General features: G+C 39.2%; 6 protein-coding genes, 4 non-coding genes and 1 pseudogene across 17 annotated transcripts; 6 read left to right on the top strand and 5 right to left on the bottom strand.

The window, feature by feature from the left end:
• The first annotated feature begins 15,969 nt into the window (after positions 1-15,969).
• On the top strand, positions 15,970-16,370 carry LOC136312034 (dihydrofolate reductase pseudogene; annotated as a pseudogene).
• A 46,970-nt stretch (positions 16,371-63,340) lies between these two features.
• Positions 63,341-65,917, top strand: C8H3orf80 (chromosome 8 C3orf80 homolog). Its single transcript, XM_066241188.1, has 2 exons — positions 63,341-64,372; positions 64,621-65,917. The coding sequence occupies exon 1, from the start codon at positions 63,466-63,468 to the stop codon at positions 64,192-64,194; it is 729 nt and encodes a 242-aa protein (XP_066097285.1). The 5' UTR covers positions 63,341-63,465; the 3' UTR covers positions 64,195-64,372; positions 64,621-65,917.
• Positions 65,918-99,327: 33,410 nt separating this feature from the next.
• LOC136312336 (U6 spliceosomal RNA) lies at positions 99,328-99,434 on the top strand. The gene has a single exon (XR_010726935.1). It is a non-coding gene; the product is annotated as a U6 spliceosomal RNA (small nuclear RNA).
• Positions 99,435-135,085: 35,651 nt separating this feature from the next.
• IFT80 (intraflagellar transport 80) lies at positions 135,086-412,077 on the bottom strand. 6 transcript variants are annotated; one of them, XM_066241592.1, is made up of 21 exons: positions 412,025-412,077; positions 411,149-411,226; positions 331,536-331,618; positions 327,652-327,874; positions 297,278-297,388; positions 295,145-295,213; positions 264,430-264,539; positions 259,086-259,175; positions 240,876-241,013; positions 209,746-209,925; positions 203,683-203,801; positions 197,948-198,022; positions 190,525-190,688; positions 185,456-185,520; positions 177,533-177,668; positions 176,978-177,125; positions 174,842-175,013; positions 173,052-173,141; positions 172,780-172,952; positions 154,014-154,137; positions 135,086-136,471 (listed from the first exon to the last, which is right to left on the bottom strand). In XM_066241592.1, exons 3-21 carry the CDS (start codon positions 331,569-331,571, stop codon positions 136,361-136,363), a joined length of 2,334 nt encoding a protein of 777 aa, XP_066097689.1. In that variant the 5' UTR covers positions 331,572-331,618; positions 411,149-411,226; positions 412,025-412,077; the 3' UTR covers positions 135,086-136,360. The 6 variants fall into 6 exon arrangements, with proteins under 6 accessions (XP_066097689.1, XP_066097690.1, XP_066097688.1 ...); XM_066241593.1 differs by lacking the exons at positions 411,149-411,226; positions 412,025-412,077 and adding exons at positions 352,086-352,164; positions 358,669-358,918; XM_066241591.1 differs by lacking the exons at positions 411,149-411,226; positions 412,025-412,077 and adding an exon at positions 358,669-358,918.
• Positions 138,507-138,613, bottom strand: LOC136312341 (U6 spliceosomal RNA). Its single transcript, XR_010726940.1, has one exon. It is a non-coding gene; the product is annotated as a U6 spliceosomal RNA (small nuclear RNA).
• LOC136312379 (small nucleolar RNA SNORA31) lies at positions 340,709-340,839 on the top strand. The gene has a single exon (XR_010726971.1). It is a non-coding gene; the product is annotated as a small nucleolar RNA SNORA31 (small nucleolar RNA).
• SMC4 (structural maintenance of chromosomes 4) lies at positions 358,985-398,594 on the top strand. Its single transcript, XM_066241590.1, has 24 exons — positions 358,985-359,292; positions 360,087-360,387; positions 361,026-361,204; positions 361,645-361,836; positions 363,131-363,307; positions 371,496-371,660; positions 371,892-372,019; positions 372,508-372,648; positions 374,036-374,186; positions 375,932-376,096; positions 379,040-379,273; positions 381,498-381,683; positions 383,174-383,335; positions 386,821-387,046; positions 387,133-387,209; positions 387,806-387,958; positions 389,269-389,395; positions 393,695-393,884; positions 395,106-395,250; positions 395,517-395,690; positions 396,109-396,291; positions 396,433-396,665; positions 397,364-397,547; positions 398,283-398,594. The coding sequence occupies exons 2-24, from the start codon at positions 360,240-360,242 to the stop codon at positions 398,424-398,426; spliced, it is 3,864 nt and encodes a 1,287-aa protein (XP_066097687.1). The 5' UTR covers positions 358,985-359,292; positions 360,087-360,239; the 3' UTR covers positions 398,427-398,594.
• Positions 395,392-412,159, bottom strand: TRIM59 (tripartite motif containing 59). 3 transcript variants are annotated; one of them, XR_010726892.1, is made up of 4 exons: positions 412,025-412,159; positions 411,149-411,226; positions 396,597-396,735; positions 395,392-395,564 (listed from the first exon to the last, which is right to left on the bottom strand). XR_010726892.1 is itself a non-coding variant. In XM_066241598.1 (4 exons), the coding sequence occupies exon 4, from the start codon at positions 402,662-402,664 to the stop codon at positions 401,465-401,467; it is 1,200 nt and encodes a 399-aa protein (XP_066097695.1). In that variant the 5' UTR covers positions 402,665-402,667; positions 402,744-402,793; positions 411,149-411,226; positions 412,025-412,068; the 3' UTR covers positions 400,205-401,464. The 3 variants fall into 3 exon arrangements, 2 of the variants coding, with proteins under 2 accessions (XP_066097695.1, XP_066097694.1); XM_066241598.1 differs by lacking the exons at positions 395,392-395,564; positions 396,597-396,735 and adding exons at positions 400,205-402,667; positions 402,744-402,793 and having other exon boundaries at positions 412,025-412,068; XM_066241597.1 differs by lacking the exons at positions 395,392-395,564; positions 396,597-396,735 and adding an exon at positions 400,207-402,667 and having other exon boundaries at positions 412,025-412,078.
• A 50,343-nt stretch (positions 412,160-462,502) lies between these two features.
• On the bottom strand, positions 462,503-561,492 carry KPNA4 (karyopherin subunit alpha 4). The gene is made up of 17 exons (XM_066241872.1): positions 561,178-561,492; positions 520,872-520,916; positions 519,449-519,538; positions 519,309-519,338; positions 519,171-519,223; positions 514,561-514,656; positions 513,239-513,324; positions 511,485-511,571; positions 507,816-507,985; positions 507,671-507,715; positions 503,705-503,836; positions 495,411-495,539; positions 494,253-494,357; positions 471,875-471,946; positions 469,990-470,152; positions 467,125-467,219; positions 462,503-464,566 (listed from the first exon to the last, which is right to left on the bottom strand). Exons 1-17 carry the CDS (start codon positions 561,241-561,243, stop codon positions 464,468-464,470), a joined length of 1,563 nt encoding a protein of 520 aa, XP_066097969.1. The 5' UTR covers positions 561,244-561,492; the 3' UTR covers positions 462,503-464,467.
• On the bottom strand, positions 494,883-495,210 carry LOC136312420 (small Cajal body-specific RNA 7). The gene has a single exon (XR_010727002.1). It is a non-coding gene; the product is annotated as a small Cajal body-specific RNA 7 (non-coding RNA).
• Positions 532,759-533,635, top strand: LOC136311826 (calmodulin-like). The gene has a single exon (XM_066241081.1). It carries the CDS (start codon positions 532,810-532,812, stop codon positions 533,254-533,256), a length of 447 nt encoding a protein of 148 aa, XP_066097178.1. The 5' UTR covers positions 532,759-532,809; the 3' UTR covers positions 533,257-533,635.
• Positions 561,493-576,716: the final 15,224 nt, after the last annotated feature.

The following is a 576,716-nucleotide window of genomic DNA, read 5'->3' as shown; positions in this document are numbered from 1 at the left end:
TGGCGTTTGCAGGGTCCAACGATGAGAGAGTTTGCTTTCCTGGAGTCTCTCTCCTAGTCCCCCCTTCCTGAATTAGCAGCCTGGTGATCCAGTATAAGGCTGCTACTGCTTCTGCCTGGGGAGTAAGAGGCTCAAAGAGCTAGGAAATCTCCACTCTATCCCCACTCAGTGCAAGGCTTTGGGAAAGGCTCTGGCAGTCAGAGCCTCCAGCATATTTAGGCGGGAGTGGGAGTCAATTGTTGTCAAGGTGACTGTTCAGTGCCTAGCATTCAGTTGGACCACTCAACCCAGGCTTTCCACACTTTGTAGCCTGTTTTGGCTGGGAAGAAGGGGCACTAGTCTCTGCTTGCGACTAGTGTAGTATAGATGTTATTATCTGCCAAGTCCCTCTTGTTAGCGTTTATCCCTGAATATGGAGGCTCTATCAATCAGAAGTTGCCCCCGCCCCTTTAGCGAGAGGCACTAAAAAATATCATGCCTCTTGTCTTGGATCGCTGAACTGAGACAGATCTTATCAATTAGAGCCCCGTGGGTGCACAGATTTCATGGGTTAAGCTAATTTCAGTGATTGGGTCCGCAGCTGTGCTCCCGAAGGTATTTCAGGCTGCCTGCACGCCCCTCCCCCAACGCTTTATTGTTAGCTTGAATGGATGGGTGAGGTGCCCTGCCCACGGAGAGAATCTCCCAAGTAGGGAAGACCACCCTGGCACCTCTCCCGCTCGCCCCACCGCTGGCGGCTGGGGCGCACCGTGCGCAGGATAATGGGGCACCCTGGGTGTGCGGGCCAGTAGGGCACTCTGGGCACGTGGGATGCCCAGGGCACGTGCACGAATGGGGTGCTCCGGGCACCGGTGGCTGGGACTCTCACTCACAGTGCACGGGCCGCTGGGAACTTTAGCAGTGCTCACTCTGCAACCGGACCGGGCGCGCGCCGGGGCTGCTCGCCGCTCCCGAGTGTGGGCCAACTCACCACAGGCGCACTCCCTCTGCGGCTTGAATGAACGTCCCTGCAGTAGTTAGCTTCCTCCACACCCTCGTCTCTCAGATTCAAGTGATAACAGTCCTTTCGCTTTCAGTTTGTGTGGAACTCTGGAATGCTCCGAGGATAAATTTTTCTGTTTCTAGTTGATAAATTTGTTGTTATTTTGGGGAAATCTGTCGGACGTGCTGCTCACAGTGCCATTTCCGTGACATCACTCCTCTACTTGTATTGTTTTTAACAAGAATGAGATAGGTTTAAAGATAAGAAAAATTCTCATGTAATTAATGTGAAAAGCAAGATACAGAACTGTGTGTCTAAACTGATTCTACCTTTGAAAACTAATGCAAATATCAGTATACACATAGAAAAAAAACTAGAGAAATAATCAATAGGCCTGTAACGTAGTTTTGAGGAAGAAAATCAAATAACAGAGGACTCTTAATTTCCTAAATTATACATTTCTGGATTACTTGATTATTTACAGGCACCTATTCATTCTCAATATCAGATGCAAACAACATATTGTGTAAGTAGGCAGAAGAGGCAAAGCCCATCAAGAGGGACCCAGTCTATTGACTGCTGCTTTATTTCTGGGCAGTAGAGTTTTTTGACTGGCTGGCTATCAACACTTCCTCCTGCCAACAGGACATTAGCAAGCCAGGACATAGAAACCTTTCTTGAGAGAACTCTAACAATAGCATAAGAGGCATTACAATGTAGAAATATGACCAAAGGGAAAACTCCATTAAAAAACACCTCTCCCCTGAGTCTCCATCAATGATAGGAAATTTGGCCATTGAGCCAACAAAAGGAGTTAGGATCATTATGAAATCACAGTGGTTTGGTTGTGGGGGAAAAAAAAGAGATGTTAAAGACAATTTATCTTTAGAGAACTTCATTCCTGTCCATCAGACCTCAGAACCTACAGAGCCACATAGGCAACAGAGGTTAAGATAATCACTAGCAGAGCTGACATTTTTATGGTGATCCACAAATGTCAGAGTCTTTCACATCCATTTTATACTATATTGCCTATCTGCCCATTGCAAAAACTCAGGGAAGCAGATTTTGGAGAAAAGGAGGCCATTACTGATCAGCAGGACTAGAACTTAGACTGTCTTATGCCCAGTGTCACCCTGGAATTAACTAGAATAATAATAAATACTGGCCCTGACCAGTTTGCTCAGTAGATAGAGCATTGGCCCAGCATATGGATGTCTTGGGTTCAATTCCTAGTCAGGGCACAAAAGAAAAGTAACCATCTGCTTCTCTCACCTTCCCTCTCCCCCTTCTCTCCCTCTTTTCCTCCTAAATTTAGTGGCTCATTTGGTTTGTGTGTCAGCCCTAGGCACTGAGGATAGCTTGGTTGGTCTGAACACATCAGCCTCGGGCACTACAAATAGCTCAGTTAATTCAAGCATCAGCCCAAGACAGGGGTTGCCAGATGGATCCAAGTTGATGCACATGCTGGAGTCTGTCTCACTAACTCCCCTCCTCCCCCCCCCAAAAAATAATAATAAATACAATTCACATTTAGGCAAATATAGCTTTTCCTGAAAGCTAGATAGATGATGTATCTGTCAAAGAAAAAAAGTAGATAGCAGGTAAACATTGCAGAAAAGGCAAGGAAAACTGAGGCCACAAATAAAAGCCATAGATGAGGGGGAACATTAGTCAGGCTGACTTCCCCAAAGCTGAGAGAGTAGTAAACTTGGCTGTGGTGACAACATTCAAAAGGGTCTCAGTCCTATGTGCACATGGTATAATCCCCTTTCCATTCTGTCTCTGTGTCAGCCATGGCACCACCAAAGTGGACCTGACACGCAGGGAGAGAATGGGGAAAATGGGAAGCAGCCCTTACCCCACCAATCTTATATGGGGAGCTGTATCCTCCTCCCCTGGAAGTGAAGAAGCCAACACCATGGCCTCTGCCATGGCTAATGTTTGTTTTACAAAGGCAAAACTTAATATACAAAATCATTATGTAAATTCCTCAAACTGATTGAATGAAAAAACAATAAAACCCACCTCTTCTCAACTCCAGCATCAGTGCAAGATGAATAAGGACCCTAGACCAGTGAACAACTCATTTTACATGCAAGCACTAACTTGACCACTGTTTCTTTTCTATGTCACCACCCTTCTCCCTTTTTGCTCTCACACTGAGTCATGATCATTACCCTATTAAAGCCAAAGAAGGAAGAGGGAAGAAACTGATTGATGAAGTAAAATAGAGAAAAAGGTTATTTAAATGGTTTCTAAAATAGCTGGGTATTATATTTTAAGACAGTGTTCCAATAATTTTGATGCCTTATTATAGATAGTAAAACTTCAGTTTTTAAAAATAAGAAAGATATTTTTTTCTTTCTCAGCCTTTGGTGTGTCCTTTATAGAGGAAAGCCTCTCCCTTGCCAACCAAACCAATTAAGGGTCCAATGAATCTATAGGCAGTTTGGAAACAAGAATAAAAACTGTCTTGAATCTACTTCACTAAAGAGAATCCAAGTTTTTTTAATTTATTTAGACATTAAATTTAATGGGGGTGACATTGATCAGTAAGAGTACATAAATTTGATGTAAACACTTCTATAGCATTTGAACTGTTGATTGTGATGTGTGTCCATCACCCAGAGTCAAGACATTTTCCATCACTATATATTTGTCCCTCTTTACTTCCCTTCCCCAGAACCCCTCTCTAGTAACCCCTTCCCTTTTATCTTTGTCCACAATGCTCACTTTTATGTCTCACTTCTGTGGAACCCAGGTGTTCTTCATGCTTTCCTTCCATCAGCAAGTAGGACAGCCTAATAACAGAGATGCTGAGATATATTGTCTAATGAGTGAGGACCAGATTGCTCTATCAGCAAAATCTATTATTATTCTCTTAATAGTACAAGAACTGTGAGTCAACAAAATGCATGTGTATATTTATACAACAGAATACTATTCAGCAGAGAAAGTGTTAAAAATAAAATAAAGGAAATCTCATTTAAAATGGAGTGAGGAAACCCCAAAAAGGGAGCTCTCATGTATGTCCCCCAGACCCTGAAACAGGCAGACTTACCACAGTAGGAAGAAGATTTTCTCCTTGCCTTACAAAACATTACACCCAAACCTTTTAGCTGGTTGCCTTCAGATTTGAACTTCTGATTATAGCCCAGCCAGTGAGAAACTGCCACGCTCAGCCAATGAGAAGCTATTATCTCTCTTTAGATTAGCCTCTCCCAAATTCTTCTTTTTCTGCTGTTAAATCAAGCCTCTCTGTTCTTCGGATTTGCCTATGATCTGCCATAGTTTGCTTATCCCAAACTGCAATTTATCTGCTAGTCCCAAACAAACTCATTTTGCTGGCTTTTTTGTTTTTTAAGGTCAACATAAGAAACCAAAACAAAATACGGATACTACTACAACATGAATGAATTTCAAAAACACTAAGTGAAAGAAGCCAGTCACAAAAAGACCACACCTCATGTGATTCCACTTATATTAAATGTGAGGTAACCAATTGTCCTCCTTTAGGGAGAAAAGTCCTTTTGTAAGTTCTGTCCTCCCTCAAAAAGTACCCTTCTACATGTCCTCCTTTTTGATATTGGAAGACTAATCTGTAAATGTCCGTATTCAATCAATGCAGAGTCAATCCATTGCATGTGATGTGACATATTTGTATCTAAATAAGTACATTTTTCTTACAATTATTATTAAAAATTAATAGGCATATAAGCATAATTATAATGTAAAATATTACAAATGTTTTATTATGCATTTATCATATTATAGTGTATTATTGTTGCAATGAATAAAATATTTCTTTTATTTACAATATTGTTTTTTTCAATTTATTTTTGTCCTCTTTTTTTCTTTTTTTACTTTATTAGCTTTATTTTTTTATTATAATTTTATTTTTTTAATGGGGTGACATCAATAAATCAGGATATATATATTCAAAGATCAACAAGTCCCGGTTATCTTGTCTTTCAATTATGTTGCATACCCATCACCCAAAGTCAGATTGTCCTCTGTCATCTTCTATCTAGTTTTCTTTGTGCCCCTCCCCCTCCCCCTTTCCCTCTACCTTTCCCCCCTCCCCCCGTAACCACCACACTCTTATCAATGTCTCTTAGTTTCACTATTATGTCCCACCTACGTATGGAATAATGCAGTTCCTGGTTTTTTCTGATTTACTTATTTCACTTCGTATCATGTTATCAAGATCCCACCATTTTGCTGTAAATGATCTGATGTCATCATTTCTTATGGCTGAGTAGTATTCCATAGTGTATATGTGCCACATCTTCTTTATCCAGTCATCTATTGATGGGCTTTTTGGTTGTTTCCATGTCCTGGCCACTGTGAACAATGCTGCAATGAACATGGGGCTGCATGTGTCTTTACGTATCAATGTTTCTGAGTTTTGGGGGTATATACCCAGTAGAGGGATTGCTGGGTCATAAGGTAGTTCTATTTTCAGTTTTTTGAGCAACCACCATACTTTCTTCCATAATGGTTGTACTACTTTACATTCCCACCAACAGTGTATGAGGGTTCCTTTTTCTCCACAGCCTCTCCAACATTTGCTATTACCTGTCTTGTTAATAATAGCTAATCTAACAGGTGTGAGGTGGTATCTCATTGCAGTTTTGATTTGCATTTCTCTAATAACTAAAGAAGATGAGCATCTTTTCATATATCTGTTGGCCATTTGTACTTCCTCCTGGGAGAAGTGTCTTTTCATGTCCTCTTCCCATTTTTTTATTGGATTGTTTGTTTGTTTGTTGTTGAGTTTTATGAGTTCTTTGTATATTTTGAATATTAAGCCCTTATCTGGGCTGTTGTTTGAAAATATCATTTCCCATTTAGTTGGCTTTCTGTTTATTTTGTTATCAGTTTCTCTTGCTGAGCAAAAACTTCTTAGTCTGATGTAGTCCCATTCATTAATTTTTGCTTTCACTTCTCTTGCCATTGGAGTCAAATTCATAAAATGCTCTTTAAAACCCAGGTCCATGAGTTTAGTACCTATGTTTTCTTCTATGTACTTTATTGTTTCAGGTCTTATGTTTAAATCTTTGATCCATTTTGAGTTAATTTTAGTAACTCAAACTGTAGTCCAGTTTCATTCTTTTGCATGTGGCTTTCCAGTTTTCCCAGCACCATTTATTGAAGAGGCTTTCTTTTCTCCTTCGTGTGTTCTTGGCCCCTTTATCAAAAACTATTTGACTATATATATGTGGTTTTATTTCTGGACTTTCTATTCTGTTCCATTGGACTGAGAGATATAGTGAAAGGAATAAGAGGGAAACAAGAAAAAGAAAAAAATACTATTGTATTAAGTGGAACTAAAACATACAGAGAATGGAGAGCCAGGTTTGGGGGGAATGCTAATGAGTTAAAAAGCAAAGTAAAAAGCACACAAAATGCCACAAAGAAAAAATTTGAATCCAAAATAAAATAATTTGTGAGAATTGAATGAGAGGAAAAGTAAAGGGGAAAAGAAGAAACTAAGAGAGAGGAAGAAAAAATAAAAAGGGGAAAAAAAGGAGAGAGTTAAGAGTTTTGGAGTGTAGCCCTCATAGAGAGAAAGAAAAAAGAAAAGAAAAAAATGGGAAATGTAGCACTTATGGGTAGTGTAGTTCAAGATGAAAAGAACATAATAAGATGAGCAGAGAATAAAAGGACCAAAGTGGAAGAAGAAAAAAATAAAGATAAGATAAAAGAAACAAAAAAAGTGGAAAAATGTTATAAAGACTGTTAAAGATTTTTCTTGATTTTGAGAGGTTCTCTTCTTCCTTTTACTTTCCTCTCTCTCTTCCTTGTCAGCGGCTCTGTACCCCAGGCTCTGCTCCTGTGGCATGCTTAGGTAGAGATTTGCAGTTGATAAGTCTCTGTGGTGATGTCATATACTAGGCCTCAGTCTCATTGGTATTCAGGGCTTGTTAACATTTGCAGGCTCCAAAAATGGGAGAGTCCATTCTCCTGGAGCCTCTCTCCTAGTCTCTCCTTCCTGAATTAGCAGCCTGATGATCCAGCTATGAGGTTGCCGCTGCCACTGAATAGAGATTAAGAGGCTCAGAGAGCTGGCAGATCCCCACTCTATCTCTACTCAGCGCAGGGCTCTGGGTTAGGCTCTGGCAGTCAGAGCTGCCAGTGCAATCAGGCATGGCTGGGAGCCAATTGCTCTCAAGATTTCTTTCTATGAGCCTCCAGGTGTGTTCAATATGCCTTAGCACTCTGTGGGACACTCTCCCCAGGTTTTTTGCACTTTGTAACCTGTATTGTCTGGGAAGAAGATGCCTTAGTCGCTGCCTGCAGGAAAGGAGGTCTTAAAAGCTGCCAAGTCCCTCTTTTTAGTGCACAGCCCTGAGTATGAAAGCTCTGCCAATCAGAGCCTCCCGCTTAAGCAGATAGGGGGCCGTGTTGACTTCTGTTCAGTTCCCCAGGTATATCTAGTTAAATTTGCCTTAGCATTTCATGGGATTGCTCTCTATAGGCTTCTTCCTTGTTAAAAAGCCTACAGCTTAGCCTGTCTAAGTTCTGCAGTGTTCTCTGAGGTTTGTTCTGTGGAAATGTGTTTTTCACCCTGTATGGGCTGACAGGAAGTAAATCCACCCCTATGTGCAGAGCAAGAGGCACTAAAAAAAATCACGTCTCTTGTCTTAGATCACTGATCTGAGAGAGACCTTGTCAACTAGAGCTGCATAAGCCAGTTGGCCAGTGAGCAGACTGTGGGTTAAGCTAATTTCAGTGATTAAATCCACAGATCTGCTCTAGAGACAGTCTGCAAGCTGCCTGCATGCACTCTCCCTAGCGTGTCTGTATTTTTTCTTCCCCGGGATGTTAGCCTGAATGGCTGGGTGAGGCTCCCCGCCCCCCCCCAAGAAGTTTGGGTGTAGGGAAATTTGCTTTTGTGCACTCCCCATGCGCTGTTATTGGGGGAGCAGGGATCACACCAAGACTCTGGTCTCAGCCCACGCAGACCCTGCCCCTCTGTCCAGGAACATGGGCACCCATGCCCGGGGCTTTATCAGGAACCTCTTGCACATTGTCCGTGCTTGCCAACCAGGATATCGGGGGTAATGGCAGCCGCCGCTTGCCCGCCTTTGCTGGGGTCTGGCACCAGCATTAGCTCTCATGGGCTGAGTCGCCATGGACACACCCTTTCCTTGGTTTGAACATCTATGTCCGGCTCCCTCCACACCCCCAGGCCTCACTCTCTCTCAGTTCCAAGTGAAAGCAGCCCTTGCTCATGTTAGTGAGGAAGGCGTAATGTTCTGCTCTCCATCTTATTTCCTTCAGGGTTGACTATATATTTAGCCAACTTTTTGCCTAATCATACCTTCTTGTTCAGTGTGTGGGACTTCCAGACACTGCAGGGATAGATTTTTCTGTCTCTGGTTGTAGAACTTGTTGAAATTTTGGGAAGAGGTATCGGGAGCACTCCTCACAGAGCTATTTCTCTGATGTCACTCGACATCATTTTTATAAACTTATACTATGTCCTGAGAATAGCTACATAAAATCCCCCAAAGCAAGTCCAAATATCAAGATCCCCAATTTATTTTTTCAGTTAGCAAAGATGACAATCATCTTCTTACATACTTCCCCTTTGTTTGCTGAAAATGACTTTGGTTTCTTTACTTTTTATGGGGACTTTACTATTCCCTAAACACTGGAGTTTCACTTGAAGGGGTAGAGGGTTATCTAAAGATTTGCAGAATAAGTTGGTGGTCAGATGTCATATCCAAATGTTAATCAGCATAAAGTCAAATTTATTTAAACAATGATTTTCAATCCTGTTTTTCTCATTTGGACAAAAGGCAATTCAGAGGTTTTTTCCTCTGGTCTCATAAACTTACAGATAATTCTTTTTTTTCTATTTACTTGTTTGTATGTCATTAAATCTGAAAGTATCAATTCATTCTCTCCTTTTAAAATATCATGGAGATTCATGTACATACAAGTATGTCAGCCTTGTTGGAAACCACAAAATATTGTTCATAGATGGAGAACTAAATAAATTATTTTATGTCCAAACATAAAATAAATTGCTATGCATCTATTAAAACATGGAACAAAATTTATAGTAATTGATGTGGATCTACCACCAAGATACATTTTTAAGTGAAAAATTATGTGAAACAATATTCTTATTATGCTATCTTTGCATTTTCTCTTTAAGAGAATATATACATAAATGCTGAATATACTTAAGCATCTAAGCATAGATATAACATATTGGTAAGAGTATGTTCTTATGGGAAAGAGAATTATTGGGTACTTGGAGGTTTGCCATAGTAAAAACGCTAATTTTTCAATATATATTCTTTAAAATTGTTGAAATGTGTATTGTCATCTATTCCACTGAACATTTTTTAAGATATACCCCTCTACACCTCCATTTCATAAACCATACCTCAGTTAATAAGTTTTTTAAATTGCAATTCAAATATTTTAACAGGTTTTGCCCAAATATAATACTAACAATATGTAATAAGAACTCTGACCAAAGTTTAATACATAGTTTAATAAGGAAGTTATCTAAAGACTTCAATTTCTGCATCTCTAAAACAAAGATACTATTGTAAAGATTTGATGGAATAACATTTATAAGTTTCTGCAAGACATAAGTAAACTGAGTTCAGTCGCAAAAGCAATAGATCTGTCTGTGCTGCACATTTTTTGCTTACTTGCCATTGGGTCATTCAGGTTGGACTGGACTTGACCTACAGTGATCAATTGTCTCTTTGTATTGCAGGATCAAATTCATTATTATATCCTTGGGGACTAAGTTAGCATTAAATATGGTTGTAGCAACAGACAAATTAATAATCTTCCTGTCAGTTCATTCTACTGCCTATCATTGAAGAAACACTAATAAACAACTTTTTAAAATTATGATGACACGTTAGAGTTCTCAAAATATTTCTACATGTTTTATCATATTCAATCCTCTTAACAACCCTGGGAGGAAGGCAATACAGACATTATGTCTGCTTCACAGGTGGTCATAATAGTTAAATCACCTAATCAGGAAGCAGAGAGCTGAGCTTAGAAGTGGTTTCTCACTATGAGTTATGCATACTTTACAGAATGGAAGTGAGAGTTCAGAAAAGGGTGTGTTTGTATATATATAAAATCTGTTTTGTTGTATTAGAACATAGAGACAGTATTTCAACTTCATAATTTCTGTTATTTTTTCTGAATGGACTTCACATAGAGATTGTTGCATTTGCAGTTTGAATGAATCTTGACAATTATAATGTCTAAATTCACCTGGATAGCCAAAGAGTGCTCCTTTGCAGTGACGACCATTCATTTTCACAGTCTCTTTATAACTCATGGATTTGTGTGGATATTGAAGATGAAAATGCAAAGAAAGTGTAATGGGAGAAGATTTCTTTCTTTATTTAAATATAAATAATTGAGGCTGAGCTAAGCTATAAATAACCATGCTGTGAAATGTTCCATGACAATAGCATTACTGCTGGCTAAGAAATGTGACTGCTTAATGCTTTGGTTTGGAAAACCTGCTCATTGCAAAATGAGTGCTTTTTTTATTGTTATTATTACATCAAGTCGTTTACCTGGACTTTTCAAACTTACAAATAAAATAATTGATCTGTTCAGTGATTCAAAATGCATGGTTTTTAATACTGCATTTCCCCGAAAATAAGACAGTGTCTTATATTAATTTTTGCTCCTAAGATGCACTAGGTCTTATTTTTAGGGGATGTCTTATTTTTCCATGAAAAGGAATTCACATTCATTGTTGAACAAAAAAACCAACATTTATAAATATACTGAAGTCATATCATCACAAACATCAGCATAACCAGTCAAACTCTGAATTCTATCAAGAATTTTTTCTGACTTTGTTTCCATGTACAACAATCTACCCTGTTTCCCCCAAAATAAGACAATGTCTTATATTAATTTTTGCTCCTAAAGACACACTAAGTCTTATTTTCAGGGGAGGCCTTATATTTCTAAGCTTGAAAAAAATTGCACTAGGTCTTATTTTCAGGGAAACAGGGTATGTACCATGTATTAGGAAAAGCATCTCAGGCTAGCATTGGATGTGTTGCTCTGGATGGATGTGGACTTTCATGATTTTTTGCTGCAAGGGGCACAGACGTGTTTATTATTTTAAACACTAACCAGTTATTGTATGACAAAGAATATTATTTGGTTCAAATTAGCATCATTAGTAAAGACACAACATTAATAAAGACATTAAATAGTATACTCAAGACCAGATTCTGGAATTCTGAATCTATGTGATTTTGTAGCAGTATTTTTCAATATTTAATGAAGTTAACTAATTTGGTTTGCTTTTGGACACTAACTTGTCAGCAGAGTAAGTTGCCTTCTGTGGAAAGGGAAAGCATCACCTTCTGTGTGGAATGCTGAAACCACCTTTCTTCATAACTTGAAAAGAAATACTTGCTCACAGAAGAATGTTTCACATGCCTTTTATTTGATTCCAACTTGCAGAATCATCTTGCTTCTAAAATGGTTTCAGAACCATAGATGGGAGGTTTCCAAGTCAGAAAGAAACTCCCATTGTTTTCTAATATATGTGCTTGTTTAGAATCAAAACTCCAGGGCCAATAGTGTAACTGCATTCTAAAAATTGTTAAGTTTCCAATGGACATATTTAGCATGACTTAACATCCATTTTAAGACTCCAAGAGTTATTCTAATAATCGTGCACAGTGTTAATAGATAACCTCCACTTCTTCCATACACACATTCTGAGACTGCTACAGGAAAGAGGATCCATTGAAATGGAAGTGGACTCTGGTTCTGTTTTCTAGTACTCAAGATTGATTTAGCTAATCTAAGTAAAGTTAATTACCTTGTGGTTGAGTTCATGGGAGAGTTCACATTGTATTCTGCAATATTAACCTGAGGAGGGAGCAAGCCTCCCTCCTCCCTTGAGAGGGGAGAAACCAGAAGAATACAAGGAAAAGGAACCATCAGGGATAACTGAGTCAGCCAGTTATAAATTAACTATATCTCATAGTTCTCTAACTGGCTGCTTAGAGCCACTTACAACACAAAGCAAGAAAAGCAAGGTCTGTATATAGCTACTATCATGATGTGGAAACCTCCGCCCTCTTGCTGACCCCACTAAAACTCCTCCTCCCCTCTCCTTGAGTCCTGGGAAACTTTAAACAAAGGAATCATGCACCCATTGCTGTAAAGGTATATAACCTGTAAGAAAATCTAATTTGGGGAACTCATGCTTTAGTGTTACTAACCCCACATGCTCTTCCAGCTAGTAATAAATTCTCCTTCCTCTATTAATTAAGTTGTCTGAGTGTCTCCCCCCTCGGGTATTGCTTTCTGCAACAAACCAACCTCTGAGATGAATGTTTACTAGACTGTTATTAAATATTTACATATATGTAATGTTTATAATTATATATACATTAAAATTTTTTTGACTGATTTTAAAGAGAGAGAGAGAGAAACATCAACTTGTTGTTCCATTTATTATGCATTCATTGGTTGATTCTTGTATGTGTGCCCTGACCAAGGATCGAACCCGCAACCTTGGCATATCAAGACACTCTGACCAACTGAGCTACCTGGCCAGGGCTATAATTAGCAAGACTACTTCAGGGAAATGTTAGTACTGAAAGGGGGGGCAATAGTATAATAGTATGAAAATATAAATTACCAGAGCCACACCATGCAAGGGAACAGAAATCAAAGGACACAAGCATAAAAGAGCATGCTGTTATCAAAGGTCAGGTAACACAGATCAGAAATCTAGGTAGTTTATCTGCTGTTTAAAGGGAAGTCAGGCACTAAAGTTCTGAAAGCTGGGGAAGGTATGTACCAACCAAGGACTAGATCAGGGACTACAAATTCAGTGCTGAGGCTGGGTCTCCTCAGATACTCCCCAGAAAGACATGAAATCTCTCGCCCCAAGTCTGTGACTCTTTGACTATCATGTAGGATTGTGATAACCTAAATGAGTTTTTTTTAACAGGATAAACTGTTATATATTATGGCTGGTCTATGATTTCTTATACTCAGTTCTTCTTCTTGGCTAGTAGCAAAGGGGCAAATGAAAACATGGCAGGGACAGCTAATAGGTGGGTTTTTTATAGGCAGGTGTTTGTATTTTATAGAGAAAGGAAGAGGGAGAGACAGAGAGAAGGACAGGAACATAGATTTGTTCCTATATGTGCCCTGACCAGGGATCATATCAGCAATCTCTGCCCTTCAGGACAACACTCTAACCAACTAAGCTATCCAGCTAGGGCTGATAGGTTTTTAAAAGTCAGGAGATAAGCAGTATACGCCACACCTGAGATGTGGAACCAAGGTGCCAAAGAGCTTCACTTTCATGAGTCTGAGGAGGTTACTATACAAAGGTCATCATATTGCTGGGATCATTTATATATCTAATAAAACTTGAATTTCAAGGTCCACTTGAAGCACATTTAGAAAATACTTTTTCTTTGGCTGCTGCCTGTTGATAAGGCAGCTACTTAATATATCAGATTGTATGTGGCTGGCCACCCCTGAGAACTTGGGTAGGGAATAAGATGACATTATTAGCACCCTGGTCCTTGCTCATTAACAAGGAGGGAACTGGAGCTCTTAATATGGAATACAAGGGGAGGCAGCAGGATTGCTTACAGACACACATGTTGGCCTCTATAATGGGCAATACCACTGTTTCTAACTATCACTAGGGCCTGCCCTTAGAGCAGGGCTCACCCTGCAGATTTCACATTGAGAAATGCTAAGCACTAAGAAAAAGGAAAGGGTATCAGATAGGAAAAGAACTAGAGAAGGAGTTGGGATAGGAAAGGGAGGGAACAGGACAAACCCAGCATGCAGAGATTCAAAATCTGGGAAGGTCCCAAATCCAAGTTGTAGGATAGCTTACATGACAAGTGTCAATCAGGCAAAGAGTAGAGCAGAACAAACAGATATATCAGGACAGCAGTCCTGAGACAGAGCCCTGTGGCTGATCCAAGATTGTCTCATGCCAACAATCCAAGTTTGCCTTCAGTTATTCCTTGTTAACAAAATGATTGCCTCAGCATGAAGAAAGGGCTGGACTTCACAAGAGTGGATTACAACAGTCTGTATTTACTGGAGTATATACCAGACACCAGGAATCATTTTGAAACAAACAAAAACATGTTTGCTAACACTACTCAAAACAACTCTGAAAATCCTCTTGTAGAATTTCTTTTATTTAGTTAATGAGCTGCCTACACAAGAAAATTTAGCTCTTTTATTTTACAGGTGCCTTCTGTCTTCTTCCCCATCCTCTGTCCCCATCAAGCAGTCCTTCCCAGCTCACTTACTCATTAATTCAACAAAAATGTGTCAAACATGAATATACCACATCCTCTGATGATGTGATTCTGAATGACTCTGGGTTATTTTGGAAAATCAAATCCACTCTTGGCCCTTTACACTGAGCCCCTCCACTCTCCACCTCCCACCATGATACAGATGTTTCATGAAACAATGTCTGTTGTAGGCTGTTGTTCTAGACTCAGTGCTGTCCAACAGAACTTCTTGTGATGATTTGAATGTCCTGTAATCTGTGCCCCCCAATACAGTAGTCATCAGCCACATGTGGCTGTCTAGAACTTGCAATGTGGCTAGTGTAACTAAAGAACTGAATGTTTTATTTTATTTTAACTAATTTAAATTTGAATAGCTACACCTGGCTAGTGGCTACCAGATTGGGCTGCACAGTTCTAGACCCTTCCTCCATTTCCTCCCAAACTCACTCCCTCTTTTCTCCCAGAAACTGCAACCTTGATGCATAGTTTTCCCTTATTCTCTTGAGCTACCATGTTGCTTTGACCTCCTCTCTTCTCTGGCTCAACTTCACTTCTAGTTTTGGCAACACCATGATTCAGAAGGAAATGCTCTGTGCTCTGGCGCCAAGGTCATGAACTCTCCCAGATGCCCCTTCCTGATCACCACACAAGGGGACTAGGAGGTTAAGACATTTGCCATCCCACTGGAGACATTCAAAATAATGTCCTGAGGGCTCTTTCCCCTTTTGATTGGGGAGTCACAAAATTAGGAGTTTGCCCTGAGTCCTGGCTGGGGTGGCTTTTTTCTTGAGGTAAAGTTTAGAGGCATTGCAACAGATAGTCCAGGAATAGTCTTCCCCTCTGCCAGCACTGAAAAACAAGACTGAACAACAGGTCTTATTCTTGACACTCCAAAGCACCTCAAATAACTGGTCACTCAGAATGAAGCACTATTTCCATGGTGTAGTGATTGCATCCTCGATGCCTTTGTCTGGGGGTGCAGAGTTCTCTCACCTGCCATTGCTGCAGTGTCAGATGCCAGAGGCTGGGGAAGGGGCATGGGCTTCAATAGCAGGGTGTATTTTCCAAAGATGGCACCACATTAATGTTTCTGAGATTCATCCATGTTATTGTATTTATCAGTAGTTTCTTCCTTTTAAATGATGAATGTCCATTGTATAAGTATACTCCAATTTATTTATCTGTTCACTTTAATGGTTATTTGAGTTTGCTTCCAAGTTATTGCAATTATGAATAAAGCTGCTATACACATTCACATAATGTGCTTTTGTAAATATATACCTCAACTCTCTTGAGTAAATACCCATGAATGAAACTGATAGGTAATGGGGTAGGTGTATGCTTAGCTTTAGTAGATACAGTGGGCATTTAATGAATGTTATTTGTTTGAATAAATGAATGAATGAATGACACTTTAGTGTTACAGTTAGCTTTCAGACACCAACATAAAAATATATATATACAGTTGGGGTGGTGAGCAAGCTCCAAGGTGTTTAGTGCTGCCGTAATGATGTTTTCGTCTGCTAAACTCCATCATCACTGTGTCCCAGAACATGAGCATCAGCAAGAATGGAGACCTGCTTTGGCCCTGGGCTCAGGAATGAATTCAAGTATTTCTAAAGAATGACCACAACCTCTTCAGCAGAACGTAAACAGAATTTGGTGATTATGGGTTGGAAGAACTGGTTCTCCATTCTTGAGAAGACTCGACCTCTAAAGGACAGGATTAATTTAGTTCTCAGTAAAGAACTCAAGGAATTTCCAAAAGAAGCTCATTTTCTTGCCAGAAGTCTGGACAATGCTCTAAAACTTATTGAGGAACCAGAATTAACAAATAAAGTGGACATGGTTTGGATAGTGGAAGGCGGTTTACAAGAAAGCCATGAACAAGCCAGCTCACCACAGATTATTTGTGACAAGGATCATGCAGGAATTTGAAAGTGACACTTTTTTTCCAGAAATTGATTTAAGACATAAAACTTCTCCCAGAATACCCAGGGGTTCCTTCTCATGTCCAAGAGGAGAAAGGAATTAAGTACGAATTTGAAGTATATGAAAAGAAGGATTAATGGGAAGGTGATTCATTTCAAGTTGTTTCTCATCCTGCCAAATATGTATTTAAGATTAGGAAAGAAAAAGAGACTTCTGTTGATTCTAGATCTATGCATAATTATTCCAAACAATGTGTTTTTATTAGTTAGTCTTAATCTTAACTAGATTGGTTAAGATTACTCTTAACTCTGCTATGTATCAGATATCATTTATGCATTTCCATGGGCCAGGATTAGGTCCCCAGCATGTGCCTAGGGTAGGTTACATACTATCCAGATATCACGGGGAGAGTCCCCTGAGAGCATGAGTTGAAACCCAGACCTATAGAGGTAGGAACTAGACAAATTTGTGCAAATGTCAGAAAAGGATTATAAAAAGAGGAGTCAGAATGCAGATATGAAAAGAAAGTCAGATCAAAATAGGGAAGGGACCATGAATTATTCTATGCAAAGAACAATTCTGAAAACAGTTCTGTTAACTGAAGGAATCAGTAAGTTGAGAACTGTAGTATAACCCAATGGGATGGTAAAGAGGCAGATAGGAGACTATCTTTTATTTTATTTATTTATTTATCTATCTATTTATTTATTATTTATTTATTTATTTTTACAGTGACAGAGAGACACATAGGGACAGACAGACAGGAACGGAGAGAGATGAGAAGCATCAATCATCAGTTTTTCGTTGCGACACCTTAGTTGTTCATTGATTGCTCTCTCATATGTGCCTTGACTGTAGGCCTTCAGCAGACCGAGTAACCCCTTCCTTGAAGTGAGCCTTGCTCAAACCAGATGAGCCCGCTCTCAAGCCAGAGACCTCGGGTCTCGAACCTGGGTCCGCCGCATCCCAGTCCAATGTTGTATCCACTGTGCCACCACCTGGTCAGGCAGGAGACTACCTTTTTGATGATGAAAAAAGGTGTAAGACCTTTAAAAACTCTGTTCTCACATTGGGTGAGATTCCATGGGATGTTGCAAGAATAAGCTGCTCTCAAAAAATAAAAGCATATGACTAAAATTAAAAATTCAAAGAGATCAGACACTGCTAGAAAACAAGATTAGTAAGTTAGAAAATAAACTTCATATAATTAAAAACTGAAAAAAAAGGAATGTGTACATTTGGGATTTAAAAGAGTTTATTGCAAAGAAAGCCTTTTACACATACCTGGCAATGGTTTCAGGGAAGAGCATGAGGCTTTGAGGGGCAGGAAAGTAGAGAAAGTCCAATGAAAGAGCCACAGGGAGAGGCAGGTCAGTGCTGAGGGAGATGGGAGCTGGAAGGAGGTTCACGCCAGTGCTGAGAGCCAGGGCCAAGGACAGACTGTGACCCCCACAGCTCTGCCCACAAAGAGGAATAAAGTATGCTTCCACAGGGTCCTCGGTCATAGTTCCTAATTGGTTGCCTTCACCTTGGGAGTCTTTAGTCACAAAACACTTAGTTGCCAAAATATTATCAATTCAATCATATGGATAATTTATCAGCAATGTAATTCACAATTAGTGTGGCTGTCAGTCACGGGCCACTGGGGGAATGCAATAGAACCAGAGACCTGCCCCTCCCTTGCAGCTCCAGCTTTCACTCCAAGCTACATTTAGACAGCTAGTGACATGCTGCTTTCTGCAAGCACTGTACGTTCTGTCCTCAAATCCTCAGTTACAGCTACAATCACTTTGGTCTTGGCAGCCTTCCCCCACTCCCAGGAGTACTGGAGTCTTTTCTGCATAGATTGGGGAACTGTGAGAGGGATAAAGCAATTAAGATTAATGGTGGAATTTCATAAGTCAGACAGAAAGACAAATACCATATGATTTCACTTATGTGTAAAATCTAAAGAACAAAATAAATGAACAAACAAAACAGAAACAGACTCATAGATGCAGAGCAGGTTAATGATTGCCAGGGGGAGGGCAGTTAGGGGTCAGGAGGAGGGCAGTGGAAAAGGTGACAGGATTAAGAAGCACAGGTTGGTAGTTATAGAGTAGTCACAAGGATGTAAAGTGCAGCACAAGGAATGTAGTCAATAATAGTGTAATAACTATGTATGGTCCCAGGCGGGCATTGGAAATATTGGGGAATCACTTTGTAAAGTATTACTTTGTCTCACCACTACGTTGTATTCCTGAAACTAATATAAAATAATATTGAATGTAAACTGTCATTGAAACATAAAATTTATATTTAAAAAATAGAATTTTAGAGACTGGTTGAGGGGAGTGGAGGAAAGAGATGTGGAGAAGTCCAGGTCTCCTCAGACCTGCTTCCTCTCTGCAGGGGACTGGCCTCCACCAGTGCTTCCCTGCACTCGGACTTCCCCTCATTTGCCTCAGCTTTTAACCCTTAGCCTGCCCTACATGGTGTTTATTCATGCTCAGGACTTTGCCACCTGCTCTCCTCATCTTGCTCCCACATTGACTTTTTTTCTCTGCAACCCCAGTTCTTCCTCCACACCCCAGATTTCTGTCTCAGAGCTGGTGTGAACTGCATGCAGTCTCCCCTAACTGCCCACCTCTTGCTAATTCCATTTAGTCCTCATCTCTCTGTGCTCCCATGGTACACAGGACCTGAGACTGACTTCAAAGCCCATCTGGGAGTGGAGGCAAGGGGTGGCCTTGATCTGCCTGGAAAGCAACACCCCATTGAAGTCCGGAACAAGACCTTCCCTTTGACTTTTAAGCATTTCCCAGTAGCAGTCCTTAGAAAAGATCAAGGGAGCTTGTGGCTGTCATCACTTATTAGTGATGTCATTTCCCATGTCTGGAACCACAGCATCCTATCTGGTCCTCCTGCAGTGCCCGGAAGGAGACAGGACAGCTATGGAGCATCGTGATTTTACAGGTGATGCTATGGAGGTCACAGGATGTGCTTTTCTCAGGGACAGCCAGTTGGTAAGTAGAAACCCTGAGCTTCAAGTTATCAAGTCTCAGACTAGTTCTCTTTCCTCAGGGCCCTGCATGGCATGGCCCCTGCTGTCCTTAACAAACACAGCTCACATCCTGCTGCTGCCATCCCTAGCCATCATCCCAGTGCTCAGACACATCACCCCTTTCCTGCCACTAGGCCTTTGCACTGCCTCTGTTCCCTTGGCTTGGAAAGCACTCCTGTGTCTTTGGATCTCAGTAAATGTCACTGCCTCCAAGAGGCCTTTCCTAGTTACTGTAAAGAAGCATCCAGAAGTTATTCTGTAGCTCATCACCTGGCCCAATGTCTTTATCCCTTATCCCAGCCATCTTCATTTTTTATCTTTGTTTCCCTTGTTAAGGCAAAGGCCTCAGGAATCATGCTGTGAATGTGGCACACAGCAGCATCCTCACTCCCGGGCAGCTAAGACTCTGGCCCTGGGCATTAACGTCCTGAGAGTCTGCACTTGCCCTGAAACTCTGCCATCTCCTCCATATGAGGACCCACCCAGAGCCCACAGCCTCTCTACACAGCACTGTGGGTACTCAGGAGTTAGAAATTTCCTGGCCATACAGTCCTAAACTCACTTTCAGGGACTTGAGTGTCTCACCTTCCCAGGGCAAGTCACTACTGTGAGACCTTGGGCCTCAGGGTTGGCCCAGGGCAGAACATGCATCTGAGACCCCTCAGAACTTCAACAGATAGAGCAGGGTGGTGGAAAAAGGGGGTTTTTCATCTGAAGGTTAGAGGTCCAGGTATGGAGGGCTCTCATTGCCACCAAGTTTTAATGAAGAACTCTGAGGGACCCTAGAACTGTACATTTGAACCTGGTCTCCCAGGTCATTATGAAGGCATATTATTGAACAATCTGTTAATTTGATTTATAACTTAAGATTTAGATATATGATATGTGGTCCTTCAGTTACCCTCTAAATGAGAGCCTGACAAATGTTAGGAACAGGTCTGCTAAACAGACAACCACTAAACATTGGCTAAATAAATGTATAAATGAATGAAAAAATAAATGACAAAGTTTACATCACACATCAGAGCCTCTACTGTGTCAGCCGGGGGATGTTTCCACAGGGAATGAAACTGACCGTCTCAGTCAGTCTGGGCATGTACAACCCAGGCCAGGAGCCTGTGCTATGGTGGGTGGTATCAGCCTCACTAATGAGATCAAATCAGAACTATAGCCAAAACAACAAGCCATTTCCTAAGGTGGCCTAGAAGGTGGCTTTGAATTTTTCCACGGATTTAATTTCTCCTGCTCACTCTGTCTTCAACCATTGACTACATGTGTGTTTAAGGCATTAAGAAAAATTATGGCCTATAGCCATCTCTATGCTATGTTGCTAAAAACTATGAAGATTGTGGCTGAGCCCCAGTAAGATAATATATTAACAAAAGAAGAAGAAAAAAGTGAATTCCATAAAATTCAGTTACTGCCAAGTCAACTCCTTTTAAAACATTTTAGAGATTTTAAGGTAAAAAATTAATGGTCCACTCACTTCAAAGGAATCAATTTTCTTCTTCAGCATTCATTTTCAGAATCAATCATTTTGCATCACCTAGAGAACTTAAGAAATTGGACTTGAGAACACATTACCATAAACATTCATCAGTCTATGCATGACTTCTAGCTACACAAGTCTTTTCACATAAATCCCAAAGATAGTTGATTTCTCGTTGCTTTGCTCTAAATGTAATAGCTAGGAATGGTATGGTCCTGCAGAGTTGTCCTAAATAATGGGCAGCCTAGTGGAGGGCTTGCAGCTGTCAACTGAGATCAGCAGACACCTAGAGTGAACGGCCACAGGCCAGGCCTGTGCCTGGGTTTCACAGGGCTCCACCATTATTGAGCAGCACAAGCAGCCAGCTCAGGAAATGTGTACAGAAATAGGCATTTACTTTTTCCTCTGCTAGCTTAGTTAGTCCTGCAAGATGGGTTTGTTTTGGGTTCTAAATAATTTAAAGATTTGTGCTGAATAGTTGGAAGGTAATCATTAGGCACCAGTGTATCTTTGGTCACATTTGTTATGCTTCTGCTAAATTACAGCATCCAATCAATTTAAATTCAAGACTAATGTTATTGTCCTTATGTTGCAATGAATAGATGAGATGACTTTGGGCAAGTCACTCCAGCTTGCGTGAATGCTCAGTTAGGCTGTCGCTGGTGCTAATAGTCTGGAAAGCCCTGTGTTATTCAACACCACTAGGCATTCAGACAGACCAGTTTTTGTAGCTTCAGAAATCAAAACCTCCAGACCAGGGGTCGGGAACCTTTTTGGCTGAGAGAGCCATGAACGCCACATATTTTAAAATGTAATTCCATGAGAGCCATCCAATGACCCATGTGTGTTATGCATTATCCAATAAAATTTGGTGTTGTCCCGGAGGACAGCTGTGATTGGCTCCAGCCACCCGCAACCCTGAACATGAGCTGTAGGAAATGAATGGATTGTAATACATGAGAATGTTTTATATTTTTAACGTTATTTTTTTTTATTAAAGATTTGTCTGCGAGCCAGATGCAGCCATCAGAAGAGCCACATCTGGCTCATGAGCCATAAGTTCTCGACCCCTGCTCCAGATGAATGAGGGAAGGGCATTAACCATTGGGCTGTTTGGCAATTGCACACCCAGTGAATAGTGCTGGGAGCAGATTAGTAAGGAAGTGTTGCAAGGAGAGAGAGTCTTAGTAATTCAAGCCCTGAAGCATCCTCTTAGCTGAGGAGTGGCTCTGGGTGAAACATTGAAATTACACACTCCATCCCAAATTGGATTTCATGCTGAGCCTCATTACTGGAGTAGAAGAAAGACAGCTGCAGCCATAGTTACCTGATCTCTTCAACATTCAGTACCAATTGGATCAAGGTTAAACTCTCCCAAATAGCCACACAGTTCACAGTGCATTTGACTGGAAGTACTAATGGGAAACTTGAGTGGGGGATACTTCTAGTTGCAGAGCTGGTGGATGGGAGCCCAAACTCTTCACTGACTATATATTTGACCTTGAGCAAATACTCATTGCTCAAGTCCTGCCCACTCTAATATTTTATAATCTATTATTTGTTTCTAATGAAAATCCGGTCAAAATTAACACTTAGGAGAGAGCCCTCAAAATAGTAAAGGTAAATCTAGTAGTGGTTGCAGACCTTGGGTGTACACTGGAATCACCTGTGAAACTTTAACAATGTTGTGACCCACCAGGACATCCTAATTTAATTGGTCTGAGGGTATTCTGGGCTTTAATATTAAAAGCTCCCAAAGAATGCTAGCGCACATCTTAGGCTAAGAACGCCTGCTTCAGGGAGAAAATTATATGGGGAGTGAGGCACACTGTTAGCTACACAAAAGTCACTCACAGCCCAATTTTCTCTTGTCTTCTCACAAAAAGCCTAAAAGACTAAAACGCTTTTCTCCACAACCTCCCTTGCAGCTAAGAGGCCCATGAGACCCAGTTCTGACCAATGAGATGTAGGTAGAGATTCCAAGAAATTTTTTCAAAGGGGCCTAATGAGTAGCATGCCTTCCAGCCTCTTGCCCTTTGCTTTCTTTTTTTTTCCTTCCTGCTGCCTATCCTAGAACTTTTTGATACATGAAACAAATAATTCCCTTATTTTAGCTGCTGCCAGTCACATTTCCTCTTATATACTATCCTTATATGATACAGAATATGAAAGGTATTAATAAGAAGTTCTTTACCATTTCAAGGTCTCTTCAGTCTTATGGCAGAGACCAAGAGTGATAGATAATGTTTCTAGTTTAAATATGGCCATTACAGCCCTTGCTGGTTTGCTCAGTTGGTTAGAGCATTATCCCTATTCACCAAAGTTATGCGTTTGATCTTTGGTCAGGGCACATACAAGAATCAACCAGTGAATTCATAAACAAATGGAACAACAAACTGATTTCTCTCTTTTTCTCCCCCACCACCACTTTCTCTCTCTCTAAAATCAATCAATACAAAATGTTTAAAAATGGCCATTAAACCTAAAACACTTTTAGTGTTAAACCAGGAGAAGCCATGCTTTTATTGCTATAGGAGGCCCTCCAAAGGGCCTATGCTTTGACACAACCATCTGGAGCCTAGCTACTTGGTTAAGGTTATGGCTTTTGGAAAACTGTACTAATACTTAACTATCATCCTGACCTCTACCAGCCCCACCAAAGCTGGCTAAGTAAAACTCAGTCCATTCAACACAATGACATCAATAGAAATATCCTAAAATATGGGGGTAGAAATGTAGGAGATTAGGAAGAATCTATGAGGGAATGGGGTATGAACATTTTCCCTTGTTTAGATCCCATAAAATTCTTCAGAAATACCTCCTGGCACACTACTGGTAATCTCACATCCAGCTGGGAAGCAGAACCACCCCAAAGAGAGGCTAAGTAGGAATTATGCACCATCTTATTAGAACCAAAAATAGAGAGAAGCCTGAATACTATCTGGTCCTAGGGGACCATGATTCTTGGCTTCAACTATAACCCATAGAGAAGACTAAGAGGCTCACAACTCGAGTACAGAACTGAGGAAAAATATTGACCAATACTGTTCAGGAGAGCACCATACCCATCCCATGCTAATCTGGTGCCCACCACTGTTTTCATCAGCTTTCACCTTCATTTATCCTTACAGTCAGAGCTTCTATAGCTTACTCTTTTTCTTCAAAGTGATCCCAGGAGAAAAATCCAAATAGCTTCTAATTTACAAGACAAGTTTCCATTATTTGACCATGTCTCTTCTTCTGTCAAAGTGATCAGCACTCATAGCACTGGAAACTTGGAGTTCCCCAGAAGTAGAGTCTTTAGGTGAATGTCTTTGCAAAGTGCTGACTTTAACATTACAGAATTTTACCCACATGAGAAGAGTGCTATTCACTAAGAAATTAAGATTAATGAGCTTTCATGTTTTTATGATGGGAAAATGGATAGATAATTTTGCAATCCATATTCAGCTTTCTCCTATTAAGTATGAAATCATATGTCAGAGCATTTGGATGGTCTCAAAGCAGTGGCTTCCCAGAGTATGAGGCTCAATGGCTTTTTAAAATACACATTTATTTTTAAAGAAAAAATAAAAAGAAGGGTGTTATGTTGAGAAATTTTGCCTAGAGGGACCTGACATCATGGGAAATATGCTAGCTTGTTTGGTAGAGGAAATTCAGTTCTTTTGCTCAGGGTAGTAGGAGAAAATTCTAAGGAAATTAAATGTATAAAAAGAAAAAGAAAATAAGAGAAGGCCAAAGTAAAAAGAAAACAATAAAGGATGCTGAGACCTCAAATATATATGCCCTTGGGTCACAGCTTCTCTACCACTGGGCATCTAACTGCCCCACCCTAGTATACATTCATCTTCTTTCACCTTTTACCTCCCCCACCCATGATTTGAAACAGGTTGTGGTTAGAATCCTAACCAACCTTGTCCCATGGTCTTCAACCAGGATAACAGTGAAAGACACATCAAGAACCCCATTCTCTCTTCCTATGTTTGGAGTACCTCCAAGTTAGCCCAACTTTCCATTCATGCCACTGATGTTAGATGTCTGGATAATAAAATGTAAAAGAAAAAGAAAGTGATTCTGTAATCAAGCATCCTAAATAGCTTGTTATCTTCACCAAGATCTGAAATTATGGATTGTCCTGTTTGTGAGCTCATTAATCTCTTTTCTCCAATGGGAGCTGCAATTAGAAAAACTACTCAACAGAGGTACATAACAGCTGTCCTAACGCAGCACCACCGGGCCACAGGCACACTTGCCAAATGAAATGGGACTGCATACTTGGGGGTGGGTGGGGGGGCACAGGGAGTGTGAGCTAATCCAAGTACAAGGTTTAGTTAGGATTTATTGATGTGTTGTTAAATGTGTTGCAGATTTTCCTAGGATGGAGGTTGTTTATTTATTGATTTTTTTAAAGCTTTTAATATTGTGGTTTGTTTATCATGGGGGGTTGAGCTGTTGCAAGTTGACCTCAAAATATATGTAATTAACTGCTTTTAGTTCTCTCTGTTTAACTGATGTTGAATCCAAGACAAAAAAAAGTATGTGTTGAGGGTGTGATTTTCTAGTTGTTGAATGTTGTGTTTGGTGTTTAGAGCCTTCCAGTTATTAAAGAGTAAACAATAACTTTCCAAATGTTAGTTTTGCTCTGATTATTAACTTTATAATGATTACTTTGCCATTATGCCTAATCAAACAGCTATGTGGAAACTCATTTTAATCATATTTTTCCTGCTTAGAAATTAGCAGATGAAGGATAATTATTACCAAATAGTTCCAGAGTTCTAATTGTCTGCTTCCTGTCTAACATTATCAAAAATAAAAAATAAAAACTTAAAATTGAAAGAAAATCTAAAACTTTTATTTTTCTTCATAAATGAAGTATGAACTCTTGGCCTTTTTTCCCATCTGCAGGCTGACAACAAATTGATCATTTCTACACCCTGAGACCAACCATTTACTAAATCAGGGTTATTTAATTAGCTAAAATAATTTAATTTAATTTAATTAAGGTTCTCTTTAAAGCACACAACATAAGCAGCCACAGAGTCGTGAATGATGGCAAAATTATTAAATTCCCTCTCCAGAATTGAACTAGACTTTTCCTTTCCACATATTTCACAGAAGCATCAGGATGTTCAGAGATGCCAGTGCTAGAATAACTCCAAGAGCTTCTTGTGGACTTGGGGGTGCACATGTGCATGTGAGTTTTTCTGGGGAGAGGAGTCCTAGCATCCAGAGAGTCCCAAGGGGACCATGGCTTCAGAGAAGTGAAGATCCACATACCAAACCCAGCTTTCTCATTTCATAGAAACAGGAACCAAGAGGGTCTTAGTCAGTGGGGGCAGAGGGAAGGTTGAGAAGCAAGGTGCTCAGACTTCCCAGCACCTCGTACTCTCTCAGGAAAGCTGCCATTGTCCCTAATTGGGTGTCACTGTTAGCACACCCTCTGAGGGCTGGGTGCCTCCACATGGCACCGCGCAGGACATGACTCACCCTTTGTCCAGCATGTCTGTGTTGTACATGCCACCCTCCTGTTAGTCACTTAGTAGCCATCTCAGTTATCAGATCAACTGTCGCAGTACTAAAGTGCCATGTCCAAGTCACCCTTATTTTATCAATAATGACCCTAAAGTGCAAGTGTGATGATGTTGGCAATCCTGTTATGCCAAAGAAAAGCTGTGAAGTGCTTCCGTTAAGTGAAAAAATGAATGTTCTCAACAAGGAAAGAAAAAAATTGTGCACTGAGGTTGCGAGGATCAAATCTTTTATGCATGAAATGAGAAGTCTATGCTAGTTTGCTGAAACAGAGAGACCACATTCATATAACTTTTATTATAGTATCTTGTTATAGTTGTACTATTTTTATTAGTAGTTATTATTGTTAACCTTTTTTTTTTTTACAGAGACAGCAAGAGTCAGAGGGAGGGATAGATAGGGACAGTCAGGAATGGAGAGAGATGAGAAGCATCAATCATCAGTTTTTCGTTGCGACTTCTTAGTTATTCATTGACTGTTTTCTCATATGTGCCTCGACTGTGGGCCTTCAGCAGACCAAGTAACCCCTTGCTCAAGCCAGCGACCTTGGGTCCAAGCTGGTGAGCTTTGCTCAAACCAGATGAGCCCACACTCAAGCTGGCGACCTCAGTGTCCCGAACCTGGGTCCTCTGCATCCTAGTCCGATGCTCTATCCACTGCGCCACTGCCTGGTCAGGCATTGTTAACCTTTTATAGCAGTGGTCCCTAACCCCCGGGCCACAGACTGGTACCGGTCCGTGGGCCATTTGGTACCAGTCCGCAGAGAAAGAATAAATAACTTACATTATTTTCGTTTTATTTATATTTAAGTCTGAACGATGTTTTATTTTCTTTAAATGACCAGATTCCCTCTGTTACATTTGTCTAAGACTCACTCTTGATGCTTGTCTCATAAGTTCGACAATTATATTTTAAAATACCACAGTTTTAAAATTATGCCGGTTGCATAATTTTATTTTGTGCATTTATCCGTCCCACCCTAAAGGCCGGTCTATGAAAATATTTTCTGACATTAAACCGGTCCATGGCCCAAAAAAAGGTTGGGGACCACTATTTTATAGTACCTAATTTATATAAAATTTATCATGAGTATGTATGTACAAGCGAAATCATATATATAGGGTTCAGTACTATCTGTAGTTTCAGGCATCCACTGGGGGTCTTAAAACATATCCCCCATACATAAAGGTGAGCTACTGCATTCCATTCTCTGATGTTCTTTTGAGCATTTAATATCTAAATGCAAACTCCAATAATATCTAAAATTATATATAGACTTACTGTAACTAATACAAACACAAGATGCAGTAAACATGCTCAGAAGAGCTTGACAAAATATTACTTCTTTTTTTTTAATTAAATTTTATTTATTTATTTTTAATGGGGTGACATCAGTAAATCAGGATACATATATTCAAAGATAATATGTTCAAGTTATCTTGTCTTTCAATTATGTTGCATACCCATCACCCAAAGTCAGATTGTCCTCTGTCACCTTCTATCTAGTTCTCTTTGTGCCCCTCCCCCTCCCACCTTCCCTCTCCCTCTCCCCCCTCCCCCCATAACCACCACACTGTTATCAATGTCTCTTGGTCTCATTTTTATGTCCCATCTACGTATGGAATAATGCAGTTCCTGGTTTATTCTGATTTACTTATTTCACTCTGTATAATGTTATCAAGATCCCACCATTTTGCTGTAAATGATCCGATGTCATCATTTTTTATGGCTGAGTAGTATTCCATAGTGTATATGTGCCACATCTTCTTTATCCAGTCATCTATTGACGGGCTTTTTGGTTGTTTCCATGTCCTGGCCACTGTGAACACTGCTGCAATGAACATGGGGCTGCATGTGTCTTTACGTATCAATGTTTCTGAGTTTTTAGGGTATATACCCAGTAGAGTGATTGCTGGGTCATAAGGTAGTTCTATTTTTAGTTTTTTGAGGAACCACCATACTTTCTTCCATACTGGTTGTACTACTTTACATTCCCACTAACAGTGGATGAGGGTTCCTTTTTCTCCACAACCTCTCCAACATTTGCTATTACCTGTCTTGTTAACAATAGCTAATCTAACAGGTGTGAGGTGGTATCTCATTGAAGTTTTTTTTTTCTTATGTCCCTTCTATGTATGGATTCACATAGTTCTTAGTTTTTTTTCTGATTTACTTCTTTCACTCTGTATAATGTTATCAAGGTCCATCCATGTTGTTGTAAATAATCCAATGTCATCATTTTTTATGGCTGAGTAGTATTCCATAGTATATATGTACCAAAGCTTTTTAATCCACTCGTCCTCTGACGGACACTTGGGCTGTTTCCAGATCTTCACTATTGTGAACAATGTTGCCACAAACATGGGGGTGCATTTCTCCTTTTGGAGCCGTTCTATGGAGTCCTTGTGGTATATTCCTAAAAGTGGGATAGCTAGGTCAAAAGGCAGTTCGATTTTCAGTTTTTAAGGAATCTCCATACTGTTTTCCACAGTGGCTGCACCAGTCTGCATTCCCACCAGCAGTGCAGGAGGGTTCCCTTTTCTCCACATCCTCGCCAGCACTTATTCTGTGTTATTTTGTTGATGAGTGCCATTCTGACTGGTGTGAGGTGATATCTCATTGTGGTTTTAATTTGCATTTCTCTAATGATTAGTGATGTTGAGCATTTTTTCATATGCCTATTGGCCATCTGTATGTCTTCTTTGGAGAAGTGTCTATTCATCTCTTTTGCCCATTTTTGGATTGGGTTGTTTGTCACCCTGGTGTTGGGTTTTACGAGTTCTTTATAAATTTTGGTTATTAACCCCTTATCAGATGTATTGTCAAATATGTTCTCCCATTGTGTAGTTTGTCTTTTTATTCTGTTCCTGTTGTCTTTAGTTGTGCAAAAGCTTTTTAGTTTGATATAGTCCCATTTGTTTATCCTGTCTTTTATTTCACTTCCCCGTGGAGATAAATCAGTGAATATATTGCTCCGAGAGATGTCGGAGAGCTTACTGCCTATGTTTTCTTCTAAGATGCTTATGGTTTCACGGCCTACATTTAAGTCTTTTATCCATTTTGAGTTTATTTTTGTGAGTGGTGTAAGCTGGTGGTCTAGTTTCATTTTTTTGCAGGTAGCTGTCCAATTTTCCCAACACCATTTGTTAAAGAGGCTGTCTTTACTCCATTGTATTCCCTTGCCTCCTTTGTCAAATATCAGTTGTCCATAGAACTGTGGGTTTATTTCTGGGTTCTCTGTTCTGTTCCATTGATCTATATGCCTGTTCTTATGCCAGTACCAGGCTGTTTTGAGTACAATGGCCTTGTAGTATAACTTGATATCAGGAAGTGTGATACCTCCCACTTTATTCTTCTTTTTTAAGATTGCTGAGGCTATTCGTGTTCTCTTTTGGTTCCATATAAATTTTTAGAATATGTGGTCTATATCTTTGAAGTATGTCACTGGTATTTTAATTGGTATTGCATTGAATTTATAGATTGCTTTGGGTAATATAGACATTTTAATGATGTTTATTCTTCCTAACCATGAGCACGGTATATGCCTCCACTTATTCGTATCTTCCCTGATTTCTTTTATCAATGCTTTCTAATTTTCCGAGTACAAGTCTTTAGTCTCCTTGGTTAAGTTTATTCCTAGGTACTTTATTTTTTTGGTTGTAATTGTTAAGGGGATTGTTTCCTTAATTTCTCTTTCTGACTGTTCATTGTTGGTGTATAAAAATGCCTCTGATTTCTGAGTATTGATTTTATATCCTGCCACTTTGCTGAATTCATTTATCAGGTCCAGTAGCTTTTTGACTAAGACTTTAGGGTTTTCTATATACAATATCATGTCATCTGCAAATAATGATAGTTTTACTTCTTCTTTTCCAACTTGAATGCCTTTTATTTCTTCTTGTTGTCTGATTGCTGTTGCTAGGACTTCCAGGACCATGTTAAATAAGAGTGGTGAAAGGGGGCACCCCTGCCTTGTTCCTGATCTTAAGGGTATTGCTTTTAATTTTTTCCCATTGAGTATGATGTTGGCTGTGGGTTTCTCATAGATGGCTTTTATCATGTTGGGGTATGTTCCCTGTATTCCCACTTTGCTGAGAGTTTTGATCATGAATGGGTGCTGGATTTTATCAAATGCTTTTTCTGCATCTATTGAAATTATCATATGGTTTTTCTCCTTCTTTTTGTTTATGTGATGAATCACATTGATTGATTTACGAATATTGTACCAGCCTTGCGTCCCCAGAATAAATCCCATTTGATCATGGTGTATGATTTTTTCCATATATTGTTGGATCCGGTTTGCTAATATTTTGTTGAGGATTTTAGCATCTATATTCATCAGAGATATTGGCCTATAATTTTCTTTCTTTGTGTTGTCTTTGCCTGGTTTTGGAATCAGAATTATGCTCGCCTCATAAAAGGAGCTTGGAAGTCTTCCTTCCTCTTGAATTTTTTGAAATACCTTGAGAAGGACAGGAGTTAGTTCTTCTTTGAATATTTGGTAGAATTCCGCTGTGAAGCCATCGGGCCCCGGACTTTTTCTTGTTGGGAGTTTTTTGATAACTGTTTCGATCTCCTTTGTTGTAATCAGTCTGTTTAGGTTTTCTGATTCTTCCACACTGATTTTTGGAAGATTGTATGCTTCAAGGAAGTTGTCCATTTCATCTAGATTGTCTAGTTTTTTGGCATACAGTTCTTCATAGAATTTTCTTACAATATTTTGTATTTCTGTTGTGTCAGTTGTTATTTCTCCTCTCTCATTTCTAATTTTATTTATTTGAGTCCTCTCTCTCTTTTTCTTGGTGAGTCTACTTAAAGGTTCATCAATCTTGTTTACCTTTTCAAAGAACTAGCTTCAAGTTTCATTGATCCTCTGTATTGTTTCTTTAGCCTCTATGTCATTTATTTCTGCTCTGATCTTTATTATTTCCTTCCTTCTATTACATTTGGGCTTTACTTGCTGTTCTTTTCCTAATTCTTTTAGATGCAGGGTTAAGTTGTTTATTTGAGCTTTTTCTAGCTTCTAAAAGTGTGCCTGTAGTGCTATGAACTTCCCTCTCAGTACTGCTTTCGCTGTGTCCCATAAATTTTGAGTTGTTGTATGCTCATTGTCATTCGTTTCTAGGAATTTTTTTATTTCTTCTTTGATCTCATTCTTAATCCATTCATTATTTAACACCTGCTATTTAGTTTCCATGTGTATAAGAATTTCTGAGCTTTTCTGTTGTGGTTCATTTCTAGTTTCATGACGTTGTGATCAGAAAAAGTGCTTGATATGATTTAAGTCTTCTTAAATCTGTTGAGAGCACTTTTGTGCCCTAACATGTGGTCTATCCTAGAGAATGTACCATGAGCACTTGAAAAGAATGTATATTCTGCTGCTTTAGGGTGAAAGGTTCTGAAGATATCTATTAAATCGAGTTGATCTAGTGTTTCCAATAAGTCTGCTGTTTCTTTGTTAATTTTCTTTCTTGAGGATCTATCTAGTGATGTTAGTGGGGTATGGGGTATTGAAATCCCCTACTATTATAGTATTGCTGTTGATCTTACCCTTTAAATCCATCAAAGTCTGCTTTATATATTTGGGTGCTCCTATATTAGGTGCATAGATATTTATAATAGTTATATCTTCCTATTGGATTACTCCCTTTATCATTATGTAGTGGCCTTCTTTATCTCTTACTATATCCTTTGTTTTAAAGTCCAATTTGTCTGATATAAGTATTGCTACCCCAGCTTTTTTTTATTTCCGTTTGCATGAAATGTTTTCTTCCATCCTTTTACCTTCAATCTATGTGTGTCTTTTGTTCTAAGGTGTGTCTCTTGTAGACAACATATGTATGGGTCCTGTTTTCTTATCCACGCAGCTACCCTATGTCTTTTGATTGGATCATTTAATCCATTTACATTTAAGGTTATTATTGATATGTAGTTGTTTATTGCCATTTTCTTCTTTAATGGTGTATTCCTTTTTTGCTATATTCTTTTCCCACTTTGATCTGTTTACAACAGGCCCCTTAACATTTCCTACAGCATTGGTTTGGTTGTAATGAATTCCTTGAGTTGTTTTTTGTCTGTGAAGCTTTTTATTTCTCTTTCGATTTTAAACGATAGCCTTGCTGGATAAAGTAGTCTTGGTTGTAGGTTCTTGTTCTGCATTACTTTGAATATTTCTTGCCATTCCCTTCTGGCCTCAAGTGTTTCTGTTGAGAAGTCGGATGTCATTCTTATGGGGGCTCCTTTGTAGGTGATAACTTTTTTTCACTTGAAGCTTTTAATATTATCTCTTTATCGCTTAGCTTTGGTATTTTAATTACGATGTGTCTTGGTGTAGGTTTCTTTGGGTTTCTCAATGGAGTCCTCTGTGCTTCTTGGACTTGTGAGAGTTTCTCTTGCATTAATTTAGGGAAGTTTTCAGCTATGATATGATTGAACAACATCTCTATTCCTTGTTCTTTTTCTTCTTCTTCAGGAACCCCTATGATGCGGATGTTATTTCTCTTCATGTTGTCACAGAGCTCTCTAAGGGTTTCCTCTGAATTTTTGAGTCTCTTTTCTCTTTTCTTCTCTGTTTTCATGCCTTCATTCCAGTTTTCCTCTAATTTGCTGATTCGATCCTCTGCTCTATCTATCCTGTTTTTAATTCCTTCCATTGTGGTCTTTATTTCTGATACTCTATTTGTCATCTTTGACTGATTCTTTTTTATACTTGCTATTTCTTTATTTAGGTTTCATAGTGACCATCCATTGTTGTTCTAAGATCCCTAAGCATCATTACAATCATTATTTTGAACTCCACCTCTGTAAGTTTGATTATTTCCATATCACTCAGTTCATCTCCTGAAGGTGTCACTTGTGGTTTCATTTGGATTGCACTTTTTTGTCTTCTCATGGTGTGTTTTTTTTTTTGTAGAGTTGGTTCAGTCTAGGCTTGGTGTTGTCTGCCTTCAGTTTTCAGTTGTGTTATTTCTAGGTCTTCCTCTCATTGAAGTTTTGATTTGCATTTCTCTAATAACTAATGAAGAAGAGCATCTTTTTATATATCTGTTCGCCATTTGTATTTCTTCCTGGGAAAAGTGTCTGTTCATATCCTCTTCCCATTTTTTTATTGGATTGTTCGTTTGTTTGTTGTTGAGTTTTAGGAGTTCTTTGTATATTTTGGATATTAGGCCCTTATCTGACCAGGTGTTTAAAAATATTATTTCCCATTTAGTTGGCTGTCTGTTTATCTTGTTATCAGTTTCTCTTGCTGTGTAAAAACTTCTTAGTCTGATGTAGTCCCATTCATTAATTTTTGCCTTCATTTCTCTTGCCTTTGGACTCAAATTCACGCCCAGGTCCATGAGTTTAGTACCTAGGTCTTCTTCTATGTACTTTATTGTTTCATTACTTATATTTAGATCTTTGATCCATTTTGAGTTAATTTTAGTACAGGGGGACAAACTGTAGTCCAGTTTCATTCTTTTGCATGTGGCTTTCCAGTTTTCTCAGCACCATTTATTGAAGAGGCTTTCTTTTCTCCATTGTGTGTTCTTGGCCCCTTTATCAAAAATTATTTGATTATATATATATGTGGTTTTATTTCTGGGCTTTCTATTCTGTTCCATTGGTCTGAGTGTCTATTTTTCTGCCAATACCATGCTGTTTTGATTGTCGTGGCCCTATAATAGAGTTTGAAGTCAGGTATTGTAATGCCCCCAGCTTCATTCTTTTTCTTTAGGATTGCTTTGGCTATTCAGGGTTTTTTATAGTTCCATATAAATCTGATGATTTTTTGCTCCATTTCTTTAAAAAATGTCATTGGAATTTTGATGGGAATTGCATTAAATTTGTATATTGCTTTGGGAAATATGGCCATCTTGATTATATTTATTCTACCTAACCAAGAACAAGGAATATTCTTCCATCTCATAATATCTTTTTCGATTTCCCTTAATAATGGTTTATAGTTTTCATTGTATAAGTCCTTTACATTCTTTGTTATGTTTATCCCTAGGTATTTTACTTATTTTGTTGCAATCGTGAAGGGGATTATTCTTTTGAGTTCATTCTCAAATGTTTTATTGTTGGCATATAGAAAGTCTATTGACTTCTGTATGTTAATTTAGTATCCTGCGACCTTACTGTATTGACTTATTGTTCTAGTAGTCTTTTTTTGGCTTCTTTGGGGTTTTCGATGTATAGGATCATATCATCTGCAAAAAGTGATACTTTTATTTCTTCTTTTCCAATATGGATGCCTTTTATTTCTTTGTCTTGTCTGATTGCTCTGGCTAGAACCTCTAGTAACACATTAAATAAGAGTGGAGAGAGTGGACAACCCTGTCTTGTTCCTGATTTAAGGGGGAAAGCCTTCAGTTTAGTGCCATTTAATATGATGTTAGCTGATGGTTTATCATATATGGCCTTTATCATGTTAAGATATTTTCCTTCTATACCCATTTTGTTGAGAGTCTTAAACATAAAATTGTGTTGTATTTTATCGAAAGCCTTTTCTGTGTCTATTGATAAGATCATGTGGTTTTTGTTCTTTGTTTTGTTGATATGGTGTATTACGTTAACTGTTTTACGTATGTTGAACCATCCTTGAGATTCTGGGATGAATCCCACTTGATCATGATGTATTATTTTTTTAATATGTTGTTGTATTCGATTTGCTAGTATTTTGTTTAGTATTTTAGCATCTGTATTCATTAGAGATATTGGTCTGTAGTTTTCTTTTTTTGTGCAGTCCTTGCCTGGTTTTGGTATGAGGGTTATGTTGGCCTCATAAAATGTGTTTGAAAGTATTGCTTCTTCTTCAATTTTTTGGAAGACTTTGAGTAGAATAGGAACCAAGTCTTCTTTGAAGGTTTGATAAAATTCGCTGGTATAGCTGTCTGGGCCTGGACTTATATTTTTGGGGAAGTTTTTGATGGTTTTTTCTATTTCTTCTCTGCTAATAGGTCTGTTTAGGCTTTCTGCTTCTTCTTGACTCAGTCTAGGAAGGTTGTATTGTTCTAGGAATTTATCCATTTCTTCTAGGTTGTTGAATTTAGTGGCATAAAGTTTGTCATAGTATTCTACAATAATTCTTTGCATATCTACGATGTCCGTGGTGATTTCTCCTCTTTCATTTGGATTTTGTTTATATGAGTTCTTTCTCTTTTTTCCTTGGTAAGTCTTGCCAAGGGTTTGTCAATTTTGTTGATCTTTTTAAAGAACCAGCTCCTAGTTCTATTAATTTTTTCTATACTTTTTCTATTCTCTATTTCATTTATTTCTGCCCTGATTTTTATTTTCTCCTTTCTTCACCTGGTTTTGGGTTGTCTTTGTTCTTCTTTTTCTAGTTTCTTAAGGTGTGAAGTTAAGTGGTTCACTTGGGCTCTCTCTTGTTTGTTCATATATACCTGAGGTGATATGAACTTTCCTCTTATATTACTGCTTTTGCTGCATCCCATAGATTCCAATATGTCATATTGTCATTTTCATTTGTCTGTATATATCTTTTGATCTCTGCACTTATTTCTTCCTTGACCCATTCATTTTTTAAAAGTATGTTGTTTAGTTTCCACATTTTTGTGGGATTTTTTTCCTCTTTTTTGCAGTTGAATTCTAGTTTCAAGGCTTTATGATCAGAAATATGCTTGGTACAACTTCGATTTTTCTGAATTTGCTGATGTTGTTTTTGTGACCCAACAATTCTTGAGAATGTTCCATGTATATTGGAGAAAAATGTATACTCAGTCACTTTGGGATGAAATGTCCTATAGATGTCTGTCATATCTAGGTACTCTAGTGTTCTGTTTAAGGCCACTATATCTTTGTTGATTCTCTGTTTGGATGACTGATCTAGAGCCGTCAGCAGTGCATTGAGGTCTCCAAGTATGATTATATTTTTGTCAGTTTTTGTTTTAAGGTCAAGAAGTAGCTGTCTTATATATTTTGGTGCTCCTTGGTTTGGTGCATATATATTAAGAATTGTTATGCCTTCTTGATTCAGTGTCCCTTTAGCCATTATGAAATGGCCATATTTGTCTCAGAGTACTTTTGTTGCCTTGTAGTCAGCATTATCAGATATGAGTATTGCTATGCCTGCTTTTTTTTGGATGGTATTTGCTTGGAGTATTGTTTTCCAGCCTTTCACTTTGAATTTGTTTTTATCCTTGTTACTTAGATGAGTTTCTTGTAGGCAACATACAGTTGGATTTTTTTTTTTGATCCATTCTGCTACTCTGTACCTTTTTATTGGTGAGTTTAACCCATTTACATTTAATGTAATTATTGACACTTGTGAGTTCCCCATTGCCATTTTATAGATTGCTTTCTGTTAGTTTTGTGTCTTGTTTGATCCTTCTCTTTTGTTTTTCTATCTTTTGTTTTTATTTGGTTGTGTTCCATACATCTTTCCTCTGTTGCTATCTTTTTTAAATCATGTGCTTCTGTGGTGGTTTTTTTCAATGGTGGTTACCATTAAGTAATGAAAAGCGTTCCTACCCTGTTCATTGTAGTGCACTAATTTGTGAGAATTTTGCACTCCATCGTCCTTTGCTACTGTTAATCTCCATCCTCTCCCCCCCTTTCTTTTTGTTGTCACAGTTTAAATTTATTTATTGTGTTCTTCTTGGAGCTTTTACTTGTGGCTTTGTTTTTTGTTGTTGTTGTTGTTCTTTGTATCTGATTGAAGAACCCCCTTTAGTATTTCCTGGAGTGGGGGTTTTCTGATGATAAATTTCCTCATCTTTTCTGTATCTGTGAATGTTTTTATTTCTCCTTAATATTTGAGGGATAGCTTTTGTGGGTATAGTATTCATGGCTGAAAGTTCCTCTCTTTCAGGACTTTAAATATTGGGGTCCACACTCTTCTAGCTTGTAGAGTTTCTGTTGAGATATCTGATGATAATCTGATGGGCCTTCCTTTATAGGTTGTATTCTCCTTTTCCCTGTCTGCCTTAAGAATTTTTTATTTGCAGTTGATTTGTGCCCATTTCATTATGATGTGCCTTGAAGTAGGTTTGTTCGGGTTAAGAAAACTTGGAGTTCTGTTTGCTTCTTGAATTTGAGGCTTTAGTTCTTTCCACAGGCTTGGGAAGTTCTCATCTATTATTTGTTTATGTTCTCCGTTCCATTTTCTCTCTCTTTTCCCTCTGATATACCTATTATTCTTATGTTATTCTTTTTGATGGAGTCAGATAATTCCTGTAGGGCTATCTCATTTTTTTTAATTTTTGAATCTCTTTCTTCTTCTCTTTGTTGTGCCTCAAGTTGCTTGTCTTCTGTTTCACTAATCCTCTCTTATCTGGCCTGTTCTATTAGCTAAGCTTGTTACCTCATTTTTCAGCTCGTGAATTGAGCTTTTCATCTCTGTTTGATTTGTTTTTATAGTTGTAATTTCCTTGGAGATATACTCTTTGTGTTTATTGAGTTGTTTTCTGAGCTCCCTAAATTGCCTTTCTGTGTTTTCTTATATATCTCTGAGTATTTTTAGGATTTCTATTTTAAATTCTCTATCGTTTAACTCCAAGGTTTTCAATATCTTAAATTTTTTCTCCATAGATTTTTCCACATCTATCTTTGTTACCTCTCTTTCTTTTGTATCCATGATATTCGATTTTCTCTTCTTCAGTGGCATCTGAGGGTGGTTTTGTTGATAGTATTAATGAGATTTAATAAAGAATAAAAAGTTAAAAAATATAAAAAAAATTGAAGAGTTTTTTTTAAAAAATTAATCATTAAATAAAGAAAAATAAAATAAAATAAAAATTTGAAAAAAAGGGAATTACTTCCCCTCCTTTTTTCCTCTCCTCTCCTCTCCCCTCTTTCTTGAGAAAATCTTGTGATGAACTGTGAATTATATTGTCCTAAATAGAACAAACAATACCTGTAATGGAGGGCCTGAATTGGGGAGAAGTAATAAAGGGGTAAAGGAAAAAGAAAAAAAAAGAAAAAAAGGTGGGGGTGGTATGGACCCACAAAAAACAAATAAGGAAAAAAATTGGGTCAAGAATAAAATGATTTGCTTTTAGGTGTTGGCTGACTAAGAGTTATGATGAGAGGAATAAGAGGAAAACAGGAAAAAGTGGGGGGAATTAAAAAATTACTATTGTGTTTAGTGGAATAAGAACTAGATAAAATGGAGAGCCAGCGATGGGAGCACTGCTAGTGAGTTTAAAAGGTGAAGTAAAAAAACCCCAATATGCCACATACATAAGTTTGAGTCTCAGATAAGATAATTTGTTTGTTATTGAGGTTCAAATGAGAAGAGATGTAAAGGTGAAAGGAAGAGACTAATATAGAGGGAGAAAAGAGCGAGAGAGAAAGAGAAAAATGATGGAACCACTAAAAGAAGAAAAAAGAAAAAGGAGGATAGAGAGAGTTAAGGGTTTTGGAGTGCAACCCTCATAGAGAGAAAGGAAGAGGAAAGAAAAGATAATGGGAGATGTAACATTTATGGGTAGTGTTGTTCAAAGAGAGGAGAGAGTAAGACCGGCAGAGAATTAAATGACCAAATTGGAGGAGGAAAAAAAATTTAAAAAAATCAAGAATGAAGATAAAAGACACAGACGAATAAATATAAAATGGGATAGGTTATAAAGTCTGCAGATTATTCTTGATTTTGAGAGGCTATTGTCTTGCTTTTTCTTTTCTGTCCCTCTTCCTGGTCGGTGACTTTGTACCCCGGGTTCTGCCCCTGTGGCACTCTCTGGTAGAGGTTTGCAGTTGATAATTCTCTATGGCGATGTCATGTATTGGGCTTTAGTCTTGTTGGAAGTTGAGGCTCATTAGCGTTTATAGGCTCTGACAATGAGAGAGTCCATGTTCCTGGAGCCTCTCTCCTAGTCTTTCCTTCCACAATTAGAAGCCTGATAATCCAGCTATGGGGTTGCTGCTGCCTCTGCCTGGATAGTAAGAGGCTCAAAGAGTTGGCTACTCCCCACTCTATTCCCACTCAGCACAGGGCTCTGGGTAAGGTTCAGTCAGTCAGAGCTGCTAGCATAATCAGGTGGGGCTTCCGCCCACTCAAAGACCTCTAACTCTGCCCCTCTGTGAGATAACACAGGTGCCCAATCCTGAGGTGTTTGTAGGAATCTCTTGCCCACTCTCCGTGTGCGCCGACCAGGATATCAGACCAGCTGCATCACACTTTGAGTGAAACCCCTGCCCGCACAGAAAAGTTCCAGCGTTGGAATTGGCTCTATCTCCCTCCCCATGTGTGGCCCCCTCAGGGTGCTGGGGTGGTTCGGAGATTCCGCTCCTGGCCCACTTACAGGCCTCTGACTCTGCCTCTCCGTGGGTTAACATGGGCGGCGCCCACTCCTGAGGTGTTGGAGGAATCTCTCACCCACTATCTGTGCGCACCGACCAGGAGATCGGGGAAAATGGCTGCCCCACTTGTCTTTCTTTGTCTGGGTTTGGCGTGAGTGTTAGCTTGTATTGCCCGGGTTGCCACAGTCACAGTTTTTCCTCAGCTTGGATCTCCATGCCACAGCCTGGTTCGGCCATTTGTGCCACGGCCTGGATCTATTCACCCCCTTTGCCCGCCTTAGTTTCTATACTGTAAGTTCCTAGTGAAAGCAACCTTATTTAGGTTAGTGAGGAAGGCCGAGCAATTCTTACTCCCTATTTCCCCTGGGGTTTGATTATATATTTAGCCAATTTTTTGCTGGATCATACCTTCGGGTGTGTTGCAAAACATCTGAAGGCTCCAAGGATAGGTTTTTCTGTTTCTGGTTGAAGATCTTGTTGAGTTTTTGGGGAGATTTATCGGTATCGTTTCCTACCACACCATTGCTCTGATGTCATCTCCCTCTAGTCCCAAAATATTACTTCTAAGAGCCTATTAAGGAGTTTTAATATTTTATTTTGGATTATGCAGATCAAGTTTATAAACAAAGCTGTTAAAAAATAATGAAGATGAGAAAGCTTTTCTATCTCTTTTTTTGTATCTGGGTAGAGAAAATAAAATGCAGTGAGTCTAAGTCTCCACCCCATTGGGTGAGAGCTGGGACCATTCAAAACCCTGTTCTGTCCAGACTGATACAGAGCCCTCTAATCCCAAGTGGCATCTCCACAATGACCAACATTTACTGAGAGTTTATCACATGTGGGCTACTTCACATATAGTGTTTCACTGAATTCTCATAATGATTCTGAAGAGAAATATCATTATCCCAATTCTGCAGAGCTAATAAGTGGCAACACTTAAATTTGAACTCATATCTGCCTAATTCTAAAATTCATACAGTTTTGACCACCACACATACCCACTCTACTTATGTTACGGTAGGTCACGTTCTGGAGCTTTGTTCAGCTAGGTCAACAGGGCACTACCAGGCAGACAGTGACCCCCCCCCCCCACCGATATGGGGCTCTTATGGTTTCCCTATTGGAAATAAAAGATAAAAGTTCTGTGACTTCTAACTAAACTTTTGCTTGTTAAAAAAAAAAAAAAGATCAAAATTCTAGCTCTTACTTGTTCTGCAACCTTAAACAAGTAACTCTTCTAGAGTTTCATTTTCTTCTATAGTCTCTAAAATAATGTATTTATTGAACATATACTATGCATTAAGCACTTTGGATTATTTTATTTAATCTTCACATAACCTTACACATTATATTCTATCATTACTTCCATTTTATAGAGGAAGAAACAAGCCTGGAACTTTTCATCTTTTTTGTGAGAGAATGAGACAGAGAGAGACAGAGAGACACTGACAGAAAGGGAGAGTGATAAGCATTAACTCGTCGTTGAGTCACTTTACTTGTTCATTGATTGCTTCTCATATGTGCCTTGACTGGGGGGCTCAAGTCAATCCAGGGATTCCTTGCTCAAGCCAGTGACCTTGGGCTCAAGCCAACAACCTCGGGATCACATTGATTATCTCAATGTGCTCAAACTAGCGACTCTGTGCTCAAGCTGGTGAGTCTGCACTCAAGCAGGTGACCTTGGAGTTTCAGACCTGGGTCCTCACTGTTTCAGGTTATACTCTATCCCCTGTACCACCACCATTTATACAGGCCTGTAGTTTTTAGGTGACCTGCCCATGGTTACAAAACTAGTGATAGAATATGATTTAAACCTGGTCTGACTCCATGGCTTGAATTCCTAACCACTCAGCATAACTGCCCTTTGTAATATTTTCTTGCTCTGTCTTGTTATTATAACAAAGAAGAGTATATATTCAAGCATCTTAAAAATATTAAGAATTTTAAAAAGCCAGCGGTTATGGTTCTGGGTATCATAAGAAAAGTATACTGGAAGAGGGATGTCAACTCAGTGAATAAATGTCCTCATAAGCAAGTGAATTTTAGAATTCTGTGGCTGGCATGCTTCATTCTCTGGAACCAAACAAAATCAAGCAGTCAGAACACTATTATTAGATGATTCTCTGTAGCAGTAGCCATTTTGTTCAGCTTTAATAAAAAGTATATCACTGTTAACTGTCTTTCTAAACTGCTTTAATTATAGATTAAGCTTGTAAATCTTAACAAAATTGTGCCTCATGCTTGAGGTTTATATATGAAAAAGCACTCAAAAGTAATTACTTTTGTTTCCTTAGCATATCATTTTAAAAATTCTTATATTCACAATTTGATCCCTTTAACTCTATTCTTAGATTCACTTTTAATCTGAGGATGTCTAAAACTAACTTGTGCCTCCATGATACTGAACACCTTAAATGCCACGTTAGTGTCATGGACTTTAATTTTATGGTTCTGTTCAGACTGGTAGACTTTAAGTAAAAACAGTGAGGGCCCCAGCACTAAAAATGTGCATGCACTCTCAAAGAATCTGCTTTTATTACTACAAAAGATGCATTTTTTTTAATTAAGAAATCTTTGTCTGGCCAGTGGTGGCGAAGTGGATAAAGCATCAACCTGGAACACTGAGGTTGCTGGTTTGAAACCCTGGGCTTGCCTAGTTTAGGCACATATGACAAGCAACAAGCAAGCAATGAACAACTAAAGTGAAGCAATTATGAGTCAATACTATTTGCTCCCCTCCCCCACAAAAATCAATTAAAAAGAAATAAATCTTTAAGCTTCTTGATTCTAAAGAATGCTTTTAAATGATGGTAGATAGCCCTTTCAGATTTTCTTGTGGGAAAAGTGGCACTAGCCTACATTATATGGTCAAAACTCAGTTTATAGAAAATTCACTGGAGAACCTTAGTTCCCTAAAATATTAACTAGAGTTCCAGTTAAAAAAAAAATGGCAGTGGAAATTTTCTGTAACTGAGCATTTTCCAAATGCTTGACCACAAAACCTTTTTTCAAATAACATTACATCCCATAGAATTAATGTAATGCTTTAAAAGCCTTTGGTAAAGGTTATTATAATTGATCCTGAAATAAAAATGACTGAGGCATATAACCAAAGTTCTTCAACTTCCCAAGACAGCTAATGCTACCTAAGACTATATTTTACCATGAGATTAATTTCTAAAAATATTTGGTGACACAGAATAACATATTGATGAACAACTCACAACATACTCTAAAAACCTTACAACTTTAGTATTATTTATGTATGTCATATCTTATTCCACAAAGAATAAGCTATAACTTATGAATATAAATGACAAAAATAAATTGAGTTAGAAAATCAAGGCCATATTAAAGAAGAAAGATAAATGTGGGGTTGGGGGTGGGAGAGACCAACACAAATATTATAATTAACTTTAAATTTAGTTGAGCTCCCCAACAACCAAAGCAAAAAGAGATTCATGGTCATTTATATAGTTACCATGATGAAAAAGAAGAAAGCTCTAATGGGTTCATAAGGAAAACAAGCCCCCCTCCCACACACACACACTGAATTCTAAAAGAAATCATTCAAAAGGGAGAATTTCATAGGGGACATAATGCTTATGATTATTTTCCAAATGCAGTAGCAAATTTTTATAGCATTGCCAATGATAAAGCTCAGGGCCAAATATTAGGTTCACAAAGTTAATGGGTTCCATTTGTCTTTGGCTGATTCAGGAAGACAGGTTACAAATCTAATAATGTCATGATAACCCCAAGACAAATTAGCTTTGTCTGTCACCATTTTCAGAATCAAACTAACAGGGAAGAAAAGATAATGCATTCTCTTTGGTTGAATAATAATAGCTAATACTTATATAGAACTCACTATTTGCCTAACAGTGTTTCAGCACTTTATATGTATTCTTTTATTTAATGCTCACAACAATTCTAGGAGGTAGGTATCATTATATCCTTTACTTTTTATTTATTCATTATAGAGAGGGGAGAGAGAGAGAGAGAGAGAGAGAGAGAGAGAGAGAGAGAGAGAGAAAGGGGAGGAGCAGGAAGCATCAACTCCCATATGTGCCTTGACCAGGCAAGCTCAGGGTTTTGAACCGGCAACCTCAGCGTTTCCAGGTTGACGCTTTATCCACTGCACCACCACAGGTCAGGCCTATATCCTTTATTTTACAGGTGAAGAAATACAGACCCAGAGATGTATCTATGGTCACACGGCAGTAGTAACTATGTTTACTGTCACTAGCAATTGAAGCTAACTTTTCTATGTGATTAGGCGGGAGAAATGGAACTAGTCTTAGACAATGGGGGTTGAAGGAGACCACATCTTTCAATCTATAGAATTTAAGGAATCACATAATTTGTTATTTCCATATCCCTAGAGCTGGAGAAAGTGGTTCAGAGAAAATGTATCAGTCAAGGTCCAACCAGAAGAACAAACCATTCTGAGTACTTAAAACAAAAGGAATTAAATCAAATACAAGAAATTGAGTACACAGGAAGAGGTAAGAACCCCCAGGAGAGGGGGAAGCAGCCTGGAGATAAGCAACAGTGTGAAGGGGGAATTGTTTTTACTGGAGCCTAGGTTGGGATTGCCCACTGTGATCCTCCAGTCTCCCACCTCTGAACCCTGACAAGGATCCTGAGAACAGACAAATGCATCCCTTGGGGACCAGCTATCCTGGGAGATAGGGCAAAGATGTCAAGGTTAAATAATGGGTCTAAAAACAAAACGCCCAAGACTGGCCCAAATGCTAAAAGTATAAAGCGGAAAATTCTGTCTTTCAGTAGCTGGAACAGATAAGCCTCAGGAAGCAGATGATCGGCTAATTGAAGGCTCATTTTCTAAATACCTGGTTGCTATAACAAGGGGGAAGTCATTCTTGTAAAGCCAGTAGCCACGGCCACCATCACAGCCGCCTGGCCCATGCAGGTTCTCATTAGATTTGGACAGATGGTAGTGAAACAACAGAGCCAAGAACTGGTGGGCCATCATCTTTAATCTTAGCTTGCACCCAGCAGGCAAGTAAAAACACACACTAGGCTCCAAAACCCACTCATTCAGTGCTCACAAAGCTACTGACTTATCCGAGTTCTTTAGAATCAAAGGTTTCTAGCTTACCAAACTTATTCACCTCTATTTCCCATCTCCTTCTTTCTCCCTGCACAAACTCTGCACAAACTGGCTTCTCACTCAGCACTCCACCATCTTGGCTGCTTCTCCTCTCCTCCACATGGCCTTTCCCTGCTCTCCTCTCTAATGCTAATCTCAGGAACTGAGAGAGAGCAAGCTCTCGTTCTGCCCCCATTTTATAGTACAGAAATCAAAACCTTTAATCCAATATACAAATAAGGAAGTCTCTGATACAAAGTCACTTATCTGAGGCATGATGGGATTCCTCATGAGAGTGCACCAACCCACATCATGCAATCAGTCAAGAGTGTGGGGAAAAGCTTACTTTTAAAACAGAGCCTTAGGTTATAATGACCTGGCCTGCTTACAGCCTGTCTCCCACACCCAATATAAACTATAAGCGAGCAAACATACATATCATATTTAAAAACTTATTTGACCAACAATTCTTTTGCTTGAAAAAAAAGAATACATAGATAAAATGCCACATTCTGCAGGTAGCAAAACCATGGACGTTGTTTGCTTATTTGTTTTATTAATTTTAACTTATTGTGTTTACATGGATTCAAGTGTTCTGTTCCTCAGCTTACTTTGTTCATTAGATTCCAAATATAAGTGAGATCACATGATATTTGGCTTTTTCTACCTGGCTTATTTCACTTAGCATAATAATCTCCAGGACCATCCATACTGTCACAAAAAGTAAGATTTCCTTCTTTTTCATGGCGGCATAGTATTCCATTGTGTATTAGTGCCACAGCTTTATAATCCACTTGTTTACTGATGGACATTTGGGCTGTTTCCAGACCCTGGCTATTGTGAACAATGCTGCAATAAACATGGGGATGTATTTCTTCTTTTGAATCACTGATTTGTTATTCTTAGAATATATTCCTAAAAGTGGCATAGCTGGGTCAAAAGGCAGTTTCATTTTTAATTTTTTGAGGAAATTCCATACTGTTCAGTCTGCATTCCCACCAGCAGTGCAGGAGGGTTTCCTTATGCCCACACCCTTGCCAGCACTTATTGTGTCTCAACAAAATATTAGCAAACCAGATCCAGTAATACATGAAAAAAATCATACATCATGATCAATTTATTCTGGGGATTTATTCTGGGGAGGCAAGGCTGGTACAATATTTGCAAATCAATCAATGTGATTCATCACATAAACAAAAGAAAGAATAAAAATCACATGATTATATCAACAGATGCAGAAAAAGCATTTGATAAAATCCAGTACCCATTCATGATCAAAACTCTCAGCAAAGTGGGAATACAGTGAACATACCTCAATATGATAAAGGCCATCTTTGACAAAAACACATTTTGCCCATATCATACTCAATGGGCAAAAATTTAAAGCAATTCCCTTATGATCAGGAACAAGGCAGGGGTGCCCCCTTTTGCCACTGTTATTCAACATAGTTCTGGAAGTTCTGTCCACAGCAATCAGAGAGGAAGAAGAAATAAAAAGCATCCAAATTGGAAAATAAGAAGTAAAACTATCATTATTTGCTGATGACATGATACTGTACATAGAAAACCCTAATGTCTCAGTCAGAAAACTACTAGATCTGATAAATGAATTCAGCAATATGGCAGAATATAAAATTAATATTCAGAAATTAGTGGCATTTTTATACACCAATAATAAACTGTCTGAAAGAGAAATTAAGGAAACAATCTCCTTCACTATTGCAACAAAAAAAATAAAGTATCTAGGAGTAAATTTAACAAAGGTGGTAAAAGACTTGTACTCAGAAAATTATAAAACATTGATAAAAGAAATCAAGGAAGATACAAACAAATGGAAGCATATACCATGCTCATGGATAGAAAGAATAAACATCATTAAAATGTCTATATTACTCAAAGCAATCTATAAGTTCAATCAATTTTTATTAAAATACCAATGGTGTACTTCAAAGATATAGAACAAATACTCCAAAAATTTATATGGAACCAAAAAAGAAGACAAATAGCCTCAGCAATCTTGAAAATGAAGAATAAAGTGGGAGGTATCACACTTCCTGATAACAAGTTATACTACAAGTCATTGTATTCAAAAGAGCTTGGTAGTGGTATAAGAACAGGCATATAGATCAATGGAACAGAACAGAGAATCCAGAAATAAGCCCACGCCTTTATGATCAATTGATATTTGACAATGGAAGTAAGAGCATACAATGGAGTAAATACAGTCTCTTTAACAAATGGTGTTGGGAAATTTGGACAGGTACATGCAAAAAAATGGAACTAGACCACCAACTAAACAGCATTCACAAAAATAGACTCAAAATGGATAAAAGACTTAAAGGTAAGTCGTGAAACTATAAACATCTTGGAATAAATCATAGGCAGTAAACTCTCTGATATCTCTCATAGCAATATTTTTGCTGATTTATCTCCACAGGTTAGTGAAATAAAGCACAGGATGAACAAAGGGGATTATATGAAACTAAAAAGCTTTTGCATTGCAAAAGACACCATTAACAAAATAAAAAGACAACCCACACAATGGGTGAACATATTCACCAATACGTCTAATAAGGGGTTAATAACCAAAATTTATAAAGAACTTGTAAAACTCAACACCAGGAAGATAAACAATCCAATTAAAAAATGGGCAAAAGAACTGAATAGACACTTCTCCAAAGAGGACATACAGATGGCCAATAGGCATATGAAAAAAGTTCAACATCACTAATTATCATAGAAATGCAAATTAAAACCACAATGAGATACTACCTCACATCTGTCAGAATGGTGCTTATTAACAAAACCATGGATGTTTTACTCAAGAGAAGAGAACATGTTGAAAATATAAACAGATTCACAAATTTAGGTAAGTTAATCCCATAAAAATGCATATAGCACTCCCTTATACAAGCTGCTGAGGTTGAGGTTCATGTACAGTGTGACCATGGCATTCTGGAGTCCTGCAAGCTTATCACATGTGCTCCCAATTCTGGTCAGCTCATTTTGTACCAACTGAGCCCACACACATGTGATGAGGTCTGTCACCTGGCACGATAAACAGAGTGGGTCCCGTGACTCATCTGCAGCAGGATAAACTTTGCTGCAGGAGATAAGTAGAGTGACCAACAGCAAATCAAGACTATAGAAAGATGGCACACCGACAGGAACACTGGAGAACTTTGCCTTGTGAATTTCTAATGGAGCACCAGCAGGTAAGGAAGAGTTAGTTACACTGAAATAATGACACAGCAGTGGGTGGGGATGTGTCATGGGTCTAGGCCAGGCATGGCCAACATACAGACCATGGGCCAGATCTGGCCTGCGTAATAAGTTTATGCAGCCCACGATTACATTTTTAATATTCTCCGCTACTTTAAAATCTCAGCTACTCAAAGTGGAAGCATCTTTGATTATTAGAAATCGAGATATTTAAGAAGATAGTGATACACAGAAAAGCCACGTGACTAACCTAGGGTTAACTTCCAATAATTGGTCAAATGGATTCACGATACTTCTTTATTTTTAAAAAAAAAAAAAATTCATTATAAAGATTTACAACTTTTGTACTCATCTGTACTTGATATGAACTGTTTGACATTTAGCAGCGATGTGAAACCCACATTCTTTTAGGTGGAGTTTGCCAGTGTGCACCCAAGGTCAAACAATTCATTATTTTTGTGGTCAAGTGTGATGAATCAAGTGGCATTGTAGCATAGACAATAACTGCAGCTGATAACTGAAAACGTGTCCAAGTTGTTTGTAAAACAAAATAATTGTTTTATTTGCGATATAACCCCTTCAAGCTCATTCTATTAATTAAATATTGTTTCAATTGATTAAGATAGTTTGGACATTTATATGGTATGTAATTATATTTTTATGAAAATAATATTGTATATTAAATTTTTCACTCACATTTATTCATAAACAAATTACATAATAAAATTTTGTTTACTTAAATGAATAGTTTTTGTATTTAACATTTTTTAATTTTAATATTTCATCCGGCCCGTGAAAAAAGTTTTCTTTTTAATCTGGCTCCGGGGGCAAAAGCTTTTATCCATGCCTGGTCTAGGGGAACCCTTCAGGTGAGCCTCCCAAAGTAGTCAGAATGGGGCCAGTAGACAGAATAAAGAAGGACCACTGTTGTACAGAAACATAGACACAAAGCTAACTGGTATAAGCTGATTTCTAGAAACCCTAAGATTAAGACATACACATAGAAAAGGAGAATTGCTACAAACAGGAGACCATGTTAAGAACATTCTAAGAGAAAAAGAGGTGGCTTCTATCTGGAAAAGGCTTGGAGATGTATGGTGCAAGATTTTGGAAAGAAGGTGACATTTGAGTTGCATCTTATAATATATGGTGTTTAACTATAGAGAGAGGAAGGGAAGGGACAATGTCTCTAGAGCAGGGAGGTTGATAGCTGTAGCAGGAAGGAAAGAAGTGGAAAATAAAGATGAAAATGACAACTAAAATTATACCCTAAAGGCCCTTTTAAAATTAATAGTTAGATAAATCTACAATGGAAATTTTTAAGGGAGTCTGACCAAGTGGTGGCACAGTGAATTGAGCATTGACCTGGCATGCAGAGGACCCAGGTTTGAAACTTCAAGGTTGTCTGCTTGTGCACAGGCTCACCAGCTTGAGCATGGGATCATAGATATGACCCCATGGTCACTGCCTTGAGCTCAAAGGTCACTGACTTCAAGCCTAAGGTCTCTGGCTTGAGCCCAAGGTTGCTGGCTTGAGCAAGGGGTCACTGGCTTAGTTAGAGACCTCCAGTCGAGGCACATATGAGAAAGCTATAAATGAACAACTGAGGTGCGGCAACAAAGAGTTGATGCCTCTCATCTCTCTCCCTTCCTGTCTGTTTCTGTCTGTCTGTGTCCTACCCCCTTAAAAAAAGAAAGAAAGAAATTTGTTAAGGGAAATTTTGGCTATTTGGGCTATATTCACAATCTTTTAAGACAAGTGTCTTTGAAGACAGTTATTTTATGTCATTTAATGTTAAAAGTAGAATTCTGGATAGATGGAATACCACCCTGCCCAGGCACTGAGGGTCACTCAGAGTCACTGCTGTTCTGTCGCTATAAAGTCATTGGAAAGGTGCTGACCAAGAACAGGCATCTCACACTCCATCTAGGTTCACAGAGAATATCTGGAAGATGGTATTAACAATCAATTTTTCTTTGTAATGAAACAGAGGGAAAGAGAACATTACTAGTTTCAAGTTCATTTTATATTTTAAATATTTTATTTATTGATTCTACAGAGGGGGGGACAAAAAGCATCAACTCATCATTGCTTCACTTTAGTTGTTGCTTGCTGTATGTGCCTTGACCGGGCAAGCCCAGGCTTTTGAACAGGCAACCTCAGCATTGTGGGTTGACACTCTATCCACCACACCACCACAGGCCAGGTTTAGTTTCAAGTCTAAATAATGGAGTGTAAAAATGTTTCATTTTAATAATTATTTCATCTTATGTAATAACTTCATGCTATATGATTTTCCTGTCAATGTGAGCATGTCAGCCTACTGGCAAATACATTCTAACTTCAACAATCTATTTAAAAACCATGAGTGAGAAAAAAATTTAACTGATATAACTGGAATTCTAATTTCAGATTTTCTTGGCCTCACTAAATATGTCTCAATGTATATTGTTTGGTTTTTATATCTACAGAAATAGAAAGTTTTTCATGAGAAATTAACTGGTATATGTTACAAAGCAACACAAATATAGATGGTTAAGTCACTGATAAATAGTATAGTATATTCATTTTGTGTTTTAGAACCCAATATATCCTTCTTTTCCCAAGCATATACTATTAGTATATCAATGAGCATTGGATTAGGTAGCTTAGTTCATGTGTATAAAACATAATGTAAGGAAGGAGGGAAATTTTCTGTTTGCAGAAATGCATACAGAAATAGTTGGCCTGTCACAATATTGCCTACACCATTATTAATGGGTTACTGAAAGTGGCCACAAAATGACAGAAATACAAGCTTTATCTCCTTGGACAATCTCATATTCATGATCTACAATAGAGTCCAGCTTGACTCTCAGCCATTTTACTTATAATAGGCCTTTTTTTTTTCAGAGACACAGAGAGAGTCAGAGAGAGGGATAGACAGGGACAGACAGACAGGAATGGAGAGATGAGAAGCATCAATCATTAGTTTTTCGTTGCACATTGCAACACCCTAATTGTTCATTGATTGTTTTCTCATATGTGCCTTGACCACAGGCCTTCAGCAGACAGAGTAACCCCTTGCTTGAGCCAGCAACCTTGGGCTCAAGCTGGTGAGCTTTCGCTCAAACCAGATGAGCCCTCGCTCAAGCTGGTGACCTCGGGGTCTCAAACCTGGGTATTCCGCATCCCAGTCTGACGCTTTTATCCACTGCGCCACCACCTGGTCAGGTACAAATTTTAGTGCTGCCACCAATTTGCTCTATGATTTCGGGGCTCTAACCACCTTTCAGCAACAGTAACTTCAACTCGATTCGAGAATGCAGTGAGAAGAAAATGGAACAGTGCAAGTGGAAGTGTTTTAAGAAGCTGAAAGTCCACATACAAATGTAGATACTATTTTCATAAGAGGCTGAAAAAAGGCTTGAAAGTACTCAGCGTTTTGTTTCTAATTTCAAGCATGGGAGAGAGTTTTTTTCTCTTTTGTACCTAATTTGAACAAAAGACACAAACCATCTGACTTTGACTTTTCTCTAGTCCAAGCGTTTGGCTGGGAAAAGCCTTTGGTCAGCAGGTTGCCAACTCACAAAGTTGAAAGAAAAGATTTGATCTGTGGTGGTAGGTGGTTAGAGACTGTGGAAGGTCTGAGTTTGATCTAGGGTGAGACTTCAGGTGGTGGGGGTTAAGGCGATGCCTAGATAGACTAGGGATTGAGAATAAAGTTGAGCCTTAGCAGAGAAGACAGGATATCACTTCAAAGTGAAGAAGTGAAGAAGGGTGGAGATGTGTCTCCTTGAGGCAGGCAGGGAGGGGCTGCAGAGGAGTAGGTTATTTATATATTGTAACAGAATACTAGTTTTGAGATTGCATGCTGCCAAATCCTGAGCTAGTGCCTGCCCAAACTGGTGTGGGCTGTTTCTGATCCCCTGGGTAAAATAGTCCATGTAAGTTGCTGGGCTGCATTAGTGTCCGGGTCAGTTTAAATAAAGGTAAACAGAAAGTAAGTGTCAGGGTGTAGAGGAATGGTAAAGAAGGCATTCTTGAGGTCTAGAACCCTGAAGTGAGAGTGGTGTTTGAGAAAATGTGTGACAGTAATTTGTAGAAACAGACACAGTTACACATTAAACAAAGACTTCACATATTATAAATTAAGAAATTTAAATGAGCATGCTTTATTTGTTTCAATTCAAATTATACTAGAGATATTTTCTGACAAACAACAAGACAAGATGAATTATTCACTCACACAGTTCAATAGACGATTTTGGGGGTTTTTTTTAAGCTTTTTGAGATGGCAGGGAGTTGCCAGCATAGAGGGGAGGAAGAGAGAAAGCAGACGAATGGACAGTGTGAGCAGCTGAATGAAAAAGAAGGAGAGTCAGAATCTGCAGGAGGAGGAGGAGGATGATGATAAAGTATTGGTGTGGCACCACATGGTCAGAGGAGTCAAAAAAGATTTAGAGCTCTGAGGAGAGTGGAGGAGGAGAGGAGGAAAGAGGCACAGTCACAGTTTGTAAGGAGGGGTCAAAGAGGAGACAGACAGAACTGCAGTTTGTAAGGAGGAAAGAGAGGTCAGAGATGAGACAGGCACTGCAGCCAGAGCCACAGCTTCTAAGGAGGGGGGAGGGAACGAAGAACACAGTGGAGAAGGGAGAGGCCCCTGGCCAGCAGGGGAGGAGAAAGAGAGACTGGTGAATGAGAAAACAGGATTTAGTGAAGGGAGGGGGCTATCTGGAGGGAAGAGACTCCAGCAAAAAAGATTTGCTGAGGGACTAGAGAGGGGTCCTGAGAGAGGGGTCCCAAGAGAGGGGTGCCCCCAGAGGTCAGGCAGGAGGGAGAGAGTTGGGAGTTCACTGAGAAGGAAAGATTAGGAGCAGAGGTTTTAGGTGAGGTTTCTTTGGCCAAAACAGCCTGCGTGTAGAACAGATGGCACAGAAATTAAGGACAGGAGAGAAGGGAGAAGAAAAGCCTGCATGTAAGGAATCTCTGATGCCCTCCCTGTCCAGTGGCAGAAATCATCAAGATCTCTTAGGATATTGTAATCAAATGTCCTGTTTTCAGGCCAATGGGAGTCATTGTCTAGTCTGTACTGAGGCCATGCTGTGTTACAGAAGAAGATTAATTTCTTCAGTTTGAGGTCTGAGAGACCGAGTTTGGTGAGGTTTTTTTATGAGACATCCTAGAGGGGTCTGATCAGAAGGCTTAGACTCTGAAGAGCCCATAGTGGAGACAGGTGAGCAAGAGGGGGCATCCCCACCTTTTGTCACTGTCCCAAGAGTAGAGAATCTCCATGTGGGGGAGTCGTCCCTGATAGAGGTCATCACCACCTATCAGGGAGCTCCAAGAATGAGAAGTCCAAGAGATTGGAGAGGTTTGGCTAGGCTCCTAGTCGTGCAGTCCACTGAGACTGAAAGTCAAACCCCTCAAAATGTGAGGTGTGTCAGAGAAAACCATCGGACCAGGAAGGGGTGTTTTTAGAGAGAAATTTGGAGGCCAACTGGGGAAGGAGAAGGGAGAAACTCCTTACCTTTCTGGTCCAGTAGGGGTTCAGGACAGGGTTAGACTGCTGGCCAATCAACCCACAATTACACGTCCAAACAGAATCAGGGAGTAAGCCCAGGACAGCAAAGAGGGATCATCCAGGCAGTTATACCCTGTCCTGGGTTTCGGCACTAAATGTTGGAATCCATGGGAGTCCGAAAGACCAGACTAACAGGTTTTATTGAAAGGAAGAAAGGAACCCTGCTGGGCATTTCTCTTGGGGAGAAGAGCACTGGTTATAGACTAGGGGCGAGTTATATAGTGTTTGGGAGAGCCTGAGGGGATACTGAGGCAAAAGTCCTGGTGTGTCGGGAATGCTTCTCCTTGGGGCAGCTTGTCAGCTTTTTGGAATTCCTCTGTCTCAGGGGCAATAGTCCAGTAAGGGTGAGGTCTGACAGATAAGTGGACCATCAAGAAGGCAGTTTGGAATCCACATATCTATTAGGCTACAGAATTAATATTAATATTTTAGGAAGCTTAAAGAACATTTTATTAATTTGGGCTAGGCTTATAGAGAGATTTCTGTAGATAATCTCTGTACTTGTGTGATTAGCATAAAATCAAGATGGCCAATGGCATTGTGTTGTAAATGGAAAGGGGAAGGAGACTTGGATTCTCTGACCTTCCATCACACCTGTGGGGAAATGGGTGAATAGCTAGCCAGGTGCAGGCAGAGAAAGATTAAGTTAAACCTTTTCTTATATTGATGGGCCATTTACAGGCATTTGTCCCCATGGAAACTACCTCTCTTCTCCTGAAAGCATGTGGTTAATGTGTGTATCTCTGGACAAAGGAATAGCAAATGAACACTAGAAATTATAGGAATATCTTTTAGTATGTAAAGTGACATTTTTACCATTATGTTGCCTTGTAAGTTTTAATATAAAAGTATTTTTTATGAATCCTATAGACAAATATTACAAACTTGCTAATGAATTATGTCCTATCCCCCTCCCTTTATCCTTTCCCCAAACCTGTATAGGAGAAAACAAGAGGTATAGGCTTACACCATGATGTCAGGTTATTTCCCTGCCCATGTATAATTAACGGTACGTAACCAGCCCCTAGAATATTAATGGAACACACGATTTGGGACTGCCCCGTGTAAGATATATGCGGCTGGCATATTTAATAAATTTCCTCCTTTAATAAAACTTTTCAAAAACTTATTTGGACTACGTGTCTCTATGAAAACCCGCAGAATTGTGGTTTGAATACTTTATAACAAAAGGAAATCCAAACTCCACTCTAAGACAGGGGTGTGGAAGTGGAAAGAACAGGAAACTTTCTGAAATGTTCCCAGTCTCTGCTGCATCCACCAGGTGCGAGAACAAATGTCGGAGACTTTCAGGAGTGTAGATAGTACTTTATTGGCCAGTTTAACCTGTGCAGGGGCAAATTCCCAAGATGTCCGGAGACACCGTACTCACAAGGAGCTGCAAATGAGAGTCGCGCCTGGCGCTTACAGCTAGGTCCTTATATATCCTAAGTGAGCAAGCATTATACAGAAGCAGATGTGGCAATTAGCTATTCGCTAGGGAGGTCGCACGTAGCATAGCAACAGGGGCCAGCATAGCAACAGGGGCCGGGTTTAGCTTAGTGGCAAATTTCAAACATAAACTTCTTTGTTCTCAGCCTCACAGGGGCCCTATCAGAACTCCCTGTTCCTGCTCCTTCAATAGTTACACTCTGGCAGCCACAGCAGGGCCCTATCAGCACCTCCCTGTTCCTGCTCCAAAATGTTACACTCTGGCAGCCACAGCATGCCTCCCCGAATCTAACAGTCTCCAACGGGAAATTGGGCCAGACCTCTGGGGTAACTCTAATATACATTCTGTGACAGACCCATGCAGAGAACCATATGGGTTTGCTTTAAAACTGAGCAATAGTGGGGGTGGCTTGACTCTACCTAAAGCTAAACCAAGGAAAGAGTCTCAACTGTGGCAATAGAAATTGCACAGGTTTTGCCTCAGACATGAGAAATAACATGAGAAGGGCCTTCCCACCTCAGGGACTTGTCTCCCTAATTATTGATCATTGTTTGGAATTAGTGATTCATTAATATGACTGATTACTGTCTGTTGTTCCCTTTTTCCTCCTCCAATGAGCCCCTTGAGGTCTGGGGATACTTTAATTTCATAGCATCCCCAGAAGATAACAGAATGCTCAGAATGAGTGCTCGTTAAATATTTATTAATGAAGAAAGAAATATGATCTAAGAAGAACTTTAAAACAGGTGACTTCAGATCACAAATAATTTCTAGGTAAGCATATTTATGCAAATATATGCTATTTACCATAACATATTGCAAAGGAAAGAAAACCATAAAATGAGGTTAATAAATCAATTTTAACACAAAATTAGTTGTAAGAGAATATGCTGCACACCCCAAATATGGGGTTCTTATGGACTAGATGGTTTGTTTGCAAGGTCCCAACTGTCCGTGTTTAGACATTTGGAAAAAAAGAACATGAAAGGTGCAAAGCTATGGCTTCCCAGGCTTGAAGGCACAAGCTCACTGTTAGGGACTTCAGAGAGAAATTTTGTCTGGACCGTATCATGTGACAGTACAGAAGTTGCATGATGGGGTCACCCAGTCTTTTCCAAGCTATCAGACAGCTCCTAGAAGCACAGGTCAAATAGCAGCCAGTTTTGTTACATTTTGTTTATTTTCTTTTGTTCTAAAAAAGTTGAAAAGTATGGCTAATTGGGCATTTATTCACATGCATGTAAATAAGTGAGAAAGATAAATTTTTCAAAAAATATTACTCAAGAACTCAGCAAGATAGCCTGACCAGGCTGTGGCACAGTGGATAGAGCGTCGGACTGGATGCGGAGAACCCAGGTTTGAGACCCTGAGGTCACCAGCTTGAGCATGGACTCCTCTAGTTTGAGCAAAAAGCTCACCAGCTTGGACCCAAGGTAGCTGGCTTGAGCAAGGGGTTACTCACTCTGCTGTAGCCCACGGTCAAGGCACATATGAGAAAGCAATCAATGAACAACTAAGGTGCCACAACAAAAAACTGATGATTGATGCTTCTCATCTGTCTCAATTTCTGTCTGTCCCTACCTACCCATCCCTCTCTCTCTCTTTCTGTCTCTGTAAAAAATAATAGTAATAATAATAACTCAGCAAGCTAAAGCAGTGAGTGTTCCTAATTTTTATCGAGTTCTCCTCCAAGACACCAAGCTTTCTGGATAAAAGTTGTTGTAAGGTACCAAAAAGCTACAGAATTAATATTAACATTTTAGGAAGCTTAAAGAACATTTTATTAATTTGTGCTAGGCGCAGAGAGATTTTGAAAATGATCTTTGTACTTGTGTGATTAGAATCAAAACCAGGATGGCCGATAGCATTGTGTTGTAAATGCAGAGGGGAAGGAGAGTTGGATTCTCTGACCTCCCCCCACACCTGTGAGGAAGTGAGTGAATAGCTAGCCAGGTGCAGGAAGAGAAAAGATTAAATTAAACCTTTTCTTATATTGATGGGCCATTTAAAGGCATTTGTCTCCATGGAAACTACCCCTCCCCTCCTGAAAGTGTGTAGTTAATGTATATATCTCTGAACAAAGGAATGGCAGGTAAACACTAGAAAATATAGGAATATCTTTTAATATGTAGAGTGACATTTTTACTATTGTGTTACCTTGTAAGTTTTAATGTGTAGAAACGTTTCTTATGAATCCTATAGACAAATGTTATGAACTTGCTAATGAATTGTGTCCCATCCCAACCTTCATCCTTTTCCCAAACCTGTACAGGTAAAAACAAAGGTAGGATTCAGAATTTGGTATGAAGCCACCACCACCTTTGAGCTGTGAATTACAGGACTGGCTGCTTTTATCGTTCCCCATGGCTGTCCTTTGGGGGACCATAGGCTGGCTGACAGTTAGAGGCTTGCATGAGGAAACCGAGAGCTCTGTGGAAGAGGCTTCCTGGGACCTGCAAACCGAGCAGTGGAAAGAGCAGGAGCAAATGTGGAAGAGACGCTGACCTTGGAGCTGGAGGAAGCACTGGAGGAGGAGGCCAACCAGGTTCACGAGATTCATTTGGAAATGGAGCAGACACTGGAGAAGGAATCACAGGTTCGTGAGTTGCAGCTTGCCCTGAACGTTGTGGAGAGCCAGCAGCAGCAGGAGGCCGGGGCTGAGGCTGAGGCCAGGTCCGGAGCTGCAAGGTCTGTGGAGCAGAAGGCGGCTATTCTGGGGCTCGAGCCCGGCAGCGGGAGCTGGTGTTTTCAGTTCCTCTTTGGAGTATGAGGAGAATGGGTCTGGAGTTGTGATCCGCAGTCTCCAGAAGGTGAGAGCCCAGCAGCAAGGAGTTCTTACTATGCCCCTGGTAGGTCTGCAATTTGGGGACATTGGGGTGGGTGCCATCATGTTCTCCAGAGCAGAGATGGAAATGCTGACTGCCATTGCCACATGCTCCTCTTTGGGACAGTGTGAGATCTGCCAGGATGGCAGGGATGAGGGGGGTGGCTGAGGCCCCATGTGCTTGGACTAATTCCTGGACTACAACTGAAGTGAGCACTGGCTCCTTTGTGGATGGACTTAATGGATTTTGGACAATGTGAAATACCCTGATAGGGGTGAGGGGAGGCTTTGCTGGAAGCACTCCCCTGGCTTGCGAAGCTTTTCCCATGGCTAGAAAGAAGTTCGAGGACATTTTGCACTTTTGGCAAAGTGCTCAAAGACTGGTGAAATGTACCTTTGTAATTGTTGAAATTGTATAATTTGTTATGTTGTTGTAATTTGTGTAATGTGCCTAATTTCCTTGCACAGGGATGCCAGTGGTGTAGATTGTGGGTAGTAAAGTGAGCATAGGGGTGGATTATTGGGCAGATAAAATATATTATGCTCACTTTGTTAAAGATGGCACTGCCCACATGGAAGCCCGTTGCCCAGGTGATGATATTGGTTGCCCTTCTTGCTTGGGATGGGCGTGATTATATTAATGTGTGTTGGGGGCAGGCTGTGGGCAGGCAAATCCTTGTAGCCTGGGGCTTGGTTTTGGGACTAAGCCTTTCCCACTCTTTTTGATGCGGAGTGGTGCACTCTCATGAGGAATCCTATTACACCTCAGATAAGTGACATTGTATCAGAGACTTTCTTGTTTGTATATTGGATTAAAGGTTTTGGTTTCTACACTATAAAGTAGGGCAGACCGGGAGCTTGCTCTCTCTCTCAGTTCCCGAGATTAGAATTAGAGGAGAGAGCAGAGAAAGGCCACATGGAGGAGAGAAGAGGCAGCTAAGAAGGTGGAGTGCTGAAGGAGAAGCCAGTTTGTGCAGAGTTTGTGTAGAGAGAAGGAGATGGGAACAGAGGTGAACAAGAACTGGTGGGCCATTAGCTTTAATCCTAGCTTGCACCTGGAGGGCAAGTAAAACACACACTGGGCTCCAAAACCCACTCATTCAGTGCTCACAAAGCACTGATTTATCCAAGTTTCCTAGAGTCAAAGGTGTCTACCTCACCAGTCCTAGTCACCTCTGTTCCCCATCTCCTTCTCTCTACACAAATTCTGCACAAACAGGCTTCTCCTTCAGCACTCTGCCTTCTTGGCTGCCTCTTCTCTCCTCCACGTGGCCTTTCTCTGCTCTCTCCTCTAATTCTAATCTCAGGAATTGAAAGAGAGCAAGCTCCCGGTCTGCCCCAGTTTATAGTGTAGAAACCAAAACCTTTAATCCAATATACAAACAAGAAAGTCTCTGATACAAAGTCACTTATCTGAGGCATAATAGGATTCCTCATGAGAGTGCACCACCCCGCATCAAAAAGGGTGGGAGCCCTGGCCGGTTGGCTCAGTGGTAGAGCGTCGGCCTGGCGTGCAGAAGTCCCAGGTTTGATTCCTGGCCAGGGCACACAGGAGAAGTGTCCATCTGCTTCTCCACCCCTCCCCCTCTCCTTCCTCTCTGTCTCTCTCTTCCCCTCCCGCAGCCAAGGCTCCATTGGAGCAAAGATGGCCCGGGCGCTGGGGATGGCTCCTTGGCCTCTGCCCCAGGCGCTAGAGTGGCTCTGGTCACAACAGAGCGAGAGCCCCGGAGGGGCAGAGCATCGCCCCCTGGTGGGCAGAGCATCACCCCTGGTGGGCGTGCCAGGTGGATCCCGGTTGGGCGCATGTGGGAGTCTGTCTGACTGTCTCTCCCTGTTTCCGGCTTCAGAAAAGTGCAAAAAAAAAAAAAAAAAAAAAAAAAAAAGGGTGGGAAAGGCTTAGTCCCAAAACCAAGCCCCAGGCTACAAGGATTTTGCCTGCCCACAGCCTGCCCCCAACACACATTAATATAATCACGCCCATCCCAAGCAAGAAGGGCAACAAATAAACAAATATCATCACCTGGGCAACGGGCTTCCATGTGGGCAGCGCCATCTTTAACAAAGTGAGCATAATATATTTTATCTGCCCAACAAAAGGTTATAAGCTTATGCTGTGATGTCAGGCTTTTTCCCCGCCTGTGTATAATTAAGGGTATATAACCAGCCTCTAGAATATTAATCAGAGGCACGATTTGGGACTGCTGCCCCATGTAAGATATATGCGGCTGGCATATTTAATAAATTTCCTCCTTCAATAAAACTTTTCCAAATTCATCTGGACTGGGTATCTCTACGTGAACTCGATGAAATGAGGTACAGTGCCTTTCAGAATCTGGGGTGCAGTACTTTATAACAAAGTCAGTCCTCATCTTCCTTCCGTTTTTTTTCTCTTGCACACACATATTTAAGCACTATTTGGTGCCAATTTAAAATACATATATAAGGTTTCTTTATTACTTTTACATTGTGATCTTTCTAATTTTTCAATTATTCCATGGAACATATAATTAAATTCCACCTTCCTCACTAAGAACTCTGACTGTATGAATTTCTGGGAGCTAAATGTACCCCATTTGTGTTTTAAACAAACATGAAGAATAAGAATGCTAAGAAATGAAGGTCATGTCTTTTCTGGAGTTTTTAGAGCTATAATTTTTTCCCCCCTTCAAAAGATTGTACACAATAAATTATATCGCAAATAAAAATGAATTGAGACTGAGAGAACAGAGAAGAACAAAAGAGGTGCCAGTTTCTGCAGTAGGTCTTTAATGGATGTATTTTGGGGCTATCAATTTGGAAAGAAAAAAAATCCAATAAAAATCTATTTCACACTTGTTTTCAAGATCTCATCTTTTTCTCTGTTTTCATATAATTCATCAACATTTTATTTTATATAATATCTACAGTGTTCTGTATCCTAATAGTCTACAAACAAATTCTAATCCTTACAAGCAGACAGAAATTAAACAGTTTAAATGCTGTTCAATAATTTCAAAATAACAATAAGTGGGGCACTTTCTCTTATATCATCAAGCATACATACAACTTTCCCTTTACTTTGCCCTTGTTCCTACTACTAGTAGCAGAAATCCTAATGGCTCAGATAAAAAAAACCCAAAGAAGTCTTCATGTATTTTCAACTTTATATGTAAAGCCCATCTCTGGCTATGAACTGCCTTCACCCTTGAGATTGTTTGAAACTCATTAATTTTATTTTTCTTTTGGGAAAGTAAGAACAAGTTAAGATCCAAGAAGAAAGTGCCATTTGTTTCCCTCTGTGTAATCTCTTCTTGACTCAATTTAGTAGCAGCTGTTGAGTGCCAACCTGGGCACACTCCATGTTGGGGAGAGAAAAGTCATTTTTCTCTAGAATGGTGAGCACCTAGCCGAGTTCCTTAAGTGGAAAATGTTTGGTGTGAATTTGGCAAAAGAATGGGTGAATGAAAGAATAACACAATTTTTATTGTTTTCTAAAAAAATCGTTTCAGCCTGTTATCTTACTACAATTTGAAACCCATTATTTTATTTATTTATTTTTTTTGTATTTTTCTGAAGCTGGAAACGGGGAGAGACAGTCAGACAGACTCCCGCATGCGCCCAACCGGGATCCACCCGGCACGCCCACCAGGGGCGATGCTCTGCCCACCAGGGGGCGATGCTCTGCCCATCCGGGGCGTCGCTCTGTTGCGACCAGAGCCACACTAGCGCCTGGGGCAGAGGCCAAGGAGCCATCCCCAGCGCCCGGGCCATCTTTGCTCCAATGGAGCCTTGGCTGCGGGAGGGAAAGAGAGAGACTGAGAGGAAGGAGGGGGGGTGGAGAAGCAAATGGGCGCTTCTCCTATGTGCCCTGGCGGGGAATCGAACCGGGTCCCCCGCACGCCAGGCTGATGCTCTACCGCTGAGCCAACTGGCCAGGGCCTTGAAACCCATTATTAACCAGGCTTTACACAGTAACTTTAAAACCTCCCTACAGTGAAACAGATGATGGCACGGTGATAGCTGTGGCTTTGGGGAGCTCAGAAAGAAGGACCTGTGCTCATTGGCTGAGCTGCACAGGAAGGAACTTGTCTGAGACACTTAATAACCTCTCCACGAGGGGGACAGATTGTTTTGGAGTGTGAGGAAAAGTAAGGTTCCCAGCAGCAGAAATATTTTAAATGTTTTCATTTAGGCGAGGCAATGATCTGTCTAAATCAAACCACCACCCCTAATCTTGTTCAGTATTAGAGTGATACAGTGTGACTTACTCTAAGAGAAATCTTTGCTTTTATCTGATCTACAATTGAATCTTGTGTCTATATTTTTCCTTTGCTTTTTAAACTTTTTTCCTCTCAGTGACTGTGGTTTCTCTATAGGGGTCCTAGTATTTAAGGGGAATAAGGGAATGAATAAATTCTAGTTCTAAAAAGACGATTGGCTGTTTGTCGACCTTAATGACAGTGCAAGCTCCTGGCTTCTCCATGGTTTGTCCCTAAGGAGCTGCTTAAAGCCACCACCCAGTAGATGTGCTTGTGGGTCATGGACCCACAGGTAACTGTCATCCTTCCCTTCCGCATTAAGAAGCTTCCCCGGGGAGTGGAGACTTGAAGGGTACTCTGCCCTGCGTGCTCAGTGGGAGCAGACTCCCTTTAAAGCAGCGGTATTTTCCGATGGCTTTAGGTGACCCCTGTGTTTTGGTCGTTCGACCCCCACCGGGGTCGCGACCCACAGATTGAGAACCGCTGCTTTAAAGGCAAACTGGAAATAAGAATAACCTTGAAAAAGACCCTTTAGATGTAAATCAATGCTCAAGAATGTTGCCAACCACTTGCAACTCCCCTTTGACACTTTCCAGACGTATTATTTACATGGACAGAGAGGCCTCCTTCTACCCCCAACCCAAGTCTCTGCTGTGTGCCTTGGGCACAGTGAGGGGTGGGGGTGGGGTCGGGGTGGCTAGGGAAATATGCGCCCTCTCTCCTCTCTTTGGTCAACTAGGGTCACTTTGGCAGAGGGCTCCCCTGCGCCTCTGGGGATACTTCTGTGGAGCCGACTTCCCTGCCCCTGGGATCTGCCTGAAAGCAAAACCACCCAGAGGTCTCCCCTTCCCCCAGTCCCAAATTCTAGATGGCTGAAGGGCTGCGCTAGTCATTAGTGGCCATCCTCCATTTTTAATCAGAAAGATCACAAAAAGGATGGGTAAGCGAATCCCAGTCGCGAGTCAATTTAAATAACATTCCCGGGGAAATCCAATCACTTAAAACTGAGACAGCCATGCAAGCAAGGGCCCCCGCCTATCTGAAGGGGGAGAGAGTGCCGGCTGAATTAATCAAGATCAGGGTGCCCCTAGGCTCACCGCGCAGCATTAACCTTTACAGCCCCGGAGAGTGACAACGGGGCTTGGAAGAGCTCAGCAGGCTGGGGCCAAGATGCCCGCGGCAGCCCCACGCAGGATGCCTCTGCTATCTTGGGCGGCTCCGGACGCCCTATGTCCGGCCCCGGCCGCTAGGCGCGCGGGGTTAAGGTCAGAAGCTCGGGCAGCGGCTCCAGCTGCTAGGAGCGGCCGCCTCCCGCAGCCTCCGCGCGACTCTGGCTCCTCCTTCCGCCCAAGCGTGGCCAAGTGAGGACTGCTCCGGGCCTCAGGTAGCGGTGGCGCAGAAAGCTGCGCGCAGGACCCGAGCGGAGCGCCAGAGGAGGAGCCGACAGATACGCAGACAGACGGATCCCCCAAACCCCCGCCCGGGACATTAGCGACGGCCCGCGCCGGTCATGTGGGGAACTGGGGTCACGGCTGTAGGCCTGTCGGTGGCGCCGCCGCCGCCGCCACTGCTGCCACTGTTAATGATGCTGGCGCTGGCGCTGGTGGCGCCCTCGCGGGGTGGTGGGGGCTGCGCCGAGCTGGCGTGTGGCGAGCGGGAGCGCTGCTGCAACGCGGCCAACTCCACCGCGGTGCGCTGCTGCAAGCTGCCGCTGCATGCCTTTCTCGACAACGTGGGCTGGTTCGTGCGCAAGCTCTCGGGTCTGCTCATCCTGCTAGTGCTCTTCGCCATCGGCTACTTCCTGCAGCGAATTATCTGCCCCAGTCCCCGCAGATACCCGCGCGGGCAAGCGCGGCCAGGGCCGCCTGATGGCACGGGCCCTCCGGGAGCCGCAGGGCCGCCCGACGACTACGACTCGCCCTCGCTGCTGCGGGACGAGGCAGCTGCTGGCTCTCTGGACTCTCTACTGGACAGTGGCAGCGGTGGTTGGGGGCAGGGAGGCGGCGGGTTCTCGGTCCCTTCCTGCGCCTCCGCACACGAGCTGCGGGTAGTCTCACCGACCTTCCTGCAGCTGCCCAGCTACGAGGAGGTCAAGTACCTGCCAACCTACGAGGAGTCCATGCGGCTGCAGCAGCTTAGCCCAGGGGAGGTCGTGCTGCCGGTGTCGCTGCTCGGCCGCCCTCGAGGCGGCGGCGCCGGGGAGCCAGACGGCGGCCAGGGCCGCTTCCCGCTCATCTGAGCGCGCGGACCACTGGAAGACCAGGCCGACAGAATTGGTCTGGGGACTGCGGGTGAGATGCAAGGACTGAGATGGCCGTGGCCGTCAACAACCGCCTCACACCTCGCCTGCCACCCCTACCTCATCGCCCAGTCAATCACGCGGTGGCTAGGTTGGGGTCAAGCTCTGCCCCAAGATCGTAAGTTTTCCTATGTTTCATTCAGTTCAAGGAAATGTTAGGCACGCGCGGCGGGTCGACAGCAGCAGACCAGCCTAGGGCGCTACTTCAAAGGATGGTTCTGGCCTCAGATTGTGTTCACTTGTAAGTGCCTATTTACGGAATCAAAAAGAACACGTGAGCCCTTTAGTGCGACGGGAGAAGGGCAGTATGCATTAGGGATGAGGGGAAGAGATGCAGTCCCACTCCCTTCTTTCTCTCCGGGACAGGTCGTGGTCTTCCAGAATGGGTGGAGGGCAAAAAGCCCCAGGGGGCGAGCGGCGACCGTAGACTGCTGCGTTGAGGTCTGCACGTAGGTACGAACGAATGCCTCCCTGGAGAACCCCCCAACCCTTCCGTGTCTTTCTGGACATTCACAGCTTATGGCTCACAATTTGATAGGGATACCCGTGATAGCCCGTTAGTTGCTGTACCTATTCAAGATACAGGAATCACGTATATTCAATACCATATTCGTGATAAGGTAGAGTTGCACTTTGATTTTTTAGTAACTGAGAAGATACCTATATTTGTCTTTTACTTTTGTATTTTGACCATGTGTTGAACGTATCAGGAGGGTATTTCTGCCTGACAAGATAATTGTCTTTATTACCCTCTTTAGGCCTTAATGGCCCAGAAATTGACCACACTGTAATTATTGTTTCATAAAATGTTGAACATTATTTCATTTACAATGGAGAAAAAATAGACATGACAGAACAAGAAAACGTGACAAAAACATGAAGGATATCTTATTTTCACTATTTGAGAAGAATAAATTTTATTTTTAGTACTGTGGCATAATCTATAACTTTTTTATAACTATATATTATGTGGTCTGTCTTAATTGTATTGTTTACCACGTAGTTATATGTAAAAATGATCAGTACATGTATGCCATACCATAAAGCATGATGCTAGACACTTTCCCTTCCATTTTTCATTTGGAATACATTCTACTACATGATACAACATATAAGAACTTGTGACTTGTAACTTTTGTTTAAAGCCATAATTGTGCAGGAGTGCACTATAGAAGGTTTCAGTCTGTCTTAAGAAAAAAAAAAGTGTCATTCTGTCAGTTCTACCATTCTATGAAATGTTCTTTGAACAAATGGTAATATATAATATTAAAGGGCATTATGTTAATGTACATATGCATATTATCTGTGTACAATATATGCCTGGTATACGATAAAATTATTACAGTTTAGGATTATCATGAAAGTCAAAGAAGGAAAACAGAGGTTTCTCTGCTTGAGGAAGGATGAGAATTAGCATTAAGAAAGATTACATACATGGACCTCACATGTGTATCCAGAAATGAATGTTCTTAGAGTTGAAAAGTCTGACAATCCTGAGAAATCTTAAAATGCCTCAATTGTAACAGAGAGGATGGTTCGCTCTAGCTAATGACCCTGTCCTTAATATCATTTGATGTGTATTAAAAGAAAAAAACATTAAAATCTTTCTCTGTGCAAATTGTATCAGATGTGTGACAATATGGTACTGTATTAAAATTTGAAATGTATATCTTTGTCATTTTTAAAGCAGTTTTGAACTGTAAATTGGCAAAAGCATCAGGAGTTGAGATATCAGTTGAGAATGGTATATGATTTTATGAAATCATGTATTGAATAATTGCATATATTTGTTTCTCACACACTGAATTTTAGTTACATATGGCTATCATATTATCCACTTTTCCAACTGGAAAGTTGCCATATTCTTTTAAATGATTTATCTTTTGAGCATACCCTGTTTTAAACATTTCTTAAAATTCACCCATATCTGAAATGTTAACATAAATATCCTAGTACCAGTATATAAAAATATATCTATATATACCTATATATTGCTACTAGCAGCTTGAACTTTACAACAAAACCTTGTAAATATACACTTATAATATGGATCAAGTATGTTTCCCTGTATGAACTATGGAATATTTCTTTCCCTAAAAAATTTGGAATTTCTATAATGTGATAGCAATGACAAAATGAGGTTCTCTTGACTTTTAAAATTCCAACACATTTTACTTATATTTCCCTCTATATATCACACAAGCTTTTATTCACATCCCTGAGTTCAATAAAAATGAGTTTGACTCCACTTTGGTTTTTTGTCTTGCAGTTTAGTGATTTACCAGACACCATTTGTTCAGGCATAATGTTGTAGGAAAAAAATCTCAGGAACTATTTATTAGTGTATTACCAATACGTCTCAAGGTAATACACACATTTACAACATGCCATGTTAAAACACACAGAATGTGTGTGTTCACAGTGCTAGAACACCTGGGTAAAAACATTTTAAAGCCCTAAGGCCAGTACCTGGGTGTTCAGTTTTACAGATTTCACCTGGAAGTTATTACACAGAACTAGTAGAAAGTAGAAATGCAGAAAATAGTTATTAATGTAGGAAATAGTTATTTTTTCATGTGTGTGTGTGCATGTGTACACAGTAGAGGATAGATAGTGTGTGACTAATAATTTTTGCAAGGTTGCTACATATGTACACATCTTAACCATACCCACCTGAGTGCCAGGTTGTCCAGTACTAACTAAGCCTTTGTTCCTGGTTTTCAATAACCAAAGTAATTCATGGACGAAAACATTTCAAGCATATTTTATTTTGGGAAGGGAAATAATGGTCCTGGATATGGTAAGACTTCTCATGGGAAGGGAAATAATGGTCCTGGATATGGTAAGAATCCATCTGGAATGTGAGAAACATGATTGATTTTACATATGTATCAATTTTAATATATATATTAAATATATATTTAAATATATATTTAAATATATATACATATATTCACCAGTTGCTTAAAAGCAATTTGTTATTGACATTCAATATCAACCAAGGGGAAAATGTCTTCTTGAGATAGAATGACAGTTTTAAGAAGCCATTAATTGCCACATTCTGCAAATGTACCGTAAGTGTGGTTCAAACATGGAAAATGGCATTCATTGGCAATTATGCCAAAGGGTATAACGTGTACTGTATAAGGAAAACAAGATTCAATTTTAAAGGCCAAAGGGAATGTTAAGGAAATGGCCCAACAGTTTAAAAAGCAATATGCTAAGTACCTTAATTCCTATACAGTTTCTCTCAAGTGGAATTAATAAAGTGAACAAAATTCAGAGCTGAAACTGATGTTATAAACATGAGTGTGTTGTTCAGATTTCTACAGTATTTTGCACTGACTTTGTAAAAATCTCCTGAATCATAATTAATTTGGATTTCCAGATTGAGAGTAGTGATGAATTGTTTTATTTTGACAACCCAGCACTAACCATCTCAGTGTAAGTTGCAGACAACCAATCAGTAATAGAACATTTGGAAAGTTTATATCTGACCTTACTGATTTAAAACTTACTTTTTTATTCTTTCATCCATTGGCAAGAAAGGCTAATAACTGGTAGGTTAAGGGAAGGTATTATATCAATCAAAGAATGAATCAGCAAACATAATTGAAAAAAAATAATAAAAATGAGATACCCTTTTTCCATAGTGCTGGAAAAAAATGTTTTAATTCTTATTTTTTATTTTGCCTTTAAAATAATCAAATGTCAAATTAAAAAACACTTTATACTTTCAGTAGCTATAGAATATAATTTTAACTTATTTCCTTTTACTTATAAATTCACATTTAATTTTATGGTAACTTAGAGTATGCTTGCCATCAAACTAAAGATTATCACTTTTTCCTCTTCAACTTCTTTTTTTTCCTCTTCAGCTCTTCCAAAACATATCTCTTAGAACTCCAAGTTACTCTTTGCTGTGATTTAATATCACTCTGATTTTGGCTTGACCTTTTGCACAAAGTTTCTTCTTTTGATAAAACAAATGTTCCAAGGTGTTTCCTTGCATTCCTCTTCAGCTCCCTCAATATGCGGTATCTGTTTAACTGGGTAGACTGGAAGATTCCTCTAACTTTACAATTCTTTCATTCCTGCTTCTAGGTGATCTGGAAGAATCCCCACTGTGTTGTTTGAGATTCTATGTGAGGAACTGTCAACAGTTTTATCTTCTGCTTCTTTGTTGGCTATATTTGTTTTACCAGACAAAGAATTAGAAAGTTCTGGGTTTACCCCTGTTTTATATTGTTTATATGAATTTCCTCTTTTCTATTGACCAATGATTTTACCAGATCAAAATTAATTTTGATTATTTTCCTGGGTCTTAAAAGTATCTTCTCTTGCCTGACCTGTGGTGGCCCAGGGATAAAAGCATCAACCTGGAACCCTGAGGTCTTGGGTTCAAAACCCTGGGTTTGCCAGTTCAAGGCACATATGGGAGTTGATGCTTTCTGCTCCTCCTCCCCTTTTCTCTCTTTTTCTCTCTCTCCTCTCTAAAATGAATATATAAAATCTAAAAAAAAAAAAAAAAGTACCTTTTCTTCAGTTATAGATTTAACTTTTTCCTTACAAATACTTCATTGGTTTGTCACCATTCTTCATGTGCATGGCCTCTGTTGAACCAGTCAAGCGGTCAGATTCCTATAGATTTATACTAGTTTTACTTCTTCTACCTGTGATGTAACAGTTTCTGTCTTTTGTTTCGCAACTCTAGCTTTCAAGAATTTTTTTCTTGGAAGCTCTTCACAGTATTCCTTTTATCTTTCTTTATATGAATCTTTTCTGTTGATGTACACAAGCGGGACTCTAGTTCTTTATCAGTTCAGTATCTGTGTTTTGCATGTAGGGATGTTCCCTGACTCAGCTTTTTGTGAAAATTAAGCTCAAATTTCTTTATATTCATTTCTATATGCAATGTTATCTCTTTGACTTGGCAAATCTTTAGATTCTTGATTTTTTTTTTTTTTTACAGTATTACTTGTTTTTTTGACTAACTGTATCTTGCATGTTCTTTGGCTACATGTCTTCAGTTCCAGAGGCATTTGTTTTGGATTTATATTCACAAGGATTACATGGGAGTTTTCTTGACTGAGATCTCCTGGTCCATCCTTATTTTGTTCATTGTATCAAACATTTTTTCACATCCACTACAGTCAACTTTCCAACATCATGTCTTTTGTTTGCATTCTGCCATGAGTGTTTGAGTTTCAAGAAATCTTTGATTGCGTTTTTCTTTTTTCTTGATGGTTTCAATAAGTATTGATAACTGTTGGCTTCAGGTTTTCTTTTGGTGTTTTAAAAGGTTTCTACAGCCTTCTACATATTTTGATTGAAAAATGTAGACACTCTGTGTTCTACTTTGTTTTCTTAAATAGTATTTTCACATTTTGTTTTTTTTAGATTTTATTTCATTGATTTTACAGAGAGAAGAAAGGAAATGGCAGGAACAAGTAGTATCAACTCACAGTTGCTTCACTTAAGTTGTTCATTGCTTGCTTTTCATATGTGCCTTGACCAGGCAAGCCCAGTGACCTCAGCATTCCAGGTCAATGCTCTATCCACTGTGCCACCACAGGTAGGGCTGATTTCCCTTTTCTTTAGGTGTTTTGTCTGTTGGTGCCTGTCAGGCCCACTATAGTGTCAGTCTTTTACACTGACTGAGTTCTCTGAAGTATTGTCATGAACTGTCAGTTTAGCTGATTCATAGTTCACCCTGCAGGCTGTCCTAAGTTTCTTGTTGATTGTCTTATTTTCTGGGTCCACAATTTGCTGTTGGATCTTACCCTGGTTCTGCCTTTTCCTTTTCCTTGTGTCCTAAACAACTTTTTTATATATATAGATTTTATTTATTCATTTTAGAGAACGGAAAGAGAGAAAGAGAAGGGGGGGAGCAGGAAGCAGCATCTCCCATATGTGCCTTGACTGACCAGGCAAGCCCAGGTTTTTGAACAGGTGACCTCAGTGTTCCAGGTGGACAATTTATCCACTGTGCCACCACAGCTCAGGCCCTAAACAACCTCTTAATACCTGTAAGGTTTCCATCTTTTCTACACTTCCACTTGGGCGAGAAGGCTTCCGGTTGCTCTTGCTCTCCAGTTGTACTGCTCGCTTTGGCAGTTTTATCATCTCTTTGTTGCCTGTTGGATCTTTCCACAGAGGCTGCATTTTTCTCACTTATCCCTAGCAGTCCCTTCCTAAGTATTCTTAGATTTTCTGCTGGTTCTGGATTCTGCTTTCAAGGGTCCCCAGGCTTTCCGTGCACATGCTCATCATTTGTTTGTTCCTCTGGTACTTTCCATGTTTATAGGTGTTCTCTGATGGTGCCAGGACTTCCATGGCCTCTGATGTTTTAAGGTGTCCTCAGCACTCCTGTGCAGATTCTTAAGAATTTTTGTCACTCTGGTTTATGGTTTGCATGCTTCTAAGCTTTCTGGGGAAATTACAACCCTTTACTTTATCCTGCTTCTTTGGGAATCTGTGGGGAGTCTCCGATGCTAGCCAGGTCTTCTGCAGGCTCTGTGGGGCTGCAGCCAACTCCTGTCTCCTGAGCAGTCACGGAGCTCCCATTTTGGGCTGCTCCTAAGCTTTGTGGACACCTGATTTTATTTTAATAAACATCTGAAATCAATTTTTTTATTAACAGTGTCATAAGTTAATTCCTGAAATGTATAATACTGTTTGAGTTCTGGCAATTCACTATTATTTCATTATTTCGAGCATGCTCTATTTTAAATTGGATAGCAATGTACATTTTTGCTTTTCTTCCAAAGAAAAACATATAAGTATGTGCGTAACTTTAGATGCATTTTTGATAGTTGCTATGGAAGTGACACTTTCATTTGTTACCTATTGTGATAATTATAATAGTATCTATGCTTCATTGAATGCTTACATACATGGGTTAGGCATTTTATATATATTATCTCATTTAAAATTCACAACAGGAGGAGCTAGGGACTGTTAATCCCAATATGCAGATGAGAAAAGTCGAGAGATTGAGTAGTGTGCCCAAAGTTACACGGCCAATAAGTGGGAGGCCCAGCAGGCAATCTAGCCTATCTGACTCCCAAGCTGGAACTTTTAACCACTAAACTTCTCAATATGCAAATTCACCATGCACAATATCTTATCATTAGGGCGTTGCTGGAGCTACATAGCATCACATTAACATCACTTTCTAGTTTTTCACAGGTGAAATAAAGTCACTATTATTTGTTGTTTGCTGTTTAAGGAAATATTATTAAAAATACTATACAATTTAGGCCAGGAATCTTTAATAATTCAAAAAATTATATGTGAGAATGTAGAAATGTTTCAAGGATAAACCCTGAAATGGTTAACAGAAACAACTCGGATATTGTATTTTATTTCCATTTCTTTAAGCTAATTTCTTTTGTTTTTAATTTTTATTGATTTTAATTTATTGTGTTAACAGATTCAAGTGTTCCACTTAATGTAACATCTTCAACCCCACCCCTATGTCCCCCATGACATCCCCTTTGCCCCCTTCACCTAACTCCCTCCCCAATTCCCTCTGGGATTTGCTGTCTTGTTATCTGTATCTCTGTGTTATGTGTATGTATGTGTGTGTATATATATATAACTTCACTAATCCCTTCACCGTCTCTGATCCCATCTCCTCATCACCCTTCTGTCTGACAGCTGTCCCTCTGCTCCCTGTGACTCGTCTCAGCCTCTATTCCATTCCTCAGTTCACTTTGTTCATTAGATTCCACATACAAGTAAGATCATAAGATATTTTTCTTTCTCTGCCTGGCTTATTTTACTTAGCATGATAATCTCCAGGGTTATCCATGGCATCGCATAAGGTAGGATTTCCTTCTTTTCACAGCCGCATAGTATTCCATTGTGTATATGTACCACAGCTTTTTAATCTACTCGTCCACTGATGGACACTTGGGCTGTTTCCAGATCTTGGCTATTGTAAACAATGCTGCCGTAAACATGGGAATACATATCTTCTTTTGAATCAGTGTTTTGGTATTTTTAGGATATATTCTTAAATGTGGGATAGCTGGGTCAAAAGGCAGTTCCATTTTTAATTTTTTGAGGAATCTCCATACTGTTTTCCACAGTGGCTGCACCAGTCTGCATTCCCACCAGCAGTGCAGGAGGGTTCCCTTTTCTCCACATCCTCGGCAGCACTTATGTGTTGTTTTATTAATGAGTGCCATTCTGACAGGTCTGAAGTGGTATCTCATTGCGGTTTTAATTTGCATTTCTCTGATGATTAGTGACATTGAACATACTTTAATATTGGCCACCTGTATGTCCTCTTTGGAGAAGTGTCTATTCAGTTCTTTTACCTATTTCTTAATTGGACTTTTTACCTTCCTGGTGTTGTTTTAGAAGTTTTTTTTATAAATTTTGGTTATTAACCCCTTATCAGATGTATTGACAAATATCTTTTCCTATTGTGTAAGTTGTCTTTTTATTTTTGTTAATGGTGTCCTTTGCTGTGAAAAAGTTTTTTAGGCCTGTCAATGCAGTGGCACAGTGGATAGAGTGTCAGACTGGGACACAGAGGACTCACGTTCAAAACCCCTAGGTCACCAGCTTGAGTGCTGGCTCATCTGGCGTGAGTGTGGGCTCACCAGCTTGAGTGCAAGGTCGCTGGCTTGAGCATGAAATCATGGACATGACCCCATGGTCGCTGGCTTGAGCCCAAAGGTGGCTGAATTGAGAGCCAAGGTCTCTGGCTCGAGACTGTGGTCGCTGGCTTGAGGAGGGGGTCACTTGCTCTGCTGTAACCCCCCAGTCAAGGCACATATGAGGAAGCAATCAATGAACAAGAAATCAACAAACAACTAAGATGCTGCAACAAAGAATTGATGCTTCTCATCTCTCTTCCTTCCTGTCTCTCCCTCTCTGTGACTTTCTGTCTCTGTCAAAGAAGAAAAAAAGCTTTTTAGTTTGATATAGCTCCATTTGTTCATCCTGTCCTTTATTTCACTTGCCTGTGGAGATAAATCTTCAAAAATATTGCTATGAGAGATATCAGGGAGTTTACTGTCTTTTCTTCCAAAATGTTTATGGTTTCACAACTTATATTTAAGCTTTTTACCCACATTGAGCTTCTTTTTGTGAATGATGTAAGAATGGTGGTCTAGTTTCATTGTTTTGCATGTACCTGTCCAATTTTCCCAACACTATTTATTAAAGAAACTGTCTTTACTCCATTGTATGCTCTTACTTCCTTTGTCAAATATCAATTAACCATAAAGGCATAGGTTTATTTCTGAGTTCTCTGTTCCATTGATCTGTATGCCAGTAACAAGCTATTTTGATTATAATGGCTTTGTAATATAACTTGATATCACGAAGTGTGATACCTCCTACTTTATTCTTCATTTTCAAGATTGCTGAGGCTATTCGTGTTTTTTTTTTTGGTTGCATATAAGTTTTTGAAATATTTGTTCTATACCTTTGAAGTATGCCATTGGTATTTTGATAGAAATTGCATGAATTTATAGATTGCTTTGGGTAATATAGACATTTTAATGGTTTATTTTTCCTATCCATGAACACCATATATGCTTCCACTTGTTTGTATGCTCCTTGATTTCTTTTATCAATGTTTTATAATTTTCTGAATATAAGTATTTTATCTCCTTGGTTAAATTTACTCCTAGATACTTTTTATTGTTAGTTCAATAGTGAAGGGATTGTTTCCTTAATTTCTCTTTCAGACAGTTTATTCTTGATGTATAATAATGCTACTGATTTCCAAATATTAATTTTATATCCTGCCACTTTGCTGAATTCATTTATCAGGTCTAGTAGTTTTTTAACTGAGACTTTAGGACTTTCTATGTACAGTATCATATCATCGGCAAATAAAGATAGTTTTACTTCTTTTCCAATTTCGATGCCTTTTATTTCTTCTTGTCTGATTGCTGTGGCTAGGACTTCCAGAACTATGTTGAATAAGAGGGGTGAAAGGGGGCACTCTTGCCTTGTTCCTGATCTTAAGGCGATTGCTCTTAATTTTTGCCCATTGAGTATGATGTTGGCTGTGGGTTTGTCATAGATGGGTTTTATTATGTTGAGGTATGTTCTCTGTATTATTATTTTGCTGAGAGTTTTGATCGTAAATGGGCACTGTACTTTATCAAGTGCTTTTTCTGCATCTATTGCTATAATAATGTGATTTTTATCCTCCCTTTTGTTTATGTGATAAAGCACATTTATTTATTTGGGAATGTTGTACAAGCCTTACTTCCCCAGAATGAATCCCACTTGATCATGATGTATGATTTTTTTTAATGTGTTGCTGACTCAGTTTTTGCTAATATTTTGTTGAGAATTTTAGCATCGATGTTCATCAGTGATACTGGTCCATAGTTTTCTTTGAGTGTCTTTACCTGGTTTTGGTATGAGAATAATGCTTGCCTCATAAAAGAAGTTTGGAAGTCATTTCTCCTCTTGAATTTTTTGAAACAGCTTGAAAAAAATAGGTGTTAGTTTTCTTTGAGTGGTAAAATTCACCTGTGAAGCCATCCAGTCCAGGACTTTTGTTTGCTGGGAGTTTTTTTGATAACTGTTTTTATTTCATTTATTGTATTCGGTCTCTTTAGGTTTTCTGATTCTTCCAAATTGAGTTTTGGAAGATTTTATGTTTCTAGGAATTTATCCATTTCCTCAAGGTTGTACAATTTTATGGCATATAGATCTTGATAGTATTTTCTTTTTTCTTTTTTTTGTGACAGAAACAGAGAGAGAGACAGAGAGAGGCAGAAATAGGGACAGGCAGACAAGATGGAAGAGGATGAGAAGCATCATTTCTTCATGTAGCTTAGTTTCCTTGGTTGTTCATTGATTGCTTTCTCAAATGTGCCTTGACTGAGGGTGGGGAGCTACAGCAGAGCAAGTGACCCCTTACTCAAGCCAGTGACCTTGGGCTCAAGCCAGCGACCTTGGACTTCAAGCCAGCAACCATGGGTTCATGTCTATGAACCCATGCTCACAGCCAGATGAGCCTGTGCTGAACCGGCAACCTCGGCATACCTCCATGTTCTATTCCAACACTATCCACTGTACCACCAGGCTTGATAGTATTTTCTTACAGTCTTTTTTATTTCCGCAGTGTCAGTTGTTACTTCTCTACTTTCATTTCTAACTTCATTTATTTGAGTTCTCTCTTTTTCTGATGAGTCTTGTTAAAGGTTCATCAATTTTCTTTACCTTTTCAAAGAACCAGATCTTGGCTTCATTGATATTTTGTATTGACTTTTTAGTCTCTGTCATTTATTTTGGCTCTGACCTTTATTATTTCCTTCCTTCTTCTTCCTCTGGGCTTTATTTGTTGGGGTTTTTTTTCTATTTCTTTTAGGTGCAGGGTTAAGTTGTTTGAGCTTTTTCTTACTTCTTAAGGTATGCCTGTAATGCTGTGAACTTCCCTCTCAAGACTGCTTTTGCTGTGTTCCATAAATTGAGTTGTTTTATGTTCATTTTCATTTGCTTCAAGGAAATTTTTTATTTCTTCTGTGATCTCATTGTTAACTCATTTGTATTTAATAACATGCCATTTAGCCTCCAAATGTTTGAATGTTTTTCAGTTTTTCTATTGTAGCTGTTTTCTCATTTCATGCCATTGCGGTCAGAGAAGATGCTTGATATGATTTTGATTATCTTAAAATTAGTGAGAATTGTTTTATGTCCTAACATGGGGTCGATTTTAGAGAATGTACTATGAGCTATTGAAAAGAATGTATATTCTGCTGCTTTAGGGTGAAAGGTTCTGAAAATATCAATTGAACATAGTTGATTTAGTGTGTCATTTAAGACTGTCGTTTCTTTGTTAATTTTCTGTCTTGAGGATCTATCAGAAAATGCTCTACTATTAAAATGCTCTACTATTATGGTATTATTGTTGATCTCACCCTTTATGTCCCTCAAAATCTACTGTATGTATTTAGGTTCTCCTATATTAGGTGAGTAAATATTTACAATGGTTATATCCTCCTGTTGTATTGCTCCTTTTATCATTATGTAGTGACCTTCCTTATCCCTTACTATAGCCTTTGTTTTAAAGGCTATTTTGTCATATATAAGTATTGCTACCCCAACCTTTTTTGTTTGTTTCTATTTGCATGAAATACTTTTATACATCCCTTCACTTTCAGTCTATGTGAATCTTTTGTTCTGAGGTAGGTCTCTTGTGTACAGGTCCTGTTTTCTTATCCATGCAGCTATCCTATGTCTTTTAATTAGAGCATTTAATACATTTACAATTACAGTTATTGATATGTACTAATTTGTTCCATTTTATTCTTTAAATCTACAATCTTATTTTTCTCAATATATTTTTTTTTCCTTTTGCACTTTTTATAGCAGGCCCCTTAACATTTCTTGCAATACTGGTTTGGTTATAATGAACTTCTCGAGTTTTTTATCTTTTGTCTGGGAAGATTTTTATTTCTCCTTCAATTTTAAATGATAGCCATACTGAATAAAGTAGTCTTGGTTGTACGTTCTTGTTTTGCATCACTTTGAATATTACTTGCCAATCCCTTCTGGTCTCAAGTGTTTCTGTAGAGAAGTTGGATATCATCCTTATGGAGGCTCCTCTGTAGGTAATTAACTGCTTTTCTTGCAGCTTTTAGTATTCTTTCTTTGTGTCTTAACTTTGGCAGTTTAATTATGATGTATTTTGGTGTACACCTCCTTGGATTCCTCTTTAATGGGACTCTCAGTGCTTCTTGAAATTGTGTGACTTTTTCCTTCATCAGTTTAGGGAAATTTTCAGCTATGATTTCTTCAAACAGGTTCTCTATCCCTTGTTCATTCTCTTCTTCTTCAGAAACCTCTATGATACAGATACGGTTTCTCTTCACATTGTCACAGAGGTCTCTTAGAGTAATCTCAGTCTTTTTGTGCTTCTTTTCTTTTTGCTGTTCTGCTTCTGTGCTTATGTTTATCTTGTCTTCTAAATCACTGATTTGATCCTCTGTTTCATCTAGCCTGCTGTGGATTGCTTCTAGCGCAGTCTTCATTTCTGATATTTTATTTGTCATTTCAGACTAGTCCTTTTTTATGAATTTAATGTCTTTTTTGACATTGCTATCTCTTTATTTAGGTACTCATTATGTCCATTGTTGTTCTAATATCATTAAGCATCCTAAAAGTCATATTTTAAACTCTGAACCTGATATTTTGGTTACTTCCATTTCATTTAGTTCTTTTTCTGGGGATTTCTTTTGTTTCATATGGCTCACATTTCTTTGTCTGCTCATTTTGTCTGTGTATCTATTAGATAGCACTGTCTGACTTTAAATTTTTTGTGGGTCTTTATGAAGAAGATGGAATTGGTGGTACTGCCCTCCAGACCTCCTGTTTTCCTTGTTCTAGGAATGCTTCTTGAGGGTACTGTTTTCCCTCCTGTTGTGAGTATTGAGTGCAGTTGGTCCTTTTGTAGGTATGGTTATTCCTTCAGGCTGGCTGGCTCTAAAAGTCAACCTTGATCATATGTACTACAGACTGTGCAATGTCTGTCCTGTTGGACATATTTATTCTCCACTATGTCTGGTGCCTGTTAGACTCCTCCTTTGGGTGTGCTGCTTGTGTAGCTAGCTGAGTTTAGGGTTGGTGTTGTCTGCCACCCACTACCAATTGTGTTGGTTCTAAATCTTCTTGGCTTGGCGTCAGCTGTTGTTTGTAACCCGCTATGGCTACATGTCTGCAGCTACTCTTCTTTTCGCTGTTTGTGTCTGAATTTTCTGTGCCTGTGTAGTGTGGGAGGGGCCGTCCTGTATATAAGGATCAGCTTCCTCCTGCTTAGAGATAACATCACCTCTGTGAAAGCCCCAAGCTCCGTTGAGATTTGCCTCCACTTTTCAGCTATTCCACATCCTCTTGCAACTGTCTGGTCTTCCCAAAGAGTCTTTTGTAGGAAGACTCTAGTGTGGACTCAGACTGGCCTCACCCAGCCAACCCCTGTACAGGTTGCAAGATTGTTGTTTTAAGGCAGCTGAGGTTTGGAATATGTTAGTGGGACCCCTACTTCAGAGGTCTCTTGGTTAGGAGCTCACTATAGGGAATGTGGCCCCTACTCCAGAGCCTAATCACTCAGCCACTGCTGGATACTCAAATTTTATTTCTCCTCAACAAGGTGAGCAGCAGGTTCAGATCAAGTGGGGCTGACAGTCCCCTCTGCAGTCCTTATAGCTGGTGAGACCCTGCTCTCAGGGAGGATGACTGAGAGTTGTCTCCTGGGGTTTAGTGTGCCCCCCCAGAAAGTGGCTAAGCCCCTCAACCAGATCCAACAATAGATTAACAGGGACCCACACATTAAATATCCATGCTCCAAGCCTCTCTCTCTTCCCCCAGGCTTGCTGACTGTGAAGCTCCACCCTATCCAATGCACATGAGCCGCTGTGCCAGTGCTGACCACAGAGAGTGGAACTTGCCTCAGCTGGGCCAAGTGTGAAGAGCCCTTTTTTAGGATACCACTCTGGAAAGGGTTGTTAGGTCCTGAACCAATGCTCTCCACAGCTGGCCATTGGATATGCCAGCCCTAGCCCCTTGGCAGGAACTCAGTGCAGACCAGTGTGAGACACTTCCTGTGACTGTCCCTCAGCAACCTTCTTGGAGCTACAAGCAATCGAGAGTTTGTGTCTGCCTCTGCTGGGCCCAGGTGCTCATGGAAATCCCAAGCTGCACACCTAAGCTAGATTTTACCCACACTGAGCCTGGGGGAAGATCTGCTTAAAAGGCCAAGGTTCCGTGTGTCCTGCCTCCTGAAGCCTCTTTCTGCTGGCTGCTTGTTGGGCTTAGCCACTGAAAATACCTCTAGTAGAGTCTAGAGCCTGTGGCAATTCAGGAAGGGTTGTGGGTGTGGCTCTGCCCCTTGGCTCCATGTGTTAGTCTTTCCAGTCTTTTTTCACAGACCTCAGTAGGGTGTGGCCTCTCAGACCCAGAGGTGTGCTCTGCTTACACTCAGGACACTTTCTACTGAGTTTCTTGTGAAGCGGAATTACCAGACTTAGACTCAGGAGTGTGTGGGACAAAGCTCTGGCCTCAACAACAGAAAACTGAATCACTGGTGTGCCCCCTGCTGCCTGGCTTCTCAGAATTGCCCCATTTCCCAACAGTCTGAGGGAAGGGGGATGAGGGAATGGGATCAGAGAAGGTAAAGGGATTAGTGAAACTATATATACATAACAGAGATATAGATAACTGGACAGCAAATCCTAGAGAGAAGGGGGAAGGAGTTGGGAGGGGTAAAGGGGGTATAAAAAGGGATATAGGGGTGAGGGCATGAGGGTGTTATAATCAGTGGAACACTTGAATCCATGTAAACACAATAAATCAAAAATTAATTAAAAACTAAAAGAATTGCCTCATTTTCATGACTGGGGCAGGAGAGACTCCTGAGGCTGGAGCAGTTGCTTTTCCCCAGGTTGCTCCACCCAGGAAAATGGTGACTTCAGTGTTCAGAATGATTCAGCATAGGTGGCCATCCCCCACAGTGTCTCTCCCTTGGCCTCCAACTTTACACTCTCCTCACACAACTCTACTCCTCTCAGCTCTCCCTCCACCAGAGCCCTGGGTAAGTGAACAAAATTTTCTGCATGGGCTCTTTAAGATGGAGCTTGCATCTCCAAGAGCTCCTTCTCTTTCTCGCAGAGAGTAACCTGGCTCTTTTCACCTCCAAATGTTGTGCGGGCACCTCTTCTAGGCTCTGGGGCTCTAGGCCTGGGGCTCAGCACCCACACCCCCTAGGGCTGCCTCCTCACAGTGAGAGTCCCTCTGGACCCTCAGCCGCCCCTTGCTTCTGGGAGCAGGGCTGCCCTTTCTCCATCTCTGCCCTTTTTACCAGTCTCAGTTCGTCTTCTGTGATACTTGGTTACAGACTCCTCTTCATTTTGTCCAAAGTTGGTTCTTCAAGATGATTGTTATTAAATGAAGTTGTAATCCAATTTGGTCCTGAGAGGTGGCAGTTGGAACATCTGCCTACTCTGTCGCCATATTGAAATCTCCCTCAGCCAATTCCTTAAACAACAAATGTGCCTCCTTCCTGGTCTGATTTGATTCATTTTAAAATAGAAATAAACATTTCTTTAAAATAGCTGGTGAATTTTGTCTAATATTTTTTTCTAAATGAAAGAAACAATTGCTTTTGTATACTCAACATAAAAATAAGAATCATGGAGTCTAACTAACTAAATACCAGTGCCAGCCAATAATGAGGTAAGGACAAAAGTAGCTTCCTATATTAAGATTCTGTTTGTATTCTTGTGGTAGAATATGATTGTTTGTTAAGACTTCATATAGTATGACATATTAGTTTAGAGCTGGGCTGCCTAGGTGATTCTCTGGACTCTAGATTTACTAGTTATGTGACAATTAGCAAGTTGCTTAGCTTCTCTAAGCCTATTTTCATTTGTAAAATGAGAATACCTACCTCAAATGAAGTATTCATTTAAATGAATATTAAAGCAATATACAGAAACCATTTGACACTATGCCTGAGACATAATAATATATTTCTTTTTTTAAAAAAATTATTTATTGTTGGCCCTGGCGGGTTGGCTCAGCGGTAGAGCGTCGGCCTAGCGTGCGGAGGACCCGGGTTCGATTCCCGGCCAGGGCACACAGGAGAAGCGCCCATTTGCTTCTCCACCCCTCCGCCGCGCTTTCCTCTCTGTCTCTCTCTTCCCCTCCCGCAGCCAAGGCTCCATTGGAGCAAAGATGGCCCGGGCGCTGGGGATGGCTCTGTGGCCTCTGCCTCAGGCGCTAGAGTGGCTCTGGTCGCAACATGGCGACGCCCAGGATGGGCAGAGCATCGCCCCCTGGTGGGCAGAGCGTTGCCCCTGGTGGGCGTGCCGGGTGGATCCCGGTCGGGCGCATGTGGGAGTCTGTCTGACTGTCTCTCCCTGTTTCCAGCTTCAGAAAAATGAAAAAGAAAAAAAAATTATTTATTGTTTAGAGAGAAGAGAGAAAGGGTGGGTGAGGAGAGCAAGGAAAAGCATAAACTGATAGTACATAGCTCATAAAAATTAGGGGATCAGGGAACATGCAGATACTCTGTACTTTCAGCCTTTTATGTAGTGCATTTTCACCAGTGAAATAAAAGTTGGTTTTGCATCTCATTTGCATAATCAAACAACTTTCATTTGTTTTCTGATGATCTTGTTTAATAAAAAAATCAAATGCTTCTTTTATTTATGGTTTCATATTCATTTTGAAATATCTTTTAATTTTTGTGAGCAGTATAGTTGCTTTTCATATGTAACTTGACCAGGCAAGCCCAGGGTTTTGAACCAGTGACCTCAGCATTCCAGGTCAATACTTTATCCATTGTGCCACCACAGGTCAGGCTATAACAACATACGGTATTTTAAATGTCAGTATACACATAATGGTTGAATTTCCTGGTGTGGAATTCAAATAAACTTGTGGGAATTTCATCATGGGTGTTAATGATTTGAATTAAGAATAGGAACACTTTTAGGAAAAACAAAAATTAACTTTAAAAAACCTTGTCAGCTGGCCCTGGTATAATAAATAGAGCACCCAGGTCACTGGTTTGATCCCAGAGTCACTGGTTGGATCTTGAGAGTGCTAGCTCAACCCCCGAGGTCAGGGCACATATGAGAAGTGATCAATGGCACAACTAAGTGGAACAATTGATGCTTCTCTCTATCGGTGTCTCTAAAAATAAAAACAAAAAAACTGTTGGCTGATCTTAATGCCTGGTTTTAGCTGAGGTGACACACAGTGGGTAAGAGCCTTGGTAGAAAAAGGGAAGTTGGGATATGGTGGCAGATAAATAACATGGAAGTGTGGATGTTTTGAGGGGCAAGTGTAGTGGGAGAAAGGTAAGAAGATCTAGAACGGCCACTGGAGTAGGAGATCAGAACACTAGATCCTGAGAAATCACAGGTAGAGAGGCTGCAAATGAGGACAAAAGTGAAGCGGTGGCCTTACAAGTGGGTTCTGGAGAATCGACATCAGGACTGTAGGAGCAGAGGAAGGTATAGCTTGCGGGAGGACTAAAGGTTAAGGAGGTAGAGAGTGGGTTGAGGAATGAAAGCCCAATGGACACCAAAACCCACTTCAGGTATGGTGGAATTGAGGATTTTATATAAACATTTCTGATTTTTTAACCTAAAGAAGAAACAGCCAAGGGAAAGTAACTGTCATTAAATATCTGATAGGTGAACTTATAGAAATAGAATTAATTTTATTTTATAGAGCTCCAGAAGATAAAACTTAAAACTTAAAAAACTGAAAATACAATTAATTATCCCATTTTTCCATCCACTTATCCACCATTCCACCACTCCTTATCTTACACCAAAACAGTCCTAAGGCCGTTTACAGAAAGGACACACACAAAAGACTCCCAAAAAGTGAATAAAAAACCAAGGTAAAGAGGGAAAAGAAGAATTGGAAAAATAAAATCATAAGTTAGTTCTGAGCATTTTAGCAGGAAACACAAAGAAAGAAGTAGATTGGTTAAAAGATTCGGTGTTTGTAAATAAAAACCAGAACAGCTGTTTGAAAGAAGCACAGATCTCCCTGGTCCTGAGACCTGGAGAAGCTTCTCCTGTGAATTCTTATAAAGTCTCAGAAATGTAGTCTAGAAACTCTTAACTCCTGCTGCTTTGGACCAATCCCAAAGCAGGTTATATGCTAGAGGCATGAGTGACTCAATAACTTTGAAATTATACTCTAAAATGTTATTTTTCTCAGCCACTACCCTGAAATATTTCAGCAAATGTATCCTTCCCAACTTTTTGCTTAAATTTTCAATTACTCAGGTAATAACAAATACATCTTAAAAAAAAAAAAGGAACATTACAACAAAAGTCCCCTCTAACATCTAACGCTCAATCCATGCCCACATCTCCAACTTGAGAGTTGACCACTATGTGGTATCCTTCTAGAATATTCACTATATTTTTACTTCACACAGATGTAACCACAATAAATATATACAGTACAGTTTTGCACCTAAGGCTTTTGTTTCTTTGTGATTTTATCATATGTGTAGCCTTATGTAGTTACCACCACAATCAAAACACAGAGCTGCCCCATCACTACAGCTTCTTCGTGCCACCCTACAGCGCTATGGCCACATCTGTCTCCCTCTCACCACCGGCAACACTACTCTGCTCTCCATCACTGTACTGTCATTTCAAGAATTTAATACTCCAGTAAAGTATAAATATTAATCTCTATGAGATTACATTCTAGCATTTAATGCTAAATATGTGGAGTATCTTGACTTGCAAACTCTAGTTTATTATTTTCTTGAAGAAGTAAACATTATTTGTCATTAGCTAAATGAATGAGCTCTCTGGTACAATCCTAGTTGACTTGAGAACAAGAAAATATACTTTAGGTAGAGGTTTTATTGCTTCTGGGGTGAGTTATTTTAAATTCTCTATTTGGTGACATATTCTCCAAATAGAGGTAAGCTTACAGCCACTTTATACTTGCCTTCCTTCCATAGATTTATAAAGTGTTTTTGCCAATTGAAAAAATCTAACATGAACATTGCTTTAGAATAGAAGAGTATTAGAAGGTAGTTTTTCAGTAATCTAGGACATCTGGAAACATCTGAAAGTTGAACTGCTCTAAATTGTTTTGAAATGGTCTATTTTAAAAATCACTACAGTTAAAAACATATGCAGAGTACATGGTGAGCATATGCTCTATTTAGTTGCAAATGGTCAGGCAGTGATGTCCAGCAGCTCAAGTCATGTTGTAGGGAAAGACTGACTTTGTTAGAGGTTACATAAATATATGAAAATCTCATAAATTCTCTGCTCCAAAGGTCATTTACCACTGAGCAGGAGATACTAAAGTTATGTGGGCTGTGGGCAAGGAGAAAATAATGATGAGTCTCTCCAAAGAATTGTTTCATCACCTTCTCTTAGGTTTTTGTAGATGGTGTTTAAAGAAATCCTTAAAAAAGTGATTTTGCCACAGTCCTATCTGCAGATCACCAAATCTACAAATAAAATCTGCAGAACAAATAAAAATCCATGTCTTTTTATTACTGCATATTACCTTTTTATACTGTATACATCGTAAATTCTGACTTTCTCGGTGTAAGAATTTATAAGGAAAACGCATTTGAGATACTTATTTAAACTATTTTCATAGAATACTTCATTTTCATCAAGAATATCTTCAAATGTACAAAATGATAGCTATCTGAAGATATTCAGTTGATACTCATGCTAATAATTGTTTACCATTTTCTAAAATTATGTTTGCTTTACAACTTGTTTATTTCTTATAACTTATTTTTCATCTTACATAACATACCCACTGTGCTGAAACATTGTGGGGGGTGGGGTGGGGATGATCGTGCTGGAGAAATCTTATTAATCTGTAACAGGACCAGGTCCCCGGCATAAACAATCTTTTCTATTCGTTATGTTTATGAAATACACAAAAAATTATACACACATACCAAAGCACTAAATTATATCAAACTCCCTCAAAATGTATAAAATTATCAATGTTAAACCAACTGAGAAATTTCTATAATAAATATTTTTTAAAGTGTAAGACGAAAACAAACATACTCAGTATGATTTGGGAAGTGATACTGTGATATTATAAAGAATATGTCTCGGGCCCTGGCCGGTTGGCTCAGTGGTAGAGTGTCGGCCTGGCGTGCAGGAGTCCCGGGTTCGATTTCTGGCCAGGGCACACAGGAGAAGCACCCATCTGCTTCTCCACCCCTCCCCCTCTCCTTCCTCTCTGTCTCTCTCTTCCCCTCCCGCAGCCGAGGCTCCATTGGAGCAAAGATGGCCTGGGCGATGGGGATGGCTCTGTGGCCTTTGCCTCAGGTGCTAGAATGGCTCTGGATGCAACAGAGCGACGCCCCAGAGGGGCAGAACATCGCCCCCTGGTGGGCATGCTGGGTGGATCCCGGTCGGGCACATGCAGGAGTCTGTCTGACTGCCTCCCCGTTTCCAGCTTCGGAAAAATGAAAATAAATAAATAAATAAATAAATAAATAAATAAATAAATAAGAATATGTCTGGTCTTTGTCCCTGGTTCCTGGCACAGAACTTGCAAAACTGTTGGAATTTTCTAAGTGATGGGAATGTCTTCATTGTGCTAATGAAGTGACTCAGGGAGACTCTAAGAAGCTTCAGGATGGGGGTTGATCATCAGAAAAGCAACCATGTGATTAGAGGGCTAGAACTTTCAGCCACTGGCATCCAGGGAGAGGACCAGGAGCTGAAGACTGAATTTAATCACATGGCCAATTATTTTATTGGGCAATAATTAGGCCTATGAAATAAAACCCTGATTTAACAAACAAACAAACTACTCAGACATTGCGGCTGGGGAAAATGACACGCCCAGATTCCACAAGGAGAAGGGGCACAGAAGCTCTGAATCTCCTCTTATCCCCAGACTATGCCCTATACATTTCTTCCATTGGAATCTTCTTGAGTGGTATCCTTTACAATAAAACTGTTCATTTTAAGTGTAGCATTTTAGCAAGTTTTATAAGTTGTTTCAGCAAGTCCTCAATAATTGAAGGTGGATCATGGGAACTCCCAAATTTGTAGTCAAGTTAGACAAAAGTGCCGAAAGCCTGGGAACCTCTTTTGCACCTAGCATCTGAAGTAAGGGCAGTCATGTTGGAAACCTTGCCCTTTAAAATTGAAGGATCTGATGCTAACTCCATGTACTTAGTGTTCTAATTGGATTGAATTGTATAGGACACCCAGTTGGTCTAAAGAATTGTTGTTAGACTGTATTTGGTGTAAAGAAATGTGGAATTCACTAGAATGGCACTTACTTGTGGGAGCATGTTTTGGAAAGAGAATGAATGAAAAGGCAAGGGGTGAGAAACCTTTGCTTTCTATATTTTTACTTCACATAGATGAAGTGCCTAGTCACTCAGAGTGTGAAACTTCAACTACACGCAGTTATTAAAGGTAAAAGTTATCAATGAAATTTAGAAAAGGTAGTAGGCTCATTTCCCAAAGAGTTGGTTTATTGGATATATAAGGAAATTCAAAATAATAAGAAATACACTAAACACTTAATCTCTTGGCTGTTGTTATTTGTAAATGCTAAAATCCTCATTTTGACTTTGATCTTGACACTGAAAAAAGCTAAGGATTATGGCCACGAGTCTCAAAGCTGTTAATAGAGGGAAAAATTATACTGGGACAATAGAAAGTACTTTCAGAGACCTCTAGTCACCAAGAAGGTACTTCATGTGGTGGGAGGGCAAAACCAGGGAACTATGGAAATTGGAAAGTAGGGGGTAGAGTGGTCTCATTTCATGAATAGTTATCCAGCCTCAGAAGAAACTTTACTAATAAGACAGATTGTAAGAGTGACAAATTTAAGGGCAATATCTTTGGTTTTGAATGTTCCAGAGCATGTTTGGGTTGATACAAGGCCCACAACTCAGTATGGAACAATTCTAGATGGCTATACATGATTAAGACACACAGTAAGTTATTCCCTAGGTAATGACAAACTTGATAGACTGAATAAAACCACTGTCAAGTGAGCTCACCCCAAAAAGGGGGACTTCCCAACCCCCTATAAATGCCAAGTGGCTTTATGACTATTGGGATAGTTATCCATTGAATATGTCTGCTACCCAGGTCATGGCAAATGCTGTGATTAAGGGGGTCCCTTTTCCACAGACACCTCATGTAAGCTGACAGCTAAAAAGTGAAAGAGTCGAGATGACGTCAGAGTGATGGCGGGGTAGGAAGCGATACCGATAAATCTCCCCCAAAACTCAACAAGATCTTCAACCAGAAACAGAAAAACCTATACTTGGAGCTTCCAGATGCTTCGCAATACACCCAAAGGTATGAGTGAGTGAAAAATTGGCTAAATATATAACCAAACGCCGAAGGAAATAGGGAGTAAGAAATGCTCCACCTTCCTCACTAACCTAAACAGGGCGGCTTTCTCTGGTAACTGTGAATATAGAAACTGAGGCGGGCAAAGGGGGTGAATAGATCCAGGACGCCGCGGCACAAATGGCCGAACCAGACTGTGGCACGGTGATCCAAGCCGAGGAAAATCTGATCCTGTGGCAACCCGGGCAATACAAGCTAACACTCGCGCCAAACCCAAACAAAGAAAGACAAGCGGAACATCCATTTTACCCGGTCTCCTGGTCGGTGCGCAGTTAGTGGGCGAGAATTTCTTCCTAGGCCCCGAGAGTGGGTGCCCGTGTTGCCCCACGGAGAGGCAGGGTCAGAGGCCTTTCTGTGGGCCGAGGACAGAGTCTCTGGGCAGCCCCAGCGCTCTGGGAAAGCCACGCACGGGAGGGAGTGAGAACTAATTCCAACGGTGGAGATTTTCCGTGCTAGAGGGTGTTTCACTCAGAGGGAAATGCAGCCGGCCTCATATCCTGGTTTGCGCGCGCAGATAAGGAGTGAGCAATTCCTCCGAGTGCCTCGGCAGTGCGCGCCCGTGTTATTGCACAGAGGGGCAGAGTCAGGGGCCTTTGTATGGGCCAAAGCGGAATCTCGAGCCGCCCCAGCGCCTTGCAAAAGCCGCGCACGGGCACGGAGTGAGACTCAATTCCAACGCTGCAACTTTTCCCTGCGGTTGGGGGTTTCACTCAGAGCGTGAGACTGCTGGCCAGATATCCGGGTCGCAGACAGTGAGTGAGAGTTTCCTCCAAGCGCCCCGGAAGTGGGCGCCCGCTTGTGTTACCGGACAGAGTGGCAGAGCCAGAGGTCTTTGAGTGGGTGAAAAGCCCGCCTGATTATGCTAGCAGCTCTGACTGACTGAGCCTTACCCAGAGCCCTGTGCTGAGTGGAAATAGAGTGGGGAGTTGCCAGCTCTTTGAGCCTCTTACTATCCAGGCAGAGGCAGCAGCAACCCCATAGCTGAATTATCAGGCTACTAATTGAGGAAGGAAGGACTAGGAGAAAGGCTCCAGGAACACGGACTCTCTCACTGTCGGAGCCTATAAATGCTAAAGAGCTTCGACTGCCAACGAGACTAAAGCACAATACATGACATTGCCATAGAGACTTATCAACTGCAAACCTCTACCTGAGCGTGCCAAAGGGGCAGAACCCGGGGTACAGAGTCACCGACCAGGAAGAGGGAGAGAAAAGAAAAAGCAAGAAGATAACCTCTCAAAATCAAGAATAATCTGCAGACTTTATAACCTATCCCATTTTATTATATTTGTTCGTTAGTTTCTCTTATCTTCATTCTTGATACTTTTTTTTCCTCCTCCAATTTGGCCGATTAACTCTCTACCGGTCTTACTCTCTCCTCTCCTTGAACTACACTATCCATAAGTGTTACATCTCACATTATCTTTTCTCTTCTCTTCCTTTCCTCTATGAGGGTTGCACTCCAAAACCCTTAACTTTCTCTCTCTCTCTCCTTTCTTTTTTCTTCTTTTAGTGGTTCCCTCTTTTTTTCTCTCTCTCTCTTCTTTTTCTCCCTCTATATTAGTTTCTTCCTTTCTCCTTTACATCTCCTCTCATTCAAACCTCAATAACAAACAAATTATCTTATCTGGGACTCAAACCTATGTTTGTGGCATTTTGGGGGTTTTTTACTTCACCTTTTTAACTCACTAGCAGTGCTCCCATCCCTGGCTCTCCATATTATCTAGTTCTTGTTCCACTAAATACAATAGTAATTTTTTAATTTGTCCCTCAATTTTTCCGTTTTCCTCTTATTCCTCTCATCATAACTCTTAGACAACCAACACCTAAAAGCAAATCACTTTATTCTTGACCCAAATTTTTTCCTTATTTGCTTTTTGTGGGTCCATACGCTCTTTTTTTTCTCTTTTCTTTTCTTTTTTTTTTTTTTTTTTTTTTTTTTTGCCCCTTTATTACTTTTCCCCAATTCAGGCCCTCCATCACAGGCATTGTTTGTTATAATTCACAGTCCACCACAAAATTTTCTCAAGAAAGAGAGGAGAGGAGAGGAGAGGAAAAAAGAAGGGGGGAAATAATTTCATTTTTTTTTAAATTTTTATTTTATTTTATTTTTCTTTATTTCATTATTAATTTTTTTTAAAAACAACTCTTTTCGATTTTTTATTTTTTTTAACTTTTCATTCTTTATTAAATCTCATTAATACTATCAACAAAACCACCCTCAGATGCCATTAAGGAAGAGAAAATCGAATATCATGGATACAAAAGAAAGAGAGGTAACACAGCTAGATGAGGAAAAATCTATGGAGAAAAAATTTAATATATTGGAAACCTTGGAGCTAAATGACAGAGAATTCAAGATAGAAATCCTAAAAATCCTCCGAGATATACAAGAAAACACAGGAAAGCAATTTAGGGAGCTCAGAAAACAACTCAATGAACACAAAGAATATATGTCCAAGGAAATTGAAACTATAAAAACAAATCAAAAAGAGATGAAAAACTCAATTCACGAGCTGAAAAACGAAGTAACAAGCTTAGCTAATAGAACAGGTCAGATAAGAGAGGATTAGTGAAATAGAAGACAAGCAACTTGAGGCACAACAGAGAGAAGAAGAAAGAGACTCAAAAATTAAAAAAAATGAGATACCCCTACAAGAATTATCTGACTCCACCAAAAAGAATAACATAAGAATAATAGGTATATCAGAGGGAGAAGAGAGAGAAAATGGAATGGAGAACATACTCAAACAAATAATAGATGAGAACTTCCCAAGCCTGTGGAAAGAACTAAAGCCTCAAGTTCAAGAAGCAAACAGAACTCCAAGTTTTCTTAACCCGAACAAACCTACTCCAAGGCATATCATAATGAAATGGACACAAACCAACAGCAAAGAAAAAATTCTCAAGGCAGCCAGGGAAAAGAAGAATACAACATATAAAGGAAGGCCCATTAGATTATCATCAGATTTCTCAGCAGAAACTCTACAAGCTAGAAGAGAGTGGACCCCAATATTTAAAGTCCTGAAAGAGAGGAACTTTCAGCCACGAATACTATACCCATCAAAGCTATCCTTCAAATACGAAGGAGAAATAAAAACATTCACAGATACAGAAAAGATGAGGGAGTTTATCATCAGAAAACCCCCACTCCAGGAATTACTAAAGGGGGTTCTCCAATCAGATACAAAAAACAAAAAAAACCAGAGCCACAAGTAAAAGCTCCAAGAAGAACACAATAAAACCAAACTTAAACTGTGACAACAACAAAAAGAAAGAGGGGGAGAAGATGGAGATTAACAGTAGCAAAGGACGATGAAGTGCAAAAGTACTCACAAAATAGTTCGCTACAATGAACAGGGTAGGGACCCTTTTCATTACTCAAAGGGAACCACCATTGAAAAAACCACCACAGAAGCACATGAGATAAAAAAGATAGCAACAGAGGAAAGATGTATGGAATACAACCAAATAAAAACGAAAGATAGAAAAACAAAAGAGAAGGATCAAACAAGACACAAAACTAACAGAAAGCAAGATATAAAATGGCAATAGGGAACTCACAAGTATCAATAATTACACTAAATGTAAACGGATTAAACTCACCAATAAAAAGGCACAGAGTAGCAGAATGGATTAAAAAAGAAAATCCAACTGTATGCTGCCTACAGGAAACTCATCTAAGTAACAAGGATAAAAACAAATTCAAAGTGAAAGGCTGGAAAACAATACTCCAAGCAAATAACATCCAAAAAAAAGCAGGTGTAGCATATCGGATAATGCTGACTACAAGACAGGAAAAGTACTCAAAGACAAAAAAGGCCATTTCATAATGGCTAAGGGGACACTGAATCAAGAAGACATAACAATTCTTAATATATATGCACCAAACCAAGGAGCACCAAAATATATAAGACAGCTACTTATTGACCTTAAAACAAAAACTGACAAAAATACAATCATACTTGGAGACCTCAATACACCACTGACGGCTCTAGATCGGTCATCCAAACAGAGAATCAACAAAGACATAGTGGCCTTAAACAAAACACTAGAGCACCTGGATATGATAGACATCTACAGGACATTTCATCCCAAAGTGACTGAGTATACATTTTTCTCCAGTGTACATGGATCATTCTCAAGAATTGACCATATGTTGGGCCACAAAAACAACATCAGCAAATTCAGAAAAACTGAAGTTGTACCAAGCATATTTTCTGATCAGAAAGCCTTGAAACTAGAATTCAACTGCAAAAAAGAGGAAAAAAATCCCACAAAAATGTGGAAACTAAACAACATACTTTTAAAAAATGAATGGGTCAAAGAAGAAATAAGTGCAGAGATCAAAAGATATATACAGACTAATGAAAATGACAATACGACATATCAGAATCTCTGGGATGCAGCAAAAGCAGTGATAAGAGGGAAGTTCATATCGCTTCAGGCATATATGAACAAACAAGAGAGAGCCCAAGTGAACCACTTAACTTCCCACCTTAAGGAACTAGAAAAAGAAGAACAAAGACAACCCAAAACCAGACGAAGAAAGGAGATAATAAAAATCAGAGCAGAAATAAATGAATTAGAGAACAGAAAAACTATAGAAAAAATTAATAGAACAAGGAGCTGGTTCTTTGAAAAGATCAACAAAATTGACAAACCCTTGGCAAGACTTACCAAGGAAAAAAGAGAAAGAACTCATATAAACAAAATCCAAAATGAAAGAGGAGAAATCACCACGGACACCGTAGATATACAAAGAATTATTGTAGAATACTATGAAAAACTTTATGCCACCAAATACAACAACCTAGAAGAAATGGATAAATTCCTAGAAAAATACAACCTTCCTAGACTGAGTCATGAAGAAGCAGAAAGCCTAAACAGACCTATCAGTAGAGAAGAAATAGAAAAAACCATTAAAAACCTCCCCAAAAATAAAAGTCCAGGCCCTGACGGCTATACCAGCGAATTTTATCAAACATTCAAAGAAGACTTGGTTCCTATTCTACTCAAAGTCTTCCAAAAAATTGAAGAAGAAGCAATACTTCCAAACACATTTTATGAGGCCGACATAACCCTCATACCAAAACCTGGCAAAGATGGCACAAAGAAAGAAAACTACAGACCAATATCTCTAATGAATACAGATGCTAAAATACTAAACAAAATACTGGCAAACCGAATACAACAACATATTAAAAAAATAATACATCATGATCAAGTGGGATTCATCCCAGAATCTCAAGGATGGTTCAACATACGTAAAACGGTTAACGTAATACACCATATCAACAAAACAAAGAACAAAAACCACATGATCTTATCAATAGACGCAGAAAAGGCTTTCGATAAAATACAACACAATTTTATGTTTAAGACTCTCAACAAAATGGGTATAGAAGGAAAATATCTCAACATGATAAAGGCCATATATGATAAACCATCGGCTAACATCATATTAAATGGCACCAAACTGAAGGCTTTCCCCCTTAAATCAGGAACAAGACAGGGTTGTCCACTCTCTCCACTCTTATTTAATGTGGTACTAGAGGTTCTCGCCACAGCAATCAGAGAAGACAAAGAAATAAAAGGCATCCATATCGGAAAAGAAGAAGTAAAGGTATCGCTTTTTGCAGATGATATGATCCTATACATCGAAAACCCCAAAGAATCCACAAAAAGACTACTAGAAACAACAAGGCAATACAGTAAGGTCGCAGGATACAAAATTAACATACAGAAGTCAATAGCCTTTCTATATGCCAACAATGAAACAACTGAGAAGGAACTCAAAAGAATAATCCCCTTCACGATTGCAACAAAAAAAATAAAATACTTAGGAATAAACATAACAAAGAATGTAAAGGACTTATATAATGAAAACTATAAACCATTGTTAAGGGAAATCGAAAAAGATATGAGATGGAAGAATATACCTTGTTCTTGGCTAGGAAGAATAAATATAATCAAGATGGCTATATTACCCAAAGCAATATACAAATTTAATGCAATTCCCATCAAACTTCCAATGACATTTTTTAAAGAAATAGAGCAAAAAATCATCAGATTTATATGGAAGTATAAAAAACCCCGAATAGTCAAAGCTATCCTAAAGAAAAAGAATGAAGCTGGGGGCATAACAATACCTGACTTCAAACTCTATTATAGGGCCACGACAATCAAAACAGCATGGTATTGGCAGAAAAATAGACACTCAGACCAATGGAACAGAATAGAAAGTCCAGAAATAAAACCACATATATATAGTCAAATAATTTTTGATAAAGGGGCCAACAACACACAATGGAGAAAAGAAAGCCTCTTCAATAAATGGTGCTGGGAAAACTGGAAAGCCACATGCAAAAGAATGAAACTGGACTACAGTCTCTCCCCCTGTACAAAAATTAACTCAAAATGGATCAAAGATCTAAACATAAGACCTGAAACAATTAAGTACATAGAAGAAGACATAGGTACTCAACTCATGGACCTGGGTTTTAAAGAGCATTTTATGAATTTGACTCCAATGGCAAGAGAAGTGAAGGCAAAAATTAATGAATGGGACTACATCAGACTAAGAAGTTTTTGCTCAGCAATAGAAACTGATAACAAAATAAACAGAAAGCCAACTAAATGGGAAATGATATTTTCAAACAACAGCTCAGATAAGGGCCTAATATCCAAAATATACAAAGAACTCATAAAACTCAACAACAAACAAACAAGCAATCCAATAAAAAAATGGGAAGAGGATATGAATAGACACTTCTCCCAGGAAGAAATACAAATGGCCAACAGATATATGAAAAGATGCTCATCTTCTTTAGCTATTAGAGAAATGCAAATCAAAAAGGCAATGAGATACCACCTCACACCTGTTCGATTAGCTGTTATTAGCAAGTCAGGTAATAGCAAATGTTGGAGAGGCTGTGGAGAAAAAGGAACCCTCATACACTGTTGGTGGGAATGTAAAGTAGTACAACCATTATGGAAGAAAGTATGGTGGTTCCTCAAAAAACTGAAAATAGAACTACCTTATGACCCAGCAATCCCTCTACTGGGTATATATCCCCAAAACTCAGAAACATTGATACGTAAAGACACATGCAGCCCCATGTTTATTGCAGCATCGTTCACAGTGGCCAGGACATGGAAACAACCAAAAAGCCCATCAATAGATGACTGGATAAAGAAGATGTGGCACATATACACTATGGAATACTACTCAGCCATAAGAAATGATGACATCGGAACATTTACAGCAAAATGGTGGGATCTTGATAACATGATATGAAGCGAAATAAGTAAATCAGAAAAAAACAGGAACTGTATTATTCCATACGTAGGTGGGACATAATAGTGAAACTAAGAGACATTGATAAGAGTGTGGTGGTTACGGGGGGGAGGGGGGAATGGGAGAGGGATAGGGGGTGGGGAGGGGCACAAAGAAAACAAGATAGAAGGTGACAGAGGACAATCTGACTTTGGGTGGTGGGTATGCAACATAATTGAACGACAAGATAACCTGGACTTGTTATCTTTGAATATATGTATCCTGATTTATTGATGTCACCCCATTAAAAAAATAAAATTATTAAAAAAAAAAAAAGTGAAAGAGTCTGAGAAGACTTACCAGATTTGCTCTCTCAACTTCTTCATATGGGTCTTAAAAGTGCCAAGAACATGAAAGTCACAAGAAAATTGGTAGGAATGACATCAGAGTTTAGATTTTATTTATTCATTTTTAGAATGAATAAATAGCATGAGAGAGACTCTTGATCTCTCCCCTTGAAATTTCAACAAATTGAATAGCTATAACATAGAGAAAGAACTCCAGTTGGGCTTGCAGGCTTGCCAAAAAAGATCCAGCCTAGAATTAATTAAAGGTGGAAAGGGTTGAGAAAGAGGGTAAAAGATAAGACACATTCATGGTGGTTCCAGAAAGGAAAGAAACCCAGAATGATTGGGTCTTCTGGCAGGAGGAGTGGAGAGACTGAGGACGGGGGGAGATACAGAATCAAAGTGGAGGAAGAACAAGGGGTCACAGCCAGTATGCCTGAAGGTTGCACTAGGCACAGAGACAGGGAAAACCAAAGAGTGCCCCCCCAGCCTACAAGATCCCACCTCCCTCAACTCACAGGTACAGAGAATGGCAGAGCTAGTTTTCCCCCACAGCTAGTTTTCCAGAGCTACTCTCTCCTCTGAAGAACAGAAGTACTTTGTGTCTAGTCTCCTGGTCTGTTGAGATGTGGGGAGGAGCATCCGTAGGCCAACTGCCATTGCTAAAGCATAAAGCCTTCATAACATGCCCTACCTATCATTGTGACTGCAGCCCCACCTTTATCATTGAGACAGCAATATCTCAGCAGAGGTCAGCCCAGGAGTTTCACAAAGCTAAAACTTCTAATATAGTGCTCTTATTGGAAGAAAACAGAAAAACCTCTCAAAACTGATTTTTTTTTTCTTTTGAAATTCATTTCCTTTATATTTTTATTTTAATTGTGGGTGTTTTGCTTGTTGATTTTTTTGCTCTTTGTTTTTTGGTGGTTTTTCTCTTTTAGTTTGAATTATTTTTAATTTCTTTCTAGTTTTTATTGTATTTATTATTTTTTATTTTTAATATTTTAGTTGCTTTTTTGTTAGATTTCTTAGCAATACCACTCTCAAATGCCATCAAAGAAGAAAATGAATGCCATAGCACCACAAGGAAGAAATACAGTGTGTCCATAAAGACATGGTGCAATTTTGACCAGTCACAGGAAAGCAACAAAAGACGATAGAAATGTGAAATCTGCACCAAATAAAAGGAAAACCGTCCCAGTTTCTGTAGGATGATGTGGCATGTGCCCATGCGCAGATGATGACGTAACACCGTGAATACAGCGGAGCAGCCCATGGCCATGCCAGTCGAGATGTGGACAGTACAGAGGGAAGTTCAGTGTGTTCTGTGGCTTGCTAAATTCAAATCCATGACAAAAATGCAACGTGAATATCGGCACGTTTATAACGAAGCGCCACTACATAGGAATAACATTACTCAGTGGGATAAGCAGTTGAAGGAAACTGGCAGTTTGGTGGAGAAACCCCGTTCTGGTAGGCCATCAGTCAGTGACGAGTCTATAGAGGCTATACGGGATAGCTACCTGAGGAGCCCTAAAAAATCTGTGCGTGAGCCCACATCAAACTGCACTGAATAGGTATGAAACTGGGAGAGTTTTCCCTTTATTTGGTGCAGATTTCACATTTCTACTGTCTTTTGTTGCTTTCCTGTGACCAGTCAAAAGTGCACCATGACTTTATGGACACACTGTATAGTTCAGAAAGAAAATGAAAAATCTCTAGAAAGTAATCTCAATCACATGGAAACCTTGAAGTTAAACAATAGAAAATTCAAAATTAAAGTTCTGAAAATGATAAGATGTAAGAAAACATTGATAGGCAATTTAATGATAAAAAAAATCAAATTAATGAACAAAGTGAATACTTCACCAAGGAGACTGAAAAAGAACCAGAGATGAAGAACTCAATATATGAACTGAAAAATGAGGTAGAAAGTGTAGCTAAAGGAATAGGCCGTATAGAGGAGAGATTCAGTGACATCAAAGACAGGCAACTAAAGATGCTGCAGAGAGAATAGAGAGAGACTCATAAATTAAAGAGAATTGATAGAGCTCTACTTGAATTGTCTGACTCCATCAGAAAGAGCAATATAAGAATAATGGGTAGGCCTGACCTGTGGTGGTACAGTGAATCAAGTGTTGACCTGGAATGCTGAGGTCACCAGTTTGAAAGAACGGACTTGCCTGGTCAAGGTACATATGAGAGTTGATGCCTCCTATGCCTCCCCCTTTCTCTCTTCCTTTCTTTCTTGCTCTCTCTTTCTCTCTAAAAATGAATAAATAAAATCTAAAAAAAAAATAGTGGGGAAATCAGAAGAAGACAGAGAGAAGGGAATGAAGAACCTCTTCCAATAATTGGATTAAAACTTCCCAAGCCTATTGCCTGACCAGGCGATGGTGTAGTGGATAGAGCATTGGACTGGGATGCAGAGGACCCAGGTTCAAGACCCTGAGGTCGCCAGCTTGAGCGCAGGCTCATCTGGTTTGAGCAAGAGCCCACCAGCTTGAACCCAAGGTCACTGGCTCCAGCAAGGGGTTACTCAGTCTGCTGAAGGCCCACAGTCAAGGCATGTATGAGAAAGCAATCAATGAACAACTAAGGTGTTGCAAGATGCAATGAAAAACTAATGATTGATGCTTCTCATCTCTCTCAGTTCCTGAGTTCCTGTCTGTCTGTCCCTGTCTATCCCTCTCTCTGACTCACTCTCTGTCTCTGTAAAAAAAACAAACAAACAAACAAAAAAAACTTCCCAAGCCTATGGAAATTCAAGAAGCAAACAGAATGCTGAGTTATGTCAACCCAAACAGACCTTCTCCAAAGCACATGTAATAAAATTGTCAAAAATCAATGACAAAGAGCCTGACCTGTGGTGGTGCAGTGGATAAAGTGTTGACCTGGAATGCTGAGCTCGCCAGTTCAAAACCCTGGGATTACCTGGTCAAGGCACATATGGGAGTTGATGCTTCCTGCTCCTCCCCTCTTCTCTCTCTTTCTCTCTCTCTCTCTCTCTCCTCCTCTACTCTCTAAAATGAATAAATAAAGTCTTAAAAAAAAAGAAGCCTCAACTCTTAAAAAAAAATCAATGACAAAGAAAGAATCCTCAAGACAACTAGGGAAAAGAAGAACATAACATATAAAGGAAAGACCATTAGGTTATCATCAACTTTTCAGCAGAAACTCTATAAGCCAGAAGAGAGTGAACTCTAACATTCAAATAGTGAAAGAAAGGAATTACCAGCCAAGAATACTATATACATCAAAGTTATCCTCAAATATGAAGGAGAAATAAAAACTTTTCCAGACATGTAGAAACTGAAGGAATTTGTCACCAGAAAAACCCCACTTCAGGAAATACTCAAGGGGGTTATTCTATCAGGTACAAAACACAAAACAAAACTACAAGTAAAGCTTCAAGAACTTTACACTAAAAACAAGTATAATCTCCAGACTCTTTAACTTGTCTTTGAAGTATGTTTAGTCAGTTATCAGCAAATAAATATAACTTGTCCTCAAAAATGCCCCCTAAAAAAACAACTATCATCTATGACAATAACATAAAAGGGGAGAGAATAAAGATCTGCAGTAGCAAAGGAGGATGGAGTGCAGAAGCACTCATAAGACAAAGGATTCTTGTACATATGAACATTTTTCTCTTAATAACCTAATGATAATCACCCCCCCACACACACACACACATACACACACAAAAAAAATACTGAAACACATAGCTTAAAAAAGAATTGGGAAATAAGTATGGAATACCACCAAACTAAAACAACTGACAAACACAAAAGAGAAGAACCAAAGGAGACACAAAGCTACCAGAAAACAAATCATAAAATGGATATAAGATACCCTCAAGTATCAATAAGTACCCTAAAGGTAAATGGACTGAACTCACCAATAAAGAGGTAGAGAGTAGCAGATTGAATGAAAAAGCAAAGTCCAACCATATGCTACCTTCAAGAGACACATCTAAGCTGCAAGGACAAAAGTAGACTCAAAGTGAAAGGTTGGAAAATGATTCTCCAAGCAAATAATACCCAAAGAAAAGCAGATAATATTTGACAATGCTTACTTCAAAACAACAAAGGTAACAAGAGACAAAGATGGACATTTCATAATGAAAAAGGGAACATTATATCAAGAAGACATAACACTTCTTAAAATATATGCACCGAACCAGGTAGCACCAAAATATATAAGATATCTACTAACTGATCTAAAAATAATAGATAGAAACACAATCATACTTGGGGATCTCAACAAACCATTGATGGCTTTAGATAGAGCAGCCATGGCCAACATACGGCCTGTGGGCCCCGGCCCATGTAATGAGTTTATGCAGCCTACAATTAAATTTTTAATATTCTCTGCATGACGCACTATGGAAATGAAATAAGTGGTACTTTTAAATCATTATACAATATCTTCAGTAATCTTCAGCTTAACTTATATTTGTGAACAACCTTTTTCTTTAATGAATCTAAATAAAAGTACAAGATCAAGACTGAATGATTTACATTTAGATGGTGTGTTAAGAATAGCTACTACAGTGCTCGCTTTGGCAGCACATATACTAAAATTGGAATGATACAGAGAAGATTAGCATGGCCCCTGCGCAAGGATAACACGCAAATTTGTGAAGCGTTCCATATTTTTCTCAAGGCAGCCAGGGAAAAGAAGAGTACAACATATAAAGGAAGGCCTATTAGATTATCATCAGATTTCTCAGCAGAAACTCTACAAGCTAGAAGAGAGTGGACCCCAATATTTAAAGCCCTGAAAGAGAGGAACTTTCAGCCAAGAATACTATACCCATCAAAGCTATCCTTCAAGTACGAAGGAGATATAAAAACATTCACAAATACAGAAAAGATGAGAGAATTTATCAGCAGAAAGCCCTCACTCCAGGAAATACTAAAGGGGGTTTTCCAACCAGATTCAAAGAACAAAAGAAAACAACATCACAAGTAACACCTCCACCAAGAACACAATAAAACCTAACTTAAACTGTGACAACAAAGGAAAAAAAGGGGGAGAGGGTGGAGATTAACAGTAGCAAAGGACGATGAAGTGCAGAAATACTCATAAGATAGGGTACTACAATGAATATGGTAGGTACCCTTTTCATTACTTAATGGTAACCACCCATGAAAAAACCACCACAAAAACACTTGACTTAAAAAAGGTAGCAACAGAGGAAAGAAGTATGGAACACAAACAAACAAAAACAAATGATAGAAAAACAAAAGAGAAGAATCAAACAAGATACAAAACTAACAGAAAGCAATTTATAAAATGGCAGTAGGGAACCCACAAGTGTCAATAATTACACTAAATGTAAATGGATTAAACTTACCAATAAAAAGACACAGAGTAGCAGAATGGATTAAAAAAGAAAATCCAACTATATGCTGCCTACAAGAAACACATCTAAGCAACAAGGATAAAAACAAATTCAAAGTGAAAGGCTGGAAAACAATACTCCAAGCAAACAAAACCCAAAAAAAGCAGGTGTAGCAATACTCATATCTAATAATGCTGACTACAAGACAGAAAAAGTACTCAGAGACAAAAATGGTCATTTCATAATGATTAAGGGGAAGTTGAATCAAGAAGACATAACAACCCTTAATATACATGCACCAAACCAAGGAGCACCAAAATATATAAGACAGCTACTTATTGACCTTAAAACAAAAACTGACAAAAATACAATCATACTTGGAGACCTCAATACACTGCTGACGGCTCTAGATCGGTCATCCAAACAGAGAATCAATAAAGATATAGTGACCTGAAACGAAATACTAGAACACCTGGATATGATAGACATCTACAGGACACTTCATCCCAAAGCGACAGAGTATACATTTTTCTCTAGTGTACATGGAACATTCTCAAGAATTGACCATATGTTGGGCCACAAAGACAACATCAACAAATTCAGAAAAATCGAAGTTGTACCAAGCATATTTTCTGATCAGAAAGCCTTGAAACTAGAATTCAACTGCAAAAAAGAGGAAAAAAATCCCACAAAAATGTGGAAACTAAACAACATACTTTTAAAAAATGAATAGGTCAAAGAAGAAATAAGTGCAGAGATCAAAAGATATATACAGACTAATGAAAATGACAATACTACATATCAGAATCTCTGGGATGCAGCAAAAGCAGTGATAAGAGGAAAGTTCATATCACTTCAGGCATATATGAACAAACAAGAGAGAGCCCAAGTGAACCTCTTAACTTCACACCTTAAGGAACTAGAAAAAGAAGAACAAAGACAACCCAAAACCAGCCGAAGAAAAAAGAAAATAAAAATCAGAGCAGAAATAAATAAAATAGAGAACAGAAAAACTATAGAAAAAATTAATAGAACAAGGAGCTGGTTCTTTGAAAAGATCAACAAAATTGACAAACCCTTGGAAAGACTTACCAAGGAAAAAAGAGAAAGAACTCATATAAACAAAATTCAAAATGAAAGAGGAGAAATCACCACAGACACCACAGATATACAAAGAATTATTGTAGAACACTATGACAAACTTTATGCCACTAAATTCAACAACCTAGAAGAAATGGATAAATTCCTAGAATAATACAACCATCCTAGACTGAGTCAAGAAGAAACAGAAAGCCTAAACAGGCCTATTAGTAGAGAAGAAATAGAAAAAACCATTAAAAACCTCCCCAAAAATAAAAGTCAAGGTGCGGATGGCTATACCAGTGAATTTTATCAAACCTTCAAAGAAGACTTGGTTCCTATTCTACTCAAAGTCTTCCAAAAAATTGAAGAAGAAGCAATACTTCCAAACGCATTTTATGAGGCCAACATAACCCTTATACCAAAACCAGGCAACGACTGCACAAAAAAAGAAAACTACAGACCAATATCTCTAATGAATACAGATGCTAAAATACTAAACAAAATACTGGCAAACCGAATACAACAACATATTAAAAAAATAATACATCATGATCAAGTGGGATTCATCCCAGAATCTCAAGGATGGTTCAACATATGTAAAACGGTTAACGTAATACACCATATCAACAAAACAAAGAACAAAAACCACATGATCTTATCAATAGATGCAGAAAAGACTTTCGATAAAATACAATACAATTTTATGTTTAAGACTCTCAACAAAATGGGTATAGAAGGAAAATATCTCAACATGATAAAGGCCATATATGATAAACCATCAGCTAACATCATATTAAATGGCACCAAACTGAAGGCTTTCCCCCTTAAATCAGGAACAAGACAGGGTTGTCCACTCTCTCCACTCATATTTAATGTGGTACTAGAGGTTCTAGCCAGAGCAATCAGACAAGACAAAGAAATAAAAGGCATCCATATCGGAAAAGAGGAAGTAAAGTTATCACTTTTTGCTGATGATATGATCCTATACATCGAAAATCCCAAAGAATCCACAAAAAGACTACTAGAAACAATAAGCCAATACAGTAAGGTCGCAGGATACAAAATTAACATACAAAAGTCAATAGCCTTTCTATATGACAACAATGAAACATTTGAGAATGAACTCAAAAGAACAATCCCCTTCACGATTGCAACAAAAAAAAATAAAATACTTAGGAATAAACATAACAAAGAATGTAAAGGACATATATAATGAAAACTATAAACCATTATTAAGGGAAAGCGAAAAAGATATAATGAGATGGAAGAATATACCTTGTTCTTGGATAGGAAGAATAAATATAATCAAGATGGCCATATTACCCAAAGCAATATACAAATTTAATGCAATTCCCATCAAAATTCCAATGACATTTTTTAAAGAAATGGAGCAAAAAATCATCAGATTTATATGGAAGTATAAAAAACCCCGAATAGCCAAAGCAATTCTAAAGAAAAAGAATGAAGCTGGGGGCATTACAATACCTGACTTGAAACTATATTATAGGGCCATGACAATCAAAACAGCATGGTATTGGCAGAAAAATAGACACTCAGACCAATGGAACAGAATAGAAAACCCAGAAATAAAACCACATATATATAGTCAAATAATTTTTGATAAAGGGGCCAAGAAAACACAATGGAGAAAAGAAAGCCTCTTCAACAAATAGTGCTGGGCAAACTGGAAAGCCACATGCAAAAGAATGAAACTGGACTACAGTCTGTCCCTCTGTACTAAAATTATCTCAAAATGGATCAAAGATCTAAACATAAGACCTGAAACAATTAAGTGCATAGAAGAAGACATAGGTACTCAACTCATGGACCTGGGTTTTAAAGAGCATTTTATGAATTTGACTCCAATGGCAAGAGAAGTGAAGGCAAAAATTAATGAATGGGACTACATCAGACTAAGAAGTTTTTGCTCAGCAAGAGAAACTGATAACAAAATAAACAGACAGCCAACTAAATGGGAAATGACATTTTCAAACAACAGCTCAGATAAGGGCCTAATATCCAAAATATACAAAGAACTCATAAAACTCAAAAACAAACAAAGAATCCAATAAAAAAAATGGGAAGAGGACATGAGCAGACACTTCTCCCAGGAAGAAATACAAATGGCCAACAGATATATGAAAAGATGCTCATCTTCTTTAGTTATTAGAGAAATGCAAATCAAAACTGCAATGAGATACCACCTCACACCTGTTAGATTAGCTATTATCAACAAGACAGGTAATAGCAAATGTTGGAGAGGCTGTGGAGAAAAAGGAACCCTCATACACTGTTGGTGGGACTGTAAAGTAGTACAACCATTATGGAAGAAAATATGGTGGTTCCTCAAAAACTGAAAATAGAATTACCTTACGACCCCCAATCCCTCTACTGGGTATATACCCCCAAAACTCAGAAACATTGATATGTAAAGACACATGCAGCCCCATGTTCATTGCAGCAGTGTTCACAGTGGCCAGGACATGGAAACAACCAAAAAGCCCGTCAATAGATGACTGGATAAAGAAGATGTGGCACATATACACTATGGAATCCTACTCAGCCATAAGAAATGATGACATCGGATCATTTACAGCAAAATGGTGGGATCTTGATAACATGATATGAAGTGAAATAAGTAAATCAGAAAAAACCAGGAACTGCATTGTTCCATACGTAGGTGGGACATAAAAGTGAAACTAAGAGACATTGATAAGAATGTGGTGGTTACGGGGAGAGGGGGGAGAGGGAGAGGGGGAGGGGGAGGGGGAGAGGCACAAAGAAAACTAGATAAAAGGTGACAGAGAACAATCTGACTTTGGGTGATGGGTATGCAACATAAGAGAACGACAAGATAACCTGGAGTTGTTATCTTTGAATATATGTATCCTGATTTATTGATGTCACCCCATTAAAAATAAAATTATTAAAATAAAAAAAACCTGAATAACCAAAGCAATCCTGAGAAAAAAATGAAGCTGAAGGTATCACACTACCTGACTTCAAATTATACTGCAGAGCCAAGATAATCAAAATAGCATGATAGCGGCAGAAAAGCAGACGTACAAACCAATGAAACAGAATTGAGAGCCCAGAAATAAAACCACATATACATGGACAAATAATCTTTGACAAAGGAATCAAAAACACACAATGGAGAAAAGCCTCTTCAATAAATGGTGCTAGGAAAATTGAAAAGCCACACACAGAAGAATGAAACTTTGACTACATCTTGTTCCCTGCACAAAAAGTAATTCAGAATGGATCAAGACCTAAATGCAAGATCTGAAGCAATAAATTACAATACGAAAACAGAGGTACTAAACACATGGATCTTGGCCATAGAGAATATTTATGAATGTGATCCCAAAGGCAAGGGAAATAAAGCAAAAAATAAATGAATGAGACTACATCAAACTAAAAAGCTTCTGTACAGCAAAAGAAACTGACAACAAAACAAATAGCCAACTAAATGAGGAATGATATTTGCAAACAACAGCTCTGATAAGGGGTTAATATCCAAAAATATATAAAGAACTCACAAAACTCAGCAACAAACAAGTAAACAACCCAATTAAAAAACGGAGAGCAGATTTGAACAAACACTTCTCACAAGAAGACATATAAATGGCCAACAGATATATAAAAAGATGTTCATTCCACTAGCTATTGAGAAATGCTAATCAGGGCTACAATGAGATACTATCTCACATCTGTTAGATTGGCTGTTATCAACAATATAGGGAATAATAAGTATTGGAAAGGCTGTGGAGAAAAAGGAATCCTCATTCACTGTTGGTGGAAATGTAAACTGGTACAGCCATTATGGAAGAAAGTATGGTGGTTCTTCAAAAAATTAAGAACAGAACTACCATATTACCCAATAATCCCTCTACTGGGTTATCTACCAAAAAAAAATACCTCAAAAACATAGATATGCAAAGACACATGCACCCTCATGTTCATCATAGCATTATTCACAGTGGCCAAGACATGGAAACAACCAAAGTGTTCTTTGATAAAGGACTGGATAAAGATGTGGTACATAATACATACAATGGAATAATAGCCATAAGAACCAATGACATGCTCTTCATCCAAGGAACGCTGAAGAAGCCACACAGAGACTGGTAGAAAAAGGGAAACGCAGAAACGCGGAGAGGGCTGCCCAGCTCCTCGGAGCAAATGGCAGCAGGGAGAAAGACTCGCGTGGCGGGAAGTGAGTTTAGCAGAGGGGAAAGGTTCCAAAGCCCCAGGAACAAAGCCCCAGCCTGCAGCCCAAGAGCCCAGAAGAGGCGTAAGGACAGTATTTAGCTGGAAACAAGTCAGGATACTGTTTGTGAGAGAGTCTGATTTCTCAGACCCAGGATCCTTCTTAAAGGGACTGCACAGAACATCTCTCTCAAAAACAATCACCTGGGGCTCCTGGGGACGGGGGGAGAGAGAAGAAGACCACAGTAACAGGAAGAGAGTGCAATCTAGGAGGCATAGGGAGAAACATTTTGGGAGATAGCCACTCTAACCCCTGGGATGAGTCACTCCCCAAAGCTGAAGTGAATATTTCCCCCGGAAACAGCAATACCAGCAAAGGGAAGCAGGAGAGAAGCCAAACAAGCTCCCCCGCAGCATTCAGAGCAGAGTCGCATAGAAGGAGGGAGCTTTCGGGTCTACAGCGAGTCTTAGGGTCCGAGCTGCAACGCCCCCACCCACGCAGCTCAGGGCGCACCGGAGAGCGGGCGGCAGCGGAAGACAAAAGCGCATTTCTGCTGGCAGGAGCGGAAGCCGGCTGGCCACCACTGGGCTCAGGTGTGAGCTCAATCTTGCCTGGCTGGGGAGAAGGGGGCATGCAAAAGCGGTCAAGCTCAGCTGCCGGCAGCCTGTAATCCAGCCTCCGGGAGAAGGGCGAGAACCCCGGAAAGGGTAGAAACCAGCCCCGGAACAAGGGCAGAGGAGCACAGCCCTGCCCTGCCCGTGCAAGCCAGGCTTGCGATCTGACTTGGTAGCCAGCTCCTACCGCGGGGGTGGAGCCAAAAGCCTAGAAGAGGCGGAGTTCCGCTACAGAGCTGAGCTTGGGCACGCAGCCCTGCCCGGCGGTAGAGCCAAGGCTAGCAGCTGTTCCTTGAGTGGGATCATCCTGCAAAGGCAGGGCGAAAGCTCGGAAACAGGCGGGGATGCACAGCTGAGCAAAGGTGCTCGCCAGTGCCCTCAGGACCAAGCATAACGTCACACATGGGGGCAAGGCAAAGGCCAAGGCCACCAACCCTTGTGCACCCGAGCACGTGATCACAGCCACTCCCGTGAAGAGAAAATGTGGATGCAGAGAAATACAACACAAATAAACTAAGAGAAATCCCCAGAAAAGGACCTAAGTGAATCAGATATTACCAAATTACCAGATGCAGAGTTTAAGATAACAATTGTTAGGATGCTCAAAGATATTAGAACAACCATAGATGGCCATTATGAAAACCTAAATAAAGAGATAACAAATATAAAAAAGGACATTGAAATAATAAAAAAGAATCAGACAGAAATGACAAATACAATATCTGAAATAAAGAACACAATGGAAGGAATTAAAAGCAGGATGGATGAAGCAGAGAATCGAATCAGTGAGTTAGAGGACACAATAAATAAAGGCACGGAAGCAGAGCAGAAAAAAGAAAAGAGACTCAAAAGGTCTGAGGAACCCCTAAGAGAGCTCTGTGACAACATGAAGAGAAATAACATCCACATCATAGGGGTTCCTGAAGAAGAAGAGAAAGAACAAGGGATAGAGACTTTGTTAAAACATATTATAGCAGAAAACTTCCCCAATTAAGGCAGGAAAACATTACACATGTTCAGGAAGCACAGAGAACTCCATTAAGGAGAAACCCAAAGAAACCAACACAAAGACACATCATAATTAAAATACCAAAGCTAAATGATAAAGAGAAAATATTAAATGCTGCTAGAGAAAAAAAGACTATCACCTCAAAGGAGCCCCCATAAGGATGACTTCTGACTTCTCAACAGAAACACTTGAGGCCAGAAGGGAATGGCAAGAAATATTCAAAGTAATGCAGAACAAGAACCTAAAACAAAGACTACTTTATCCAGCAAGGTTATCATTTAAAACTGAAGGAGAAATAAAAAGCTTTACAGATAAAAAAAAACTCAAGAAATTCACTGCAACCAAACCAAGGCTGCAAGAAATACTAAGGGACATGTTGTAAACAGATCAAAGGAAAAAAAGAATAAAGCAAAAGAGGAATACAGTTTCAAAGAAAAAATGGCAATAAACAATTACACATCAGTAATAACCTTAAATGTTAATGGATTAAATGATCCGATCAAGAGACACAGGGTAGCTGCGTGGATAAGAAAACAGGACCCATACATATGCTGTCTACAAAAGACACACTGTAAATCAAAAGATGCACACAGACTGAAGATAAAAGGATGGAAAAAATATTTCACGCAAATGGAAATGAAAAAAAAGCTGGGGTAGCAATACTTATATCAGACAAAATGGACTTTAAAACAAAGACCATAGATAGAGATAAAGAAGGTCACTACATAATGATAAAAGGAGCAATCCAAAAGGAAGATATAACCATTATAAATATCTATGCACCTAATATAGAAGCACCTAAATATATAAAGCAGACTTTGATGGACTTAATGGGCGAGATCAACAGCAATATTATAATAGTAGGGGATTTCAATACCCCATTAACACCATTACACAGATCCACAAGAAAGAAAATTAACAAAGAATCAGCAGACTTAAAGGACATATTAGATCAACTCGATTTAATAGATATCTTCAGAACCTTTCACCCTAAAACAGCAGAATATACATTCTTTTCAAGCGCTCATGGTACATTCTCTAGAATAGACCACATGTTAGGGCACAACAAATTTAAGAAGATTGAAATCATATTGAGCACTTTCTCTGATCACAATGGCATTAAACTAGAAATCAATCACAATAGAAAAATTGAAAAACATTCAAACACTTGAAAATTAAATAGCACATTATTAAACAATGAATGGGTTAACATTGAGATCAAAGAAAAAATTAAAGAATTCCTAGAAACAAACGATAATGAGCATACATCAACTCAAAATTTATGGGACACAGCAAAAGCAGTCCTGAGAGGAAAGTTTATAGCATTACAGGCATACCTCAAGAAGCTAAAAAAAAGCTCAAATAAACAACTTAACCCTGCATCTAAAAGAACTAGAAAAAAGAACAGCAAGTAAAGCCCAGAGCTAGTAGAAGGGAGGAAATAATAAAGATCAGAGCAAAAATAAATGACATAGAGGCTAAAGAAACAATACAGAGGATCAATGAAACCAGGAGCTGGTTCTTTGAAAAGGTAAACAAGATCGATGAACCTTTAACAAGACTCACCAAGAAAAAAAGAGAGAGGACTCAAATAAATAAAATTCGGAACAAGAGTGGAGAAATAACCACTGACACAACAGAAATACAAAATATTGTAAGAAAATATAATGAAGAACTGTACGCCAAAAAACTAGACAACCTAGATGAAATGGACAAATTCCTTGAATCATATAATCTTCCAAAAATCAATCTGGAAGAATCAGAAAACCTCAACAGACCAATTACAACAAATGAGATTGAAACAGCTATCAAAAACTCCCAAAAAAGAAAAGTCTTGGGCCTGATGGCTTCACAAGTGAATTCTACCAAATATTCAAAGAAGAACTAACTCCTATCCTTCTCAAGGTATCTCAAAAAATTCAACAGGAAGGAAGACTTCCAAACTCCTTTTATGAGGCGAGCATCATTCTGATTCCAAAACCAGGCAAACACAATACAAAAATAGAAAATTATAGGCCAATATCCCTGATGAACTTAGATGCAAAAATCCTCAACAAAATATTAGCAAACCGGATCCAGCAATATATGGAAAAAATCATACACGATGATCAAGTAGGATTTATTCTTGGGAGGCAAGGCTGGTACAATATTCGCAAATCAATCAATGTGATTCATCACATAAACAAAAGGAAGTAGAAAAACCACACGATAATTTCAATAGATGCAGAAAAAGCATTTGATAAAGTCCAGCACCCATTCATGATCAAAACTCTCAGCAAAGGGGGAATACAGGGAACATACCTCAACATGATAAAGGCCATCTATGACAAACCCACAGCCAACATCATACTCAATGGGCAAAAATTAAAAGCAATCCCCTTAAGATCAGGAACAAGGCAGGGGTGCCCCTTTCACCACTCTTATTCTACATAGTTCTGAAAGTCCTAGCCACAGCAATCAGAAAAGAAAAAGAAATAAAAGGCATCCAAATTGGAAAAGAAGAAGTAAAACTATCATTATTTGCAGATGACATGATATTGTATATAGAAAACCCTAAAGTCTCAGTCAAAAAACTACTAGACCTGATAAATGAATTTGGAAAGGTGGCAGGATATAAAATCAATACTCAGAAATCGGAGGCATTTTTATACACTAATAATGAACTGTCAGAAAGAGAAATCAGGGAACAAATCCCCTTTACCATTGCAACCAAAAAAATAAAGTACCTAGGAATAAATCTAACCAGGGAGATTAAAGACTTGTACTCGGAAAATTATAAAACATTGATAAAAGAAATCAGGGAAGATACCAATAAGTGGAGGCATATACCGTGCTCATGGTTAGGAATAATAAACATCATTAAAATGTCTATATTACCCAAAGCAATTTATAAATTCAATGCAATACCGATTAAAATACCAATGACTTACTTCAAAAACATAGAACACATATTCCAAAAATTTATATGGAACCAAAAAGAACACGAATAGCCTCAGCAATCCTGAACAGGAAGAAAAAAGAAACACTTCCAGGTATCAAGTTATATTATAAGGCCATTGTACTCAAAACAGAATGGTTCTGGCATAAGAACAGGCACATAGATCAATGGAACAGAACAGAGAACTCAGAAATAAACCCACAGCTCTATGGACAACTGATATTTGACAAAGGAGGTAAGACAATACAATGGAATAAAGACAGCCTCTTCAACAAATGGTGTTGGGAAAACTGGACAGCTACCTGCAAAAAAATGAAACTAGACCACCAACTTACACCACTCACAAAAATAAACTCAAAATGGATAAAAGACTTGAATGTAAGCCGTAAAACCATAAGCATCTTAGAAGAAAACATAGGCAGTAAGCTCTCTGACATCTCTCGCAGCAATATATTTCCTGATTTGTCTCCACAGGCAAGTGAAATAAAAGACAGGATTAACAAATGGGACTTTATCAAACTAAAAAGCTTCTGCACACCTAAAGACAATAAGAACAGAATAAAAAAGACAAACTACACAATAGGAGAATATATTTGACATAGCGTCTGATAAGGGGTTAATAACCAAAATTTATAAAGAACTTGTAAAACTTAATACCAGGAAGACAAACAATCCAATCCAAAAATGGGCAAAAAAAATGAATAGACACTTCTCCAAAGAGGACACACAGATGGCCAAGAGGCATATGAAAAAATGTTCAACATCACTAATCATTAGAGAAATGCAAATTAAAACCACAATGAGATATCACCTCACACCAGTCAGAATGGTGCTCTTCAATAAAACAACACAGAATAAGTGCTGGCGAGGATGTGGAGAAAAGGGAACCCTCCTGCACTGCTGGTGGGAATGCAGACTGGTGCAGCCACTGTGGAAAACAGTATGGAGATTCCTCAAGAAATTAAAAATCGAACTGCCTTTTGACCCAGCTATCCCACTGTTAGGAATATACCCCAAGAACACCATAGCACTGTTTGAAAAGAAGAAATGCACCCCCATGTTTATGGCAGCATTGTTCACAATAGCAAAGATTTGGAAACAGCCCAAGAGTCCATCAGAGGACGAGTGGATTAAAAAGCTTTGGTATATATATACTATGGAATACTACTCAGCCATAAGAAATGATGACATAGGATCTTTTACAACAACATGAATGGGCCTTGATAACATTATATTGAGTGAAAGAAGTAAATCAGAAAAAACTAAGAACTATATGTTTCCATACATAGGTGGGACATAAAGATGAGACTCAGAGACATGAACAACAGTGTTGGGGTTACAGGATGGGGGGAGGAGAGGGAGGGGGTTGGGAGAGGGGAGGGGCACAAAGATCATGGCTTTTCAGCATTTGCCATATTCCCCCCTTAATCTATAGACAGACAGCAAATATTTACGTATGGTGTTCCCACTATAAAGACTGTTGTCTTAGGGACAAATGCTGATAAACTATTTCAGCAGTTCCTCCTTCAAAGACTTATATGTCAACATAGAGCTCCATGTTTCATAGGACATTCTCAAGCTCACTCTATGCTCCCTGGAGCTTTAGCACAAGGGAATGTCCCCCCTTTTATTTAGTATTTTTTCTTTTATTTATTTATTTTTTGTATTTTTCTGAGGATGGGGATGGGGAGGCAGTCAGACAGACTCCTGCATGCGCCTGACTGGGATCCACCTGGCATGCCTACCAGGGGGGAATGCTCTGCCCATCTGGGGTGTTGCTCTGTTACAACCAGAGCCATTCTAGCGACTGGGGCAGAGGCCATGGGACCATCCATACTGCCCAGGGTGGCTTTGCTCCGGTGAAAACTTGGCTACGGGCGGGAGGAGAGAGACAAAGAGGAAGGAGAGGGGTGCGGTGGAGAGGTAGATGGGCGCTTCTCCTGTGTGCTCTGGCCAGGAATTGAACCCGGGAATCCTGCACACCAGGCCAATGACTCCGACGGGTCTACCATATCATGCTTTTTACTTAAAAAAAAAAATTTACATTTCTTTTGAATGCTGATGAACAGGAGACACCAAATCTTTTTCGCCTGCAAACTACTACCTTCTTTATTAGATCTAGCTAATAACACTGTTCTGTCTTTTTTCCAAATAGCTCCAGATATATGGAAAAGATTTATATAGGCGGATGGGGATCCTCAAACCCCTCAGCGAGATCTTCTGAGAATGGCTTTTAAGATACCTAGAGGCAGAAAAAGCCCAATAGAGATCAGGGGAACTACCAGCTTTTAGGATACACCCTTAAAGGCTCCAACGCAAGGGGTCTCATAGGATGCCATCTGGGTCCTGCTTCAATAGTGGAAAGGAAGGTCATTGAGCTAAAGCCTGCCAGGCTTACACGCCTCTGCTGTGAGGAAACAGGGACACTGGAAGGTGGGCTTCCCCCTCGCTCCTCTAAGGGAGGGTTCAGTCTCTTCCAGCCCTGCTCCAGCCACCTAGGACCTGACCTTGCCCAGAATGCTGGGGTTTGCCACTGAAGGCTGAAGGTGCGCAGGGCCGTTGGCCCCATCTATGACACTGTGGACGAGCCTAGGGTATTTCTTCCAAGAAGCAGGTAAACTGATCTCATTCGCACAAGGGTCACTTAACTATGTTTTTCCTGAATAGTCAGGTTTTTTATTCTTCCCTCAAAGATCTCTGTTGTGGGTGTTGATAGTCCTAGTTTCTGCTGCTTTGCTTAATATATAGTGTTTCCTTTATCCCTCCTACCTCAATGCCCCACTCATATTTCAGGCTGGGACCTACTCCTAATTTAGAGCTCTCTTTCCTCCTTTTGCCAACTTGTATTATGAATTTACCTTTGCCACCCAGTTTAGTGTATCCCAAGGTTCTCTTTACCAGGCCACAGTCACAGAGCTCCAGGGAAAAGCAACCTGGTCTCAACTCTCCAGGCAGAGGAGAATAGAAGCTCCATATCCATGCATGCTGCAAATGGCTTTTTCCAGTCTACCTGAATCATTACCAGCTAGGAGCAGCAGTCATTGGGACTTGGACATGAGATGCAAAGTATAGAATGGTGACAACAATTCCAGTGCCATGCGCACTTTTCCTGTGGGGAACTTTCCTGGACTCCTGCTCCCTGTGACAGCTTCTAAGAGACTGAACTGTGGTTGGGTTGCATTTTTCAGGGATTTGGCATGGTGATGGGGCCAACTTGGACTTGGTGAACATGTTAAGGACACTACTCTTTTATGGATTCTTGCTGTATTGGCCATGGTATACTATTCAGCTAGGAGAAATGATGACATTGGATCACTTACAGTGGAATGGTGGAGTCTTGGTAGCATTGTGTGGGGTGAAATAAGCGAATCAGAAAAAAACAGGAACTGCAGGATTCCATACATTGGTGGGACATAAAAGCGGGACTAAGAGGCATGGATGGGAGTGTGGTGGTTACAGAGGGTGGGGGGAGGGAAGGAGGGAGAGGGGGAGGGGGAGGGGTTCAGAGAGAACTGGATGGAGGGTGGTGGAGGACGATCTCTCTTCGGGTGATGGGTATGCAACAGAACTAAATGACAAGATAACCTGGAAATGTATTCTTTCAATGTATGTACCCGGATTTATTGATGTCACCCCATTAAAATAAAAATTTATTAAAAAAAAAAGAACCAATGACATAGCATCATTTACGACAATATGGATGGACCTTATTTCACAGTATATTAAGTGAAATAAGTAAACCATAAAAACCTAAGAACTATATGATTTCACACATAAGTGGAATATAAAAATGAGACTTATGGACATGGATAAAAGTGAAGTGGTTACCAGGGGAAGGGTTCAAGGAGTAGGAGAGTAAAGAAGGTCAAATATATATCCTACATAGGTAGAATATACAACTGAAACTCATGGACATGAATAAAAGTGAAATGGTTACCTGGGGGAAGGGTGTAGGGGATGGGAGCAAAGAGGGACAAATATACAGTGACCTTGGGTGATGTGCACACAATGCAATCAACATGTCAAATGGTATAGAGATGTTCGCCTAAAACCTATGTACTCTTACTGATCAATGTAACTCCATTAAATTTAATAACAAAATTTTAAAAAAGAGGTACATATACAGTGACAGAAAATGATTTGACTTTGGGTGATGAGTATACAACATAATCAACAGCTCAAATGCTATAGAAATGTTAGCTGAAACCTATGTACTGTACTGGTCAATATCCCCCTATTAAATTTAATTTTCTAATAAAATTATTTTAAAAATAAAAGAAAATTGGGACAGATGAAAAGAATCAAGGGACTCATCCCAGTGAGGTGGAAATTTTTAGATGGTTATTATGAAATGGGGTGAATGAAATAGAAATTGATGGGGTTGAACTAAAGTCTTAAGATAGCACTATGGAAATTTGGGAGGATCTTCTGTTGGACTTCCAATATTAAAGGTCCCTTCTAAAAGTCTGCTTTATTTATTCTAATTTGGAGGAATTTTAAAGACTGGAAGGCAAAGATTACTACTTGAGAAACCCTGAAAATGCATGACACGAGAATTAGAGATTAATCAAGGTCAGGATTGACAAAAGGGCCCGCCTCAATGGGGACCAAAAGCCTTATACACAAGAGTGAGAAAAATGGTCAGAAGTGGAGAAGTTTCTGGGATACGTTGTGACCTGGGAGCCCTTTACACTGTATTAAAATCTGTTGGTAAAGTTCTAATTGGAGCCACAAATATATTAAGAAGATGTAGAAATGCAGAAGTTGATGGAATTAAGGTGACAGGCTGGACAAAAACTGGTGTATTTGAACAAGGTTTATGAGAAGTGGTTATAACTCTTACTTGAATATATTATGGGATGGATATTGGGTCTGTCAGGAAACGTTTTCCCTACCTAGTATTGTAATGCAGAAGGATGAAAATCCTTCCTTCAAGCCAGTCATTAGACATGCTAAGTGGGAATAAGACGATTTACACAAGCCCACTCCCTGTAGAACATCAGCTGGAGTGCTGGTATGGACTGATCCTCTGAACAACAGCCCTGTGTTAAGTATAAACTGTGGCTATGGCCAAAACTTGTGAGTGCCTCCAGCAATGACATGTGGGGTTTTGCTGTGGAACATGAATTGAAACTGTCCCTATGACCGAAGGACCTAAAATAATCTTGAAACCTGAAATACCCATGATGTCTGGGGTGATGTCAGAGAGATGCTCTAATATGAAGGCAGGGCCCACAAAAGCTGCACAATAAAACAAAAGTTGTTTGTACTGGAATTCAGTGTGGGGGGAATGTAGCAAATTCACAAGCAGGTACATTCTGTTCCCCAATGTTGGAACTGCAAGGAGCTGCCAGATTCAATTGCCACTTGGACATCTTTATTATATGGGGCTTAAGTGTCTGTTTGTCGCCGATAGCTCATTGGTTGCTTGCGTAACTGTACTAGCCAATGGGGTGAAGTTGCCACAGCATTCAAATAGTCTCGCCTTCTGGCATGCCACCTCACAAATTGAGGTTAAAGACTGGAGCAATTATTATGCTGTTAAGAAATCTTAACACCAGAAGGGGTCTTTGCAATGGTACAAGACTAGAGGTTCTCCAATTGAAAAATAATGTCATAATAGCTAAGTCTTTGACTGGCTCCTCTAAAGGTGAAATACATGTCATTCCAGGAATTGATTTGGCTCCATCTCAAACAGGGTTGCCATTTCAATTGAGATGTAGACAATTTCCTATAAAACTTGCCTTTGCTATGACCATCAATAAGTCTCAGGGCCAAACGCTTAAGTGTGTTGGCATTTTTTTTACCTGAGCCTGCATTTGGACACGGTCAACTTTATGTTGCCTGTTCAAGAGTTCGTGAAAGAATGGACGTAAAATTAAAAATAATTGATGGTCCTCTGCAAGGCAAGCTTAAAAATGATGGAAAGATCTACACAAGAAATGTTGAGTACAAAGAGATCTTTGACATGTGAATTAACATTTTATTATTTAAATCACCTTTATTTATTGAGCTAGCGGTGGCTCTTAAGAAATGTACCGCCAGTGGTTTCCTTCATTGCACTCTAAGCAATTCAGCAAGTAGAAGGGGGAAACCCCGTGGGGCAGTAAGCAAAGGGGCGTCCTCACCGCCTTCCCTGGGTAATTCAGTTTGAATTAGCAGACACCTTTGCACAAATCATTTTAATTACAATTTATAATATCTAGAACAGCGGTCATTTCGTATGACCGCCGGGCTTTCTAGTTGCCCTATAAACAGCTCTCTATTGACCATCACATAGTTGCTTGGTTTATGGATGACAGTTCCAATATGAACTGACAATACTCTGAAAGGCCACCACTTCCATGGAAAAGGGTAAAAACAAATCAGCTCAGTGAGCAGCCCTACATGCTATTTACCTCTATGTTTGGGTTTTCAACAGGCAGTGGCTAATGGCCTGGCCATATAGTCAGACAAAAAGTCAATGGAAAACTGACCTCTTAAAGGGATGCCTTCACAGGGCACAGCCCTATGGAAATCACTTTGGGAACTTGAAGGGCACAATAGTGTAGGCCATGTCAATGCCCATCAGAAGAAACACCATCTCAGCACCGGACAGTCACAAGAATTGACGAGCACCTTCACAATGCAGAGAGGGGCTAAATACAGATATGTTCTTTTTGCATCCTCTGAGGCATAAAATGCGAACAAAGGGCCTTGGCTGGTTGGCTCAGTTGTAGAGCTTCTGCCTGGCATGTGCATGTCCCAGGTTCGATTCCCAATTAGCGCACACAGAAGAAGTGCCCATCAGTTTCTCTACCACTCTCCCTCCCCCTTGTCTCTTTCTCTCTTTCCCCCTCCTACAGCTATGGCACGATTGGAGTGAGTTGGCACTGGGCGCTGAAGATGCCTCCATGGCCTCTGCCTCAGGTGCTAAGAACTCAGGTGCTGGGCAACAGAGCAATGCTCTAGGCCAGTGGTAAGCAAACCACAGCTCACGAGCCACATGTGGCTCTTCCACAAAATACCATGTGCAAGCCCTACCTCAGTAAGGAATGTACCTACCTATATAGTTTAAGTTTAAAAAATTTTGCTCTCAAAAGAAATTTCAATCGTTGTACTGTTGATATTTGGCTCTGTTGACTAATGAGTTTGCTGACCACTTCCCTAGACAGGCAGAGCATCGCCCCCTAGTGGGCTTCCCCAGTGGATCCTGGCCAGGGTGCATGCAGGAGTCTGTCTCTGCCTCCCTTCTTCTCACTGGATAAAAAAAAAAGAAGCCAGCCCTGGCTGGTTGGCTCAGTGGTAGAGCATCGACCTGGCATGTGGAAGTCCCAGGTTTGATTCCTGGCCAGAGCACACAGAAGCGCCCACCTGCTTTTCCACCCTTCCTCCTCTCCTTTTTCTCTTTCTCTTCCCCTCCTGCAGCCAAGGCTCCATTGAAGCAAAGCTGGCCTAGGCACTGAGGATGGCTCCATGGCCTCTGCCTCAGGCTCTAGAATGGCTCCGGTTGCAATGGAGCACCATTCCAGATGGGCAGAGCACCACCCCTGGGTGGGCATGCCGGGTGGATCCCAGTTGGGCGCATGCGGGATATGTCTCTCTGCCTCCCTGCTTCTTGCTTCAGAAAAAAAACAAAAACATTTTAAAAAAATGTTGGAGGCGGCAAGATGGCGATGGACTAGGCAGACATACCAACTTCTACCTCCCAGAACCAAAGTAGATTACAACTTAATTTTCAGAACAATCATCTAAAAAAACCCACTTTGGACTTAACTATGAAGACCTTTTAACCAAGGATCACTGAAGAAGCCACACTGAGACTGGTAGGAAAAATGAAACATGGAGAGAGCTGCCCAGATCCAGGGAGCGAATGGCAGCCTGGAGGGACTCACGTGGCGGGAAGTGAGTTTAGTGGCGAAGGGAGGGTCTGGGACTCTGGAAACACAGCTCCAGCCTGCAGCCCCAGAACCTAGAAGAGGCGTACCGACAGTATTGAGTTGCAAAACAAGCCAGGATACTGTTTGTGAGAGACAGATTTCTCAGACCCAGGATTCTTAAAGGGACTGCGCAGAAAACCTCTTTCACAACCACTCACCCGGGGCTCCGGAGGACAGGGAGAGAGGAGAGGACTGGAGTAGCAGGAAGAGAGTGTAATCTAGGAGGCACAGGGAGAAACACTTTGAAGAACAGCAACCCCTGGGCTGAGTCACTCCCCAAATCTAAAGTAAATATTTTTCCTAGAATCAGCAATACCAGCAAAGGGAAGCAGGTCATCAGCCAAACAGAAGCTTATCTGCTGCAGTCAGAGCAAAGAGTTGTTTAGAAGCAGGGAGCCATCAGGGATATAGTATTGAGTGTTAGGGTATGAGCTGCATCATCCTCCCCCACAGTACTGAGTGCTCGCCAGAGGGTGAGTGGCGGCAGGACAAGGAAGCGTGGTCCCATCAGTGGGGGCAGAAGCTGAGGGCTGTCCACGACTGAGGCCTGGCACAAGTGCAGTCCTGCCCAGTGGGGGCAGAGGCTGAGGGCGGTGATGGCAGTAGAAGGGGTGCATGATAGTGGTCCGACTTGCAGCTGTGGGCCGGGCAAGCAAGAGCGGTCCTACCTGTAGTCCCACCTGCAGGGGCAAAAGGCGAAAGCTGGGGAACCGGCTGAGACGTGCGGCTGAGCGCAGGCACGCAGCCCCACCCGCAGGGGCAGGGTGGAGGCAAGGGGGCAGGCCAGGGATTTTAGCCTGTGCACACAAACACAGTCCTGCACGTGGAAGTGAGGTGGAAACCACAGTGATCACTACAGCGGGCCGGAGGCTGCAATGCCCATGCCCAAACACCTGAGGCAGTGGCAGAGGGGGTGGCAGGACTGCAGTAAGACCACACCTAGGGAACACAGAGGCTACACCCATCAGACTCCTGTAGCCACACCCTTCTTATACAAAGACAAAATGGGAATGCAGAGAAATGCAACCTAAATAAATCAACAAGAGAAATCCCCAGAAAAAGATCTGAAGATCTGAATGAGATGGAAATAACCAAATTACCGGATGCAGAGTTTAAAAAAATGATTGTTAGGATGCTCAAAGATCTTACGGCAACAATGGATGGACATAATGAGCACCTAAATAAAGGGATAGCAAGTATAAAAAAAGGACACTGAAATAATAAAAAAGAATCAGTCAGATATGACAAATACAGTATCAGAAATGAAGACCACAATGGAAGGAATTAAAAACAAAATGGATGAAGCAGAGGATTGAATCAGTGACTTAGAGGACAAGATAAACTAAAGCATGGAAGCAGAGCAGCAAAAAGAAAAGAGACTCAAAAACTCTGAGGAAACTCTAAGAGAGCTCTGTGACATCATGAAGAGAAATAACTGCATTATAGGGGTTCCTGAAGAAGAGAAAGAACAAGGAAAGAACAAGAGAATTCGACTTAAGAAATCATAGCTGAAAATTTCCAAATTTTTTTATTATTGATTTTAATTTATTGTTTACAAAGATTCTAGTGTCACCTCGAATGCATCCCCTCTCACCCCTGTATTCCTCTTAACAGCTCTCTTGTCCCCCTCCCCATAATGCCCTCCCCCCTTCCCTTCAAGTTTATCACATCCTATCATCCCCTTTCCCTCTGTCCTCTTTTCCTCTGGTCTGATCTCTCCTCTGTCTCAATTGCATTCCTCAGTTCACATTGTTCATTGGATTCCTCAAATGAGTGAGGTCATATGATATTTTTCTATTTCTGCTTGGCTTATATCACTTAACAAAATAGTTTCCAGGTCCATCCATGTTGTTGCAAACGGTAAGAATTCCTTCTTTTTCATGGCCCATAGTATTCCATTGTATATATGTACCATAGCTTTTTAATTGACTCATCAACTGACAGACACTTGGGCTGTCTCCAGATCTTCGCTATTGTGAACAATGCTCTCATAAACATTGGGGTACATTTCTCCTTTTGAAACAGTGTTATGGTGTTCTTAGGATAACATATTTGACAATACATCTGTTAAGGGGTTAATAACCAAAATTTATAAAGAACTTGTAAAACTCAACACCAGGAAGATAAATAATCCAATCAACAAATGGACAAAAGAAATGAATAGACACTTCTCCAAAGAGGATATACAGATGGCCAATAGGCAGATGAAAAAATGCTTAACATCACTAATCATTAAAGAAATGCAAATTAAAACCACAATGAGATATCACCTCACACTAGTCAGAATGGCGTTCATCAACAAAACAACACAGAATAAGTGCTGGAGAGGATGTAGGGAAAAGAGAACCCTCCTGCACTTCTGGTGGGAATGCAGACTGGTGCAGCCTGTGTGGAAAACAGTATGGAGATTCCTCAAAAAATAAAAAATCGAACTGCCTTGGACCCAGCCACCCCACTTTAGGAATATATCCCCAAAACTTTTAAATTGATGAAAGAAAAAGTCACTCAAGTTCAAGAAGCAAAGAGTGTTCCATTAAGGATGAACCGAAAAAGGCCTACACCAAGACACATCATAATTAAAATACAAAAATTAAGAGATAAAGAAAGAATACTAAAAGCTGTAAGAGAAAAGCAGTCTATTAGCTACAAAGGAGCCCCCATAAGGATGACATCTGACTTCTCAACAGAAACATTAGAGGCCAGAAGGAAATGGCAAGAAATATTCAAAGTAATGCAAAACAAGAGCCTACAACCAAGAATTCTCTATCCAGCAAGGATATCATTTAAAACCGAAGGAAAAATAAAAAACTTCCAAGACAAAAAAACAAACAAGGAATTCATTACAACCAAACCAATGCTGTAAGAAATATTAAGGGGCTTGCTGTAAACAGAACAAAGGGGGAGAAAATCTAGTAAAAGAGGAATGTAGATTTAAAAAATAAAATGGCAATAAACAACTACATATCAATAATAACCTTAAGCCTACCTGTGGTGGCGCAGTGGATAAAGCATTGACCTGGAACACTGAGGTCACCAGTTCAAAACCCTGGGCTTGCCTAATCAAGGCATATATGGGAGTTGATGCTTCCTGCTCCTCCCCCCTTTCTCTCTCTCTCTCTCTCTCTCTCTCTCTCTCTCTCTTTCTCTCATTCTAACTCTCCTCTCTAAAAATGAATAAATAAATAAAAATTAAAAAAAATAATAACCTTAAATATAAATTGATAAAATGCTCCTATCAAAAGACAAAGGGTAGCTGAGTGGATAAGACAACAGGACCCATACATATACTGTCTACAAGAAATACACCTCAAGCCTGACCTGTGGTGGCGCAGTGGATAAAGCGTAGACCTGGAAATGCTGAGGTTGCCGGTTCGAAACCCTGGGCTTGCCTGGTCAAGGCACATATGGGAGTTAATGCTTCCAGCTCCTCCCCCCTTCTCTCTCTCTCTCTCTTTCTCTCTCTCTATCTATCTATCTATCTCTCCCTCTTCTCTCTAAAATGAACAAATAAAAAAAATTACAAAAAAAAAAAGAAATACACCTCAAAACAAAAGATACATATAAACTGAAAGTAAAAGAATGGAAAACAATATTTCATGCAAATGGAAATGAAAAACAGCTGGGGTAGCAATACTTATATTAGACAAAATAGACTTTTAAACAAAGACTACAGTAAGGGATAAAGAAGGTCACTACATAATGATAAAGGGAGTAATTCAACAGGAAGATATAACCATTATAAATATCTGTGCACCTAATATAGGAGCACCTAAATATACAAAGCATATTTTGATGGAGATAAAGGACGAGATCAACAGCAATACTATAATATTAGGGAATTTTAATACCCCAGTAACATCAATGGATAGATTCTCAAGAAAGAAAATCAACAAAGAAAAGCAGTCTTAAAGGACACACTAGATCAACTGGATTTAATAAATATCTTCTGAACCTTTTACCCTAAAGAGGCAGAATATACATTCTTTTCAAGTGCTCATGGCACATTCTCTAAGATAGACCATATGCTACAACACAAAATGAGATTCAACAAATTCAAGCATCTTCTTGGATCACAATGACATAAAACTACAAATCAACTACAATAGAAAAACTAAAAAACACTCAAACACTTGGAAACAAAATAGTATTTTATTAAATAGTGAATGGATTAACAATGAGATCAAGGAAGAAATAAAAAATTTCCTTGAAACAAATGAAAGCGAACATACAACAACTCAAGATTTATGGAACACAGCAAAAGAGGTCCTGAGAGGAAAGTTCACAGCATTACAGGCATACCTTAAGAAGCTGAAAAAGCTCAAATAAACATCTAAAAGAACTAGAAAAAGAACAGCAAGTAAAATCCAGAGGAAGTAGCAGAAAGAAATAATAAAGATCTGAGAAAAAAATAAATGACATAGAGGCTAAAAAAAAAAATACAGAGAATCAATGAAAACAAGAGCTGGTTCTTTGAAAAGGTAAACAAAATTGATGAACCTTTAACCAGACTCACAAAGAAAAAAAAAGAGAGGACTCAAATAAATAAAATTAGAAATGAGATAGGAGAAGTAACAACTGACACAGCAGAAATACAAAGGGTTGTAAGAAAATACTATAAAGAACTGTTGACATAAAATTAGACAACTAAGGTGAAATGCACAAATTCCTCAAAACATATACTCTTTCAAAAATCAATATAGAAAAATCAGAAAACCTAAACAGACCGATTTCATCAAATGAGATTGAAACAGTTATCAAAAAACTGCCAACAAACAAAAGTCCTGAGTCAGATGGCTTCACAGGCGAATTTTACCAAATATTCAAAGAAGAACTAACTCCTATCCTTCTCAAGCTATTTCAAAAAATTCAAGAGGACAGAAGACTTTAAACTCCTTTTATGAGGTAAGTGTAATACTGATTCCAAAACCAGGCAAAGACATTTTAAAGAAAGAAAAGTATAGACCAATATCCCTGATGAACTTAGATGCTAAAATTCTTAACAAAATATTAGCAAACCAGATCCAGCAATACATGAAAAACAATCATACATTATGATCAGGAGGGATTTATTCTAGGGAGACAAGGCTGGTACAATATCCGCAAATCAATCAATGTGATTCAACACATAAACAAAGAAAGGATAAAAATCACATGATAATATCAATAGATGCAGAAAAAGCATTTGATAAAATCTAGCATCCACTTATGATCAAAACTCTCAGCAAAGTGGGGATACAGGGATCATAACTCAACATGATAAAAGCCATCTATGACAAACTCAAATTAACATCATAATCAATGAGCAAATATTAAAAGAAATCCCTTTAAGGTCAGGAACCAGTCAGGGGTACCCCCCCCAACCACCACCACTCTTATTCAACATAGTTCTGGAAGTCCTGGCAACAGAAATCACAGAAGAAGAAGAAATAAAAGGCATCCAAATTGGAAAAGAAGAAGTAAAACTATCATTATTTGCTGATGATATGATACTGTACATAGAAAATCCTAAAGTCTCAGTCAAAAAACTACTGCCCCGCATAAATGAATTCAGCAAGGTGGCAGAATATGAAATCAATATTCAGAAATCAGTAGAATTTTTATATACCAACAATGAACTCTCTGAAAGAGAAATAAGAAAACAATCCCCTTCACTATTGCAACAACAAAAAAAATAAAGTACCTAGGAGTAAATTTAACCAAAGAGGTTAAAGACTTGTACTTGGAAAATTATAAAACATTGATAAAGGAAATCAAAGAAGATACAAACAAGTGGAAGCATATATTGTGTTCATGGATAGGAAGAATAAACATCATTAAAATGTCTATATTACCCAAAGCAATCTTAAATTTAATGCAGTTCCTATTAAAATACCAATGGCATACTTCAAAGATATAGAACAAATATTCCAAAAAGTTATGTGGAATTAAAAAGGAACACAAATAGCCTCAGCAATCTTGAAAAAGAATAATAAAGTGGGTGGTATCACAGTTCCTGATACCAAGTTATACTACAAGGCCACTCAAAACAGCTTGGTACTGGCATAAGAACAGAAATATAGATCAATGGAACAGAACAGAGAACCCAGAAATAAAACCACACCTATACGGACAATTGATATTTGAGAAAGGAGGTAAGAGCATACAATGGAGTCAAGACAGTCTCTTTAACAAACCATGTTTGGAAAACTGGACAGCTACCTGCAAAAACATGAAACTGTATCACCAACTTACATCATTCACAAAAGTAAACTCAAAATGGATAAAAGACTATGTTGTGAAACCATGAACATCTTGGGAGTAAACATAGGCAGTAAACTCTCCAATATCTCTTGTAGTACTATTTATGCTGATTTATCTCCACGGGCAAGTGAAATAAAGGACAGGATGAATAAATAGGACTATATGAAACTAAAAGGCTTTTGCACAGCAAAAGACACCATTAACAAAATAAAAAGACAACCCACACAATGGGAGAATATATTCATCAATATATCTGATAAGGGGTTAATAACCAAAATTTATAAAGAACTTGTAGCCTGACCAGGTGGTGGCGCAGTGGATAGAGCGTCGGACTGGGATGCAGAAGGACCCAGGTTCGAGACCCCGAGGTCGCCAGCTTGAGTGCGGGCTCATCTGGCTTGAGCAAAGAGCTCACCAGCTTGGACCCAAGGCCCCTGGCTCCAGCAGGGGGTTACTCGGTCTGCTGAAGGCCCACGGTCAAGGCACATGTGAGAAAGCAATCAATGAACAACTAAGAAGTCGCAATGCACAACGAGAAACTGATGATTGATGCTTCTCATCTCTCTCCGTTCCTGTCTGTCCCTGTCTATCTCTGCCTCTGTTAAAAAAAAAAAAAAAAAAAAAAAGAACTTGTAAAAGTCAACACCAGGAAGATAAACAATCCAATCAAAAATGGACAAAAGAAATGAATAGACACTTCTTCAAAGAGGACATACAGATGGCCAATAGGCAGATGAAAAAATGTTCAACATTCGTAATCATTAGAGAAATGCAAATTAAAACCACAATGAGATATCACCTAACACCAGTCAGAATGGCGCTTATTAACAAAACAACACAGAATAAGTGCTGGCAAAGATGTGGAGAAAAGGGAACCCTCCTGCACTGCTGGTGGGAATGCAGACAGGTGCAGCTACTGTGGAAAAGAGTATGGAGATTCCTGAAAAATTAAAATGGAACTGTCCTTTGACCCAGCTATCCCACTTTTAAGAATATATCCTATAAATACCAAATCATTGATTTAAAAGAAGAAATGTAGTCCCATGTTTATTGCAGCATTATTTACAATAGCCAAGATCTGGAAACAGCCCAAGTGTCCACAGTGGATGAGTGAATTAAAAAGCTGTGGTACATATACACAATGGAATACTATGCGGCTGTGAAAAGAAGGAAATCCTACATTATGCGATGCCATGGATAACCCTGGAGATTATCATGCTAAGTAAAATAAGCCAGGCAGAGAAAGAAAAATAGCATATAACCTCACTTATTTGAGGAATCCAATGAACAATGTGAACTAAGGAAGGGAACAGAAGCAGAGGTGGTATCAAAGGGAACAGAGAGAATGGGGTCAGAGGGAAAGTAGAAGAGAAGATGGAATCAGAGAAGAAGAGATTAATGAAATTATATATAGATAACACAGCATTATAGTGAACAGGACAGCAAATCCTGGAGGGAAGGGGGGTAGGCATAGGGGGAGGGGAAATAGGGGGCAGCTGAGGGGGATTAAGGGAGTAGGGGTAGATATACATAGTGGGACACTTGAATCTACTTAAACAAAAATTAAAATCAAATAAAAAATAAAAAAAGAGAAAATAAGTTTTTTGAGGAGATGGACACATTAAACTGTCATCATCTTAAAAAAATAAAAAAATAAATATTTTCAAAACCTTAATCACATTGGTGGACACCTTGCAGGAAGTGGACCTGAATATATCCTGAGGCTGCTGTCCAGGAAACATCTGGGAAACACTGGGGGCTAATCTTGCAGAAGGGATTACTTGGCTATCCATATATATATATTATGCAGATACCTTAAACTGGAAAGGAAGCTCCTCAAGATGTATAACAGTCTGTAATAATAAGTGGAGCGAGAAGAGAGGAATGAAAGCAGGGTAACATTTCTAGAGTGTCATATTTCTCTATTTGAATTTAAACTTCACTATGCTTGTGCTTTGCTCCTGTTTCTTCTGTGTGTGTGTGTGTGTGTCTTGTTTTTGTTGCTTCTGTTATTTGAGAAGTTGGTCATAAGTGATCATGAACTGAGACTTTGGATTGGTGAAAACTACATGAAGGCCAATCTTTTTTTTTTTTTTAATTTTTAATGGGGTGACATCAGTAAATCAAGATACATATATTCAAAGATAACATGTCCAGGTTATCTTGTCATTCAATTATGTTGCATACCCATCACCCAAAGTCAGATTGTCCTCTGTCACCCTCTATCTAGTTCTCTTTGTGCCCCTCCCCCTCCCCCTTCCCTCTCCCTCTCCCACCTCCCCCCGTAACCACCACACTCTTATCAATGTCTCTTGGTCTCACTTTTATGTCCCATCTACATATGGAATAATGCAGTTCCTGGTTTTTTCTGATTTACTTATTTCACTCCATATAATGTTGTCAAGATCCCACCATTTTGCTATAAATGATCCGATGTCATCATTTCTTATGGCTGAGTAGTATTCCATAGTGTATATGTGCCACATCTTTATCCAGTCATCTATTGACGGGATTTTTGATTGTTTCCATGTCCTGGCCACTGTGAACAATGCTGCAATGAACATGGGGCTGCATGTGTCTTTATGAGTCAATGTTTCTGAGTTTTGGGGGTATATACCCAGTAGAGGGATTGCTGGGTCATAAGGTAGTTCTATTTTCAGTTTTTTGAGGAACCACCATACTTTCTTCCATAATGGTTGTACTACTTTACATTCCCACCAACAGTGTATGAGGGTTCCTTTTTCTCCACAGCCTCTCCAACATTTGCTATTACCTGTCTTGTTAATAATAGCTAATCTAACAGGTGTGGGGTGGTATCTCATTGCAGTTTTGATTTGCATTTCTCTAATAACTAATGAAGCTGAGCATCTTTTCATATATCTGTTGGCCATTTGTATTTCTTCCTGGAAGAAGTGTCTGTTCATATCCTCTTCCCATTTTTTTATTGGATTGTTTGCTTGTTGTTGAGTTTTAGGAGTTCTTTGTATATTTTGGATATTAGGCCCTTATCTGAGCAGGTGTTTAAAAATATCATTTCCCAATTAGTTGGCTGTCTGTTTATCTTGTTATCAGTTTCTCTTGCTGAGCAAAAACTTCTTAGTCTGATGTAGTCCCATTCGTTAATTTTTGCTTTCACTTCTCTTGCCTGTGGAGTCAAATTCATAAAATGCTCTTTAAAGCCCAGGTCCATGAGTTTAGTACCTATGTCTTCTTCTATGTACTTTATTGTTTCAGGTCTTATATTTAGATCTTTGATCCATTTTGAGTTAATTTTAGTACAGGGGGAGAGACTGTAGTCCAGCTTCATTCTTTAGCATGTGGCTTTCCAGTTTTCCCAGCACCATTTGTTGAAGAGGCTTTCTTTTCTCCATTGTGTGTTGTTGGCCCCTTTATCAAAAATTATTTGACTATATATATGTGGTTTTATTTCTGGGCTTTCTATTCTGTTCCATTGGTCTGAGTGTCTATTTTTCTGCCAATACCATGCTGTTTTGATTGTCGTGGCCCTATAATATAGTTTGAAGTCAGATATTGTAATGCCCCCAGCTTCATTCCTTTTCTTTAGGATTGCTTTGGCTATTCGGGGCTTTTTATAATGAAGGCCAATCTTCATCTCACATGAAAAGGGAAGTAAACTGGGCAGATGGAAATCAGCCCGGACTGTGCTGTTTTGCTTGTGTGGCAATTAAAACAAAATAATCCATATTTGGTGAAATGTTCTGATGGCAGTAGTAATGTGTTTTGATGTAATTTCCTACTGAGGTTATAAAACAAATCCAAAGCCTTGTAGCCAAGGCTTTTGTTAATAAAGGGGATATTCTTACCATCAGATAATCCCAGGAAGAAATGGATTCTAAAGGAGAAAATTAGGACTGATAATTTAGTCCTTAAATTGGCTTAGAATCTAACCAATTCTAAAGGGATATTTAAGGAGGAAGTAGATGAGTCCTCATTCTGTTGTATAGATCTTCTGTTGGGAAGATGGGATGCTAATGTCAGAAGACAAGCTCAGAGTACTCTAAGAGCAGGTTAGATACTCTCTATCCTAAGGCAGGCTGGGCTAATGCACCTGGTGAGGATGACTCTTATGTGAAGAGCTCTGAGAGCATCAACATCCATTGATAGTTAAAGTAAGAATGCTTGTCTTTGATATTAAAAATACTTGAGCCCTGGCCAGAGAGCTCAGTTGGTTAAAGCATTGTTCCAAAGCCCAGAGGTTGCCAGTTTGATATCGGGTCAGGGCACATACAGGAACAGAACGATGTTCCTGTCTCTCTCTCTCTCTCTCTCTCTCTCCCTCCCTTCCTCTCTCTCTAAAAATCAATAAAATAAATTTTAAAGTTAAAAAAAATGCCAACATGAACTGTTTTCTCTGCCAACCAGAGAGATAGAGACTACAGATGGCTGTGAGGAAGATGAAGATGCCCTGGGGGGAGGCCCCACACAGAGTGGCAAGTCAGACTGATATCAGTAGCCCTAGGGACCTCCATGTGGGTACAGGAATCAACACTGGCTCTAGACCAGGCTTTGCTTACCCAGTGGTAGATACTAATGCTCGGAGTGCTGTAAAAGGAACAGAAGATACTGCACCAATTTGGATCACATTTCTTCAAACTAAGAAACACATTTTACTGGCCATCATGTCCAACAATGGACAGAGAGATATTCTTCACAAAGTAAATCTTTGGTATAGAATTAGAACAGGTAGTAGAAACATTGTTTAAAATGGAGTAAGAGCCCTGGCTAGGTAGTGCAGCTGGTTAGAGTGTTACCCCGATACACCAAGGTTGCAGGTTCAATCTACAGTTAGGGCCCATACAAGAGTCAACCAGTGAATGCATAAATAACTGAAACAACAAATAAGTGTTTCTCTCTTTCTCATCCTTCTTCTCTCTTTAAAATCAATAAAAAATAAACTAGCCTGATCTGTGGTAGCACAGTGGATAGAGCATTGACCTGGATGTTAAGGCTGCCAGTTTGAAATCCTGGGCTAGCCCAGTCAAGTCATATACGTCTCTCTCTTTGTCTATCTTTCTCTCTCCCTCAAATCAATAAATAACATCTTTCAAAAAATGAAATAAGATATAATGTCTAGGCCTTCATGAATGTGTGCTCACACTCAAAATGAGGGAGCTTATAGAGTTTACCCCCTAGATAAACCTCTGCTATTCTGAATCTGGGGCTGAGAGGTTGGTGAAGGTGCTGGTGTGACTATGCAAGTCTTCCCACAGAGAGAATGTTGGTATGACGACTATACTTTTTTCTTTCTTTCCCACATTACTGTAACTTCCTTCTCCCTACCTGATGCAATGGTCCCTGGACCAAGCCTGTAACTACATTGCTGGAACCAAGGATGACTACTAAAAAACAAACTATAATTGTTTTAAAATCATTATGTCAGAATTCCTAAGGGTCTGATGGGGTGGATTGTATTTTTATCCTGTCTGGCAACCTTGGAGCTAACAATAAATCTAGTTCTGATTCTTATGGGTAGAAATAGCACACTGGTTCTACACCTGTGTAAACCCATCCTATATAAATGGGAGTGGAGTGATAGGGAGGTATTGGCTAGACTTGTATTGCTGTCTGCAAACTAGACCAGCACAGTGGCCGAACCCAATATCCCTCCCAAAGGTGGAAAGGATTAAATATAAATGGAGAGGAGGAATAGCAGCTAAGAATAAAGGAATGAATAAATGGGTTATGCAATGAGACAATTCCAATGTTAATACTTGGAAGGAAGGGCAGAGCAAAAATTATATTGTGTCTTAGCTCAATTATACCAGATGTCTGAAATATATGGGAAGCTGAGACCACTTCTGCTTTTGAACCTGACATAATCAAAATGAAGCCCTTTCCCTGAAAAACATTCTGGGCATATGGAATGATGATGGATTGGACTATTTATCAGAGACTGGATGGGACTCTAGTAATGTGCCAGAATCTTTTAACTCATTTATTTTTCAGGTTATATCTACCATAATGTGATATGTAATAACACTGGCATTGTTGGAAAGATTATACTACTGATACTGATAATCAAATGAATTTGGAAATATAGTTTAATAGTTACCTGTCCTTACTCCTCCAAATGTGGCTGTATCTGCTATGCTCAGTCAGGAATGATCTTTTTGCTGTCAAAGATCCTGTGGTCAGAGACTGTAATATAATAAAAAATATTCCTGGTTGGGGGGTAGATGGGGCTGGTACAGAGCTTCCAAAACCCTTGGAATTTCCTGAGTGTTAAAATCTTGCTTATGCCAACAAGTGTGTGTGTGTGTGGGGGGGGAGTATGTGTGTGCGTATGTTGGGGTGGGGGACTAGAAGACAGCTTCAGTATTGAGGGCTGATCACCAGAAAAAGCCACCTGGTTAGAGCACTAAGTTTTTCAGCTACCTGAAATCTGGGGAAAGGAGAAGGTCTGGAGATTGAGTTCAGTCATATGTCCAATGATTTAATCAATTATGCCTGCATAACATAACCCTCGTAAAAATTCAGGACAGCAAGGTCAGAAAGATTTTCCTGGTTGGTGAGCATATTGATGTGCTGGGGAATGACATGCCTGGAGTGCCTAGTTTCCACGAGGAGGGGGCATGGAAGCTCTGTGTCCCCCTTCCTCCCCCACTGACTCTCCCTTCCTATAGACCTGGTTCTATGCGGTTCTTGCACTTGGCTGTTTCTGAGTTGTATCCTTTATAGTAAAACTTTAATGGAAAGTAAAGTGTTTCACTGAGTTAGGTGAGTCATTATTAAATTATTAATCCTAAAAGGGCTGTGGTAGAAACCCCCAAATCTGTAGCCATATTATAAAGGAGTGTGGGTATCTTGGATCTCCACTTGCAGCTGGGAACTAACATAAGGACAGTCCAGCTGGGGTCTCATCCTTTATGTCATGGGGCTGGACACTGCATCCAGGTAGTTAGTGTCAGAACTAAATTAAATTGTAGGACATCTAACTGGTATCAGAGAACTATTGTGAGAATAGAGACATTCATTAAATATTTTTGACTTCTTAAACTGTAATAAAAAAACAATATAAAATTTACACTTTAGGATATCATGTACAGTACAGAGAAAAAAGTCAATAACATTGTAATAAGTATATACAATGACAGATAGACTTATACGGAGATCACTTTGTAAGATATATAAATTTTGAATCACTATGTTGTACATCTGACATTAATATTTTATGTTAACCACAATAAAAAATAAATTTAAGAAATTTACCCTTTTAACCATTTTTCTTTTTAAACTTTTTATTGAAATATAACAATGTAGAAAACATATGTAAATTTATAGTAAACTGCTCAATCATATTTCACAAACTAAATATACCCTTGTACCTAGCATCTTAATGAAGAACAGGATAGTCCAACATTCCAGGAAAAAAAAAGAAATGTTGAAAAGACAGAAACATTTTCATAAAAGAAACCTACATATATTAACTAAAATGGGGGTGTGGGAGGTAATCACTTATTCATACATGTGTATATTCCTACTACATAATACACCATTTCTAAAAGTGACTTCATGGAAAGCCATCTAAGAAGTACTTGTGTTAATGTTAAAAATTTTTGCAGTCAGGACTCAAATAAATAAAATCCAAAATGAAAGAGGAGAGATCACCACAGACATCATAGATATACAAAGAATTTTTGTAGAATACAATGAAAAATTATATGCCACCAAATACAACAATCTAGAAGAAATGGATAAATTCCTAGAACAATACAACCTTCCTAGACTGAGTCATGAAGAAGCAGAAAGCCTAAACAGACCAATCAGCAGGGAGGAAATAGAAAAAACTATTAAAAACCTCCCCCAAAATAAAAGTCCAGGCCCAGACGGTTATACTAGTGAATTCTATCAAACATTCAAACAAGACTTGGTTCCTATTCTACTCAAAGTCTTCCAAAAAATTGAAGAAGAAGCAATACTTCCAAACACATTTTATGAGGCCAACATAACCCTCATACCAAAACCTGGCAAGGATGGCACAAAGAAAGAAAACTACAGACCAATATCTCTAATGAACACAGATGCTAAAATACTAAACAAAATACTGGCAAACCGAATACAACAACATATAAAAAAAATAATACACCATGATCAAGTGGGATTCATCCCAGAATCTCAAGGATGGTTCAACATACGCAAAACGGTTAACGTAATACACCATTTCAACAAAACAAAGAACAAAAGCCACATGATCTTATCAATAGATGCAGAAAAGGCTTTTGATAAAATACAACACAATTTTATGTTTAAGACTCTCAACAAAATGGGTATAGAAGGAAAATATCTCAACATGATAAAGGCCATATATGATAAACCATCAGCCAACATCATATTAAACGGCATAAAACTGAGGACTCTCTACCTTAAATCAGGAACAAGACAGGGTTGTCCACTCTCTCCACTCTTATTTAACGTGGTGCTAGAAGTTCTGGCCAGAGCAATCAGACAAGACAAAGAAATAAAAGGCATCCATATCGGAAAAGAAGAAGTAAAGGTATCACTTTTTGCTGATGATATGATCCTATACATCGAAAACTCGAAGGACTCCACAAAAAAGATTATTAGAAACAATAAACCAATACAGTAAGGTCTCAGGATACAAAATTAACATACAAAAGTCCATAGCCTTTCTATATGCCAACAATGAAATATTAGAAAACGAACTCAAAAAAATAATCCCCTTCACGATTGCAACAAAAAAAATAAAATACCTAGGAATAAACATAACAAAGAATGTAAAGGACCTATATAATGAAAATTACAAAGCATTGTTAAGGGAAATCGAAAAAGATACAATGAGATGGAAAAATATTCCTTGTTCTTGGATAGGAAGAATAAATATAATCAAAATGGCCATATTACCGAAAGCAATATACAAATTTAATGCAATTCCCATCAAAATCCCTATGAGATTTTTTAATGAAATGGAACAAAAAAATCATCAGATTTATATGGAACTATAAAAAACCCCGAATAGCCAAAACAATCCTAAGGAAAAAGAATGAAGCTGGGGGCATTACAATACCTGACTTTAAACTATATTATAGGGCCACGATAATCAAAACAGCATGTTATTGGCAGAAAAATATACACTCAGACCAATGGAACAGAATAGAAAGCCCAGAAATAAAACCACATATATATGGTCAAATAGTCTTTGATAAAGGGGCCAACAACATACAATGGAGAAAAGAAAGCCTCTTCAACAAATGGTGTTGGGAAAACTGGAAAGTCACATGCAAAAGAATGAAACTCGACTACAGCCTGTCCCCGTGTACTAAAATTAATTCAAAATGGATCAAAGACCTAAATATAAGACCTGAAACAATAAAGTACATAGAAGAAGACATAGGTACTAAAATCATGGACCTGGGTTTTAAAGAACATTTTATGAACTTGACTCCAATGGCAAGAGAAGTGAAGGCAAAGATAAATGAATGGGACTACATCAGAATAAAAAGTTTTTGCTCAGCAAGAGAAACTGATATAAAAATAAACAGAAAGCCAACTAAATGGGAAATGATATTTTAAAACAACAGCTCAGATAAGGGCCTAATATCCAAAATTTACAAAGAACTCATAAAACTCAACAACAAACAAACAAACAATCCCATAAAAAAAAATGGGAAGAGGACATGAACAGACACTTCTCCCAGGAAGAGATACAAATGGCCAACAGATATATGAAAAGATGCTCAGCTTCATTAGTTATTAGAGAAATGCAAATCAAAACTACAATGAGGCCCTGGCCGGTTGGCTCAGCGGTAGAGCGTCGGCCTAGCGTGCGGAGGACCCGGGTTCGATTACCGGCCAGGGCACACAGGAGAAGCACACATTTGCTTCTCCACCCCTCCGCCGCACTTTCCTCTCTGTCTCTCTCTTCCCCTCCCGCAGCCAAGGCTCCATTGGAGCAAAGATGGCCCGGGCGCTGGGGATGGCTCTGTGGCCTCTGCCTCAGGCGCTGGAGTGGCTCTGGTCGCGACATGGCGACGCCCAGGATGGGCAGAGCACCGCCCCCTGGTGGGCAGAGCGTCGCCCCTGGTGGGCGTGCCGGGTGGATCCCGGTCGGGCGCATGCGGGAGTCTGTCTGACTGTCTCTCCCCGTTTCCAGCTTCAGAAAAATGAAAAAAAAAAAAAAAACTACAATGAGATACCACCTCACCCCTGTTAGATTAGCTATTATCAACAAGACGGGTAATAGCAAATGTTGGAGAGGCTGTGGAGAAAAAGGAACCCTCATTCACTGTTGGTGGGACTGTAAAGTAGTACAACCATTATGGAGGAAAGTATGGTGGTTCCTCAAAAAACTGCAAATAGAACTACCTTATGACCCAGCAATCCCTCTACTGGGTATATACCCCAAAACCTCAGAAACATTGATACGTGAAGACACATGTAGCCCCATGTTCATTGCAGCACTGTTCACAGTGGCCAAGACATGGAAACAACCAAAAAGCCCTTCAATAGAAGACTGGATAAAGAAGATGTGGCACATATACAATATGGAATACTACTCAGCCATAAGAAATGATGACATCAGATCATTTACAGCAAAATGGTGGGATCTTGATAACATTATACGGAGTGAAATAAGTAAATCAGAAAAAAAAACAAGAAGTACATGATTCCATACATTGGTGGAACATAAAAATGAGACTAAGAGACATGGACAAGAGTGTGGTGGTTACCAGGGGTGGGGGGAGGGAGGACATGGGAGGGAGGGAGGAAGAGAGTTAGGGGGAGGGGGAGGGGCACAGAGAACTAGATAGAGGGTGGCGGAGGACAATCTGACTTTGGGCGAGGGGTATGCAACATAATTTAATGACAAAATAACCTAGACATGTTTTCTTTGAATATATGTACGCTGATTTATTAATGTCATCCCATTACCATTAATAAAAATTTATTTAAAAAAAATTTTTTTGCAGTAATAATTTTTGAACATACTGAATTATGGCTAGTCAAACAGGTTTGTCATTTAAGAAAATTTTCATAAGTTCAGGCTCCACGGTCTATTATCTAAACATTCTCAAATCAGGGCAGGAATGAGAAAATTATTTCTTCCCATTATAGGTATATTTCTAAAATCATAGTGAAATGATGGGGTGGTGAACACATAATGCAGTGTGCTGATGATGTGTTGTAGAATTGTGTACCTGAAACCTGTATAATTTTGTTAACCAGTATTACCCCAATAAATTCAATTGAAAAAATAAAAGTTAAAAAATAAAAAATAATAAAATCATGGTAAAATGTAATAATACAATCTGCCATTTCAAATTGTATTTATTTTCAAGTGTACAATTTCAAGTGTATCTATTTTCAAGTGTACAATTCAGTGGCATATTTAGTACATTCACAATGTTGTACAACTATTACCACTATCCATTTCCAGAGCTGGTTCATCCCAAACAGGAATTCTGTACTTGTTAAACAAATAATAATTGCCCCATTTTCCCCTTCCCCAATCCTGGCAACCACTATTCTCATTTGTGTCTCAGTGAACATGACTATTTTAGGCACCTCCAATAAAAGGTATCTATCATACACATCTGACTTTTTGTGTCTGGCTTATTTTACTTAGCATAAGATTTTCAAGGTTTATTCATATTGTAGCATATGCTAGAATTTCATTCTCTTTTAAGGCTGAATAATATTACACTATATGTATATACATTCATCTGTTATCCATTCATCTTTCTTGTCCACGTTTTTGTTATTGTGAATAATGCTGCTATGAATATTGTGGACAAGTATATGTTTTGTTGTACATTTTCAAAAATCCATCTTCATGCATTTTTGTTGTATAAATAAGCTTTCAGAGCACTTTATGATTTAGAGGCAAAATTGAAACTAATGATGATACATGTTTTAAAGAGTTCAATATTTTATTATCAGTATTAATATTTTCATGCTGAAGATTCAGATAAAGTAACAGGTAGAAACGGCATGTAAGCAGCACTACATATGTATACCTTAAATATATAGAAATGTTTTACAAATTACTGGACTAAAAAATATAAAAGATGAAATTACATTAATTCTTTTTTGCTCAATCTTTCTGGATATACTTTTAGTATTAAATACATAGCAAGTGCTTATACTTACAGATTCTGCCTTTCTCCTTAGCAAAGAACACATGCTTATCCTTAATCAGAATTAGTTTCAAAAGGAAAACCTCCTTAGAGATAAGCATGGGATTTAGTGCTTTAGACCTATATTCTTGCTGGACTTGTTGTTCGATGATTGCTCTCGCTCTTTTGTAATTTCCAACTCGATTTTAGCTTTGATTTTCTCCCAATCTATCTGGAGCTGCAGTAAAAGAAAGGAAGAGACACGCTTATATAGTAAGGACATTCTTGTTTAATTAAAAAAAAAAACACCAAGAATAAATAAAAATAGAATGTATGACTTCCGAAACGAGAAAAAGAGCATAAAAAAAGTTAAGAAAAAATAATGCTCAAAAAAGAGGTGGTGGTGCATCAAACTGGGACATGGAGGACCCAGGTTCAAAACCTCAAGGTCACTGGCTTGAGCACAGGCTCATTTGGATTGAACACATGCACAGTAGCTTGAGCACAGGGTCACTGGCTTGAGCGTGGGATCCTAGACATGACCTCATTGTTGCTGGCTTGTGCCCAAGGTCGCTGGCTTGAGCAAGGGGTCACTTGCTCTGCTGTAGCCCCTCATTCAAAGCACATATGAGAAAGCAATCAATGAACAACTAAGGTGCTGCAATGAAGAATGGATGCTTCTCATCTCTCACTCTTCCTGTCTGTCCCTATCTGTCTCTCTCTCTGAATTTTGCTCTGTCTCTGTCAAAAAAAATAAAAAAGAAAAGAAAAGAAAGAAAGAACTTTAAGAATCAGACCAAACAACAATAACCACTGTAATTCAAAAGACCAAAATCTTGTTTTAGCCGTGGAGCCTTAAGATTCGGCACAGGTGCCTCAGGGACATGGTGGTGAATGTGGACTGCACTCCACCAAGTTTACTGCAAATGGGTCAGCTCTTCACTGCTTATATACTGAGGTTTCCATTAGAGGCCTAGCTATGAGCAAAGATATGGCAACATTTGCTTCCCCCAAGCATATGGTACAAAAATGGCTCCCTTATAATAACTCTCTTTTTTTCTTTTTTAATTAATTTTAATGGGGTGACATTGATAAATCAGGGTACATATATTCAGAGAAAATATCTCTAGGTTATTTTGACATTTGATTATGCTGCGTTCCCATCACTCAAAGTCCAATTGTCTTCTGTCACCTTCTAACTGGTTTTCTTTGTGCCCTTCATCTCCCCCAACCCCCTCCCTCTCCTCCCCCCAATAAGCCCCACACTCTTGTCCATATCTCTGAGTATCACTTTTAAGTCCCACCTATGTATGGAATCATATAGCTCTTCGTTTTTTCTGATTTACTTCTTTCACTCAGTATAATATTATCAAGGTCCATCCATGTTGTTGTAAATGATCTGATGTCATCATTTCTTATGGCTGAGTAGTATTCCATAGTACCAAAGCTTTTTAATCCACTCGTCCTCTGATGGACACTTGGGCTGTTTCCAGATCTTTGCTATCGTGAACAATGCTGCCATAAACATGGGGGTGCATTTCTTCTTTTCAGACAGCGCTATGGTGTTCTTGGGGTATATTCCTAATAGTGGTATAGCTGGGTCAAAGGGCAGTTCGATTTTTATTTTCTTAAGGAATCTCCATACTGTTTTCCACAGTGGCTGCACCAGTCTGCATTCCCACCAGCAGTGCAGGAGGGTTCCCTTTTCTCCACATCCTCGCCAGCACTTATTCTGTGTTGTTTTATTGATGAGCACCATTCTGACTGGTGTGAGGTGATATCTCATTGTGGTTTTAATTTGCATTTCTCTAATCATTAGTGAAGTTGAACATTTTTTCATACGCCTATTGGCCATCAGTGTGTCCTCTTTGGAGAAGTGTCTATTCATTTCTTTCGCCCATTTTTTGATTGGATTTTTTGTCTTCCTGGTATTGAGTTTTACAAGTTCTTTATAAATTTTGGTTATTAACCCCTTATCAGATGTATTGTCAAATATATTCTCCCATTGTGTAGTTTGTCTTTTTATTCTGTTCTTATTGTCTTTAGCTGTGCAGAAGCTTTTTAGTTTGATATACTCCCATTTGTTTATCCTATCTTTTATTTCACTTCCCCGTGGAGATAAATCAGCAAGTATATTGCTGCGAGAGATGACAGAGAGCTTACTGCCTATGTTTTCTTCTAAGATGCTTATAGTTTTACAGCTAACATTTAAGTCTTTTATCCATTTTGAGTTTATTTTTGTGAATGGTATAAGTTGGTAGTCTAGTTTCATTAAAAATATGGAACGCTTCACAAATTTGCGTGTCATCCTTGCACAGGAGCCATGCTAATCTTCTTTGTATCATTCCAATTTTAGTATATGTGCTGCTGAAGCGAGCACGTAATAACTCTTAAAGTAATATAAAGTTACAGCAGTGTTTAAAACAATAATGTAAAGATATTAGAGGAAGTAGTAAGAAAGGAAAGCCTAAGCTTTCACAAAAAGAATCATTGAAAAGAAATAATATTTTCATCTGTTTCCACCTCTTTGACGCATGAGGCAGCACCTTGTGCACTGCCTCATTACATTTGGGATCAGAAATGGGCTATGCTCTGAGTTCTATCAACAATTTCTTTAAGAAAAAGCATTTTTCTGTTTTAAAAAGTTAGAGATCAATAATTTAGGAATATGTGTCCTCTTAGGCAAAACACGGGAAAAATTAGATTCTAGGCTAATCTAACTTTGATTTACTAAGAAATAAACCCAAGCTCCTAAGACTAAGCCAAAAGTGACTAGGTCCTCACCTCCTGGTTGGACAGCTGGGAGAAATAAGTAATATTACACCGCACTGAAAAACTATTTGCTGCTTGAACAGATTTATCTTAAATAAGAGATTTAATTAAGAGGAGACCTAAAGATGGAGTAGGCAACGGAGTAGGCAGACACACAGATGCCCAGCTCTCACCACCAAACTGGAATACAAATGAATTTAGGAAAAATCAGCATGAAAAATCAACTCTGGACTATAAGATCAGCTCTCAAAAACCCAGGAGCAAAGAAGAAGCCACAACAAACCTGGTAGGGAATGCCTGAATCTCCCCTGTTTACAGGAATGGAGGGGGGAGGCTGAGGCTGAGAGCCCAGAAGGGATCTCACTCCAGGAAAAAGAGCAGAAAATACTGCTCACAGCCACTTGTCTGGTGACCAGGGAGCAGGGAGCGAGGTGTGTTGAAAGGACTGGCTTATCTTCCAAGTCAGAAGGGAAAAGAGAGGAACAGACGGTGAGGGGCAAAGGAATGCAGGAGACGACCTAAAAGCTGACTCATCCATGCTAGAGGTGGCCATAGCTGGGGGAGGGATGGATCCTTCCACAAAACACGGCTAAAGTGCCTCCGGATCACAGATCTCCAGACATCTCTCCAGTTCCAGTCAGTGCAACAAGACACAGCTGAAAACAAGAAGTGGGGAGGAGGGGCAGTAATTCAGGTCTCCATGGAGATCTGAGATACACCTCCCCCTACTGAAGCTGAGAAAACACCCTGAGCCCAGAGAGATTAATTGGTAGAAGAGGCCTCAGAGTCTCAGGTTACACCTACCACATTCCAGGATACAGTTTCAAGGAAGCCCCCTGCTGTGATCAATAAACAAGACTATCACCTGTTAAGAAAACAAACAAATCAAGACTTCAAAAAGGGCCAAATCTGAAAGTGGATTACAAATAATAGCTGATGTCAACCCAAGAAGACCTAAAAATAACACAGTTGAAAACTGTAGGCAGACAACACCAAGCCTAGACTCAACCAACTCTACAAACAAAACACCCAAACACAGATAATAAGAAGACAAAGAAGTGCAATCCAAATGAAACTACAAGAGAAACCTTCAGGAGATGAACTGAGTGATGTGGAAATAATCAAACTTCCAGATGCGGAGTTCAAAATAATGATTGTAAGGATGCTTAGGCATATTAGAACAACAATGGATGGTCAATACGGACACCTAAACAAAGAAATAGCAAGTATAAAAAAGGATATTGAAATATAATATTAAAAAAGAATCAGTCGGAGATGACAAATACAATATCAGAAATGAAGACCACAATGGAAGGAATTAAAAACAGGATGGATACAGCTAAGGATCGAAATAGTGAGTTGGAGGACAACTTGAATGAAGGCAAGAAAGCAGAGAAGAAAAAGAAAAAAGACTCAAAAAGTCTGAGGAAACTCTTAGAAAGCTCTGTGAAAACAGGAATAGAAATAACATCCGCATCATAGGGGTTCCTGAAGAAGAAGAAAAAGAACAAGGGATAGAGACTTTGTTCAATCATATCATAGCTGAAAACTTCCCTAAATTAATGCAGGAGAAACTCTCACAAGTTCAAGAAGCACAAAGAACTCCATTAAAGAGAAACCCAAAGAAACCTACACCATGACACATGATAATTAAAATACCAAAGCTAAGTGATAAAGAGAAAATATTAAAAGCTGCAAGAGAAAAAAAGCTATCACCTACAAAGGAGCCCCCATAAGGATGACATCCGACTTCTCAACAGAAACATTTGAGGCCAGAAGGGAATGGCAAGAAATATTCAAAGTAATGCAGAACAAGAACATACAACCAAGACTTAATCCAGCAAGGCTATCGTTTAAAATTGAAGAAGAAATAAAAAGCTTCCCAGACAAAAAAACAAATCAAGAAATTCATTACAACCAAACCAATGCTGCAGGAAATGTTAAGGGGCCTGCTGTAAACAGATCAGAGTGGGAAAAGAATATAGCAAAAAGGAATACAGCTTTAAAGAAGAAAATGGCAATAAACAACTACATATCAATAATAACCTTAAATGTAAATGGATTAAATGATCCAATAAAAAGACATAAAGTAGCTGCATGGATAAGAAAACAGGACCCGTACATATGCTGTCTACAAGAGACATACCTTAAAACAAAAGTTGCACATAGACTGAAGGTAAAAGGAGGGGAAAAATATTTCATGCAAATGGAAATGAAAAAAAGCTGGGGTAGCAATACTTATATCAGACAAAATGGACTTTAAAACAAAGGATATAGTACGAGATAAAGAAGGCCATTACATAATGATAAAGGGAGCAATCCAAAAGGAAGATATAACTACTAAAAATATCTATGTACCTAATATACGAGCACCTAAATATATAAAGCAGATTTTGATGGATATAAAGGGTGAGATCAACAGCAATACTATAATAGTAGGGGATTTCAATACCCCATACCCCACTAACATCACTAGATAGATCCTCAAGAAAGAAAATTAACAAAGAAACAGCAGACTTAAAGGACACACTAGATAAACTGGGTTTAATAGCTATCTTCCAAACCTTTCACCTTTCACCCTAAAGCAGCAGAATATACATTCTTTTCAAGTGCTCATGGTACATTCTCTAGGATAGACCACATGTTAGGGCACAAAAGTGGTCTCAACAAATTTAAGAAGATGAAATCATATCAAACACTGTCTCTGATCACAATGGCACAAAACTAGAAATAAACCACAACAAAAAAGCTCAAAAATTCTCAAACACATGGAAACTAAATAGCAGGGTGTTAAATAACAAATGGATTAAGAATGAGATAAAAAGCATCGGCCTAGCGTGCGGAGGACCCGGGTTCGATTACCGGCCAGGGCACACAGGAGAAGCGCACATTTGCTTCTCCACCCCTCCGCCGCACTTTCCTCTCTGTCTCTCTCTTCCCCTCCCGCAGCCAAGGCTCCATTGGAGCAAAGATGGCCCAGGCGCTGGGGATGGCTCCTTGGCCTCTGCCTCAGGCGCTAGAGTGGCTCTGGTTGCAACATGGCGACGCACAGGATGGGCAGAGCATCGCCCCCTGGTGGGCAGAGCGTCGCCCCTGGTGGGCGTGCCGGGTGGATCCCGGTCGGGTGCATGCGGGAGTCTGTCTGACTGTCTCTCCCTGTTTCCAGCTTAAAAAAAAAAAAAAAGAATGAGATAAAAGAAGAAATTAAAAAATTCCAAGAAAAGAATGACAATGAGCATATATCAACTCAAAATTTATGGGACCCAGCAAAAGCAGTACTGAGGGAAGTTCATAGCACTACAGGCACACCTTAAGAAACTAGAAAAAGCTCAAATAAACAACTTAACCCTGCATCTAAAAGAACTAGAAAAAGAACAGCAAGTAAAGCCCAAATGTAGTAGAAGGAAGAAAATAATAAAGACCAGAGCAGAAATAAATGACATAGAGACTAAAGAAATAATACAGAGGATCAAAAAACTAGAAGCTGGTTCTTTGAAAAGGTAAACAAGATTGATGAACCTTTAACTACACTCAACAAGAAAAAGAGAGAGAAGACTCAAATAAATAAAATTAGAAATGAGATGGGAAAATAACAACTGACACAACAGAAATACAAAATATTATAAGAAAATATAATGAAGAACTGTATGCCAAAACACTAGACAACCTAGATGAAATGCACAAATTCCTTGAAACATACAATCTTCCAAAAATCAATCTGGAAGAATCAGAAAACCTAAACAGACCGATTACACCAAATGAGATCGAAACAGTTATCAGAAAACTCCCAAAAAAGAAAAGTCCAGGTCCTGATGACTTCACAACTGAATTCTACCAAATATTTAAAGAACTAACTCCTATCCTTCTCAAGCTATTTCAAAAAATTCAAGAGGAAGGAAGACTTCCAAACTCCTTTTATGAGGCGAGTATAATTCTGATTCCAAAACCAGGCAAAGACAACACAAAGTAAGAAAATTATAGGCCAATATCCCTGATGAATATAGATGCTTAAATCCTCAACAAAATATTAGCAAACTGGATCCAACAATATATGGAAAAAATCGTATTCCATGATCAAGTGGGATTTATTCTGGGGAGGCAAGGCTGGTACAGTATTTGCTAATCAATCAATGTGATTCATCACATAAACAAAAGGAAGGGGAAAAACCACATGATAATTTCAATAGATGCAGAAAAAGCATTTGTTAAAATCCAGCACCCATTCCTGATCAAAACTCAGCAAAGTGGGCATACACGGAACATACCTCAACATGATAAAAGCTATCTATGACAAACCCACAGCCAACATCATACTCAATGGGCAAAAATTAAAAGCAATACCCTTAAGATCAGGAACAAGGCAGGGGTGTCTCCTTTTACCACTCTTATTCAACATAGTCCTGGAAGTCCTAGCCACAGCAATCAGACAAGAAGAAATAAAAGGCATTCAAGTTGGAAAAGAAGAAGTAAAACTATCATTATTTGCTGATGATATGATATTGTATATAGAAAACTTTAAAGTCTCAGTCAAAAGACTACTGGACCTAATAAATGAATTCAGCAAAGTGGCAGGATATAAAATTAATACTCAGAAATCAGAGGTATTTTAATATGCCAACAATGAACAGTCAGAAAGAGAAATTAAGAAAACAATCCCCTTCACCATTACAATCAAAAAAATAAAGTACCTAGGAGTAAATTTAACCAAGGACACTAAAGAATTGTACTTGGAAAATTATAAAACATTGATAAAAGAAATCAAGAAAGATACAAACAAGTGGAAGTATATACTGTGCTCATGGTTAGGAAGAATAAACATCATTAAAATGTCTATATTACCCACAGCAATCTATAAATTCAATGTAATACCAATTAAAATACCAATGACAGGCCCTGGCCGGTTGGCTCAGTGGTAGAGCGTCAGCCTGGCATGCAGTAGTCCCGGGTTTGATTCCCGGCCAGGGCACACAGGAAAAGCGCCCGTCTGCTTCTCCACCCCTCCCCCTCTCCTTCCTCTCTGTCTCTCTCTTCCCCTCCTGAAGCCAAGGCTCCATTGGGGCAAAGTTGGCCCGGGCACTGAGGATGGCTCTATGGCCTCTGCCTCAGGCGTTAGAATGGCTCTGGATGCAACAGAGCAGCACCTCAGATGGGCAGAGCTTCATCCCCTGGTGGGCATGCCATGTGGATCCTGTTCGGGCGCATGCGGGAGTCTGTCTGACTGCCTCCCCGTTTCCAACTTCAGAAAAATACAAAAAAAAAAAAAATACCAATGACATACTTCAAAGATATAGATTACATATTCCAAAAATTTATATGGAACCAAAAAAGAACATGAATAGCCTCAGCAATCTTAAAAAAGAAGAATAAAGTGGGATGTATCACGCTTCCTGATATCAAGTTATACAACAAAGCCATTGTTCTCAAAACAGCCTGGTACTGGCATATAAGAACAGGCATATAGATCAATGGAACAGAACTGAAAACCCAGAAATAAACCCACAGCTCTATGGACAATTGATATTTGACAAAGGAGGTAAGGAAATACAATGGAGTAAAGACAGCCTCTTTAACAAATGGTGTTGGGAAAATTGGACAGCTACCTGCAAAAAAATGAAACTAGACCACCAGCTTACACCATTCACAAAAATAAACTCAAAATGGATAAAACTTAAATGTAATCCGTGAAACCATAAGCATCTTAGAAGAAAACATAGGCAGTAAGCTCTCTGACATCTCTCGCAGCAATATATTCACTGATTTATCTCCACGGGGAAGTGAAATAAAAGACAGGATAAACAAATGGGACTATATCAAACTATAAAGCTTCTGCACAGCTAAAGACAATAAGAACAGAATAAAAAGACAAACTACACAATGGGAGAACATATTTGACAATACGTCTGATAAGGGGTTAATAACCAAAATTTATAAAGAACTTATAAATCTCAACACCAGGAAGACAGACAATCCAATCCAAAAATGGGCAAAAGAAATAAATAGACACTTCTCCAAAGAGGACATACAGATAGCCAATAGGCATATGAAAAAATGCTCAACATCACTAATCATTATAAAAATGCAAATTAAAACCACAATGAGATATCATCTTACACCAGTCAGAATGGCACTCATCAACAAAACAACACAGAATAAGTGCTGGCGAGGATGTGGAGAAAAGGGAACCCTCCTGCACTGCTGGTGGAATGCAGACTGGTGCAGCCACTGTGGAAAACAGTATGGAGATTTCTCAAAAAATTGAAAATCGAACTGCTTTTTGACCCAGCTATCCCACTTTTAGTAATATACCCCAAGAACACCATAGAACTGCTCCAAAAGGAGAAATGTACCCCCATGTTTGTGGCAGCATTATTCACAACAGCAAAGATCTGGAAACAGCCCAAGTGTCCGTCAGTGGACGAGTGGATTAAAAAGCTTTGGTACATATATATGGAATACTACTCAGCCATAAGAAATGATGACATCAGATCATTTACAACAACATGGATGGACCTTGATAGCATTAGACAGAGTAAAATAAGCAAATCAGAATAAACTAAGAACTATATGAATCCATCATAGATGGGACAACAAAAATGAGACTCAGAGACATGGACAAGAATGTGATGGTAACGGGGTGGGGGGTGCGGGGTGGGAGGACAGAAGTCAATTTGACTTTGGGTGAAGGGTATACAGCATAATCAAATGTCAAAATAATCTGGAGATGTTTTCTCTCAACATATGTACCCTGATTTATCAATGTCACTACATTAAATTTAAAAAAAAAAGAGATTTAATTTAACATTAACAGGAATTCATGCCTCCTTTATTTTGTGCCAGAAGTTGATAGAATTAAATACTTGGTTCTTTTTATTCCAATATCCTTTCTCCAAATTTCTGTAAATTAATTTGTGTATACTTTTGGTCATCTTTTCTTAAAGATAATAATTCCATATGCTTTCTCTATACTACACGTGGGAGACTGCAAGCTGACAAAACCCTCAAAGTTCAAGAGTTAGCCAAAGGGTAAGCTCTTCCCCACAACTCCATATTGGCTATGAGGCTGAGTATTTGTGCCAGTCTCATCCCCCCCAACCTCACTTGCTTAAATTGCTAAAGGCAGTTTTCTTTTTATCCATTGTTTTGTGTAGTTAAGTGTGTTATGCTCAGTGGAGGGTTTTCTGCACTCAGGAGATTTCATAATGTAGCTCAGGAGAATTCCTGATGTAGCTCGGAGATGTGAATTTGTTATCAAAGCTTTCTTTTGTTTTGTAAAATAACTCTGCTTTGCACTATAAAAATAAAGCTTTTTGGGAATACAAGCAGCTCTTGTAGAAAAAGACTGCAGAGAGACCTCTCAATCCCATCCTTTTTTCTCTCTTTTTTTCTCAATCCTCTACCATTCCCAATCAAGAACTGCAAAATTACTAGTCATGCAGGTTCGTGACAATTATGTGTGGGGCAGCTGTGTCAGGCTTGCTCTCGGGGTTACCAGCTGTAAGCACTTTGCCTGACTGGTGCGTGGGTGCGTGGCTGCGCCACACATGCATGGTCTTTGTAAGGCTATGAGAGGCTGGGAAGTGCAGATTGCCTGCCTGTCCCCCACGGTGAGGGGCCATTCTTGCAGTTTCTCTGCCTGAGAAGAGGTTTCCCCTGCCTGTGTGATTGTCCGCTGTTGTAAGACTTTATTAAACCAAATGGCCTAACCCTTTCTGGCTCCGCAGTTTCTCTACCGTGTGCCTGAATCCAACATGAACCCACCTGGCCTTGGCCACCTGCATTATACTATATCACATAGATAAATTAAGAGAATCCTTCTAACTAATAGAAGACGAATGTCTGTACTAAGATTCAAGGGACAGCTCATTTAAAGGCAGAGCAAACATTAGGTTATTTGAAACTCATTTTTCAATCAGGCCACAATAGTATTTTTTAAATGGCAAAACACTTGTTCTATGTCTAATAAAACATTTGCAAAGAGAAAGACAAACTTGATGAATGCTTTGGCCTTCTTCCAGCCTTAAATTGACTTGCATATGTTTCTCAAATCAATCACAATAAAACCATATATTGATGGTACTTGGACTAACTGTTGATCTGTTACAACAGAAGTCCATCAAGTAAATTGATGACATCTATTTCAGTTACTTGTTATAATACAAATGAGGGTATTGGTTGATAGGTGCCCCACTGAAAATAAATGTTTTACTTTCATTTTGGCATTTATCCAGTTTTAGAGCAGTGTTCCCCAATAATTTAGTCCTTGGAATGAAATATTCTTAATAATGAGGTTTATATAAGGATGTACTCGTGACAGCTGTTAAATGACTTCTATACTAAAATACATCCTTTCCTATTAAAGGGAGTTTCAATACTATTTGACACTTCTTATTCTAGTTCCTAGTAAATTCTTGTTCACACAGAATTAATTTCAAAGTCATACCAAATGGCTCCATATCTTCTACCTCATCTCTCTTACTCTCAGCTGAAAATCAGCTTTCTACTTTACAGAGAACGTGGTGGCCATCGGGTAATGGATTCACTTAGTTTCCTTCCTTGCATTCACAAACTTACCTAGATGTGTATCCATCCTTATCTTTCTCCCTTCTGTCTCTGGCCAACCTCTTCACATAAGTCTCTGATCCCATCTTCTTAAGATTCTTCTAGGACATCCACCTTTAATTATTACTTCCAGATTCAGTTTCCTTCTCTTCACTGGCTGCTCCTCATCATCCTCCCCTCTCTATTCTGTTTTCTTACAAGCTACCACCTTGGTTCTTCCCATTCCTGACTCATTCTCTCTTCAGACCACTGTAATGACAATGTTCTTGCTACACTTCAGAAACTTTTTACTAATGTCACCCTCACGTGTTTTCATTCATTACACTAAACACCTTCCCTATCTGATTCCATGACTCATTCAACAAATATTACTGCTGACTATCTGACTATATGCCAAGAATTGTTCAAGGTTCAAGGAATCAGCAATAAACAACAACCAAAAAAATCACTGTCTTCACAGAGAGATAAACAAAGAAAGACAAATAATAATGGAAGAGACAAATTTATGTATATGGATATATACATTATATATCTATATCTACATAATATAGACAGATATATAAATAATGTCAGAAGTGCCTGACCAGGTGGTGATGCAGTAGATAGAGCACTGACCTGGGACAATGAGGACTCCAGGTTTGAAACCCCAAGGTTGCTGGCTTGGAGCATGGGGTCGCCAGCTTGAGTGTGGGATCATACACATGACCTCATGGTTGCTGGCTTGAGCCCAAAGGTTGCTGGCTTGAAGGGCAAGGTCGCTGGCCCTGGCCTAAAGTCACTGGCTTGAGCAAGGGGTCACTGGCTTGGCTGAAGCCCCCCAGTCAAGGCACATTTGAGAAAGCAATCAATGAACTAAAGTGCTGCAACTACGAGTTGATGCTTCTCATCTCTCTCCTTTCCTATCTGTCTGTCTCTCTTTCTCTGTCTCTCTCTCACTAAAAATAAAAGTAAAAAATGATGTCAGAAGTAGTAAGAGTTTTGGAAACAGGGAAGGGAGATAATGAGTGCTAAGGTGGAGTTGGGGGTGGTGTGTATTTCAAATAGAGTGCTCAGAGAGGGCCTCTTTGAGAAGCTGACCTGAAGACCTGCAGGAAATGGAGTGAGTGAATCCATGTTTATATCTGGGAAAGAGTATGTTGACAGAGGGAAGAGGAAGGCCCTGAAGTGGGAATGTTCCCTGAACATTGTTGACTGCTGCTCCTTGAAAATTCTCTCATCTTAGTCTATGTAATACTTTTCCCTCTGGTTTCTGCTCTCCTTTCTAAGTGTTCTCCTTAGTCTTTTTTTTTTCTCCTTCTTTTTCTCCTATGTTCTTTCCGTAGACAATCTTTTAACAATTAGTATTCACCAGAGTTCTAACCACATCTTTACATACTTTCCCTAGGAGACCTCATCAACTCATATAGCTTCAACTATGCCTAGCTGGTCATGACCATAAATTTATCTAGTCCTGATTCCTCCTTTGTCAATATACTTCAATGTTCATATATATTTTTAATTGCCCACTAGATATCTCCACTTGGATAACCCACAAACTAAAAAAAAAAATATATATATATATATATATATATATATATATATATATATATAGCTCACAAAAATTAGGGGATATTTTATCACTTCATATTCATTTTGAAATATCCTCTAATTTTTGTGAGCAGTATATATTTTCATGTATTCAAATTCAAAAGATCCAAAATTTGTTTATTTGCATGTTCCTTATGTAAATTAACGGCATCCTCATCTACCAGTAACCCAACTAGAAATGCTGAATCACACTCAATGCCTTGCCTTATTTCACCTCCTCTCCTCCTACCCGCAACCACATGCTCTCTTAATTTTACTGATGAATTACTTCTTTCACAAGTCTTACCCTTTCAATATCCTGGTGGGTACTATTAGAGTAACCTACTCACTAACAGTAATCACCACACTTAAACACCTTTCACATCATTCTCTTGAGTACAAACCTCCAAGTCTTCATACTGCTTTCACTAAGAAATCTATTAACAGTACTTACTACGACCCTTCAATGTCTGGGCCCAACCAACGTTCCAACCATCTAGGATCCAGCATCCAGAGCAGTGACCCTGTACACCTTCACCATTCTTTCAAGACCCCACACGTTTGTTCTTACTATCATATCCTTTAACTGACTAATGAAATCCTACTCAAGACAATTTTGTGGAAAATTCAAAGTTTCCACTTATATTTAGGAACTGGGATTTTAAAAGGTAAAAGTGATTATGGTATTTCCTTTTAATAGCTTCACTTTAATTGTAGGGAAAAGTCCAATATAGTATGTCCTTAATTTGCCCTATGAAACCCTCAAGTCAATCTCCCTTTTGCTCTTTACTCTTTTCTACTTCAAAGCCTTCCCTCTGCCTGGAACTTGCCTATCCCCAAACACCACTCTCCCCTAGTCAGCCTCTACTCTTCATCTTTGGAGCTCAGCGCATATATCATATACTTTGCTTATAAAAGTCTTTGCGAATCTCTCTCTCTAGGTCAGTTTCCCTATCTATATGTACACCATCATCAAGAATGATCACAACTGAAATGAACAATTAACTGTATAATTAACTATCACCTCTATTTGAACATAAGCTTCATGAGGTCAGGGTCAGTGTGTCTGCCACATTTACTATTCTATCCCAAGCACTAACGAGAGTACATTGTCTGAAGGAGGCACTCAATAAATATTGAATAAATAGTAACTAATTTAACTAATTACCCAGCAAATGAGATATCATTAAACAATCTCTCACTATTTTCTCTCCAGGATTTTGTATCTCAGAACCTTGTAAGATTACAAGGCCCTAAAAAGCTGCAAGACCTAAAGTGGTCTGTCTGAAATCTAGAGTATTCACTGCTTGTCTTAAAAATTCTATCCTTTCTGAAATTCTGCTCATGAAGTGTTTGTTAAGTTGGTTGGTTTCTCACTTTTTTCCTTTCTCCTAGCATAGTTTTAAACATCAACAGGTTCTTCTATTTTTCTTTTTCCACAGAGTATGTATTCAGTAGATTGAAAATATTCCTCAAGTGGATTTTATTTACCAGACTTAAAAATCAGCCCAGGCCGGTTGGCTCAGTGGTAGAGCGTAGGCCTGGCGTGCAGAAGTCCCGGGTTCGATTCCCGGCCAGGGCACACAGGAGAATCGCCCATCTGCTTCTCCACCCCTCCCCCTCTTCTTCCTCTCTGTCTCTCTCTTCCCCTCCCGCAGCGAGGCTCCATTGGAGCAAAGATGCCCTGGGCGCTGGGGATGGCTCCTTGGCCTCTGCCCCAGGCGCTGGAGTGGCTCTGGTCGCAACAGAGCAACGCCCCGGAGGGGCAGAGTATCGCCCCCTGGTGGGCGTGCCGGGTGGATCCCAGTCGGCCGCATGCGGGAGTCTGTCTGACTGTCTCTCCCCATTTCCAGCTTCGGAAAAATACAAAAAAAAAAAAGATTACAAAATAAAATAAAAATCACTTTACAAAAACTACTGAACACCATTGTAAACCAGGTACAACGACTCTAATGGGGTTCTTAGAAGACAGTACACCTTACACCAAATTGTCACATTTTAAACTAGAAATATCCAAATAACACTTAAGGGCTCATAAATATGAATGTATATCAAACTTTTCACTTCTTATAAACTTCTTCATTACTCATTGCAAACCCACTAGATTTCAAAAAATCTAGAATAAATTTCTCAAAAAAATTTAAATGATCTTTTCCTATTCAATTCTTAGTTTTGAAATAAGGAATTTATATAATAATGATTCTGACTACCATAAATAAATAGTGCTGATTTTTAGAGTCAAATTTAATTTTCATTTTAAAATATTGCTTTATGATTTCTAGTTAACTTCCAAATTACAATTATGAAGAAGAAAAGTAGGAAACTAGGACATATTGCCATAGGGAGTCAAAGTAATCAATATAGTTCTAGGATGAAAAGCAAACAAACTACTGAAAAAGACCGTGTTGTTCTAATTATCCCACTTCGAACATTTTTGCTACTACTGTGATTGAAATATTATATTTTGGTAATAGTTGAATAATAATAGTTGAATAAGAAAGATTAAAATGTTAAGTTTTTGCTATTTAAAATAAAATTTCCTTGAAGGGAAGAACTATATTTATGTCCTCAAAAACACCAGAATCGCCTGACCAGGTGGTGGCACAGTGGATAGAGCGTCAGACTGGGATGCGGAGGACCCAGGTTCCAGACCTCGAGGTCGCCAGCTTAAGCGCAGTCTCATCTGGTTTGAGCAAAGCTCACCAGCTTGGACCCAAAGTCACTGGCTCAAGCAAGGGGTTACTCAGTCCGCTGTAGCCCCACAGTCAAGGCACATATGAGAAAGCAATGAATGAACAAATAAGGTGTCACAACGAAAAAGTAATAATTGATGCTTCTTATCTCTCTCCGTTCTCCATTCCTGTCTGTCTGTCCCTATCTATCCTTCTCTCTGACTCTCTGTCTCTGTAAAAAAAAAAAAAAAAAAAGAAGCAAAAATACTGAAAAAAAGTATTGATGATGATGATGAAGAAACAGAGTAGTATTAATCTGCTTTAAAATTGTACAATAGCCTAACCTGTGGTGGCGCAGTGGATAAAGCGTCAACCTGGAAACACTAAGGTTGCCAGTTCAAAACCCTGGCTAGCCTGGTCAAGGCACATATGGGAGTTGATGCTTCCTGCTCCTCCCCCTTCTCTCTTTCCCTATCTCTCTCTCACTATCTCCCCCCTCCTCTCTAAAATAAATAAATAAATAAATAAAAATTTAAAAAAATTGTACAATAAAATAAATTTCAGGTGGGTGCTCAATTTTAACATACTGTCATATTTTTAAAACTATACAAATATATCAGCTAATTTGGTGATTGGTCTGCTTAGCATGGAGTTTGTTCTCAGAGTAAGGTCTTACAGCCCAAACTCCCAGAGGATTCATTTCAATAACAGACAAGTTCTGAATAAAACAAAATAAATTTGTGAACCTTCCATAAAATACATCCTTTCCACCAAGAAACCCACAACTTGTGTCTATCCTGGGATTCTTATAGATCTCTAAGAATGACCCCAAAGGTTTCACTACCCTGAAAACTGTTCTGAAATCCAAAAATGTAGATCATGACACTCACTATTCTAAATATGGTACATAGGTAGTGTTGGCTTTAGTAGGAATTATAGGGGCCTTCTCTCTACTTTTGTTTCTTTTCCCAAGGTTCCTTTAATATATTCTGCCCCCTAGAATGGATCAGAACATTCCATTTTATTCTATCCCCAAGAAAGAACACTCCTACATAGTCTATAATAGGGGTCGGGAACCTTTTTGGCTGAGAGAGCCATGAACACCACATATTTTAAAATGTAATTCTGTGAGAGCCATACAATGACCCATGTACATTAACGCAATATCCAATAAAAATTTGGTGTTGTCCCGGAGGACAGCTGTGATTGGCTGCAGCCATCCGCAACCATGAACATGAGCGGTAGGAAATGAACAGATTGTAATACATAAGAATGTTTTATATTTTTAACGTTATTATTTTATTATTAAAGAATGGTCTGCGAGCCAGATGCAGCCATCAGAAGAGCCACATATGGCTCACGAGCCATAGGTTCCTGACCCTGGTCTATAAGATACACCAAGATAGAAGTCATATCTAATTCAACATCTAGCATAGTACCTGGCCCAGAGTGATTACTCTTATACATTTTTTTAAATAAATGAATAAAAGCTTAAGAAAATCAACTGGCCACAGAGTTGGGAACAAGGTTGGCCCTAACTTGGGATTACAAGTCTCTTGTCTGTATGACTAGAGGTAAACTCTATTTCTGTAGTCTAAGCCTAGAGAGATATGGCCAGCTCTACTCTAGACACTTTGGCAAACTCTCTTGTTCTGGCTCTCCTTGTGGGCTAATTATGTACTAGAATGACTCTCTTCTAAATGGCATAATAAAATCTGAGGTTCTGGAGTTTCAAAGTCAAAAGTTACCCCTCTTAGGTCTTATGTGGTATAGTCCACTTAGATTAGGCACCTCTGGAAATGCAACCTAGCTCCCTAGAATTCTGTAGAGTGACAAAGTATCCATTATCTGGCCAGTGCCCTCTGTGCTTATATGATTCCACTGCAACAGAAGGGGAAGCTGGTGAAAGGCAAAATCAGAAGTTAGAAGACTTTATCCCAGCCATTTATATTGTTTATCTAAAATAGTAATTAGCACCCAACCTTATCACAAATTGGATATTATAAAAACAGATTTGAGTTCATCATACATGGCTGTAAGAATTTAAAAAATTAATATTATAATTATATAGTCAAAATAAGATTACAACATCATAAGGCAAAATGTAATTTTTTGATTAAGGAATGGATTATTCAAATGCTGTCTCATTAAGATGAATATTACATACACTTATAAAACATACATTAATATAAAATACTGTAAAATACTTACACCTTCTGCATACTGCAAGTATCGTTTATTAGTTTCCTGTTTACCAAATGTCTCCAAAAACTTTTGACGGTAGGCAAGAACTGTATCAACATGTGTTTTGTATTTTACGGCCAATTCAAGTGCCCTATAATGAGAATAAAAAACCATCAGCATTGTTTGTATTGGCCTCTATGGTCAGTAGAGTTTTGAGGTGAAAGGGTAGGACAAAGAGTCTATGTTGTTCCCTCCACTCATCCCTCAGTATGAAGTGTCATTTTCCCTACCTCATCCATCTTGCAAGTTTCTATTTATACTTCAAGGTCCAGATCAAACATGATCTCTTCTCCCTGACCAGCTCCCCTCATAGAAATAAATGACCATTACCTTATCTGTGCTCCAAAACATTTTATGTATACTGTTGTTACAACCCTACTTACAATGTACTATAATAATTGCAAGTCTGTTTCCTTCACTAACCTATATATTTATTAAAGGAAGATTTGGCTTTAATTTCTTTTTGGTAAGTACGACAGAATATATGTATGGTAAATATTCATTGAAAAATTCATTGAAATCATAATAAAGTTCAACTAAATGAATTTCCCCCCAATGGAAGTGGTTTAACTATCTTGACCATTTTTGTTAAGTCACTAGTGAATTTGTTTGGTTTAATAATCAACTAAATACTGACATCTTTATGTTATTAATATAACAAATGTAAAATATTATGAAAATAAAATTTGAGAATGTTTGACTAAATGCCTTCGCCATTTGATTCTTAGAAAAAGTTAACAGCCATTTCAATTTTATAATCTAGTATCTCTATAACTAAGTCATTTTTAATATTTAAATAGGAGACAAGCATTAAATGAATTGCTGAAATCAGTACAATACTAAAGACTTAAAATCTATATATTTATAACATGGTGGGGAAAGAATAGATTAATCCTCAGTTCTAGGCTGATTTTGTATGCAAGTTTTGGATAGCACCTCTGCCCAGGATCTGTGCATGACTCAGGAATGTAGCTGAATCAGGAACAATCTAGTCCAGCAGTGTTTTCAATTAGTGTGCCGCAATAATGTTTAAAATGTGCGATACCTGACTATTGAGTGCCACATAATTTTAGTGATTAGTTTATGTGAGCCATGAGATGAAAAAGGTTGAAAATCACTGCAGAAAAATATAGCTCTCCTAACACTGTTCCCTGTCATCTTGTTTTCAAGTATGGGAAACATCACTTTAATGGTCAAAGTACATTATTTCCCAAGTTTTCTTGCTATCTAATATGACTTATGAGTTCTGAATAGGCCAGGCATGATTTATCAGAGCCAACTATTACAAATCTATTGTTTTAGAAAGGCTGACTACTGACTATATATTTTTTTGCAATGTGCAAATCTTTAGTAGAAAAATGTTTCATTCTTAGCATGCTTTGGTTTGACCTAAAATAAATAATCACTTTAAGATTTTAGATATGCGCCCTGGCCGGTTGGCTCAGCGGTAGAGCGTCGGCCTAGCGTGCGGAGGACCCGGGTTCGATTCCCGGCCAGGGCACATAGGAGAAGCACCCATTTGCTTCTCCACCCCTCCGCCGTGCCTTCCTCTCTGTCTCTCTCTTCCCCTCCCGCAGCCAAGGCTCCATTGGAGCAAAGATGGCCCGGGCGCTGGGGATGGCTCTGTGGCCTCTGCCCCAGGCGCTAGAGTGGCTCTGGTCGCAACATGGCAACACCCAGGAGGGTCGCAACATGGCGACGCCCAGGATGGGCAGAGCATCGCCCCCTGGTGGACAGAGCGTCGCCCCTGGTGGGCGTGCCGGGTGGATCCCGGTCGGCTGTCTGACTGTCTCTCCCTGTTTCCAGCTTCAGAAAAATGCAAAAAAAAAAAAAAAAAAAAAAAAAAAAAAGATTTTAGATATGCTGTGTATATTGACAATTGAGAAATTAAATACTTAATATAAAACAATTATGAATACGTTATATTGATACAAATGATGTCAAAATTTGGTGCAACAATTTCTTATAAAAATATATTGGCATAAATTATATTGCTAAATTTATTTGCTACCCATCACAAACTCCTCACAGAGTTCCCTTATTCCTCTGTGACTTTAAGTCTTTCAGAGAAAAGGAGGATATACAGAAAAGAACATAGAGATATTGGGATACAGAGGAACAAAATAAGAAGATAAGGGAAGGCAAAAAAACAATTCATAGAGAATCAAAAGATGAAAAGTAAAGATTATCTGTCTTAATCTTTCTAACCCTCTCCCATGTCACCCCCTTATATCTAAGGCTCTAAATCAGTGGTCAGAACGACCAAAATAAGGGGCCGCCTAAAGCCACAGGTTGAGAACCGCTGCTCTAAATTCAGTGCTGTGTGTGTGTGAGTGGAATCTCAGGTGAACCAACCCTTTGGCACTTTAGAAGTTCCACTTCCCATTCTTTCTTTATGCTTATTCAGGATGAGGGAAGTTCTTGACTGCTCACAACTAGAGGTGTTCTAGGCTGGGGGTGCATAAGTTTCCATTCTGGCAGGGGCTTTTCAAAAATTACAAAGAGATACTTTGTTATGGAACATCATCAATCATTTAGTTATGTAGAAAGAACAGAAATATGACATCTAATCCTGCATTTAGATACTAGATACTAAGCATTATGTATCATTACACTCGTTATTATAAAATATGTATTAATTATCTGATTAAAAAGCAATGGCTAAAATAAACATTGAAATGATTATGTGCTGTTTTAAATGTTCTCTGAAAGTACCCTCTGGGTAAAAAATGTTTCCTTGCCACATTTAGGAGGGAATTCACTCCAAATTACAATTACATAAGGGCTATGGGAACAGTATGCCTCTAGCAAATGGTTATTTGGCAACCAAACAAATGCGACATTCGATTATGGGGCTAGAATAAATTCACGTTTATCTTCTCTGATTTTAAATAGAAGGAAGTTATATAAAAAGATAACTCCAAAATATGATTTTTTTTGTATAACTTAAATGAAGCAAAATCACTTTATATAACTGATATAAGTAGAGAAATTATTTTTATTAATACTTACATAAAGAATCAATATGTATACCTGGAGTTTTTAGTTTCTACCTGTCTTAACTTCAGTTTTTCAGAACAGACCACCACCAAATGTCCACAGTGAATGTCAAGTAGATAACCTACTGACTGACCTACCACTCTTCAAGGACTATATTTTATTAGGTTGCAGGCAATTTCCACATTCAAGTAGGAAGGAAAGAAGCACAAACCAGCAAGACTGTGCTCCTCAAATGGAATAAGACACATTTAAGTAAGATCTGTCCCCTTCTAAAGGCTTTAAACAAATATAGAAATTCAGGGATCTTAAAAGCAATCTAATATTTATCATCCAATCCATTCTTTGGTTTATACTGTTATAAACTGATTCTTATATTGGATCCAAACATATCCCTCTTATTTATACCTTTTCATCTTAGCTATACCACTTAAAATAAAAAATTGTCATCACAGACTGACCAGTGATGGCACAGTGGATAGAGCATCGGCTGGGATGCTGAGAACCCAGGTTCAAAACCTGAGGTCTCCAGTATGAGCGTGGCTCATGCAGCTTGAATGCAGGCTCACCAGCTTAAGTACAGGGATCGCCAGCTTGAGAGCAGGACCATCAACATGATCCCATGGTCGCTTGCTTGAGCCCAAAGTCGCTGGCTTGAGCAAGACATCACTGACTCGGTTTGAGCCGTCCCGTTTCCATCAAGGCACACATATGAGAAGCAATCAGTGAACAACTAAAGTGATGCAACTACAAGTTTATGCTTCTTATCTCTCTCCTTTCCTGTCTTTCCCTCCCTTTCGCTCTCTTTCTCTCTGTGTCTCTCTAAAGAATAAAAATAAAATTGACATCACAGAACTTGGTCGATTCTTTTCATTGCTGTATTCCCAGAGCTTAAAACCTGGCACATGAGATACACTCAATAAATATTTTAAAAATAATTATAGCTACCATTTATTGAATGCAGTATGCTAAGAAATTTTCACAATTTTAATCCTTACAATACATATGAAGTTTTATTAGTATCACCATTCACAACATAAGGAAACTGACATTTACAAAGCCTCAGTAACCTGTCTACAATCACAGAGCTATAAATGCAGAACCAGAAGTCAAACTCACATCAGATTCCAAGGCTCCCATTCTTAATCACTACATTTGCCCTTTTCTTATCCAACAGCCTTCTTGAACAAGTATGCTTAAAATAGCCAGATACTTGACCAAAAAGACTGTTTAAGAAAAAAAGCAGATCTCCATGTAATATTTAAATATGCCTGATATGGCAGGCACTTAAATTTATCTGCTGAATGAATGAATATGCAATAGGAAAAAATATTCCAAGTGGTTTCAGAAACATCTATAGAACTTGGAAATGAAGACAAGACCATAAAAGTTTCTTAAAGAGTTTCTTAGCAGCTATAATAACTTCTACTGGTTACTTAGTCCTTGATAGGAAACTATGGGTTTCATTTAAATGAGTCAGAGGTCAAGAGTGAAATGATTGGATTTACATTGTGACAAGATCATTAGGACTACAGTGTGAAGATTGGGTAGGAGAGAGTCTATGTAGATTGGTAATGATGTTATGCCAGCAATTTTCAACTGGTACACCACAAGAATTTTTAAAATATGCAATACCTGACTCTTTCGTCAGAGGTACTGACCCCTTTTCTCTTAGATTGTCAAATAAAAAAATGGCAACAGCCAATACAACAATAGCCATTTGGTGTGAATGAATCAAAATTGTACCTGTTTTTTGTTAGATCAGCAAAATATTATAATTTTTGATATGCCATGGAATTTTAGTAATTAGTTTATGTGTGCCATTAGAAAAAAAGGTTGAAAATCACTGTTATACTGAAAGAAACTTGAATCAGCTTAGACAAAGGTACTGGTAGTAATGTGGGTGAGAGTCAGAGGTATTTGGGAGGTTAAAATAATTGGTAATTGGGGTTGAAAGGGAAGACCATAAGGAAAATGTCAAATGTAACTCCTAGATTTCCAGCTTTGCATTGCCTGTAAAATATAATATAGGTTATTGGAAGAAGATCACATTTATGAGGGAATAAACATAAATTTGAGACATCCAATGAAAATGTTGAGTAGGCAGTTGGATAGCGAGACTCTCAAAGCATATTTCAGAGGGCTATTTGAGAGTGTTAAGTGTATAAATAATGATCAGAACCCTGGAACAATGATCCTGGATCTTTATCAGGTAGACACAAAGGACTATCAGCACTTGACTAACCCACTGGTTTATAGTAAAGATAAAAAAGAAGAAACATACAAAAGGGAGATATCAGGTAGTCAGGAGGAATGGAGGAGCAGCCAGTGTTCATTAAGGTATTGCATAGAGATTAAGAGTGATTATTTTTTTATAAATAATTTTTTATTAATTTTAATGGGGTGACATCAATAAATCAAGGTACATATATTCAAAGAAAACATGTCCAGGTTATCTTGTCATTCAATTATGTTGCATACACATCACCCAAAGTCAGATTGTCCTCTGTCACCTTCTATCTAGTTTTCTTTGTGCCCCTCTCTCTCTCCCCCTCTCCCTCCTTCCCTCTCCCCCCATATAACCACCACACTCTGGTCCATGTCTCTTAGTCTCGTTTTTATGTTCCACCAATGTATGGAATCATGCAGTTCTTGGTTTTTTCTGATTTACTTATTTCAAGGAGTGTGATTATTAAGACCTATTGTTTTCCCTCTCCCTGAGATCTAATATCTTAAGGTAGGATCATTTGCTGAAAATTGGAGGTGGGGGAGAAGGAAGATACAGGAAACAGGATATAGAAATAATAAGGAAGATTTGAAGTTATAGCAGAAAATAAGCATGATCACATGACATAACTCTTAAAGAATCAGAGATTTTATAAGATAGAAAAAAAAAGATGAGGGAAGCAAAAAGGACATCAACTCCATTGACATCTGGATTTTAAGAAGTGTGGAGTAAGAAAGAACTGAGTCCATTGGAAAGGACAGGTAGAGGGGCAGTGTCGCTGGGAACAGTTAAGTTTCACTTAGGTCAAGGAGGTATAAGAAATGTTCAGATGGTATCATATATATCAGTGGTCCCCAACCTTTTTTGGGCTGTGGACTGGTTTAATGTCAGAAAATATTTTCATGGACCGGCCTTAGGGTGGGATGGATAAATGCGTAAAATAAAATTATGCGACCGACGTAAAAACTGTGGTATTTTTAAATATAATTGTCGAACTTACGATATTTATTGGGCTAAGTTAAAGGAGGAATAAGCATGTCCTCATTATTCAAGCTGTATTTAAATTTGTTATTCTGACAATGTTTCATGTTATTTATTCTTTCTCTGTGAACCGGTATCAAATGGCCCAAGATAGAGAAAAAATAATAATCAAGCTTCAATTTATTCCGTGCTTTTATTTATTTATTTTATGTATTTTTTTTATTTATTTATTTATTTATTTATTTTTGTATTTTTCTGAAGCTGGAAACGGGGAGAGACAGTCAGACAGAATCCCGCATGCGCCCGACCGGGATCCACCCGGCATGCCCACCAGAGGCGAGGCTCTGCCCACCAGGGGACGATGCTTTGCCCCTCTGGGGTTGTCGCTCTGTTGCGACCAGAGCCACTCTAGCGCCTGGGGCAGAGGCCAAGGAGCCATCCCCAACTCCCGGGCCATCTTTGCTCCAATGGAGCCTTGGCTGCGGGAGGGGAAGAGAGAGACTGAGAGGAAGGAGGGGGGGAGGGAGGGAGAAGCAAATGGGCACCTCTCCTGTGTGCCCTGGCCGGGAATCGAACCCGGTATTTCTGCACACCAGGCCGACGCTCTACCACTGAGCCAACTGCTTAGGGCCTATTGAGTGCTTTTAATATGCCAGGAATTGTGTTAAACACTTTCTACATGTCACCTACTGGTCCGTGGCCCGGGGGACCACGGGGGGCCACCACAGGGAACCCGAGGGTTGGGGACCACTAATATATATTACATACTATATATTACTTATATATATATTTTTTAATAAATTTTTATTAATGGTAATGGGATGGCATTAATAAATCAGGGTACATATATTCAAAGAAAACATGTCTAGGTTATTTTGTCATTAAATTATGTTGCATTCCCCTAGCCCAAAGTCAGATTGTCCTCTGCCACCCTCTATCTAGTTCTCTGTGCCCCTTCCCCTCCCCCTAACTCTCTCCCTCCCTTCCTCCAATGTCCTCCCTCCCCCCACCACTGGTAACCACCACACTCTTGTCCATGTCTCTTAGTCTCGTTTTTATGTTCCACCAATGTATGGAATCATGCAGTTCAAGTTTTTTTCTGATTTACTTATTTCACTCCGTATAATGTTATCAAGATCCCACCATTTTGCTGTAAATGATCTGATGTCATCATTTCTTATGGCTGAGTAGTATTCCATAGTGTATATGTGCCACATCTTCTTTATCCAGTCTTCTATTGAAGGGCTTTTTGGTTGTTTCCATGTCTTGGCCACTGTGAACAGTGCTCCAATGAACATGGGGCTCATGTGTCTTTACGTATCAATGTTTCTGAGGTTTTGGGGTATATACCCAGTAGAGGGATTGCTGGGTCATAAGGTAGTTCTATTTGCAGTTTTTTGAGGAACCACCATACTTTCCTCCATGGTTGTACTACTTTACAGTCCCACAAACAGTGGATGAGAGTTCCCTTTTCTCCGCAACCTCTCCAACATTTGCTATTACCTGTCTTGTTGATAATAGCTAATCTAACAGGAGTGAGGTGGTATCTCATTGTAGTTTTGATTTGCATTTCTCTAATAACTAATGAAGCTGAGCATCTTTTCATATATCTGTTGGCCATTTGTATCTCTTCCTGGGAGAAGTGTCTGTTCATGTCCTCTTCCCATTTTTTTATTGGATTGTTTGTTTGTTGTTGAGTTTTATGAGTTCTTTGTAAATTTTGGATATTAGGCCCTTATCTGAGCTGTTGTTTGAAAATATCATTTCCCATTTAGTTGGCTGTCTGTTTATTTTGATATCAGTTTCTCTTGCTGAGCAAAAACTTTTTATTCTGATGTAGTCCCATTCATTTATCTTTGCCTTCACTTCTCTTGCCATTGGAGTCAAGTTCATAAAATGTTCTTTAAAACCCAGGTCCATGATTTTAGTACCTATGTCTTCTTCTATGTACTTTATTGTTTCAGGTCTTATATTTAGGTCTTTGATCCATTTTGAATTAATTTTAGTACAAGGGGACAGGCTGTAGTCGAGTTTCATTCTTTTGCATGTGGCTTTCCAGTTTTCCCAACAACATTTGTTGAAGAGGCTTTCTTTTCTCCATTGTGTGTTGTTGGCCCCTTTATCAAAGATTATTTGACCATATATATGTGGTTTTATTTCTGGGCTTTCTATTCTGTTCCATTGGTCTGAGTGTCTATTTTTCTGCCAATACTATGCTGTTTTGATTATCGTGGCCCTATAATATAGTTTAAAGTCAGGTATTGTAATGCCCCCAGCTTCATTCTTTTTCCTTAGGATTGCTTTGGCTATTCGGGGTTTTTTATAATTCCATATAAATCTGATGATTTTTTGTTCCATTTCTTCAAAAAATTTCATAGGAATTTTTATGGGAATTGCATTAAATTTATATATTGCTTTGGGTAATATGGCCATTTTAATTATATTTATTCTTCCTATCCAAGAACAAGGAATATTTTTCCATCTCATTGTGTCTTTTTTTATTTCTCTTAATAATGCCTTGTAGTTTTCGTTATATAGGTCCTTTACATTCTTTGTTATGTTTATTCCTAGGTATTTTATTTTTTTTGTTGCAATCGTGAAGGGGATTATTTTTTTGAGTTCGTTTTCTAATATTTCATTGTTGGCATATAGAAAGGCTATGGACTTTTGTATGTTAATTTTGTATCCTGCAACCTTACTGTATTGGTTTATTGTTTCTAATAATCTTTTTGTGGAGTCCTTCGGGTTTTCGATGTATAGGATCATATCATCAGAAAAAAGTGATACCTTTACTTCTTCTTTTCCGATATGGATGCCTTTTATTTCTTTGTCTTGTCTGATTGCTCTGGCCAGAACTTCTAGCACCACGTTAAATAAGAGTGGAGAGAGTGGACAACCCTGTCTTGTTACTGATTTAAGGTAGAAAGTCCTCATTTTATGCCGTTTAATATGATGTTGGCTGATGGTTTATCATATATGGCCTTTATCATGTTGAGATATTTTCCTTCTATACCCATTTTGTTGAGAGTCTTAAACATAAAATTGTGTTGTATTTTATCAAAAGCCTTTTCTGCATCTATTGATAAGATCATGTGGCTTTTGTTCTTTGTTTTGTTGAAATGGTGTATTACGTTAACCGTTTTACGTATGTTGAACCATCCTTGAGATTCTGGGATGAATCCCACTTGATCATGATGTATTATTTTTTTAATATGTTGTTGTATTCGGTTTGCCAGTATTTTGTTTAGTATTTTAGCATCTGTATTTATTAGAGATATTGGTCTGTAGTTTTCTTTCTTTGTGCCATCCTTGCCAGGTTTTGGTATGAGGGTTATGTTGGCCTCATAAAATGTGTTTGGAAGTATTGCTTCTTCTTCAATTTTTTGGAAGACTTTGAGTACAATAGGAACCAAGTCTTGTTTGAATGTTTGATAGAATTCACTAGTATAACCATCTGGGCCTGGACTTTTATTTTGGGGGAGGTTTTTAATAGTTTTTTCTATTTCCTCCCTGCTGATTGGTCTGTTTAGGCTTTCTGCTTCTTCATGACTCAGTCTAGGAAGGTTGTATTGTTCTAGGAATTTATCCATTTCTTCTAGATTGTTGTATTTGGTGGCATATAATTTTTCATAGTATTCTACAATAATTCTTTGTATATCTATGATGTCTGTGTTGATCTCTCCTCTTTCATTTTGGATTTTATTTATTTGAGTCCTGTGCCTTTTTTCCTTGGTGAGTCTTGCCAAGGGTTTGTCAATTTTGTTGATCTTTTCAAAGAACCAGCTCCTTGTTTTATTGATTTTTTCTAGTTTTTCTGTTCTCTATTTCATTTATTTCTGCTCTGATTTTTATTATCTCCTTTCTTTGGCTGGTTTTGGGTTGTCTTTGTTCTTCGTTTTCTAGTTCCTTAAGGTGTGAAGTTAAGTGGTTTACTTCGGCTCTCTCTTATTTGTTCATATAGGCCTGAAGTGATATGAACTTTCCTCTTATTACTGCTTTTGCTGCATCCCAGAGATTCTGATATGTCGTATTTTCATTTTCATTTGTCTGTATATATCTTTTGATCTCTGCGCTTATTTCTTCTTTGACCCATTCATTTTTTAGAAGTATGTTGTTTAGTTTCCACATTTTTGTGGGATTTTTCCCCTTCTTTTTTGCAGTTGAATTCTAGTTTCAAGGCTTGATGATCAGAAAATATGCTTGGTACAATTTCAATTTTTCTAAATTTGCTGATGTTGTTTTTGTGGCCCAACATATGGTCAATTCTTGAGAATGTTCCATGTACACTAGAGAAAAATGTATACTCTGTCGCTTTGGGATGAAGTGTCCTGTAGATGTCTATCATATCCAGGTGTTCTAGTATTTCGTTTAAGGTCACTATATCTTTATTGATTCTCTGTTTGGATGACCGATCTAGAGCCGTCAGCGGTGTACTGAGGTCTCTAAGTATGATTGTATTTTTGTTAGTTTTTGTTTTAAGGTCAATAAGTAGCTGTCTTATATATTTTGGTGCTCCTTGATTTGGTGCATATATATTAAGGATTGTTATGTCTTCTTGATTCAACTTCCCCTTAATCATTATGAAATGACCATTTTTGTCTCTGAGTACTTTTTCTGTCTTGTAGTCAGCATTATTAGATATGAGTATTGCTACACCTGCTTTTTTTGGGGGTGTTGTTTGCTTGGAGTATTGTTTTCCAGTCGTCCACTTTGAATTTGTTTTTATCCTTGTTGCTTAGATGTGTTTCTTGTAGGCAGCATATAGTTGGATTTTCTTTTTTAATCCATTCTGCTACTCTGTGTCTTTTCATTGGTAAGTTTAATCCATTTACATTTAGTGTAATTATTGACACTTGTGGGTTCCCTACTGCCATTTTATAAATTGCTTTCTGTTAGTTTTGTATCTTGTTTGATTCTTCTCTTTTGTTTTTCTATCATTTGTTTTTGTTTGTTTGTGTTCCATACTTCTTTCCTCTGTTGCTACCTTTTTTAAGTCAAGTGTTTTGTGGTGGTTTTTTCAAGGGTGGTTACCATTAAGTAATGAAAAGGGTACCTACCATATTCATTGTAGTACCCTATCTTATGAGTATTTCTGCACTTCATCGTCCTTTGCTACTGTTAATCTCCATCCTCTCCCCCCTTTTTTTCCTTTGTTGTCACAGTTTAAGTTTGGTTTTATTGTGTTCTTGGTGGAGCTGTTACTTGTGGTGTTGTTTTCTTTTGTTCTTTGAATCTGGTTGGAAAACCCCCTTTAGTATTTCCTGGAGTGGGGGCTTTCTGTTGATAAATTCTCTCATCATTTCTGTATTTATGAATGTTTTTATATCTCCTTCGTACTTGAAGGATAGCTTTGATGGGTATAGTATTCTTGGCTGAAAGTTCCTCTCTTTCAGGTCTTTAAATATTGGGGTCCACTCTCTTCTAGCTTGTAGAGTTTCTGCTGAGAAATCTGATGATAATCTAATAGGCCTTCCTTTGTATGTTGTACTCTTCTTTTCCCTGGCTGCCTTGAGAATTTTTTCTTTGTCATTGGTTTGTGTCATCTTTATTATGATGTGCCTTGGAGTGGGTTTGTTGGGGTTAAGAAAACACGGTGTTCTGTTTGCTTCTTGAATTTGAGGCTTTAGTTCTTTCCACAGGCTTGGGAAGTTCTCGTCTATTATTTGTTTGAGTATATTCTCCATTCCATTTTCTTTCTCTTCTCCCTCTGATATACCTATTATTCTTATGTTATTCTTTCTGATGGAGTCAGACAATTCCTTTAGGGCTTTCTCGTTTTTTATTATTTTTGAGTCTCTTTCTTCTTCTCTCTGTTGTGCCTCAAGTTGTTTGTCTTCTATTTTACTAATCCTATCTTTAATCTGGGGTGTTCTGTTAGCTAAGCTTGTTACCTCGTTTTTCAGCTCGTGAATTGAGTTTTTCATTTCTGTTTGATTTGTTTTTATAGTTTCAATTTCCTTGGTAATATATTCTTTGTGTTGAGTTGTTTTCTGATCTCCCTAAATTGCCTTTCTGTGTTTTCTTGTATATCTCTGAGTATTTTTAAGATTTCTATTTTAAATTCTCTGTCATTTAGCTCCAAGGCTTCCAATATGTTAAGTCTTTTCTCCATAGATTTTTCCACATCTATTTGTGTTACCTTTCTTTCTTTTGTATCCATAATATTCGATTTCCTCTTTCTTATTGGCATCTGAGGGTGGTCTTGTTGATAGCACTAATTAGAATTAATAAAGAGTAAAAAGTAAAAAAAAAAAAAAAAAAAAAGGTAAAACACCCCACAAAAAAAAAACAGTAATAATTTATTATTTCCCCCTTTTTTCTTTCTTCTCTTTCCCTCCTCTCCCTTCCTCAGGGAAATATCGTGATGACCTGTGAATTATATTATGCTAAATGGAACAAAAACTGCCTATAATGGAGGGCCTGATTTGGGGTGAAGAGTTCAAGGGGCAAAAAAAGGGAGTAGGGACCTACTTAATGCAAAAAAAAAAAAAAAAAGGAAGAAAATCTTAGACAAACATAAGATAATTTGCTTGTAAGTGATTGTCGACTAAGAGATATAATGAGAGGGATAAGAGGGAACCAGAATAAAGGAGAAAAAAAAAAGAATAATAAAGAAGAAAAAAATAAAAATAATAAGTAAAAATCTGTTGTATTAAGTGGAGCGAAGACTAAATACAATGGAGAACTTGGGTTGGGAGGAATGCTAGTGAGTTAAAAAACAACGTAAAAAGTACCCAAAATGCCACAAAAATAAACAAACAAACAAAAAAAAAACAAAAACAAAAGCGAAAAAGAAAAATAAAACCAAAAACAAACCTTGAGTCCCAAATTAACTAATTTGTTCGTGATTGAGGATTAAATGGGAGGAAAAGTAAAACGAGAAAAGAAAAAATGAATAGAAAGGAAAAAATAAGAAAAAGAGAAAAACGAAGGAAGAAAAAAAAGGAAGAGAAAAAAACAAAATAAAGCAAAACAAAAAAAACAAAAGAGGAGAGAGTGAGAGTTAAGTGTTTTGGAGTATAACCGTAAAGGAGGGTGAGGATGAAGAAAAGAAATAAAATGTAACACTCATGGGTAGTGTAGTTCAAGAAAAGGGAAGCATAAGATGGGCAGAGAATAAAAGGACCGAGGTGGAGGAAATAAAGGCAATAAGATAGAAGAAACAAACAACAACAACAAAGAAATTAGTGGAACAAGTTGTAAAGTCTGTGGATTTTTCTTGATTTTGAGAGGTTAACTTCTTCCTTTTTCTTTTCTTTCCCTCTTCCTGCTCGGTGACTCTGTACCCCAGGCTCTGCTCCTGTGTCACACTTAGGTAGGGATTTGCAATTGATGGGATTCTATGGCAATGTCATATAATTGGCTTTAGTCTTACTGGTAGTCAAGGCTTGTTGGCAAACGTTGCAGGGTCCAACGATGAGAGAGTTTGCTTTCCTGGAGTCTCTCTCCTAGTCCCCCCTTCCTGAATTAGCAGCCTGGTGATCCAGTATAAGGCTGCTACTGCTTCTGCCTGGGGAGTAAGAGGCTCAAAGAGCTAGGAAATCCCCACTCTATCCCCACTCAGCGCAAGGCTTTGGGAAAGGCTCTGGCAGTCAGAGCCTCCATTGTAATCAGGCGGGGATGGGAGTCAATTGTTGTCAAGGTGACTGTTCAGCGCCTAGCATTCAGTTGGACCACTCAACCCAGGCTTTCCACACTTTGTAGCCTGTTTTGGCTGGGATGAAGAGGCACTAGTCTCTGCTTGCAACTAGTGTAGTATAGATCTTATTATCTGCCAAGTCCCTCTTGTTAGCGTTTATCCCTGAATATGGAGGCTCTATCAATCAGAAGTTGCCCCCGCCCATTTAGCGAGAGGCACTAAAAAATATCACGCCTCTTGTCTTGGATCGCTGAACTGAGAGAGATCTTATCAATTACAGCCCGTGGGTGTGCAGATTTCATGGGTTAAGCTAATTTCAGTGATTGGGTCCGCAGCTGTGCTCCCGAAGGTATTTCAGGCTGCCTGCGCGCCCCTCCCCCAACGCTTGATTGTTAGCTTGAATGGCTGGGTGAGGTGCCCTGCCCACAGAGAGAAGCTCCCAAGTAGGGAAGACCGCCCTGGCGCCTCTCCCGCTCGCCCCGCCGCTGGCAACTGGGGTGCACCAGGCACAGGATAATGGGGCACCGTGGGTGTGCGGGCCAGTAGGGCACTCTGGGCGCGTGGGATGCCCAGGGCACGCGCGCGAATGGGGTGCTCCGGGCACCGGTGGCTGGGGACTCTCACTCGCAGTGCGCGGGCCGCTGGGAACGTTCGCGTTGCTCGCTCTGCAACCGGACCGGGCGTGCGCCGGCGGCTGCTCGCCGCTCCCGAGTGTGGGCCAACTCACCACAGGCGCACTCCCTCCACGGCTTGAATGAACGTCCCTGCGGTAGTTAGCTTCCTCCACACCCTCGTCTCTCAGATTCAAGTGATAACAGTCCTTTCGCTTTCAGTTTGTGTGGAACTCCGGAATGCTCCGAGGATAAATTTTTCTGTTTCTAGTTGATAAATTTGTTGTGATTTTGGGGAGATCTGTCGGACGCGCTGCTCACGGCGCCATTTCCGTGACGTCACCCTACTTATATATATTATACGTTATCAATAAATATTTTCATCCTCCTGCCATGACACTGACACATTGGATGTATCTACACTAAATGTTTGCGGAGGAGCCCTGCAAAAAGGTTAAGGTATTGCATAGAGATTAAGAGCGTGAATATTAAGACTTATTATGTATATGTAATAAAAAATGTTTCTGTCTTTCAATAAGTGTATAATTATAATTTGAAAGGGGAAAGATGATATAAAAATCTCCAAAGATAGATAATGAAAGAGAAAAATAGCAATACAATAAAAAATATAAGTAGTGGTACCAACAGTACATATCTAATGGTTTGATAATACAAAGAAAATCCAGGTCCTCTTTGCTATTAGAAAACTAAGTACAAATCCTAGATCTGCCACCAAGTTATGAGTTAGCCTCAACTTCCCCATTTTTAAAATGGTGTGATAACCAAATAAGATATGTAAAAAGTGTTTAACACAATTCCTGACATAATAAAAGCACTCCATAAATTGAAGCTTGACTATTTTTTTTTACTATCTTGCAATTTTATTTTTTAAATTAAATTCCTCGTGGTTTTGATTTGCATTTTGCTAATAACTAGTGATGTTCATTAGTGATTGAACATCTTTTCCTATGTCTGTTGGCCATCTATATGTCTTCCTTGGACAAGTGTCTATTCATGTCCTCTGCCCATTTTTTAAATCATATTGTTTGTTCTGTTGTTGAGTTCTTTATATATTTTGAATATTAGCCTCGTATTGGAGTTATTATTTAAAAATATCTTCTCCCATTTTGTTGTTTGTCTTTTGGTTTTGTTTTGATGGTTTCTTTTGCTGTACCAGAGCTTTTTGGTTTGATTCAGTCTCCTTCATTTAATTTTGCTTTGGTTTCTCCTGCTTTGGGGGTCAAGTTTCCAAAAACACCTCAGAGACCAATATCCATAAGCTTAGTACCTGTTCCTTTTTCTATGTATTTTATTGTTTCAGGTCTTACATTCAAGTTAATCCATTTTGAGTTAATATTTGTGTATCATATGATATAGTAGTCTAGTTTCATTTGAATTACTATTACTAATAACAATAAAATAGAATGCCTAACTAGGTTGTAAACTTTTTAAACTAAAGGTCTTGAAAAATGTTTTAAAAGTATTGTGCAGTGTTCAGAGTGCTGTACAAATAGTGTCTAACACTTACTTTCTTAAAACATAAATAGTATAAATATTTTTTTTCCCTTATTTTTTCATTTTTTTGACAGAGACAGAGAGAGTCAGAGAGAGGGATACCTAGGGACAGGCATACAGGAAGGGAGAGAAATGAGAAGCATCAATTCTTCGTTGAGGCACCTTAGTTGTTCATTGATTGTGTTCTCATATGTGCCTTGGCAGGGGGCAGAGGGGCTACAGCAGAGCAAGTGACCCATTGCTCAAGCCAGCAACCTTGGGCTTCAAGCCAGCAACCTTCGGGCTCAAGCCAGCAACCATGGGGTCATGTCTATGATCCCACACTCAAGCCAGTGACGCTACACTCAAGCTGGTGAGCTTGCACTCAAGCCAGGTGAGCCCGCACTCAAGCCAGAGGAGCCAACGCTAAAGACTGCAACCTCAGGGTTTTGAACTTGGGTCCTCTATGTCCCAGTTCTATGCTCTATCCACTGCACCACCACCTGGCCAGGCTATAAATATTCTTAAAACATAAATATTTTCTTAAAAATATTGGTTGACTCCATTCCTGCCTGTCTGTCCCTATCTGTCCCTCTCTCTGATTCTCTCTGTCTCTGTAAAAAATATATATATATTGGTTGAAAGAATGCTTCAAATATTATTGTTTCCTACTTCTCATGGAATCCATAGCTTCGTAATGATATATACAATTTTTAAAACTATTATTCATAATGTCTCCAAGCTAGTTTCTTTAAAATTTATGAATTAAACCCTGGCCGGTTGGCTCAGCGGTAGAGCGCCAGCCTGGCGTGCGGGGGACCCGGGTTCGATTCCCGGCCAGGGCACATAGGAGAAGCGCCCATTTGCTTCTCCACCCCCCCCCCACCTCTCTGTCTCTCTTTTCCCCTCCCGCAGCCAAGGCTCCGTTGGAGCAAAGATGTCCCGGGCTCTGGGGATGGCTCTGCCCCAGGCGCTAGAATGGCTCTGGTCGGGGCAGAGCGACGCCCCATAGGGGCAGAGCATCACCCCCTGGTGGGCAGAGCATAGCCCCTGGTGGACATGCCGGGTGGATCCCGGTCAGGCACATGCGGGAGTCTGTCTGACTGTCTCTCCCCGTTTCCAGCTTCAGAAAAATACAAAAAAAAAAAAAAAGAAATTAAAATTTATGAATTAAGAATAAATTGAGGACAAAGACAATGATTTATTCATCTTTGTTGAATCAAAAACATTTTTTCATAATCCTTTGCACAGTTAAACAATGACAACAAATTTGTTTAAATAGAGGACATAAACTAAATGGCTGTACTGTATAAAGAGTGTATATAGATCATAAATCATAGTGCATAAATTAAAGAGACTAAAGTATGTCACTGACAGAATTAACTGCTATTCTTGTTACTTCTATTCAAGGGAAAGGTAGAGAAAGGATACTATCTGTAAAAATTCTAATTTAAGGAAATTAGAAATAAGGGTTGTGTAATTGAAAGATTTATAGATTATATTTGAGCCTAGAAAGAAACAAAGATTATCAAAGACATTTCTAACCTGGAAAGTAGTCATGCCAATTTAATAACACAGTAACTTCAGGTGTATGTATATGAGCACCCTGTTCACTGAGAGACATGTACCTGAGAGAGTGAGCAGTGAAAGCTAATACATTTTAAGAAAGGAGCCTAAACCTCAACCTGCATTTGGTCTCAGAAATCAAGCTGTCCCAAAGCCTGATGGTGGGGAGAAGGTTACTCCTTACTAAAAACCCTTTCATCTTTCTTCCTCAGCATCACAAATCGTTCTTGGCTCTTCTCTGTGCCTGTCTGACTGCTTTATCTCAATCTTTCAGTGCATCTCTCTTCTTTCACTCAACACATAAATGCTGTCAATGTTTTCTCACACCACACACCTACTCTATTCCATCCGTTCTTTAAATTTTAACTACCATCCATTTCCTGATGACTCTGAAATCCACATTTCCAGTTCAAATCTTTCCCTTGAGCTCCTGGTCCATTTAATCAACTATTACCACATATTTCTCAACAAACATTTCAAATTCAATATGCCTAAACTGAACTCACTATTTCCCCTTCCAAATCTGCTAATATTAGTTTTTTTTATTTCAGTTAATAAAATCAGAAATTTGGGAAACATCCTAGATACTCTTCTCTTCTTCATATCCCAATTTCTCATCAATCACAAGTTCAAGAAGGCAGAAATCTTCAACGGCAAACTACTCACAAATACACTGCTCACAAAAATTAGGGGATCAGGGAACGTGCAGATATACCAGTAGTTTCAGCCTTTTGTACAGTGCATTTTCACCAATGAAATAAAAGCTGGTTTTGCATTCATTTGCATAATCAAACTTTCTCTGACTTGTTTGCTTTTCTGATGTTCTTGTTTAATAAAAAAAATCAAATGCTTCTTTTTTTTATTGCTTCATATTCATTTTGAAATATTCCCTAATTTTTGTGAGCAGCATATTTTTATGGCAGCCACAATTCAGTGTATTACAGGAGGCTTTAAAGTCAGAAGGTCTTGGATTTGAATTCTTGTAGCCTATTTAGTCAGGTAAGAATTGCTCAGCATTGTGTGCAGACATTCTGCTTCCCCAGGTGTTGGGGGGGAAATCTACTTCTTAGACAGGTGGAATTTCTGCTTGAGCATTTAAAGTATTGAAGTGTAATTATAAGCATGTAGAATTAGGAAACTATTAAGTAAAGAGGAAAATGGTAGGTAAAAGAACAAAATCAATCTGGTTTGGGAATAGATAAAAACTATTTTTATTACCTTTCCCAATTGTAGAGATTAATATTGATCTGGATCGCTTGATAAATAAGGCCAGCCTGAAGAAGGACTATTTCAGCCTCCTGTATGTTCCCACTAAACATTAGTATGTGGGCCATTTTTGATTCTTTAGATGGAAGATCTTTTATAGAACTGATGTAGCGAACCTTATCAATCTAATAAAAGAAAAAATATTTGAAATGAATAACAACAGAAATATAACAAATTATGGCAAAAAATGCACACACATATACATATAAGTAAACATTACTTACTTCACTAATTGCTGCATAGGCTATTTCTGCAGTAGTCATATCTCGATTAGCAACTGCCATAGCAGCTAGGCAAGCCCACAGAGTTTGTTCCTGTAATGAAATAGGAGAATAATTATCTCATCTATATGGCTGAAGTTTTAAAATAGAGTTTTCTTTGGTTTTGTTTTTTGCTTTTGTATTTTTCTGACGTAAGAAGCAGGGAGACAGAGAGACAGATTCTCACATGTGCTCGACTAGGATCCAGCCAGCAAGCCCACTAGGGAGCAATGCTCTGCCCATCTGGGGCTTGCTCTGTTGCAAACCAAGCCATTCTAATGCCTGAGGCAGAGGCCATGGAGCCATCCTCAGCACCCGGGCCAACTTTGTTCCAATGGAGCCTTGGCTGTGGGAGGGGAAAAGAGACAGAGAGAAAGGAGAGGGGAAAGGGAGGAGAAGCAGATGGGTGCTTCTCCTGTGTGCCCTGGCTATGAATCAAATCCAGGACTTCCACACGTGGTGCTGATGCTCTACCACTGAGCCAACTGGCCAGGGCCATAGAATAAACAGTTTTAAAAATAAAAAATTACTGAGTATGGCACTGAAAGAATTAATCATTCAGGAAATTAATGACAGAAATTTCACTGTGGCTACTTTGTTAACTATTAATAACACATAAAGAACTATTTTTGAATAAAAATTTTTAAGTTTTCTATGTATCAAAAATGATTTTTGAACTTATGATATATTTTTAGAATAACTTAAGGTTTAAACTCTCTAGTCTTTTTGTTGAGATGTCAAAGAATACAACATACAGGGAACCTGAGGAAAAGTAAGGCTCTTGCATCATACAATTATAGCAGATTACAACCAACAACCCACTGTACGAAAAATCATCGAAAAGTCACTCCACAAAAGTATATTCTAGGAAATGTAAACCAATGTTCAACAAAATAATCCTGTAGTCAAACATATTTGGAAAATCCTAGATTCAAACAATGCTGATCTAAAGCAGATTCTAACCTTAGATATATGAGTCATCTGAGGAACTTAAAACTATGCCCAAGACTCTCCTCAGATTTAGGAATTTAGACTCTATCAACCCTGGCTGGTTAGCACAGTGGTAGATCATCCAATCGGCATATGAAAGTCCCAGGTTCAATTCCCAGTCAGGACACACAGGAGAAGCAACCATCTGCTTCTCCATCCCTCCCTTTCTCGCTTCTCTCTTGCTCTATCTTCCCCTCCTGCAGCCATGGCTCAAATGGTTTGGGCAAGTTGGCCCTGATGCTGAGGATGGCTCCATGGCTTTACCTCAGGAGCTGAAATAGCTCTGTTGCTGAGCAACTGAGCAGTGGCCCCAGATGGGCAGAGCATTGCCCTGTAGGGGACTTGCAGAGTGGATCCCAGTCAGGGTGCATGTGAGAGTCTGTCTCTCTGCCTCCCGGCCTCTCAATTAAAAAAACAACAACAAAAGGATATGCTTACAGATCTTATCTTTCATTAAAATGTTTTACTCCCTAAAAAGAAAAAAGAAATTAGAGTCTCTATGGGGGTAGAAGTTGGGAACATGACTTGTAAAAAAGTTTCACAGAACCTTTTTTATATGCATCAATATTAAGAAACTACCCATTTAAATTATAGCTTCTTCAGAGAATTAATACAAAGCATGTATCCCTTTGTATCACTTATATCTTCACATAAAAAGAGACAGGATCGCAATGCATATTTTTCCAGCCCTTAAGTGTTATCACTTCTTCTCTTGCACAAATGTCACAATATAAAAAACAACTATGGATCTGAAGTATAAGTACCTTCACAAAGCGACAAAGTCTTACAGCATCTTCCCATTTTGAACTGCTTATGTATTCATGGAGAATAGCAGGATATGGAGATATGCTGATGTGAACCAGTGAGCCATCAGCTCTTCTTATAGTTACCTGATTTCCAACAAAACTCACGATATGGGGATTTTTACTAAATTCACTGTAGGAAAAAAAGCAGTGTAATTTATATTCTGAGTAAATTTTTTCTATATATTAAATTTGGGGAGTTGATCCCTGACATACATATGCAGTATCTAGCTTCCAAACACATATCCAAAAAAAGTTAACTCTATGGAGAATGTATATATTCAAATAAACATTTGAATTAAACTTTTCATATACACTTGGAGCAAAATATACTACTTAATATGAAAGCTAGTTCTAAAAGCATTTCAAAGGACTTTTTTCCTCTCAGACCTATAAGGTAAATCACACAAATGACTAAATCTCTTAGCTTGTGCTTTTAAAGTATTAAAGTGTAAATAAACCATTAAAAATTAAGCTCATTTCAAGATTATTTTTTTCACCATAAAAAGAGGGAAACTTTAAGTAAAGAAACTAACTTCTTGTTATTAATTTTAAAACTTTTAAAATGATGCCTGTCTAGTTTTGCTAAAGTTGTGAATTAAGAGTATTAAAAATGAACTCAATCAAGGTCATCGGCCTTTGAACTCTCTGGCTCAAAGCAGAGCCTCCTAAGTGCTCAGTCTTCCCACGGTGGTGGGGCCAACTCCAACTTTCCCTCGGAGGTGAGAGACTCCATCCATTCAAATGCCTGGTCAGGCTCCATGGAGTCAAGGGGATCAGTTCCAGTCTCTGAAGACTCTTCCCAAGTCTGGGTCCTCCCCAGGGAATTCTCTTGCATGCTTTTCCAACTGGCGTGCAGAGATCCCATGAGAACATAAATATCTTTTTACCTGACCTGTGGTGGTAAGAGTGTCAACCTGGAACTCTGACAGGGTCACCAGTTCGAAACCCTGGGCTTGCCCCGGTAAAGGCAACTCGAGTGAAGCAAGTAAGAGTTAGCTGATTCTTATCTCCCCCTCCCCCACATTTCCTCTTTCTGTAACGTCAATCAATAAAGTATTTTTTAAAAAAAACAAATGAACTCAAAATAGATTTGCAAGTTAAGCTAAGGTTTAGAGTTGAAAAGCCTCTGTTTCCTTTTCTGTCAAGAGAAAGAGATCCCCTTGCTACCTCTTAGAGAATTTAGAATTATAAATATCTGACTTTCTGAAGCATATAAAAATTTTAAAAGTTTTCAGTAATTTTATGTATTTTTTTTTTTTAATTTCTGAAGCTGGAAACGGGGAGAGACAGTCAGACAGACTCCCGCATGCACCCGACCGGGATCCACCTGGCACGCCCACCAGGGGGCAACGCTCTGCCCACCAGGGGGCGATGCTCTGCCCCAGGGTGTTGCTCTGCCGTGACCAGAGCCACTCTAGAGCCTGGGGCAGAGGCCAAGGAGACATCCCCAGAGCCCGGGCCATCTTTGCTCCAATGGAGCCTTGGCTGCGGGAGGGGAAGAGAGAGACAGAGAGGAAGGAGAGGGGGAGGGGTGGAGAAGCAGATGGGCGCTTCTCCTGTGTGCCCTGGCCGGGAATTGAACCCGGGACTTCTGCACGCCAGGCCGATGCTCTACCACTGAGCCAACTGGCCAGGGACAATTTTATATATTTTTTATCTTTAGTATTAATTTTAAATTTTAATTCCAGATTTAATTCATTTCAGAACATATACATTCCTGAAAAGTCTTAAGGTCAGTGATAATCTGGGACAGAGGAAAGCTTGTCACAGGTTGTGTATCACTGATAAATCACTGTGCCTATATTAAAATCATTAAAACACATTGAAAAAAACTATATAAGTTACCATTAAGCAACATTAAGGTGGAAAATTATATTCACATAAGAAACAAATAATTAAATATAACAGTATTATACAATATTTTCAACTTGGTTCCATCACTTAAGTCTCACTAAGCCAGCTTTACCGGAACAAATTATTTAGTTGACTGAGTCAGGTGAAAGATATCTTGCAGGATTAAAATTAGAGGCAAAGACATGACACTTTATTAGTTTTATTTACTATCATAAACAATTCTATGCAGTAAAATGTTACCTTGCGTCCCTTTCATATAATGTTTTAGGCAAAATGTCTCTGTCCACATAAACTGTATTAGGGTAATACCACACTGTAAATCGAGTATCTTGAAGTCCACAAAGGATATTGCATGTATCACTCCACGCCACAGTATGCACCATTGTTCCTTGTTTTAAAAAGAATGTTAATGTACTATTAATTCTACTATATAATAAGCATTAAAAATATATCTTTAAAATCAGCTGATATAACAAGACCCCATCTCATTTCTAGTAGGTATGACTCTATTTTCTGACCATATAATGGTACAAAAATTCACATAAGAATTGATGGACATATTTGAATATCCTATCCAGAACCATAATATTTTAATTGTCAAGTATTTCTTCAATGCCAATTTAACTGTGGCAGCTAAAGACTTGCTACTAAAATGGAATTAAATAGTTAATAAATGTTCTGAGATCAAAGCATTCATAGATTCATTAAAATAAATTAACCAGTATAATATATGACAGAGTAGATTTAAGAAAATTTTAAGTAATTAAAATTATAAATGTATTACAATTATTTTACCAAGCTTGATAATTTGCTCCTCCTTCCCAAATCTTTTTACAGAGGTGACATAGAGATCTCTATTTTTATCAATGAAAGCAATTTTTCTATCATTAGTAAGTCCTTTTTGATCCAGAGCAATTTCCAAAATTTCATTCTAAAATTTAAAAAAATAAAAATACTGAATTAGATTTAGTGTTTAACCATAAGTTCATTTTAATTATTTTAAAAATATTTGTTAACTTAAAGATCAATAAATATCAGTCCCCTACTTATAGTTATAAACTGACCCTGTTAAATAATTTTAAACTGCTAATAAACTAGTCATTCAAAAGCTATACTAAGATTCACTTTTTCCAGGGAAAGATGCCCCTTATTAGCACTAAAATAATGTATATTTTGAAACTCTGTAAACTGAGAAACACTTCCATCTTAGCAATTAGGGTCAAAGAGTGAGGCAAGTCTGGGTATCACACGAAAGGTCTACTTTGATAAAGCTCCTCATACCAAAATGTACTCTAAGAAGATTGACAATATTTTAAAGGTTTGTAAGAATTGATTTTTAAAAATGGTTTATGTTTTTAGAGCCTTACAATTTTATACATTCTTTCACATTATACTTTCTTTGCAGATGAGAAGACTGAGATCCATTATATGATTTTGCTCAGAAAAAGCTGATAACAAGCATATCTAAAATTTACAACCCAGATATCTTTTTTTATTGGTTTTAATTTGTTGTGTTTACATAGTTACAACTGTTCCACTGAATATATCTCCCTCCCTGCTCCCCTCCGTATTCTCCTTGAAACCCCCTTTGCTCCCTCCCCCCACCACTTTCTGCCCTTCCCTCCATGATTTACTATCATGCCCTCTATCTCTCTGTGTTACTTATATATACTTTCACTAATGTCTTTACTTTCTTTAATCCCCTCCTCTCATCACCTTTCCCTCTGACCACTTTCCCTCTGGACTCTAACCTCTTCTCTGCATCTATTCTGTTCCTCATTCACACTGTTCATTAGATTCCTCATATGAGTGAGATCATATGATATTTTTCTTTCTCTGTCTGGCTTATTTTGCTTAGCATACTAGACTCCAGGTCCATCCATGTTGTCACAAAGGGTAAGAGTTCCTTTTTTTCAGGGCCACATAGTATTCCATTGTGTATATGTACCACTGCTTTTTAATCCACTCGTCCACTGAAGGACAATTGAGTTGTTTCCAGATCCTGGCTATTGTAAACAATGCTGCCATAAACATGGGGGTGCATTTCTCCTTTAGAATCAGTGATTTCTTATTCTTAGGATATATTCCTAAAAGTGGGATAGCTAGGTCATAAGGCAGTTCCATTTTTAATTTTTTAATGAAATTCCATACTGTTTTCCACTGTGGCTGCACCAGTCTGCATTTCCACCAGCAGTGCAGGAGGGTTCCCTTTTCTCCACATCCTCATCAGCACTTATGATTCGTTGTTTTCTTAGTAATAACCATTCTGACAGGTGTGAGGTGGTATCTCATTGTGGCTTTAATTTGCATTTCTCCAATGACTAGTGATGTTGAACATTTTTTTTATATGTCTATTGGCCATCTGTATGTCCTCTTTGGAGAAGTATCTATTCAGTTATTCTGCCCATTTTTTGATTGGACTGTTTACTTTCCTGGTGTTGAGTTTTACAAGTTCTTTATACATTTTGGTTATTAACACCTTATCGGATGTATTGGCGAATATATTCTCCTATTGTGTGGGTTGTATTTTTATTTTGTTCATGGTGTTTTTTCCTGTGCAAGAACTTTTTCCTTCGATACAGTTCCATTTGTTCATCGTGTCCTTTATTTCACTTGCCCATGGAGATAAATCAGCAAATATAGTGCGTCCGTAAGGTCATGGTGCACTTTTGACCGGTCACAGGAAAGCAACAAAAGACAATAGAAATGTGAAATCTGCACCAAATAAAAGGAAAACCCTCCCAGTTTCTGTAGGATGATGTGGCAGCATGTGCGCATGCGCAGATGATGATGTAACACCATGTATACAGCGGAGCAGCCCACGATCATGCCAGTCAAGATGTAGGACGGTACAGAGGAAAGTTTGGTGTGTTCTGTGGCTCACTAAATTCGAATCGGTGACCAAAGTGCAACGTGAATATCGGCGCGTTTATAACGAAGTGCCACCAAATAGGAATAATATTACTCGGTGGGATAAGCAGTTGAAGGAAACCGGCAGTTTGGTGGAGAAACCCCGTTCTGGTAGGCCATCAGTCAGTGATGAGTCTGTAGAGGCTATATGGGATAGCTACATAAGGAGCCCTAAAAAATCTGTGCGTGAGCCCACATCAAACTGCACTGAATAAGTATGAAACTGGAAGAGTTTTCATTTTATTTGATGCAGATTTCACATTTTATCATCTTTTGTTGCTTTCCTGTGATGAATTCCTTTCGTTTTATTTTTTTTTTATTTTTTATTTTTTATTATTATTTTTTTTTTGTATTTTTCTGAAGCTGGAAACAGGGAGAGACAGTCAGACAAACTCCCGCATGCGCCCGACTGGGATCCACCCGGCACGCCAACCAGGGGGCGACACTCTGCCCACCAGGGGGCGATGCTCTGCCCCTCCGGGGCGTCGCTCTGCCGCGACCAGAGCCACTCTAGCGCCTGGGGCAGAGGCCAAGGAGCCATCCCCAGTGCCCGGGCCATCTTTGCTCCAATGGAGCCTTGGCTGCGGGAGGGGAAAAGAGAGACAGAGAGGAAGGAGGGGGTGGGGGAGGGAGAAGCAAATGGGCGCTTCTCCTATGTGCCCTGGCCGGGAATCAAAACCGGGTCCCCCGCACGCCAGGCCGATGCTCTACCGTTGAGCCAACCGGCCAGGTCGTTTTATTTTTTATTTTTTGTATGGGAAGCTTTTTATTTCTCCTTCAATTTTAAACAATAATCTTGCTGGATAAAGAAGTCTTGGTTGTAGGCTCTTGTTTTATATTACTTTGAATATTTCTTGCCATTCCCTTCTGGTCTCAAGTGTTTCTGTTGAAAGTTGGATGTCATCGTTATGGGGCTTCTCTATAAGTAATTGACTTCTTTTCTCTTGCAGCTTTTAGTATTTTTTATCTCTTAACTTTGGTATTTTAATTATAATGTGTCTTGATGTAGGTCTCATTGGGTTCCTCTTTACTGGGAATCTCTGTGCTTCTTGAACTTGTGTGACTTCTTCCTTCATCAATTTAGAAAAGTTTTCAATTGACTTCTTCAAGCAAGTTCTCTATTCCTTGTTCTTTCTCTTCTCCTTCAGGATCCCTATGATGCAGATGTTATTTCTCTTCATATTGTCACAGAGCTCTCTTATACTTGTCTCAGACTTATTGAGCCTCTTTTCTCTTTGCTGCTGTTTCTGTGTTTTCATTTGTCTTGTCCTCTAAGATGTGGATTCAATCCTCTGTTTCATCAAACCTGCTGTGGATACCTTTTACTGTAGTCTTCATTTCTGATAAGTAATTATCATTTCTGATTGATATTTTTTATGATTTCAATGTCCTTTTTGATGTTTGCTATTTCTTTATTTAAGTGCTCATTATGTTCATTCATTGTAGCTCTAAGATCCCTAAGCATTCTAGCTATCATTATTTTAAACTTTGCATCTGGTAATTTGGCATCTCATTCAGTTCTTTTTCTGGGGATTTCTCGTGTTGATTCATTTGAATTGGATTTCTCTGTCTTTCCATATTTCCTGTATGCCAATTGCAAGCTTGTTGGGTTAGGGCAGCTGGGATTGGTACAGGGAATGTGGCCCCTCCTCCAGGGCTTAATCCCTCAGCCTCTGCTGGTTGCTCTGATTTTAATTCTCCCTAACAAGGTGAGCCACATAAAAGTCTTATTTTCTCTGCTGTTTGTTTGCTGAGCCCAGCAGGGAACTTCTGTGATTAGAATGGGGGTAGTGGATGTATCTTGTTCTTTGGCCCAAGTTTAAACTCTATCCAGGCCTTTTTTTTTTTTGTATGGTAAATCCACAGGAACGCAGTGAGTGTGACCTCTGAGAACCAGAGGTGTGTTCTGCCCAGCCACTCTCCAGGGGTGGGGTGCATTCTCTGTATCAGAAAGGGAGGTGTAGCTCACATCTCCCCAGAAAGCTGAGTCACTGTCGCTCCCCTTTACTTCCTCCTATTTGAACAGCCTTTTATGCTGATTGGAGCTGGAGAGATTTCTCGAGGTGGGTCAATTGGCCTTACGCTAGGCTCATTCTGGACAGAGGGAGTACCCCTCCTTCTGCATATGGCCACCTCAGTATTGGAGAATGACTCAGCGCAAATATTCTTCCTGTCACCGTTTGTGTCCCTGTGCCTAAATCCCCCCACTCTTCTCACACAAGACCAGTCCACTCTGCTCTCCTCACCCTTGGATCCCCAGGCAAGTGGCTGTGAGCGAGATTTTCTACACTGGCCCTTTAAGGCTGCATTAACTCCTTCGCAAACTGTTTCCCATAGACAGAAATCCTGCTCTTTTCCTCACTCAATCCTGTCAGGTTGTCTCTTCTAGTTTCTGGATCTTTAGGCTGGGGCTCCAGTCCTGGGGCTGAGGACCTTGCCTCTCAGGGTCTCTCTCCCTACAGTGAGAGTCCTCCTTGACCCTCATCCACCCCTGTTCCTTGGAGTGGGAGAGCCCTCACCATGTCCCCGCACTTCCTACCAGTCTTGGTGTGGTCTCTTCTGTGCTCCTTGGTTTTCAAGTCCTGGTCTTTTAGTCCAAAGTTGGTTTTTCATGTTGATTGTTCTTAAATTATTTTGTAATCCAGTTTAGTCCTGAGAGATGGCAGTTTGTATTTCTGCCTACTCTGCTGCCATCTTGGAATCCTCCTACAACCCAGACTTCTGACTGCACAATTAGTTATCTGTTTTCCATAAGCAAAGTATTTCTGGTATAGTGCATTAATCTATTACATTATTATACTAGCTAGTGAAAAAAAATTCCTCATAATTTGAAAATGGTTCAGTGTGGATTTATTTCAATTCAATTCCAGGGGTATTTGTTTACTGCTTACTATGTCTGAAAACTTTCTAGTTCTGTGGCTTCAACAAGAATCCTGATCACATCAAGTAATTATATCTATGTATACTATTATAACATCTTTATAAAACAAAACAAAACACATATACCCTTATCCAAGTCTATGGATCAGAGTAAGGTATATAATAGTTCAGAGTACATTCTTTAAAAATTTTTCTCTTCTTTGGAAATACCATCAGTTGTATTTTAAGGAAGAAAAGAATTTTGTTCCATGAGAGTCAAGGTATGTATAAAATATAATTCTAGGTATTTACAAAATGGAAACCTTTCATAGAAACCGATCTTTATGATAAAGCATTACTTATTATCTACATCAAAAGTACCTTGTATAGTATTTTAAAAACATTATTAAACAGATACAATTCTCTTCTCTAAGAAATTCAAAATCAAAGATTGACAATAATAAAGCCTTTGTACATAGTGTGGGGCAAGGTGTTTCTTCCTCCTTGTTCTCTCTTTCTTCAGCAGGGCTTCCTCATTTTCCCTTGTCCAGTCCTGTTATGTCCACTTTCGTTCTGTTCTTCCTGGGTCACTCTTTGAAGCAGATATGGAAACAGCTTCATGTTCATTTGAACCTTCTCCCTTGCCCTACACTAATAATATTTCATAAAAGACAAACTTGAGTTCTAGTTTTGGCTTTGATATTTATTTGGGTAGACCTTGGCTTTTAGTTTCTTCACATACTATGACATAAAACAAATTGAGTGACTTTTCAATAGAATGTAAGTTTTAAAATCCTTTGTATTATATATAAGACAAGTTCAATGCTCTGTGCAATTGAATGAAGTGTCAGATGAGGAAGTCACCTCTTTTCTTACAATAATGAAATTGTAGCTTCCTAACATCAAGTGTCCATCAGTGGACAGGTAGATTAAAAAGCTTTGGTACATATATGGAATACTACTCAGCCATAAGAAATGATGACATCAGATCGTTTACAACAACATGGATAGACCTTGATAACATTATACTGAGTGAAATAAATCAGAAAAAACTAAGAACTATATGATTCCATATATAGGTGGGAAATAAAGATGAGACTCAGAGACATGGACAAGAGTGTGGGAGGCAAGGGGGGAGGGGAGGGGCACAAAGAAAACCAGATAGAAGATGATGGAAGACAATTTGACTTGGGTGATGGGTATGCAACATAATCAAATGTCAAAATAACCCGGAGATGTTTTCTCTGAACATATGTACCCTGATTTATCAAGGTCACCCCATTAAAATTAATAATAATAATAATAAAAAGAAAAGTGTTTTAGAAAAAGAATTATCACACTAAAAGAAATATTTATAAAAAATTTCTAAATGACTCTCATTTCAACCTGAACAACAAAAATAAAGATTGTATCTTGAAAAGCTGAGAAATTTATTCCCTTTTTATATGCTTAATCCTACTGAAAATGAAAAATTCTGCTTACATAGTCTTGATTTTAAATTATTATAATGAAGAGGTTGTGTAGAAACAGGCATCTCATGTATCACTAGTGAGAATGTAAACAAATACAATCGCTTTGCAAGATGATTTGACAATACTTATTTAAATTACAAATGCCATATTCTTTGACTCTCCCACCCCAACATTTCAAGAATTTATCCCACAGATACACTAACATTTGTGTAAGAAGGTATTTGTAATGTAAGTCATCTTGATAATATTTAAATAGCAAAAGACTGGAAACAAGTGTCCATCACTAGTTCTGATACACTCATAAAATGTTATATATATGGTGCAATGGGGAAAGGATTGGGAAAGCACTTTACATGAAGGTATGGAAAGATCTCCAGAAAGTATGAGAAAAGCAAAGTGCAGAGTTGTAGTTTACAATTTTGTAAAAGAGGGAAAAAAGAACATATCAGTTTTATTTGTATATGCACTAAAAATCTCTGGAAGGATATACAGGATATTAATAAAGTGGTTATTTATGTGGTAGAAAGAAACTATTAATGAAGAATAGACATAGTAAGAAAAAGTTTTCAATGTATACTTTTTTATGATTTTTGATTTCTGAACCATATGAATGTATTTATTATTCAAACTTAAAACTGATAATTACAAAAAGTAACACTTCACTAGCAGCACTGAACAACACAGTTAAAAGCATCTTTAGACTCTAATATATCACATATTAGAAAGATAACTCAATAATACGTGCTCCTTTGTTTTATGGCTAAAAATCAGAAACCAATAGACAATTCACAATTCAATGTCTTTTTATACTTCTGTAGAAATTTTTTTCAGTTTACAGTATGAAAACCTAAAGAAAATGCTGACTAAAGACAGGTCAATGGGGAAACTGCTAAGTATTTTGAAATATAAAGACATTTTTATTTACTGATAGATGTGAATAGTTTAATCAAGAGAGAACATCTTGCTTGACCAGGCAGTGGCACAGTGGATAGAGCATCCAACTGGGATGCGGAGAACCCAGGTTCTAGACCCCGAGGTCTCCAGCTTGAGTGTGGGCTCATCTGGTTTGAGCAAAGCTCACCAGCTTGGACCCAAGGTCGCTGGCTCGAGCAAGGGGTTACTTGGTCTGCTGTAGCCCCACAGTCAAGGCACATATGAGAAAGCAATCAATGAACAACTAAGGTGTCGCAACGAAAAACTGATGATTGATGCTTCTCATCTCTCTCCGTTCCTGTCTGTCTGTCCCTATCTATCCCTCTTTCTGATTCTCTCTCTGTCCCTGTAAAAAAAAAAAAAAAAAAAAGAGAACATCTTATTGAAAAGTAGAAAAGAGCCTAGACAGTAGACATATAAGTCAGATCCTTTTATGCAATTGATTTCCATATATAGCCATGTTTTCCTCCTTAAAATGAAAACATTAATTTTAAAAGGAAATAAAGAGTGGCTGTTTACATTAGAAATAGCTAATGTCCATTACCTTATGAGAAAGAAGCTTTCCATCACCTAATGGTTTTCCAGTTGATGCCTCAAAGAGGAAGATTACTTGAAAAGAAAAAATAGGACATTACTTAATATATTACATTAGAATTTTAATTGGCAAACTTCAATGGAATGATTATAATTCTCATGAGAAATTATTTAACTTGGTGGCCCTCAGAGTATCTTACAGCACAGAAGAGCAGCAGCATCAGATTCCTATTTATTAATGGCATCATATTTCTTATGAAAACAATGGAACTGGATACTTCTGAAAACATGCATTTCCTAATTAGAATTAATATTAATGGTATGGCTTCAATATTGCAGAGGGTCAACAATGGCAAATCCAAATCTAGATGTAATCTCTAATTTTGATAACTGATTTAGACCAGTATAACATCACAGATAATCACTATTTCACAAAGGAAAATTGTGTCAAGTGCCTACTATAATACCAGGCAATGTGTTATGGACTGTTTAGTTTCCTGTGGTTAGTATACTACTATGGTATAATTTGTCTGGATTTTGTCCTGGGTTCCTGGCAGAGAACTTGAACCTCAGGAAGTGTCTTTGTTTGCTAATAGGGGTACTCTGGGTGGAATAGATGCTCTGACCCTTTCTCTGCTTCAACAAAGGTTTCAAACATGGCATTGGTATTGGGAGCTGTTTTTTCTTCCTTTAAAGATTGCTGTAGGAGGCCCTGGCCGGTTGGCTCAGCGGTAGAGCGTCGGCCTGGTGTGCAGGAGTCCCGGGTTCAATGCCCGGCCAGGGCACATAGGAGAAGCACCCATCTGCTTCTCCACCCCTCCCCCTCTCCTTCCTCTCTGTCTCTCTCTTCCCCTCCCAGAGCTGAGGCTCCACTGGAGCAAAGATGGCCCGGGCGCTGGGGATGGCTCTGTGGCCTCTGCCTCAGGCACTGGAATGGCTCTGGATGCAACAGAGCTACGCCCCAGAGGGGCAGAACATCGCCCCCTGGTGGGCATGCCGGGTGGATCCCGGTTGGGTGCATGCGGGAGTCTGTCTGACTGCCCCCCCCCATTTCCAGCTTCGGAAAAATAAAAAATAAAAATAAATAAAAAAAGATTGCTGTAGGAAAAAAGGATTGTCACAATGTTTTCGTGCTTCTCTTTAAGTAATTCCAGAGTTACTTCAGCCCAAGATTCATCCCAGATGGAGTGATTTTATATAACTGAACATACACATTAAATTCAGAAATGAAAAGACAGATATGACATGAAAAGACAGAAGTGGTATGAGTAGTCAGCAAAAAAGAAAAAAGATTGGACAACTTATAGAGATCATAAAAACACTAAAATATGTATAATGTATATATTTAAATCCCAGAGGATCAAACTTTTGGTATACTAATTTATTAGCTTTTAGTAAGCCATAGGTAGGATACTAAGTTTGAGGTCACTGATTATATTCACAGAGGAAATCATGTCATAAGAATAAGTTATGTTCTAAAATTTCCAATTTTGCTGAGAAAGATGAAAAAGAAAAATATATAACAGACTTTTTAATTAAATATAGAAATTAAATTAGAAAACTTGTCTTCCATTTTAAAAAATGGTTTGGGCTTAGCTAAACCCAGTTATTTTTATAGTTATACAAACTAATAACTTAAAAAAAAAAAGGTCTTCCATCCTTATGCTGACTGCACATATTATAAAGAGCTGAAGGTATAAGGATGAACTCAACTACCTTTCTACAACTTCAAGTGGCCCTGATCTTTAGGAGGTGGGCCTGTGTTTTAGTGATAACATGTAACAGAAACTGGCAGGAAGAACAACTTAAAGGGCTGGGAGCTGAAAAAGTTGTTTCCAAATATAAGTAACTGCTCTCCTAAACTTCCACACCCCTTATACCCAGACTAATATCCCACTCTAATATCATATTGTATCTGTGCAAGGCAGATGGGGAGAAGAAGAAAGTCAAAAGCAGCATCTCTCCACTACTTAACTAATCATCCTAAGGGGTATATTCAAATCCATTTACCATGTAGTTATTGAGCACCTACCATAATATACAGTAAGTACTATGCTTGGTGCAAAAATCCTGCCTATGAAGGAGCTCCCAAATTAGGAAAGAACCACTGATTTTACTTGTGGATGGTCCCCTTGAAAGGAAAAACTTTAAATTCCATGGTAAAGATTTAGGTACTTCAACTATATTTTCTATTGTTAGCATATACCTCTATTTAGCCATTAACAAATGCTAGTTGCTTTAAAAAGAAACATAAGGTAAATATTTTATGTCAGTTCTACAATAATTTTATTTTAGTCTTTGATTATCTATTTATAGCAAAATAAAATTATATGATTATCTTGTTCAACAATCAAAATTTATGTAATAAAACAAAATTTATTGGCATATAAATCTGTATTTCTGAAAATGTTCATGATTCTTTCTAACTAAAATTCTATGAATTATTTTTGTTTGTTTGTTTGTACAAAGAAAACCAGATAGAAGGTAATGAAAGACAATTTGACTTTGGGTGATGGGTATGCAACATAATCAAATGTCAAAATAACCTGGAGATGTTTTCTCTGAACCTATGTACCCTGATTGATCTATGTCACCCCATTAAAATTAATTTAAAAAAAACAGCGACAAAACCTTTCATAATAAAGAGATAAATAAATAGACGGAACACTGTGGAAATAAAAACATTACTAAATGTAGCTGAAATTTTTGAGGAACAAGGACTGCGAGAGCACTGTCCTATGTGTTTTAAGTTATTTCATCATCAAAACAATCCTGAGTTTTAAATTTAAAAAAATTCTATGAATTACCAAAGGATTAAAGAATAATAAAATGTTTCAGATATAAATTAACTATAGAAAAATTCAGAATAAGGTATATTAAGTTGAAAACATCCATAATTATTAAAGCTTCTACCTAAAATATGTGTTCAATAAGAAATATATATACAACTCATAGTGATGACAGATTTTCAAATTTAAGTGTATTGAAGACAAAAATTTGACTTCTTAATTATAAACAGTCACATAGCCATCTTAAATCTGTCTGCTACCTAGATACAATTTTCTTTCATTCTCTTTTATTCTTTTTTAGGTAGCAAGGAATTCCTTAAAACCAAAACAATTACCAAATGTCTGCTCTGAGAGAAGACTTAAGGCATGAAGAAATAAAATAACTGTATTTGAGAGAATTATATTCCCTTCCAGTATGAGAAGTGATCCTATCTCAAAGTACTAAAATTTTAACTTCTGAATTAGATCCTCCATTGTATGAACTAATAAAATTAACAGGTCATATTTTTTTGATAATATATCACAGTAGTGAACAATGTTTAGCAGTATGCATAAAAAACAAAAAAAATTTAACATTTTTCTATTAGGCTTTAGGGATAACTCACTCTCACTCTTCCCTCACTGGCTCCTCCTCTTTTTACCCATCCCTATTTATTATATATGCTCAGTCTTTGGTCCACATATCTCTCTACACTTACTTCCTAACTGATTCAGTGCCATGTTATTATCTGTACATCAGTGACTCCCAAATTTATGTCTCTAGTCACCACCTCTCTCCTTAGCCCTGGACTTGTTTATCCTATTGTTTACTCTCCATCCATGCTCAGATGTTTAAGAAGCATTGAAATTTACTATGGCCAAAATAGAACTCTTGGTTTGTGTATACCCTTTAAATTTTCTCCTTCCCTGTTCCATCTCATTCATCTAAGATAAAACCTATGATAATATGCTTGCCTCCTAGTATTCCCTCATGCCCATATCCTTATCATGGCCAAGTCTTTACATGATCTAACTCCTCCTTATCTATTTGTGTCCTCTCCTGCAACTGTCTGCCTATGTAGACCTAGTCACATGGCCACTGACAGTTCCTGTAATATGCCAATCATTCCCATCTCATAACCTTGCACTTGCTTGATCTAGTCATTCTCCTCCCCATTTCCAGATTTCTCTATTCCCTTACCTTTCATTACTTTCCTCAAAGCATGTATCATTAGCTATGTTGTATATATTCATTTATCTGTGTTGTTCACTATTGTATCCTCAACTTGTAGAAAAGTACTTGGCAGTAAGCACTCAATAATATTTGTTAGACAAATAAAATTGTGATACAGCAATGCCTTAATAAAATGGTTTTACTACTGTACTATGCAACTGCAAAACACCTGACATGTTTATAAATACTAATATGGTCTAGATTTTTATATAAAAATTTTGTTATTCATGACTGTTTCCTATTTCATGAATTTAAAATATTAATTTAAAAATATATAAACAAAGTAAATAGTATAAGGAAGCATATTTACTATGTTACCAAATGAAAAAGAAAATACAAAGATCAATAAACTTAAATATTAACAAACCTTTATCAGACTCATAATCTTGAATTCAAACTCTACCAATAGCTACTAAATATGTCAAGATATATTCCTTTCGACTAAGCTTTATTATTGTTGTTACAATATTTGTTAAATCGAATATGACAACTTTATATATAGTATGACAACTTGAGTTCTTTCATTAATTCATAATTATAGGACAAATTAGAAAGCTCATAATTCTTTCATATAAAGTTAACATATTATGAGAAAGCGAAAGTTAATTTATGAAAATTTTACAGTGTTAACAAATTTCATGGAAATTTGACAATGATTATAAAAATGTACTTACTGCCTGACCAGGTGGTGATGCAATGGATAGAGCATTGGACTGGGATGCAGAGGACCAGGTTCGAAACCCAGAAACACCAGCTTGCATGCAGAGTCACTGGCTTGAGCATGAGATCATAGACATTATCCCATGGTCACTGGCTTGAGCCCAAAGGTCTCTGGTTTGAAGCCCAAGGTTGTCAGCTTGAGCAAAAGGTCACTCGCTCTGCTGTATCCCCTATCACCCTCGTCAAGGCATGTATGAGAAAGCAATCAATGAACAACTAAGGTGCCGCTAGGAAGAATTGATGCTTCTCATCTCTCTCCCTTCCTGTCTGTCTGTCCCTATCTGTCCCTCTCTCTGACTCACTCTCTGTGTCTGTCAAAATGAATAAATAATAAAAATAAAATAAAAATGTACTTACTTTTTTCATCCGCTTTGTCTTTTATTGCTATGGTATCATTACTCAGAGACATAGTCTGTGCATTCAGAATATCTGTTCTCATTCCAGGAAATTTTGGAGAAGAAATGAAGCGTCCTTCATAAGAATATAAATAGATACCACCACCATCTACAAGAAGAAAATGTCTAAAAAATAAACAATAAAAGAAATTCTCAAATAGGAGTTTACTATATTTTTATATTAAAGAATAGTTTATCTAAATTTTTTTTTCCTCTGTATTTTTCTGAAGCTGGAAACGGGAGAGACAGTCAGACAGACTCCCGCATGCGCCCGACCAGGATCCACCCGGCACGCCCACCAGGGGCGAAGCTCTGCCCACCAGGGGGCATGCTCTGCCCCTCCGGGGCATGGCTCTGCCACGACCAGAGCCACCCCAGCGCCTGGGGCAGAGGCCAAGGAGCCATCCCCAGCGCCCGGGACATCTTTGCTCTAATGGAGCCTCGGCTGCGGGAGGGGAAGAGAGAGACAGAGAGAAAGAAGGGGGGGTGGAGAAGCAAATGGGCGCCTCTCCCATGTGCCCTGGCCGGGAATCGAACCTGGGTCCCCCTGCACGCCAGGCCGATGCTCTACCGCTGAGCCAACTGGCCAGGGACAGTTTATCTAAATCTTAACAATTGGAGTAAGTACATAGAGATATAGAAAATAAAATATACAAACAACCTGAAAAGTCAACACTGGTTGTTTTGGTTTGTTTCTAGGCTTTTGTTCTTTGATTGGAGGTAGAAGAAGTAAAATGAAAATGCTCCAAATCACCACCCTACATACTAAAATTTTGATCCCTTTTATGTTATACTTGCAATTCATTTCCTTTCCTTAAGAAACATCTCTATGCAAAGGCACTGAAAAACTCCCACAATTCACAATTCAGGATTTTAATGTCCAGTGCTATTTGTATCATGAAACAGCATTAACATTAACACATATTTCACAATGAATGATTATGCCAGGGGTTCGGAACCTTTTTGGCTGAGAGAGCCATGAACGCTACATATTTTAAAATGTAATTCTGTAAGAGCCATACAATGACCCATGTACATTACACATTATCCAATAAAAATTTGGTGTTGTCCCAGAGGACAGCTGTGATTGGCTCCAGCCACCCACAACCATGAACATGAGCGGTAGGAAATGAATGGATTGTAATACATGAGAATGTTTTATATTTTTAACATTTTTTTTTTTTATTAAAGATTTGTCGGCCCTGGCCGGTTGGCTCAGCAGTAGAGCGTCGGCCTGGCGTGCAGGAGACCTGGGTTCGATTCCCGGCCAGGGCACACAGGAGAAGCGCCCATTTGCTTCTCCACCCCCCCCCACCCTCCTTCCTCTCTGTCTCTCTCTTCCCCTCCCGCAGCCGAGGCTCCATTGGAGCAAAGATGGCCCAGGCGCTGGGGATGGCTCCTTGGCCTCTGCCCCAGGCACTAGAGTGGCTCTGGTCGCAACAGAGTGACACCCCGGAGGAGCAGAGCATCGCCCCCTGGTGGGCAGAGCGTTGCCCCTGGTGGGCGTGCCGGGTGGATCCCGGTCGGGCGCATGCGGGAGTCTGTCTGACTGTCTCTCCCCGTTTCCAGCTTCAGAAAAATATAAATAAATAAATAAATTAATTAATTAATTAAAAAGATTTGTCTACGAGCCAGATGCAGCCATCAAAAGAGCCACATCTGGCTTGCGAATCATAGGTTTCCGACCCCTAGATTATGCTAAAGATAAAGATTAAATATTGGTTAAAGTCCAAAACAGTAAAAACAACTCAAAAATTAACATAAGGGCCAATATTTATTAAATTGGATGCTTTAACTTTGACCAAATGTATTCATATCTAAAATAACACATTTTTTAATATCACAGACTAGGGTTCATTTGCTATGTTGACAGCTATATTCAAGGCATAAGGGTTCTGTGTCTTATTAAGTCAAAATATAAATATTTTATAGCTTTTTTTTCTTTGAAAATTTATAAACATTTCAAAAACCTAATTCAAATAATATAGAGAAATCAAAAGATCTCTTGTAATCTTATCTCCATAAAATATAACTTATGGCAAACAAAGTATGAATAACTTTAATTTTTTTTTTTCAGAGACAGAGAGAGTCAGAGAGAGGGATAGATAGGGACAGACAGACAGGAATGGAGAGAGATGAGAAGCGTCAATCATCAGTTTTTTGTTGCGACACCTTAGTTGTTCATTGATTGCTTTCTCATATGTGCCTTGACCAGGGGGCTACAGCAGACCGAGTAACCCCTTGCTCGAGCCAGCAACCTTGGGTCCAAGCTGGTGAGCTTTGGTCAAACAAGATGAGCCCGCGCTCAGGTTGGCGACCTCAGGGTCTCGATCCTCGGTCCTCCGCATCCCAGTCCGACACTCTATCCACTGCACCACCACCTGGTCAGGCAATTAACTAATTCTTAATAAACTTTTATTTTAAATTTGTTTTAAAGAATGTCTAGAGTCTATACACATCTCTGTACATCTACCTTATTTTTTTAGTACAACTTATAGAAATGCAATTATTGAACCAAAGGTCTTATGTTGTTAAAATTTTAATATATATTGTTAAACTGCCCTTTGAAAGGCTGTATTAATTTATACTCCTACTACTGCTATATTGGAGTGCTTATTTCTTCAATACTGAACAAGTTACTACATTTTAAAATCTTATGCCCAAAGTTTTACTTTTTACTACACTACTCACAAAAATTAAAGGATATTTCAAAATGAATATGAAGTGATGAAAAAAAGCATTTGATTTTTATTAAACAAGAACATCAGAAAAGCAAACGTCAAGTCAAAGAAAGTTGTTTGACTATGCAAATGAGATGCAAAACCAACTTTTATTTCATTGGTGAAAATGCACTATACAAAAGGCTGAAAGTGCTGGAGTGTCTGCATGTTCCCTGATCTTGAAAGTGCACATCCTGCAATTTCCCAGCCCTTGCAATGCCCCTGCAACACAATTTGCCTGAATGCAAAGCCTGGAGAGCCATAGGATGTCTTGAAGCTGCTCAAACACAGAGACAGTGGCAATAGCACTTGAAACATCCCAAAGCGTGATTAGCAGTCTGTGGAATCGCTTTCAAGAGACTGGCTCAGTACGAAGAAGACAAGGGAAGGATCACCCATCTGCCACAACAGTAAGAGATAACTGCTACTTGACTTAATTGGCAAGAAGGAACAGGCACAGCAATGCAACAGATATGCAGGGACAGTTTCTTGCTGCTAGTAGATGATGAATATGCACCCAGTCCATATGAAATTGGCTCCATCATGTTGGACTGCATGCCCGGTGACCAATGGCATGCATTCATTATCAGCTGAATACCATAGAACCCATAGAAGGTGGGTTGAAGCAAATCGTCATTGGACCCATGATGAGTGGTCAACTGTTCTCTTTTCTGATGAGTCACAGTTCAGTCTGCAGCCTGACAATCATTGAGTTCTAATCTGGTGTGAACAAGGAACATGGAAGAATACACATTTCATGCAAGAAAGGGACTCCATTGGTGGTGGTGGAATCATGGTGTGGGCTGGCATCAGTATTGGTGGATGTATCGACCACCATGTCATCAGAAACGGACTGCTGACTACTGTCAGATATCTAGATGAGGTCCGGCACCCTACAGTGGTACCCTATGCTGGAGCAGTTGGAAACAACTTTCTTTTTTGGACAATAATGCAAGACTCCACTGTGCACATCTCATCAACAACATGCTTCAGGAGGCAGAAATTGAATGCATGGACTGGCCTTCACATTCTCCAGACCTGAATCCCATTGAACATGCTTGGGATGCACTGGGAAGATGTCTGACAAACCATCCAATGCCTCTCACAACACTTCTTGAGGTGGAAGTTGCCCTGGAGAAAGAATGGCAAAAGATCCCACAAGAACTGCTGGACAATCTGATCCTGTCCATGCCCCATCGCTGTCAGTGTGTTTTGGCAGTCTTGGGTGACCATACACCCTACTGAACAGTCAGTGTGTGGCACTCTGTCTAGTTTGACATGCTTCTGTTCATCCCCCCCAATATGTCACTCGCCTCTCAATCATGATAATTGAGTTTGCATCTCATTTGAATAATAAAACTTCCTTTGACTTGTCGTTTGCTTTTCTTTTCTTTTCTTTTCTTTTTTTCTGTATTTTTCCAAAGCTGGAAACGGGGAGAGACAGTCAGACAGACTCCCGCATGCGCCCGACAGGGATCCACCTGGCACGCCCACCAGGGGCGATACTCGCCCACCAGGGGGCGATGCTCTGCCCCTCTGGGGCGTCACTCTGCCGCGACCAGAGCTATTCCAGCGCCTGGGGCAGAGGCCAAGGAGCCATCCCCAGCGCCCCGGCCATGTTTGCTCCAATGGAGCCTTGGCTGCGGGAGGGGAAAAGAGAGACAGAGAGGAAGGGGGGGGGGGTGGAGAAGCAAATGGGCGCTTCTCCTATGTGCCCCGGCCGGGAATCGAACCCAGGTCCCCCGCACGCCAGGCCGACGCTCTACCGCTGAGCCAACCGGCCAGGGCCTCGTTTGCTTTTCTGATGTTCTTGTTTAATAAAAAAATAAAATGCTTTTTTTATTGCTTCATATTCATTTTGAAATATCCCCTAATTTTTGTAAGCAGTGTATTTTTGATACAGAACGACTCAGAAATTGCTTGACTCAGAAATTGCTAATTGCTTTCTTGCTATGGCAACAAATAGGAAATAAACAGCCAAAACCAAAGAAAAGTTAAATAAACATCAAAACCAATGAAAAGTTAGTATATAATGAATCTCAAATATATACACTTTAATTAAATTAATACTTGAGTATTAATGTGTAGCTTATTTAATTAAAGGGTTTGGCCCTTACACATACGTAGTATATATTTCCTAATGTTGACAAAGTGACATACCGTATTAGTATATATTCTTTCTTAGTCTCAGTACTAAAAGCATTTTCTCTTCTAAATAAGACACAATAGCTTTTAATCTCCTTGTGAGTAAACACTGTTTCAAGGGGCAAATGTATCTAAATGTACAAATAAGACCAGCAATAGGAAGGAAGTAAAATATTCTTTAATTGCCTAATAATTTATTCCATTGACAAACATCTTAACTAAGAGCACATTCAATAAATATTTATAAATAATGTGTAAATAAGTAGTTATCTGGAACTGTTTGAGTAAAAAGAATTTCAGAAATATGGTTTTTTAGATAGCTACCAATCTTACCTTTTAAGTGACAAACATGCCTTTTATTTTAAAAAATTATGGGGGGCGCAGGAGCGAAGGAGGAGAGGGGGAGGGGGAGGGGGAGGGGCACAAAGAAAACTAGATAAAAGGTGACGGAGGACAATCTGACTTTGGGTGATGGGTATGCAACATAAGTGAATGACAAGATAATCTGGACGTTTTCTTTGAATATATGTACCCTGATTTATTGATGTCACCCCATTAACATTAATAAAAATTTATTAAAAAAATAAAATAAAATTATGATATAACTAAATAAATCATATATTCAATTTCATTAAACAGATGATACAAAATTTGACACAATTGTCTTGATCAATTAAAGTCATCAATTGATGATCATACTTCAGTAATTAGTTAACTGATAGCTTTGACTCATGAGAATCAAAATAAGCCACTTAGCTACACAGTTCTGAAATTTAAGTTTTCTCTGTGCTCCTTTGCCAGGTAGTCACTTTTCTTCCTGTCATTGTACCAGCCTCTAACAGCCCCAGCATCATTCCTCTCCTGGTTTGCTACTTATACAACATTGTGGGCTAGAAAACCCAATAATAAACACTGTTAAGAGCTGCCCTAGGCCTTGGCCAGTGGCTCAGTAGTAGAGTGTCAGCTGGGTGTATGGATGTTCCGGGTTCAATTCCTGGTCAGGGCACACAGGAGAAGAATCTATCTGATTCTCCACCCCTCCCCCTCTCGCTTCTCTCTCTCTCTCTCTCTTTCTCTCTCTCTCTTCTCCTTTCCTCCTGTAGCCATGGCTCAATTGGAGCAAGTTGGCCCAAGGCACTGAAGATGACTCCATGGCCTCCAACTCAGGCACTAAAAAATGACCCTACTGCAACGGAGCAAGGGCCTCAGATGGGCAGAGCATTACCCCTAGGGGGCTTGCTGGGTGAATCCTGGTGGGGGCACATGCAGGAGTCTGTTGGTCTCCCCTCCTCTCACTAAATTAAAAAAAAAAAATTTAAAAGAGCTGCCCTAGATGGTAAGTAAAGGAATAAGGGAGAAAATACATGGTTTAGTGCAAATACCTTTTTAGGTAGCTATTTTAGGTAATTGTCAATTATATTTTCATACTTTATTCCAGGTTTTATAGGGTTGTAACTTTCTAAGTTTGACCTGTGATTCAGTAGAGCATCTCTATACTTGAAAGACTGATAGTTTTCATAGAAAAAATGTAGCTTCCCAAGCAATAGTTACTCTATCCTTTCTCCAATTAATTGGTCTGGAGCTTCTTAGTCCTGTATACTCTGAATATGCAAATAATATTATGTTTCAAACTTCAGGTCACAGCCTAGTGGCTCCTAAAATCAACAAATTTCGTCTAATATTTAAAAACAAACAGAATGGGCCTGACCAGGCTTAGTGGATAGAGCATTGGACTGGGATGCAGAGGACCCAGGTTCAAAACCCCAAGGTCGCCGGCTTGAGCGTGGGCTCATCTGGCTTGAGCACAGGCTCACCAGCTTGAGTGTGGGGTCGCTGGCTTGAGCGTGGCATCATAGACATGACCCCATGGTCACTGGATTGAGCCCAAAGGTCACTGGCTTGAGCCCAATGTCACTGGCTTGAGCAAGGGGGACACTCATTCTGCTGCAGACTCCCCCTCCCATCAGGGCACATATGAGAAAGCAATCAATGACCAACTAAGGTGTCGCAACAAAAACTTGATGCTTTTCATCTCTCTCCCTTCCTGTCTGTCTGTCTCTATCTGTCCCTCTCTGTCTCTCTATCACAAAAACAAAAAACAGGATGGAATATAAAGGAACCATGAGGTCAAAACTATTTCCTAGCAATTTGCCTGTTTCATTCTTATTTTCTCACATCATTATTCTGATGTTTACTTCTAATGAATTTTTTTCTCATCATGCTAAATAACTTTTAAATCTCAATTGTAATTTCTAATATAATAAATGGTCATATCTGTACCCCACATATAAGCCTCAATATTTTTTTATGAATATAAACAAATTCTGAGACCAAAAAGTTTTAGAACCATTGATCTGAGAGCTTGTTCTCTTATTTTTTTTTCTTTTAGAATAGTAGAAACAGATTAATACTTAAAAACTAATGTGTCATTCTGTAAATGGTATGCTTTAAAAAGTGCTTCACTGTGATTTGAACTATTTTAACCTCAAATTCAATAGTCAAACATGATAAATAAATTACCTTTCCGCCTGCAGGATTAAACTAATAGTTCCTTCTTTGAGATCAAATATAAGTGGCGTATTCCAATTCTTCGTACTAAAAGATAAAATGGATATTTATTACCATTTAAAATAATAATACTTTTTAATAAGGAGATAGGTACTCATTTTAAGTGTTTTCAGTATCATAATAATAACTGTTTATCTATTTCTATTATAGCACTTGGCAGATTGCTCTGAAATTATTCACTTAATTTCTGATCCCTCCCCAGAATGAAGAGACTCTGTGTCCCTAGCACCTAGCACACAGGAAGCATTTAATAAAAATTAATTGTAGAAATCACAATAAATGAATTGAGAAATCCTAAGTGTAAGTCTGAGTTCTGTTATTGGCTCTGTGATCTGGGCAACCTATCTAAAATTTCTCATGAGAAAATAGCAGAGTGGTACAGTGAAAAAAGAATGGATTTTGGCTAAACAGATGAGGATTGGAAATCTAGTTTCTCCACCTGTTGGCTATTTGGTCTTAATAAGCTTAATCCCCTAAGCATTAATATAAAAAAGATGCCAACTTATCTAAGTATTTAACTAACTGCCTATTGTATAGCAGATACTGAACAAACAGAAAATATAATAACATGATAAACATGGTTATTTTTCCTTCAGTTCTCCCAAGCAGATGTTTGTGAAGCATTGTGTAAACTAAAACATTACATACTACTTATTAAATAAGTGGATGAATAAATGAACAAATAACTCCTTTGGTTTTTATAGTGCAATATGATTTAAATATAGGGATGGGTGGAGAGAACATTTACAACCTGAAAACATATTTCCATAATCAGTTGTTTCACAGTTTTCAATGTTTTATTATTCCTATATATTCTGAATCTATCTCAATTACTTTCAAAGAAGCAATGCTTTAAATTTCATATTCAGATCCAGAAGGTGGGGGATAGGGAAGAGTGCAGTAAGTAGACACACTGGTGGGAAATTAATCTTGGCTAATGCAGTTTGATAACCATTTCAATAAGTAAATGCATGTATAAAGTAAAATAACAAATAAATTGCTACTAATAATTAGTGAACCTGGTATGACAAAGATAAATTAGTATGGTAAAGATGTGTTTTTGGCTCTGACTGGATAGCTCAGTTGGTTAGAGCATTGTCCCTAAGCACAGGTTGCTGATTCGATCCCTAATCAGGACACATACAGGAACAGATGGATGTTCCTATCTCTGTCTGTCTCTCTCTCCCTTCCTCACTCTCTAAAATCAATAAAAAACAAAATTGAAAAAATGTGCTTCTGTATTTTAGAAAAAATATGGCATGCTTCATTTATGAAGTTATTGGAATTAACCTTCATTCTTTGTCAAGAGAGCTGGTAAGAATAATCATTCTGTGAAGTATTTTAATGTCCCCTCACAGACATCTGAGATTTCTGACAACTGAAATATACACACCATGGAAATATAAACTTCCAAAACCATGATATTGAATAATCAAGAGTATTTTCTATATAATTATTGGTGAAATCAGATGAAAATTTAACATTAGAGTTGCCTATATATTAATTTCTTTTCATAAAATTTTTCTTTTACAAAACTTCTCATATAAACTAGTATATTGCTGCCTGACCAGGAGGTGGCACAGTGGATAGAGCGAGGACCCAGGTTCTAGACCCCGAGGTCACCAGCTTGAGCATGGGCTCATCTGGTTTGAGCAAAGCTCACTAGCTTGGACCCAGGGTCGCTGGCTCGAGCAAAGGGTTATTCGGTCTGCTGTAGCCCCACAGTCAAGGCACATATGAGAAAGCAATCAATGAACAACTAAGGTGTCGCAACAAAAAACTGATGATTGATGCTTCTCATCTCTCTCCATTTCTGTTCCTGTCTCTTTCCGTAAAGAAAACAAAACAAAAAAGAAAAGAAAAAGAAAAGTAAACTAGTATATTGCTTTCAAGTTCATCTTAAAAATTATATTTTATTACTAAAAAAGAGGCAACAGTTATTAAAAACTTGCATTCAAACCCCAGCTCTTCCTTTAGTAAAGAAGTTAAGTAATTGGACCTAGGGCCAATCATTTAATTACTCTCTGTGACCTTTAGTTTCTTCATCTCATAAAAAGAAATAAATAATAGTATCCAATACACAGGGTAACTTAGGTCATGAACATAAAAAACAGTGTAACAGTGATCAAGAAATAATAGTTATATATAGAACACTAGCAGGGCTTAAAAAAAAATTTTTGTATTTTTCTGAAGTGAGAAACAGGGAGGCAGAGAGACAGACTCTCACCTGCAATGGACCAGGATATACCCAGCAAGTCCACTAGGGGGCGATGCTCTGCCCATCTGAGGTGTTGCTCTGTTGCAACCGGAGCCATTCTAGCACCTGAGGCAGAGGCCATGGAGCCCTCCTCAGCGCCCAGGCCAACTTTGCTCCAGTGGAGCCTTGGCTGCGGGAAGGGAAGGAGAGATAAAGAGAAAGGAGAGGGAGGAGGTGGAGAAGCAGATGGGCACTTCCCCTATGTGCCCTGGTTGAGAATCAAACCTGGGACTTCCACAAGTTAGGCCAATGCTCTACCACTGAGCCAACCAACCAGAGCCTAAAATTTAATGAAATATTAATAATGATAGGTGCCAGTACTACTCATTCCCACTACTGTTCCCTGGTATTCCACTTCAATAAGTATTTTGTCCCTTAATAAATGTCTTGACAACAAGAGAGGAGAGTCATGGTTAAATCAGAAAAGAGAAGAAAAGTTATATTTTGCTAAATATTAACTGATAAAAGGTTTTTTTGTTTGCTTTTTTAATTCAGGGAGAGCAAGGGAGGCAGAGAGACAGATTCCTACATGCACTCCACCAGGATCCACCTGGAAAGCCCATTAAGGGGCGATGCTCTGCCCATCTGGGGTGTTGCTCCATTGCTCAGCAACTGAGTTCTTCTTAGCACCTGACACAGAGGCCATGGAGCCATCCTCAGTGCCCAGGGCCAACTCACTCCAATTAAGTCATGGCTGCAGGAGAGAAAAAGAGGAAAAGAGAGAGAGAGAGAGAGAGAGAGAGAGAGAGAGAGAGAGAAACAAGAAGGGGAGGGGTAAAGAAGCAGATGGGTGCTTCTCCTGTACATCCTGACCAGGAATCGAACCTGGGATATCCACATGCTGGGCTGATGCTCTACTTGAGCCAACCAGCCAGAGCCACTGGCAAAAGTTCTTAATGGAAAAAGTAGAGTGACAAGAAAATCATGCTAAACTTTTGGTAACTATTTTTAAAAACAACCTTTCTACTATGAGTAACACCTAATAATACTAATCCTACAGATTCAAACATTATATCCTTGCCACTATAAAGAGTAGAATAAATCCCTCATTTAGAGCCATTAAAAGTCTTACCTTTTTCAAACAGACCCTCAGCTGAAGATATATTCTGTATTTCCTCAGCCACATGAACACTAATTATCAAATACCCATGAGCACTAAGTGATTATAAGAATTTCTCAGATTCTATCATACCTTCCCCAGATCTCAACTGTTTAACTTAGTATCTTTCTTGTCTTTTCTCAAATTCTTCGTCTTCTTCCTTCTCCTCCATGTAAGAAAAAATTTTCATGTAAAACTGAGCTACTTGTTTCTTAATTCTCTTTCCTTTACTTCTGTCATTTCATTATTCCAGCCTCAGCTAGTATACCAAGTTGCAGATTCTGATTAGTAGCAAATTTACACATAGTGAGAAATATTAACACATAGTTGTAACAATTGTTAATTAAATGGAATTAATTGTTAATTAAATGTGTGCTGTATTGCTGGGCATTAGGATACCAAGAAAACACTATTTTTTATGTTTTTCAATTAATTTATTCATCCAAAAACACTTTATTTATTAAGTACCTACTACAGGTTGGGCACTGTACTAGGTAACAAGATATAAGTGGTAAATAAGACACATATAGTCTCTATCCTTGATTTTATATTAAATGATTAAACTATTACCATGTTATAAATGCAAGCACAAAATGTATATGTTTGTATTTCTCCTTAACTATTCACAACTCTTCAAAGTGCCATAGTGATTAGTTGAGTCTTCTAGATAGTTAAGAAGTCAACTGCCTGACCAGGTGGTGGCGCAGTAGATAGAGTGTCGAACTGAGGTGCTAGGACCCAGGTTTGAGACCCTGAGGACGCCAGCTTGAGTGTGGGCTCATCTGGTTTGAGCAAAGCTCACCCTTGGACTCAAGGTCACTGGCTTGAGCAAGGGGTTACTCAGTCTGCTGTAGCCCCACGGTCAAGGCACATATGAAAAAGCAATCAATGCACTAAGGTATCGCAAGGAGAAACTGATGATTGATGCTTCTCATCTCTCCGTTCCTGTCTGTCTGTCCCTATCTATCCCTCTTTCTGACTCTCTCTCTGTCTCTGTAAAAAAAAAAAAAAAAAAAGTCAACTGGTGGTATGCTAGAGCCACTTTTTCCAACTGTTTTTATTTTTAGATATTTTGTAAGCCACATGTTAAAAAACCTATCACTTAAAATTATTTAAACTTATAATTAAATAAATTATACTTAAAGATCATCTTAAAACATCACTTCCAGATTATTTTATTTGTTTTTCTTTTTTAGAGAGAGGGAGGGAGGAGAGTGAGAAGCATCAACCTGTAGTTGCTTCATTTTAGTTGTTCATTGATTGCTTCTCACATGTGCCTTGATCGGGAGGGGGGTTCAACTCCTTACTAAAGCCAGTGACCTTTGAGTTCATGTCAGTGACCTTGGGCTTCAAGCCAGTAGCCTTGAGCTCATGTCAATGATCCCACACTGAAGCCAGGAACCCCCCGTGGTCAAGCTGACAAGCTCTCGTGCCAGGGGTTTCAAACTGGGGACCTCAGCGTCCCAGGGTGACACTGTATCCAATGTGCTACCACTGGTCAGGCAACAGTTTACTATTATCTATGCACTTGAGATTACTTACATCTATGTTTCTATACAGTGGCAATAGTATATAATGGTTTGCTGCTGTGCACCTCTCCTCAACTCTGCTTTCAGACACCACATTGGTAGTTTGAAATCGACCATAGTAGAAGTATTTACATTATAGAAATCAGCAAACAATGCAATCAAATCTGTTTCCAGAAAGTCAGTTGTTCAATACTTATTAACACATACTGTTATACCATTTAAAATATACCAAATGTGTTATTAATGTTTTAGATGCAAGTTTTAGATGTGTTAAATCATTCTCTGCTTTCTAATACAAAGCATACTAAATATATTTTCTTTCATTATTTCTGGGAAACTCTGGACCATCAATACAAACAACCATGATTACCCTGAGCTATGATGTTAAGCCTAAATACCTCCTTGTGTCCTTACTGAATATATTTTAGCCTACTGTCAGGCTGCTAGGTGTTCCCTATTCCAATGCTTAGAAAGTTCCTTTTTTGCTTCATTTATCGGCTGCTCCTAATCTCTGGGCTTTGAAATCATATTATACTAAATTCCTTATAACTGTGATTAAAGCAAGAGCAAACACTGTTTCAGAAAAGTATTTGAAAAGTGATTATTAACCTTTGATTCACAACTTTAGTAGATCTATTTTCACTGCTCACAGCTCATTTTTTCTCACTCTTCTTTGGAATTAAGTTCAGTATAGGTGAAATTTTGAGAAAGATAAGTTCAAACCATGTTGATGTGAAAGACTAAAAATAAATTCCTTATCATAGATAAAACTCTGGATTTTTAAGAAATGCAAGATGCTTACGAGAACACATAACATTGAAGAGACGTTGAAACAACCAAGTGTGCATAGTTCAAAGATGCTTTAATGACTCTATCACGGAATTCCAGTAAATCCACTGCATCACTAAGAACATTACGAACCTAAACAAGGAAAAATGAAATACCAACAAACAACATTAAGGTACATCAAACTATTATTAAATAAGTTAGCAAGATTTTAAAAAACAAAAAAATTCAATGCTCTCCTGATTCCTCAATCATATAAAAAAAGAATTCAAACAGAACTTGACATAAGATGACGTATTTGGGTATAAAAATCAACCAACAAACGTAGAAACACAGAAAACTTCTTAGAAATAAACAGAGAAAAACATATAGAGATCTCTAACCTGCAAACCAATCTGAATAACGTAGCAATGAGCGGTAAGGTGAAAAGATGCTACAACATTGAGATATATAGTCAAAGGATATGGCAGAGAAGAGCTGGAAAGAGACTACTCAATTATCATTTCTGCCCCAAACAGTAAAGTGTATCTTTTTAGGGTTAAGGTTTACTTTAAATTTTAAATTTTAAAAGAAAATGAATAATAACTTCAAAAATCAAAAGTACTGTAGGAGGTATTAGTAAAGAAACCAATTTCAGAGTAAAAGCACCAGGCTGCACAGAGGATGTATTTCTGTATGTAAAAACACAGAGATAATATACAAGAAAGTTAAGTATCAACTAACAAAAGATTTGCCTCTGACAGCCAAAATTGTTGTAATTGTCTGTTACAGAATGAAGTTTGAAAGGATTTTAACAGTTGGTAGTATCAGCCAAAATCCCAATATTGACAGACAATCTGCAAAAAATTAGGAAAAATGTTGGCCAAGTTAAATTTATCTAATCTCTTGTCAGTATCAGACTGGGTAAGATAGAGTAAGAGCTGAAAAATAGAGAAAAAGAGATTAATTGTAACTACTGTTTCTTTAAATTCCCCTCAAAATGCTATCATCTTCTTTTTTGTCTGACTTTTTAAAATTTTTCATTTTTACTGAATTTATTGAGGGTGACACTGGTTTGCAAAACCATACAGGCTTAACAAAATATCATCTGCACACTGCATTGTGCACCCATCTTTCTAAATACAGTATAATGTGACAATTACAGTATTAATGAAGAATAAAAGGGCCTGACCAGGTGGTGGTACAGTGGATAGAGTGTCGGACTGGGATGCGAAGGACCCAGGTTCAGAACTCCAAGGTCGCTGGCTTGAGCATGGGCTCACCAGCTTGAGTGAGGGGTCACTGGCTTGAGCCCAAAGGTCGCTGGCTTGAAGCACAAGGTTGCTAGCTTGATCAAGAGGTCACTCGCTCTGTTATAATCACCCCCCCACTCTGGTCAAGGCACATATGAGAAAACAATCACTGAACAACTAAGGAGCTGCAACAAAGAATTGATGCTTCTCATCTCTCTCCCTTCCTGTATGTGTGTCCCTATCTGTCCCTCTCTCTGACTCACTCTGTCTCTGTCAAAAAAAAATAATAATAATAATAATAATAGGGAATGAGGGAAAGGAAAAAAATAAACATAAAGTCAAATAAATATTTCTTTGAAGTACTTCTACCTATGATGTGTATTATTACATTTTAGTTTTCTGTTCAACTCCTACACCCACGAAACAACTATCACCATGACAAGACATAGCAAAATTATATACATGTATATTCTTTGACTCAGAAATCTTACCTCTAAAATTCTATCCCAAAGATAAACAAGCAAAACTATGGAATAACATACACACAAGGCTATTACTACACACATCACTAATGGTAACAGCAAAAGACTAGAAACAGCCCGACTGTCTATCAATACAGGATAGGTTGAACAAATCATGGTACACTCACAAAGTGGAATACTATATAGCTGTAAAAAGGAATAGGGAAGATCTCCAAGATATATTATAAAGTAAAAAATGCAAGATGCAAAACAGTATATATAGTATGGTGATACTTTTGCAAAAGAAACAAAGAAATCTAAACAATGTTCAGTAATATATTATTAGAATAATATTAATTTATTATTTGAAATTATATTTTAGAATATATATATAAAATCACCATTAATATCTTCAGGAACTCATATAGTCTTATAAAAGAAGAGCTTGAAATAAAAAATCAAGACTAAAACTCTGTAATCTTGAATTTGAATTTAAAACCTTAGCATATACTCATGGCACATTTTTATCTGTCAAAAACAAATACATTTTATCTTAGAAGTAGTAATTAAACCAGTAACAAATAGCACAACTAGCACCTGGACTGTGGTGTCTAAAGAACCCTTTTATGATCAAAACTCTCAGCAAAGTGGGGATACAGATATCATAACTCAACATGACAAAGGCCACCTGTGACAAATCCAAAGCCAACATCATAATCAATGGGCAAAAATAAAAAGAAATCCCCTTAAGATCAGGAACCAGGCAGGGGTGCCCCCTCTCACCACTCTTATTCAACATAGTTCTGGAAGTCCTGGCCACAGCAGTTAGAGAAGAAGAAATAAAAGGCATCCAAATTGGAAAAGAAGTAGTAAAACTATCATTATTTGCTGCTGATATGATACTGTACATAGAAAACCCTAAAGTCTCAGTCAAAAAGCTACTAAATAAATTCAGCAAGGTGGCAGGATATAAAATTAATATTCAGAAATCCGTGGCATTTTTATACACCAATAATAAAGATAAATTAAGAAACAATCCCCTTCACTATTGCAACAAATAAAAATAAAGTACCTAGGAGTAAATTTAACTAAGGAGGTAAAAGACTTGTACTCGAAAAATTATAAAACATTGATACAAGAAATCAAGGAAGATACAAACAAGTGGAAGCATATACTGTGCTCATGGTTAGGAAGAATAAACATCATTAAAATGTCTATATTACCCAAAGCAATCTTAAATTTAATGCAGTTCCTATTAAAATACCAATGGCATACTTCAAAGATATAGAACAAATATTTCAAAACTTTATATGAAACCAAAAAAGAACACGAATAGCCTCACCAATCTTGAAAATGAAGAATAAAGTGGGAGGTATCACACTTCCTGATATCAAGTTATACTACAAAGCCATTGTAATCAAAACAGTATGGTACTGGCATAAGAACAGGCATACAGATCAAGGGAACAGAACAGAGAACCCAGAAATAAACCCACACCTTTATGATCAATTGATATTTGACAAAGAATGTAAAAGCATGTGAGGAGCCACTGAGCCATTTCACCTGCAGATGTTGTAAAGTACTAAAAGGCTACAGAATTAATATTAATATTTTAGGAGGCTTGGAGAACATTTTATTAATTTGGGTTAAGGTGTGCAGAGAAATTGTGAGAATAGTCCCTGTACTGTGTGATTGGCATAACCAGGATGGCTCTTGCCATTGTATTGTAAATGAAAAGGGAAGGAAAGCATAGATTCCCTGACATTCCACCACACCTGTGGGGAAAGGAGTGAATGGCTAGCCAGGTGCAGGAAGGGAAAAGCCAAAATAAACCTTTTCTTATAACTATGAGCCATTTGCGGGCATTTGTCTCCACGGAAACTACCTCTCTTATGTAAATGCATGTGGTTAATACGTCTGACTCTGGACAGAGAGATGGCGGATGAACACTAGAAAATATAGGAAGGCCTTTTAATATGTAAAGAGATATCTTTCTACCATTGTGTTGACTTGTAAATTTTGTTTTCTCCAAAATGATGTATGGTTTGCAAATTGAACGAGGTCCTATCATGTTAAAGGACATATGACTATAACCAATAGTGGTAAGGGGCTCCTAATTGCAATTTTTGCTTTTGTACTTCCCACTTACAAAACTATAAAAACTAAGTAGAACAAAGGGCTGGCGCGCTCTCCTTCAGATTTCTGTCGGAGTTCCCACCGCTTGGCCAAGCTAGACAATAAAGCTTTAATGTGTAAACGACGGACCTTGCTCCTGTCTTCCATATTTCGGGTCCCTCCGAATTTGGATTAACACATGCAATGGAGCAAAGACAGTCTCTTTTATAAATGGTGTTGGAAAAATTGGACAGGTACATGAAAAACAATGAAACTAGACCACCAACTTACACCATTCACAAAATTAAACTCGAAATAGATAGACTTAAATTTAAGTTATGAAACCATAAACATCTTGGAAGAAAACATAGGCAGTAAACTCTCCAACATCTCTTATAGCAATATTTTTGCCAATTTATCTTCATGGGCCGGTGAAATAAAGGACAAAATAAACAAATGGGCTATGATATTTGCACAAAAGCTTTTGCACAGCAAAAGAATCCATTAGCAAAATTAAAAACAGAATGCACACAATGGGAGAACATATTCAATATATTCGTCAATAAGGGGTTAATAACCAAAATTTACAAGGAACTTCTAAAATTCAATACCAGGAAGGTAAACAATCCAACTTAAAAACGGGCAAAAGAACTGAATGGACACTTCTCCAAAGAGGACATACAGATGGCCAAGAGACATATGAAAAACTGTTCAACATCACTAATCGTTAGAGAAATGCAAATGAAAACCACAGTGAGATACCACCTCACACCTGTCAGAATGGCACTCATTAACAAAACAACACACAGTAAGTGCTGGCAAGGTTGTGGAGAAATGAAAACCGTTCTGAACTGCTGGTGGGAATGTAGACTGGTGCAGCGACTGTGAAAACATTATGGAGTTTCCTCATAAAAATAAAAATAAAACAGCCTTTTGACCTAGCTATCCCACTTTTAGGAATATATCATAAAAATATCAAATTACTGATTCAAGAAAAGATATGCACCCCCATGTTTACTGTAGCAGTGTTTACAATAGCCAAGATCTGAAAACAGCCCAAATGCCCATCAATGGATAAGTGGATTAAAAACCTGTGGTACATATACACAATGGAATACTATGCAGTCATGAAAAAGAAGAAAATCTTACCTTTTGTGACCGCATGAATGGACCTGGGGATTATTATGCTAAATTAAATAAGCCAGCCAGTCAAAGACAAATACCATATGACCTCTTTTATATGTGGAATTGAATGAACAAAATGAAGTGAGGAATGGAATGGAATAGAGGCTGAGATCAATCACAGGGAGCAGAGGGACAGCTGTCAGGGAAGGGGGATGAGGGGATGGGATCAGAGAAGGTGAAGGGATTAGTGAAATTATATATACATACACATAGATACAGATAACAGGACAGCTAATGCCAGAGGGAAAGAAAGAGGGAGTTCTTCAGTCTCTTCCTGGAACCTTTCATCAATTAACTTTTAAAATATTTGTAAAGTGCTTATTATATGCAAGGCACTGCTCTGGGCCCTACAGGGGAGGTTAAGACAAGTGAAATACAATATTGTTTAAAAGGGTATGATTGAATAGAGAGCCCCTCCCTCTGATGTTCTCTACCTGCAAAACAGGTCCCTTTGCCTCCCATTTCCATGTCCCAACATTTCTGTCTTAATCTACAAAGCGTTTCACTCCAGAATTATGTTTTTCTTCCTAATTCCCAATAAGAACTTCCTATTATCTTCCCACTTTGGCTTGCCTTAGGTAGTCCTTAATAGGAAAAAATATTTTAATGAGGTTAAATAAACTCATACAAGTATAAATAAAATAATGTAACCCTGACTATGATGAGATGGTTAGACCCACGTTGGGGTCAGGTCCAGAAATTAAATCTAGCTTGTCATAGCTTTCTTCCTCCATTCTTAGCTGAATTCATACATTTCCTAAATACTTCAAGTTTCACTGTCCCTGACTCAGCCCCATAACCACAGTAGCTATGGGCACTCAGGCTCTATATTAGTGAAAGGTTCTTATCTTCTGTCATGAAAAAAGAAAATTACCAATGGTGTATTATTAAAATATAGCTAATGTGACTGAATTTTTTTAATAATTTTTTTATTAATTTTAATCGGGTGACATCAATAAATCAGGGTACATATGTTCAAAGAAAACATCTCCAGGTTATCTTGTCATTCAATTATGTTGCATACCTATCACCCAAAGTATAAACTTAAAAGAATTAGGTTTAATCGACCAGAGTCCAAAACCATACCTGCATAGTCCTTCTTTTGGTTAATGTCACTTGAAAATGTTTCCATTCCCAACGTTGCTCCACCACATGTGCAAAAACAACATGCCCATTTCCGCAGGCCCCAGCAATCTGAGTACCATCAATTGACCATGCGATATTAAATATGCTGCCAGTGTTGGGCTTTTCTAAAGCATATGACCACTGGGGAAGGAAAAACAAGAGAAAAATCTTTGTTCAAAAAATATATTTAAATTCATTTTAAATTGAGCATGTTAGTATATTAAGATAAAAAAATTTAAAACATGTTTTCATTCTAGAATTTAGAAATATTTTTCTTATAGTGCACTAAACAACAGATATAATTTTTAAATATTTTTATTGAATTTATTGGGGTGACATTGGTTAATAAAATTATAGATTTCAGGTACACAATTCTGTAACACACCATCTGCATTATGTGTTTGCCAACCCAAGTCAATTCTCTCTCCATCACCAGTCATTCCCTCTCTACCTTTCTCCACATTCTCCTAACCCAGAAGATATAATTTTTAAAGTGCATAATAGAATATAGTATATGAAACATGTAACATGTATGAAGTCACTCAAGAACTGTAAAACACTCATCATATCATTTCAAATCACATTATTAGTTTGAACTAATAATACTGAATGGGTATATACAAAGATTCTGTAGAAAAAAAAGACATATTATTAATTCTCAAGGATATTTATAGTCCCTATATCTAAAATTTTGATATTTCATGAATGTCATTAAAAATTGAAACAAAACAGGCCCTGGCCGGTTGGCTCAGTGGTAGAGCATTGGCCTGGTGTGCAGAAGTCCCGGGTTCGATTGCTGGCCAGGGCACACAGGAGAAGCGCCCATTTGCTTCTCCACCCCTCCCCCTCTCCTTCCTCTCTGTCTCTCTCTTCCCTTTCCGCAGCCGAGGCTCCATTGGAGCAAAGATGGCCCGGGCGCTGCGGATGGCTCCTTGACCTCTGCCCAGGCGCTAAAGTGGCTCTGGTCACAACAGAGCGACTCCCCGGAGGGGCAGAGCATCGCCCCCTTGGTGGGCGTGCCGGGTGGATCCCAGTCGGGCCCATGCGGGAGTCTGTCTCTCCCCGTTTCCAGCTTCAGAAAAATACAAAAAATGTGTGTGTGTGTGTGTTAGCTATGCCAGGACCCAGAACAACCCACCTCAAAATACCCCACAATGGCATATTGATTACTTAGAATTAAAGTTACTTTCTCTAACCAAAGTATCCTTTACTTTAAGATGTTACCGTACTTCCCTATGCATAAGATGCACGTTTTTCTAAAAACTGGGTATGTCTTATAAGGTGGTTTTACATTTTTTAAAAAGTGTTCCTTTCAAATGCCATAGATGGAACTGAGAATGAGGCAATATATGAAGACAGTGATTTGTCATCAGACACAGATGAGGACAAGCTAATGGATGGGAGTTTTGACAGTGATGAGGAGATATATAAATTTTATGATGAATAAAACTTGAGTTCAATAACTTTATGTAATTTCTTTTTTTCCAAATTTCGGGCCCCAAAATTAAGCTGCTTCTTATACATGGGAGCATCTTATACCTGGGGAAATACAGTACTTTACAATAATGTTACTCATAGTGTGCTTGGCCAGCAGTATCTTTCTCTCTAGGACCTTGTTAGAACTGCAAATTAACTAGTCTCAACCAATTCTATTGTATCTGATCCTCTGGGCATGAGCTCTGCAGGAGATACTTAAGTGTATTGTATAATAAATATGTATTTTCCGATGGCTTTAGGCGACCCTTGTGTTTTGGTCATTCGACCCCCCCCCCCCCCCCGGGGTCGCGACCCACAGGCTGAGAACCGCTGGTGTATAAGGTTAGGATAATGATTCTCAACTCTGGCTGCACACTAGAATCATTTGGGAAGGTTTAAAAAAATACCTAAGCCCACGAATCTGACCAATTAAATCCAGAATCTCTTACAGGACAGTCTAAAATAAGTTTTTAAAAGCAAGGGGTCATTGTTTAAAAGAAAAGCGAAATCTGTGATTTGGTTTAAGACTATCATGAGCAGCTGGCTCACTTTTAACACCTTACCAATTCATCTGCTAATGCTAAAGAAAACTACATGACCCCTTCTTAGCCTCTAAACCAGCTCCTCAAAGTTATGTGTAAATTTGGTTTCTTACATTCATCAAGCTAATTTTTGTTTGTTTCAAACAACGAAAATCCAGACTGTGGGAAACTACAGAACATGACCCAGTTTCTTCAACTACAGAAAAATGCTAAGGGGAGCCTGACCAGGTGGTGGTGCAGTGGATAGTGTTGGACTGGGACACAGAGGACTCAGGTTTGAAACCCCAAGGTCTCCAGCTTGAGCATGGGCTCATCTGGTTTAAGCAAGGCTCACCAGCTTGAGCCCAAGGTCGCTGGCTTGAACAAAGGGTCACTCAGTTTGCCGTGGCTCCCTGGTCAAGGCACATATGAGAAAGCAATCACTGAACAACTAAGGAGCTGCAACAAAGAATTGATGCTTCTCATCTCTCTCCCTTCCTGTCTGTCCCTGTCTCTCTCTGTCACTGTCTCTCTCTCTCTCTCTCTCTCTCTCTCTCTCACACACACACACACACACACACAAATGCAAGGGGAAAAAGGATGTGTAAGGGGAACTTATAGATCAAAAGATATCTAAGAGATTTGTCAACCAATCGCGATGTTTGTACGTTATTTGCATCTCAATTCCGACAAACTGAAAAACAAAAGACAATTGGAAAAATCTGAATAGTGATTGAATAATTAAGGAATTATTGTTAATTGTTTATAGACTTAATAATGGTATAGAGGTTAGATTTCTATCAATCTCTATGTTTTTAGTATGTGAAGAAATATTTAGTGATCAAATGATACAATGTCAGGAATTTGCCCAGAATAATCTGGGCCATAGAGAAGTAAGTGGTGGTACAGATGAGGTAAGAATTAGTTGACAATTGTTGGAAGCTGGGTAATTGGTAAATAGGAATTCATTATACCAGTCGATTCCCTTGTAACTTCCAAATGTAACCAATACATGTTATTGTTCAGTACCATGAACTCATTAATTTTAACATATTTAAATATAATGTTCCAATTAACCCAGTTTTAAGCAGTGGAATCCCTTCAAGTTAATATTTAGTCTTTTTGACAGAATCTTGCAGTCTTTGATCACTTCCCTTATTTTCTAGTGTTACAAATGTTCCAGGTTCATATTTTATATTTCCTGACCCACATTTGAAACCAGCTTTCTTCAATGGGCCTATTTCATTTTATGGAAATGTAGAAACTGGTATCAAGAGAATACCCACGAGTGCTAGAGGTACTTACTATTACTAAGTTAATCATTGCTTTTCTAGGCCTTTTTAATGAACAGAACTAAAACTCTTTTATTTTAAGTGAGAGGAGGGGAGATAGACTCCCCCATGCACACCTACCAGGATCCACCTGACAACCCCCATCTGGGGCTGATGCTTGGACCAACCAAGCCACTGGCTGCAAGAGAGGAAGAGAGAGGAATGGGGAAAGAGGGAGCGGAAAAGAAGCAGGTCACTTCTTATGTGTGCCCTGACCGGGTATTGAACCCGAGACATCTACATGCCAGGCTGATGCTCTACCACTGAGCCAACTGGCCAGAGCCTAGGACATTTTTTTCATGAACTCAAACTGATAATTCCAATTCTTGCCCGGGAACTACAGAATTTTTATTTACCTCAGCAACTCCTTTCACCTAGCCAAAAATCCCAGTTCTCTAGAGACCAATATAAATACTCAAAATAGCAACATCAACATCAAATGATTACAAGTTTTAAATTTTATTTTTTATTCTTTGCCCCTATGCCTGTTTCCTTTTTTAAAAAAAAAATGGAGATACATCTCACATATTATAAAATTAACCCTTTTAAAGCACAGAATTCAGTGGTTTTTGGTATAGTCAGAGTTGTACAACTATCACCACTATGTAATTTCAGAACACTTTTATCACCACAAAATGAAGCCCACACCTATTAGCAATCACTCCCATTCCTCCTGTCCTCCAGCTCGTGGCAACCACTAATCTATTTTCCTTCTCTATTCTGGCCATTTAATATAAATGCAATAATATATTATGTGGCTTTTGTGACTGTCTTTTTTCACTTCACATAGTTTTCAAGGTTCATCCATGTTGTAGCATGTGTCAGTACTTCATCCCTTTTGATAACCAAATAATATTGTATTGTATAAATATAACATATTTTTGTTTCTACATTCCTCAGTATTTGGATTTTTCAGCTTTTTGGCTATAATGAATAATGCTATACCACCTGTGTATAGGCTTTTGTGTGGACTTATGTTTTCATTTCTCTGGGTAAATGGCTAGGAGTGGAATTGCTGGGTCTATGGTAACTCTACGTTTGACATTTTGAGGAAATACTGAACTACCTTGCAAAAGTGGCAATGTGATTTTATATTGAGTCTCTACTGTGAGCACAAGGAGCAAACAATCAAATCATTTAGTCATCTGGAATATCTCCTCTCTGGGTAGTCATACAAAACTAAATAAAATTAGGCTCATTTACTTCATTTACTTTTGAGTTTTAGAAATTGCTTTCCAAAAATGTAATTTTTTTATAATCATGTAAATATTTACATTTCCAAAGTTAAATTTACAAAAAACTATATATAGAAAAGGTACAATCAAAAAAGACTTCTATCCTTTCCCCCCCATTCTCTTTCCCTAAAAACTGTCTTTTATTTTATGTTTTATCCTTATATCTTTCTTAAATATATAAAAGTGTGTGTGTGTTGTGTGTGTAGGCACCAGCATTAACCTAAGAAAGGGGCAAGAGTAGTGCTACAAATATGTGTAGCAATATACCAGATAGTATGTGTTGTAGTATATAAATACATACATTCTTTTATAGCCATCAACAGTATGTCCAATACATTTTTATATGCCTGTGCATATATGTGCGGTTTTCATGAGCCTTTTATATTTGGTCTATTTTATTTGCTCTTCCTCTTTCTTTAGTCTAATGATTAACTTTATACTAATTATTTTTATTAAAATACCCTTACCTCCATGCCAATCTTTTGGGACATTTTTTTGTCTGTCCACTATATACAATATGAAAATTAGGAGATATCCTCCCCCTCTCCTTTCCCTCATATCTTATTGCAAGTAATATCCTTTTATTCCCAAATTAATACTTATAAGATAATCAGTAAATTTATTATACTTTTCACATACTTCCTCATTCTCCCATTTTTGCAAAGTTGGTGCCGATAGCCAATGCATACTAAGTTGTATTCTTCATAGACATTATTTTGCCTTAGTTCTACAAGTCAGTATGTATCTAGTCCTCACGATCAGTCCTTATTTTACTATATCCCTAGTCAATTGTTAATCTGAAGCTAATTCTCCGGAAGATTCCCTTAAACACTCTTGGGGACAACGTTCCTAGAGTTCCTACATAACAGCTTATTCCAGTTCACTTATGACCTTTATATTTAACGATCAGAGTGGCTGGATGTAAAATCTTTGGCTCACCTATTCTTTTTTATTTTTTTAGAATTTTATTTATTGATTTTTAGAGAGAGGAGAAAGAGAGAGAGAGAGAGAGAGAGAGAAAGAAAGAAAGAAAGAAAGAAAGAAAGAAAGAAAGAAGAGGGGGAGTAGCAGGAAGCATCAACTCAACGTAATTGCTTCTCATATGTGCCTTGACTAGGCAAGCCTGAGATTTTGAACTGACAATCTCAGTGCTCCAGGTCAAAGCTTTATCCACTGTGCCACAGGCCAATCAGGCCACCTATTCTTTGAGTACCTTATGCTAACCTATCGTCTTTTCATATAAACTGTTGCTATTGGAGTCTGATGATATTCTAATTTGCTTCCCTTTATGAATGACTTGGTCTTTTCCTTACTGCCAACTGAACAATTTTTCTCTTTAAATTCCTTTAGTTTTTTGGTTTGTTTGTTTTTTACAGGGACAGAGAGAGAGAATCAGAGAGAGGAATAGATAGGGACAGACAGGAATGGAGAGAGATGAGAAGCATCAATCATCAGTTTTTCGTTGCAACAGCTTAGTTGTTCATTGATTGCTTTCTCATATGTGCCTTGACCACGGTCCTTCAGCAGACCAGTAACCCCTTGCTCGAGCCAGCGACCTTGGGTTTAAGCTGGTGAGATTTTTTGCTCAAGCCAGATAAGCCCGTGCTCAAGCTGGCGACCTCTGGGTCTCGAACCTGGGTCCTCCGCATCCCAGTCAGACGCTCTATCCACTGCACCACCGCCTGGTCAGGCAAACTCTTTGTTTTATTAGCATATTTCTGGGTGTTGGCTATCTGGGTCAGTTTCCTAGGTAAGTGGTATGCCTTTTCAATAACAATTTCAAATCTCTTATGTTTGAGGAAATCTTTCTTGAACAGTAGCTTTTAGTATCTGTTCTGTTCGTTGCTTTCCGCTTTTCCTTCAAAGACTCCTATTATAAATACTTTGGATCTTCTCTACATGCAACATTCTATCAAAACCTTAGATGTCTTCTGCCATTTACTTCCTTCCCACTTCATAGTCTATTCATCTTAAGGCATTATCCATTACGTTTATTTGCTCTTATAGTCTTTCTGGTTGGGTTTTCTTTCCTTTTCATAATTCTCTCCTGAGTTCTGTCAACTCTCCTTAAAAATCTCTTTTTCCAGGGGTGATGGTGGTGAGAAATGGCACCAAGATGGGTGCTCCCAATATCTCCCACTGAGATTTCAACAAATTTAACAATGAGAGACAGAAATACAATCACAGGAGCATCTGAAATACACATATACCAAACAAAGGTATGATTGGGCAAAAAGGTGGCTGAGCCGGTTGGCTCAGTGGTAGAGCGTCGGCCTAGCGTGCGGAGGACCCGGGTTCGATTCCCGGCCAGGGCACACAGGAGAAGCACCCATTTGCTTATCCACCCCTCGCCGCGCTTTCCTCTCTGTCTCTCTCTTCCCCTCCCGCAGCCAAGGCTCCATTGGAGCAAAAGATGCCCCGGGTGCTAGGGATGGCTCTGTGGCCTCTGCCTCAGGCGCTAGAGTGGCTCTGGTCGCAACATGGCGACGCCCAGGATGGGCAGAGCATCACCCCCTGGTGGGCAGAGCGTCGCCTGGTGGGCGTGCCGGGTGGATCCCGGTCGGGCGCATGCGGGAGTCTGTCTGACTGTCTCTCCCTGTTTCCAGCTTCAGAAAAATGGAAAAAAAAAAAAAAAAGGTGGCTGAATATATAATCCACTCTGAAGAAAATAAGACAGATAATGGAGTGTTCCTCTTTCCTTACTGATCTGAGGAAGGGCTGCTTTCCTTTGGAACTAAGAGGGAAAAGGGCTGGGGACAAGGGAAGAAGCTGAGCTAGGGCAGACGATCAAACCGAGGAGAATGCATGCCCGCGGCTCAGCCTGAGATCCTGGACGCAGAGCTAGCGCCAGCAGCAGACTCCGGCAGAGGCGGGAGAGTGGGTTGCCTGCGGAGGCCGGCACCAGAGCGGCTTTGGGCTTTGATCACTCCTGGTCTGCAATCACCGGAGGTGTGTGAGTGGCTCCACCTGGCGCATCTGGCATGGGTGCGCACGTTTGCAGACAGAGGGGTTGGGCCAGAGACTGTCAGCAGTGGACTTCTGCATGGGTTGTAACCAGACTTTCTGTGTGGTCCTGGCTCCCCGACCAACAGCACGGGAAGTGCACAAGGGCCAGGATCCCTAGGCCTGAACATGTCAGCACCTCCGCTAGCTGATACAAGTTACAAAGCACATTCCCATGGAGCAGACCTCAAAGAGCACTGCAGAAATGGTGTGGGGTAGGCTGCGGGCTTCCAAACAGGGCACAAGGAAAAAGCCTATGGAGATCAGACCAGTGGAGAGCTGAAGTGTACTAGACATTCCTGGGGGCCCTTAGAAAAGAGCCTGACCAGCAATCGGCTCCCTGACCTGCCTGCTTATTATGGTGGCTCTGGTTGACAAAGCCTTACCCAGAACTGTGCTTTGAGTGGACCTGGAGGAGGGACTTGCAGCTTTTAGGGCCTCTTGCTCTGCAAGCAGTGGCTGAGGCAAGTTCCCACCAGCCGATACAGGTTAAAAAGTGTATTCCTGCAGAGCAGACCTCAGAGAGCACTGCAGAAGTTGTGGGGGCTGGGCTGCGGGCTTCCAAACAGGGCACAAGGGGGAAAAAACCCACGGAGTGCTGAGGCATACTAGACACGCCTGGGGGCCCTTAGAAAAGCAATCAGCTTTCTGCCCTGCCTGCTTACAATGGCAGCTCTGGTTGGTAAAGCCTTACCCAGAACTGTGCTTTAAGCAGGGCAGGAGGGGGGACTTGGCATTACTTAGAGCAGGGGTCCCCAAACTTTTTACACAGGGGGCCAGTTCACTGTCCCTCAGACTGTTGGAGGGATGCCACATACAGTGCTCCTCTCACTGACCACCAATGAAAAAGGTGCCCCTTCCGGAAGTGTGGTGGGGGCTGGATAAATGGCCTCAGGGGGCCACATGCGGCCCGTAGGCCATAGTTTGGGGACACCTGTCTTAGAGCCTCTTGCTCTGCAAGCAGTGGCTGAGGCAACTTCACAGCTGGGACCTCAGGCTGCTAGCCCAGGAAAAAGAGACGGAGGGAGAGGCACTGGGAAAACTGACTCTTCCCATTGTCAGAACCTACAAACCCTAACAAGACCTGCCTACCAAAGGGACTGAGACCTAGCTTATGTCATTGCCATAACAACACATCAACTGCAAATCTTTACTCAAGAGTGCCAGAGGAGCAAAACCTGTGATAGAGCACCTCCTGACAAAAAGAAAAAAAAAAAAGAAGACACCTCATAAAACTGGGGAAAAATTACCTTTTTTATAACTTTTTACAATTTTTATCTTGTATTTTTCATCTTTTTTTTTTCAACTTTGGTTTCATCCTCTGTCTGTCTTGTTCTTCCCTTTTCATTTTGAACTTCATTACCCAAAGGTGTTACATTTTCCATTCTTTTTTTTATAAAGGTTACATTCCAAAAACATTAACTCATTGTTTTTCCTTTTTTCTTCTTTTCCCTTTCATTTTCTCTCATTCTATCATCATTTACAAATAAATTATTTTATTCTGGATTCAATTTTTTTTCTTTGTGGCATTTTGTATGCTTTTTACTTCGTTTCTTGTCTCTTTCTCATTTCCCCCAACTCTGGCTCTCTGTTCTATGTAGTTTTTGTTCCACTTAGCACAATAGAATTTTCATTTTTTCACAGTATTTTTTCATTTTTTTAAATCATTATTTAACAGTATTATTAACAGAACCACTCTCAAATGCCATTAAGAAAAAAGAAATCAAATATCATGGATACAAAAGACAGAGATGTAGCTCAGATATATGAGATAAAATCTATAGAAAACAATTTCAATTGCTTGAAAAACTTGGAGTTAAATGACAGAGAATTAAAAATTGAAGTCTTAAAAATACTCAGGGAAAAAAAGAAAGCACGGAAAGGCAATTTAGGGAGCTCAAAAAACAATTCAATGAACAAAAGGATTACATCACCAAGAAAACTGAACTATGAAAATGAATCAAACAGAGATGAAAACTCAATTCATGACTGAAAAATGAGGTAACAAGCTTAGCTAATAGAACAGGCCAGATAGAGGAGAAAATTAGTGACATAGAGGACAGGCAACTAGAGACACTACAGAGAAAAGAGGAGAGAGACTCATGAATTGAAAAAAATGAGAAAGCCATACAGTAATAGTCTGACTCCATCAGAAAGAGCAACATAAGAATAATGGGTATATCAGAAGGAGAAGAGAGAGAAAATGGAATGGAGAACATATTCAAACTAATAATAGACGAAAACTTCCCAAGCCTGTGGAAAGAATTAGAGCCTAGAATTCAAGAAACAAACAGAGGCCCTGGCTGGTTGGCTCAGTGGTAGAGCGTCGGCCTGGCGTGCAGAAGTCCCAGGTTCGATTCCCGGCCAGGGCACACAGGAGAGGCACCCATCTGCTTCTCCACTCCTCCCCCTCTCCTTCCTCTCTGTCTTTCTCTTCCCCTCACACAGCAAGGCTCCATGGGAGCAAAGATGGCCCGGGCACTGGGGATGGCTCCTTGGCCTCTGCCCCAGGCGCTAAAGTGGTTCTGGTCGCAACAGAGCGATGCCCCAGAGGGGCAGAGCATCGCCCCCTGGTGGGCAGAGCGTCGCCCCTTGGTGGGCGTGCCGGGTGGATCCTGGTCGGGCGCATCCAGGAGTCTGACTGTCTCTCCCCGTTTCCAGCTTCAGAAAAATACAAAAAAAAGAAAGAAAGAAAGAAAAAGAAACAAACAGAACACTGAGTTATCTTAATCCAAACAAACCTATTCAAAGGCATATCATAATGAAATTATCACAAAACAATGAAAAAAAAATCCTCAAGGCAGCCAGGGAAAAGAAGAATACAACATATAAAGGAAGGTCCATTAGGTTATCATCAGATTTCTCAGCAGAAACTCTACAAGCCAGAAGAGAATAGGCCCCAATATTTAAAGTTCTGAAAGAGAGAAACTTCCAGCCAAAAATACTATATCCATCAAAGCTATCCTTCAAATAAGAAGGAGAAATAAAAACATTCACAGATATAGAAAAGATGAAGGAATTTATCACCAGAAAACCACCACTTCAGAAAATACTAAAGTGTGTTATCTGACCAGATACAAAGAACAAAACAAAACAAAACTACAAGTAAAAGCTCAATCAAGATCAAAATAAAAACAAGACTAACCTGTGACAACAAAAACAAAAAAAGAGAGAGGACAAAGATTAACAGTAGCAAAGAAGTATGGAGTGCAGAAGCACTCATGATATAATGTGCTAAAATAAATATAATATGTATCCTTTCTATTACTCAATGGTAACCACCCCTGAAAAAAATCACCAGAGAAACACATGGCTTATAAAAAGAAAAAATAGAGGAAAGTATGGAATACAACAACAACAAAAAAAAAAATGATAGAAAAAAAGAGAGAAGAACCAAACAAGATACAGAGCTATCAGAAAGCAATATATGAAATGGCAGTAGGAAACCCTCAAGAGTCAATAATTACATTAAATGTAAATAGACTGAAGTCACCAATAAAAAGACACAGAATGGATTAAAAAAGAAAAATTCAACTGTATGCTGCCTTCAAGAAACACATCTAAGCTACAAGTATAAAAACAAATTCAACTTGAAAGGTTGGAAAATTATTCTCCATGCAAATAACATCCAAAGAAAAGCATGTGTAGCCATACTCATATCTAACAGTGCTCACTACAAGACAGCAAAGGTAATCAGAGACAAAGATGGTCATTTCATAATGATAACGGAGATATTAAATCAAGAAGATATAACACTTCTTAATATATATGCACCAAACCAAGAAGCACCAAAATATATGACACTTATTAACTGACCTAAAAATAAAAACTGACAAAAAGAGTCATACTTGGAGACCTCAATACACCGACGGCTCTAGATCGTTCATCCAAACAGAAAATCAATAAAGAAATATCGGCCTTATGAAACACTAGAACAATTGAATATGATAGACATCTACAGGATACTTCATCCAAAAGCACCAGAGTATACATTTTTCTCCAGTGCACATGGAATATTCTTAAGAATTGACCATATATTGGACCACAAAACTAACATCAACAAATTCAGAAAGACTGAAATTATACCAAGCATATTTTCTGAACATAAAGCTTTGAAACTAGAATTCAACTGCAAAAAAGAAGTAAACAAACACACAAAAATGTGACTATTAAACAACATAATTCTAAAACATGAGTGGGTCAAAGAGAAATAAAAGGAGAGATCAAAAGATACATACAGACGAGCGAAAAAGAGAATACAACATATCAAAATCTTTGAAATGAAGCAAAAGCAGTAATAGAAGGAAAGTTCATATCACTACAGGCCAATATGAAGAAACAAGAGAGAGCCCAAGTAAACAACTTAACTTCACATCTTAAGGAACTAGAAAAAGAAGAACAAAGGCAATCCAAAACCAGCAGAAAAAAGGGAAATAATAAAAAACAGAGAAGAAATAAATGAAACAGAGAACAGAAAAACTATAAAAAACAATCAATAAAACAAGGAGCTGGTTCTTTGAAAAGATCAACAAAATTGACAAACCCTTGGAAAGACTCACTGAAGAAAAAAGAGAAAGGACTCATATAAACAAAATCCAAAATGAAAGAGAAGAAATCACCACAGATATCATAGATATACAAAGAATTATTGTAGAATACTATGAAAAACTATATGCCAACAAATTTAACAATCTAGGAAAAATGAATAAATTCCTAGAACAATACAATCTTCCTAGACTGAGTCATGAAGAAGTAGATAGCTTAAACAGACCCATAAGCAGGAAGAAAATAGAAACAACTATCAAAAACCTCCCAAAAAATAAAAATCTAGGGCCAGACGGCTATACTAGTGAATTCTATCAAACATTCAAAGAAGACTTGGTTCCTATTCTACTCAAAGTCTTCCCAAAAATTGAAGAAGAAGCAATACTTCCAAACACATTTTATGAAGCCAAATTCGCATACCAAAACCAGGCAAGGACAACACAAAAAAAAGAAAACTCCAGACCAATATCTCTAATGAATATAGATGCTAAAATCCTAAACAAAATACTAGCAAATCGAATACAACACATTAAAAAAATAACTCACCATGATCAAGTGGGATTCATCCCAGAATCACAAGGATGGTTCAACATTCATGGAACAGTAAACAGAATACACCATATCAACAAAACAAAGAACAAAAACCATATGATCCTATCAATAGATGCAGAAAAGGCATTCGATAAAATACAACATCACTTTATATTTAAAACATTCAACAAAATGGGTAAAGAAGGAAAATATCTTCAACATAATAAAGGCCATTTATGACAAACCATCAGCTGACATCATATTAAATGGCATAAAACTGAGGACTTTTCCTCTAAAATCAGGAACAATACAAGGTTGTCTACTCTCTCCACTCTTATTCAATATAGTGCTGGAAGTTCTAGCCAGAGCAATCAGACAAGAGAAAGAAATAAAAAGCATTCATATTGAAAAAAAAGAAGTAAAAGTTTCACTTTTTGCAGATGATATGACCCTATACATCAAAAACCTCAAAGACTCCACAAAAAAACCATTAGAAACAATAAAGCAATACAGTAAGGTCACAGGATACAAAACTAATATACAGAAGTCTATTGCCTTCCTATATGCCAACAATGAAATATTAGAAAACGAACTCAAAAAAATAATCCCTTTTATGGTTGCAACAACAACAACAAAAAAATACCTAGGAATAAACATAAAGAATATAAAGGACCTATATAATGAAAACTAGAAAACATTGTTAAGGGAAATTGAAAAAGATACAATGAAGTAGAAAAATATTCCTTGTTCTTGGATAGGAAGAATAAATATAGTCAAAATGAATATATACATATATATATATAGTCAAAATGACCATATTACCCAAAGTGATATACAAGTTTAATGCAATTCCCATTAAAATTCCAATGTCATTTTTTAAAGAAATAGAACAAAAAATCATCAGGTTTATATGAAAGTATAAAAAACTCCAAATAGCCAAAGTAAGCCTAAGGAAAAAGAACAAAGCTGGAGCATTACAATACCTGACTTCACATTATACTATAGAGCCACAATAATTAAATCAGCATGGTTTTGGCAGAAAATTGACACTCAGACCTATGGAACAGAATAGAGAGCCCATAAATAAAACCACATATATATGGTCAAATCATCTTTGATAAAGGGGCCAACAATGGAGAAAAGAATGAAACTCGACTACAGTTTGTCCCCTTGTGCTAAAATTAATTCAAAATGGATGAAAGACCTAAATATAAGATCTGAAACAATAAATTACCTAGAAGAAAACATAGGTACTAAACTCATGGACCCTGGCTATAAAGAGCATTTTATGAATTTGACTCCAAAGGCAAGGGGAAATGAAGGCAAAGATAAATTAATGGGACCACATCAGACTAAGAAACTTTTGCTCAGCAAGAGAGACTGACAAAACAGCCAACTAAATGGAAGATGATATTTTCAAACAACAGCTCAGATAAGGGCCTAATATCCAAAATATACAAAGAACTCACAAAACTCAAGCAAACAATCCAATAAAAAAATGAGAAGAGGACATGAACAGACACTTCTCGCAGGAAGAAATACAAATGGCCAATAGATACATGAAAAGATGCTCATTTTCATTAGTTATTAGAGAAATGCAAATCAAAACTACAATGAGATACCACCTGACGCCTGTTAGATTAGCTATTATCAACAAGACAGGTAATAACAAGTGTTGGAGAGGCTGTGGAGAAAAAGGAATCCTCATTCACTGTTGGTGGGAATGTAAAGTAGTACAACCATTATGGAAGAAAGTATGGTGGTTCCTCAAAAAACTAAAAATAGAACTACCATATGACTCAGCAATCCCTCCACTGGGAATATACCCCCTAAGCTCAAAAACACTGGTACGTAAAGACACATGTTCATTGCAGCATTGTTCACAGTGGCCAAGACATGGGAACAACCAAAAAACCCTTGAATAGAAGACTGGATAAAGAGGATGTGGTACATATATACTATGGAATACTACTCTGCCATAAGAAATGATGACATCAGATCATTTATGACAACATGGATGGATCTTGATAACATTATATTGAGTGAAATAAGTAAATCAGAAAGAAACTAAGAACTGTATGGTTCCATACATCGATGGGACACAAAATTGAGACTCATGGACATGGACAAGAGTGTGGCGGTTACCAGAGGGAGAGGAAGAAGGAAAGAGAGGGAGGGGGGAGGGGAGGGGCACAAAAAAAATGAAATAGAAGGTAATGAAAAACTATATGACTTTGGGTGATGGGTATGCAACTTAATCAAATGTCAAAATGACCTGGAAATGTTTTCTCTGAATCTATGTACACTAATTAATCAATTTCACTTCATTAAAATTAATTGTCTAAATAAAAAATGCATATATTTTCTCTCTAGTCACCTGGGTTCTTAATTTTCTTAGTTCTGATTTATATGCTCAGTTCATAGCTTTAGTCACATTTTTTTAAATGAGACAGACAGACAGGAAAGGAGAGAGATGAGAAGTATTAACTTGTTTTGGCACTTGAGTTGTTCATTGATTGCTTTATCATATGTGCCTTGACCAAGGAGCTCTAGCTGAACCAATGCCCCCTGCTTAAACTTTGGGCTTCAAGTCACAACCATGAGGTCATGTCTATAATCCCACACTCAAGCCGGCAACCCTGTGCTCAAGCTGGTGAGCCTGTGCTCAAGCCTAATGAGCCTGTGGCTCAAGCAGATGATCCTGGAGTTTTGAACCTGGGTCTTCAGTGTCCCAGGTCATTGTACCACTGCCTCACTGCCTGGTCAGGCTGTCATATTCTTAATATCCTTCAGTTTGTTTTGTTTTAATTGCATCTTCCCTATTTATTTCTTTTTATTTTTTATTGACTTTATTGGGGTGACATTGGTTAATAAAATTATATTTTATATATATGGGGTTTCAGGTATATAATTCTATAACACATCATCAGTATATTGTATTATGTGTTCACAACCCCAAATCAAGTCTTCCATCACCATTTATCCCCCTTTACTTTATTCTACCCCCACCTCACTTTCCCTCTGGTAATCACATGTGTCTATGAGTCTGTATTATTTTTAGATTAATCTCTTTATCTTTTCAACTCAGCCATGCAAGACCCCTCCCCTCTGACAGCTGTCAGTCTCTTCTATGAGTCTGTTTATATTTTGTTCATTAGTTTATTTTGTTCATTAGATTCCACAAATGAGTGAAATCATATGATACTTGTCTTTCTCTGACAGCTTATTTCACTTAACATAACTTTCTGTGATGTAAATAATGTTCTATATCAGTATCAGTGGTGGTTTCTCGAGTATTGACATACGTAAAAATTTATTAAGTTCTACACATAAGATACTATATATATCTCAACTTTTAAAGAAATAATGCTACCTCTATCACTATCTTTTCCCTGCATCCTATTTTTATTAAAATTATACTCATGCTTTGCTTTCATAGTTGAAGAGCATTTTTAGACTATAATTTAATATTGAGATAAAATAAGCATTAATTATCAATACTAAATGAATATATAAAATTATGTTTATACTAATCATAACCATGTAAAAACCTGCTCAAGGACTTGTAAGGTACATAAAAAATAAAAATACTTACATTTTTGGTATGATATGGCTACTTTTTTCCTATTTTTTTGCTTTCATTATTTTTCTTTTACTTATTTTGGCATAAATTTCTTCAAAATATAAGCCTTATATCTAATTAAACTATTTCATATTAATCACAATTTGTGCTTACACAATACTGATGAGGTTTTCTATTTTTTTCCCTAATTCCAAAAAATAAATTATAGGTAAAAGTTTTCTTAGGATACAGAGTATAAAAAAGTAAACAAAAATTGCTTTTGGCTTGGTGGAGTGCAATTAATTTCTAAGAACCCAGGATGAATAAGCAAGAAATAGAAGAAAAACAAGAGAAAAAATCAGTAATCATAAAAGAAGTTTATAGAACACAAATGTATCTGTATTCGTAATATGATAGCCAAGTTATTTTGAGCTGCCCAGGAAGAAGCACTGTACCACTGAACAAGAACACAGCAAATTGCTCTTATGCTTTTGAGTGGCTTAGCAATATATCAATATTTTGGTCTAAAGGCAGTCTCAAATAATTGTGAGGCTTGTCACTTTGGTTTTGGCTCTGAGTAAATATCACTGGTATCTCTCCAAATACCTAGGACGTTGATGGTCCCCCAAAAGGGCCATGTCCCTGGGTAATAGTTATCCGTGCTTCTCTCTTCACTTTTTCATCCAATACCTGCTCTTGGCTAGCCAAATTATCAAGAAAGGGTCTGATAAGAACAGTGTTACCCCCATGATACTATTAGTCTAAGAAATAATTCCTGAAATCAAAGCAATAAAGCTAATAGAAGAAATTTTGTTAGCAATAAGAAGGTAGTGAAAGCCTTCCCCAGGATATTGCATCAACATAACTCATTGCTAAGATTGGCCCTCACCTACAGTAACAAAAACACAGTTTTCTATTACATACTGCTGTAAGAAATTACCACAAACTTAGAGGCTTAAAACAACACAAATTTATAGTTCTATAGATCATAAATCCAACACAGATGTCACTAAGCTAAAAGCAAGGTGCCAGCAGGCTGTCTGGAGGCTCTGGGGGAGCATCCATTTCCTTGATCATTTTGGGTGTTAGCAGAATTCAGTTTTTCAGAGGTATAGACTGAGGTCCCCATTTCATTTTTGGTCATTCATGACTTCTAAAGGCCACTGCATTCCTGGCCTGTGGTCTCCTTCCTCCATTTTTAAAGGCAGCAACTGAACGTTGAGTTGTTCTTACTTTGAATCTCTCTTCCTCCTTCACTGTAACCCATCTGGGAAAGATTCTCTTCTCTTAAGGACTCATATGATTAGATTGGGGCAGCCTGGATGATCCAGGATAGACTCACCATCTAACGTTCATACCTAAAGCCACATCTGCAAGTCCCTTTTGCCATTTAAGGTTATATATTCAGGTTCTGGGGATTAGGTCATAGGCATCCTTGGGAGCCCATTGTTTGGCATACCAGTAAATTACAGCAATTTGGGGATTTTTAAAAAGGAAATTCATATTTTAAAAAGACTTAGATTTAGTTATAACCATAAATACATAAAACAATCTTTTAAAATAGTTTGGGACTTGTGATTTTGGCTTTCAAAAAGCTTATTTTCACAATTAAAAAGAAACTACTGAGGCCCTGGCCGGTTGGCTCAGCGGTAGAGCGTCGGCCTAGCGTGCGGAGGACCCGGGTTCGATTCCCGGCCAGGGCACATAGGAGAAGCGCCCATTTGCTTCTCCACCCCTCCGCCGCGCCTTCCTCTCTGTCTCTCTCTTCCCCTCCCGCAGCCGAGGCTCCATTGGAGCAAAGATGGCCCGGGCGCTGGGGATGGCTCTGTGGCCTCTGCCCCAGGCGCTAGAGTGGCTCTGGTCGCAATATGGCGACGCCCAGGATGGGCAGAGCATCGCCCCCTGGTGGGCAGAGCGTCGCCCCATGGTGGGCGTGCCGGGTGGATCCCGGTCGGGCGCATGCGGGAGTCTGTCTGTCTCTCCCTGTTCCCAGCTTCAGAAAAAGAAAATGCAAAAAAAAAAAAAAAGAAACTACTGGGGTGGAGGAAGGAAGGAGAGGGAGGGAGTGGGGAGAGGGGAGGGGAGGGGCACAAAGAAAACCAGATAGAAGGGGTAACGGAAGACTATATGACTTTGGGTGAGGGGCATGCAACATAATCAAATGTCAAAATAACCTGGAGATGTTTTCTCTAAACCTATGTACCCTGATTGACCAATGTTACTCCATTAAAATTAAAAAAAAAAAGTACAGACCTGTTACATTCGCTAAATGGAAGCACCACTACCTTGAGCATGTGTGATATGAGATATTGTTTTAGTGGAAGAGCTAGAATTTGCTATAGCACTTAATGAAGGCAATAAATCTTTAAAAATAAGGAATAAGAAAGTGAAGAGACAAAAAGAATAGGATGAGTAGAAACATTTGGATAAGCCTATACAAATCATTTGTGATTCAAATAAATGGAGAGTGGCAGGAGATAAGGTAGGAAAAGTTTGGTGGGGCACAGGGAGCTAACAGAATAAATAATATTCCATCAATTTAAAAAAAAAGAAACTAAACTATAATTTGATGATGTCAGCAAGTAGCATTAGGATCTTAGCTTTTTCATGTGGTACAAGTAGTATTAGGATCTTAGCTTTTTCATGTGGTACTTAAATGATCAAGAATATATAAAACATTTAAAACTCAATGAACAAACTTTTTCTTTTAGAAAGAAAAAACCAAAATAGGTTCATGACATCAGCAAAATATGCATTTATTATTCTATTACATGAATTGTACAAAAAGCATCAAGATTATATTAAGAAAAAGAAAGCTATCATTTTTTATCACTACTTCTTGATAGTATAAAAAACTAGACTGAGATAAAAACCTTCCTCAGAGAAAATATGGACATCTTGGAATACTGAGCAATTTTATTTATTTATTTAGTGACAGAGAGAGAGACAGATAGGGACAGACAGACAGGGAGAGAGATGAGAGCATCAATTCCTCATTGCGGCACCTTAGTTGTTGATTGACTGCTTTCTCATACATCCCTTGACCTGGGGGATATAGCAGATCGAGTGACTCTTTGCTCAAGCCAGCGACCTCGGGGTTTCGAACCTGGGTCTTGCGCGTCCCAGTTTGATGCTCTCTCCACTGCACCACTGCCTGGTCAGGCCAGGGGTTATAGGAGTAATGGTCTAAAAAATCTATAGAATTCTTTAAAAGCTTGATTGTGAAGAAGGAAAAAGTAATTTAACTAAAGACAGTGACATGAAAGAGTATATTTTCTTAAACTAAAGGATTAAAAATTATTTACATGATTAGTATCTCTGGCAATGACTAATCAAAATGTGTGAATGTTGCAAGTTTGATTTACAAGATATTTACAAGTTAAAGAAAATAAGAGAAAGCTTTTGGAAGAGGAAGCTATCACTTCACTCCCAAAAGGAGGACAGGGGAACAATGACACACTATATAAGGAGTCATAGCTAGATTGCCCAAGTGAAACAGAAGCTTTTGCATAATTTTAGCATATGTACATCTAAAGAACATTTCTCAGACAGAGGTAAAATCCTTTGCTTCTACACATAGAGAATTAAATTTAGATTTATTCAGTACCAAAATCAGAAAAAATAATCAAATTCAAATATATGCTTCTTGTTTAAAACAAACAAACAAAACCACCATGATCTCTCTGATCATTTAAAAAAATGGTTTTATGGCCTTGGCTGGCTAGTTCAGTGGCTAGAGCATCAGCCCAGTGGGCAGATGTCCCAGGTTCAATCGTGGATCAGGGCACACAGGAGAAGCAACCATCTGCTTCACACACCCCCTTCTCTCCCTCTTCCTGTCCAATAGCCAGTGGCTCAATTGGTTCAAGCATGGCCCCAGGCGCTGAGAATTGCTCCATTGGAGTACATTGCCTCAGATGCTAAAAATAGCTTGGTACTAGAGCATCAGCCCCAGACGGGGTTGCTGGATGGATCCTGCTGATCGGGGCACATGCAAGAGTCGGTCTCACTATCTCCCCTCCTCTCACCTTAAAAAATATTAGAGTTAAAATAACTACAGATATATCTAAAAATTTACCATTTTTCTATTCTTTTTATATCCTACCACAACAATTATAACCTCTGCCATTACATAACTGTGTTATTTAATTATCATTTCACATATCAGTACTCACAACAAAGAGGAAGCTACTCCTAGAGGACAGGCATGGTGCTATTCTTTGAATAGCCAGAGCATCACACAGAACTTAGCACACATGAATATTTGTTGAATGAATAAATGTGCCTATGTCTTCAGGCATGTTTTTCTTCCCAGAGCTCAACCAAGACTTTAAACTACACTTTTAAAATTAAAAATCCAAGTAACAAATTAAAAGCAAACATTTAGAAATTTTAAACTAGTATTCTCAAAAACATCAATCAAACTAAGGGATCCTTTTTAGTAATAAACTAAGGAACTAGTCAAAATGTTGCACTGTAAGTCATCGAGTTACATTAATTGAGTTAAAAACCAAAACAAAATCTTTGTCTGTACAATAATCCATTAAAATGCAACATTTATAGAACACCTACTATGTGCTAGATGTTGATTTTTCAAAGATTGAAAGTAAATTCTGTAATAGAACTCTGATTTTGTATGCTTTCCTACTTTCCCACAGCCTAGTCTAGACAACAGGGTCTCATTGTTACAAAGCACAGTTCCCTTAATTTACAGTTTATATATATTTTATGGCTTCTGGCTTCTAGCAAAGTTGCTTTTATGCTATATGTGAAAATACAATTCTAATTTTCAGTATAAAGGCAGAAATGTATTCATGTGAAAAGAAAAGCTCTCAGAGGATTAAACTGAAAATTTTTGGCAAATTAGGCTAAGGTGCCTTCAGAACACAAATGGTAACCTACTGCGCTGGCTGCCTCCCTCATCCATTTTTCAGGACCTGGCCCTGAGAAGCAATTCCTACCGTTACTGCTAAGAATGGCAATAAGTTCTCTCTTGCATAAGCAATAGCAACCCCTGCTGATAAATAAAAGCAATAATGTCATTTAATTTAAATTGTGCTAAAAGTTACCTTACATATTCAAATCTTTTCCCTTGACCTCTATTACATGTAATACAATGCAATTCATTAATATATTCTGCATAACTATGTTAATTTGAAATTTTTACCTTGCATATTTGAATCCTGTCTTTCTTAAAACTCAAAGATAAAAAAATAAAATTTATTATGGAATATAGAAAAAATCTATGGTACTATGGCTTTTAATGTTTCTTCCATAAATAATTCACTTACACTATTATTTACTTTACTAACCACTCAATAATGTACATTTAGTTTGTGTTTGATATTCTCTGACCACCTCACCTAAAACAATGCCATCTCCCATATCCAGCCTTATTTTTTATAGCATTTATTACCATTTAACATATTTCATATTCATTTTGTACGTTTGTGTCTAGTTTTTCATCTCCTGGAATAAAAACTCAGAGCAGGAAATGTATTTTATTTACTGCTGTTTAACACCTACAACAAGTGCCTGACAAATAACAGACTCAGATATTTGTGAAGGAATTAGTGAATATGAAAATGAGCTATGAACATCCAGTACCTTTTTAAACTTCCTTGAAAGTATAACAGCAATGTCAAAAGTTTCAAGGATCTTGATAGATTTTGCCAAATTATACTCCAGAAAAGCTGTACCAATAGATGCTCCCTTCAGTGCTTTATACGGAGGCCCATTTGCCTGACCTGTAGTAGCACAGAGGATAAAGCATCAACCTGGAATACTGAGGTTGCAGGTTCAAAACCCCAGACTTGCCTGGTCAAGGCACATATGAGAAGCAATCATGAATTGATGCTCCCCGCTCCTCTTCCCCCCTTTCCTTGTCTCCCCCCTTTCTCTCTCTATTTCTCTCTTCTTTCTAAAATAAATAAAATCTCTTAAAAAAAAAAAAAAAAGAGGCCCATTTTTCCATTTTCTGGTAAGTGGGAAATGACATTACACTGTGATTTTTATTTGCATAAAACTCATTATTAAAGAGACTGGAGCCTGACCAGGCAGTGGCGCAGTGGATAGAGCATTGGACTAGGATGTGGAGGACCCAGGTTCAAGACCCCGAGGTCGCCAGCTTGAGAGCGGGCTCATCTGGTTTCAGCAAGGCTCACCAGCTTGAGCCCAAGGTCGCTGGCTCGAGCAAAGAGTCACTCGGTCTGCTGTAGCACACCCCCACCCCCTGTCAATCAATGAGACATATGCACATATGAGAAATCAATCAATGAACAACTAAGGAACCGCAACGAAGACTTGATGCTTCTCATCTCTCTCCCTTCCTGTCTGTCTGTCCCTATCTCTGTCTCTCTGACTCTCTGTCTCTGCCAGAGAAAAAAAAAAAGACTGGACATATTTTGGGGTTCTGGGGATATTAACAATACACTTCCTTTATCCTTTGCTCATTTTCTTCAGTCCCAGATTTTCTATTTGGTTCCTTTTATAATTTCTATCTCTTTATTGATCTTTTCTATTTGTTCAGCTCTTGTTCTCTTGGTGCCCTTTAGCAATTTGGGCATATTTAAGACCACTGACTTAAAGTCTTTGTCTGTAAAGGTTTCAAGTCCAATGCTGGGCCTCCTTAGGGATGGTTTCTATACAATATTTTTGTTTTCCTGTAAATGGGCCACACTTTCCTGCCTCTTCGTATGCTTTATAATTTTTTGTTGAAAATGGACATCAGATTCCGCCCCCTCCCCAGGTTTGCCACTGTTGCTTTTTGAGGGCTGCATTCCCTTGTTTATTTAATGACTTTTCCAAACTATCTTTGCCAAGCTATTTCTTTCATGTGCCGTCACTGAAGTCTCCATTCCGTTATCTCACGCCAGTTTGTGACCTGACAAGCCAAAAATAAAGAAAAAGAATATTCTCCCACTCTTTGCCAATTGGCTCTGAGCTCGGGCACTCATCAACATTTAGCCAGACTACCGATAATACTGCCTTAGCCTTTATCTACTGCTTGTGATACAAAGTGCTTCCCAAGCTCTGCTAGTGATATAAGCCTAGAGCCCTCTCTAGTCTCTTCTGAGTCTCTGTCTGGCCCTGGGCATGTGCACTGCACTCTGGATTTCTCGTACATGTGAGAGCCTCCAGAGCTTTTATTCTGCCATGTATCTTCCTTTTCAGCCTCCTCCTTCCTAGGCTGTTTGGTCTGTCTGCTGTTTGTCCCATCCAGATTCCACCGGTGAAGCCACTCCAGCTCTGGAAGATACCCAAAGGAGGCAAAACAAAGACAAGCCTCTGTGCCATCCCTCTGAAAACCACCATACAGGTTAAAAAATAAAGTCATAATTTTCTGAGAATATGGTTTATGTTGTTCCTTCTGGCGATATCAGAACTCAGTCTATCAACCCCATGGTCATGCCAAGCTAGGACTAAGGGATGGTAGGCAGGTAGGTGAAACATGGCACAATGCTTTCTTACCAAAATTTAACAGTTTTTTTCTTCACTAAACATTCCCCCTGGTTGCTATAAGTTTTAGATTAGACTCCAGACCTATGAAAAAGTTGAATCTGACATTTTGTCAGTTTAATGGTTGCTTGAGAAGAGAGACCAATTTCTGAACTCACCACTTTCTATAACATCACTTCATTTTTGCTCAGTTTTATTGAAGAATTTTTCAAAGATCTTTACTGCATCTGTACAATTGGTACCTTTCATTTAGAAAGGTTTGTGCTATATAAAATCATAAAAGAAGGAAACATAGTATACAGCAACTATGGGTATAACTTTAGACATGTAGTTAGAGATATGCCTATACTATTTTATTTCAATGGGATCAGAGAATAAAATGCTCTCCTAAACCTGTCCTTTTACTAAATAACTTACCATGGATAGCTTTCCAGGTTTTTAAACATAACCCTTTGTCCAAATTTTCAAGAGTTCAAGATAGTCAGGCCTGGTCAGTTGGCTCAGTGGTAGAGCATTGGCCTGGCATGTGGATGTCCTGGATTCAATTTCTGGTCAGGGCACACAGGAGAAACAACCACCTGCTTCTCTACCCCTCCCCCTCCCCTTATTTCTTTCTCTTCCCCTCCCACAGCCATGGCTCGACTGGCTCAAGCACATCAGCCCTATGTGCTAAGGATGGCTCCATAGAGCCTCTACCTCAGGTACTAAAAATAGCTCAGTTGCAAACATGGCCTCAGATGGGCAAAGCATAAACCCCAGATGGGGGTTGCCAGGTGTGGGGCACATGCGGAAGTCTGTCTGTCTATCACCCCTACTCTTACCTGGAAAAGAAAAAAAAAAAAGAGTTGAGGATAGTGAATTTTAAGTATATAGAATAATAATCTACATGGGACACTTAATTTATTTTTAATTTTCACTATTAAAACAATAATATGATGGAATTGTTGTGCATACAATCTTTGTGCAATGATCTCTTTAGAGAAAATTCCCAGAAGTGAGATTTCTAGGTCAAATGTACATGTACATCTGACACTTGGATATGTACTATCAAACTACTCTAATTTAAAAGATTCAATCAATTCACATTCCCATCAACAGTGTGTTAATGAGATAGCTCACTTCCTCCTCCTTGAGTAAACCCAAGGTTTTCAAGTCATTGTTAATCTTTTCAATCTGTTAGGTAAAATAATCATTATTTATTTTATATTTACTTATTAGTTAAATTGAATAGCCTTTCATGTTTATATTGGCCATTTAATTTGTTTTTGTGAATTGACAAAACAATTAGACATGTCATCTGGCTATTCTCCTGGACAAGTTCTTGAACAGTGGATCTCAAACAGGTAGTTCTCCCTCTCTATTTCACCTTGAGAATACTATTGTCTACGGCCATACCACCCTGAACACGCCCGATCTCGTCTGATCTCGGAAGCTAAGCAGGGTCGGGCCTGGTTAGTACTTGGTTAGTACTTGGATGGGAGAATACTATAGTAATTAGCATAGCTCTCAAATGTGCAGAGCTGATTTTTAAAAAGTCAAAATCAATTATTTTAAATACAATTTTGATATATAAAGAATGATAATAGCAGAATAGCTGTGGTTACCAGACCAGCCTTCTCACAGATAACACTTACACACTCAAGACAAAATACAAAAGCAACTACTTGAAGACTGGAGAGCAACCAAAAGCAGGCAGCCACTCTGGAAAAGTCTGACCATTACTCAAAAAGTTAAACATAGAGTTACTATTTAACCCAGTAATTATACTCTTAAGTATATACTCAAAAAAAAAAAAAAATGAAAACATAAGTCCACACAAAAACTTATACACATCCATAGCAGCATTATTCATAATAAAAAATTGAAACAATCCAAATGTCTATCAACTGATAAATAAATAAAATGTACCATATCCATATAGTGGAATATTTTTTGTCCATAAAAAGGAATAATGTATTGATATATGCTACAACATGGATGAACCCTAAAAATATTATGCTAAGTGAAAGCCAGCCACAAAAGACTACATAATTAATATATTATTCTATTTATATAAAATGGCCAGAATAGACAAATTCATATAAGAGAAAGTAGGTTAGTAGTTGCCAGTGATTGGGGGTGCCATAGCAAGAAATAGAGACTAACAATGAGAATGTGATTCCTTTTCGAGGGGAGGAAACGTTCTAAAATATAGTGTGGTGATGGTTGCACAATCCTATGTCTATACTTAAAAAACAGTAAGCTGTACACTTTAAATGAATAAATGTATAATATGTGAACTATATCTCAATAAAGATGATTTTTTTAAAAAGAAAGCAGAGGCCTGACCTGTGGTGGTGCAGTGGATAGAGCATCGAACCTGGAATGCTGAGGTCACGGGTTCGAAACCCCGAGCATGCTGCTCAGAGCATGTGAGAGAAGCAATCAATGAACAACTAAGGCCTGACCAGGCGGTGGCGCAGTGGATAGAGCGTCGGACTGGGATGCAGAGGACCCAGGTTCGAGACCCCAAGGTCGCCAGCTTCAGCGCGAGCTCATCTGGTTTGAGCAAAAGCCTACCAGCTTGAACCAAAGGTCACTGGGTCCAACAAGGGATTACTCAGTCTGCTGAAGGCCCGTGGTCAAGGCACATATGAGAAAGCAATCAATGAACAACTAAGGTGTTGCAACGTGCAATGGAAAACTAATGATTGATGCTTCTCATCTCTCTCCGTTCCTGTCTGTCTGTCCCTGTCTATCCCTCTCTCTGACTCGCTTTCTCTCTCTCTGTAAAATAAATAAATAAATAAATAAGAATTAAAAAAAAAATGAACAACTAAGGTGAAGCAAACTATGAGTTGATGCTTCCCACTCTCCCACTCACCTCTCTCTTTAAAAATCAATAAATAAAATGTAAAAAAAAAAAAGAAAGAAACATTTTTTAAAAAGCAGGCAGAAACTTGAGGGGAGTCAATGGTTTAAAAAAGCAACAGTAGCCTGACCAGGCAGTGGCGCAGTGGATGCAGGCATCCCCAAACTACAGCCCGTGGGCCACATGCGGCCCCCTGAGGCCATTTATCTGGCCCCCATCACACTTACAGAAGGGGTACCTCTTTCATTGGTGGTCAGTGAGAGGAGCACAGGATGTAGTGGCCCTCCAACGGTCTGAGGGACAGGGAACTGGCCCCCTGTGTAAAAAGTTTGGGGACCTCTGGGATAGAGCGTCGAACTGGGATGTGGAAGGACCCAGGTTCTAGACCCCAAGGTCGCCAGCTTGAGCGTGGGCTGATGAGCAAAAAGCTCACCAGCTTGGACCCAAGGTCGCTGGCTCGAGCGGGGGGTTACTCAGTCTGCTGAAGGCCCGCGGTCAAGGCACATATGAGAAAGCAGTCAATGAACAACTAAGGTGTCGCAACAAAAAACTGATGATTGATGCTTCATGCTTCTCATCTCTCTCCATTCCTGCCTGTCTGTCTCTATCTATCCCTCTCTCTGACTCACTCTCTGTCCCTGTAAAAATAAAAAAGCAACAGTATTGAGTGAATTTTCCTTTTTTTTTTTTTTACAACTTTTTACCTGAGAGCAGGCCCTACTTGGTACCTGTACCACTGTTTCTTTGATACCAAAATAGTATTTCCAATGTGTGACTATTATCATATTACTGCCCACCAGCCATAGTTCTCTACTGACAGACATACCAGTTTTCCAACTTCATTGTTTTAGCTGTTCAAAGGAAATCTTATACAGTATTGGATGCTAATAGTAAAGCCAATTAATGTTTAGCTTCTCTGGTTGAAGACGGAGAGGAAGACCAGGACTCAACGCCCTCATCTGTTTTCCACCCCACAGAAACTCTTTAGGGGATTCCACAGAAAATAGATTTAAAATTATTAAAAATCTAAACTCTTTTACATGACAAAATCTGGTTTAAGAATGTTTTTCCTGTGTTATGTCCTGGTACAATCCTATACAAAATCTTACTGAGATAACACAAAAAGCACCATATTCTTTTTTTTTTTTTTTTTTTTTTTTGTATTTTTCTGAAGCTGGAAATGGGGAGAGACAGTCAGACAGACTCCCGCATGCGCCCCACCGGGATCCACCCGGCACGCCCACCAGGGGGCGACGCTCTGCCCCTCCGGGGCGTCACCCTGCCGCGACCAGAGCCACTCTAGCGCCTGGGGCAGAGGCCAAGGAGCCATCCCCAGTGCCCGGGGCCATCCTCGCTCCAACGGAGCCTTGGCTGCAGGAGGGGAAGAGAGAGACAGAGAGGAAGGAGGGGCTGTGGGTGGAGAAGCAAATGGGCGCTTCTCCTACGTGCCCTGGCCGGGAACTGAACCCAGGTCCCCCGCACGCCAGGCCAACGCTCCACCGCTCCAAAGCACCATATTCTTTTATACTTTGATGGACAAGAGGTTCTTTCTGTCTGCAACTGCTTGGAGACCTACTAACTCTTTAAGCCTCAGCTCTCCCATCAATGTCCCACAAGAGAAGTTAGGCTCTGCCGTATCTTCACAGTGCTTACACAAAACAAACCTACTGCGTAGCACTTCTCACACTGCACTTTAAGTCCTATAATCTGACTCTCCGCTAGACGGTCAACAACTTGATTGAAAATCTTAAAAGCTTTCCATCTCCACTTTCTAAAATACTCTGATGACTAGTATATATTTGTTTTATTTTTATTTTATTGAATTTATTGGGGTGACACTGATTAACAAAATACTCAGGCTTCAGGTGCATAATTCTACAAAACATCATCTGTACACTGGATTGTGTGTTCACCATTCCAAATCAAGTCTTCTTATATCCTTCTCCACCTTCTCCCACAGGCCCTCTTCCCCAGCAATCACCACACTGTTCAGTGGTATATATTTAATGTTTATTGAATAAAGAAAAATCCTTTCAGAAAGTTCAGTTTCCTAGATTATTAACATTCTAAAAATAGATTTGATGTTTAATAAAGTAAATCCTTAATTCATATATTCAGATCCATTCAATGTCCCAAGCTTTTAAAAATTTTTAACTATTTTCATCGAAATGACAAATTAGAAGTATTTTGATTAAACTGATTTAGTAAATTATTGAGTATCTACTGCATCATATAGATAATACAAAATCCTTAAGCTATGGAATCTTATAAACTATCTAGGGAGTCAAAAATAATATACATAAAGCTAAAATGGACAATATAAGACAGGGGTCGGGAACTTTTTTGGCTGAGAGAGCCATGAACGCTACATATTTTAAAATGTAATTCTGTGAAAGCCATACAATGACCCGTGTACATTACGCATTATCCAATAAAAAGTTGGTGTTGTCCCGGAGGACAGCTGTGATTGGCTCCAGCCACCCACAACCATGAACATGAGCAGTAGGAAATGAATGGATTGTAATACATGAGAATGTTTTATATTTTTAACGTTATTATTATTTTTATTAAAGATTTGTCTGCAAGCCAGATGCAGCCATCAAAAGAGCCACATCTGACTCGCGAGCCATAGGTTCCCGACCCCTGGTATAAGAGAACATTACATTATGAAAATGAGAGTACATATTCTATAGACTTAGAATCATTGATAGAAAATCAGATGCAAATGAGATCACCTCCTCTATTATTATCCTGATGTTATAACTAAGAGAAAAGAGACCTACGTGAGAGAAGTTAGAAAAATATAAAAACTTAGATCATCTATGGAAGGTACCATGAAAGGAAGTCAGACATAAGATGGTCCTTAAAGAACTCAGTACATGTAGGACAGAGGTGAGAACATTCTGTGAAAAAAGGTGACCGAGGACGTTACTGAGGCCTGAGGAGGTTCACAAGTCACACAAGTCAGTATTCCACCTGACTTGAGCCTAGATAGAAATAAGGGCTTGTGGGAGGAAAAGGCCAAATGGGTTTTATGGCACAAAGTTTTAGAAAACTTGTAAACCAGGTAGAGGATTTTATACTCTATGTCAGTGGTAGTCAACCTGGTTCCTACCGCCCACTAGTGGGCGTTCCAGCTTTTATGGGGGGTGGTAGCGGAGCAACCAAAGTATAAATAAAAAGATAGATTTAACTACAGTAAGTTGTTTTATAAAGATTTATTCGGCCAAACTTAGTGAAAATCCAACATAAAGTACTTTGTAAGTAATTATTATTATATGCTTTAACTTGCTGTAACTCTGCTTTATAAATTTTATAAAGTAAAGTTACTTCCTACTTTATAAATCACCATTACTGTGGAACTGCTGGGTGGTTAGAAAATTTTACTACTAATAGAAATACAGAAGTGGGCGGTAGGTATAAAACAGTTGACTACCCCTGCTGTATGTAATAGAAAACAAGTAACCAGAAACCAAATCATTTATAAAGTGCTCAAAATTCTAAGTTAACTGTCTTATTTTTCAACTAAGGAAAATAAGCCACAGAACAATTACTGTATGTGATTTCCTCATAGTTAGAAATAGTATGGCCCTGGCCGGTTGGCTCAGTGGTAGAGCATCGGCCTGGCGTGTGGGGGATCCGGGTTCGATTCCCGGCCAGGGCACATAGGAGAAGCGCCCATCTGCTTCTCCACCCCTCCCCCTCTCCTTCCTCTCTGTCTCTCTCTTCCCCTCCCGCAGCCAAGGCTCCATTGGAGCAAAGATGGGGCGCTGGGGATGGCTCCTTGGCCTCTGCCCCAGGCGCTAGAGTGGCTCTGGTCGCGGCAGAGCGAAGCCCCGGAGGGGCAGAGCATAGCCCCTGGTGGGCGTGCCGGGTGGATCTCGGTCGGGCGCATGCGGGAGTCTGTCTGACTGTCTCTCCCTGTTTCCAGCTTCAGGGGAAAAAAAAAAAAAGAAATAGTATGGATTAGCCCCACTCATACAATACTGCTGCTTCTGGAGCACTTTGATGAAACGACTTATTCTTTAAGTATAATCAATAAATGCTCTTGAGCTTGGTTGTTTGTTTAAAGTTCTAATCAGAATTTGTGGAATGCAAGGCATATTTTCTTGTGAAGAAAAAGTCTCACCCATATTTAAACATAAAATTTTTAACAAAAAAACCCAAAGTTGTTTGGTTTTAAAATGATCATTTTTTAAATTTGCTATCAATTTCTTACCCAAAATATGTACCAAAGTTTTTGTATAAAACATATTTGAAAATTACAAAAAGTTTAAAACTGAACTCCTATATTGATAAGGCATAAATTTTAATACTTTAACTACTTTACCATCTTTTACAAACATGATAAAAATATTTCCAGAAAGACAAATAGTAGAGAACATACCTACCCTTGAAACTTAGAGTTTAGTCCCATAAGTGTGCAATTGTTTGAACCAGTATATTAAGAAGATAAATTAGAAAGATTCAGTCAAATGCATTCATTGAAAATGTTTCTTCAAGATTGAGAACCAGGTGTGTTGTGCCTTTCCATATTTATGACAGCACATCTATGATTGCTCCACCACTATAACTTACCCCAGTTTTATCACACAAGCGTAAAGTATGAAACGATCCAACTGCAAATAATTCTCCATTGGGAGCCCAGGCAACTGAGGTGATCGGATGCTCATGAGGTTGTGAATTGTACAGGAGGCAGCCATAACTATCCCATACCTACAAAAGCAAATTCAAAAAAAAATTTTATAGCAGTTACCACCATATTATTACAAACATGTTTATCCTCCAGTGAGGTAATCAAGTAAAGATTTAGAAATCATTGCTTTACAATATATATTTTTATCACTTTACAATGTTAACAATTAGATGTCTATACTATAATACAAAGGGAAAAACTGTATTTCTTGAAAGCTAAATATCTCAAAAAATATATTATGATAATGTTGTGATAATTTTCAGAAGTTACTAAATCTCTGATTAGTTAAAAAACCTACTCATTTTAAGACCTTTTAAGTTTAATAATAAAGCGATGTTAAATCTTTTGCTTAAAATCTTTTTGTCCAACAAGTGATCTATCAACTCTGTCTAAAAGCATTTATTTCAACTGTGTATCATCCTTGCTGAGTAGCTCAGTTCAATAGTGTCTCCAAGGTTCACATGCCAAGGTTGCAGGTTCAATCCCCATTCAGGGCACAGACAAGAATCAACCAGTGAATGCATAAATAAGTGGAACAAATTGTTGTTTTTCTTTCTCTAAAATAAATAAATGTTTTTTAAAAAATAAATAAATTTCCTCTTACTATAGTTACATTAAATCTTATTCTTAGAGGCAGAGGCAGGGTCACAGGAGCAGAGAAACAGATGTCATAAGGGAAGGGGAATGAGAGATGGGATCAGAGAAGGTGAAGGGATTAGTGAAATTATATTGAATATATACATAACACATAGATACAGATAACAGGAAAGAAAACACCAGAGGGAACAGGGAGGGGGAATTAGGGGAAAGAGAGCAAAGAAGGTATATAATGGGGGACACGGGAGTAGGGGTGAGGGAGTTATATTGAGTAAATACTTGAACCCATGTTAACACAAAATAAAATTTAAAAATTTAAAAATCTATTCTTCCCCCAAATGTTTAATAAACAATACATACGATTTTTTTAAAACTTAATTTAAGGTGACGTCAAAGAAATGGTGCTGTGAGGGTAAACCCAATATCTTCCCTTGAAATTTCAACAATTTGAACAACTAAAGAGAGAGAAAAAAATCTCAGCAGCACCTGAAATATACACACACCAGACAAAGGTACGACTGGGTGAAAAGGTGGCTGAATATATACATATAATCCACTCTGAAGGTAATAAGACGGAGAACAAAACGGGGTATTTTGCTTTCCTCGCTGATTTGAGGAAGGAGCGCTTTCGTCTGAAGCCGAGCAAGACTAGAGTCGGAGGCAGAGGGAAGGAGCAGGGCTGGGTGGATGATTAAGCAGAAGAAAGAACATGCCAGCTCTGCCTGACATCACGGACGCGGGGATGCACAGACAGCAGACTCTGACAAAGCTTACCAGGGCGGGGTGCCCACAGGAGCCGGCACCAGCGCCACAGCTTCGTGCGCTCCCAGCTTGCGATCGCAGGCAGTGTGCGAGTGGCTCCACTTGACACTACTGGTGTGGGCACGCACACAGGCTGGGGAGCTTAGCCCCAGATTATCAGCGGTGGACATCTGCGTGGGCTGTTGCCAGCATCTTTGTGTATTCCCAGTTCCACGACCACCAGCACAAAACGTGCGCAAAGGCAGAATCCCTGGGCCTGCGACAGCCTGGGCGGAGACTCCGCGGGGCCCATACAAGCTTCAAAGCGTATTCCTGCATTCCCGGCTCCACTGAGATCACAGGCACTGTGCACTCAAATGGGCGGGTGCAGGCTTGTGTGCACTGCTGAAGTCACGGGGGCTGGGCACGCACATGGCTTGCTGCGGGCTACCATATAGTGCACAAGGGAGAAGCCTGTGGAGCACTGAGGCGTACTAGACATGCCCGGGGGCCCTTAGAAAGGTGCTTGATCTGCTATCAGTTCCCAGCCCGTGGCATGCTGAGACATGCTAGACCTGTCCGCCAGCCCTTAGAAAGGCACTAGGTCTGCAATGGGCTCCCAGCCTTGCCTGCTCTCGCTGGTGGCTCTGGTTGGCACAGCCTTACCCAGAACTGTGCTTTGAGCAAAGCGGTACTGGAGGAAGGACCTTGCTGCTCTTAGAGCCTCTTGCTCTACAAGCAGTGGCTAGGGCGAACCTCACAGCTATGTCACCAGGTTGCTAGCTCAGGTGGGAGAGACGTGGGGAGAGGCACCTGGAAAACTGAGACTCCCATTGTCAGAGCCTCCAAGCCCTAACAAGCCCCGCCTATCAACGGGACTGAGGCCCCGCCTACGTCACCACCACAGTGGCACAACAGAAAACCACTGCACAAGAGCCCCACAGGGGAAAAACCTGTAGTACAGCGCCACCTGTCGAAAAAAAGGGAAGAAGCTACCTCTCAAAACCAGAAAAAAATTACATTTTTATAACTTTCTTTTTCTATTTTGGTCATTTTATCTTCTTTCCTTTTTATTCTTTCTTTTTCCTTTTGAACTTCATTACCTATAGTTGTTACAGTGTTAATTCTTGTTTTATATGAGGGTTTCATTTCAAAAACCTTTCCTTTTTTTCTCTTTTCCTTTTTCTCTCATTCAACAAATTATTATATTTTCGATTCACATTTTTCTTTGTGGCATTTTGTGTGTTTTTTACTTCATTTTTTATCTCTTTAGTCATCTTTCCTCAGTTCCTGCTCCTTGTTCTCTGTAGGTTTTGTACCACTTATCATTATAGAATTTTAATTTTTTCATTGTATCTTTTCAATTTTTATTTTTTTTAATTCTCTTATTAGTGTTATTAACAATACCACTCTCAAATGCCATTAAGGAAAAAGACATCAAATACCATGGATTCAAAAGACAGAGATGTACCTCAGACAGACTATTAAAAACCTCTAGAAAAATAGTTCAATAGCTTGGAAACCTTGGAGTTAAATGACAGAGAATTAAAAACTGCAGTCCTAAAAATACTCATGGAAATAAAAGAAAGCACAGAAAGGCAATTTAGAGAGCTCAAAAAACAATTCAATGAGCAAAAAGAGTACTTCACCAAGGAAATTGAAACGATAAAAAGGAACAAAACAGAGATGAAAAACTCAATACGTGAACTGAAAAACAGGGTTACAAGCTTAGCTAATACAACAGGACAGATAGAGGAGAAAATTAGAGACACAGAAGACAGGCAACTAGAGACACTACAGAGAGAAGAGGAGAAAAACTCACAAATTTTAAAAAATGAGAAAGTCCTAGAGGAATTGTCTGACTCCATCAAAAAGAACAACATAAAAATAATGGGTATCTCAGAAGGAAAAGAGAGAGAAAATGGAATGAAGAACATATTCAAACAAATAATCGAGAACTTCCCAAGCCTATGGAAAGAACTAAAGCCTTGAATCCAAGAAAAAACAGAACACTGAGTTACCTTAACCCAAACAGATCTATCTAGTCCAAGGCACATCATAATAAAATTATCACAAACCAATGACAAAGAAAAAATCCTGATGACAGGCAGAAAAAAGAAGAATACAACATATAAAGGAAGATCAGACTATCTTCAGATTTCTCAGCAGAAACACTACAAGCAAGAAAAGAGTGGCTCTCATTCCCTCCCACAGCCAGTGGCTCAATTGGTTCAACCGTGGCCCCAGATACTGATGATAGCTCTGTAGCAGTACATCAGCCTCAGTTGCTAAAAATAGCTAAGTACCAGAACACTGGCCCCAGATGGGGTTTCTGGGTAGATCCTGGTTGGGGTACATGTAGGAGTCTGCCTCACTATCTTCCCTCCTCTCACTTAAAAAAAATAAAATGTCCATATCCCTGGTTGTTAGGGCTTCAGGGGTACTAGAACTTCTTTAGAAGAGTTGGTGTGGAGTGACTCCCAAAAAAAGCATTAAATTATAATTGACAGGTCAGGGCCTCCCGGTCTAGAAGTTCTTCTCATCTGTTACTTCAAGGACTTAAAATGCTTTAAATTTTTTGAACTTTTTAGCTTCTGTTTCTTTTGGTTGAACCTGCAGTCATAGTCTCTAATAAAACCATCAGAAAGCATAGCATTGGTAGGCAGACGCACAGACTCCCAGCTCACACCACCGAACTGGATTATAAACTAATTTATGAACAATCAGTGTGAAAAACCAAATCTGGACTACAAGAACAGCTTTCAAAAATCAAGGAGCAAAGAAGAAGCCACAACAAACCTGGTAGAGAGCGCCTAAATCTCCCCTGCTTACAGGAACGGGGGAGGATGAGACTGAGCTCTCAATTCCAAGGAAAAGAGCAGTAAATACTGCTGACAGCCACTTACCTGGTGACCAGGGAACGAGGAGTGTTGAAAGGGCCCACTTGTCTTCCAAAAACAAAGGAGAAAGAGAGAGACGGATGGTGAGGCGGAGAGGAATATAGGTGATGACATAAAAAGCTGACTCATTCAGTGCTGGAGGTGGCAATAACTGGGAGAGGGGCTGATCCTTCCACAAAGCAAAATACAAAAGTACTTCCAGGTCACAGAGATACAGACATCTCTCCAGTTCCAATCAGTGCAACAAGACACAGCTGAAAACAAGAAGTGGGGAGAAGAGGCACTAACTCAGGTCTCCTTGGAGATCTGACTGAGATACACCTCCCCCTACTGAAGCTGAGAAAGCAACCTGCCCACAGAGAGATTAACTGGCAGAAGAGAACTTCAGAGCCTCAGGTCACACCCACTGCATTCCTGGATACAGTTTCAAATGAGCCCCCTACTGAGATCAGCAAACAAGACAATCATCTGTTGAGAAAACAAACAAATTGGGCCTGGTCAGTTGGCTCAGTGGTAGAGTGTCGGCCTGGCATGCAGGAGTCCCGGGTTCGATTCCCGGCCAGGGCACACAGGAGAAGCGCCCATCTGCATCTCCACCCCTCCCCCTCTCCTTCCTCTCTGTCTCTCTCTTCCCCTCCCGCAGCCAAGGCTCCATTGGAGCAAAGATGGCCCGGGTGCTGGGGATGGCTCTGTGGCCTCTGCCTCAGGCGCCAGAATGGCTCTGGATGCAGCAGAGTGACGCCCCAGAGGGGCAGAACATCGCCACCTGGTGGGCATGCCGGGTAGATCCCGGTCGGGCGCATGCAGGACTCTGATTGCCTCCCCATTTCCAGCTTTGGAAAAATGAAAACAAAACACACACACAAAAAAACAAGAAAACAAAAAATCAAGACTTCAAAGCAGCCCAAATCCTAAAGTGGATTACAAATAATAGCTGATGCCAACCCAAGAAGACTTAGAAACAACACAAGTAAAAACTAGAGGCACACAACACCAAGCCTATACTCAACCAGCTCTACAAAGAAAACACCCTGGGTAGGCACAATGAGAAGACAAAGAAGTGCAATCCAAATGAAACCACAAGAGAGACCGTCAGGAGATGAACTGAGTGATATGGAAATAATCAAACTTCGGGATGCGGAGTTTAAATAATGATTGTAAGGATGCTTAGCGATCTGAGAATAACAATGGATGGTCATCATGATCACCTAAATAAAGAAACAGCAAGTATAAAAAAGGATATTGAAATATTAAAAAAGAATCAGTCGGGGCCCTGGCCGGTTGGCTCAGTGACAGAGCGTCGGCCTGGCATGCAGAAGTCCCGGGTTCGATTCCCCGCCAGGGCACACAGGAGGAGCGCCCATCTGCTTCTCCACCCCTCCCCCTCTACTTCCTCTCTGTCTCTTTCTTCCGCTGCTCCCACAGCGAGGCTCGAATGGAGCAAAGATGGCCCGGGCGCTGGGGATGGCTCCTGGGCCCCTGCCCCAGGCACTAGAGTGGCTCTGGTCGCAACAGAGCGACACCCCGGAGGGGCAGAGCATCGCCCCTGGTGGACAGAGCGTCGCCCCCTGGTGGGCATGCCGGGTGGATCCAGGTCGGGTGCATGCGGGAGTCTGTCTGACTCTCTCTCTCCATTTCCAGCTTCAGAAAAATACAAAAAAAAATATTAAAAAAAAAAAGAGAATCAGTTGGAGATGACAAATACAATATCAAAAATGAAGACGACAATGGAAGGAATTAAAAACAGGATGGATACAGCTGAGGATTGAATCAGTGAGTTGGAGGACAACTGGAATGAAGGCATGAAAGCAGAAAAGAAAAAAGACTCAAAAAGTCTGAGAAACAGAGAGCTCTGTGACAACATAAAGAGAAATAACATCCGCATTATAGGGGTTCCTAAAGAAGAGAAAGAACAAGGGATAGAGGCTTGGTTCAATCATATCATAGCTGAAAACTTCCCTAAATTAATGCAGGAGAAACTCTCACAAATTCAAGAAGCACAGAGAACTCCACTAAAAACAAACCCAAAGAAACCTACACCAAGACACATCATAATTGAAACAACAAATATAAGTGATAAAGAGAAAATATTAAAAGCTGTGAGAGAAAAAAAGGCTATCACCTACAAAGGAGCCCGATAAGATGACATCAGACTTCTCAACAGAAACACTTGAAGCCAGAAGGGAATGGCAAGAAATATTCAAAGTAATGCACAACAAGAACCTACAACCAAGAATACTTTATCCAGCAAGGCTATCGTTTAAAATTGAAGGAGAAATAAAAAGTTTCCCACACAAAAAAACACTCAAGAAATTCATTACAACCAAACCTATGCTGCAGGAAATGTTAAGGGGCATGGTGTAAACAGATCAAAGTGGGAAAAGAATATAGCAAAAGAGGAATACAGCTTTAAAGAATAAAATGGCAATACACAACTATATGTCAATAATAACCCTAAATGTAAATGGATTAAATGATCCAATCAAAAGATAGGGTAGCTGCATGGATAAGAAAACAGGACTCATACATATGCTGTCTACAAGAGACATACCTTAAAATAAAAGATGCACATAGGTTCAAGGTAAAAGGATAAAAAAAACATTTCAAGCAAATGGAAATGAAAAAAAAGCTGGGGTAGCAATACTTATATCAGACAAAATGGACTTTAAAACAAAGAATATAGTAAGAGATAAAGAAGACCACTACACAATGATAAAGGGAACAATCCAAAAGGAAGATATAACTATTATAAATATCTACGCACCTAATATAGGAGCACCTGAAAATATAAAGTAGAGTGCTGGATATAAAGAGCGAAATCAACAGCATCACTATAATAGTAGGGGATTTTAATTTTATTTATTTATTTATTTATTTATTTACTTATTTATTTTTTTATAGAGACAGAGAGAGAATCAGAGAGAGGGATAGACAGGGACAGACAGACAGGAACGGAGAGATGAGAAGCATCAATCATTAGTTTTTCGTTGTACATTGTGACACCTTAGTTGTTCATTGATTGCTCTCTCATATGCGCCTTTACCACGGGCCTTCAGCAGACCGAGTAACTCCTTACTGGAGTCAGCGACCTTGGGTCCAAGCTGGTGAGCTTTTGCTCAAACCAGATGAACCCACGCTCAAGCTGGCAACCTCGGGGTCTCGAACCTGGGTCCTCTGCATCCCAGTCCGACACTCTATCCACTGCGCCACCGCCTGGTCAGGCAGTAGGGGATTTTAATACCCTACTAACATCACTAGATAGATCCTCAAGAAAGAAAATTAACACAGACACAGCAGACTTAAAGGACGCACTAGATCAACTCCATTTAATAGATATCTACAGAACCTTTCACCCTAAAGCAGCAGAATATACATTCTTTTCAAGTGCTCATGGTACATTCTCTAGGATAGACCACATGTTAGGGCACAAAAGTGGTCTCAACAAACTTAAGAAGATTGAAATCATATCAAACACTATCTCTGATCACAATGGCATAAAACTAGATATCAACCACAACAGAAAAGCTCAAAAATTCTCAAACACATGGAAACTAAATAGCAGGTTGTTAAATAACGAATGGATTAAGAATGATATCAAAGAAGAAATAAAAAAATTCCTAGAAACGAATGATAACGAGCATACAACACCACAAAATTTATGGGACACAGCAAAAGCAGTAGTGAGAAGGAAGTTCATAGCACTACAGGCACATTTTAAAAAGCTAGAAAAACCTCAAATAAACAAACCTGCATCTAAAAGAACTAGAAAAAGAACAGCAAGTAAAGCCTAAATGTAGTAGAAGGAAGGAAATAATAAAGATCAGAGCAGAAATAAATCACATAGACACTACAGAAACAATACAGAGGATCAATAAAACTAGGAGCTGCTTTTTGAATAGGTAAACAAGATTGATGAACCTTTAACTAGACTCAACAAGAAAAAAAGAGAGGCCCTGGCCGGTTGGCTCAGCGGTAGAGCGTCGGCCTAGCGTGCGGAGGACCCGGGTTCGATTCCCGGCCAGGGCACACAGAAGAAGCGCCCATTTGCTTCTCCACCCCTCCGTCGCGCTTTCCTCTCTGTCTCTCTCTTCCCCTCCCGCAGCCAAGGCTCCATTGGAGCAAAGATGGCCCGGGCGCTGGGGATGGCTCTGTGGCCTCTGCCTCAGGCGCTAGAGTGGCTCTGGTCGCAACATGGCGACGCCCAGGATGGGCAGAGCATCGCCCCCTGGTGGGCAGAGCGTCGCCCCTGGTGGGCGTGCCGGGTGGATCCCGGTCGGGCGCATGCGGGAGTCTGTCTGACTGTCTCTCCCTGTTTCCAGCTTCAGAAAAATGAAAAGAAAAAAAAAAAAAAAAAAAGAGAGAGGACTCAAATAAATAAAATTAGAAATGAGAGGGGATAAATAACAACTGACACAACAGAAATACAAAGGATTGTAAGAAAATACTATGAAGAACTGTATGCCAAAAAACTAGACAACCTAGATGAAATGGACAAATTCCTTGAAACATACAATCTTCCAAAAATCAATCTGGAAGAATCAGAAAACCTAAACAGACTGATTACACCAAATGAGTTGAAAACAGTTATCAAAAAAACTCCCAACAAAGAAAAGTCCTGGGCCAGATGGCTTCACAAGTGAATTCTACCAACTATTCAAAGAAGAACTAACTCCTATCCTTCTCAAGCTATTTCAAAAATTCAAGAGGAAGGAAGACATCCAAGCTCCTTTTATGAGGCGAGCATAATTCTGATTCCAAAACCAGGCAAAGACAACACAAAGAAAAAAAATTATGGGCCAATATCCCTGATGAATATAGATGCTAAAATCCTCAACAAAATATTAGGAAACCTGATCAAACAATATATGGAAAAAATCATACATCATGATCAAGTGGGATTTATTGTGGGGAGGCAAGGCTGGTACAATATTCGCAAATCTATCAGTGTTATTCATCAAATAAATGAAAGGAAAGAGAAAAATCACATGATAATTTCAATAGATGCAGAAAAAGCATTTGATAAAATCCAGCACCCATTCATGATCAAAACTCTCAGCAAAGTGGGAATACAGGGAACATACCTCAACATGATAAAAGCTATCTATGACAAACCCACAGCCAACATCATACTCAATTGGCAAAAATTAAAAGCAATCCCCTTAAGATCAGGAACAAGGCCGGGGTGCCCCCTTTCACCATTCTTATTTAACATAGTCCTGGAAGTCCTAGCGACAGCAATCAGACAAGAAGAAGAAATAAAAGGCATTCAAGTTGGAAAAGAAGAAGTAAAGCTATCATTATTTGCAGATGATATGATATTGTATATAGAAAATCCTAAAGTCGCAGTCAAAAAACTACTGGACCTGATAAATGAATTCAGCAAGGTGGCAGGATATAAAATTAATACTCAGAAATCAGAGGCATTTTTATACACCAACAATGAACAATCAGAAAGAGAAATTAAGGAAACAATCCCCTTCACTATTACAACCAAAAAAATAAAGTACCTAGGAGTACATTTAACCAAGGAGACTAAAGACTTGTACTCGGAAAATTATAAAACATTGATAAAAGAAATCAAGGAAGATACAAACAAGTGGAAGCATATACTGTGCTCATGGTTAGGAAGAATGAACAACATTAAAATGTCTATATTACCCAAAGTAATTTATAAATTCAATGCAATACCAATTAAAATACTAGTGACATACTTTAAAGATATAGATCACATATTCCAAAAATTTATATGGAACCAAAAGAGAACACGAATAGCCTCAGCAATCTTAAAAAAGAAGAATAAAGAGGGAGGTATCACACTTCCTCATATCGAGCTATACTACAAGGCCATTGTACTCAAAACAGCATGGTACTGGCATAAGAACAGGCACATAGATCAATGGAACAGAACAGAGAACCCAGAAATAAACCCACAGCTCTATGGACAACTGGTATTTGACAAAGGAGGTAAGGAAATATAATGGAGTAAAGACAGCCTCTTCAGCAAATGGTGTTGGAATAAATGGACAGCAACCTGCAAAAAAATGAAACTAGATCACCAGCTTACACCACTCACAAAAATAAACTCAAAATGGATAAAAGACTTAAATGTAGGCCGTGAAACCATAAGCATCTTAGAAGAAAACATAGGCTTAGCTCTGCGACATCTCTCGCAATGATATATTTGCTGATTTATCTCCAAGGGCAAGGGAAATAAAAGACAGGATAAACAAATGGGACTATATCAAACTAAAAAGCTTTTGCACGGCCAAAGACAATAAGAATAGAATAAAAGGACAAACTACACAATGGGAGAACATATTTGGCAGTACGTCTGATAAGGGGTTAATAACCAAAATTTATAAAGAACTTGTAAATCTCAACACCAGAAAGACAAACAGTCCAACCAAAACATGGGCAAAAGAAATGAATAGACACTTCTCAAAAGAGGACATACAGATGGCCAATAGGCATATGAAAAAATGCTCAACATCATTAATCATTAGAGAAATGCAAATTAAAACCACAAGGAGATATCACCTCAAACCGGTTAGAATGGCGCTCATCAACAAAACAACACAGAATAAGTGCTGGCGAGGATGTAGAGAAAAGGGAACCCTCCTACACTGCTGGTGGGAATGCAGACTGGTGCACCCTCTGTGGAAAACAGTATGGAGATTCCTCAAAAAATTGAAAATTGAACTGCCTTTTGACCCAGCCATCCCACTTTTAGGAATATACCCCAAGGACACCATAGAACGGTTCCAGAAGGAGAAATGCACCCCCATTGGTTATAGCAGCATTGTTCACAATAACGAAGATCTGGAAAGAGCCCAAGTGTCCGTCAGAGGATGAGTGGATTAAAAAGTTTTGGTACATATATACTATAGAATACTACTCAGCTATAAGAAATGATGACATCGGATCATTTACAATAACATGGATGGACCTTGATAACATTATACAAAGTGAAATAAGTAAAGAAGAAAAAAACTAAGAACTATATTAACCAATGCATAGATGGGACATAAAAATGAGACTCAGAGACATGGACAAGAATGTGATGGTAACAGGGAGTGGGGTGGAGGGGTGGAGAAGGGGCGAGGAAGGAGAGGGAGGGAGTGGGGGGAGGGTAGGGGCACAAAGAAAACCAGATAGAAGGTGACGGAGGACGATTTGACTTTGAGTGAAGGGTATGCAGCATAATCAAAGGTCAAAATAATCTGGAGATGTTTTCTCGGGACATATGTACCCTGATTTATCAATGTCACTGCATTAAAATTAATAAAAATAAGATTAAAAAAATAAAAATTAAAAAATTTAAAAAAAGAAAGCAAAAAAAAAAAAGAAAAGAGTGGATCCCAATATTTAAAGAGAGGACCTGCAAGCCAAGAATACTATACCCTCCAAAGCTATCCTTCAAATATGAAGGAGAAATAAAAACATTCACAGTTATAGAAAAGATGAGGAAATTTATCATCAGAAACCCCACACTTCAGGAAATACTAAAGGGGGTTTTCCAAACAGATAAAAAGAACAAAACAAAACAAAATCACAAGTAAAAGCTCCAACAAGATCACAATAAAAACAAGATTAATCTGTGACAACAGAAACAAAAACGGGGAGAGGACAAAAGTTAACAGTAGCAAAGGAGGATGGAATGCAGAAGCACTCATAAGATAATGTACTACACTGAATATGATATATATCCTTTTTATTACTTAACGGTAACCACCCCTGAAAGAACCACTACAGAAACACATGGCATAAAAAAAGAAGAAACAAGGGAAATAAGTATAGAATACAACCAAATACAAATGACAGAAAAAGAAAAGAGAAGAACCAAACAGGATACAGACCTTTCAGAAAGCAATATATAAAATGGCAATAGGAAACCCTCAAGTGTCAATAATTACATTAAATGTAAGTGGACTGAACTCACCAATAAAAAGACACAGAGTAGCAGAGTGGATCAAATAAAAAAATCCAACTATGCTACCTTCAAGAAACACATCTAAGCTACAAGGATAAAAACAAATTCAAAGTGAAAGGTTGGGAAAAAATTCTCCATGTAAATAACATCCAAAGAAAAGCAGGTGTAGCCATACTCATATCTAACAATGCTCACTACAAGAGAGCAAAGGTAATTAGAGACATAGACGGTCATTTCATAATGATAAAGGGGACATTGAATCAAGACAAAACAATTCTTAATATATATGCACCAAACCAAGGAGCACCGAAGTATATATATAAGACATCTACTAACTGATCTAAAAATAAAAACCAACAAAAATACATTCATACTTCCAGACCTCAACACCACTGATGGCTCCAGATCATTCATCCAAACAGAAAATCAATAAAGAAATACTGGCCTTAAATAAAACACTAGAACAATTGGATATGATAGACATTTACATAACATTTCATCCCAAAACGCCAGAGTATACATTTTTCTCCAGTGTACATGGAACATCTCAATAATTGACCATATGTTGGGCCACAAAACTAACTTCAACAAATTCAGAAAGATTGATACTACACCAAACATATTTTCTGACCACAAAGCTTTGAAACTAGAATTTAACTGCAAAAAAGAAGTAAACAAACACAAAAATTTGGAAATTAAACAACATACTTCTAAAACTTGAGTGGGTCAAGGAAGAAATGAAAGCAGAGATCAAAAGATAAATACAGACAACCGAAAATGACAATACAACATATCAGAATCTCGGGGATGCAGCAAAAGCAGTAATAAGAGGGAAGTTCATATCACTACAGGTTTATATGAACAAACAAGAGAGAGTCTGAGTAAAAAACTTAACATCACATCGTAAGAAACTAGAAAAAAAAAGAACAAAGGCAACCCAAAATCAGAAGAAAAAAATAATAAAAATCAGAGCAGAAATGAATAAAATAGAGAACAGAAAAACTATAAAAAACAATCAATAAAACCAGAAACTGGTTATTTGAAAAGATCAAGAAAATTTACAAACCTTTGGCAAGACTCACTAAGGAAAAAAGAGAAAAGACTCATATAAACAAAATCAAAAATGAAAGAGAAGAATCACCACAGATATCATAGATATACAAAGAATTATCATAGAATACTATGAAAAACTATATGCCACCAAATTTAACAATCTAGAAGAAATGGATAAATTCCTAGAACAATACAATCTTCCTAGACTGAGTCATGAAGAAGTAGATAGCCTAAACAGTCCCATTAGCAGGAAGAAAATAGAAACAACTATCAAAAACCTCCCAAAAAATAAAAGTCCAGGGTCAGACTAATGAATTCTATCAATTAATCAAAGAAGATTTCATTCCTATCCTACTCAAAGTCTTCCAAAAAATTGAAGAAGCAATACTTCTAAACACATTTTATGAGACAAGCATAACCCTCATACCAAAACCTGGCAAGGACAAATAAAATAAGAAAACTACAGACCAACATCTCTAATGAACACAGATGCTAAAATCCTAAACAAAATACAAGCAAATCGAATACAACAACACATTAAAAAAGTAATTCACCATGATCAAGTGGGATTCATCCCAGAATCACAAGGATGGTTCAACATATTTAAAACAGTTAACATAATAGCCCTGGCAGGTTGGCTCAGCGGTAGAGCGTCGGCCTGGCGTGCAGGAGTCCCGGGTTCGATTCCCGGCCAGGGCACACAGGAGAAGCGCCCATCTGCATCTCCACCCCTCCCCCTCTCCTTCCTCTCTGTCTCTTCCCCTCCCGCAGCCAAGGCTCCATTGGAGCAAAGATGGCCCAGGCGCTGAGGATGGCTCTGTGGCCTCTGCCTCAGGCGCTAGAATGGCTCTGATTGCGGCAGAGCGACGCCCCAGAGGGGCAGAATATCGTCCCCTGATGGGCATGCCGGGTGGATCCTGGTCAGGCGCATGCGGGAGTCTGTCTGACTGCCTCCCTGTTTCCAGCTTCGATAAAATAAAAAAAAATAAAAATAAAAAGTAAAAAATAAAACAGCTAACATAATACACCATATCAACAAAACAAAGAACAAAAACCATATGATCCTATCAATAGATGCAGAAAAGACATTCAATAAAATACCACATCATTTTATGTTCAAAACACTCAACATAATGAGTATAGCAGGAAAATAACATAATAAAGGCCATTTATGACAAACCATCAGCTAACATCATATTAAATGGCAAAAAACTGAAAACTTTTCCTCTAAAATCATGAACAAGACAAGGTTGTCCACTCTCTTCACTCTTATTCAACATACTGCTAAAAGTTCTAGCCAGAGCAATCAGACAAGAGAAAGAAATAAAAGGCATTCATATAAAGAAAGAAGAAGTAAAGGTTTCACTTTTGCGGATGACATGATCCTGTACATCGAAAACCATAGGCCCTGGCCAGCTGGTTCAGTGGTAGAGCGTCGGCCTGGCGTGCAGGAGTCCCGGGTTCGATTCTTGGCCAGGGTACACAGGAGAAGCGCCCATCTGCTTCTCCATCCCTCCCTCTCTCCTTCCTCTGTGTCTCTCTCTTTCCCTCCTGCAGCCAAGGCTCAATTGGAGCAAAGTTGGCCCAGGCACTGAGGATGGCTCTGTGGCCTCTGACTCAGGCACTAGAATGGCTCTGGTTGCAACAGAGTGACGCCCCAGATGGGCAGAGCATCGCCCCCTGGTTGGGGTGCCGGGTGGATCCCGGTCAGGTGGATGCGCGAGTCTGTCTGACTGCCTCCCCGTTTCCAACTTCAGAAAAATACAAAAAAAAAAACCCACGAAGACTCCAAAGTAAGACTATTAGAAACAATAAACCAATACAGTAAGGTCACAGGATACAAAATTAATATACAGAAGTCTATTGTCTTTATATGACAACAATGAAACTTCAGAAAATGAACTCAAAAAAATAATCCCTTTTATGGTTGCAACGAAAAAATAAAATACCTAGGAATAACCATAACAAAGAATGTAAAGAATCTATATAATGAAAACCACACGCATGGGTAAGAGAAATCAAAAAAGATACAATGAAATGGAAAAATATTCCCTGTTCTTGGATAGGAAGAATAAATATAGTTAAAATGACCATATTACCCAAAGCAATATACAAGTTTAATGTAATTCCCATCAAAATTCCAATGTCATTTTTTAAAGAAATGGAACAAAAAACATCAGGTTTATATGAAACTATGAAAAAGCCCGAATAGCCAAAGTAATCCTAATGAAAAGGAATAAAGCTGGGGGTATTACAATACCTGACTTCAAATTATATTACAGAGCCACGATAATCAAAACAGTATGGTGTTGACAGAAAAACAGACACTCAGACCAATGGAACGGAATAGAAAACTCAGAAATAAATCCACATATATATCGTCAAATAGTCTTTGATAAAAGAGCCAAAAACACACAATAGAGAAAAGAAACCCTCTTCAATAAATGGTGCTGGGAAAACTGGAGAGTCATGTGCAAAAACTCTTTTGGAGTTTTAGGAGACTATAGTTTGTCTCCTTGTACCAAAATGAATTCAAAATGGATCAAAGACCTAAATATAAGATCTGGATCAATAAATTTGATAGAAGAAAACATAGGTACTAAACTCATGGACCTTGGCCATAAAGATGATTTTATGAATTTAACTCCAAAGGCAAGGGAAGTGAAGGCAAAGATAAATAAATGGGACATCAGACTAAGAAGCTTTTGCACAGCAAGAGAAACTGACAACAGCCTGACCAAAGAGAGAGCATTGGACTGGGACGCGGAGGACCCAGGTTCGAAACCCTGAGGTAGCTGGCTTAAAGCCCAATATGGCTGGCTTGAGCCTGAGGTCACTGGCTTGAGTAAGGGGTCACTAGCTCTGCTGTAGCCCCCTGGTCAAGGCACATATCAGAAAGCAATCAACGAGCCTGACTAGGCAGTGGCGCAGTAGATAGAGCGTCGGACTGGGATGCAAAAGGACCCAGGTTCGAGACCCCAAGGTTTCCAGCTTGAGCATGGGCTCATCTGGCTTGAGCAAAAAGTTCACCAGCTTGGACCCAAGGTCACTGGTTCGAGCAAGGGGTTACTCAGTCTGCTAAAGGCCCGTGGTCATGGCACATATGAGAAAGCAATCAATGAAAAACTAAGGTGGCACATATGAGAAAGCAATCAATGAAAAACTAAGGTGTCGCAACGAAAAACTGATGATTGATGCTTCTCATCTCTCTCCCTTCCTGTCTGTCTGTCCCTATCTGTCCCTCTGTCTGTCTCTGTAAAAATAAATTAATTAATTTAAAAAATATAAACTGACAACAAAACAGACAGCCAAGTAAATAGGAGATGATATTTTCAAACAATAGCTAAGGGCCTAATATCCAAAATATACAAAGAATTCACAAAACTCAACAACAGAAAAGCAAACAATCCAATAAAAAAAATGGGAAGAGGACATGAACAGACACTTCTCGCAGGAAGAAATACAAATGGCCAATAGATACATGAAAAGATGCTCATCTTCACTAGCTATTAGAGAAATGCAAATCAAAACTACAATGAGATACCACCTCATGCCTGTTAGATTAGCTATTATTAACAAGACAGGTAATAACAAGTGTTGGAGAGGCTGTGGAGAAAAGGAACCCTCATTCACTGTTGGTGGAATGTAAAGTAGTACAACCATTATGGAAGAAAGTATGGTGGTTCCTCAAAAAATTAAGAATAGAACTACCATATGACCCAGCAATCCCTCTACTAGGTATATACCTTCAAAGCTCAAAAACATTGGTACGTAAAGACACATGCAGCCCCATGTTCATTGCAGCATTGTTCACAGTGGCCAAGACATGGAAACAACCAAAAAGCCCTTCAATAGATGATTAGATAAAGAGGATGTAGTACATGTATACTATGGAATACTACTCAGCCATAAGAAATGATGACATAGGATCATTTACAACAACATGGATGGACCTTGATAACTTTATACTAAGTGAAATAAGTAAATCAGAAAAAGCTAAGAACTTTATGGTTCCATACATAGGTGGAACACAAAATTGAGACTCATGGACATGGATAAGAGTGTGTTGATTACCAGGGGGAATGGAAGGTAGGAGAGGGAGGAGGTGGGGGAGGGGAGGGGCCAAATAAAAGGTGAGGGAGGACAATTTGACTTTGGGTGATGGGTATACAACATAATCACATGTCAAAATGATCTGGAGATGTTTTCTCTGAATCTATGTACTCTAATCGATCAATGTCACCTGTTAAAATTAATTAAATAAAATTAAAAAAAAAGTAAAAAATTTTTTAAAAGGATGAGTAAAAAACCAGATTATTAAAAAGTGTTGAAGAGTGCTTCTAGGAAATAAAGTGCAATACATTAAATTTTTTTAAAAAACAAATTGAGTTGATTTAAATTGAGTCACTAAAACTAGAAGAATTCTTTTTTTTTTAATGTTTACTTATTGATTTTTATGGGGGGAGAAGAGAGAGTGAGGGAAGAGTGAAAAATCTCAACTCATAGTTGCTTCACTTTATTTGTTCATTGATTGCTTCTTGTATGTGCCTCGACCTGCGAGTCTTAATTTCAAACTGGTGACCTCAGCATTCTGGGTTGACCGTCTCCACTGTGCCACCATAGGTCAAGCTAGAAGTAGTATTTATATTGCTACTTAATAAATCAAATGCTACAGGTCAATGAAATAGGTCAGTGAGATAGTCAGCAATTTAAAATACCACTAAGAATGATAAAATAATAATTTGATAAGTTATTAGAGTTCAATGACATAACTAAAGTATAGGATTATAAAAATATTCTTAGATACTAAATACAAATTTTTCACCTAAATTTGATTCTTTCAACCAGGTGATAAGTTCAAACATACATACCTTATATTTACAGTCTTCAGCAGCAGATAAAATTAAGTCATTGACTGAGTTCCAATCTACTTTTAAAATAATACCATCATGAGCTTTCCACTATGAAAAAAAAGATATTAATTATAGCTTCAAGAGTACTGAAGAGTTGATTTATAGGAAAAGATACTTTGCTTCTTTCTAATCATTCTCTTGTGCTCTCTTTGGAGATTCCCATCTCCTTTCATAGCCATTATGCATAACTTCATTTGCTTGTTTCATTTCTAATTTATACTAATGAAAGCACCAAGCACTATGACATCTATATAGCTTCCATTTGTATAAATTTCCTCAGCTGCCTGATGGAAAATCACTTGCATTTGAACATTGCAAGCTTGACATTTATGTGATAACCCTGGAATAAATGTTATATACTCCAACACTTAGTTAAACCAAAATCTTGCTCTCCTTTATACATCTATATATCTTGATCCCATTACTAACACTGCCTTCATTCTTGTTTACTAATTGTTTTTCTTTTTCAAAAACTTTTACTATATGAACCTTCTTTAGTGCTTTCTTCATTTCCTTCTGCGATCTCCTAAGTTTCATTCTCTTTATCTTCATGTAGTCATTAAACAACTGTGAGAATCTTCTGCTGCATTTACCATATAACAAAAGGATATATTCCACTAATAGTTATATATTCTATACATATACAGGGGGTCTTTGGGTTATGATGTTTCGAGTTTACAATGCTCACTCCCATAAAAACTTTAAAAATATGAGATGTGAGTGCTTCAGCTTATGCCGTTAGCGTCATACTTACGGACTAAGTGGACGAACTAGTTTGGTTGCGCTGTGGAAGAATATGCAGTACAGTGTACAGTACATTTATGTCCTTTTCCTTTTTCTGTGGCTTAATGTTTTTATGTTCTAGATTATGATTTTACAACTGTGTTAGTATAGGTAAGTGACTTAGGCTAGAGTGTGTTTCAACTTATACCAAAATTCAGGTTACGTCACCTTTGTAGGAACAAAACTGTGTTGTAATCCAAGGACCACCTGTATATGGGTATACATAAGTGACATAGAAATTGGCTATCCAGAAAGTAAGCATAAATGTCTTTTTATTCTTAAATATAATTCATTTGCCCATTTAGCTATTACCACTCATGTAATTAAAGGCCATCTTTTACCATGTTTAGGCATAATAATAAAACTGAAAAAGAATTAATTTTCCTTGAAGCCTATAAGGTACATATTAATGGCTGAACCAATTAACTGTATATTAAAGAGTGACCACTTTTAAGGGCTCTCTCTATAGACCCTTCCCAATCTATTATTTTTAATATATACAGAATAAAATATTATATTAGGGTCATAACTTGTTTTATCAAGATATATAAAATTATATACTCTCAAAAACAAATGTTTTGATAATAACTGTTAAAAAGCAATAATTCTCACAATTTACTGCCAAATGAACCCAATCTCCCAAAATAAACTACAAGGATGAAAATAACAGTATGTAGACATATATGTGTGTGTGTATATATAGCTAGATATACACAAAGAAGTTCTTGAGAGTTTCATTTTAAAGCTACAAAAATTAATTTTGCACATTCAAAAGTTAGGAACAAAATATGACTTAAAGTTCCCTTATAGAGCTGACCAATGAGGTTGAACTGCATGGGTCTACTCAAATGCAAATTGTTTTTTAATAAATACTGTAAATGCATTTTCTCTTCCTATAATTTTCTTAACATTTTCTCTATTGTAAGAATATAGTATATAATACATATACAAAATATGTGTTAATGGACTGTTTATATTATTGGTAAGGCTTCTAGTCAACAGTAGGCTTTAGTAGTTAAGTTTTGGGACATCAAAAGTTCAATTGTCAACTATGTAAAGGTCAGTTCCCCTAACCCCTGTTGTTCAAGATCAACTGTGCTATGTTTTAGGATACCAATTTATACAGTGTGTCCGTAAAGTCATGGTGCACTTTTGACCAGTCACAGGAAAGCAACAAAAGACGACAGAAATGTGAAATCTGCACCAAATAAAAGGAAAACTCTCCCAGTTTCATACCTATTCAGTGCAGTTTGATGTGGGCTCACGCACAGATTTTTTAGGGCTCCTCAGGCAGCTATCCCATATAGCCTCTACAGACTTGTCTCTGACTGATGGCCTACCAGAACGGGGTTTCTCCACCAAACTGCCGGTTTCCTTCAACTGCTTATCTCACCGAGTAATGTTATTCCTATGTGGTGGCGCTTCATTATAAACACACTGATATTCACGTTGCACTTTGGCCATGAATCCTAATTTAGTGAGCCACAGAACACATTGGACTTTCCTCTGTACCATCCACATCTCGACTGGCATGGTCATGGGCTGCTCGGCTGTATACACGGTGTTATGTCATCATCTGCGCATGCACACATGCTGCCACATCATCCTACAGAAACTGGGAGGGTTTTCCTTTAATTTGGTGCTGATTTCACATTTCTATCATCTTTTGTTGCTTTCCTGTGACCGGTCAAAATTGCACCATGACTTTACGAACACACTGTATACTATGTATATTTACTATTATATACAATAAATTTTAAAATATCTCCTCACTGGCCCTGGCCTGTTGGCTCAGCGGTAGAGCATCAGCCTGGTGTGTGGAAGTCCCAGGTTTGATTCTCGTCCAGGGCACATAGGAGAGGCACCATCTGCTTCTCTACACTTGCCTCCTCTCCTTTCTCTCTATCTCTCTTTTCCCCTCCCACAGCCAAGGCTCTGCTGGAACAAAGTTTGACTGGGCGCTGAGGATGACTGCATGGCTTCTGCCTCAGGCACCAGAATGGCTCTGGTTGCAATGGAGCAATGCCCCAGATGGGCAGAGCATTGCCCCCTAGTGGGCATGCTGGGTGGATCCCGGTCAGGCGCATGCAGGAGTCTGTCTGTCTGCCTCCCCGCTTCTCACAGAAAAAAAAAAAATGTCTCCTCACTATAAAACCAAATTCTGGGTCTCTAGAAGAATCCCTAGAGCTCTAAGGGAAATGAGATATCTACTTTCAAATTGTATTCTACAACCAAGAATTAAGCATTCTTTTTTGTAGACAATCTAAATTTGATCATATATTTTGAGTACATATTTATGCCTAAGGATAAATGTTGCAGCCTTAGTTTTCCAAAGGCATAGAAAATTTGCACTAAGTTATTAATCATACTTTAACTCTTCTTCTACTCCAGCTGTACTTTGGCACTAGATACTTTTACTTCTCTCCACTACCTCCTAGCTCAAAGATTCTACCGAACCACTAAATTATAATTTAGGAATAGTGATACAAACATCTTCCTGAGTTTCATTCACATAAGCCTAATTACAGATATCTAAACAAATCACATAATTATAAACTAAAGAATTCATCTCACCTGTTTTGCTATACAATTTCATAGCATTTTCTGAGTAGAAGTGGTAGGAAGAACTTTGACTAAAAGCATTCAGAACTAGTACTCTTTCCCAGCTTCTTCCCTTTACTGAAATTCTTTTTTTTAAATTGCCCACAAGCAAGAACTTGTATTTTTTATTTCCTGTTTGTCTCACAGTTCTTGGCAGACTGTTCTCCATGAGTAAAAATGTAAATGCATGCTGACTATATGATATATATAGCATAATCTATATACAATTAGTAAGAAACCTCAGGTTATTTCTATCTCCTTAGTCCCCCAAATCTATACCTATTCAAGTGTTATATAGATGCTTCTTCTTAAAACACCTTTATACCTGCTTAATAGAATGACCATGACCTAGTCATTCTACATCTTCTTTTGTCTTTTTTTTTTTTGTCTTTTTTTAATTTTTCTGAAGTTGGAAACAGGGAGGCAGTCAGACAGACTCCCGCATCCACCCGACTGGGATCCACGCAGCATGCCCACCAAGGGGGCGATGCTCTGCCCATCTAGGGTGTTGCTCTGTTGCAACCAGAGCCATTCTAGTGCCTGAGGCAGAGGCCACAGAGCCATCTTCAGTGCCCAGGCCAACTTTGCTCCAGTGGAGCCTTGGCTGCGGGAGGGGAAGAGAGAGACAGAGAAGAAGGAGAGGGGGAGGGGTGGAGAAGCAGATGGGTGCTTCTCCTGTGTGCCCTGGCCGGGAATCGAACCTGAGACTCCTGCACACCAAGCCGACGCTCTATCACTGAGCCAACCGGCCACGGCCTTCTTTTTTTTATTTTTTTGGCAGAGATAGAGAGAGTCAGAGAGAGGAACAGATAGGGACAGACAGACAAGAAGAGAGATGAGAACCATCAATTCTTCGTTGCGGTTCCTTAGTTGTCCATAGATTCATTTCCTATATGTGCCTTGACCAGGGGGCTACAGCAGACTGAGTGACCCCTTGCTCAAGCCAGCGACCCTAGGCTCAAGCTGGTGAGCCTTGCTCAAACCCGATGATCCTGCACTCAAGCTGGCGACCTCGAGGTCTCAAACCCAGGTCCTGTGCGTCCCAGTCCAATGTTCTATCCACTGCGCCACCACCTGGTCAGGCATACATCTTTTTTCTGTTTTCCCTGGCTCTAACTTATTTAGTCAGGGACTAAAAGACAGAGATAACTTCATCCTGCTTTATTTCAAATCTATACATTTGAGGCTGACTCTGCTCAAGTTAAGGATGCCAACTGTGCCAAATAATGTGACAATAAATAACTCAAAATACACTTATGATTTACTGGATATAGTGTGAGTTGGAATAAGGAGGAAGTGAACCTTGTTGGAAACACAACTAGATGTTCCCTGTTCTATAATAAAGGCTGATGAAAATCACACACTTTAAAGCCTCAGACTGTAGCCTGACCTGTGGTGGCGCAGTGGATAAAGCATTGACCTGGAACACTGAGGTCACTGGTTCAAAACCCTGGGCTTGCCTGGTCAAGGCATATATGGGAGTTGATGCTTCCTGCTCCTCCCCCCTTTCTCTCTCTCTCTCTCTCATTCTAACTCTCTCTCTCATTCTAACTCTCTCTCCTCTCTAAAAAAAAAAAAAAAAAAAAAAAAAAAAAAAAAGCCTCAGACTGTAAAAAGACCATCCAAAACAGCGGTTCTCAACCTGTGGGTCGTGACCCCGGCGGGGGTCGAACAACCAAAACACAGGGGTCGCCTAGCCATCGGAAAATACATACTTATTATACAATACATTTTTAAATAAAATATGTATTTTTCGAAGGCTAGGCGACCCCTGTGTTTTGGTTGTTCGACCCCCGCCGGGGTCACGACCCACAGGTTGAGAACCGCTGATCCAGAAGAAAGGGACTCCTAAGAAAGTGACCTCTCACTTAACAGTCTGGCAAATCCTGGTAACAATTTACAAAGGCCTGAGAAGTACCTGTAAAACTTTAGCATTTGGTTGAAGAGGTTTAATGATCAGCTGCTTGCCTGCCGTGTAGAGCACCTTTTCTGAATCAGGACCCCAAGCTGCTGAATACACTGGTGTTCCTGTAGAAAGAAAAAGTAAGAAAAAAAACCTGATAAACTTTAATTATCATGTCTTACAAAAAGATTTTTTTAAAGGATCAAAAAAGTAATTTGGGTGTCATTTCATTTCCTCCCAGTTCAAAAGCCCCTTCAAAGTGGAATATAGCCTCATATTGAAAAACATACTGGGTTAATACTGAGCACTGAAAATCTAATTTGGCCTGACCAGGCAGTGGTACAGTGGATAGAGCATCAAACCGAGACACAGAGGACCCAGGTTTGAAACCCTGAAGTGGCTAAATTGAGAGCAGGCTCATCTGGTTTGAGCAAGCCTCACCAGCTTGACCTCAAGGTCACTGGCTTGAGCAAGAGATCACTGGCTCAGCTGCAGCTCCCTCTCCACCCCGGTCAAGGTACATATAAGGAAGCCATCAATGAACAACTAAGGTGCCACAACAAAAAACTGATGTTTCTCATCTCTCTCCCCTCCTATCTGTTCCTCTCTCTGTCACCGTTACAAGAATAAATAAATACTTTGATGAATATATATATATATATATATATATATATATATATATATATATGGCTATTTTTTGGTATTTTTCTAAGGGAGAAGCAGGGAGGCAGACAGACAGACTCCCACATGTGCCGGACCAGGATCCACCCAGCATGCCCACTAGGGGGTGATGCTATGCCCATCTGGGGCGTTGCTCCATTGCAACCGGTGCCATTCTGGAGGTGGACGCCATGGAGCCATCCTCAGTGTCTGGGGTCAATGGAGCCTTGGCTGTGGGAGGAGAAGAAAGAGATAGAGAGGAAGAAGAGGGGGGAGGAGGGGAGAAGCAGAGGGGCGCTTCTCCTGTGTGCCCTGGCCAGGAATCAAACTCGGGACTTCCACATGCTGGGCTGACGCACTACTACTGAGCGAACCAGCCAGGGCCGCCAAACTATATTTTTAACTAATTTTGATCTTGCTGAGAAAAGATAATGTGTTTAGGAATTCAAGATATTGTGCTATTGAAATACATAAAATAAATATACTATATTATTTTAAAATATAAAGAGGTATCATTTCCCATCATCAAAGCCATCATTTTAAACTGACTCAGTGCATATATTGACTTAAATTTTCACACAAAATTACACATGGTATACTTACCTTATAGGTAATTAATACCTCATGTGCTACTTAAGAAATAGTCTAATAAACAGAAATCACCCAACCCAAAAATTACCTATCTCTACCATCTATGGATTCACAAATGACAAGTTAACTATCAGATTAGGAAAAGTGTTGTTATCAATCAAATGTGGCTTTAGTCTGAAAGCTAGGTTAAGACTGACTCAAATATACTATCACCAGGACAAAGCTGGCTCCACTTCCAGGGAAAAGGTACAAGTGTGAGTTCCCTATCATACTATAAATTACATTGAATTTCATAGTTTTCAGTGGCCTAGAATAGGAATTTAGGGATGGTATTGTTCAACTCAATTACTTTTTAGATGACCTAATACCTTCCAAAAAGCTATACTTTATGTGAGCCTAGCTTTAAAAAATATATATTTATTGAAAGCATTAAATATCTATACTGTCTGACCAAGTTTATAAAATTAATCTATGAAATATTAACCCAGCAATACATATATAAAATCAAGCTTTTAAAAGTTGTCTAGGACATCTGCCTGACCAGGCGGTGGCACAGTGGATAGAGCGTCAGACTGGGATGCAGAAGACCCAGGTACAAGACTCCGAGGTCGCCAGCTTGAGCGCGGGCTCATCTGCTTTGAGCAAAAAGGTCACCAGCTTGACCCAAGGTCATTGGCTCGAGCAAGGGCTTACTCGGTCTGCTTAAGGCCTACGGTCAAGGCACATATGAGAAAGCAATCAATGAACAACTAAGGTGTCAGCCTGACCAGGTGGTGGCGCAGTGGATAGAGCATGGGACTGGGATGTGGAAGACCCAAGTTCCAGACCCCGAGGTCGCCAGCTTGTCGCAGGCTCATCTGGTTTGAGCAAACCTCACCAGCTTGGACCCAAGGTCGCTGGCTCTAGCAAGGGGTTACTCAGTCTGCTGAAAGCCCGCGGTCAAGGCACATATGAGAAAGCAATCAATGAACAACTAAGGTGTTGCAACAAAAAACTGATAATTGAAGCTTCTCATCTCTCTCCGTTCCTGTCTATCTGTCCCTATCTATCCCTCTCTCTGACTCTGTAAAAAAAAAAAAAAAAAAAAAACTAAGGTGTCACAACGAGAAACTGATGATTGATGCTTCTCATCTCTCTCCGTCCCTGTCTGTCTGTCCCTATCTATCACTCTCTCTGTCCCTGTAAAAAAAAAAAAAGTTGTCTAGGACATTTAAGTCAGACTATTGTAGCAGTTGACTTTCTGAGAGTCAATAAATAAATCTTTGAGGAATTTATATTCTCAGTGAAAATAAAATGTGAATCTGAGGATTTATGGTCAACCAATATGATTTAATTATTTATTTAAATGGCAAATCCAGGAAAACAAGATGGCTCTAGAGTAGGCAGACGTTATCAACATCCACCTCCCAGAACCAAAGTAGATTACAAACTAATTTTAAGAACTATCATCTGGAAAAACCAACTTTGGACTAAACTAAGATGATTCTTCAACCAAGGAACACTGAAGAAGCCACACTGAGACTGGTAAGAAAAGCAGAAACACGGAGAGGGCTGCCCAGCTCCCCAGAGTGAACCGAAGCTGGGAGAGACTCCCGTGGCAGGAATTGAGTTTAGCAGAGAAGGGAGGGTCCTGAGCCCCAGGACCAAAGCCCCAGCCCGCAGTCCCAGAACACAAAAGAGGCGTAAGGACACTATTTAGCTGGAAACAAGTCAGGATACTATTTGTGAGAAAGAGTCTGATTTCTCAGACCCAGGATTCTTCTTAAAGGGACAACACAGAACACCTATCTCACAACCAATCACCCGGGGCTCCGGGGGACGAGGAGAGAGGAGAATACCAAATTAGGAGGAAGAGAGTGTAATCTAGGAGACACAGGGAGAAACATTTTGGAAGATAGCCACTCTAACCCCTGGGACAAGTCACTCCCGAAATCTGAAGTGAATATTTCCCCAGGAAATAGCAATACCAGCAAAGTGAAGCAGGAGAGCAGCCAAACAAGCTAACCCTCGCGGCACTCAGAGCAGAGTCGCTTAGAGGGTGGGAGCTTTCGGGGCTACGGTAGTGAGTATTAGGGACTGAGCTGTAGTGCCTGCACCAACGCGGCTGAGGGCTCGCCGGCAGCGGGAGACGGAAGTGCGGTTCTATTGGCAGGGTTGGAGGCCGGCTGGCCACCACTAGGCTCAGGTGTGAGCTCAGTCTTGCCTGGCTGGGGAGGAGGGGGCATGCAAAAGCAGTCAAGCCCAGCTGCCGGCAGCCTGTAATCCAGCCTACGGAAGAAGGGCGGGAACCCTAGAAAGGGTGGAAACCAGCCCCTGAGCAAGGGCGCAGGAGCACGGCCTTGACCTGCCCGTGCAACCCAGGCTTGTGGTCTGACTTCGGAGCCGGTTCCTCCAGTGGCGGTGGAGCCAAAAGCCGAGAACTGGCAGAGTTTCGCTACTGAGCTGAGCATGGGCACGCAGTCCTGCCCAGCCGGTAGAGCCAAGGCTAGCAGCTGTTCCACGAGCGGGCTTGTCCTGCAACAGTGGGACGAAAGCCCAGAAACAGGCAGAGACCCGCAGCTGAGCAAAGGTGCTGCCAGTGCCCTCAGGACCGAGCATAATGTCATCCACAGGTGCGGGACAAAGGCAAAGGCCACCAACGCTTGTGGATCCGAGCACGTGATCACAGCCACTCCTGTGAAGAGAATAGGCGGAGGCAAAGAAATGCAACACAAATAAACCAAGAGAAATCCCCAGAAAAGGACCTAAATGAATCAGATATAACCAAATTACCAGATGCAGAGTTTAAAATAATGATTGTAAGGATGCACAAATATATTAGAACTACAATACATGGTCATTACAAAAACCTAAATAAAGAGATAGCAAATACAAAAAAAGGACATTGAAATAATAAAAAAGAATGAGTAAGAAATAACAAATACAATATCTGAAATAAAGAATACAATGGAAGGAATTAAAAGCAGGATGGATGAAGCGGAGAATCAAATCAGCGAGTTAGACGACACAACAAATAAAGGAACGGAAGTAGAGCAGAAAAAAAAAAGAAACTTAAAAAGTCTGAGGAAACGCTTAGAGAGCTCTGTGACAACATGAAGAGAAATAACATCCACATCATAGGGGTTCCTAAAAAAAGAGAAAGAACAGGGATAGAGACTTTGTTCAATCATATCATAGCTGAAAACTTCCCTCAATTGGGGCAGGAAAACATCTCACATGTTCAGGAAGCACAGAGAATTCTATTAAGGAGAAACCAAAAAAAATCAACACCAAGACACATCATAATTAAAATACCAAAGCTAAGCGATAAAGAGAAAATATAAAAGCTGCTAGAGAAAAAAAGACGATCACCTACAAAGGAGCCCCCATAAGGATGACTTCTGAGTTCTCAACAGAAACACTTGAGGCCAGAAGGGAATGGCAAGAAATATTCAAAGTAATGCAGTACAAGAGCCTACAACCAAGACTACTTTATCCAGAAAGGCTATCATTTAAAATTGAAGGAGAAATAAAAAGTTCTACAGACAAAAAAAAACTCAAGGAATTCACTACAACCAAACCAAGGCTGCAAGAAATGCTAAGGGACCTGTTGTAAACAGATCAAAGGAGAAAAAAAATATAGCACAAGAGGAATACAGTTTTAAAGAATAAAATGGCAATACACAATTAGATAATAATAACAACCTTAAATATAAATGGAATAAATGATCCAATCAAAAGACATAGGGTAGCCCTGGCCGGTTGGCTCAGCGGTAGAGTGTCGGCCTAGTGTGCGGAGGACCCGGGTTCGATTCCCGGCCAGGGCACACAGGAGAAGCGCCCATTTGCTTCTCCACCCCTCTGCCGCACTTTCCTCTCTGTCTCTCTCTTCCCCTCCCGCAGCCAAGGCTCCATTGGAGCAAAGATGGCCCGGGCGCTGGGGATGGCTCTGTGGCCTCTACCTCAGGCACTAGAGTGGCTCTGGTCGCAACATGGCGACGCCCAGGATGGGCAGAGCATCGCCCCCTGGTGGGCAGAGCGTCGCCCCTGGTGGGCGTGCCGGGTGGATCCCGGTCGGGCACATGCGGGAGTCTGTCTGACTGTCTCTCCCCGTTTCCAGCTTCAGAAAAATGAAAAAAAAAAAAAAGACATATGGTAGCTGCGTGGATAAGAAAACAGGACCCATACATATGCTGTCTACAAGAGACACACCTTAAATCAAAAGATGCACACAGACTGAAGATAAAAGGATGGAAAAAATATTTCACGCAAATGGAAATGAAAAAAAAGCTGAGGTAGCAAAACATATCAGACAAAATGGACTTTAAAACAAATACCATAGTTAGAGATAAAGAAGGTCACTACATAATGATAAAGGCAGCAAAACAAAAGGAAGATATAACCGTTATAAATGTCTATGCACCTAATATAGGAGCACCTAAATATATAAAGCAGACTTTGATGGACTTAAAGGGCGAGATCAACAGCAATACAATAAAACTACGGGATTTCAATACCCCATTAACATCATTACACAGATCCTCAAGAAAGAAAATTAACAAGGAAACAGCAGACTTGAAGGACATATTAGATCAACTCGATTTAATAGATATGTTCAGAACCTTTCATCCTAAAACAGCAGAATATACATTCTTTTCAAGCACTCAAGGTACATTCTCTAGAATAGACCACATGTTAGGGCACAAAAACGGTCTCAACGAATTTAAGAAGATTGAAATCATATCAAGCACTTTCTCTGATCACAATGGCATTAAACTAGAAATCAACCACAACAGAAAAACTGAAAAACATTCGAACACTTGGAAATAAATAGCATGTTATTAAATAACGAATGGGTTAACAATGAGATCAAAGAAGAAATTTAAAAATTCCTAGAAACAAACGATAATGAGCATACATCAACTCAAAATTTATGGGACACAACAAAAGCACAACAGCAGTCCTGAGAAAGAAGTTTATAGCGTTACCGGCACACCTCAAGAAGCTAGAAAAAGCTCAAATAAACAACTTGACCCTACATCTAAAAGAACTAGAAAAAGAACAGCAAGTAAAGCCCAAATGTAGTAGAAGGAAGGAAATAATAAAGATCAGAGCAGAAATAAATGACATAGAGGCTAAAGAAACAATACAGAGGATCAATGAAAACAGGAGCTGGTTCTTTGAAAAGGAAAACAAGATCGATGTACCTTTAACCAGACTCACCAAGAAAAAAAGAGAGAGGACTCAAATAAATAAAATTAGAAACGAGAGTGGAGAAATAACAACTGACACAACAGAAATACAAAATATTGTAAGAAAATACTATGAAGAACTGTATGCCAAAAACTAGACAACCTAGATGAAATGGAAAAATTCCTTGAAACATATAATCTTCCAAAAATCAATCAGGAAAGAAAAAGATGGCAGCGGAATAGGCGAACGCAGAGATGCCCAGTTCTCACCACCAAACTGGAATACAAATCAATTTAGGAAAAATCAGTATGAAAAACCAAATCTGAACTGCAAGAACAGCTCTCAAAAAACCAAGGAGCAAAAAAGAAAGCCACAAAAAACCTGGTAAGGAGCGCCTGAGTGTCCCCTGCTTACAGGAACGGGGGGAAGGGGGGGAGGCTGAGAGCCCAGATGGGATCTCACACAAGGGAAAAGAGCAGGAACTACTGCTCACAGCCACTTGCTGGTTACCAAGGAGTGAGGTGTGTTGAAAAGACCAGCTTATATCCCAAGTGGAAAGGAAAGAGAGAGAGACAGACTGAGAGGGGCTAGGAATGAAGGAGATGACCCAAAAAACCTGACTCATCCGTGCTGAAGGTGGCCATAGCTGGGGGAGGGACTGAACCTTTCACAAAACAGAGCTGAATTGCTTCTGGATCAGAGATCTCCGGACATCTATCCAGCTCCAATCAGCCCAACAAGACACAGCTGAAAACAAGAAGTGGGGAGGAGGGGCAGTAACTCAGGTCTCCATGGAGACCTGAGATACACCTCCCCCTACTGAAGCTGAGAAAACACCCTGCCCCCAGGGAGATTAGTTGGCTAAAAAGACCTTCAGAGACTCAGGTTACACCCATCGCATTCCTGGATACAATTTCAAGGAAGCACTCTGCTGAGATCAGTAAACAAGACTACCACCTGTTAAGAACACAAACAAATCAAGACTTCAAAGCAGCCCAAATCCGAAAGTGGATTACAAATAACAGCTGATACCAACCCAAGAAGACATAGAAATAACACAACTGAAAACTGGAGGCAGACAACACCAAGCCTAGACTCAACCAACTCTACAAATAAAACACCCAAAAACAGACAATGAGAAGACAAAGAAGTGCAATCCAAATGAAACCACAAGAGATACCTTCAGGAGATGAACTGAGTGATATGGAAATAAACAAACTTCCAGATGCGGAGTTCAAAATAATGATTGTAAGGATGCTTAGGGATCTTAGAACAACAATGGATGGTCACTATGAACACCTAAATAAAGAAATAGCAAGTATAAAAAAGAATCAGTCAGAGATGACAAATACAATATCAAAAATAAAGAACACAATGGAAGGAATTAAAAACAGGATAAATAGAGCTGAGGATCGAATCAGCGAGTTGGAAGACAACTTGAATGAAGGCATGAAAGCAGAAAAGAAAAGAGAAAAGACATTCAAAAAGTCGGAGGAAACTCTTAGCTCTGTGACAACATGAAGAGAAACAACATCCATATAATAGGGGTTCCTAAAGAAGAAGAAAAAGAACAAGGGATAGAGACTTTGTTCAATCATATCATAGCTGAAAACTTCCCTAAATTAATGCAAGAGAAACTCTCACAAGTCCAAGAAGCACAGAGGACTCCATTAAAGAGAAACCCAAAGAAACCTACACCAAGACACATCATAATTAAAATACCAAAGCTAAGCGATAAAGAGAAAATATTAAAAGCTACAAGAGAAAAAAAAGTTATCACCTACAAAGGAGCCCCCATAAAGATGACATATGACTTCTCAACAGAAACACTTGAGGCCAAAAGGGAATGGCAAGAAATATTCAAAGTAATGCACAACAAGAACCTACAACCAAGAATACTTTATCCAGCAAGGCTATCGTTTAAAATCGAAGGAGAAATAAAAAGCTTCCCACACAAAAAACAATTCAAGAAATTCATTACAACCAAACCAATGCTGCAGGAAATGTTAAGGGGCCTGTTGTAAACAGATCAAAGTGGGAAAAGAATATAGCAAAAAAGGAATACACGTTTAAAGATTAAAATGGCAATAAACAACTACATATCAATAGTAACCTTAAATGTAAATGGATTAAATGATCCAATCAAAAGAAATAGGGTAGCTGCATGGATAAGAAAACAGGACCCATACATATGCTGTCTACAAGAGACACACCTTAGAACAAAAGATACACATAGATTGAAGGTAAAAGGATGGAAAAAAACATTTCATGCAAATGGAAATGAAAAAAAAGCTGGGGTAGCAATACTTATATCAGACAAACTGGACTTTAAAACAAAGGATATAGTAAGAGATAAAGAAGGCCACTACATAATGATAAACGGAGTAATCCAACAGGAAGATATAACTATTATAAATATCTACGCACCTAATATAGGAGCACCCAAATATATAAAGCAGACTTTGATGGATTTAAAGGGCGAGATCAACAACAATACTATAATAGTAGGGGATTTCAATACCCCACTAACATCACTAGATAGTTCCTCAAGAAAGAAAATTAACACAGAAACAGCAGACTTATTGGAAACACTAGATCAACTCAATTTAATAGATATCTTCAGAACCTTTCACCCTAAAGCAGCAGAATATACATTCTTTTCAAGCGCTCATGGTACATTCTCTAGGATAGACCACACTTTAGGTCACAAAAGTGCTCTCAACAAATTTAAGAAGACTGAAATCATATCAAGGACTTTCTCTGATCACAACGGCATAAAATTAGAAATAAACCACAACAGAAAAGCTCAAAAATTCTCAAACACATGAAAACTAAATAGCAGGTTGTTAAATAATGAATGGATTAAGAATGAGATCAAATAATAAATTTAAAAATTCCTAGAAACGAATGACAATGAGCATACAACAACTCAAAATTTATGGGATACAGCAAAAGCAGTACTGAGAGGGAAGTTCATAGCACTACAGGCACACTTTCAGAAGCTAGAAAAACCTCAAATAAACAACTTAACCCTGCATCTAAAAGAATTAGAAAAAGAACAGCAAGTAAAGCCCAAATGTAGTAGAAGGAAGGAAATAATAAAGATCAGAGCAGAAATAAATGACATAGAGGCTAAAGAAACAATACAGAGGATCAATGAAACCAGGAGCTGGTTCTTTGAAAAGGTAAACAAGATTGATGAACCTTTAACTACACTCAACAAGAAAAAGAGAGAGAGGACTCAAATAAATAAAATTAGAAATGAGAGAGGAGAAATAACAACTGACACAACAGAAATACAAAATATTGTAAGAAAGTACTATGAAGAACTGTATGCCAAAAAACTAGACAACCTAGATGAAATGGACAAATTCCTTGAAACATACAATCTTCCAAAAATCAGTGTGGAAGAATCAGAAAACCTAAACAGATTGATTACAACAAATGAGATCGAAACAGTTATCAAAAAACTCCCAACAAACAAAAGTCCGGGGCCCAATGGCTTCACAACGAAATTCTATCAAATATTCAAAGAAGAACTAACTCCTATCCTTCTCAAACTATTTCAAAAAATTCAAGAGGAAGGAAGACTTCCAAGCTCCTTTTATGAGGCAAGCATAATTCTGATTACAAAACCAGGAAAAGACAACACAAAGAAAGAAAATTATAGGCCAATATCTCTGATGAATATAGATGCTAAAATCCTCAACAAAATATTAGCAAACCAGATACAACAACATATGAAAAAAATCATACACCATGATCAAGTGGGATTTATTCTGGGGAGGCAAGGATGGTACAATATTTGTAAATCAATCAATGTGATTCATCACATAAACAAAAAGAAGGAGAAAAACCATATGATAATTTCAATAGATGCAGAAAGAGCATTTGATAAAATCCAGCACCCATTCATGATCAAAACTCTCAGCAAAGTGGGAATACAGGGAACATACCTCAACATGATAAAAGCCATCTATGACAAACCCACAGCCAACATCATACTCAATGGGCAAAAATTAAAAGCAATCCCCTTAAGATCAGGAACAAGGCAGGGGTGCCCCCTTTCACCACTCTTATTTAACATAGTCCTGGAAGTCCTAGCCACAGCAATCAGACAAGAAGAAGAAATAAAAGGCATTCAAGTTGGAAAAGAAGAAGTAAAACTATTTGCAGATGATATAATATTGTATATAGAAAACCCTAAAGTCTCAGTCAAAAAACTACTGGACCTGACAATTGAATTCAGCAAAGTGGCAGGATATAAAATCAATACTCAGAAATCAGAGGCATTTTTATACACCAACAATGAACAGTCAGAAAGAGAAATTAAGGAAACAATCCCCTTCACAATTACAACCAAAAAAATAAAGTACCTAGGAGTACATTTAACCAAGGACACTAAAGACTTGTACTCAGAAAATTACAAAGCATTGATAAAAGAAATTAAGGAAGATACAAACAAGTGGAAGCATATACCATCCTCATGGTTAGGAAGAATAAACATCATTAAAATGTCTATATTACCCAAAGCAATTTATAAATTCAATGCAATACCAATTAAAATACCAATGACATACTTCAAAGATATAGACCACATATTCCAAAATTTTATATGGAACCAAAAGAGAACACGAAGAGCCTCAGCAATCTTGAAAAGGAAGAATAAAGCGAGAGGTATCACACTTCCGGATATCAAGTTATATTATAAGGCCATTGTACTCAAAACAGCCTTGTACTGGCATAAGAACAGGCATGCAGATCAATGGAACAGAACTGAGAACCCAGAAAGAAACCCACACTTTTATCAACAACTGAATTTGACAAAGGAGTTAAGAGCATACATTGGAGTAAAGACAGCCTCTTCAACAAATGGCGTTGGGAAAATTGGACAGCTACCTTCAAAAAAATGAAACTAGACCACCAACTTACACCACTCACAAAAGTAAACTCAAAATGGATAAAAGACTTAAATGTAAGCCGTAAAACTATAAGCATCTTAGAAGAAAACATAGGCAGTAAGCTCTCTGACATCTCTCACAGCAATATATTTGCTGATTTGTCTCCACAGGCAAGTGAAATAAAAGACAGGATAAACAAATGGGACTTTATCAAACTAAAAAGCTTCTGCACAGCTAAAGACAATAAGAACAGAATAAAGAGACAAACTATACAATGGGAGAATATATTTGACAATGTGTCTGATAAGGGGTTAATAACCATAATTTATAAAGAACTTGTAAAACTTAATACCAGGAAGACAAACAATCCAATCCAAAAATGGGCAAAAGAAATGAATAGATACTTCTCCAAAGAGGATACACAGATGGCCAATAGGCATATGAAAAAATGCTCCACATCACTAATTATTAGAGAAACGCAAATTAAAACCACAATGAGATATCACCTCACACCAGTCAGAATGGCGCTCATCAACAAAACAACACAGAATAAGTGCTGGCGAGGATGTGGAGAAAAGGGAACCCTCCTACACTGCTGGTGGGAATGCAGACTGGTGCAGCCACTGTGGAAAACAGTATGGAGATTCCTCAAGAAATTAAAAATTGAACTGCCTTTTGACCCAGCTTTACCACTGTTAGGAATATACCCCAAGAACACCATAGCACTGTTTGAAAAGAAGAAATGCACCCCCATGTTTCTGGCAGAATTGTTCACAATAGCAAAGATCTGGAAACAGCCCAAGTGTCCATCAGAGGATGAATGGATTAAAAAGCTTTTGTATATATATACTATGGAATACTACTCAGGCATAAGAAATGATGACATTGGATCTTTTACAACAACATGGATGCGCCTTGATAACATTATACTGAGCGAAATAAGTAAATCAGAAAGAACTAAGAACTATATGATTCCACACATAGGTGGGACATAAAAATGAGACTCAGAGACATGTACAACAGTGTTGGGGTTACAGGGTGGGGGGGAAGAGAGGGAGGGGGTTGGGGAAGGGGAGGGGCACAAAGAAAACCAGTTAGAAGGTGACAGAAGACAATTTTATCAATGTCACCCCATCAAAATTAATCAAAAAAAAATAAAAATAAAAATAAATGGCAAATCCAACTGATGCTAATCAACAGGAGGTAATCAGTAATCAATAGGGAATAAATTTCAGTAAGATAAAAACTTGTGTTCAATGCATCCTTCTCTTTTTGTGCCATTTTCTTCCCAACTAGAACACAACTGGGAGCAAGTCTCAGTGGTATGCAAAACTTAGAAAGTCTAATTGAGATACAGTTCAAAAAAATCCTAATACATGCATTCTACAGTTTCAGTTAAACATGTTATATTGGGTCGAAATATCCTGTCCAGTTTATGACATCTAGGATTGTTCTGTTATCAGAGGGACCTAATGGATGGCCAGTGAGATGGCCAACCTGAGAAGATAGTCCTCCTTTTTCTGTACTTTTCTTGATATTCTCTGGGAATTGTCAGGAGCTGACCTGGGTTTCAAAAGTAAATCTCCAATTGAACAGAATTCAATTCCCATAAACTCCCCAAGAAATGTAAATAAAAATTTCACATATCTCAAATGTGGTTCTTGGATGAGGACTGGAAGGGAATAAGAAAGGAAAGCTTATTTGATAAGGAGCTATAATTATAGTTGTCCCATTTAAAGTCGTAATTATTGTGCAAAAAATTAGATTTACATATTTTAATTATAGATTATCAAGTCTTCATGACTACACTCAGTAAAATTATACTTTCATGGAGTGTATACTAAACAAGGACGAACATCTAACTCCAAAGAAATAATTCAGTAAATACAACTCCCATTGCTTTATACAGGATGTGACTCGTCCCTTCAGCTGTGGTGAAAGGCATGGTTGGGGTATAGGATGAGGAGCTAGGGACGCTTTTATCCTCTTTTAATATAGAATTTGTGGCCCCATTAAGTCAGTTGTGTCACCATTTCCTTGTTTATAAAACTTATAGGTCTTCAGAATACTTATTTTCCCTTTTGGGACATGAAGTTTATTCATTCCCTGTTTAGAAAACAATATTTTAAACATTAATTATGTTTAAGAAACAGGTATAATAATTATGGTTTAAAACAAAATAAACTAATGGAGAAAAACTTAAGTAATTCCTTTGTTATAGCATGTGATTTTTAACCATATTCCTTCAATCAAAAAACAAATATGAAGCTATTTATGTTCCAAACCTTAAATAAGACCAATAGCTACATCTTATTAATTCAATCTTCCTAACCATCAATATTTAAAATAGATAAAATATCAACAACTAAGAAAAGTCTTAATTTTATATTCATCTTTTATTATTTACAATAAAATATTAAGTGTGAAACTACTGTATATATGAATGTATCACTGTAAACTCACAATTTGGGTGGTTCCAATAAAGGTCATTATTGAAAGTGAATGAATTAGCTTCAGAAAGAAAATAATGATTTCTATTATGATGAAATCCATCCATTAGCATTTGAAACAAATCTATATTTCAAATGCTTTAAAAAAACAGTTATTAAAGCACTGAATTATTCCCAGTTGCTATGCTTCACTTTGCAAAGTCAGTATGGAAACAAATTCAGCCTTTCAGATTAAATAACTTTGAAACAAAAAAGTTTAGCAACTATGTAGTAAAATATTTTTAATTTCATCATTAACAAAAAATAGGCAGAAATAGTTTTATAAATAATTTCTTGTCTTTTATATCGGGAATTTTTATCTATGTTCCGTTGCAGTTAAGACACTCAAAAAGATCTTGTTTTTCTGACTTTGTACAATAAGATCATGTGACCTTTTTGACATTTTTTAAGAAACCACATGCACCTGGGGTTGTGTTAAATGTCAGACCCTTATCTCTCTGTAAAACAAATTATCTAAATTCTTTCAACCTGTTGAAGGCATTTAAAACCACAGAAGAGGAGACAAAAATGTATTTCAATTGTTTTAAGGAAGTACATGGTCAAATATACCATGTTTTTCACATTCATACTAAAAGGTATCCCCTAAAAATGTTGTTTTTGAATGTTTTTAAGAATGCTTTTGAAATAAACGCTTCACTGTTATAATGAAGCATTAGCTCTCTTTGCCCTGAATGCAATATAGGTCTACATTGAATGAATATAAAGAGAGTGCTTGGGGCACTATCCAGTGACTACTACTAGAAATTACTTTGTAATGCAATAAGAAACGTTTGTTTGTTGTGTTGTTCATGGTAGTAAGTACTCAATTTTTTTTGTTACCAAATCATTAAAAATTCAAAAAGCAAGAATTATTTCCCTTCATTTTATTTGTAGGGACATGTACTAATGTAATCAAGTATGATTTACTACATTTAAAAAAATCTTTGGTTATGTATGTCCTCAGAGAAAAAGTTTAAATGAAGGCATTTGTTTCTTTAGTTTTTCATCAGCCACCTCTCCCTTGGGGATCTCAACTTCCCCTATTGCTTCACCTTTCACCTTTCTGTAAATGACTCTCACATTAATATTTCAGCTTCTACCTGAAGCCCTAACTTTTTCACTTGCCCTAAAGACACGTCAGAACTTTAAACTCTACAAGTTCCACACGATCATCGCTCCACAAATATGCCCTCATTTATTCTTCTCTCTGAATTCTTTATCTTAGCCATTCCACTCTGCCAGAAGAACTATTTGGGTTTTTTTCAACTACTATCACCACTGCCTTTGTCCACAAGCTTTAATCCACACTAACACGGAAGAGTTCAGCAACCTCCTTACAGGCCACAACCATTTCACCTCTATCTCCTCTACTTTTACCCTACAGATTACAGCTAAAGTCATCTTCCTAAAAGACATCCTTTATCTCTTACTCTCCTGCTCAATTTTTTTGAAGGTTTTAGAATAAAAGACTTACGGAACAGTCCAAACCCCTCCATTTAGCTCTGAAACCATCAGTGTCTTGGTACCCTGGCAGTCCCTCTCACAACCTCCATCTTGGCCCAGAGGGAGTGCACTCACTCTCCTGACTTCCACATCTTAGGCTGGTCCATCTTTAAACTTCTGATCATCTAACTTCCTCTGCAGCAAGAATCCATTGCCAATGAGCCTACGTCCTTACCTAATTTCTTCACGCTTCAAAGCTCAGTCAAAAGATACTGCAATATTTGCCAGGAAGCTTTGCTGATACTTTCTCCCCCACAAGTATTAACCTCTGCCTTCCTTGACCCCAACAGCACCTTATAGCAATGAGCTTTCTGCCTTAATTATAGTTATTTATATCTCCAGTTTATTTCCTTTATTAAACTTATTTTGAAAAGGTTCCGTGTTTTGTCATTCCATTCTTCCATATGAATATAATGTGAAAAAGTTTGCAATACTCTATTCCAATTTTAATCTATAATTAAAATATATAATGTAACGCAAAATAGGGTTTAAACATAATTATCCCCAGGCTACACACTTCTTTATCTAATAAGGAAAAATCTCAGAGGTAATAGTAAGAGTTATTTCTATTTATAATATATTATCTGTATATTGTATTGTGTGTTCACCACTCCAAGTCAAGTCTCTTCCCATCACCATTTGTCCCCCTCTGCCTCTTCTACCTCCCTCCACCCCCTTTTCCTCTTGTAATCACCATATTGTTGTGTCGGAGTTTTCTTCTTCACTTAATTCCTTACCTTTTTTTCTTTTTAAATCAGGCATTTATAAACAAGAATGCATACCTTAATTAAATAGTTTCAAACAGTAGAGTAAGTCATCACATTGCCACTAGCAGCAGCAAAGAAGAAAACAGGGACGGTGATGCAGGTGCTCCTGATGAACAGAGCTGTGCTCTTTTTCTCAATTGAAAAAATAATGACCTGACCTGTGGTGGCGCAGTGGATAAGACATCAACCTGGAACACTGAGGCTACTGGCTCAAAACCTTGGGCTTGTCTGGTCAAGTAGCTGCCCAGAAACAACAACTATGAGTTGATGCTTCCTGCCCCCATTTCTCTCTCTCCTCTTGCTAAAATCAACAAATAAAATCTTAAAAGAAAAAAAAATGTCCTTTGTAAGTCATGACTTTAAATAAAAACAAGCTTCCTCTGGAGCCCATGAACCTGGGAGATATGGTGAGCTTATTGCCCACAGAGCAGGAATACCTTCACCTTTTCACCCAGCCGCCCAATCATTTTTAACCTAAGTCAATGTTTCCCCAAAAAAACTTGGAATTAATCCTTCTTCTGTATCAGAGGAGAAGGTAATGACTGTGACTTTTTCTTTTTGTATATCTAGTCCAATCATTAAGAAATGAATCTAGTGAAACCTATTTAATTTTATTAATCAATGTTACCCCAAAAATTCATTTAAAAAACACTAAAATTAGACTGACTGGTGGAGAGAGCATCAACCTAGGACACTGAGGACCGAGGTTTGAAACCCTAAGGTTGCCAGTTTGAGTACAGGTTTACTGGCTTGAGCATGGGATCACAGACATGACCCCATGGTCACTGGATTGAGCCCAAAGTCACTGACTTGAGCAAGGGGTCACTGGCTCAGCCTGAGCCCCTCAAGTAAAGCACATACGAGAGGCAATCACTGAACAACTAAAGTGACACAACTATGAGTTGATGCTTCTTTTCTCTCGCCCTTCCTGTCTATCTGTCTTTCTCTCTCAAAAGAAAACAAACAAAATAAACCCCACTGAAATTAAAAAAGAAAGAAATTCAGGAATTAGTTTCTATTCATCAAAGAATAAGTATAATTAACATAAAAGTAGCAAAAATCACAAGGATGCTTTCATCATTGTTTACTAAATTTCAAGTTTTACAATAATTTAGGCTTATTTCATTTTTCTGCCAAGATTTACAGCTTTTCTCCTCAAAGGAGGCAGGAGTTTCCCACCCCCACTTAACTTGACCTTCTTACTTGAGACTTCAGCATCCAACTTGCAGTAGTTCAGATTTATAATCACCCTCAAAACTTGCAGTTTCTAATATAGCAAACAGACCTTATAAATAACCAGGAATGCTTCCTTTGATGTTAATGTCATTATAACTTAATGTCTCTAATAATTTTTCCCAGTGATAAAGCAGGAAAAGTCTCTGCCTTATTAGGAAAGTGTGTGGGTGGCATCAATAGTCAAAAACTCAAATATTAAATGCATAGTCCTGTGGTAACTTTGTAATCCTTAATCTAGGAAAAATATCAGATTACTCAGTTGAAATACCAGTAGGTTAACTAAAATAAGAAAAATCTATCTGGTTTAATTTTGCAATTAATCTTATAATTAAGATAAACTTTAAAGTTGAAAAGAATACATAGAATTCAAATAGGATAAAAATGATGGGCCTTTTTACAGTCTCTTGATGTTAAAAAAATTATAACTATTTGGAATGTTCATGGAAAATATCATTACAGGCTATAAATATATAATAAAATTACCTATAGTATATGACATAATCTCTATTTTAGCTTTTAAGAAAATCCTATTGGCCCGTGTAGTTAGGAGGAAGAAAAAAAAAACAGCACCATTCATCCTGCTCCAAAATAAACACTACATACAAACACTAACTCAAAATGATTTTAGATCTAAATGCAAGCACTAAAACTCTAAAACTTTTAGAAAAAATATAACTGCAAATCTTTATATACTTAATTTAGTTTGTTTTTAGGCAATGGTTTCATAGGTATGACACCAAAAGCAGAAGCAATTAAAGAAAAAATTGGGCCTGGCCTGTCGTGCTGCAGTAAAGTGTCAACCTGGAATGCTGTGTTTGAAACCCCAGGCTTGCCCCGTCAAGGCTTATACAAGAAACAACTACTATGAGTTGATGCTTCCTGCTCCTTCCCCCCCTTTCTCTTTCTCTAAATCAATAAATAAATCTTTTTTTTTTTTAAGACAGAGGCAGAGATAGACTCCCTCATGTGCCCCAAGAAGGATCTACCTGGAAAGCCCCCTACCAAGGGATGCTCAGCTCTTCTGAGCCACTGTTCCATTGCTCAGCAACCAAGCTATTTTGGCACCTGAGGCAAGGCCATGAAGCCATCCTCAGCACCCAGGCCATTCAAGACATGGATGCAGGAGGGAAAGAGAGAGAAAAAAAGAGAGAGAGAAGGAGAAGGGGTAGAGAAGTAGATGGTAGATTCTCCTGTGTGCCCTGACCAGAAATTGAACCTGGGACTTTCACACCCAGGTCAATGCTCTACCACTGAGCCAACTGGCCAGGGCCAATAAATAAAATATTTTTAGAAATTGGATACATCAAACTTATTCAAAATTTGTGTTTTAAAACATACCAAGAAAGGTAAAAGGATATAGAATGGATAGAAAAGAAGAGTTGCAAATCATATCTAACAAATCTATTAACTAGGATAAAGAAATCTTACAACTCAACAATAAATAGACAACCGCATTAAAAAGTGTGCCCAGGCCCTGGCCTGTTGGCTCAGCGGTAGAGCGTCGGCCTGGCGTGCAGGGGACCCGGGTTCGATTCCCGGCCAGGGCACATAGGAGAAGTGCCCATTTGCTTCTCCACCCCGCCCTTTCCTCTCTGTCTCTCTCTTCCCCTCCCACAGCCAAGGCTCCATTGGAGCAAAGATGGCCCGGGTGCTGGGGATGGCTCCTTGGCCTCTGCCCCAGGCGCTGGAGTGGCTCTGGTCGCGGCTCTGGTCACGGCAGAGTGACGCCCCGGAGGGGCAGAGCATCGCCCCCTGGTGGGCAGAGCGTCGCCCCTGGTGGGCGTGCCGGGTGGATCCCGGTCGGGCGCATGCGGGAGTCTGTCTGACTGTCTCTCCCCGTTTCCAGCTTCAGAAAAATACAAAAAATAAAAATAAAAAATAAAATGAAATAAAAAGTGTGCCCAGATGTGTAGAGCACTGGCCCCAGATGGAGATTGCTGGGTGGATCCCAGTCGGGGCACATGTGAGGGTCTGTCTCTCTGTCTCCCCTCCTCGCATTTACCAAAACAAAAAAAGAAAAAAAGAAAAGTGTGCAAAAGATTTCAATAGTTTTTTCTTTAAAGAAGATATACAAATGGCCAATAAGACATAAAATGATGCTCAATATCAATATCCATCAGGGAAATGCAAATTAAACATTAAAATGAGATACCAATTTACACTTACTGGGATGACTATAATAAAAAAGACAACCAGGACCTGGGGGATAGCAGCGGAGTAGGCAGATGCACAGACGCCCAGCTCTCACCACCAAACTGGAATACAAATCAATTAGGAAAAATCAGCATGAAAACCCAACTCTGAACTACAAGAACAGCTCTCAAAAACCAAGGAGCAAAGAAGAAGCCACAAAAAACCTGGTAGGGAGCGCATGAATCTCCCCTGCTTACAGGAATGGAGGGGAGGGGGGTGAGGCTGAGAGCCCAAACGGGATCTCACACAAGGGAAAAGGGGAGAAACTACTGCTCACAGCCACTTGCCTGGTGACCAGAGAGCAAGGTGTGTTGAAAAGACCAGCTTATCTCCCAAGTGAAAAGGACAGGGAGAGGGACAGACTGTGAGGGGCTAGGAATGAAGGAGACGAACTAAAAAAGCTGACACATCCGTGCTGGAGGCGGCCATAGCTGGGGGAGGGACTGAACCTTTCACAAAACAGAGCTGAATTGCTTCTGGATCAGAGATCTCCGGACATCTATCCAGCTCCAATCAGCACAAAAAGACACAGCTGAAAACAAGAAGTGGGGAAGAGGGGCAGTAACTCAGGTCTCCATGAAGATCAGAGATACACCTCCCCCTACTGAAGCTGAGAAAACACACTGCCCCAAAAAGGATTAATTGGCTAAAGAGGCCTTCAGAGTCTCAGGTTACACCCACTGCATTCCTGGATACAGTTTCAAGAAAGCTCCCTGCTGATATCAGTAAAAAGACTATCACTGATTAAGAAAACAAATAAATCAAGATTTCAAAGCTGCCCAAATTCAAAAGTGGATTACAGATAACAGCTGATACCAACCCAAGAAGACATAGAAATAACTAAATACTGGAGACAGACAACACCAAGCCTAGACTCAACCAACTCTACAAATAAAAAACCCAAAAACAGACAATGAGAAGACAAAGAAGTGCAATCCAAATGAAACCACAAGAGACACCTTCAGGAGATGAACTGAGTGATATGGAAATAATCAAACTTCCAGATGCAGAGTTCAAAATAATGATTGTAAGGATGCTTAGGGATCTTAGAACAACAATGGATGGTCATTATGGACACCTAAATAAAGAAATAGCAAGTAAAAAAAGAATCAGTCGTAGATGTCACATACAATATCAGAAATAAAGACCACAATGGAAGGAATTAAAAACAGGATAGATACAGCTGAGGATCGAATCAGCGAGTTGGAGGACAACTGGAATGAAGGCATGAAAGCAGAGAAGAAAAGAAAAAAGAGACTCAAAAAGTAGGAGGAACCCTGTTGGGCAGATAAAATATGTTATGCTCACTTTGTTAAAGATAGCGCTGCCCACGTGAGGCCATCGCCCAGGTGATATTAATGTGTGTTGGGGGCAGGCGGTGGGCAGGCAAAATCCTTGTAGCCTGGAGCTTGGTTTTGGGATTAAGCCTTTCCCACCCTTTTTGATGTGGGGCAGTACAATCCAATCATGCCTCACAGAAGTGACTTTATATTAGAGACTTCCCTATTTTGTATATTGGATAAAAGGTTTTGAATCGACACTATAAAATAGGGGCAGAACGGGAGCTTGCACGCTCTTGGTTCCTGAGATTATGATTAGAGGAGAGAGCAGAGAGGAGAGCAGAAAGAGGCCAAGTGACCAGGAGAAGCAGCCAAGATGGCGGAGTATTGAGTGAGAGGCCAGTTTGTGCAGTTTGACGATGGAGAAGGAAGGAGATGGGGAACAGAGGTGAATAAGGCTGGTGAGCTAGAAACCTTTGATTCTAGGAAACTCGGATAAGTCAGTAGCTTTGTGAGCACTGAATTTGAGTGGGTTTTGGAGCCCAGTGTGTGTTTTTACTTGCCCGACAGGTGCAAGCTAGAATTAAAAATGACAGCCCATCAGTTTTTGGCTCCGTTGTTTCTTTACTGACTGTCCGAATCCAATGCAAACCTGCATGGGCCGGGCTGTTGTGATGGTGGCCCTGGCTACTGGCTTTACAAAACCCTTAGAGAGCTCTGTGACAACATGAAGAGAAATAACATCCGCATCACAGGGGTTCCTGAAGAAGAAGAAAAAGAACAAGGGATAGAGACTTTGTTCAATCATATCATAGCTGAAAACTTCCCTAAATTAATGCAAGAGAAACTCTCACAAGTCCAAGAAGCACAGAGGACTCCATTAAAGAGAAACCCAAAGAAACCTACACCAAGATACACCATAATTAAAATACCAAAGCTAAGCGATAAAACGAAAATATTAAAAGCTGCAAGAGAAAAAAAAGTTATCACCTACAACGGAGCCCCTTTGAAATGACATCCGACTTCTCAACAGAAACACTTGAGGCCAAAAGGGAATGGCAAGAAATATTCAAAGTAATGCACAACAAGAACCTACAACCAAGACTACTTTATCCAGCAAGGCTATCGTTTAAAATCGAAGGAGAAATAAAAAGCTTCACAGACAAAAAACAACTCAAGGAATTCATTACAACCAAACCAATGCTGCAGGAAATGTTAAGGGGTCTGTTGTAAACAGATCAAAGTAAAAAAAGAATACAACAAAAAAGGAATACACCTATAAAGAAGAAAATGGCAATAAACAAATTCATATCAATGATAACCTTAAACGTAAATGGATTAAATGATGCAAACAAAAGACATAGGGTAGCTGCGTGATAAGAAAACAGGACCAATACATATGCTGTCTACAAGAGACACGTCTTAGAATAAAAGATACCATAGATTGAAGGTAAAAAGATGGAAAAAAACATGTCATGCAAATGGAAATGAAAAAAAAGCTGGGGAAGCAATAATTATATCAGACAAACTGGACTTTAAAACAAAGGATATAGTAAGAGATAAAGAAGGCCACTACATAATGATAAACAAAGTAATCCAACAGAAATATACCGTGCTCATGGTTAGGAAGAATAAACATCATTAAAATGTCTATATTACCCAAAGCAATTTATAAATTCAATGCAATACCAATTAAAATACCAATGACTTACTTCAAAGACATAGAACACATATTCCAAAAATTTATATGGAACCAAAAAAGAACACGAATAGCCTCAGCAATCTTGAAAAAAAAGAAAAAAGCGGGAGGTATCACACTTCCAGATATCAAGTTATATTATAAGGCCATTGTACTCAAAACAGCATGGTACTGGCATAAGAACAGGCATATAGATCAATGGAACAGAACAGAGGACCCAGAAATAAACCCACAGCTCTAGGGACAACTTATATTTGACAAAGGAGGTAAGACAATACAATGGAGTAAAGACAGCCTCTTCAACAAATGGTGTTGGGAAAACTGGACAGCTACCTGCAAAAAAATGAAACTAGACCAACAACTTACACCACTCACAAAAATAAACTCAAAATGGATAAAAGACTTGAATGTAAGCCGTGAAACCATAAGCATCTTAGAAGAAAACATAGGCAGTAAGCTCTCTGACATCTCTCGCAGCAATATATTTGCTGATTTGTCTCCACAGGCAAGTGAAATAAAAGACAGGATAAACAAATGGGACTATATCAAACTAAAAAGATTCTGCATAGCCAAAGACAATAAGAACAGAATAAAAAGACAAACTACACAATACGAGAAGATATTTGACATAGCATCTGATAAGGGGTTAATAACCAAAATTTATAAAAAACTTGTAAAACTTAATACCAGGAAGACAAACAATCCAATCCAAAAATGGGCAAAAAAAATGAATAGACACTTCTCCAAAGAGGACACACAGATGGCCAAAAGGCATATGAAAAAATGTTCAACATCACTAATGATTAGAGAAATGCAAATTAAAACCACAATGAGATATCACCTCACACCAGTCAAAATGGCGCTCATCAATAAAACAACACAGAATAAGTGCTGGCAAGGATGTGGAGAAAAGGGAACCCTCCTGCACTGCTGGTGGGAATGCAGACTGGTGCAACCACTGTGGAAAACAGTATGGAGATTCCTCAAGAAATTAAAAATCGAACTGCCTTTTGACCCAGCTTTACCACTGTTAGGAATATACCCCAAGAACACCATAGCACTGTTTGAAAAGAAGAAATGCACCCCCACGTTTGTGGCAGCATTGTTCACAATAGCAAAGATTTGGAAACAGCCCAAGTGTCCATCAGAGGACGAGTGGATTAAAAAGCTTTGGTACATATATACTATGGAATACTACTCAGCCATAAGAAATGATGATGTAGGATCTTTTACAACAACATGGATGGGCCTTGATAACATTATACTGAGTGAAAGAAGTAAATCAGAAAAAAACTAAGAACTATATGATTCCATACATAGGTGGGACATAAAGATGAGACTCAGAGACATGAAAAACAGTGTTGGGGTTACAGGGAGGGGGGAGGGGAGGGAAGAGGTTGGGGGAGGGGAGGGGCACAAAGATCATGGCTTTTCAGCATTTGCCATATTCCCCCCTTAATCTATAGACAGACAGCAAATATTTACGTATGGTGTTCCCACTATAAAGACTGCTGTCTTAGGGACAAAAGCTGATAAACTATTTCAGCAGTTCCTCCTTCTTCAAAGAATATATGTCAACATAGAGCTCCATGTTTCATAGAACATACTCATACTCACTCCATGCTCCCTGTAGCTTTAGCACAAGGGAATGCCCTTTTTTTTCTTTCCTCTTTTCTTTCTTTTTTTGTTGTTGTTGGTGGTGGTGTTGTATTTTTTCTTTTATTTATTTATTTTTTGTATTTTTCTGAGGATGGAAATGGGGAGGCAGTCAGACAGACTCCTGCATGCACCTGACCGGGATCCACCTGGCATGCCTACCAGGGGGGAATGCTCTGCCCATCTGGGGTGTTGCTCTGTTACAACCAGAGCCATTCTGGCGACTGGGGCGGAGGGCATGGGGCCATCCTTAGTGCCCGGGGTGGCTTTGCTCCGGTGGAGCCTTGGCTGCGGGCGGGAGGAGAGAGACGAAGAGGAAGGAGAGGGGTTAGGTGGAGAGGTAGATGGGCGCTTCTCCTGTGTGCTCTAGCCAGCAATCGAACCGGGAATCCTGCACACCAGGCCAATGACTCCTACGGGTCTACCATATCATGTTTTTTACTTAAAAAAAAAAAAAAAAAAAAAAAATTTACATTTCTTTTGAAGGCTGATGAACAGGAGACACCAAATCTTTTTTGCCTGCAAACTACCACCTTCTTTATTAGATCCAGCTAATAACACTGTTTTGTCTTTTTCCAAATAGCTCCAGATATATGGAAAAGGTTTATATAGGCGGATGGGAATCCTCAAAGCCCTCAGCGAGATCTTCTGAGCATGGCTTTTAAGATACCAAGAGGCAGAAAAAGCCCAATAGAGATCAGGGGAACTACCAGCTTTTAGGATACACCCTTAAAGGCTCCAACGCCCCAAAGGGGTCTCATAGGATGCCATCTGGGTCCTACTTCAATAGTGGAAAGGAAGGTCATTGAGCTAAATAAAGGCTGCCAGGCTTACATGCCTCTGCTGTGAGGAAACAGGGACACCGGAAGGTAGGCTTCCCCCTCGCTCCTCTAAGGGAGGGTTCAGTCTCTTCCAGCCCTGTTCCAGCCACCTATGACCTAACCTTGCCCAGAAAGCTGGAGTTTGCCACTGAAGGCTGAAGGTGCCCAGGGCCGTCGGCCCCATCTATGACACTATGGACGAGCCTAGGGTATTTCTTCCAAGAAGCAGGTAAACTGATCTCATTTGCACAAGGGCCACTTAACTATGTTTTGCCTGAATAGTCAGGTTTTTTATTCTTCCCTCAAAGATCTCTGTTGTGGGTGTTGATAGTTCTAGTTTCTGCTGCTTTGCTTAATATATACTGTTTCCTTTATCCCTCCTACCCCAACGTCCCACTCATATTTCAGGCTGGGACCTACTCCTAATTTAGAGCTCTCTTTCCCCCTTTTGCCAACTTGTATTATGAATTTACCTTTGACACCCAGCTTAGTGTATCCCAAGGTTCTCTTTACCATGCCACGGTCGCAGAGCTCCAGGGAAAAGCAACCTGGTCTCAATTCTCCAGGCAGAGGAGAACAGAAGCTCCATATCCACGCATGCTGCAAATGGCTTTTCCAGTCTACCTGAATCATTACCAGCTAAAAGCAGCGGTCATTAGGACTTGGACATGACCTGCAAAGTATAGAATGGTGACAACAATTCCAGTGCCATGTGGACTTTTCCTGTGTGGACTTCTCCTGGACTCCTGCTCCCTGTAACAGCTCCTAATAAACTGAACTGTGGTTGGGTTGCATTTTTTCAGGGATTTGGCATGGTGATGGGGCCAATTTGGACTTGGTGAACATGTTAAGGACACTACTCTTTTATGGATTCTTGCTGTATTAGCCAAAAGTTTGCTTAAAGGCTTTGAATCACTGTAAAAAAAAAATAGGGGACTGGATAAAGAAGATGGGGCTCATATACACCATGGTAAACTATTCAGCTAGAAGAAATGATGACAACGGATCACTTACAGCAGAATGGTGGAATTTTGATAACATTGTGCGGAGTGAAATGGGCGAATCAGAAAAAGACAAGAACTGCAGGATTCCATACATTGCTGGGACATGGAAGCGAGACTAAGGGACATGGACAGGAGTGTGGTGGTTACGGGGGGTGGGGGGAGGGAAGGAGGGTGAGGAAGAAGGGGAGAGGGAGGGGTACAAAGAAAACTGGATAGAGGGTGACGGAGGGCGATCTCTCTTTGAGGGATGGGTATGCAACAGAACTAAATGACAAGATAACCTGGAGATGTTTTCTTTGAATATGTGTACCCTGATTTGTTGATGTCACCCCATTAAAATAAAAATTTATAAAAAAAATGGGTTTAGAGTTGTTCATATGTAAATACTACAGTAATTAATAAATAATAATACAAGAAAAAAAAAAAAACTTGTAAATCTCAACACCAGGAAGACAAACAATCCAATCCAAAAATGGGCAAAAGAGATGAATAGACAGTTCTCCAAAGAGGACATACAGATGGCCAACAGGCATATGAAAAAATGTTCAACATCACTAATCATTAGAGAAATGCAAATTAAAACCACAATGAGATATCACCTCACACCAGCCAGAATGGAGCTCATCAACAAAACAACACAGAATAAGTGCTGGAGAGGATGTGGAGAAAAGGGAACCCTCCTGCACTGCTGGTGGGAATGAAGACTGGTGCAGCCACTGTGGAAAACAGTATGGAGATTTCTCAAAAAACTGAAAATCGAACTGCCTTTTGACCCAGCTACCCCACTTTTAGAAATATACCTCAAGAACACCATAGAACAGCTCCAAAAGGAGAAATGCACCCCCACGTTTGTGGCAGCATTGTTCACAATAGCAAAGATCTGGAAACAGCCCAAGTGTCCGTCAGAGGACGTATGGATTAAAAAGCTTTGGTACATATATACTATGGAATACTACTCAGCCATAAGAAATGATGTCATCGGATCATTTACAATAACATGGATGGACCTTGATAACATTATACGGAGTGAAATAAGTAAATCAGAAAAAAACTAAGAACTATATGAATCCATACATAGAAGGGACATAAAAAGAGACTCAGAGACATGAACAAGAATGTGATGGCAACAGGGGTGGGGGGTGGAGGGAGGGGGGAGGGGGCGAAGGAGAGAGGGGTTGGGGGAGGGTAGGGGCACAAGAAAATCAGATAGAAGGTGACAGAAGACAATTTAACTTTGGGGGAGGGGTACACAGCACAATCAAATGTCAAAATAATCTAGAGATGTTTTCTTTCAACATATGTACCCTGAATTATCAATGTCACTGCATTAAATTTAATAAATAAATTTTAAAAAAAAACAATAACAAGTGTGGAGAAATTGGAACTTTCTTGTATTTCTAGCAGGAATATGAAATGATACATTCATTTTGGAAAACAACTTGAAGGCTTTTATTTACTGATAGAGAACTATGTAGCATTATCTCCAAGATAATTCAGGACTCAAGTACAAAGAAGCAAAGAGCATATTGTAGTAGATATAGTATTCAATCACTTGTTTATGAAAGCAAAAAAATAGGAAAAGAGAAAAACATATTTGCTACACAAGAAAAAGTTATGCCAGCTGCTGGGAATGTGGGCAGCTGGACAGTAGGGGTAATATGAATGACAGAAATAGTATTTAAAACAAAACTATACCTTTTAATATGCTTTAAATTCTGAATCATGTGAATATTATCTATTAAAAATTAATACTTAAAAATAACAGATTTAAGTGCTTCCTGCAAAGTACATACTAACAATCAAGATTTTATGATCACTATTAGTGAAAGCAGGCGTTGCAAATTCAAATACCTTCAGATTTATGTTGTGTTCTCTGATTTAACATAAATTAGTGAAGTAAATAGAGTGTAAGAAAAATAAGAAGAGAAGTTTAAAATCCAACTAGAAATGGAGCAGCCACTACTGAACTCCAACTGATTATATTCATTCTGAAAAGAAGGCCTAATGTTGCTAAACCTTCCAATTTTCAAGACACCAAAAATCCAAATTTATGTGTGGAATATCCTTTTTTTTTGTGACAGAGACAGAGAAAGTCAAAGAGAGGGACAGACAGACAGGAAGAGAAAGAGATGAGAACCATCAGTTTTCATTGCAACACCTTAGTTGTTCATTGATTGCTTTCTCATATGTGCCTTGACTGTGGGCCTTTAGCAGACTGAGTAACGCCTTGCTCGAGCCAGCAACCTTGGGCTCAAGCAGGTGAGCTTTGCTCAAACCAGATGAGCCCGCGCTCAAGCTGGTGACCTTGGGGTCTCAAACCCGGGTCCTCCGCGTCCCAGTCCAATGCTCTATCCACTGTGCCACCGCCTGGTCAGGCCAGAATATCATAACTTTTTTTTTTTTTGTATTTTTCCGAAGCTGGAAACAGGGAGGCAGTCAGACTCCCGCATGCACCTGACCGGGATCCACCCAGCATGCCCACCAGGGGGCGATGCTCTGCCCATCTGGGGCATTGCTCTGTTGCAACGAGGGCCATTCTAGCGCCTGAGGCAGAGGCCACAGAGCCATCCTCAGTGCCCAGGCCAACTTTGCTCCAATGGAGCCTTCGCTGCAGGAGGGGAAGAGAGAGACAGAGAGGAAGGAGAGGGGGAGGGGTGGAGAAGCAGATGGGCGCTTCTCCTGTATGCCCTGGCCGCCAATCGAACCCGGGACTCCTGCACGCCAGGCCAACGCTCTACCACTGAGCCAACTGGCCAGGGCCTATCCTAACTTATAATATAAGTTCTAAACCATGCTAGTGGGCCAGATTCAGCCCAAAGGCCACATTTGTGACCTCTGATTTACAAAGTCTTTAATTTATGAAAAACTGCCCTCGCAAATTTGAAAACTCTACATTCATTTTCTCAGTGAAAATAAAAAAGGTAGCAATTGGTTTCCAGACCCATTACACAGGTCAAGTATAGTACTGTCACCTACCTTCTATGATTAACAATGTTTATATTAAACAACTTATTCTAGGTTTCAGCTTTAGACTTTGGAAATTCCAAAATGGTGGGTCCAACGGTGATGTTTGGGAAGAATTTCAGGAAACAGAAGAAGACTTAGGGGACACTGATGAACGGTCTTAAGCAAGAATTCAAATATAGAGGGTAGTGATAGAAGCTTTCAGAATTTCTCTGAAGAACAATGATCTCTAGAAAAATTCTGTCAGTTGCTCATAAGTCAGACATCATAAAGTGAGAATGCAAATAGCCCTAACAGAAATTATAAAACCAAAAGCAAATCTCTAAGCCCACTAGAAACTAAAATAAAATTTATTTTCTAAAGGTACGCTTTATTACTAAAGTACCAATAAATTAGCTGTCTTTTCTAACTAAAATTCACCCATGAAGGCTTCTATAAAACTAAATTTTCTACTCATGGATAAATATTCTTCTTGAAGATTATCTGTAGCAAAGACTGAACCTCAGGAGATAAGTACTAATAAGTACTTCTGGTCCCTTTATTAACATTTGGTTAATGTGTAGCTAAAGAAATATAACTTTTAAAATTATCTTAAGAGTAAGCAACTTAAAAAATGAAAGCTAGAAATATGTAGAAGTCAATTATTGGAGATGCTTCACAACATGAATTTAACATATAATCTGAACAGTAGTCTGCAAGCAGCTTTTTGGCAACCTGTTTCTGAATATCAGCTGATAAATTCTCAGGTCCTCATTAAAACTACTTTATTGTTCCTAGGTAAATATAATCAGGAAAATAAATCTACTACACAGAAAAAAATCATATGTAATCTAAATCCCAACAGAAATGGCCACTTTATAGACTGACTTTATGGGTCCTTCCCAATCAACATGGAACACTGAGATTTGCTCTAAGTACATAGTTGTAGCTACTTAGAGCTACTTGGTAGCTCACCAGGTTTTGGATCATCAGGGTAGCTGCTCCCCTCCATTAGTATAGAAATCAAACGTGCAACATAATTTAGAAAGCTTGCTAATATTATAAAGTTATTAGGACGTTTTAAGACAGGAGATTCTCAGTATTTCCTATTACTATTCTTTACTTTAACTAGATACCAAATCCTATTCTAAACAGAATATCTAGTTCATAATGCTTCAGAATTATTTTTATTTTTATTTTTTTTTGTATTTTTCCGAAGCTGGAAACGGGGAGAGACATTCAGACAGACTCCCGCATGCGCCCGACCGGGATCCACCCGGCACGCCCACCAGGGGCAACGCTCTGCCCACCAGGGGGCGATGCTCTGCCCCTCCGGGGCATCGCCCTGCCGCGACCAGAGCCACAACAGTGCCTGGGGCAAAGGCCAAGAAGCCATCCCCAGCGCCCGGGCCATCCTCGCTCCAATGGAGCCTCGGCTGCGGGAGGGGAAGAGAGACACAGAGAGGAAGGAGGGGGGGGGGGGGGGGGTGGAGAAGCAAATGGCACCTCCCCTATGTGCCCTGGCCAGGAATCGAACCCAGGTTCCCCGCACGCCAGGCCGACGCTCCACCGCTGAGCCATCCGGCCAGGGCCTCAGAATTATTTTTAAAAGAATCATTAGCCTATAACTAACTGCATTTGTTGGTCTAAATAACAAAAGTACCACGACCAGGCAACATGGAAAGTAAGAGAAAAAAGTGTAAATAGAAATTAGAGATTTCCGGTATTGAACCAGACCAAAATGAGTCTTAGAAACAGTGTTAAACTGTTTTTAAAGGAAAATGTTAAGACATTTTTATTGATTAGAATATATACCTTGCTGAGCTAAAGTTGATCTTAGCATTCCAGTCTTTGACCAGATTTTTATTTGTCCATCTTCTCCAACTGTAAAGAGAAAATAATGATACTTTTAGCTATAAGAAATAAATTTAAACATTAAATTTACATATAAAAATCAGCAGTATCTATATTAATACATATTTTAAATTCAGACAAAATTTACTCTAATTATTAAATGAAAGTGCTTTGTAAATGTAAGATTTAATTGAAATTACTTTAAAATAATTTTATAGAAGTAGCCTAACTTCCATGACAAAAATATTTGTTTAATATTAGAAGACTTATGAGTATATTATTCAAATAATGCTTTAATTTTCACTGAAATCTTCATCCTAGAATTGTAAGAAAAGTGTTTTCACTGTAATAAGAAGAGTTGCAGCCAAATTTCAATGAATTGAGGACTGAATGGATGAGGCAGTGACTACTTTTATAAACAGTTTGCCTGAAAGGGGTAAAAAAAAAAGAGAAAGTTGTAATTAGAGTTACTGGTAAACAGAGAGATTTTTACTTCTTCCCAATGGCTTCCCAGATGACTGACATATGAACACTCTTATGCTATAAAAAAGAAACCACTGGAAAAGGAGTTGAAGAAACATGCAAGAGAAGGAGCCATTCATAGAGAAAAGTCCTACAGAGACCAATGGGATAGGTGTGGTGATTTTAAAACATATTCACAAATTCTTTGTTAATCCTCCTTATAATAAGAAGGGTGCTAATTTCTCTCACCTTCAGTGTGGACTATACTTAGTGACTTGCTCCTAATATGTGGTGGAAACGATGGAGTATAACTTCTGAGAGTGGGTCATATGACATGTTGTAGCTTCCATCTTGTTCTCTCATGGATCACTCACTTGGTGAGAAGCCAGCTGTCATGTGTTGGAAAAAGCAAGCAACCCTATGAAGAGGCCCATATGGTGAGGAACTAAGGCCTCTGCCAACAGTCAGAGAAGAACGAAGACCTTGTGCCAACCGCTAAATGAGTAAGCTATCTTGGAGGCAAATCCTTCAGCCTTAATCAAGCTTTCATATGATACAGCTGCATCCAACTTCTTGAGTCTGGGACAGACGCACCTAGTAATAATGTTCCCTGTCCCCACAGTTCACAGAAACTGTGTTAAAATACACATTTATTATCTTACCTTTTATTATCTAACTTTTGGGGTAATTTGTTAGAAAACAATAGGTAATATAATAGGTAAAGAGGAGAATCCCTGCAGTAGGACAGAAGATGGAAGTGAGAGGAAAGAGGTCAGTTAAATAAATGTAAATATTTTTAAATTAGACCTTTTATTTACTCTCTACTTGAGCAAGGCAAAAGCATTTTTTGATAGAATATTATCCACAAATCATATGAGAAAACTAGTAAATTTTTTTTTCCATTTTTCCAAAGCTGGAAATGGGGAGGCGGTCAGACAGACTCCTGCATGCGCCCGACCGGGATCCACCCGGCATGCCCACCAGGGGGCGATGCTTTGCCCTTCTGGGGCGTCGCTCTGTTGTGTCCAGAGCCATTCTAGCACCTGAGGCAGAGGCCACAGAGCCATCCCCAGCGCCTGGGCCATCTTTGCTCCAGTGGAGCCTCGCTGAGGGAGGGGAAGAGAAAGACAGAGAGGAAGTAGAGTGGGAGGGGTGGAGAAGCAAATGGGCGCCCCTCCTGTGTGCCCTGGCTGGGAATCGAACCCGGGACTCCAACACACTAGGCCGACGCTCTACCGCTGAGCCAACCGGCCAGGGTGAGAAAACTAGTAATTAATGTGATATTCTAAATTATAATATTATATAGCAGTGTAGATTAATACTGTGCTAATTATTCACTATTAGACAATGAAATACTATGGCTAAGAAAATATTATGTTCCTTTGGAAATTTTTTTTTAAATTTCAGTTATGCCCTGGCTCAGTTGGTAAGAACATTATCCCAATATGTCAAGGTTGTAGTTCGATTCCCAGTCAGGGCACATACAAAAATTAAGCAACGAATGCATAAATAAGTTTAACATCAAATTGATGTTTCTCTTCTCTTTCTCTCTAAAAATAAATAAATAAATTTGTTTTAATTTTTTAAGACATTCACTTAAAATAAAAAAATTCATTTTTCCAGACAACTTACCTGTAACCAATGCTGTTCCTTCATAATTCCATCTTCCTGCAAGTACTGCTCCATTGTGAGCTTCTACACTTTTATCAACTCTTCCTAATTTAGAAATCAGATGAAATTTACCTAAAAGAAATTATATTTGAGAAATCTATTTTATTGAAATAAGTTATTCAATCAAACATCTGTTGACTAGTTAGCAAGGTGCTAGGCACTAAAGAAAAAAGAGCAAATAATATAATTATTCATACTCTCAATAAGTCTACAAATCTGTTGGAAAACAGGCACAATAATAAATTACAAAACCTTGAAACAAGTGGTGTAAGAGAAAATATGTATATGATGCTATGGTAATTCAGAGGGACAATAAAACTTCTGGAATATGGCCAAAGAGGACAAAAGAAATGTAAGAAAGAGAAGACAACATGGCACTGGAGTAGACAGACGTACCAACATCCACCTCCCAGAACCAAAGTGGATTACAAACTAATTTTAAGAACTATCATCTGGAAAAACCAACTTTGGACTAAACTAAAACGACTCTTCAACCAAGGAACACTGAAAAAGCCACACTGAGACTGGTAGGAAAAGCGGAAATGCGCAGAGGGCTGCCCAGCTCCCCGGAGCAAACGGCAGCAGGGAGAGACTCGAATGGCAGGAAGTGAGTTTAGCAGAGAGAAGAGGGTCCTGAGTCCCAGGAACAAAGCCCCAGCTTGCAGCCCCAGAGCCCAGAAGAGGCGTAAGGACAGTTTTTAGCTGGAAACAAGACAGGATATTGTTTGTGAGAAAGAGACTGACTTCTCAGACCCAGGATTCTTCTTAAAGGGACCGCACACAACACCTATCTCACAACCACTCACCCGGGGCTCTGGGGGACAGAAAGAGAAGACCGGAGTAACAGGAAGAGAGTATAATCTAGGAGGCACAGGGAGAAACATTTTGGGAGACAGCCACCCTAACCCCTGGGACAAGTCAATCCCCAAATCTGAAGTGAGTATTTCCCCCGGAAACAGCAATACCAGCAAAGGGAAGCAGGAGAGCAGACAAACAAGCTCCCCCACAGCACTGAGAGCAAAGTTGGTTAGAAGGAGGGAGCTTTCGGGTCTACAGTAATGAGTGTTAGATTCTGAGCTGCAGCGCACGCACCCCACACGGCTGAGGGCTCACTGGAGGGCGGGCGGCAGCGGGACGCAGAGGGGCAGTTCTGTTTGCAGGGGCGGAAGCCTGCTGGCCACCACTGGGTCACGTGTGAGCTCAGTCTTGCCTGGCTGGGGAGGAGTAGGCATGCAAAAGTAGTCAAGCCCAGCTGCCAGCAGCCTGTAATCCAGCCTGCGGGAGAAGGGCGGGAACCCAGGAAGGGGAGGAGACCAGCCCCTGAGCAAGGGCGCAGGAGCACAGCCTTGCACCAACCGTAGAACCAAGGCTTGTGGCCTGACTTGGGAGCTGGCTCCTCCCGCGAGGGTGGAGCCAAACGCCTAGAGCAGGCAGAGCTCTGCTACTGAGCTGAGCATGGGCATGCAGTCCTGCCCGGCCAGTAGAGCCAAGGCTAGCAGCCGTTCCCCGAGCGGGCTCCTCCTGCAAGTGTGGGGACTAAGCACGGAAACAAGAAGAGACCCACAGCTGAGCAAAGGTGCTTCCAGTGCCCTCAGGACCGAGCGTAACGCCACCATGGGGGCGGAGCAAAGGCCAAGGCCACCAAGGCTTGTGCACATGAGCACGTGATCACAGCCACTCCTGAGAAGGAGAGGTGGAAACCACAGCAACAGCCCTACTGGCAAGGCACTGGCAACGCACAAACCCAAAAGCCTAGGCAGCAACAGAAGATGGGGTGGCGGGCTTGCACACAGACCATACCTAGGGAATGGAGGCCATACCCAGTGTACTCCAGGGGCCAATACCTTCCTTTACACACAGAAAATGCAAAGGCAGGAAAATGCTACACAAATGAACAAAAAGAAATCCCCAGAAAAAGACCTAAATGAATCAGATAAAACTAAATTACCAAACGCAGAGTTTAAAATAACAATTGTTGGGATGACGTCAGAGTAATGGCAGGGTAGGAAGTGATACCGATAAATCTCCCCCAAAACTCAACAACATCTTCAACCAGAAACAGAAAAACCTATACTTGGAGTTTCCAGATGCTTCGCAATACACCCAAAGGTATGATTGAGTGAAAAATTGGCTAAATATATAACCAAACCCCGAAGGAAATAGGGAGTAAGAAATGCTCCGCCTTCCTCACTAACCTAAATAGGGCGGCTTTCTCTGGTAACTGTGAATATAGAAACTGAGGCGGGCAAAGGGGGTGAATAGATCCAGGCCACGACAAAAACGGCCGAACCAGGCTGTGGCATACAGATCCAAGCCGAGGAAAATCTGATCCTGTGGCAACCCGGGCAATACAAGCTAACACTAGCGCCAAACCCAAACAAAGAAAGACAAGCGGAGCGGCCATTTTAACCGGTCTCCTGGTCGGTGCGCAGTTAGTGGGCGAGAATTTCTTCCTAGGCCCCGAGAGTGGGTGCCCGTGTTGCCCCATGGAGAGGCAGGGTCAGAGGCCTTTCTGTGGGCCGAGGGCAGAGTCTCTGGGCAGCCCCAGCGCCCTGGGAAAGCCACGCACGGGAGGGAGTGAGAACTAATTCCAACGGTGTGCTGGAGGGTGTTTCACTCAGAGGGAAACGCGGCCGGCCTCATATCCTGGTTTGCGCGCGCAGATAAGGAGTGAGCGATTCCTCCGAGTGCCTCGGCAGTGCGCGCCCGTGTTATCGCACAGAGGGGCAGAGTCAGGGGCCTTTGTGTGGGCCAAATCGGAATCTCGGGCCGCCCCAGCGCCTTGCAAAAGCCGCGCACGGGGACGGAGCGAGACTCAATTCCAACGCTGCAACTTTCCCCTACGGTTGGGGGTTTCACTCAGAGCGTGAGACTGCTGGCCGGATATCCTGGTCGCAGACAGTGAGTGAGAGTTTCCTCCAAGCGCCCCGGAAGTGGGCGCCCGCTTGTGTTACCAGACAGAGTGGCAGAGCCAGAGGTCTTTGAGTGGGCGGAAAGCCCGCCTGATTATGCTAGCAGCTCTGACTGACTGAGCCTTACCCAGAGCCCTGTGCTGAGTGGAAATAGAGTGGGGAGTTGCCAGCTCTTTGAGCCTCTTACTATCCAGGCAGAGGCAGCAGCAACCCCATAGCTGAATTATCAGGCTACTAATTGAGGAAGGAAAGACTAGGAGAAAGGCTCCAGGAACACGGACTCTCTCACTGGCGGAGCCTATAAATGCTAAAGAGCTTCGACTGCCAACGAGACTAAAGCACAATACATGACATTGCCATAGAGACTTATCAACTGCAAACCTCTACCTGAGCGTGCCAAAGGGGCAGAACCCGGGGTACAGAGTCACCGACCAGGAAGAGGGAGAGAAAAGAAAAAGCAAGAAGATAACCTCTCAAAATCAAGAATAATCTGCAGACTTTATAACCTATCACATTTTATTATATTTGTTCGTTTGTTTCTCTTATCTTCATTCTTGATACTTTTTTTTCCTCCTCCAATTTGGCCGATTAACTCTCTACCGGTCTTACTCTCTCCTCTCCTTGAACTACACTACCCATAAGTGTTACATCTCACATTATCTTTTCTCTTCTCTTCCTTTCCTCTATGAGGGTTGCACTCCAAAACCCTTAACTTTCTCTCTCTCTCTCCTTTCTTTTTTCTTCTTTTAGTGGTTCCCTCTTTTTTTCTCTCTCTCTCTTTCTTTTCTCCCACTATATTAGTTTCTTCCTTTCTCCTTTACATCTCCTCTCATTCAAACCTCAATAACAAACAAATTATCTTATCTGGGACTCAAACCTATGTTTGTGGCATTTTGGGGGTTTTTTACTTCACCTTTTTAACTCACTAGCAGTGCTCCCATCCCTGGCTCTCCATATTATCTAGTTCTTGTTCCACTAAATACAATAGTAATTTTTTAATTTGTCCCTCAATTTTTCCGTTTTCCTCTTATTCCTCTCATCATAACTCTTAGACAACCAACACCTAAAAGCAAATCACTTTATTCTTGACCCAAATTTTTTCCTTATTTGCTTTTTGTGGGTCCATACGCTCTTTTTTTTTCTTTTTTCTTTTTTTTTCTTTTTCTTTTTTTTTTTTTTTTGCCCCTTTAATACTTTTCCCCAATTCAGGCCCTCCATCACAGGCATTGTTTGTTATAATTCACAGTCCACCACAAGATTTTCTCAAGAAAGAGGGGAGAGGAGGGGAGAGGAGAGAAGAGAAAAAAAAAAGAGGGGGAATAATTTCCTTTTTTTAAAAAATTTTTATTTTATTTTATTTTTCTTTATTTCATTATTAATTTTTTTTAAAAAAAACAACTCTTCTATTTTTTATATTTTTATTATTTAACTTTTTATTCTTTATTAAATCTCATTAATACTATCAACAAAACCACCCTCAGATTCCATTAAGGAAGAGAAAATCGAATATCATGGATAAAAAAGAAAGAGAGGTAACACAGCTAGATGAGGAAAAATCTATGGAGAAAAAATTTAATATATTGGAAAACTTGGAGCTAAATGACAGAGAATTAAAGATAGAAATCCTAAAAATCTTCCGAGATATACAAGAAAACACAGAAAGGCAATTTACGGAGATCAGAAAACAACTCAATGAACACAAAGAATATATGTCCAAGGAAATTGAAACTATAAAAACAAATCAAACAGAGATGAAAAACTCAATTCACGAGCTGAAAAACAAAGTAACAAGCTTAGCTAATAGAACAGGTCAGACAGAAGAGAGGATTAGTGAAATAGAAGACAAGCAACTTGAGGCACAACAGAGAAAAGAAAAAGACTCAAAAATTAAAAAAAATGAGATAGCCCTATAAGAATTATCTGACCCCATCAAAAAGAATAACATAAGAATAATAGGTATATCAGAGGGAGAAGAGAGAGAAAATGGAATGGAGAACATACTCAAACAAATAATAGATGAGAACTTCCCAAGCCTGTGGAAAGAACTAAAGCCTCAAGTTCAAGAAGCAAACAGAACTCCAAGTTTTCTTAACCCCAACAAACCTACTCCAAGGCATATCATAAAGAAATTGACACAAACCAACAGCAAAGAAAAAATTAACAAGGCAACCAGGGAAAAGAAGAATACAACATATAAAGGAAGGCCCATTAGATTATCATCAGATTTCTCAGCAGAAACTCTACAAGCTAGAAGAGAGTGGACCCCAATATTTAAAGTCCTGAAAGAGAGGAACTTTCAGCCACGAATACTATACCCATCAAAGCTACCCTTCAAATACGAAGGAGAAATAAAAACATTCACAGATACAGAAAAGATGAGGGAATTTATCATCAGAAAACCCCCACTCCAGGAATTACTAAAGGGGGTTCTCCAATCAGATACAAAGAACAAAAAAAAAACAGAGCCACAAGTAAAAGCTCCAAGAAAAACACAATAAAACCAAATTTAAACTGTGACAACAACAAAAAGAAAGAGGGGGAGAAGATGGAGATTAACAGTAGCAAAGGACAATGGAGTGCAAAAGTACTCACAAAATAGTTCGCTACAATGAACAAGGTAGGGACCCTTTTCATTACTCAAAGGTAACCACCATTGAAAAAACCACCACAGAAGCACATGAGATAAAAAAGATAGCAACAGTGGAAAGATGTATGGAATACAAACAAACAAAAACAAAAGATAGAAAAACGGAAGAGAAGGATCAAACAAGACAAAAAACTAACAGAAAGCAAGATATAAAATGGCAATAGGGAACTCACAAGTATCAATAATTACACTAAAGGTAAACAGATTAACCTCACCAATAAAAAGGCACAGAGTAGCAGAATGGATTAAAAAAGAAAATCCAACTGTATGCTGCCTACAGGAAACTCATCTAAGTAACAAGGATAAAAACAAATTCAAAGTGAAAGGCTGGAAAACAATACTCCAAGCAAATAACATCCAAAAAAAAGCAGGTGTAGCAATACTCATATCGGATAATGCTGACTACAAGACAGGAAAAGTACTCAGAAACAAAAATGACCATTTCATAATGGCTAAGGGGACACTGAATCAAGAAGACATAACAATTCTTAATATATACGCACCAAACCAAGGAGCACCAAAATATATAAGACAGCTACTTATTGATCTTAAAACAAAAACTGACAAAAATACAATCATACTTGGAGACCTCAATACACCGCTGATGGCTCTAGATCGGTCACCCAAACAGAGAATCAACAAAGACATAGTGGCCTTAAACAAAACACTAGAGCACCTGGATATGATAGACATCTACAGGACATTTCATCCCAAAGTGACTGAGTATACATTTTTCTCCAGTGTACATGGATCATTCTCAAGAATTGACCATATGTTGGGCCACAAAAACAACATCAGCAAATTCAGAAAAATTGAAGTTGTACCAAGCATATTTTCTGATCATAAAGCCTTGAAACTAGAATTCAACTGCAAAAAAGAGGAAAAAAATCCCACAAAAATGTGGAAACTAAACAATATACTTTTAAAAAATGAATGGGTCAAAGAAGAAATGAGTGCAGAGATCAAAAGATATATACAGACTAATGAAAATGACAATACGACATATCAGAATCTATGGGATGCAGCAAAAGCAGTGATAAGAGGGAAGTTCATATCACTTCAGGCATATATGAACAAACAAGAGAGAGCCCAAGTGAACCACTTAACTTCCCACCTTAAGGAACTAGAAAAAGAAGAACAAAGACAACCCAAAACAAGCCGAAAAAAGGAGATAATAAAAATCAGAGCAGAAATAAATGAATTAGAGAACAGAAAAACTATAGAAAAAATTAATAGAACAAGGAGCTGGTTCTTTGAAAAGATCAACAAAATTGACAAACCCTTGGCAAGACTTACCAAGGAAAAAAGAGAAAGAACTCATATAAACAAAATCCAAAATGAAAGAGGAGAAATCACCATGGACACCGTAGATATACAAAGAATTATTGTAGAATACTATGAAAAACTTTATGCCACTAAATTCAACAACCTAGAAGAAATGGATAAATTCCTAGAAAAATACAACCTTCGTAGACTGAGTCAAGAAGAAGCAGAAAGCCTAAACAGACCTATCAGTAGAGAAGAAGTAGAAAAAAACATTAAAAACCTCGCCAAAAATAAAAGTCCAGGCCCTGACGGCTATACCAGCGAATTTTATCAAACATTCAAAGAAGACTTGGTACCTATTCTGCTCAAAGTCTTCCAAAAAATTGAAGAAGAAGCAATACTTCCAAACACATTTTATGAGGCCAACATAACCCTCATACAAAAACCAGGCAAGGATGGCACAAAGAAAGAAAACTACAGACCAATATCTCTAATGAATACAGATGCTAAAATACTAAACAAAATACTAGCAAATCGAATACAACAACATATTAAAAAAATAATACATCATGATCAAGTGGGATTCATCCCAGAATCTCAAGGATGGTTCAACATACGTAAAACGGTTAACGTAATACACCATATCAACAAAACAAAGAACAAAAACCACATGATCTTATCAATAGATGCAGAAAAGGCTTTTGATAAAATACAACACAATTTTATGTTTAAAACTCTCAACAAAATGGGTATAGAAGGAAAATGTCTCAACATGATAAAGGCCATATATGATAAACCATCAGCTAACATCTTATTAAATGGCACTAAACTGAAGGCTTTCCCCCTTAAATCAGGAACACGACAGGGTTGTCCACTCTCTCCACTCTTATTTAATGTGGAAGTAGAAGTTCTGGCCAGAGCAATCAGACAAGACAAAGAAATAAAAGGCATCCATATCGGAAAAGAAGAAGTAAAGGTATCACTTTTTGTAGATGATATGATCCTATACATCGAAAACCCCAAAGAATCCACAAAAAGACTACTAGAAACAATAAGCCAATACAGTAAGGTTGCAGGATACAAAATTAACATACAGAAGTCAATAGCCTTTCTATATGCCAACAATGAAACAACTGAGAAGGAACTCAAAAGAATAATCCCCTTCACGATTGCAACAAAAAAAATAAAATACTTAGGAATGAACATAACAAAGAATGTAAAGGACTTATATAATGAAAACTATAAACCATTGTTAAGGGAAATCGAAAAAGACATAATGAGATGGAAGAATATACCTTGTTCTTGGCTAGGAAGAATAAATATAATCAAGATGGCTATATTTCCCAAAGCAATATACAAATTTAATGCAATTCCCATCAAACTTCCAATGACATTTTTTAAAGAAATAGAGAAAAAATCATCAGATTTATATGGAACTATAAAAAACCCCGAATAGCCAAAGCAATCCTAAAGAAAAAGAATGAAGCTGGGGGCATAACAATACCTGACTTCAAACTCCATTATAGGGCCACGACAATCAAAACAGCATGGTTTGGCAGAAAAATAGACACTCAGACCAATGGAACAGAATAGAAAGTCCAGAAATAAAACCACATATATATAGTCAAATAATTTTTGATAAAGGGGCCAACAACACACAATGGAGAAAAGAAAGCCTCTTCAATGAATGGTGCTGGGAAAACTGGAAAGCCACATGCAAAACAATGAAACTGGACTACAGTCTCTCCCCCTGTACAAAAATTAACTCAAAATGGATCAAAGATCTAAACATAAGACCTGAAACAATTAAGTACATAGAAGAAGACATAGGTACTCAACTCAGGGACCTGGGTTTTAAAGAGCATTTTATGAATTTGACTCCAATGGCAAGAGAAGTGAAGGCAAAAATTAATGAATGGAACTACATCAGACTAAGAAGTTTTTGCTCAGCAAGAGAAACTGATAACAAAATAAACAGAAAGCCAACTAAACGGGAAATGATTTTTTCAAACAACAGCTCAGATAAGGGCCTAATATCCAAAATATACAAAGAACTCATAAAACTCAACAACAAACAAACAATCCAATAAAAAAATGGGAAGAGGATATGAATAGACACTTCTCCCAGGAAGAAATACAAATGGCCAACAGATATATGAAAAGATGCTCATCTTCTTTAGCTATTAGAGAAATGCAAATCAAAACGGCAATGAGATACCACCTCACAACTGTTCGATTAGCTGTTATTAGCAAGTCAGGTAATAGCAAATGTTGGAGAGGCTGTGGAGAAAAAGGAACCCTCATACACTGTTGGTGGGAATGTAAAGTAGTACAACCATTATGGAAGAAAGTATGGTGGTTGATCAAAAAACTGAAAATAAAACTACCTTATGACCCAGCAATCCCTCTACTGGGTATATATCCTCAAAACTCAGAAACATTGATACGTAAAGACACATGCAGCCCCATGTTTATTGCAGCATCGTTCACAGTGGCCAGGACATGGAAACAACCAAAAAGCCCATCAATAGATGACTGGATAAAGAAGATGTGGCACATATACACTATGGAATACTACTCAGCCATAAGAAATGATGACATCGGAACATTTACAGCAAAATGGTGGGATCTTGATAACATGATATGAAGCGAAATAAGTAAATCAGAAAAAAACAGGAACTGTATTATTCCATACGTAGGTGGGACATAATAGTGAAACTAAGAGACATTGATAAGAGTGTGGTGGTTACGGGGGGAAGGGGGGAATGGAAGAGGGATAGGGGGTGGGGAGGGGCACAAAGAAAACAAGAAAGAAGGTGACAGAGGACAATCTGACTTTGGGTGGTGGGTATGCAACATAATTGAATGACAAGATAACCTGGACTTCTTATTTTTGAAAATATGTATCCTGATTTATTCATGTCACCCCATTAAAAAAAATAAAATTATTAAAAAAAAACAAAACAATTGTTAGGATGCTCAAAGATATTAGAACAATAGATGGTCATTACGAAAACCTAAATAAAGAGATAGCAAATATAAAAAAGGACATTGAAATAATAAAAAAGAATCAGACATGACAAATACAATATGTGAAATAAAGAACACAAATGAAGGAATAAAAAGCAGGATGGATGAAGCAGAGAATCAAATCAACAAGTTAGAGGACACGATAAATAAAGGCACGGAAGCAGAGCAGAAAAAAGAAAAGAGACTCAAAAAGTCTGAGGAGGCCCTAGCCAGTTGGCTCAGCGGTAGAACGTCAGCCTGGCGTGCAAGGAACCCGTGTTCGATTCCCAGCAAGGGCACATAGGAGAAGCGTCCATTTGCTTCTCCACCCCCCCTCCTTCCTCTCTGTCTCTCTCTTCCCCTCCCGCAGCCAAGGCTCCATTGGAGCAAAGATGGCCCGGGCGCTGGGGATGGCTCCTTGGCCTCTGCCCCAGGCGCTAGAGTGGCTCTGGTCGCAGCAGAGCGACGCCCTGGAGGGGGAGAGCATCGCACCCTGGTGGGCAAAGCGTCGCGCCTGGTGGACGTGCCAGGTGGATCCCAGTCGGACGCATATGGGAGTCTGTCTCTCCCCATTTCCAGCTTCAGAAAAATACAAAAAAAAAAGTCTGAGGAAACTGAGAACTCTGTGACAACATGAAGAGAAATAACATCCGCATCATAGGGGTACCTGAAGAAGAAGAGAAAGAACAAGGGATAGAGACTTTGTTCAATCATATCATAGCTGAAAACTTCCCTCAATTAAGGCAGGAAAACATCTCACACGTTCAGGAAGCACAGAGAACTCCATTAAGGAGAAACCCAAAGAAATCAACACCAAGACACATCATAATTAAAATGCCAAAGCTAAGTGATAAAGAGAAAATATTAAAAGAGCTAGAGAAAAAAAGACTATCACCTCAAAGGAGCCCACATAAGGATGACTTCTGACTCCTCAACAGAAACACTTGAGGCCAGAAGGGAATGGCAAGAAATATTCAAAGTAATGCAGAACAAGAGCCTACAACCAAGACTACTTTATCCAGCAAGGCTATTGTTTAAAATTGAAGAAATAAAAAGCTTTACAGACAAAAAAAAACTCAAGGAATTCACTACAACCAAACCAAGAATGCAAGAAATGCTAAGAGATCTGTTGTAAACAGATCAAAGAAGAAAAAGACTATAGCACAAGAAGAATACAGTTTTAAAGAATAAAATGGCAATAAACAATTAGATATCAATAACACCCTTAAATGTAAATGGATTAAATGATCCGATCAAAAGACATAGAGTAGCTGCTTGGATAAGAAAATAGGACCCATACATATGCTGTCTACCAGAGACAAACCTTAAATCAAAAGACACACATAGACTGAAGATAAAAGGATGGAAAAAAATATTTCACGCAAATGGAAATGAAAAAAACGCTGGGGTAGCAATACTTATATCAGACAAAATGGACTTTAAAACAAAGACCATAGTTAGAGATAAAAAAGGTCACTACATAATGATAAAGGCAGCAAGCAATCCAAAAGGAAGATATAACCGTTATAAATATCTACGCACCTAATAAAGGAGCACCGAAATATAAAGCAGACTTTGATGGATTTAAAGGGCGAGATTAACAGCAATACTATAATAGTAGGGGATTTCAATACCCCAATAACATCATTAGATAAATCCTCAAGAAAGAAAATTAACAAGGAAAAAGCAGACTTAAAGGACATATTACATCAACTCGATTTAATAGATATCTTCAGAATCTTTCACCCTAAAACAGCAGAATATACATTCTTTTCAAGCGCTAATGGTACATTTTCTAGAATAGACCACATTATACGGCAAAAAAAGCGGTCTCAACGAATTTAAGAAGATTGAAATCATACTGAGCACTTTCTCTGATCACAATGGCATTAAACTAGAAATCAACCACAACAGAAAAACTGAAAAACACTCATACACTTGGAAACTAAATAGCATGTTATTAAATAACGAGTGGGTAAACAATGAGATCAAAAAAGAAATTCAAATATTCCTAGGAACAAACGATAATGAGCATACATCAACTCAAAATTTATGGGACACAGCAAAAGCAGTCCTGAGAAAGAAGTTTATAGCATTACAGGCATACCTCAAGAAGCTAGAAAAAGATCAAATAAACAACTTGACCCTACGTCTAAAAGAACTAGAAAAAGAACAGCAAGTAAAGCCCAGAGGTAGTAGAAGGAAGGAAATAATAAAGATCAGAGAAGAAATAAATGACATAGAGGCTAAAGAAACAATACAGAGGATCAATGAAACCAGGAGCTGGTTCTTTGAAAAGGTAAACAAGATCGATGAACCTTAAACCAGACTCACCAAGAAAAAAAGAGAGAGGACTCAAATAAATAAAATTAGAAACGAGAGTGGAGAAATAACAACTGACACAACAGAAATACAAAATATTGTAAGAAAATACTATGAAGAACTGTATGCCAAAAAACTAGACAACCTAGATGAAATGGACAAATTCCTTGAGACATATAATATTCCAAAAATTAATCTGGAAGAATCAGAAAACCTAAACAGACCAATTACAACAAATGAGATTGAAACAGCTATCAAAAAACTCCCAAAAAAGAAAAGTCCTGGGCCTAATGGCTTCACAACAGAATTCTACCAAATATTCAAAGAAAAACTAATTCCTATCCTTCTCAAGCTATTTCAAAAAATTCAAGAGGAAGGAAGACTTCCAAACTCCTTTTATGAGGCTAGCATAATTCAGATTCCAAAACCAGGCAAACACAACACCAAAAAAGAAAATTATAGGCCAATATCTCTGATGAATTTATCTTTCTTTTTTTTTCTTTTTTTTTCTTTTTGCATTTTTCCGAAGCTGGAAACAGGGAGGCAGTCAGACAGACTCCCGCATGTGCCCAACCAGGATCCACCCGGCACACCCACCATGAGGCGATGCTCTGCCCATCTGGAGCATTGCTCTGTTGTATCCAGAGACATTCTAGCGCCTGACGCAGAGGCCACAGAGCCAACCTCAGCGCCCAGGCCATCTTTGCTCCAATGGAGCTTCGGCTGCAGGAGGGGAAGAGAGAGACAGAGAAGAAGGAGGGGCGGTGGAGAAGCAGATGGGCACTTCTCCTGTGTGCCCTGGCCGGGAATCAAGCCCAAGTCTACTGCAAGCCAGGCCAACGCTCTACCAGTGAGACAACCGGCCACGGCCTTCCCTGATGAATTTAGATTCAAAAATCCTCAACAAAATATAAGCAAACCGAATCCAGCAATATATGAAAAAAATCATACACCATGATCAAGTGGGATTTATTCTGGGGAGGCAAGGCTGGTACAATATTCGCAAATCAATCAATGTGATTCATCACATAAACAAAAGGAAGGAGAAAAACCACAGAATTTCAATAGATGCAGGAAAAGCATTTGATAAAATCCAGCACCCATTCATGATCAAAACTCTCAGCAAAGTGGGAATACACGGAACATACCTCAACATGATATAAGGCCATCTATCGCAAACCCACAGCCAATATCATACTCAATGGGCAAAAATTAAAAGCGATCCCCTTAAGATCAGGAACAAGGCAGGGGTGCCCCCTTTCACCACTCTTATTTAACATAGTCCTGGAAGTCCTAGCCACAGCAATCAGACAAGAAGAAATAAAAGGCATCCAAGTTGGAAAAGAAAAAGTAAAACTATCATTATTTGCAGATGATATGATATTGTATATAGAAAACCCAAAAGTCGCAGTCAAAAAACTACTAGACCTGATAAATGAATTCAGCAAGGTGGCAGGATATAAAATCAATACTCAGAAATCAGAGGCATTTTTATATACTAACAATGAACTGTCAGAAAGAGAAATTAAGGAATCAATACCCTTTACCATTGCAACCAAAAAAATAAAGTACCTAGGAATAAATTTAACCAGGGAGATTAAAGACTTGTACTCAGAAAATTATAAAACATTGATAAAAGAAATCAGGGAAGATACAAACAAGTGGAGTCATCATTAAAATGTCTATATTACCCAAAGCAATTTATAAATTCAATGCAATACCAATTAAAATACCAATGAATTACTTCAAAGACATAGAACACATATTCCAAAAATTTATATGGAACCAAAAGAGAACACAAAGAGCCTCAGCAATCTTGAAAAGGAAGAATAAAGCGGGAGGTATCACACTTCCAGATATCAAGTTATATTATAAAGCCATTGTACTCAAAACAGCATGGTACTGGCATAAGAACAGGCATACAGATCAATGGAACAGAACTGAGAACCCAGAAATAAACCCACACTTTTATGGACAACTGATATTTGACAAAGGAGGTAAGGAAATACATTGGAGTAAAGACAGCCTCTTCAACAAATGGTATTGGGAAAATTGGAGAGCCACTTGCAAAAAAATGAAACTAGACCACCAACTTACACCATTCACAAAAATAAACTCAAAATAGATAAAAGATTTAAATGTTAGCCGTAAAACCATAAGCATCTTAGAAGAAAACATAGGCAGTAAGCTCTCTGACATCTCTCACAGCAATATATTTGCTGATTTGTCTCCACAGGCAAGTGAAATAAAAGACAGGATAAACAAATGGGACTTTATCAAACTAAAAAGCTTCTGCACAGCTAAAGACAATAAGAACATCCTTGTGACTTCCCTGGCCTCCATCTTTCCTCGGGGCCAGGGAACCTCACCGGGTGGGATGCACTGTACTCAATAAAGCCTTTTGTTCTTCCACAAAAAAAAAAAAAAAAAAAAAAAAAAAAGACAATAAGAACAGAATAAAGAGACAAACTACACAATGGGAGAATATATTTGACAATGCATCTGATAAGGTGTTAATAACCATAATTTATAAAGAACTTGTAAAACTCAATACCAGGAAGACAAACAATCCAATCCAAAAATGGGCAAAAGAAATGAATAGATACTTCTCCAAAGAGGACATACAGATGGCCAATAGGCATATGAAAAAATACTCCACATCACTAATTAGTAGATTTAAATTTAAATGCAAATTAAAACCACTATGAGAGATCACCTCACACCAGTCAAAATGGCGCTCATCAATAAAACAACAGAGAATAAGTGCTGGCAAGGATGTGGAGAAAAGGGAACCCTCCTGCACTGCTGGTGGGAATGCAGACTGGTGCAGCCACTATGGAAAACAGTATGGAGATTCCTCAAAAAATTAAAAATCGAACTGCCTTTTGACCCAGCTATACCACTGCTAGCAATATACCCCAAGAACACTATAGCACTGTTTGAAAAGAAGAAATGCACCCCCATGTTTCTGGCAGCATTGTTCCCAATAGCAAAGATCTGGAAACAGCCCAAGTGTCCATCAGAGGACAAGTGGATTAAAAAGCTTTGGTATATATATACTATGGAAAAGTACTCAGCCATAAGAAATTATGACATCAGAGCCTTTACAACAACATGGATGGACCTTGATAACATTATACTGAGTGAAAGAAGTAAATCAGAAAAAACTAAGAACTATATGATTCCATACATAGGTGGGACATAAAAATGAGACTCAGAGACATGGACAACAATGTTGGGATTACAGGGTGGGGGGGAGGAGAGGGAGGGGGTTGGGGGACGGGAGGGGCACAAAGAAAACCAGTTAGAAGGCGACGGAAGACAATTTTATCAATGTCACCCCATCAAAATTAATAAAAAAAAATGTGTCTCACGGCTAATTCAGACAGTTAGAATAATAGTATAAGGATGCTCATTCTGCTTCTCAGGCCACATCCTGCAAAGGGGCCCCAAGCAAATTGGTGATTTGGCTCCTCTGATTTTGCTAATTGGATTTTTAAAAAATAGGTCAGGAACGCCCTGAAATGGAACTAACAATACATGAGCATAAATTTAAAGGACTTTTAGATACTAGAGCTGATGTATCTGTTATTGCTAAGCTACATTGGCCTCCTTCCTGACCCACTCATGCAGCAGCCACAGAATTACAAGGTATAGGGCAGAGTAAATCCGCTCAACAAAGTTCTAGTTTTCTACATTGGGAAGATTAAGAAGATCATTCTGGATTTTTTTAAGCCTTATGCGCTCCCTGGATGGCCAGTTAATTTGTGGGGTAGAGATGTTTTGAAAATTATGGGAGCGTTGCTTGTCAGTCCTAATGGTTTTAGTCAGTACTCAGATGCTTGATTGGGGATTTTTGCCCACCAAGGGACTAGGGAAAGAACAGTGAGGAATTCTCACCCCCATAGAAATTGCACCCAATACCAGAAGGTGTGGATTAGGATATCAAAATTTAGCATAGGGGCCTTGGTAGCTCCTGCTACCCCAATAATGCATTGTGCAGACCCAATTACTTGGAAATTAGATATTACTGTATGGGTAGTCCAATGGCCCCTTTCTCAGGAGAAACTTAGGGCAGCTGCTCAATTGGTACAAGAGCAGCTACAGCTTGGGCACATTGAACCATCTAATAGCCCATGGAATACACTTCCATATTTTGATCTTGTTGCCTCCTGGATTATCAAGGGGCATAGGCGACCCTTACAGCTTATAGGTTTTGAGCCTCAAAATTATTGTTGTTCCTTTTTTTCAAAGGATCAACAACAATGCCTCTGGGAAACTTCCACTAAATGGCAAATCACTCTTGCAAATCAATGGACAACTTTATACTGAAACTGTCAACTTAAAATTAGCTCAAAGTCTAGAATTATATGCCATGATCATGGCTTTTCAGCATTTGCCATATTCCCCCTTTAATCTATAGACAGACAGCAAATATTTACTTATGGTGTTTCTATTATAAAGACTGCTGTCTTAGGAACAAATGCTGATGAACTATTTCAGCAGTTCCTCCTTCTTCAAAGACTTGTATATCAACATAGAGCTCCATGTTTTATAGGACATACTTGAGCTCACTCCATGCTCCCTGGAGCTTTAGCACAAGGGAATGCCCTTTTTTTTTTAATTTATTATTTTTTATTTTTTGTATTTTTCTGAAGTTGGAAACGGGGAGGCAGTCAGAGAGACTCCCTGCATGCGCCCGACCGGGATCCACCCGGCACGCCTACCAGAGAGGGATGCTCTGTCCATCTGGGGTGTTGCTCCGTTGCAACCAGAGCCATTCTAGCACCTGGGGCAGAGGCCACAGAGCCATCTTCAGTACCCGGGAAAACTTTGCTCCAATGGAACCTTGGCTGCGAGAGGGGAGGAGAGAAACAGAGAGGAAGGAGAGGGGGAGGGGTGGAGAAGCAGATGGGTGCTTCTCCTGAGTGCCCTGGCCGGGAATCAAACCCGGGACTCCTGCACACCAGGCCGATGTTCTACCACTGAGCCAACCAGCCAGGGCCTAGGAATGCCCTTGTTGATCAAGCTACCCAAAAGAAAATTATTTGGAGCAACCATGACAAGATCGAGCAATTCAGTCTCATACTATTCATCACCAGAACGCTGCAGCCCTGTGTAAACAGTTTCAACTTTCTCGGGAAGCAGCATGGCAGATTGGGAAATCCTGTCCAAGGGGTCCTATACTACAATCTGCCCCTTCATTTGGAGTTAACCCTCGAGGACCCATACCAGGACAACTTTGGCAACTGGATGTTTCTCATATACCTTCATTTGACAAACAGTCCTTTGTCCATGTTACAGTGGATACATATTCTGGATTTATATACCTAGTAACCTCTATCAGAAAAGGAGAGGCTGCTAAGCATGTTATAGCTCATTGTCTGTATGCATTGTTCTATTACTGGATTTCCTAAACTGGTTAAACTGACAATGCTCCTGCATATGGAGCAAAGGCATTTACTATATTTTGTCATTCTTACAATCTTTAAAGTCAAGGTATTATTAAAGTGTACCCAGCAAATATTTTAAGGTCAATTTTAAAAAAATTTTAAAAGGGGGAGTTATATCCTGGAACTCCTACGGGTCTACCATATCATGCTTTTTACTTAAAAAGTTTTTAAATTTCTTTTGAGTGCTGATGAACAGGTGACACCAAATCTTTTTCTCTTGCAAACTACAACCTTCTTTATTTGATCCAGCTAATAACACTGTTTTGTCTTTTTCCAAATAGCTCCAGATACATGGAAAAGATTTATATAGGCGGATGGGGATCCTCAAACCCCTCAGCGAGATCTTCTGAGCATGGCCTTTAAGATACCAAGAGGCAGAAAAAGCCCAATAGAGATCAGGGGAACTACCAGCTTTTAGGATACGTCCTTAAAGGCTCCAACGCCCCAAAGGGGTCTCATAGGATGCCATCTGGGTCCTACTTCAATAGTGGAAAGGAAGGTCATTGAGCTAAATAAAGGCTGCCAGGCTTACATGCCTCTGCTGTGAGGAAACAGGGACACTGGAAGGTAGACTTCTCCCTCACTCCTCTAAGGGAGGGTTCAGTCTCTTCCAGCCCTGCTCCAGCCACCTATGACCTAACCTTGCCCAGAATGCTGTGGTTTGCCACTGAAGGCTGAAGGTGCCCAGGGCCATCGGCCCCATCTATGACACTGTGGATGAGCCTAGGGTATTTCTTCCAAGAAGCAGGTAAACTGGTCTCACTTGCACAAGGGCCACTTAACTATGTCTTGCCTGAATAGTCAGGTTTTTAATTCTTCCCTCAAAGATCTCTGTTGTGGGTGTTGATAGTCCTATTTTCTGCTGCTTTGTTTAATATATAGTGTTTCCTTTATTCCTCCTACCTCAATGTTCCACTCGTATTTCAGGCTGGGACCTACTCCTAATTTAGAGCTCTCTTTCCCCCTTTTGCCAACTTCTATTATGAATCTACCTTTGCCACCCAGCTTAGTGTAGCCCAAGGTTCTCTTTACCAAGCCACAGTCACAGAGCTCCAGGGAAAAGCAACCTGGTCTCATCTCTCCAGGAAGAGGAGAACAGAAGTTCCATCTCCACACATGCTGCAGATGGCTTTTCCAGTCTACCTGAATCATTACCAGCTAGAAGCAGCGGTCATTGGGACTTGGACGTGAGCTGCAAAGTATAGAATTGTGATAACAATTCCAGTGCTCTGCGGACTTTTCCTGGATGTGGACTTTTCCTGGACTCCTGCTCCTTGTGACAGCTCCTAACAGACTGAATTGGGGTTGGGTTGCATTTTTCAGAGATTTGGCATGGTGATGGGGCCAATTTGGACTTGGTGAACATGTTAAGGACACTACTCTTTTATGGATTCTTGCTGAATTGGCCAAGAGTTTGCTTAAAGGCTTTAATCACTGTAAAAAAAATAAAATAAAAATAGAAGACTGGATAAAGAAGATGTGGCACATATACACCATGGTATACTATTCAGCCATAAGAAATGATGACATCGGATCACTTACAACAAAATGGTGGGATATTGATAACATTATATGGAGTGAAATAATCAGGAAAAAAAAAAACTGCAGGATTCCATACATTGGTGGGACATAAAAACGAGACTAAGAGACATGGACAAGAGTGTGGTGGTTACAGGGGTGGAGTGGGGGAGGGGCACAAAGAAAACTAGATAGAAGGTGATAAGGACAATCTGATTTTGGGTGATGGGTATGCAACAGAATTGAATGATAAGATAACTTGGGCATGTTTTCTTTGAATATATGTACCCTGATTTATTGATGTCACTCCATTAAAATAAAAATTTATTTATAAAAAAAAAATGTCAAGAAAGTCTTCTATTTAAGCAGTTTTGCAGTCATTCATTTTTTTCCCCAAAGGCTTTAGAAAAGCTGAAAAAAGGTGTAGAGGAGAGGAACCAAGATAGTGAAATAGTTTTAACACATAAAATGTTATTTTAAAACTTAAGAGTTTATTTGAGCAAAAACAAATTCCAGTCAGCACCAAATCAGAAGCATTAGGAGTACTTCACCAACAGGAGCTCAGAGATTTTTATAGAATAAAGGAAGGAGCAGCCTGACCAGGCAGTGGTGCAGGAGGTAGTGTTGGTCTGGGATGCAAAGGATCTAGGTTTGAAACCCTGAGGTCGCTGGGTTGAGTAGGGGGTCACTGGCTTGAGCATGGGACCATAGACATGATCCCATGGTCGCTGGCTTGAGCCCAAAGGTCGCTGCTCGAGCAAGGGGTCACTCACTCTGCTATAGCCCCCCCAATCAAGGCACATATGAGAAATCAATCAACGAACAACTAAGGTGCCACAACGAAGAATTGATGCTTTTCATCTCTCTCCCTTCCTGTCTGTCTGTCCCTGTCTCTTTCTGTCACACACACACACACACACACACGCACACACACACGTGCACGCACACACACACAAAGGAAGGAGCAAACTAAGGAAATTACTGACTACAGCTTAGTTGGTGATTTGTTCTTCATTTTCAATTACATGAATTTGAGGCATTTGCAGGCTTAGGTTTTATACTGTATACATGGGCCAAGGACAGTTAGAGTCACCTCAGTCTAATGGCCTCTTTGTTTAGTTAATTTAACAATTGATAATCCCAAATTTTAAAATGCTTGCTTTATATGATTTTATACTATACCAGGTACTAGGTACATACACAAAAAAAACGCAGGCTACTTGCTTGCTGACCTTAAAAAGTTCACACATATGGCCTGACCCGTGGTGGCATAGTGGATCAAGTGTCGACCTGGAAACACTGAGGTCGCCAGTTCGAAACCGTGGAGCTGCCTGGTTAAGGCACATATGGGAGTTGTTTCCTGCTCCTCCCCCCTTCTCTCTCTCCTCTCTAAAATAAATAAATAAATAATATTTTTTTTAAACAAAAGTTCACACATATGTATATAGGAAAAAGTTTTAAAGCAACAACTTTAAAGTACATAAACAAGTAGTTCCTTAGTGCAGTAGGCAGTGTGTCGGACTCATAAAGTACATAAACAAAGTATATAAGAGATGTCAAGGCCCTGGCCGGTTGGCTCAGCGGTAGAGCGTCGGCCTGGCATGCGGGGGACCCGGGTTCGATTCCCGGCCAGGGCACATAGGAGAAGCGCCCATTTGCTTCTCCACCCCCTCCCCTCCTTCCTCTCTGTCTCTCTCTTCCCCTCCCGCAGCCAAGGCTCCATTGGAGCAAAGGATAGCCCGGGCGCTGGGGATGGCTCCTCGGCCTCTGCTCCAGGCGCTAGAGTGGCTCTGGTCGCAGCAGAGCGACGCCCCGGAGGGGCAGAGCACCGCCCCCTGGTGGGCAGAGCGTCACCCCTGGTGGGCGTGCCGGGTGGATCCCGGTCGGGCGCATGCGGGAGTCTGTCTGACTGTCTCTCCCCGTTTCCAGCTTCAGAAAAATACAAAAAAAAAAAAAAAAAAAAGAAGAGATGTCAAGGGGACAAACCAACTGTAGAATCTGAGAAAAGATCAGTATAGTTTTAAATAATCATGAAATGAACCCTGGCTCATGGCTCAGGGTACAGTGTGTCAGCCCAGTATGCAAACATCCAGGATTCAATTCCTGGTCAGGGCACAAAGGAGACATGACCATCTGCATCTCTTCGCCTCCTTCTTGTTCTTCTCTCCCTCTTCCCCTCCTGCACCAGTGGCTTGACTGATTTGAGCATCAGCCCCAGGCACTGAGGATAGCACAGTTGATTCGAGCATCAGCCCCAGATGGGGGTTGCCAAGTACCATATTTCCCCCTGTATTAGATGCTCCCATGTATAAGACACACCTTAACTTTGGGGCCCGAAATTTAAAAGAAAAAAAAAGTATTATATAAAGTTATTGAACTCAAGCTTTATTCATATAAAATTCACATAACTCCTCATCACTGTCAAAACTCCTATCCATTAGCTTGTCCTCATCTGTGTCTGTTGACGAATCACTGTCTTCAACACTGAGCACAAAAACAAGCATGAAAAAGCGGGAAATGCAAATTTAAAAAAAACTATAATCACTGTATAAGATGCACCCATTTTTTAGACCCCAAAGTTTTGGTAAAAGGGTGTGTCTTATACATGGGGAAATACAGTAGATCCTGGTCAGGGGGCATGAGCAAGTCTATCTCACTATCTCCCCTCCTCTCACTTAAAAAAAAAATCATGAAGTCTACTAATATATAGATTGTAATAAATTAAGTACAGTGAAATCAGAAACTTACCCCAAATGAAAAAAAAAATTATATATATATATATATATATATATGTGCGTGTATATGGGGTCCTCGGATTACAACAGTCTCAACATATGATGTTTTGAGTTTACGATGTTCACTCCCACAAAAACTTTAAAAAAAATTGAGATATGAGTGTTTCAGCTTATGCCGTTAATGTCATACTTATGGACTATGTGGGCAAATTAGTTTGGTTGTATGCAGCAGAAGAATATGCAGTAACATGGCCTATGAGTGAGGGAGTTGGCGTCCTCCAGCAAGCTCACCTACACCACAGTGCACTGTTAAAAGCGAAAGTGGTGCCTGACCTGTGGTGGCGCAGTGGATCAAGCATCGACCTAGAATGCTGAGGTCGCCGGTTCAAAACCCTGGGCTTGCCTGGTCAAGGCACATATGGGAGTTAATGCTTCCTGCTCCTCCCCCTTTCTCTCTCTCTTTTCTCTCTCTCCTCTAAAAATTGAATAAATAAATAAAAATAATTTTTTAAAAAGCGAAAGTGGTCCATTTGTGTTGCTTTGTTTGGCAACTTATGGCTTTTGTCATGGTTCTCAAACTGTGTTGGGACGGGTAAGTGACTTAGCTAGGGTGTGTTTCAACTTACACCAAAATTCAGGTTATATCACTATCATAGAAATGTAAATATGTTATAACCCAAGGTCCCCCTGTATGTATCATTCTTGCTTTTTTTCTTTTTTTCAGAAAAAGAATAATGTGGCTGCTTAACCAAATTTTGCCTCCGAGGATTTATTTTGTTTCAATTCACTTTTAACTAAGGCTTTCAAGATCTGGCCTAATATTAACAATTCATTACAAATATATTTAAATCAGAAGCTTAAGATGGCTTTAAAATATTTCTCTGGAGAACTCTAACACACATGGCTTTCACATTTAAACATTTAACATCTAGCAGCACCCTGTGTTCTTTCACTGAGCACCTACCCACTCCCACCAACAAATTCCTTCCCTCTTTCTTACACACAGTGTATATTATTTTAGCTCTGTGGCAGTTTTTATTGAGCTATGATATGTTCCAGCACAGGGGCCATGTCTTAATCATATTGTTATTTGCGATATGTTTTTATATAATCAGTATTTGTTACATTTAACCAATTCAGTAACCATACCCAGTAACTAAAAATAAATAAATAAGATGGTCTATTTTGATACTCTTTTCTTTCTCATTCATTTTCTAACACTTCAAAAATAATTGACCCTGTTCCTTCATCCAACCACCCACTACCACCACTAGAATCATTAGCACCATCTACTTTTCCCCATACCTTCCTTTTAACTGTATAATTACCTCTGGATCATTTTTCAATGTAATCATTACTTTGGATTCAACCGCACTATTATCCTCTATATGAGATTAGCTTAACATTACAGAGAAAATACAAGAGGGGAAAAAAATCTCAAGCAAGGAAACTGTAAAGATGACATATAGTAAGTGGAAAGCTTATATTGTGGCCGTTACTTACTTCATTCAGATCTGTTTCACTAAAGGTTAGCATATTACATAGCACAGAGTAGCCACATGGTAAACAATTGTTGGATATAATGAATAAATTCATTATTAAACCAAATAACTCTTGAATTAGAAAGGAAGCATCCAGAAATTGTCTTTCAACCTATTCCCTATTTCAGATATTTTATGTATTTTGGTCAGTGATATTTCTTATCATAAAACTCCATATACTAACTTTTTAACAAGTGCTAAAATTATTCTTGTTTCCTATGACCTCACAGAAGACATACACTAGGACAACTAAGGTCAGCTCTTTACATAGATTTGGCATTTAATAAATTTGGCCTAAATACCTTTGGCCTTTGCATATTGGCTGATTATTATAAATTGCTTGAATAGCACATCCAGAGTAAAGCACAAATATAAAATAAAATACATCAAATATCTAAAAACCAATAATTATTCATTTAACTTTTGGTTCATCTTCTCTCCAGGTTTTTTATAACTTTTTTAAAGTCCAAGATCAAAACCAGAGATCAATTAACTTATTTCTAATTATTTGCTAGGGGTGGGGCTTGGAAGAGAATATAATCAATATAATTCATGTGTTAATTTATTAAACAAACAATAGATAATTTGGATTATAAAATACATAAATATTTTAATTAATCTTTTGTTATTAAAGATAAACTAAAAAGAGGAAAATGTATAAAAAGAACAGGAACTAGATTAAAGTTATATGAAACACATTTTTTCAAGTTAGAAATGTCTTGGAAATGTCCATGGAAACACGAGAAGGCTTGCAATAGGATGTTAGGAGAAAAGGGCACACGAGCTCTTTTGCAGACTTCTTAATAGCAGAAATGTTTTGGCAGATGGTTGCAAAAAGCCACAAAAGATCAGTAACTGCTAACTTCTGATAAAAAGAAATGACCACACAAATTCTTTTTAAAGTAGGATTATAAAATGAATATATTAACTAAAAAGAGAATATTGAGGTTATTTTAGGATATCTAACATAATATATAAAAGTATCAGCTTTCATAAGTATAATTTAAGGAGTCTTTATTGGCTTTACAAAAGATTTTATACCAGAATTCCCATACAGAGCAGCTCCCCTAATGCATTTTAAATAATTCAATTATTTTTAAAATGTAAATATTTTAACACATTGTTTAAGAAATATCTCCTTTAAAAAGAAAAGTGGGACACAACTGCATGAGTGTTCAAAAAGAGGTAATAAGACCTGTGCTGGTGCAGCGCATAAGGCATCAACCTGGAACGCTGAGGTCACTGGTTCAAGATCCTAGGCTTGCCTGGTCAAGGCACATACCAGAGGCAACTACAAGATGATGCTTCCCATTCCTTCCTGCCACCTGCCTCTTTCTCTCTCTCTCTCTCTCTCTCCTCTCTCTAAAATCAATGAATAAAATCTTTTTTAAAAAAACTGACCTAAATGCAATTGAATTAGGATTGTTGACTGCTGTATGTATATTGAGCTTGCAGTAGTTTGTTCTCTCAATTTAGTTAGTCAGTGCTTCTGAAAACTAAGCTCCCTTGCAAAGAATGCAAGGGAAATTTTAAAAAATAATTCTTTTTTTTAAGGGAGGTAACAATATAAAGAGAGAATTACTGCTAAGACAAAATACTTGGTAAAAGTCACCTTTATGTTCAGGATCTGCCCTGAACCCAGGGATGTTTTCTGAATATTACCAATAACACCACAGAAGAGGGAGGGGGTTGGACAAACTAAAGACTTGGATGAGTGATGAACGAACTCAAAAACAGTCACTTTTTCTGCCAGGGTTGAGGGAGAAAAATTAAGAGGAGAGCATTGATGGCAACTAGAAAAGAAAACCTTGAGAACAATAAATTAAATCTTGAAGGAAATTTTTTTTAAGTTCGGGGTTAACATCACACAAAATGAAAAAGCCCTAGAGACCTGCTACATACCACATTGTATTTATGGTTAATGGTATTGCACTGCACAATTAAAAATTTGTTAAGAAGACAGATATATAAAATGACCTCAGACCTTTAACTGGCAGGCAACGCCTTGACCACCTCTGGATGGCATCCACTCTCTTCTTCTTCTGAACATTTCTTTATCATTTCTGGATGCTGATTTCTGTCTTACCCTTCCTTCCACTGCTGTTCTTTAGTCCATATCTTTTTCCTCTCTTCCACAAGATCTCAGATGCTCCTCACCCTAATGTAGGAGAAAATACTCAGCTACTCTGCTGTGGTTCTCTCTTCTGCCCAACTCTAGCTATGGCATGTTATCTTACTTGTTTTCTTCTATAGTGCATCCCAAAATAAAATAAAACATTCATGTTTCTTGAGAGTCAAAATATGCTTTCCCTTATTTAATCTTGCAAGTTTTTATTTTAAATTACATTTGTTTTATTGTAGATTTTTCCCTATCATAATGTCAATGTGAAATCTAGACCCAAGCAATTATTCTTTAGTTAAGTGCAATAAACTTATGTTAATAATTCAGGGAAACAGATAGCAGAAAATATCAAGACTGATTACTTATTATTCATATTCACCAGATAAAAGTCAGTCCTCATACATTGTTGAGTTTTTAAAAAAATGATCCTGACCAGGTGGTGGCGCAGTGGATAGAGTGTTGAACTGGGACATGGAAGACCAGGTTCCAAAGACCAAGGTCGTTGACTTGAGCTCTGGCTCATCTGGCTTGAGTGTGGGATCATAGACATGATCCCAAGGTTGCTGGCTTGAGCCAAAGTCGCTGGCTTAAGCAAGGGTCACTTGCTCTGCTGGCCCCCGGTCAAGGCACATATGAGAAAGCAATCAATGAATAACTAAGGTGCCTCAACGAAGAACTGATGCTTCTCATCTCTCTCCCTTCCTGTCTGTCTATCCCTATCTGTCCCTCTCTCTGACTCTCTCTGTCTCTGTTAAAAAAAAAGATAAATGAATATATATGATATGCAACCTTCCGTGTAATAAAAAAAGTTGAAATGAGAAAATATAGATGCATCTGTTTGTTTTTGCCCAAAGAAGCACAAAAGGATAAACCAGAACTAAAGAGATTGTTACCTAGGGGGGAAAATTCATTTTTTAGTAGTACTATCAGTGAGCAACTCTGAAACAACCTACTATGCATTGTAGAATTGAGCCAATGAGTAAATATATTGAGAATAATAAGAGCCAGGCTTTCTCACTATTTTCAAGTATGGAGAAAAAGATTAAAATTAACCTTATGGTCTTGAATTGGAACTGGTGATATCAGAATTAACTTAGAAGTATAAAAAGAAAAAAAAGAAAAAGAACAGAGAAAGAGGGAGAAAGGGAGAAAGAGAGAGAAATAGCTGTAGATGTTTATGATTTGTTTGTTTGTTTAAAAAGTGAGAGGCGGGGGAGGGGGAAAGGGAGAGGAAAAGGAGGAGGGGGAGGGGCACAAAGAAAACTAGATAGAAGATGACAGAGGACAATCTGACTTTGGGTGATGGGTATGCAATATAATTGAAAGACAAGATAACCTGGACTTGTTGATCTTTGAATATATGTATCTTGATTTATTGATGTCGCCCCATTAAAAAAATAAAATTATAAAAAAAATTAAAATAATAAATGTTTTTTAAATTCAAAAAATAAAAATAAAAGTAAGAGGCAGGGAGGGAGAGAGACAGACTCCTACATAGGTCTTGACTGGGATCCACCCAGCAACCCCCATCTGGTGCTGCTGCTTTGTTGCTCAGCAACCAAACTATTTTAGCACTTCAGCTAAGGCCATAGAGCCATCCTCAAGAGCCCAGGGCCAACTTGCTCATTCAAGCCATAGCTGCAGGAAGTGAAGAGAGGGCAGGGGAGGGGGTAAGAAGCAGATGGTCGCTTCTCCTGTGTGCCTTGAATCAAAACTGGGACTTCCACACGCTGGGCTGACACACTACTGCTGAGAAAACCAGCCATGGCTAATACGCATACTTTAAAATATACATTTATATTCATAATTGTTAGCTCAGTCCTCTAAAAGGTCCTTGAAGTAAACACACCCCTTTGAAATGAGCACATCTAGCACCCTTATCTTAGTTACTAAATACCATTAAGCACCAAAATAAGAACAGGAGAAATGGCTGATTGGGGGGCTGGGACTGGGAAAGTACAAGATGAGCCCACATCTTATCCCAACAAAGAAGTGCTCAAAAAATGATGAAGACACCCCCCCGCAAAAAAAAAAAAAAAAAAAAAAAAACAAAACACAAATATCATTTGAGCTATCTTAATGGGGAACTTTTAACCTGGCCAAATCTGGGAAAATTTTAACATCAAAATTTAAAAATAAATGTTAACAGGATATTCAAGAAATAGCCTGGCCTGTGGTGGTGCAGTGGATAAAGCATCGACTTCGAAATGCTGAGGTCGCCGGTTCGAAGCCCTGGGCTTGCCTGGTCAAGGCATATATGGGAGTTGATGCTTCCAGCTCCTCTCCCCCCTTCTGTCTCTCCTCTCTCTCCCTCTCCTCTCTAAAATGAATAAAAAATTTTTTAAAAAAAGAAAGAAAGAAAATAAGGCCCTGGCCGGTTGGCTCAGTGGTAGAGTGTCGGCCCAGCCTGGCGTGCAGGAGTACCGGGTTCGATTCCTGGCCAGGGCACACAGGAGAAGCACCCATCTGCTTCTCCACCCCTCCCTCTCTCCTTCCTCTCTGTCTCTCTCTTCCCCTCCCGCAGCCAAGGCTCCACTGGAGCAAAGTTTGCCCGGGCGCTGAGGATGGCTCTGTGGCCTCTGCCTCAGACACTAGAATGGCTCTGATTGCGGCAGAGCGACGCCCCAAGATGGACAGAGCATCACCCCCTGGTGGGCATGCCAGGTGGATCCCGGTAGGGCGCATGCGGGAGTCTGACTGCCTCCCCATCTCCAGCTTTGGAAAAATACAAAAAAAAAAAAAAAGAATAAAATAAGAATCTATGAATCAAACTTACATAAGCAAACAAATAAATAAATAGGCAGGTGACAGGAAACTCTTTCTCCCTTTCAGTAGAATACCAACTAATCAATATGGAAGGAATTATGGGATTTTTAAAAACTTAATTTGGCAACCATCTTAGTAATAAATGATTCAGCCAAGACTCATAAATAAATGCTAAGATAGGGGGAGGAAATCTGAGGAGGAAGAGAATAATTTTACATAGTCTGAAAGTATTCTTTCACAAATTATTTATTAAAAGAGAAAAAGAACTTTACAGTAGATTTATTTAATGAACACACCTTTTGAAGTAATCAAAGTTAACATTACTAATAATGGGTCAAACCAGCATTATAAATCTCCCAATCTGATACCCTAAGTAGTGGTGCTAAAAAAGTATAAACTAAATCTAATCAAGAGGAAAACAGTCAACAGACACAAATTAAAAGATCTCATAATAATAACAGGCTTGTGGTCTTCAAAACTGTCAGGATTAGAAAAGAAAGGCTGAGGAGTTGCTCCAGATTAAAGGAAGATGGAGAGATATAATAAGAGCAATGTTATTCAGTACCAGAAAAAAAACAAATTTTTTTAAAAGACATTATTAGGACAATTGTTAAAATTTTAACATGAACTGTAGATTAGATAATAGTATTACATCAATGTTAAATTTCCTGATTTTAATCAATGTATCGTGGTTGTTTAACAGAAAACCCTTATTCTTAGGAAATACATTGAAATATTAACGGTTAAAGTAAACTGTAAACTACTATCAAACCTTTCAGAAAAAAATGGGGGGGGGGGAGCCAATGATAAAGAATATCAAACAAAATGTTAACAATTAGTGAATTTAGATAAATAGGTAAGAGTTCCCTGCACTACTCCTACAATGTTTCTATAAATGTGAAATTAAATCAAAATTAAAAGCCTTTTTTTTTTTTAAGTCAGTGCTTCATTTTATTATCTAAGGTAACCTAAATTCTAGCTGTGGTTCAAAGTCAATCTTCTAAGCACCAGGCACTATAACAAGTACTTTCACACAATATCTCCTTTAGTCAAGAAATGTAAGATTTAAAAAATGACTATAAGTTCTTCCTGTGAAAGTGGTGGAATGTTGATGTGCTTGCCCAGCACACATCCCTTCCCCATTCTGGTTACAAAGGCCCTCTTCCTTTGGTTTCCCTTCCACAGTGGCCTGCTGTGCTCAGTCTCCCATCCTCTTGACAAAGTGATTTATTCAGTGATAGGCAAGTGACCCACAATTTCCTAGAACTCTCTGCTACTTGTCTGCAAGAGATATTTAAAAAGAAGCACTCTCCGTACTAATATTTCTTTCCTAGTAGGCTGAGACTTGGGCTGTGGGCTGCCATCATGCATACCTTATAGGGAGAGCCTATCCAAGACATGGGATGGGCCCTGATGCACCTCTGCTTAAAGATCTACCCGGGTGCTAAGTGAGCCAAAACACTCCATCTATGCCTAGTGTTAGCTGAGTAAGTTTCTTTTACTTCTGATGAATGCACTTAATTGACATTGTAAAGTGTCATACAGATGAAAACAATTCAAATTATTTCTAAGAAAATTAAAACATTCCTTTAAAAAGCTGAAAATCATGCTTTTTACTCACCAATAATAAAGTTATGGTCAAATTAAATAAATCTCCAACTCTGTAAGTAGAAATTAACATGTACTAGAAAATAAAGGTAGCTTACTAAATGAGTAAGTGTTGAGTCTATGTTCTTAGTATAGTTATGTCATAAAGTTACATTTGAAGAAATTAGAAACCAAAAATGTTGACAGTTTAACTAGTAAGAGAGCACAGAAAAAGTAAAGCCAAAGGTTCAGATTCAATCCTACGACACACCAGTTTAATTTACTTTCTTCCATAACAATAGTTTTATAGTTGATAAATAAACCAACTAACAGAATGTGTGGATGAAGGTATGCAGATCCACAAATACCAGTTATGTAAAAACACTTCAAAGCATAAGTCATATTAATATATTATGTCTTTTAGTAAAAAGATGAACATACAGCATTAAAAACTTACCATCAGAACTTGTGAGGACAAAGCTTTCTGCTTGAGTTTGTTTCTTTGTGCCTAAACTTTTTGGACACCAGTGAAGATCTATTGGGTAAATATCATCAGGAAGCTTTACTATTTGACTTGTTTCACTGGTTAACAAGTTCCACTTCACTATTTGGTGATCATCACTGCATGAATACAGTTCTTCAGCAGTAGTCCAGCCCACACAGCTGACTAATTCTTGATGTGTCACCATGTTAAGGAGACATAAAACACACAAAAGTCTTAAACTTTAAATAATAAATAAATTTTCAGATGCAGATTATAAAATGAGTATAAAATAGGATTGAACATTTAAAGCCTCTAAATGTAGTTTTAATTTTATGATGTTCATATATTTATTTTATTTAAAGAAAAATAAGCAACTAATCAAAACAGTTGTAAGAATAAAAAGCAAGATAAGCAAACCAGATGCCAAAAGAGAAAAATGAAAGCTCTGACTATATGAAAACTTTTAAATTGTGTCATAAAATACTCCATAAACAAGGCCAAAAAATACTCAAAGACATCTAATAGATCAAAAGGTATGAAAGGATATACATTAGGGGATAAGTGGAGAGTAAAGGAAACTATCCTTTTTTTTTGTTTACATATTTCAGTATCATTTAAGTTACTAGAATAAGCTTGTATTATTTTAATAAGTTTTAAAAAATCAAGTCTCAAAAGAAGATTGAAATCTAACAGTAAAATATCTGCTTAAATTACACATTATTAATAACAATTTGCCTAGGTAAAAACTTACAGCTTAACAGCTGAAACTAAAATTTTACCAAACTTATTGACATTAAATACAGGAAAGAATTCAATTACAATTTACGTGCCTACAAAGTGCATAGCGCTGGATGAGAGATGAACCCTAAAATTCTTAGTTTATTTAACGCATTTTTTTGGTCTCTGGTTTATCAGGAGGACTTCTACAAACTGAGGTCCTCAAATAGCCTTCACTTCCTCCATCAGAACAAGCTGCTTGCTAGGAGAGCTGTCAATCTAGAGAAGGCATTTCAGTTTGTCGTTTACAAGGGATGCTTTTTTCTGCTGACATAGGGATTTCTATGCTACCAGATCATCCCTAGGTGAGCTGTTTGTTCTGTTGTTGTTACTGTATAATCCTTTTACTTCCTCTTGTTCTCATCAGTGCCTTCTATTGGCTTATCTGAGCATTCAATACACTTCAAAGAAGTTTATGTGCCTTAATTATTCTAGGATGCTTTAAGATTTTCTATTACTTCAAAATATGACAGATTAAACAAATAGCCAAAAAGGCAAAAAAAATTATTCAAGAGTTTTAAGATAAATGGGTAATAAAATGGTACTGGAATACCTGGAACTGAAAATATAATCTAAACAAAAGGATATCACTAGACCATTCCTAAAATATTATTCCAATGTAATTTCTGCAGACTAAAGAATGGTAAGTAAAACCTTTAGAAAGAGAGAATGCGCCCTGGCCAGTTGGCTCAGTGGTAGAGCATCGGCCTGGCGTACAGGAGTCCCAGGTTCGATTCCCGACCAGGGCACACAGGAGAAGCGCCCATCTGCTTCTCCACCCCTCCCCCTCTCCTTCCTCTCTGTCTTTCTCTTCCCCTCCTGCAGTCAAGGCTCCATTGGAGCAAAGTTGGTCCAGGCACTGAGGATGGCTCTGTGGCCTCTGCCTCAGGCACCAGAATGGCTCTGGTTGCAACAGAGCAAGGCCCCGGATGGGCAGAGCATCGCCCCCTGGTGGGAGTGCCGGGTGGATCCCGGTAGGGCGCATGCAGGAGTCTGTCTGATTGCCTCCCCCCACCCCGTTTCCAACTTCAGAAAAATACAAAAAAAAAAAAAAGTTTCTGAATAAATAAAGAACAATGGGCTCATTCTTTAATATAAAAAAATAAAATAAATAGAAAGAGAGAATGTTAGGTAAAACTTAGGAAGGGAGAAAATTCACAAAATCATACCCCAAACATAAAATTTATTAAGATTATCGTTATATAAATTGCTGCAAATACACATCAGATGTACTTGATGTGACTTCAAACTAATAGGTCTAAAATTATAAGAGAAATGAGAAGACTGTCAGATTAAGAAAGTCAAAAAGACTCCTATTAGACGATTATTCTTCAAGCCTGAAAAGAAAGGTCAAAGCAGACAATGCACATAGTCAAAATCTTATAAATGGCATGAATTTTAAATATGGTATTATTGTATATAGCATGAACACCTAGGGAACACTTTGAAAAAAAGAGTAAAAATTATTTAAGTAGAAAAAAGAGGAATTATATCTTCAAATGTTAAAATAAGATAATATAAACTCAAAAGATTTTATCAAATGTCTAAATCAGTGCTTTTCTATCTCTGATGAAGGAGCATATTTTTCTTGATTTCAAATCTGTCACGGATGAACATTTCGTAAAATAAAATAAAATTACTATAAAAATGAATATATTTAGCCTGACCAGGCAGTGGCGCAGTGGATAGAGCGTTGGACTGGGATGTGGAAGGACTCAGGCTCGAGATCCCGAGGTCGCCAGCTTGAGCACGGGCTCATCTGGCTTGAGCAAAAAGCTCACCAGCTTGGACCCAGGGTCGCTGGCTCCAGCAAGGGGTTACTCAGTCTGCTGAAGGCCCCCGGTCAAGGCACATATGAGAAAGCAATCGATGAACAACTAAGAAGTCGCAATGCGCAACGAAAAACTAATGATTGATGCTTCTCATCTGTCTCCATTCCTGTCTGTCTGTCCCTGTCTATCCCTCTGACTCTCTGTCTCAAAAAAAAAAAAAAAAGAATATATTTGGATGGTGTCATGTCCAATTGCTATAAATTTTTTTTTACCTCTTACTTTCAATTTCTGTACTTATCCCTTTCCACATCAATTTGTTTGTTTGTTTGTTTTTTAGTGAGGGGAGTGGAAACAGCGACAGACTCCTGCATGCGTCTGAACTGGGATCCACCCAGCAAGACCACCAGGGGGGCGATGCTCTGCCCACCTGGAGCATTCCTCTGTTGCTTCATTGTAACTGGAGCCATTTTTTAGTACCTGAGGCAGAGGCCATGGAGCCATCCTCATTGCTCGGGGCCAACTCAATCCAATTGAGCCATGGCTTCAGGAGGGGAGAAAAGAGAAAGAGAGAGAGAGAGAAGTGAGAGGGGGAAGAGTGGAGGAGCAGATAAGCACTTTTCCTATGTGCTCTGACCGGGAAATTGAACCTGGGACATCCACACACCGGCAGATGCTCTACCACTGAGCCAACTGGCCAGGGCTCCTCACCTTTAATAAAGTCTGTAGATAATAGTTTTAGAAACACTGGCATAAATAAGAACGAAGGTAGAAGGCCTATCATTTCTTCCTGACACATAATTAGGAATTCTTGATGAAAAAATATAGGGTTCATGCATTTGAGCAAATATTTGTAATTGCCATCTTCCTACATGAAATAATAAAGGTCTGAGTGCTCAGTTCTCCCCAGTTTGTTCTCCACTTTATCATAAATATGAAGAAATAAAGCAGAACTCATTTCAAAACATACTAGATCATACTAGCAAAGAAATTATTTGGTTTAAAAAAAAGGTTCTCTTCAAGATCTTATTAGACCAAACAAAACATTTTTTAATGTACTTAAGTATAGTACTTAAGTAAGAAAAATGTCAATAAGAATTTGAAAGTAAGATTTAGAGCAAATACTGTAGTTTGCTTTGGAGAATTACCGCCAATACATGATCTCAAATATTTCAAAAACAATTTCGCTAACTACCATTAAAGGAATTAAAAAAAAAAAAACATTATTTAAGTAGAATACAAAATAGAACAAAACTTTTAACAATGCTCTAGTAAGATGATCATAAGATCTGTAAGTGTTAAAAGGATATGCTTTGGTTCTTTTAAAAGAGATATCTTCAGTCTCATGTTTCCACTTTCCAGCACAGTTTTTAAAGGCTACTTGATTGTATTCACTGTAAAAATAAAAGTTAGAGGAAAATATAAAATCTAAATTAAAACTAAATAAATGTACACAAAAAATAAAAATTAAAAACAAGCAAAACATCTTAGCACCCCAAGGACACTGAAAGACACCTTCAATCTTGCTGGTATCAAAGACATGGAAAGAGGAAGAAAACTAGTCAGTGTGCTAATCTTTCAAAGTGGTGATAGGCAGACTTTGGGCTAGACTTCATAGGTCCTCTATATCCTGTCTGAAACAGTCCTACCAGGGCAGAACACCACCAAATCTGGTCAAAGAAATAATTTCTAAAAGCCTTCCTGAGGTGAAATCAAAAGATTCTGTAGCCCTGGCCGGTTGGCTCAGCGGTAGAGCGTCGGCCTGGCGTGCGGGGGACCCGGGTTCGAATCCCGGCCAGGGCACATAGGAGAAGCAACATTTGCTTCTCCACCCCCCACCCCCTCCTTCCTATCTCTCTCTCTCTTCCCCTCCCGCAGCCAAGGCTCCATTGGAGCAAAGATGGCCCGGGCGCTGGGGATGGCTCCTTGGCTTCTGCCCCAGGCGCTAGAGTGGCTCTGGTCGCGGCAAAGCAACGCCCCGGAGGGGCAGAGCATCGCCCCCTGGTGGGCAGAGCGTCGCCCCTGGTGGGCGTGCCGGGTGGATCCCGGTCGGGCGCATGCGGGAGTCTGTCTGTCTCTCCCCATTTCCAGCTTCAGAAAAATACAAAAAAATAAAATAAAACTTATAAAAAAATAAAAAATAAAATAAAATAAAAAGATTCTGTAAACTAGGAGCCGTTCAATGGCAAATCAATGTTGGTTCTGTTGTATACATTAGAATAAATTCCCAAGGTCTAATTGACAGCCAAGATATTAAGGGCCTTAATTCTGGAACCCACATAGGAATATTATGACATCACCAAGCTAGTGGTCCAATCTGGGATTTACATTCTATTGGAGGAAGATAAACTGTCCCAACAGTTAAGGTTGCCATTATGGGAATGTAAAAAATATATGAGTTATTTAAGGCATAGGTAATAAATCCCTTGTAAAAGTTATATAAAAATCACAATATAATTGACAAATAAAATTTGGAAAAAGAAGGGTAACTCTCTCCCAAATAACCAGGTCATCAGAAAATACAAATCAAGAAAATGCTCAATTGTGTGAGTCCAATTTATAGTTCTAAGTATTATCATTAACCTAAAAAGAAAATAAATAAAAGTGTAATTCATGAAACAAAATGCTCTTCAAAAAGAAGACAATTGCTGCTAACTACTGTATATCAAAGGATGCGCTAAGTGTGCATAAGAATTCAGCAGTCCACCCTTAGACAGCTGCTCATTCCCCCTAATGCAGGGAGATTTACAGCTGGTACCTTTTCTTACTTATTCTTCTTATACATTTGTTAGACTGAGAGCAAAAAGTTGTTAAAACTACAGAAACAAATCTGAAGTTTTATGGTCAGCCACTATGCTGTGATAAGGTACCAAGAAATTGCAAAAATTGTTAAAATTAGTATTTTAAAAAGGAAAAGTCAGGCCCCCTTACTCCTCCTTTCTGTAGAGAATGGAAGAATGCAGGAGCTTCCTGGCTTACAAGGACAACTGGGTCATCTAGTCATAGTTCAGCTAATTCCTAGAATTCTCTGAAAGGGTGCCTGGGGCCACTTGACACAGAGAGCAAAGAAGATAGAATTTATCTGAAAACCTTAGAAAACAATGTTTATGTATCTTAATCAAGAATTCCTATACTGGGACTCACCCTCCCATCCTAAAGTCATAAGAGTGACTTATATCTCTGGACAAAGGGATCACAAACTCCTCCTTACCCTCCCCAACCAGTACTTGATTTTGTAGAAAAGCAGGTTCAGAACTGTATGAGGCCCTACATGATTTGGGATTGTGCCCCGTGTAGCTAGCTGGCTAATTAATAAACTCCTCAAAAATTTCTTCTGTATCCTGCCCTTGTGTTTCTATGTAACCCATGGATTAAAGTACAATACTTTACAAGAATGCAACTAGGGTAAGAAGCCTTCTCTCTCTTCCAGGTCACTCAGAAAGATTTCTGTTCAACTTCAAAAACATGAAACTACATATAGCAGCCTGGAAAAGAATGTATCTCTGTAAGGCCAGGAGCCGCCATCGTGGCCATTCACATGCAGGTTCTCATTGGATTCGGGCAGACGATAAAGAAATGGCTAAGTCAGAGGATGGGGGGCCATCCTATTTATTGGTGTCTCACCAAGACAGGCAAACCACAAAAGAAGACAAGGGAAAAGCAGAAAACCAGCTTTTCCCATGAAGGGTAAGGGATCAGGGAAGCCCCTGCAATCGTGATAGCAGGAACTGGGTGAGCCAGCTCCTGGTCTGTCCCACTTTATAGTGTAGAAAACCAAAATCCCTTAATCCAATATACAAACAAGGAAGTCTCCGATACAAAGTCACTTATCCAAGGCATAATTGGATTCCTCATGAGAGTGCACCACCCAGATCATACAATCAGTCAAGGGTGTGGGGAAAAGCTTAGTCCTAAAACCAAACCTTAGGCTACAACAACCTGCTTATAGCCTGTCCCCCACACCCAATATAAGTCATAAGCGAGCAAACATATATATCTTATTTACAAACCCATTTGACCAACAATCTCTCACCAGCACATTTCACAGGCACACTTTTGGTCCCTAGGAGTTCAACATTTTTCTGAAAACTACTTTCTCCCTTCTATCAGACCTCTTCCAATAAGAGAAGGGAAAAGAAGAATATTTATAAAATTCTGCATTTTCACAATAATCCAAATCCACCTAGCTTATAAAAACTTGAAAAGAATAAAGCACATAATTGTTGCTTCTGGAAATGACAACTGTAAAGCCAGTAGGCAGGGCCAGGGCCACTATCAGAGCAGCCCGGCCCATGCAGGTTCGCATTGAATTCGGACAGTCGGTAAAGAAACAACGGAGCCACAAACTGGTGGGCCATAGTCTTTAATCCTAGCTTGCACCCGGCGGGCAAGTAAAAAATACACACTGGGCTCCAAAACCCAATCACATTCAGTGCTCACAAAGCCAGTGACTTATCCGAGTTTCCTAGAATCAAAGGTTTCTAGCTCACCAGCCTTATTCTCCTCAGTTCCCCACCTCCTTCCTTATCCCAGATACAAACTCTGTACAAACTGGCATCTCCCTTCCTTATTCCAGATACAAACTCTACACAAACTGGCATCTCACTTAGCACTCCACCATCTTGGCTGCTTCTCCTGGCCTCCTCCACGTGACCTTTCTCTGCTCTCCTCTGCTCTCTCTTCTAATGATAATCTCAGGAACCAAGAGCACAAACTCTGTTCTGCCCTCATTTTATATTGTAGCTTCACAACCTCTAATCCAATATACAAAATAGGGAAGTCTCTAGTAGAGTCACTTCTCTGAGGCATGATTGGATTGTACCACCCCACATCAAAAAGGGTGGGAAAGGCTTAATCCCAAAACCAAGCCCCAGGCTACAACGATCCCCAACACACATTAATATCACCTGGGTGATGGCCTCCACGTGGGCGGCGTCATCTTTAACAAAGTGAGCATAATACATTTTATCTGCCCAACAACAACACAGAAGAAAATATATATAAAATCTGAATAGACAATTATAACCAGAAATTTAAAATATCCTTTTGTTTTCAAATTTCAGGTCATAATAACTATACTTTTTCTTTCCTTCTCTTTCTTTTTTTTGAGAGTGAGAGAAAGAAAAACATCAGTCTGTTGTTCCACTTTTGTATGCACTCATTGGTTGATTCTTACACGTGCCCTGATGGGGGACTGAACCCACAATCTTGGCATATCAGGACAATGCTCTTAACCAACTGAGCTACCTGGTCAGGGCACTTAAAAGGTCTTTGACAAAGGCATGATATAATCTAGATCAAATACCTCAAACATGAAATCTATAACAATTAGGAATAATTTTTCACCAAAAGCACTCATAATCTCTAAATAGTAAAAGCAGTATGTTTTTTTATGAAAAAGGAATCTGCAACCATTCAAAAACAAAGTACCAAGGGATTACAAAAAGAGGATGTTGTATTCTAACACTGGGAAGATTCTCCCTTGCTCAGAAAGATCTTCCCCAAACATCAAATTTAGTTGAGATCATTTGCATGAAGGATCTGTGCACTCTGATCTGAGACTAAATAGAGGAATAACAAAAAAGTCATATTAGAACATGGCTAATTCAGGGAAGTGCAGTGCTGCTTGAGGGCTGCATTGAAGCATTTTTTTACCTGTCCAAAGGCATTGGTTACCAAGGATCTGACTAATCAGTGGTACTGGGTAATAGGGGGAAGAGATAATAAAAAGGAAATTTCTTGAGTATAGATAACTTGATCTATTTCACAACTTTGTATAGGAAGCACATGGGAACAACTATGCCTTTGCTACCAAAATCATGTACATTTATAAGTTGTCTCTGGTCTAGTATGGATCAACATTCATGGGGCTTACGTAAAAATGTGTTTAGCAAACCTTGACAGTTCAACTACCAAATTATACTCCAAATCTGACTACTTCTCAGTATGTCCATCATAGTCCAAAGCCAATCCATCATCCCCTGCCTTGATTATTGCAATAAGCCCAGAACTGATGTTCCTGCTCCTACACTTACCTACTTCAAACTCTTCTAAATACAGCAGCCAGTAATGCTTTTAAGACTAAGTCAGATCATGAAGGCCAGTATGGCTAACACAGACTATGTGAAGGGAGTGGCAAGAAACTGGGGGAGAAGAGAAGGGATACAGATCATGTAGGGGGGCTTGAAAAACCACAATAAAAGCTTCAGATTTTCTTCTGAATGAACAGAGAAGCCAGTGAAGGGTTATGAGCAATGGAGTGATATGATCTGACTTACATTTTTAAAGTATCAGTATGGATAATATATATTCTTCATTCTTCAATTCTTCACTGGGCACCTTAGCTGTTCATTGACTGCTTTCTCATATGTGCCTTGAGCAGGAGAACACAGCAGAGCTAATGACCCCTTGTTCAAGCCAGTGACCTTTAGGCTCAAGCCAGCAACCATGGGGTCATGTCTATGATCCCACCCTAAAGCCAGCGACCCCATGCTCAAGCTGGTGAGGCCACAATCAAGCTGGATGAACCTGCGCTCAAGCCAGCTACCTTGGGGCCTCAAACCTGGGTCCTTCGCATCCCAGTCTGATGCTCTATCCACTGTGCCACTGCCTGGTCAGGCTGGATAATATATTTTTTTTAAAAAGAGCAAAGATGAACAAGACTGAAAACAGGGAGGCCGGTTAGAATATCAATAATCTAGAAGTCTGGAAAATAGATGAAAGTAGCTTGGATGAGAAAGGCAGTAGTGGTATAACTGATATGAAGTGGTCATATTCTGAATATATTTTGAAATAAGATCCTAAAACATTTGTTGATGAATTGGGTTAAACAGAAAGAGGAAATGACTTTGAAGCTTCAAAAGGTAGAACAGGGTTGCCATTTACTAAGATAAGGAAAATTGAGGGAGTAACATGCTGGAAGAGATGATATCAAAAATTCTGTTTTAAATAGGTTAAGGTTAAGGTGCCTATAGACATTCAAACAAAGAATTCAAGAGATATTCAAGTCTAGAGTCAAGGAGAAGGACGGAGCAGGAGATATCAATGAGACCAGTTTGAGGGTTGTCAACACAAAGATCATGTTCAAAGCCATAGATATGAGAAAACTACCCAGCTTGAAGAAAAGGGGGTAGCTTTAATGGCCTAGAAGTCCTGCTGAAGTCTGAAGTATTGTCTGTATTAAGATTCTATAGGATTTGGCCCTGGCCGGTTGGCTCAGCGGTAGAGCGTCGGCCTGGCATGCGGGGGACCCGGGTTCGATTCCCGGCCAGGGCACATAGGAGAAGCGCCCATTTGCTTCTCCACCCCCCCTCCTTCCTCTCTGTCTCTCTCTTCCCCTCCCGCAGCCAAGGCTCCATTGGAGCAAAGATGGCCCGGGCGCTGGGGATGGCTCCTTGGCCTCTGCCCCAGGCGCTAGAGTGGCTCTGGTCGCGGCAGAGCGACGCCCCGGAGGGGCAGAGCATCGCCCCCTGGTGGGCAGAGCGTTGCCCCTGGTGGGCGTGCCGGGTGGATCCCGGTCGTGCGCATGCGGGAGTCTGTCTGTCTCTCCCTGTTTCCAGCTTCAGAAAAATACAAAAAAAAAAAAAGATTCTATAGGACACAAGAGAAATACAAAGGATTATGCCCTGACTGGATAGTTTGCTTGGTTAGAACATCATCTCAATACACCAGGGTTGTGGATTCAATCCCAGGTCAGGGCACATATAGGAACAGATCAATGTTTCTGTCTCTCTCTGTCCCTTCCTCTCTCTCTAAAATCAATCAAGAAATTAAAAAAAATTAAAGAAATACACAGGATTGCAAGAGAACACTATGAACAACCACAAATATATGCCAAAAAATTGGACAACCTGGGAAAAATGGATACATTCCTAAAAACATGCAAATCTTCCAAAACTGAATCAGGAAGAATCAGAAAACCTGAATAGACCAATTACAACTAATAAAGGTGAAGCGGTAATCAAAAAACTCCCAGCAAACAGAAGTCCTGGACCAAATGGATTCACAGGTGAATTTTACAAAACATTCAAAGAAGAACTAACATCTATCCTTCTCAAACTATTCCAAAATACTCAAAAGGGGATCACCAAACTCTCTGTATGAATCATGATCCTAATCCCCAAACCAGACAAAAACAATACAAAAGAAGAAAACTACAGGCCAATAATACGGATGAGTATGATGCAAAAATCCTCAACAAAATATTAGCAAACCAAATCCAGAAATACATTAAAAAGATCACATACCATGATCAAGTGGGATTTATTCTGGAGATACAAGGTTGAAATAATATTCACAGACCAATAAATATGACACATCACATAAAATAAAGGATAAAAATCACATGATCATACCAATAGATTCAAAAAAGCATTTGATAAAATCCAGCACCTATTTATGATCAAAACTCTCAAAAAATGGGACTAGAGGGATCATTCCTCAATATAACAATGGCCACGTATGACAAACATACAGCCAATATCATACTCAATGGGAAAAAAACTAAAAGCATTTTCCCTAAAATGAAGAACAAGACAAGGATATCCACTCTCACCACTCTTATTCAACATAGTACTGAAAGTTCTAGCCACAACAATAAGATACGGTGAAAAAAATAAAAGGCACACAAATTGGAAAGGAGGAAGTAAAATTGTCATTATTCACAGGTGACATAAATAAATTAGGCAAAGTAGCAGCATATAAAATTAATATTCAGAAATCAGTAGCATTTTAATACACCAATAATGAACTACCAGAAATAGAAATTAAGAAAACAACCCCCATTTACTACTGCAACAAAAAGATAAGGTACCTAGAAATAAATTTAGCCAAGAAGATAAAAGACCTGTACTCAGAAAATTATAGGACATTGAAGAAAGAAATCGAGGAAGATACAACAAATAAGTGGAAGCATATACCATGTTCATGGATTGGAATAATTAGCATCATTAAAATGGCCATAACACCCAAACCAATCTACACATTCAATGCAATGCCTATTAAAATATCAATAACAGATTTCACAGATCTAGAAAAAATATTCCAAAAATTTATATGGAACAACAAAAACAAAAAATCATATAGCTTCAGCAATCTTGAGAAAGAAGAACAAAGTTGTCACAAGACCTGATATCAAACTACTATATATTGATATTACAAGGCCATTGTAATCAAAACAGCTTGGTAAGACAGTCCCCAGGTTACAAACAAGAGAAGTTCTGAGTGTTTGTTCTTAAGGTGAATTTGTATGTAAGTTGGAACAGGTACATTTACCTATTAAATGCAACTTAGACAGCTGTTTGTCTTAACATAGTATTTATTTTTACTTTCTGTGAATATAAATACTCAGACATTTTCAAATATAACATTAAACAATCTTGGATGATGCAGAAGATGATGGACTTGTTGGAGAGTATGGGACTGGTGTTAGAGAGGGTTTAATTCTGCTGGTGGAGTCAGTTGTTTTGAAGTAGGCATCAAAAGAGGTTGGTTTTTTGCCAATCCTGCATCTCTTGCATCAACAGAGCTTTCGTATTTCTCATCATAAATGGCCCTTTAGCATCTCAAGCCTTTGGTAACTATACAGTAAACTTTGGTGAGTTCTCTCTGTATCAGGATCTTGTTCCTCTAACTTTGCCATTCCTGCTTCAATGACATGAAAAGCATCAGCTAACTCTCCTATAGAAAGCTTTTTCAGTTCTGGAGTTTTTAGGTCCCTGTTTTCTTTCCTAAATGCTATCTATCATCTGCTGCCCTAGTTCAATAAGGTCTTCATTGGTTAGTTCTTTGCCATGAGAGTTGAGTAATTCTATGATATTTTCACTGATGTCCAACTGCAATTGATTACCAATAGCCTTCATGGTGCTCCATTCATAGTATGAGTTGTACTAAAGTAGGATGTTTATTAACTCAAGGACTTACTATACTGGCACAGGTATAGGGATATAGATCAATGGAACAGAACAGAGTACCCAGAAATAAACTTACATCTTTATGATCAATTAATATTTGACAAAGGAGGCGAGACCATACAATGGAGTTAAGGCAGTCTCTTCAATTAATGGTGCTGGGAAAGTTAGACAGGTAGGTATATGCAAAAAAAATGAAACTAGACCACCAACTTACACCATACACAAGAATAAATTGAAAATGAATAAAAGACTTAAATGTAAGTCGTAAAACCATAAAAATCCTAGAAGAAAACATAGGCAGTAAAATCTTGGACATCTCTCGCAGCAATATTTTTACCAGTATATCTCATCAGGCAAAGGAAACAGGAAAAAAATAAACAAATGGGACATCAAACTAAAAAGCTTTTGCACAGCAAAAGAAACCACCAACAAAATAAAGAGGAAACCCACTGAATGGGATAACATATTTGCCAGTGATACACCTGATAAGGGGTTAATTTCTAAAATATATTTAGAACTTATATAACTCAACACCAGAAAGACAAAAAATCCAATTAAAAAATGGGCAAAAGATGCATCTAGTTGATAGACCTGGAGCAGTTATTGTCTGCTGCTAGGGTTCCAGTATAGATGCAAGAAAAAGGGTCCTCGCGCCTTCTGTCTATCTGACTGTGGCAGCCTAGATTGAATGGGGGAATAAAATAAAATTTAAAAAAATGGGCAAAAGACCTGAATAGACACCCCTCCAAAGAGGACATATAGATGGCCAATAGACCTATGAAAAAATGTCCCACTAATCATCTGAGAAATGCAAATTAAAACCACAATGAGATATCATCTCACGTCTGTCGGAATGGCGCTCATCAATACAGTAAAGCAAAAAAACAAGTGCTGGCAAGAATGTGGAGAAAAGATAACACCCATACACTGTTAGTGGAAATGCAAACTAGTGCAGCCACTATGGAAAATAGTTTTCTCAAAATCTTAACAATGAAACTATCTTTTGACCCAGAAATCCCACTTCTGAAACTATATCCTAAGAATACTGAAACACTAAGTTGAAAGAATATATACACCCCTATGTTCATTGAAGCATCATTTACAATAGCCAAGATTTGGAAGTAGCCCATGTGCCCTCAGTAGATGAGTGGATTAAAAAGCTGTGGTACATTTATACAATGGAATACTATGTGGCCATAAGAAAAGGAAATTTACCTTTTCAACAGCATGAATGGACTTGGAGATTCTTATGCTAAGCGAAATAAGCCAGTCAAAGAAAGACAAATACCATACGATCTTACTTATATGCGGAATCTAATGAACAAATTAAACTGATGAAAAAAATAAAGACATGGATACATGGAACAGACTGACAGGACAGCTGTCAGAGAGGAGGGGGTTTGGGGATGGATGGCAAAAGATAAAGGGATTAAGCAAAACACACATACACATACATACATATAAATAACACACTTACACAGACAACAGTGTGTTGATAGCTAGAGGAAAAGGGGGGTGGGGGTAGGTGAAGGTGGGCAAAGATGAGGAAATATGGACTAAAGAGATTTTTCTTGGAGTGATGGGCACACACTACATTGTGCAGATGATGTTTTCTTGAGTTGCACAACTGAAAACTGTACCCCAATAAATTCAGTTTAAGAAGTATTCTATAGGAAATAAACTAGAGAAAAACAAGTGGAACTATACAAACAAACAGATGCTTAAAACAGATTTTGGAAGAGAATGTAGACATTGGTAATGATGAAGTAGGAAAGTGGGTGGCCAGGATCAAGAACTGAGAGGCCAGGGAATGGGATGGATTGATTGGTAGATATTAAATCACTGAGACTAATGAGAACAGTCATGGTGGAGATAGAAACAGCCAGTGCTAGTATATTCACTGAATAAGGAAAAATATCAGAGATCTGCTGATGGCTTCAAAAAGGCAGGGTAGAGAATGGTTTAATCTGGTAGGACTTATTTCCAAGACAGTAGGAAATTTTAGAGAGAGAAAGAGGGATGAGATCGATTGTCCAGATACTTTAATGAGAAACAAGGCCGTCTGACACATAGGAGTCTGGGAAGCTAAACGCTTCCACTTGACAGGGACTTCAAGAAAGCAGTTTCCACAGGACAGGAAGGGAGCAAGACGAGAAGCATCAACTCACTGTTGCATCACTTTAGTTGTTCAATGGTTGCTTTCTCATATGTGCCTTGATGGGGGTGGGGGGATCCAACTGAGCCAGTGACCCCTTGCTCAAACCAGTGAGCTTGGGCTCAAGCCAATGACCGTGGGCTTCAAGCCAGCCACCACTAGATCATGTCTATGATCCCACGCTCATGCCAGCAACCCCACACTCAAGCTGGTGAACCCAAGCTCAAACAGGCGACCTTGGGGTTTCAAACCTGGGTCCTCAGCATCCCAGGCTAATGCTCTATCCACTGCACCACTGCCTGGTCAGGCAGAAACAACCAGATTTAAGTTGGACTACAAAGGTAAATAAATAAATCATTCAGAAGTAAGGGTTGAGGACACAGATTGGGCCACTGACACACTCTTGAGTTCCAAAAGGTAGAGGGATAGAATTTACACTGGAAAGAGCTAGGAGTTTGGACAGATAGTAGGAAATGGTCTCAACAGCTGACTGTCCTCCAATATTCATTCATCATCCCTACTTATGTAGAAGAATGTGAATTTTTGCTACATACCTGGCCACTTAGAACAAAGACTACATATTTCCCCATCTGCCCTGGAAAGTAGGTGTGATCACAGAGAGCATTAACAATTCCAAAAGGCTCCTGGCCTTGTGGAGAGTCATATCAGTCCTGTACCTCCTATTCAGAATTTTAAGTGATAGGGAATACAGTTTTATCATGTTTAAGTTACTGTCATCAATAGTTAAACCTACTAATGAACTAATGCAAGGAATTAAGGGTCCTGAATGTGGAGACTGAGGAAAACAGGGATGAAAGAGATGATGGAATAGTCCCAGTGGTCTCTTAAGGGAAGGTGGATTATCAATCTATATTGTAGCCTTCTTCCTGGAACTGGTCTCTTCGGTAGTATGTAGTATTGATGTTTCCCAAAAAAGAGGAATTCTCCTTCTGGGATAAAACACAGAAATTTTGCCTGAGTTTTCAGTCATTGAATTCAAGACTACATCAAATTTTTTCTGGAGAGCCTTATTAGGGCTCATGTTGTGGATATGTATTTATAATGTGGAACAGTTAGAACTAAGAAAATAGAGGAAAAGAGAATAAAGCATTAATGTTAAGAATTAAACAACATTATGCTAAGTGAAATAAGCCAGTCACAAAAGCACAAATACTATATGATTCCATTTGTATGAAGTATCTACAGTAGTCATACAGACAAAGTATGACTGTATGGTTGCCAGAGCTGGGGGGGGGGAGGGAGCGGGGGGGGGGGGTTAGGGAGTTATTGTTCAATGGGTTTAGTTTCAGCTCTGCAAGATGAGATGAGTTCTATGGATATATGGAGATGATAGTAACACAACATGATTAAGTACATACTTAATGCCACTGAACTGTACATTTAAAAATGGTTTACAAAAGTAAAAGAATTACATTTAAGAAATAAAACAGACAAAACCAATACCAAAAGCAGAAAAATTTCAGCCAGGAAAGAGAGAAGGCATGATTTGTCTACAGGAATGTACCTACAGATAAGAGGTTGAAAAGCATCAGTAGTGAACAAGAATGTGAAGAATAGATAAGAAATGCAAGAGCTAGATCATCAGTACATTAATACCAAGTTCTTTTTAGGTCATTTACATATTGGCTAACAGCTGGGTGTTAATATTAATAGTTGAAATTAATGGTTTGCTTTATGACTACTAAAGGTCTTATTTTAAAAAGTTCAATTTTTATCAACTCTTCTAAACTGATAGCTCTCGTCAGATTCCTGTGACTGGTTCCCAGAAGAAGGAAAGAGGCAAATCTTTTATTCAAATTGGTCCCATCATAAAACCACAAAAGAGCTCTCTTGTATGACAGGGGAGAGAGAGGTAGGTTCACCATTTCCAGGAACAGATTCAAAGATACAACAAGCACACTGGTTTTCAAACGTAGTATACTTCAACTACAAAAGACCCCCAGCCCCACCCCACTCCAATTAACCATGTGCATTTGCTAAAGCGTGGATATATGCTGGGATATACATTTCCTTGCAACTCTAGTTATCATTATAGCTAGATCCTGCCAACCATACTTTAATGTTATTTTTATTACCTATATTTATAATCTTTTTACAGGGTGTCCTAATAAATGCAGGGTGTTTATTACTATTCTAGCCAATAAACCATGTGATTCACAAATTTAAAAATAAGAAGTCATCTTTGCCCTAGTCGGTTGGCTAAGTGGTAGAGTGTCAGCCCAGCGTGTGGAAGTCCCAGGCTTGATTCTCAGCAGGGCACACAGGAGAGGAGGCGCCCATCTGCTTCTCCACCCCCCCTCCTCTCTTTGTCTCTCTCTTCCCCTCCCACAGCCAAGACTCCACTGGAGCAATGTTGGCCTGGGCACTGAGGATGACTCCATGGCTTCCACCTCAGGCACTAGAAAGGCTCCAGTTGCAACAGAGCAACACCCCAGATAGGCCAAGCATTGCCTCCTAGTGGGCAACCTGGGTGGACCCTGGTAGGGTGCATGCGGGAGTCTGTCTCTCTGCCTCCCCACTTCTCACTTCAGAAAAATATAAAAAAATAACTAGTCATCTTTAATTCATCCTTTTAATTCATCAACTGGCACAAAAGAATCACACTCAACTGATATACTAGAGTACTGTGCAACTATTTAAAAAATGAGACGAATCTGTACGTGTTGATATAGAATGATGTTTACAATACATTAAATAACAACCAGTATACAGAAATATTATATAACTCAGTCCCTTTTGTTTAAATAAAAAGGGATATATATTCAAGCTATGGGATACTAACATATTTTTCTAGGAAGATATACAGGGCACTTAAAAGAGACCTCTGTGAGGATAGGAGCACTGGGATGAGAAGCAAAGCTTTTCATTCTCATTTTAAATGTTTCTGTACTGTTTTAAGTTTTTTACCATGTTCATAGTATTTTATTTATCTATGTATATATTATAGAATTAACTGAGTGATTAGATTAGGGCCTGTTGTATTTTCTTCTTTATGTATTTCTGCATCATAAGATCATCATTCTCATTCTCTTTGCAGTCTCTATTACACTTGATCCGCTTCTTATAGTGACCCCTTCCTAGTGATCTTCAGACATACTGTACATTGTTTTCTTCCTTACTTAAAATGGGGCTTGCCTGACCTGTAGTGGTGCAGAGGATAAAACATCGACCCGGAATGCTGAAGTTCCTGGTTTGAAACCCTGGGCTTGCCTAGTCAAGGCACATTTAGAGAAGCAACTACTAAGGGTTGGTGCTTCCCACTCTTCCCCCACCTTCTCTCTCAAAAAAAAAGATCAATAAATAAAATCTTTTAAAATGGGGCCAACAATATCTATTTCACAAGTTGATTATGATGGTTAAATGAGATTAAGTATGTAAATGTCCAGTAGAGTGGTGAAACAAAGTAGGAACTTAATAATTGTTACCTATTTGTAGTGCAAGTTGGTGTCTTCATCACTCCGCACATATTCACTCTTGTCCTAGGTACAAAAAATTTCTCCTTGGAACACAGACTTCCTCACTCTTGGCTCATGTGTCTTGAATGGGGCCAGGATGAGATCCAGACTTAAGCCAATTAGAGCATTCCATTCCTTTTGCACAGAGACTGTTTCACAGATGGCCCAGAACTTTTATTGAAGCAAATGAAGGGGAAGAAAAACTCTCTTTACCCCCAGTCTTTAATTTTAGAAGATTTGAGGCTGGAGTTACTGTAGCTATTTTACCACAGCAGGGAGACAGGCTGAAGTTGCCAAAAGCCACTACTGGAACCTAAGAATAATGCCAAGACAGTGATATGCAAAGCAGAGCAAAGAAAGAAACCAAATCCTGCTCTCTCTGTTTGAACACTGAATCCAGTTATACTCACCTAATTTTTTGGTTATAGGAGCCAATATTTTTTTCTTAAGACAAACTGAATTGAGCTTTTTGTCACATGTAATCTAGAATCCTACCAGAGACAATAATTACTATAATTATTTCTTTTCCCTAGATTCTAAGAATGAACCTTTTCTGTATTCTTACAGCCTTAAAGACCTAATCTATTTTTAGTGTTCCAACTATTCTTATAGCATGAACTCTTCCTATTTTCTCTCGAGCTATATTTTCTACCTACTGCACATCGGATGTATCTTCCCATAATCTCAATAAATATGAATAAAAATAAAATCATCTTTCAAAATGGTCCTTCCCAAAAAAACTGTTCCACTTTCTCACTTCCTATTTTCTCTGCATTAAGTGAGAGTTTCAACAAGGTTAACTTACTTGGGTGTTTACATTATCAAGAAGTATATCCATTACTATCTGTCCTTCTATATCCAATTTATTAATCCTGAACAGTATTTTCTAGGTACTTATACATCACTTACATGAGTTCATGTTTATTTATTCATTTTGGTTTATTAGTTAATATCTAATTAACTCAAATATTTACAATTACAAACTTAATATTTTTAAACATTTTCCCACAAATCTAATTTCACTTTATAAAATCTTGTGACCACATTAGAAGGCAGACAAACTTACATTATACTAATGACAAAATCATGCTCTTAAAGAATTGCAAATGTTGCCTGACCAGGCGGTGGCACAGTGAATAGAGCGTCAGTCTGGAATGCTGAGGATACAGGTTCAAATGCCCAAGGTCGCCAGCTTGACTGCAGGCTCCCCAGCATGAGTGAGCAAGGGGTCACCAGTTTAAGCATGTGATCAAAGACATGACCCCATGGTCACTGGCTCTGCTGGAGTTGTGTTTCCTGCCCCCCATCAAGGCACATACGAGAAAGTAATCAATGACCAACTAAGGTGCCACAACTCTGAGTTGATGCTTCTCATCTCTCTCCCTGTCTGTCTATCCTTGTCTGTCCCCACCACCACCATCAATCTTGTGCGTGCTTTAAAAAAAAATTGCAAGGCCCTGGCCGGTTGGCTCAGTGGTAGAGCATCGGCCTGGCGTGCAGGAGTCCCAGGTTCGATTCCCGGCCAGGACACACAGGAGAAGTGCCCATCTGCTTCTCCACCCCATCCCCTCTCCTTCCTCTCTGTCTCTCTCTTCCCCTCCTGCAGCCAAGGCTCCATTGGAGCAAAGTTGGCCCGGGCGCTGAGGATGGCTCTGTGGCCTCTGCCTCAGGCGCTAGAATGGCTCTCATTGCAACAGAGCAACATCCCAGATGGGCAGAGCATCGCTCCCTGGTGGGCATGCCAGGTGGATCCCGGTTGGGCACTCTGTCTGACTGCCTCCCCGTTTCCAACTTCAGAAAAATAAAAAAAATAAAAAAATTGCAAATGTGGGTTTTAATTCTAATTCCAACTTTTTTTTACATTTAAAATGTGAAAAGTAAGGATTCTCTTCCTGGTCTGCCTGAAATTATAGATAATGGTTGTTAATAGATTATTTTAGACCAGAAAGATGAGACAGTTATACTTTCCAAAATGATTATAACATAATCCATTTCAATTGAACCAGTCTTTTTTTTTTAGACCAGTCTTTTTTTTATAATTAGATACTGTTAATTTCATAAGAAATATCCTAAGTATTGTCAGTATCAATCAAGTCTTTATTTCTTGTGACTGTAATCTCTTCTCAAATCACTTGGAATTCTAAGTATCCTATTTCCATTCTAGATTTAAATCTACTCTGTAGCTGTTCATTATGAATTTCTTTTGTTCATTATACAACTTGGTTTAAGCCTGTTTTGAAAATATTTGTTATGAGTGGGCATAGTTAGTTTCAACTAAATCAGTTACTTTATTGATTTATTGAAATTACATTCTTTATTATCAGTCACTAAAAGCTACCATTATTTACAACACTCATCAAAGACAGGTAAACTAGGATTTGTTTGTGATTTACCATTCTTCCTATCCCTTCATCATGAATTCACAGATTCAAACAAAGAATGGTATTTGACTTTAAGAGTTTTACTCTTAACTTTGTAAATTAAAATCTATAAAAGCTATAGATTTTTATTTCTTCCAAAATGTGTCAGGATATTTTCCATTCCACTATAGGGATTTCTCAACTCTCACATAGAAAACTGTACAATAATCTAAGTCATGCCTGATCTCAGCCTCTTTTACCTTAACACATCCCACATGATTACTGTTTCCTGTTTTTTTTAACCAAGTCATTACTTAGCCCAAAATTTTTCTAAGAGACGCTTCCTGTATATCATATCTAGAGTTCTTGATCTGGCTTTCAAGACCCTTCAAAAGCTAACCTTCATCTAACTTGACATCCCATTATACATCCTTATCACAATATCAAATGCCTTTAGTATGTATGCTAGATGAAAAATCATAAATAATCCTATAAGATAGATATTATATGCTGGTTTTATAAATAAATACTCCCAGAGACACTGGTAAGTAAATTCTCCAAGCATATAGCAAAAAAATAATGATGGGATTCTGTTAAATGTTACATCTTTCTCCCATTGTGCCATATATATCTTTCTCCCATATATATCTCTCATATACACCACTCAATTTGTTCAAGTTGTTGCTTTTTCCTGGTTGATATCTCTCCAACTCAGGTTGAGGGAAGGAACAGGGCTGGGTGGATGATCAAGCAGAAGAAAGAACATGCCAGCTCTGCCTGACATCGCGGACGCGGGGATGCACAGACGGCAGACTCTGACAAAGCTTACCAGGGCGGGGTGCCCACAGGAGCCGGCACCAGCGCCACAGCTTCGTGCGCTCCCAGCTTGCGATCGCAGGCAGTGTGCGAGTGGCTCCACTTGACACTACTGGTGTGGGCACGCACACAGGCTGGAGAGCTTAGCCCCAGATTATCAGCGGTGGACATCTGCGTGTGCTGTTGCCAGCATCTTTGTGTATTCCCAGTTCCACGACCACCAGCACAAAACGTGCGCAAAGGCAGAATCCCTGGGCCTGCGACAGCCTGGGCGGAGACTCCGCGGGGCCCATACAAGCTTCAAAGCGTATTCCTGCATTCCCGGCTCCACTGAGATCACAGGCACTGTGCACTCAAATGGGCGGGTGCAGGCTTGTGTGCACTGCTGAAGTCACGGGGGCTGGGCACGCACATGGCTTGCTGCGGGCTACCATATAGTGCACAAGGAAGAAGCCTGTGGAGCACTGAGGCGTACTAGACATGCCCGGGGGCCCTTAGAAAGGTGCTTGATCTGCTATCAGTTCCCAGCCCGTGGCATGCTGAGACATGCTAGACCTGTCCGCCAGCCCTTAGAAAGGCACTAGGTCTGCAATGGGCTCCCAGCCTTGCCTGCTCTCGCTGGTGGCTCTGGTTGGCACAGCCTTACCCAGAACTGTGCTTTGAGCAAAGCGGTACTGGAGGAAGGACCTTGCTGCTCTTAGAGCCTCTTGCTCTACAAGCAGTGGCTAGGGCGAACCTCACAGCTATGTCACCAGGTTGCTAGCTCAGGTGGGAGAGACGTGGGGAGAGGCACCTGGAAAACTGAGACTCCCATTGTCAGAGCCTCCAAGCCCTAACAAGCCCCGCCTATCAACGGGACTGAGGCCCCGCCTACGTCACCACCACAGTGGCACAACAGAAAACCACTGCACAAGAGCCCCACAGGGGAAAAACCTGTAGTACAGCGCCACCTGTCGAAAAAAAGGGAAGAAGCTACCTCTCAAAACCAGAAAAAAATTACATTTTTATAACTTTCTTTTTCTATTTTGGTCATTTTATCTTCTTTCCTTTTTATTCTTTCTTTTTCCTTTTGAATTTCATTACCTATAGTTGTTACAGTGTTAATTCTTGTTTTATATGAGGGTTTCATTTCAAAAACCTTTCCTTTTTTTTCTCTTTTCCTTTTTCTCTCATTCAACAAATTATTATATTTTCGATTCACATTTTTCTTTGTGGCATTTTGTGTTTTTTTACTTCATTTTTTATCTCTTTTGTCATCTTTCCTCAGTTCCTGCTCCTTGTTCTCTGTAGGTTTTGTACCATTTATCATTATAGAATTTTAATTTTTTCACTGTATCTTTTCAATTTTTATTTTTTTTAATTCTCTTATTAGTGTTATTAACAATACCACTCTCAAATGCCATTAAGGAAAAAGACATCAAATACCATGGATTCAAAAGACAGAGATGTACCTCAGACAGACTATTAAAAACCTCTAGAAAAATAGTTCAATAGCTTGGAAACCTTGGAGTTAAATGACAGAGAATTAAAAACTGCAGTCCTAAAAATACTCATGGTAATAAAAGAAAGCACAGAAAGGCAATTTGGAGAGCTCAAAAAACAATTCAATGAACAAAAAGAGTACTTCACCAAGGAAATTGAAACGATAAAAAGGAACAAAACAGAGATGAAAAACTCAATACGTGAACTGAAAAACGAGGTAACCAGCTTAGCTAATACAACAGGACAGATAGAGAAGAAAATTAGAGACACAGAAGACAGGCAACTAGAGACACTACAGAGAGAAGAGGAGACGAATTTTTAAAAAATGAGAAAGTCCTACAGGAATTTTCTGACTCTATCAGAAAAAGAAACATAAGAATAATGGGTATATCAGAAAGAGAAGAGAGAGAAAATGGAATGGGGAACATATTCAAACAAATAATCGATGAGAACTTCCCAAGCCTGTGGAAAAAACTAAAGCCTTGAATCCAAGAAAAAAACAGAATACTGAGTTACCTTAACCCAAACAGACATAGTCCAAGGCACATCATAATAAAATTATCACAAACCAATGACAAAGAAAAAATCCTGAAGTTAGCCAGGGAAAAGAAGAATACAATATATAAAGGAAGGCCCATTAGATTATCATCAGATTTCTCAGCAGAAATGCTACAAGCAAGAAGAGAGTGGATCCCAATATTTAAAGTACTGAAAGAGAGGAACTTCCAGCCAAGAATACTATATCCATCAAAGCTATCCTTCAATACGAAGGGGAAATAAAAACATTCACAGATATATAAAAGATTAGGGCATTTATCACCAGAGAACCCACACTTCAAGAAATACTATAGGGGGTTATCCCACCAGATACAAAGAACAAAACACAACAAAATCACAAGTAAAAGCTCCAACAAGATCACAATAAAAACAAGATTAATCTGTGACAACAGAAACAGAAAAGGGGAGAGGACAAAGTTTAACAGTAGCAAAGGAGGATGGAGTCCAGGAGCACTCATAAGATAATGTACTACACTGAATATGATATATATCCTTTTTATTACCCAACGGTAACCACCCCTGAAAAAACCAATACAGAAACACATGACTTAAAAAAAGAAGAAACAGCCTGATCACGCAGTGGCGCAGTAGATAGAGCGTCGGACTGGGATGCAGAAGACCCAGGTTCAAGACCCCGAGGTCACCAGCTTGAGCGCGGGCTCATCTGGTTTGAGCAAAATCCCACCAGCTTGAACCCAAGGTCGCAAGGTCGCTGGCTCCAGCAAGGGGTTTCTCGGTCTGCTGAAGACCCACGGTCAAGGCACATATGAGAAAGCAATCAATAAACAACTAAGGTGTTGCAACGCGCAATGAAAAACTAATGATTGATGCTTCTCATCTCTCTCCATTCCTGTCTGTCTGTCCCTGTCTATCCCTCTCTCTGACTCACTCTCTGTCTCATTTTAAAATAAATAAATAAATAATTTTTAAAAAAGAAAAGAAATGAGGGAAAGACGTATGGAATACAACCAAATACAAATGACAGAAAAAGAAAAGAGAAGAATCAAACAGGATACAGACCTATCAGAAAGCGATATATAAAATGGCAATAGGAAACCCTCAAGTGTCCATAATTACATTAAATGTAAGTAGATTGAACTCACCAATAAAAAGACACAGAGTAGCAGAGTCGATCAAATAAGAAAATCCAACTGTATGCTGCCTTCAAGAAACACATCTAAGCTACAAGGATAAAAACAAATTCAAAGTGCAAGGTTAGAAAACAATTCTCCATGCAAATAACATCCAAAGAAAAGCAGGTGTAGCCATTCTCATATCTAACAATGCTCACTACAAGACAACAAAGGTAATCAGATAACGATGGTCATTTCATAATGATAACGGGGACATTGAATCAAGAAGACAAAACACTTCTTAATATATATGCACCAAACCAAGGAGCACCAAAGTATATAAGATATCTACTACTGATCTAAAAATAAAAACTGACAAAAATACAATCATACTTCTAGACTTCAATACACCGCTGACCACTCTAGATCGTTTGTCCAAACAGAAATCAATACAGAAATACTGGTCTTAAATAAAACACTAGAACAATTGGATATGACATCTACAGGACATTTATTTCATCCCAAAATGCCAGAGTATACATTTTTATCCAGTGTACATGGAACATTCTCAATAATTGACCACATGTTGGGCCACAAAACTAACATCAACAAATTCAGAAAGACTGATAATACACCAAACATATTCTGTGACAACAAAGCTTTGAAACTAGAATTCAACTGCAAAAAAGAAGTAAACAACAAAGCTTTGAAACTAGAATTCAATTGCAAAAAAGAAGTAAACAAACCCACAAACTTTGGTAATTAAACAACATGCTTCTAAAACATGAGTGGGTCGCCTGACTGGGCGGTGGCGCAGTGGATAGAGCGTCGGTCTGCGATGCAGAAGACCCAGGTTCGAGAACCCGAGGTCGCCAGCTTGAGCGAGGGCTCATCTGGTTTGAGCAAAAGCTCACCAGTTTGGACCCAAGGTGGCTGGCTCAAGCAAGGGGTTACTCGGTCTGCTGTAGCCCCACGGTCAAGGCACATATGAGAAAGTAATCAATGAACAATTAAGGTGTTGCAATGCGCAACAAAAAACTAATGATTGCTGCTTCTCATCTCTCTCTGTTCCTATCTGTCCCTGTCTATCCCTCTCTCTGACTCTCTGTCTCTGTAAAGTAAAAAAAAAAAAAAAAAAAAACACATGAGTGGGTCAAGAAAGAAATAAAAGCAGAGATCAAAAGATACATAAAGATAAACGAAAATGACAATACAACATATCAGAATCTCTGGGATGAACAAAATCAGTAATAAGAGGGAAGTTCATATCACTACAGGCTTATATGAACAAACAAGGGAGAGCCCGAATAAACAAACTAAACATCACATTTTCTTTTTTTTTTTTTTTTGTATTTTTCTGAAGTTGGAAACGGGGAGGCAGTCAGACAGACTCCCGCATGTGCCCGACTGGGATCCAACCGGCATGCCCACCAGGGGGCGATGCTCTGCCCATCTGGGGCATTGCTCTGTTGCAACCAGAGCCATTCTAGCGCCTGAGGCAGAGGCCACAGAGCCGTCCCCAGCGCCAACTTTGCTCCAATGGAGCCTTGGCTGCAGGAGGGGAAGAGAGAGACAGAGAGGAAGGAGAGCAGGAGGGGTGGAGAAGCAGATGGGCACTTCTCCTGTGTGCCCTGGCCGGGAATCGAACCCAGGACTCCTGCACACCAGGTAGAGCAGTCCTGCTCTACCACTGAGCCAACCTACCAGGGCCTAAACATCACATTTTAAGTAACTAAAAAAGAAGAACAAAGGCAACCCAAAACCAGCAGAAGAAAGGAAATAATAAAAATCAGAGCAGAAAATAGAGAACAGAAAAACTATAAAAAACAATCAATAAAACAAGGAGCTGGTTCTTTGAAAAGATCCACAAAATTGACAAACCTTTGAAAAGACTCACTAAGGAAAAAAGAGAAAGGACTCATATAAACAAAATCCAAAATGAAAGAGGAGAAATCATCACAGACATCACAGATATACAAAGAATTATCATAGAATACTATGAAAAACTATTATATATGCCACCAAATTTAACAATCTAGATGAAATGGATAAATTCCTAGAACAATACAATCTTCCTAGACTGAGTCATGAAGAAGTAGATAGCTTAAACAGACCCATAAGCAGGAGGAAATAGAAACAACTATCAAAAACCTCCCAAAAAATAAAAGTTCAGGGCCAGATGGCTATCCTAGTGAATTCTATCCATCAATCAAAGAAGATTTGGTTCCTATCCTACTCAAAGTCTTCCCAAAAATTGAAGAAGAAGCAATACTTCCAAACACATTTTATGACATCAACATTAACTCTCATACCAAAATCTGGCAAGGACAACACAAAAAAAGAAAACTACATACCAACATCTCTAATAAATACAGATGCTAAAATACTAAACAAAATACTAGCAAAGTAAATACAACAACACATTAAAAAAAAATTCACCATGATCAAGTGGATTTTATCCCACAATCACAAGGATGGTTCAACATTCGTAAAACAGTTAACGTAATACACCATATCAACAAAACAAAGAAAACCAGTATGATCCTATCAGTAGATGCAGAAAAGGCATTTGATAAAATATAACATCATTTTATGTTTAAAACATTCAATGAAATGGGTATAGAAGGAAAATAACATAATAAAGACTATTTATAACAAACCATTAACTAACATCATATTAAATGGCAAAAACCTGAAAACTTTTCGTTTAAAATCAGGAACAAGGCCCTGGCCGGTTGGCTCAGCGGTAGAGCGTCGGCCTGGAGTGAGGGGGACCCGGGTTCGATTCCCGGCCAGGGCACATAGGAGAAGCGCCCATTGCTTCTCCACCGCCCCCCTCCTTCCTCTCTGTCTCTCTCTTCCCCTCCCGCAGCCAAGGCTCCATTGGAGCAAAGATGGCCCGGGCGCTGGGGATGGCTCCTTGGCCTCTGCCCCAGGCACTAGAGTGGCTCTGGTCGCCGCAGAGTGACGCCCCGGAGGGACAGAGCATCGCCCCCTGGTGGGCAGAGCATCGCCACTGGTGGGCGTGCCAGGTGGATCCCGGTCGGGCACATGCAGGAGTCTGTCTGACTGTCTCTCCCTGTTTCCAGCTTCAGAAAACTACAAAAAAAAAAAAAAAAAATCAGGAATAAGACACGGCTGCCCACTCTCTCCACTTTTATTCAACCTAGTGCTGGAAGTTCTAGCCAGAACAATCAGACAAGGGAAAGAAATAAAAGGCATTCATATTGAGAAAGAAGAAGTAAAGGTTTCACTTTTTGCAGATGATACGATCCTGTACATCGAAACCCCAAAGACTCCACAAAAAGACTATTAGAAACAAACCAATACAATAAGTCCGCAGGATACAAAATTAATATACAGAAGTCTACTGCCTTCTTATATGCCAACAATGAAACTTCAGAAAATGAACTCAAAAAAATAATCCCTTTTATGGTTGCAACAAAAAAAATAAAATACCTAGGAATAACTATAACAAAGAATGTAAAGGACCTATATAATGAAAACCACAAAGCATGGTTAAGGGAAATCCAAAAAGATACAATGAAATGGAAAAATATTCCTTGTTCTTGGATAGGAAGAATATAGTTAAAATGACCAATTACCCAAAGTAATATACATATTTAATGCAATTCTCATCAAAATTCCAATGTCATTTTTTAAAGAAATGGAACAAAAACTCATCAGGTTTATATGAAAATATAAAAAACTCCGAATAGCCAAAGTAATCCTAAGGAAAAAGAACGAAGCTGGGGGCATTACAATACCTGACTTCTTATTATATTAGAGAGCCACGATAATCAAAACAGCATGGTATTGGCAGAAAAAGACACTCAGACCAATGGAACAGAGAGCCCATAAATAAAACCACAAATATAAGAGCAAATTGTCTTTGATAAAGGAGCCAAAAATACACAATGGAGAAAAGAAAGCCTCTTCAATAAACGGTGCTGGGAAAACTGTAAAGCCATGTGCAAAAGAATGAAACTCGACTACAGTTTGTTGCCTTGTACCAAAATTAATTCAAAATGGATCAAAAAACTAAATATAAGATATGAAACAATAAATTACATAGAAGAAAACATAGGTACTAAACTCATGGACCTTGGCCATAAAGAACATTTTATGCATTTGACTCCAAAGGGAAGTAAAGGCAAAGGTAAATAAATGGGACTACATCAAACTAAGAAGCTTTTGCACAGCAAAAGATACTGACAACAAAACAGATAGACAACTAAATGGGAGATGATATTTTCAAACAACAGCTCAGATAAGGGCCTAATATCCAAAATATACAAGGAACTCACAAAACTCAACAAGCAAACAATGCAATAAAAAAATCTGGAAGCGGTTCGAAACCCTGGGCTTGCCTGGTCAAGGCACATATGGGAGTTGATGCTTCCAGCTCCTCCCCCCTTCTCTCTGTCTCTCCTCTCTCTCTCTCTCTGACTGTCTCTCCCTCTCCTCTCTAAAATGAATAAATAAAAAATTAAAAAAAAAAAAAAAAAATCTGGAAGATGACATGAACAGACACTTCTCCCAGGAAGAAATACAAATAGCCAATAGATACATGAAAAGATGCTCATTTTCACTAGCTATTAGAGAAATGCAAATCAAAACTACAATGAGATACCACCTCATACCTGTTAGACTAGCTATATTATCAACAAGACAAATAATGACAAGTGTTGGAGAGGCTGTGGAGAAAAAGGAACCCTCATCCACTGTTGGTGGGAATGTAAAGTAGTAAAACCATTATGGAAGAAAGTATGGTGGTCCTCAAAAAATTAAGAATAGAACTACCAGGCCCTGGCCAGTTGGCTCAGTAGTAGAGCGTCGGCCTGGCGTGCAGGAGTCCCGGGTTCGATTTCCAGCCAGGGCACACAGAAGCGCCCATCTGCTTCTCCACCCCACCCCCTCTCCTTCCTCTCTGTCTCTCTCTTCCTCTCCCACAGCCAAGGCTCCATTGGAGCAAAGTTGGCCCGGGCACTGAGGATGGCTCCATGGCCTCTGCCTCAGGCGCTAGAATGGCTCCGGTTCAACAGAACAGCGGCCCAGATGGGCAGAGCATCGCCCCTTGGTGGGCATGCCAGGTAGTTCCCGGTTGGGCACATGCGGGAGTCTGACTGTCTCCCCGTTTCCAACTTCAGGGGGGAAAAAAAAGAATAGAACTACCATATGACCCAGCAATCCCTCTACTGGGAATATACCCCCATAACTCAAAAACATTGGTGCATAAGACATGTTCAACATAGTATTGCTCACAGTAGCCAAGACATGGAAACAACCAAAAAGCCCTTCAATAGATGACTGGATAAAGAAGAAGTGGTACATATATACCACGGAATACTACTCAGCCATAAGAAATGATGATATAGTATCATTTACAACAACCTGGATGGAACTTGATAACATTATACTGAGTGAAATAAGTAAATCAGAAAAAACTAAGAACTGTATGGTTCCATACATAGGTGGGACACAAAATTGAGACACATGGACATGGACAAGGTGCAGTTGTTACCAGGGGGAGGGGAAGGGTAGAGAGGGAGAGTGTGGAGGTAGGGGAGGGACATAAAGAAAACCAAATAAAAAGTGAGGGAGGACAATTTGACTTTGGGTGATGAGTATACAACATAATCAAATGTTCAAATTATCTGGAGACATTTTCTCTGAACGTATGTACTCTAATTGATCAATGTCACCCCATTAAAATTAATTGTCTAGATGAAATTTAATAAAAGGAACTCACGAATATAGGAAAATTCTTTGGGAACATAAATACTTTCTTAACCCTTATTATGCCTTGCATAAAAGCTATATTAGAAGTATTTGCTCGTCGGCCTAGCGTGCGGAGGACCCGGGTTCGATTCCCGGCCAGGGCACATAGGAGAAGCGCCCATTTGCTTCTCCACCCCTCCGCCGCGCTTTCCTCTCTGTCTCTCTTTTCCCCTCCCGCAGCCAAGGCTCCATTGGAGCAAAGATGGCCCGGGCGCTGGGCATGGCTCTGTGGCCTCTGCCTCAGGCGCTAGAGTGGCTCTGGTCGCAATATGGCGACGCCCAGGAGGGGCAGAGCATCACCCCCTGGGGGGCAGAGCACCGCGCCTGGTGGGCGTGCCGGGTGGATCCCGGTCGGGCGCATGCGGGAGTCTGTCTGTCTCTCCCTGTTTCCAGCTTCAGAAAAATGAAAAAAAAAAAAAAAAAAGAAGTATTTGCTGATCCATCATTTTCTCATAAAGATAACCATATGACATCGGCAAGTCGTTTCATCTAAATTTTTCAAATGATTTCAAAAGCCCACCACTCTGCCCTTCACTGGTAACACTAACGACCTGACATCAATAATTTGAAATCATTATTTCGCTATTCACATGAGAACTACACGATCATTCACCAAGCCAGGTCTTTCCTTCTCTTTGTTGTCCCTCAATTGCCCCCAAATTCAAGGTTTCCGCCGTCGCATCCCAAAAGCTAAGTCCAGAAACCCACTGTCCCCAGGGGGAAGGAAACAACTGATGCTCCACGTCGCAGACACCCTCAAAGCAGAAAAGTGGGATCCAGTGATAGGCACAGCTAACAAACCCTTTCTTCATGTCCTAAAGTGGAGATTTACCTTAAATTCCAGGAAAGTGGTGGCTGCTATAACAGAGCTGAGACCAGTTACCACGAAGCTTCCCGACCTCCCTATCACCATAGTGACTTCTAAAAAGCTACGCGCAGTCCGTCTTCCCGCGATACTTTTCCGTCGCGCGTTACCCACGCGGGCCTCACAACCCGCCCCTCAGAGCCCGCCTCCTTTTAAGTGGCGTTATTGGATTACTGAGCCCCGCTTCCAGCTGTGGGCGGTACCCTCTTTTCTGGTTTTCTCTTTCAAAACTCGCTAGGTTGGTTTTGTTTTGTATTTTGCAATATTCTTATAAAAGTGCTGTTTCCGTAGGTTCTAGAAAAAACGTTTCGCTCTTCCTTTCCACTAAATAAAAAGGCTGCACGTCACCAGGGTTTCCCCTCCAGTAGTCCGCGCATGTGTGGAAGCGAGCAGGAGATGGCGGTGACAATCGCCGCACTTTTTTTCAAATTAGTGGTTCCCAGAAAGCATTGCGCAGATGTGTAACGAATTTCCGTTCGAGTTTGTATTTTAGGCGCCATTTTCGAGTGAAGGGCCCGGAGCCGAAAGAGCAAGTAGGAGCGGGGTTTGTCCAGCCGCTCCCAGCCGTGGTCTGAGTGGACCGTCCCGCAGGTAACGTGCGTCTGTTCCTGCTCGGGTTGTCGCGCTCTCAGCTCCGGCCCGGCCGCGCGCGACGAGTGGAGGCCCGGCGCTGACGCTCTCGTGTCACCCCTCCCCCCTGGCCGCTCCCGGCCCCGGGCTCCGGCGCTCTTCTCGGAACTACTTCAGCGTCGCTGGGGCGGGGGTCGTGCTTCCGAGCCCGGAGGACCGCGCGTGCTCTGCTGTCGGGGGAGGGCGTCCCCCCTGCCCGCTTCCCTTCCCCCACGGGACTCGTCACCGGGTCTTAGCCCGGCCGGGTGACCGAGCCTCCGCCGCGAGTCCTGGAGGGACAAACCCCGGTTACCCCAAGATGGTTGAATCGGAGCAGGCGCCACGGCGTCCAGTCTGGAAGTGCGAGCGGTGGACCCCAGGCTCCGGCCGTCTGCGCGCCGGGAGCTGAATGGCGGGGAGCGGGCAGTGAGGCGAGGCGCGTCCCGTTTTCTGCTCTAGGAGGTTAATAGTCCCTCAAACCTGGAGTGATACGACTCCCTCCCAGTCTGTGTGCACGTGCACCCCTAGCCCGTGAGCGTGGGCATGTTAGAAAGTGCCCGAGTGTAGGAATTACCTCGTTTAGAAATTACATTCAGATGCTCTTATACGCGCATACCATGGCCGATGGCGGTGCGGCACTAAAGAATAAAAGGAACCCTAGCAGTTCCCATCGTTGCTTGATTCGAGTGTAGGTGTCCCCATTTGCTTAGGACTTGTTTAAGAGTATGAATCCCGCCTCCTTAGGACTTGGATTTTTTGTGCCTTCTCTCCTGAAGACTCCTGGCGCTGAGCGGGGTTCTAGAGACCGCTCCTGGAAACAAGTAGTTGGAAGTTTCTGCCGGGCGGGGCGGGGCGGACGCTGAGCCGTCTGTTCCCACAGAGCCCGCGGCTGGCGAGCGAGCTCCCGGTTCTTCCGCGGCCCAGCGACCATGCCCCGTAAAGGCGCCCAGTCCTCCACCGCCCGGCGCGGAGACGGAGGGCCTCCGCGGTCCCCGGACGGCACCAGCAGCAACGCGGAGTCCGAGCCGCCGCCCAGCCGCGCCGGAGGCCGTGCCTCTGCTACCTCTGCTATGGCAGGTGAGTAGTCCGCCGAGACGCAGCAGGAAAGCACGCTGGAGGACCCTAGTGGGTCGGCGACTGGCTCTTTTTATTTGGCGTGGGCGAAGAGGCCTGCAGGATTGACATCTGAAGATCGTGGGTGGGTCCAGTTAGGTCAGCTCAAGAAAGCGATTTGGCAATTTTCAGAGGTTAGAGACTACGTGCAATTTCAGTGTAATGGTGCTGGAGGGGATGGGGGCGAGTTAAATAGATTCCTTGTGAAGTTCAGTGGCCTTGTTATTTCCGCGGAAATTGGCACGGTCAGCCAGTAGCCAGTGGACTCTTTTTCAGGCCTTATCTTCATGGCTGTAGGTTAATATGATGAAAAGTCGCTTCACCCTAACTACACTTTCGTGGTCTTAAAGTGCGGTTAAGGAGAAGATGGTAATTTACTTGAAAAAGATGAAACCCTACTTGAAACCACCTTAGCTTTTCTGAGTCCAGTAATTGGATGACATTATGAAACCCCAGTGACAGTTTCAGTGGAGCTAGGAGGTGTCCAAAGTCTAACATCTCTCCAGACATTAGCAGGCACTAGTCCTCAGAACGAATTACACTAAAGCAGACTTTTTCCCCTCTTGCCTTTCCTTTCCCTTCCCTTCCCTTGACTGACTTAGAGACTCCAAGTGAGGAAATTGATGATAGAAGTTTACAAGAGATTTTGAATAGCATCCCGCCTCCCCCGCCTCCAGCAATGACCAACGAAGCTGGAGCTCCTCGACTTATGATAACTCATATTGTAAATCAGAACTTCAAATCCTATGCTGGGGAAAAAATTCTGGGACCTTTTCATAAGGTATTTGACCGTTTTAAAGAACTATTGAAAGATAACGAGTCTTTATTACAAGGTGTTTCAGTTTTGTAACTCCTATATTTATTCCGATTGATACGATACACATGTATCATATGGCTTTTGACAATAAATTTAGCTTTTGTTTTATCTTACTATCTTCGGCACCTCTGTACCTATTAAAAAAGTTTTTCTCACTGAATAGAATTGGTGAATTTTTTGTTTGAAGGGAGAATTTTGTCTTGACTATTAGAATGGATTTTGAAAAAAGTTAGAAAGTGGTCTTTTTTAAGGTGTTGGAGTTTGTGATGGGTAAGAAAACTTAAGTTGTGTTAACTTGTAGCAATGAAAACTTTAGAATACTTATAGATTTGCTGCAAGTTAAAATCAGTAGTATGACCTTTTAAACTTCATTTTAATTTTCTTTTCCTGTTCTTTTTATGCAGCGCTTTTCCTGTATTATTGGGCCAAATGGCAGTGGCAAATCCAATGTTATTGATTCTATGCTTTTTGTGTTTGGCTATCGAGCACAAAAAATAAGATCTAAAAAACTCTCGGTACTAATACACAATTCTGATGAACACAAGGATATTCAGAGTTGTACTGTAGAAGTTCATTTTCAAAAGATAATTGATAAGGTAAGGGACTCGGACTATTTCTTTGCAACTTCATGTAAAGAATTCAGAGAGTTTTGATATTTTTCACATTTTATTATTTTTGGCTTGAATTTGGCTTTTAAAAATTAGTGTAAGGTTAAAGGAGAAAAAATTATTGATTTATTTACCTCCATGTCCTTATTTTCTTTTTGAGGAGTAGTGGTGGTGGATGTTAAACTTAAAATATTGAAATTTTTAGCCAGGGAAATTAATTTTAAGTACTTCATAGTAGTTAGGTGCTTACCTTTTTGGAATAAAATACTAAGCAGTTTTAGATTTCTGAATGCATTCTTTTACTGTAAATTTTTGGTTTGTTTAAAATGTCTATTTAGATTATTTTCTGTTTTGTTGGGAAAGGGTTTTTTCCTCTTCTGATTAATAATTAACTGGAAATTCATGGTTCAAAAATGGCTTCAACCAAAAAAAAAATGGAACCTAAAAATACAGAAAGCTAATTACATAATGAAAAGGGGATGTGACTTGGCTTGTAGGCTTTGTTTTGTTACAATTTTTTTTTAATATAAAATACTTTAAACCTATATGATGGCATATATTTTTTGTTCATTAAGTCCTGCTGTACAATTTGAATTGGAAAATAGATTGCTAGTAAATCAGATTTGATTCCATTGCCTATTTACATTTGATTTGTGTAAATTTTAAGTCATATTTTCAAAATGATGTAGCTTTTAAGGGGAAGTGAGTTTTAATAAAGTAGACTTTGTACTTATTTTTTTAATCTGATTTTTTTAATGTAGGGAATGTAGTTGTCAACTTTTTACAATTGTTTTTACCTTCAATTAAATATCCCTTACCCCCCAAAAAAACTAACCCGTATCACCTCATTACTGCCTTCTTTTTTCCTTGAATCATCCTCTGCAGTGTTTTGTTTGTTGTTGTTTTTTTCTTTTTTTAATGGACTAGTAATTTAATCTGTCAACATGATTTAATAATTTGAGTTTGTTTTGGATATGGTCAGATTCTTCTCCCCTTCCATCAACTCTTTTCTCAGTCATATGTTTTTAGGCTTGTTTGGAGGTGAGGAGGTTCTCTTGTTTTTGTTTATTTGGTTTGGCTTTTTGGTTTTTGTGATCTATGAGGAAGGAATCAAACAATTTTGAAAAGTATCTATTGTTTCTGAAAACTATTGCCAGGTTTTGTGCATGTTCTTTGAAATTTTTAATCCATAGAATTAGTTTCAGTATAAAGTGAGTAAAATTTGGAATAGACCTGTAACTTAATACCAGTTATTTTCTGGTTTTGTTTTTCCTCAAAACAGGAAGGGAATGAGTATGAAGTCATTCCTAACAGTAACTTCTATGTATCCAGAACAGCCTACAGAGATAATACTTCTGTCTATCACATTAGTGGGAAGAAGAAGACATTTAAGGATGTTGGAAATCTTCTTCGAAGTCATGGAATTGACTTGGACCATAATAGATTTTTAATTTTGCAGGTAAGTTTATTAAAGATTTCAGAAGTTTCCTTATTCCTGTTACTTTTTTTCCCCAATAATATTTAGGGAGGTTTCCCCTGTTGGATGAATCCTGTATTTTTGAAGCCTTAAAGTACTGTAGCAGCACATCATGGTTTACATACTACAGTCAAGATGCGAATCATTATTTGCTGCTCTAGAAATTTAAGGAAATGCATTCAAAACTGTATTTTCATCATCAGAAGCTCATGTTTGGATGAACTAACATACTTGTTCCGCTGTAGCAGCACGTAAATATTGGCGTAGTGAAATAAATATTAAACACCAATATTATTGTGCTGCTTTAGCGTGACAGGGTTATAACAACTATTTTATCATTTTTGTTTGTATTTCCCTTTAAGATAACATTTTAAATGAGATTCATTATCTCCTAATAGTTCTTTTCCTTTACTTTCATTCTTATTCTTCTCTAATATATAGAAAGAAAGAGAGAAAGAAACTGTATACGTGGTGTTTGCCAAATTTACCTAAGCACCTAGCTAACTTAATGTCTCTTTTTTTTACAGTTAGAATGGTTAACTAAAAGATTACTCAAATTGGTTTTTGTTTTGGTTAAAATCAAAACAAAACCTACTTGACCACTGTTGGAAGATCAGAGAATAACTGATATTTCATTCTAAAATATCACAACTCCTAAAGTGTTTTTTTTGTTTTGGGGGGTTTTTCTTCACCAAATATAAAATTAAGTACTTAAGATTAAGCAGATTATTATTAGAAACCCTATATTCTTTATTTGAGTAAGGACATGGTCTACCAGCATTGCTTGGTAAGAAAGACCCCTTTTCTTTATGTGTTACCTTTTTAAAAAAATTTAGTGTAAAACATGGCTTTGTCAGACATTAAAATTCCTTTTATTTGAAGCTATATTTTCCTGTGCCCTGTTCAGACTTTCCAAGAGTAATAAAAGCAAAACTATATTGTAATGTAGAAATAGTCACTGATATTTTTTAGTTTACCCCTTTTTATTTTTGTCTTTGAAAGAAAACATTACTTTCAGACATGCAATAGTGTATGTATGAGGTAAATCAGTATCATTCTGAAATGACTTATATTAATAATACTTTTTGTTACCAGGCATGGTATGTTTGTAGTACTTCTATCACCTAAACTTATTTTTTAAAAAGAACATTGGGAAATCAGCTCTAGATATATTTTTAAACAGGATTTGAATGAATTCAAATGTGAAACTAAAGCTTTGTGGGCTTTTTTTTTTTTTTTTTTTTTTTTTAACTTCTTGTGGGCTTTTCTGTTCTGGGATTTAGTTAGGTTAATTCTGGATAAAAAGTTATGTTCCTTTATAATACTAAATTTGATAATGATACCATTTTGTAGGAACCTGTACTTGTGCTTATCTTTTGTTTATTATTTATTATCCTGGGATAATCAAAGTTATACACATGTGTAAAGACATCAAAATAAAATGAGCTGCATTTTAACCATTTTAAGGGCAATTTTTTTCCTTGGTGCAGCTTCTCTTCCCAATTCAAGAATAAAGGAAACTTTAAAAAGTAACAGCTTCCCAAAAAAGTAAATAATAATTTTTAAATTGTCAACTTTCTTTTAAATATGTCCTTTTGAAGTGCCCAAGATACTTAAAGCCATTTGTCCTTGTGATAATCTCAGTCTTTTTATGTTGTCTTAAATTATTTTAAACATTTTTAATATCTAGGTAAACTTTCCAAGTTAACAGATTAAATTCCATTTGATTAAATTCACAGTTAAGAACCTTAGGAGCTCACCTGTTAGGAAGAAGAAGGAGGGTTAGACTAGGGTAGAACAAATGATGTCCCATTTAAAAGTTTGAGGGAAAGCTGCAGTGGTTACTGTGGATTTTTATTTAGTTCCTTATCAAAATCTTATATTCCTACGCTAGAGATTTAAAGCATTTGCAGTTAAGAATGTGGTTTTCATTGCTTCCCATCGCACTGAATAATGTCTGAAAGACTAGCTGTGGTTTGGGAAGCTGGAAACGTGGAGACATTATATCATCACCATCCAAGACATAAGCAATTACTTTGAATAAAATATGTAGATTGGCCAGTGGTTGTGATCAACAGCAGTTTATAACGGTAAATTATTTTAAGTGTTTATGTTGTTTTAGTAGGTTCTTCAAGTAGACATTTCTAGTATTTGGATGCATTTTAAATTTTATTAGTTGACCACTCAAATGAGTACCTAATAAGGTACTATATACTAAGATACTGTTAATGAGACAAAGATGGTTAAATCCTGTTCTTGTCCTTAGAGGCAGTTATACATGCCTTCAAAAAGTGTTAGATAATAATTCATCATTGTACTTTTCATGTTTATACATTTATTCATTTATCTATGCCTGATTTGGGAGCCTTTGTCCCATTGTAATAACTATTGATGCAAACAAGGTTTTATTAGCTCTGGAAAGCATTTCATTGTGACAATGACTTATAAATTATGTTTAATTGGTTTAAATGCATTTGCTCCATTCAGGGTTAGAAGTCTGATAACCCTTAATGCTTTTATTATAGTTCAGAGCTGCACTGCTGTCTCCGGAATGATTTTTTAAATTCCTGTAAAGCTAAAGTTTAAATTTAAAACAAGAATCAATATATACTTTTTTCCTTGCTGTTTAATAATTTGAAGATTAGATTAATTTAGGTCTGAGTTGTTGCCTATCCATCTCTTTTTTTCCAATGTAGTTAGTTCTAAGCCTGGCATGACATGCAAACCAGTCTTGTATACAGGTTCTAGTCATTTAACCTGTAAAAATAAGTCTGTGCTGGGCCAAAGAAATTTTTTTTAATTTTATTTGTTTATTCATTTTTAGAGAGGAGAGAGAGAGGGCGAGAGAGAGACAGAGAGAGAAGGGGGGGAGGAGTTGGAAGCATCAACTCCCATATGTGCCTTGACCAGGCAAGCCCAGGGTTTCGAACCGGCGACCTCAGCATTTCCAGGTCGATGCTTTATCCACTGCGCCACCACAGGTCAGGCCAAAGAAATTTTTTAACTTTATCAATAATACCTTAGTAATCCAAAAGTATCTTGTTCAGCAGCCTCAACTAGGAAAGAATATAGTAGGCTACCAATAAGCAAATAGAAGAGATACCAAGCAACCCATCCACTAAAGCATTATTCCTTCTACTTGTGTACTTATTTCAAGAACTTTTTTTTTTCTTTCAGATTTTATTTATTCATTATAGAGAGGGGGGAGAGAGAGAGAGAGAGAGAGAGAGAGAGAGAGAGAAGGGGGGAGGAGCAGGAAGCATCAACTCCCATATGTGCCTTGACCAGGCAAGCCCAGGGTTTTGAACCGGCAACCTCAGCGTTTCCAGGTTGGCTCTTTATCCACTGCACCACCACAGGTCAGGCTTGTGTACTTATTTTAGACAAATACTAACAACGGTGATTTTGTTTTTTGGCCTCTGATAGCTCACAAAAAGGAAATTAGACTAAAATTTATTAGAATAAGATAAAGCACAATAATTTACAGTGTGAATGGGGAATATTTTTAAATTAAGACAGTAAAAACTCAAACTTTGGTAATTGTGGGCCATTTAATTTTGATGCAAACACCCATATTTATCTTAAGACTCTTTTAGGCCTTATTAAAAGGTGGGGAAGTTTTATTATAAATATATACTTGAGTCCCCATGGTTCTTGTTTTTGCTAAAATTTGTATTTCACTGAGGAAGTATACAGAGCATCATATCTATACATTCATCTTAAATTTTTAAGTTGTATTCCTGTAAATTATATTATCAAAGAATGCTATAGCTATATCACAATATCTTGGTTTGCCACCCACCCTAATAAGTTAAGATTTAAGCCTTTGTATTATAAATTCATTCTTTTGAAGTGTTTTTGCTGTTTCTGTGTTACTCTCAAAAACCGTAATTGATATTTTCCACAGTTACTTAATGTCTGATATAGTTCAAACATAATTTTAAAAATAGTCTGTAGTAAGTAAAAGTGAAAAAAGGTTTTTAAATATATATATATATATTTTAGAAACTAGGGATAACAGGATAGAGGCCTATAAAATTTTGCCAGCTTCAGATGCTAAAATTAATAGCATCTTGAAACATTTTTTGTCATCATGTTACCACTATTTGTGAGCCTTGATCTGGAAGAGTGACTTTAAATTCAGGTTGATGCTTTCAAATTCCCTGAAATGTATTAAACGTATTGTCCTAAATTGAAACTACTTTTTAAAACTTACCATAGGATAGGTAAGATTTCTGGAAAATAAAGATCTCCTCTTGGCACAAATTGTCAACTCACAGATAATATGTAAAATGGCACAAAATGAAAAAAGAAGCAAGAACACCAACAGTAGCAGGTGATAGAGGCAGGCAAAGGGTAGCAAGAAACCACCACAAGCCTGACCAGGCGGTGGCACAGTGGATAGAGCGTCAGACTGGGATGTGGAGGACCCAGGTTCGAAACCCCAAGCTCGCTAGCTTGAGCCCAAGGTCGCTGGCTTGAGCAAGGGGTCACTTGCTCTGCTGCAGCCCATACCCAGCAAGGCACATATGAGAAAGCAATCAACGAAGAACTAAGGAGCTGCAACAAAGAATTGAAGCTTTTCATCTCTCTCCCTTTCTGTCTGTCCCTATCTGTCCCTCTCTCTGACTCTCTGTCACACACACAAAAAAAGAAACAACTACAAGAAAGGTCTCAGGTTGTCACTGGAATACCACAGTAGTCCTAACAGGCAAATGACAAGTAGAAACCTAAATATTCTAATAGCTTATTGATTCAGTAGTGCTAGTCTGGTAATTGTTTAAAAAATTTTTTTGATGTCATATAATAAAACTGGATGTTATATGGGACTTGAGATGAAACTGTTTTGATTCATAAATGTCTGCCTTTCACTTTAATATTTCTTTTCCACTGGGCAGCCTTGTTAGAATGAGAAGAAATTAGAGCTGTATATCCTTCGTTTCAATTGGGGTTGGAAGGTGGAGGAACAACAACAAAAAGTAACCACTATGCCTAAACCTAGGCAGTCTCCTAATATTGTTACTTGGATTATAAATACTAACCTGAAGGATTTAAACAACTCGATCCATGGTTCTTGGTTGAGGGTAGTTTTGCATGAAGACAGTTTCAGGCGTCCCAAACTACAGCCTGCGGGCCTCATGCGGCCCCCTGAGGCCATTTATCCGGCCCTGCGGCACTTTCAGAAGGGGCACCTCTTTCATTGGTGGTCAATGAGAGGAGCACTGTATGTGGCGGCCCTCCAACAGTCTGAGGGACAGTGAACTGGCTGCCTGTGTAAAAAGTCTGGGGAACTCTGGTAGGTTATTACAGCTGGAGAGACTAGAAGTCAGAGGTGCTATTAAATAATCCAAAGATGCCCAGCATAGCTCCCCACAACAAAAAGTAACTAGCACAAAATGTCAGTGTGTATCTATTGATAAGCCCTGCCTAGATAAAAATTTTGAGTAAGACTTGGCTTCTTCAGTGTTGGAATTCACTCACCCTGTTATAAGCCGAAGCTTTGGACATTTTCACAGAATTAAATCTTATCTAAGACTTACTCTGTTGCTGCAAATATTTGTAAAGAACTGATCATTGAAAGCAGAATAAGATATATAAAATAAATATCTATATATTTTAATTTATTTAAAACTAATTCATTCATACTGAAGATTTCAGAAAACCTAAACGGGATTTTTGGATAACGTTTCACTTTGTATTTGGTAATGTGCTGCTGTATTGTCTAAGTGGGAAAAGTGATGATGTGTAAATATTAAAACTGATGTCTTCCAATGAGATTATAAATGAGATATTTTATCTTTTAAATATTTTTACTTTTCGTAATTATGTTGAAGCTTTAGTAAACATGACACTTTGACATGACAGTTTTACTTTTACCCACAGATTTGGATGTTCATTCATAAATGCTTTAAATTGGGAAAGAGTAATATGTTCTTTTTAATGTGTGGGGTTTTTTCTTTATTTAGTCTTTGCTCTTTTTTTTTCAGAAATAAAGGGTTTTTTGTTTTGGTTTGATTTGCTTTTATTTTTTTTCTTACTTGCCTGTTCTTTTTATTCTGTTGCAATAGTATAGAAGACAAGCAGAGTTCTTCTGTAAAGTAAAGTATTTTGCCTGAGCATGTTTAGATAAAATTTTCTCCACTATCAAACTATCAGCCTTGAAGGTTACTGATTGTGGGGGAGGGGGGTTCTTCTTTTCTCTTTGTAATTAAACTGCATAAATACTAATACATAATGTTAATCTAAGATTTTAATTAGACTTCAAAGTTTTATATTAATGATTGCAAGCAAGTTTTTTAATTTGGGGGGTGGGATTGGTGTGTTTTTTTTAATTTGGGGGGAGTTTTTTTGGTGTTTTGTTTTTACAGGGACAGAGTTAGAGAGAGGGACAGATAGGGACAGACAGGAATGGAGAGAGATGAGAAGCATCAATCATCAGTTTTTCGTTGCGACACCTTAATTATATTCATTGATTGCTTTCTCATATGTGCCTTGACCGCACGCCTTCAGCAGACCCGAGTAACCCCTTGTTCGAGCCAGCAACCTTGGGTCCAAGCTGGTGAGCTTTTTCTTTTTTTTTTTCTTCTTTTTTCCTCAAACCAGATTAGCCCGTGCTCAAGGTGGCAACCTCAGGGTCTCGAACCTGGGTCCTTCGCATCCCACTGTAGCGCTCTATCCACTGCGCCACCGCCTGGTCAGGCCAGAAGTTTTTTAATGTCATGTATCAGGACTTTTTAGTTTTCAATCAGTTGAATTTCTCCTATTAATATCATGAGAAATAGGTCATTTCCTTTTCCAGGTAATGGTTTTGCTTTTAGAAAGTAAGAACATAAGTTGGAGGCATTCTATGAGGCCTGACAATTGCTAAGCAACACTGGGTTTATAGAGACAGTTTAATAGTCTTGACCACCTTGAGACAGGGTTCCTACCACAGTGTGACAGTGAAGGGTCTTTGAAATTTCTTGATTGTTTTTTTTTTTTAAAGCAGGAACTCTAATTACTGTACATCTTTTTTTTTTTTTTTTTTTTTCATTTTTCCGAAGCTGGAAACGGGGAGGCAGACAGACTCCCGCATGTGCCCGACCGGAATCCACCCAGCATGCCCACCAGGGGGCGATGTTCTGCCCCTCTGGGGTGTCGCTCTGTTGCATCCAGAGCCATTCTAGCGCCTGAGACAGAGGCCACAAAGCCATCCCCAGTGCCCGGGCCATCTTTGCTCCAATGGAGCCTCGGCTGCGCGAGGGGAAGAGAGAGAGAGGAAGGAGAGGGGGAGGGGTGGAGAAGCAGATGGGTGCTTCTCCTGTGTGCCCTGGCTAGGAATCGAACCAGGACTCCTGCACGCCAGGCCAACACTCTACCGCTGAGCCAACCGGCTAGGGCCTACTGTATATCATTATCAGTTGGTAATGTTGCCACAATAATCAAATTGTAGATTATATGAATAATCTTGCTTAATAGTTAATAGTTTTATTTATAGTGAATGAACATTATACTATAGATGGGAATCTTCCTTTGGCTATGTGTGTATATATGGGTATATATTATAATTTATAAGAGTTTGTGTAAAGGAATGTAAATATACATTTTTTATTATGTAAAGTTTAAACTCTTAAAAGTATCAGTGCAGAAGACATTTTTTAATTTGTATCTTTTTTTGTTTGTTTGTTTCTTTTCTTTTTAAGCTGGAAATGGGGAGAGACAGTCAGACAGACTCCCTCATGCGCCCGACCGGGATCCACCCGGCACGCCCACCAGGGGCAACGCTCTGCCCACCAGGGGGCGATGCTCTGCCACGACCAGAGCCACTCTAGCGCCTGGGGCAGAGGCCAAGGAGCCATCCCCAGCGCCGGGCCATCTTTGCTCCAATGGAGCCTTGGCTGCGGGAGGGGAAGAGAGAAACAGAGAGGAGGGGGGGGGTGGAGAAGCAAATGGGCGCCTCTCCTATGTGCCCTGGCCGGGAATCGAACCCGGGTCCCCCTCATGCCAGGCCGACACTCTACCGCTGAGCCAACCGGCCAGGGCCTATTTGTATCTTATTAACTCTGAACCTACTGTTTTGCAACATTTATTTGTTTATTACTATTGGATTTCTTAATTGTTCCTTATTCTCAGTTTAAGATTGATGTAGCTAAACATGCATAGTGAGTGTGAAATGTGACTTTTTTTAAAGGGTGAAGTTGAACAAATTGCTATGATGAAACCGAAAGGCCAGACTGAACATGACGAGGGTATGCTTGAATATTTAGAAGATATAATTGGTTGTGGACGGCTAAATGAACCTATTAAAGTCTTGTGTCGGAGAGTTGAGCTATTAAATGAACACAGAGGAGAGAAGGTGAATCTTTTGTAGACTTTTGTTGTAAACCAGAATGTTCTGTTTATTAACAAAGTTTACTGAATCAAATATTCAAGTTATAGTACATACAGTTGGAAAATGTTTACTATTTTATATAGTTTTATATTTTTATTAATATAGTTTATATTTTATCTAATGTTTGCATATTTTAAATTCAGAGTATGCATTTGAAGTATATTTTAACAATCTATACACTATTAATTTTTATAGTTAAACAGAGTGAAGATGGTGGAAAAGGAAAAAGATGCCTTAGAAGGAGAGAAAAACATAGCAATTGAATTCCTTACCTTGGAAAATGAAATATTTAAAAAAAAAAATCATGTTTGTCAATATTATATGTAAGTACTTTAATTTATCAATTTTTATATTAGTTTCTAAACTTTAGTCAAATCCCCTTCTCTTTTCCTATATTAGAGAGATGTGAAGACTGAAGTAAAAAAAAAATTCTAAAAACTGTTTTGTGTAATGAATTCATTATTTACCAGAGTGTTGAAGTTGACTTCTAAATATCCTACTTTACATTGGGGTGGGTTCACATTATGTGTTACTATACATAATAATTTTACATATACTTTTTAATTCATGTAACTGATCTAATTTTGTTTGTGTGGAACCTATTTTGTTCCTAATTCTAGTCTTGACCCTGGGTTGGTTGTGTTCCTGCCCTTTCTTCTCCACACGCATCCTCCAATAGCCCCACGTAATTGTAAAATTACTATAGTTAAAAGTACTGTATTTTAGAAACAGCTGGTTTTACTTAAAATAGTTACATAATTTTAGAAGTGACATGTTAGGATCTTTGATTTTTCCTTTTTTCCCCCTCTAGTCATGATCTGCAAAAACGAGTTGCTGAAATGGAAACTCAAAAGGAAAAAATTAATGAAGATACCAAAGAAATTAATGAGAAGAGCAGTATACTGTCAAATGAAATGAAAGCTAAGAATAAAGCTGTAAAAGATGTAGAAAAGTAATGATTTTTTTAAAAGTACTAGAAGTATTTAAATTCAATTTTATTACCTGTATGTGTATGTGTGTCTATGTATAAACTTGGCAGCACATGAGTATAATACATTTGCTATCATATAAAGTGGTCTCCTTTTGCAGACAAAAACGAAATAATTGCCCTACATCTGGTACATCATTATAGATTTTTGAGTGCTCAGTGCTGGTCTTAAAATAATGGAGGATGCTACCCCTTGTGGCAGAACTCCATAACGCAAAACAGCAAAATAAGCAGCCTGACAGATTGTTAATATGAGTCCACAAATCTAATTGAGGTAGAATGGGGTTATGTTAGATAGAGTTTTTAAAGTTTTGTTCATGACTCTTTCTGTGCCAATATATTTTTTTTTCCTGTATTACCTCTGAAGTTGGAAATGGGGAGGCAGTTAGACTCCCACATGCGCCTGACCGGGATCCACCCGGCATGTCCACCAGGGGGCGTTGCTCTATTGCGACCAGGGCCATTCTAGCGCCTGAGGCAGAAGCCATACAGCCATCCTCGGCGCCCGGGCCAACTTTGCTCCAGTGGAGCCTTGGCTGCGGGAGGGGAAGAGAGAGACAAGAGAGGAAGGAGAGGGGGAGGGGTGGAGAAGCAGATGGGCACTTCTCCTGTGTGCCCTGGCCGGAAATCGAACCTGGGACTCCCGCACGCCAGGCCAAAGCTCTACCACTGAGCCAACCGGCCAGGGCCTCTGTGCCAATATTTAATGAAACCAGTATCTCTTACCTATGTGATTTTTCTTTTCTTTTTATTATTAAGTGAAAGGCGAGGAGGCAGAGACAGACTCCCACATGCATCCCCACTGGGATCCACCTGGCAAGAGTGATGCTCTGTTATTTGCAACTGAGCTATTTTAGCACCTGAGGTGAGGCCACGGAGCCATCCTCAGCACCCAGGACCAACTTGCTCAAACTGAGCCATGGCCGTGGGAGAGGAAAAGAAAGTGGGGTGGAGGGGTGGAGAAGCAGATGGTCGCTTCTCCTGCATGCCCTGACCGGGAATCAAACCTGGGACTTCCACACACACCAGCTGGACACTGAGCCAGCCAGGGCAATTTTTATTCTTTAAAATTTTACTTTTATCAAAATTTTTCTATACCTAGACATCATAGTCCCTAGAAAATGTAGTATTTCCCATCTAGCTTAGAAGGTCAAAATACTCCCATAATCACTTAATGGCTTCATCAAATATGGAGGGAAGGTATGATTAACTTGAAATAGGTCATTTTAGGATCCTACATTATAAGAGCTTGGACATATGTGCAGAGGAAATGTCCCAGGCAGAGTGTATAATATGGCTTTCAGTATCTGAATATTAAAAGTAATGACTAATAATTTTTTTGCTTTGCTAGGAAACTGAATAAAATTACAAAATATATTGAGGAGAACAAAGAGAAATTTACACAACTAGATTTGGAAGATGTTCAGGTTAGGGAGAAATTAAAACATGCTTCAAGTAAGGCAAAAAAACTGGAGAAACAACTTCAAAAAGATAAAGAAAAGGTAGGGGGTTTTTTTGTTTTTGTTTTTGTTTTTTTGTATTTTTCTGAAGTTGGAAAAGGGGAGGCAGTCAGACACACTCCTGCATGCGCCCGACCAGGATCCACCCGGCATTCCCATCAGGGGCCCATGCTCTGCCCATCTGGGGCGTCGCTCTGTTGCAATGGAGCCATTCTAGCACCTGAGGCAGAGGCCACAGAGCCATCCTCAGTGCCCAGGCCAACTTTGCTCCAATGGAGCCTTGGCTGCGGGAGGGGAAGAGAGAGACAGAGAGGAAGGAGAGGGGGAGGGGTGGAGAAGCAGATGGGCGCCTCTCTTGTGTGCCCTGGCCGGAAATCAAACCTGGGACTCCTGCACGCCAGGCCGACACTCTACCACTGAGCCAACCGGCCAGGGCAGAAAAGGTAGGTTTTAGAAAAAAATTATGTAAAATAAAATGTCTACATAACAGATCTAGTTTTTACTATTTTTTCATAGATCTGCTTGCCCCTTATTACTTAAGACAGTGTGTTGGGATTCTGATTAAGTGTTTAAGATTTATCTCTGAACCTGATTATTTTATCCACAAAGAAAAATCTTCTGATTTTTCTATGATGTACATTGTTTGGAAAATACTTATCAAATCAGCAATTCTATTTTTGTGATAAAATCATTTTCTTTTTCCTCACATAGTGGTTTAAGAAGATATTTTTGGTTATATGTTAAAGACTTAAAAGTATTACCTGACTCCTACGAAAATTAAAGTGAATTTCCCCTGAAAAAGGAAGGAAGGGGAACCTGGTAATTTAGAAGGTTTAAGAAAAAGATAAACTTTGAAACTACATTGTTAGGAGCCAGACTAATCAATCAATCTGAGGTCTTTCAAACTACATTCATAGCTTTTTCAGTTACGAACAGATATGACATCTACACCCACTTCCCCAAGAAAAGCTTTGGACCATGTAATTAATATAATAATTTTAGGCTTTGCTTTTACCTTATAAGTCTTCTCTAAATGCATTTGTTCACAAAATGATGTACTTTCTGCTTGTTATAATCTAACATGAATCAGTGTTTGAGGAGCACCATTTAGGGAAATACTGAACTTCTCCAATACTGGATAACCAAAATAAAATACCATATGGATTTGAGAGTAATGCCTAAATTGGGCAGATAGCCTGATGTAACTATTACAAAGGGCATCAAGTGTAGGCAAGTGGTTATTACCAGAAAATAGTAATGGAATTAAGTATTAGGCCTGCCTGATGAATCTGGAGGAGTAAAGTTGTAAAAAAAGAACTTAGGATTTGAGGGAAGCGGGGGGGGGGGGGTCGTGTAAAGGTAATTTGTGGTCAGTTCTAATATACCATGACATACAGTTTAAGAAATCTTATGTAGCCAGAGCATTTTAACAGGGAAAGTATAATACTCGCCTGAAATTAGAACAGAGGGAAGAAAGACCTAATGCTCAGAAGGGAGGGCTTTTTTTATAAGGAATTGAATTCATAGGATTAGACTGAGAATATACAGAAATTTCAGTACATGGTTAACCATGTACTTGCTCATACCCCTTTGCAAATAAATTCTATCAAGAGACAGAAAAAAGAAAAAGTACTTGCTAAAACCATCTAATTCAAATCCGATTACAAAGAAAACCACAAATATGTGGAAGACTCTGAGAAATGTTGTTTAAGAAAGTCAAATGTTGACAGTGTTGGACAGCCTAAAGGCACATGCTACTACAACTTAAACTTGTTTTATAATCTTAGGTAGAAGAATTTGAAAGTATACCTGCCAAGAGTGAGAATATCATAACTGAGACAATAACTAGAAAGAATGCCCTTGAGAAGGAAAAAGAGAAAGAAGAAAAAAAACTAAAGGAAGTTATGGATAGTCTTAAACAGGAAACACACGGGCTTCAGAAAGAAAAAGAGGTAAGATTTCTTCATCACTCAGTGTTTCTTTTTTTTATTTTTATTTTTTTTTTGCATTTTTCTGAAGCTGGAAACAGGGAGAGACAGTCAGACAGACTCCCGCATGCGCCCGACCGGGATCCACCCGGCACGCCCACCAGGGGCGACGCTCTGCCCACCAGGGGGCGATGCTCTGCCCACCCTGGGCGTCGCCATGTTGCGACCAGAGCCACTCTAGCGCCTGAGGCAGAGGTCACAGAGCCATCCCCAGCGCCCAGGCCATCTTTGCTCCAATGGAGCCTTGGCTACGGGAGGGGAAGAGAGAGACAGAGAGGAAGGCGCGGCGGAGGGGTGGAGAAGCAAATGGGCGCTTCTCCTGTGTGCCCTGGCCGGGAATCGAACCCGGGTCCTCCGCACGCTAGGCCGACACTCTACCGCTGAGCCAACCGGCCAGGGCCCACTCAGTGTTTCTTTTTGGTGGCTTTAACTCTTGTTTTTGTAGTAATGGCAAAAACTGACCTGTTAAAAGAAAAGGTTTGGACTTGTAATATCTAATCTAACATTCCAAAAAATAGCCTACACTCTGTCTCTTCTTTCCCATTTTAAAAATTAACTGAGGATTTGTAGTGGTCACAGAAATCTAACATGTCAAATACTGTTATATGTGCCATTCTTTATTGAGCCTGTTGATTTCATCAAATTTTCTTTTTCATCTTCTCAACTTATTTTCTTCATAACTTAATTTATTATTGCCTATAAAAACCTAGGACCACACTAACCCCTGGTTGACATCTCCTTCCTTGGCTTCTATAGCTCTTATATAATAGTTTAAAACTACAGCCCTTGTGTCAGTTTCTGGTTCAAATCCTAGGTCCTAAATCAATAATTTATTATCTCTGATCTCGTGCAGGTTATGTCTCCAGGTCATATTCCTCAAAATAGCGAGAAAATACCAATCTTATGAATCTTTGTGGAAATAGAATGTATGTGTGTACACATACACACATTTATTCATATAAATGCCTTGAAATTAAGAAATTAATGTTAGCTGCTACATTCTTTTAGCACTTGATTAATGTGACAGAGTATGCAGTTGTCACATTGCTATGACTTATCTATGAGTATTATAAATTCAAAACTTGGCTTTGTTTATATCCACCACAGCCTTTTTGACAATACTGAGCATATTAAATAGATATTTTGATAGATAATAGTAATTGAGTTAAACTGACATATGTACATAAGTTATAGACTATATACAACCTTTGTAAATTATGCCTCAGTAAAGTGGTACGGGTTTTTTTATTTGTTTATGTTTTTCAATTACAGACAATAATACATTGTTTTGGAATATGGACATGTTCTAATGTCACACTACAAAACTTTATAAGTAGGATGCCAGTGTGGTAAAGTGTCATTGGTTAATGCAGTAGCTTTCATTATGGATATATAGTTTCACATTTGTTCATGTAATGTACCATATACTGAATATGCCTCTGTGCCTTTTTGTGCCTTTTATTGGTGAAAAGGCCAGGGCTCACATCCAGGTGTCTCATTCCTCAGCATAAACTAGTAGCTAAAATGGGGGGTCTCTTCTACTTAGGAGTGAATGTTAATCTCTGATCTCAGTTTCCTCAAAGTGGATGTAATAATTTTATGTTAAGGAATTAACACATACAAAACATCCATAACAGTGTCTAGAATATAGTGAGTGAGTAATGTGTATGTGTTAGTGTTAATGAACTTGGACAGAAGCTCATGTTTCTGGTCCTTTTCCTTTTTGTGTGAAATATAGGAGTTAGGCTTTTGTAAGGGCCTATCTTATGCCATTCTATTAAATAGATCTTTTCTACAAAGTTTATTATAGTAGCCCCAAATTTCTACTTACTCATCAAATAAATGACTGGTGTTGGGGATTACCTGGCCTTATCTCTAAAACTGGTCAGGAACCTATGGCTCGCGAGCCAGGTGTGGCTTTTCTGATGGCTGCATCTGGCTCGCAGACAAATTTTTAATAAAGAAAATGATAACATTAAAAATATAAAACATTCTCATGTATTACAATCCATTCATTTCCGGCCCTGGCCAGTTGGCTCAGTGGTAGAGCGTTGGCCTGGCGTGCAGGAGTCCCGGGTTTGATTCCCAGCCAGGGCACACAGGAGAAGTGCCCATCTGCTTCTCCACCCCTCCCCCTCTCCTTTCTCTCTGTCTCTCTCTTCCCCTCCCGCAGCCGAGGCTCCATTGGAGCAAAGATTGCCCGGGCGCTGGGGATGGCTCTGTGGCCTCTTCCCCAGGCACTAGAGTGGCTCTGGATGCAACAGAGTGACGCCCCAGAAGGGCAGAGCATCGCCCCCCGGTGGGCATGCCGGGTGGATCCCGGTCAGGCGCATGCAGGAGTCTGTCTGACTGCCTCCCCATTTCCAGCTTCGGAAAAATGAAAAAAAAGATTATAATCCATTCATTTCCTACCGCTCATGTTCATGGTTGCGGACACCACCAGATTTTTGTTGGATAATGTGTAATGTACACGGGTCATTGTATGGCTCTCACGGAATTACATTTTAAAATATGTGGCGTTCATGGCTCTCTCAGCCAAAAAGGTTCCCGACCCCTGCTCTAAAACTTAACACAAATATACTTAAGGGAGCTTTCTGCTGAATAGACCTTACCATTTCAATTAAGGTAGTGTAGAAAGACCAATGGAATCCAGACCCAAATTTTTGTTCTCTTAACCACTATTTTTCTAAAAAGGGCATACTAATATATATCTCGTTAAGGCTCTTGTGAAGTCAGTTGGGGAGACTATATACAGTGAATAAGCAAAAACTATTAGTCCATTCCATTTGTAAGAATTATTTACTTCTATATATTATACTTGTAGAATCTTCTTAAGTTGAATTCAAAATACATGGTTTCTCTTTTAGTTTAGGCTTGAAAAGTTAATGAAGTCTATCATTTTAACAGAGTCAAGAGAAAGAACTTATGAGTTTCAGCAAATTGGTAAATGAAGCACGTTCAAAGATGGATGTGGCCCAGTCAGAACTCGATATCTATCTCAGTCGGTATAATACTGCGGTGTCTCAGTTAAGTAAGACCAAGGAAGCTCTCTCTGCAGCTTCTGAGACTCTCAAAGAAAGGAAAGCTGCAATCGGAACTATAGAAGCAAATCTCCCTCAAACTGAACACGAATTAAAGGAGGTAAATCTTTGCTTTTGTATTTCATCTGAACACTGTTTATCAGCTAAGTTTTTATATATATATTTTTTCATTATTATTTTTTAAATCTCAACATCTGAAGTGACTGGTATATACAGGTGGTCCCCAATTTACGGTTTTTTAAACTTATGTATGACAGTGAAGTAGTATTTTGTAGCTTTGTATTCATTTTAAGAAATATCCCCTAATTTTTGTGAGCAGTATATATAATAGTTTACATGAGCTATTCAACACTTTATAATAAAGTAGGCTTTGTATTTGATGATTTGCTGAACTATAGGATGATGTAAATTTCTGAACACTTTTAAGTAGGGTACGCGATAATGTTCAGTAGGTTAGGTGTATTGAAAGCATTTTTGACTTAATGATAATTTCAACTTACAATGGGTTGTTGGTATGTAACCCCATCCTAAATCAAGGAGCATCTGTATAGACTTTTTTTTTCATTTAGCATTAATTTTCCCCAAAACAACAGGGTTAGTATTTCAGTATTCCAACTGATCTGAACTGAGACTATCTGGAAACTAGCTGTATTCTCCCCAAGAGCATCAAACAACAAAAAAACACTACTACCACCGCCATTGTTTCCCATAGAAATAATTTAAACAAAAGAAAGATTGTGTTTCCTTAAATCTTAGTATAGATAATTTATGCAAAAACAAATGAAAACCGTAAATAATAATTATGGATGAATATGCAAACTTAGCTGTTTTAATGTATTCTATTTTTGAATATATTGATGTAGTTTTTTTATTAGGGCTGCAAACTTTTAAACTAATCAAGATATTTAGTTTAGCTTAGCTCCTTGGTTGGCTAACCACAGCTCACTAGCCACATGAGGCTCTTTGGCCCCATGAGTGCGGCTTTTTGGCCAGCTTAGGAGTATCCTAATTAAGTTAATAATATTGTACCTACCTATATAGTTTAAGTTTAAAAATTTTGGCTCTCAAAAGAAATTTCAATCATTGTACTGTTGATATTTGGCTCTGTTGACTAATGAGTTTGCTGACCACTGGGTTAGCCCATTGGTGCCCCTCCCCTATCCTTCAGTAGATTATATATCTAAGGAATTTTGTAACTTTAATCTCCAAAGCTTATTAGGCATGATGGCAGTAGAAAATGCTATCTGAAGAGGAATTGTAATTTTGGAAGTAGTACTTTTGTTTGTTTGTTTCTCCATTTGACTATGTAGAATTTAAATGTAAACTTGTTATATCCAGTGACCACTTCTATCTTCCTAGTAATTCAGTTTATTTTTAGGTAAATTGTAACTACAGTATAACTTGAGCTTTTACTTTATACCAGTGTAACCAGTAATAGAGGTGGTAATTTAAAGCCAGGAGTTGAGGGAAAATCTCAGAAAAAAATGGCTGCTTTAGGTTGAAGATTAAGCAACTGAAAACTTGAATGTTTGTGTATATGCATGTGGTTCCTCTCCTTTTCGCAGCTAGCATTTTTGTATAACAGTAGTTCTAGTCACTCATTGTGTGCCCCTTCATTCAGAGCTGTGCTTATATGTTTTTTTTTTCTTGAATTAAATATATAATACATTTTCTCTATCAGTTAGAAAGCAAAGCACAGTATAACCATAGTTCTATCTGGCCACCCATATCTAGGATCCTGTACCAGAGTTTATTTTACTATTAGTGCAGTATTTAAGAATTAGGACATGCTTGCCTGACCTGTGGTGGTGCAGTGGATAAAGCGTCGACCTGGAAATGCTGAGGTCGCCGGTTCGAAACCCTGGGCTTGCCTGGTCAAGGCACATACGGGAGTTGATGCTTCCAGCTCCTCCCCCCTGTCTCTGTCTCTCTCTCCCTCTCTCTCTCCTCTCTAAAATGAATAAATAAAATAAAAAAAAAATTAAAAAAAAAAAAGAATTAGGACATGCTTACGCCTAACTGTGTGGTTGCAAACTGGAATTTCCACAGCCCCAGCTCTACTTGCTCTATCAATTAATGTACTGCTCTTAGAACCATACTGCATTTATGTTCTTTATTATTGACCCAAATAATTTGTGCCTTTTTAATAATAGAAAATCCATCCACATTTTTCAAAACCAAACCAGCAGTTGGAGTATGGTCACTTAGTTCTGGTTCAAATGTTTATTGTTGGTCTTTTCCTTTTTTGAAGCAGTAAACTAATTCTATGCAGTGATTGAGTGTAGAATTATTTTATTTATTTATTTATTACTTTTCACTTTTAGAAAGAAAAAGAACTTCAAAAACTTACACAAGAAGAAATAAATTGCAGAAATTTGGTTCATGATCTTTTCCAAAAAGTTGAAGAGGCAAAAAGTTCCTTAGCAATGAATCAAAGTAGGGGGAAAGTCCTTGATGCAATAATTCGAGAAAAAAAATCGGGCAGGATTCCAGGAATATATGGAAGATTGGTAAAGTAGATTTATTTGGAAAGTATATAATTTTTTTTAATAAAACCATTGTAAATAATTTTCTTACCTTGATTTAAAGAACTGTATATTAAATGTCACTGTAATAAAATTATATTCATTAATTCCAAGAGGGAAAATTTTGAGCAGTGGTAAACTTGACAAAACTACTCAAAAAGAGTTTGATAAATTTTATTCTGGGTTTTATACCATTATACCAACATATATGACTGGACTTTAGGTGTATCAATAAGGGATGTTTAGAGACCCAAGGCTAGCAATAGTGGGGACCATTCCCTCTCCTGAGACTGAAAAGGGAAGGAAGCTGTGGCCATGCCTGGAAGGTAGCTTGGAGGAAATGGGGAAAATACATATTTTGATCCCATTCATCTCCTACCGTACCCATTACTCTTGCTGGTGCCTAACATTAGCTAAAGCTAGAGAGCCAAAAAGCCGATTGATGCAGTTCCTGAATCTGCATTCCAGAGAAGGATGCAGAAGAGAGTGATTCAAAAGGGCAAATGAAAATTACACAGCATAGTTGCTTCCTGTCTAAATTTTAAGTGACTTCCATCTTATTTTCTCAAAGATAAACAATTTGGTCCTATTCATTTGCTCTCAAGGAAAAATCAAGCTCGTCAGTGAATAAATACTACTTGATAGCTAATTTATTAACAGGTTGATAAGCAGGCAAATGTATTTTAAGACTTAGATAATCTTAGATAACTTTTAATAATTCATAGATTAATGAGTTAATAGTTAATTAATGGTCATAATACCTTTAGGTTTCAAATTTTCATATTTTAATTCAGTGAAAGCAGTTTTTTCAACTTGAGCTTTCATTAAAAATTTAAACTGAATACTCAGAACTTCTAAAAGGTATATTAAAAACTTTGGTTGAATGACAGGAATGCTTATATTTTCATTGCATACTTTTTGTACTTTTTTGTTGTTGTTGTTCTTTTTTTTTTGTCATGAGAGGAGGGGAGGCAGAGACAGACTCTCACATACGCCCCAACCTGGATCCACCTGGCAAGCCCCTCACAGTCTGATGCTCTATCCATCTGGGGCATTGCTCCATTGCTCAGCAACCAAGCTATTCTTAGCACCTGAGGCAAGGCCAGCCAGCCATTTTCAGCCCGTGGGACCACTTCCCTCCAATTGATCCATGCCATTTTCAGCCCGTGGGACCACTTCCCTCCAATTGATCCATGGCTGCAGGAGAAGAGAGGGAGAGGAGGGCAAGGGGTGAAGAATCAGATGGTCACTTCTCTGTGCCCTGATTGGGAATCAAACTTGGGACAGCCATACCCTGGGCTGACACTGCCACTGAACCAGCCAGCCAGGGCCCTTTTTGTACTTTTTAAAACCATGTATAAATATACTTTCTCAATTAAAAGTAATTTGCAAAATCTATATGAATAGTTATTGGATAATCCTATTCCTAATTTCTTGCTGACAGTACCTTCGTTTTTCTCCAATCCTTATATTAGGGGGATTTAGGAGCAATTGATGAAAAATATGACATTGCTATCTCATCCTGTTGTCGTGCATTAGACTACATTGTTGTTGATTCTATTGATACAGCCCAAGAATGTGTAAACTTCCTTAAAAGACAAAATATTGGAGTTGCAACCTTTATAGGTTTGGATAAGGTAGGTACTCATAAAAAGATACATATAATTAAGTGCCAAGTGTTTTGTGTTTTTACTTTCTTTTGTTTTGAATTCTAGCTTTTTCTTCATGGTTATTCATTGAATACTCCATAGGTTTTGAGGATTATTTTAGGCTTTGGGGTCACATGGTTGTGAAAAAAGCATCTTATAATGCCTGCCTCCCCAAAGGATTATACATTCCATTGTTGGAGTGACTGGTAGTTTGCATTTCTGAACCTCCATCATCAATAACTACTTAAAAAAAATAAAATCTTTATTGAGATATAATTCACATACCATAAAATTTACCATTTTAACATAATAGAGTTCATTGAGTTTTTGTGTATTGACAAGGTTGTTTTAACTGTGACCTCTGTAATTCTAGATTATTTTCATCACCTCGAAAAGAAACTTCATGCCTATTAGTGGTCATTATCCATATTCTCCTCCCTCTCCCCCAAACAACCTCTTATCTGGTTTTTTTTTGTTTGTTTTTTTTTGTTTTTTTTGTCTCTATAGATTTACCTATTCTGGACATTTCATATAAATGAAATCATATAATATGGAGCCTTTTGTGTATGGCTTTGAGCACATTTTCACAATTCATCCATGTTGTAGTATGCACCATAGTCATTTTAGATAGTATGAAGTGGTATCTCATTGTGCTTTTGCTTTTCATTTCCTGATGACTAGTGATGTATCTACATCGTTTTCTGTGCTTATTGGCCATTTGTTACCTTCTTTGGAGAAATGTGTATTCAAACCTTATATAGTCTGGATACAAACCTCTTGTCAGATATATTTTCTATTCTGTGAGTTGTCTTTTCCCTTTCTTGGTGGTGCCCTATGAAGCACAAAAGTTTTTAAATTTTGAAGTCCAATTTATTTTTTCTTTTTTGAGAGAGAGGCAGAGACAAAGACAGGAAGGAAGAGAGATGAGAAGCATCAACTCGTATTTGTGTTGCTTCAGTTCATTGATTTCTTTCTCATATGTGCCTTGACCTGGGGGACTCCAGCCAAGCCAGTGAACTTGGGCCTACGCCAGCAGTTTTGGTCTTCAAGCCAGCAAGCATGAGATCATGTCTATGATCTCAAGCTGGCAACCTCGGGGCTTAGACCTGGGTCCTCAGTGTCCCAGGTCAACACTCTGTCCAGTCAGGCCCAATTTTTAATTTGGTTGTATGTGTCTGAGTGTTATCTGAGAAACTACTTCGTAATCCAGGTTCACAATAATTTACTTCCTCTGTTTTCTACCAAGAGTCTCATAGTTTTAGCATAGTCTTACATTCAGATTTTTAATCCATGTGGAGTTAATTTTATAAGGTAGTATAAAGTAGGGGTCCAATTCTGCTTTGCATGTGGATGTTCAGTTGTTTCACCACCATTTCTTGGAAAGATTATTTTTTCCCCATTGAATTTTCCTAGCATCCTTGTCAAAATCAACTGACCCTAAATATAAGGTTTGTTTCTGGACCCAACATTTACTTATATGTCTGTCCTTGCACTGGTACTACACTGTCTTGATTACTATAGCTTTGTGTAGTATGTTTTGAAATCAAGAGCCCTCTAATTTTGTTCTTTTATACAAAGATTGTTTTAGCTTTTCTGAGTCTCTGTAATTCTCATACCAGTTTTAAAACTAGCTGGTCAGTTTCTGGCCCCAAAACCCAGACATTTGGAATATTTTTTATTTTTCAATTACAGTTGACATACAATATATTAGTTTCAGGTGTACAACATGATTGGATTTATATAACTCACACTTTGATAAGCAGCTGGAATTTTGATACAGGTTGCATTGAATCTTTAGATCAATTTGGATAATATTGCCATCTTAATGTTAAATCTTTTTGTATTTTTCTGAAGCTGGAAACAGGGAGAGACAGTCAGACAGACTCCCGCATGCGCCCAACCGGGATCCACCCGACACACCCACCAGGGGCGACGCTCTGCCCCTCCGGGGCGTTGGTCTGCCGCGACCAGAGCCACTCCAGCGCCTGGGGCAGAGGCCAAGGAGCCATCCCCAGCGCCCGGGCCATCCCTGCTCCAGTGGAGCCTTGGCTGCGGGAGGGGAAGAGAGAGACAGAGAGGAAGGAAGGGGGGGGTGGAGAAGCAATGGGCGCCTCTCCTGTGTGCCCTGGCCGGGAATCGAACCCGGGTCCCCCGCACGCCAGGCCGACGCTCTACCGCTGAGCCAACCGGCCAGGGCCAATAATGTTAAATCTTATAGTTCATATGAATCTATAATGTCTTCCATTTATTTAGGTCTAAATTCATACAGTAATGTTTCATTGCTTTCAGTAATTAGGTCTTGTGTTTCTTTTATTAAACTTATTTGCAGATTTTGGGGATGTTGATGTTTTTTGGGTTTTTGGTGTTGTTTTTTTTTACAGAGACAGAGTAAGGGATAAACAGGGACAGACAGGAACGGAGAAATGAGAAGCATCAATCATTAGTTTTTCGTTGCGTGTTGGGACACCTTAGTTGTTCATTGATTGCTTTCTCTTATGTGCCTTGACCACGGGCCTTCAGCAGACCGAGTAACCCCTTGCTTGGGTCCAAGCTGGTGAGCTTTTTGCTCAAATCAGATGACCTCTTGCTCAAGCTGGCGACCTCAGGGTCTCGAACCTGGGTCCTCAGTATCCCAGTCCAACGCTCTACCCACTGCGCCACCACCTGGTCAGGCGATGTTGATGTTTTATAAACAGTTTTCTTAATTTCATTTTTAATACTAGTGTATAGAAGTAAATTAATTTTTGTGTGTCGATCTTATATCCTACAACTTTGCTGAATTTATAATCAGTTTTAATAGTTTTGTCAGGGATTCTTTAGGATTTTATGTATATAAGATCATGTTTTTGAATAGAGATAGTTTTATAATAACTTCTTTTTTAAAATATCAATGAAGTAATACAGTAGTCCCCCTTATCTGCAGTTTCACTTTGTGATTTCAGCTACCTGCTGTAGACCATATTCTGAAAATATTAAATGGAAAATTCTAGAAGTAAACAAAATGATGTTTTAAATTTTACAGTATTTTGAATAGTGTGATGAAATCTTGCACTGTCGTTCCAGACATAGATCATCCCTGTGTGCAGAGGATCCATGCTGTTCACCTGTTAGTCACTTAGTAGCCAGATCTGTTAGCAGAGAGACCATATTCACATAACTTTTATTTTAGTGTAATTATAATCGTTCTATGTGATCAGTTCATCTCTTACTATGCCTAATTTATAAATTCATCTTCATTAGAGGTATGCGTGTATGGGGGAAAACTTTTATGTATAGGTTTCAGTACTATCCGCAGTTTCAGGTATCTACTGTGGGGTCTTAGACCACGTCCCCAGCAGATAGAGGACTACTGTACTCAATTATGCAGATACTGAGAACCTTGTATACATGCCCTTACATTTTATACATGTATGTTACTTATCTTAAAATTATATATTCTTTATTTTAATATATAATTACTATTTTACTTTTAGATGGCAGTATGGGCCAAAAAAATGAACAAAATTCAAACTCCTGAACATACTCCTCGGTTATTTGATTTAGTAAAAGTAAAAGATGAGGAAATTCGCCAAGCTTTTTACTTTGCTTTACGGGATACCTTAGTAGCTGACAACTTAGATCAAGCCACAAGAGTAGCATATCAAAAAGATAGAAGATGGAGAGTGGTAACATTACAGGGACAAATTATAGAACAATCAGGTAATAATGGTTTTATTTCTGTTACTGGGTGTGTTTTATTTCATCTTGTTGGAGAAGACATTTGAGTGTTACTTCTCTGTCTCCAGGTACAATGACTGGTGGTGGAAGCAAAGTAATGAAAGGAAGAATGGGTTCATCAGTTGTAGAAATCTCTGAAGAAGAGGTTGGCACATTTGAAATTGTAGTCATTTTTTTTTTAAATAGCTTTATTGATTTATAATATACATACTATAAAATTCAGCTATTTTAAATACTGAGTTTTCTATAAATGACTAATCGATAAAATGTGGGATTTTATGTAAAACTTTAAAGTTCTAAACATTATTTAAAATATATATACTGAGCATAAATATTTTTCCTATTACATTTGGATCAAATGGCTATTCCATAATTTAACCATTCATTCATTTAGTGTTTGGCACCTTATTTTCACGTAATTAGTACTACATACACCTTAACTATGTAATTAGTTTTTCTATTTCAAAATAATTCTAAGTTGTTAGTATAGTAGAGACTTCAATGTTCTACTATCAACCTCACGACACTATATGTATTTTTTCTTCCTTAAAAACATACTTGGATGTCCTAGATACCTGACTTTTTGTAAAGAGTTATGCCTTTATTTCCCTCACCCCCATATTTTGAAATTGTTTCTGTTCTTTCACTTAGCTGTTTGTATAAGAGGATACCTACAGTTGACTTTGCTGTTAATCTGAAATGACTCCTGCAGAAAACTTATTTCACTTCTACTCTTTGTAGGTAAATAAAATGGAATTGCAGTTGCAGAGAGACTCTCAAAAAGCAGTACAAATCCAGGAACAGAAAGTACAACTGGAAGAAGCAGTAGTTAAGTTAAAGCTTAGTCAACGAGAAATGAGGAATACACTAGAAAAGTTTACCGCAAGCATCCAGGTACTCTTTTATCAATGTTAGCTGAAAGTGTTGGAATTCAGTAGTAACTTGACAGAAGCATTTTGCAGTTTGCTTGCAATTTTAAAATACAAGGTAGGAAGGTCTGTCTTCATGATTTTGTTTCCCTCAGTACTAATGGGTAAATGTCCTGTCATAGTGTTGCTCTGGCCACAGCTGGTCCTTGTTTCCATTTGTTCTCCATAGAAATATGTCTTCCTTAACAATTTTGAGACTTTATTTTCATTCTCTTTTCAAAATGGAATGTTTTTTGGGGTTTTTGGGGGTGGTTTTTTTGAGAGAGAGGACAGATAGGGAAAGACAGGGAGAGAGATGAGAAGCATCAATTCTTCACTGTGTTATATTAGTTGTTCAACAATTGCTTTCTCATATGTGCCTTGTCCAAGGGGCTACAGCAGAGCAAGTGACCCCTTTGTTCAAGTTGGCGACCTCAGGGTTTCAAACCTGGGTCCTCTGCGTCCCAGTCCAACGCTCTATCCATTGCATCACTGCGTGGTCAAGCATTAAAGTGGAATGTTTTTTTAATTATGAAAAAGAAATGCATGCTGTCTTAAAAAGAAAGTATTCAGAAAATACTCAAAAGATAATCACCCTCGGCCTGACCTGTGGTGGCGCAGTGGATAAAGCGTCGACCTGGAAATGCTGAGGTTGCCGGTTCGAAACCCTGGGCTTGCCTGGTCAAGGCACATATGGGAGTTGATGCTTCCAGCTCCTCCCCCCTGTCTCTCTCTTCTCTCTCTCTCTCTCTCTCTCTCTCTCTCTCTCCCCCCTCTCTAAAATGAATAAATAAAATAAAAATTAAAAAAAAAATAATCACCCTCAATTTTTATGTATATTCTTTAGCTTTTTAATACAAATAGCTAGTTTGCATTCATGTTTATGTATATGGCAAATATGTATTAAGTACAAATATAGAATTTTAATGAGTCATACTAATTTTTCTTCACTTAAGAAATTATGGTTTTCTTTCTAAGCCAATGAAAATTTTGTGTGCTATTAACAGTATATACAAATAATTTTTCCAAGTCTTAATATGCTTGGTAGTCTTTAGTATTGTATATTTGCTACTCTGATATACTAAAAATGCTATTTTTAACTTTCTTTGTCATGAGTTTATCCATCATTCTGTGTGTTTGTTGGCCATTTCATTTATTATATACATTGTTCATGTTTTCTGTTTTCCTGTTTATATTTGTCCTTAAAGATTTTAAGTATTTTTTTTTATTCAAAATGTTTAAAGGAAATGTTACTGAGTTAAAATATTGACCTTGATTGTTAAAACTTTTCTGTAGCGTTTATCAGAGCAAGAAGAGTATTTGAATGTCCAAGTTAAGGAACTTGAAGCTAATGTACTTGCTACTGCTCCTGACCAAAAAAAGCAGAAATTGCTAGAAGAAAATGTTAGTGCTTTCAGAAAAGGTATGTTTATGGATGCAGGCCCTATTTTTTGAGATTGTTAAAAGTAGGTTTTTAATATTTGAAATGTTTCAGATAGCCATTTGAAGGCTAAAATAGCAAGTCACTGCTCTGTATTATGATTTCTATTATTTCATTCCCCAAAGGTAAGTACAATTAAGGTTAAATAAGTATTATTAAATTGAGAATTATATCTGACAGATAAGGAGACCAAGTTAAGGATGAAGAGTACAGATAATGTAGGGTCTTATAGGCCGTATTTTCAAGTGAGATAAGAAGCCACTGGAGGGTGGTGGACAGGGAAGTGGTGTGACTTGACAGGGTTTTTTTCCCCCCTGCGCTTAATTTTGGATCTATATTTTGTTCTTTCAGACACAATGACTTCACGTACACTCACTTTTTCATCACACATTCTCACAATATTTGTTGTGACTGGGGTTTTTTGTTGTTTTTGTTGTTGTTGTGACTGTTTTTTGGGTTTTTTTTTTTTTCATTTTTCTGAAGCTGGAAACAGGGAGAGACAGTCAGACAGACTCCCGCATGCGCCCGACCGGGATCCACCCGACACGCCCACCAGGGGCGACGCTCTGCCCACCAGGAGGCGATGCTCTGCCCATCCTGGGCGTCGCCATGTTGCGACCAGAGCCACTCTAGCGCCTGAGGCAGAGGCCACAGAGCCATCCCCAGCGCCCGGGCCATCTTTGCTCCAATGGAGCCTTGGCTGTGGGAGGGGAAGAGAGAGACAGAGAGGAAAGCGCGGCGGAGGGGTGGAGAAGCAAATGGGCGCTTCTCCTGTGTGCCCTGGCCGGGAATCGAACCCGGGTCCTCCGCACGCTAGGCCGACGCTCTACCGCTGAGCCAACCGGCCAGGGCCTGTTGTGACTGTTTTGATGGTACCTAGTAGTCAATTGAAAGGCCAAAAATGTTATCTTTGTCATTTATACCAACACTTTTACAGAGAGACTGCAGGAATCTTTTATTTTTGTTTGAAAAGAAAGCCTTGACTTTATTAGGAACTCCATCTCTCCTCTCATGGAAAAGCTGGCTATTATCAGTAGACTGTTAATTCCTAATATGAAGGACCCGTTTCTGCCACCATATCTTTTTTTTTTTTTTTTTTTTTCCTGGAGTTGGAAACGGGGAGGCAGTCAGACAGACTCCCGCATGTGCCCAACCAGGATCCACCTAGCATGCCCACCAGGGGCGATGCTCTGCCGCAGAGCCATTCTAGCACCTGAGGCAGAGGCCACAGAGCCATCCTCAGAGCCCGTCTGCCAGCATATCTTTAAGATTAAACATAAGGTCTACTGGAAAGTTCTGTCCATTTTTGGAATAAAACAAAATACAAATTTTTCTTACCGTCAATAAACTTTATTAAATAATATAATTGCCATTATTCTTAATGATTTCTTGACAGAGTGAGGGCAATTTGTATATCCCATTTCTGAAAAATGTTTTTATCTTTTGATGCGAAAAATTGAACGAGTGCTTGTTTGATATCTTCATTTTTGAATTTTTTGCCCTTCAAGAAATTTTCTAAGTGATAATCGGAGGGTGCTAAGTCCAGGGAATATGGTGGATGCGACAGACATGCTTCTGTGCATTTCTTCCTTGTTGAAATTCGTAAAAATTACAGTGGTGTAAATGAACTTTTATCAGTAGCCATGGGTACACTAGGGCTTCACACATAAGACTAACGTGAATCAACTTTTAGTTAATTTGCTACGTCAGTATGTATATGTTAAGTGATAAAAATAGAGAGGCACACATGCGCCAAGTAAACATGCTTAACGTGTCGAAGCTTGTGATAGAAACGAACAGAACTTTCCGGTAGACCTTATATATTGTTTTATATTAGTTTAGATCTTAAAAATATCTCCCTGGCTAAGGTGCAAAGAATAGAATGGTGGGGGGCAAGGTGGTATAGAATAGTGACTTCAAAATTACAGACTTTGTGTGCCAGTCTTCTCCTACAATAGACTATAGGTGTTTTAAAAAGAGAAATACATTGTATATACTTGAAAGTTAAGGAAGATGATCTAAAGGTTTGGAACCTTTTCTAGGTGTATCCCTGGCCCCTACCCCAGTGTAAGTTGTGGTGCCCCCACTGCAGCTGGTATTGGCAATATAGAGCTTTTAAATGTGTATACTTAGGCTCTCGCTAGTTGCCTCAGTGGATAGAGCATTGGCCTGGCATACGGATGCCCTGGGTTCAATTCCTGGTCAGGGTGCACAAGAGAAATGACCACCTGCTTCCCTCCCACTCCTTCTTCTCTCCCTCTTTTCTTCTTCTTTTTCTCTCCCTCTTCCTCCTGCGGCACCAGTGGCTTGAGCATCAGCCCCAGACAGGTTGCCCGGTGAATCCCAGTCAGGGTCTATGTAAGAGTCTTATCTCCCCTCCTCTCATACATACATATACATACATACATTAACTAGTTTTAATATTCTTAGGGGAAAAGGGGGATCCGGAAGACCAAAAAGAGGTTGTTTTTAAGAGCTGGGTGGTGGTCTTAGAAATGTAAAAAACAGTTCAAATTAACTCAATAGATGGGCTGAAAGATTGGACTAAAGAACTCTCTGATAATGTAAAACAAAAAGAGAGAAATGGTTATTTGCAAGATTTAGGGAAGGTTGATACTCTACCCTAACAGACAAGAGACAGAAAGGAAGCGATCATAATTCCTTATTCAGTCTTTTTCACTCAGCAAATCCTACCTGCCTCCATCTGTACCAAATGCCCAGACAGCTCCTATAGGAACTTTATGGGAATCTCTTTACATAAGTTAGCTTAGTTTTTTGTTTAGCTTTCTAGACATAGGTATTCTTGATTGCTTGAACTCCTCACCTTTTTGTCACCTTTTATCCTTCTTGATATTGTATAGTGATTAAGATTCAAGTAGGAAACTCCTGGCTAGTATAAATAGGATTTGTTAGAGGGTGTATGTGTCCATGCGTTCTTAACAGAGTAATAGATTGTTTACAGAATCCTTAGAATGGCTAAAGAACAAAATTCTAGACTGAACATTCATCAATGATTTCCAGAGCTACTCTGCAGAATGATCAAAGGAACTATACTGCCTCTTATATGGTTGGAAAGTCAAATCTCAAATTGGGAAGTTAATACTACAGTTATGAACAAAAGCATATTACATTTACGATGATCTACCATCAAAGCTAATGCCACTGCCTGTATTCATAAAGCTTTTGACTAGATACCAGAACCTCTAACTCTACCAAGAACTTCTCTGTGACTGCTTGCTTGCTTGTTTGATTCATCACTTTTGCCTCCCAAATTATGCAATTTCTTTTGAGTGATGTCTGAACAAGAGAATCTAAATAATTTAACTTAGCTTGCCTGACTTGTGATGGTACAGTGGATAGGTTACCAGCCTGGAATGCTGAGGTCATCCATTCGAAACCCTGGGCTTGCCCGGTCAAGGCACATGAGAAGCAACTACTATGAGTTGATGCTTCCCTCTCATTCCTCCATCCCCCACCTTCTCTCTCTCTCCCCCCTTTAAATATTAATAAATAAAATCTAAAAAAAGACATGTAACTTAGCTTTCTGTGCCACACAAAAGAGTGCCAGTTGTACCCTGTCTCCCCCACTTTCTTGTTATAATATGTAGAGAACTAGATAAGTTAGGCTAGCAAAATAAAATAACTACAAGTTCTTCACTACTGGCAAGTTAATGAACACCTATTTTAAGGGTAAAAATCATGAGACCAATAGTCAAGAAAGTACCCCAAGAAAACATTGAAAAGTTGTTTGAAAAGAGTTTGATGGCATGAAGCCATCATGGATATAAATAATGGATAAATGGATAGCCTGACCAGGCAGAGGCGCAGTGGACAGAGCATTATACTGGGACTCAGGTTCAAAACCTCCGAAGTCACCAGCTTGAAGAGTGGGCTCATCCAGCTTGAGCACGGGGTTGCTGGCTTCAGTGTGGGATCATGGTCACTGGCTTGAAACCCAAGGTTGCTGGGTTTAGCAAGGGGTCACTCGCTCTGCTGTAGCCCCCCAGTCGAGGCATATGAGTAAGCAATCAATGAACAACTAAGAGCTGCAACAAAGAATTGATGCTTCTCATCCCTTCCTGTCTGTCCCTCTCTGTCTCTGTCACACACACACAAAAAGAAATGGATTTATGTTCAGAGCTGAGCCAGAGAATTTACCATGCATTGTTATAATACCATCTGTGTTGACATACAGTGTCGGTGACTGAAGAATTCACACCTAACAACTTGGCGCTTGTTAACCTAGAAACATGCATTTTTTTCTGATTTTTTTTATTACAGAATATGACAATGTGGCTGAGAAAGCTGGCAAAATAGAAGCTGAGGTTAAAAGGTTACACAATATCATTGTAGAAATTAATAACCATAAACTCAAGGCCCAACAAGACAAACTTGATAAAATAAATAAGCAGTTAGATGAATGCGCTTCTGCTGTTACTAAAGCCCAAGTAGCAATCAAGACTGCTGACAGGTAGAGTACACGTACTACCCTAACCTGTCTTCCTTTTCCCTATCAACATTGGAAAGGGGGTTAATACTTAGTATCCATTAATTGTTATTATTTACTTATTAAGCCTATCTGACATATTATAGGTCCAGTTTTTGTTTTTTTTAACTGACAAACAGGCAAACTGGCAAAGTATAGTTCTGTAACTCCCCAGATGTCCTGAGGACATAGAAATTGGTTTTGTTTCTCTGACTTAGAGTTGGTAATTAAATAGACCTAGGTCTTAGAAGAAAAAGATACGGGAATGAGAACTGTCTTAGTAATTTATTCTTAGTTAACTATATTATTCCATTGTCCCAAATCACAAGAAGTTTTTTAACCCATAATCTTGTTTTAAAATTAATTTTAGATTACTTATTGAAGTGTTTCTAAAGTTATTAAAACTAATTATGTATATAAAAGTGTTGAACCATAAACAGTTCTCTCTTACCTTAAAATTAAAAGAAATTAATTGCATGTTGATTATCTGGTTATTAAGTTTATTCTAGAGCCTTTTGCTCAAAGGTACTAATAAGCCATTTATTAGAAGTTTGCCTAAATGTATCTGGCAATGTGGAATTAACTTTATTAAGGGAGAAAACAGCTGTTCCTCGAGGTGTACCCTCCACCCCCATCCCTGTATCCCTTTGGAAGCACTTGTTTCCCTAACTTGAACAGAAAGATAATTTTTATTTTAATGTATAGTTTCATGGATATAGAGACTTAAGAATCTTCAATCTGACAGTGACAGAACAATATATTCTAACTTTGCTTCATAATGTAAGATTGGATGATATTAGAAGTTTATATAAAGGACATTTTTATTAATTTGTACTGAGTTTAATAAAATATACATCTCACAAGTAGTGTGTGTATGTATATATAAACAAATACCAATTTAGGGATGGCTTTGTAAATCATAAATTTTAAAATTATAGGAAAAATGCTACATTAAGATGTCATGAAGAAGATAGAAGGTGACAAGACAATTTAACTTTGGGGGAGGGGTATACAGCACAATCAAATGTCAAAATAATCTAGAGATGTTTTCTCTCAACATGTACCCTGATTTATCAATGTCACTGCATTAAATTTAATAAATAAATTTATTTTAAAAAAGATGTCATGAAGAGTTCTTTGTTAGGTTTCAGAAGCAGATTAACAAGTCACATATCACATTTTTAATATATTATTTTGCTTGTTTAGAAATCTTAAAAAAGCACAAGACTCTGTCTCTCGCACAGAAAAAGAAATAAAAGATACTGCAAAAGAAGTAGGTGACTTGACAGCAGAGCTGAAAAATCTTGAGGAAAAAGCAACAGAGGTGATAAAAAATACAAATGCTGCAGAGGTAAGACTCAGAAAAGGGTGACAGTGGTATTTGAAGTAGTTTAAGGAGTTGGATATATAACATCAGTGCCTTGTATAATAAACAGTCAGTAGGTTAAAGCTTGTAACTGTATTAACTTACACTATAAAAATGAGTACTGTATTATAACTTTTGAGTAAATAAGTTTTAATTTAAAATAGAAGGAACATGGGAAGAGATTGCCATCTTCAGTTTTGTGATGCCAAAACACCAGGTCGGTCGTATCTGTAGTTCTTCTTGGTTTTTAGGAGACGTTACCAGAGATCCAGAAAGAACATCGTAATCTACTTCAAGAACTGAAAGTAATTCAAGAAAATGAACATGTTCTTCAAAAAGATGCACTTAGTATTAAATTGAAACTTGAACAAATAGATGGTCACATTGCAGAACATAATTCTAAAATAAGATACTGGCAAAAAGAGGTGAGAGTAACTTTAAAATATCCTTTATGAAAATGGTTGGGTTTTTTGGGTTTTTATGTGGGTGTGTTTGAGGTATGTAATGATTCTTAATTCCATGTAATCACTTCTCAGGTTTATAGGGAACATAAGGAACCAAGTGTAGTAAGATTCTGTATAGAAAAATCTGGGTACGTTTTTGTTAGAAGTAGTCAACATATTCATCCAAGGGCCGATTTGGAGATTTTTACAGGCTACATGAACATATTGGACCACTACACTATTTTTCTTTAAATTAAAAATAGTTGGCACACAGATCAGTCACAAAACCTTGGTATGTTGTTTTAGTAGATAGGTAAGTTGTCATATTGATTGCATTCTTCTAAACAATAAATGGAAGTACCATGCCCTTCCCTAACTCTTCATTTAACTGAACTTTCAGATTTCAAAAATATCACTTCATGCCATAGAAGATAATCCTGTTGAAGAGATTTCAGTTCTGAGCCCAGAGGATCTTGAAGCAATCAAGAATCCAGATTCTATAACAAACCAAATTGCACTTCTGGAAGCCCAGTGTCATGAAATGAAACCAAACCTTGGTGCCATTGTAGAGTATAAGAAGAAGGTATGAATAAACTATTATTAATGTGTCCAAATCAAATTCCTTGTAGTCCTCAGCCTAAACTGTGGCCTTAATTTTATACAATTAGAAATTCTCATACCAAATTTATAACTGAATAGGTGTTTGTTCTCATTCTTTTTATAGGAAGAATTATATTTACAACGAGTATCAGAATTGGACAGAATTACTCATGAAAGAGATAACTTTCGACAGGCATATGAAGATCTTCGGAAACAAAGGCTTAATGAATTCATGGCAGGTTTTTATATAATAACAAATAAATTAAAGGAAAATTACCAGATGCTTACTTTGGGAGGAGATGCTGAACTGGAGCTTGTAGACAGCTTGGATCCTTTCTCTGAAGGAATCATGTTCAGGTTTGTAATTAAATACTGAGTTTCGGATCCTCCTGTTTCATATCTGTATTTTCTCCAAACTCTCAAAAAACTTTTAGGGGTGGGATGTGAAGGTTAGAAGATACATGATTTGTTTTAATTACAAAAACTAAATTATTTACATATTGCCAGTTTAGAGCATAAATTCCAGGTAATTTTACATAACATTTCTCTAGGTTTTTTTGGTGGTTTTTTTTTTTTTTTTTAAGATTTTGTTTATGGATTTTAGAGAGAAGAGAAAAGCAGGGAAAGTAACTACTTGTAGTTGCTCCTCCTATGTGCCTTGAAAGGCAAGCCCAGGGTTTCAAACTGGGGACCTCAGTATTCCAGGTCGATGCTTTATCCACTGCTCCAGCACAGGTCAGGCTAGTTCATCTTTTTCTTAAATCTTCAAGTCATTTTAACTTAACATCTGGATTTAAAACTTGTAGAGTAAAAATTGCATTGGAAATGGGGGAAGAATAGCAAGAAGTACTGGCTAGCCTGATGTTTAAGTCTTAAAATTTTAGTAGCTGTCCTTATGTGTATATCCTTCAATGTTTTTACAAAATAAACCCCAAAAGCTTAGAATTGTGAAAAGCAAGTTAGAAATCCCGGAGGAAGGTGGTTAGGAAAACAAACCACAAAACCTTAATTTAAGCTTTACAAGTAATTTGACTAATGAGATTTTCTTATTTCAGTGTTCGACCACCTAAGAAAAGTTGGAAGAAGATCTTCAACCTTTCAGGAGGAGAGAAAACACTTAGTTCACTGGCTTTAGTGTTTGCTCTTCATCACTACAAACCTACTCCCCTGTACTTCATGGATGAGATTGATGCAGCCCTTGATTTTAAAAATGTGTCCATTGTTGCATTTTATATATATGTGAGTAATCTTTTAGAAGTTTTTACCCAAAAAATTTTCTGGGTTCCCCAAACATTGCACATGAATTCTTTGACTTAATTTCTTTTAAGCTTTTTCCAAACTGTTCTCTAACTCCATATCCTGTGGTGTCAAAGGAGACAAAAGTCCTTTACTTCAGTGGTTCCCAACCCCCGGACCGGTACCGGTCCGCAGAGAAAGAATAAATAACTTACATTATTTCCGTTTTATTTATATTTAAGTCTGAACGATGTTTTATTTTTTTTTAATGACCAGATTCCCTCTGTTACATCTATCTAAGACTTACTCTTGACGTTTGTCTCGGTCACATGATACATATATCCATCCCACCCTAAAGGCTGGTCTGTGAAAATATTTTCTGACATTAAACTGGTCCGTGGCCCAAAAAAAGTTTAGGACCACTGCTTTACTTGAACCAAATATTTCCATTTGGGCAAGTAAAACATAAACTGATCGTGTAAATTAGTAGCAGATACACAGCTAAAATCTTGTGTTCTGCCTTGATCTTTTTTTCACTAAGCAATCATGCTTCCAGAATTACTCATTCCTCTCAAACCCAAATAGTTTCACAAGCTATCCATCCCATCATTTTTATCAGTGTAATTTTAAATTTATTGCCTAAAATAGATTGTGGGAAAGGGTCAAGTTTAGATGTTTATTACATGATGTACTTGTCAATATTCGAGTGTTTCTAAGTTATTCTTTCTTTCTCTTTAGGAACAAACAAAAAACGCCCAGTTCATAATAATTTCTCTTCGAAATAATATGTTTGAAATTTCAGATAGACTTATTGGAATTTACAAGACATACAATATAACAAAAAGCGTTGCCATAAATCCAAAAGAAATTGCATCTAAATGACTTTGTTAAATTTGTTTATACTGAAGATTCATCCAATTAAATCAGCATAAATTCAGTGCGTCGTATTACTACTAATTTTTCTATTTGTCTTAAAACTTCATATTCCTAAACCTAAACGTGTAAACTGGCTCCTAGTTTATGCTGTTTCAAGTCTAATAAAATATTCTACCTACTTTATAGGAGATTGTAAGAATCTGACAATTTTGTGAGCAACAGACTATGAAGAAATTAAGATGCCTGGAGGGTGAAGTTACTGCCCTTTGTCCCAAATTGCTACTAGCGAAGTATTAGTTAACATTCAAGTTCTAGACCAGGAGTAGTCAACCTTTTTCTACCTACAGCCCACTTTTGTATCTGTTAGTAGTAAAATTTTCTTACCGCCCACCAGTTCCACAGTAATGGTGATTTATAAAGTAGGAAGTAACTTTACTTTATAAAACTTATAAAGCAGAGTTACAGCAAGTTAAAGCATATAATACTACTTACCAAGTCCTTTATGTTGGATTTTTGCTGTTTGGCAGAATAAATCTTTATAAAACAACTTACTATAGCTAAATCTATCATTTTATACATACTTTGGTTGCTCCGCTGCTGCCCACCATGAAAGCTGGAATGCCCATTAGTGGGTGGTACGGACCAGGCTGACTACCACTGTTCTAAACTATATAGTCCATGTTAAAATGAAGCATACTTTCATGGACATCTACATACTTTCATTTTCCATCTGCAGTGGAAAAACCTGCCAACTACTAGTTTATAAATTCCTAAAGTGTATGCCACCTAATTTACTAATTTAAACAATCAGTATTTATTACCCAAATGCTGGGAACATTTTTTAAATCAGTCATTAGATTATTGACCCAGAGACTTAAAGTGTAAATATATTAGTGGACTTAAACATCTGAAACTCAAGTATTGTTTGTTTTTTTAATTATAATTGCATTGTGAAAAGAAAGGCAGACTGCCCCATGCAGGACCTCATTTGGATGTGTCTAGTCTTAGAAGCTTGACTACCCTACAGTCTCCTACAAATGGACCTTGAGAGCTTGTTTGGAGGTTCTAGCATGGGAGTACAGCTACCTGTATATCCTTGACTGAAAAACCATCCTCTTTGACCAAGCACATATGCAGCTTCAGCTTCAGGAGAGACACACATGGAGTGCTCAGGGAGGAAAGGGGCACCCACCTAGACATCCTGGTCATTTTTTTTCAATCAAGAACATGAAAGGGAAGCCTGACTAGCACCAGACTGGGACATGGAAGACCCAGGTTTGAAACCCTGAGGGCTTGAGCATGGAATCAGGGACATGACTGCATGGTTGCTGGCTCAAGCCTAAAGGTTACTGGCTTGAGCAAGGGGCCACTCACTCTGCTGGAGCCCCCCAGTCAAAGCACATATGCTGCAATGAAGAATTAATGCTTCTCATCTCCCTATCTGTCCTCTCTGACTCTTGTCAAAAAAAAAGAAAGTATGTAAGGGAAGAGTAACTAGAAGAGGCTATAATTAAAATCAAGTGCTTTTTCATTGGTGAGAGTAGAAATGAATGGAATTGAATATTTTATTACATTTTAATAACCAATGGAGTAGGCCCTGGCCAGTTGGCTCAGTGGTAGAGCATTGGCCTGGCATGCAGGAGTCCGGGTTCAATTCCTGGCCAGGGCACACTGGATAAGCGCCCATCTGCTTCTCCACCCCTCCCCCTCTCCTTCCTCTCTGTCTCTTCCCCTCCCGCAGCCAAGGCTCCATTGGAGCAAAGTAGGCCTGGGTGCTGAGGATGGCTGTGGCCTCTGCCTCAGGCGCTAGAATGGCCCTGGTTGCAACAGCAACACCCCAGATGGGCGGAGCATTGCCCCCTGGTGGGCATGCCGGGTGGATCCCAGTGGGGCGCCTGCGGGAGTCTGACTGCCTCCCCATTTCCAACTTCAGAAAAATACAAATAAATAAATAAATAACCAATGGAGTAGAACTTAGTACTAAGTTTTAAACAGTTAAAGTAGGCCCTGGCCAGCTGGTTCAGTGGATATAGCACCAGCCTAACATGAACATCTCAGATTCGTTTCCCAGTCAGTGCACACAGGAGAAACCACCATCTGCTTCTTTCCCCCCCTCCCTCTTCCCCTTTTCTCTCCTCTCACAGCCAGTGGCTCAAATTGTCCAAGCATCACCCTGGTCGTGGCACATGTAGGAGCCTGTATCACTATCATCTTCATTCCTCTCACTTTAAAAAAAGAAAATAAAACTATTGGTACTTGGGCATTGGCATAAAGGAATGTTTGGCAAAAAACGAACTTAAGACACAGTTAACACTGCTATCTTAAGTCTGAGGGGGATGGAATATACATTCTAGTAACCTGAGAGTTTTTATCCAGGAACCTATTTAACTAAACCACTATACAAAAGTTAAATACTAAGATAAATTAACAGAAACCATAGAGTATGTTCGATATTAGAAAATGTTGCTGTGCGTTCCCTAACAAAAGTAATAGCTTTATTAGAAGTAAATGTCAATAAACATTTTAGGGCTATTAAATCTATCTAAAACACAATGGATCACAAAAATATCTTTAAGCAACCCCTTATCATTTTTTACTTCTCTGATTGATTTGAAAACCTCTTCATGATCCTTATTTTCCTATTCAAAAGCTTCAAGCCACATCAAAAGTAAAGGCATAGGCACTTTCAGGATTTTGCCACTTTTAATCAAAAAGCCACTACATATGAAGAACTGCAAAGCCAATCACTACATTATAATAATGCTAAAAGACAATATTGGTACAAGAATGTTTAAATGCCACAGCAATATTAAGTCAACCTGGAACCAATAAAAAAAATCAAATAATTACATTTTATTCTAGTTTTCAGACTGAAAATGAAACATTTCTGACATTTCTATCCAACAAATATGGAACGCTTAAAATACTTAAAATACGTATGTTGCAACCCTAATAAAGTTTAGTTTGCCACTACTTATCCATTTAGCAATAGTTGTTAGTCCTAGTACAGAGTAAGTCTATTGAAACAATTTATATTTGAATGATCACCGAAAAACTTTCCACGTGAACTCCTTCAGTAAATATAAACTGTGACACAGTATAGTCTTTAAATCATGCAGACTGTTAGATAAATTTTGGTAAACAGATAGAGAGACTTCAAAAAAACATACTGAAGTGATTTCATTTAGAAAGGTTATTACATGTTGGTTAAAAAAGATCAACATCAGTATCACTGAAATTAGAGTAACTAGAACAATGTTTAGAATCTTAAAATTTTCAACCTTTTCATCATCGGAACAGGAATATGACATACTTTTTAAAGAAATTTTCATTTCAGGAATGGGAAGTTTCTTAATTTGTCCAATTTCTGTTCTGCTCCAATCTTCTTTCAATACTTGGCTTACTCGAGGATAAATTTCAACACACTGGACCTCAGGAAGTGATCTTTGTTTCAAGACCTGCACACGCTGGCGAACATCGTCAACTTTTTCAAGAAATTTAAGTGGAGACTCTTCTCGTAAAGATGTTGTCAATGTCATTAATTCAAGCTGCTGCTCTCTCATTTCTTTTATTCTTTCAATTTGTGGAGTATATTCTTGATTGATCAGATTGTCAACATCACAGAGAGCAGTTAGAAAAAAATTTTTTTTCTCTTCTAATGTATCACTAAGCTCCTTAAAATATTGGAGGACAACTTCTTTCTCACCTTGGACCACTTTCTCTGAATGAGATTTTTGTTCCTCCAGCTTTTCAATATGACAAGTAAGACCTGTCCAGTGTGTGTCAGTTAACTGTTCAAGCAATTTTTGAGGTGTGTCCTTTTCTTTTACATAGGCACTTTGAAGATCATCTATAGGATGACCATGATGTTGGCCTATTGTAAGGCAATGACCACAAACTAATTTTTTATCTAGTAGACAGTAAACATTTAACGGTTGCCTGTAATGTTCAGGACAAGTGACAATATCTGGATGATCTTCTTGTTGGTACTTTTCAATTATGGCCCTTAATGCAAAATTAACAGGTAAAGATTCAATACCAGTTGGAGCCACTTCAGTAATACTTCTGCAGTTAGGGCATTTGAGTGGAATTCGTAAAGGTCTCCATATATAAAAGTCACTAGATGCCTGAAGAACATTTTCCAAGCAATTTCTACAGAATGTATGAGAGCATGGCAGTACACGAGGATCTTCAAAAATACTGTAACAAATGGGACATGTTAACACGTCCTCAAAATTGTACATACCCTGTCAAGAGAAGAAAGCATTTTAAGCTTACATATATCAAAGATAACTGTACATATGTAAAGTTTTAGATGCTAACCTCTAAATCAGCGGTTTTCAACCTGTGGGTCGCGACCTCGGCGGGGTCACCTAAAGCCATCGGAAAATACATAATGCATATAAGGTATTTACATTCCAAATCATAACTGTAGCAAAATTACAGTTATGAAGTAGCCACCAAAATTATTTTTTGGTTTGGGGTCACCACAACATGAGGAACTGTATTGCAGGGTCACAGCATTAGAAAGGTTGAGAACCACTGCTCTAAATTAATATACTGTGCTTATTTGAAAGACTGTAACTTAAGATTTCTTAAATGTAGCATTCTTAGTAATGCAATTCTTATTATATGATATAATATTGAATAAGTGATCATCTTTAAGAGCTTACTTGGGCCTGACCAGGAGGTGGCGCAGTGGATAGAGCGTCGGACTGGGATGCAGAAGACCCAGGTTCGAGACCCCGAGTTTGCCAGCTTGAGTGCGGGCTCATCTGGTTTGAGCTTGGACCCAAGGTCTCTGGCACAAGCAAGGGGTTACTCAGTCTGCTGAAGGCCCACGGTCAAGGCACATATGAGAAAGCAATCAATGAACAACTAAGGTGTCGCAACGAAAAACTGATGATTGATGCTTCTCATCTCTCTCCATTCCTGTCTATCCCTCTCTCTGACACTCTCTGAAAAAAAAAATCTGTTAGTGAAAAAGTGGTAGCTTAATAAAATTTATTTTAAAAAAAGCTTACTTGGGATGAAAGCTGTGCTAAACAAAACAATTCTAATTTGTAATGCTTCAAATTGAAAGTATTAAGTTTGTTCCTACATAATGCAGACTTAAATTCAAAGTGTTCTGCTGAAGTCTACTTAATGAACTTAACTATTTTGTGCAACTTTTTATATTCTAAAATACTGCCCTGGCCGGTTGGCTCAGTGTTAGAGCATTGGTCCGAAATGTAGATATCCCAGGTTCAATTCACAGCCAGGACACAAGCACCCATCTGCTTCTCCACCCCTACCCCTCTTCACTTCTCTCTCTCTCTCTCTCTTCCCCTACTGCAGCCATGGCTCAACTGGAGCAAGTTGGCTCCAGGCACTGAGGATGGCTCCATGGCCTCCACCTCAGGTGCTAAGAAGAGCTCAGTTGTTGCTGAGCAACGGAGCAATGCCCCAAATGGGCAGGGCATAGACCCCTAGTGGGCTTGCCAGGTGGATTCCAGACCGGGCACATGTGGGAGTAGGTCTCTGTCTCTCCTCCTCTCACTGAATTAAAAAAAAATGCTAAAATAAGTTAGGCTTAGCAAAACTAAATTCTTTAATTCAAAAGAATTCATGGTCCCCGTTGGCTCAAGTTATTAAATTTCTCTAGTAACTTATAAATTTCTTAGCTTTTTTGTTGTTTTGTTTTGAGAAGCTTAGGCTTTTGCAGTAAGATTGATTTGGGGCTGAAACAGAAGATTGCCCATGGGTCAAAAACAGCCTAAACTTTTTTTTTTTTTTTTTTGCCAGAAAGTCAGAGATAGGGACAGACAGAAAGGAGAGAGATGAGAAGCATCAATTCTTCATTGTGGCACCTTAGTTGTTCACTGATTGCTTTTTCATATGTGCCCTGCCTGGGGGGGGGGTCCAGCAGAGCCAGTGACCCCTTACTGAAGCCAGTGACCATGGGGTCATGTCTATGATCCCACACTCAAGCCAATAACCCCGTGCTCAAGCCAACAAACCTGGGTCCTCCATTCCCAGTCCAATGCTATATCCACTGTGCCACCACTTGGTCAGGCCTAAACTGTTCTTTTAGATTTTTTTTTTTTTTTTTTAGAGAAGAAGAGATACATCAATTTGTTGTTCTACTTATTTATGTACTCACTGGTTGATTCTTATATGTGACCTGATGAGGTTTTGAACCTGCAACATTTGCATATCAGAACAACACTAACTAAATAAGCTACCCATCTAGGGCACCAGCCTAAACTCTTGATGAGGAGAAAAAGGAACAAAAAACATTAGCTATGTATATTTTCTAGGATGAGTATGTTAGATTTAGCGATGCTATATGTATGTAAACACTGGACCCTGTAAGACAGTGAAGCAATGTGTTCAATACAGGGGTGGGCAAAAGTAAGTTAATAATAAATAATCCAATAATTAATGAATAATACAAGAATAAATTCTTGTGTAATCATAACTGTAAACCTACTTTTGCCCCAACCTGTATTCTCAGGAAAAAAATGGCTTCCAACCTAAAATTCTAAAACAAAAATAAATAACTTTTCAAGGTAGACTAAAGATATTTTGACAACACCAGAGTTCTCAATAAAAACGCCCCCCTCTCCATTTTCTAAAGAATACTACAGTATGAAAAGAAAAGCAAAAATTCTCACCAGGATAATGGTGAAATGAAATCCAGGAAAACATTGCAGCAAGGCTAGAGAACAAGTAGTCTAAGAAGAAGACAGAGATCCAGAAGGCCTATCTTTAAGTAAATAAATGGAACCAACAGAATAGTTCATGTGTCTGAACATATTGAGAGGTGATGAGAAAACTAAATTTAAAGAAAAGTGACAGAATCATGAAAAGAGAACACACAGTAAACTTTATGGCTCAACTGTTATATTAGTCACAATATTATAAATATTACCGTGTTTACCCATGTAAAAGACACACCTTAATTTTAGGGCCCAAAATTTGAGAAAAAAAAATTATTATATAAAGTTATTGAACTCATTTTATTCATCATAAAAGTCATACGACTCATCACCATCAAAACTCCCATCCATTAGCTTGTCCTCATCTGTGTCTGATGATGAATCAGTGTCTTCATATATTGCCTCATTCTCAGTTCCATCTATGGCGTTTGAAATGCCATGCTTCTTAAATGACAACAATCTCAATCTTGATATTATCCCAGGATCTTTTCACCCAAGTACAAACTTTTTTTTTTTTTTTTTTTTTTTTACAGAGGCAGAGATAGACAGGGACAGACAGACAGGAACGGAGAGAGATGAGAAGCATCAATCATCAGTTTCTCGTTGCGCATTGCGACTTCTTAGTTGTTCATTGATTGCTTTCTCACATGTGCCTTGACCGTGGGCCTTCAGCAGACCAAGTAACCCCCTGCTGGAGCCAGGGGCCTTGGGTCCAAGCTGGTGAGCTCTTTGCTCAAGCCAGGTGAGCCCACACTCAAGCTGGCGACCTCGGGGTCTCGAACCTGGGTCCTTCTGCATCCCAGTCCGACGCTCTATCCACTGCGCCACCACCTGGTCAGGCCCAAGTACAAACTTTTATAGTTGGTTTCTTCACTCTTCCTGCTGGTGTCAAATTGTCCCCAGAAGACTTCATCCATTGGTTCCATTTGTCTCTCATGGCAGCTTTGAAAGTTTAATGCTGATATCAAGTGGTTGGAGCTGGAATGTCAAGCCTCCAGGTATGGCGGCAGGTTTTGTATTTTGCTCTGCAGCAATCTTTGTGTTTTTTGTTCTGTGTGCCCTGAACTGATCAAGCACCAATAGGGCAGGTTTGATAAGAGCCCACCTGGTCTCTTTCTACAAATTTTCTCAAAACAGATCTTCATCCCATCCTAATCCATCCAACCCTTGTCATGAACGTGGACAATTACTCTTCGAGGAATGTCTTCTTTTGGCATTGTTTTGCATTTGGTAATCAGCATAAGAGGCAGCTTGGTTCTGTTAGCACAACAAGCTAGAACAACTGTATAATGACTCATTTCATGTCCATTTGTCTTTACAATTACAGTTTTCACCCCCTTCTCATCAACAGTTTTGTTACTTGGGACATCAAATTGAAGGGGGGACTTCGTCCATATTTGCAATCTGTCCCAACTCAAACTGATGTGTCTTCCAACACTGAATGACAAAATGATGAAATTCAAGGACCTTCTGCTCATAGCTTTCAGGCATCTTTTGGGCAAGTCTGGTGCATGCTTAGTCCATTCCATTTCATGAACCTGAAGCACTAATTGTGTCCTCCTTTGAAATCAGTAACTTCTTAGGCCTGACCTGTGGTGGCGCAGTGGATAAAGCGTCGACCTGGAAATGCTGAGGTCGCCGGTTCAAAACCCTGGGCTTGCCTGGTCAAGGCACATATGGGAGTTGATGCTTCCAGCTCCTCCCCCCCTTCTCTCTCTGTCTCTTCTCTCTGTCTCTCCCTCTCCTCTCTAAAATGAATAAATAAAAAAAAAAAAGACAAAAAAATTAAAAAAAAAAAAAAGAAATCAGTAACTTCTTTTCCATCAGCAATTCGTCTTGCCTCATGCCAAACCATCTTTGTGGACACAGGAATTCCAATTGCCCTTTGCTCTTCAATCCATATCTTCAGTTCCCTCTCTAAAGGAGGCCATTTTGCTGACTTGCCTGTTGTGACCTTCTTCTGTCATGCTCTTTTCAGTAGAGTTTCTTCTGCCTGTAACCAGTCTCGGATTGACTTCTCAGCTGGAGGACCAAACTTACATTCAGCAGCACAATTTCCATTCACTTTTGCAAACTGGATCACTTTTAACTTGAATTCAGCACTATATGAAAATCTTTTTTGAGCCATTTCTGGGCAGAATGTGGCAAAACATAACCTACGTAATATACTGGTAACAAGTGCAAAACAATGAGCACAAAGACAACAAGCACTAAAAAGCGGGAAATGCAAGTAAAAAAATCTACAACCACTGTATAAGATGCACCCAGTTTTAGACCCCAAATTTTTCAAAAAAAGCTGCAATTTATACATGGGAAAATAAGGTAAACACTGATCTTAACAAAAAGCGTGACTGTTAATAGACTATCGTGTTTGTGTCCCCCTAAAATTCATATGTTGAAATCCTGACTCTATGTGATATTACAAGTGTAGCCTTTAGGAGGTCTCATGAATGGGATTAGTGTCCTTATGTGAAGAAACACCGAGGCTTGCTCCTCTCTCTCCCCATATGAGGACCAAGCAAGAAAATGCCCATCTGCAAACCAGAAAGCACCCTCACCAGAACTGAACTATGCTGACATTTTAGTCTTAGACTTTCTAGCCTCCAGAACTGTAAGAAATAAATGTTCATTGTTTAAGGCACCAGTCTATGATATTTTATTATAACAGCCCAAACTAAGAAAATAGTATACCATAATTATAATGGGGGGGAGGGGTATGGGAAGGAAACTGCTTAAGAACTAAATCTTCCCTGGCCAAGTAGCTAAGTTGGTTAAAGCATCGTCCTGAAACAACAAGGTTAGGTAGGGTTCAATCCCCAGTCAGGGTTTGAATCAACCACATACAAGAATGCATAAATAAGTGGAACGACAAATTGATGTCTCTCTCCCTCTCTCTCCGCCCTCCTCTCCCTAAAATCCATAATATTTTTTTAAACCTAAATCTTCCCTTATAATAAGTCAATATATACCAAAAAATGAAAAATTTTAAAAAAAATCACATAAAAAGCATATTATTTAGAAATACAGAGCCTGACCAGGCAGTGGCACAGTGGACCCAGGTTCGAAACCCCGAGGTTGCTGGCTTGAGTGCAGCCTCATCAGCTTGAGCACAGTGTCGGTGGCTTGAGTGTGGGATCACAGACAGGATCCCATGGTTGCTGGCTTGAGCCCAAAGGTTGCTGACCTGAGCCTAAGGTAGCTGGCTTGAGCAAGGGGTCACTAGCTTGGCTGGAGCCCCCAGTCAAGGCACACATGAGAAAGGAATCAATGACCTATAGTGCCGCAACTGTGAGTTGATGCTTCTCATCTCCCTTCCTGTCTTTGCCTCTCTCTTGCTAAAGAAAAAAAATAAAAATAAGAAATAAGGAAAGAAGTACAGAAGCAAATATCAAAGGAAATCATTAAAAGAAATGAAAGTGATTACTTCTGTAGTGCTGATGTCAGGTGTAGGAAGAGCAAAAAGAGAAAGCTGCTTTTTTTTCATTATAAACTTAAATGATATTTTTTAAAAGATAGTAATTTTTTTTCTAATTTTAGAGGAAAAAGAAAGAGAATAAGGGGGGGGGGGGGTGAAGCAGGTAGCATCAACTGACAGCAATTGAATCTCATATGTGCCTTGACCAAGCAAGGCCAGGGTCTCAAACTGGCGACCTTAGTGTTCTAGGCCGACACCCTACCCACTGCACCACCACAGGTCAGGCAATAAAATTTTAAAGAAAGAAATAAAGACAAGCCTACAAACATCCTGGCAGAAAAGTAAGATACCTAAAGAGAAAAACAAAAACATAATGGTCTCCAATTTCTCTTGAGAGACTAACTTCCAAAGATGGTCACAATGATCACCCACATACATTCCTGCAATGTGACTTTGCTGGTACTCCTCCATCAAGAAATATAATCTATTCGCCATCCCCCGTCCCCCAAAAAAATCTGGACAGGACATGTGACTGCTCTGACCAACAGAACATGTGATACTGTCACATGTGATACATGTGAACTGATAGTTGTGGGTATGACAAGTTGCCACCTCTTAAGTGTCACAAACTGATAAGCAAAATGTCAAGGCGGCCCTGGCCGGTTGGCTCAGTGGTAGAGCGTCAGCCTGGCGTGCAGGAGTCCCGGGTTCGATTCCCGGCCAGGGCACACAGGAGAAGCACCCATCTGCTTCTCCACCCTTCCCCCTCTCCTTCCTCTCTCTCTCTTCCTCTCCCACAGCTGAGGCTCCATTGGAGCAGAGATGGCCCCGGGTGCTGGGGATGGCTCCTCAGCCTCTGCCCCAGGCACTAGAGTGGCTCTGGTCGCAACAGAGTGACTCCCGGAGGGGCAAAGCATCGCCCCCTGGTGGGCAGAGCGTCCGCCCCTGGTGGGCGTGCCGGGTGGATCCCGGTCGGGCGCATGCGGGAGTCTGTCTGACTGTCTCTCCCCGTTTCCAGCTTCAGAAAAATACAAAAAAAAAAAAAAATGTCAAGGCTACTGTGCTGAGAGGCCAAGTAAAGAAACAATGAGGTGCCAGACATGTAAGTGAAAAGCCATCTTGAACTTGCAGCCAGTCAAGCCTTTAGATGTTGGTTACATGGCAGTAGATAACAAAAACATCTCCAACAAGGACTGCTAAAAGACAATGCAGCAACATCCACAGGGTCTGGAACAGGACATGACCTAAGAATTCTGTACCCTGCCAAGACGTAATTTATTGATATGAAACAATAAAAATAACTCTGAGGGAAATCTATAGGTATAAAAAACATGTAGAGCAGAGCTGAAGCCATACATGTACTTTCATTAACCAGTACAAAATGTTATTTTCCTCCAATGAATACGAAAAGCCTGAGTTCAAGGTTTCCTGCCTCTCTCTTAAGTCACAAAGAAATATGAATATAAAAAATATATATTTTCAGAAAGAAACCCGAGGCTAAATTATCTACTTACAAATTATTTCACAAATTTCTTGTGTTTAAGTATCAAAAATACATTTCTGAACTTCTAAACCTTTTATGCAGTCTTTTCCAGAGGGCTGATTTCCTATGGAGTCTCCAAAATATTTTACCAGCCTATTATGGATGGGTCAGCACATATAACAAATGATGAAAAATTAAGCAGTACCAAAAATATCACTGCCCATTCTACTGTGGGAACAATTTTTAAAGTTTTAATTCACTAATGTGTTCTTGCCTTTCATCTCTAAATGTAAATGGTTATAAAACATTCATTACATTTTACAACCACTAACAAGAAATTATATTTGCCATGGTATAGAGCAGGAGTAGTCAACCTTTTTATACCTACCGCCCACTTTTGTATCTCTATTAGTAGTAAAATTTTCTAACCGCCCACGAGTTCCACAGTAATGGTGATTTATAAAGTAGGGAAGTAACTTTACTTTATAAAATTTATAAAGCGGAGTTAAAGCATATAATAATAATTACTTACCAAGTACTTTATGTTGGATTTTCACTAAGTTTAGCAGAATAAATCTTTATGAAACAACTTAATATAGTTAAATCTATCTTTTTATTTATACTTTGGTTGCTCCGCTACCGCCCACCAGGAAAGCTGGAATGCCCACTAGTGGGCGGTAGGGACCAGGATGACTACCACTAGTATAGTTAGATGACTTGCTGTAGGATTTAACAGTGAGTCAACTAAATGTCTGGAAAAACTCAAGACGTAACACCACCCAGATTGGGGCTCACATCATTGAGGTTCTGATAAAAAGCACATTTCATGCTATTATAAACTTACTATGGAAACATTACAACTGTGCATTCTATACATACACAGTAAGTTTTAAAAACACTTTTTTATGTACAAATTGTACAAAATAATGAAGGATCACCATAATAACTCTTTCAAATTAAAAAAAAATCCTATGGTCAGATATAATTTTAATTCTATTTGTACTGTTTTCCTGCATTTTGACATCAACCTGTTTCCTCAAACTAAAAACGATTAGTGCAATTTAACCAGGGAGTAAAAATTTTCTGAAATTTTATTTTGTATTCACTTGCTCGATCTCCTAGAGCTTACTTGTTTTGTAGAGCTTCTGGTTTGTAGACTGAATATACTTTATCTTCTCCAATATTTCCAGATTCTTTTTTTCTTATTCTAAAATTAAAATAATTTTATTTTAATGTTTAAGAACTTACATTTTCAAAAAAAAACCCTAATGATTGGATACCACAGAGATGGTTATTTCAGTATCTTTGATGTTTACCTTCCCTATGCCTGTGTTTTTAAAAAAGTAGTGACAAACATCAACAGGCGTTGGAGCAGCAGGAGTGTCATTTGTATCACTTGTACTTTCAAAGTCCCAACAATTCTGCAACCAAATACACAAAGGACCTCTTTTATGCCATCAAGTATCATACCAGCTCTTAAAAACATTAGCCAACACGGTGTTTACACAGCAAACATTCACGGTCATTTTGGATTGTTTCAATTAAGCAGAAGACAAGAAGCCTAAAAGGCACTGAAAGATTTTTGCCAATTGAAAACTTTAAGTATTGATTGAGGTTATTCCCACCAACACGTCTGTTGATCTTCCAGTTCTGCTCGTAAAATACCGAGACCTGGGTTGGTGTTTCCTAATATATCTGAAAACCGCGGCCTCACATCTGCAAAATGGGCACAAATACAGCGACCCTAGCCCAATCCCGGCTAGGTCCCGAAAGAACTTCTCACAAAGCAGCAGTGCCCTGCCCCAGCCCCACCCTTCTCCCAGGTCAGCAGGAAGCGCTCCCCGGCCTCGCTCCTGGACGCCCGCACGCCGGGCCCTCCGCCGAACCCGAACCGAGACCCGACCGACGAGGCGCCGGCGCGCAAGCCCACTGCCTTTGCCCTAAGCCTCACTCCACGGGTGCCCCTCCCGCACAGAGAAGAAAACGAGGCTCCCCGAACTCCCACCTGGGAAAAGAGCAAGCTGAGACAGCCCACGTCCACTGCCCTCCGAACGCCCCAGCACGCCAGCGCCTGCTGCAAGCACAGCGGCCCGGAGCTGCCGCCCCTCCATCCTGACGGGGTGCTCTGACTCACCGCGACGACCAGCCCCGACCCGACCCCGAGAGCCGCACAGCGTCCGCCTCTCCTCCGCCCGGAGGGCGTGCCCGTGCCCCGGCGGGGCGGGGTTTCGCGCAGCGCTGTGACGCAGGTGCGCTCCCCCGGCAACACTCCACCGCGCGACACCCGCCAATGGGGAAGAGCGCGAGGCCGCGTTCGAAAGTAAACGGCCGCGGCTTGCCCAGGCGGGGGCGTGGCCGCTGGGCTGCCTTGGGCTGGGTCCTCTCTGCGCCTGCGCACTCGCTGCGTACCGCCTCTCGGAATCTCAGCGGCGCTGTGCTGGATGCTTCTGGCCTTGGGGTCTCTGGTGACGGCGGGGGTGGGGCGCGGTCCGTGGCTGGGAAACTGGTCGGCCCCAATGGCCAAGGGTAGGGCAAGGATTCATACCAAAGCGACTCGTAGAACTGTTTTTTAGGTAGAGCCATGGATTTCTCTGCTTGGAGAAGTCTCCACCCGCCTTGAGGTCACACGCGCCCCAGCGGGCAAGTCCGGGCCCGCGCTCGGTTACTTTTGTTTGAGGAATTTGGATACCTGGCCCTGCCCGAGGACTCGGCTGAGCGTGGGAACAGGGGCCTCTCCTTGGTTCGAGTTCTTTTGTCCTTCAAGAGAACTAGCCCTGTGAGAGCTGATGGCGCCCTGGGACTCATTAGACGAGGTCCCTGCCTCACTCCCAACCCGTAACACCACCACCCCTGCGTTTCTGCACTTGATGAAATTATTGTTTAGAGGTGATGTGACGGTTGCACAGAATTCTTGACTTCCAATTCAGTTTCTCCACCAACCTCCTATTTCATCTTATGAAACCCCTAGAACCAGAAAACATATGCGTCCGGCATCCTTTGCCCTTTTTTTTTTTTTTTTTTTTTTTTTTTTTGTTTTTTTCTGAAGCTGGAAACGGGGAGAGACAGTCAGACAGACTCCCGCATGCGCCCGACCGGGATCCACCCGGCACGCCCACCAGGGGCGGACGCTCTGCCCACCAGGGGGCGATGCTCTGCCCCTCCGGGGCGTCGCTCTGCTGCGACCAGAGCCACTCTAGCGCCTGGGGCAGAGGCCGAGGAGCCATCCCCAGTGCCCGGGCCATCCTTGCTCCAATGGAGCCTCGGCTGCGGGAGGGGAAGAGAGAGACAGAGAGGAAGGAGAGGGGGAGGGGTGGAGAAGCAGATGGGCGCTTCTCCTTTGTGCCCTGGCCGGGAATCGAACCCGGGGCTTCTGCACGCCAGGCCGACGCTCTACCACTGAGCCAACCGGCCAGGGCCTCCTTTGCCCTTTTTTGTTGAGACAGTTTATCCAAGATACACTTACCATAGCTTCCCTCTCAACTATTAATAAAAAAGTCATAATGCTAACTAATATTGAGTATTGCTATATACTCTGTATTGCCAGTACATTGATGTCTTAAGCTTTTACACAAAATTACATGAAAACATTAAACACAATATAAAGCATAGATAGTAATATCTCAGTTTTGAGTCGATTTCAGTTTCTTCCCCAATTCAGTTATTGAAAAAACTATGATGTGTGGATTGAGGTGATATCCAGAGATACCCATAAGATCGGTGGATAATGGGGGAAGGCCAGGTGAGGAACTCAGACCAGGGAACTTTGGCTAGGGCCGCCCACAACCAAGCACACAAAAAAGAAGCTTCCCAGGAGTCCTTGGGAAAGAGCAACTCTCCATCAGCCACTGAGATTTCTCTGCATCATATTAGCTCACTCATCCTACAGACCCTTTAAATATCTCCCACGTGGATCATCCCATGAGACTTCTCTGACCCCTGCCCACCGGGACCAGAGAACATCGTCCTGGCAGCGTGGTACTCAATAAAGCTTTTGCTTATCCACACTTTGTGACTCCGGCCCCCTTCCTTCTTTCTCGGCAGGGGAAAATACCTTACATTTGGTGCAGAAAACCCAGAAGGAGTTAAAAGCCCGCTGGGGCTGCTCCTCTCCCTGTCCCCTCAGAGAAAGAACCAGAATCTCTGACCTTCCACCCACTTTGGCGCACGGTGCAGTAAGTCCCCTGCCTCCAAACTCCCCTCACTTCTTTCCGTCGAGACTCCCTGTCTGAAACCATAGCTACATCAGGGACCTCTTTCCATTCCAAGTGTGTGTGTGTCCGTGGAGACGTCCCAAGCACATCCACTTTCCCTATCCATCCATGGCCAGAGCTTGAGTTTTGGGATGCCAGTTCTCAACTCTGATGACTCCGAGGACTGAGGGCAGCATGGGAGCACAGGAATCTAAACCTAATCCAAAAACACTCTTGGTGTAGTCTTATCCGAAATCTCTCCCTCCCTAAAGAAGAAGAAACTGTTCTCTGCTATGGCCAGGCCACAGAACCCCCTGGATAATCGGACCAGGTAGCCTTCTGAAGGGACTTTCGGTTTTAAAACCCTCACCAGTTTAACTATTGCCAAAAAACTAAGAACTGGTTGGAGATCCCTTATATCCCGGGCTTCTAGTTATTCACGCTCCCATCCTGATCTCTGTGCTACCTGTTCTACATGCGGGCCCTTTTATGGCTAGAGAAACCTCACCTAAAACCTTCACTCCTAATCTTTCCTTCCCCACCGACCCCCAACTCTCTCCCTCTCCCGCCTGACCCCCAGGGGCACCCCTCTCTCGGGACCCCTCTCTGGTCCCTCTGTGGACCTCTTTCACTCGGGTCTCTTCCCTCCAAGAGCCCCCTCCCTTCGCAGAATCCTGTTTCTTATTCACCTGCAAATTCTGTTTCTCCACCCTTGCCGGCCAGGAGCCCTTCCCTTCTCCACTGTGTTCTTAAGCCCCTTCTCCATCAGGCCATTCTCAGACTGGCATTGGCCCTTACACCGGTTTGCAGGATGCCAAACCCCAATTTTCTTGCAGGAAGTTCTGTCCCTGTCCTGCCTCTAGCTCCAGCATTTCTGGCAGGATCTGTGTGCCGGGCTCCCCACGAGTCCCCCTCCTCTTATTCTCAGCCCCCAAACCCTTATCCGAGACCTGAGAACATGGATGGCATTTGAAGTTTTTAATGGTCCCAACTAGTAGAAATAGGTCAAGACTGTTCACCAGACCTGCATGCAGCAGAAGGTAACAATCCAAACCCAGGCTCTTGTGGCAACCCTGAGGCCAGCAGAGCAACAGGGGCAAGGCACAGGAAGTGCCCAATCCAAGTCTGGACCGCAAAGAGAATCCCTACCAGGAGCTTGCTTTAAGTGTGGCAAGCAGGACCACTGTGCCCAACAGTGACCCTGCCACGGCTGCCCACTAAACCCTGCCCTGACTGCAAGCAGCCCGGTCACTGGCAGAGCAATTGCCCCTTTGGGCAACAGGCTTTTCCTCAGCATCTCTACATGGAGGACAAGCTGCCCAAATGGGAGGCCAATCCAGACAGGTGGGTCCATCACTCAAACTCCTAGGACTGATGCCCTGGACTCAGAGACCCCCATCAGCCTCACCAAACCCCAGGGTAATACTGCAAAAACAAGTAAGCCCATCTCATTTCTTGTGGACAAGGGAGCTACCTTCTCTGTTTTGCCACATACTCTAGACCTCTTAATTCCCTCATGGGTCTCGATTATGGGAATGGATGGAACCTCTTCTTTTCCACTTCGCACGCCTCCCCTGACATGCACTTTGGATGGAATCCTCTTTTTTTCACTCCTTCTTAGTTATGCCATCGTGCCCTGTACCCCTTCTGGGTGGAGACATTCTACACAGTCTCGGAGTCATTATCCAGCTGACAGCATCTTCCCACTTACTCCTACCATTCCTCAATACCAAGGGCTCCCCCATAATCAATACTACCCTCATTTATAACCATGTTTCTTGCCTCAAGCTTGCTCCCATGAAGGATCGCTGGCAGTTTGGAACCACTGGGACCTACCCATCTCCAACACACTGTTGGGCAGATAAAATATATTATGATCACTTTGTTAAAGATGGCACTGCCCACATGGAAGCTTGTCACCCAGGTGATATTAATGTGTGTTGGGGGCGGACTATGGGCAGGCAGGATCCTTGTAGCCTGGGGCTTGGTTTTAAGACCTTTTTGTACCACCCCACCCTTTTTGATGTGGGGTGGTACAATCCAATTATGCCTCAGATAAGTGACTTTGTATCAGAGACTTCCTTATTTTGTATATTGGATTAAAGGTTTTGATTTCTACACTATAAAATGGAGGCAGAACGGAAGCTTGCTCTCTTGGTTCCTGAAATTAATATTAGAGGAGAGAGCAGAGGAGAGCAGAGAAAGGCCACGTGGATGAGGCCAGGAAAAGCACCCAAGATGGCGGAGTGTTGAGTGAGAGGCCAGTTTGTGCAGGGAGAAAGGAAGGAGATGGGGAACATAGGTGAATAAGTCTGGTGAGCTAGAAACCTTTGATTCTAGGAAACTCGGATAAATCAATAGCTTTGTGAGCACTGAATGAGTGGGTTTTGGAGCCCAGTGTGTGTTTTTACTTGCCCACCCGGTGCAAGCTAGGATTAAAGATGATGGCCCACTAGTTTTTGTTTCTCTGCCGACTGTCCGAATCCAATGCCAACCTGCATGGGCCAGGCTGCTGTGATGATGGTGGCCTTGGAAACTGGCTTTACACTCATCAAAAGGCTGGACTCTGCAAATCCTCCTATTACTCCTCTTTTTTTTAAATTCTTACAGAACTGCATCCGCAAGGTTTCTCAACTCATGGTCAAACAGATGTTCCTCCTGACACCCCTCAAAGCCACCACCTGCTGATCTCACCCTCCCCACAATGCCCCTAATCAGCAGGAAGTAGCCAGAAGAATAAGCGGCGCCCCTAATTAACACAAAAAGATCATAATGTAAAATCAGTGAATAATGGGGGAAGGCCACATGAGAAACTAAGACCCAGAAACTTTGGCTAGGGCCGCCCACAACCACGCACACAAAAAAGAAACTTCCCAGGAGTCCTTGGGAAAGAGCGACTCTCCATCAGCCAGTGAGACTTCTCTGCATCATATTAGCTCGCTCATCCTACAGACCCTTTAAATACCTCCCACGTGGGTCATCCCATGAGACTTCTCTGACCCCTGCCCACCGGGACCAGAGAACATCATCTGGGCAGCTCAGTACTCAATAAAGCTTTTTACTTATCCACACTTCGTGACTTCGGCCTCCTTCCTTCTTTCTTGGCAGGGAAAATACCTTACAATACCTGTTATTACATGGTGGTATATACACATTTTGACTTCATTATGCACATACATTTATCATTTAAATGTTAGATTTTTCCCCAATAGCTTGCTTTTATTATTATTCATATTGTGGGGGGAGGGAGCAGGAAGCATCAACTCCCATGTGTATTTTGATCAGGTAAGCCCAGGGTTTCAAACAGCGAACTCAGCATTCCAGGTGGATGCTTTATCCACTATGCCACTGTAGTAAGGTATCAAAAGTTACAGAATTACTATTTTAGGAAGCTTAAAGAACATTTTATTAATTTGGGCTAGGCATGCAGAGAGATTTTGAAAATGATCTTTGTACTTGTGTGATTAGCATCAAACCAGGATGGCCAATAACATTGTATTGTAAATGCAGAGGGGAAGGAGATTTGGATTCTCTGACCTCCCACTACACCTAAAAGGAAGAGAGTGAATAGCTAGCCAGGTGCAAGAAGAGAAAAGATTAAATTAAACATTTTTCTTATATTGATGGGCCATTTACAGGCATTTGTCCCCATGGAAACTACCCCTCCCCTCCTGAAAGCGTGTATATATATCTCTGAACGAAGGTTATAAGCTTATGCTGTGATGTCAGGCTTTTTCCCCACTCATGTATAATTAAGAATATATAAACAGCCCCTGAACTATTTTGGGGACTGCATGATTTGGGCCTGCAGATGCCCCGTGTCAGTCATATGTGGCTGGCATATTTAAATTTCCTCCTTTAATAACATTCTTCAAAACTCATTTGGACTTGGTGTCTGTTGGGGCAGATAAAATATATTATGCTCACTTTGTTAAAGATGGCACTGCCCACATGGAAGCCTGTCACCCAGGTGATACTAATGTGTGTTGGGGCAGGCTGTGGGCAAGCAGGATCCTTGTAGCCTGGGACTTGGTTTTAGGACTAAGCCTTTCCCATCCTTTTTTTTTTTTTAATTTTTATTTTTATTCATTTTAGAGAGGAGAGACAGAGAGAGAGAGGAGAGACAGAGAGAGAGAAGGGGGAGGAGCTGGAAGCATCAACTCCCATATGTGCCTTGACCAGGCAAGCCCAGGGTTTCGAACCGGCGACCTCAGCATTTCCAGGTCGATGCTTTATCCACTGCGCCACCACAGGTCAGGCTTCCCATCCTATTTTAATGTGGGGTGGTGCAATCCCCTCGTGCCCCAGATAAGTGACTTTGTATTAGAGACTTTCCTATTTTGTATATTGGATTAAAGGTTTTGACTTCTACACTATAAAACGGGGGCAGAATGGGAGCTTGCGCTCTTAGTTCCTGAGATTAGCATTAGAGAGGAGAGAGCAGAGAGGAGAGCACAAAGAGGACACGTGGAGGAGGCCAGGAGAAGCAGCCAAGATGGCGGAATGTTGAGTGAGAAGCCAGTTAGTGCAGAGTTTGTGCAGAGAGAAGGAAGGACATGGGAAACAGAGGTGAATAAGTCTGGTGAGCTAGAAACCTTTGATTCTAGGAAACTCGGATAAGTCAGGAGCTTTGTGAGCACTAAATGTGAGTGGGTTTGAGGAGCCACTGAGCCACTTCACCCACAGGTGTTGTAAGGTACCAAAAAGTACAGAATTGCCTGACCTGTGGTGGCGCAGTGGATAAAGTGTCAACATGGAAATGCTGAGTGATAGATAAGTGAATTCCAAACTGCCCTCTTGATGTTCCGCTTATCTGTCAGACCTCACCCTTACTGGACTACTGACCCTGAGACAGAGGAATTCCAAAAAGTTGACAACCCACCCCAAGGAGGGGCTCAGGACATACCAGGACTTTTGGTTCAACACCCACATGCTTGAAGCCCCCCAAGGAGGAGCATTCCGGACATACCAGGACTTTTGCCTCAGTATCCCCTCAGGCTCTCTCAAACACTATATAACTCACCCCTAGTCTGTAACCGGTGCTCTTCTCCCCCAGGAGGAGTGCCCGGCAGGGTTCCTTTCTTTCTTTCAATAAAGCCTGTTACTCTGGTCTTTCGGACTCCCATGGATTCCAACATTTGGTGCCGAAACCCGGGACAGGGTACTAACTGCCTGGACGATCCCTCTTTGCCGTTCAAACTTACAACCAGGGAAGCAATGGGCAGCGGCAGCTCGTCCCGGGCTTACTCCCTGATTCTGTTTGGACGTGTAATTGTAGGTCGATTGGCCGGCAGTCTAACCCTGTCCTGAACCCCTGCTGGACCTGAAGGTAAGGAGTTTCTCCCTTCCCCTTCCCCGGTTGGCCTCTAAATTTCTCTCTAAAAACACCCTTTTCTGGTCGGACGGTTTTCTCTGATACGCCTCACGTTTTGAGGGGTTTGACTTTCAGTCTCAGTGGACTGCATGGAAGACTAGGCGCCTAGCCAAACCTCTCCACTCTCTCGGACTTCTCATCCTCAGAACTCCCTGACAGGTGGTGACGACCTCTATCAGGGACGACTCCCCCACACGGAGATTCTCTCCTCTTGAGACAGTGACAAAAGGTGGGGACGCCCCCTCTTGCTCACCTGTCTCCACTCTGGGCTCTTCAGGGTCTAAGCCTTCCGACCAGACCCCTCTAGGATGTCTCATAAAAATCCTCGCCAAATTCGGTCTCTCAGACCTTAAACCAAAGAAATTAATCTTTTTCTCTAACACGGCATGGCCTCAGTACAGACTAGACAATGACTCCCATTGGCCTGAAAACAGGACATTCGATTATAATATCCTAAGAGATCTTGACAATTTCTGCCACCGGACGGGGAGGGCATCAGAAATTCCTTACGTGCAGGCTTTCTTCTCCCTTCTCTCCTGTCTTTAATTTCTGTACCTTCTGTTCCACACGCAGGCCGTTTTTGGCCAAAGAAACCTCACCTAAAACCTCTGCTCCTAATCTTTCCTTCTCCACGGACTCTCAAACTCTCTCCTTCTCCTGCCTGACCCCCGGGGCATCCCTCTCTAGTCTCTCAGCAAATCTTTTTGCTGGAGTCTCTTCCCTCCAGAAAGCCTCTTTCCTTCACTAAATCCTGTTTTTTCATTCATCAGTCTCTCTTTCTTCTCCCCTGCTGGCCAGGGGCCTCTCCCTTCTCCACTGTTTTCTTCGTCACCTCCCCCCTCCTTAGAAGCTGTAGCTCTGGCTGCGGTGCCTGTCTCATATCTGATCTCTCTTCCCTCCTTACAAACTGCAGTTCTGTCTGTCTCCTCTCCGACCCCTCCTGCTTCCTTACAAACTGTGACTGTGCCTCTTTCCTCCTTCCCTCTCCTCTCCTCAGAGCTCTAGATCCTTTTGACTCCTCTTACCATGTGGTGCCACACCAATACTTTAACCTCCTTCTCTCCTGCAGATTCTGACCCTCCTTCTTTCCATCCAGCTGCTCACACTGTCCATCCGTCTGCTTTCTCTCTTCCTCCCCTCTTTGCTGGCAACTCCCTGCCATCTCGAAAAACTTAAAAAACAGAATTGTATATTAAGCTATGTAAGTAATCTGTCTTGTTTCTTTGTTTGTCAGAAAATATCTCTAGTATAATTTGAATTGAAACAACTAAAGCGCGCTCATTTAAATTTCTTAATTCATAACATGTGAAGTCTTTGTTTAATGTGTAACTGTGTTTCTAAGGCCTTAAACCAGTAATTACCCACCTCATAAACCAGGTTTACTCATCCCCATGGACTCTCCCTGCAATACCCCCACCCTTCCTCATCGAAAACCTTCAGGGGCTTATTGCCTTATACAAGCCTTACACCTAATCAATGAGGCAGTAATTCCCCTCCATCCAGTGGTCCCTAATCTCTGTAAATTACTGTCACACATTTTCTCAAACACCACTCATTCACAATCCTAGCTCTCAAGAATGCCTTCTTTACCATTCCTCTGCACCCTGACTCTTACTTTCTGTTTGCCTTTACCCAGACTCTAATGCAGTCCAGCAATTTACCTGGATTGTCTTACCCCAGGGGATCAGAAACAGCCCACACCTGTTTGGGCAGGCACTAGCTCAGGATTTAGCAGCATGCAATCTCAAAACTAGTACTCTTATAATATGTAGATAACCTACTCCTCTGCAGCCCCTCCCTGCCTGCCTCAAGGAGACACACCTCCACCCTTCTTAACTTCCTCGCTATGAACTGTTATCCTGTCTTCTCTGCTAAGGCTCAACTTCATTCTCAGTCCATAGTCTATGTAAGCATCGCCTTAACCCCCACCACCTGAAGTCGCACCCTAGATCAAACTCAGACCCTCCACAGTCTCCAACCATCTACCACAACAGGTCAAATCTTTTCTTTCCTCAGTCTAATAGGCTTCTTTAAACACTGAATTCCCAATTTTGCTCTCTTAGTCAAGCCCCTCAGTGAGATCTTCTGAGCATGGCTTTTAAGGTCTATAATGACCAAGGAAGTAACGGAAAAGGCAAATAAGGCCCAAAAGAAGTCAGGAAATACCAACTTTTGGCTCCAGCATCCTAAGGGGTTTCATAGCATTCTATCAAGGCCCTGCTCTAGAGTGGAAAGAAAGGTCATTGAACTGAAGCCTGCCAGGCTTCCCGGCCCCACCGGTGACACACCTGTGCTGTGGAAAGAGGGACATGAGAAGGTAAGCTGCCCCCTTTCTCCATGGAGGGAGGGTTCAGTCTCTTCTAGCCCTGCTCCAGCTACCTGTGACCTGACTTTGCCCAGCGTGCTGGGAATTGCCACTGAAGGCCCAAGGACATCATTCGTTCACGAGCCTAAGGTATTTCTTCCCAGTAGCAGATAAGCTGATCTCCTTTCTTGTAAACACAAGGGCCATCTACTATGCCTTGCCTGAATATTTAAGTTTTATTTATCCCTCAAAGATCTCTACTGTGGGTATTGACAGTCTGATTTTGTTGCTTTATTTAATGTATAGTATCTCCTTTATTCCTCTTGTCTCAATGCCCCATGCCTATTATAGGCTGGGACCTGCTGGTAATTCCAGCTAGAAGCAGTGGTCACTAGGACTTAAACTCTAACTGCAAATGTAGAAATGTAACACCTTTTCCCTAAGTACTTGCAGGTTTTATAGGTCACTGAGCAAACTGTTCAAACACTGTCCAAGAGGCACTTCCAGCATTAGATCACCCAAGGACTGACTTTCACATGGACAGGTCCACACACCATGATCCTGACAACTCCCACTGCTGCTAAAATAGAAAAACGGAATGCCTTACTCCAATCACAAACCTGAAGCTGGTTGGTCTACGTATGGCAAATATATGAAAAAACTTAAGAACTCTGTTAGTCAGGCTTTGGGAAAAGGGAAACTAGGTTAAAAAGAAAGTCAACTTGATTGTCATTAGAGGTTAAAATTTTTTATTTTTTTTTTTTTATTTTTATTTTTATTTTTTTTTTTTTAATTTTTATTTTTACAGAGGCAGAGATAGACAGGGACAGACAGATAGGAATGGAGAGAGATGAGAAGCATCAATCATCAGTTTCTCGTTGCGCGTTGCGACTTCTTAGTTGTTCATTGATTGCTCTCTCACATGTGCCTTGACCGTGGGCCTTCAGCAGACCGAGTAACCCCCTGCTGGAGCCAGCGACCTTGGGTCCAAGCTGGTGAGCTCTTTGCTCAAGCCAGATGAGCCCGCGCTCAAACTGGCGACCTCGGAGTCTCGAACCTGGGTCCTTCCACATCCCAGTCCGACGCTCTATCCACTGCGCCACCACCTGGTCAGGCAGAGGTTAAAATTTTTTAAATCAAGAGTTCTGACTAGAAAGGAATTGTATGGTTTTGATAATAGAAGGTATAAGGTATGGAAATACTTTTGAAAGAAAAAGGAAAAGCAAGTTGTTATGATGGCCAGTTATTTCTGGATAAGAAAGTATGTGAAAGTTGAAGGTTTATGTAAGTTGTAGAAGGTTTGTGCAGGTTGTAGGAGATTTGTACCGAGAAAAAAGAATTTGTACAGTCAGAAAACTGGTTTTCAAAGAATGTTTAATCAGTCACCCTAGCTAACAATCCTTTACCCTCCCCACTTATTAGGACGACTCTTTCCTCCACCCTGACCATCTGGAGCTCAGAAACAGAGAAACAAAACTGACCCCTTGTCCTTCTATTCTCTATTCACCTCTCAGCCTGCCTCACCAAATCAAGAACTTTCTACTCGTGTGGGACCAACACCTATCTGCGTCCCCATACTAATTAGACAAAAACCTGTACCCTAATCTATCTCACCCTAAATATCAACCTAATCCCACCCATGAGCCTCTTCCAGTTCCTAATACACTATCCATCAATGTAAGGACCAAACAAGCTATACAGGTAATTTCTCTTCTTATTGCTTTAGAAATCTCTACAAAAGTAGATCTAGGGGCAGGGGGACTGGCCACTTCCCTATCTTATTCCTACTTTCTCTCTCTCTGAAGCCCAGCGGATTTGTATACATGGAATCAGTGGTTTTGCGCAACCTGGGTATCTTGACAATTCATTGGTCCACTCACTCTCCTATTTACTTTTCTAACTTTTAAACCCTGCCTCTTACGTTTGTTTACTAGTTTCTTACAGAACTGCATGCAGACCTTCACCAATCAGACAACTGGAAAAATCTACCTAACCCTACACATCAACTCTGAAACCTGCCCTTGTGAAATAGAAAAATCTGAAACCCTGTATCAGCAAACCTCCTAAATTCTATCTTTCAACCTCTACAGGTCCCCTAACCCTAAAGCTCTCCCATATCTGTGAAGAACTAGGAGAATGAATAGCATCCACCTCTTAACGCTTCTCAGTCTTTTTCCCTTCACATAGTAAGAAGACAAGATCACTGGGTCTTCTTGGAGCCTACAAATGGACATGAAACATTTCTTTTAACTCAAGCTAACTGCTCTCTCCAGGTCTGCCAGGAAAAAATATCTCTAACTTTACCATGGAAGAACTTTCACACACACACCCCTATACAACCCTCCTTATCTCTGCATTGCTAATCTCCAAATACCTGCCTTTTTCTTTATTAAGTTCCTACAGGCCAGGATGAGAAAAATGTCTAGGATTACCTACAATCAAATGCTCCTACACTCCTATTCCCCAGTACCCCAAGGAGAACTTCATGAGGGAAATATCAAATAGGTAGGGATGACAGCAGGAAGAAGCCGCCCCTCAGCCTGAGAAGTTCCCTCCTGAATGTTCTCCAAACTCCCCCTTCCTTTTCAACCACACATATGCAGTCCTTCTAAAAACTTACACCAACAGGTTCCCTGTCTCCTAAAATCTCCATATGTCCTCCCATTCAAGAGGAACCAGACCAGCACGTCTCATGAGACTCATCCAGGAGACCATGGATCACCATGTCACTCTGTCCACTCGGCACTAACAGCAAGCAACTAACAATTATTACCTCGCAAAATTTTTTTTTTAACTTCCTCACTCAGGTTTTCAGAAACATCGCCTGGTTCAGACCTCACAGCATGGAAATTGACGACCTTCTGAACTGGATGGGGGACTTGGCTTGACAAGGTTCCCTTCTCAAGTTCTCTCCAGAAGAAGAAATAATTTTCCAATTGTTTCTCCTCTTTCTCCTCATCACCCTTCACCATATATTATAAAATTAATAACTGCCTTTCTTTTATATGTAACCACAGAGTCGAGAAATGATAGATATGTGAATTCCAAACTGCCCTCTTGATGTTCCGCTTATCTGTCAGACCTCACCCTTACTGGACTATTGACCCTGAGACAGAGGAATTCCAAAAAGTTGACAACCCACCCCAAGGAGGGGCTCAGGACATACCAGGACTTTTGGTTCAACACCCACATGCTCGAAGCCCCCCAAGGAGGAGCATTCCGGACATACCAGGACTTTTGCCTCAGTATCCCCTCAGGCTCTCCCAAACACTATATAACTCGCCCCTAGTCTGTAACCGGTGCTCTTCTCCCCCAGGAGGAGTGCCCGGCAGGGTTCCTTTCTTTCTTTCAATAAAGCCTGTTACTCTGGTCTTTCGGACTCCCATGGATTCCAACACTGAGGTCGCCGGTTCGAAACCCTGGGCTTGCCTGGTCAAGGCACATATGGGAGTTGATGCTTCCAGCTCCTCCCCCCCTTCTCTCTCTCTGTCTCTCCTCTCTCTCTCTCTCTCTCTCTCTCTCTCTCTGTCTCTCCCTCTCCTCTCTAAATGAGTGAATAAAAAAATTTTAAATAAAAAAAAACTACAGAATTAATATTAATATTTTAAGGGGCTTGGAGAACATTTTATTAATTTGGGTTAAGGTGTGCAGAGAAATTATGAGAATAGTCTCTGTACTGTGTGATTGGCATAACCAGGATGGCCCTTGGCATTGTATTGTAAATGCAAAGGGGAGGAAAACATGGATCCCCAGACATTCCACCACACCTGTGGAGAAAGGGGTGAATGGCTAGCCAGGTGCAGGGAGAGAAAAGCCAAAATAAACCTTTTCTCCCTGACCTGTGGTGGCGCAGTAGATAAAGCATCACCCTGGAAACGCTGAGGTTGCCAGTTCAAAACCCTGGGCTTACCTGGTCAAGGCACATATAGGAGTTGATGCTTCCTGCTCCTCCTCCCTTCTCTCTCTCTCTCTCCCCTCTCTATAATGAATAAATAAAATCTTAAAAATAAATAAATAAATAAACCTTTTCTTATAGCAATAAACCATTTGCAGGTATTTGTCCCCACTGAAACTACCTCTCCTATGTAAATGCATGTAGTTAACATGTGTGACTCTGGACAGAGAGATAGCAGATAAACACTAGATAATATAGGAATGCCTTTTAATATGTAAAAAGATATCTTTCTGCCATTGTGTTGACTTGTAAATTTTGTTTTCTCCAAAATAATGTATGGCTTGCAAATTGAACGTGGTCCTAACATGTTAAAGGACATATGACTATAACCAATAGTGGTAAGAGGCTCCTAATTACAATTTTTGCTTCTGTACTTCCCACTTACAAAACTATAAAAACTAAGTAGAACAAAGGGCCGGCGCGCGCTCCCTTAGACCTTTGTCGGAGTTGCCCCCGCTTGGCCAAGCTAGACAATAAAGCTTTGATGTGTAATCGATGAACTTTCTTTGTGTCTTTAATGTTTCAGATCCCTCCAGATTAGGATTAACAGGTTTTGGAGCCCAGTGTGTATTTTTACTTGCCCGCCAGGTGCAAGCTAGGATTAAAGATGATGGCCCACCAGTTTTTGTGTGTGTGTTATTTTTTGTTGTTTTGTTTTTGTATTTTTCTGAAATTGGAAACGGGGAGGCAGTCAGACAGACTCCTGCATGCGCCCAACCGGGATCCACCCACCATGCCCACCAGGGGGCGATGCTCTGCCCATCTGGGGCATCGCTTTGTTGTGACCAGAGCCATTCTAGCATCTGAGGCAGAGGCCATGGAGCCATCCTCAGTGCCCAGGCCAACTTTGCTCCAATGGAGCCTCGGCTGCGGGAGGGGAAGAGAGAGACAGAGAGGAAGGAGAGGGGGAGGGGTGGAGAAGCAGATGGGCGCTTCTCCTGTGTGCCCTGGCCGGGAATCGAACCTGGGACTCCTGCACGCCAGGCTGACGCTCTACTACTGGACCAACCGGCCAGGGCGGCCCACCAGTTTTTGGCTCCGTTGTTTCTTTACTGACTGTCCGAATCCACTGCGAACCTGCATGGGCCAGGCGGCTGTGATGGTGGCCATGGATACTGGCTTTACAGTGTCTCTACGAAAATCCGTGGAATTATGGATTGGGTACTTTACAACATTTGGTGCCCAATGCAGGGCCTATGGTGTTTCGCGTCACCGGGTAGAGGCACCCCAAATTGGATGGAATCTCTGCTAGCTGCCTGGCCCCGCTTGAATCTCCAGGAGAGGCGCGCCACCTGACATGTTTTCAGAGCTCCCCATCTTCCTGTGGGGTCCGGGCAGTTCTCCTGTAGACACCCCTGGTTCCCAAATTCAACAATTTGTGCTATTCGGCAGAGAACTCGAGGAGGTAGGTAAAGGAACTCTTTGCTTTACTGAATGCTAGCTTTCCTCTGTATGCTTGCTTTTCTGTTCTGCAGTGGATATTGCAAAATAGATCAGATGTGGTCGTATGTTCGCAGTACACTCTCCAAGGCCGAGATGTCGGTGGGGAGTTTTAGTGGTCCTGCCTTGGGTTTTGCTGGGGAAAGTCTGGTTATGCTCTGGAGGGATAATTGGTAGGGATTGGTCCTGCTTCAGGCTCTCAGGGATATCTGCTCGTACTTTAGAAGGACATTAGTGGGAACTGAGTGGACAGGTCCACCAGTTCTGCCACAGGCCTTCAGAGATGTCAGAGTTTCTCTAAGAGAGGTATTAGTATGAACTTCATCCTGCCCAGGACTTCTGGAGGTATCTAGTTGGGCTCTCAGTAAAATGCCATTTAGTGGGGACAATTGTTTTCTAATGTGGGAGGACATTTATGGGGATTGGATCAGTCCAGGATTAGTGGAGACTGAGCTAACTTGGATTGATTATTCTCACCTCGGACTTCCAGAAAATTCTTTGTATTGTCAAGATCTCAGTCTTTGTTTTTAAAAGTGTCTGCTTAGAAAAATTAGGAAAGGAATCTCTAGTGCCGCCTGTGCGCACCTGAAAGGCCATGAAGGGGAGCCCTTTTCTCGTCAGTGAGGCACAGCGCTTTTTAGCATCTCCACTGGGGGAAACTCCTCCCTTGTCTACTGACCTTTGTCTTTGTTTGCCAGAAAAATTAGGATAAGTAAAGCATAATCATTTAAACTTCTTGATTTGTGTGTATAAGTCTTTGTTTAATGTCTAAATGTGTCTTTTAAGACCTAGCTTGAATCTTTTCTGTCAAAATTGGAAGCTTCTGACTAAAAGCAATCTTAAGTTTGTGCTCAAATTCTAGCTTCGGGTGCCCTGTTTGGTTTCTCCTCTGAAGGAAATTATTCTCTTCTGTTAGCTTCTTCCCCTTGTTTAGTGTAATAATTAATATCTCTATAGTCAAACACCCTTTTATTCTGGGTGCTAGTTAATTATCTGTCTTACCTTTTTTTTTTTTTTTTTTTTTGCATTTTTCTGAAGCTGGAAACAGGGAGAGACAGTCAGACAGACTCCCGCATGCGCCCGACCGGGATCCACCCGGCACACCCACCAGGGGCGACGCTCTGCCCATCCTTGGCGTCGCCATGTTGCGACCAGAGCCACTCTAGTGCCTGAGGCAGAGGCCACAGAGCCATCCCCAGCGCCTGGGCCATCTCTGCTCCAATGGAGCCTTGGCTGCGGGAGGGGAAGAGAGAGACAGAGAGAAATGCATGGCGGAGGGGTGGAGAAGCAAATGGGCGCTTCTCCTGTGTGCCCTGGCCGGGAATCGAACCCGGGTCCTCCGCACGCTAGGCCGATGCTCTACCACTGAGCCAACCGGCCAGGGCTCTGTCTTACCTTTCTTGTTAGTGCACTAATTCTTAGATTCTCCTGGAACAAGTTTTAGTTTTGTAATAGGTAACAGCAACTGGGACTTTTAATCTCCAGCTAGTAAGGGCAGTCTGAAATATAGTAACTGGGAATCCAGGCTGTCCCAATCAGTTTCCATACATTGATCAATGGCTAAATTTAACATTAGATCCGCCACAATGGCTAAAAGCTTGCTCAATACAAAAAGGGCTGACAAGCAAGAGATTTAAATGAAAGAAAAGAGAAAAACCAAACCTAGACGTGTGGTGTGCGGACCGGACCGAGGGAGTGGGGCCGCGACCAAGGAGAGGCAAACGTAGGCATGGTTCCTCCCCCCACCCCCGTTCCTCCAGTCTCCACCATTGTGTTACACCCCAGCAAAAGGTAAACAATAAACAGCAAACCAAGAACCAAAAGACAAGCCCCACCACCTCCCTGTGCACAGCTAGGATAGGATTCAGCCTGCTGTGTGCAGAGTGACAGGGGAAACACGATAAAGTAATGGTGAGGTTACTAAAAATATAGAATAGAAACTAGTTTAAAATATCGACCTATTGACCAAAGAAGTTTTGCCCATTTAGAAAATACAGGGTAGGAGTAGTATTAAAAATTAGAACCTTGCTTTAGAAAAATCTTAAAGGAAAGAAAAAGAATTTAGAAATTAACAAACCATAGGTGTGGACCTTGTTAGTTAATTGACAGTTTCTTAAATTAAATTGCAGCTCCAGAAGGTGTAATGTAATCATGAGTAATAGGATAATAGGGAATAGAATTATTAGAAATAAGCCCTCTGTGGGTTGGGAATAGAGGCTTATTGACCTCCACTAGTATAAAAATTAGAGAAAAAGGTTCCAACACTCTCCCACAGGCTGAAAGGGTCCCCTATAACCCTCTCAGTTATGTAGAAGGCATGGAGTTCATAAAGGAGACCTACTGCATTAGCCATAGTAGTAAAAATTGTAAAAAATAATTTTCAAGGAATTGTGGGAAAAATTGGAAACCTCATATAGGCTAAAGCAGCCTACTGTTAGGAAGGTAAATTTATAGAAATTGTGTTTTTATTTGCTGCTTTTATTGTAAAAAAATAAAGCTAAACAGCTGCCGGGGGGGAGGGAATAAAAGTCAGCTTAGTTTTTGGAAATGCTGGCTCCAAACTCCTGCCCGTCTGTGCCACCTCTCTCATGGCAACCGTTTCCCTAATCCAGCAACAAAGGAGAAGGAAATGGGAGCCCTGAAAAGATGAGCACTGCTTTGGGACTGAGCCCAGAGCCTAGCTGCTTGCTGCCATCCTGCGCTTGGCCAGGCTAGGGTTCAGTCAGCCCTTGGGGTGTGCAAAGAGGGACAGGCACATCAGATACCTCTTCCTTTTCCCCTCTCCTAAGAACTCTGGTCAGCAAACTACCAGAGCAAACAGCTCACAGGCCACATAGGCCTTTTTGCCCTCTTAGGTATGGCTCTCCATTGGAGTGCCAAGTGTGGGCACTGCCTCAATAGGGAAGGTGCCTATATATATATAGTTCAAATTTAAAATTTGGCTCTTATAAGAAATTTCAGTTACTGTACTGTTAATAATTGGCTCTATTAACTAATAGGTTTTCCAACCACTGGATTAGGAATGGTGACTTATTGTCCCCCCCCCCACTATTGTGTAAAAAGTATTTTCCATGTTAAAATGTATACGTTATTTCAAAGACCTTTTGTTAATTCTTTTATTAACTGTATTATAGCCTTGTGGTATGAAAATCTTAGTTTAAATATTAGGAATTATTAATAATGTCTTTTTATGTAATGTTTAGTTTATTATAATTTTGCAACAATATTGTTCAATGCTAGGTAATGTAAGAAAAGGAACCATATCCTGGAACTCCTGAAAATCTATTTTTTCATGCTTTGTTTAAATTTCTTTTTAATGCTAATGTACTGAGTTACTCAGCAGCAAGAGACTCTAGAATCCTAAAGGAGACATCAAAACCTGTTTTTCTTGATTTGATCCAGCTAATAACAATGCTTTTGTCTTTGCACAAAAGTTTTTATAGAGAGAAAAGGACTCTCAAGCCCCTCAGCGAGATCTTCTGAGCATGGCTTTTAAGGTCTATAATGACCAAGAAAGGAGGCAGAAAAGGCAAATGGAGCCCAAAAGAGATCAGAAAACTACCAGCTTTTGGCATGTACCCTTAAAGGCTCCAGCACCCCGAAGGGGCTTCATAGGAATCCTTCAGTGCCCTGCTTCAAGAGTGGAAAGAAAAGTCATTGAGCTGAGGCCTGCCAGGCTTCTCAGCCCCACCAGGTGACATGCCTTTGCTGTGAGAAAAAGGGACACGAGAAGGTAAGCTGCCCCCTTGCTCCACAGAGGGAGGGTTCAGTCTCTTCCAACCCTAATCCAGCTACCTGTGACCAGACCTTGCCCAGCCTGCTGGGACTTGCCACTGAAGGCTAAAAGGTGCCCAAGGCCGTTGGCCCCATCTCATGACACCATTTACGAGCCTAAGGTATTTCTTCCAAGTAGAAGGTAAAACTGATCTCATTTCTTGTAAACACGAGGGCCACTTACTATGTCTTGCTTAATATTTGAGGTTTTTTAATCTCTCAAAGATCTCTACTGGGGATAATGACAGTCTGATTTTTGTTGCTTTATTTAATGTATAGTGTCTCCTTTATTTTTTTGTCTCAATGCCCCATGCCTATTTTAGGCTGGGACCTGCTCCTAATTCCAGTTAGAAGCAGTGGTCATTAAGACTTAGACTCTAGCTACAGAATGTGGAATGTAACTACAACTTCAGTGCCTTATAGACTTTTCCTGAATATATGTGACTCCTACTCTTTGGGACATTTCTCAGGCTAAAGTAAGATTGAATTACATTTGCAAATGATATAAAGCAGTAATAGTGTCAACATAGACTTAGTGAAATTACGTTAACATTAAAAACATTTGTAATTGTAAGAATTTTATTTTGGATCCTGTTATATTAGTTAGAATTTTATTTTTGTTTCATAATTGAGTAAGCTTTAGTCATTTTATTGTATTAAGATGCTTGTTGTAGTATTTGTTAACATTAGCTATTTGAACTTTATTGTTTATTTTATATTTTTCCAGTCTCCCTCAAAATCGGGACATAGGATTTCAAATAGAACGAAAAATGCCACCCCAAAACAGTGGGGTCTTAGGATCCTTATTGCCAAAGGTTTATTCAGAACCAATTAGAAAAATATTTTACCAACAGAGAAAGAATTTTCCTAAGTAAACATTTAAGTAGACTTTAATAAAATAATTAACAATTGTTAGGAAATTGCTATATAAGGTTCTTTCCAGGTTTAGCTTGCCTATTCTAGTATTAGATGTGCATTTGTGTCCACAGTCTCAAAGCTAGTAGGAAAGGAACCCAAGATTAATTAAAAACTAATTTAAAGTTACATTGTGCCCACAGACCCCAAAGGTTCAGGGCAAGTAAAATGCATGAATAAAATAGTAAAAGAAATGTAACCACCCCTTCCCTAAGAACTTGCAGGATTTACAGGTTACTCAGCAAACTGTTCAAAGACTGTCCGAGAGGCACTTCCAGCATTACCAGAAGATCAAGTACATCATCCAAGGACTGACTCTCACATGGATGGGTCCACACACCATGATCCTGACAACTCCCACTGCTGAGAAGGTCCTTACTCCAACCACAAACCAGAAGCTGGTTGGTCTACGTACAGCAAATATATGAAGAAACTTACTAAGGACTCCCTTTTAATCTGACTTTGGGGAAAGGGAAAACTAGAGTAAAAAGAAAGCCAACTTAATTGTCACTAAAGGTTAAAAGTTTTAAAATGAAGAGTTCTGACTAAAAGTAAATTGATATAAAAGCCAATTAGTTTTATGTAAGTTGCAAAAAGTTTATAGAAAATTAATCAGTAATATTTGTTTCTTTAGTGAACTATATTGCTATTAATGCTGTCTGTTAAATATCTGTTACATGTTATAAGTTAATATCCCTACACAACAGTCTCATACTCTTCAGTAAATTAAGTCAAAGATTTGACTTAGGAAATAAAAACAGTTGGGATTGTTGTAAGGTGTCAAAAGTTAAAGAATTAATATTAATATTTTAGAAAGCTTAAAGAACATTTTATTAATAATGGCTAAACATGCAGAGAGATTTTGAAAATGATCTTTTTTAGCCTGACCTGTGATGGTGCAGTGGGATAAAGTGTCGACCTAGAACGTTGAGGTTGCTGGTTCGAAAACCTGGGCGTGCCCAGTCAAGGCACATATGGGAGTTGATGCTTCCTGCTCCTCCCCTTTCTCTCTCTCTCTATCTCTCCTCCCCTCTAAAAATAAAAAATAAAAATTAATTAATTAATTAATTAAATTAAAGGAAAAAAAAGAAAACGATCTTTTTACTTGTGTGATTAGCATCAAACCAGGATGGCCAATAGCATTGTATTGTAAATGCAGAGGGATAGGAGATTTGGATTCTCTGCCTCCTCTCACACCTGTGAGGAAGCGAGTGAATAGCTAGCCAGGTGCAGGAAGAGAAAAGATTAAATTAAACCTTTTCTTATACTGATAGGCCATTTACAGGCATTTGTCCCCATGGAAACTACCCCTCCCCTCCTGAAAGTGTGTAGTTAATGTATATATATCTCTGAACAAAGGTTATAAGCTTATGCCATGATGTCAGGCTTTTTTCCCCACCCATGTATAATTAAGGGTATATAAACAGCCCCTAGAATATTAATCAGACACACAATTTGGGACTGCTGCCTCATGTAAACTATATGTGGCCAGCATATTTAATAAATTTCTTCCTTTAATAAAACTCTTCAAAACTCATCTGGACTTGGTGTCTCTATGAAAACTTGTGGAATTGTGGATTGAGTACTTTACAACACCACCACAGGTCAGGCCCCCAATAGTCTTTTAACTTGTCAATGTGTTGTGAATATCTTTCCATACCAATTAGTAGTATGCTTCTGTAAACTTTTTTTTTTAAACATAACTTGTGATGGTAACTGGACTTTGGGAGATTATGGTGTCACTGTAGCTTCATCACATGTAACAAATGTAGCACTCTGGTGGAGAATATTGATAGTGGGAGAGACTATGCATTTGGGGGAAGCAGGAAATATATGAGAAATCTCTGTACATTTCATTCAATTTTGCTGTGAACCTTAAACTGCTATAAAAAAAAGAAGTATAAGTTCTTAATTAAAATGTTTAAAAATTTTTTTGGCCTGACCTGTGGTGATGCAGTGGATAAAGCGTCAACCTGGAAATGCTTAGGTCGCCGGTTCGAAACCCTGGGCTTGCCTGGTCAAGGCACATATGGGAGTTGATGCTTCTAGCTCCTCCCCCTTCTCTTTTTCTGTCTCTCCTCTCTCTCTCTCTCTCTCTCTCTCTTTCTCTCTCTCTCTCCCTCTCCTCTCTAAAATGAATTAAAAAATTAAAAAAAATTTTTAAATGTAATTGTACTTAATTTTTAAGTGTAATTGACTCTAGAATGAATTAAGATGGCTGAATAATGCTTTGAACTAACTTTTTCCCACCCATTTTCCCCTGTGCTTTCTTGCCTAGGAAAAAAAAGTCTGTGTCACAGTAGAGCCCTAGCTCTAAGTCAATCAGGGGTCCCTAATTTGACTTCCCAGTGCAGTGGGACACTCCTGCTTATCAGCAGGGCTGGCAGCCTCTTCGAAACTACTCTTGAGCCTGACCTGTGGTGGCGCAGTGGATAAAGCGTTGACCTGGAAATGCTGAGGTCACCGGTTCGAAACCCTGGGCTTGCCTGGTCAAGGCACATACGGGAGTTGAAGCTTCCAGCTCCTCCCCCCCTTCTGTCTCTCCTCTCCTCTCTGTCTCTTCCTCTCCTCTCTAAAATGAATAAATAGAAATTAAAAAAAAAAAACTACCCTTGAGGTCGCTATGAGGATGTTACTAATCAGTGCTGATACTAACTGCCACCAGAGGAAAAACACAACTGACACAAAGTTAGTTCCAAGAATCACACAGGCAGTTTATTACTCACAATTCCTTCTGGCGTGCCTGGGTACAGCTTACGGAGGGCCCCGTCGGTGAGCTTCTCTTGTCTGTCTTTGGTCAGAGCTCATAGCAGCATGGAGATAGTCCACATTCACGTTGGAGTCTGGGCAACTTCCTCAGCAGGGGGCCCCTCAGCTTTAGTACCTTTTCTGGCCAACGCCTTCAAACAAGTGTCAATCTACAGGATTATCATCTCAAACCACCTTTTTGGGAGTTCCTGGAAGGGAGCCCTTTTTATGTTAATCTACTGAAATGTCACATCAAGCCACTTTTAAGATGTTCCTTGGAAAGCTTCTTGTTTATGTTAATTTACAGAGTTATGACATCAAACCACTTCTTATGTATGTATAACTTCACACACACACTAACTGGGCCCTGCTCGAAAGTCAGAGTCTGTTTATCACATCTGCACACATTATATTAATTACTATCCAAATGGCATAACTTTATTTAATTTCTTTAATTAATTTTAATATTATATCTTAATTACTTTTATATATTTTCATATTTTTTATGTTTCTATATATTTAATTACTATAACATTATATTACTATAACAGTCTGTGTGTAGCAAGAAACAGAAATAGCTTTCATTGGACTTAGCTGACTTTTGTTTTCCAAAAAGCCTCAGCCCATTGAGGAAAATAATGTTTAAGGGAAGAAGAGGCTGAATGTTCAGGCAAACAGAAGTCTGATAGCTCCAAAATGGAGATTACTCAGGTCCTAATGGAGGAAGCAATAACAACAAAAGAAAAGGCTACATCTATTCCTACAGGGATTCTGGTTTTAGAGGTCCATGGGTTCCAAAATTTGCCAAAGATTTCTGTAACCCAGCATGATCCAGAAGTGCCAGAGAGCCTACAAAAAGAGCCTCAACAGTGACAGTCACCTTGACATACTTAGGTTTGTGAACTGTGATTCATGCATTCTACCAAACATAATACTGGCCTGGAAAGATTAAACAGAAGAAACAACTTTCAGATGCAGAAGTACATGCTCAAAATCCTTAAGCTTAAAAATATGAGGTGCTAAGGTGCTCAGCTACCCAAAAAAGTGGGTCTCCAATATACTTGCACTAATCTTTCAATAGATTATAGGAAAAAGATAAAAGATTATAATTTTTTGCAGTTCATAACTGGTTAATGTGAAGAGGCAATAAAACATAAACTTTATGACAAACTGGTGCTCAGGTCAGACTTTCTGCTTAGACTTTCATTCTCTGTCTCAAGTACCAAAACAAGAGGCCTCAGTGACAGAGAAGTGCCCTGTAGACAGGCTAACACACTGATCTGGAGTTGTACTAGCTACAAGAGTTTAAAACCCTCTGTTATCTTCCATCACAGTAGCCTCAACAGAATAATAATAAAGAGAACATGTGATTTTCCAAAGTTTGAAGGTGTCTGTGGTTCTTTTCTAGGACTTCAAAGAAAACACAGCCACAAGTGGAGTCATAATTACAGTGGTAGAGAATCAAGGACAGTGAGCTAAGAAAATTTGCCCCGCAATTTATAGAAGGTCCTTTAATCTGGGGAGGGGGAAAAAAAGCACCTAGCTATATGATGCAGTCGAGTTCACAGACTCAAAGACTTAGAACTACAAGAGGTCTTAGAGAAAAACCTCATTTTCAGAGGAAAATCTCCTAACTATATTGTTGTTGCCTTAAACTGAGTTTGAACCCAAATTTGATATTACTACATAAAAATATATAAACTACACTTTAAGCACTATAAAATATTATATAAAATTTATTTTCCCACAGTGCTTTTCAGCTGTTTCTCAGAATATGACTTGGAACACTAAAAGGATAACTTCTGTTCAATAGTAGTTTACCTCCTAACTAGTTAATTAGTTTCCCTTTATTTGCTGTCCATCATTAAAATCATTTTATTCCAAATGCCACAGACTTTTTTTGGCCACTAGCTTTATTTTTTAATTGAAATGTAATTGATATATAACATTATATTAGTTGCAGTTATACAACATAATAATTTGATATTTGTATATATCGCAATATGACCACCACAATAAGTTTAGTTAACATCCATCACCACACATACAAATTTTTTCTTATGAGAAATTTTAAGATCTCTCAGCAACTTCCAAATATACAATATAGTATTATCATTATGCTGTATATTACATCCCTGTGATTTATATTTTATAACTAGAAGTTTATACCTTTGATCACCTTCACCCATTTTACCCCTCCCCTCCCCCCACCTCTGGCAACCACCAATCTATTTTTTTTTTTTTTTTAGAGACAGAGAGAGAGAGAGAGAGAGTCAGAGAGAGGGATAGACAAGGACAGACAGACAGGAACAGAGAGATGAGAAGCATCAATCATTAGTTTTCTTTGCGCATTGCATAACCTTAGTTGTTCATTGATTGCTTTCTCATATGCGCCTTGACCGTGGGCCTTCAGCAGACCGAGTAACCCCTTGCTGGAGCCAGCGACCTTGGGCTCAATCAAGCCGGTGAGTGTTTTTTTGCTCAAAGCAGATGAGCCCGCGCTCAAGCTGGCGACCTCCGGGTCTCGAACCTGGGTCTTCTGCATCTCAGTCCAACGCTTTATCCACTGTGCCACCGCCTGCTCAGGCTCTATTTTCTGTATCTATGAGTTCAGTGTATTTTTTTTTTAGATTCCACACATAAATGGGATCATACAGTATTTGTCTTTCTCTATCTGACTTATCGCATGTAGCATAATGCCTTTAAGGTCTATCCATGACGTCGCAAATGGCAAGATTTCCGTCATCTTTTTGGCTGAATAATATTTCATATATACATATGCCATGACTTCCTTTTCCATTTATCTATGAGTGGCCACATAGGTTGCTTCCATATCTTAGACATTGTAAATAATGCAACGAACATGGGAGTGTAGATATCTTTTCAAGCTAGTGTTTTTATTTCCTTTGGGTAAAAACCCAAAAGTAGAATTGCTGTATCATATGCCATTAGATTTTTCTTAATACTCAGTTTTATGAGTGGCTGTACCTTAAATAAATTTGGGTATCTCTTAATTTAGACACAATCAATTTTTTAGGACATTCTTTTGTAATTGTTATGTCATCATCACATTTATTTTAATTACCCAAACATTTTGAACTTCAAGAATTTTTTTCTCATAAATCTGTCATAGAATTTTAACTTTGATACAGTCTTACATGATTCTCTAATTCATTTCATCAAGCCAATATTATTTGCACAGCATAAAAAATACAAAGAATACAGTCTCTGTGCTCAAGTTCCTATCTAAGTGAGCTAACACAGAGATATAGTATAGTTAAATAGTGATATCAGATCAACTGTAGTTTACTAGAATGTTTGTACAGCAAACTAAGACAAGTAGCCCAGATATGAAGTCATGGAGTTCCCCAGATTGCTGGTGACTGTCCCTTTTACTCATAATGTTTGGATTTGCGGCAAGCAAGACTGACTAATTCCCAACTCTGGCTGACATCACAACTGAAAAAATCAAGAAACATTCATCTTTTAAATTTGGAGACATGGAACTGAAACACTTTTGTTGTCTAAATCCTTAGTTAAGACACTGTCCCATTTTCTTTTAAAGGAAAAGGATTAGGACTTTTCTAGTTACAAAGCTCTGTTATTCAAGCACATGGCAGTATACACATGTCAGCCTGTATATTCTGAGTGACAAATGCCAAACGTGTGCTAATAATAAGGCTTTGGAGTAGTTCATGTGGATGATAATATATGGTTCCTTTTTCTTTCGTTTTGAGATGCCTTTAATGCTCATAATAACCAGAATTTACCTTTTTCATTTTAAGTTTAGGCATATTTTGAGACAGAGCATTTGGTGTGATTTGTTCTGTCTTCTGCCTCGTTTTTGAGATTATCCTAGCAATATATGAGTCAAGAGCAAATAAGTTTTAGAGACAGCATTCAGAAAAGGAAGATATTACCATTTTACCTATATAATAACCTTAAATACAATGGCTAACATTTATTGAGCACTTACTATGAACCAGGCACTGTACTGACACTTATTATTTCAATTACACAACAACCCTATAAAATAGTTTCCCTTTCAAACTTTTAAATGAACTATGAAAAACAATGTATTTTTATCCTTATTTCAAAAGAAGGAAACTAAACCCTAGCAAGGTTCAGTAACTCCCTCAGGCTACCCAATGTGGTTCTTCAATTCCAAAGCAGGTGCTCTTTACTGGTGGGCTGTGTGTTCTCATTTTCTTCCTCACCTTCTTAGAGAAAAACCTCATTTTCAGAGGAAAATCTCCTAACTATATTGTTGTATTAGTTCCTTAGGGTTGCAGTAACAAATTACCATAAATTTGGTGCCTTGAAACGATAAAAATACAGTGTGTTCATAAAGTCATGGTGCACTTTTGACCAGTCACAGGAAAGCAACAAAAGATGATAGAAATGTGAAATCTGCATCAAATAAAAGGAAAACTCTCCCAGTTTCATATCTATTCAGTGCAGTTCGATGTGGGCTCACGCACAGATTTTTTAGGGCTCCTCACGTAGCTATCCCGTATAGCCTCTACAGACTTGTCACTGACTGATGGCCTACCAAAACGGGGTTTCTGCACCAAACTGCCAGTTTCCTTCAACTGCTTATCCCACCGAGTAATGTTATTCCTATGTGGTGGCGCTTCGTTAGAAAAGCGCCAATATTCACATTGCACTTTGGTCACGGATTCGAATTTAGCGAGCCACAGAACACACTGAACTTTCCTCTGCACCATCCTACATCTCGACTGGCATGGCCGTGGGCTGCTCCACTGTATACACGGTGGTACGTCATCATCTGCGCATGCGCACATACTGCCACATCATCCTACAGAAACTGGGAGGGTTTTCCTTTTATTTGGTGCAGATTTCACATTTCTTTTTTCTTTTTTTTATAAATAAATTTTTATTTCAATGGGGTGACATCAACAAATCAGGGTACACATATTCAAAGAAAACATCTCCAGGTTATCTTGTCATTTAGTTCTGTTGCATACCCATCACCCAAAGAGAGATTGCCCTCCATTACCCTCTATCCAGTTTTCTCTGTACCCCTACCTCTCCCCTTCCACCTCTCCCTCCTTCCCTCCCCCCACCCCCAGTAACCACCACACTCCTGTCCATGTCTCTTAGTCTCGCTTCCATGTCCCATCAATGTATGGAATCCTGCAGTTCTTGTCTTTTTCTGATTTGCCTATTTCACTCCGCATAATGTTATCAAGATTCCACCATTCTGCTGTAAGTGATCCGATGTCATCATTTCTTCTAGCTGAATAGTATACCATAGTGTATATGTGCCCCATCTTCTTTATCCAGTCCCCTATTTTTTTACAGTGATTTAAAGCCTTTAAGCAAACTTTTGGCCAATACAGCAAGAATCCATAAAAGAGTAGTGTCCTTAACATGTTCACCAAGTCCACGTTGGCCCCATCACCATGCCAAATCCCTGAAAAATGCAACCCAACCACAGTTCAGTCTGTTAGGAGCTGTCACAGGGAGCAGGAGTCCAAGAAAAGTCCACACAGGAAAAGTCCACCTGGCACTGGAATTGTTGTCACCATTCTATACTTTGCAGCTCATGTCCAAGTCCCAATGACTGCTGCTTCTAGCTGGTAATAATTCAGGTAGACTGGAAAAGCCATTTGCAGCATGCGTGGATATGGAGCTTCTGTTCTCCTCTGCCTGGAGAGTTGAGACCAGGTTGCTTTTCCCTGGAGCTCTGTGACTGTGGCATGGTATCCCAGATGGCATCCTATGAGACCCCTTTGGGGCGTTGGAGCCTTTAAGGGTGTATCCTAAAAGCTGGTAGTTCCCCTGATCTCTATTGGGCTTTTTCTGCCTCTAAGTATCTTAAAAGCCATGCTCAGAAGATCTCGCTGAGGTGTTTGAGGATCCCCATCCACCTATATAAATCTTTTCCATATATCTGGAGCTATTTGGAAAAAGACAAAACAGTGTTATTAGCTGGATCTAATAAAAAGGTAGTAGTTTGCAGGCGAAAAAGATTTGGTGTCTCCTGTTCATCAGCCTTCAAAAGAAATGTGTGGTTTTTTTTTTTTAAGTAAAAAGCATGATATAGTAGAACCGTAGGAGTCATTGGCCTGGTGTGCAGGATTCCCGGGTTCGATTTCTGGCCAGAGCACACAGGAGAAGCTCCCATCTACCTCTCCACGCCTCCCCTTCCCCCTCCCCTCCGCCTCTCACCTCCCCTCCCACAGCCAAGGCTCCACCGGAGCAAAGTCACCCCGGGCACTAAGGATGGCCCCATGGCCTCCGCCCCAGTCGCCAGAATGGCTCTGGTTGTAACAGAGCAACACCCCATATGGGGAGAGCATTCTCCCCCACCCCCGGTAGGCATGTCAAGTGGATCCCGGTCAGGCGCATGCAGGACTCTGTCAGACTGCCTCCCCATTTCCATCCTCAGAAAAATACAAAAAATAAATAAATAAAAGAAAAAATACAACAACAACAACAAGAAAAAAAAAAGAAAAAGAGGAAAGAAAAAAAAGGGCATTCCCTTGGGTTAAAGCTCCAGGGAGCATGGAGTGAGCTTGAGTATGTCCTATGAAACATGGAGCTCTATGTTGACATATAAGTCTTTGAAGAAGGAGGAACCGCTGAAATAGTTCATTAGCATTTGTCCCTAAGACAGCAGTCTTTATAATGGAAACACCATAAGTAAATATTTGCTGTCTGTCTATAGATTAAAGGAGGAATATGGCAAATGCTGAAAAGCCATGATCTTTGTGCCCCTCCCCTCCCCCAACCCCACCCTCTCCTCCTCCCACCCTGTACCCCCAAATCTGTTGTCCATGTCTCTGAGTCTCATCTTTATGTCCCACCTATGTATGGAATCCTATAGTTCTTAGTTTTTTCTGATTTACTTCTTTCGCTCAGTATAATGTTATTAAGGCCCATCCATGTTGTTGTAAAAGATCCTATGTCATCATTTCTTATGGCTGAGTAGTATTCCATAGTATATATATACCAAAGCTTTTTAATCCACTCGTCCTCTGATGGACACTTGGGCTGTTTCCAGATCTTTGCTATTGTGAACAATGCTGCCATAAACATGGGGGTGCATTTCTTCTTTTCAAACAGTGCTATGGTGTTCCTGGGTATATTCCTAACAGTGGTATAGCTGGGTCAAAAGGCAGTTCAACTTTTAATTTCTTGAGGAGTCTCCATACTGTTTTCCACAGTGGCTGCACCAGTCTGCATTCCCACCAGCAGTGCAGGAGGGTTCCCTTTTCTCCACATCCTCGCCAGCACTTATTCTGTGTTGTTTTATTGATGAGCGCCATTCTGACTGGTGTGAGGTGATATCTCATTGTAGTTTTAATTTGCATTTCTCTAATCATTAGTGATGTTGAACATTTTTTCATATGCCTATTGGCCATCTGTGTGTCCTCTTTGGAGAAGTGTCTATTCATTTATTTTGCCCATTTTTGGATTGGATTGTTTGTCTTCCTGGTATTAAGTTTTACAAGTTCTTTATAAATTTTGGTTATTAACCCCTTATCAGACGCAATGTCAAATATATTCCCCCATTGTGCAGTTTGTCTTTTTATTCTGTTCTTATTGTCTTTAGCTGTGCAGAAGCTTTTTAGTTTGATAAAGTCCCATTTGTTTATCCTGTTTTTTATTTCACTTGCCTGTAGAGACAAATCAGCAAATATATTGCTGTGACAGATGTCAGAGAGCTTACTGCCTATGTTTTCTTCTAAGATGCTTATAGTTTCACGGCTTACATTTAAGTCTTTTATTCATTTTGAGTTTATTTTTGTGAGTGGTGTAAGTTGGTGGTCTAGTTTCATTTTTTTGCAGGTAGCTGTCCAATTTTCCCAACACCATTTGTTGAAGAGGCTGTCTTTACTCCATTGTATTTCCTTACCTCCTTTGTCAAATATCAGTTGTCCATAGAGCTGTGGGTTTATTTCTGGGTTCTCTGTTCTGTTCCACTGATCTATGTGCCTGTTCTTATGCCAGTACCATGCTGTTTTGAGTACAATGGCCTTATAATATAACTTGATATCCGGAAGTGTGATACCTCCCGCTTTATTCTTCCTTTTCAAGATTGCTGAGGCTATTCGTGTTCTCTTTTGGTTCCATATAAATTTTTGGAATATGTGTTCTATATCTTTGAAGTAAGTCATCAGTATTTTAATCGGTATTGCATTGAATTTATAAATTGCTTTGGGTAATATAGACACTTTAATAATGTTTACTCTTCCTATCCATGAGCACGGTATATGCCTCCACTTATTCATATCTTCCCTGATTTCTTTTATCAATGTTTTATAATTTTCCGAGTACAAGTCTTTAATCTCCTTGGTTAGATTTATTCCTAGGTACTTTATTTTTTTGGTTGCAATGGTAAAGGGGATTGATCCCTTGATTTCTCTTTCTGACAGTTCATTATTAGTGTATAAAAATGCCTCTGATTTCTGAGTATTGATTTTATATCCTGCCACCTTGCCGAATTCATTTATCAGGTCTAGTAGTTTTTTGACTGAGACTTTAGGGTTTTCTATATACAATATCATATCATCTGCAAATAATGATAGTTTTACTTCTTCTTTTCCAATTCAGATGCCTTTTATTTCTTTTTCTTGTCTGATTGCTGTGGCTAGGACTTCCAGAACTATGTTGAATAAGAGTGGTGAAAGGGGGCATCCCTGCCTTGTTCCTGATATTAAGGATTGCTTTTAATTTTTGCCCATTGAGTATAATGTTGGCTGTGGGTTTGTCATAGATGGCTTTTATCATGTTGAGGTATGTTCCCTGTATTCCCACTTTGCTGAGAGTTTTGATCCTGAATGAGTGCTGGACTTTATCAAATGCTTTTTCTGCATCTATTGAAATTATCACGTGGTTTTTCTCCTCTTTTGTTTATGTGATGAATCACATTGATTGATTTGTGAATATTGTACCATCCTTGCCTCCCAAGAATAAATCCCACCTGATCATGGTGTATGATTTTTTTCATATATTGCTGGATCCAGTTTGCTAATATTTTGTTGAGGATTTTTGCATCTAAGTTCATCAGGGATATTGGCCTATAATTTTCTTTTTTTGTGTTGTCTTTGCCTGGCTTTGGAATCAGAATTATGCTTGCCTCATAAAAGGAGTTTGGAAGTCTTCCCTCCTCTTGAATTTTTTGAAATAGTTTGAGAAGGATAGGAGTTAGTTCTTCTTTGAATATTTGGTAGAATTCACTTGTGAAGCCATCAGGCCCAGGACTCTTCTTTTTTGGGAGTTTTTTGATAGCTGTTTCAATCTCATTTGTTGTAATTGGTCTGTTTAGGTTTTCTGATTCTTCCAGATTGATTTTTGGAAGATTTTCAAGGAATTTGTACATTTCATCTAGATTGTCTAGTTTTTTGGTGTACAGTTCTTCATAGTATTTTCTTACAATATTTTGTATTTCTGTTGTGTCAGTTGTTATTTCTCCACTCTTGTTTCTAATTTTATTTATTTGAGTCCTCTCTTTTTTTCTTGGTGAGTCTCGTTGAAGGTTCATCGATCTTGTTTACCTTTTCAAAGAACCAGCTCCTGGTTTCATTGATCCTCTGTATTGTTTCTTTAGCCTCTGTGTCATTTATTTCTGCTCTGATCTTTATTATTTCCTTCCTTCTATTAGCTCTGGGCTTTACTTGCTGTTCTTTTTCTAGTTCTTTTAGATGCAGGGTTAAGTTGTTTATTTGAGCTTTTTCTAGCTTCTTGAGGTATGCCTGTAATGCTATAAACTTCCCTCTCAGGATTGCTTTTGCTGTGTCCCATACATTTTGATTTGATGTATGTTCATTATCGTTTCTTTCTAGGAATTTTTTAATTTCTTCTTTGATCTCAATGTTAACCCATTCATTATTTAATAACGTGCTATTTAGTTTCCAAGTGTTTGAATGTTTTTCAATTTTTCTATTGTGGTTGATTTCTAGTTTAATGCCATTGTGATCAGAGAAAGTGCTTGATATGATTTCAATCTTCTTAAATTTGTTCAGACTGCTTTTGTGCCCTAACGTGTGGACTATTCTAGAGAATGTACCATAAGCACTTGAAAAAAATGTATATTTTGTTGTTTTAGGGTGAAAGGTTCTGAAGATATCTATTAAATCGAGTTGATCTAATATGTCCTTTAAGTCTGCTGTTTCTTTGTTGATTTTCTTTCTTGAGGATCTATCTAATGATGTTAATGGGGTATTAAAATCCCCTACTATTATAGTATTGCTGTTGATCTCGCCCTTTAAGTCCATCAAAGTCTGCTTTCTATATTTAAATTTTTTTTAAATTTTTATTTATTTATTTTAATTTATTCATTTTTAGAGAGGAGAGAGAGAGGGAGAGAGACAGAGAGGGAGAGACAGAGAGAGAGAAGGAGGGAGGAGCTGGAAGCATCAACTCCCATATGTGCCTTGACCAGGCAAGCCCAGAGTTTCGAACCAGCAACCTCAGCATTTCCAGGTAAACGCTTTATCCACTGCGCCACCACAGGTCAAGCTGCTTTCTATATTTAGGTGCTCCTATATTAGGTGCGTAGATATTTATAATGGTTATATCTTCCTTTTGGATTGCTCCCTTTATCATTATGTAGTGACCTTCTTTATCTCTAACTATGGTCTTGGTTTTAAAGTCCATTTTGTCTGATATAAGTATTGCTACCCCAGCTTTTTTTTCATTTCCATTTGCGTGAAATATTTTTTTCCATCCTTTTATCTTCAGTTGTGTGCATCTTTTGATTTAAGGTGTGCCTCTTGTAGACAGCATATGTATGGGTCCTGTTTTCTTATCCACGCAGCTACTCTATGTCTCTTGATCGGATCATTTAATCCATTAACATTTAAGGTTATTACTGATATGTAATTGTTTATTGCCATTTTTTTTCTTTGAAACTGTATTCCTCTTTTGCTATATTCTTTTTTTCCTTTGATCTGTTTACAACAGGTCCCTTAGCATTTCTTGCAGCCTTGGTTTGGTTGCAGTGAATTCCTTGAGTGTTTTTTTTTGTCTGTAAAGCTTTTTATTTCTCCTTCAATTTTAAATGATAGCCTTGCTGGATAAAGTAGTCTTGGTTGTAGGTTCTTGTTCTGCATTACTTTGAATATTTCTTGCCATTCCCTTCTGGCCTCAAGTGTTTCTGTTGAGTCAGAAGTCATCCTTATGGGGGCTCCTTTGTAGGTGATAGTCTTTTTTTCTCTAGCAGCTTTTAATATTTTCTCTATCATTTAGCTTTGGTATTTTAATTATGATGTGTCTCGGTGTTGGTTTCTTTGGATTTCTCCTTAATGGAGTTCTCTGTGCTTCCTGAACATGTGTAATGCTTTTCTGCCTTAATTGGGGGAAGTTTTCCGCTATAATATGTTTGAACAAAGACTCTATCCTTTGTTCTTTCTCTTCTTCTTCAGGAACCCTTATGATGCAGATGTTATTTCTCTTCATATTGTCACAGAGCTCTCTTAGAGTTTCCTCAGACTTTTTGAGTCTCTTTTCTTTTTTCTGCTCTGCTTCTGTGCCTTTATTTATTGTGTCCTCTAACTCACTGATTCGATTCTCTGCTTCATCCATCCTGCTTTTAATTCCTTCCATTGTATTCTTATTTCAGATATTGTATTTGTCATTTCTGACCGATTCTTTTTTTATTACTTCAATGTCCTTTTTTATATTTGTTATCTCTTTATTTAGGTTTTCGTAATGGCCATCTATGGTTGTTCTGATATCTTTGAGCATCCTAACAATCGTTATTTTAAACTCTGCATCTGGTAATTTGGTTATATCTGATTCACTTAGGTCCTTTTCTGGGGATTTCTCTTGGTTTATTTGTGTTGTATTTCTCTGCCTCTGCATTTTCTCTTCATGGGAGTGGCTGTGATCACGTGCTCGGGTGCACAAGCGTTGGTGGCCTTGGCCTTTGCCCCGCCCCTGTGTGTGACGTTATGCTTGGTCCTGAGGGCACTGGTGAGCACCTTTGCTCAGCTGCGGGTCTCCGCCTGTTTCCGGGCTTTCACCCTGCCCTTGCAGGAGGAGCCCGCTTGAGGAACGGCTGCTAGCCTTGGCTCTACCACCGGGCAGGACTACGTTCCCAAGCTCAGCTCAGTAGCGGAACTCCGCCTCTTCTGGGCTTTTGGCTCCACCCCCACGGGAGGAGCTGGCTGCTAAGTCAGACAGCAAGCCTGGGTTGCATGGGCGGGGCAAGGCTGTGCTCCTCTGCCCTTGCTCAGGGGCTGGTCTCCACCCTTTCCAGTGTTCCCGCCCTTTTTCCCCAGGCTGGATTACAGGCTGCTGGCAGCTGAGCTTGACCGCTTTTGCACGCCCCCTTCTCCACAGCCGGGCAAGATTGAGCTCACACCTGAGCCCAGTGGTGGCCACCTGGCTTCCTCCCCTGCCAGCAGAACCGCGCTTTTGTCTCCTGCTGCCGCCCACCCTCTGGCGCGCCCTCAGCCGCGTGGGTGGGAGCATTGCAGCTCGGACCCTAAGACTCACTACTGTAGACCCAAAAGCTCCCTCCTTCTATGCCACTCTGCTCTGAATGCCCTGGGGAGCTTGTTTGGCTGCTCTCCTGCTTCCCTTTGCTGGTATTGCTGTTTCCGGGGAACATATTTACTTCAGCTTTGGGGAGTGACTCGTCCCAGGGTTTAGGGTGGCTATCTCCCAAAATGCTTCTCCCTGTGCCTCCTAGATTACTCTCTTCCTGTTACTCTCGTCCTCTCCTCTCTCCCCCCCTCCCCGGTTTCCAGGAGCCCCGGGTGGGTGGTTATGAGGGAGATATTCTGCGCAGTCCCTTTAAAAGGATCCTGGGTCTGAGAAATCAGACTCTTTCTCAAAAACAGTATCCCAACTTGTTTCCAGCTAAATACTGTCCTTACGCCTCTTCTAGGCTCTGGGGCTGCAGGTTGGGGCTTTGTTCCTGGGGCTCAGGACCCTTCCCCCTCTGCTAAACTCACTTCCCGCCACGCAAGTCTCTCCCTGCTGCCGTTCGCTCCGGGGAGCTGGGCAGCCCTCTCCATGTTTCTGCTTTTCCTACCAGTCTCCGTGTGGCTTCTTCAGTGTTCCTTGGTTGAAGAGTCCTCTTATTTTAGTCCCAAGTTGGTTTTTCCAGATGATAGTTCATAAAATTAGTTTGTAATCCACTTTGGTTCTGGGAGGTAGATGTTGGTACATCTGCCTACTCCAGCGCCATCTTGTCTCAGAGATTTCACATTTCTATAATCTTTTGTTGCTTTCCTGTGACCAGTCAGAAGTGCACCATAACTTTACAGACACACTGTACTTATTTATATAATTAACATGGTTAAAAAATTTTTAAAAATTTTAAATATCATGTAATTAAAAAGCGCCTCTCCAACCCTATAGTTCAGAAACACCGTTCCTCTCTGTGGAGAACCCAATGTTAATAGTTCCTTGTGTCTATTCTCCCAAAAGTATTTTAAGCATATTCAAGCAAATGTGAACATATATATATATATATATATATATATATTACACAAATATTACACACAAGTATAATTTTACTCTCTCAATCTTTTAAGATTTTGCATATTTTTCTATATCAATACACAAAGTGTCTTCCTTAATCTTATTAGATGTAAAATACTCCATTAGATGAATGTTGATTTATTTAACTAGCCTCTTATTGATAGTTAATTCCAGTCTTTTGATTTTTCAAATGAATAAATATATATGTAGGCCACTTCTCACATTTTGGGGGCTATGTCTCATATTAACCCCAGTTGATTGAATACTGTAGCACTATAATACCATTTTCTCTTCCAGTGATTTGAGAGAGGAAGGGGTGGAGGAGAGAGAAAAAGAAAAGGAGAGGAGAAGAGAGAGGGAAGAAAAAAGCATCAACTTGTTTCACTTAGTTGTGCACCCACTGACTGCTTCTTATACATGTCTAGGCTTGAACTGGCAACCTCAGTATCTAGCCAGCAACCATGGGGTGGAACCGGTGACCTCAGTACTCTGGGAGGACTGTTCTGGTAGGCCACACTCTGGCCTAAATTTTTTTTTTAAGTGAGAGGAGGGGAAAAAGACGGACTCCTGCATACATTCCTATAGGGATCCACCTGGCAACCCCATATGGGGCCCATGCTCAGGCCGGGCCAACTGAGCTATCCTCAACTTTCCGGCCTATGCTCAAACCAATCAAGCCACTTGCTGTAAAAGGAGGAGAGAGAGAAGAAGGAGAGAAAAGGGGAAGAGGGAGAGGAAGAGAAGCAGATGGCCACTTCTCATGTGTATGCTGACTGGGAATTGAACCTGGGACATCCGCACCCTAGGCCAACGCTTTATCCACTGAGGCAACCCGCCAGGGCTATACTACCATTTTTTGAACAGACTCCAGCTATCAGTTTTATTCTGCAACAGCAGGCCTGCTGACCATTTTGATCTGGGACTCATCCTTATAGTTTTGTCTATTCTAGATTGTCATATAATAGGAATCAGAGTATAAAGCAAAGCCCTGGCCAGATAGCTCGGTTGGTTAGAGCATTGTCCTGATACACAAACATTGCTGGTTCAATCCTTGGTCAGGGCACATGCAGGAACAGATTGATGTTTCTGTCTCCATCTCTAAAATAAATTTAAAAAAAACTATGAAGATAGTATAAAGCATTTGATTCTAGCTTTCACTAGGTATAGTGCATTTGAAGTTCATATTGTCTTTGTTTATACTGATAAACAAAGCATTTGGTACTGTCAGGTTAAAAACTGTTTTTAGCCATTCTAATATAGGTGTGTAGTGGTATTTTTTATCAGATCAGCAAAATATATATTTTTTGGTGTATCACAGAATTTTAGTTTATTTGTGCCATGAGATGAAAAAGGTTGAAAATCACTGCTCTAAAGGAATGGAGAGCTATGAGAGCTTTTTTTTTCTTTCTTTTTTTTTTACAGAGGCAGAGATAGACAGGGACAGACAGACAGGAATGGAGAGAGATGAGAAGCATCAATCATCAGTTTCTCGTTGCGGTTGCGACTTCTTAGTTGTTCATTGATTGCTTTCTCACATGTACCTTGACCGTGGGCCTTCAGCAGACCGAGTAACCCCCTGCTGGAGCCAGCGACCTTGGGTCCAAGCTGGTGAGCTCTTTGCTCAAGCCAAATGAGCCCGCGCTCAAGCTGGCGACCTCGGTCTCGAACCTGGGTCCTTCTGCATCCCAGTCCACCGCTCTATCCACTGCGCCACCACCTAGTCAGGCTATGAGAGCTTTGAATAAAGGGATTTGATTTGATTTGGGCAGATAGTGCAGGCTTCCTTTAAAAAGTTATGCATAAACTGAGGAATAGAGAGGGAAGAGGAGATTGTAGCAGAAAGAACAAAGTCAAAGGCCTCTTGAGAGAAGAAGTTAAAAAGTCAGTGAAGTCATACCACAGAGAAGAGTGTGTGTGAAAAATGGCTAGAGAAGTAGCATGAGCCAGAAAATAAAAAGTCATTGCCCTGCTAATGATTTTGACTTAAAATTAAGGACATTTAAACACAAACTAGATACTTATATAAAATAATTGATAATTTTTTAAAAGAGGTGATAATTGCCCTGGCCATATGGCTCAGTGGATGAAGCATCCTCCCAGTGCGCCACGGTCACAGGTTCCATCCCAGGTCCAGGTATGAGAAGCAATTCGTGAGTGCATAGCTAGATGAAATAACCAAGGGAACAAACTGAAGCTTCCTCTCTCAAATCAATAAAATTATTTTTTTAACTGCATATATATATATATATATGTATAGTGTGTATATATACTGTGTGTGTGTGTGTGTGTGTGTGTGTATGGTGATATGGTGATAATAGAACTGTGGTTATGCTAAAAAAAAACTATAGTCCTGGCCAGATAGTTCAGTTGGTTAGAGCATTGTCCCAAAGCACAGAGGTTGCTGGTTCATTTCCTGATCAGGGCACATATAGAAATAGCTCAATGTTCCTGTCTTTCTCCCTCTCTCTGTCTCCTTTTCTCTCACTAAAATCAATTAATTAAAAATTTTTCAAGTAAATTTTAGAGCTACATAATAAAATCTCTAGGATTTGCTTCTAAATAATCCCAGGAAAATAGGAAATGTGGGTGAGCCAGAGATGAAGCAATACTGACCATGTGTTGATGATGGTTGAAAATGGGTGATTAGGACATGTGAATTCATTATTTTATTCTAATTTTGCATGTGCTTGAAATTCCTGATAATTTAAAAGAAAAAAGGATGTTGGTTTTTATTCTAAGAGTAGTGAGAAGATATGATGTGTTCTAAGTCAGTAGTCCCCAACCTTTTTGGGCCACGGACCGGTTTAATGTCTGAAAATATTTTCACGGACTGGCCTTTAGGATAGGACAGATAAATGTATCACGTGACCAAGACAAGCGTCAAGAGTGAGTCTTAGACAGATGTAACAGAGGGAATCTGGTCATTTAAAAAAAAATAAAACATCGGCCCTGGCCGGATTGCTCAGTGGTAGAGCGTCGGCCTGACGTGCAGGAGTCTCGGGTTCGATTCCCGGCCAGGGCACACAGGAGAAGCGCCCATCTGCTTCTCCACCCCTCCCCCTCTCCTTCCTCTCTGTCTCTCTATTCCCCTCCCACAGCCAAGGCTCCATTGGAGCAAAGTTGGCCCAGGTGCTGAGGATGGCTCTGTAGCCTCTGCCTCAGGCACTAGAGTGGCTCTGGTTGCAACAGAGCAACCCCCCAGGTGGGCAGAGCATCGCTCCCTAGTGGGCATGCCGGGTGGATTCCAGTCAGGCACATGCGGGAGTCTGTCTGACTGCCTCCCCATTTCCAACTTCAGAAAAATACAAAAACAAAACAAACAAACAAAAAAAAACATCATTCAGACTTAAATATAAATAAAATGAAAAGAATATTTATTCTTTCTCTGTGGATCGGTACCAAATGACCCATGGACCGGTACTGGTCTGCAGCCTGGGGGTTGGGGACCACTGTTCTAAGTAATAACAATGGTACACAGATTTGACTTTTAGAAACCTCATTCTGGCTTCAGGGGCCCTGGCCGGTTGGCTCACTGGTAGAGCATTGGCTTGGCGTGCAGGAGTCATGGGTTCGATTCCTGGCCAGGGCACACAGGAGAAACACCCATCTGCTTCTCCACCCCCCCCCTCCTTCCTCTCTGTCTCTCTTCCCCTCCCACAGCCGAGGCACCATTGGAGGAAAAGATGGCCCGGGCGCTGGGGATGGCTCCATGGCCTCGCCTCAGGCACTAGAATGGCTCTGGTCGCAACAGAGCAACGCCCCAGATGGGCAGAGCATCGCCCCCTGATGGGCGTGCCGGGTGGATCTCTGTTGGGCGCATGCAGGAGTCTGTCTGACTGCCTCCCCGTTTCCAACTTCAGAAAAATACAAATAAATAAATAAATAAAGCAAGCAAGCAAGCAAGCAAGCAAGCTCATTCTGGCTTCAATGCAGAGACCAGATTGGAAGGGGGACAGAGAGGCTGAGGGAAACCATTTCCATACTTTTGCAATGATTCATAAAAGGAGATGGTGGTTTGACTAAGAAATAGATATGGAAATAAGTGGAAGGATGCAAGAACAGTTTTGGGGAACTTTAAAAGGAGCAGAGCTGACATTCACAGATAGGGAACAATGCAAGAAGACATGTTTGAGGGTAGAAGAGGAAGATCATGGGCTGTCTTGGACAAGCTATGGTGGCCATTCAGACACTTAAGTGGAAATTTCAAAGAAGCAGTATGGCGATTTTAGAAAAAGCTGATACTAAATTGGGGATCAGTGGCATGTCATAGGTGATCGTGGAAGTATGATCATTGTAATCTTTGCACAGATAAAAAGTTTAGTGTGAGAAGAGAACCTTGGATTGAGAAACCCCTTAAACATTTAATGATCAGGGTGAAGGATGTGTTAGAAGAGACAGTTGGATAGGTGAGTGTGAGTGAGTGTGTGTGTAGGGAGAAGAGGAGGTGGAGGATGGGAAGAAGGTAGCAATGGTCAGAAAGGTGAAAAAAACAATGTAATGTTATGAAAATCTAAGGTAGTGGTCAAGTGTCTAATATTTGACAGTCAATATAAAGGCAAAAATCACCATGTAGTAACATATAGGCATTAGTGATAAGGACTTTTATGGTGTAATGGGGGCAATGAGATTGTAATGGATTGACAACTGAATGAGATGTGACCAACTGAAGGAAACACATTTGTTATTTTTTAGTGAGATAGAGATAGAGAAAGAGAGACAGAGAGAGGGAGATAGGGATAGAGAGACAGGAAAGAACAGAGATGAGAAGCATCAATTCTTTGTTGTGTCACCTTAGTTATTGTTTTCTCATACGTGCCTTGACTTGGGGGCTCCAGCAAAGTGAGTGACTCCTTGCTCAAGCCAGCAACCTTGGAATTCAAGCCAGCAACCATAGGGTCATGTCTATGATTCCATGCTCAAGTCAGCGACCCTGCATTCAAGCCGGCAACCTCGAAGCTCAAACCTGGGTTCTCTACATCCCAGTCCGATGCTCTATCTGTACCACTGCCTGGTCAGGTGGAAACATACTTCTTATAAGAACTTTGGCTGTGGTGGCTAAGAGGAAGTTGGGGCAGTGGAAGGGGAGGGAGGGCTGCACTTTCATTTTTAAGATAGAAAATATTTGAGCATCTTTAAAAGTTAATTGAAAGAATCATATTGAAGGGGAATAGCTGACTATAAAGGTGAGAAAACAAGAGTAGACAGTATGAACTAAAGATAATAGGGACTGCCTTACAAGGTAATACCTAAGTGGACTCCTAAACTAAACTAGTTTCTCTTTATCACTTCCCCCCATTAAAATCAGAATCTACTAAGAATGAGAAGGCAGTCCAGAACTGGCAGCCTGAAAAATACTCGTCTGAATAATAAAGCCTGATGTTGGAGATGACTCGAGTTTTCGTGTGCTCCAAAGTGTGCTGTAGTTCCAAACAGTGGGGTCTCCAAAGGTATCACCTGTATCTTTGGTTGTACTTCTTGCTCTTTATTTATCCATTTCTGACTGTGTCTTTTCCTGTAAACTAAGTGGAGAGCAACTGTTACATTTCCCCTGGCTTTCTATCTATCCCTTGCTCCAGATTTAATGCTTCACCCAATCTGAGTTATGACATTTGTCAATTGTAAAACAAATAAAGCTTTTGCCTTGATTTGTAGCAAAAATAAAAAGGAATTTTCCTTAGCTGCTGTGCTTATTAAGACAGGAGTAGACTAAGATTGGTCTAAATTTGCTGTATAAATGAACTCATTTAAGCCATAAAATAAGCCACCGAGGTGGATAATTTTCCAGATGAAGCAAACAGAAGCACAAGAAACTTTTTAAGATCCCACAGGAGTGAACTGGCAGAACATGGCATTGAAGCCTGATAATGTTAGTGTCCAATATAGAAAGAATTTGTACCTATTGCCTCTGTAACAACAGCAAAAGAATGGGTAAACACCGACAGAACTGTTTAGACTGGGACTAGTTAAAACTGAGAGGTCCTGTGCCTGCTCCTAATCATTTTTAGCACTAAAAATTTGTATAAATTGCTACTTATGCAGAAGAAAACTTATTTAATAATGAAAAATAATGAACATTGACTGTCACATCAATAATAAAAATTCTAATAATTTCATACTATAGACCGACTAAAACAGCAATCACTTACCTTTAAGATTTGGAAACTTTGTAAATATACCTACTAATAAGATACAATTATTTCAGTAAGTGACATTTCAAAAATTACATCAATTATTAGGTTACCTCTGCTGATGTTGAAAAACAAATGAGGACCCATTTCCATATCTAATGGGGTGTCAGAATAGCAAAACTGAAGTAAAGGAAATGACAAGCATTCATCTGTCAAGGGAGGAAACCTCTTCCCTTGCTATAGGAATCATTCTAAATCAATGAGGGAAATATAAAATTCTAAATCAAAGAAATATTTTTTAGAAAGTCACTACAATCAGTTCACCTGAGAATTTGTATCATTATTATTGCCAATTTTATTGAGTGCCCATAGAACTCACGGCACCTGTATGAGGTTTACAGAGCTTTGCTTATATGCTGACCTTGCCCTTAACGAGCTTACAATCTAGTGGAAAGATGAAGAAACACAGAGATGTGACACAGCAATGACTTGAACCGACTTCACAAATTGAAAAATTACCATAAATGCAAAAAACATACTGCAAAATCACTGTAAAACACATAATGCCATACCCACTAACTGCAAAATGAGAGTTAATGGGGATGGTAAGGGTAGTAGACAGCACTGGATATATCCAGCTTCCTGAAGGAGACAGATACCTGAAATATGCAAGGGACAGAGTGGAGCTGAGAAAATCAGGATGCAAACAAGACTTCATACCTGCTGCCTCTTCCCTTATTCTGCAGCTGGTGAGAACTGCAGAACAGGGAATATGGGGATAGAGGTAACAGGGAAATGCTTTTCAGAACTCTAGCACTTCTGACCACCAGACTGGAACAAAGTTACTAAGGTATCTGAACAGCTGTCCTATAACCACCCTAGACAGGTTCAAAGAAAGAGATATAACCCAGTTTCTCCGCACTAATTATATAGTCACATAGGTGAGGCACCTTAAAGATTACATTGGGAGCTACTCGACTTGAGGCAGAAAAGTAACTTTATGGAGGGAGCACAGTGGCCCATACAAAGGGCAATGGTTGGAGGTAGAAACCCCAAATAGGAAATACACATTTTACGTTAGTGCATTGAGCAGGGGGACAATCCATACGAAATGAAAATTATGGTAATAAGAGAGGAGAAAATAAGGCTAGGTTGATTCCTGCCTAACTCCACAATTAGCCAAAAGATGGAGATTTTTTAAAAGATAAATAACCTCCTAAACCAAGTTAAAAAATTGGACACTAGCACTGATAGTACCTTTAAAAAAAAGGTATATACAAAGGATAGGGAATGGAGGGAACAGGACATTGAATGAAAGTCAGGTAACTGGGGATTGACAGCACCACAAAAATATGAGTAGATTTAAGCAGATTATCAGACATTTTAAATTGTTGTTTAAGTAAGAATAAAAATAGATGAAGAAATCTTGGGTAAAGTTAGGGAGTAACATGGAACATGTCAGCTATACAAATCAGAGGTAGAATATGGTCAGGGGAAGCAGAATTCATGCTTGAATGAAAACATAACTGTTAAGTGGAAAAGGTTATAAAATTTTTTCAGAAAAAATGAAAATGGAAAAATTGACCATCTGGAAAAGCTAAGTAACCTGGAGTAAAGAATATTTAGAGCTACAAAAGATACAAAATTTGTGAAGAAAAGGAGAAATAGGGGCAAAATAATAAGTGATAAATTAGTGCAGTATTTTTCTTCACACCCAGCTCTGTACACAGAGTAGCAGCTGTCGATTTTATAAACAGTAGAGCTCAAAATGGACATCCTGAACCAAATTTGCCACCTGAAGGGCCTAAATTTAAGAGTATTCAAAATTAATGGAACTTCTAGGTTAAATCTTAGGGGAAAATATTTACTCTAAGACTCCTGTACATTACTGACGTGCTAGCTAACATACAATATGACACTTCAGGTCACAGTTGCTTCTAATCACACTGGCTTTACAAATTTTCATCTTTCTTTAATTTAGGAATTCAGGTTACAAGAATACCAATAAGCATCTTGACTTTATTTAAAGGCATCTATACATAACTTTTATTATTGTATTTTCATGGCACTTAAAAGATATACTTTATTAATGTGCTTATTAAAATTTTTGTTTTAAATGTTCAAAATATCAAGTTGTTAGACATGAGTTTGCTAGTACAGTGTTTGGAAATATTGGAACAAATATCTGGGCAAAATTTTCTCTCCTAGTCATAATAACTTATTGGCTAATATTTAATGAATTTAGCCAATGAGTAAGATAATCAAGATGACAAAAACATATCAGATACCTTGACTTTCAAAATATTCAATGGATTCTAATTGGATTTTATATTTACAAGATAAGTAATCCACCAAACCTGAGAAATTAACAAATATTTTAAAAATTAAGATATGTAGATTGTTTAGATGATGCTATTGTACACTTAACAAACTATAGTATAGTGTGAAACATAACTTTTATATCCATTGGTAATCCTCCCCCCCTAAAAAGTGACTCACTTTATTGCAGTAGTCTAGAGCCAAACCCTGCATTATCTACAAGGTAGGCCTGTATCAGCAAAACTTCTATATGTTTCTGTAAAAATTAGTGTTAACCATTCCTCAAAATACAGACAGGAAAAGCTGTGTAAACAGTATTTTGCATTGGTTCAAAAATTTAAGTGAATTTCATTTTAGACCAGTAATTTCATTTAGACCAGCACAGCTTCCAATGATATGGGAGTAGAGATAGTCTTATCTGATGGCTAGTAGTTATGTGGCCTTGGTAGTTGTCATCACTTAACCACTCTATCATGATTGGGAAGGTTGGTACAGATTATTCATGCTCTGAAATTCATGGACTCCTGTAGATCCCCTTAAACCGGGGTCCCCAAACTTTTTACACAGGGGGCCAGTTCACTGTCCCTCAGACCGTTGGAGGGCCGGACTATAAAAAAAACTATGAACAAATCCCTACGTACACTGCACATATCTTAAAGTAAAAATACAAGGCCCTGGCCGGTTGGCTCAGCGGTAGAGCGTCGGCCTAGCGTGCGGAGGACCCGGGTTCGATTCCCGGCCAGGGCACACAGGAGAAGCGCCCATTTGCTTCTCCACTCCTCTGCCGTGCTTTCCCTCTCTGTCTCTCTCTTCCCCTCCCGCAGCCGAGGCTCCATTGGAGCAAAGATGGCCCGGGCGCTGGGGATGGCTCTGTGGCCTCTGCCCCAGGCGCTGGAGTGGCTCTGGTCGCAACATGGTGACGCCCAGGATGGGCAGAGCATCACCCCCTGGTGGGCAGAGCGTCGCCCCTGGTGGGCGTGCCGGGTGGATCCCGGTCGGGCGCATGCGGGAGTCTGTCTGACTGTCTCTCCCTATTTCCAGTTTCAGAAAAATGAAAAAAAAACAAAACAAACAAAAAAAAAACCAGGAACAAATACAATATTTAAAATAAAGAACAAGTAAATTTAAAACAACTGACCAGTACTTCAATGGGAACTATGCTCCTCTCACTGACCACCAATGAAAGAGGTGCCCCTTCCAGAAGTGCGGCAGGGGCCGGATAAATGGCCTCGGGGGGCCGCAGTTTGGGGACTCCTGCCTTAAACTGTATATGCATGGGGCGGGGGGGTGAGGGGGAACTGGTCCAGTGCTCATTAGATTTTTACAGGTGATCTTGATCTAAATATAAACTTGTAATTAGCTGATCACTTTGTAAATTGCTCCAGATCTAAATACTCTATTTCCTTGTATTAGGCAGAACTCTTAAGATGACTCCCAAGATTCCCTGATGTTTATAACGTTTTTATCCCCTTCCCTCAAGTGTGGGAAGGATCTGTGAATATAATGAGCATTGCCCTGTGATTAGGATACAATGCAACGTAAAGGGGAACAAATTTTGTAGATGCCATCAAAATATTACTCAGTTTGGCCCTGGCCGGTTGGCTCAGTGGTAGAGCGTTGGCCTGGCGTGCAGAAGTCCCGGGTTCGATTCCCGGCCAGGGCACACAGGAGAAGCGCCCATCTGCTTCTCCACCCCTCCCCCTCTCCTTCCTCTCTCTCTTCCCCTCCCACAGCCAAAGCTCCATTGGAGCAAAGATGGCCAGGGCACTGGGGATGGCTCCTTGGCCTCTGCCCCAGGCGCTAGAGTGGCTCTGGTCGCAACAGAGCGTCGCCCCTGGTGGGAGTGCCGGGTCGGGCGCATATGGGAGTCTGACTGTCTCTCCCCATTTCCAGCTTCAGAAAAATACAAAAAAAACACAAACCACAAAAACCACAAACAAAAAATATTAATCATTTTGGCTTTGAATTAATCAAAAGGAAGATCACCCCTAGTGGGCTTGATTTAATCACACGAGTCCCTAAAAAGCAGGTTTGGGGCCTTCTCCAAATCACACCTGCTCCTGGAAGCTTTAAATTATGCTGCCAGGAAAACATTCCACCCTGCGCACCTGGAAGAGGACCCCGGCTGCAGATGAGGTTCTGGCTCTGGTTCTAACCTTGACTGCAGCCTTGTGAGGTTTGAGCACAGGATCTAGCAAAGCTGCACAAATAATATATTTGCCCATGTATAAGACACACCCGTTTTTGAAAAATGTGGGGTCTAAAAACTGGGTGTGTCTTATGCCGTGGCTGTAGGGTTTTTTAACTTGCATTTCCCGCTTTCTCGTGCTTATTTTTGCGCTGTTAAAGGGTTTTTACTTGTATTTCCTGCTTGTCTTTGCGCTCACTATTCCACACTTGTTATTGGTATATTACGGTACGTTACATTTTGCCACTCTGCCCAGAAATGGCTCAGAAAAGATTTTCATAGTGCTGCATTCAAGTTAAAAGTGATCCAGTTTGCCAAAGTGAATGAAAATTGTGCTTCTGAAAGTTTGGTTCTCCTCCAACTGAGAAATCAATCAGAGACTGGTTATGGGAAGAAACCCTACTGAAAACGCCACAACAGAAAGCCATGACAGGCAAGTCACAAAATGGCCTCATTTGGAGAGGGAATTGAAGATATTGATTAAAAAGCAAGGGGCAGTTAGAATTCCTGTGTCCACATAGTTCAGCATGAGGCAAGAATTGCTAATGAAAAAGTTAAGATTTCAGCCCTGGCCGGTTGGCTCAGCGGTAGAGCGTCGGCCTAGCGTGCGGAGGACCCGGGTTCGATTCCTGGCCAGGGCACACAGGAGAAGCGCCCATTTGCTTCTCCACCCCTCCGCCGCGCTTTCCTCTCTGTCTCTCTCTTCCCCTCCCGCAGCCAAGGCTCCATTGGAGCAAAAGATGGCCCGGGCGCTGGGGATGGCTCTGTGGCCTCTGCCCCAGGCGCTAGAGTGGCTCTGGTCGCAATATGGCGACACCCAGGAGGGTCGCAACATGGCGACGTCCAGGATGGGCAGAGCGTCGCCCCCTGGTGGGCGTGCCGGGTGGATCCCGGTCGGGCGCATGCGGGAGTCTGTCTGGCTGTCTCTCCCTGTTTCCAGCTTCAGAAAAATGAAAAAAAAAAAAAAAAAAAAAGAAAAAAAAAGAAAAAGTTAAGATTTCAAAGGACACAACTGATGCTTCAGGTTCATGAAATGGACTAAGCATGCGTACATGCACCAGACTTGCCCAAATGATGCCTGAAAGCCATGAGCAGGTGCTTGAATTTCATTGTTCTGTTATTCAATGTTGGAAGATACAGTAGTTTGAATTGGGACAGATTGCAAATATGAACAAGGTTCCCCCTTCAATTTGATGTCCCAGGTAACAAAACTGTTCATAAGGGGGTGAAAACTAACTGTGAAGACAAATGGACAAGAGCCATTATATAGTTGTTCTAGCTTGTTGTGCCAACAGAACCAAGCTGCCTCTTATGCTGATTTTCAAATGCAAAACAATGCCAAAAGACATTCCTCGAGGAGTGATTGTCCATGTACATGACAAGGGTTGCATGGATCAGGATGGGATGAAGATCTGATTTGAGAAAGTTTGAAGGCCAGGTGGGCCCTTACGCAAATCTGCCCTATTAGTGCTTGATTAGTTCAGCTCACACAGAACAAAAAAACCACAAAGATTGCTGCAGAGCAAAAAACAAAACCTGCTCTCATACCTGGAGGCTTGACATCCCAGCTCTAACCACTTGTTATCAGCATTAAAATACCTTTCAAAACTGCCATGAGAGACAAATAGGACCAATGGATGATGTCTTTCAGGGACAATTTGACACCAGCAGGAAGAGTGAAGAAACCAATTATAGAAGTTTGTACTTGGGTGAAAAGATCCTGGGATAATATCAAATTTGAGATTGTCGTCATTTAAGTGTGGCATTTCAAATGCCATAGATGGAACTGATGATGAGGCAATATATGAAGACAGTGATTTGTCATCAGACACAGATGAGGACAAGATCATGGATGGGAGTTTTGAGTGATAAGTTGTATGAATTTTATGATGAATAAAATGAGTTCCATAACTTTATGTAATACATATTTTTTTCAAATTTCAGGCCCCCAAATTAAGATGTCTTATACATGGGGGAATACAGTATGTTGTCTTAAAATAAAAGTTGTGCTAATTTGTTATACAACAACAGTAACACGTCACTCTTTAAAGTCAAAGCTTAGCTTGATTTCTTGTGAGAACCAAGGCAATGGAGAATCCAAATAGGGTGGGCAAAAGAAATAAGACACTTTTCCAAAGAGGACACACAGATGGCCAATAGGCAGATGAGGAAATGTTCAACATCACTAATTATTAGAGAAATGCAAATTAAAACCACAATGAGATACCACCTCACACCTGTCAGAATGGTGTTAACAAAATAACACATAAGTACTGGCGAGGATGTGGAGAAAAAGAAACCCTCCTGCACTGCTGGTGGAACGCAGACTGGTGCAGCCGCTGTGGAAAACAGTATGGAGATTCCTCAAAAAATTAAAAATTGAACTGCCTTGTGACCCAGCCATCCCACTTTTAGGAATATATCCTAATGCTAAATCACTGACTCAAAAGAGGAAATGAACCCCCATGCTTATTGCAATATTGTTTACAATAGCCAAGATCTGGAAACAGCCCAAGTGTCCATCAGTGGATGAGTGTACATATACATAATGGAATACTACGTGGCCGCGAAAAAGGAAATCTTACCTTTTGCGACAACATGGATAGACCTGGAAATTATCCTAAGTGAAATAAGCCAGGCAGAGAAAGAAAAATATATAAGACCTCAGTCATTTGAGGAACCCAGTGAACAATGTGAACTGAGGAGAATAGAGGCAGAGGTGGGATCAAAGGGACCAAAGGGAAAGGGGATGAGAGGATGGGATCAGAGAAGGAAAAGAGATTGGTGAAATTACATATACATAACAGCATGATAGAGAGCAGGAAAGCAAATTCTGCAGGGAAGAGGGGCAGGGGAATGTTGAGAACAGGGGGTGGGAAGGTGTAAACACAATAAATTAAAATCAATTAAAAAAATACTCCAAAAGGGCAGTTAAGACATAAGAAGCCAAGAACATTAAGCTTACTAGATGCTTATTATCTCATTTTCCCCCTCATCACAAATAATGCTGTTAAAAATGAATCCGTTTCCTAGATCACTAGCTGTGGTAAACTGTTAGCTGGGCTGAAACAAATTTAAGACATGAAAGTCTTTCCCAGCATTCTATTAGAATATCAATGTCCTGTATGAGACCATGGGTAGAAATGAAATGTGTAGACCATCAGGTAGCCCTTGTACTCAGATATTATTGTCATCTATAATATGTATATAATAAGCAGTCTATAAAATTAGAGGCCTACTATACCCCCACCACTTACTGTGAACCAAATTTTGTTTTCTAAGAAACATAAATCATGTAAAACATTGTTATGTTCAATTGTGGTAACTTAAATCTTCTATAAAAACCTATGCTTTCTATGCAGTCTATCATTTGGAACTGTTTGTTCAAGTTATAATAATACTTAAAATATAGCTCAAGTTGTCTCTTGGTACATTTTACTGGAAGAATGAAGAAAGGTAAAAACTTTGGTTTGGACAGGGAGAAAGCAGAGCATTGATGGTGTCACCTACCAAATTCAGTGGGCTAGAATAATAGATGTTTATATTGAAGTTATAGAACTGAAGAAATTCATGTTGATTCTGGGTCAAAAGCTTAGAAAGACAAGCTAATATAATCCATTGAGTTATATATACTCTCACTTAACATTAATATATATAAAAAATTCACACAGCACACACGCACCCCATGTAAAACATTGCTTAAGTTTAATGTTTATTTCCCCAAGACAGCCTAGCCTGCATTCTACTTGGATAAATTTTACAAGCTAGTTTTCTGCTGCTTCTAGTTTTAAACTTTAACCATGTTTCTGATGACAAGGAATGCTGCAAAAATACTCTAGTTCAACAAAGAGTTATGATCACAAAATAATTTTTATCCATTCTACAGTGTTTCAGATTTACCAGTTGATTTTTAAACACAAAGTAGATATAGATGCTAATGGTGGCTAATCTGGTATGTTTCTTATAGCAAACTGTTGTTCATGCAACACTTGTGCTCAAAGGGGAAGGCACAGGATTTCCTACAATGAGCCACCTTATAAAGAGTTCTTTTTGTACAAATTAATTTGTCACATTTAATTTAGTGTGCATAACCTCAAAACTGAGGTATTATTCCAATTTATAAAAACCACTTGCATAACTTTTATGCAAGTTTTAAAAATACAAAGTTTTCTCCCTAAAGTGGCTCAAAATAGATTGTTCATGGCTGCCTACATCTAAGGTAAAAAGATTCTAAAACAATTGAACAGATTAGGCATATTATTAAAGGTTCAAACCATTACTTGATTTATACATCTATTCAAACCTCTTCATCAGTCTTTATTCAGCAGTACAAATGCACCAAATTCCATTTTAGAAGTTTCCATATCATTTTCATAGAAAACAAAGTTTGAAAACAAATAACATTTAAAGACAGCACGGTATTCTACCACAACTTAAACTTTTTTCTTTTTTACAGGACTCAACAAAATCTAAAAATGAACTATGTTGTAGATTTACCTCATGCAAAGATCTTTATGTTATCTCTGAAAATGAAAAGGATGGCTTTTTAAAGCACATTTTACTATTTTATACTACTATGACAACTTGTGTACTGCAACAGTCTATTTTGTGGGAACTTTATGATTTTTCTCCATGCAAAAACCTACACAAATTAGTTTTGATGATATGGAAAGCTTTTCATAGCATCAAACATTCATCTGGTGCAAATGCACAGGGAAACTTTCCAAAAAAGTTTTCTGACTTGAGAAGCAAATAAAAAGCCATACTAGGTAAAGTAAATATATATATATATATATATCTTTTATATATATATATATAAAAGAGGGGGTAAGAGAAGGAAGGAGGGGAATAGAAAATACAGGCTGCAGAGTAAACCAATGTCTGCTGCTAAACTGGTCTTTGTTTTCATATCCAGTGTACATTAACACTTATGGTCTCATTTTGATGATTTACTGGGTTATCAGCCCCCTGAAGGCAAATCACACTTGCATGTGTTCACGGACAGCACCACAACCATACTCTCATACACAGTCACTCCAGGCCTAGGTGTCTGCTTCATGAGTGAAGAGCCCTAGATTTGAAAGATGAACCTGGCTCTCTGTCACTGAGCCCGATATTCATTTAACATTGTCCATTCATACACTGCTTTGTAGCAAGGCCTGGGCTCATTTTCCTTTGACTTATATGGGCATCTATTCTCACTTATGCTTACTAGGCTTAAAGATGACAATACTGCACTTCCTTCTTAGTTGATACAGAGTAAGTCAATGTTCCTTCTCAGGCACTGAAGATTTGTGACCTGTAGCCCTTTTCACTTTGATCAACCTAAATAAGCATTCATGTAAAGTTTTCATTACATTTTGCCACTCATTCTCACTCACACCCACTCGCCATCTTGACCTCATTTGGGGATTTTCTGTGATTCCAAATGAAATCTTCACATTTTCTTTCCCGATTTAATGCAGCAGCAGATCCCATGAGCCAAGCTTGATGGATCCAACCTTTTTATATATATATGTGTGTGTATGTATATACATACACACACAAATATACACACACACACAGATATATATATGTATGATACATATACACACACACATATATATATGTATCAGTGCTGCATTGTATCTAAATTCCACAACATCTTTCTAAAACTGAAACCCTTCTGTTGGTACATTGGCAGATGAATTGAAACCAAATGTTCCACCTTGTATTGCCTCTGGAACAAGGCTAGCATCTTCATCAATCTAAGGGAAAAAAAAAAAATCATGGTTATATTCCCATTTCCCCTAAAAAAGTATGAGATGATGAGTGTCAACATTGTCCTACCATCCCTTTAGAAAGATGAAACATTTTGTAAAGACATTTTAAGAATGCCAAAATGAGAAGAAACTTGAGAATATGCAAGACCAGTCTCTTCCAAGGGAATAAAATATAAATAATAAATTGGAGATTTATATAACTTCAAACCTCAAATTGAGAGGATATTCATTATACTTTCCTTGTACCTGGGCAAATAGAAATTGATGACATTAAAAAATTTATGACACCACTTTTGGAATAAGTGTAATCTCTGGTTAATTTTTAATAGCATTTGTAGACAAATAATATTTGGGCTTAAAATAGTAAAATAATTGCTAATAATACATAAATAATGTTCTATATGCTTTTTACTTAAAGGTTCTTTTTTAAAACACCACAAAATTATGAGACTATAGTGAAGTTCGTATAATTGTGCACATCACCTCAGTTATTTTCATAATGTAAGACAATAACAAAGAACTGCATGTTGAAGTATTAGAAATCATAAGGCTTTGTGTATATCTAATTGTAAATTAGGGCTTCCAAAAACCCAACTTTACAGATACATGATAAAAACTACCCTTAAGAGTATGCTTTTCCTGAATTTTATTTCTGATTTATTTAACTGACATTATATTCTAAATAGGACTTGATCATCTAAAAGACTTGATATCTAAATAGTTTAATATCTATAAATAGAGCAACAATTTTCTTTTCTAGTACAGTCATGCACTGTGTTAACAATGGGGATATATTCTGGGAAATGCGTTATTAGGTGATTTTGGCATTGTGAGAATATCATAGAGTGCACTTATACAAACCTGGATGGTACAGCATACTACTTAACTGATTGTGCTAAACTGTTATAAGACTGGCAGTTCAGTAGGCTTTTCTTTTACACCAGCTTCACGTGAGTAATGCTTTGGGGTATGCCATTATGTTATCTATGACATCACTATGCAATAGGAAGTTTTCAGCTCCATCATTATAACTGTATGGGAAAACTGTCATTTATGCAGTCCATTGTCGACCAAAATGCAATTATGCAGCCCATGATTGGTATTGTTGTTTTTGTCAGGTCACTGTTCAAACAATGCATACTACTCCTTTTTGATAACGTAGAAGAGTTTGCTGTGTTAGATTTGTTAATTAAAACATTGAGAAAACATTTTAAAAATTCACTGGTGGCTATATCTAACCATTACAATTTTCTAAGAATCTACTTTAATTTTAGACTTACTTTTCCAAAGAAAAATACGTTAATATTTTAATTTCCATTACCACATACTGACAATCTGAAGATACTTTCATATACTACACCTTACATTATATAGAAACTTATCTTTTTTATGATTTATTATTTTCAATTTATTTTATTTTATTTTAGTGAGACAGGAAGAGAGATGGGAAGCATCAATTCTTCATTGTGGCACCTTAGTTGTTCATTAATTGCTTTCTCCTATGTGTCAAGACTGGGGGCTCTAGCCAAGCCAAAATCCCCTTGCTTAAGCCAGTGACCTTGGGCTCAAGGCTAGCGACCCACACTTTAGCTGGTGAGCCCACGCTCAAGCCTGCGACCTCAGGGTTTCAAACCTGGGTCCTCAACATCCCAGGCTGATGCTCTATCCACTGTGCTACCAACTGGTCAGGCTATCTTTCTTATTTGTTTTTGGTCACCAACTAAAAATAACAGGGAGAATACAGTCAAAAGTGAATTAACTAATTATTGCCATAAAGAATTAAGGATATACTAGTATCACTTTTGTTTATAAACTCATTATGCTTAACAATATAAGATGAAAAATATAAAAACATCAAGTGAAAAATAAAGCTTGACTTGTCCAGTGTCAAAAACAAAACAAAAAAAACTTTAACTTTTTTGTCATTAGAGCTAAGCTAGTACTATTTTTAATGCCCTAAAGAACTGAAATACAGTATTTTATTAAATATTTTAACACACCATTTGGTTCAGAGTATTTTTTCTTATTTTCCTCCTTAGAACTCTAGGTGTGTCTTATGGTCAGGTGCATCTTATGGAGCAAAAAATACTGTAATTATGTTTCTGAAATAAGTGACATTACTGTCATATATCTATTTTCAATCCAGTCTCCAAAAAAACATACATGTTTGTCCTACCTTATTATATTATCTCATTCCAGACTTATATTTATTAAGAAAACTATAGCCTGACTAGGTGGTGGTGCAGTGGATAGAGCATCAGCCTGGGATGCTGAGGACCCAGGTTTGAAACCCTGAGGTTGCTGGCTTGAATGTGGCATCATAGACATGACCCCATGGTCACTGGCTTGAGTCCAAGTTTGCTGGCTTGAGCAAGAGGTCACTTGCTCTGCTAGAGCCAACCCCTTCCTCAAGGAACATATGAGAAAGCAATCAATGAACAACTAAGGTGCTGCAACAAAGAACTGATGCTTTTCACCTCTCTCCCTTCCTGTCTGTCCCTGTCAAAAAAAAAAAAAATTATATATGTAAAGCTATTAAATACATCATCTGTAGAGAAGAACTGATCAATGATCTCATAGGCCAATTTGTAGATGTCTTCATTTTCATGATTTTGCAGTTGTTCAATTTTCTCCAGTCCTGAAAGATATTTTTAATAAAGTGAAACAGAGTAATATCTAAAAAGTAATGACAAAAATGTTACAATCATATTGGGACTCTATTCTAAAGGTAAATCTTATAAAAATAAAAAGATTTTATGCAGAAAGATACAGCATGTTTGTCTTTAAAAATTAACAACCTAAGTGTTTAAATGCATATAAATGATTAAATAAGAAATGGGACATCTACTTATAAACATTGTTTATAAGAAGTAATAACGTAAAATTGCTTTTGTTAAAAATTTAATATACCAGTGATTATAAACATAAATGCTAAGACATCTATTAATTATAATCAAGATCAACCATAGCATTTCAGGAGAAAATGGAATTTTATCTGTAAATATTAATGTTTGTTAAATCATAAGCAAAAAACTTAACTTGTTGACATGCAAATTAGAATTTGTTTAGCTTTTTAGTAATTTTCAGGTTTCTGAAAACTAATAAAATTGTTCTTTTTACAAGTGTTCTTTCTCGATTCTTTAAATGGTGAGAGTTGTTTATGCTCATTTCTCAGTCTACACAATTTCCTTTATGGGGCCCTTTCATTAAAAATTTTCACTACGAATATAAGCTGAAGACCTGTAAATCTACAGCTTCATTTCTTTTCTGAGCTTCAGATGCTTAAAAATCACATGCCTGCATAATCCCACCAGTACATTTCACAGCAATTTGAAACCTAAACTGTCCAACACAATTTGTTATTTCACTTTCCTCACTTAAACTGTTATACTACATTCTTACTTGGTGATAACAGTTTAAAATCTAAGACAAAAATCTATGTTCCCATTAACTCAATACTCTACAATCAAATCTTACAAGCCTCAAAGTTTATCCATTTCTTGAACCCTATGATTTCCCCTTTGTCTCTGTTATCATTGTATTTATTTATTGTGGCCCAACTACTATATACTTTCCTAACTAGTTTCCTGTCTCCAATGGGTCTCCTTCCCTGATAACTATTATCCATCTAAATATACTAATGGCTTTCCAAATAAAACCTTCTAATGGCTTGTCATATGCTACGGCAGAATTCTTTGGGGAGCTCATAAGATACAGATTCTTGGACTTCACCTCCAGTGAGGTAGGCAATGCTCAAGATTTATATTTTAATTTTAATACATAAAAATAAATGTTTAATAATTAAAATATTTACATGGGGGGAAAAAGTAGTAAAATATTTTTAACTATGCCTGTTTTAATTAAAAAAATTTTTTTTTTTTCATTTTTCTGAAGCTGGAAACAGGGAGAGACAGCCAGACAGACTCCCGCATGCGCCCGACCGGGATCCACCCGGCACGCCCACCAGGGGCGACGCTCTGCCCACCAGGGGGCGATGCTCTGCCCATCCTGGGCGTCGCCATGTTGCGACCAGAGCCACTCTAGCGCCTGGGGCAGAGGCCACAGAGCCATCCCCAGCGCCCGGGCCATCTTTGCTCCAACGGAGCCTTGGCTGCAGGAGGGGAAGAGAGAGACAGAGAGGGAAAGCGCGGCAGAGGGGTGGAGAAGCAAATGGGCGCTTCTCCTGTGTGCCCTGGCCGGAATCAAACCCGGGTCCTCCGCACGCTAGGCCGACGCTCTACCGCTGAGCCAACCGGCCAGGGCCTGAAAAAAATTTTTTAAGAGAAAGGAAGGGAGAGATCAGGAGAGAGAGACAGGAACATCTGTTCCAGTATGTACCCTGACCAGGGATCAAACCAGTAACCTTTGCACTCCGGGTCGATGCTCCAACCAACTGAGCTATCTGGCCAGGGCTAACTATGCCTGTTTTTAATTTTTCTGGTTCCCAGTTAGTTCCCTAACACTAGTCCTCATCTTCTCTTCCTAACTTGCTAGTTATCCATTATTTCTTTTGTTATTCTATTTGTCATTTTAGTAACTTAAATTTTCGAGCCTCTGCACTACAAAGTTGAAGGTATGATACTCTTAAACTCTTATCATTACCTTTCCCTTTATTTACTTAAGCTCTGCCAGAAATACCTTTACTTTTATGATGACTCGGGTTAAAATTTACAATTTGGTCCACAACCACATTTGAGACATCAACGTTCTATGTACTTGTTAATTCTGAGTTGAAAGCTATGACATGCTGTTTACATTTGGTGGCTCTGATACTCAGACTTGGGAACTACTGCCCTGTGGAGTTAGAATTAAGTATCTGTGGTGCACAGCTTGTAAGACCACAGGGACTGCTTACGAGACATGTCTCAGCCTCATCTTTTGGCAGTTTCTACTTTGTGATTCAGCAACACTGAACTACTTATAATTTGCTGAATGCTATTTCTCACCATATACTTTGCTCATGGTGTTATTTCTGCCTGGAACACCTTTCATCCCTTTTTACTTTATTAATCCTTATTCATTTCTCAAAATCCAGCTCAGGTATGCCTTCCTGTGTCTTCCAGGATGGATTAGATATTTCATTTCGCTGTACATTTCTATTAGGGTAATTAGCACATTAAATCAATTCATATTTATTTCCATCACTAGACTACATGCCTTGAGAGCAAGAACTGTGTCCTGTTTACCACTGTCTTCCAAATACCTTAATAAGTACCTATTCAATATATAGCAACAATTCAGTTATCTAAGAATATGCAAAACGCTGAGGACTGTGTGTGTGTGTGTATATATATATATCACAGTATTTATTTTTTTACTCCATTATCTAAGAGTGTTAGAAAATAAACGTAGTTACAAAAAAAAATCCCATTAGAATATGTAATATAAACAGCTTTTAAGAAGCTAACCTCCACATTCTTCTATAAGATTGGCTATGGTTTCTGCCTCATCTTCAGCCATTTTTAATATATTACTTAGTCCATCGAGTACTACTTGTACAACTTGTGCATCTTTTACAGTGAGCAAGTTGCAAAAAGGTGGAATAACATTTTGTTGAATTAGGCAGGCCACCTGAAAAATAAAAAACCATGATATAATAAACCTAAGTGAACTGTGTTTATGTACATTATCTCATTGGAATAATTTTGACTTTAAATTCTGAGTATAAAAACATATCATCTCTCACATGTTAAGCTTGATTACAAGAATTTATTTTTCATATAGTAAGTTTATCTTTTTTGAACTTAGAAAAAAAATTAAATGAAAGTAAATGAGTCACTCAACTTCATATGATACATTTCTTTGCTATAAGGAATACTTCTTTCAAAGATCCTTTCCCCTTTTAGATTAAGAAATTAGAACACCAGATAACAGGTTGAATATTTAAAAAACAACAACTATTCAATGTGAGAGCATCCACTGGCTCTTTTTTTTTTTTTTTTTATAGAGACAGAGAAAGGCTCAGAGAGAGGGATAGACAGGGACAGACAGAAAGGAACAGAGAGATGAGAAGCATCAATTATTTTTTGTTGTGACACCTTAGTTCAGGGGTCCCCAAACTGCGGCCCCCTGAGGCCATTTATTCAGCCCCTGCCGTACTTCCGGAAGGGGCACCTCTTTCATTGGTGGTCAGTGAAAGGAGCATAGTTCCCCCTGAAATACTGGTCAGTTTGTTGATTTAAATTTACTTGTTCTTTATTTTAAATATTTGTTCCCATTTTGTTTTTTTACTTTAAAATATGTGCAGTGTGCATAGGAATTTGATCAGTTTTTTTTATAGTCCGGCTCTCCAACAGTCTGAGGGACAGTGAACTGACCCCGAGTAAAAAGTTTTGGGACCTCTGCCTTAGTTGTTCAATGATTGCTTTCTCATATGTGCCTTGACCGCGGGCCTTCAGCACACCGAGTGACCCCTTGCTCGAGCCAGCAACCTTGGGTCCAAGCTGGTGAGCTTTTGCTCAAACCAGATGAGCCTATGCTCCAGTTGGTGACCTCAGGGTCTCGAACCTAGGTCCTTGGCATCCCAGTCTGATGCTCTATCCACTGCGCCACCGCCTGGTCAGGCTCCACTGGCTCTTTACTGTTACATTTAGCATCCTCATGTACCTGGCCACCTTTGGTTCACTATTCTATTGGTTCTGTAATGTTCTGCTCTGTATTCTTACCTAAGTGGACTCACTGCTCACCACCAGTCTATAGCTTATTTGTGATAATTATCAGTTTATTACTTATCAGCTCCAAATTCATCTTTTAACTATCTGTGAAACATATTTGGGACCTTTAAAACCCATTTTCTTTTTCCAGTTGGCACAATGTCACCTGTATACTCTGAGAGTGAGTGCCTTCCTGAATTATATGCCCTAGGCACCTCACATTCCTCACTCTAGTTCCTAATCCTAGCCTTTTGGTTGAGTTTTGTTCCTACTAAGTGGCTCATAAATTGTTATTCATTTGTTAGGAGAATATGTGAAGCAGTTTCATTTTGTCCAAATCACCTAAAATATCCTCTTTTTTCTTAATACTGTTAAAAAGCAAAAAAACCCACTGGTGACTATAAATACTTTGATTTTACCATGAATCAGAAAATTCTTGTAGGCCAAGAAGTTGAAAAGAGAACACTTCTCATCTATGATAACTGAAGAAAGTCAAGGTGACACTTTTACATGAAAAAAAAAAAATCAGAGAATGACTATTATTTCACTATTATTATAAATTATGATTTACTGGAATCAAAACTTAAGTTATCTGTGGTTATATAAGTAGTTTTGAGAAATAAATAAGAGTTGAGTTTACCTGATCTTTCCTTCCACTAATTGTTAAGTTACTTATGGCCCAAGCAGCTTCTTTCTGGGTGCCAAAATCCCCCTGCAAAAGCAAAGCAAAAGATATAAACTGCATATAAAGTAAAACTGAAAACATGTTTTCTGAAATAATTTTTCTTTTTTTCCCTTATTTATTGAATTTATTGAGGTGGCATAGTTAATAAAATTATACAGGTTTCAGGTGCACAATTCTATAACTCATCAACTGTATACTGTATTGTGTACAGTTGATCTGTACACAATACAGATCAAGTCAAGTCTTCATCTATCACCATCCTACCTATACCCTCCCTCCTCCTCCATACCCCCACCCCTTTCCCCCAGCAATCACCACACTATTTTCTGTGTCCATGAATTTTTCTTTTTTGCTCAATTCCTCCACATCATCCCCACCCCCTCAAGCTGAAATGATTTTTCAACTGTGAACTATTAATATTTCCTCAAGTTTGTTGCTAGTCTTTCTATAGGTACACATTGTTACTTAAAATTGGCCTGAACCCAATTATCCTAAATATACAAGACACTGCTTTTTGTAAACTCTGCAGCAACAAAATGCTTTAATATGTATTATTGTTCAGTAATATCAAATTAAATAAAATCAAGGATAAAATAAGTCAAAAAATAGAAAAATGTAAAAATCAAACAAATATCCAATTAAAATATCCTTTTAAACATATAAGAGTTTTAAAAATGGTAATGTCCATCATTAATAAGACTATGATGAAAACAGTACCCATCTACATTTATAATACAAACTGAAAAATGTGGTTAAGTATTTGAAAAGTCATAATATGATCCAGTAATTTCACTTTTAAGAATTTACCAAGGAGTGACGTCATGGAAATGGCGTCGTGAGCAGCGCGTCCGACAGATCTCCCCAAAATCACAACAAATTTATCAACTAGAAACAGAAAAATTTATCCTCGGAGCATTCCGGAGTTCCACACAAACTGAAAGCGAAAGGACTGTTATCACTTGAATCTGAGAAACGAGGGTGTAGAGGAAGCTACCGCAGGGACGTTCATTCAAGCCGTGGAGGGAGTGCGCCTGTGGAGAGTCAGCCCACACTCGGGAGCAGTGAGCAGGCGCCGGCGCGCGCCCAGTCCGGTTGCAAAGCAAGTACCGCCCACACTCGGGAGCGCCCAGTCCGGTTGCAGAGCGAGCACCGCTAACATTCCCAGCGGCCTGCGCACTGCGAGAGAGAGACCCCAGCTACCAGTGCCCGGAGCACCCTATTCGCGCACGTGCCCTGGGCAATCCACACACCCAGAGCGCCCTACTGGCCCGCACACCCAGGGTGCCCCATTATCCTGCGCCCGGTGCGCCCCAGCCGCCAGCGGCAGGGCGAGCGGGAGAGGCGCCAAGGCGGTCTTCCCTACTTGGGAGATTCTTTCCGTGGGCGGGGCACCTCACCCAGCCATTCAAGCTAACAATCAAGCGTTGGGGGAGGGGCACTCAGGCAGCCTGAAATACCTTCGGGAGCAGAGCTGCGGACCCAATCACTGAAATTAGCTTAACCCATGAAATCTGCGCACCCACGGGTTCTAATTGATAAGATCTCTCTCAGTTCAGCGATCCAAGACAAGAGGCGTGATATTTTTTAGTGCCTATCATAAAGGGGCGGGGACAACTTCTGATTGATAGAGCCTCCATATTCAGGGATAAACGCTAACAAGAGGGACTTGGCAGATAATAAGATCTATACTACACTAGTCGCAAGCAGAGACTAGTGCCTCTTCTTCCCAGCCAAAACAGGCTACAAAGTGTGGAAAGCCTGGGTTGAGTGGTCCAACTGAATGCTAGGCGCTAAACAGTCACCTTGACAACAATTGACTCCCACCCCCGCCTGATTACACTGGATGCTCTGACTGCCAGAGCCTTTCCCAAAGCCTTGCGCTGAGTGGGGATAGAGTGGGGATTTCCCAGCTCTTTGAGCCTCTTACTCCCCAGGCAGAAGCAGTTGCAGCCTTATAGCTGGATCACCAGGTTGCTAATTGAGGAAGGGGGGACTAGGAGAGAGACTCCAGGAAAGCAAACTCTCTCATCGTTGGACCCTGCAAACGCCAACAAGCCTTGACTACCAGCAAGACTAAAGCCAATTATATGACACTGCCATAGAATCCCATCAACTGCAAATCCCTACCTAAGTGTGACACAGGGGCAGAGCCTGGGGTACAGAGTCACCGACCAGGAAGAGGGAGAGAAAAGAAAAAGGAAGAAGTTAACCTCTAAAAATCAAGAAAAATCCACAGACTTTACAACTTGTTCCACTAATTTTTTTTTGTTGTTCTTTGTTTCTTCTATCTTATTGCCTTTATTATTATTATTTCTATTTCCTCCACCTCGGTCCTTCTATTCTCTGCCCATCTTATGCTTCCCTTTTCTTGAACTACACTACCCATGAGTGTTACATTTTATTTCTCTTCTTCATCCTCACCCTCCTTTAAGGTTATACTCCAAAACACTTAACTCTCACTCTCTCCTCTTTTGTTTTTTTTTTTGTTTTGCTTTATTTTGTTTTTTTTCTCTTCCTTTTTTTTTTCTTCCTTCGTTTTTCTCTTTTTCTTATTTTTTCCTTTCTATTCGTTTTTTCTTTTCTCGTTTTACTTTCCTTCCATTTAATCCTCAATCACGAACAAATTAGTTAATTTGGGACTCAAGGGTTTTTTTTAGGCTTTATTTTTCTTTTTCGCTTTTGTTTTTGTTTTTTTCTTGTTTGTTTGTTTATTTTTGTGGCATTTTGGGTACTTTTTACGTTGCTTTTTAACTCACTAGCATTCCTCCCAACCCAAGTTCTCCAATGTATTTAGTCTTCGCTCCACTTAATACAACAGATTTTTACTTATTATTTTTATTTTTTTCTTCATTATTCTTTTTTTTTCCTCCTTTTTTCTGGTTCCCTCTTATCCCTCTCATTATATCTCTTAGTCGACCATCACTTACAAGCAAATCATCTTATGCTTGTCTAAGATTTTCTTCCTTTTTTTTTTTTTTTTTTTTTTTTGCATTTAGTAGGTCCCTACTCCCTTTTTTTGCCCCTTGAACTCTTCACCCCAAATCAGGCCCTCCATTATAGGCAGTTTTTGTTCCATTTAGCATAATATAATTCACAGGTCATCATGATATTTCCCTGAGGAGGGGAGAAGAGGGAAAGAGAAGAAAGAAAAAAGGGGGAAATAATAAATTATTACTGTTTTTTTTTTTTTTGTGGGGTGTTTTACCTTTTTTTTTTTTTTTTTTACTTTTTACTCTTTATTAATTCTAATTAGTGCTATCAACAAGACCACCCTCAGATGTCAATAAGAAAGAGGAAATAAAATATTATGGATACAAAAGAAAGAGAGGTAACACAAATAGATGTGGAAAAATCTATGGAGAAAAGACTTAACATATGGAAGCCTTGGAGCTAAATGACAGAGAATTTAAAATAGAAATCTTAAAAATACTCAGAGATATACAAGAAAACACAGAAAGGCAATTTAGGGAGATCAGAAAACAACTCAATGAACACAAAGAATATATTACCAAGGAAATTGAAACTATAAAAACAAATCAAACAGAAATGAAAAACTCAATTCACGAGCTGAAAAATGAGGTAACAAGCTTAGCTAACAGAACAGCCCAGATTGAAGATAGGATTAGTGAAATAGAAGACAAACAACTTGAGGCACAACAGAGAGAAGAAGAAAGAGACTTAAAAATAATAAAAAAAGAGAAAGCCCTACAGGAATTGTCTGACTCCATCAGAAAGAATAACATAAGAATAATAGGTATATCAGAGGGAGAAGAGAAAGAAAATGGAATGGAGAATATACTCAAACAAATAATAGACGAGAACTTCCCAAGTCTGCGGAAAGAACTAAAGCCTCAAATTCAAGAAGCAAACAGAACACCGAGTTTTCTTAACCCCAACAAACCCACTCCAAGGCACATCATAATAAAGATGACACAAACCAATGACAAAGAAAAAATTCTCAAGGCAGCCAGGGAAAAGAAGAGTACAACATATAAAGGAAGGCCTATTAGATTATCATCAGATTTCTCAGCAGAAACTCTACAAGCTAGAAGAGAGTGGACCCCAATATGTAAAGCCCTGAAAGAGAGGAACTTTCAGCCAAGAATACTATACCCATCAAAGCTATCCTTCAAGTACGAAGGAGATATAAAAACATTCACAAATACAGAAAAGATGAGAGAATTTATCAGCAGAAAGCCCCCACCCCAGGAAATACTAAAGGGGGTTTTCCAACCAGATTCAAAGAACAAAAGAAAACAACACCACAAGTAACAGCTCCACCAAGAACACAATAAAACCAAACTTAAACTGTGAGAACAAAGGAAAAAAAGGGGGGAGAGGATGGAGATTAACAATAGCAAAGGATGATGAAGTGCAGAAATACTCATAAGATAGGGTACTACAATGAATATGGTAGGTACCCTTTTCATTACTTAATGGTAACCACCCTTGAAAAAACCACCACAAAAACACTTGACTTAAAAAAGGTAGCAACAGAGGAAAGAAGTATGGAACACAAACAAACAAAAACAAATGATAGAAAAACAAAAGAGAAGAATCAAACAAGATACAAAACTAACAGAAAGCAATTTACAAAATGGCAATAGGGAACCCACAAGTGTCAATAACTACACTAAATGTAAATGGATTAAACTTACCAATAAAAAGACACAGAGTAGCAGAATGGATTAAAAAAGAAAATCCAACTATATGCTGCCTACAAGAAACACATCTAAGCAACAAGGATAAAAACAAATTCAAAGTGAAAGGCTGGAAAACAATACTCCAAGCAAACAACACCCAAAAAAAAGCAGGTGTAGCAATACTCATATCTAATAATGCTGACTACAAGACAGAAAAAGTACTCAGAGACAAAAATGGTCATTTCATAATGATTAAGGGGAAGTTGAATCAAGAAGACATAACAATCCTTAATATATATGTACCAAACCAAGGAGCACCAAAATATATAAGACAGCTACTTATTGACCTTAAAACAAAAACTGACAAAAATACAATCATACTTGGAGACCTCAATACACCGCTGACGGCTCTAGATCGGTCATCCAAACAGAGAATCAATAAAGATATAGCGGCCTTAAACGAAATACTAGAACACCTGGATATGATAGACATCTACAGGACACTTCATCCCAAAGCGACAGAGTATACATTTTTTTCTAGTGTACATGGAACATTCTCAAGAATTGACCATATGTTGGGCCACAAAGACAATATCAGCAAATTTAGAAAAATTGAAATTGTACCAAGCATATTTTCTGATCATAAAGCCTTGAAACTAGAATTCAACTGCAAAAAAGAGGGGGAAAAACCCACAAAAATGTGGAAACTAAACAACATACTTCTAAAAAATGAATGGGTCAAAGAAGAAATAAGCGCAGAGATCAAAAGATATATACAGACAAATGAAAATGAAAATACGACATATCAGAATCTCTGGGATGCAGCAAAAGCAGTAATAAGAGGAAAGTTCATATCACTTCAGGCCTATATGAACAAACAAGAGAGAGCCGAAGTAAACCACTTAATTTCACACCTTAAGGAACTAGAAAAAGAAGAACAAAGACAACCCAAAACCAGCCGAAGAAAGGAGATAATAAAAATCAGAGCAGAAATAAATGAAATAGAGAACAGAAAAACTATAGAAAAAATCAATAAAACAAGGAGCTGGTTCTTTAAAAAGATCAACAAAATTGACAAACCCTTGGCAAGACTCACCAAGGAAAAAAGGCACAGGACTCAAATAAATAAAATCCAAAATGAAAGAGGAGAGATCACCACAGACATCATAGATATACAAAGAATTACTGTAGAATACTATGAAAAATTATATGCCACCAAATACAACAATCTAGAAGAAATGGATAAATTCCTAGAACAATACAACCTTCCTAGACTGAGTCATGAAGAAGCAGAAAGCCTAAACAGACCAATCAGCAGGGAGGAAATAGAAAAAACTATTAAAAACCTCCCCAAAAATAAAAGTCCAGGCCCAGACGGTTATACTAGTGAATTCTATCAAACATTGAAACAAGACTTGGTTCCTATTCTACTCAAAGTCTTCCAAAAAATTGAAGAAGAAGCAATACTTCCAAACACATTTTATGAGGCCAACATAACCCTCATACCAAAACCTGGCAAGGATGGCACAAAGAAAGAAAACTACAGACCAATATCTCTAATGAATACAGATGCTAAAATACTAAACTAAATACTAGCAAATCGAATACAACAACATATTAAAAAAATAATACATCATGATCAAGTGGGATTCATCCCAGAATCTCAAGGATGGTTCAACATACGCAAAACGGTTAACGTAATACACCATATCAACAAAACAAAGAACAAAAACCACATGATCTTATCAATAGATGCAGAAAAGGCTTTTGATAAAATACAACACAATTTTATGTTTAAAACTCTCAACAAAATGGGTATAGAAGGAAAATATCTCAACATGATAAAGGCCATATATGATAAACCATCAGCCAACATCATATTAAACGGCATAAAACTGAGGACTTTCTACCTTAAATCAGGAACAAGACAGGGTTGTCCACTCTCTCCACTCTTATTTAACGTGGTGCTAGAAGTTCTGGCCAGAGCAATCAGACAAGACAAAGAAATAAAAGGCATCCATATCGGAAAAAAAGAAGTAAAGGTATCACTTTTTGCTGATGATATGATCCTATACATCGAAAACCCGAAGGACTCCACAAAAAGATTATTAGAAACAATAAACCAATACAGTAAGGTCGCAGGATACAAAATTAACATACAAAAGTCCATAGCCTTTCTATATGCCAACAATGAAATATTAGAAAACAAACTCAAAAAAATAATCCCCTTCACGATTGCAACAAAAAAAATAAAATACCTAGGAATAAACATAACAAAGAATGTAAAGGACCTTTATAATGAAAATTACAAAGCATTGTTAAGGGAAATCGAAAAAGATACAATGAGATGGAAAAATATTCCTTGTTCTTGGATAGGAAGAATAAATATAATCAAAATGGCCATATTACCCAAAGCAATATACAAATTTAATGCAATTCCCATCAAAATTCCTATGAGATTTTTTTAAAGAAATGGAACAAAAAATCATCAGATTTATATGGAACTATAAAAAACCCCGAATAGCCAAAACAATCCTAAGGAAAAAAAATGAAGCTGGGGGCATTACAATACCTGACTTTAAACTATATTATAGGGCCACGTTAAAACAGCATGGTATTGGCAGAAAAATAGACACTCAGACCAATGGAACAGAATAGAAAGCCCAGAAATAAAACCACATATATATGGTCAAATAATCTTTGATAAAGGGGCCAACAACACACAATGGAGAAAAGAAAGCCTCTTCAACAAATGGTGCTGGGAAAACTGGAAAGCCACATGCAAAAGAATGAAACTCGACTACAGCCTGTCCCCGTGTACTAAAATTCAAAATGGATCAAAGACCTAAATATAAGACCTGAAACAATAAAGTACATAGAAGAAGACATAGGTACTAAAATCATGGACCTGGGTTTTAAAGAACATTTTATGAACTTGACTCCAATGGCAAGAGAAGTGAAGGCAAAGATAAATGAATGGGACTACATCAGAATAAAAAGTTTTTGCTCAGCAAGAGAAACTGATATCAAAATAAACAGACAGCCAACTAAATGGGAAATGATATTTTCAAACAACAGCTCAGATAAGGGCCTAATATCCAAAATTTACAAAGAACTCATAAAACTCAACAACAAACAAACAAACAATCGCATAAAAAAATGGGAAGAGGACATGAACAGACACTTCTCCCAGGAAGAGATACAAATGGCCAACAGATATATGAAAAGATGCTCAGCTTCATTAGTTATTAGAGAAATGCAAATCAAAACTACAATGAGATACCACCTCACCCCTGTTAGATTAGCTATTATCAACAAGACGGGTAATAGCAAATGTTGGAGAGGCTGTGGAGAAAAAGGAACCCTCATTCACTGTTGGTGGGACTGTAAAGTAGTACAACCATTATGGAGGAAAGTATGGTGGTTCCTCAAAAAACTGAAAATAGAACTACCTTATGACCCAGCAATCCCTCTACTGGGTATATACCCCAAAACCTCAGAAACATTGATACGTGAAGACACATGTAGCCCCATGTTCATTGCAGCACTGTTCACAGTGGCCAAGACATGGAAACAACCAAAAAGCCCTTCAATAGAAGACTGGATAAAGAAGATGTGGCACATATACACTATGGAATACTACTCAGCCATAAGAAATGATGACATCAGATCATTTACAGCAAAATGGTGGGAACTTGATAACATTATACGGAGTGAAATAAGTAAATCAGAAAAAAACAAGAACTATATGATTCCATACATTGGTGGAACATAAAAACGAGACTAAGAGACATGGACAAGAGTGTGGTGGTTACCAGGGGTGGGGGGAGGGGGACATGGGAGGGAGGGAGGGAGAGAGTTAGTGGGAGGGGGAGGGGCACAGGGAACTAGATAGAGGGTGGCGGAGGACAATCTGACTTTGGGTGAGGGGTATGCAACATAATTTAATGACAAAATAACCTAGACATGTTTTCTTTGAATATATGTACCCTGATTTATTAATGTCATCCCATTACCATTAATAAAAATTTATTTATTTAAAAAAAAAAAAAGAATTTACCAAGAAAATAGTTTAAGACAAGATAATATGATATATGTATCTGTATACTGTTTCAGCAGTACATAATAGTTAAAAAGTAGCCCTGGCCAGTTGGCTCAGCGGTAGAGCGTCGGCCTAGCGTGCGGAGGACCCGGGTTCGATTCCCGGCCAGGGCACATAGGAGAAGCGCCCATTTGCTTCTCCACCCCTCCGCCGCGCTTTCCTCTCTGTCTCTCTCTTCCCCTCCCGCAGCCAGGGCTCCATTGGAGCAAGGATGGCCCGGGCGCTGGGCATGGCTCTGTGGCCTCTGCCTCAGGCGCTGGAGTGGCTCTGGTCGCAATACGGCGACGCCCAGGATGGGCAGAGCATCGCCCCCTGGGGGGCAGAGCACCGCCCCTGGTGGGCGTGCCGGGTGGATCCCGGTCGGGCGCATGCGGGAGTCTGTCTGACTGTCTCTCCCTGTTTCCAGCTTCAGAAAAATGGAAAAAAACAAACAAAAAAAAACAAACAAACAAAAAAAAAAAAAGTAAAAGCAATTCAAAATTTCAAAACGGGAATAATTGACTAATTACAGTAAATCTACTGAATGAAATAATAATTAGTTATTAAATTTCAAGAAGGAAGGCCCTGGCCGGTTGGCTCAGCGGTAGAGCGTCGGCCTGGCTTGAGGGGGACCCGGGTTCGATCCCCGGCCAGGGCACATAGGAGAAGCGCCCATTTGCTTCTCCACACCCCCCTCCTTCCTCTCTGTCTCTCTCTTCCCCTCCCGCAGCCAAGGCTCCATTGGAGCAAAGATGGCCCGGGCGCTCGGGATGGCTCCTTGGCCTCTGCCCCAGGTGCTAGAGTGGCTCTGGTCGCGGCAGAGCGACGCCCGGAGGGGCAGAGCATCGCCCCTTGGTGGGCAGAGCGTCGCCCCTGGTGGGCATGCCGGGTGGATCCCGGTCGGGCGCATGCGGGAGTCTGTCTGACTGTCTCTCCCCATTTCCAGCTTCAGAAAAATACAAAAAAAAAAAAAAAAAAAAATTCAAGAAGGCTAGCAACCTGGAATAATGCTTATAATATACTAAGAAAAAAATGTATATAAATAAGAGGAATAAAATTAAAACTGTGGTGGGCTATCTACTCTTATCAGGTTGATCAATTCCAAACATCTGTCACAACAGAAGTGCAAAATAGTACAGCCCATACTGAGGGGGTACAACACAGCAAAATTTACATATAGAACTATCTGTCGTCCCTGGCCGGCTGGTTCAGTGGTAGAACGAGGCCCGGCGTGTGGATGTGTTAGGTTCGATTCCCTGTCAGGGCACAAAGGAGAAGCAACCATTTACTTTTCTACCCCATCCACCCTTCTCCCTCTCTCTCTCTCTTTCCTCTTCCCAAAACCATGGTTCAACTTGTTCTAGTGCACTGACCCCGGGTGCTGAGGACGGCTTCCTGGAGCCTTCGCCTCAGGTAAAAATGGCTGGGTTGCAAGCATGGCCCAAGATGGGGGTTTCTGGGTGGATCCCATTGGGAGCATGTGGGAGTCTGTCTGCCTATCTTCTCTCCTCTCACTTGGGAAAAGAGAGAGACAAAAAAACTATCTGTAGATCTAGTAATACTAAATATAAACTGGTAAAACACACATACACAAAAAACTTAAAGTAGTATTTTAACAGCAAAACACTAGAAATATCTCCAAGATCATAGAATAACAAACTGAATACATTACAGCATATCTATATAGTGGAGAACTATGTTACTATAATAAGAATAAGGGGCCCTGGCCAGTTGACTCAATGGTAAAGTGTAGGCCTGGCATGTGGATGTCCCAGGTTCAATTTCCGGTCAGGGCACACAAGAGAAGTGCCCATCTGATTCTTCACCCCTCCTCCTCTTGCTTCTCTCTCTCTCTCTCTCTCTCTCTCTCTCTCTCTCTCTCTCCTTCCCCTCCTGCAGCCATAGCTCAACTGGAGCTGGCTCCAGGCACTGAGGATGGTTCCATGGCCTCCCACCTCAGGTGCTAGGAAGGGCTTGGTAGCTCCTGAGCAATGGTGCAACACCCCAGATGGTAAGAGCGTTGCCCACTGGTGAGCTTGCAGCATGGATCCCAGTTGGAGTACATGCAGGAATCTTGTCTCTGCCTCGAAAGAAAGAAAGAAAGAAAGGAAGAAAGGAAGAAAGGAAGAAAGGAAGAAAGGAAGAAAGGAAGAAAGGAAGAAAGGAAGAAAGGAAGAAAGAAAGAAAGAAAGAAAGAAAGAAAGAAAGAAAGAAGCTTTCTATATAGTGTTATGGGAGTGAGCACCAGGATATATTTTAAAAACTTTTTTTAAAAAAGCAATGCAAGGGGAGACAAGATGGCCACAGAGTAGGCAGATGCTCCAACTCCTACTTCCCAGAAGCAAGGTGGATTACAACTTAATTTTGAGAAGTTATCTTGAAAGACCAACTTTGGACTAAAATCAGAGGATTCTACAGCCAAGGACCACCTAAGAACCCACACTGAGACTGGTAGGAAAGGCAGAGACACGAAAAGGGATGCCCCGCTCCTGGCAGCGAGCACCAGCTGGGAGGGACTCTTGCGATGGGGAGAGTTGCCCAGCGAGATGTGGTTCCTCAGCCCCAAAACCGGAATCCCAGCCTAGAGCCCTAGAGCCTGAATGGAGCTTACAAACTATATTTGGCTGAGAAAAGAGCCTAGATACTGTTTGACAGGAGGCAGAACTCTTGGACCCAGGCTCTGTATTAAAGAGACTGTATAAAGAGCCTCGCTCACAGCCATTTTCCCCGAGCTCCAAGAGCAGAGAGCACTGGAAGGACTGGCGTTGCCAGGGGAGAGAGTGGTCTCAGAGGCAGAGGGGGAGACACTTTGAGGGATGGACACCCTAACCCCTGGGTTAAGTCACTCCCCAAATCTAAAGTGAACATTTTTCCTGGGAGCAACATCACCAGCAAAGGGAAGAAATTACCCCGTCCACTGGAGGCTCACTTGCCCCAGTTAGAACAAAAAGGCACTTAGAGGCAAGAAGCATGTTAAGGACACAAATAGGGAGTGCAGAGGTCTAAGTTACATCATCACCCCCACTGCTGAGTGCTCGCTGGGGGCAGGCAGGCGGGAGGCAGCAGGGTGGGGCTGCGGAAGCCAGGACCCGGTACAAAGGCCAGGGCATCTGAACAAGCACACACGGCCAGCCCGAACAGGCAGGAACTGCAGCTGCTGCAGCAGAGATCCAGGCTCACACACAGTCCTGCTTGTGGCATGGGCCCGCCCTTGGCTGGGGTGGAGGTCCCAGGGACAGTGGAAGGGGTCCATGGGGGCGTGCATAAGCCCAGCAGCAAGGGTGGAAGTCACAGTGGCCACTGCGGAGGTCCAGGCCAGCGCACAAACCTGCCCCTTGGTGCCCGTGCACCTTCAGCAGGAGCAGAAGCTGGGCGACCTCCGGGGTGGTCAGAGAAGGCACATGTGTCCCCCCCCCCCCCCGCAGTGGTGGGGCTGTGGCGCCTGAGGAGGTCTGATCCAACAAGCAAACACCCGGTTGACACGGACCAGCCCTCGGCAGCCCCGGAAGCCATCCGAGCAGCATGTACTGGCCCACCCGCAAGGGTGAAAGCTGCATAGGTCGCTGTGGAATCCCAAGCCCATGCGAAAACTTGCCAGCAGCACAGTTCAGCCCTCAGCAGTAGCGGAGGCTTGGGCGGCATCAAAAATGGTCCAAATTGGCGCCAGTGAACACGCGCTAGCCTGCCCAGGGCAGCAGAGGCTGCAAGGATCTCAGAGGCGGGCTGGAACCAGGAGCACCTGAGCCCAAATGCCCTAGGCAACAACAGCGGCAGTGGCACGGTGGACAGACCACACTAACTGGACCACTGTGACTACAACCTACTGAGTGTGCAAAACTAAGAAAAAATAAAAATAAATAAGTCTGGATAGAAAGACACCTGAGGCTAAGGAGCAGGCCACACCCAATACTGTACCTAATCACTGAATTACACTGAGCCCAACAAGTAGCCAGCAATAAGAGGCAACAGAAAGCAGATCTCAGAGGAACTTGAACTTTGAAAGGAACATCCCTCAGGCCAAGAGTAAATAAAAGCAAGCCTAGGAGCACAGCTGATATTTACAACGGCAACTGGGCCAAGAAGAGGCAGCCAAAAGATCTGAATTGCCTATAGCTCCAAAAAGGTTGATAAGAGCCAGTCATAGGGCCTGACCAGGTGGTGGCACAGTGGATAGAGAGTTGGACTGGGATGTAGAAGGACCCAGGTTCGAGACTCTGAGGTCGCCAGCTTGAGCGTGGGCTCATCTGGCTTGAGCAAAAAAAAAAAGCTCACCAGCTTGGACCCAGGGTCACTGGCTCCAGCAAGGGGTTACTCAGTCTGCTGAAGGCCCGCAGTCAAGGCACATATGAGAAAGCAATCAATGAACAACTAAGGTGTCGCAACGCACAACGAAAAACTAATGATTGATGCTTCTCATCTGTCTCCATTCCTGTCTGTCTATCCCTGTCTATCCCTCTGACTCTGTCTCTGTAAAAACAAACAAGCAAACAAACAAACAAACAAACAAACAAAAAGAGCCAGTCATAGGCAGTGACCCCTACTGATCTGCACCAGGCTCTGGAAAGAGAGGACCAGGGCAGGCACATTCAGTGACCAGATGTGGAAAGCACCAGTTCAAGAACTAAAAACCCTTATCAGAGTGGAAGCTTAATGAAGGGCTCCTCACACCTGACCCAGATAAGACATAGAAAACGCCAACACAAACAGCAAAAAGAACAGTCATAGCAGGTTAGTAACTGACAGCGGATTACAAACAGCTGATGCCAACCCAAGAAAACTTAGAAATAACACAACTGAAGTCTGGAGGCAGACAATACCAACCCTAGACTTAGCTAGCTTCACAAACAACACACCCAAATGAGGAGTGTATACACAGATAAAATGGGAAGACAGAGTAATGCAATCCAAATGAATCAACAAGAGAAACCCCCATAAAAAGAACTGAGTGAGATAAAAATAACCAAACTATGGGATGCAGAGTTTAAAACAATGATTATTAGAATGTTCAAAGATCTTAGATTAACAATGGATGGATACAACGAGCACCTAAAAAAATAGATAAGCATCAATAAGGATATTGAAATAATAAAGAAGAACCAGTCAGAAATGACGAATACAGTATCCGAAATGAAGACAACACTAGAAGCAATTAAAAGCAGGAAGGATCAAGCAGAGGATTGAATCAGCGACTTAGAAACAAGATAAACGAAAACAGAAAAGCAGAGCAGCAAAAAGAAAAGAGGATCAAAAGTCTGAGGAAACTCTAAGAGAGCGCTGTGACAACCTAAAGAGAAACAACATCCGCATCATAGGGGTTCCTAAAGAAGAAGAGAAAGAACAAGAAATAGAGAACCAGTTTTTTTTTTTTTTTTTGTATTTTTCTGAAGCTGGAAACAGGGAGAGACAGTCAGACAAACTCCCGCATGCGCCCGACCGGGATCCACCAGGCACGCCCACCAGGGGCAATGCTCTGCCCCTCCGGGGCGTTGCTCTGCCGAGACCAGAGCCACTCTAGCACCTGGGGCAGAGGCCAAGGAGCCATCCCCAGCGCCCGGGCCATCTTTGCTCCAATGGAGCCTTGGCTGTGGGAGGGAAAGAGAGAGACAGAGAGGAAGGAGGGGGGGGTGGAGAAGCAAATGGGCGCTTCTCCTATGTGCCCTTGCCGGGAATCGAACCGGGGTCCCCCACACGCCAGGCTGACGCTCTACCACTGAGCCAACCGGACAGGGCAGAGAACCAGTTTGAAGAAATCATAGCTGAAAACTTCCCTAAATGGATGCAGGAAAAAGTCACAAAAGTTCAAGAAGGACACAGAATTCCATTAAAGAGAAACCCAAAGAAATCTACACCAAGACATATATAATTAAATTACCAAAATTAAGAGATTAAAAATAAATAAATAAAAGCTGCAAGGGAAAAAAAGTCAATCATTTACCAAAGAGCCTCCATAAGGATGACATTCGACTTGTCAACAAAAACACTTGAGGCCAGAAGGGAATGGCAAGAAACATTCAAATTAATGCAGAACAAGAGCCTACAACCAAAATTTCTTTATCTAGCAAGGCTATTGTTTAAAATTAAAGGCGAAATAAAAAGCTTCCTAGACAAAAAACAAACAAACAAAAAAAACTGAAGAAAATCATTACAACCAAACCAATGCTGTAAGAAATGTTAATGGGCCTGTTGTAAACAGAACAAAGAGGGAAAATATAGTAAAAGAGCAATGTAGCTTTAAAGAATAAAATAGCAATAAACAACTACATATCAATAATAACCTTAAATGTAAATAGATTAAATGACCCAATCAAAAGACACAGGGTAGCTGTGTGGATAAAAAAAAATGAGCCATACATATGCTGTCTACAAGAGATACACCTCAAAACAAAAGATACACATAGACCGAGAATAAAAGGTTGGGAAAAATATCTCATGCAAATGGAAATGAAAAAAAATAAAAGCTGGGGTAGCAATACTTGTATCTGACAAAATAGACTTTAAAACAAAGGCTAAAGAGATAAAGAAGGTCACTACATAATCATAAAAGGAGCAATCCAACAGGAAGATATAACCATGATAAATATCTATGCACCTAAAATAGGAGTACCTAAATACAGAAAGCAGATTTTGATGGACATATAAGGGTGAGATCAACAGCAATACTATAATAGTCAGGTATATCAATATCCCACTAACATCACTAGATAGATCCTCAAGAAAGAAAATTGTAAGAAACAGCAGACTTAAAGGACACACTAGATCAACTCGATTTAACAGATATCTTCAAAACTGTTCAAACTAAAGCAGTAGAATATACATTCTTTTCAAGTGCTCATGGTACATTCTCTAGGATAGACCACATGTTAGGGCACAAAAGAGGTCTCAACAAATTTAAGAAGATTGAAACAATATCAAGCATTTTCTCTGATCACAATGGCATGAAACTAGAAATCAAACAAAATAGAAAAACTGAAAAATACTCAAACACTTGAAAACTATATAGCATGATATTAAATAACAAATGGGTTAACATTGAGATCAAAGAAGAAATTTAAAAATTCTTAGAAACGAATGATAATGAGCATACAACAACTCAAAATTTATAGGACACATCAAAAGCAGTTCACATAGCACTACAGGCATACCTTAAAAAAAGCTTAAATAAACAACTTGACCCTGCATCTAGAAGAACTAGAAAAAGAACAGCAAGTAAAGCCCAGAGGTAGTAGAAGGAAGAAAATAATAAAGATCAGAGCAGAACTAAATGACAGACGCTAAAGAAACAATACGAGGATCAATGAAATCAAGAGCTGGTTCTTTGAAAGAGTAAACAAGATCGATGAACCTTTAACCAGACTCACCAAGAAAAAAAAGAGAGGACTCAAATAAATAAAATTAGAAATGCGAGTGGAGAAGTAACAACTGACACAACGGAAATACAAATGATTGTAAGAAAATACCATGAAGAACTGTATGCCAAAAAATTAGTCAATTTAGGTGAAATGGACAAATTCCTTGAAAAATATAATCTCTCAAAAATAAATCTGGAAGAATCAGAAAACCTAAACAAACCGATTACAACAAATAAGATCGAAACAGTTATCAAAAAAAATCCCAACAAACAAAATCCCTGGGTCAGATGGCTTTACTGGTGATTTCTACCAAAGATTCAAAGATGAACTAACTCCTATCCTTCTCAAACTATTTCAAAAAATTCAAGAGGAAGAAAGACTTCTAAGCTACTTCTATGAGGCGAGCATAATTCTGATTCCAAAACCAGGCAAAGAAAACACAAAGAAAAAAAATTATAGGCCAATTTCCCTGATAAATTTAGATGCTAAAATACTCATCAAAATATTAGCAAACCAGATCCAGCAATACATGAAAAAAAAATCATATATCATGATTAAGTGGGATTTATTCTGGGGAGGCAAGGATGGTACAATATTTGCAAATCAATCAATGTGATTCATCACATAAACAAAAGGAAGGAGAAAAACCACATGATTATTTCAATAGATGCAGAAAAAGCATTTGATAAAGTCCAGCAACCATTCATGATCAAAACTCTCAGCAAACTGGGAATACAGGGAACATATCTCAACATGATAAAGGCCATCTATGAAAAACCCACAGACAACATCATAAATAATGGGCAAAAATGAAAAGCAATCCCCCTAAGATCAGGAACAAGACGGGGTGCCCCCTTTCACCACTCTTATTCAACATAATACTGGAAGTCCTTGCTCAGGAGTCCCCAAACTATGGCCCATGGGCTGCATGTGGCCCCCTGAGGCCATTTATCTGGCCTCTGCTGTACTTCCGGAAGGGGCACCTCTTTCATTGGTGGTCAGTGAGAGGAGCACATTGACCATCTCATTAGCCAAAAGCAGAACTATAATTCCCATTGAAATACTGGTCAGTTTGTTGATTTAAATTTACTTGTTCTTTATTTTAAATATTGTATTTGTTCCCATTTTTTTTACATTAAAATAAGATATGTGCATAGGGATTTGTTCATATTTTTTTTATAGTCTGGCCCTCCAACAGTCTGAGGGACAGTGAACTGGTCCCCTGTGTAAAAAGTTTGGGGACCCCTGTCCTAGCTACAGCAATCAGACAAGAAGAAGAAATAGGCCCTGGCTGGTTGGCTCAGTGGTAGAGCGTATGCCTGGCTGCGGGAGTCCCAGGTTCAATTCCCGCCTGGGCACACAGGAGAAGCGCCCATCTGCTTCTCCACCCCTTCCCCTCTTCTTTCTCTCTGTCTCTCTCTTCCCCTCCCGCAGCCAAGGCTCTATTGGAGCAAAGTTGGCTCCGGCGCTGAGGATGGCTCTGTGGCCTCTGCCTCAGGTGCTAGAATGGCTCTGGTTGCAACAGAGCGACACCCCAGATGGGCAGAGCATCACCCCCTGGTAGAAAGGCATCCAAATTGGAAAAGAAGAAGTAAAACTATCATTATTTGCTGATGATATGATACTGTATATAGAAAACACTATAAGTCACAGTAAAAAAACGATTAAACCTAATAAATAAATTCAGCAAGGTGGCAGGATATAAAATTAATACACAGAAACCAGAGTCATTTTTATACACCAAAAATGAACTGTCAGAAAGAGAAATTAAGAAAACAATCCCCTTCACTACTGCAACAACAAAAAAATAAAATGCCTAGGAGTAAATTTAACCAAGGAGGTTAAGGACTTGTATACAAAAAATTAGAAAACACTGATAAAAGAAATCAAGGAAGATACAAACAAGTGGAAGCATATACCGTGCTCATGGTTAGAAAGAATAAACATCATCAAAATGTCTATACTACCCAAAGCGATTTATAAATTTAATGAAATTCTTATTAAAATACCAATGACATACTTCAAAGATATAGCAAACATATTCCAAAAATTTATATGAAACCAAAAGAGAACACAAATAGCCTCAACAATCTTGAAAAAGAAGAGTAAAGTGGGGAGTATCACACTTGCTGATATCAAGTTATACTACAAGGCCATTGTACTCAAAACAGCTTGGTACTGGCATAAGAACAAGCATATAGATCAATGGAATAGAACAGAGAATCCAGAAATAAACCCACACCTTTATGGACAATTGATATTTGACAAAGGAGGTAAGAGCATACAATGGAGCAAAAACAGTCTCTTTAACAAATCATGTTGACAAAATTGGAAAGCTATCTATAAAAAAATAAAACTAGATCACCAACTTATACCATTCACAAAAATAAACTCAGAATGGATAAAAGACTTAAATGTAAGTTGTGAAACCATAGCATCTTAGAAGAAAACATAGGCAGTAAACTCTCCAACATCTCTCACAGTAATATATTTACTGATTTATTTCTACAAGCAAGTGAAATAAAAGACAGGATAAACAAATGGGGTTATATCAAACTAAAAAGCTTTTGCACAACTACAGACAATATGAATAGAACAAAAAGACAAACCACATAATGGGAGAAAATAATTGACAATACATCTGATAAGGGATTAATAACCAAAATTTATAAAGAACTGGTAAAACTCAATACCAGGAAGATAAACAATCCAATCAAAAACTGGGCAAAAAAAAAAAAAAGAGAATAGATACTTCTCCAAAGAGGACATCTGCCAACAGGCAGATGAAAAAGTGCTCAATGTCACTAATCATTAGAGAAATGCAAATTAAAATCATAATGAGATACCACTTCACACCAGTCAGAATGGCGCTCATCAACAAAACCACATATCATAAGTGCTGGTGAGGATGTGGAAAAAAGGGAACCCTCCTGCACTGCTGGTGGGAATGCAGACTGGTGCAGCCACTGTGGAAACAGTATTGAGATTCCTCAAAAAATTAAAAATGGAACTGCCTTTTGACTCAGCCATCCTACTTTTAAGACTATATCCCAAGAACACCATATTAATGGTTCAAAAGAAGAAATGCACCCCCATGTTTATGGCAGCATTGTTTACAACAGCCAAGATCTGGAAACAGCCCAAGTGTCTGTCAGTGGACAAGTGGATTAAAAGCGATGGTATATATATAAAATGAAATACTATGGGGCCATGAAAAAGAAGGAAATCTTACCTTTTGCAACAATATGGATGGATCTGGAAAGTATTATGTTGAGTGAAATAAGCCAGGCAAAGTAAGAAAATTATCATATGACCTCACTCATTTGAGGAATACAATGAACAATGTGAACTGAGGAACAGAATTGAGACAGAGGAGAGATCAAAGGATCCAGAGGAAATGAGGACAGAGGGAAAGGGGATGATAGGATGAGATAATTGTGAAGGGAAGGGGGGAGGGTGTTGCAGGGAGGAGGATAAGGGAGATGTTGAGGAAAATACAGAGGAAGGGGGATGCATTTGGGGAGACACTAGAATCTATATAAACACAATAAATTAAAATCAATAATAAAAATACCCAACTACTTTTTAAGTAAACAAAAATATAATTAAAATTTTAAAATATTTTAATAAAGGAAAAGCAATGCAAGATGACTATATGGTAGGGTGGAAATGTGCATATACATAGGCATTTGTTTATATTTAAGGAAGAAACATGGAGGAATAAATCTAGGCATCATAAAAATTATTATCCATAAGGAAAGGGAGAGAATAAGGAGAAATGTACAGAAATGTAAATCCTTTGTGTATATAACTGAAACAAGGTATGTTTATTTGGAAATCACATAAATTCTTTATATAACCAAAACCAAAATTTAAAAAATAGAGTAATCATGTTGTTACTGGCAATGTGGTCTTGTTATTTAGATAGATTTTATATTATATATCTCAATAATTTCAGGAAGATGTCCAGAATAAGAGACATAAGAAATAAAATCAAAGAAGTGAAAATAAAAACACTTATCTTAAATAGCCCAATAACATCCAATTCATTCCTTTCATTCATGATTTTTTTTATAAAGTCTCATGTTTACAACATTACAATATATTTTTTACTTTCTAAAAAAGTGCATTATCACCTATTTTATTCAGTCAGACCTAGAAACGACAACTATGTAGCAAAGATCATACTTCGTACCTAAACTATGATCCTTAAATACCATTATGTACAAAAAGGAATCAGGACACCCTGGAGAAATAGTTCTTACAAGGGGTAGGTCAGAAAATATGTAAGATAAACCTGGGAATCATGTCATACCCAAAAGGAAGTAAGCTCTAAAAAGCTACAAGGTGATGTAAAAAACCCCCACAATTTAAGAGGCTCCCATTGGTCAGGCAACAACCTGAGTATCAGAAAAAATAATGGACTAAAACTTACTATATGAATATATATATCCATAATTTTCTTTTTTCTTTATTAAGTGAGAGATGGGGAGGCAGAGAGACTTCTGCATGTTTCCCAAAAGGATCCATCCCGCAAGTCCCATACCAGTTAATGCTCTGCCTTTCTGGGCCACTGCTCCACTGCTCAGCAACCTAAGGTGGAGGCCAAGGAGCCATCCTTAGCACTTGGGGCCAACTTTGCTCGAATCATTTGAGCCATGGCTAAGAGAAGAGGAGAGGAAGAGAGAGAGAGAGAGAGAGAGAGAAAAAGAGAGAGGGGAGGGTAGATAGATAGGGAGAGAAGCAGATGGTCGCTTCTCCTGTGTGCCATGACCAGGAATTGAACCTGGTACTTCCACACGCCGGGCAACGTTCTACCACTGAGCTAACCAGCCAGGGCTGATATTTTCTAATAACACTAAAAATTCCACCTCAGTCTCCCTTTGAGATTAAGAAACTAGGTCATTCTAAAACTTGAGTGGTAACAAGCAAGAATCAGGCATTTATATTGCCTTTCCTATAAAAATACGTTCCTGTGTAAACGAATAGTTGACAAGGAAAAGCTCTTTATTAAAGAACAATGGCTATAAAGAATGACAAAATTATTAAGTCAGCATTTTGCAATTGCTAGTAAAATAAGGGGTCAATGCAATGACCATCGATGAATGCCTAAAAACTATTACTTGAAGGATTGATGTCTAACTTTATAATAATCACCTGGTGTATGCTGAGAACATCTGAGCTCACTCATCAATCTTAGTATCACTGGAAGTAAGACAGACAGAATGTGTCTCCTGATGTGAATCATTAGGAAGTACAGAGCAGTGCAGAAGTACCTAACAAGCTAAGCTTAATCTACAAGTTTATAGGAAAGTAGCTTCTACTACCAGGTTAAACAAAACATGGAGAAAAATACAATAGACATAGTCTCTTTTATTTTAGATCCATGTTCAGAAAAACTCTCAGGCTGTGATTGTGACATTTTAACTGTCTCTTTCTCAAACATTACTATAAGCATGAGATATGATATAGCATATAAACCAGTGGTAGTCAACCTGGTCCCTACCGCCCACTAGTGGGCATTCCAGCTCTCATGGTGGGTGGCAGTGGAGCAACCAAAGTATAAATAAAATGGTAGATTTAAATATATTAAGTTGTTTTATAAAGATTTATTCTGCCAAACATAGCAAAAATCCGACATAAAGTACTTAGAAAGTAATTATTATTATATGCTTTAACTTGCTGTAACTCTGCTTTATTAATTTTATAAAGTAAGTTACTTCCCTACTTTATAAATCACCATTACTGTGGAACCGGTGGGCGGCTAGAAAATTTTACTACTAACAGAGTCACAAAAGTGGGCAGTAGATATAAAAAGGTTGACTACCACTGATATAAATGAATAGAACACTTACTTGCAGTATGATCTTGGGAAATTTATTTGTTTGTACCACAGTTTTTTCATCTGTCAATGGAGATAATTCTTAACCTCACAGAGCTACAGTATTAAATGAGGTAATACATTTAAAGTGCTTAACACAATACATAAATATGTATAGTCAGTAGTAATAATATGAATGTTTACTAAATCCCAGGATAGTAATAGTAATTTTAGTAAAAGAATGATACAGAAGGAAGGTTCCTGAAAAGAAATGTTTCTTATATATAAAAACCGCTTTAATATTAATAGCACTTTGTAGTAGTATTCATGCCAATTATATAGGTTCTAATTAAATGAACAGAAAAGTATATATTCATATAATTTGTTAAATTTAAGTCCCTTTACTCTTACTCAGATACATACAAGGTGCTTTTCTTACCTTATCCAAAAGGTGTATTATCATGGGGACAAGATTGGCATCAATTACTGCCTGAACCTGCTGCTGATTTCCTGCAGTGATGTTAGAGAGGAACCACACTGCTTCCTGTAGAACAAGACCTCTTTAATATTTCTCATTAAAAAATAAAATCTGAATCTGAACTAAGAAAAAACATGTTCACTGCAAAGTCCATATAATTTTACTATGGAATGAATTCCATAATAAAGATTTTAGGAATCTCAACTTCTCTCTTTTCATATTTTCTTTGGAGAAATTGCTAATAGTTCTATATCCAAGTCATAATGAACTAACCCTCTGGAGATTTCTAGAAAGCAATTTCCCAAATACTAAGACTCAAAAGAAGCTTGGCTGGACAAATGCTAAGGAATCTATGGGCTTTAACACTAATAAAAGTCCTAAAACTATTGTAAACACAGTTCAGAACCACCCTCATATAATGTGCTTTACTCTCTGTTCTATTCTGATCAAAAGTCCTGTCAACTCTAACTGAAAAATAAAAAATGATTAAAAAGAAAAAAAAAAAATCCTAGCCAAAGAAAATAAATCTCAATTATCCCTGACAGTTTTACTCCAAAACTATTAGTATTAGCTAGTGTGCAGGAGGCTCTTTTGGATCAGATCACAGGACCATTTAATGAACCTGTTAAAGATTTTAGGGTGCTAGGCTACTTAGGCGAGCTGTTCTTGGGTTATAATCATTGGCAATGTTGTAATCAACAACCCATATATTTCTACAACAGCCTCAGATGCACTCCAATATCAGCATCACCAGTCAGTGCCCCCTTCCATAGCCTCAAGTGCACACACACACACACACACACACACACACACACAGTCTCTCTCCTAAAATATTACACCTAGATTACTTAACTTATATATTAAAAATTTCCAATCATACAACATTCAACACCCAATTATCTTTATTTCATCATTTCCAAGAGAGCCAAATTTGCACTGTTTATATTTGGTTTATTTATGAAAAATCATATACTAATCCACGTTACAGAGTAAAATCTCTTCTCTTGATGTCTAAATGAGTGTATATTAATAACATTATAAACAGATCTGAGCCCCTAACTTTACAAATGAAAACTACTATTTTATGTTATTTATTAAACAGTATTTTTAAATGCTTACTTTATTAATTTTCTCTTTGGGATGTGTCAGAAGTGCCGGGAAATGTGACAGAGCATCACAGTTCAAAACTACTTGTGTTTGCTCATCAGTTCCAGTAACAATGTTGCCCACAGCTCGAAGTGCAGCAGTCTGAAATATAACAAGATTTAATGAGATGCTGTGTTGTATGTGAAATATTGCTCGTTACCATAGAGGTTATGTTAGGCAAATTATGAAAGAGTCATCCATTCATTCATGCCAAACTATCCTTTTGAACAAGTGTCAGACACTGACTTTGAAGAATGATGAGTAGGACACAAATTCCATCTTTTAGGACGCTTACATTATTGTAGAAGTCAGTCAATAAACAAATAAGATAATTTTAGATAGTAATTAGGGCCATAAAGAAAATGTGCCTGACCAGGCGGTGGCACAGTGGATAGAGCATCGAACTGGGATGTGAAGGACCCAGGTTCGAGACCCCAAGGTCGCCAGCTTGAGCATGGGCTCATCTGGTTTGAGCAAAAGCTCACCAGCTTGGACTCAAGGTCACTGGCCTGAGCAAGGGGTTACTCGGTCTGCTATAGCCCCACGGTCAAGGCACACATGAGAAAGCAATCAATAAACAAGTAAGGTGTCGCAATGAAAAATTGATGATTGATGCTTCTCATCTCTCTCCGTCCATGTCTGTCTGTCCCTAAATATCCTTCTCTCTGACTCTCTGTCTCTGTAAAAAAATAAAAAAGAAAATATGGTAGGTTTAGTGTTTCAGTAAGTTAATAAAACACTGCCTTTCAGAAGAAAAGTGGAAATCTGCTTAATAAATGAGATTGCACTAGTCATATAAATTCTAATTATCAATTATTTTTCTTTAGTTGTACAGTGGTACCTTGAGATAAGAATTTAATTCGTTCTGTAACTTAGCTCGTAGGTCAGTCAACTCATATATCAAACTGCAGATACTGGACCTGTGCGTCAATGCGCCAACTAGCGGCAGCTTCCCAAATCACGACTCCTATCTCAGACTTTTGCTCGAATCTCGAACAAAAATACAAACCGAGTAGCAGCTCGTATCTTAAAAAATTCGTATGTTGGTCTGTTCATATCTCATGGTACCACCGTATTAGGTTATTTTCTGCATATACAAAAAAAAAACTGCTATGCTTTCTCCCCTCCTTCTCTCCCCCCCAAATTTTTTGCTTTCTGTATGTGCCTTGACAGAGCAAGCCCAGGATTTTGAACTTGTGACCTCAGCATTCCAGGTCAATGCTTTATCCACTGTGCTCCCACAGGTCAGGCAGGTTATTTTCTGTTAAAGATTAGTTGTTGTTGTTGTTGTTGTTGTTTTTTTGGGGGGGGCTAGTTTTTCTTCCCATAAGACAAGTAACGCAGGTTATTTTAAAAAATTGAGATACACTGTATTGGATCTGCCTATTCTGGACATCTCATATAACTGGAATAAAACAGCAGATGGCCTTTTGCACTCTGCTGCTTTTACTTAACATAATGCTTTTAAGATCTATCCATGTTGTACCATGTATCAGTATTTCATTCCTTTTTGAGGCCTAATAATATTGCACTGTATGGACATAGCTCATTTTATTTAACCATTCATTAGTTGATGGATATTCGTACTGTTTCCCCTTTTTGGCTATTAGGAATAATACTACTATGAACATTTGTTGTCAAAAATTTTTTTTCTTTTCTTTTTGCATTTTTCTGAAGCTAGAAAAGGGAAGAGACAGACAGACTCCCGCATGCACCCGACTGGGATCCACAGGGCACGCCCACCAGGGGGCGACGCTCCGCCCACCAGGGAGCGATGCTCTGACCCTCTGGGGCGTCGCTCTGCCGCGACCAGAGCCACTCTAGTGCCTGGGGCAGAGGCCAAGGAGCCATCCCCAGTGCCCAGGCCATCTTTGCTCCCAAGGGGAAGAGAGAGACAGAGAGGAAGGAGAGGGGGAGGGGTGAAGAAGCAGATGGACACTTCTCCTGTGTGCCCTGGCCGGGAATCGAACCCGGGACTTCTCCATGCCAGGCTGACGCTCTACCACTGAGCCAACTGGTCAGGGCCTGTTGTGAAATTTTTATGTGAAGATAATGTGTTCACTTATTGAGTATATACCTGAGAATGAAATCATTGGGTCATATAAAAACTATCTAACTTGAAGTTCTGTTAAATTATATTCCAAAGAGGCTGTGCCATTTTACAATCCCACCAGAAATGTATAAGGATTCCACTTTCTTTACAACCTTGCCAACACCTCTTATTGTCTTTTTTGTTATAGTCATCCTGGTGGATATGAAGTGGTATTTCCTTGTGGATTTAATTTGTATTTCTTTAATGACTAATAACGTTAAAATATCTTCTCATGTGCTTATTGACCATTTATTTCTGTCTTCTTGGGAAGAGTGTATTTAAATCTTTGTTTTTAAGTTCGGTTGTCTTTTTAGTGTTGAGTTGAAGTTGTTTATTTATTTTTTGTTGTGTTTACATAGTTACAAGTGTACCCCTGAATATATCTCACTACCTCCCCTTGTTCTCCTTGATAACCCCTTTGGCCCTTCCCCCTATCACACTCCCTCCTTTCATCCATAATTTACTATCCCACCCTCTAGCTCTGTATCATGTTTATATACTTTGACCAATGTCTTTCACTTACTTGATCCCCTGCTCTCTTCCTCTTTCCCTCTGGACTCTGACCCTTTCTCTGCCTCTCTTCTGTTCATCAGTTCTCATTGTTCATTGGATTCCACATCTGAGTGAAGTCATATGATATTTTTCTTTCTTTATCTAGCTTATTTCGCTTAGCATAATAGACTCCAGGTTCATCCATGTTCGTGCAAAAGGGTAAGATTTATTCTTTTTCATAGCCATGTAGTATTCCATCATGTATATGTACCATGGCTTTTTAATCCACTCATCCACTGATGGACATTTGGGTTGTTTCCAGATCTTGGCTATTGTAAAGAGTGTTGCCATAAACACAGGGGTGTATTTCTTCTTTCAATTTGGTGATTTGTTATTCTTAGGATATATTCCTGAAGTAAGACAGCTGGGTCAAAAGGCAGTTCTATTTTTTTAATTTTTTGAGGAATCTCCATACTGTTTTCCAGTGGCGGCTCCAGTTTGCATTCCCACCAGCAGTGCAGGAGGGGTACCTTTTCTCTGGACCCTCGGCAGCACTTCTTATGTGCTCTTTTGTTCATTGTGGTTTTAATTTGCATTTCTATAATAATTAGTGATGTTGAACATTTTTTCAAATGTCCATTGGCCACCTGTATGTCCTCTTTAGAGAAGTGTCTGTTCATTTCTTTTGCCCATTTTTGATTGGATTACTTTCCTAGTGTTGAGTTTTACAAGTTCTTTGTAGATTTTGGTTATTGGACGGCTTGGTGAATATGTTCTCCCATTGTGTGAGTTGTCTTTTCATTTTGTTCATGTTGTCTTTTGCTGTGCAAAAGCTTTTTAGTTTGATATGGTCCCATTTGTTTATCCTGTCCTTTATTTCACTTACCCGAGGAGTAAAATCGGCAAATATATTGCTGCGAGAGATGTCAGAGAGCTTACTGCCTATGTTTTCTTCCAAGATGATCATTGTTTCACAACTTACATTCAAGTCCTTTATTCATTTTGAGTTTATTTTTGTAAATGGTGTAAGTTGGTGGTCTAGTTTCATTTTTTAAAAATTTTCCCAGCACCATTTGTTAAAGAGACTGTCTTTAGTCCATTGTATGCTCTTTACTCCTTTGTCGAGTATCACTTGACCATAAAGGTGAGTTTATTTCTGGGTTCTCTATTCTGTTCCATTGATCTGTACGCCTGCTCTTATGCCAGTACCAAGCTGTTTTGAGTACAATGGCCTTGTTGTATAACCTGATATCAGCAAGTGTGATACCCCCCCGCTTTATTTATGTTTTTCAAGATTGCTGAGGCTATTTATGTTTTTTTTTGGTTCCATATAAATTTTTGAAATATGCGTTCCATATCTTTGAAGTGTGATATTTGTGTTTTAATAGGAACTGCATTGAATTTACAGATTGCTTTGGGAAGTACAGACATTTTAATGATGTTTATTCTTCCTATCCAGGGTATATTCTTCCACTTGTTTCTATCTTCCTTGATTTCTTTTATCAACGTCTTATAATATTCTAAGTACAGGTCTTTAACCTCCTTTGCTCTTTCTACAGCAAACCCCTTAACATTTCCAGTTCTGGTTTGGTTGTAATGAATTTCTTGGGTTTTATTTATTTTTTTGTCTTGGAAGATTTTTATTTCTCCTTCCATTTTAAACAATAATCCTGTTGGATAAAAAAGACGGTCGTAAGCTCTTCTTTTGCATTACTTTAAATATTTCTTGCCATTCCCTTCTGGCCTCAAGTGTTTCTGTTGAAAAATGGATGTCATCCTTATGGGGGCTCCTCTACAGGTAATTGACTTCTTTTCCCTTGTTGCTTTCAGTATTTTTTTTTTTTACCTCTTAACTTTGGTATTTTAATTATGATGTGTCTTGATGTAGGCCTCATTGGGTTTCTTTTTATTGAAATTCTTTATGCTTCTAGAACTTGAGTGACTTTTTCTTTAATCAATTTAGGAAAGTTTCAGCTATGATTTCTTCAAACAGGTTCTCTATCCCAGGTTCTTTCTCTTCTCCTTCAGGAACCCCTATGATGAAGATGTTATTTCTCTTCATATTGTCACAGTCTTCTGCTTCTTCCAGTCTGTTGTTGATTATTTCTAGTGTAGTCTTCATTTCTGATAATTGCCATTTCTGATTATTTTTTATGATTTCCGTGTCCTTTCTGACGCTTGCAATTTCTTTATTTAGGTGCTCATTAAATCCATCCATTGTAGCTTTGAGATCCTTAAGCATCATAACAATCATTATTTTAAACTCTGCATCTGGTAATTTGATTATAGTGGTATCTTGAGATATAGATTTAATTCGTTCTATAACTGAGCTCGTCATTCAGTCAACTCATATATCAAACTGCCTATACTGGAACCGTGCGCCAACAAGCCAACTAGTGGCAGCTTCCCAAATCACGACTTTTATCTTAGAATTTTACTCGGATCTCGAACAAAAATACGGACTGAGTCGCAGCTCGTATCTGAAAAAATTCGTATGTTGGTCTGTTCATATCTCAAGGTACCACTGTACTTCCATCTCATTCAGTTCTTTTTCTGTTCATTTTTATTATTGATTCATATGGTTTATGTTCCCCTGTCTTCCCATTCTTTGTGTGTGGTTTACAAGCTTGTTAGAGTTGTGGGACTGAGGTTGGTTTATGGAATGTGGCTTCTCCTCCAGGACTTTATTCCTCAGCATCTGCTTGTTGCTTGGATTTTAATTCTCCTTAACTAGTAGAGCCACTTAAAAGTCTTAATTTCTCTGCTGTTTTTTTTTGCTGAGTCCAGCAGGAAGTGTCTGTGTTTACTGATCCCAGAAAGGAGCTTCTATGTTTGCTGATCCTAACAGAGGGCTTCTGTCTTTAGGAGGGGGGAAGTCCACATATTTTTTTTGGTGGTGGTTGTTTAAACTGTGTCTAGGAATGCAGTGGGTGTGACCTGAGATTCTGAAAGTGTGTTCTTCCCAGTGCCACTGTGGGGGCAGGGTGTGTTCTCAGTATGAAGGAGGAGGTGTAGCTCGGGTCTTCCTGGAAACCTGAGTCACTGCCCCTCCCCTTTACTTCCTCCTTTCTGAAAGACCTTTTGTGCTGATTGCAGCTGGAGGGCTTTATGGAGGTGGGTCAACTGGTTCCACACTTGTCTTGTGCTGGCTGGAGGGAGCAACCCCTCCCCCAACTATGGCTGCCTCGGCACTGGAGAATGATTTTGGTCAACTCATGCTCTCCTCTCCCTGTCACCATGTATCTCCATGTCTTGATCTTTCCACTCTCCTCATGCAAGACCAGTCCTCTCTGCCCTCCACGTCTCCAGAGCCCCAAGCAAGGGGTTGTGAGTGATATTTTCTGCGCTGGCCTTTTAAAGCTTCACTTTCTTTTGGCAGCTGCTTACCACAAACAGAACTCTCGCTCTTATCCCTACTCAATGCTTTCAGGCTGTCTCCCCCAGTCCCTGGGTTTCTAGGCTGAAGCTCCAGTCCTAGGTATGAGGACCCCTGCCTCTCAGGGTTTCTCTCCTTGCAATGGGAGCCCTTTTGTACCCTCAGCCTCAAGCCTCTCCTTGCTCCTTTCAATGGGGGAGCCCCCGCACTCCTTACCAGGATCAGTGTGGATTATTCTGTGCTCCTTGGTTTTAAAGTCTAGTTCTTTTAGTCCAAAGTTGGTTTTTCACAATGATTGTTCTTAATTTGTAATCCAGTTTGGTCATGGGAGGTGGCAGTCTGTGCATCTGCCTACTCTGCTGCCATCTTGGAATCTCTGAAGTTATTTATTTTTGATATAAGTCCCTTTTCAGATATGATTTGCAAAATTCTATTCTGTAGGATGCCTTCTCTTTCTTTTCAAAAATTTTTTATTTACTAGTTTGAGAGAGAGAGAGAAAATCATCATTTTGTTGTTCCATTTATTTATGCCTTCACTGGTTGATTTTTGTATGTTCCCTGACTGGGAATTGAACCTGCAACCTTCGTGTATTGGGACCACACTTGAAACAACTGAGCTACTAGCCAGGGCCTCTTTTCACTTTCTTTTATCTTTTTTCCCATTTTTCCAAAGCTGGAAACGGGGAGGCAGTCAGACAGACTCCCGCATGCGCCCGACCGGGATCCACCCGGCATACCCACCAGGGGGCGATGTTCTGCCCCTCTGGGGCATCGCTCTGTTGCATCCAGAGCTATTCCAGCACCTGAGGCAGAGGCCACAGAGCCATCCCAGCACCCAGGCCATCTTTGCTCCAATGGAGCCTTGGCTGCGGGAGGGGAATAGAGAGAGAGGAAGGAGAGGGGGAGGGGTGGAGAAGCAGATGGGTGCTTCTGTGTGCCCTGGCCGGGAATCGAACCCGGGACTCCTGCATGCCAGGAAGACGCTCTACCGCTGAGCCAACCGGCCAGGGCCTCTTTTCACTTTCTTTATGGTGTCCTTAGAAGCACAAGTTTTAAATTTTGGTAAAGTCCAATTATCTAATTTTCTCCTTGGTTGCCTAATCCAAGGTCAAAAAGATTTACAGCTATGTTTTTCTTCTAAGAAACCTACACTCCCAGATCTTATATTTAGGCATTTGATCCATTTAAGTTAATTTTTTCTTTTTGAGAAAGGCAAAAAGAGAAAGAGAAGGAGAAAGGTAAAGAGACATAAGAAGCATCAACTTGTAGTTGCATCACCTTCTCATATGTGCCTTGATTGGGGGGGGGGGCTCAAGCTGAGCCAGTGAATTCCTGCTCAAGCTAGTGACCTTGGGGTTTCAGTGTCCTGGGCTGATCCTCAATCCTCTGTGCCACCACTGGTCAGACTCTTTGTTTTCTAATATGGTGTGAAATAGGGGTTCAGCTTTTTTTTTTTTTTTTTTTTTTTGACAAAGACAGTCAGAGAGATTGACAGATAGGGACAGACAGGAAGAGAGTGAGATGAGAAGCATCAATTCTTTGTTGCAGCACCTTAGTTATTCATTGATTGCTTTCTCATATGTGCCTTGGTTGGGGAGCTACAACAGACTGAGTGACCCCTAGCTCAAGCCAGCAACCTTGGGTTTCAAGTCAGCGACCACAGACATGATCCTACGCTCAAACCAGCGACCTCGAAGTTTTGAAACTTGATCTTCTGCATCCCAGTAACACACTATCCACTGCACCATCGCCTTTTTTTACGTGTGGATTTCCAGTAGTCTCAGCATCATTTGTTAAACTGACCCTTTTTTTTGCTCATTAAATTTTCTTGGTACCCTTTGTTGAAAATCAATTGACTTTAAATGTATGGGCTTATTTTTGGATTCCTGATTCTATTTCATTGTCTTTTTTTTTTTTTTTTTTTTTTTACAGGGACAGAGAGTCAGAGAAAGGGATAGATAGGGACAGACAGAAACAGAGAAAGATGAGAAGCATCAATCATCAGTTTTTCGATGTGACACCTTAGTTGTTCATTGATTGCTTTCTCATATGTACCTTGACTGTGGGCCTTCAGCAGACCAAGTAACCCCTTGCTCAAGCCAGCAACCTTGGGTCCAAGCTGGTGAGCATTTTGCTCAAGCCAGATGAGCCCACGCTCAAGTTGGTGACCCTGAGGTCTCAAACCTGGGTCCTCAGCATCCCAGTCCGATGCTCTATCCACTGCGCCACCACCTGGTCAAGCCATCTATTTTTAGAAGTCATACTTAAAGCAATTAGTAAGAAAATTTTTATCAACAACAAACTCACCTGAACTTTAACTTCCTGGTGGCTGAGCAGAGGAACCAAATGAGGGACTATTCCAGAGTCTATTACCATCTGTATCTGTTCATTGCCAGCATCAGTAAGGTAAGAGAGGGCCCAGACCGTATCTACCAATATCTAATGAATAAAATGAAAATTCAAATAGCTTTTAAATATCTTCTCATTTTAATAATACTTAACTATACAAATTAATCTATAATTGTTCTACTGTCTTTTTCTCTCACCTCAATTCACTGGAATCTTAATCTTTTTAATACTAAATATCTTCACCTATGAATGTTTGTATCAAGTATATACAGCTTTAAGCCATATTAAGAATGTTTTGAGTAATTATGACCCTGTAACAGATTAGTAATCGATCTTAATTCATTAAGATACAAACATACTACATAGCACATGAAATAGAAGGAAGAAGACACTGTCTTTCCCAAATATTCAGACTGAGGGATATAGGTCCAAGGACATTCTAGTAAATGTACAAAGTTGAAAAGAGTATATGTATCCAGAATACGAGTGGTTCCAAACATCTGGGCTAGATGGATACATTCAAGGTGTGGTCTAGTAGCATTACTACCATGTAGGTATGTCTGAAGCTAATGCTCCAGTATTAGGATTAGCAATTTCATATTTTCCAACCAGTTTGCTTTGCCTTATAAAAATGGAGGCAACTTCTCAAATAGTGGAAGTCTCTCACAGCTGCAGATCAAGGCATTAAAAAAACATACAAAAGATAGCCCCTCTAACTTACACTAAATAATTACCTGTAATTTTAAATTGTATTTTTAAATACACCTGTACATTATTTCATCTTTCTTTGTATTTAAGACCATATTAGAAGTTATGGCAAGAAGGAAGTATGACAAACAACTGTTCAACTACTACATAAATAATACAATTATTGAACTAAGACACAGGAATAAAAACTGCCTGGAACTGTACTTTCACAGCTTTTCTGAAATATGGACTCTGTGTCAAAAGACAAGCCAGAGAAGTTTGAAACTTAAAATTCTAAACCAATGTTATGATTAAAACATTCAAGAAGCTCCTAGGAGAAAAGGAAACATCACTTTGCCATTTCTCCTTTCAGAAATTTAAGAAAGCTCTATGGATATATTTAATGTAAAAAGACACCAAATGAGAAAACACACACACACACACACAATGTAGTTAACAAAATATGTGAAGTAACAAAATTTCTTAAAAACAATAACTATTTTTTTCCTGGAGAACCAAAACATATGCCAAAATCTGTTGATTACGAGCAAAAATTTCAAGTTACCTGTGCAGGTCTACTGGAAAGTTCTGTCCGTTTCTATCACAAGTTTCGACACGTAAGCACGTTTATTTGGAGCATGTGTGCCTCTCTATTTTATCACTTAACGTATACATACCGACGTAGCAAATTAACTAAAACAAAGTTGATTCATGTTAGTCTTATGTGTGAAGCCATAGTGTACCCATGGCTACTGATAAAATTCATTTATGGCACTGTAATTTTTACGAATTTCAACAAGGAAGAAATGCTACAGAAGCATGTCTGTCGCATCCACCATATTCCCCGGACTTAGCACCCTCCGACTATCACTTGTTTTTGTCCTTACAAAATTTTTTGAAGGGCAAAAAATTCAAAAATGAAGAAGATATCAAACAAGCACTGGTTCAATTTTTCGCATCAAAAGATAAAACATTTTTCAAAAATGGGATATACAAATTGCCCTCACACTGGCAAGAAATCATTAAGAATAATGGCAATTATATTATTTAATAAAGTTTATTGATGGTAAGAAAAATTTGTATTTTCTTTTATTCCAAAAATGGACAGAACTTTCCAGTGGACCTTAAACACAGATAGGCATTTTTTTAAAGGACCAAAAATGAAGTCATTAATATGCTCATATCAAAATCACAATTTAAATCAGACACAATTCCATATACACTTTTTAAAATAAATTTAATATTCCATAATACGTTTACAAACTACAACTTCAATATAAATTCAATGTCACTTGTGGTTTGTGAAAGCAGTTTTGGTTTTATTTTTTTACTTCTTCCTTTACAAAGTGAGAGCCAGGGAGGCAGAGACAAATTCCCTCATGTACCTTGACTGGGATCCACCTGGGAAGCCCCCTACTGGAAGATGCTCTGCCCACCTGGGGGCACTTTTTGGCAACAGAGCTATTTTAGCATCTGAGGCAAGGCCATGGAGCCATCCTCAGCACCCGGGGGCAATCTGCTCTAACCGAGCCATGGCTGTGGGAGGGAAAGAACAGAGAGGGGGGGGAGGGGAAGGGGAGAGGTGGAGAAGCAGATGGTCTCTTCTCCTGTGTGCTCTGATGGGGAATCAAACCCAAGACATCCAAACGCCAGTCCGACCACTACCACTGAGCCAATTAGCCAGGGCCTATTTTTCACTTCTTTGCTGGTCTGATTTAAGAACTTGCTAAGTGTTTATCTGAGAAGACTATTTTTAGTAAATACTACTTAGTAAACATGCTACTAATAAAGAATAGTATCAACTGGCTTGAGAAATTAAAGATATATCAAAAGCAGAAAAAAATTAAAATCTTAACACGATTGGTGTAAACAGGTAGAAAGAACATACTAAATCTCGAAATAAGGTCAACCAAATGTCTGGTTTTCTAATAAAGGTTAAACTGTGAGATTAATGGATCTTTATTAAAATTCTTGCAAAAGTAAAATATTAACATTTATAATTTTATCCAAGACATTGGCTATAAGGAGCCAAAACCAAAATTTGCTACATGTTCTTCTAAGATCCTAAATAATCTGGAGCTTAAAAAATATTTTTAGAAAAAAGATATTTGTCTAATGAACTTTGTATATTATGTCACTCCTGATATAGTATAATTCTAACTTTAATTTGTTCCATACGCTTTAGAGAGATCCTAGTAAAATGGTATTTATTCTAAACATTTTAAAGGAATGGAGCAGCTTATCAAACACTGGTCATCATACCATACTGTGTTTTTAAAGAACTGTACAAGTTCCTGATTATTACTATGAATTTTATTCATGTGATTTCCTTTACCAATTGCACATATTCCTAGCTTTTCTAACACAGTTATAGCTGTACTGGCTTTATAAGCAGTCAGGACAGTGTTCCACCCTCCTTCACGCTTCCTGAGTTGCTTTTTCCTTTGCCATCTGTGTTAGTAAGAATGAAGGTAAGTAAAATATATTTGTTATGTTTAAACTTTAGTCTGCACCGATTTTTTCCCCTTATTGTCTGGATTTCAAGAGTTATCTCTATACTAAGTGAAGTGACTACCAAGGTCACTATAAATGGCAAGTAAGGTAAAAATAAAATTAAAGAGCAAATAATGTCCATGGTTTGGTGTATGTATATTAATGTAAAGTTAAGCATAATGGCACAAATATTTCTCTTTTTTATCTTTCAAAAAACAAAAATACCTGGTGTTTGTGTTCTCCAATTAGCCAGGCTATCAAAATGAGCTTCCATAAAAAGCTCATGAACACAATCAAAGAACTTCCAATTTAAGTTTTACAACACAAATATATATGTCTGTGTGTGTGTGTACATACTTTATTGTTTAAACCAAAACACCTTGATTTCTTCTTTAAAAAATTTCTTTTAAAATTTTTATTTATTGATTTTAGAGAGAGAAAGAGAGGGAGAGAAAGAGAGAACATTCATTGGTTGATTCTTGTATGTGCTTGACCAGGAATCGAGCCCATAACCTTGGTGTATCAGGACCATGCGCTAACCAACCAAGCTACCTGGCCAGGGCCTAGGCTTGATTTCTTTACTCAAATTTCATTTAGTGATGTAAGTAAACATAGAGTAAATATAAAAATGCCAAACTATGTGTCTGTTTAGAGCATGCTAACATAATGTCCAATATAACATTTTCTCCCCTATGTCACAGGGAGCCCTAAACACACATAAAAATATATGAAGCATTTACTCACGTTTACATCTGTGTGATGAATTAAAACACAAAGAGCTGGAAGAATCTAAAGAGAGAAATATACACATAGATAAAAACGTACACATAATGATATCTACTTTAGTTTAAAAATAAAAAAACACATACAAAAAATCCCACTTGTTTACCTCCTGAATGGTTTCCATTGGGGGTGGTGGGTCTTTATGCCGACATAAGTTGACCATAACCCAAGTAACATTTCTTAAGAATGTTATAGGAATAGATGGACTTATGAAGGAAAGTAAAGGTTTCACAACTCCAAGACTTATGACATAATCTCTACACTGTGGCCCATCACCTATAGAAAGAAAAATATATTCATTCAATAAAGTATGTTGACAATAAGCAATTAAAAAAACAAAGCACTGGGTTCAACATGCTGCTTTCTGTATTTTAACCAGTTATTCAATTTAGTTTTATATAAAAGTTTTAAAACTTAGTTGTTTTTTTAAAGATTTATTTATTTATTTATTTAGAGACAGAGAGGGATAGATAGGGACAGACAGGACCACAGAGAGATGAGAAGCATCAATCATCAGTTTTTCGTTGTGACACCTTAGTAGTTCATTGATTGCTTTCTCATATGTGCCTTGACCGCGGGCCTTCAGCAGACCGAGTAACCCGTTCCTCGAGCCAGTGACCTTGGGTCCAAGCTGGTGAGCTTTGCTCAAACCAGATGAGCCCGCGCGAAAGCTGGCGACCTTGGGGTCTTGAACCTGGGTCTTCCGCATCCCAGTTCAACGCTCTATCCACTGCGCCACCGCCTGGGCAGGCTATATAAAAGTTTTAGATGATAATAACCAAATTCACGTTTTAGGCCTGAGCCAAAAGAAGCAACATAAGGTACTATTTAAGGGTCTTTTTGAACATTATTCACATATTCAGGGTTATAGCCTATTCCACTTATAAAATGTTTTTAAGCCATCTAAACAATAAAAAACTAAGTTCTTTAAAACACTTTGCAAACAGAGAATTGTTGCTTTAATCTTCTCTTTCAATAGCAATTTCAGTTTAACAAACTTTCATGTAACAAAAAGATGCATCAAAATACTATGAGAGAAAATCTTTGTGGAATTTATACCAATGATCCAATATTAGAACATTAAGAGTACTAACTATAGGCCCTGGCTGTTTGGCTCAGTGGTAGAGCGTCGGCCTGGTGTGCAGAATTCCCGGCCAGGGCATACAGGAGAAGCGCCCATCTGCTTCTCCACCCCCTCCCCTCTCCTTCCTCTCTGTCTTTCTCTTTCCCTCCCACAGCCGAGGCTCCACTGGAGCAAAGATGGCCCGAGCACTGGGGATGGCTCCTTGGCCTCTGCCCCAGGTGCTACAGTGGCTCTGGTCGCAACAGAGCCATGCCCCGGAGGGGCAGAGCATTGCCCCCTGGTGGGCGTGCTGGGTGGATCCCGGTCGGGTGCATGCGGGAGTCTGTCTGACTGTCTCTCCCCGTTTCCAGCTTCAGAAAAATACAAAAAAAAAAAAAAAAAAAAAAAAAAGAGTTCTAACTATAAGTTATTCTATATATGTACAAAACTAAGTAAAAAAAAGGGGGTGGGAGTGGGGAGAACCAATACCCTATTGAGCTCTATCTCATATCTATTAAAAAAAATGTGCAGGTCAAGAACCGTGTTTTAACAAGCCAAACTGTGTTTTTTATTCTATTATTAATAAATATGATTCTGATAAAAGGCTAATGTTTGGCCTCACCAGACGGTGGCGCAGTGGATAAGAGTGTCGGACTGGGATGTGGAGGACCCAGGTTCGAGACCCTGAGCTTGCTTTAGCACGAGCTCATCTGGTTTGAGCAAAGCTCACCAGCTTGGACTCAAGGTTGCTGGCTCGAGCAAGGGGTTATTCCGTCTGTTGAAGGCCCACAGTCAAGGCACATATAAGAAAGCAATCAATGAACAACTAAGGTGTCGCAACGAGAAACTGATGATTGATGCTTCTCATTTCTCTCCGTTCCTATCTATCCCGCTCTCTGATTCTGTCTCTGTAAAAAAAACAAAACAAAAAAACAAACAAGCAAAAAAAAACCCTAATGTTTGATCTATCTAGAGCAGGGGTCCCCAAACTATGGCCCACGGGCCACATGCGGCCCCCTGAGGCCATTTATCCCCACTGCACTTCCGGAAGGGGCACCTCTTTCATTGGTGGTCAGTGAGAGGAGCACAGTATGTGGTGGCGCCACAAAGCGCGGCATTGCTCATGTACAGTACTTGTTCTATTTTGTTTTATTACTTTAAAATAAGATATGTGCAGTGTGCATAGGAATTTGTTCATAGTTTTTTTTTTTATAGTCTGGCCCTCCAACAGACTGAGGGACAATGAACAGGACCCCTGTGTAAAAAGTTTGGGGAGCCCTGATCTAGAGCAGGGGTCGGGAACCTTTTTTGCTGAGAGAGCCATGAACGCCACATATTCTAAAATGTAATTCTGTGAGAGCCATACAACGACTCGTGTATGTTATGCATTACCCAATAAAAATTTGGTGTTGTCCCAGAGGACAGCTGTGATTGGCTCTAGCCACCCGCAATCATGAACATGAACGGTAGGAAATGAAGGGATTGTAACACATGAGAATGTTTTATATTTTTAACATTATTTTTTTTATTAAAGATTTGTCTGCGAGCCAGATGCAGCCATCAAAAGAGCCACATCTGGCTCGCAAGCCATAGGCTCTCGACACCTGATCTAGAATGTCACTGTAATTTCTGGTATGAAAACCACGTTGAAGTATTACATATCACAAGTAAAAAAACTTTTCCTTGCACTACAATATTTGTAAATAAAAAGCTTGTCCATTTTGCATCCATACAGTGTATAATTAACTTTACAATGTTACTGGAACTAATACCCAAAGACCAAGATGCTACATTAATAGTTGTAAATCTAAAATTTGGTATTAAAAGCAAGAGGAACCCTGTATTCACAAATGAGAGCATTTCTAACAGCAATACAGAGTGCGGCAAAAGTAGGATACAGTTGTTCTGATGGAAAACGACTCAATAATAAATAATACAAGAATAAACTGTTTCATGTACTCATTATATAAGCCTATTTTTGCCCCACCCTGTATATTATATTGTTAGCCAAGGAAACTTTACAGAGAAATCCTACCTTCTTCAAATTCATAATCATGGACACTAACAATCCCTTTGCCTTCCAAATCGGCCCCCAAAAGAGTAATAAAAAGCAGGTATATCAAAGCAATACTGATTATTTCCAATCAAAAACAATAACAACCCTGTGGCAAAAAATAAACTTTAAGGAAGTTATGAAGGAATTCCCAATTTTTTCCATTCTCCCCTAGAGAATACTTTAATTTTTGAGTTTGAGTGAAGTGTAGGCTCAAGTTAAAATACAATCCTTGAAATATAGAATTGTCTTTATTTTTCCTACAATTATTTAGCAGAACAAACCTGAAGTTTATCAAATACGGTAATCATGATGTTCAACATTTATTAATGAGACTGTCCACAAGCTACAGATACCTCCTGTATGATGATGACTTCATGATGATAGTAGAGAACATATTTTAACGTACTAAAATCCACAAGAGATATCAACATTTTAATTCAGACTCTTCCCAAAACTGCTATTATGGAAAAAAAAATTTGTTTAAATCTTGCACCACTCCTTTTTTTTTACATACTTTCTATGATATATATATATCATATATATAATAAAGGAGGAGAAACAAATTATTTTTCATTTTCAACTAATAGAAGACATTTTTATTACATATTATATGGTAACAACAATTGCTAAACTACTATCACAAGTTTAAGACAAACCTATGATATTTCCCAATGCCCACACTGCCTGCTCACAGACATTTTGATGGGGTGAGTGGAGAAGCCTCAGGAAAAGTGGCACAGCATCTGAGGGAGAAAAGCAGATCATTTAACAGTTATTATGTCAATTATGTCTCAGTAAAATTGAAAATAAGAATGAAGATACATACTACCATCTAAATCAAAATCAATCTTGATTTTTGCTGAAATCTTAAGAGAAAAACCTATAAAAAATACACTTGAAATATATTGTCATTATATGATTTATTAGAATAATAGCAGTGGAAATTTCTGACTAGTAGAATTCTTGGCATCAAAATTACAGTTTTAACATACAGAAAAATGTCAAATTAAGCTGGTAAGATTTCATTTACCAACTAGGATTTAATGCCAACTTTAAGATTAATTACTTATAGATGAAGCACTATCTTCAAATTTTAAAAAATAAAGTCCAATTGTTAAAGTAACTTTTGAGTTCTACCACATGAATATCACATGGGTCTTTAGAAGGCCAGTGATTCCTGTGCCATGTAAGACTTACTGAGTCAAAAAATGATTTTGTTGCTTCACAGCAAGGATGGGAAACAGAATGGTTTGTATCTGAAAAAGAATACTGCGCTCAACAAATGATTCCTCTATTTCCTTTCTTCCTTCTAAGAATGCTACTTAAGTGCATGTATTTCAATCATCCTTACTTATAATAAAAACTAATTTGTCCATTTTTTTGTATATTAAGACAGACTAGCAGGGTCAGCAGAGGCAGAGATTAAGGTCAGTTGAGAACCCGGGTGCAGAAGAAAATATTGGGCCCCTTAAAAGAGAGAGACAGGAAAAATAAAAATACATGTTAACCATTTTGTTAAATAAATAAAAGCATTATGTACTATTAATGTTAAAATTGCACATATGAAACTAAACTTGGTGTCATTAGAAAAAAGTATAAAGTTGGGGTTTTGCGGGGCCCTTCAGAAGTCGGGGCCCAGGGTGCGTGCCCAGTGCGTCCGTCATTAAATCTGCATCTGAGTGTCAGAACAAATTCTAGGTCTCTAATATTATAACACAAGTGTCTACATAATAAAATGCTTTACTCTGATATTTTTGTTCCCCTTCAAAATCATGTTAGTGCCTAAGATTTTAATAAGTTCAGACAAGTGTACAAGCTTATACACTTGAAAAGGATTTTAAAAGTTCCTTCTTTAAAATAAATTTCTGGCAGTTGTGTAAAAAGAATTTCTTTGGTAGAAGTATCAAATACTATTTATGAAAAAAACATGCTCAGTTATTACTTCCAATAATAATTTCCCATTATATCTCTTGGAACATAAAAGAAAAACAATCTTATTATAAAACAATGAAAAAAATGTCAAGCCATTCTTTTGATAGGACCACCTTACAAAAAAAGATTTCTATAAAACATGATAGAAATCTCATTAAAAGTGGCCCAGGGGCAGTATGGCAATGGGAAAAACATCTTTATTTCTATGATGGCCAATAAATAAAGTACATATAATCACAATAATATAATCTGAATAAGAAATGTCAGATTTTGAATCAAATGAATTTTTGGAAAGACAATGTAAGTCACTGTATAAGACGATTAAAGTAATAAAATTAAGATGGCCTATTTCAACTATCTAAGGTGTTACCGAAGGCCTATTATAGTATAAATGTAACTATTCTTTTTAGTCGAATCACTTTATTTTTACTAAACTTTTTTTAAAAATCACAATTTTGTCTATTAATAACCAACTTACTGGACTGAACTACTGCTTGAGTTTGTTCAGAGGTTCCAGACGCAATGTTTGTCAAAGCCCATGCAGCTTCAAACTGTAAAGAGGGACTACAAAGAACATAATTTTAAACAGTAGGGATTTTTACATTGGCCTAAATATCTAACAACTATTCTTCCCCTCTATAGCATTATAAAAGCATTACTATTTTATTTCAAAAGGTATCTATACATTCAGAACTTCCTTAAACTTTCAATGATTATTTAAATTTTTTCTCAGTATAAAGGCATAAAATTTACTCAGGTTTCCTTACTTTTAAAGAACTCTTTATTAAGATACCTGCACTTTATTACCCAAACAGTTTTCCCAAGCACCTGTCTGGCCAAACTATTTCTTGCTAATTTTCAAATCTTAAAAGTTACATGTACTGCCCTGGCAGGTTGGCTCAGTGGTAGAGCGTCAGCCTGGCATGCAGAAGTCTCGGGTTCGATTCCCGGCCAGGGCACACAGGAGAAGCTTCCATCTGCTTCTCCACCCCTCCCCCTCCTTCCTCTCTCTTCCCCTCCCGCAGCGAGGCTCCATTGGAGCAAAGATGGCCCGGGCTCTGGGGATGGCTCCTTGGGCTCTGCCCCAGGCACTGGAGTGGCTCTGGTTGCAACAGAGCGACACCCCGGAGGGGCAGAGCATCACCCCCTGGTGGGCGTGCCCGGTGGATCCCGTTGGGCGCATGCGGGAGTCTGTCTGACTGTCTCTCCCTGTTTCCAGCTTCAGAAAAAAAAAAAAAAAAGTTACATGTATTATTCTCAAGTTCCTCTTTGCCTTTACCTTCATCTCTTAATATAAATACAGCTTTTATTTTTCATTTTGGCTTTTCAACTTCATCTCCTAGTCCTTTTCTTTTTTATTTAAAGATCAAACTACTCAAGTTTTATTCCTTATAAAATTCATACAACTCCTCATCACTGTCAAAAATTCCCATCCATTAGCTTGTCCTCATCTGCGTCTGATGACGAATCACTGTCTTCAACAATGAGTGCAAAAACAAGTGCAAAAAAGCGAAAAATTAAAGTAAAAAAATCTACAGCCACTGCATAAGACAAACCCAGTTTTTAGACCCCAATTTTTTTGTAAAGTGCACCTTACTTTGGGTGATGGGAATGAAGCATAATCAAATGTCAAAATAACCTGGAGATATTTTCTCTGAACATATGTACACTGATTTATTAATGTCACTCCATTAAAATAAAAAAAAAAAAAAAGGTGTGGCTTATTATACATGGGGAAATACAGTATTTTTATTATGTAAAGCATACATCCTTAATTATTTCTTTAAATAATGTACTTACTTATCATCTCTTTCAAGACAATGAACTAAAATAGGCAATATTCCAGATTTTATTAAGTCATCAATTGGTGGATTTCGATCACTGGACAAAAGCTTCCTATAAGAGATATACATACCCCTTGTGAAACTTAATCACATTTAATTAAATTCAAGCTCATATATATAGAGAGATTGCAGTAAATCTGAATATTTGGCACAAATACTATCTCTGAAAGTTACTCTCTAAACTTATATAATGCAACCTTTTTTCCATTAAAAATTAATTTGTAAATTTATAGATTATTAATAATTAGGAAAAATGGTACGTATGACCACTTTACTGCTTTTTTGTTAGTACAGAAATATTACTCCTTCAGTGAAGTCCCATATAACATAAAAAGACAACAAAATGTTTCATATGTGTTAACTCTGGACTTAATTTTGAGGTCAGAGAAAAAAAGTGGGCAGACTCCTTCAACATGTTATCTACCTTGCTAAGAAAGAAATTAACTGGTCACCAAAATATCCAAAATTATTCATACCAGGTCATCACAGAGAAAGATGAAGGACAAAAACCGTAGGCTGCTGGTAAAAATTTACAGCTGGTACTAGTGTCCAATATTTCATCCTACTGTACACACTGAATAAAAGGTCGTATAAGCTCAATAACGTTCTTATCAAAGTAACTAAAGCAAAATGAAATAAGCACAGCAATACATAGAAAAATATTCAATGAGATATTGGAATTATTAAGGTAAACAAAGACAGACACATTCATCCTTTCATCATGGAGCTTAAAGGATAAAACCAAACTTGATGTCTATTTACACATGTCGTAAGACTGTAAGTTTAGCTGAAAAGCCCTCAATGTGGCCTAACCCAAATCTTCACCCATTGGGATCCTGTGCACGACTATATAAATGCAATGTTTAGAAAAGCTTAATAAGATCATTCCCCTATATCAGGGGTCAGGAACCTTTTTGGCTGAGAGAGGCATGAACGCCACATATTTTAAAATGTAATTCTGTGAGAGCCATACAACGAACCGTGTACGTTACTCATTATCCAATAAAAATTTGGTGTTGTCCCAGAGGACAGCTGTGACTGGCTCCAGCCACCCACAACCATGAACATGAGCAGTAGAAAATGAAAGGATTATAATACATGAGAATGTTTTATATTTTGAACGTTATTATTTTTATTAAAGATTTGTCTGCGAGCCAGATGCAGCCATCAAAAGAGCCATATCTGGCTCGCAAGCCATAGGTTCCCAACCCCTGCCCTATATAAACCAAGTGATGGCTGCTTATTTACTACCATATCAATGTAAACCCCTAAGGTCCATTCCCTGTCCCACCATTTCAATTGCATTTTCAGGCCCTTCACATCCTATTCTCTGCACTTGGAATGCCTCTTTTCTGTCTATTTAGACTCTACATATTCAAAGTCCATTTTAAATTCTATGTTTTCACAGTACCCTCTTTGAATTCTAAATTCTCTGAATTCCTAAAAGAATATTTACAGAGCATACACTTTAATTTGTTGCTGAGTATCACTATTTTTATATAATTTTGCCTTCCTAATTAGGCTCTAAACTTCTCACAGGGCAAGAATTAAACCACATGCTTTTTCACAGTATTTTTCATAACACCCAACACAATTCTTAGCACAACATAGGAAAGTACCAGATTTAATTAATAATATATTTAATTAATAATTGAAGTACCAGATTTAATACATTTAATTTTTTACTACTTCATTGAAGACATTCTTAAAGGTAAACTCCCTTTTTTTCTTTGAGTGAAAATAGTACAAACAATGTCCACAAAATACATATAAAATTAGGTGTGTGCCACAGTCTTTATCTATGCTAAGGTGTCAGCAGTTTTACCCACTGGCAAGGCACATATGAGAAAGCAATCAATGAACAACTAAGTTGTCTCTTCAACATCAATGTAAATCCTTATTTTATTTAGATTTTTATTTATTCATTTTAAAGAGGGGAGAGAGAGAGAGAGAAAGAGAAGGAGAAAGAGGGAGAAAAGGAGAGGAGCAGGAAGCATCAACTCCCACATGTGCCTTGACCAGGCAAGCCCAGGGTTTCAAACCGGAGACCTCAGCGTTCCAGGTCAATGCTTTATCCACTGCACCACCACAGGTCAACCTCAATCTAAATCTTAACACAGTAAAAAGGGGGCAAATGAAGTCTTGGAATTATTGTGAAATTAAGTTTGATCTTGTGTAACCCCTGAAGCTGTCTCCAGATCTCCTAGGAAGACTGAGAACCCTGGCCTTAAGGATTTAATTATCTTGCAGAACCCATACTGAGAAAATTTGCTCCAAAACTATAAAACAATGAATACTGACTGACACAGGTGATGAGCATAATATGTCAATTTCTTAATAATTATTCCTATAAACCAGAGGTCTCAAACTCGCGGCCCACGGGCCGCATGCGGCCCGCCGAACAATTTTGTGCGGCCCGCAGACTAATCCATGGGCTTACTTAATTTTATCCAAAATATTTTGAACTTCGGGCTTACTTAATTTTATCCAAAATATTTTGAACTTCGTGGATTAGTCTTCGTGGATTTTGTGATTTTTTTTCCTACAAAACAAAATCCTCTCTAAGAAGTTCTGTTACCTGTAGTGGGCTAAACAGTGTAATTCTATAATTTCCCTATCTAGTCTAGGCTATCTAAAGCAATGTTTTTCAACTGCTGGAAAAAGAGTTAAATCACATGGATGTTGAATGAAGGTTACAGACCCAGTGACTACAGACTCTATAATCTTCAATACAACATCCAGGTGGTTATCTCTTTCATAGACTGGCATGAAATTTCTGGCAGACCAGCAGCAGTCCACGGACTGGTGGTTGAAAAACCCTGATTTAAAGGGAATATACAAAAGTAGGAAAAGTTGATAAACACAAAGGAATTTATGCACAGAATAAGATATTGCATGGACCTGTAAAAACTTGTTCCACTTTGAAATTCTCTAAGTAGGATCAATGTCTTGCATCTTTCCTACTGTTATTCACAATGGCATTACTTTATTTATTTATTTAATTTATTTATTTAACAGAGTCAGAGAGAGGGATAGATAGGGACACACAGGAACGGGGAGAGATCAGAAGCATCAATCATCAGTTTTTTGTTGCGACACCTTAGTTGTTCATTGATTGCTTTCTCATATGTGCCTTGACTATGGGCCTTCAGCAGACCGAGGAACCCCTCGCTCAAGCCAGCGATCTTGGGTCCAAACTAGTGAGCTTTTGCTCAAGCCAGATGAGCCCGCACTCACACTGGCGAACTTGGGGTCTCGAACCTGGATCCTCTGCATCTCAGTTCGACGCTCTATCCACTGCGCCACCGCCTGGTCAGGCGGGTGTTACTCTTATAGATATTTATAAATATACAAAGCAACCACTACATTGTACTATGATACAGCCATATCTTCTCCACACTATTTATTAACACAAAGGTTTCCGTAGTAAGTTTTTAAGGTTCTTCTCTTAAAATGTGAGAATATAGATTTTACAACAGAAATATACAAAATAACTTAGTGTTTCTACTTAGAAAAAGACTGGGAGTCTTTGTTGTCCTAAATCATTCTCTGCCCCCCACCCCAAGACCTTATTTAAAATTTATTTTTAAAAATGCTACTGTCCTGCCTGACCTGTGGCGGCTCAGTGGATAAAGCATTGACCTGGAACGCTGAGGTCACCAGTTCAAAATCCCGGGCTTGCCTGGTCAAGGTACATATGGGAGTTGATGCTTCCTGCTCCTCCCCCCTTCTCTCTCTCTCTAAATTGAATAAAATCTCAAAAACAGAAAGCTATTGTCCTTAGAGGGGTTTTGCCTATTTTTAAGCTTGTAACTTGACTTTATTATTTGATCAATACAAGGATTGTGAGAAAAATTAGCTACCTGGGCAGGATCTAAACCAGGGGTCCCCAAACTTTTTACACAAGGGGCCAGTTCACTGTTCCTCAACTGTTGGTGGGCTGATTATAAAAAAAACTGAACAAATCTTTATGTACACTGCACATATCTTATTTTAAAGTAAAAAAACAAAACGGGAACAAATACAATATTTAAAATAAAGAACAAGTAAATTTACATCAACAAACTGACCAGATTTCAATGGAACTATGGGCCTGCTTTTGGCTAATGAGATGGTCAATGTGCTCCTCTCACTGACCACCAATGAAAGAGGTGCCCCTTCCGGAAGTGCGGCAGGACTGAATAAATGGCCCCAGGGGGCCGTAGTTTGGGGACCCCTGATCTAAACAATCTAAGTTTTTATTAAATTAAACCTATTAATATGTAAAAGGTAAAACTTTTAAATAATGTTTTCCTATTAGTCTATACTATAGCAATAGCCTGCCAAATCAACTTTTTGATAGCATCTGTATGTATTAAGTACACTAAGGTTTCAGTTTACTTGTGAGTTTAGAACACTGATACCAATTTTAATACTCTAAACCCAAAACTAATTTTAAAAATAAACTCATCTGGTTTATGACTGTTCTATACTTAAATGAGTGTGAAGGCTACTATATAGTGAACCCCAAAAGAGAACTCCTGTGTAAGTTATAAAATTTAAATATATCCTTAAAACTTTACTTACCTAGCAGCTTGAACTGCACTTAGTTGAATTCCTTGGTTATCACTTGAAGCATTCTATAAAAAATAAAACTTTTGATGTAAATACACAATAATTAGTCAAGTCCAAAAAATAAAACAGAGAGAGAAAAAAATAACTTACTTGAACAATAGCTTCTAGAGAAGTATTTTGCTGGAAAAAAAGTTAAAGAGAAAACTAAGTTAAAAAGTGACATTAAAATTCTATATTTATGTAAAATCTTTCACTGTTAGTTTTCAGTCACTAGAATAACAATAACTTACCACCCTATAATCACCATCTATATCAGAGTCTTCACAAATATCTTCATGTGGTACATTCCTTCTCTTTAAGAGATGTTCATCTCTTTTATTCTTAAAAAAAAGAAAAAGAGTGTAGTTTAAGCCTGAGTCAAACATACATATTTATTTAAAACAATAAAACATTTTATACATTATCTAGGAGCTTCTCTTTATCACTTAAGAAAAAAGTCAAAGCAAAAGTTAGTTCAAAAAATAGACAAAAATCAACACTGCCTTACAAAATTCAAGGGCCATTTGAATTTCATTTAAAATGGGACAAATTTAAAAATATATTCTCAACTACTTTAATACTTGAAAAATTGATGAAATTTATAATAAGATCCTTTCATGGTGTAACTACTAATGTAGTTAGAACTATTTAGTATAACTATACTTACGACTTACAATTTATATAAATCATTAAAAATTACAGAAGAAAAATCCATCTGATAAACTGCTTATTTTTTTCTTTCTTTTTTTTATTTAAGTGAGAGGAGGGGGAGCTAGACTTCTGCATGAGCCCCAACTGGGATTCACCCAGCGACCCCTGTCTGGGGCTTATACTTTGCCCATCGGGGGTCCATGCTCGCAATCTAGTTATGTTTAGCACCTGAGGCAGAGGCTCCGCGGAGCCAACCTTAGTGCCCAGGACTCAGTCATTTGAGCCATGGCTGGGGATAGGAGGGGGAGAGGAAGTGGGAGCAGATGGTCACTTCTTCTGTGTGTCCTGACCGGGAATTGAACCCAAGACTTTCACATGCTCGGCCAATGCTCTACCATTGAGCCAACAGGCCAGAGCCATTACTCTGTTTTGCTTTGTTTTTTATAGGGTTCAAGTTGTATTTTGCCAAGTTCAAAAGGTTGTCAAATTTAGTAAAAATCTTTCAGTTTTCAAAAGAAAAAGAGATGTGCATGACCAGGCGGTGGCGCAGTGGATAGAGCGTTGGGCTGGGATGCCGAGGACCCAGGTTCGAGACCCCGAGGTCGCCAGCTTGAGCGCAGGCTCATCTGGTTTGAGCAAAATAAAAAAAAAAAATGCTCACCAGCTTAAACCCAAGGTTGCTGGCTCAAGCAAGGGGTTACTTGGTCTGCTGAAGGCCCGCGGTCACGGCACATATAAGAAAGCAATCAATGAACAACTAAGGTGTCGCAACAAAAAACTGATGATTGATGCTTCTCATCTCTCTCCGTTCCTGTCTGTCCCTATCTATCCCTCTCTCTGACTCTCTCTCTCTCTGTCCCTGTAAATAAAAAAAAAAAATTAAAAAAACCTTAAAAACATTCATTAAAAAAAAAAAGAAAAAGATGTTAAGCACTTGAGATTTATATACATTTCATATCTTGTATATATGCTGTAATGTTATTAGAATGAAGCTTAGAAGTACCCAGTATTAATCAGACTTACCTTCCTTAATTCAACTACAACTTCATTTCGTTGTCTTCTCATAGTCTACAAAAAATTAAAGAAAAATATTTTTAAAAAATCACCTCAATTTCCACCACCCAGAGAAACCACTATTAACATTTGATGTACATATTCTCATTTTTTTCTCCTAGTCATATATGTATTTGTAATATTTTACTCATAATAAAGATCATATTATATAAAAAATTTTCTATCTTCATTTCACACTCATAATATTCTCAAATATTGATGATCTCTTTGAAATAGATCTATATTAGCATAAAATTTAAAAACTATAAAATTACAAAAATACAAAGATACAAAGAATCAAAGAACCCATGATCTCATTGTCCCTTATGAATCATGACAAGTTAAAATACATGTACAAAGTTAGTAAATTCAACTGCCTTAGAAAAAAGGTTGGGAGCCTTCCTGCCCATCTAGTCTCTCTCTCTAAATGTAAACAGAATTACTGTAATTCTGACACACTTATCTATTTATTCTGTTCTTCACCTCATTTTTACTTCATTTGTAGATTTTAAAGATCTTCCATGGTAGTATATAAACAGAGATCAATTTCATTCTTCCTAATGACCACACAATTATTCTATCATGCACTATAATCATTCTCATATTTTTTAACATGTTTTTCTCATTTTAAAGTCACCTACCACATGGATATATGCTCACTATAAAACATTCACATGTTCAGAAACAATACAAGTTCACGCTTTTTCTATGTATAGGTTCACCTCATTCTTGATTTTTTTCTTTTTTCTTTTCTTTTTTCTGAAGCTGGAAACTGGGAGACAGTCAGACAGACTCCCGCATGCGCCCAACCGGGATCCACCCGGCACACCCACCAGGGGCAACGCTCTGCCCACCAGGGGGCGATGCTCTGCCCCTCCGGAGCGTTGCTCTGTTGCGACAAGAGCCACTCTAGCGCCTGGGGCAGAGGCCAAGGAGCCATCCCCAGCGCCCGGGCCATATTTGCTCCAATGGAGCCTCGCTGCAGGAGGGGAAGAGAGAGACAGAGAGGAAGGAGAGGGGGAGGGGTGGAGAAGCAGATGGGCGCTTCTCCTGTGTGCCCTGGCTGGGAATCGAACCCGAGACTTCTGCATGCCAGGCCGATGCTCTACCATTGAGCCAACCGACCAGGGCTCACCTCATTCTTTATAATGACTGCATATGCCAAGACATATTAAGTGGAAAGAGCAAGTCACAAAGTAACACTTAGGTATCCAATAATTATCTCAAACGTATGTCCAAAAGTGAACTAATCTTTAACAAAAATATATACTCTATCCCATCACATATAGTTTATATGTGAAATAAGATTATGGGTTCTTTTATTTTTTGTATTTTTAAGTCTTATGTCACTGGTTTTTTGTTTTTTTTTTTTATTGTGATAGAGACTGAGAGACAGAGAGAGGGAAAGATATAGGGACAGACAGGCAGGAAAGGAGGGAAATGAGAAGCATCAATTCTTTGTTGAAGCACCTTAATTGTTCACTGATTGCTTTCTCATATGTGCTTTGACGCGAGGTGGGGATTTGGGGTTGGAGCTAAGCAGAGCGAGTGACCCCTTGTTCAAGCCAGTGACTTTGGACTCAAGCCAGCAACCATGGGGTCATGTCTATGATCCCACACTCAAGCCAGATGAGCTAACGCTGTAGCTGGCGACCTCGGGATTTTAAACCTGGGTCCTCTGCATCCTAGTCCGGCACTCATTCCACTGCCACTGCCTGGTCAGGCCTTGTTACTGTTTAAAAAACTTATTATATATTCAGTGTTATAGTTCTACTGATAATTTCAAAGAAAATTTCAGTAAATGGCAACTCCATTCTGCCAGATAGATACACAGACCAAAATTCCTGGAGCCATTGTCTATTCTTCTTTTTCTTTCACACATTAAATCTTTTAACAAATGCTATTGGTTACTTTCAAAAGTTACCTGAAATTCATCTAGACATCAATATCTCCTCTGCCAAGACTCTGGTCCAACTCACCATTCTTCCTCCTCTAGATTATTGCAGAAATTTCCTAACTTATATACATCCTTTCTTTCTATCCTCTCCCCTAGTACATTCTTTTTTTTTTTTTTCATTTTTCTGAAGCTGGAAACAGGGAGAGACAGTCAGACAGACTCCCGCATGCGCCCGACCGGGATCCACCCGGCACGCCCACCAGGGGCGAAGCTCTGCCCACCAGGGGGCGATGCTCTGCCCATCCTGGGCGTCGCCATGTTGCGACCAGAGACACTCTAGCGCCTGAGGCAGAGGCCAAGGAGCCATCCCCAGCGCCCGGGCCATCTTTGCTCCAATGGAGCCTTGGCTGCGGGAGGGGAAGAGAGAGACAGAGAGGAAAGCGCGGCGGAGGGGTGGAGAAGCAAATGGGCGCTTCCGCTGTGTGCCCTGGCCGGGAATTGAACCCGGGTCCTCCGCACGCTAGGCCGACGTTCTACCGCTGAGCCAACCGGCCAGGGCTTCCCCTAGTACATTCTTATAGCAACCAAAAAAATCATCACAGGGAATCTTAGTTTTTGTGTGCTACAGATTCTTTTGGGAGCCTAGTGAAATTAATGAAAAGCTTTCTCAGACAGTATTCTTAAATACAGAAAAAAAAAATGTATTAAGATTAAAAAGAAAACAAATTATATGGGTATATAATTGTTAGAAATATATAAATATGAAAAAATTATATGTGCTTATCATATTAAATGAATGCAGCAGTGGGTCTAATAACTACTATAATTCCAAAGTAATGATGACCATAAGTGGTACTTCAGAATATCTTGCAACACTAATAATGTGACTTTTATTTGTGGTGGAAAAAGTTACAGGTAACTTTACTTACTTTTGACATTAATTGGTCACATTATTAACTGATGTGTGGACGAAAAAGGTGTTCTACAAAAAGTAATCTCAAAAGATGAGTTCATCATAAATTCCTAACTAGGCAGGATATGGTGGGTTGTCACATCCGAGGCATGTAACTTTTTTATTAAAAGGTTTACCTTTGCCTTGAGCAAAAACTGTTTCTGTGCACCTAGGTTATTGGTCTCTCCCCCATTAGAATATAAGTTCTCTATATAAGGAATAACATAAGAAATACTTACTATTCCTTCTCAAAATGTATTGGTTAATTTTTAATGTACAGAAATCTTCACCTCAATTTTTGACCAACCAATTTATTTTATCATTAAGTGACACTTTGGTGATCATTTGAGCTTTGGTACAAAGATTTTTAAAATTCCAAGACTCAATTAAAAATATACTAAGCCTGACCTGTGGTGGCACAGTGGGCAAAGCGTCAACCCAAAATGCTGAGGTTACCGGTTCAAAACCCTGGGGTTCCCTGGTCAAGGCACACATGGGAGTTGATTGTTCCTGCTCCTCCTCCTTTCTTGCTCTCTCTTTCTGTCTTTCTCTCTCTCTCTCCTTTCTAAAATAAATAAATCTTTAAAAAAATAAATTTACATAAAAATACTAATAAGGTAGGCTGCAAAATGAATAAAAATAAACAAGTATTACAATAAGAGTTTTAATATTCATTATAACTTAATCATTAAAATCTTAAGAGGTAAGAAGAAATATATCTTTTTACAAATAAGGAAACTGAGGTTTAGATAAGTTAAATTACTTGGCCAAGGTCACATAGGTTAGAAGTAGGACAGCCAGGACTAGAATTCACATGATTTCATACATGCCAATTAACTACTAAGCCATATTGTTTCCCAGAAGTCTTAAAGTAAATGGAGTCCAAGCAATTTTAGAGCCTAAGGTTCATACTAAAGTAAAAGTACTATATTCAGACAAAGGGATTTGCATTGTATTACAATCTAAAAACAATAAACAACTCTAGTTAACAATTACAAAAAAACATGTTTCACACAGAAAATATACTAGTTAAAAGATTATTCAGCCCTGGCCAGAGGCTCAGTGGATAGAGTCCCCCTGGCATATAGATGTCCTGGGTTCAATTCCTGGTCAGGGCACACAGTAGAAGCGACTACCTGCTCCTCCACCCCTCCCTTCCTCCTTCTCTTTTTTCTCCTCTCCTTTTGCAGTCATGGCGCAACTGGAGTTGGCCCTGGTGCTGAGGATGGCTCCGTGGCCTCACCTCAGGTGCTAAAATAGCTCAGTTGCTGAGCAATGACCCAAGATGGGCTGGGCAGAGCATCGCCCCACAGGGGACTTGCTGGGTGGATCTGGGTCTGGGGGCATGTGGGAGTCTGTCTCTCTGCATCCCCTCCTCTCACTAATAAAAATGGAAATTTATTTAGAGACCAGCATTCCAGGTAGAAAATATAGCACATACAAAAAGGAAAAATTACAAAAGATGGCACATGCAGAATCTGTTAAAGAGTGTCAGAAGCCAGAAATGGAAAGGCAAGGAGCCAAATCAATGTCATAAAAAGCTAAACTAAACATTTTCAGAGAAAAGTCAGTTACTGGTGTTTTCAACCCAAATGGTCACCACATCCTAAATATACTTGATAAGTAAAACAGTTGTTGAACTGATATGGTAAACCAAATGCTAAAAATATAACCACAGTCTGTTTTTCTATTCCTTTCCTATTTTTCCATTCCTTCATCTCTACTTGATTTGTCCAGCAGCATCTATCACAGTGTTTATTCATGCCTTCACCAAATAGTATATATGTTGTTAAATTGCATATGACTAACCAAATAAATCCCAACTTCACAATATGACAATAAAACAAAAATTTTATATGCTTACTCAAACTGTGGATTTATTTCTCAGATATAATATTGTTAATAGTAGTAAGAGAGAAAAGTTCTAATAAGCACTACTACTGACAGGCAAGTCTTCATTGACATTATCAAGTTCTTATCTCTAACAAGTAAAAGACTAATGATAACTGAGTGTAAGAGGAGTTTGAAAGTAAATTCAAAGTACGAGGCCAGATTTAACCTTGGCAAGGCTATTGGAGCAGTTTTTTGGGTTTTGTTTGGTTTTGTTTTTAATGAGAGGAGGTGAGGCAGAGACAGACTCCTGGATGCGGCCAGACCAGGATCCACCTGGTAAGCCCACCAGGGGGAGATGCTCTGCCCATCTGGGACGTTGCTACATTGCAACTGGAACCATCCTAGAGCCAGAGGCAGAGGCCATGAAGCCATCCTCAGTGCCCCGGCCAACTTTGCTCCAATGGAGCCTTGGCTGCGGGAGAGGAAGAGATAGAGAGAAAGGAGAAGGGGAAGGGTGGAGAAGGGAAAAGGTGGAGAAGCAGAACGGCGCTTCTCCTGTGTGTCCTGGCCAGGAATCAACCCAGGACGTTCACACAGCAGTCGATGCTCTACCATGGAGCCAACCGACCAGGGCTGGAGCAGTTTTAATCAATAATTCTGGTTTAGAGTCATCATGCTTTCAAATGATTCAAATCTAAATTATAAGTGCTGAAACTTAATTACATGAATATAATTTAAAAATCACAAAAAATATAAGCAACTGTTAACAGTTGTTAATTTCAAGGACTGGGATTATACTAGTTTCAAACAACAGGTGTTAAATTAGAAAGTTATACATATCTATTTGGAAAAGTTAGAAAATAAAGGTATGAAAGAACAAGAAAAAGAATTTCTAGCATTTTCTATTCACCTATCTTATACAAGAGGAGTGGTGTGTATCTTGGGGGGAGGAATATCAAGAGAAATCAAGAGAAAGTATTTGCATACATAATTGCTTCTCCCAAGATGAGTTATTACTATGTGACTACACTGCTTTATTACTATATGACTTCTAGTCCCAGTTCTACCTTTAATTTAGCACACTCTTAGGCAAATTACCTGGCTTATGATGAACATTAATTCCCTAATCTGTAAAGTAAGGGAATTCAACAGATTTCTAAGATCTTTTATGTCTCAAAAAATGTATCAATTTTATCAACTCCAAAAACAATGTCAAAAATACTTCACTGACATTTGTACAAGTTACTATGCATAGCAATAATTTCTATGCTATGAATCTTGAGGAAGCCATAGCTCAAAATTGTAAGCTCAAAATTTTGTGGGCTGGGACAGTTGCTAAGTGTTTTCACATTATACATTGTTTTGAGTTTTTTTTGCTTTAAATTGTAACAAATGAGCTGTGTGTGTGTGTGTGTGTGTGTGTGTGTGTTGCATGTGTTGTTGGCCAGAAGGTGACCGGCAGGAAAAACAAGTGGTTAAGAAATGACCATACATAGGTTTGGTGAGACAGCACAGAGATGGGAAAGGCTCCCAACTTTCAGAATCACTTACAGAAAGCATGAAGGACCACACAAAAAGAAATATGTTAAGTAAAATTTTTCATGAACTGACTGAATGGCAGGTTGAAAAAATTCAACATATGGGAAAGACTGGAAAAATTATAGAGAATAAGAAACAAAATGAGATTCAACCAATTAGGGAAGTTGATGAACCCAAGCTTTGTATACCACTGCTGAAGACTTCCTTGCTTATTTGGTGTATTCTCAGATAAGAAAACAATTATTTTGTTTCATTTGTAAAACAATAATAGATTACAATGAAATATGAAAAGACAGTTTAAGGAATGTTTTTCTTCTATGTTATATGAACATAATTCAAATTCATGGTTTTGTTACAGAAAAAACTACACAAATAGTGTTATAAGATTTTTGACTGGAAAGAATAGGAATCGTTTTAAATTATCTCATTTTATAGAGAAACTGAGGTCCAGTGACTTCCCAATTAGCAAGGTTCAGATTATGCTGACCCCAATTCAATGATCTTTATACTACACTATACCTAACCTTTTCATGCTGTTACCTATCTCCTCAAATAAGCTACTTTTTCTTCTTTTTATTTAAAAGTATTCTTTAATTTTTCTTTGTGAATATATATTCAAAGACTTCATCATTGGTAAAAGAAAAATCTTCATTGAAAGAGAAATTACTGAATTACTTTTACTAAAGCACCATTTAAAAAATATAACTCAGAACATTATACTGAGTGAAATAAGTAAATCAGAAAAAACTAATAAGAACTATGCATCACACATAGGTGGGATATGAAACTGAGACTCATGGACACAGATAAAAATGGTTACCAGAAGAAGGGGGATGTGGGGAAAGATGGGGGAAAGGGAGTAAAAGGGGACAAATATATGGTGGCAGAAAATGATTTGATTTGGGTGATGGGAATACAACATAAACAACAATTCAAATGCTATAGAAATGTTTACCTGAAACCTATGTACTCTTGATCAGTGTCATCTGGTTAAATTTAATTTTCTAAATAAAATTAAAAAATAAAAAGCATAACTCTAGTTTTTTTATATACTGAACAGGTATGTATACATCTACATACATAGAAAGACAGTTTTTCACTCAACAAATATTTACTGACCACCTACTATGTATGTGCCATAAACTGTTCTCAGTGCTAAGGACACATCAGAGAACAAAAGGACTAAAATTCCTGCCTTCATGGCACCTACATTTTAGTGTGCGGGTGGAGAGACAATAAATAAAACTATAGTATGCCTGACAGTGGCAAATACAGGAAAAAAATATGAAGTCCAGAAGGGGAATATTTTCAAGATTACCTCTAAGAAGATAAGCAAAGAAGCCATGTGGAAATTTGGCAGACAGAAACTATTCAAGGTAGAGGGATTAGCAAGCAGGGAAAAAAAAAAAAAAAAAAAAAAAAGCCCAGACATGGGAGGAAAAGGGAAAGGCAAGGAGTCCAGGGTGGCTGACATACAGTGAACCACGAGAAGAAAATAGCTGACCACTATAAAGATTCTAATATTTACTCTTAGTGAGATAGAAAGCCACTGGAGGGCTTTGAGGAAAGGATATACACTGTGATTTAAGATAGTATCATTCCAGATGCTGTGTTGGGAATACAGATTACGGTAACTGTAGTAATTCAGGTTGAGATAATAGATTGGACCAGAGTGGTGGCAATAGAGAGCAAGAGATGTGGATTCTGGATGTATTTTGAAGACTGAATCTACAAAATTTATGAATGGACTGGACCGTGAAAGAGAGGAGACAATGACTTGCAGGATTTGGCCCAAGCAACAGGAAGACACAACTACCATTTACTGAGATGGGGCAAATTGAATGATGCAGATTTGGTGGATTACATCATTTCTGAACCTGCTAAATTTTATATGCTTATAATGAATTAAAATGAGATGTCAAGTAGTCAACTAAGTTTGGAGTTCAAGGAAGAGGTAAGGACTAAAAATACTAACTTAGAAAGGTGGCAATTTATATATAATATTGAAAACCAGGTGATTAATGAGATTACCTATGGACTGAGCATAAATTTAGGCACTCCAAAATTAAAAGGCAGAAAGAAAACTAAGAAGAAACAATTAGCAAGATAGAAGGCTATAGAAATCTATGCAAATTTGGTACCAAGTAAAAATTTATTTTTTAGGGAAGCATAATTAACTATGTCAAATGGTGCTCATAGGTTAAATGAGATTAGGACTGAGAACCATTAAATTACTGAATATACATTTACTTTATAAAGTATTTTAATATGGCTAATCATTATCATAGAAATAAAGGTTCCAATATTTCTTCCTTATCTACTATAAATTCTTGTCTGTTTCCATTACCATTTACTCACATCCCTGAAAAATACTACTTAAAAGCTTCTAGCCCACATCTCATTTACTGTGCTTAGTACTGTACCTGAATAAATTACAAACCTAAAGGTGAACTCTGGTTGTTTGTAAAATGTGTAAGATTTCTCCAGATAAAAACAAAACCCGCCTGACCTGTGGTGGCGCAGTGGATAAACTGTTGACCTAAACACTGAGGTCGTCAGTTCGAAACCTTGGACTTGCCTGGTCAAGGCACATATGGGAGTTGATGCTTTCTGCTCCTCCCCACTCCACTCTCTCCCTCTCTATTCTCTCTAAAATAAATAAGTAAGTAAAATCTAAAAAAAAAAAAAAAAAAAAAAATGAATGGCTAAAATTAAAAAAAACAAAAACAAAACCCACCCTCTAGTCCTTCTTTCATTTCTGCCTAGGTCATATCATTACTGGGACATTCTAAATTTGTATGAACTGGCTACAAAGGATTCCCTTTATTAATGCAGTTAATGAAGTAGATTGCATTTTAACATGTATATTAACCAAATTAACCACTTTTACAAGAATGAATTTATTTAAAAATTATTTTTTTCTATTTTTTTAGCAAGGGAGATAAGAGACAGGGACAGGAAGGTAGATGAGGAAGGTAGTTGCAGCACTTCAGTTGTTTATTGATTGCTTTCTCATACATGCAGGGGTGGGGGTGGGGGTAGGGCTCCAGAAAAGCCAGTGAGCCCTTGCTGAAGCCAGCAATCTTTGGGCTCAAGTCAGCGATCTTGGGATTTCAAACTTGAGTCCTCAGAATCTCAGGCTGACGGTCTATCCACTGTGACACTGCCTGGTCAGGTTACAAGACTGAATTTAAATAAAAAAAAATCTTTCAATCACAAATTACGTATCTTAAATACATGAAAAAGCAAGGAATATAGAATAGATCCCCATGCGCGTATTACTGTCACTATTTTGACATATTTACTTTATCATTCAGTGAGAAGAGGGGAGGGAGAGACAGACTCCCACATGTGCCCTGACAGGGATCTACCAGGCACTGCTCAGTTCCTCCAACTGAGCTCTTCTTAGTGCCTGAGGCAGAGGCCATAGAGCCATCCTCAGCGCCTGGGGCCAATTCATCCCTACCGAGCCATGGCTGCAGAAGGGGGAGGGGGGGAGGGAGAGAAAGAGAGAAGCAACAGAGGGAGGGGTAGAGAAGCAGATGGATGCTTCTCCTGTGTGCCCTGACTGGGAATCAAACCCAGGACTTCCACATGTGGGGCAGATGCTCTACCACTAAGTCAACTGGCTAGAGCTTTGCTTTACTTTTTAAAGAAATTAAAATTTCAAAGTGTTACAGATACTGCTAAAATTTCACTCCAATCTTAACTCTCTCCCCCTCTTTCCCTCTATATCCTCCCTAGAAGTAACTTTTAAAAAATTTGTTTAATTCTTATGGGTGTTTTCACTGTATATCAACACTTATAATAGTTTTATATATTTAAGATTTTTACATGAATAGCATGTCATACATATCCTTTTTTAAGATGAACTTTTTAAAAGCAGTTTTAAGTTTACAGCTGAACTGAACAGAAAATCGAGTTCTCCTCTAGAGAACCATCAAATCCCACACCAGGGGTGATGCATTTGTTATAACTGATGAACTCATGTTGACATTTCATTATCATCCAAAGTCCATAGTTTACATTAGGGTACCTTTTATGGGTTTTGACAAATGTACCCACCATTAGTATCATACAGATTAGTTTCACTGTCCTAAAAATTCTCTGTACTCTGCCTATAACCTACAGGAACCACTGATCTTTTACTATTAATATAGTATTGCCTTTTCCAGAATATTAGATTCATTTTTTTTTCTTTTTTCCTTTTAGCAAGACAGACAGGAAGGGAGAAAGATGAGAAGCAGCATCTCATAGTTGTGGCACTTTAATTGTTCAGTGGTTGCTTTCTCATAAGTACCTTGATGAGGGGGGAGGTACCTCCAGCTGAGCCAGTGACCCCTTGCTCATGGTCAGCAACCTTGGGCTTCAAGCTAGATACCTTTGGGCTCAAACCAGTGACCACGGATTATGTCTACGATTCCACACTCAAGCTGGATGAGCCTGAGCTCAAACTGGTGACCTCAGGGTTTCCAACCTGAGTCTTCAGCGTCCCAGGTTGACACTTTATCCATTGAGCCACCACCTGGTCAGGCAAAAGTAGCCTTTTTGATTAGCTTCTTTCACTTAAGAATATATATTTAGGATTCTCTCATGTCATTTTATGGCTTGATAGCTCATTTCTTCTTGGCCTGAATAATATTCCATGGTCTGACTGTATCATAGTTTATCAGTTTCCTGAAGAGCATCTTGGATGCTTCCAAGTTTTGGGAATTACGAATAAAGCTGCTCTGTGTGAGCATAAACTTTTAATTCATTTGCACAAAAACCAAAGAGTGTGATTAATGGATTATATGGTAAGAATGTGTTGTTTTATAAGAAACTGCCAAACTGTCTTTCACAGTGGCTGTATGACTTTGTATTCCAACCCACCATAAAGAAGAGTTCTTATTGCTACAAATTCTCACCAGCATATGGTATTGTCAGTTTTTTTCCTTTCTTTTAAACTGTGGTAAAATATAAATAACAAAATCATTTCTAAAAATGAAAAAACCTTTAGGTAGAAAAAAAAACTGTAAAATTTACCATTTTAACCATTTTGAAGTGTGCACTTTAGTGCCAAGTACATTCATACTGCTGTGTATCCAATCTTCAAAACTCTTCATCTTGGAAAAACTGAAATCTATACCTATATACAACTCCCTATGCTCCTCTTCCCTCAGCAATCATTAAATTACTTTGTTTCTATGAGTTTCACTATTCTAGGTATCTAACATAAGTAGAATCATACAGTATTTGCGTTTTGTGGCTTAGCATAATGTCTTAAGGTTCACCCACATTGTAATATGTGCCAGAACCCTCTTCTTTTTAAATCAGAATATTCCATTTTATGTCTATACTACATGTTCACCAACAGTAAAGTACAGTGTACCAATTTTTCCACATGTTCACCAACCCTTGTTATTTTACCTTTTTTTAAAATTCAAAGTGGGTTTGACCCGCATTTCCTTAATTTGTGATCTTTTCATATGCTTGTTGGCTATTTGTATATTTTCTTTGGAGAAATGTTTATTCAAATTCTTTGCCCATTTTTAAATAGGGTTGTTTATTTGCTATTGAATTGTAGGAGTTCTTTATATATTCTGGATTATTAACCAAATATCAGATTTGCGAGAATTAGTCCGAGTGGAGTGAGCGAGGTTGAGTGGTTGTGCGGTGGTGTCTCGGAAACCGGTAGCGCTTGTAGCATGGCTGACCAACTGACTGAAGAGCAGATTGCAGAATTCAAAGAAGCTTTTTCACTATTTGACAAGGATGGTGATGGAACTATAACAACAAAGGAATTGGGAACTGTAATGAGGTCTCTTGGACAGAATCCCACAGAAGCAGAGTTACAGGACATGATTAATGAAGCGGACGCTGATGGTAATGGCACAATTGACTTCCCAGAATTTCTGACGATGGCAAAGAAAATGAAAGATACAGACAGTGAAGAAGAAATTAGAGAAGCATTCCTTGTGTTTGACAAGGATGGCAATGGCTATATTAGTGCAGCAGAGCTTCGCCATGTGATGACAAACCTTGGAGAGAAGTTAACAGATGAAGAGGTTGATGAAATGATCAGGGAAGCAGATATTGATGGTGATGGTCAAGTAAACTATGAAGAGTTTGTACAAATGACGACAGCAAAGTGAAGACATTTTACAGAATGTGTTAAATTTCTTGTACAAAATTATTTGCCTTTTGTTTGTAACTTATCTGTAAAAGGTTTCCCCTACTGTCAAAAAAAATTATGCATGTATAGTAATTAGGACTTCATTCCTCCATGTTTTCTTCCCTTATCTTATTGTCATTGTCCTAAAACCTTATTTTAGAAAACTGATCAAGTAACATGTTGCATGTGGCTTACTCTGGATACATCTAAGCCCTTCTGCACATCCAAACTTAGATGGAGTTGGTCAAATGAGGGAACATCTGGGTTATGCCTTTTTTTAAGTAGTTTTCTTTAGAAACTGTCAGCATGTTGTTGTCAAAGTGTGGAGTTGAAACTCTGCGTGGACTATGGACAGTCAACAATATGTACTTAAAAGTTGCACTACTGCAAAACAGGTGTATTATCCAGGTACTCGTACACTATTTTTTTGTACTGCTGGTACTACTGTACCAGAAACATTTTTTTTTTTAACATTTCTTTCATTGTTACTTGCTTTTTAAACTTTGTTTAGCCACTTAAAGAAAATCTTCTTATGGCACAATTTGCCTCAAATCCATTCCAAGTTGTGTATTTGTTTTCCAATAAAAGAAAATTTTATCCCCCCAAAATAAAATAAAAATCAGATTTGCAAAAATTTTTTTCCATTTCATTGGGTGTCTTTTTCACCTTGTTGACTGGGTCCTTAGATGTGCACAGAAGTTTCAAAGCTTGATGCATATATTTACTTTTTTAACTGACTGATTTTTAGAGACAGAGAGAGGAAGGGGGGGGAAGAGAAAGGGAAGGATAGAGGGAGAGAGAAGAGAGAAAGAGGGAAGAAGGGGGGAGCACTCACTTGTTGCTCTACTTAGTTGTGCATTCATTGGTCACTTTCCCTAAGTAACGGACTTGTTATCTAACCCACAATCTTGGTGTTTCAGGATAATGCTTTAATCAACTGAACAAACCAGCCAGGGATATTTTTTGTTACCTATTCCTTTGGTGTCATATCTAAGAAATCACTGCCAAATCCAATGCTGTGATGTTTCTGTCCTATCTTTTCTTCTAAGAGTTTGTTTTAGGTCTTACATTTAGATCCTTAATCCATTTCAAATTAATTATTGTACATGGTGTTAGGTACAGGTCCAACTTTATTTCCATTGATTGTGAATATCAAATTTTCCCAGCACCATCTGTTGAAAAGACTGTCCTTTTCCCATTGAATGAATGATAGCAATGGCCTTGTCAAAAATCATTTAATTAATGATAGGCCCTGGCTGGTTAGCTCAACAGGTTAGAGCAGGGGTAGTCAACCTTTTTATCCCTACCGCCCACTTTTGTTATCTCCGTTAGTAGTAAAATTTTCTAATCACCCACCAGTTCCACAGTAATGGTGATTTATAAAGTAGGGAAGTAACTTTACTTTATAAAATTTATAAAGCAGTTACAGCAAGTTAAAGCATATAATAATAATTACTTACCAAGTACTTTATATCGGATTTTCGCTAAGTTTGGCAGAATAAATCTTTAAAAACTTACTATAGTTAAATCTACCATTTTATTTATACTTTGGTTGATCCGCTACCGCCCACCATGAAAGCTGGAACACCCACTAGTGGGCGGTAGGGACCAGGTTGACTACCACTGGGTTAGAGCATCGTCACAAGGCAACAAGGTTGCAAGTTCGATCCCCAGTCAGGGCACATAAAGGAAAGCAACCATTAGGTGCAACGGTTTAATTCTGGGCTCCCTACTCTATTCCATCAGTCTATATGTCTGACTTTATGCCAATAGTACAGTTTTGAATGCCACAGCTTTGTAATTAAGGTGTTTTTTTTTTTAATTTGATTGCTTTTAGAGAGACAGAGGAGGGTAAAGGGAGAGGGGGAGGGGAAAGAGGTAGTGACAAAAGTATTCATTTGTTTTTCCACTTAGTTGTGCTATAGTAAGTTTTAAAATTGAGATGTGTGAGATCTCTAATTGTCTCTTCTTTAAGATTATTTTGACTACTCAGGATCCCTTGATATTCCATATTAACTTTAGGATAAAACTTTTTATTTCTGCAAATAATGTCTTTGGGTATTTGACAAGGATTGCATTAAATCTGTAGATCACTTTGGGTAGTATGGACACTTACACGTCTTCCAATTCATTAACACAGAATGTCTTTTCATTCACTGGTTCTTTCAGCAATATTTTAGTTTTCTGCATAAAAGTCTTTCACCTCCTTGGTTAGGTTTATTCCTAAGTATTTTATTTCTTTTGATATTATTATAAATGGACTTGTTTCTCAATTTTTTCTTCAGGCTGTACCTTATTAGTTTATGCTGGTTTTATGTTCTGTAACTTTACTCAATCATTTATGTCTAACTTTTTTTGTGGGGCTCTTTAGGGTTTTCTACATGTAAGATCATGGCACCTGCACAGAGGTACTTTTCCTTGCCTAACTGTTCTGGCTAGGGTCTAGGTCAGCAAATTGAAGCCCGTAAGCCACATGTGGCTCTTTGGCCCCTTGAGTGTGGCTCTTCCACAAAACACCACATGTGGGTGCTACCTCGATAAGAAATGTACCTACCTATATATTAATAGTTTAAGTTTTAAAATTTTGGCTCTCAAAAGAAATTTCAATTGTACTGTTGATATTTGGCTCTGAGTTTGCCGGCCACTGGGCTAGGGCTTTCAAAACTATGTTCAATAGACCAGGTGAAAGCTAGCATCCTTGTCTTGTTCCTGATCTTACATGAATAGCTTTCAGTGTTTCACTACTGAGTGTGATGTCTGCTGGAGTTTTCCTATTTGGTCTATATTAGGTTGAGGTAGTTTTCTTTTGAGTTTGCTGAGTGTTTTTTATCATGAAAAGAATTTTGTCTCAATTGAGATCATGTGGCTTTTGTGTTTCATTCTGTTCATTTCTGGCATATTACATTGATTGATTTCATATATTAAACTGTCCATGCATTGAAGGAATAAACCCCACTTGGTCATGGTGTTTAATTCTATCAATATGCTGTTGAATTACTTGCTAGTGTTTTGTTGAGAATTTCTGCAACAGTATTCATCAGACATAGCCTGACCTGTGGTGGTACAATGGATAAAGCGTCAACCTGGAACACTGAGGTCGCTGGTTCGAAACCCCAGACTTGCTTGGTCAAGGCACATATGAGAGTTGATGCTTAGTGCTCCCCCTCCCCTTCTCTATCTCCTCTCTAAAAACAAACAAACAAAAAATTGGTCTGCAGTTTTCTCATCTAGTGTCTTTGCTTGACTTTAGTACCAGGGTAATGCTGGCCTCATAGAATGAGTTTGGCAGTGTTCCCTTGTCTTCAGTTTTTCGGAAAAGTTTGAAGGGGATAAGTGTTAATTCTCCTTAAACGTTTGGTAGCATTGACCAGTAGGGGCATCTACTCCTGGGCTTTTTCTTTGCGAGATTTTTGATTACTGATTTATGTCATAGGCCTGTTCAGATTTTCTATTTCCTCATGATTCAGTCTTGGTAGGTGATGTGTTTCTAGAAATTCATCCATTTCATCCAGGTTATTTGATTGGTTGGTGTATAAGTCATATATATCTTTCTGCAATACTTTTTTCTCTATAAAACACACAAGTAAAAATATCTTACAGGAGGAAACACCAAAATATAAGTACAAAAATAACTAAGAACTCAACAAAAGGAATAATCAATATGAATTGGTGTGATGAGGAAAAATTTAACTGAATTCTAGACACTTAAGTTCAACTGAAAATATAAATAAGATAGTAAAATAAAGGGAAAAACTAGGTTTTTCCAGTAAGGGCCCAATAAAAGCAAGGAAAGGAAAGCAGAACTTAACATTAATGGTGAGGTGTGTTTACCTGTCTGAAGTAGGAGCAGTCTGATTTGAAGTTATATAGATGAGGGAATTATAAATTAAAAAGGTAAGAATTAATCTGGTCACATAAGGCATACCTCATTTTACTGCACTTTGCAGATGCTGTAGGTACCCCCTTCTCATCACCAAGGCAAGACCCTCCACCAGCAAAATGAGTATATCTGAAGGCTCAGATGATGGCTAGTATTTCTTAAATATAAAGTATTTCTTTAATTAAATATGTACACTGGGTTTTAATTTTTTTTTTAATTTTTAAAAAAGATTGTATTTATTCATTATAAAGAGGGGAGAGAGAGAGAGAGAGAAGGAGAGAGGAGCAGGAAGCATCAACTCCCATATGTGCCTTGACCAGGCAAGCCCAGGATTTTGAACCAGCAACCTCAGCGTTTCCAGGTTGACGCTTTATCCACTGCATCACCACTGGTCAGGCATATTGGGTTTTTTTTTAAAAGACATAATGTCACTGCATATTTAATATACTACATAGACAGTATAGTGTAAATCACTGAGAAACCAAAATCATGTGACTTACTTTACTGTGATATTCACTTTACTGTGCTGGTCTGAAACAAAAGTGAAGTATCTCTGGGGTATGCCTATACTTTAATGTATGCTCTTTCACTAGCATTTATGCAGCAAAACCTCAAACAGCTGCTAAACTGAACTGAGTCTGAAATAGCTAGATTATGAAAATTTAACTGACTCTTATAGATTATAGAAATCTGTTAAAGATTTATGAATTTAAAAGTAGTAACAGCAATGGTGTTCTGGGAAGTTTACTGAAATACTAAATCCCAGCAGTGTGTGTCACCTGGGGTGATTTTGTCACCCAGAGGACATTTGACAATTTCAAGATAACTTTGGTTATTACAACTGGGGGAAACAGTGCTACTTGTATCTAGTGAGCAGAGGAGGTGGTGCTGCTAAATATTCTACAATGTATAGCCAAGTCCCCAAAGAATCATCTGGCTCAAAATGTCAAGAATGCCAAGGTTGAGAAACTCAGCTATATTCAACTATGAACTATTCTCACAAGAACCCAAATTAAGTTCAAACATATTAGAAAAAAATACACAAAGACATTTCAAAAATTAATAGTAATAAGACTATGAAGGATTATTTTATTTTTCCATTTTTCAAAAAAACTTTTACGCCTGACCAGGTGGTGGCGCAGTGGATAGAGCGTCGGACTGGGATGCGGAAGACAAAGGTTCGAAACCCCGAGGTAGCCAGCTTAAGCGAGGGCTCATTTGGTTTGAGCAAAAGCTCACCAGCTTGAGCCCAACGTTGCTGGCTCAAGCAAGGGGTTACTTGGTCTGCTGAAGGCCTGTGGTCAAGGCACATATAAGAAAGCAATCAATGAACAACTAAGGTGTCGCAATGAAAAACTGATGATTGATGCTTATCTCTCTCCGTTCCTGTCTGTCCCTATTTATCCCTCTCTCTGACTCTCGCTGTCTCTGAAAAAAAAAAAAACAAAAAAAACTTTTACAACTACCATGCCATTACCAGTTCAAGAGTAAAGAAAATTAGACTTAGAAAATTTGATTGCGCCTGACCAGGCGGTGGTGCAATGGATAGAGCATCGGACTGGGACGCAGAGGACCCAGGTTTGAAGCCCTGAGGTTGCTGGCTTGGGCCCAAGGTCACTGGCTTGAGCAAAGGGTCACTCACTCTGCTGGAGGCCAACCCCCCCCCCAAGACACATATGAGAAAGCAATCAATGAACTAAGGGGTCTAAGGAGCCTCAATATAGAATTGATGGTTCTCATCTCTCTCCCTTCCTGCCTGTCTATCCCTATCTCTCTCTCTCTCTCTCTCTCTCTCTCTCTCTCTCTCTCTCTGTCATACACAAAAAAGAAAATTTGATTGCCTGACCTGTGGTGGTACAGCGGATAAAGTGTCAATCTGGAATGCTGAAGTCATTGGTTCGAAACCTGGGCTTGCCTGGTCAAGGCACACACAACAAATAACCAATGAACAACTAAAGTGAAGCAACTATAAGTTGATACTTCTCACTCTCCCAAACTGTAAAATCAATAAAATCTTTACCTTTTTTTTTATTTAGTCACTAAGTCTTAGTAGAAGTCATTTTATAAAAGTTTCATTTACTCCCTTTCTTTCTCTCTCTCTCTCTAAAAAAGTATCATTTAATACTTTCAAGTACTTAAGTTCCACTTATATGCCAGATTCTGGTAAGAATTAAGAGTAGAGTGGTATATAAAATAGACAAGATCCACTCTCTCTGGGAACTTAATAGTCTGATGGGAGGAAATAACATTGAATAAATACACTAACAAATTATGATCAGGGTTTTTAAGTAAACACCAGGGCATTTCCAACTAGCTTGTTCCAGGATGACTTAAGTAAATGAAATTGAAGTTTCAAAGGATGAGAAATAACCAGACATGTGAAAGAAAGGGTAAAGATAAAGAGGTTGGTGGGCATTCTGATACAGTGAAGGGTCGGAAGTGAAGAGGGCTACTGATGTGTTAGAATAAGAGAATTTATAGTAATTAAGGAAGATAATACATTTAGAGAAAGAGGTGTAAGTAGGCAAGAACCACATTTGCAAGGCCTTGAAGGTCTCAGTAAAAAGTGTGAAAGCTAAATGTGGTGGGAAGCTAATGAAGCAGAGGAGGGATGTGATTTAATTTGTTTTTAAAAGAATCATGCTGGACTGTTCACAGTGGCCAAGACATGGAAACCAAAAAGCCCTTCAATAGAAGACTGGATAAAGAAGATGTGGCACATACACACTATGGAATACTACTCAGCCATAAGAAATGATGACATCAGATCATTTACAGCAAAATGGTGGGATCTTGATAACATTATAAGAAGTGAAATAAGTAAATCAGAAAAAAACAAGAACTACATGATTCCATACATTGGTGGAACATAAAAATGAGACTAAGAGACATGGACAAGAGTGTGGTGGTTACCAAGGGTGGGGGGGGAGGGAGGACATGGGAGGGAGGGAGGGAGAGAGTTAGGGGGAGGGGCACAGAGAACTAGATAGAGGGTGACGGAGGATAATCTGACTTTGGGCGAGGGGTTTGCAACATAATTTAATGACAAAATAACCTAGACATGTTTTCTTTGAATATATGTACCCTGATTTATTAATGTCATCCCATTACCATTAATAAAAATTTATTATAAAAAAAAAAAAAAAAGAATCATGCTGGTTATTTTATGAATTAGAAAAGGCAATAGCAGAAACAAGGCAACCATGGTGGAAAAGAGATTATATTGAAGCAATAACGATTTGCCCCAGATTTTAACAGTGAATAAAAAGTTAACAGAAAAGAATGGGTGACATTAAATAATATAATATTTACAACCTTGTGTAAGAGAAACCTCACTTTCCAGGGAAGCTGCTGTAGAAGCAGGCTACAATATGCCTTGTCATAACAGCCATGCCCCCAACCCTGCCCCAATCCACATCTGACTGGTAATGACCATGAAGGGGGAAAGCCAGAAGTAAAAAATACCGGCTTCAGCCTGACCAGGCAGTGGCGCAGTGTATAGAGCGTCAGACTGGGATGCAGAAGGACCTAGGTTCGAGACCCCAGGGTTGCCAGCTTGAGCGTGGGCTCATCTGGCTTGAGCAAAAAGCTTACTAGCATGGACCCAAGGTCACTGGCTTGAGTGGGGGGGTTACTCAGTCTGTTGAAGGCCCGTGGTCATGGCACATATGAGAAAGCAATCAATGAACAACTATGGTGTCGCAACGAAAAACTGATGATTGATGCTTCTCATCTCTCTCCGTTCCTGTTTGTCCCTATCTATCCCTCTCTCTGACTCTCTGTCCCTGTAAAAAACAAACAAACAAACAAAAAAAAGAAAAACCGGCTTCAGCTTGGTCTGAGCTTGTTAGCTCAATCAGACTGTCTTAGTAACAACACAAATATAAAGACTAAGATAGTATTTGGGAAAATAAAACAGTATCTAAGTTAGTGGCTGACAGAGCAGTACAGTGAAGGTATGTGAATTCCTATCACCAAGACACTCCTATCTGTAGTATACTGCTCCCAAAAATTAAGGGACATTTAAAAATGAATATAAAGCTATAAAATATCCCCTAATTTTTGTGAGCAGTACACAACTTAAATAATGTGAAAATTGGTTCCTTTATTTTCCTAAAACCCCATCCTTATTTGACCTAGTCTGAATAAGGGTGTTTCTGGCATTCTCAAAAGCTTCATCAAAACAAGTACCAACTATGGTGGAATTTTAGTTTTACAAAAACTGAAGTTAAAAAAAATTATTATTAAGCTTTCCTAATGACATATAGCTAATGAGATGCAATTCTAGGTCTTCTTCCCATTCTAAAAATCAGGCTTTTCCACAAATCTCAAAGGAAGAGTTATCGAACACCAAACATTTAGGATGTCCTTCTTTTCAAATTTGAGGTGCATATTGATTGTAAATCTAAATTAAGGAAAAGATAAGAGATCTACTGTAACACTAGCTCACGGTGGCTACAAAGGACAGTAGGAACCTGAGAAACCTTGACCTACGAGAACGTGAATTCCATGTGAACAGCAATTTAGCCCATGTTATTCATTGCTCTATTCTGATGGCCTACAACAGAACCTCGAACATAGAAGCTGAATAAATAAAGTCAACACAGGAAGGAGCAGATGGACAAGTCAGTAAAAAAGAGCTGCAAAGAGTTCACCTTACACCCCTAGGTACAAAGTTGTCTCAGTCTCTACTTTATTCTCTCTTAAGTTTCATGAGTTTTTTTTAAACATACAACTTTACAACCATACAGTTCACCCATGGTTTTCAGTACATTCAAAAAAATGTATATCAATCTTCAACATAAAAAGCCCCATGCCTTTAGCAGTCATTCCCCATCTCCCTTGTCCTAGGAATGGACAACCATGAATCAACTTTCTGTATGGATTTGCCTACCCTGGATATTTCATATAAATGAAATTATACGGTATGTGGTATTTTGAGATGATTGGCTTCTTTAAGGAAGGAAAATGTTTTCAAGATCCATCCAGGTTGTTGTATGTAGCAGTGTCTCCTTTTTATGGCAGAATAACATGCCACTGTATAGATGTACCATTTTGTTTATTCATTCATCAGTTGATAGACACTTGAGTTGTTCCCATATTTTAGCTACAATGCATAAGGTTACTATGAACATTCATATACAGGTTTCTGTGCAGATACTTGTTTTCAGTTCTCTTGGGTTCATACTCAGGAGTGGAACTGCTAAGAGTTAAACTTTGTAAGTTTATGCCAAACTGCATTCCAAAGTGGCTCCACCATTTTACATACCCATTAGCCATGTGGACCAGTTCCACATCCTCACAAACACTTGTTACCGTTTATTTTTCTGTTTACAACTATCCTAGTAGGTGTGAAGTACTATTTCATTATGGATTTAACCTACATTTCTCTAATGACTAAGTGATATTGATATTTTTTATTTGTTCAATGATACTGTTTTTCTATCATTTCAAGATATTATTGTTTTAAAAGCTTGAGAACAAAAGGAAATTGGAAGAAACTATTCAAGACATTAAGAGGAAAAAATGTGAATACTTTTATTAAGATGTTTAAGGGGGTGACGTCAGAGAAATGGCGCCGTAAGGAGTGATACCGATAAACCTCAAAAATTCAACAAGATCTTCAACCAGAGACAGAAAAACCTATCCTTGGAGCCTCCAGAACTTCCATACTAAACGCGAAGGTATGATTGAGTGAAAAATTGACTAAATATATAATCAACCCCGAAGGAAATAAGGAGGAAGAAACACTCTGCCTTCCTCACTAACCTAAATAAGGGCTGCTTTCACTGGGAACTGAGAGTATAGGAACTAAGGCGGGCATAGGGTGTGAATAGAACCAGACTGCGGCACAAATGTCCAAACCAGGCGATGGCACAGACATCCAAGCCGAGGAAAAACTGTGCTTGGGGCAACCCAGTCAACACAAGCTAATGCTCGCACCAAATCCAGAAAAAGAAAGGCACTTGGGACAGCCATTTGTCCCGATCTCCTGGTCGGCACGCGCAGATAGTGGGCGAGAGATTCCTCCTAGAGCCCCGGGGTGGGCGCCTGTGTTACCGGACAGAGGGGCAGAGTCAGAGGTCTTTGTGTGGGCTGAAGCCCCGCCTGATTATACTAGCGGCTCTGACTGATTAAGCCTTACCTAGGCCCTCCATTATATGTAGTTTTTGTTCTATTTAGCACAATATAATTCACAGTTCACAAGATTTTTCTCAGGAAGGAGGGAGGAGGAGAGGAGAGGAAAAAAAGGGGGGGGAATAAATTTTTTTATTTTATTCTTTTTTATTTTTTAAACTTTTTATTGTTTATTAATTATCATTAATACTATCAAAAAAACCACCCTCAGATGTCATTAAGGAAAAGGAAATCGAATATCATGGATACAAAAGACAGAGGTAGCATAGATACATGAGGAAAAATCTACGGAGAAAAAATTTAATATATTGGAAACCTTGGAGCTAAATGACAGAGAATTTAAAATAGAAATCCTAAAAATACTCAAGAGATATACAAGAAAACACAGAAAGGCAATTTAGGGAGCTCAGAAAACAACTCAATGAACACAAAGAATATATTACCAAGAAAATTGAAACTATAAAAACAAATCAAACAGAGATGAAAAACTCAATTCATGAGCTGAAAAACAAGGTAACAAACTTAGCTAATAAAACACGCCAGATAGAAGGTAAGATTAGTGAAATAGAAGACAAGCAACTTGAGGCACAACAGAGAGAAGAAAGAGACTCAAAAATTACAAAAATGAGAAGCCCTATAGGAATTGTCTGACTCCATCAAAAAGAATAACATAAGAATAATAGGTATATCAGAGGGAGAAGAGAAAGAAAATGGAATGGAGAACATATTCAAACAAATAATAGATGAGAATTTCCCAAGCTTGTGGAAAGAACTAAAGCCTCAAATTCAAGAAGCAAACAGAACTCTGAGTTTTCTTAATCCCAACAAACCTACTCAAAGGCACATCATAATGCAATTGGCACAAACCAATCACAGAGAAAAAATTCTCAAGGCAGCCAGGGAAAAGAATACAACATAAAAAGGAAGGCCCATTAGATTATCATCAAATTTCTCAACAGAAACTCTACAAGCTAGAGGAGAGTGGGCCCCAATATTTAAAGTCCTGAAAGAGAAGAACTTTCAGCCACAAATACTATACCCATCAAAGCTATCCTTCAAATATGAAGGAGAAATAAAAACATTCACAGATACAGAAAAAATGAGGGAACTTATTATCAGAAAACCCCCACTCCAGGAATTACTAAAGGGGGTTCTCCAATCAGATACAAAGAACAAAACAAAACAAAACCACAAGTAAAAGCTCCACCAAGAACACAATAAAACCAAATTTAAACTGTGACAAGAAAAACAAAAAAAAGGGGAGAGGACGGAGATTAACAGTAGCAAAGGACGATGGAGTGCAAAAGTACTCACAAGATAGTGCATTACAATGAACAGGGTAGGAACCCTTTTCATTACTTAATGGTAACCACCATGGAAAAACCACCACAGAAGCACATGATTTAAAAACGATAGCGACAGAGGAAAGATGTATGGAATACAACCAAACAAAAACAAGACAGAAAAACGAAAGAGAAGAATCAAACAAGACACAAAACTAACAGAAAGAAATCTATAAAATGGCAAAAGGGAACTCACAGGTGTCAATAATTACACTAAGTGTAAATGGATTAAACTCACCAATAAAAAGGCACAGAGTAGAATGGATTAAAAAAGAAAATCCAACTGTATGCTGCCTACAAGAAACTCATCTAAGCAACAAGGATAAAAACAAATTCAAAGTGAAAGGCTGGAAAACAATACTCCAAGCAAATAACATCCAAAAAAAAGCAGGCGTAGCAATATTCATATCTGATAATGCTGACTACGAGACAGAAAAAGTACTCAAAGAAAAAAACGATCATTTCATAATGATTAAGGGGATGCTGAATCAAGAAGACATAACACTTCTTAATATATATGCACCAAACCAAGGAGCACCAAAATATGTAAGACAGCTACTTATTGACCTTAAAACAAAAACTGACAAAAATACAATCATACTTGGAGACCTCAATACATCACTGATGGCTCTAGATCGGTCATCCAAACAGAGAATGAACAAAGATATACTGGCCTTAAACAAAACACTAGAGCATCTGGATATGATAGACATCTACAGGACATTTCATCCCAAAGTGACAGAGTATACATTTTTCTCCATTGTACATGGATCATTCTCAAGAATTGACCATATGTTGGGCCACAAAAACAACATCAGCAAATTCAGAAAAATCGAAGTTGTACCAAGCATATTTTCTGATCATAAAGCCTTGAAACAAGAATTCAACTGCAAAAAAGAGGAAAAAAACGCACAAAAATGTGGAAACTAAACAACATTCTTTTAAAAAATGATGGGTCAAAGGAGAAATAAGCACAGAGATCAAAAGATATATACAGACAAATGAAAATGACAATACGACATATCAGAATCTATGGGATGCAGCAAAAGCAGTGATAAGAGGGAAGGTCATATCACTTCAAGCCTATATGAACAAACAAGAGAGAGCCCAAGTGAACCACTTAACTTCCAACCTTGAGGAACTGGAAAAAGAAGAACAAAGACAACCAAAAACCAGCCGAAGAAAGGAGATAATACAAATCATAGCAGAAATAAATGAAATAGAGAACAGAAAAACTATAGAAAAAATTAATAGAACAAGGAGCTGGTTCTTTGAAAAGATCAACAAAATTGACAAACCCCTGGCAAGATTTACCAAGGAAAAAAGAGAAAGAACTCATATAAACAAAATCCAAAATGAAAGAGGAGAAATCACCACGGACATCATAGATACACAAAGAATTATTGTAGAATACTATGAAAAACTATATGCCACCAAATTAAACAATCTAGAAGAAATGGATAAATTCCTAGAACAATACAACCTTCCTAGACTGAGTCAAGAAGAAGCAGAAAGCCTAAACAGACCAATTAGTAGGGAAGAAATAGAAAAAACTATTAAAAACCTCCCCCAAAATAAAAGTCTAGGCTCAGACGGTTATACTAGCGAATTCTATCAAACATTCAAAGAAGACTTGGTTCCTATTCTACTCAAAGTCTTCCAAAAAATTGAAGAAGCAACAATACTTCCAAACACATTTTATGAGGCCAATATAACCCTCATACCGAAACTGGGCAAGGACAACACAAAAAAAGAAAACTACAGACCAATATCTCTTAGTGAATAGAGATGCCAAAATACTAAACAAAATACTAGCAAATCAAATACAACAACATATTAAAAAATGATGAATCCCATCATGTTCAAGAGGGATTCATCCCAGAATCTCAAGGATGGTTCAACATACGTAAATGGTTAATGTAATACACCATATCCACAAAACAAAGAACAAAAACCACATGATCTTATCAATAGATGCAGAAAAGGCATTCGATAAAACAACACAATTTTATGTTTAAGACTCTCAACAAAATGGGTATAGAAGGAAATATCTCAACATGATAAAGGCCATATATGATAAACCATTAGCCAACATCATATTAAATGGCATAAAACTGAAGGCTATCCCCCTTAAATCAGGAACAAGACAGGGTTGTCCACTCTCTCCACTCTTATTTAATGTGGTGCTAGAGGTTCTAGCCAGAGCAATGAGACAAGACAAAGAAATAAAAGGCATCCATTTCGGAAAAGAAGAAGTAAAGGTATCACTTTTTGCAGATGATATGATCCTATACATCGAAAACCCCAAAGAATCTACAAAAAGACTACTAGAAACAGTAAGCCAATACAGTAAGGTCGCAGGATACAAAATTAACATACAAAAGTCCATAGCGTTTCTATACGCCAACAACAAAACAGTTGAGAACGAATTCAAAAACATAATCCCCTTCACGAACTGGAAAAAAAATAAAATAAAATACCTAGGAATAAACATAACAAAGAATGTAAAGGACTTATATAATGAAAACTACAAACCATTGTTAAGGGAAATAGAAAAACATATAATGAGATGGAAGAATATTCCTTGCTCTTGGATAGGAAGAATAAATATAATCAAGATGGCCATATAACCCAAAGCACTATACAAATTTAATGCAATTCCAATGACATTTTTTAAAGAAATGGAACAAAAAATCATCAGATTTATATGGAACTATAAAAACCCCGAATAGCCAAAGAAATCCTAAAGAAAAAGAACAAAGCTGGGGGCATTACAATACCTGACTTCAAACTATATTATAGAGCCACAACAATCAAAACAGCATGATATTGGCAGAAAAATAGACAGACATTCAGACCAATGGAACAGAATAGAAAGTCCAGAAATAAAACCACATATATATGGTCAAATAATTTTTGATAATGGGGCCAACAACACACAATGGAGAAAAGAAAGCCTCTTCAACCAATGGTGCTGGGAAAACTGGAAAGCCACATGTAAAAGAATGAAACTGGACTACAGCTTGTCCCTGTGTACTAAAACTAACTCAAAATGGATCAAAGACCTAAATATAAGACCTGAAACAATAAAGTACATAGAAGAAGACATAGGTACTAAAATCATGGACCTTGGTTTTAAAGAGCATTTTATGAATTTGACTCCCAAGGCAAGAGAAGTGAAGGCAAAAATAAATGAATGGGACTATATCAGACTAAGAAGTTTTTGCTCAGCAAGAGAAACTGATAACAAAATAAACAGACAGCCAACTAAATGGGAAATATTTTCAAACAACAGCTCAGATAAGGGCCTTATATCCAAAATATACAAAGAACTCATAAAACTCAACAACAAACAAACAATCAATCCAATAAAAAAGTGGGAAGAGGACATGAACAGACACTTCTCCCAGGAAGAAATACAAATGGCCAACAGATATATGAAAAGATGCTCATCTTCATTAGCTATTAGAGAAATGCAAATCAAAACTGCAATGAGATACCTCACACCTGTTAGATTAGCTATTATTAACAAGACAGGTAATAGCAAATGTTGGAGAGGCTGTGGGGAAAAAGGAACCCTCATATACTGTTGGTGGGAATGTAAAGTAGTACAACCATTACGGAAGAAAGAATGGTGGTTCCTCAAAAAACTGAAAACAGAACTACCTTATAACCCAGCAATCCCTCTACTGGTTATATACCCCCAAAACTCAGAAACATTGATACGTAAAGACACATGCATCCCCATGTTCATTGCAGCATTGTTCACAGTGGCCAGGACATGGAAACAACCAAAAAGCCCATCAATAGATGACTGGATAAAGAAGATGTGGCAGATATACACTATGGAATACTACTCAGCCATAAGAAATGATGACATCGGATCATTTACAACAAAATGGTGGGATCTTGATAACATTATACGAAGTGAAATAAGTAAATCAGAAAAAACCAAGAACTGCATTATTCCATACGTAGGTGGGATATAAAAGCAAGATTAAGAGACATTGATAAGAGTGTGGTGGTTACGGGGGTGGGGTGGGTGGGAGAAAAACGGGGAGGTGGAGGGGCACAAAGAAAACTAGATAGAAGGTGACGGGGGACAATCTGACTTTGGGTGATAGGTATGCAACATAATTGATTGACAGATAACCTGAACATGTTTTCTTGGAAAAAAACAAAAATCTTACAATGTAAGGCCACATGGGACAAGTGTCAAAAGAATGGGAAGAAGTAGAATATGGTATATTTAAAAAAAAAAGGAGAAAAAAAAGTGTTTAAGGACTGACCAGGCGGTGGTGCAGTGGATAGAGCATCGGACTGGGATGTGGAAGACCCAGGTTTGAGACCCCGAAATAGCCAGCTTGAGCGAGGGCTCATCTGGTTTGAGCAAAAGCTCACCAGCTTGAGCCCAAGGTCGCTGGCTTGAGCAAGGGGTTACTCGGTCTGCTGAAGGCCTGTGGTCAAGGTACGTATGAGAAGGCAATCAATGAACAATTAAGGTGTTGCAATAGGCAACGAAAAACTAATGATTGATACTTCTGATGTCTCCGTTCCTGTCTGTCTGTCCCTGTCTGTCCCTCTCTCTGTCTCTAAAAAAAAAAAAAAAAAGTTTAAGGGAAAAGTTGATTAACCATGAACTCATTTCTACAGATATCCTTGTAATACAGTAAACATCTTCACATAATATTCAAAAGCAAAACAAGGAATCATTTTCCATCTGTACTCAATGGTAGTGCTTTATAACTTTGCCTTCAATACGCTTTTATCTCCCTTTTCTTCTTACTCTAAGCCTCCCCATTCTTTTGGGAAACCTGATTTAGGTAGAGGTATTAACACACATGTGCGTCCACAGCTGGACACACAGCATCTGACCATACACTATCTCAGACACACGGCATATGACCGTACGGCTAGCCAATCTCAGAACCATATTCTTCTGCCCCCAGTAATTAATTCAGGTTGAAGTATGCAATCAAATCTTGTTCAATCAGAGTCAACCCTAGACTTAAGACTAGCATTACACTGCTCACAAAAATTAGAGGATATTTAAAAATGATCACGAAGCTATAAAATATCCCCTAATTTTTCTGGGCCCATTATACTTAATGCCAGCTGTGGTCCTGTACTCACCAAGTTATGAGAACCAGACTCCCTCATTATGCTTAAACTTAATGAGATAGGATTCTGTTCCCTAAAATATAACTATATAATATTAAAAAGTCAGCTCTTTCAGCCTAAAAGTATCAGACCTAACTTTCAATATCAACATTATGGAAAAAAGTTTTTTGTATCTTTAAAGCAACTATTCTAAAGCCAGACAAAAACACTGGCTTTCATACTTTAAAGAAACAAAAATAAAGTAACAATTATTTGAAAATCTTAAAAAATATTTCCTTGTTTTCTGGAGCTGGGACTGCTGTGGAAAGTGGATAAACAGGCACAGGGTAAATAGGATGGGTGGCAAACAGGACAGATTTATTTAATAGAACCCAGTAGAGACTACCTATAGGTCTTTCAGGACATAATAGTATAACTAAATTTAAGAAACACCTACTTTATTTTACTTTATTTTTGAGAGAGGCAGAAAGAGAGCCAGAAACATGAGCTGCTCCTATGTCCCCTGACCAGGGAATCAAACCAGCAACCTTGTTGTTTAGAGACGAGTCTCTCTTTTTTTTAACAAGATAGAGAGAAGGCAAAGGGAGGGACAGGTAGGGACAGAAAAGAAGGGAGAGATGAGAAGAACCAATTCTTTGATGCAGCACTTTAGTTGTTCACTGATTGTTTTCTCATATGTGCCTTGACCAGGGGGCTACAGCCGAGCCAGCGACCCCTTGTTCAAGCCAGCGACCTTGACCTTTAAGCCAGCAACCATGGGGTCATGTCTATGAGCTCATACTCAAGCCAGCAATCTTGGGGTTCCGAACCTGGGTCCTGTGCGTCCTAGGTTGACGCTCTATCCACTGCACTACTACCTGGTTAGGCGGGACAGTGCTCTAAACTGACTGAGCTAACTGGCCAGGGCAATACCTACTTTCAGATACCGAAAAGAAATGCCATAAAAACAAAATAAAAGTATTAAGAGTAGATATTGGGAAACTAAACATTACACTGAAGAACAGGAAATAGACATTTTTTAAGTATCAGAAAGAAAATCATAGTCTATCACTAAATTATGAAATAACACATTATTTTAGGATTATGACTTTTGTTAATAAAAATTTAATGCAATTTCAGATTTGCCAAAATACAACCATTACTGAAAATGTAATTTTTAAGTTGAATGTGAATTAAAGGTAAAAAGTGAAAGCTAATCAAATTTGTTCTGTCAATAAACAGTAATAGAAAAAAGATTAGTAGAAGCATATCAAAAGAATAAATCTAGAGTCTTTGTTAAGAAACAGAAAGCCTATTTTAAACGCCTAATTTAGGAAGATGCTTAATTCCTGAAATAATAGAATCAAGTAAATTAAAAAAAAACAAACCCAAACATTTAGCATTTTAAATAATTGAGCAAACTGTATTACCAGCACATGTCTACAACCTTAGATCACTGTTCACTATGGGTACTAAAATAGCGTGAATTAGAGCTACATTCTGGTTAAACCTATAATATTGTAGGAAAAGCTACAAAATCTACATAAAGTATTTCTAAATACCGCAGGATTAGGAAAATTAAACCAGAAACTAGTAATTTGAAACAATTTCATTAAAGCACAGAGGAGAAAGTAGGCTTCCACTTGAGGGCTAATAAAGGGAAAAGAAAGCCTTCCCCAATGCATGTGATGTGATCTGAATTATGCTGCACACCAGTACAAAATGAACTGTAAACAAAATGTTACTCTAACAGGGAATATGGGGGTAGGAGTATTTGGATGTACTATATGATGAAGTAAGTTGGTAGAAATAAAAAGAGCCTCCTTTCACTTTGTATGTACTATGTGCCAGAAACTGTTAAGCATTTAGATAATTTGGAGATCAGAGTAACTTCCATAACTATTAAATGAAAGAACCAGGGTTCAGATCCAGATATAAGTATTATTATATATAATAATTCAGATATAATCCATATACTTTAACTGTAATAATATAAAGCCTTTATAAGAGCCATCATTAATTAACCTAGTTACTAGGTAACAGAAGCAAAAATAATAATTAAAAAAAAGACAATGGTCAATAGGCCCTTATGGGAACTAAGACCTTTTTAGAGGATCAATAAGGTCAAAGCTATTTCATAATATCACTACTAATCCTTTCTTACAGTGTTAACATTTGCACTGCAATGAAATGCAGTGGGTAAAACGTCTGGTGCTTTAGCACGTATTATAAGGCAATGACACCAAGTTGTATTAGTAGTCATTGTACTTCAGGTTTTAAAAAAAGCAAAATGAGTTCACTTAAGAATCTCCTTAATGAAGGACAATCTGACTTTGGGCGAGGGGTTTGCAACATAATTTGATGACAAAATAACCTAGACATGTTTTCTTTGAATATATGTACCCTGATTTATTAATGTCATCCCATTACCATTAATAAAAATTTATTATAAAAAAAAAAATAATAAAAAAATAAAAATAAAAAAAAAAAAAAAAAAAAAAAGAATCTCCTTAATGAAACCAACCTTTTCTTTCTATTCTTTTCTTTCTTTTTTTTAGAGGGTGGTGGTGTGGAGGAAAGGAGAGATGACAAGTATCAAGATGATAAGTATCAACTTGTACACAGTTACCATCACTTTTAGCTGTTCATTCACTGCTTCTCATATGTGCCTTGACCAAGGGGCTCTAGTTGAGCCAGCAACCCCTTGCTCAAACAAGCAACCTTGAGATCATGTCGATAATCCCACTCAAGCTGGTGAGCCTACATTCAAACCAGCGACCTCTAGGTTTCAAACCTGGGACCTCAGTGTCCAAGGTCAGGTCAAAGCTCTCTCCACTGCGCCACTACCAGTTAAGCACAACCTTTTCTTTCTAAAATTTTGTGATAAAAAAAAAAGTAGAATGACTATCTCAAGGAAAAAGTATTTGTGCAATTCTGAGTTGTGAATTGAACTGGCTATTTTTTCATGGAACATCATTTTTATTTGAAAGATTAACAAATTACAGTTATTCAGACAGTATCTGGCAGATGCTTTCACAAAAATAAGCAAAGTGAGCTTTTATGGCTTCAAGAAAAACTTACAGTATTTATTGTTAATGATAAAATTTGAGCTTTCAAGTAAAAATAAGACTTTTAGAAAACTTGTATCTACCACCACTGTGAGCTTGACAGAGTCCCAATATGTAACATTTTTCTGATGAACTATGTGTTGACACTAATAATTGTGGATTTTCACTGTATTAAGAAATGTGTCAGCATTTGGAAGATCAGCATAATTCAGTGAACTAATATTTTCCAAATGACCAATACATGATGTTATGAAATTAGTCATGGGCAGAAGATACAAACCAAATGCAAGACAGACCGATGGATTTCAATATAACAGAATAAGAAAAGTTCTCTGATGTGGCTTCAGATTCCAAATTGCAACTAACCTTTAAGAAACTACTACTTGTAAAATCATGGTAGACTATCATCAATGGTGGGGTTTGCACCAGTTCTGTAGAACCAATACCTAATGGTTGAGTTCGGTGAACCGGTTGTTAAAATGGCACTTGTAATCAGGGTTCCCTCTAAGGGGGGCATCTGGCGGCTGCCCAATGTGGAAACCATAAATTTACATTCCTTACTCTTTTTTAACGTTCATCTGAGCAACAGCGTATTCTAAGCATCCATAGTAATGTTCATTCTGTCCATAGGTGAAAATAATTGCAAGCGAGGATGCCAATCAAGAAGCAATATGGAAATATCTTAACAGTTTTATTGTTTTTTGTCAGGTATTAATATTTTTTCATTAATATTTTAAAACTTTCTTATAACAATCTAGTTTTGTACATCTCTTATTGTTCTTATTTAAGTATTAAATGCATGAAATAATAAACTACATATATATCTTTTCTTTTTTTTTTTTCTGAAGCCGGAAACGGGGAGAGACAGTCAGACAGACTCCTGCATGTGCCCGACCGGGATCCACCCAGCACGCCCACCAGGGGGCGACGCTCTGCCCACCAGGGGGTGATGCTCTGCCTCTCCCGGCGTCGCTCTGTTGCGACCAGAGCCACTCTAGCGCCTGGGGCAGAGGCCGAGGAGCCATCCCCAGCGCCCGGGCTATCTTTGCCCCAGTGGAGCCTTGGCTGCGGCTGCGGGAGGGGAAGAGAGAGACAGAGAGGAAGGAGAGGGGGAGGGGTGGAGAAGCAGATGGGCGCTTCTCCTGTGTGCCCTGGCCGGGAATCGAACCTGAGACTTCTGTACGCCAGGCCGACGCTCTACCACTGAGCCAACCGGCCAGGGCCATATATCTTTTTTTTATACTTAAAACTGTCATTAAGGCAGAGAACCATTTATTAAATTATTTGAATCCCACCACTGGGTATCAAACAATAATTCCCACAATTATCTAAAAGGGTTATTAAAACATTGATTGTTCAACTGCCTCCTTTTCAACTTGGATACTCTTCATAAACTTCAACCAAAACAGCATTCCACAAAAGAATTATTTCCGACACAGGTAGGGAAATCAGCTAGCTAGCTATTTTTGCGTCAAATATTGATGAAACCTAAAAAGAAATGGTAAACATGGCCATTCTTCCCACCAAATATTTTGGGTTTTGGAAAATAAGTCATTTTTCATTAAAAATTTATGTTTATATAAAATAGCTTTATTACTTTGTTTATACAAGTTTATTTGTTAAATTCTAAAGTTTTAATTTTGAAAATGGTAAACATTGGCAGCACCCACAAAACGCTTTGAGGATCCTTAATTTTTAACAGCATGAACAGGTCTTGGGCCCCAAAGCTTTGAAAACTTCTGAGTAAGACCATTTTAAGCTAGTATATGTTGTCCTTACTTAGTATGTGCTAATTAATATAAATGTTGTTTCACATTAACTGTACAAGAAGAGAGTCTTCCTCAGCCCTGTCTTTTAGGAAACTTAAATGGAACGCATAACAACATGGATGGTGTTCTCTAGCGTTTAAAGCAGGGGTCCCCAAAATTTTTACACAGGGGGCCAGTTCACTGTCCCTCAGACCGTTGGAGGGCCAGACTATAAAAAAAACTATGAACAAATCCCTATGCACACTGCACATATCTTATTTTAAAGTAAAAAAACGGGAACAAATACAATATTTAAAATAAAAAACAAGTAAATTTAAATCAAGAAACTGACCAGTATTTCAATGGGAACTATGGGCCTGCTTTTGGCTAATGAGATGATCAATGTGCTCCTTTCACTGACCACCAATGAAAGAGGTGCCCCTTCTGGAAGTGCAGTGGGGGCCGGATAAATGGCCTCAGGGGGCCGCATGTAGCCCGCAGGCCGTAGTTTAGGGACCCCTGGTTTAAAGTGTGCACATGATACACAATTTCTAAAAATCTCTCTGAGGGAAAACAATCCACTGAATACCTATTACATCCCATGGGCTATATGCTAGATGCTTTTACCTATAATATTTTAATCAACTTTGAGAGTGGTATTAAAGCTGAGGAAGAAGAGAGAGGTAATGTGGCACAGTATAAACAGTACAGACTCTACTTTTGACACGTGAGTCAAAATCATTTCTTTGAATGCTATGCTATTAAGTCTCTTAACCTATAGTTTTTTTTAAGTAATCATTTCTACTTATAAGATTGAGAGAAATACAATTAAAAAGGAATTTAAAAAATTAGTTCCCTTCAATCCTACTTCTCTACTGCCCCAAAACAAAACCAGTATCAAAATCATCATACAAGGTTAGATCTGACAAGCTCTCATTGTGTTATTATAGGCCTAAAGTAGACGAATGCTGCTTCAGTAAACAATTAAAAATATTTTAAGGATCTGCAATCACCATCAGGTATTAGTAAGGATCAATATTTAAAAACTACTTAACACATTTTTTTCTAAAGTATGTAGTTTCACTTTTTTTTGTGACCGAGACAAGAGAAAGGGACAGACAGACAGACAGGAAGAAAGGAAGGGAGATAGATGAGAAGCATCAATTCTTTGTTGTGGCTTCTTAGTCTCCTTAGCTGTTCATTGATTGCTTTCTCTTCTGTGCTTTGACAGGGTGGGGTGTGGGCAGGGCTATACAACAGAGCGAATGATTCCTTGCTCAAACCAGCGACCTTGGGCTTCAACCAGCGACGTTTGGGCTCAAGCCATCCACCATGGGGTCATCTCTACGATCCCATACTCAAGCCAGAGACCCTGTGCTCAAGCCAGTGAGCTGGCGCTCAAGCCAGTGACCTTGGGGTTTCCTACCTGGGTCACTGTGTCCCAGTCTGACACTCTATCCACTGCACAACCACCTGGTCAGGCCTAGTTTCATTCTTTTAAAGCTAATTCACTCCCACAACTCTTCTAATTTTGTATGTTCATTTGACATACTAGTGACTACAAAAAACAAAAACATCTTGGTATCTCTAAGAAAATTATCAATAAAAAATTCTGAAATTTTTGTCTTGTAAATCAGGAAAGCTGGTAGCAAGCACAAAAACAATTATGTAATTCCCAATTATATTTCTATCAGGTATTTCATATTGTCACATGCTTGGACTATTATATGAAAAATTAGACAGTAGTTATTTTAAGTATAGTAAATATGTTCCAAGATTTGAGAGGTCAATCTCTAAAAGTTAACAAGACTTAATAACTTAACAATGCTTTTTCACTCTGTACCATTTAACAAATCACCAAGGCCATGTCTAAACAACTAAATAGCTGATCAATTTATCAAACTCCTGCCAACCAAAAAACTCTTTTTTTAAAGTTCAAGCTGACTTCATATTTTATGTTGTCTGGACAATCATGTTCCCACTTATGTCATAATTTAATATTCTTTTGTTTTTAGGTTAAGTTTTTTTTCTTCTTCTTAAAATTGTGTTTATAAGATCTCATTATTCTTCTAATATAACGTATGTTCTATTCAAATATGGACATTTTGGAACTTCTATAAAACTTATGTAGGTTTATTAGAAAGTCAACTAGAAAATTCCCCCTCTTCTTTTAAAATATAAACTAGATGAGCTTTATTTGCTTTATTCTGACAAAATTTTTATTTGAAGTTTGGTTACTACCCATTTCTTGTGTTGCACTATGAATATCCTCCCTACGGTTACTTATTCTCAAACCAGTAATGACGGTCCTCTACCACACTACTGAAAGAAAGAAGTCAAGCACTGGATACCATCTCACAGTTCCTGTAAATTATTTTAAATGGATACTGACATATGCCTTCTTTGGTGCTTTTGTCTTTCAAGAAGTTAGCATGACTACATTTCGGAGGAGCCAGAATGGTTGAACGAAAGATAGGAACGAATATCAGACTGGAGTCTATAAACCAGTTTTAACTAACACTTAGCAATCATGACTTCACAAAAGTTACTGATTCTCTGTGCCCAAATTGCCCTATAATGAAGAATAACATATTTCTACATTAAAAACTTTGCCATTAACTGTAAGTTCAATTTAAATTATATATGAACACAAAAAGAAGATAAAGAGCCAATTGTAAATGAAGGAGTAAAAGAAAAAATTACACTGAATCCTATTAAATCCCCTTCCTTCTCAGAAACAGAAAAGCTGAAGGTGATAAAATACTCAGAATTGCTGGCATCTTTCTAACACTGAGCTATTAAACTATACAACATCCACGAAACATGTAAAGTGTCTCTAGTTTTAGAGAAAAAAGAAGTGTAAGGCTGATTCTCCCAGTCAAAAAGTTAGATCAGATTATAAAATAAACTCTAGGACTCTGTATTCTTCATACTTTCAAAAGAATGTTAGATCCACCCAAGTTGGGTGGTTCAGTTGGTTTGAGTGTTGTCCCATCATGCCAGGGTTGTCATCCCATCATGCCAGGGTTATGGGTTTGGTCCCCAGTCAGGGAACATACAGGAACCAGACGATGAATGCATGGATAAATGGAATAACAGAACTGTCTCTTTTTCTCTCTCCACCACCCCTCTCTAAAATTAATTTTAAAAAAATTAAATGTTAGATCAAACCAAAAAATGCTACAACTGCCTCACTCTATCTGCTACCCTAAGGGTCTGGAACCTATGGCTTGCTAGCCAGATGTGGCTCTTCTGATGGCTGCATCTGGCTTGCGACAAATCTTTAATAAAAAAAATAATGTTAAAAATATAAAACATTCTCATGTATTACATTCCATTCATTTCCTACCGCTCACGTTCATGGTTGCGGGTGGCTGGAGCCAATCACAGCTGTCCTCTGGGACAACACCAAATTTTTCTTGATTAATGTGTAACGTACACGGGTCATTGTATAGCTCTCATGGAACTATATTTTAAAATATGTGGCGTTCATGGCTCTCTCAGCCAAAAAATTCCCGACCCCTGCTCTATATGTATGCTGTTCTATAAGGTAGGCACTAGCCTGACTGGGCAGTGGTGCAGTAGAGTGTTGGACTGGGATGCAGAAGACCCAGGTTCAAGACCCCAAGGTCGCCAGCTTGAGCACTGGCTCATCTGGTTTGAGCAAAAGCTCATCAGCTTGGACCCAAGGTTGCTGGCTTGAGGAAGGGGTTACTTGGTCTGCTGAAGGCCCACAGTCAAGGCACATATGAAAAAAAGCAATCAATGAACAACTAAGGTGTCACAATGAAAAAAAACTGATGATTGATGCTTCTTATCTCTCTGTTCCTGTCTGTCTATCCTATCTATCCCTTTCTCTGACTCTCTGTCTCTGGGAGAAAAAAAAAAGTAGGCACTAGCCACATGCAGTTATTAAGCACCTGATATGTAGCTAGTCCAAACTAAACTGAGATAACTATACATGTGAAATACAAACTAATGTTGAAACTGTAGTATAAAAAGGACATAAAATATTTCATTAATTTTTTTACACATAGCAATGGTATTTTGGAAATACTGGATTATGGTAACTAAAATTCATCGGACAGCACAGATCCATACTTCTTTCTGAAGACCTCTCAATGAAACCTGTCATTACAACCAAATCAAAAAGCTGTACTGTCTTCAAATTTCTTGAAGTGCAACACAGAACCATATTTGGGGGGGAGGGGAGTAAATGTGCTTAATAAGTGTTTTAAGAGACACAAACATATATGTAATAAATACATAAAATAGACCAGTCTAGTGCACTCTAAAGATAATAAAAAATATTTCTCAGTAATGACATGTGAAGACTTTGAGTAAGTCACAAGTGAGGAGAACGTATGACTTTCCATTAGTCAATTATCATTTCCTTAGGTGGAAAAGTGAAAATATCCCTATTCCATTGTACACACAGGGTCATTCATCAAAGTCATTAGAGATACCCATAGGCATTATGGATCTAAAAAAAAAAATCTACCTAGTATGTATTACATATAGTTATTTTGTTCTATTACAGAGTCAGCACTTATTTTAACTATAGTAATAAGAAATGCGCAGAAAAAGGGAACATTAATTTAAAATCTAAGAATCACTTAGAAGAACAGTTTGATAATCCCACAAAATGTTACACATAAAGTTACCATGTGACCCAGTAATTCTATTCCTAGGTACATGACCAAAAAGAAATTAAAACACAGGTCCACACAAAAATGTGTACATGAACGTTTATAGCAGCATTATAGCTAACAGGTAAAAAGTGTTAACAATGCAAATGTCTCCCAACTAACGATGGATAAACAATATGTGGTATATATATCCATACAATGGACTATTATCCAGCCACAAAAAGGAAAGAAGCACTGATACATTCTTCTTACATGTGTGAACCTTAAAAAACATGATGCTACCTCAAAGAAGCCAGCCACAAAAGACCACATATTGTATAATTCCATTTATATAAAATGTCCAGAATAGACAAATCTTAAAAGACAGAGTGACTGGAAAATGAAAAATGAATTTGAGTTTCTTTTTGGGGGGTGATGAAAAATTTTTAAGAGTGATTGAACTGATGACTCTACAACTATGCGAAAACATTAAAAGCCACTTTAAATGGATGAATTGTAAGGTATGAGAATTGTCTCAAAGAATCTGTTAAAAAAAAAAGCCCAAAATGGAGGAAGAAAAAGGATTGGAAGGATTTAAGCACCTAATTTCTATTTTTCTGGATTTTATGAAGTGTATTTGTTTTTAAGTTTTGTCATTTGTGATTTTTCTCATTTTAATCTAAAATAATCAGAGAATAGCCCAGCCCAAACCACTTAATAGTCCTCAAGCCATGAAACCCTTAAGATGGCACAAACTACCTTAGAGATCAAATGGCTCTGACAAGAGCCCAAAAAAATAGTCACTATCTCAGACAAGCAACTGCTCAAAGTTCAGAAACAGGTGACAGGAATGTGAAAATCTCAGCGTGAAAAAGTAGAGATAACATAAAAAACAAAACAAAACTACTTTAGCACTTTCTCTTAAAAGCCAAATGCAGAATGGATTTTAAAACAAACAAACAAATCCTATTTATCTTAACTCTTAAAACTGAAGGGAAGAAGTCCTGTCAAAAATCTGTGTGTTGTCTGTGTGGTTAACCCACGCACCTTACGGAGCAGCTTACGGACCTCGGGAGCACCTGTGTATAAGGTAATGAAGGTCTTTTCCACCCTTTCAAATAATAAAACGCGATGGTGCCATTCCATAGCCCACCCCATCCCCCACTAACACCACCAGCAGGTGAAGGGAAAGGATACTGCAGAGGATGAAAGCTTTGTGTAATCCTTTGGACTTTATATGTAAGAATGCAGCTCGTGGTCTCTCTGGAGGGGAAACAGATTTGTGAATATGCTGAAATAAGGGGCATCCTTTGCCTGGAAGAGGGCACACCGTAAGCACATCTTCAATCAGCTACAACAACCACAGTAAAACAGAGGCCGCAGGAAGGCTGTTAGCATTACCGGGATGGCCTCTCACGCCGGGGGTGCTTTTTTCAACGGAGAAGTTGATTCCTGTAGTTTGGATTTGGGGGGAAGGCAGGGGTAAAGTGGGAGTCGGGAAGTCCAGAAAAAAATGCCTTTAAGTGGAGACGCCAGGGGCCTCGCTGAGGAAGTCCCAAGCCCCACTCGGTTGGAACACGCTCGCCCCTCCCCGCGGCGACAAGCACAGGTGCCGGAGCGAGAGCCGGGCTCCGCCGCTGCCGCCGGCGTGGGGGCCGCCCCGGGGCCGCAACAGCCCGGCTCCCGCACGCCGCCTCCGCGCTCGGCCGGCACAGCGTCCCCACGGCGCGGTCCGGGCGCTCGAACCCGCGCCAGCCCGGCTCCGCCCGGCAGGCCTAGGCCGCGCCGCCCGGACCCGGCACCTCGCTCCCGGCGCGGGCGGCCCAGGCCCAACACAAACTTCCCGACGCGCCAGCAGAGGCGTCACGGCCGGGCCAGCCCCCAGCGCCATTCCTCCGCGGCCGGGCGGCGCTCCCGCCCCGCTTCCCAAACTCCACGTCCCGGAGGAGACCGGTCCCAGGTCCTCGGCCCCCACCTGCCGGCACCCCGGGTTTACCTCCAAGTCGCGGCCTTTGTTTTTGAAATTCTTCAGCCGTTGGTTGTCCAGTTTCTCGTCCGCCATGGCCGGGCCGGTGACTGCTTCCCCCGCCCGAGCTCCGCGGGATCCGCCCCAACCACCAAGCCGCGCCGCCACTCCCAGGAACCGGGCCGCCGCCTGCGCCGCCGTGCGCCAGCGCCGCCGCTCCTTCCTGCTCGCCCCGCTCTCTACCCCTCTACCTGCCCGGCCCACCCCGCCCTAGCCCGGCGCCGCGGCAGCTCCGGCAGAGACCACCAGGGGCCCGGCGGCAGCGACCGCGGCGGAATGTGCTACCGGCTGAGAAGGGGAGACAGCCGCGATCAGAAGGCCCCGTCGCCGCGGCCACGCCCATCGCCGCCAGCCCAGCTCGCCGATTGGCCAACGAGGCTTCGGTGCGCTCAGCCAGTCAGAAAGGACGATGGGGCGCGGGGGCGGAAGAATGAACGAAAAGGGGAAGCGAGCGGCGGCGGTGGGAGGAAGGGGCTTGCGGCCCGGAGCGGAGGGGAGGGGAGGGGCGGGGAATGGCGCGGCGGGGCGGGACCACGTGCTTCCGGAGCTGGGGGAGGAGGCGGAGAGAATTAGACTGAGAGAGCGGGAGGGGGGGGAGAGAAGGGAGGGGGGGAGAGAAGAGAAGGGAGGGGGGGAGAGAAGAGAAGGGAGGGGGGAGAGAAGGGAGGGAGGACTTGCTTTGCTCCAGTCGTAAGAGAGAAGCCGAGTTAAAGCATGTTTTTTTTCTGTGTTGCGCCCTCTCTTCCAGGGTGTTTCTTACGCGCTCCGCCGGCTTTGCAGGAAGGGGAGCTGCGCCTCCGCTTCAGGCCGGGTGGGAACACCCCCTTGTCCGGGTGCCCAGGCAGGGAGTCCTTGCCGTCCGAAGGCCGGGCCTTGCACCGACAGGGGTGACGCGTTCCGGAGGCGCAGCGGTATGGTGGAGGAATGGTGGGTGGAAAAGGACGCATTAAGCGAATTTGATTCATCACCTGTGACGAAGTTCCCGCAACAGGTACTTGGGAAGCGCTGGTGAAACCACTGCCTAGGACCGTATTTCGCCTTAGGAAGTTAAAGTAGCTATTTGGCCACCGAATACTAAGTTCTATAAGGCAGGACGGTGGCAGCTGACACAGTAATGAAATATTTTTAACTTTGGTAAAGCAAGTATATTCCAATGATATACATCTTTACCAGGAATATTATTGCCAGAAACAGAAATAACAAACTACACAAGAACCTACTGAGATATTTTAGAAAGGGGGGGGGAGAAATGGCTTAAAATATATCTTTAAATACCAGCTAATTGCACTTCAAATGTGCAGGATAACATGAAGACAATAGCAACTGAGTTTGGAAGGCGTGTGTTGCGGGGGGAGAGTCTTTGGATGTGTTTAAATTTGGCGAGGTAGGGAGGGGAAAGCGATCTTGATTCAGTCTCCTTTGGGAAATTTTACTCCTTGTCCCCGTTCCTCCCAGGACTTGTTTTTGTTTTTTTAAGTAGAACAACGTACAGAGATAAAACGTTCAAAACGAGAGTAATGCCTCGAAAGTCCTCAATATTTTGTATACTTGGAGCTGCCTAGGCAAACATGTTCCTGGAAATAACTCACATTGAAAATTAACTTGAGTGTAAATTCAGTGCCGATTTTTAAAATTTAAATGTCCGTTATAGATCTTAATAACCCAAAGAATCATTTAATTGAAGTAGCATTGCATACTGGAGCATTATTTTTTTAAAGGCTTTGTTTACTCATTTTATAGAAAAGAGAGGGAGAGAGAAAAGATGGGAGTAACAAGAAGCATCAACTCCATATGTGCCTTGACCTATCAATAGAAGTTATCTTGTTAATGTGTATATAGACAAATATTTCGTACTTTAGGAATAAATTCTGTGATAACTCATGATAAAGGTTATGAAATTATCTACCATTATACGTTTTCATGTCTCCCAGCTACAACTGTCTCTAATGATTAAACAACAACTGGAGGGTCTGTGCAGAATACTCCTAATATGTAGAAAGGTATGATCACAGTTATCCACTTAGAAAGATACAATAGCAATACAAACAGGAAATAACAACAATGTGTGATTTCAGTTATTATTTGTTTAATATCTAAGGTCTGTCTTCCTCTCTAGACAATAAGCTCTCTGGAGTAAAGGACCGTATTTGTTTTGTTCTCTTTACACCCTGCACCTAGTAATACATGGCACATTGTATGTTCTCCGTGGCTATTTGTCAAATGCAAATCCTGATTCTAAGCTACTTTGAGTATAGGTTCCCTAAGTTTAAAAACAGGCTAACACTTTTTGATTAAAAATGTGGATTGAGTTGTTATTGCTTCTAATTTACATGGAGTTCTTTCTAAGAATTCTTATTTGGTAACATGCTGGTTCCAGGGTTAAGGTTCAAGTAATAATAGATCAGACAACATGGGTTTCAGGACAAAACCCCATACATATTTAAAAGTAGTTGAGACACACTTTGCTAATAAGAACAATTATCCTTAATTATAATGCTTAGGTAGGTAGTCTGTTTACTGGCCTAAATTTTTCATTTGAAATTATGTTCATTACCATCCAGTTAACGTGTTTGGTGTTTGTACTTCCAGTTTTTCTAGATAGAAGGTAAATAATTTATCAGAGAGTAAAGAAGTTTGTCCTGGAGTTGGTAATAGCTCTAAATGTAGATTGGCAGCCTAATTGGCAATATATAGTAGCTGTAACTGTAGTTAGGATTTTCAGAAATTCAATTTGCTGAACTAAGAAAGCAGTGAAAGTCAGCCATTCAATACCAGTGTAGCATTGACTATTTAAAAAACAATTTAAAGAAGTTTTTATTTTATTTTAATTTTTTTGTTTTAGAGAGAGAGGCAGGGAGAGAAAGAGAGACAAGAACATTGATCTGTGCCCAGACCAGTGATCGAACTGGCAGCCTCTGCGTTTGGGATGATGCTCTAGCCAGGACAAAACACAAATTTTTTTGTGTGTATATGAAACTAAGTTATAAGCAAACACTATAAAACCTGTACCAGTACACCTCAGAGATATTGTGCATTCAGTTACAGATCAATGTAATAAAGGAAGTATTGCAATAAATAAAGTTGTAAAATTTTTTGCTGGTGGTCTTGTATTCAATTTGTAAAAAAAAAAAAAAAAATACAATACTGCTTGATCTGTGGTGGTGTAGTGAAGTGAATAAAGCATCCACCTGGAATGCTGAAGTCGCCGGTTCGAAACTCTGGGCTTGCCTGGTCAAGGCACATACAGGAAGCAACTATGAATTGATGCTTCCTGCTCCCCCCTTCTCTCTCTCTCTCTGTCTCTTTCCCCTTTCAAAAATGAATAAATAAAATATCTTTTAAAAAATTCAACACCTGTGAAGCAAAATAAATCAAAGCACAATAAAAGGAGGCATGCCTATATATGAAACCTGTTTTCATGTAGAATGTTCATATCCTGAGTTGTTACTGTACTTAGGTTTAGGAAAAGTCTGAAGTATTATGGAGATAATTACTTTTGATGTGTCAAAAAATTCTCTTAGTGTCACTTTTCTGAATAAAGAAACGTTTTTGGCCCTGTCCAGTTGGCTCAGTGGTAAAGCGTCGGCCCATGTGTGGATGTCCCGGGTTCAATTCCTGGTCAGGGCACACAGGAGAAGTGCCCATCTGCTTCTCTACCCTTCCCCCTCTCCTTCCTCTCTATCTCTCTCTTCCCCTCCCACAACCAAGGCTCCATTGGAGCAAAGTTGGCCTGGGCGCTAAGGATGGCTCCGTGGCTTCTGCCTCAGGCGCTAGAATGGCTCCAGTTGCAAAGGAGCAATGCCCCAGATGGGCAGAGCATCGCCCCCTGGTGGGCATGCCAGGTGGATCCCAGTGGGGCACATGCAGGAGTCTGTCTTTGCCTCCCTGCTTCTCATTTCAGGAAAATACAATAAATAAATAAATACCCCTCCACACACACAAAAGAAGAAATGTTCTCTGTTCTGCAGGAGAGATTTGTGAGAACAAGATTTGTGAAGCCCTTACACAGGATTTTAGTTGATCAAATGTAATTTCAAAAAGTTGTAATTGACATTTCATTTCAGCAGTTTGTAGTATTCTCATAATACATTAGACTGAAGATTATGAGATCCCTTTTTATCTAGAGTCTAGATTCTAGACTGTGGATCTTAGTTTCTGTTACTGCTTGAGGAATTACGAGTGATTTATTCAGCAAACCTAGGTATTATTTCCTGAAACAAAATGATTTTGTGTGTTGCTAAATCTTAACTAAAATGTAATTAGTTTTTTTATAGTTGGACTGATTCTTTTTTTTAGAGAAAAATTGACCTTTGGTAAAACATACCTTTATTTTTTTAGGAAAACATAGTTGATCAGTTATTGGGGGACTTTATTTATTCTTCTTTATTGCCAAGAGTTCTCTGGCTTACAACTTGAGCCTGGGAAATAACTTCTTTATTTTTTATTTATTTATTTTTTTTTCATTTTTCTGAAGCTGGAAACAGGGAGAGACAGTCAGACAGACTCCCGCATGCACCCGACCGGGATCCACCCGGCACGCCCACCAGGGGCGATGCTCTGCCCACCAGGGGGTGATGCTCTGCCCATCCTGGGCGTCGCCATGTTGCGACCAGAGCCACTCTAGCACCTGAGGCAGAGGCCACAGAGCCATCCCCAGTGCCCGGGCCATCTTTGCTCCAATGGAGCCTTGGCTGCGGGAGGGGAAGAGAGAGACAGAGAGGAAAGTGGGCGGAGGGGTGGAGAAGCAAATGGGCACTTCTCCTGTGTGCCCTGGCCGGGAATCGAACCCGGGTCCTCCGCACGCTAGGCCGATGCTCTACCGCTGAGCCAACCAGCCAGGGCAACTTCTTTATTTTGAGTGAAGTAACTCAATGGTAAGAAATGATTTGAAAGGCTAGCTGTTGATATTGATTGAAAGAGGTAAACCACTCAGTTTTTCTTTAACTTAGTTTTTTAAGCTTAGTTTTGACTAAATAATCTGAGAGAAACTTAATAATTTATGTATGCAAATTATTGGTTGATATTTATTTTTATTGCTACTAAAACATGCAAAGATTTTCTAGAGCTTTTTTGCACTTGCTTTTTATTTTGGCTTAAAATGTTGGAAGATGAAAGGTAACATGTGTACTATTAATTTAAAAAATTTAAATACAAATACCACAGAATGAGCACCTTAAGAAGCCAAATAGTCAAGATACTGATCATATGACTTACAGCAGTGTTTCTCAAATGGAGAATTCCCCAAAGCTAGATGTTAGTATTTTTTTTTTTTTTTTGGAATTTTTCTGAAGATAGAAACAGGGAGAGACAGACAGACTCCCGCATGCGCCCAACCAGGATCCACCCGGCATGCCCACCAGGGGGCGACGCTCTGCCGTGACCAGAGCCACTCTAGCGCCTGGGGCAGAGGCCAAGGAGCCATCCCCAGCGCCCGGGCCATCTTTGCTCCAATGGAGCCTCGGCTGCGGGAGGGGAAGAGAGAGAGAGGAAGGAGAGGGGGAGGGTGGAGAAGTGGATGGGCGCTTCTCCTGTGTGCCCTGGCCAGGAATCGAACCTGGGACTTCTGCAAGCCAGGCCGACGCTCTACCACAAGAAAACTTTCCTTGGTCTCACAATTTGAGGAACTTGGGGAGTGGGGTGTGAAAGTAGTGAGAACTTTGAAACATTAGCATTAAGTAGAACCCTATTTGGAAACTTGAAATCAGTGAACCTAGAAAGATCACTATCACTCCACAATTTAAAAAATGTGTTAGTTAATAGCATCAACCAAGTATAGTGACTTACAAATAGGTGGTATTTCAAAAGTTTGCTTTCAGATTAGTTCTTTGAAATATGTGCCTAAGAACATGGTCATGACTGGGATGGGGGTGGGTTGGGGGTAGATGTTCAGGTTAGCCCACAAAGGCTTATTTAATCTATAAGGTACCATTATGAGTGTCATAGGAGCTAGTTAACAATATGTGGCAATGTTTCTGTGAGGAAATATTTGAATTTTACAACTTTGGTCAATAAAAGTACATCCCATATCTTTGTTATTTGTATTTCTACTATTATATAACAGATAACCAGGAACCATGTTAATGATGAAGTTAACATGGTTACACTCACTGTTCCTTGCACTTAGAACTCCATGAATCAAACATTTTACAAATTCATACCTGACCTGATGTAATGGGAGCCTGGCCTAGCTCTCACCAGTCAGGCTCCCAGGGTTTCTTGTATCCCAAACTGATAAAGAGGAAGGTTAGCGTTCTATGACCAGGAAATAAGGAACTGGGAAATTTTAAGTCCAATCTCTTGTCCAATATTCTCACTTCAGGCAAGTGCCCTACCCCCTCCCTTTTTAAAATATTCCCTTACTTAGCCTCCAACCCTCCAATTTCCTGTCTAAACCAGGAAATTGATATTGATATAATCCATAGAGTTTACTTAGAGGAAAGACATTAGAATGTAAAGAATATATGAGTGCCTATGTGCTGGAACTTCTGATAACCCTATGCTTTATGAGAAAGAGGTTTATGACAATAATAATAATTGTTACTACATGTTAAATACCTACTATATTCTAGGTCTAGGTGTTTTCTCTATGTTAAGTATTTTGATAGTATCAATGTTATTTGTATTTATACTATTATAAACAGGTAATAGTTATTTTAATTATGCAGGCAGGCAGTTTTCTAAACAATTGATACATACTAACTCATTGAATCCTTACAAGTATATTATTACTCATTTTACAGGTGAGAAATTTGAAATACAGAGAGTTAGTAATTTGCTCAAGATCACAGTAAGTAGAAGAGCTGACATTTGAGCTGGGTCTGACACAGAGCCAGCACTCCTGGTTACCTTTAGGTACATAAATTACAGCATTCATGGTAACCTTTCAAGGTAGGTATTATAATTTCCATATGCAGGGAACCTGAGCTTCAGAGAGTCTAAGCAATTTGCCTAAGACCCTACACAATTAACAAGTGCTGGAGCCCCAATTTGATTCTGGATCTGACTAGCTGCAAAAAGCCCACCACTTTTAGTTGACCATTGGCTGTGGACTGAATGTTTGTGACCCCCGCCCAGAAAAAAAATTGTGTGTTGAAACCTCATCCCAAATGTGAACATATTTGCAGGTAGAGCCTTTGGGAGGTAATTAGGTTTTGGGGGTGGAACCCTCATGAATGGGATTAGTACTCCTCTAAAAGAGGTCCCAGAGAGATCCCTCATCCTTTCACCAAGTGAAATTCCTGTGAGAAAATGAAGGTCTATGAGGAAGTGAGTTCTTACCAGACACCGAATCAGCCATCCCTTGATCTTGAACTTCTCAGCCTGAAGAACTGTGAGAAGTAAATTTCTGTTTATAAGACACCTAGTCTGTAGCATTTTCTTATAGCAGCCCAAACAGACAAAACAATTATGCTGCCTCCCTGGCATATAACAGATCTGTGCTGGGCCTCTGTGATACTGTGATTTTTATAAGGAAATACATATTTGGTCTCTCTCCATGATAGAACACCTAAAACTTTATTATTTCCTAAGTAGTAAGAGTTACAGGGGCATCTTTTCAGTTTCTGAAATAGCTCCAGAATGAAAATTTGGTGTCCTTTCTTTATTCATAGCAAAACCCTTTCAGTAACATCTGAATTTATGTTAATGCATGACTTTTGAAAATTCCCAAAGAATAGAAGTCCGGTTGCCACTGGAAGTGACTATGTGGTTAAGGGGTTTGAACTTGAGTCCTACCTCTATCTGTCCTCTGGGAGGGAAGAGGTATTGGAGGTTGAATCAATGGCCAGTGTTTCCATAATAAAGCCTCTATTAAAAACCCCAAAAAGGACAAGCTTGGAGAGCTTCTATTTGGTGTACGCTTGGAGGTGCTGATAGAGCGGTGAGTCCGGGGAGGGCATGGAAAGGAAGTTCTGTGCACCTTATTCCATACTCTGCCCTATGCATCTCTTCCATCTGCTGTTCTTGAGTTAGATCCTTCTATAATAAACTGATATTCCAGTAAGTAAACTTCTAAGTTCTGTGAGGTGCTCTAACAAAGTGATGGAACCCCAGGAAGTTTAATAGCTGGTCAGTCAGAAGCACAGGAGACAACCTCAACTTGTGATTGGTGTGTGAAATAATGTGGGGAGGCCCTCACATGTGGGATCTGACACTTTCTCAGTAGTATAAAAATTGACTTAAATTATAGAACACCTAATGTGTTGCAGAATTGTTTGGTGTGGGAAAAAAAACTACTACACATTTGGTTATCAGAAGTGAGAGTAGTAATATGGGTACAAAGAAAATTTTTTCCTGAACAGTCTTTAAAGAGGTTCAGTTCTGAAATCCCTAAAGCAGTAGTTCTCAATTTTAGAGTGCTTTAGAACTACCTGCAAGACTTAAAACCCAAATGTGTGGCCTCCATGGCCAGTTTCTATTTTAGTAACTGGGAGATCATATGAAGATTACATTTCTAACAAGTTATCACTTGATGCTGATGGTACTGGTTCCTGGAACATACTTTGAGAGCTACTAGATCTCATATAAAGTGGTTTCAGCTGAAGGTAAGAAGAGTTAAAATAAGCATAATTAGGCATCACAGTACTAGATGATATGTCATGCAAAATTTCAAAGTAGTGCAAGTGTAAAATAATGGGTGTATATATATATTTAGTGCTTGCTCAAAAAACATACCAAATAATGTTTCAAGGACAGAATTTACAGGCCAGTAACATCCAATTCCATTTTACTTTCTGAATAGTTTAAACTTTCTTATTTTTATAGATTTGAGAGAGAGAGGAAGGGAGAAAAACAGACAGACAGACAGACAGACATGGATCTGTTCCACTTATTTATGGTCTTTACTGGTTCTTGTATGTGCCCTGACCAGAGATGGAACTGCAACCTTGGTGTATCAGGACCTCCATTAACTGTTCTTGATCTGCTCCTGAACTCCAGCTCGTTTGCCAGACATTCTGGTTTCCCTCTACCAGTCTCCTCCTCAGGGCCGTGCCTTCACAGGACCAGCCAGGAATGGGGTCTCCTTCCATATCTGGATTGATCTGGAACCATCTCTGATACCAACAAATAAAACAGAAATCCAGAGTTACTTTCTCTATTTTTAGTTGCCCTGTTCAGGGAGATTCCTTCACAATAAAAATGAAAGAAAAAAAATAAACCCTGTTAATTCTTCATTCTCATTTCTCTTAATGGTGCTACTTCATTTCTTCAACTGAAATTCTTGTTTTTGTTGTTGTTTTGTTTTGTTTTGTTTTTTATTCTTCATCCTTTTATATTATGTTCCGTGTTCACTCAATGGCAAATTGTATTGAGTAAATAGGATATCTTCATGCTGTCTCATTTGACTCCTCTTCATTCTCCCCCTTAACATCCTCTGACCTGTTTAAGTCCTGCAAGAATCATTTCATATTTCTGATGTCTCAAGAGTTGGGAACGAGCACAAATGCTATCTAGTTCAACTACCTATTTTGTGTTTGAACTCTCATTTCAGCGTTCTCAACAAGTACAGCACATTCATACTCGGGAACTCAGTATTTTTGAGTCATGGCCCATCCAGTCTCCAGAAGATACCATTAGAAAGCTGTCATGTCAAATGTACATATAATATCTTTTAAAAGAAAAATCATTGTAATATTTAAGGTAGAAGGTATTAAGTATCTATGGAGATAAAAAAAAGGGCAAATACATTAAATAGAGCCATTTATTTATTTATTTATTTATTTATTTATTTATTTATTTATTTATTGCATTCAGTGAAATGAGGCAAGGCAGAGACAGACTCCTGCATGTCCCTTGGCCAGAATCCACCCAGCAGCCCACTAAGGGGTGATGCTTCATTGCTCAGCAACCAAGTTCTTCTTAGCTCCTGAGGCAGAGGCCATGGAGCCATCCTCAGCACCCAGGCCAACTCGCTCCAATCATGCCATGGCTTCAAGAAGAAGAGATAGAGAATTGAGAGGGGAAGGGCGAAGAAGCAGATGGGCACTTGCCTGTGTGCCCTGACCGAGAATCAAATCCATACATCCACATGCTGGACTGACACTTGACGTGTGACCCAAGGGTTCAGTTTTAAAATTTGAGAATAATAGTTCTAGTCAGACTGCTGAAAATTAAATCTCGTGAATATGACTGATTTTAATAACTAATGAAGAAAACTGATATCCTAAGACATGACTGCCTTGGATAATCACATACAAGGAGGACTCTGATATATTCATTGTTTTTCCCTATTACTGAGGATAGATTATATGTGACATGTTACCGTGTATACACATATAATTATGGAAAATGAATTAAAAATAGCACAAGATTAAACACTTTTAAGGCACAGAATGTAGTTTGAAATACATAATAACTCGGGATTCATCAGTTTCTATTTATAGTTCTGTTACTATGTTATGCAAAACCCTGAAGTCTTTTGGAGAACTCAGATAGTTTCAGTGGATTCTCCAGATGCCTATGAAGTCAAAGGTCTATAACTCCTGGTGTGTCATTTCCATTTAGTCACCACTGACTATCTTATGAGGGACTTCAAAAAAAATCTTTAAAAACAATACTTTTAATATTTTTCTCACCTTTCCCCACTCAGCTGAACCCTGGAAACCTTTGTCCTTTCACCTATGTGCTTATTCTAACACTCATAGCTACTGTTAAAATTTGCTCTCCTCATAAGTAACAATTAGAGCCTGATAAGTGTTAAACCATCTTATTTAAAGCCCATTAGATATTAGAATATTGTGTTCTCTTGCCTTTTGGCCAAAACCCCAAGATCTGTCTAATCAAACCTTGATGTTCTCCATGAGAGAACATAAGCTACCACACTGATCTCAAATTAGACTTCCCAGGTTTTTAATTCTACTTACAAACAGAAGCATCAACTAAACATTTAACTTCTATACAGATCTAGTCAACTTATGACTATTATTTGGATATTCAAGGGTATCAAAGAACTGTTTGAGCAGTAGAAAAAATGCTTATTGATACCTAAGTAGTCTAGAAGAGCTATTTAATTTCTAGAGATGCAAAATTCCTGTTTATAATTTTTGTTATTTTTTTTTATACTTGCTACGTAAAAGGAGGGAAAAAATTACTCATCATTTGTCCTGATGGACCTATAAAACCTCTTTAAAAGTAAACTGCCACAGAAATCTCTTGAGAGCTGCACATCTGTCTCCTCACTGACTCTCAGTCCTCTTAGAGGCACTCTTGTGACATGCACAGGGTCCAAAGGCTACACTGAGACCAGTCTTTAATCTCAGCATTATTAACATGATAGCTTCTTTTAGGAATATTTTAAACACAGTTTGGATTACATTTATCACAAAGTATTTCACTTATCACAATTCCCCAAGTAACGAAGAGAGAGAGAGAGAGAGAGTGTTTTGAGGTGGGGGAGATAGATAACCTGTGAATTTCCAACCCCTCATTCATATACTACCACTGAATGAGGTTTATATCCTAGCATTTACCTTGTACTATAATGCACAGGGTGGAGCAAAAGTAGGTTTACAGGAAAAACTACTTTTGCCTCACCCTGAATACGATAATATATCACACATCTGTGTATAGTGTAGTATATAGCTAGGGCCAGCTTCAGGGATAGTGCAGCCTATATCGTTGCATAGGGCCCGACACTTAGGCCCCACATGGCTATCATTATCTTGAAATTTTTAATTTTTTTAATGAGGGGCTCCACATTTTCATTTTCCACTGGGCCTTGCAAATTATGTAGTCTGCCATGGATAATGCTATGTATATTTTTCTATTCCTACCCACAGTTTTGTTTTGTTTTTTGCATATATTCTTTCAATCTTTAAGAAAATACCTATGTTATATTTCTATTTTATATGTAAATAAGTAATGTAAATATACATAAGATAGTACTATACATACTATTCTGCAACCTGATTTTCATCTAATATGAAATTGCTGTCATTTATCTCATACTTTGTGATGTCTGACAACTATTGTATGGATATACCATAATTTATTTACTATTCCAATGGATACATAATGTCTCCTGTTTGCTGTGACAGAGTAAATGGCCTTGAATATGCATCTTTCTTTACTCAGCCCACTATTTTTTTAGAGCAGATTTCTAGAAGTATAATTGCTAAGTCAAAGGATATGAACATTTAAAATGTGATACTACCTGGTTTGCTAGTCAAAGATTACACTAGATTATACCAGCCTAAATCCCACCAACAAATTACAAGTACCATGATTGCACACATGCTAACTGAGCATAATAATTCAGCTTCATCTTTGCCATCCTGATAGTACCTGCTATTTTAAATGGTCTTAGCTTGAGTTACTAGCTTACCAGGATATTATTGAGTCTGCTAATCTGGAATGGCAGTTTATGGAATAAAAAAATCAATACACCTATAAAAGTGAGTACTTTCTAGGGCCGTGATGGCGAACCTATGACACGTGTCAGCACTGACACACGTAGCCACTTTCAATGACATGCGGCTGCATGTGGCCACATGCCAGAGAAGTATGGGGCCACATGCCAAGAAGGACGTTTCATCCTCAGCTCCTGCACGGCCAGGTGCAGCAGCCGAGGATAAAACATTTGCTGTTGTGTAGATACTCTGTGCCGGAGGTCTGTAGGCCAAAACAACAGAACTCTGACACAGAGCGTCTAGTTTTGGGACTTCCGGTTAGGCCATTAGGGGATCTTTGACCTCACTTCTGGCTGGTGGAGCAGGGAGCAGTGGATGCCTCAGGGGACGCATCTCTGGGAGCCCTGTGATCGCCATTACCAGCAACCACATAACCACAGCAACCAACATCCAATCTACTGTTCTGTGGATTTCTAATTGACCATCGTTACTGAGATAAGTGAGGGGGAAGCTGGGAGAGGTGAGGGCCTGTGCTATGGGTGCTGTTTCCCACCATTAGAAATAGTGGCAGCCATCTTAATTTACATAAGATGCAACTTGCAAAATTTCAAGACAGCATCTGGGCTCAGGTGTGTATCAACTTGAGGTCAAAGCTTGAGAATCTGGAAAGGTGACGCTTGGAGAATCAAGAGGAGTGCCACTACGAACAGGAAATTTGGAGTGCCTGGAACCGATTACCAGACACTTTTAGCACCCTGAAAAATATAGCAATGGCTTTACCCACAATTTTCCCCTCTACGTACTTTTGTGAGACCTTATTCTCAGCATTAAATAATATCAAAACCAATAAAAGAAACAGATTGACAGATGAATTAGTGGCGCTTGCTTGGGCTTGAAGTGTACAAAATACCAACCTTCAATTGAAGATTTAGACAATTATTTTCAGCAACAAAAAAGTCACTAATAGGCAGGTTAGTTAAAGAACTGCCCCTCCCCCTCATTTATCTTAGTTCACGGCACCCCACACAAATTAAATAATATCAAAACCAACAAAAGAAACCAACTGACAGATGAACAAAGAAGTCACTAAGCAGGTAAGTTAAATAATTAGTTTTTGGTTTATTAAATATATATTACAATTATATATTTTTGTTATTTAAACTATAAATATCGCAAAATTATGGGGTTTTTTTCTTGAAGTAACACCACCCGAGTTATGCTCGGTTTTTTGGCGAATTTTGACACACCAAGCTCAAAAGATTGCCTATTACTGTTCTAGGGAGTGACTTAAGGATTTGAGAAACTCTGTACCCCCAACTTTTCTTTTAAAATAAGGTTTTTGCTTTCTATGTGTAGCATTCAGCAATGTTGTGAGTACTCAAAGAGATCCTCAGGGACATTAATCTTACTGTCTTTCTGCTCTTAACCCCCAACTTTTAAAAACCATTTTTATTTTGAAACAATTTCAGACAGTCACTAAAGTTGTAAGAAAATAGCACAAAGAATTCCTGTATACCCTTCACCCAGAGTCCCCAGATGTTGACGTTTTACCATGTTTGCTTTCACATCCTCTCTTTCTCTGACCTCTTTGAGAGCAAGTTGAAGGCATGATGCTTCTTTACTCCAAATCTTTTAAGTTCATTCATATTATCACAGTATAATTACTAAGCCAGGAAAATTGATACAAAAATTATCTAGAGACATTATTTAAATTTCATTAATTTCCCAAATAATTTCCTTTATAGAAAAAGAAGAAAAAAAATTTGTTGTTCTGGATTCAAACCAGGATCACACATTACATTTAGTTGTAATGAGCTCCCCTGACACATATTTTTTAAATTATTTATTGATTTTCAAAGAGAAAAGAGAGACAAAAACATCAATCTTGTCCTGTATGTGCCCTGCTAGGGGATCAAACCCACAACCTTGGCATATTGAGACATTACTCCAACAGAGCTATGAGGCTAGGGCCCCAACACATACTTTTTTTTGTCATATTTTTTCTAGATAAATCCTATGTTAATTAGAAAAATACTTTTCAGCAACCCAAATTCCAAAAATCTGATTCGTTAGCTTTTTTTTGTATTCATGTTTTAAAGCAAAATTGCTTCCAAAGGAAAAACTATGATTCAACCGGTTAAAGAGATGGTATGCTCTTACTATAGATAATAGGAATTTGCAGCAGTAAAATCATAAGCTATAAAAAAATGAAATTTTAAAAACCTTTAAAAATGCCCTGGACTTTTAAGAAAAGTTTTTCCAGGGCCTTTGTTAAAAGATTGCCACCTTTTGTAATGATACTACATGTTTAGAAGTACTTATTGATTATATACAAATAAAGTTCTTAGCCTAAGGAGGGAAAAGAACAGAACAGATGTAATGAGAAATGACTCAGCACCAGAGACAAGGGCATTTGTGTTCTTTGTAGGATGAGAATAAACAGCTTTCCTTTCTCTTGACTCTTTTATTAATAACAAAAATAATGTGAGGTATGTTGACTGAGAAAATTAAATCTTTCACTATGGTTGGTACTTTAATAGACATACTGAAGCACTAAAGCAGGCATTCCCAAACTACGGCCCGCGGGCCACAATGCGGCCCCCTGAGGCCATTTATCCAGCCCCCACTGCACTTCTGGAAGGGGCACCTCTTTCATTGGTGGTCAGTGAGAGGACCACTGTATTTGGCAGCCCTCCAATGGTCTGAGGGACAGTGAACTGGCCCCCTGTGTAAAAAGTTTGGAGACCCCTGCTTTGTGATGAGTTGACCTGAGAGCTTCTACAGTTTTTCTTTGAGAGAGAGAGAGGGAGAGGTAGGAGGAAGGAATTGAGAGAGAGAAGCATCAACTCCTTGTTCTACTTCATTGTGCACCCTTTGTTTGTTTCTCATATGTGTACTGACCACAGATCAAATTGGAGACCTAAGCTCACTAGGATAACGCTCTATCCACTGTGCCATGGGCCAGGGCAGAGAGCTTCTACAGTTTAAAGGCAAGTTCATAAAGGAAGTGCAGATAGATATCTTATTAAGCAAACATTCAAAGAATGATCGCTGACCCTGCTGGATAGCTCAGTTGGTTAGAGAGCATTGTCTAGAAGTGCAGAAGTTGCTGGTTCAATGCCGGGTCAGGGCACATACAGGAACATATGTGCCCTAAAGGAA

The sequence above is a fragment of the Saccopteryx bilineata genome, chromosome 8 (assembly GCF_036850765.1).
Source record: "Saccopteryx bilineata isolate mSacBil1 chromosome 8, mSacBil1_pri_phased_curated, whole genome shotgun sequence".
Taxonomy (NCBI): Eukaryota; Metazoa; Chordata; class Mammalia; order Chiroptera; family Emballonuridae; genus Saccopteryx; species Saccopteryx bilineata.
Note: the sequence above shows the minus strand (reverse complement) of the source record. Positions and strands in the feature narration are given on the sequence as shown.

Excerpts from the sequence above, each read along its gene's own strand:
- SMC4 (XM_066241590.1), top strand. The coding sequence starts at position 360,240 with ATGCCCCGTAAAGGCGCCCAGTCCTCCACCGCCCGGCGCGGAGACGGA. Across the intron at positions 360,388-361,025 it reads TGCTACCTCTGCTATGGCAG|AGACTCCAAGTGAGGAAATT; the intron begins GTGAGTAGTCCG and ends TGACTGACTTAG. Across the intron at positions 387,959-389,268 it reads AGTTTACCGCAAGCATCCAG|CGTTTATCAGAGCAAGAAGA; the intron begins GTACTCTTTTAT and ends ACTTTTCTGTAG.
- IFT80 (XM_066241592.1), bottom strand. The coding sequence starts at position 331,571 with ATGAGACTGAAGATATCTCTTTTAAAAGAACCAAAG. Across the intron at positions 198,023-203,682 it reads CTTCAATGTTATGTGTTCTC|TACGAAGAATTGGAATACGC; the intron begins GTAAGCATCTTG and ends TTTATCTTTTAG. Across the intron at positions 177,126-177,532 it reads GGAGCAAATTATCAAGCTTG|GAACAATGGTGCATACTGTG; the intron begins GTAAAATAATTG and ends TTTTAAAACAAG.
- C8H3orf80 (XM_066241188.1), top strand. The coding sequence starts at position 63,466 with ATGTGGGGAACTGGGGTCACGGCTGTAGGCCTGTCGGTGGCGCCGCCG.
- LOC136311826 (XM_066241081.1), top strand. The coding sequence starts at position 532,810 with ATGGCTGACCAACTGACTGAAGAGCAGATTGCAGAATTCAAAGAAGCT.
- KPNA4 (XM_066241872.1), bottom strand. The coding sequence starts at position 561,243 with ATGGCGGACGAGAAACTGGACAACCAACGGCTGAAGAATTTCAAAAAC. Across the intron at positions 513,325-514,560 it reads TGTCTTGAAAGAGATGATAA|TCCCTCTTTACAGTTTGAAG; the intron begins GTAAGTACATTA and ends TGTTCTTTGTAG. Across the intron at positions 507,716-507,815 it reads CAATGGAAACCATTCAGGAG|ATTCTTCCAGCTCTTTGTGT; the intron begins GTAAACAAGTGG and ends TTCTCTCTTTAG.
- TRIM59 (XM_066241597.1), bottom strand. The coding sequence starts at position 402,664 with ATGTACAATTTTGAGGACGTGTTAACATGTCCCATTTGTTACAGTATT.